Source organism: Anticarsia gemmatalis, chromosome 14, assembly GCF_050436995.1.
Source record: "Anticarsia gemmatalis isolate Benzon Research Colony breed Stoneville strain chromosome 14, ilAntGemm2 primary, whole genome shotgun sequence".
NCBI classification, from domain to species: domain Eukaryota; kingdom Metazoa; phylum Arthropoda; class Insecta; order Lepidoptera; family Erebidae; genus Anticarsia; species Anticarsia gemmatalis.
In genome coordinates this window covers 1,888,906-2,465,621 of record NC_134758.1, presented here as the reverse complement: position 1 = coordinate 2,465,621, position 576,716 = coordinate 1,888,906, and the positions used below count along the sequence as shown (strand labels likewise).

General features: G+C 34.0%; 19 protein-coding genes and 1 non-coding gene across 21 annotated transcripts; 8 read left to right on the top strand and 12 right to left on the bottom strand.

The window, feature by feature from the left end:
* Positions 1–65,651: 65,651 nt before the first annotated feature.
* On the top strand, positions 65,652–66,559 carry LOC142978152 (trypsin-7-like). The gene has a single exon (XM_076122473.1). The coding sequence runs from the start codon at positions 65,722–65,724 to the stop codon at positions 66,529–66,531; it is 810 nt and encodes a 269-aa protein (XP_075978588.1). The 5' UTR covers positions 65,652–65,721; the 3' UTR covers positions 66,532–66,559.
* Positions 66,560–68,524: 1,965 nt separating this feature from the next.
* On the bottom strand, positions 68,525–69,407 carry LOC142978154 (trypsin-3-like). Its single transcript, XM_076122476.1, has one exon. The coding sequence runs from the start codon at positions 69,356–69,358 to the stop codon at positions 68,552–68,554; it is 807 nt and encodes a 268-aa protein (XP_075978591.1). The 5' UTR covers positions 69,359–69,407; the 3' UTR covers positions 68,525–68,551.
* A 3,338-nt stretch (positions 69,408–72,745) lies between these two features.
* LOC142978592 (transmembrane protease serine 9-like) lies at positions 72,746–84,938 on the bottom strand. The gene is made up of 3 exons (XM_076123095.1): positions 84,121–84,938; positions 82,541–82,883; positions 72,746–73,638 (listed from the first exon to the last, which is right to left on the bottom strand). Exons 1-3 carry the CDS (start codon positions 84,921–84,923, stop codon positions 72,784–72,786), a joined length of 2,001 nt encoding a protein of 666 aa, XP_075979210.1. The 5' UTR covers positions 84,924–84,938; the 3' UTR covers positions 72,746–72,783.
* Positions 76,277–77,166, bottom strand: LOC142978153 (trypsin-7-like). The gene has a single exon (XM_076122475.1). It carries the CDS (start codon positions 77,111–77,113, stop codon positions 76,307–76,309), a length of 807 nt encoding a protein of 268 aa, XP_075978590.1. The 5' UTR covers positions 77,114–77,166; the 3' UTR covers positions 76,277–76,306.
* Positions 84,939–95,989: 11,051 nt separating the features above from the next.
* LOC142978375 (uncharacterized) lies at positions 95,990–97,468 on the bottom strand. Its single transcript, XM_076122803.1, has 2 exons — positions 97,273–97,468; positions 95,990–96,882 (listed from the first exon to the last, which is right to left on the bottom strand). The coding sequence occupies exons 1-2, from the start codon at positions 97,403–97,405 to the stop codon at positions 96,275–96,277; spliced, it is 741 nt and encodes a 246-aa protein (XP_075978918.1). The 5' UTR covers positions 97,406–97,468; the 3' UTR covers positions 95,990–96,274.
* A 37,217-nt stretch (positions 97,469–134,685) lies between these two features.
* Positions 134,686–135,958, bottom strand: LOC142978456 (uncharacterized). Its single transcript, XM_076122920.1, has 2 exons — positions 135,598–135,958; positions 134,686–135,433 (listed from the first exon to the last, which is right to left on the bottom strand). Exons 1-2 carry the CDS (start codon positions 135,781–135,783, stop codon positions 134,855–134,857), a joined length of 765 nt encoding a protein of 254 aa, XP_075979035.1. The 5' UTR covers positions 135,784–135,958; the 3' UTR covers positions 134,686–134,854.
* Positions 135,959–137,642: 1,684 nt separating this feature from the next.
* Positions 137,643–142,853, top strand: Uba2 (Ubiquitin-like activating enzyme 2). Its single transcript, XM_076122404.1, has 7 exons — positions 137,643–137,897; positions 137,975–138,129; positions 138,633–138,780; positions 139,211–139,705; positions 139,955–140,126; positions 140,455–140,622; positions 141,961–142,853. Exons 1-7 carry the CDS (start codon positions 137,754–137,756, stop codon positions 142,524–142,526), a joined length of 1,848 nt encoding a protein of 615 aa, XP_075978519.1. The 5' UTR covers positions 137,643–137,753; the 3' UTR covers positions 142,527–142,853.
* A 2,334-nt stretch (positions 142,854–145,187) lies between these two features.
* Positions 145,188–147,820, bottom strand: LOC142978115 (phosducin-like protein 1). The gene has a single exon (XM_076122405.1). The coding sequence runs from the start codon at positions 147,626–147,628 to the stop codon at positions 146,822–146,824; it is 807 nt and encodes a 268-aa protein (XP_075978520.1). The 5' UTR covers positions 147,629–147,820; the 3' UTR covers positions 145,188–146,821.
* A 340-nt stretch (positions 147,821–148,160) lies between these two features.
* On the top strand, positions 148,161–154,702 carry LOC142978462 (proline-, glutamic acid- and leucine-rich protein 1-like). The gene is made up of 13 exons (XM_076122926.1): positions 148,161–148,309; positions 148,388–148,535; positions 149,026–149,146; positions 149,447–149,590; positions 150,142–150,299; positions 150,686–150,841; positions 151,062–151,157; positions 151,451–151,610; positions 152,014–152,132; positions 152,453–152,552; positions 152,771–152,950; positions 153,310–153,482; positions 153,770–154,702. The coding sequence occupies exons 1-13, from the start codon at positions 148,306–148,308 to the stop codon at positions 154,575–154,577; spliced, it is 2,367 nt and encodes a 788-aa protein (XP_075979041.1). The 5' UTR covers positions 148,161–148,305; the 3' UTR covers positions 154,578–154,702.
* Positions 154,703–154,917: 215 nt separating this feature from the next.
* On the top strand, positions 154,918–157,363 carry Tcs3 (Probable tRNA N6-adenosine threonylcarbamoyltransferase Tcs3). Its single transcript, XM_076122806.1, has 6 exons — positions 154,918–155,096; positions 155,251–155,472; positions 155,787–155,937; positions 156,289–156,395; positions 156,580–156,746; positions 157,103–157,363. The coding sequence occupies exons 1-6, from the start codon at positions 154,982–154,984 to the stop codon at positions 157,343–157,345; spliced, it is 1,005 nt and encodes a 334-aa protein (XP_075978921.1). The 5' UTR covers positions 154,918–154,981; the 3' UTR covers positions 157,346–157,363.
* Positions 157,364–157,563: 200 nt separating this feature from the next.
* On the bottom strand, positions 157,564–159,554 carry LOC142978379 (GEL complex subunit OPTI). The gene is made up of 4 exons (XM_076122807.1): positions 159,350–159,554; positions 159,163–159,266; positions 158,903–159,032; positions 157,564–158,666 (listed from the first exon to the last, which is right to left on the bottom strand). Exons 1-4 carry the CDS (start codon positions 159,446–159,448, stop codon positions 158,616–158,618), a joined length of 384 nt encoding a protein of 127 aa, XP_075978922.1. The 5' UTR covers positions 159,449–159,554; the 3' UTR covers positions 157,564–158,615.
* Positions 159,555–159,901: 347 nt separating this feature from the next.
* On the bottom strand, positions 159,902–164,133 carry LOC142978163 (mini-chromosome maintenance complex-binding protein). The gene is made up of 9 exons (XM_076122485.1): positions 163,739–164,133; positions 163,473–163,655; positions 162,836–163,198; positions 162,282–162,525; positions 161,921–162,038; positions 161,468–161,647; positions 160,824–161,067; positions 160,342–160,506; positions 159,902–160,156 (listed from the first exon to the last, which is right to left on the bottom strand). The coding sequence occupies exons 1-9, from the start codon at positions 163,841–163,843 to the stop codon at positions 159,944–159,946; spliced, it is 1,815 nt and encodes a 604-aa protein (XP_075978600.1). The 5' UTR covers positions 163,844–164,133; the 3' UTR covers positions 159,902–159,943.
* Positions 164,134–164,234: 101 nt separating this feature from the next.
* snf (U1 small nuclear ribonucleoprotein A snf) lies at positions 164,235–165,928 on the top strand. Its single transcript, XM_076122488.1, has 4 exons — positions 164,235–164,477; positions 164,692–164,930; positions 165,039–165,304; positions 165,722–165,928. Exons 1-4 carry the CDS (start codon positions 164,474–164,476, stop codon positions 165,879–165,881), a joined length of 669 nt encoding a protein of 222 aa, XP_075978603.1. The 5' UTR covers positions 164,235–164,473; the 3' UTR covers positions 165,882–165,928.
* A 314-nt stretch (positions 165,929–166,242) lies between these two features.
* On the bottom strand, positions 166,243–171,401 carry Ilk (integrin linked kinase). The gene is made up of 8 exons (XM_076122487.1): positions 171,142–171,401; positions 170,157–170,322; positions 169,626–169,810; positions 169,103–169,272; positions 168,714–168,859; positions 168,198–168,416; positions 167,867–168,055; positions 166,243–167,698 (listed from the first exon to the last, which is right to left on the bottom strand). Exons 1-8 carry the CDS (start codon positions 171,228–171,230, stop codon positions 167,510–167,512), a joined length of 1,353 nt encoding a protein of 450 aa, XP_075978602.1. The 5' UTR covers positions 171,231–171,401; the 3' UTR covers positions 166,243–167,509.
* Positions 171,402–172,598: 1,197 nt separating this feature from the next.
* Positions 172,599–208,122, bottom strand: LOC142978267 (F-box only protein 32). The gene is made up of 9 exons (XM_076122639.1): positions 207,915–208,122; positions 207,688–207,741; positions 178,846–178,939; positions 177,805–177,994; positions 177,250–177,431; positions 176,564–176,656; positions 176,117–176,295; positions 175,626–175,734; positions 172,599–175,520 (listed from the first exon to the last, which is right to left on the bottom strand). Exons 1-9 carry the CDS (start codon positions 208,013–208,015, stop codon positions 175,425–175,427), a joined length of 1,098 nt encoding a protein of 365 aa, XP_075978754.1. The 5' UTR covers positions 208,016–208,122; the 3' UTR covers positions 172,599–175,424.
* A 444-nt stretch (positions 208,123–208,566) lies between these two features.
* Ccdc56 (Coiled-coil domain containing 56) lies at positions 208,567–208,913 on the top strand. The gene has a single exon (XM_076122516.1). The coding sequence runs from the start codon at positions 208,647–208,649 to the stop codon at positions 208,911–208,913; it is 267 nt and encodes an 88-aa protein (XP_075978631.1). The 5' UTR covers positions 208,567–208,646.
* A 2-nt stretch (positions 208,914–208,915) lies between these two features.
* Positions 208,916–210,011, top strand: mtTFB1 (mitochondrial transcription factor B1). The gene has a single exon (XM_076122515.1). It carries the CDS (start codon positions 208,916–208,918, stop codon positions 209,945–209,947), a length of 1,032 nt encoding a protein of 343 aa, XP_075978630.1. The 3' UTR covers positions 209,948–210,011.
* Positions 209,941–449,625, bottom strand: LOC142978184 (tRNA dimethylallyltransferase). The gene is made up of 7 exons (XM_076122514.1): positions 449,465–449,625; positions 346,458–346,595; positions 343,322–343,719; positions 252,214–252,337; positions 220,729–220,844; positions 210,995–211,205; positions 209,941–210,411 (listed from the first exon to the last, which is right to left on the bottom strand). Exons 1-7 carry the CDS (start codon positions 449,600–449,602, stop codon positions 210,079–210,081), a joined length of 1,458 nt encoding a protein of 485 aa, XP_075978629.1. The 5' UTR covers positions 449,603–449,625; the 3' UTR covers positions 209,941–210,078.
* TRNAT-AGU (transfer RNA threonine (anticodon AGU)) lies at positions 317,205–317,278 on the top strand. Its single transcript has one exon. It is a non-coding gene; the product is annotated as a tRNA-Thr (tRNA).
* A 1,411-nt stretch (positions 449,626–451,036) lies between the features above and the next one.
* LOC142978120 (uncharacterized) lies at positions 451,037–465,863 on the bottom strand. 2 transcript variants are annotated; one of them, XM_076122415.1, is made up of 3 exons: positions 465,510–465,863; positions 462,910–463,576; positions 451,037–454,807 (listed from the first exon to the last, which is right to left on the bottom strand). In XM_076122415.1, exons 2-3 carry the CDS (start codon positions 463,454–463,456, stop codon positions 454,254–454,256), a joined length of 1,101 nt encoding a protein of 366 aa, XP_075978530.1. In that variant the 5' UTR covers positions 463,457–463,576; positions 465,510–465,863; the 3' UTR covers positions 451,037–454,253. The 2 variants fall into 2 exon arrangements, with proteins under 2 accessions (XP_075978530.1, XP_075978531.1); XM_076122416.1 differs by lacking the exon at positions 465,510–465,863 and adding an exon at positions 463,824–464,072.
* Positions 465,864–576,716: the final 110,853 nt, after the last annotated feature.

Sequence of the window (576,716 nt, the reverse complement as noted above, 5' to 3'; positions counted from 1 at the left end):
TTAACGCTCTTAGGTATAGTTTGAACACATCTAGGCTATAACGCAGTACGATACAATAGTGTTATAGTGTCATGTCAGATTGCTAAACTGAAATAGTTCTTAAGTCATATAACATCATTCAAAGAACACTGAAACATACGATTCCTTGTCCAAACCCTACATCTATCACATTACCAATTCAGAACTACCGACTATCGACATAATTCGGTCCATTTTATTGGCCCACAATCCCTTACAATCTGCTTATACAATCACGAGCAAAAATAGGTATCATTATCAATATGTCATGTCCGCAAAAAAGCGGTCCTACCAAACATAGTACTTCAAAATATGTATGTAAGTAAACTTTCCTTTTTTATGATACACATTACACAGCAATAAAATTAGTCGTGATAGCACAGTAGTTGTAACATAATTTTGAGGTCAACAAATAGCATTGATTTTACAGTTATATCAGTAAAAAAATCTTCAATTATAAATATCCCAAAATCCTAAGGTAAACTCTAAAATATATTTATTTACCTTAGTGGTAAAACTACTAAATCAGTCGTTTGCAAAGCAAAATTTTACTTATTTTAGAATTTTTCGTTCGCACGTTTACTGTAGCTTACATATTTTTCCCAATAGCTGTACAAAGTTCAATCGTGCCCAAGAGACCGCATTGGCACATTTATGAGTGCTAATTTAATTGAAGCCTACTCTGGCCCAGTTGTAGCAGATCGCTTAGTTTAATAGCCTCCATCAGACGCAATGAAAATTAACTCAATTAGTACTACATGGACCGGTCAGTGAGTTCTTTGAATATTGATTAGATTGGGTGAAATGTTGACGCTTAAAATAATCTAGACTTTTATACATGTTAATGCTAAATATTCTTTTTGTTAGAATAGGGTAAAATAAAGTAAAATTATTATTCCCCATAATTAATATACAGGGTGTAACAGACAGCCTACCAAAAACGAAAAAAAATGACTTTAGACACGATTCTGGTGCTTATGGCGTTAAAAATTTTCATCGGTCTTTTCTTGATTTTTCCGATTTTTCATGCGGTTTTTTTAATCTTTTTTGGTATTATTTCTTTAATACTACACAATGCAACATGAATATGAAAAAAAAATCCGTCATATTACTGTTTTTCACAAAAAACAGCAATGGATTAAAACAACGTATAAATTCGCTATCAGCTGTTCGGCCAACGACACCGCGCCGGCGGCGCGCGGCCGGCCGCGACGGTCGACGTCACGCCGCGTACCTACGCGCGCCACACAGACACGATTACGCACACAGCTGTCAGCCTCACACTCACTAGTATGCAGCGTTACTTAGTGTTTGTTCTATGTTAAAAATGAATGTGACATAATTATCCCGCTCTCCGATAAAAGGTAAATTCATAAGATTTTAAATGTGTGATATCTTATTATTACACGTACAAATACATACAGAACGACAAAAAATCTTATTGATATTCTTTAGCGCTATAAAAATCTCTAATAAAGAATTTAACATGTATTGTCGCTTTGTTCCATTTGTTCTTGCAAAATTCTATTCGATATTTACACGCTCATTCATACTTCATACAAGCGCGGTGCGACTCGAAAAGAAGATGGCCGTAGTGACGCGTGACGCCGCGACCGCGCGTGGATGTTACATAGATCGGATGCGACAAAATGGATGCTAAGTAATTCTCCGGGGATTATGAATTATGATAAGTTAGTTTCTCTGATAAGAATATTAATGGATATTGATTGTTATCATTGTTATGTACTTACCTACATTTTTTATGGTTTAATCAAATAAACGTTTCGTGTTTATTTTATTTACTTTAAGCTGATTTTATGTTATAAATATCAAAGTATTTTAAACTTACATCAATAATGTTTGTAATGTTATTTGGTATTTGAATAAAACTACAATGCAACCAGTAACAACTGTGACAAGTAAAAGTAGTAATGCCACATCAATACTTTATTGAATCTAATCTCTCGCTGGGATCCTAACTCGTCGCTCGTCACCAAATCGAAGGCGCGCGCGCGGACGGCGCGGAGGGAGCGGGTGGCGCGGGCGGGGGGCGGCGCGAGTGAGCGTAGAGGCGCCCGCGCCGGCGGCTCTCTTTGAATGATAGTTCGAGCAATTCGCTCGCGGAAGACGGAAGCTCTTCACCGGTGTCATTCGTTATGTCCTATTCGTCGTGTCGTGTGTGAACTGCTGTTTATTATTACTTGTTATTGTTTGAGTTGTTAGTGTTTTTATTGTTATTATTTTTGTTGTTATTGTTTTCGAAGTGCAGTTGTGTTCGTAAATAGGAAGAAATGTTGATGTGTTATGTATGGTGAAGCACGTGGAAGTGCACGGCGTGCTCTGCACCTGTACGTCCGGATCCAAAGGTACTCAAACTCTCGCCATACACCAGGTATTTGCGTGTTGATAGACATTGATAACAATTTGTTTTAGCACTTTCCTATTATTGGTTACATTTTGCTATTATTGTTTGATTTCACGTAAGCCAAGTAGGTACCTACCTACTTACAATTTTACTATGAGCTATTGTAACATACGGGCCTACTTACGATACCATAAACGATACATAAGATTGTTATCTAATGATAGCATTGCATACTAGTGAGCGCATAGACGTGGTGGTACGCGTACGTACCTACGACGCGTCGCGACATGTCGTCGCTCAGCGCGCCGACGCCGCCAGAAATCTCGTAGGCATGCGCGGAGATACATCGCGTTGTTCACTATACATTGAACGCTCAAAAATGACTAACTCGGGAACCAATCATTTCCGAGAAATATCGTTGGAGTAAATTTCGCGCATACAGTGTCACAAACTTATCAGTAAAGTTTTCGGTTAGCTGTCATTTACACCCTGTATTTGTCGGAAAGCTACTGATATACTCGACTTTTGGTGCGATAAATACATTGATCAAGTCTAACATTTTACCTCGACGCCAGTCTGCTTGAATTAAGTTAAAAAAGATTTATTATCTCTCACGAAACGATTATTGTTATCCTCGTTTTATTAAGGATAGCTATTCATTAGACATGCCACGCTGGTTTATAATTCATTACCTATCCTACAAGTAGTATTTTACCTGTTCAGGAATCTCAAACCATCAAAGATAGAACCATTTTCATAACAATATGTAAATTACTGTAACACCATTAACGTAAAATTATCCAATCTGCGCGTTACTCGAGTAAAATTGACACAAACTTATATAGTATCACTGAAGTTTTCATGAAGATGCAAATTGGTAACCTAAGCTTTTGATGCCTATTAGTCTGTGTATTAAATAGCAAGATTGTATGAATATTTCATTAACAAAATAACATTTAAGCTGATATTATTTGATATTATTATTGCTATTATTTGATTGCTAATTTCTTCTCACAGGTACATTTATCACTACTATTTCAAATCTTTTATTGGTATCTTGGAATTGTCAGAACTTGAATTTTTCTGTAGTAAAAATGACAATTAAGTACGAGTAGCTGTAATGTTACCTACAAACGTAATAAGTAGTGCGATTTCCTAGAATCAGTAGCTAACTATGGAATAGCTATAGGGATATATAGTTAAAAAGTTAATCACTATCGAACACCGACAACCGACTAGCTATCGAGAAATTTATATGAAAATCTGGTCAGTGCCGCAAGCGGGCGTCGCAGGAGCTATTTGGGCAGTACATTTTAAATGTCAGAATCGCGCTACAGCTTATTTAAAAAACTAATTTTGATAGGTCACTTTACATGCCAAATATCCAACAATAGAATTCACCTTACTACAACCCGAAAACTGGCATTAGCTGAGTCACTAGTGATAGTTATCCGCCTTCCTGCATCCAAGATACTGCATAATCCTAATAAATAAATCCACAACGTTCGTCCCACTCAATAACGGGTTTACAGCCAATAATTCATAGCTACAGCATACAAAATACCATGTAATCCCAGCCAATATGGCAAATAGTGATATTTTCATGAATTACGAATGCACTACGAAATCCGAGCTGAATATTAAACGTGTGGTTTCTATTTCCGTGGAAGGTAAACATGCGGATATCGAAGCCGGGACCGGCCACATCTGCGGCACCGTTAATTGAATGTAAACGAAACATTTTTGCAGTATTTTGAGTTTTTGATTGAAGTTGTGTTATACGGCGTTTAGTTAATAGGCAAAAAGATTTAGAGAGAAGAGAAAATAATATAATCCCAGAACATTAATTTGAAAATATACGAAGTGTGTGTTATAAAAAAGCTTATAATATGATGCATAAGTCATTATCTACGTAGTACGTACGAACAAAGATGATATTTCTTCAATCGGAGAACCAAACCCGAGACTTCGTAGTAACATCGTATATAAATTATGAAGGTATCCTTACACAAGCCATAGCGTACTAAACTACTTGAAAACATGTTACATTAAAACCTTTTGCCAGACTTTTTTAAATAAAACCTTTTGTTGGGACCTACTAGGTACTAAAAGCGACGTAATGGTGCCTCCAACTGCCCTATAAAATGTAGTATACAGTCAAAATCAAAAATGTGTATACAATACTCTGTCACATTTTCAAAGGTATTTAATGCAAAAGAATAATAAAATGACTACTGTTTAATAAACTCAAACTAAAGTAATTTTACAATCGCTGTTATTATCTTATTTATTGTTGAGTTTAACCCGACGACTTAGTAGAGAGCCTCCTAATACACAATTAATTAAGATTATTACGAATAGTTAACAGTATTTTCAAAATAATGTAGTTGTACCTAACAAGTCACCCCCTGCTGCAAAAGTCTGGAAATCACTCATGTACAACATGTTCTATGCCTACTCCAGTCACCAACCTTGCATGTAAAGGACTCTTCAGAATTGTTCGATTATTTATTTATTTATTTTATTTATTTATTTAAACTTAATATACAAATTTGTATAAAGGCGGACTTAATGCCAGGGGCATTTTCTGCCAGTCTACCTTAGGGTGATGCAGAGATTATTACGAAGGTGTTTAAAAGAGGAAGGAAAGTGAGTTAAGAAAGAGTGTACAAATAAATAATAAGATAAATAAGCGATATGAGTGTAAATACATAAACATAAATAATATGTACATAAACATAATAAATATTACTTATGATATATAAAAAATAAATATAGATACTATAAAATATATACAATAATAAATAAATATAAACATACACTAAGATAATTGTGACGATTCAGCAACTTTGTTCAACAAAAGATCCCGCACTTTGTTCTTGAACGTAAGACGGTTAGTGGACATCCTGATTTCAAGAGGGAGCGCATTCCATAACAGAACTGACTGGACAGGGAAAGAAGAGTTAATAAACCCAGTAGTGTGGGATGGACAGAGAAGAGTGAGATTGCTTGAAGAGCGGAGATTACGGTTGTGGTTATCACACAAGTATTGAAAGTAGGGAGTTAGGTAGGCTGGGGGAGAAGAAGAAGTGAGGAAAGAGAAGAGTGTCGTGAGAGCGCGTAAATTACGGCGCTCACGGATTGGTAGCCACCTAAGTTGAGAGCGATAAGTAGATACATGATCATACTTGCGAAGATTGAATATAAATCGAATGCAGTTGTTAAGAAGACGGTCGAGTTTGTTGAGGAGATCTGCATTCAAGTCAAAGTAACACACGTCACCATAGTCGATGAGATTATAAAAATTTATCACTTATAATTATTAATGATATTTTCATAATCAAAGTACGACTCAAAATATGAAAGTACGAATATATTTTTGCTCGTGGCTGTAGCCATAAAATAATATTATAAAGTCCTCGCGATTAATTTCCGCGACATCTGTAACTGCGCTGTAGGGAAATAAGTTAATTTTAATTTTGTACACTGAGAATTCATTGCTTGATTAATATGTAAAATTATTCTTAAAAAAATACGAATGTCATTTTCGGCTTCCATTTTGGTTTTTGTTAGCTTTGTGTAATTGGAAGTCTTGGGTTGGTCATTCAATTTTACCTTGGCTTCGGTCACTTTTACACATTTAAGAATTTTAAACCATATTTGAACACGGTAGCACATAAATTGCCGTCTGAAAATACTAAAAACAAAACAGAAGGGAAGAAATTAGAAATCACAGGAGCGATTCCATACTTCTATTTACTATCGGTAACCGGCTAGCTATCGAGAAATTTTGCATGAAAAACCGATCAGCGCCCCTAGCGGGTGCCGTACGATCCGATGTTAGTATGTCTAATGTCAATGTTTCGATAATTGTCAGTACCTGCTGTAAATCACCTCTAAGGTAGTCTGTCTGGGAATGCCTAACGCATTAAGTCTGCCTCTATACAATCGTAAATAAAGTCAAGAAATAAATAAAGTATCGCGCAACAGAACCACATTTCAATCAACCTCTTCATAAAACATTAAGATCCTATATCTAATGCATGCACAATAAGAACATAATGAGGCGACACTAAACAGAAAAATGTGATATAAACCGACTGTAATATTCCCTCATTCTTGAGTTTATTGTTATGACTGAAACATGAGGCTTTTCTCTAATATGAATTAAGTGTAGGATGAGAATAAGCGAGGTTTTATTATGGGATTTAATAACTTGTGATGTGAAAATGTGAAAACTTTTTGAGAAATGCTGCAGAATAACGACTGGTTAGCGTGCTGAATGTGTGTTTACTATTGCAATTCTTAACTGGCTCTGTGGCAAGAGGTCTCGGGTTCGAATCCTGGGTCGGGCCAAAAAGTCTTTTCTGAGTTTTCTGTTAAAAAAATCTCAGATATTGCCCGGAGTTAGAAAGTTGAGGTCGTAGAACTCCGTACCTTGAAGAGCACGTAAAGCCGTCGATTCTGCGCCTGACCTCTGTCTGGTCGTGTCGGTTTAGCCGTCCCACCAGATAATGAGAGTAAAGGAATAGAGAGAGTACCTGCGTATTGTGCACACACTTGGCCACTATAAACAAAGTCCTGCACAGTTGGCTGGTTTCAATAATTCTATACTTGCATATAATATTTGAGAACTATAGTTACTCATCATAAAGGCAAACACCAGGCGCCTGATTCTTACCAGGCCAGTCTATGAAATGAGGAGGTAATAACAAAAAACCAAAATAACGAAAAACAAAGCTTGGACCTAATAAACAAAAAACTATATACGTATTTTCTAACCCTTAGCTAATGAAATCCCTAACTATGTAATCTAATAAAAATCTAAATCACAAACTATTCTATATGCACAACTCTTTCATCAAAGAATCGATAACTAATTAATTTTTCTTTATCCAACCACTTAAGAAGACCTCTAACCCTTTCACAAATCCCTACATTTCCTTAAAATGCAAGGGTTCAACGTATTCTGGTTGATAACTTTATTAGCATAGTATAATTGGCATCCATATTTTGTTTATCGGCTCGAAGCAGTCGACTTTCGATCTCGGTATTAAAACGATTAGCAAGTGTTTAAGGAATATTTAATTTATGTAAATCTGTTGAAGCCGCCATTAATGTTGTCTGAGATTGCTTGTCGAGTAATCAATGACTTTTATGTTGTTAAAGTTTGGGAAATAAATCATTTTACAAAATAACCATAACCTACATTTTTCTTGATGCATTACTGTTGAATGTAGTAGCATAACACACATGAGTCTTATCTATGTATCATAATTGTAAAGAAATAGCATCGTAAATTCTTTAGTCAGATAATATTATTGACATACATAATTTGAAGTCCCCAACCCGATACTGCCTTACATACATATGTGTATGTTTCAAGCTTTTATCTCTCTCTTATTTCAAAAGAAATTGTGTTCTTTTTCAACAATGGGTGGTTCCGACATTCCCACTGCTGCAGCAATGGCGTTATTCTATTAATTTATTATTATTCATGGTAAAAAAATATAAGAATTGCAGTGACGAGTATTGTCACTGACCTCTATAATTTTGAGTATGCCGTAATTTATACTTCTTCTGCGACATGTCAATGTCAAAAGCCGGTATTACACGAAGCGACATAGATTAAAGTAATTTAAATCTGAGACTAAATTGAACTGATGTAATATCGTGAATCAATTACAGACTTCAATTCACAACTAACATGTATACATCTCTATTCTAAACAAATACTCGTAACAACGAACGTGCCATTCCGTTCATTGTTGATCGGATTTTGTCAATATTTTTTTTTTTTATTTTTTCATATGTTTGTGTAAAAAAGACAAACACGGATTGTCCATTGCATTGTAATGCCGTACTGTATTGTTATGACAAACCACATATAATGTAATTGATATCGGGTAAAAATACACTAAGCAGTTTTGTGTGAATGCAAGAAGATCAATGTCAATTGGGTATCTCGCCAACAAGCTCTGTAGCTTGGCGAGGAGAATATATGTAAAATATGTTGTTTGTGTATTATATGAATAAATAATTTTAAAACAAGTTTATTGCTACACCATAATTTTTGTCAAAGTAAGTGTCCCACTGCTGGTCAAAGCCTATCCCATACTATGAAGCTCTCTCTATTGTAAGGCTGTACATTCCTCAATCACAAGCATGTGCCTCGTACGACAAACTCGCGACGCAAGTATTCTAATATCCAGAGAGCACACACCGCCGTGTGCATTCACAGCGCAGCTTCCGACCAAGTCAATGCTATGCTCTTACCGCCACTTGTGGGACTACGTTCACTAATATTACATGGCAGTAGAGGTTTTTCTTAGAGGCTTTCTTATAAAAGTAATGTAAGAAATGCAACAGGTCATCACATCGATAAGCTTAAAGGTTGCAATAATTTGTTTGCACTTATCTAAATTACCAGTCGGAAAATATATTTTTGCGAAAGATAGACATGAGAATATACATATGTATAAACGCTATAACTTATTATAAGATCACAGTGACCTATGACTGGATTATTATCTCGCTAACGCGCGTGAAGTTCCAGAATACAGCCAGTTAAATAAAATTAATACTAAGACAGCCATTACATACATTATATAACCACATTCCACACTATATGAACATGAAAAGCTACGAGCGAGTTTCAATACATGCTTTAGTACTCCTACATTTCAATACTGTTTCGTACTTCAAAAAATACAATGTCATTCTTGATATAAATCAAAACAATAACAAATACTCTTAGACATATTTCTTTCTTGTCGCTTACAATTTAGGTAACAAATCTCACCGGTAATATAAATGTGAGAGCCTAATCCCGTTATATCTTTAGACATTTATGTCGTATGTCCTTGTCAGGTTAGTCTCGACTCGTTGCGATTACCTAACTGAGATTAGGATTTGATACGAGTATTAGAATATTATATTAGTTAAGAATATAAGGCTATGGTTGTTACTTATTATTTTTAATATTTAATTATAATTGGTCCACGTCAGTTGTTAATATTGAAATATGTTGAGCCCATGGTATTCTCAGTAAGTATAGTAATATATAATAGAATACGGGAATTAACACGAACACGCATTTTACCTTAAATGCCTAACGTTTCGGCGCAGGTTGCACTCGCCGAGGTCGCAGGCTGGCCGTGGTGACATGTCACATGCAACGCGCGAGTTTAAAAGTTATGAAGTATAGTAATTTTACGCGAAAAGTAGAAAAGAAAGTTTTTTACATATTGTTTATATCACCTTCACTAACTAAAGTAAAAGAGGATAACTTGACAGAACAACACAACACAGACCGTTGGACAAGCTACAGTGTATAGCTATGAGACAGGCCCTTGCTCAGCAGTGGAATGAGATAGGCAAGTAATAAATATAAAATATATAGTATAAAAAACTAGACACTACAAACGGTCAAGTCAAGTCTATGAAAATGACATCAATAAATCACTCCAAATATTTCACTTGTATTCGAGAGTTTGCCCTCAACCAAACATGCAGGTATACAATGTTTCTTTCAAAAGCCAAAGTTGTTATCTGCCAAGTCCTCCATTCCACAGGAACGTTAAACATGTGCATGTTCACCTTATCTAAGTTTTACAGCGAGTTAGAGCGTTTAGACGTTTTTGCTTCTCTCTTTCTGATGCAGGTAAAGTTTTCAGGTTGAAAACTAGCTGTTTGTGGCAGTTTGTTGGTAGCAAGAGTTTATTCCGACGATACTTTGATATTTAAATTCATAAGCATTTTTTATTTTTTGTGTTTAATTTAGTTAGTGTTTCTTCTTCAAATGTATCTGCGACGAGATTCAGTGTAGTTGTCATATTTTTACTTCTAAACAACAACAACAACAAAGTACTCAAAATACAACTAGTTTGACTAACCTTTTCGCAAAGCTAGCACATATACAATTTGTGTGAAATATTGATTCTTAGTCCATAAGTTCAAAATAGTGAGTCTATTATCAGTCCGTTTAAGGGTGTACGAAGATAAATTGACGAAGAGCCCATAGAAAAGAAGTGGCACCTAGCAGCATACCTGTAAACCTTCATAATTTATAGCGGCTTAAAAAACGTTCTCATAAAGAATGAAAGCCTCTTACGTATGGTAAATAAGTACTAATCGTACTTGGACTACAAAGCGGTGATTTTCCCGGCTATTAGTGAAATGATCCGCGGTGTGGCACGAGCGCGGCGGCTGCGAGCCTCAATTAGCGCTCCTCAAATATGGCTGCCGCTCCTTACTGCTAGGCCGCTAACTATGTAGGGCTAGAACAGCGATTTATACAGTGGAAATTCTAAATTAAGGCTTGGTATTTCCTATAGACTTTCTTTTGAAATCGATATCGAACTTGTAATGTCAACCTTAATAATATGATATTATAATAAGCCTTCATTTCAGACTACTAAGATCCATGTAGAGTTAGTAAAGAAAAATAAATAAAATAAATTATAAGTGAATTCAAACTATTTTGCATTTCACTTCGACTTTCTTGATATTTCGGCGCAGGTAGCTTTGGTTGTGGTCACGAGCTGAGTGATTGTAATGCTGTTGTTCTAACTGAATGGTTACCTTAATAATTTGTTTTAAACTTATTAGGCTTGCAATAGGTTTGCCCAAATTTTCTAAACTGTTTTTTTGTGATGAAAATAATATCTTCAATGCGTGTTGATTGAAAGCTCGAAATTTCAGTAACACACCGATAACAACCGAATAACCGATACTGAAGAGTACGAGAATGCTTTGCCGTGATTTCAAATTATAATATTAATATGATGATTTCATAACCGCTTACCGCTACATTCAATTAAGTATCTCAGCCTTCAACCGTCGGATGCCAGTGTTTGCAAGCTCCAGTGGCGTCCAGGTATTAAGTTACTTTTTAATCACCCTCTGACGTCAGACGCTCTACCAACCCTGACTTGACGTTTTTATAACACGAAGCTTATAAGCCAGTTATCAATATTGATGGTCATGTATAATAATCGGTTATGTGTAGGTTCTAATGTATCGTGGAAAGTGAAATGTGAGGTTCATTAATATTAATCTTTGACTCGACAAATCTAAATTAATAACTTTTCGAATAAGAAACCTTTCTGTGACATACATATGTAGTGCCTCTTTACCTAGGTACTAACGTATTTATATTTAGATTGACAGTTGACAAATCCTTAAATTTACTTAAAAAATAGTTCCTCTGAAATACGCTAGAGGCGCTGATCACTTTTTTAATACAAAATTTATCTGCAACTACTCGTAGAATATGGGCTCTTTGTAATTAACCTAAACCAGATACTTGAAGTATATAGGTACTACTATTCCGCAATAGTTACATAAATGCAAATGAACTCTCTCTCTAAGTTTCTAAGATATTTCGGACAGCAAAACCTAGTAATACTGCAACTAAGTAACCCACAGTCAGCGCTAATGCAACTAGCATTCAAGTTAACTGTTATTATAGCTTTTGTGTTAGTTTGGTATAAAATAGACTACTATAGCCTTAAAGGGATGTAGTTTCAAGAAGTTTATTAAAGCGGTCTTACACGTTGCGGTCTATACTTTGTCTTCGAAATACCGCAATGAATTTCAAATTGTATTACGGAGAAAACCAAAAAACAAACTAAAAAACTACAAAGACCAGAAAAAATATTGAAATTTTGTTCCTTAGAACCACAGCCTTTCGGTACAAAATCGTGCAGTGACCACTTAAACCATTTACTACTCACGTCACCTGCATACCTTTCAAAAAGCATTTCCATAAAATCAGAATAAATCGACAGATACACGCTTCCTCCAAGTCACTCGAGCATCAAGAGTGTTAACAATAAAACACTTGACGCTCAGTACCTTGTGTGCTCGGCACTCGAGCCCGCAGGTGCTATTGTGTAAAACGTTATCACTATAGGAACGTTCCGTGCGAGGATACTCGAGCGCGTTGATCTCTTTGATCAAATCGAGTGAGGGAAAATGGTAGGGGATGTCGAAGTTTTGTCTGTTACTAGGTTATATTTCGAGATGTCTTTAAAAAATTACTTATTTGTATTGATTGACCACTATAATTTGTTTCAAACTTGATTGTTTGTTAGGAACATAATAAGATTATTGTGTTCTTTTCTTTATCAAGTCTGTTTCATCATAAGATAGATTGTATTATTGACCTTAAGCAATAGCTGGTATTGAAAAAAATCTAAAATTGGATAAACGGCAGTCAGAAATCAACTCCAAGATCGACGGTATCTAATCAGTGTTTGCCGCTTTGAAATCATTCCTTAAACCAAGGAGAAAATTAATCGGACTTTGGCTGGAGTATTATTCAAAAATTTAATATTAATCATGGAAACTTTATTCAATTAAAAACTTAAACAAAGATCGTAAATCACACTTTTTTGAAAACTTTTAACGACCGGATTGTCAAATACAAAATTCTTTTGTTTTTATAACCGTCTGTAAAAGGATTTACAATATTTTATGCAAATGTAAAAATTCAAGGTGCCATAAACCGTTTTGTTCTGTCGTTTGTATGTATGTCATATCAACTGTAGAGGACTCAAGAGACCTCTAGCTGTTTTGATTAAACAACTGGCATTTTTCTAAAGCAAGGACGGTTACAATTTTTCGCAACACAATTTTTTAATTAGAAAGGTATAGATGTATAATATTTTGATGCTAGTCAGCTTTTTAATTTTTTTTAGTGATAGATGCTAAGAATTAATAGATACTACACTCGAATATTCAGGGTTGAATACTTTTAAAACTCAACTTTTAAACTTTTTATATTATACTTAATTATATAGCCAACTTCTAAAATAAAGTTTCATTTCACACCAGTAGTTCCTGAGATTAGCGCGTTCAAACAAACAAACAAACTCTTCAGCTTTATAATATTAGTATAGATGTAAAGGCATTAACGCGATGAAATGCATTTTCCTTAGGTCTGTTTGTCATTTTGACAACGGTTACACTGACCGTTGTCGCTAGTCGACTACGACATGTTTACGATATCTTTATGTGCATACTATGTTTTAGAAGTTAAAGCATTTTCCTTTTGAACTAAGTTTAGTCTCCTAAAAACAGTACCGGATTCCATTAAAAATCCCTTCTAATATTATTAATACGAAATATTGTGAGGATTTATGTATTATAGGAGTATGTATGTATTTATTATTTTTTCACGCAAAAGCTAATTACCTGATTATTATGTTTGAAACGAAGATGGTTAATAACCTGTATTAGAACGTAAGATACTTTTGATCCCTAGAAATATATTTCGGCAAACAAAATAGTTTTAATGTTTTTATCTAAATTGTGTAAAACTATAATCCACTAGGTGGAAGAAAAACTATCCAACAATATTTTACTTTTTTAATCGTTAAAAGTGCTATCGCATTTCCCTCCATGAATAAAAGTCGTCTCGGTTTAAAACTATAACTTTGAAGAGAAACTTTTTAAGAAATATTTTATTATTCTCGCGTGGAAAATGAAAAATCAGTACAATCTAGAGACAGTTAATTGAAAAACTGAGAATATTATTAAAAGTTTGAATCATATTGAGTCCTATGAAACTTTTATTATTATTCATTGCAGCTAGTTTATTTTCTTAAATTTTCATACGCTATTATACAACGTTATACTCTACAAAAAAAATGAGCGCTAAAGCTTATTTTAAAAGATTTTAGATTTTTTCTACCTTTTCACATAAAAACTACTGAATATATTTTGATAAAACAAACCACCCTGATAGTTCTTTACCTGAATTAAAACATAAGACACTTTTTACGTCAAAAAACTATCCACACGGACAAAATTGCGACGCAGAAACTAGAATTTACTCTAAAAGCATACCGGTAATAATATAACGAGGTAAGCCTTGATCATAACATAGATGTGTGAGTAGATAAGTGGGTAATAGATGACCTCAGCTGACCTACATAAATATTGGAGCACCTAGGACGTACGTAACTCTATAAGCAAATTGAGGGCACCATTTTTCAAACCTATCTTCGTGTCCTGAATTTTTTATACCATCAATAATATTTTATGTATTACGGAACTTTAGAAATACTATGTAGTATATAATTTGCTTTATTTATTGTTTTATTGTTCAAAATTTATCATATTGTAACAACAACAATTAATATTATGTGACCTTTCATTCGTTTTGGTAGCGTAAAATTTATAAACTAAATTAACATTGTGAAAAAAAACAGACCTACTAAATAAAATAAACGTACAATCGAATTGAGAACCTCCTTATTTTTTGAAGGCAGTTAAAAAATAGGTTTTTTGGTTGATATATTTTATATTTTATCAGATACAATACATAACAATTTAAAGTTTTTAAATCTCACCGTCAAAAGTTCCGATCTAAGCAAAAAAAAACATCTAAAACTTTACTAGTAACTTCTAACTTACGAAGTCTGAAGATCAATAAATTCATTGAACAACCAAAAACAAACCAAAACTTGTGAAAACGAATGGCCAAGCTGTTCCACTTAAGTTTCCCTCTACCTTAGGAAGCAAGTTGCAACATGTCTAGCAACTTACCGTCAGATAACATTCGGCAACGAACAACTAGTTTGAAACTAGTAGCTGGACTGTGATACGAGGAATTCGAACATGTTTTGAACAAATCGTCGTGTAAATTGAAGCTAGAACGACAACTGCAAGATTTATTGACTGTTGAAAAATAACTTTTAGGATGCATTTTCTTTAATACACGATTTAATTAGAACCTTTTACGACGTATTCACCCAAGTAGTGACATACACCAAAGTGTATTCTCTTTTAATATTCAAATAAAAATTGGGAAATCCTAGTTTTATGTAGATAGTACACCAAGTCTGGAAGATAAAGGAATTTCGTATGAATATACATTTACATCTTGCTTTTATCGCAGAAAGGAACCGTGTCCGTATTACTCTAACGTAGTAAATGTAAATCAGTAAATCAAACTAGTTCTTCAAAAAATATTTCCAGCGCCCGCAGTTTCAATAAAAATGCCAAAGGCTTGTACAATGCAATTACTAACTTCATTGCGCAACTCAAAGCGTTGCAATAAAAATAAATATAAAATATAGTTATTAATTAGCTCCGAGGCTTCGCTCTGTAGAGCCTTCGATGGAAATTCTTCAGAAACTCGTTAGCTTAGCCCGATGGTGCGGGACTTGAGATGCATTTTGATGTCATTGTGTTGATAGAATAAGATAGGATTTATGATGAATATTAGAACCTTATATTACACCAGATTTTGTTTTAAGGCTACGTCTGTGTATACATACATAATAACGCGCTTTCTTTTAATCGGTGTTCTTCAGAATTTGGAAAATATTTACTGGATGTTTTTCTAAGACAAAAATTCAAAATACATTTTGCGAAGAATCGAGCGAGAACAGCCTGCGCACTATGCAGTACTGAATCATCCATCACACTAACGTCAGAATACAGGATTATGTTAATTTATATGTACCAATAAACATTTATTACACCACAATTTCAGTACTCTCATTTACTCCATCCAACTAACCGTCAAAGACAAAATCTAACACAAAGCACACAGCCCGTATTGGAAAACAAAGCGTAACCACTCGGTTTACCATTTGGCCACAGAACTCAGTATCATGAGCTGTTCAATAGCATTAACACACAAAGCGGCACAAATCATTAATTGGAACAAACAATCTGGTTTAATCGAACGTTTACTAATACTGCGCGGAATTAGCCATTCACATGATTTTGCTATAGCATTAGCTTTTATTACTGTAATTTACCTACTATAGGTGCCAGTTTCACGTTTATTAGTATTTAGATATTAGATATGTAATACCTAGATAAAGTTCAGTCAATACTTCACTAATAAGCTAACCGGTAAAGAAATTGTAAAACCAGCTATTGATAGAATTCAGCCTACAATCCGATTGCGTTGCGTACAATATTTATTTTGCTAATTACATACAAAATAATTACAATGTACACTAATAAAACCCCTTTTTATTTTTATACTTAAGAACCTACATTAACATAATACGTATAAAGCATAAACATATTCGTCTTTTTTTCATATTTTTGTAATAAGAAACTTACTAGCCCTTTTTATTCACAACCTTTTATATCCAGCTAAGATTTAGTACAAGCAAATCGAAGAAAAATATGTTTTGGCGCTTAAGCCTTTTTAACTTCGTATTTCAAACTGTGAAGATCTTTCGTAACATAATAGATAGATTAATATCGCATCAACCCATTAAGGGCCCGTTACTGGACACCCGTAGGGGCCCTTTCTAAGAACAGAAAGGTTGGGCCCATTGTCCAGCCTATAAAATAACGAGCGGGTAGACGAAAAGATTAATTTACGAAATGATTTTTAAATTTTCAAATTCTCTTGAAACATTTTATTATTTCTATGGAGTGATCCCTCAGAAAAAGAAACCCTATTCGTACCGTAGACCTTTTCAAAATAATATTATGCTGTAAAAACATTCTAGTTTTTGGTTGCTGCACTCTGACTATTCACCTAGGGTTTGGGTACTGAGAATAAAAGTTTCACGTGTTCTACGTGAAACTTTTATTCTCATAATAATATTAAGTAAACATTTTACAAATTAAGTAAACATAATAATAATATTAAGACTAAATGTAATGTAACTAGCACTTCGTATTTTCTTTGTTACGTATATTAGCTTCTACTCATTATCCTGTATGGTAAAAAGATCAGATAAACATAATATAGTTACCGAAATATATCGATATATGTATACCTTACAGTTCAAAATCAATTGTATGTACTGTTTAACACATACAATTATGTACTGTAAATATAAATGAATAATTATCTCTGCATTCGCAAACCTCCCGAGAATATTTAACTACAAAAGTATGATCAGCCAACCATTTAAAGCAAATTACATAACGATTTTCGAGTTATTAACAATACCTATCGTTCCCAAAGGGGCGATCGGTTGCAAATCGAGTTGGCTTCGCGCGGTGATGCGGCAAATGGTGTTAATCTTTAATTATCGGCCACTCATGAGCCGACGCCTTAAAGCTCACTCATACTTCCACGTCACTGGCCGTTCGTTTATGTAATCAACAATTTGGGTTTGTGTTGATTCAATTTATATAATGGTGGAGATACATATGTGTCTTTATTGAGCTTATCCTGTTTGGTTTTTGTGGTTCTGCAGTCATCATTAAACGAGTGAATATTAACCGTATTACTTATAAACGTCGCTTAAGCACCGATTAGTTATGTTTTTAATTTGAAGTCGCTTAAAAAAGGGTGTTTACATTTTTTATGTCTTTTTCACTCAAATACATAGTTCCAAAATTATTTAAAAATATGAGTTTGATTATAATTTATTACTATACAGTATGGTATGCAATGTTTATATTCCACACTTGGAGTGTCTGTCTAGCTGTCTGTTGAAATCTAAGCCTAGTCTCTTTCTCATGACAATAAAAGATTGTGCCTAGCTATGGATTAATTAGTATGACAATAATCTTAATTTTATTTGAACATAACAGATGCATAACCCTGGTATAGCACCAGCTGTCGAAAGTTCCCAAGGTTTTAATACAATTTCAGGAACGGTGGTTTCACTGAAAAACCGCACATAATGAGTTAATTTTGTACAATGAGGCTCATAAAATTAAACAATATTGCGCCACGTCCGCATTCCATCATAAAATTTGAACGTGACGAATAAACTGAATAAGGTATTAAAATTTAAATATGTTACGTTTTCATGCAACGCAGATGATGCACTAGACTAGACCCGCGACTTTGCGTGCCTGCACGTCATAAAATTCCTACAAAGATACTTTTTGACATATTGGTTTCTTCGCAATTTCTTTCGCGTATAGCTATAATATAATTACACAAAAACACTTTTTGTCTTTAGTAGGTACTGACTAATCCTACTAGTAATAATATAAATGCTGTTAAAATGCTTTCTAACCTTTGTTAATAAGTAAAATTTTTCACTCCTGAAAATCTTCCGACTCGTGAAAAGTCGCGGGCTGAAACTCGTACCTATAAATTATATTCACTATGGCTAATTGAAACCCGATACTCTGTAGTAGGTATCAAATAATTTTGCCACTAGACAAACAGTTTCAATTGTATATAAGTAATTTATATTAATTTGTACGCGTTAATATTCGTTTATTTGCGAATTATTACGCGATTATTTCCATATGCGGTTTAAACTCTTTTACATATTCGATATTTCAATCATTAATTTATTATGAAGCATTTAAATATCTAAGTGGAATTTTGTAAATATTATACAATATTTATAATGAAACTGTTCATGATTTTAATTGGTTTACTTTGTTGAAAATCTGGGGGCACGGCAGTGCCCCCGCAAGTCGAGCAAAAAAAAGCGGCACGGCCGTACCATCTTTTCTCGAAGCAATTCAGGCCATTTTCGACCCCCTATAATTTCGTTGTGGATAAAACAAGAAGCCTGAATTTTTAGCGACTTATCAGTCATTGTATGAACACGGTATATTGAAAATTTCAGTCAATTTGAACCAGTACTTTAAGAATGACAACTTGTTAAAGTTTTGAATTTTGTCACTCACTGATTCACTGACTCACTGACTCACCGATCATCAAAAGTCTAAGGCATTTCTAGCAGACTTAGAAGCTTCAAATTTAGAATACAAATAGAATTTAGTATCTTAATCATGGGAAAATTTCAATATTTTCTAATTTCAGTCCAGTTTTCTAAATACATTAACTGCAAGAATAACTTTGTAATCTTATACATTTATATAGGATTACAAGGTTACATTTGCAGTTAATGAATTAATTATTACTGTAGTATAATAGAAAATAATAGGTGTACATAGGTACCTACTGTATGAGGCATAACTTAAGGGTGTTTAGCCTATGAAACTGAACAACATTTCAATAGGAAAATATGTTGAATTATGAAAAAAATAACCGTCTTTCCATACAAATTGGACTTATGTTCGCTTTACAAAAAGAAGTGAGATGCCATCAAAAACATCCTGTAAAAAACCTCAAGTCTCGCAGCGTAAAAAGTGGTGAGATCTATGTAATACCAAGTCGATTAATCTGTTTAGTCTCTACTGAAAGGACCTTCTGTCTTAAGTTATTACATAAGTTATTATCATGCCAATATTAAAAATATTTCACGTTTAAAACAAATAAATCGACTTGGTCATCGCATGAAAACACAAATTCGCCATTAAATTTCAGGAGCATTAATTTCTTTAAGATACTCATCTCAATCATTATATTCGGAAGGACCCTAGTGAGGAATTCGGTTGCTGGCCCGTCGTGCTGTGCAGTGTGGTACATACTAATAATCAAATCATGCGATGGCCAGGTCGATTTATTTGTTTTAAACGTGAAATATTTTTAATATTGGCATGATAATAACTTATGTAATAACTTAAGACAGAAGGTCCTTTCAGTAGAGACTAAACAGATTAATCGACTTGGTATTACATAGATCTCACCACTTTTTACGCTGCGAGACTTGAGGTTTTTTACAGGATGTTTTTGATGGCATAGAATTTAAATGAACATCAAAAGGTGTGTGTAATTGTTACCACTCACTAATATTTTACCTAGAAACGATTCTTCGATATGACCTTATGGTCGTAAAAGATCATTTTAGGTCATCATAGGTCACAGGCTTTCATCCATAGTAACACTGTAGTTCGTTTTGATCAGTTGTATAAGTATTTGGAAGAGTCACGTATACATTTTAGTGTAAAATATCTACGTCTGAAAATTAGTATAGTAAGTATAGTCTTGTACATCGAATGTTTCTTCTACGATCTTTTACATCCTTCATTAATACTAGTCCTCTAAAGAACATTAAAAACGCTTGTTATGTATATACAGGGTGTCCCAAAACTCAACGATAATCCGAGACAGGATGAAAGGCCAAGTCATACCGGTTATAGGAAAAATAAAAAAAAAATTCCATATCACTTAGTTCAGCAATAATAGACACTTTTCATAAAAGTTGAAATTCCACACCCATGGTCGCAATTTCAAGTCCTGTGATCACCAATGTCACAATTTCGCTGTGTTTTTTTGACTTTCGTGATCTTAATTAAATATGCTATTAATCGTATAACAAATTAATGCACAAAACATTGTTAATTTAATAAAAAAAGTTAAGTTTTAGTGAGTCATCTTTCTCAAAAATATCGTTAGTCAACTTTGACGCTTTATACTGAAAAAAAAATGTGCTACACTACCCTTGGCAAGTTATTTCAAAAGTTGGCGCATTTAATCAAGATTTCAAAATAGTATAACACTTGCCACTTTTCTTGCCATTAAAAATGTTATTTTTATTTGAACGAAGAGTATCCTCGCAAATGGATCGGACGCAGTGGTACAATTTTATGGCCTCCTCGTTCTCCCGATCTAAATCCAGTAGATATTTTTTACTGGGAATGCATAAAAGAAAAAGTATATTCGAAATCAATACAAAATCTATCAGAACTTCGCCAGAAAATTGACACAGCGTCAGAAGAAATAAATGCAAGGAATTTTGCTTGACTGGTGAAAAAATCTTTTGTACGCCGTTGCAGAGCCTGTATTCGTGCCAGAGGAAAGCAATTATTTTTAGTAAAGAGGTAATTGAGTCAGTCCATAACAAATATTAAATGTAATAGACATAATAGGTTATAATAATAAAAAAAAACAATGAACGAACCATCGATCTTATTTAATTATTCTCCTTAAACTAAAGTAATTCCGAATTGTTTTCCTCTAGCATGAATTCAGGCTCTGCAACGCCTTACAAAAGACCTTTGCACCAGTCAATCAAAATTCATTGCATTTATTTCCTCTGACGCTGTGTAAAATTTCTGGCGAAGTTCTGATAGATTTTGTATTGATTTCGAATATACTTTTTCTTTTATGCATTCCCAGTAAAAAATATCTACTGGATTTAGATCGGGAGAACGAGGAGGCCATAAAATTGTACCACGGCGTCCGATCCATTTGCGAGGATACTCTTCGTTCAAATAAAAATAACATTTTTAATGGCAAGAAAAGTGGCAAGTGTTATACCATTTTGAAATCTTGATTAAATGCGCCAACTTTTGAAATAACTTGCCAAGGGTAGTGTAGTACATTTTTTTTTCAGTATGAAGCGTCAAAGTTGACTAACGATATTTTTGAGAAAGATGACTCACTAAAACTTAACTTGTTTTATTAAATTAACAATGTTTTGTGCATTAATTTGTTATACGATTAATAGCATATTTAATTAAGATCACGAAAGTCAAAAAAACACAGCGAAATTGTGACATTGGTGATCACAGGACTTGAAAATGCGACCATGGGTGTGGAATTTCAACTTTTATGAAAAGTGTCTATTATTGCTGAACTAAGTGATATGGAATTTTTTTTTTATTTTTCCTATAACCGGTATGACTTGGCCTTTCATCCTGTCTCGGATTATCGTTGAGTTTTGGGACACCCTGTATATATGTAAATATTTAAGTACCAAAAGTTGTCACTAGGCTCCTGACAATCAATTTTTTTACATAACTGTCTATACCTCCCAGGGATCATCAACATTTTTTGAAGCTGTCACCCTCAGCAGGGGTACCTCTTAATTTAAATAACCACCCGATTAATCATGAATATTCAGTTTTTATTTCAGCCTGTATTAAAACTGTCAAACACCATCGTCGCTTTAGAAATCTATTATAAAAAGTTTATAACTTTATTAACCTTAGGCCTAGTTATTGGTCTATCATATTTTATTAGAATATTTTTTTGAAGACCACTTTTTTGTGGAGTAGTAAACTTTATTTTATCTTCACAAATTCGTTAACAACGTCATATTTTTTAGATTGATGACGAGGATGGGATTCATGGCTTATGTATATAAGTGTAAGATATCCTATCTACAACATAAAGTGAACGCTAATATGTATATAAACATCTACATCTACCTTAGTTTCGTAACATAAAATTCTATTACTGCATAAAATTTCACGTTGAAAAGGATAAAATATTAAAAGTAAATAAATCTGCTAAAATCTTATATTATCTTGAAAACCACTTCAAACGTTCCTTGCAAAAAGCAATGACTATTTATTTTATGAGAGAAGACTGCAAACGAACAACAAAGCACATAAACTGCACCACTACGGGTGCATTGTTTGTAATTCCCACAAAGTGGTGTCTCAATCGGATATCGGACCCCGCGGCACTTTCCAATGCACTACAGACAGAATAAAATTGTACTAAGCTTGTATGTTTTAGTGTTCAATAGATTATTAACATACTCACCTCACCACTCTGACCAAACGCTGGGAGCCCTGAGTTTGAGTATAAAGATTCATAAATATATGTAGAAACTAGCGGACCCGACAGCGGACAAAATTGTGAATCTAAACCATTCTCAGATCCCCTTGAACACACACAAAAAATTTCATCCAAATCGGTCCAGTCGTTTAAGAGAAGTTCAGTGACATACACACTTACAGAAGAATTATATATATAAAGATGTAATTTAAATGCCGTCTGTTTATGTGGTGACGACATTGCACGTAAGTATGGGTATTTTTTCAATTCCCTAAACACAATTTCAATCGAAATCAGCAACATAATGTCTGAATATAGAATAAGCTTAATTGTTTTAATTGGACCGGAACAAGCAAGGTTAGGCCTTGACTCTACCAAATGCAAGTTGTTTCTCCGAGCCAAGTCCTCAAATTACAGTTAACTAAAAAGAAGCACCAAAAATCGAATAAGTAAAAAGCAGATTTACAACATGATAGTAAACAAAATATATTGAGTCACCTTTTGCTTAAGTAAGCTCGAATAAGTCGCTCACAATTAACAGAAACAAACAAAAATATATGCCTAAAAGACGAATGCCTCAGCAAAAAATAAAGGCCAAGCTTTTTATACAAAGTAGTAAGCAATACCATGAAAGGTAAAAAATTGTCTTGAAACTAAACCCTAAGTAAAAGTAGTATTATAACACGCTCTCACAAAAACAGAAAAGGGCGAAAACAAAAGTTTTATATTCGCCTAAAAGTTACGAATTTCGGCAAAACCTCGAATATTCGGAAGAAACTTGGATATAACCTTAACAAGGAGGGAATCAATCATTGGATTCTGGCCTTAAAAGTTTTTGATAAGTTAGGTTACAACAAAGTTTAATATAAATACAGACATAATAATACATATTGGCTAGATACTTATTTTTCCATGTCAAGAAATATAATAAACAAAGCGAAACTAACCGATCATATTGTGTGATTGCTAAATTTATAATAATTAATTGATATGAAGTACAATTTTAAAATTAAATTATAAAGCTAAATGTATGTGGCCAGTAGTCGTTAATTCGTAGCATATATACTCTACGTCGTAGATCCTCTACACGACTACGGCGTAGCACATTCTCGTAGCTCGCCGCTACCATCTACATAACTTTGTTTACAAAGCATAAAACACGAGCAAATGTAAACAAAGTAAATAGAATTACATTCATAATGTGTTATAATCAGTTTGTCGCAGAGTGTGAACGTAACAAAGTTATAATTAAAAGTTCTCTGTATTGTACGAGACTCGTTTCTGAGGTTTGATGCTTACGTGATGCGAATACAATGGAAAGTACTACAATATACACGTAATATAACGCTTGTATCTTCTAAAGGATATGCAGAATGGTTTTAAGCATTGTTCACATATACATACAATAAGCAGTTGTATCCTGATGTTTCAGAATTGCAATCAAAATGCATATTCAAATCACATCAATAGCACGATTGACATGTTAGCCCGCTTTGATATCGGCTCAAGCACAAGCCTTTGACCATGACAGTAGAATAGTGTACAATACAACTAGACCACTGTTGTTTTTTTTGTATCTATTCAATGACTTCAGACCCACACTAACTCAAAACTCCTGACCAAAAAAACCTTTTCACGAAAAATATTCCTTTTCAAATGTAAAAACCTAGAAAGACGTAGAAACATGTGTGTTCAGCAAATCCAGACGCTCCCAGACTAAACAAACCGTTCCCGAGCTAATTTATAGACTAGCCTTACAAAACTATTGTAAACAGCGTTCGCTATTCAGTTTCTGTTGAAAAACAAACCTTGAAGTCTTTGCGAGAACCTTACAAGATGATTCGAAGAAAACTGATTTCATTCTATTGTACTAACTTTTACCCGCGACTCTGCTCTAATTCATTTACACAGTGTAAATATAGTTGTGTTGGAATTTGCAAAAACTTATAATTACGGAGATATTGTGTGAGAATCTAATTACATATTATGTGAGATAGTAATTACTAATTTAAACATTTTAGGATTTTTACTGAGTTTGTATTTAACTGTCAAATAAGTTATTTACTAATTAAAGTGACAGCAAATGTATAAAAACAAAAAAAAATGTTTCATAAGCTATTTGTTATATATTTAGATGTGGTAAAACCGGTGAGGTAAGCCTTAATCTTTTTCACTTTTGGAAATAAAATAACGCACTGAATTATTTTCCATTTAAATTAATGATGTAAGGCTTATCGTGGTCCATTGATCCGTTTCATATTAACACGGTCTAAAATACATTATTCCCCAAGTTAAAATTACAAATAAGCTTTTACTCCATCCGGCCCTTAAAGAATTTAACTTATCGGTACAAGGACAATGGATTCACGGACAATTTAGTACTAATTTCTAGAAAAATCCTTCACGACACTAAGCGAGCTGTCTTTCAATCTCTCTCTTCCAAACATTTTAAACAAGCTTACTGAAGATAAACAAAAAATAAACGTCTCATAATTCAGAATGACATGGCAGGAGCAATGGGGGCGTGATAAAAATAAATTTACATCACTTCCCGCGGTTATAGAAAGAGGTTAAAGGGAAATATTTTAAACTAGATTCCGCTCGGGAGTTGACTGAACGCTGGGGTGACGTTTCTAATCCTCAAATGTTTTCTACGTTTGTTTTTCTCTTCTAAGTATTTATGACATTCGGTCTTAAAGCTTTCTTACCACGATATTTTGATCTTACAGGCGCTCTTATTTAGTTACTTTTGCTGTTTGAGTTCTTTATACCTGTAGACCTTTCTTGTAATTGCAGTCCAATGAACTTCATTAAAAACTGTCATGACACCTTTGTATTGTCCGTTTGATTTTTTTTTAAAGTCGTCTCCCGCACTTAGATTTGCTCTTGCGTCGCGGGGACTTTTACAAACATACAAACAACGGGCACAAAATACAACCAGACCCGAAACAATTATTTGTGAATCGCACAAATAATTTTCCCGGTCATTAAATTAATGTCAAATTAAGTACGTGACGAAATTAGTTCATATTCAATGCGAAAAAGATGCTGATAATTTTCCCATACTTAAAAATCAAGAAGTACCCTAAAGAATATCAAATCAGATTGTCTCTATTTAACATACATATATTATGTATATATTTTACTCCATATTGTATTATTATATTCATCTTCATATATATTATCCGCGACACGCACTCTCAAGCAGCCATACATGTACAAATTACATGCGTAGGCATTTCTTTCTTTACCAAAAAAGGGCAAATTAACATGAAAGTAATTATACTTTAAATATGTATGTGAGTGGAATGTATTCGCGTTTAATTTTGTCGTCGCACAATTACAATATTTGAAGCAGTCTTGTTACATTATTCATGTGCTTGGATGCCGCGATCAATCTTTACAGTGATTTTACTTTGCGTCAGTGACATTGGGAAACTAATTCTGTAAAATGTGAATGTTGTTATATAGAATTTACTTACTATCATGTTTTGTTATCAAGTATTTAAATTTAGTTTAAGAAGTTCTAGTGCATTTAAGTATAAAACTAATAATCATTATATAGCATAAGCTCTATTTTTCCTGAGGTGATCTATTCGATTTTGAATAAAAAAGTTGTTGTTTGTTTGTCATATGGTTGGTGGTCAACCCAGTGTCAAAGTTGTTCAAGCCGCCCGCCCGAGAGGCCTTTGACATGGCTTAACGACTATTATCTTAGTAGACAACAGCCGGGACCGACTTTTTACGTGCCCTCCGAAGCACGGAGACGACCAGCTCAAATACCACTATGCGGTCACCCATCTATGGAATGACCGCGCCAACGGTTGCTTAACCCGCAGATTTTATTACAGTTTAATAAAACAGTAAATATCCAATAACTGGGATCCAGTTAAAATAATAAATCACAATATTAATTGATAAAATAATGTCAAATTATGTGAATTCCTTTCTTTAAGACGAGCGAATATGACATGAATATTCATATTGGTTCAGTTCTTCGCTACATTGAGAGGGAATCAGAGTGGAAGAGCTAAATATTTAGTAGGCTAACATGTGAATACAGGCTGTCTTTTACGTAAATGATATTTAGGCTAAGTTTATTTTAAAACGGTTTATGGGATCAGTGCTAAATATAGAACTATTTTGCATATGGGATTTGAATTTCTTTTTTTATCCGTTACCTTACAGTTTGGGAACTGAGGAAAGAGTTAGACCCTTATAATGTATGGCAATAGAAGTATCAGGACTTTGCTAAAAGATTTTCCAGAAGGGGCGAATTTTAAGGTCTTATGGTAATTAAGATATGACATTAAATGCCATGGACCACTTGCTAAACATCTACATCAGTGTTTCAGCCGTTATCAAAATTGGATGGATTGGATATTGGTACATAGATTTGTTTTGAACACGCGTAACAAAGAAATGTTTTCGATGACGTCATATTACACTATAATAAATATAAGTATCCTATCACTACACTATTCGAAAGCAAAAATTAGAACTTTGTACAAAAAAAAACAGATTCAATTAACTGTAAAATCGCAAATCGTGATTGGAAAAAACTAACTTTAGGTCAATCGACAAGTTTTTTTAATTCTAAAACTGTTAGCTACAGTCCCAATCGGAAAGTTTCAAATTGCCTCCATTATGTACCGTTGAGCTAGACTTCCGTTCAGATCGAAAAAGTTCGTATGCCTGAGTGTAGTTTATAAATACTCCTTTCTATGTATTTGTTCTAGAATGCCTTTTGTAGTGGAAGTTTGGTTTTGAATTTAAACGGTATTTGCTTTTGAACAGTTTGGTATGGGCCAGTGTTTTAGCCTTCGAGTTTAGAACCAATTCAGCTGTTTTCGAACGCTTTTTATTAAATTCTGCTGTAAAAAAAGATTTTATTCGTTAGGATTACAGAGGTTAGGATTACTAACGTTAAAACATTTAAAGAATTCTGAGTGCGTTTGATATTTTTTTTCCAAATAATATCTTGATACATCTATTTCTAGTCTGTTTACATTTTTACGTATTCCTATAAAATATTCATTAGGACAGGAGCGCAATTCTCTTCCAACATCAAGTACCAGCAACCGGCTAGCTATCGAGAAACTTTGTATGAAAAATTGGCGCAAAAATCTCATCTCTTTCCATTATGTGGGTTTGCTTATAAAAAATATCATTCCCATGACTTAGCATGTCTCACATATATGTATAAGAGTGAACCTTTAACTATGTTTATAGTATACACACATTTTTACCAAACAAAAATAGAAATATTAAACTTTAACATTATAAAACACACGAGTATCAAGCTAACAAAGTGTGCAGCAATATCCACACGGCGGCATTACAGTTGGCGCGTCACTTCCGGCGCGAGACAACATGGCCGTAATCTAGCTTCCGGTGGACGCTTCAACGCGTCGCTGAACACTGACGGATTTATACGACAACCTGTTTTTACTTCACTGTGTCAGAAAATTGGTTACAGAATATATTCGGGAAGCTATTGTGACGAATAAGAACTATATATTATAGGTATATACATAAGCTGTTTAGTATATTTTTATAGTAAGAAGAGGGTTTACGGTTTTGTTTCCAAAGAGGGTTTGGTTATCTTCTCTCTTCGTTGGGGATACGTTCTGCGTACAAACAAAGCATGTACTTTCTATATTATTTGATCATTTGTCTAGCGTCAGTCGTTCAAAAATAATTCTCTAAATAACTAAAAAAATTAAGACGAAAAATGCAAGAGAGTAGTTGGTTAAAAAAAATCCATTACTTTGAAAACATCACTCAAACTTATAACGAAATGAAATTGGTTCACATTTCTTGAATATGTCTTCAATTATAGAAAAAGTTTCGTTTTAACTCTATTACATGCTGATCCTACGTATTGAATCCTGTTTTCAAGTTTATAAATCACCGTATTAAGCCTTTAAACTTCTAATAAACACTATTATAGATTCTCTCGTTGCTTACCTTTAAGTTAACGTGGCTCCTAGTCAACAAACTTTGTCAAACAAAATATAGTTATCTCAAGTAAGCCTGGATTTGATACAACTTACTATTTTGAAAATATCGTTAAGATAAGACGGCTCCGATGAATAGAGTCTGTTCTAACTATCGACTATTATTAGTACTAAAACATATTTTAATAATTATGGAATAGGTGATTATTATTACTACCAAAATTTGTTTCAATAAAGATATGTTACAAAGTAGTTGAACACTAACTTCAACATAACCTGTAAACTTTCTCCTTGCATGACTATTATGCATATATTATTGATCTCAAATTGACGCAGTAACTTATTATTTATTTAGTCGCAAGTCTACTTGTGCGAACTTTGCGCACACCAAGACAAATAACTCATGTTCGAATTGATCAATTACATGAGTTAACCTTCAAAATAGAATTTGTCTGGTTGTTAATACACACACTACCTTAAGTATTGATCCATCGAATTGGTTACGATTAATAAAATTAATTGATCACTTTTTAAATGGTTAACTCGATATTACTTGCAGAATTAACACATAGCTTAAAAGTCCCATAATCTAATGCTATCCTTGTTGACGATAGGTTACCAAAACAGACCATGTTAACTGCAAACTACCTTTAACGTTTCCGATCAAATTAATGGCTTGTCAAGTAGAATCCTCAGTGAAACAATTACTGAACGATTAACGATTACGAGGCCATCGCACGATACTAAACTCTTCAGTGCTGTCGATGTATTGGGAAATGTTTGTCCAATTATAATTATCAAGCTCTTGGATAAAATGTTTCGTAGTTTTATTATTCCCTGGAGTTTGTGTATACGTTCAACTTAATCTGGATATCTCTAAAGAGTTAGAAGTGTGTGTGGGTAGACCTAGACAGTGTTCTATTGAACTACTCGACAATGTTTCATATTACTGACGTATGGCTTTTGATAGTGTCAAATGCTTTGTTTTGTTAGTAAAAAGTACAGAAACATTAAGCATAATGATACTAGCAGTTGTTTTATATACTTAATGATAGACATAAAAATTCTTCAACGGTTGGGAGTATGATGACATTTTGTTATTTTCATATTGTTAACTAAATATATTAAAGTTTCATAAGGGTAGTATATATATGTATAATACAAAGAACAAAGTAGAAGAACATTTTATAAACTTTCATGTTTAGGTTCCGCAGATACAACAAAATTGATAATAATTCTGTAAAAATCGTATAATAGTACATTACTGCGATGTGATGTCAACTTGATTCCGGCTATAAACCAACCGAATGGTTTGCTCGCGGCGTTATGACTAAGAGTGTACTCACATATAATGTATATTTATAGGTATTTACAGCCGTTTCTACACATTTTACCGATATATATGTTAGATTTATATATCACGCCCATTATACACTAAGTTGTAGACATACGAAATACATCAAGATTTCGCCATTTACAATGTTAGTCCCAAGCAGTAGACGGTGAGCCCATTGCCATATACCGGGCATGTTACGAAACTCCAGCCAACTATTAAGCAATATTTTGGAAAATCCAACAGCACTTTGCCTGACTCATGATCGGCAGTCGAATACTACTACTACTATTGAATACAGGGAGTTTGACATTTAAAATGTACTTGCCGCAAAAGTTCTTACGACGCTCGCTAGAGCCTCATCACATTTTCATACATTTTTTTTTAATAGCTCACCGTTTGTCGGTAGTCGATAGTCGTAGAGAATCGCGCTGAATGCTACTACCACATTAGCAGGATGTTAACATGATAATGACTACATATTTATGACTACAAAACAACACGGGAATGGAGCCACAATGTATAATCTAGTAGATTATATAACTTTATAGTGATGGCTTCTCCACCCCGTGCCGACATGACACCATGTCATATGTGAGATACGTCGTATTATTAAATTATATATCAGTGTCCGTCCCATGCTGGACATGGGTCATTCCCATGGGAACATGACACTCGTATTTTTACGAGTTATGGTTGAAAATACATGTGTTTGAATAATAGATTTTGTTTCTTTTCCTCCTTGTATGATTTCGTAGAACCTTTGATTTATTGTTTTATTTCCGACAGTGCGATTAAGTTGGTTTAATAAAACTAGCTGAAAAGTATGGTTTCACCCGATATTAACATCTCATTCTTTTATTCCAGTACTTATAAGATATGGTGCTAGGATGGTAATTATTCTAGTTAATTTCCCCTTTCGTCCAATTATTACGTTTGGTGTCGATTCAATACATGGAATTCTAAAGCAAAAAACTTATAGCGCTTGGGGTGTGCGCATAATGGTGCTATAGTGATTATTGTGTTCAAATCAAACCAGTTGTCCTGTGCTGTAAAACTAATAATCTCCACTGATTATATCATAACTTAAAATGTTGATCAAATTTTTAATCTCATAGAAAGTCACTCTGCTCGTTGTTATTGTAAGAAATAGAAATACCACTATTCCATTGGTTTAATTGACAAATTACAGATGTTGGACTTTAAAAGCTCCTAAAACAAAATATATACTTCAAACCTTTCCGAACGATAAACAATTCACCCACTTTAAATCAAATTGTTTTCAAAATATGTCCAATGAAAACAAACCTTATTAAACAAACAAATTACTAAAGCCCTAATTAGTAAGCAGAAACTACGGGAGCAATGAAACTTGAGACTATAAAATGTTCCGATATCCGATACTAAAAGTATCAAGAACTTGTACAGAACATTGATCCAAGTCTTAAAGTTGGGAGAGAAATACATGCAAAGTTGTCGGCGCTTACTGCTTGAAGTTACGACATTCGAAGCGTTAACTAACTACGTACTGTGTTTGGACAACTGTACGATCTTTGAGTCAATAGACTGCTAAATAGCGAAACTGCAGAGTAAAGTGTTTATTCCATTTAACAGAACAATCTTTAACTATCCATTAAATTTAGGAAACACGTTGTTTGAAATAATTTTCAATCAAATAATGTCCCAGTTGCATTATAAATATTCCCTATTTAATTATTGTAAAAACGACAAATAAGGTACCTAGGTCACATTTTGGCCGATGGCCATATTTGACCCAGATACCTTATTATCTCAATTAAGTAAATTAGGGCGCAAACTACAAGTAAGGTGAGCAAGATTATTTTTTATTTGTGCCAAAGTAACTTAGAGAGACACACATAAAACGATTTTTTCCCACTGGACACCTCATCGTATAAGGATACGATACCACATTAGTGATACATTTCAGGTGCACCTAAAAATAAGCTTCAATAAAGATTCTTTACATAAGAATTTTTAGGAAGGAAAAAGGTTACACCACGCATAGAAGCAGGGTCCCATCAACCATAGTACCTACGAAACATGCATTGTTCATGTGACATGTGACAAGGAAGGTTAGCGGAAGGTTGAGGGTTCATCGCCAATCTCGTAATCAATATTCTAACTCCCGTTTCTTATTGGCCGGGGAAGCAAAAGTTGCGGAATATAAACGTTAGATGTGTGGTACGAGTGAGAAGGCTTGAGAGGTTTGTAGGTGTATTTAAGTTACCTACCTGTTGAATTTGGTCGGTTTTATTATGTAATAAAACTAAAGGCAATATGATTAAAATATACGAATGGAGATAGGTTTATTACAAATTAAAAAATGACAAAGTAGGTAAAAATAAACATTGACCTTGTTTTGCTACAATTATTTAACTGATGTTACAATAATTCTATAAATAACTAAATTATTCAACTAAAAGATCTTTCTTTTGGTCTATTTTGCTTCAAGATATGAAGTATTGAAATCCATACATTTGTAAAGGAAAGAGCGAAAGACTAGACACTTAATTATTCTACAAAATATTTAATTACAAAATTATATTTTAATATCTAGGCTAACATTGATTACCCCGCTCTTCCAAGATTTGGTAATGAAAGAAAAACACAATGTAATAAAGACGTTATCGCGGCTCGTAAGTCCTTATTTACGGCTTTTAAAGTCCACGGACGGCAATCATTGCTATTTTTACGATGTTCGCGGCATGAGATTGTGACTTATCATTATACAACTGCCTTAGGACGACAACAGACTTCTTTTTTCAACGGTAACCAGGCCTCGGCAGAGCTTTAAAAGAGAGTCGATTTCTTACCACCATTGACTGCTGGAAACCGGCTAGCAATCGACTAATTTTGTATGGAAATTTAATCAGCGCCTTTAGCGGGCGTTGTAGAAACTTATTTTGCAGTGTACTTAAAATGATAACCTTTGGATACTCGATAATACCAGCTGTAGAGAATCGTGCTACAGATCGTGCTGTTTTATCTTGGCTCTTATCACTTGCGTTGCGTTTGTTGTGCGTTTCCGTTCGAGTGTTAAAAATAAGGTGTGTAAAAAGTCCTTTACATTATTTTATAATACTATAATCCTATGTTTACGTTGTGTGTCGTCGTTATTTCTATTGTTGGGTAACAATAGATGATATAAACATTTGGTAACATGTGAGCCTAAAACATCGTACTTAAGTAGTGAAGACAAAGGGGGTTTTTCATAGTAAACAGACCAAATAAAGGAACTTTAATAAGCGTTATTCTTATTCAACGATTACGACTTTCTTCGTTAAATATATGTAACGAGCCATTATTACTAGGTACGAAAAGATTTAAAAAGTCACAATTCAAGAACATTTTTATTGCACAAAATGTAACGGTAAAAATCGCTATATCTTATAACTTGTTTCCATTCTACTCTTCTTCGCAGTACGTAATCGAACTCGTGACATGATGCCGCAATATTGTTATCATCATAATGATATTACGTCTATTACCACTGAATAGACAATCTTATTTGTTAGCCGAGATTTACTTGAGCCAATACGAAACTTACTAACACAGTTATTTATGTCTTAATGCGTTTAAAAAAAAATGTACTTCTTTTTAAACATATTACTTTTATTTGGTAGAAGTTTGAGATTACTGGAAACAATTATAAGAATATTTTTTGTGTGTTTAAGTTATCATTTAGTTCTTTTTATTTAAAGACCATTACATGGTAGTATAGGTTAGATTATTATGGTACTAATCTAACTTATACAACATAGATTTGCCTAGCAATTGTTATAATTTACCCAATATTTAAAATAAAAAAAAAACTCAAATTATTGGGTGATGAATAAAAATAAACTCAAATCTGGCAGGGTGATAGTCAAATCTTTCCTAGGAAAAATTAATGCGACAACAACTAAGAAAGTACATGCTGAAGCTTACCTTATTCTAAATGACAAGTTGAATGACCTAATCGACCTCTTTAAAAAAATCTGTACAAAACTTATATAAACTTTGAACTGAACTCGGTAAAGGTTAGCTCATAGAACAAGTTAAAATAGAGTGGATAGCCTTCGAAGGCTAACAGTTCTCGAGTTTAACTTGAAATTGCCAAGAAAAGTCGTCAAAGTTTAAACTTGTATCTTGTTGAGACGACGGAGACATAAGCAGTTGATACTGGTATTTTTAGCTTTAGTTTTAGTGGAGAGTTCAATGGTTGAAATATATAAATATTGTTAGTTAGTTTAAAAAAAACAGACTTTTTTTTTTCTTTTTTAAATAATGCCGGTTAAATTACTGTTAATATCCGTATTCTACGTTACGCGAAAGTTACTGCCCTGGTATGGAGATATTTTGATACCCGAGAAAAGACATAGGCTATATATCATCACGCTATGACCACAAGGAGCAGAGTACCAGTAATTAATGTTACAAAAACGGGGAAAAATTTCACCCATTCTCTATTATTGGACGCAAGCGAAGTTGCGCTAGTCAGCTAGTAGTTGAATATTAGCCAACATAATATTGTTGTTTCAAGACTAAGTGTATAACACTAATACATTAGAAGCATGTAACACCAATGACACATCGAAATACATACATACATACATAAAAGAGAGCTAACACACAACAAAAATACATCCAATGAGTAAATCTTCTAATAAATTAGCCGCTAAACAAAACATAGAGTTCTGTGAACCCCATTCAAGTCCTTAAGCCCTTTTGATAAGGGCTAACACCTGTCACGACGACATTGTCCACGCACAATGTATGTTCTTATATTACTGTATTTTGTTCTGCTTTCCTGGTTTGTATACAGGTGGGACTCTATTTTGCGATAAATCCTTTTATTTTCGAAATTTGGTATATTAAATATAACCTTTGACTGTCCCACTACTGAGGGAGATTTTTCTGTGAAGGCTTAAGTCTAGTTTTTTTTGTAGCCCGTTTTTGTACCACTACTGGACAAAGGCCTCTCCCCAAAATGAGGAAGTTAGTACAAATACTTAAAAATCGTGTAATTGTAAGTAATTTTGCGTTTTATGTACTCAGTCAAATATTTATCAATATAAGTGAAGCCTTTTTCCTTTAAAAGAGTTAAAAAGCAAGCAGACTTTGACGCAAGGAATGGTTGAACATTTAACATGTAGGATAATAACCATAGCTAAGGGTCACGTAACATAAAGTTTAACTTTATAATGTTGCCCGCACTAAGTACATTTGAGTTAGTAAAGCCTGACTTCAAGCAATATTAGCTTCGAAGTGTTTACATTTTAGTCACCGTAATTTTCATGACAATTGTTTTCTTAATTCAATGTTATTCTTGAAGGGGTAGACAGTCACCAATTACATATTTATTTTTTCTTCCTTCTGGAGCAACTGTAATCTACACAAAAAAATATTAAATGAATTTTCTTAGCTGAGGAACGTTCGGTGATTCATCAGAAACACGGCAAAAACATTTTTATCAAAAGAAGTACCTACTAATGATTTTCAAACCGCCTGTATACCTGATGTATACAATTTGTCGCCAACTCTCGGACTGTCGGCTAATAACAGAAAACCTTTCACTCCGACGTATCACTGATACTTATGTTATTACTTGACGTAAAGGACTCACACGGGCTTAATACAAAGTGAAAAAAGAAAATGAAGTAATTAATTCCAAGAAATCATTATTTTATTATAACTTATTTGCCGTGGTAATAAGGTTTGTGGTCAACATAGAGTCAAAACTTTTAAAGCCGCCTGAATGTTTTTGACTCCTTACGTGCCTTTTAAGGCATGGACACACTCCGAAAATATACCAGTAAGCGGCGACTCATCTATTAAATCTCTAGGCCAAAGGAAACTTAACTCACTGTGCAATTGGCTGTGAATAGATTAAAGTTAAACGATCCGCTCAATATTGGATTGATTAAAATATTGATATGAGTGTCGGATAACCTAACTGATGTATAAAGACAATGAATAAAAGTACGAAAACCATCGTCATAATTCCACCTGATAATCGATACTTATTCAAAGATTCATCGCCTCTGAATAAGTATATAACGCGAAAACATACATACATGATAAATATGTAATGTAGCGTAGATACTCTTTACTTATATAGGTTCACGTCCTATGACCGTTATGGATGGATGCTTGATGCACTTCTGATATGCCATCCATCAATCATGTGAACATTTTGTATACGTTCATGTTTTATCCAGTTAGCTGGGTCATCAAGTTATCAACCTACCGCCATCTTGAACGAAAATAAAACTACGGAATAAACGCGATGTATTTTGGTAGTTATTGGTTTTTAGCAGCAAGTTAACTACTTATTTTTACTTCGGCAGAATTTATTTATGAAATAAATAAACCTTATGATTCTACCATCAATCTCGATTAAAAAAGAAGGTTCGAATTCTCCTTGCATTTCTTTTTATTCGTTTTTTTGTAAGTATATATTTTTTTAAGTATGGCACATACATAAATATTACAGTATTCTTAAATTAGAATTTTATATTAGACTACATTCAAGACATATAAGCTAACAAACTTCTGTAATAATTCTGATGTAATTCGATGAGCCAGCATCACGTAAATCCTATTAAAAACGGATCATTGGTCTATGATATTCGAATTTTGAACTCCGAACAAACATGGCGCGTGTGTGAAAATTTATCGGAATTTAATTCAAATGTTCGATATTTGAAATATTTGAACCACTATTTGTCTTTGTTCAGTATTTGTTCTATTGATTGTGTTTTGAAAATGTAGGTTAATTCTTTTTTTGTAGCAATTATTAGCTTTCTTCCTGTCTACATATTATAGTTGCGTAAAATTGATGGACTCAAGGCCTAAACCCTCCTTCATTACGGGAGGAGACCCTTACCCAGCAGTGAGACAGTAATGGGTTAAATTTATTTACTTTATTTTAATATTGATTGCAAGTTTTTGAAAGATCAATACACATTGTGCTACACACTAAAAGACAAAATGAGTATTAATTATTTTTAATGATCAAACTTTTTTATCAACACAGCTTGCCAGATTAGAATTTTCTTATGAAGCAAAAAATACGAATATCCTGAGTCAAGCTCAAGTTTCTAGGTCAAACCAGTCTAGGCTTAGGTAAATTTATTCAAACGGAAATAATCTTCTTATTAAAGTTTGATATTTTTGATTGACGTGGGTTACTTGACACGTGTTAAATGTCGGATGAATTGCTTATCATCCGAAAAATGGACGTATTTTTTGGAGAATAAGACGTCTGCTCGTTTTATTCGAATAATGTTGTATCAAAAGATGTTATTACTTAGTAGTTTTTTGCTTTAATAATATTTTTTTTTAATCATAACAAAACTATCTACATACGGCATTCCTAACTATTGTGCATGTAATTACTGCTTCTAGTAATTAACACCTAACAAAGACATCAAGACATCTTGTAAAATTGATTTCGAGATTACAAAAGCGTACTGAAGTTAGAAGCCTATTTTAAACACGCGGTTGATTTCCACAGGGAACGAGCGAACGGTGCGACAGTCATATACCAACTGATGGATGCCTTCATACTGGCTGGCAGGTGACAATGTAGCTCACGGAGCGTATTCTGTTTTCAAATTTTGAAATAGTTCTAGTTTCTTTTTTATTGTTGGCTGGCATGAAGTATTGTGAGTGCCTGGTTTTTTCACTGCCCTTTCTGCAGTGTTTTAGAAAATGGGCTACTTTGAAAATGGCTACCCATGCATTGTTTCCTAAAAATGCAATTTCCACTTGTAACTAAGTATGAGAGGATTGTGTTTCAGTTATTGCTTTAATTAAATGGAAATTATGCTGTTATAAGCGGGATTAACTTAGTTTACGGCTCGTAAAATTAAAAATGTACTTTTTAAGGTTTACTGTTTCAATAAAACATTTTAAATTGCGTTTTCAATTAAGTTGATTAAATACCCTTTGTTTGAGTTTATAAAAATATTCAGTAAAAATAAAATGTGTATTATTTTAAATGCTGGTTTCTATTACTGGAATGAATTGATGGCCCAAAGTCAACGACTTCATTCACTTATATTTTCTTCTAATTCCTCAACCATTTCTTAATTATACTTATACTACTTACAGTCTTACACCCATATATCAGTTTTGGAAACAAACAAAATAACACAAAAAGTACATTTGAAAACTTAATAAGAAAGAAGTTTTTCAGAGACCTTTGATTATGAACAAAAATGTAACAAATATGATCAAAGATTCATTTAAGCAGCCGAACACGCAAACTACCAAGCAATCCTTTAACAGAGAACCAGCAAATAAACCACTCTTGAATAAATAACGTTATCTCCGCTGAGTTTCGACTCAAGACGCAAACAAAATGCTTGTATCCAGACTGGGAGTCCAATAAACAGAGGATAGGTTTCACCGCATCCCTAGGGTCCCTTTAACCTTTCGTAATAAAGACGGACGCGGGCAGCCGTGTCCAATATCCGTCACAGCGGTCCAACGGTTGATCACTACTGGGGAGAATCTATCGACTGTCGTAAAACGGAACGCTATAGAGTATCTCTATAGCACTTGTAACTGGCGATTGAGAATAATTTGTGATTCAGAATTCGAACGCTGTTAGCAATTCTTTTAAAACGTTATTATAGAGAAGGGAATATTTTTTTCGACAATCAAACACTACTTTATGCTCAATGATAATAATAATTGTAATGTATTCATAGTTTGTGATCATACATACATGTGGAAATAATTGTTCGATTTCAACGAAGACGAAGACGGTATATTATATATGCAGTATACTTATTATAAACAGTACTTAATAATAAAAATATGTTTATTAACAGATAGATAATAATAGGAGCTTTCCCAAAACTTTGTTAAATATTAAATAATAATAACAATCCTTCAATTACCTACTCATTGTTCAAATAACTTTTATTCGGAAATTAACCAATAATATTGTTACCTCCTAGTACTTACTGTCTCTTCTCTAACTATAGGTACTAGTGCTAGTCACTTACACAACCAAGATTATTGTTCAGGGATATCAATACAGACAGCCTGATTCACGTCAATTGCCGAATGCCCTCAGGAGCATTCAAATACAGTACGTAGAGCAAACACACCGTTCTATTCAATAGGGAATTAAATACTTCACTAGTATTAGTATGGTATTTAGCAAGAGAAAAGAATGAAACCGCAGTTTTCTGAATGATTGACTGATGGCTCGGCAAATGGAGACTTGTGAAACGCATTTTAGTTTTTAACGGTCTAGAAATTCCAAAAACAAAGTTAGTCAAATACTTCTTAATTTTATTTGGGAAATATCTGCAAGTTAGTGCAATACTTAATTTCGTGTAGTAATTTGTCTTCGTCAATTTACCGACCAATCTGTGGCAAAAGACTTCATTTGTTTTAGAACAGTTTAAATACATTGGATATAGCCGTACATGTAAGGCCCAGCGCAGACAGACCGGAATAATCCTCGCGCGGTCTCGAGCATTTTCTTTACGGCTCGCGGATGCTCGAGCATGCTCGCGACTACTCGAGCCTGCGCGAGGAAAACTTTCTAGGTTACCATTCTTCATTAAACAGGCCAGTTTTCGTGAAAATTCGTCAACGATGGTAGACTGGGCCATGATTATTATTGCTCTTTTGACTGAAGAAGAATAAAAATGACGTTCTCTCTCTTTAAACTCAGTAACAACATTGAAATTTTTCATACGATGCTCGCGCGTCCTCGAGGATGCGCGGGTATTCCCACGCATACTCGAGGACGCGCGAGCATTTTTTGACAGGTTCAAGCAATTATGCACTTAATTTTAATTAATTTAAAGTTGATTTTCAAGTGCGTTACAAAAATCCTCTCCGCTGCGCTCCTCTTGGTCTGCGCTGACCCTAAGAGTATTATGAAATATCGATATGTCGAGAATCTGTCAAAAACGACAAAATGATTCTTCAAATAAAAAGTTCTGGCGAGTCTAGAATTAGCCCTTCCATTAAGTTTATCGAATCAGTGTCAATTTTTAACAAGCATCTCACTATTTACACGAAATGTACGTCCGTTTATAATTCCTTAGCTATTTTATCTCCACCAGTCATCCAATAACAATACTATCGATCACGGCTCAGAAACTTGTGTAAATAAGTTACGTTCAATAGTTCATTACAACGATGACGTCACGTAAACCTAGCAAATCAACTCACGAGATTGGCTATTGTGGCTTTCTTGTTTGTTTTGAGGTTATATTATATGAGAATAGATATCTACTTAATACTAACATGCACAAAGGGTCTTGTGCACAAGCCGCAGTTCAAAAGAACATTTTAACTTTTTAATGTTGTTGTTTGGTATTTTCAATTTAATAAAGTCTAAGTCTCTAAATTTTTGAATATTTATCATATTCCAAAATATATTTAAATGATTTTGTATAATGAAGTTTATGTTGCATAGAGATAACAACGAAATATCTTATTTAAAAGACTACACACCTAATTTATTGTATTATACTGTACTTGGTGCACTAAATAATAACATAATAGTTTGGTTTCTTACCTCACTTTTCAGTCCGCGTTGATATCTTGATTTCATCCTAGACTTACCGCATCTGAAAAAGACAAAACAAAAACTTTTATAGTAATACTAGCTGACCGCCGTAGTTACGCTTACGAATTCTCTTTTACATTTTTTCTCTCAATAAATACCTTTCCCATGTCTTAAAGACAATTTAACATAAACAATAAGTCGAATTGCATGAGCGGTACTAGATAGAGTTTTGTGCTTAGCAACACATTTTACGATTAATTTATAAATATACTAGCTTTTACCCGCGACTTTGACCGCCACCTGATTTCCCATGCGAATGCGTCATTTTCCCGGGGTAAAAAGTAGCCTATGTCCTTTCTCGGGTATCAAAATATCTCCATACATATTATTGCCATTGAAACATTTTTATAAAACAATTAGTTGAAATAGTCGAGCCGTTGTTCAGTTTTGCGCTTAGCAACACATATTCTGTTACATTTTTGTATACAAGATAAATGGTTTTAAATCAAACACGTATCTAAGTGCAATTCTACAGTGCAATGCAACATGATAACCGTTAAATGTAGCAGACATTTTGAAGTGCCACTAATGCGCCAGTTCCATCCAATATCAATAAGATATCGACACTTAACACCGATTTTAAATGCTCCTTTATTTACTGTCTGCTGCAAGTGACTTAGAAGAAAATAACAAGAAAGTGTTGTGAAGGAAAAATATTTTCCGTTAACTGGCAACAAGTTTCCAGAGATAAAAATAAACGTTATAGTTTGAATTACGTCGATAACTATGCAGGGATAGAGTTGATTTATACTTACGAAAAAAATAAGTCATAAGGCTATCACGCCAAAGCTTGAACCACTTTAGCACAATGTTAACTAAACACTCGCGAAACTCGCGAAATAATTTGGCAGTTTAAGAATTTTGAAAATTATTTCAAAAAACAACCGGACAATTTACCTCATGTATTATTACATACAAATACGTATTTAACAGTCTATATATATTTACTAGATAAACTAAGCTAAATTTTTATATAAAATAACTCGAAAATAAGACACTCGAACGATGCCGTACAAAGATTTTCCACGTATTTAACCGAAAAAGCGCTTTAAAATTAAAATGTATTTCTGTTGTAAATCAGAAGTAGGTGTTATAATTAAGTTGATATCACGCGCTTCGCTCATTACACTTTAATTTAACCACATTTTACACACCACTAACTTCTGTCGTAATTAGCAGATTTCTCGCCGCCATGTTTTATTTTTACTTTTTGACAGCTGTGAGGCAAAGGAATTGTCGTTCAGTGTCTTGTTATTTTTTTATTGCTGTGTAGTTTTGTTCATTTTATGACATTTAATTATTTTAGTTTACATTTTTACATTTATGACGACATCTTTAACAAAAAATAATAAAAACGGTAAATAATAATGATCGATTTTCCCAAAGTCAGGTAATTTTATTGGATTACAGAGATATACTGAAGAGGTAATTTTCTACGGAATTTAAATTTATCTAGCCGATGACTTTCAGCCATTACAGTCAGTTGAGTCCAAACAGTGAACACTGAACTTTCTACACATCCTTTTAGAATCGTTACCGTATTATGTGCCACACATTAAATTGAAATTATATAAAGAGCTTATTCAATAAGCTTTATCTTTAGATATTTGTATGTTGACCTATTAGCTAGCAGATAAGCAGATTAGATTAGCAGACTAGCTAGCAGATTTTTTTTTTCCCCAAATACAACGTAAACCAGAAAATCCCTTTTTAACATATAAACCTTGAAAATAATTTTGCAAATAATATTTTGTAATCTATGAATTCTATATAACATTGTATTAAAATGATAAAATCAGAAAACCTAATTAAATATACGAACCCACCGAACTCATTACCAACTAACACTATTATTTTACGTTTGCATATAATTAAAATTAAACTAACAAAGTAATTTTAGTAATTAAAAATATGTAAAATAGTGTTCACTTTATATTCGTATATGAGCCAGTAGTTTCAGGCTTTCTGACCTCGGCACGCCGGCACACTCATTATTAAATACCTTAGTCCGGCCAAAACTGGTTTTGCTAAGCCTAACCCATTTAATATGAATACTATATCGTAGTATGTCAAAACTTTTAGGAATGGACGTACCTCATTATTTATTGAACAATACTAACTAAGAGGAACTCCTCTTAATGCCATTTAGAGAGAAACAAGGCGACCTAGAATAATTGTGACTCTAATTTGTAAGTAAACAATTTAGCGATATCCTTCCTTAATCATGCCAAGCTAATCATAATTTATCAGCAACCCTAATCAATATACAGGGTGTGGCGTAAATAATGGATAATCCTTTACCAGCGAATGGGCGACAACCCAACTGATCTAAATTTCAAAATTTACCTCTGGCACAACTATCATAGTTTTTGAGATTTTGGCCATTTTGTGTGTTTTTTAAAAAAGCGATTTACGCTCGTTCTTTTTGATGCTGTGATCACAATTTAAGGCTTTTTTTAAATCCGTTTTTTGCAAATAAATCCTGAATAGATGTGCTATTGAATCTACAATCTTGTTTTGTTATTACTACTTGTTTTTTATTTAAATTATGCATTCAAAGTTAAATTTTATAATCTTTCACAACTTTTGTGCAACTTTGAGCACTTGTGGTGAAAAAAAAATGTATGGTGGCTTTACTGCCCACGCCATAAATAATTTCTAAATTTTATTAGAATTCTAAATTGGTATAACATGCAGCATTAATACCGATTATTGTCAAAATATTACAACGAACTTAAATTATTAACACTTTTGCCGGTCGACTTATTTTATTTTATCAGCGCGTTTAAGCTAAGTTTGCTTTCAAATATTCATGTTTATAGGTTTATTACACTATTAAAGATTATTTAGATGATAAAAAAGCTTGCAACTGTGCTGCTTCTACCAAGTCTATTTCAAAATAATGTATTACAATTTGATGAAAAATGATTTTTTTGTCAACAGAGTAGTTTTCTTTAGATTTCTAATTATCTTTATTATTTGAATAGTATTGATGTTTTGTATTTCTTTTTTTTTTCAACACTGCACACAAGTGCTCAAAGTTGAACAAAAGTGTTGAAAAATTATAAAATTTAACTTTGAATGCATGGTTTAAATAAAAGACAAGTAGTAATAACAAAACAAGATATTAGGTTCAATAGCACATTAATTTAGGATTAAAATGCAAAAAAATTTGTCCATAATGTGTGTTTAAGAAAGCGATTTACGCTCGTACCTTTTGGTGCTGTGATCACAAATTAAGACTTTTTTTAAATCCGTGTTTTGCAATTAAATCCTGAATAGATGTGCTATTGAATCTAGAACGCGCTTAGCGTCAAAAAATTAAATTAGTCGACCGGCAAAAGTGTTAATAATTTAAGTTCTTCGTAATATTTTGACAATAATCGGTATTAATGCTGCATGTTATACCAATTTAGAATTCTAATAAAATTTAAAAATTATTTATGGCGTGGGCAGTAAAGCCACCATACATTTTTTTTTCACCACAAGTGCTCAAAGTTGCACAAATTTTGTGAAAGATTATAAAATTCAACTTTGAATGCATAATTTAAATAAAAAACAAGTAGTAATAACAAAACAAGATTGTAGATTCAATAGCACATCTATTCAGGATTTATTTGCAAAAAACGGATTTAAAAAAAGCCTTAAATTGTGATCACAGCATTGAAAAGAACGAGCTTAAATCGCTTTTTTAAAAAACATACAAAATGGCCAAAATCTCAAAAACTATGATACTTGTGCCAGAGGTAAATTTTGATATTTAGATCAGTTGGGTGGTCGCCCATCCGCTGGTAAAGGATTATCCATTATTTACGCCACACCCTGTATATAAAACTCTTCCGTTACTGTGTGACTGACTGACTAATGGACAACACACAGTCAAAACTACTGAGCGTTAAAGTTTAGATTTGCTATGAGCGGAAAGCTAGTATGATAATATAACATTAATTTTATTTTCATCAAGAATTTTATATTTAAAACTACGTTGTATTGCTATATAAATAATAAAAAAATAGTTTCACTTAGGTGTATAAAAATAGATGTTGGCCGATTCTCAGAGCTACTCAATATGCGCACAAAATTTTATGAAAATCGGTCAAGCCGTTTCGGAGGAGTATGGCAACGAAAACTGTAACGCAAGAAACACTGTCCTGTCAGGTTAACATAATTTGACATACACATAGGTAAAAAAAATAGCCTGACAAAGCAATACCCTTGCCTATAATAGATGCAAGCATGAACAAACCTTTCAGCATTAAAATGTGTGAGAGCGTTTTTACAATAAGAACGTGGTGAGCCGCAGACAGCTTTTAGCGCGTCGTCAAGCGAGAGTAGTGCTCGGTGAAGCAAAATAGATACGAGTAGCTATATGAAATCTTCCTATTGTGTAAAACGTAATAAAAACTATTATAACTATGATCAATTATATTCCTAAAATAGTGCTTTGATTTAATACAAGTTATTTTATTATGTTCAATTATATTATTGCATTTTTGAGAACTTTTAAAAGAAAATATTACTTAGTATTCGGAATTTATTACATAATGAAATAAGTAGTAACCGGTATACAATTTCAAAGTTAGTAAGTTCAGCATCAGTTATATTAAAATCGCAACTTTGGGTAGACGCGTCATTCAAATCACGGGGAACATTCTGAAAATGATAAAGATCTTTGCACGCCAAAGTCACGGATATCCAACTTGTTATATTTTTAAAGTTCATTAGTTGTACTCTGCAATCCTATTTACCATTCAACTCTTGCTCTTTAATCAATCCACAATTGCATATGATTCTACTTGAAATTGCATGGTTTAATTGAACCCGGGTGGGGTCAATACAAGCTAACGTAATAAGGTAGCATGAGTGCCAATTAGCCTAAGCATTAAGACGTAATTATAGAGTAAGTACTGAGTAGGAGTTAGAACATTAGTATAAAGTTCACTCACCTCCGGTTTCTGAGAACATTTAGCTATATTTTATCTATTCAACAGCGTTTTTTGTATGAGTTTAAACGCTATTGAATAGATAAACTACCGCAAATGTACCTCAGAAACCAGGGGTTAGAAGAAATTATCTTAAACTATCTAAGTTGATGTAAATGAATAGCCTCGAATCACTCGACACGTTGATCACCAATATTTTTTTGGTGAAAGGTTGATTAACAGATTCACTTGAAATTTACAACAAGCAAAATGTATTTTCAAAACTGAAATACAATTCCTAATACGTGAAGCGAAGGTTTAGTAACGTGCAAACAACTCGAACAATTCTCGGTTCTCAGTAACGTCGGTTACACTTAGGTGCGTACAAAGTTGGTGCATTAGCGCCGTACACTGTAGTGCAGTTAAAAGTTTACACCTGTAACTGAAGTGTATTGAGTAATGGGAAAACTGAGAATTGGTACTTACGATATGTTTATGGGTATGGGATTTTTATGTAGTTTGTTTTGGTTTAGTGGCTCATAAGTTCAGTGGAAACTGATACAGGAACCTATACATTTTTAAGTTGACTTCCATTGAATCATCTCGCTGGGCAGTATTTAAGGTGGCGATAGAATTTTTGCAGTAATTATTATTATGTAATTAGACGATAGTAGTAGAGAATCGAGCTACATGAATCCTATGGAACGTACGCAAAGAGGTTGCTTAACTCATTGACGTCAATTACAACCGGCTGTAAGCGCACAATTATAACATAAAACTATAATAAGGTTAAAAAATCGTACTAAAAATCCACCAAATGGACCATGAAGAAAATGAAATCCTTGACTCGAGCAAAAGTTTCAGCCATTTAAAATCTCAGCTCCCATTACCACGTGCGACTATAAGTGGTACAATTTCTACAGCTTTGAGCTTAATTTGTGGTCTCGAACCTAGATTTCTAGGCTTTAGCTCGAAGGCTAGGTATAATATACAGAGTGCTTTCACATGTTACATGGCCGTCTGGTTTGTAACACCCTGTAGAACAATTAAGTAATGAGCATGCTATGACTTAATGTGTCATGCTTTCAGTGATAAAAACAAACACTAATTTGACAGAGAGATAATTTTTGTTACGTATATTGCCTACGGACATTTTTTGGATATAAAAATATTGTACTTAACACCCACAGTAATAAATGTAATGTAATAGTGTATGTATAAGTAGTATTGCATAAACCACACACTCTGCATCAAATATTGAACGACAGGTAAACTGCTTTTTGCAACTCATAATAATTCATTCACTTTTACATCATTGCAAGCTGTTGACATAACTATTTATTTAATTAATACGGCAAAAGTTTTGTCGTATTAATTAAATAAACGTTTTTTGCCAGACAAAACTTTTTCCTTAAACAAACAAAACGTATGTTCATTATAGAGTCATTACCCGGGTATGCTATCGCAACGCATAAACAATGAACATATACGGATATAGGCACAGAAGACAAAAGCAGCGGTCTGTATAACAATAAACTTAATCTTTGTCCGTCTACCCGCTTGGCATATAACGCTGTTACAATTATGTCATATTATGAGCTCTACTTTGATCAAACTTTTGACCTCAGCTTTTATTGTGCCACTAATGTACCTATGAGTCCATTACTGTTATACGTCATCCTAATACTATACTATTTTAAGGTGAAGACGCATTAAATGAGCACAACACAATTTACTTCCCCAATTGAGATATTGCAACCTACTAATGAAAGGGGATTTTTTGTTAGCGCGTACTGTCCCACTGCTGGGCAAAAGCCTCCTCCATTTCTTTCCAATCATCCCTATCTGTTTATGCGTGTCCAATTATTGCCAGAGATATCTAGATCATCACGCCAGCGTTTCTTGGGTCTACTCCGACGGCGAAATGTTTAGACGTACCTATATATTGCATTTGCAGAAAAAAATTGAGCATCGGGGTGCCTGATAAGAGCCCGGAAGCAGATAAGTTGAGTAACACAGATCCTAGGCTGACTAATTCTTTCGCCACAATGGTACAATTCCGCTCGAATACTAGGCAAAATATCCAGCCTTCACTCCAGCTACCAATGACTCGTCTCTCAATGTGCAATGTGTACTGACTATAATACTACTAGCTGGCCCGCGCAACTTCGCTTGCGTCATATAAGAGAGGGTCAAAATTTTCCCCGTTTTTGTAACACTTTTTATTGCTACTCTTCTCGTATTGGTCATAGCGTAATGATATATAGCCTTCCTCGATAAATGGACTATCTAACACTGAAAGAATTTTTCAAATCGGACCAGTAGTTCCTGAGATTAGCGCGTTCAAACAAACAAACTCTTCAGCTTTATAATACGTACTGATACTGACTATAATACTATTTTAAACTTTCAAAACTAAAGTGCTGATCCTATGTGAATAAAATTTCGAAAAGAAATAGTTTTAAACCAAAAGACTAAACTTCATTTGTAACATGTGAACCAAACTGCGCATTTCAGTTTAGCCTACAGTCAAAAGCGGACCAATCGATCACTAAATGATGCTCATTTTCAATTTCACCCACAACACTTAAGTTCTAAGAGCTCCTTTGTCACATTCAGTGGTCAATTTGGCTATAATTTCTGTCTCACCTGTTAATAAGAGGCCATGCAACCGATCAGCACAGACTAATAATGATGATTTGATAGGTAGGCAGTTGTGGTTATGATGGTGGACAGTTGTGGTTATAAGAGAGTAGAATTCACACGAAACTACATCAGGAACATATTAGGTAGTTAGCTCCATGGTCGGTAATTCCTAGTTGAAAATTTCCTGGGTAAAATTGGGTATTTTTGAGTGAAAAATAAACAAACTTGCGCATTTATAGTTTTAGTAAGATTAGTAGATTAAACGACAGACAATAATTTAATCTTAATCAAAACAATATTCGGAATGAACACAGCCGCTTGTTCTATCGTTACTACTAAACGTCCTAATGTGTATTCAGCCTCAGATATAATATTTTGTGTTTATTACTCATCGTAATATTTCGTGTTGACAGGTATTTGTCTCTACTCACCTTTATTGACACATACGATCTTTTGTAATTACGCCATTGTGTGTTACCAAACATTAATCAAGTTTAATGAACTGAAATAATAATTATTGTAGCTCTATTCATTATGATAGTAAATATTTTTCTTCTTAAAACCTAGATCTTTTATATTGTGGCCTGTAGCTCAATTCTCTACTACTATCGATTACCGACAACCGACCTGTCATCGAGAAATTTTGTATGAAAATCTGATCAGCGCCTCGGACGGGCGTCGTAGAAACTTTTTTGGCAGTACATCCTAAATGTCAAAATTCGATAGCTAGCCGGTTGTCGGTAGTCGATAGTGGTAGAGAATCGAGGTACTGAATAACTTATCGAAATAGGTTTTCGGGTAGATTACTTTTCAGAAGGTTTTCTTTTTGTCTATCTGTCAGAACAATTAAGTTAGTTCTAAACAATTTTAAACTTCTATATTAAAATATCAGCTTGCATTTTCTTCGCAGATTATCAGACGATGTCTTTTTATTTAATGTGGTTTAACCAATAACACTATCAAAACTTGAATTTTATGATAACGAAAAATACTTTTCTCACGTTCTCGCCTAACTTTGTGATTTATCTAAGACTGTATCAAAGAGAAATCTCATGTATCGAACCATGAAAAATATCAGCCAACTATCGGAAGCTTGCCGAATAAAAACACAAGTGAGAGCTTTGAAGTAAATGTATGGTTTCTGATGATCGATGTCCTGTCAGAATTAGTTAGCTAACTGCCAAACACCAACTACTAGTAAAGTAAACTTTACGACGAGTACATAAGGTTCAATATTCTTTAAACTGTTGTATTATTTCTAAAATCGCAGAAATAATCACGTATATACTTATCAAGATTGATATTCGATACTCGGGGGTGTAAAACCATTAGGACTTTTCCTTTATGTAAAAAGGATGGGTAGGTAAACCTCTACGGAGTAGCGGACAGACTGAAGTTTTTGACAAAGGAAATCGGCTATTTTTACAAAAATAGGTTTTCACTGAAAAGTTTGAAGCGTAAAGGAGTTGTAAAAAGGGTTAATCCTTTTCCAGAGACGTGTTGAACTTGACAAGCTTTTAGCAAGTTTAGGATTCTGAGAAATACGGTGTAGTTTTCTAATTAGGTGTAAATGTATTTACTTAACACCTAATCTGTAGGATTAACTTGTTGTCAACCGTTTTTTGGAACCAAGTCGCCATCTTTATGATGAGCTAAACCCATAATTGTCCCAAAGCCAGGAACCTGTTTCTTCCCAGAATCAGGAAGCGGTAAGTCTTTGATCCAGCAAGCTGCCTTAGTAATTAATGCATGTTAGGGACTTCTAAGATCAACAAAAACTGTACGAAAATGTACGAAACGGTAGACTGGCAGAAAATGCTCCTGGCATTAAGTCCACCTTTATACAGCTGTATATAAAGTTTAAAATAAATAAATAATAAATAAAACCGTTTCATAAAGGAAATAAGTGAATAAAAGAAGTTGTTTCTTTTATTCACTTATTTCCTTTATAAATGATATCCTTTAAACAAGATGTATAAATAATTATTAGTTTTATTTCATTAAGTCTCACATGCTGGACAAAATATATGTAAGATTTGTTTTATTTCGTTTATATTAGAGGGTAAAGTTTACTCTAAATCTCGGGGCATGGGTTACAATGACCCTAAACTAACAAAGGATTAAAATTCAAGTTCACTCGCTATCAAGTATAGGCTTAAGTGTTTGTTAACTAAACTGAAAGTCAAACTGAACTGATCCGGTGTTAGATTTATTTGTTTGAAGTTCATGTGGGAATTGTAAACGGCTATCAATGAGCTCTAAGACTAATTAAGCGAATGCAGAGATTATTTTGTGAAAAAAGTTATCAGTAAACGTTTTATAAAATGGCATTATCTTTGTCTATTACTTTAGCCAATAAAGAGGTAGTAAAACGGTCTTTGGCGCATTTATTATTTTAGTATAGAGCAGGTACACACTCCGGTTGATTAAAAAGTTTGTGAATTAGATAGCTAAACATAATAAAGTACCTACTTGCACTTGTTTAAAGAACTACCAGGAATGCAAGGTTCCCTAAAATATTTGGATAATTACAAATGATTTTTAAGTCAAACCTAAAGCTTGGTATTTAGATATGGTATGTACATAATTATATCTCTATGGAAAACAAGAGTTTAACCATCGAGCTACTATTTTTATCTTTGACCTTACATGACATAACAAAATTATTCACAGATGCGTCAACCTCAAAAAATAGGGTAAGGGTAACCATTTGGCCGTGGCCTCCTTTATCTCAAATAAATAATGTCCATTGTAATCCTACTCAATATCCAAAAGAAATCGATTTGTTTAAAATTTATCACGAATTGTGTTCTAATGCGGTGTGACATCCTTGCTTAGATTGATGTATTCATCCGTTCGATTTTTGAAATTTACCGTTGACGTTTCATTTTTTAAACAAATTTGAACTTTATTTTTTTGACTTAAGGAGGTTGGGTGTTTGTTTGGTGTATGCTAGGGTTGGTACGTTTTTTATAATAAATGGATGTGTGTGATGTATTAGGTTGTATTCCGTCGAGTGATAAATCTAAGTGACGTGTTTGTCAACATGAAGCTTGTTACTTTATTTATTGTTTATTTGTTCGTTTTTGTTAACACTGAGGATTGTGACTACGCAGGTGATACTGTGAGTAGTAATTAGTATTTAATATTTTGAGATTAGATATTGGCACTGATATGATTTATTTTCAAATCGGACCAGTAGTTCCCGAGATTAGCGCGTTCAAACAAACAAACAAACTCTTCAGCTCTATAATATTAGTATAGATGTTTTAAGAGAAAATCTTAAGATGTCATTACTCTATTTAAGTTATTCCACCTTATCATTAACAAAGTCGTGCACGTTGATACAACGTTGATACCTATTCCGAAAACCCTTTATATATTAACCGCCGTGTTTTAAAAATCTTCCAAAGCATGTTAATTCACTTGGACATAAACAGTTGAAACATCAAAAGTTTGACGTTGAAAATCACCTCAAGTCAAAAATAACAGCATTCTTGCAGAATACGTTATAGGCGGTTTTCAGGTTCTCATTTTATAAATCTTTAACTACTGTATAACGTTTTTCAATATTCGCTTGTGCTGGGAAATAACTGCCCATATGATATCTATTGTTGTAATCGTTTTCTGGATGCCTTTTGTAATAGTACAACAAGCAAACTTTTCAGCAAGTGAAACAGGCTAGTACACAACAAGGGTCTGTATTTCAAAATGCTTTAATATAGGGTCAGTTTAATTACGAGGATGTCATAAAGCCTAGGAACGGTGTCCCTTTACAGCTGAAAGTTAAACTGCTTATATTAAACATGTAGGAGAGCCCTGAGAGTTACACGACTAGTAATAATAATACCCGTAAAAATAAATCCCTAGAAGTGGTAGGTAGTTTGTTTGTAGGTATAGGTATTAAAGAGTAAAATAGGATAAGTAAAATGTCCATATGTTTATTTTTTTTTTCAATGAATGTAGGGAAATTAGTATTTTTTTACCGTTCAGGTTCAACGATAACCCAAGTTTGGTACATTTTTATTTAACACTCATTTGAGGTGAAGAAAACCATCACGTATTTTTTATTGTTCTGATGTTTTCCGTAACATAATATGACTATATACTTATAGATAAAAAAATAACGTACATTTTAACCATTGTTCAAATCTAAACAGCTTTTGTATGTAGCCCTACTTTATAGTCAAGGAGTGTCGCTTCATTAATATTAACTGAACATAATAACCAAAAACAATTATTTTACCATCATTTCACGGATGAATGAACAATAACAAACATCAAAGAAGACATGTCTTCATTAATTTAAAACACAATACAACTTTCACAATTGTTATAAAAAACATTAAAAACCAAACATTTTACCAAATTATTCAAGCGTTAACAAGTCCAGTGTATGTTGACCCCCGGTGCGTTCGTGTGCGAAATAAATGGCGAATAGAAAGGACGATTGTATACACGTTCAGGGACCTCATTAAACTGGTGGGTGTTTCGACATCTCACTTACCTGTAGCTGTATTACGTGTTTGAAAAATGGAAAGTTTTATTGAATCTTTTTTAGCGTTCATTATCACATAGAAGTATGTCAAAACAATCTGCTGAATTAAACATTGCTAGTATAAAATCTTTTTCATGCCAACAAATACTACTTACTTAAATACTTTCTTTTAGTCTTTCTTCACTGACATCTTTTAAATTAACGGAAAACTATTTGCCGTGTAATAATTATTATCATCAGTAATTATAGTAACCGGTCACCATCTGCAAGGATTCTGACCGACAGAAACAGAAAGTGCTATAGCACTAAAATCTACATACCTGATAAAAAATGATTAATTACATATTTTATTCAGAATCGCCATAAAAGCGAACCAAATAGCAATTACAGGTTGACACAAATACAATTGCTATCGTGTATCGTCACGTAACAGCACAGTGCAGCGGCTGAACTAACTCGGTCACAATGGCCGAGGTCGTCTGCGCGGGCGCATACGACCGCCTCACTTTGATTTCACACATTTTCAAATTATCAATACAACAAGACACACTTTCCATGGAAGTGTTTAAGTGATAAAATGAGAACTCTGTGCGTGTTTGTTTTAAGTTTTATAGTAGTGTGTGTGATCGGACAGGATTGTAAAGTTGGCGGGAAAAGAGTTGAGTGTTCGATTTTTTATTTTTGTGTTTTTCAAAATATTGCGAATATTTTTTTTATTGTATATAGGTGACGTAAACTTAAACCTTATTTCGTAACTTCAAACGCCTGCGTACATCAAATGCTAATGAATACGGGTAGATATGTCACACGTAATTGCTAAATGAAAAAAAGAAAGTTAGTTTCTGATACGGTTTATTTAACGATTTAAAACTCTGCACACAATATGATAATGCAACGGGTTCTAAACCCGGATGAAAATTAAAAGTAATAACGGAATTGTGACAGCTAATTTGTATATATATATATATATAAAACAAAATAAATAAATATATGTCGTACTAATACATACTTATACCAAAATATAATATAATAATAGTTATAACAAATACAAAATAATTACATTAATAAATATAATGTTACCAATTAATAATATGTGCCATAATAACAATATAGGTTAACGATTACTTAATGGATAAGAAAACATGGGATTAGTTAGTTACGCGTTCTACACAAATCAAGATTAAATATCTATATATTTATATATACATCTTTGCATTGTATAAACATTAATCAGTAATTTCAACTCTGTAACAGAGAGGTATTGCACGAGTCTCAGTGGTATTCATTATCTTTTTTTCATTGAAATGGTGGGCTCCCATGCCAAGTTTCGTCATGCTCACTAAAATGTCATTGCTTGCGGCGGCGTCGTGTGCCGGGTCACCCCCTTCCCTCTAATATGTGCGAAGGGGGTGATGGCTGGTCCACGCGTCATACTCGTGAACGGGTGCTGCTTGGGGTGACTGGTCGTCCTGGGTGTGGTGACTGCCATAATTTTAAAGTAACTACGTTTCAATAACTGTACTTCCTTTACCACAGTATGCTCTTGAAATGCCTCTTATGATTTCATTACTTATATTACTATGTGGGTAGATGCTCCCATCATGCTTCCAATACTATTTATATCTTGTTTTTTAGCACCTTAATATATTGATTTAATTTAATTTATGTTATGACCAAAGTGTGTTCGGTAGTGTTGGTAGGTAGCAGCTACTTACATCATCAATGTTTTATACCAGCATAAATATTGTTAAAATCATTTGGCGATTAAAAAGAGTGGCCAGGAGTTTCTTGCCAGCTCTTCTCATTGGCCCTACCTTCCGAACTGGCGGTAAATTCACTCTCTGTATCATTGACTATCATAAGTGTCAGCACTTGACTTAAATGAATAAATGTTTTGATTTTGATTTTTGATTTATAATCTTAATTAAGTTAGTTAGTAGTTATATTATATCCATGTAATATTTTTATGTTATGTAAACAAAAATATGGGTGATTTGCCTGAAATAAATGATTATTTAATTTATTTATTTACCTAACGTTTCGATCGAATTGTCTCGACCGTTGTCACGATTTGTAATTTTCTTCACTTTAATTTTCCGTTTATCAATAAATACACATATTAAATCTTTAATTAGAAATACTGCAATCCCTTGTTAAGACTTTTTAGTTAAGTTTTAATATTAATTTGCACATTCGACAGGCATAGAGATATTCAATATCAGTACCTCTATTCTCAACATAGCTAGTTAAAACTTCATAGCCTTTAATTATTTATTTATTAATTAATACAACTTGGAGTCTTGGAAGTACTGAGATACTGTTCGGAAGTTGAACTAAACAAAGTTTTGCGCACTTGTTTTTAACTTTATATTTCTCTATAAATAATAATTATTATAGTAATAAAAGTAAGCGGTAACGCATGCGAAGGGTAATCATAAGGTTTCAGCTATGTTTCTTGACTCGGGCAATTGATTGTTAATTTTACTTCCAAAGGTTATTAATAGTTGCCCAAAGTTTAGCTATGTATCTGGTTTGAAGCAATAGCACTCTCATCAAAACTGAGGGCTATAATATAAAATCGGCGTATTTTCGATACTCGTCATCCTTCTGCAATTTTTTGTTCAAATGCCACTTTTTGTTTCTTTATCTGTAGGAATCAATACTATGAATAACTATGTAGGTATATGCTACACATTTAACCTGAGTACCGTTAATTTTGCACAGCCCACAGACATTATCATCGTTATCAACTAAACACATAGAGGACGTGCGCGATTTAACTATTAACCGCACTGTAATAATAGTTGATTATATGCGAATATTCGAATAATTGGCCGTAACATTGCAGAGGAGGATTTCGTTTGGCGTCACGGCGTATAAACCTTGTCATTTAGACCGAAAGTATATCAGTAATGTTATCTATAACTTAGAGGCTAATACGTTATAAATAACATTACAGAAATGCTTTTACTTTATTAGAATATTTTATAGTATAGACTAAAAGCAAGCTACAAAATTAACAAGGACACATTTTCATACCTTTGTAGAGTATAAATCTAGTACAAATTTCCACAAGTCGTGAAGTACTTAACAAATAAATGACGCTTGAGTGTGTGGAAACGTGAGAAAACATCTTGTTAGCTCTTAAGATGTATTGTTCCTCAAATGTACTTCTGTTATGTATAGATCTTGTAGACTATTGTATTCTTTATCTCCTTAGTATATCTAGACCTATTTATATTTTTGAAAACCAAGAATAATTTGTGGGAAAATTATTGTTTAGTTACTTACTGTGTCTAATTTTTGAGAGCAAGAAAACGTTTTTCCGTTGCGTTTGTTTATGTAAATATATTTATATTCTTTCGTATGTTTCTGTAATTTGTCTCTATAAGAACATAATAGAAGTGTACGTAAAATCACGCCTTCATCCTATAAGAGTAGGCAGATAATCTACATAAGAACCTTTCTTAAAGATAGTTTGAGCCATTAACCTTCTCATGTGTAGATTTAAACTAAAGATAATCAAAAACTAACAATGCAAAATAATATGTGAAATCAATAGCAGAAAATTCACATAATAGATTATCCACGTTATAGTATCAGAATCATAATAATACAAATTATAACGCTATAAAGCCAGTGTCGATAGTAATGATAAGGTATTGTTCGCAGTGCGCCAGTCACGAACAATGTTGTGGAGGATGCTGCTTCTACGGCGAGTGCATTGACAGTGAGTATAGTTTCACCTATATAATACACTATACTATACTATACTATAGTCCAACAACTTAGTACAGAGCTTCGTATGCAAGGTTCGCGGCTGACGGATATAAACAAAATTCAGACTTTAAAACATCAATGACCCGTTGGTTTATACAGTTGAGGGTGACTCGTTTGATATAGCTACTACTCTGTAAATACACAGAGTTATTCATATAATATAGATAAATCAGTGCATGCAAGGACTCTCAACTAAGCTGTCGTAAAATAACACTATATATCGACTATAGTCAGAATAGTAAGTGTACCGAGACCTGACGAATTTTGTGGACTAGGTCAGTGCAAATATTATGCCGTTCACCGTTATCAAGTCACAGTGAGCAAGTTGAAATTGAATAAGTATGACATAAAAATGCGCTTACGGTTGGCAACTGCGAACTTGTGTTTGATATACAAAAAAATCTTTGTAGTCCTTACTTAGTTCTTAAGTTATTCATTCTACTCAAGCGAAAGGAGAAAGGAGAATGTAGTCAGTAGAATAAACATCAATCCGTACTTACATCAATCAACAACACATATTGTAAAACTGCAATAACTACGAGTATCTGGTGATTGTACTTATTTCCCTCAGTAACCTTGTCGTTAATCAGCTTACAGATCATGCTACTCATCTCTGGACGTGTGCGAAGACCACGTGTGCGTGGGAGAGGAAGAGTGCGTAGTGTACGTCCCTCCAGAGTGCGCCGGCTGTGAACCTCTACCGCTGTGTAGAATACCTACTTATCCTTAGATTTTATGGACCAAAGAATTGTGTGATTGTGTGCTGTCAGCCTGCGACCACAGCGAGTGCAACCTGCGCCGAAACGTTAGGCATTTTAAAGTGAAATTCGTGTTCGCGTTAAGTCCCCTATTCTATTTTACATTATCATCTGCAATAAATGGACACAGGCCAATGATGATGATGATGATTTTACATTAAACATGCAACGCGAGAGTTTAAACGTTATGTCTGATTGTATGTTATGTGAAAATATTTGCCAAAGGTTATACCAAACTTAAATTGTTTATTAATCATTGCTGGAAAAACTGAAAAATAAAAACATAATAAGATCTAGTTATAAAAAGTAACTCTTCTACTTATACTGATGTTCTGAAGCGTGATTTTGTGAAAATCTGTTACAAATTTTGTATGAAAACCTAATTAGCGCTCCTAACGGGTGCCATCGGAATTGTTTTTAAAAAACATTTTAAATATCAAACTCTCGATACCCGGTAGTTTCGCAGTAGAAACTCGCGCTACTGAAAAGATAGTTCGACTAGTTCCTTGCGCGTATCCATTTTTGACAGTTAGTATTGAAATAATGACTTTAAAAAAGGTGAATCTGGGGGCACGGAAGTGCCCCCGCAAGTCGAGCAAAAAAAAGCGGCACGGCCGTACCATCCTTTTCTCGAAGCAATTCGGGCTATTTTTGACACCCCTATAATTTCGTTGTGGATAAAACAAGAAGCCTGAATTTGCAGCAACTAATCAGTCATTGTATAAACACGGTATATTTAAAATTTCAGTCAATTTGAAACAGTAGTTTAATTAAGAATAACAACTTGTTAAAGTTTCTGAATTTTGTCACTCACTGATTCACTGACTCACTGACTCACTGACTCACCGATCATCAAAAGTATAAGGTACTTCTAGCAGACATAGAAGCTTCAAATTTAGAATACAAATAGGGTTTAGTGTCTTAATCATGGGAAAATTCAAATATTTTCTAATTTCGGTCCAGTTTTCTAAATACATTAACTGCATAAATAACTTTGTAATCCGATATAAATGTATAGGATTACAAGGTTACATTTGCAGTTAGTAAATCATTATCACTGTAGTAATAGAAAATAATAATAATAATAGGTCTAGATGGGTACCTACTATATGAGGCATAACTTAAGGGTGTTTAGCCCATGAAACTGAACAACATTCATAGGAAAAGATGTTGAATTGTGGAAAAAAACGTGTTTCCATACAAATTGGACTTATGTTCCTAGAGAAAGGTTGTTCAGTTGCCTGGGTTGAACAGACCCTTCTCGTGTCCCTTGTATGTATTATGTAAAGATTACGAAAATCACATGATTGGACATCTCTTTAAGTACCAAAATCTAAAAAATAAATATACCAAATTGGTCGAAAATACCACGATGAAAGAAAGAACACTAATAATAAGTTTATTACTATATTCCACCCGCGACTTTGTCGCAGTCAAAAAGTTTTGCCATAGTTAAAAGTATCCTATGTGGGGATCTAGATTAATTTCAGTTCAATCAGTCGAAAATCCTAAAAGTTTTCTACAACTTTCACACCTATTTTATCCCCTTAAAGGTGAAATTTGTTAAAATCCTTTCTTTGCGGACACCTACGTCATAGTAGCTTTATGCATGCGAGACTCAGTTCAATCGGTTCAAAATTTACAAAGTTCTATACAAATTTTCATTCCCTATTTTATCCCTTGAGGGATGAAATCTATTAAAATCCTTTCTTAGGGGATACTAACGTCATTGTAGCTCTTTGCATGCAAAGTCTCAGCCCGATCGGTCTAAAATCTAGGTCAGTCAAACACCTTTGAGTTTTATATATTTATAGATAAATTTATTAATTTAAAAACAAGTTTGATTAATATAAAAAAGATTGAGTATCTATTGTCGAGTCTGGCTTGAAATATTTACTCGAGATTAAAAATTCGATTCTATTTTCGGTTTAGTTTTTTAAATACACTAACTGCAACAATAACTTTCTAATCTCTTATAAATGTATAAGATTATACAAAGTTACATTTGCAGTTAATGAATCATTATTACTGTAGAAAATAATAAATAATAGGTGTAGATAGGTACCTACTATATGAGGCATAACGGGACGGGATATAGGGTGGCTAAGGGTGTTTAGCCCATGAAACTAAACGACATTCCCATAGGAAAATATGTTGAATTATAAGAAAAAACGTATTTCCATACAAATTGCACTTATGTTCGTTCTACAAAAAGAAGTGAGATGCCACCAAAAACATTCTGTAAAAACCTCAAGTCTCGCAGCTCAGTCTTTCTGGCGTAAAAAGTGGTGAGATCTATATAATACCAAGTCGATTAATCTATTTCGTCTCTACTTAAAGGACCTGCTGTCTTAAGTTATAACATATGTTATTATCACGCCAGTATTAAAAATATTTTACGTTTAAAACAAATAGATCGACTTGGTCATCGCATGAAAACACAAATTCGCCATTAAAATTTCGGGAGCATTTAACTTCTCGTCGTGCTGTGTAGTGTAATACATACAAATCATGCGATGGCCAGGTCGATCTATTTGTTTTAAACGTAAAATATTTTTAATACTGGCGTGATAATAACATGTTATAACTTAAGACAGCAGGTCCTTTAAGTAGAGACGAAATAGATTAATCGACTTGGTATTATATAGATCTCACCACTTTTTACGCCAGAAAGACTGAGCTGCGAGACTTGAGGTTTTTACAGAATGTTTTTGGTGGCATATGATTATTCTTTTATTCAGTCCTAATGTATTGAAATGGATTTTGGTGCTGCACTTAAAATGAGAAAATGTGATTTAAAATCTGAAACACGATTTGCATCAAAAGTATGTGAATGAGTTAAAGTGTAAAAGTAGATTATTGTATTATTTTTAAATATAAAATGTGTATACTTTGATGTAAATAAAAACTATATAACATAAGAAAGTATTAAAAATGCCTTTTATTTTATCTTAAAATACACCTAATAGTTATTTATGAGCAAATTTTACACCCTTTAGATTAACTTGCTTCGTTTCCGTCTTTTCTTGTAAAAGGGAAAAGCTATCGGTAAGTGTAATCTCATTCCAATTCCTTCAGCCGTTTTTGTGATATAACATCGTTACAGGCTCTTGGATTTGTAAATAACGTATAAGTGAAATTATTTACAAATATTAATTACCCCATTCTTTGTTTATATCTATATTTCACGCAATAAAATATAAAATCAATTAGTAACTAATATAATAAACGTTTGCAGATAATATTGTTTATTATCAAAGAAAGTAATGTTCGTTTCATCGTACCAGTTGAGTGATGTGCGTGCGACGTGTGAATGACGCGGAAAATTACTTGTTTATTATACTCCTATACATTGTGTATGAAAAATACGACCTATTTATCATCCGGTATAACATTCTTTACTCTACAACTGTTTAGTAACCCTCTATATGAAATCACTCTTGTATTCCTAAAAGCGTTATGAGAGACCGTATGACACCACCTGTTCTTAATCTCTACAATTTTTTTGCCATGGTCACAGTTAATAGATGACATAATTACCCACTATCACTCACATACATAAAATCATGCACTTTTCCCTTATGGGAGAGAGCGAAGGACCATGTACTCTTGCTACATTCACATCCATACCTACATCTTGTTATACAGGGCCGCCGGGTACGAGTATTACGGACTATCACTTCTTATATTTTAAATGCGTAATACGTTTAGTAGCGCATACTTTGCTGTATTTGTTACTACATCAACAACATTTCTAGATTTCGATAAAAATGTACTAAGTAATTGGAATTCCTCAATAACCCACGTTTTATCAGAGGGCCAAAAGCCAAGAATTTAATGGAGGTAGTTTAAGCCTTTATTTTGTATATTTGTTAAACTCCCTCTTAATGGGGATCGGATCACGTTTCTTTCCAATCAAAACTTTTGATATTAAATATAAACATTTCCAATTAAAGTTATAAAGTACAAATTAACAGGAACTTCGGGTTTTCATTTACAATTTACTGAGATTTAAATGTCTGTTTTCTAGGAAATAATTTTCATCCCAATTTGTACAATAATAGAAGCCTACTATATAATCCAAAACGTGTAAAACTTAGACAATAAATACCTATACTGTAAATAAATATTTCACAGTTTTACAAAATAATGCATTTTTATGCCAGTGACCTAAAATTACCAGTCAGCTTTTACAGTTGGTTAACCACAATAATCACTAACCAAAGTTAAAATTAAAAAAAAGAAATCCTTATTTTTATCTGAATAAAAAATCTTTATTTGTTAACGATTTTAAACTCTCGCGACTTGAACACTTATTGCTATAATGCAACGGGTTTTAAACACTTAATAAACGAAATAGTAACAATGTATGTAGACTTGTATAGTCTACATACATTGTTACTATTTCGTTTAAGAGATATTAAGATATCCTCAGGCCATTCACCACAAATATCAAAGACAATTAGTTCCGTCTCTGAATCCACTAATAGGTTATTAGCCGATTGCTGAACGTGAGTTTCTGTGGTAATAGCCGGTAATAAATACTCCAATATGTGATACTAATGTGTCTTTATTTGAAACGATAGTATTATGATACGGTTCATGTACTAATTTCTATGATATTAAGGACTTTATCAGTAATAGCTGAGTGTGGTTTAAGCGTTCACCTCTATTGATTTAAACCTTACACGATAATAACGTATGTGTTTGAATCGAAATGATGTATGTATTGGATATAATAACCTATTTCAACGCTCAAAAAATCCTAAGTAAGCGTCGCTTATCACAGTTCATTAAACGGTTCTTGAGAGGACTGCCAAATCTTTAACCCGCGCATTAACAGCGTAGTAGACTGAAAACTAAACATAAACCCTTTTTGATCAACTAAATTAGAAACTAATCGGTACCTTTCTGATATTTAGCGTTTCCGGTGACGTCGTTGGAGTAGTGGTAGTTTGCTACGGCGAGATTTTAAAAGGCCGCAGCTTGTGTCCGAATCCTCCTCTCCTTCCTACGCCGACTCCATATTAGTCCAGCGAAAAAACCCTGCTGGAATTTCTAAGACGACTCTCTTACTTTAAATTCTATCCTATATGTAACGATAACTTTATTTTTTCTTAATTTCCTTTTATTTCATAAGATAAAGTTACTTCTAACATTACACATTCCAGTAAGCGACCCATGCCCTGCTGTGGGACAGACATTTGTAACTGAAACGTGAACAAGCTTAATTTCAAGTGACATATTAAAATTCAATAAAGAATTCATGTAAAACTGCGGACTTAGTGAAAGGGACAGATTAACAGATTAATTATGGACGTATTAGAGTTACCTGCTTTCAGGTAATATCACCAATGTAGGATAATAGGAGAAGGTTAAATTAAGTCAAACAGTGAAAACGCATTATCAGATAGACTACGCACTGCTCAATTTTGTGAAAACGAGTCTTCTAAGTCACTTTCACTTTTATTACTCACAATTTTTAACTGAATTTTTAACTAAAACAATAACACGTGAAATAATATTGACGTGATTTTTTAGCGCCTTGGAGCATCATAGTACATTTTAGCAAGTCAATAGGTGTTTGTTACTTGAAGACACACCACTGACTATATTTTCCGGTTTTATAAATTAAGACATTGTAGTTGCAAGTGGTTTAAATTTAGTCCCCTGTTCTTATAATTACTATGTAAATACTGGCCCTAATCTGACTAGTATAACTTTTATAAGTACAAAATAAATTTGTGATGATGGCACGAGTACCTCATTATTGTATCAACTTCATTTACAACATTCAATACAAATCTGATTGCCAATAGTTAATTAGGATAATTCACAAGTAACAGAGAGTGTTCGAGAATTAACCCATACATTTTAAAAAAACCATTTTAGTCGACTTTTAAGTACTATCAATTTTATTGTCTATACAGCCCCAACAGTCAAAACGATAGAGATTAACTGCTAAAAGAACAAAAACAATCACAGTTCTCTCACACATTAAAAACTTCTAGTTTTTCAGTTACAATGTTTCTTTAAATAGTTGCAACTGTGAAATACAAGAAGTTAACCGTCTGGCTACTACTAGGGTATATCAAGTTCAGCGTCCGGACAAAAGACGTCAACTTTCTAGTGCTCAACAACGGGGATAATGAAAATATCGGATAGATTACAACGAGGTTCTCAAAATACACCTCAAGCAAAAAAATACAGCTTTTATAGCGTTGACAAACTTGTTTGTGACGAAGGTTTTCGTTCAATCGCGCCCAAGACCCGATACGTTATAATATTATGAACATATTTGAAAACAATTTTTACTGCTAACATAGGTTCTCTTTTTCGAATTGATTTCATCCAGGCATTTCCTAATGCTGACCTGTTATAAGCACATTATCTAAATATTTTGTCCATAAAGTTGACAATAACTTACTGATCTATAATTTAATTGTAAAGAACAATTACTTTATAATAACATTCATTTTTATTTTAATTAAAACCGTACATAATGAAGAGCATTGTACTATCCAAAGAAACCTTACCTCCTATACCTTTAGGAACATTATCCTCAAAGCAAGAATCAAGGCTAATAATATCTCTATTACTGTGTACTTAAGCAGCGTCCAATAAGACATTAATCACTCAAAGACAAGTTAAGCTGATAATCCTGTATCGTTGCTATTTAGATGGATATACAGTCAGCTGCAAAAGTCGCTGAACATATTCTTTTTCGAAACAATATGACTTGACAGCCTCTGTGGCGTATTTGGTAATATAAGCGTCTGCCGTACAAAGTTCTCGGGTTTGTTTCGGTTCAGCCAAAATTTTTTTCTGATAAGAATTACTAACAGATTGGAATTATAAAGTTGAGTATACTTCCGTGCCTCGAAGAGCACGTAAAGTCGTCACTCTTGCGCCTGACTTTTCAGTGGTTGTGTTTGTTTAGCCGTCCCATCGGGTTTTGAGAGTATGGAAATAAGAGTGTACTTGTGTACACACTTGATCACTAGAAAACAAAGTGTTGCACGGGTGAATATTGCCCAAGAAGACAACACCAATAATTTTCAGGCGGATGAATATTATCCATCGAAAAAAAAAATGATTGAAATTCGGCGAAATAATAAAAAGCTTTTAAAAATATAAAATTCTCAAATAACTTTTGGAGCTGACTGTACTACTATATACTTCTCAATCTCAGTCTTACGTAAAGCAAGAAGCTAATCAAGGAAATCTCATATTAATATTATAAATTTAAATGTTCTCTTAATCACGCTCAGCTAATCTGAGTAAATAATAAAAAAAATTGAAATGTATTTGGCATCGTATAACCAAATATGATCATGATCTTTCCATCTTAGACACTATGACTCATAAGACGACGTTTAGTAGGGTTTTGAGTAATTGTAGTTAACTAGAAAATATGTTAATGAGATCCAGAACAATTCAAAACTAGGCACTTAAAGGTTTTTGTATGTGAGCTCAGAGGCTCATAATTACAATTAAATATTTAACTCAAGTAAGATAAATACTTAGTTGACGTAAGCAATGATTAGTCGTCGCAAAAATTAAGTAAAATAAATCCTTCTCTCTTACTCCGAGTTGAAATGAGCTTGTCGTCATAAATTAACTAAATTGCACTCGTGAACGTCGCATTATTCTCCCACAAATATGAAAATTACTTCCTTCCGACCATTTCTACGAAACTTTTGTCAAAAACACTCTCACAACCCCTTTGTCATAAACAAATCTATAACAATAAAACCGTAAAGACTTAATAATTCTACAGAAACGGTTCGTAAGAAGAAATTATTAGAAGATTTGATGACAAAGTAAAGTATTAATACACCGCAAGATACAACTTTTAGGCACTTGGAAAGAACGTTTGGCACATCTTTGGAAATGAAACCACAGTACCTACACCGTGAATTAGTAATCGTTTAAGAGCCATTTATTTTAACACTAAATACGAGTTATCTTGAATCTCGTATTAAATTAATTAGCAAGACAGCATAATATTATGACCAGTGCTTCTAAACAAATAGGCTCGATCCATCCGATCCGAGCGATAATTACGATATTTAAAACACGTGTACCGGCCGAAATTTTGGTCCAGTAACAAAATTTTGGTTGTTTATGAAGCTTTCATAAGATTTAAAAAGGGAAGTAACTATATATAAATCCTAGATATGAAAAAAAAACTTCCCCTTACAGCAGGGGTGTGATTTTGACGACCGGCTCCCGGTCGATCCACAGACGAGGAAATAAAGTAATCGTGTAACTGTGTTGAAATATGCGCAGTCGTAAAAATATATTCACTGATAATAATTTAAATAACTTGATGTAAAGAACTTCAAGGCCGTTCGGTATGAATTTTACCCATCCTTCAGAATGTCGAACTTATCTCTATATATTCACGTAGCACAGCAAATACTTAACATGCTAGAAATATAAAGATAACGTGACTACAATATAACAGGAGCAAACCTACAAGTTGTACCACATCGTTAACATCAACCAACTAACTATGTTCTCTGATATTATTAAGTGTGTCATCATTGTTGGTGCAGCTGCATCACTCGCTAGTCCGGTGGAGAAGGAGACATTTGTGACACAAACTTCATTAGAGGAAGACTCAATATATGGAGGAAACAACGTGTCTATAAAAGATTTTCCTTATCAAGTATCAATATATATCGGCAAAGGTGACCAAGATGATCATTTTAACTGTGGAGGATCAATCATCAGTAACAACTATATCTTAACAGCTGCACATTGTCTTGAGGACATGCAAGTATCACAGGTTGTTGTTCGCGCTGGTAGTGCTGATCTTAAAACTGGCACTATTATCAAAATAACTGACATGATCCTGCATCCTGACTACAACATAGATACGATAGATAACGACGTGGCTGTGATAAGAACAGCTGCTCCTATAGAATTCAATGATGTCATACAACCTATCAGACTACCCAATAGTAATGGAGCTTTAGAAGTCGGGTCCCTTATCACAGTAAGTGGTTGGGGAGTAACTGAAAGCTCTGCTGGAAGTAACATATTGTTGGCTGTTAAAGTTCCTGTGGTGAGTGATGCGAGGTGCTACGGAGTGTTGGGCAACAAACTGACTAAAAGTATGTTTTGTGCAGGCGGCTTACAGTCGGGTGGTAAAGCAGTTTGTACAGGTGATTCTGGAGGCCCAGCAGTTCAAAATGGAGTACAATATGGCGTCGTGTCCTGGGGCATAATACCTTGTGCATATCCAAATTCTCCCGACGTGTTTACTAAAATCCTAGAACCTTCAATCAGAGGCTTCATTACTAAATACACTGGAGTGTAAAATAAACCTGTATAGTAATAAACGTCTGCAAAATAATATTTTCTGTCTATTCATTCTTATTTACCGTTCCCATTTATTTATTTATTCTACAATTATTTATTATAGCAAGTATTATAGTATCGAAATGTATGAAAGGAAAATTGGCTGCACGTGTGGTTTGACTGCAATGGTTATGCTTGTACACATATTCGGTGCATTATCGGCATTCATCGGTCAAGGCGAGCGGTATATCGAACATAACTGTTGGGAAAAAACCGCTTGACATCGCTGCATCCGAAAATTTAAACTGAATTGTGAAGACTGAACCCTAAGGTACTACCTGATCGGAACAAGCCGAACAAGTGCAGTAGTTCTTTCAAGCGATTTTGTTACCACCCCAAATAAGTGTGTAGCAACAGAAGAATAAACTTTCTCCTTTCTTTCTTTTACCACTGTAGCATGTCTCACTTCGCTATCATCACACATCAATTTATTCAAATTATTCATCCTACAAATATGTGTTAACCTTAACCTAAACTACGCTTTGCTTGGAATATCTGTTCGAAAATAAACAAAAAATATTCTTCACCACTCACAGTTCGATCCTTTCATATAGATAATTTCAACGTGTTGACCTACTTCATACTTGTCGTATATGCGAAGCCATACATGATATGCAAAAAGTAAGGATAAGTGATTCCCTCCGCAAGTGGTTGCAGGTTCAAACCAGAGACAACACACTAATGCCTCTTCTAAGTTATGTGTGTATTCGAAATAATCATCACTTGTTCCAAGGGTGAAGGAAAACATCTTGATGCAACCTTGCGTACATCAGAGTTTTTTAGTACAGTTCTTGAATAAATGCAAAGTCTCCAACACGCATTTGGCCAGCTAAGGCCGTACCCCTCCCTCATTATGGTTGGAGACCCTTGCCATTAGGACATTGTTGGGTTAAATTTATTTAAGTGTTAGACACCCCAAGAATTTCCCTGGCATTCTTAACCTCCTAACAATGTCCACAAAACCTTAATGCAGATGTGAAAAGAACCACTCGGTACATTCTCTCGTTTCAAGGGTAAACCTATGTTATAATAAGTTTCAATTTTATAAGTAACGTGTTATTAATAACTAGCTGTCCCGCGCAACTTCGCTTGCGTCACATAAGAGTCATAATTTTCCCCGTTTTTGTAACATTTTTTACTTGGTACTCTGCTTCTATTGGTCGTAGCTTGATGATATATAGCCTATAGCCTTCCTCGATAAACGGGCTATCTAACATTGAAATAAATTTTCAAATCGGACCCTTAATTTTTAGCTTTATAATATAAGTATAGATTATTTGTGAGATCCACAAATAATTGTTTTGTGTCTGGTTTTATAATATTAGTAGGATCTGTCTACCAAATTTCATCAAAGTTTTTCAATAGTTCTTGTGTGAAGGTAGTTTGGAAGAAACAATGATGAGGAATGACATGTCCGACAGTTGTTTAACACAGCTCGTTAAAGAATGTTGCATTTAAGTTAATAAAAACTTTGTATGATACGTTTGTGGGGGGTTTTCTCTAAAACTACTGAATTATTTCACGATTTTTTTTACTAATACATAGCTTAATTATTCCTTAACAACAAAATATGTTTTTTTTCACGAAATATATTCTCAAATTTATTTATATCTCATAATATAACGAGGTCGCGCTTAGGCATATCCGCCATTAAAACAGTTGCCATGACAACGGATTTTTGTTATGTCAATCTCATTATAATATTGATTATTCGCGACTTCTTGACTTCACTTGAATTTTCCCGGGAAATGCGTGATTTTCCCGGAGTAAAAAGTAGCCTATGTCCTTTCTCGGGTATCAAAATATCTCCATACCAAATTTCATGCAAATTGGTTCAGTAGTTTAGGCGTGATTGAGTAGCAGACAGACAGACAGACAGACAGAGTTACTTTCGCATTTATAATATTATTATGGAATTATGGATTATGGATAAGAATAATCAAAAATGAATATTTTACACACATTTATTCAAAAAAGTTTTACACTCCAGCATGTTTATTGATGAAGCTTCTGATAGAAGGTTCGAGAATTTTTACGTACACGTAGGGATAATTTGGTAAATGACAATATTTACCCCAAGACACGATACCGTATTGTACGCCATCTAACACTGCTGGGCTTCCAGTATCACCAACGCAAGGTCCCTTAGTGCTTGTATCTAAGCCACCTGCACAAAACATACTTTTAGTAATTGGATTCTGCAATAGCTTCCGACAGTTTGCATCACTAACCACAGGAACTTTTACAGCCAACAATGTGTCACTACCATCGGAAGTTTCGGTCATTCCCCAACCACTTAGTGTAAGAATCGACCCTTCTTCTAAAGATCCATCTTCACCGGGTAGTTTAATAGGCTGTATGATGTCATTGAATTCTATAGGAGTAGCTGTCTTCATCAGAGCGACGTCGTTATCTATTGTCTTACTGTTATAGTCAGGATGCGCTATTAGTTCAACTAATTTGATAACAGTGCCGGTTTTTAGATGAGCACTACCAACTTGAACAACAAGGTCTGGTGGTTGTAGTCTATGAATACAATGCGCTGCTGTCAATATATAGTTTTGACTAATAATGGAACCTCCACAGTAAAAAAGATCGCCGTCTACATTATCCACTATATATATTGATACTTGATAAGGAAAATCTTTAATAGAGGCGTTGTTTCCTCCATATATTGAGTCTTTATCTGTTGAAGTTGTTGCCACAAATGTGTCCTTCTCCACCGGACTAGCGAGTGATGCAACTGCACCAACAATGATGACACACTTAATTATATCAGACAACATAGTTAGTTGGTTGACGACGGGGTACGACTTGTAAGTTTGCTCCTGTTATATTGTAGTCACGTTATCTTTATATTTCTAATATTTTAAGTATTTCTTGTGTTATACGTCGTGTTAAGATAATAAAGACATTGTTGAATACAGGAATGTCATACTCAACATAACGATCATTGCAATAATATAGTAAAATATATTTTCATAAATATTGGAACGTGTATAAAATATAATTAATGGAACTATTTGCTGATAACATTGTCACAATATAAAACACTAATAATTCAGAACATACAGATATTTGTACAATGCAATACTGATATCAAACAACGCATTACAATACATTTTTAAGGAGTACTATTAATTAAAGTGAATTGCGATAAATAAGGCACAAGTAGATAATAACATGACATTATTGAAAACTCCGCGTTCTGTGTGATGCATTCACGACGATAAATGTTTAAGCTAACATAGAAATAGAGTCAATAAGGAAATTAAACATCCACTGTATTGTCCCACTGCTCGACACAGGGTTCTACCTGGATTTATTTATTTATTTATTTACTAGCTGACCCGTGCGGCTCCGCTCGCGTGAATTTCGTACTGTTGCTTATTCGTTTGAGCACGCGAATTGCGAAGCACTCGATACACCTACACATAAAAATGCTAACAACTCTTTTGTCATCTAATGTTTATTTACGAAAGGGACCCGAAGGGCACACAATGTGACACAGGCTCAGGCAGGCCTGCTTTCCTGTGGTTACCTTCTTTTCCGCTCTCGTCTGTATCCGTACCTGTTTACAGTGTAAAATATAATACCTTATATAGACTGACCATTGCTTACCCGTCTGTATTCAGAATATTATTATAGATACAGACGGTCTGTCTGTATCTATCTACGCCGGAGCTCTTGACACGCGTAATAATGTATACTTGCGATGATACGTCCGAAACCGCGTAAACCGTAATTATTTTTTATATATCATCCGTTGTTTATTTTTTAAAACTTACCACATAGTCAGTTTCATAGCTATCCAATTTATTTCCTTAATGCAACCAATTAATTTGGTTATGTGTTTCGAACAACAACGCCATCTGTTAGTTGCGGCAATCAACGACAACAAACGAAATTACTTGGTTTGCCATCTAGGACATCCCGACCGCACCGGACCCACGTAAACCAACATTTTTGTGTAATATATCATACAACATTTATGTTTGAATGAAAATCTTAGAAATATATAGTATGTTTCAAAGGTATTTTTTTTACAATAAAGCCATCAAAATAAATTAATTAGAAAAAACATGCTTTGTTGCGGGCTATAACGCCATCTATTGGTTGGTGCGAACAACAGGTATCGATACGGCAGGTGCCGCGTTAACTTTATATGCGAATGTTGTGAAATGGATTGTAACGCCATCTATGGTCTCTATAGGGAAACGCAGGTTCAAACGATTTAGTTCTACGTATTTTTTTCAATTTTCTAAAAATCTTTGAAATTTTATGCTATAAAAAGTATCCTAGAAATTGCTCCACTACTTATTCTATGCATATACCAAATTTCAGTGCATTCTATTCGGTAGTTTTTACGTGATAGCGACACATACAGACGGAGGACAGACAGACAGACAGACAGAAAAGAAAATTATAAATTGCAGATTCGGTATCAGTATCCGTTACTAAACATCCCACATTGTTTTTTTTTTAAATATATTCAATGTACAGAATTGACCTCTCTACAGATTTATTATAAGTATAGATTTTAAACTTTGTATACAGAGCTGTATAAAGGCGAACTTAATGCCAGGAGCATTTTCTGCCAGTAGAAAGACGCCCGACAGGGACCTTATGGTGACAACGCTGAACAATACTCCAAGGACAGAAATTAATATGAATACAAGGTGCCGATTTAATCTCCTGCACTACTCCAACGTGGTATAGTATTGATGGCATATAACATATTGAACGCAATTTTACGTCATTTAAGTGTAAGTCATTTAAGTGTGTAAGAATAATAATCGTCCCGAATTCCTACGAAATGCGATGCACCACCACAGTATATTGACCTCACGGGGAAAATTAAGCTATTGTTTTTCTGGCGATAAAGGTAGTATGTCGTGGTCTGATTCTCCTGCTAGAAGGATGTAGGTAATTAAATCGCCACCTTGTATTCATAAAAATAGGGTTTGAATAGAACATTTCTCAACGCTCGGTATATTTTCCTAGATTGAGAGAAGATTTTAAAAGGGTAAGCGCCTTTGATGCTGGACATTACTTCAAGAATTTATATAAATGCTTGTACAAGCAACCAAAACAGCTCGACCTTATTTCAAAACATTTCTGAACTCATACTATAGTTTGAAAACATGGGCCCCATCTATAACAGCTGCCGATGTTTAAAACTGACGACGCTGAATCGAAATTATCTAAATGACATTTGCACCAATAATGAGTTTTTACACAATGGCTTAGAAAGGAGCTCGTGGCTTAGTTTCAACAGCCGCACGGATCGATCTTTGAGGTTAAGCTACGCTTGCCGAGGTTGTTCCGTGGATGGGTGACCATCTTATACATATCGAGTTCCTCCGTGTTTCGGAAGGCACGTTAAATTGTGGGTCCCGGCTGTCATTTTCGAAGATCTTTGACAGTCGTTAACAGTAGTCAGAAGCTTGAAAGTCTGACAACCAGTCTTACCGAAGGGTATCGTGTTAATACCCAAGTAACTGGGTTGTGGAGGTCAGATAGGCAGTCGCTCCATGTAAAACACTGGTATCCAGCTGCATCCGGTGAGACTGGAAGCCGACTCCAACATAGTTTGGAACAAAGGCTAAGCGAATATATATATATATATACACAATGGCTTAGAAAGTTAATAATTCTTTCAAGTCACACCGATCTAAGTGGTTCCAGTACTGTCTTTTTTAAGGGATCACAACATCTCACCATAAAATTATTGCATTTAGTAAAACTTTTGCAACAGAATGCCTTAATTTTCTTAGAAAAATACTTTTGCGTAACCTTTCTGGTTCTACCGTTATTAACTATATTTATGATCACACTCAACAGGAAACAAGATTTTGTTTGAAAAAAAAAATAGTGAACAACATTAGCGAGGACTGTTTGACTAGCTTAGGAGTCCCACAAGGCATTACGTTAGTACCTTCACTGTTTCAAAGGATCAAATATCGGTTCTACGTTATTTATAACTGCACAATCAATTTGTTTATTGATGAGGCAATGAAATAGTTTTTTATAGCGACTCCTAGATCAAAATATTTAAACGGTTTTGTAAAGACATACTTAGTAATAGTAGTAGGTTTTTGACGCATATTATTATCTTCATATGAAAAAGGTTTTAAGTGAGTATCGTGAATTGGTAAAAAAAAAACGTAAAATATCAAATCGCTCATATTTAATACAGAACAGTATTATTTTACACTCCAGTATGTTTAGCGATGAAGCCTCTAATAGAAGGTTCTAGGATTTTAGTATACACATCAGGATAATTTGGTAAAGCGCAGGGTTCACCCCAAGACACGATACCGTATTGAACGCCATTTTGTACTGCTGGACCTCCAGAATCGCCATAACAAACTGCTTTACCCCCTGTCTGTAAGCCGCCTGCACAAAACATACTTTTAGTCAGGTTGTTGCCGAACACTCCGTAGCACCTCTCATCACTCACCACAGGAACTTTAACAGCCAACAATATTTTACTTCCAGCAGAGCTTTCAGTTTGTCCCCAACCACTTACTGTGATAATGGACCCATCTTCCAAAGGTCTATTGTTGTTGGGTAGTCTGATAGGTTGTGTGACATCATTGAATTCTATAGGAGTAGCTGTCTTCATCACAGCGACGTCGTTATCATAAGTTAAGCTAACATAGTTAGGATGCAGTATCATGTAAGCTATTTTGATAATAGTTCCCTTTTTTTGATAAGCACTACCAGCGCGAGCAACAACTTGTGATACCTGCCAGTAATGAAGACAATGTGCAGCTGTTAAGATATAGTTTGTACTGATGATTGATCCTCCACATTGAAAATGATCATTTTGATCACCTCTACCGATATATATTGATACTTGATAAGGAAAATCTTTAATAGAGGCGTTGTATCCTCCATATATTGAGTCTTTATCTATTGAAGTTTGCGTCACAAATGTGTCCTTCTCCACCGGACTAGCGAGTGATGCAACTGCATCAACAATGATGACACACTTAATAATATCAGAGAACATAGTTAGTTGGTTGATGTTAACGATGTGGTACGACTTGTAAGTTTGCTCCTGTTATATTGTAGTCATGTTATCGTTATACTTATTTCTAATATTTTAAGTATTTCTTGTGTTATACGTCGTATTAAGATAATAAAGACATTGTTAAATACAGAAATGACATACTCAACATAACGATCATTGCAATAATATAGTAAAATATATTTTCATAAATATTGGAATGTGTATAAAATATAATTAATGGAACTATTTGCTGATAACATTGTCACAATGTATAACACTAATAATTCAGAACATACAGATATTTGTACAATGCAATACTGATATCAAACAACGCATTACAATATTTTTTAAGGAGTACTATTAATTAAAGTGAATTGCGATAAATAAGGCACAAGTAGATAATAACATGACATTATTGAAAACTCCGCGTTCTGTGTGATGCATTCACGACGATAAATGTTTAAGCTAACACAGAAATAGAGTCAATAATTGTCCCACTGCTCGACACAGGGTTCTACCTGGATTTATTTATTTATTTTAAACTTTGTATACAGAGCTGTATAAAGGCGGACTTAATGCCAGGAGCATTTTCTGCCAGTAGAAAGACGCCCGACAGGGACCTTATGGTGACAACGCTGAACAATACTCCAAGGACAGAAATTAATATGAATACAGGGTGCCGATTTAATCTCCTGCACTACTCCAACGTGGTGTAGTATTGATAGCATATAACATACTAGCTGACCCGCGCAACTTCGCTTGCGTCCAATAAGAGAGAATGGGTGGAATTTTTCCCCGTTTTTGTAACATTAATTACTGGTACTCTGCTCCTTTTGGTCGTAGCGTGATGATATAAAATATGCTTTTTTTTCACGAAAAATATTCTCAAAATTATTTATATCTCATAGTATAACGAAGTCGCGCTAAGGCATATCCGCCATTAAAACAGTTGCCATGACAACGGAATTTTGTTAATTCAATGTCATTATAATTTTGACTATTCGCGACTTCGTACGCCACCTGAATTTTCCCGGGAAATGTGTCATTTTCCCGGGGTAAAAAGTAGCCTATGTCCTTTCTCGGGAATCAAAATATCTACATACCAAATTTCATGCAAATTGGTTCAGTAGTTTAGGCGTGATTGAGTAGCAGACAGACAGACAGACAGACAGACAGACAGAGTTACTTTCGCATTTATAATATTAGTATGGATTGGACGCAATTTTACATTTTATTTTAGCGCTATCCCGAGATAAAGTTAATAATAATCATCCCAAATTCCTACGAAATGCGATGTACCACCGCAGTATATTGACCTTACAGGAAAATTAAGGGATTGTTTTTTTTTGGCGATAAAGGTAGTATGTCGTGGTCTGATTCACCTGCTAGAAGGATACAGGTAATTAAATCGCCACCCTGTATTAATAAAAATAGGGTTTGAATAGAACATTTCTCAACGCTCGGTATATTTTCCTAGATTGAGAGAAGATTTTAAGAGGGTAAGAGCCTTTGATGCTGGACAATACTTCAAGAATTTATTTAAATGCCTGTACAAGCAACCAAAACAGCTTGATATAATTTCAAAACATTCCTGAACTCATACTTTAGCTTGAAAACATGGGCTCATGTATAACAGCTGCCGATGTTTAAAACTGACGACGCTGAACAAAAGTGATCTCAGTGACATATGCGCCAATAATGTTTTTTTTACACAATGGCGTTTAAAAATCTTAATTCTTTCAAGTCACACCGATCTAAGTGGTTCCCAGCCCTGTCTTTCTTAATAAAATGGTTGCGTATTGTAAAGTGTATGCAACAGTAGCTCGATTCTCTACTACTATCGACTACCGACAACCGAACTGTCATCGAGAAATTTCGTATGTAAATCTGATCAGCGCCACTGACGGGTGTCGTAGGAAACATTTTGGCAGTACATTCTAAATGTCAAAATTTCGATAGCTAGCCGGTTGTCGGTAGTCGATAGTGGTAGAGAATAGAGGTACAGATCACTTTCATTTGTTTCGAGGCGCCCGTAGCCAGTTGCGCTCACCGGTCGGTAAACGATCTGTGGGTTAAGCAAACCTTGGCGCGGTCATTCCATAGATGGGTGACCGCATAGTGGTATTTGAACAGGGCGTCTCCGTGCTTCGGAGGGCACGTAAAAAGTCGGTCCCGGTTGTTGTCAATTAAGATAACAGTCGTTAAGCCACGTCAAAGGCCTTTGGTCGGCTTGAACAACTTTGACACTAGGTTGACCACTAACCATACGACAAGAAGACTTTCATTTGTTTCAAAAAATACATTTGTGGTTTAGATGCTTCTGGTTCTAGTGTATTTAACTGTCTCTTGTGAGGTTTATTTCTTATACTTTAGTCACGCTCATTACGTAATAGAAAATAATAAAAAACAACATAAGTGAGGACAGTTTGATAAGCTTAGGAGTCCCACAAGGAAGTACATTAGTACCTTTCCAGTTTTTAAAACATCAAATAACAGTCCTACATTATTTCGTATGTTGATGAACTAACAATAACATTGCATAGCAACTCCTAGATCAAAATATTCAATACTTTTGTTTATATTTTACATAATAGTAGGAGATTATTGACGCATATTATTATCTTCATATGAAAAAGGTTTTAAGTGAGTATCGTGAATTGGTAAAAAAAAACGTAGAATATCAAATCGCACATATTTAATACAGAACAGTATTATTTTACACTCCAGTATGTTTAGCGATGAAGCCTCTAATAGAAGGTTCTAGGATTTTAGTATACACATCGGGATAATTTGGTAAAGCGCAGGGTTCACCCCAAGACACGATACCGTATTGAACGCCATTTTGTACTGCTGGACCTCCAGAATCGCCATAACAAACTGCTTTACCGCCTGTCTGTAAGCCGCCTGCACAAAACATATTTTTAGTCAGTCTGTCGGGAAACACCCTGTAGCACCTCTCCTCACTCACCACAGGAACTTTAACAGCCAACAATATGTTACTTTCAGCAGAGCTTTCAGTTTCTCCCCAACCACTTACTGTGATAATGGACCCGACTTCCAAAGGTCTATTGTTGTTGGGTAGTTTGATAGGTTGTGTGACATCATTGAATTCTATAGGAGTAGCTGTCTTCATCACAGCGACGTCGTTATCTGTCGTTAAACTAACATAGTTAGGATGCAGTATCATGTAAGCTATTTTGATAATAGTTCCCTTTTTTTGATAAGCACTACCAGCGCGAACAACAATTTGAGATACCTTAACGCCATCAAGACAATGTGCAGCTGTTAATATATAGTTGTTACTGATGATTGATCCTCCACAGTGAAAACGATCATTTTGATCACCTCTACCGATATATATTGACACTTGATAAGGAAAATATTTTATAGATACGCTGTTTCCTCCATATATTGAGTCTTTATCTATTGAAGTTGTTGTCACAAATGTGTCCTTCTCCACCGGACTAGCGAGTGATGCAGCTGCACCAACAATGATGACACACTTAATAATATCAGAGAACATAGTTAGTTGGTTGATGTTAACGATGTGGTACAACTTGTAAGTTTGTCTCCTGTTATATTGTAGTCACGTTATCTTTATATTTCTAATATTTTAAGTATTTCTTGTGTTATACGTCGTGTTAAGATAATAAAGACATTGTTAAATACAGGAATGACATACTCAACATATCGATCATTGCAATAATATAGTAAAATATATTTTCATAAATATTGGAATGCGTATAAAATATAATTAATGGAACTATTTGCTGATAACATTGTCACAATGTAAAACACTAATAATTCAGAACATACAGATATTTGTACAATGCAAACAACGCATTACAATACATTTTTAAGGAGTACTACGTGGGCCACTACTTATATTTTGAGCCTAACTATGAAAAACGGTAAATATATGAGTGAAAACTACTTTATCGTGTTCTCGGGTATTCTTATGCATGATCTAGATAGATTTTTATCCGATCGAAATATTTTTTTAATATTTTTTTTTCTTTCCCGAAGACCCCTCAAAAACAGGGTGTTTAAAAGCATAACCTGTTTCTTGTGACGATGAAAAATCAAGGTTAATGCTATTTATTCTTGACGTTTTGGAACTAAATAAAGTCATTTGATGTCAAACTGTAGTGTATGGCGAGAAACTAATTTATTCGATTATTTTCGTGCACATAACAGCCGGTTGTTTAACAAGATGTGTTAGGGCGGGCATTGTCATTATGGCACTCGACCTGTAGGATTTTGTGGTTTTTCCATATTTTAAACCGGTCTTTCGGTAAACTTTTGATTGTAAATCAATAAGAATTAACCATTCTACATTTTTCTAAAGACATTTTGGGCCGTGAAAAAGTTTTTATAAAAAATCAAGGGACTATTTGTTTCGAAGTGCTTCGAGCGCGAAATACTTTTTCTGGATTTGGTTCATCTTAAAGCATCCATAAAGTCGACTGACGTTCACTTTTCGGTTCATGCGCATAGATCCTAGATCTGTGGTCTGTCACGATTTGATACATGTATTTTGAAGCAAAACGATAGAATTTTCAAGCATTTGTTCGCACTAATCGGCGCGAGTACCTTTGCGAATTCTTGTAGAAAAAAAATTGACTCATTTAGAAAAAAACTTTTAAACGGAAATGTTCTCTCCAAATATTTTATATCTAAGAGTGAAAATAATGTATAGGATTGTATCGATCTATTGATGCATCAGGAAACAAAAATGCATAATTAATTTTCACATAGCATCGATTTTTCCGGACACAACTGGTGACCTTGGACGACCTTCAGGAAAGTCATTGGTGAGGGAAAAATAATCATGATAGAACTCTACATATTAGCGTTTTAAATTTTCAAAAGATCGGACTTTCTCACCAAAATAATATATAAGGCGATAAAGACACGACTGTTTCTATAAGTCACGTCGAAAGTCGTAAAGAATATTTGCACGAAAATGATAACATCCTAATACAATTTTCCCGCACACTTACAATTTTCGATCGACGATATTGAAAATATTTTCAGCGCAGATTTTAAAACTTTCTTAGGAATGTAGTAGTCAAAAAGGTCAAACTTTACGATGAAAAAACCAAATGGGGTCTAAAACAATCAGATTCGTCAAGGCTCAAAATATAAGTAGTGACCTAAGTATTAATTAAAGTGAATTGCGATAAATAAGGCCGAAGTAGATAATAACATGGCATTATTGAAAACTCCGCGTTCTGTGTGATGCATTCACGACGATAAATGTTTAAGCTAACACAGAAATAGAGATATATAAGGATAGTAAACATCCACTGTATTGTCCCACTGCTCGACACAGGGTTCTACCTGGATATAGAAAGACGCCTCCCAACTAGCACACAAGCTGCTTATACAGTCGTTATACAGCCTGATAGTTGCATAAGAGTCGTTCAAATGCTGTACAATTCTCTATAAGTTGTATACTAGCTATTTAAAAAACCCTTTAACAGCTAGGCGGGACAGTAGCCGTTTAGTAGGAAACTAATGACTTATAGTGATATATGAGCATGTAATTGCATCGCTAGACAGCCTAGGGAAGTATAGCTGAGTTAAGGGAACTTTCTATAACACCGTTAACTGTATAAGGGGACTTTAGGAGATAAAGGAGTTTAAACGGAGTTATGCGTTGCGCTTATAGCGCTCAAGAGCGTAAATAAGCTTTTTGTAATGCCTTAGGTTCTATAACAGATTTTTTTAGGGCTAGTGTATTACTCATCTATAAAAGAGTTGCGTAGGTCTTTAATAGCGCCTTGAGCGTTATATCAGATATTTATATGGCTTCTGTACGGCAAATAGATGTATAAGGTATCATTCGAAACATTTTAACAGCCATGGGGATTACAGAATTATGTTAAGCACCTAAAGCGCTATAACCGAGTAATATATCTTTATACTAAAGCTTAAAATTATTATCATAATATATTTACATAGGTGCAGTGGTGGTTCAGTCTGTCAACTGTTTTTAAAGAATAAATAAAATAAAATAAAATAAAATAAAATAAAATAAAATAAAATAAAATAAAATAAAATAAAATAAAATAAAATAAAATAAAATAAAATAAAATAAAATAAAATAAAATAAAATAAAATAAAATAAAATAAAATAAAATAAAATAAAATAAAATAAAATAAAATAAAATAAAATAAAATAAAATAAAATAAAATAAAATAAAATAAAATAAAATAAAATAAAATAAAATAAAATAAAATAAAATAAAATAAAATAAAATAAAATAAAATATAAAAAGAAATGAAAAAAAAAAATTCAAACAATTTTAATATTCAACGACTGACCCCTAAAAGTACGAGTAAAATGCTGGTGTGCGACCAAAACAATTATATTGAAGCACTCCTATGCCACAACTGCAGAACCTTGAGGTCTACAACAGCAAACACTAGAGCCTTTGTACAGCTTAAGCCGCTAGAGCAGATGTAACCAACTCTGAGAGGTGCTTGATCGAGACGCCATTACGCATTTGGTAAACATATTTTTTGAGGTTATTACGATCTTTTGAAGATCATATAAATCTATAGCCTGGTAACGTTAACATAATTAAAATCATTTTTTATTACCTATAACCCTAATTAAACTATCTGTAACACTCAAAGTCTTATTTATGTTCAAAATACAATTTTCAAATCCACATATCTATATAATTTTTGCATTTAAAACTGAATATTTTGAGGGCGCATGAAAATATTGACGATAATATACATATATATTGACAGCAAACTGGAACTCGCACTTTCATATCACGTACACAAAGAAATAAAAGCGATAGACTACTTGTTATTTTCATAATCCAATCCGTAAAAATAAAATGTCTCCTCATTAGTCACTGATGATTCATTTTAATACAATATATTTAGTTTACACCACAATAAACCGACCATATTACTAATTTAGAGCGTTAGCATTTATAACCGTTACACAGTAGCGCTAAAATAAGGTAAAGGTGGTATAATCGCGCTGCAAGAGCTTTTTCGAACGCTCGTGGCGCTAACCACCTCTGTACAACAGCTGGTAAGCGCCACGAAGCTGCGAAAAAGCTCTTGTAGCGCGATTATACCACCTTCATCTTATTTTAGCGCTCCTGTATTACTACTATACTACGTTCTATTATAATTACTATTTACGACCACTGTAGATCCAATGTAGAGCTATAAGCTGGACAGTATGGGCCTATTTGACGCTACAAGAGATCTGTAGCCGCTTATAGAACCACTATACTTCTTACTAAGGAGCCTAAGGCGTTATAAAAATCCTTTAACCGGCCATTGTGCAGCTTGTTATAGCGCTTGTGTGCTAGTTGGGCTGACAGGGACCTTATGGTGACAACGCTGAACAATACTCCAAGGACAGAAATTAATATGAATACAAGGTGCCGATTTAATCTCCTGCACTACTCCAACGTGGTGTAGTATTGATAGCATATAACATATTGGACGCAATTTTACATTTTATTTTAGCGCTATCCCGAGATAAAGTTAATAATAATCATCCCAAATTCCTACGAAATGCGATGCACCACCGCAGTATATTACAGGAAACTTAAGGGATTGTTTTTTTTGGCGATAAAGGTAGTATGTCGTGGTCTGATTCACCTGCTAGATGGATGCAGGTAATTAAATCGCCACCCTGTATTCATAAAAATAGGGTTTGAATAGAACATTTCTCAACGCTCGGTATATTTTCCTAGATTAAGAGAAGATTTTAAGAGGGTAAGCGCCTTTGATTCTGGACAATACTTCAAGAATTTATATAAATGCCTGTACAAGCAACCAAAACAGCTTGATATAATTTCAAAACATTCCTGAACTCATATTTTAGCTTGAAAACATGGGCTCATGTATAACAGCTGCCGATGTTTAAAACTGACGACACTGAACAAAAGTGATCTCAGTGACATATGCACCAATAATGTTTTTTTTACACAATGGCGTATAAAAATCTTAATTCTTTCAAGTCACACTGAGCTAAGTTGTGGTTCCCAGCCCTGTCTTTTTTAATAAAATAGTTGCGTTTTGTAAAGTGTATGCAACAGATAACCTTCTCAATCTGATAGCAGATAAACTGGATGTGTTTTGCTGCACTCTGAGTGAATTCACAAGGGTTTCTAAGTTTATCATATGCTATAACGTTTAATGTTAAGGTTAGTTTTATAATTAATAATATTATTGTAAATTACTAGACTAAGTATTATAAATAATTATGTATCTGTGGCATAACTACCGCATTGGGTGGTACACCTGTAATGGTAGTTGTAAGCTGTGAGAAATAAATAAATAAAAAAAAAAAAATAAAAAAAATTTCTTCAAATAATACATTTGTGCTTTAATTGTTTCTGGTTCTAGCGTATTTAACTGTCTCTTGTAAGGCTTATTTCTTATACTTAGGTCACGCTCATTACGCAATAGAAAATAATAGAAAACAACATAAGTGAGGACAGTTTGATAAGTTTAGGAGTCCCACAAGGAAGTACACTAGTACCTTTCCAATTTTTAAAACATCAAATATCAGTCCTACATTATTTCGTATGTTGATGAACTAACAATAACATTTTATAGCTACTCCTAGATCAAAATATTCAAATGCTTTTGTAAATATTCTATATAATAGTAGTAAAATTATGTTCTAAATGAGTATCGTGATTGGTAAAAAAAAACGTAAAATATCAAATCGCACACATTTATTACAGAACAGTATTATTTTACACACCAGTGTGTTTAGCGATGAAGCCTCTAATAGAAGGTTCTAGGATCTTAACATACACATCAGGATAATTTGGTAAAGCGCAGGCTTTACCCCAGGACACGATACCGTATTGAACGCCATTCTGTACTGCTGGACTTCCAGAATCACGAAAACACACTCCTTTACCGCCCGACGGTAAGCCGCCCGCACAAAACATACTTTAGTTAGTTTAGTTTCTAAATCGCTTAATAGCTTCTGACACTTCTTATCATTCACCACAGGAACTTTTACAGCCAACAAAGTGTCACTTCCAACAAGGTTTTCCGTTCTTCCCCAACCACTCACGGTGATGGTCGAGCCATCCTCCAAAGATCCATAATTATTGGGTAGTTTGATAGGCTGTATGACATCATTGAATTCTATAGGAGTAGCTGTCTTCATCACAGCCACGTCGTTATCTATTGTCTCTTTGATGTAGTCAGGATGTAGGATCATGTCAGCTATTTTGATAAGAGTGCCAGTTTTTAGATCAGCACTACCAACTCGACTGTATTGCTGCTCACTGCTCGAGACAGGTTTCTACCTGGGTTAAGAGAGACGCTTGACACCTAAAGTCACAACGCTGAACAATATATAACAGCAATCCATATATTAATACGTGAAGCAAAAACCTTGGACCCCTTTTTACGTAAAACGTGCGGACGTAGAAGTATGAAATTTGGCACACTTACAGTTTATGTGTAGGAATAGTGCAGGACGCAAATATTTTTTATAATAATGCTAATAAAGTATGTACATTAAATCAATAAAGACATAACACACATTACCACGCATTTGATAGATATGTATATATAGATAGAGCACTGACATAGACATAGAGTACCGTCTTATTGTTTACTGAGGTCTTACTAAACGATATAAATTTTGATATAACAAATTAAATTAATAGTAGTCTAATTTTGACTACTGGGTGACTACTAGTTAATATAAATATTCATTAAAATAGGATTAAAATAGATATTTTGACAACACTCGGTCCATGTTTCTAGATTAAGAGAAGATTTGAAGAGGGTAAGAGGCTTTGATTCTAGACAAACTTCAAGAATGCCTGTACAAGTTACCAAAGCAGCTCACTATCATTTTAAAATATTCCTGAATTCATACTAAAGCTTGAAAACATGGGCCTCATGTATAATTAGCTGCTGGTTTTTAAAACAGACGACGCTGAACCAGTGATCTAAGTGACATTAGCACCAAAATAATAATTCCGGCTTAGAAAATAAATAATTCTTTCAAGTCACACCGATCTATGTGGTTCCAGTATTGTCTTTCTTAAGGGATCACAATATTTCACCATGAAATTATATTATTGCATTTTGCAACAGAATGCCTCAACTTTTTTAGAAATTATATATTTACGATCACGCTCATCATGCAACAAGATTGATTTTTTTTTTTTAACAAATATAGGAAACAACAATAGCGAGGACAGTTTGACTAGCTTAAGAGCCCCACTAGGCATTACATTAGTACCTTCACTGAATCAAAGGATCAAATATCGGTTCTACATTATTTATAACTGCACAATCAATTTGTTTATTGATGAGGCAAGAGATCCTAGATCAAAATATTTAAACGGTTTTGTAAATACATACTTATACTTAGTAATAGTACTAGGTTTTTGACGCATATTTCTTTCTTCATGTAAAAAATGTTTTAACAGTGTATCGTGATTGGTAAAATAAATAACATAATATAGCATATCGCACATATTTATTTGCAGAACAGTATTATTTTACACTCCAGTATGTTTAGCGATGAAGCCTCTAATAGAAGGTGCTTGGATTTTAGTATACACATCAGGAAAATTTGGTAAAGCGCAGGGTCTACCCCAGGACACGATACCGTATTGAACGCCATTTTGTACCGCTGGACCTCCAGAATCACCTTGACAAACTGCTTTACCCCCTGTCTGTAAGCCGCCTGCACAAAACATATTTTTAGTCAGTCTGTCGGGAAACACCCTGTAGCACCTCTCCTCACTCACCACAGGAACTTTAACAGCCAACAATATGTTACTTTCAGCAGAGCTTTCAGTTTCTCCCCAACCACTTGCTGTGATAATGGACCCGACTTCTAAAGGTCTATTGTTGTTGGGTAGTCTGATAGGTTGTATGACATCATTGAATTCTATAGGAGCAGCTGCTCTTATCACAGCCACGTCGTTATCTATCGTATTTATGCTGTAGTCAGAATGCAGGATCATGTCAGTTATTTTGATAATAGTTCCCTTTTTTTGATAAGCACTACCAGCGCGAACAACAATTTGAGATACCTTAACGCCATCAAGACAATGTGCAGCTGTTAATATATAGTTGTTACTGATGATTGATCCTCCACAGTGAAAACGATCATTTTGATCACCTCTACCGATATATATTGATACTTGATAAGGAAAATCTTTTATAGACACGCTATATCCTCCAGATATTGAATCTTCCTCTAATGAAATTGGTGTCACGAATGTGTCCTTCTCCACCGGACTAGCGAGTGATGCAGCTGCACCAACAATGATGACACACTTAATAATATCAGACAACATAGTTAGTTGGTTGATGTTAACGATGTGTTACAACTTGTAAGTTTGTCTCCTGTTATATTGTGGTCATGTTATCATTATATTTCTAATATTTTAAGTATTTCTAGTGTTACACGTTGCGTTAAGATAATGCGACATTTTTGAAAACAGGAATGCCATATTCAATGTACCTAACTATAATTTCAAAAGCAATACTTAGGTCACTACTTATATTTTGAGCCTTGACGAATCGGATTGTTTTAGACCCCATTTGGTTTTTTCATCGTAAAGTTTGACCTTTTTGACTACTACATTCCTAAGAAAGTTTTGAAATCTGCGCTGAAAATATTTTCAATATCGTCGATCGAAAATTGTAAGTGTGCGGGAAAATGGTATTAGGATGTTAACATTTCCGTGCAAATATTTTTTACGACTTTCGACGTGACTTATAGAAACAGTCGTGTCTATATTGACTTATTTATTATTTTGGTGATAAAGTCCGATGTTTTGAAAATTTAAAACGCTAATATGTAGAGTTCTATCATGATTATTTTTCCCTCACCAATGAAATTCCTGAAGGTCGTCCAAGGTCACCAGTTGTATCCGGAAAAAATGATGCTGTGCGAAAATTAATTATGCATTTTCGTTTCCTGATGCATCAATAGATCGATACAATCCTATGCATTATTTCCACTCTCAGATATAAAATATTTGGAGAGAACATTTCCGTTTAGAAGTTTTTTTCTAAATGAGCCAATTTTTTTTCTACACGAATTCGCAAAGGTACTCGCGCCGATTAGTGCGAAATAATGCTTGAAAATTCTATCGTCTTGCTTTAAAATACATGTATCAAATCGTGACAGACCACAGATCTAGGATCTCTGCGCATAAGCCGAAAAGTAAACGTCAGTCGACTTTATGGGTGTTTTAAGATGAACCAAATCCAGAAAAAGCTTTTCGCGCTCGAAGCACTTCGAAACAAATAGTCCCTTGATTTTTTATAAAAACTTTGTCACGGCCCAAAATGTCTTTAGAAAAATGTAGAATGGTTAATTCTTATTGATTTACAATCAAAAGTTTACCGAAAAAATGGTTTAAAATACGGAAAACCCACAAAATCCTACAGGTCGAGTGCTATAATGACAATGCCCGCCCTAACACATCTTGTTAAACAACCAGCTGTTATGTGCACGAAAATAATCGAATAAATTAGTTTCTCGCCATATACTACAGTTTGACATCAAATGACTTTATTTAGTTCCAAAATGTCAAGAATAAATAGCATTAACCTTGATTTTTCATCGGCACAAGAAACAGGTTATGCTTTTAAACACCCTGTTTTTGAGGGGTCTTCGGGAAAGAAAAAAAAACATTAAAAAAATATTTCGATCACATAAAAATCTATCTAGATCATGCATAAGAATACCCGAGAACACGATAAAGTAGTTTTCACTCACATATTTACCGGTTTTCATAGTTAGGCTCAAAATATAAGTAGTGGCCCACGTATAAACATCTTTACAAAAATAAGTTATAGTCCAACGACCTAGTAGAGAGCCTTGTACGCAAGGTGTGCGGATTGGAAAGTATACCATTTAGTACTAGAACGTTAGTCACCCAATATATTCTAAATGAATCTTGAGTTCTACACTTAAGTTGTTAGGCTATTAGCACATTGTTAGAAAGTATAAAACTTGTAAGTAATGAAACTATTTGCTGACAACATCGGCAAGAAGTAATAAACTTAGTATTTTGAATAACCAAAATATTTATATTACAATGCAGTGGAAAAAATTCTAGAACGATAAAGGGCGATAAATAATGTTAGTTAAAAGAGGGTTCTGTCGGTTAGATCAATGGCTAGTTACGCGTCGTTCTCGGAGTGTAGTCATATTTTATTTGATTTTAAGTGAACTTTTATTACCGCTTTTCGTTTATTTATAGACAATAGCACGATTTCCAACTGTTGGTAGTATCACTCCAGAATAATGTTATCCAGCTTTTCTATTATAAGTAGGTACCTATCTTACTACTTACGCGAAGGTTACTGCGCGGCTCCAATTTATCAAAATCATTATTTTTGTGAAAATAAAAAGCGCAAAAAGCTAAACATGTCTAGCATTTGAAATTCGTGTGCAATTTTAACAATTAATTATCCTAAGTCTCAAATCTCTAAATAAATTAAGTCTTTGCCATTAACCTGTATAACAATCATTCTATTTTATTTGTATATCAAATCAGAGCATTCTCGAGTCCTTGTGTTAATGAAAAGCGGTAGAAAACAATTGATTTCAATGACGTCATGTCCTCCGTACTTATCTAAAATGCAGATAAGTGTTCGGGTGGCTTTGTTCACTGGACGAAACGGCTATTAACCGCAAAACAAAAAAAAACAGTAGTACAAACTGTTTGACGATATTTTGTTTTTTTATTTTTGTTCAGAATCCATTTCTGATTTCTTCATACCTTTTTTTCTAGGGATTAAAAAAAATAATTTTGTCAATTATTCAGAAAACTGCCTTTAAAATAATGAATATGGTTCGGGAATATTTATAAAAAATGCTGCAGGAATTGAGAAGCTGCTGTTGAAATCGCTTAAATTAGCGGTCAATTAATAGCGAATAAACTAAATCGCCATTTATAATTTTGCTAAAAAGAGGCAGTTACTAGTTATTTGTAAATGTTTATACAAAATTAAAATGTTTATAGAAAATAAAATTACAGGGTAGTATTAATAACTATTAAAATAATATCTTTATATTTTTTTACTGCTTCATCAATGTCTTTACCAAGCTTTACTTCTGAAGTTATTTTCTTTGTTAAGGTACCCGATCTAAATGTTTTATTGATGAGGTCACCTCATATTACCGAGAGTCCCTTCACAAACGAATCAGCAGTTGCGGTCCCTTTAATCTAAAACATCAGCATAATAAATAGAGGAAAATCATTACAAATTGGAAGAGGCGGTTAAGAAATTATTTTTCCGTAATTATTCGTTTTAATATAAAAATTGTTCGTTCGTTCTGAGAAAGGCATACTTTTCGGTAATTTTAAAATATTACGAAATAGTCTCAATAACTTAGAAGGAAGTAAAAATACCAATAGAGGCTTTCTAGATTTTGTTATCATAAAATATCGAAAACTAACACACTAATTTAACTAATTTAAAGTATGTCAGTTGCTCACAAAGCGAAAGTTAGGGTTCAAAAATCAAAAGTTCTTACAAGTTGTTTTAGTTTCGTAAGTAAAAAACACAAGACCTAGTCTTTACGGACCACCATACATACAGTTTACACCTTCATAATAAGTTTTCAAAACCTCTTTATTACCAAATGTTTATAAATACATGAACAAAATCAGATAGAATTAGTCAGAATTAATCATTTCGATCACCGACAGATGTTCTCGATGGAATAATGTGCAACACTACAAATATAGGGTTTCGAAAGATTGAATATGTTCAGCGACTTTTGGAGCTGACTATACTTAGTACATACTACATACATAACATAAAATCACATCTTTTTCTCGCGCGGGTAGGCTTAAATCAGAGCACACCACTTGCTGCATATACACACACTAGCTGACCCGCGCATTATCGCTTGCGTCACATAAGAGAGAATACGTCGTAATTTTCCTCGTTTTTGTAACATTTTTCGTTGCTACTCCGCTCCTTATAGCCGTAGCGTGATATTAATTAACCTATAGCCTTCCTCGATAAATGAGCTATCTAACACTGAAAGAATTTTTCAAATCGGACCAGTAGTTCCTGAGATTAGCGCGTTCAAACAAACAAACTCTTCAGCTTTATAACATTAGTATAGATAGTATAGATTATAATATTAGTATAGATGACACCTATCCTTACAAACTTCTTTTGCTTCATTCATTCATTCACCTTCCGAACTTATTTATTCCAATGCAAAAGTATTAACTTTTCCACTTTCGTGTTTCGTCTTTAATGATTTCGTCATGTCAGTTGCGAAGTTACTTTGATGTGCTGACAGTAATTACGTTCTGATGAACTCAGTTGCTCAGAAGAAAATATGTCGTGAAAGAATATGTAATTGAGTGATGCTAATTTATTAGAAAAGTATTATTGATTAAAGTTGATTTGATTGAAACGCAACTGTTTAAGTGATCATCACTTCCATACAGTTGAGTGTGGGTTTCGTAAGTCTCATTCCATGACAAATAAATATTTTTACGATTTTTAAATTGTTGTTTGAGTTGAGTTTGGCTTTATGTTATTTATTAAAGTCTATGCAATACTTCTTAATGCGACATAAAGTAAATAAAATAAATTGAACCCTTTAATTTGTCTATTAGAAAAACAAATATTATAGAAGAATGAATATAAATTACTGAAAATGTGTGAGTAATTTGATATTAGTATTTTAACTACTAAATATCGCTATCCAAAATCCGGTAACTAAAAAACGTTAAAACAAAACAAACTTCTACATCAAAGCTATCAACATATTTCTTATCCGTACTTTTATAAGCGTTCATTTAAAAATACTTAACTTTGAACCAAAATCTGTAATAAACATGCAAATGGCCGACTGTTTGTATTTTCGACTTAATCTCAATTAAAAATCGTCGGTCCCTACATTATGTTTACTTTCAAAGTAACTCGGTATCAACCCTAAAAGTTAAAACCATGGTAATTACATTTTATTTATGATTCTAGGGTTAGTTGTCTTATTCGTTTCTAACTCACAATATTTTATCCCAAGATAAGAATAAAGATGGGATTGTTTGTTTACTAGGCTGTGTATAATATTGAAAAGAATGTGCGGCTTACTCCCACAATAAACCCAGTAGATATAAATACAAAAATAGTATCTTCAGTGTCCATTTTTTATACGAACAATAATAAAATATAAAGATGCCTAACATACTTCAAGTATTACTTAGACTAATCTACCATGAAAAAAACGAGATAAAAATAATAAATACGAAAACTAGGACGACAAAAGATCTTAAAATACAACATAATACGTCCAAAAACTAAAATACAAAATAAGTTTCTTGAATAACATCTATTTTTTGTTCACAATGACAAAAATAGAGGCAAAATAAGGCTTATTCAAAGAAAAAATATTACTTACATTCGTGAGATTGTTAATATAGAAATACCGAGAAATAAGCATTATGGTCTCTCTTTACTTTTGGTAATGGAAACTTCAGTTCTTATTCAGGTTATTTGTACTTACTTTAGCTGTTACGATATTAATGACGGAAATACACACATTTATTAATTAATTTGTAAGACTACTTGATAAGAAAATACAAATGTTCCCAGGAATTCATGTCAAGTAAGGCTTTTCTAAGGCTGCGCTGTCAAGTTTCGCTTCTCCCGAGGTACTTAGTGGTGTCTTGCGTTTAAAGGCACAATTTTACAAGAGATTATGAGATTTGAATCGTAATTAGGTACCTAGTTTGATTGATAAATGTAGCTGGCCGTAAGTTTTGAATCGTGAGTAGATATAATAATTTCACAAATTAACAACATATGTTGAGTACTTAGTTTAAATGCGATTCTTTTTATTGAATACAGAATTTCTGTTGCTTAAGGTAGGTCGTACATTTTTTATTATGTTTTCCTTTTGGGTTTTCTACCTATCATTGAAATCAGTAACGATCTTTTTTTATAAAAGGTAGGTACTTGCATAGCATACACTTTGCTTTTAGTTTGAGACTTCTGCTATATTTATTTTGTGACGACTTCAAAAAAATAGCAAAAGCATTATAAATATATGTCTGAGCACAGATATAAAATATATAAAGGTCAATCACATTAGTCAACTTCAATAACTTTTGTCACCATACAAATCTTCAGGCTTTTATTAAATCGTATACAGAATTCCAATACGTTGAGTGAGTGTCGGGACGTCGTGTTTCCAAATCATTTGTCCGTCCATTTACCTACTACCTGTACACGAAATATTCGAGACATATATAAAGATTTTTTCCGAATGAAATATCGTAAATTATAATAGAAGTGATAAGCTGTTATGTTCAGTATCTATCTATCGTAATACGTAAAGTATAGCAACCTGTATAAAAGGCGTTGATCAAACGTTTTTTCAAAGGACAAATCTATACTAATATTATAAAGCTCAAGAGTTTGTTTGTTTGTTTGTTTGAACGCGCTAATCTCAAAAACTACTGGTCCGATTTTTAAAATTCTTTCAGTGTTAGATAGTCCATTTATCGAGGAAGGAGGAAATTTTATATATAATCACGCTACTAACAATAGGAGCAGAGTACCAGTGTACCAGTGAAAAATGTTACAAAAATGGGAAAAATTTTTAATCATTCTCTCTTATATGACGCAAGCGAAGTTGCGCGGGTCAGCTATCTATTATATATCTGACAAAACATCAGTGATACTCGTTTGAAAGAATATTTAGTTTAGCAGATTTACAATATAAACTTAAGTCAGCATACAAGAGTAAATATGTAGAAGACCAAAAAACGAGAAGCAAAATCAGTAACATTCGTTATCAATTCTCGAAACTCACAAACCAAAATGCAGAAACTGAAACGTGAAGCAATTTTTCAAATAAAACCGTAACACGTTCAGAAATTTCTCGTATCTTAATCTGTCAAGAGCAAAGTCGTCGTGAATGATTTTATCACTTCAAGAACGAAACCCGCTGTTTACTCTATTCTATCTTATTGACCGAGACCCGCTATCCTTCCATTTTGTTCAAACAATTTTGTACAAGGCAGCTTGAAGCTGGATTTCAATCCATTTGGGACTATTTTATCGCGCGATTAAGATGTTTATTGCTGTTTTGCTGACCTCTTTTAGATAATGTACCACTTCCAAGTTAGCTGACATTACAGAATTTAAATATGTGTGAATAACTGTTATAGTTGTTGTCTGTTAAGAATAATAGTCGCTGTTTTTGCCAAAGAGCAGTGCCAAACACTTATGTGTATTAACTTCCTACTTATTTACATAATAAACAACCATTGGTGTTCTGTTCCAGGGTGAGAGAGGTCTTGAATCCAGTATTCGTATCGAACAATTAACGCTATTTATTTTAAGTCAGGGTAGGCCATGGAAACGTTGGTGCGATGACTTGGATACCTATTTGGAGGATTGGCGTGAGATAGCCGGTGACAGACACCGGTTGAAGATTTTGGGGGAGACCTTTGCCCAACAATGGAACAGTACAGGTTAATAAAAAAAAACAATAAAAATACGGAGATAGATATGAATATTTCAGAAAGATATAATACCACAAAGATACTCGTGGCCAAGCTCTCTATAATCCAGATATTAGTAAAATAATATCTATTAAAGCTTCACAATGCCCGAAAGCTAATTAAACTAATCCTCTCTAACTTACAATTTTTGCATAAAGTTGTACATAAACGTCAACATCTATTAAACACTTTGTCCAGGCTTAAAAGATTACTGACAACTCCTGAAAGTAAATGGGGTAAGTAATTGAAGCGATTTGATAATTAGCTCTTTTGCCCTTTTCAATATTGCTTTGCTATGAATCGTTATTAGGTAATCAAGTACCTGAGTGTCAGCAACATTCTAATTGTTTGTGACTGACGTTCTGAATTACGTTGGTCATAAATGTTTATTTTTAACCAAAATAAAGGCGGTGTTTTAGAAAACAGCAAGATCATATTTAGCTAAGTAACTGGGTTTGACAAGTACACCTCATCAATACCGTCAAACCTACTTTACGTTTTGTACAAAATAATAAAATGAAGAATATTTTTTTCTTCATAAACAGAAGCGACATATATTTCAGTAACCCTCTTTATGACAACTTGACTCATGTCCAGACACATCAGTAAAAGACATTTTGTACGTATTCCACAAAAGCTCTAACGGAATCGACGTGCGGTGTTCACGCTTGACCGATTTTCCAATCTCGCTCGTGACAAGACTTGTGCACAAACGGACATCGCAACAAGGAATAAGAATAACATTATTTTATTTGCAATATGTCAATTTTGTTATGTAAATGTACTCCGATGTTTCGAAATATGCACATTATGATAATAAATAAGTATTGGACGTTATGAGGGTTCTATTTCTGAAAGTATATATCTTATTTTATTTGGTTTTATTTTTAGGAATGAATATAAATGAGGTTTGTTTCTATGCCTATTCAAATGGCAATATGTGGTATCAATTTTGGTTCTCTCAAATCAACCTATCAACTTTCGAGAGTAACGTACGTGAAACAATTCAGAATGAACTTTTTCGTAGTCAGATAACTGAGGAATACATTTTTCGAGTGTTTCCGATCAGTTGCTTTCAAAACGACATATTAAATCAAGTGGTGTGATGTATAATACTTATCTGCCAAAACCAAGCTTTTACAAATAGCTATCTACCACATATGTTTTACAAACACTAATAAAGTTATTTCAAATTAATAATAAGTACAAGTACATTGCCTAATATGTTTAGAATTTGTTAATATTATTCATGTAAGTCGTTAATCACAGCTGCGTTTGACATAAGAGCTAATTTGATGCAACACAAGTGCTAAGGCAACTAGCACTTGAATACAAAATACATGTCACTACAAATGAACAGTTGCTGCAAGAATTATTAGCTATAGAAAACCACAATCTAATAGTTAAGTAAAATTATCTGCTGAAACTTAAAAGCGATAGACTTTCTCTTTATTGAAGAGAAACCACGTTTTCTGACTAATTATCAAATGAAAAATATAAAATCGAAAACCGACGATGTGTGGTGTTTGTTGATTATAGATATATTTACATATATCCTAAAGTATCGGTTACATCCTAAAATATACATATTATAAATAAATCCATCAGTTTACTACTATTTAGAAAAAAAAAGGGTACAATTAGCCATACTCTTCGGCACCAACCTGTAAAAAATATCAACCTTCTTCCTTTCCTGTCCTTAGCTGGTGATATAAAATAAAGAACCACCCAAGCGGATACGAAAGAGACATATCTCTTAACTGCGCTCTTCAAACCACGGAAGCCTTGAAACGTTTCCTTCAAGAAACGCGGTCACTAAGCCACTCAATGAAACAGATGTTCCCAGTAACATCAGTAGGTATATAACAAACACACGACTCTTAACCCCAATTTCCTAGGTCAAACCTCCAAAGCAACTACTATTAAATACAGATCTACCCTATATATTAAAGCAAGACTGTTCTCTGCAATCTCTGCTATTGTCCTCTGTATACCACACAAAGTAAGCACACGAAATAATGTTAGAGGCCTGTTTAAAAAATAATATATCGATTTTTTTAGGTACCTACCTCCTAATAATTTACCTACATACATCTAAACCAATATTATTAAGCTGAAGAATTTGTTTGTTTGTTTGAACGCGCTAATCTCAGGAACTACTGTTCCGAATCGAAAAAATATTTTTGTGTTGAATAGACCATTTATCGAGAAAAGCTTTAGGCTACCAATATAACATCACGTTGCAACCATTAGGAGCGGAGTGGCAACGAAAAGTGTTTAAAAAACGGGGAAAGTTATGACCCATTCTCTCTTATGTGACGCAAGCGAAGTTGCGCTGGTCAGTCAGTAATAAATATGAGCTTTGGAGTGTGGAAGTGAGGAGTGTGGTAGATATAGAAATTGCGAAGAAATCCGTACTGGACATAATACGTATACAATTTTGCTTATTTTTATAATATTTCCTACTAGAGTTCCGTAATCTAATTTTGAAAACATAATTCGAATTAATACGGTGGGTGCCTATCTTTTCTTCATGTAATTATAATCTAAGCTTTTTCTACCTACGCTCTTATGCCTACTTATTCAAAAGAACGCGAATACTTTGGCTCGCATATTTTTTGTACAGCGTTATTCAAATTACCCTTCAGAATATTTTCACTTCGAAAAACGAAAGCACGATCCGTATATGATGGTAATTATAAAACTCTACGGCCTCTTTGATATGACTTAATTTTCTGGTAAAAGCAAGGATGTAAATACGGGTACCTATGTATATATTTCGAGGTAGGCATCAGATGGTTTAGTCGTGTTCTACAAATAATTTATGGGATTTTATGGCAAAGGTTTTGCGCCAGTTGGCATTAACTAATTCCTTTAAGAAAAGTGCTTATAGCTACTGGTCGGTAAACAATCTATGGGCTAAGCATAGTTTCATAGTAATCGTCATTCCATAGATGGGTAATCTCATAGTGATATTTAAACTGGGTGTCTTCATACTTTGAAGGGCAATTCTAGACAGCTTGAACTACTTTGACTCTAGTTACTTACCATTAACCCCACAAAAAAAATATATTAAGAATTAAATAGCAAACCGACTAGAATAAGATCCAAATTATTTTATAACTGGAAATGTGCAACAACTTTGGTTTGTTGTTATTGTGTTAAAGGAACTGAAAATTAAAGTCTTATTTAAAATAGAAGTGTAACAGACTTATAGTATCAGGCTATGGAGTATTAAATATAATGAAAAAGACCATATTCATATTAATCCTAAACATAACAAGTTTAATAGATTTGTTTGGCTTTCTGAAATTATAAAAATTTCACATAGTGTAAAACACAGTGCCATCTGTGGTAGTATCTATACTATATATACTATATAATATAATAAAGCTGAAGAGTTTGTTTGTTTGTTTGATTGTTTCTTTGTTTGTTTGAACGCGCTAATCTCAGGAACTACTGGTCCGATTTGAAAAATTCTTTCAGTGTTAGATAGACAATTTATCGAGGAAGGCTTTAGGCTATATAACATCACGCTACGGCCATTAGGAGCGGAGTACCAACGAAAAATGTTACAAAAACGGGGAAAATTATGACCCATTTTCTCTTATTTTCTCTTATGTGACGCAAGCGAAGTTACGCGGGTCAGCTAGTTTAGTATAATAGGTATGTTACAAGATTTACTTCATTGGATAATACTAACTGTATACCTATTAATCATCAAGGAATACAAAAGAATAAAACTGTAAATTATGCCCACATCTCAGTCCCATCACACAGAAAACAGAACAAAATAAACTTAAAATACACAATCATTCTCAATCAATTACTCGGTCAGGTAAAACCATTTAAAGTTACTCTTTACAAGTTCTTGAAAAAGTATTAAGACAATCTTATATTCCTGCCTAGTCATAGTCTCATTCTTATTAAGTAGGCTGCCTGATGGTGGCTCAGCTGTTAATATTACATTTATGTTTATTTTTAGGTAGTGATGAATTTATCAATCTCAAAAGGGGCAAATAAAAAAAAATAAAACACTTCTATATATAAAACAACATTTATTGTGCTTAAGTACACTAACAACAACTGACAAATATTTCTTTACTTACACTAAGTTTTAAACTTTATTCATTACCTACATCAACCGGAGGCTATAATATCAATCTACTTTGAATAGAATTGTGTTCCTGTAACTCGGCTTCAGCAAAAATGGTTGCCATTTTAATTTTCAATTTAGTTTGTGTACCTACAGAGAACTTTTTGAAAGTATCCGCATAGCTCATGAACAAAAGGTCAGCGGCATCAATACCTTTAGCCTGTGACGTTTGTACAAAGCTTATTAACTTGTCATTGTTGTCGGTCACACTTTCAATGGGTACAAGAGACTCACGGAATGAAGCACGAGATTCTGGTCTCGAAGTACTAGGTGTAGAAGCCGGCGATGTCGACTGTAACGGCTCAAACTTTATTATACACTCACTTTGCAATGATTCCTCACCTTCTTGCGTCTTCAGTTCCTGCGACGGTATCTCTAAATGTAAAAACTCACTCTCTTGTCCCACTGGTCTGTTAAAATCTTGTACGGGCCTGCTATACTCCTTTTTCTTTCTCTGACTTACGAAAGGATCCAGAAATTCCAAGTACGGCCCCCAACGCCAGTTACAATAAGCTTTTCCATTACCTTGACGATGTAATTTCCATTTTCTATACTTCGTGTATCCGTCTTTTAACCCTTTCCATTTAGTTCGAAGAATTTCACCTGAAAATAATTGAGAACTAATGTAATACTTACACGTTCTGACCACTATTTTTCCAATTTCTGACTGGGATTGTTATGGTATCAAATTGTAAACAAAACACTGTCAATGTCACTATACTGTCAATATTTTTATTTGTAAAAACTGTCAGAATGATGAGAATTAAACGTAAAGCAAATACAATAAACTTGTAGAGTTACTCCCAGAAACAGTGGTTTACGTTATAATCGTTTTAAATAGATAGAATAAAATACGTAAAAGGGTAATATTATTAGTTAAATTCACCAGTGTCCACGACAACAACGCGTTTCATTACACGAGATGTTCGTTCGTGAAACGCAACGCACCGTTAGAGCGAGTAATAATATCACAAGATAAAGTATAATACTCACTATGTTCGTTCATTTCTAAGGCAATACGTTCCCACACCTCAGACTTCTGAGAGAAATCTTTGTATTTCTTATGTCGCGTATCGTACAACACAGGACATTTCTTCACACACTCAATAAACTTTTCCGTGTCCATTTTAACTCGAGTCTTGATATTATTACGGAGACACAACCGGTACGCTTCGCTCTCGCTTCGCGTATCGCGTTCGCCCTCTGTCCGACCTCGCGGCCTCGGGCAAAACCATCGCGTTCTCGTTTTCTCGTAGCTCGCTGTCTCGCATAGTGTTCGTCACGTCGCTGTGGGCGTGGGTCGCTACAAGAATGCGCACCTTCCGCTCGGCTTTTTACTTTCGCATTTGTATGACCGAGTTTTTAAGTTTCGTTAAAAATTATCCCCTTATTTCACTGTTCTCTTCTCGAATGAGAAAACCAGGTTCTTAGTTAAAAAATTGCAGATTGTCATTATATTTTAGTTCATCCCATTTTTTACATGCGAAGAATCAATATCGCAAGCAATGAACGTTATGAAATATTCATTAACTCTTCGCCTCCGTTTCACTTCTCGACCGCAGGACCATGTTAGCTCTATTTTAGATATATTGCCATCTGTTTGTGTATGTCAATATAATAGGTACTTGGCCTCCGACGTTCCTAGTTCCTATTAAAATCAAGCTGTCTATCTTAAACATTTTATTGATAAAAAGAAAACAGTCTCAAAGTCTATCCCAGCGAATAAAAGTGTATTTATTTATACTTAGTAAACCCAAAGTCATAAAATAAAACTCGCAAATCATAAATAAAATACACGAGAAACAGGGAACTTTGAGGCAATATTTATAAATTGGTTTTTAGATGAATTTGCGTACGAGTGCAATCACGTAAACACCGCCTACTTCGATTTTGCTGGGAACTTCGCTCCGCGTCTGATCAACTCTGAGATGTGCAGTACATGTAATAAGCGGAAAGCGATATGCACTCCATTTTAGAGAGTGTTGTTTTATAACTTCAATAATTAATATATTCCTACAAGCATATAATAAGTCTAGCACATAACAATAAGTAAGTATTACAACTGCGCAACAACAACAAGATCCTTACATCAGCTTAGGCTTAAACTGTAACTAAACTTACTTACCCAAGTAACCAATTTATCCATAAAGTCTTACCCAGGTTCGAGTTTTTTTCATATCCTCTAGGCAAAGGGGCCTTTTTCAATAAGAGAGGCATTGAGCCCACAGCTGACGAAATGCGCCAATGACGCGTTATCTAAAAAGAGCATACCTATCGACAGTATAAATAAATATACAGAAATATTAATATTTATTAAATATAATGTGCAGATTAGGATCAAAAGATAAAACTATCCGCTCGAAGTTCGTATCTCACTTCATTGTGTACTCTTTGTATAGGGAGTGGTATTTCTCATCGCATTTTTAATTTATTCCAAGATTGATTGATTAATATCTGGAGGGTTCGGAGTTATGCTCCGGTAAATTCTTTCAGGAATCATTCATACATCCGTTTATACAAAGATACTCACTCGATTCTTTAATAAAGATGATGTGTATTACCTTTGAGGGTTTTTTTTTTATTAGATTCACTAAACCGAACAAAACACATAATGGTACATAATGTATAAAATTACACGATACATTCAATTGCGTTTGTTCTTCTTGAAGTGAATACAACATGCTAGCTACGTAGAGCTTATAAATAAACTTTATTAGTGTTCATCACAACACTAAACTATAAAACATGTTAGAAAAATAGTTAGGTATACACAAAACTATGGGAACTATATAAAACTAAAAAGTTTTAAAGGTACAGTGGAAAAAGTGTTTAATACAGGCCATAAGTAAAAAAAAAAGTACCACTTAGAAGACATCCAAAACTACAACAATTTTGTGTTTTTACCGTATCCCTAAACTGACTGTTCGCGCAAGATCATTACTCTCCATTATAAAGATTAAATTACTTTTTTATATCTTTATGTTCAAGACCCTAGTCATCCTAGATTCAGAAAATACTATAGGAGAGATTCCTACTGGCTTTTGAACGTAAACCCTTGTTTTCCATCTAAAATGTTCCGAATAACAGTTGTACTGTAACTTCAGGAGCAACCGCTTATATACGCTTAGTAAGTTGTTTGACATTTTGCCGAAGCTTACTAACTTTATAAGGGTCTTTATAGATAAACATCCGACAAGTTATTGTAAAGTAAAATTGTTAGTAGATACCTACCTATAGTTTAAATAATTTTATGAGCTTTTCTTCAAACGGAAGATCGATAACTTTTTGTCCTCACACATTAAAACCCCTTTAAGCTTGCATTCCTTCTTGGTAAACTTATTTTATATTTCCGAAAGTAACTAAAGTATGTAAATTGGTTTTCTTTCTATAAACTAGAATGTGACTTAGTCGACCTAAACCAGCGAAATCTCAAAGATATTCTCCTAATTTTGGAGGCACATCAATTTCCGAAACGGAATTCCAATATTTATCGTGAGTCGCTTAGCAAATTTCAGGAATTTTATCCGATATGTTAGAGGTTCACCAGCAGATTAATCGATTAAAGAAAATAACGGTTATTGATTACAGCCAGTGGGTAAGGCGAGACGGGAATTAATGACGTCACCATATTTCATTCTCGCAACGTCTGCAGTGTGAAATTTTCCTGTAGGCGGGTTTATTATGAAGTACATTAGGAGCTGTATGGAGTAAATATCGCGAGTGAATATCACTATATCACGTAAAGTTTAAAAAAAACATATAAGTTTAAAAAATATGCTTTATCTTTAAGTCTTAACATAAGTAAAACGATTGTTCATAGTTACAAAGTTTTAAGTAAAAATTATTTCTGTAATTTTTAATACTTTTATTTAAAGTTATTTTCAAGGACAATTTTCTAGACGAAAAGCGCTACAATAATATTATCTGAGATATGTATCAGTATCAGTCATGCACTAGAACAAAAATCCATCATACATAGGTACCTATTCAAAAACAACCAAAGAAGAGTATTTTTTATATTCCAAGCTGCAGAACGTGATCCCAAGCGGATAACTTCACAGTTTATTTTCTTATCTTGCGTTTCATGTCAGTACAAGCTCGTTGCACACCTTCGGTTGGTATTTAATGACAGTCCCGACATGCAATCTTTATCTCAATGTGCTTGCTACGTGACTACGGACAGATATGATTTATATTCAAACCTCGTTGTTTTGATGTACGGGAATAATTTAAGATTTAAAATTATGGTGGAAATGCAAAAAATCGGCTTTAAACTTTTGTTAAAGTCGATAACAAACTTTTAAAAATCAAAATATTTATTTATTTAGATCAATTGCTGACACTTATGATAGTCAATGATACAGACTAAAGTGAGATAGACCAGCATACTGCTGCTAAAACTCCGTAAAATATTAGTGATTATTTAAAAAAAGTTTTATTGAGATATAGAATATCAATATTATCAACCAAGTTATGAGATTTATTTTGGATCAAATTATGTACATCTAGAAATATGTTACCAAATCTATACGTATTGGTAACATATATTACACATTAGGCTCAAATGTTTTAAAGAGTAGGAAAATATATTTTCTCCATTTCAGCGTCGTACAAAAATATGAGCGTACTGAGATCTGGATTATACCTAACCTGTTCTTAATGCCCTCATATACTTCACCAGAGTGCTGACATCGACACTTACTGTAAAATGTTGGAACGTAAATATCGGTAAAGCGCATTGCAGTGGGTCTCGATGCTGATTGGAACTGAATATTTTAGTTGTATTGGTAACCTAATATTTGAAAATTTACGCTAGCATTTTATTTGCTTTTGAGTTTATTTATTACTCACATTTAAGGCAAATTTTAGCCGGTTTCAAAAATTTACAAGCTATGCTATTAAACTATTCGTCTGTTAACAGCAAGTCAGGCAGTATAATTGAGACTAAAGGGTAATTAGGCTCAATAACGCAATGAATAAAATATTATTAGTTTGGATTTTAAAACTACTATTAGTCCGGACGGTCTCTAACATTAAAACTAAAATGAAAAGGTACAAAAACGAGGCCTAACTATAACAACTTTTAGTTGTAAGTTTTTAACAACAGTCAGTCAGTTTGTGACAATTTTCCATTAAGCCGCTCCGAAGCCGGCTTAACTCCCTCCCTTTTATGTTAACTAAGTGCCATTTAATTTTGTAATAAACATTATTTGGTATATAACCATTTAATTTGTTGGCTGTTGCTTTAAAGGTCAAAGGTAAACTTTATTACTTTGTGTTGTTATTGAACGAGAAACAGGTGCAATGAGCTGATTAAAGTATTTTCAAAATGTTGTTTTATTATGTAATTGCGTAGAGCAAAAGTTAACGAGATTTGATTTTTAAAAATATAACTGTCACCAACTTTACTACTCATTAGTTGTTTGCAAATACATACATATATTTACCCTATATAGTACAAATATATCAATCCGGATAATCAGAATGCTGTCAAAAGTCCAAAGGAATTTTGTAACAGAAATATTGGGGTAAAATATACCTTTTAACATCAAGTTCAATAGTTCATCGACAAAGAGTACGAAAATAATACGTTTCGCTCAATCGGAAAATGGATAGGCTTACCTCAGCCGAGCGCACCATTTGCATGAAACGATGAAAAACTGATTCAATCTGCATTTTTTGTACACTCAAACAACGAATAGAGAGATTGGAACATAATTTATATGCGGAAGCAGGTGAACTTAAGAGCATTGAAATATTTTTATAGCTGAAACCGCCGAAAATAAATTGTTAGTAGGTATTTGACTTCAGCCAATTGGAGTTTTGGCTTTGTTTGCAAAACTTCAAAGAGTTTATGAGCCTGCCTTAATAAGCAAAACTATAACCATTAAAATGTCCTTTAAGTATGTTCTATTTTATGTGACGTCCCGTAATTCCTTATGTGGTTGGTATAATTCCACGGACAATCGTGGATTACCTGGATTAAAATTATATTTGTAGTCTATTAAAATAATAAAACTAGGAAAGTACAAAGAGTTGAATCTTCTACGCAGCTAAAAGCAATTATTAGGATAATTGTTTTAATCTCAGTCTGAAAACACAACTAGAAACTAAATTAAAACGCATGTATTTCAAATAACACAATTTTCTACAGTCATTCGTGCCATTAATACTACATTTTCAAAAGGAAATTGAATCGAACGTCAGGAAAATTTAATTAAAAACATTTCCCTGATTCGTTACTTATTCAGTCGGATTGAAAATCACAAAATCAATAACAAATTGGAACTAATTATACCCTTCAGACATTTCGATTGAAAAATCCTTTATTTTAAATGAGGGTCTTTTCAATTTCAAGCTTTAAAAGTACGTAACCACTCTTGAAAAGTTACGAGTATAATTCGTAAAAGCCGTTATACGTTTTCTAGACTTTAGAGCCCACTTTAACAGGATTCAATTCACCTTAGGTGTTAAGTTGTGGGCCTTATACGATTGTAATAAATTCTTGTGAAGCCTTTTTTACATAGGATTGCTGTACTTTTCAACGAAATTTATAGGCTTTTGAGGTGCTTGCATTTAGTAATAAAATACGATTTAAAAATATGTAAGTACCTACTATACTAGAAGCATTTTATTCTTTACAATCACCTGTAAGTTTGAAATTTGTCGAATGAAATCAGAAGTTATCAACCAGGATAGTTTTATAGCTGCAGTTATAATATAGTCTTCTATTAACAAAACTACTTTAGTTATCGCCACTGTATTCAATAAAAATAATATAAAACCAATAAAAGGAGCGGTTTACCGGTGCAAAAGTGTACCCAGAACACATTTCAGCCGAATAACAAGCTTATCTGCCGTTCACCGCAATATTAAAACAGTTTTCCATAAAATAAAATCCATTTAATTTTATCAAACAACGATGCACTTTACACTCCGCTACAACCTCTCTCAACGACAATTTAATAGCTTATCAAACAAACCGTTAATAAAATTGCCAGTGCAAAATAATCAAGTATGAAATTGTGTTGCCAATTTAATAAATGGGCCATCAGTTTTACATTTGCTTGATGTGAACAACGAAAAGCTTTTAACGTGATTAAACAAAGTAGTGGCAAAGTGATATTTAGCGAAGAAAACTTTATAACTATGAATTAATTAACGTGTTTCTTGTTAAGCTATTGCGGCGTCTTCACTAAGATTTTCATATAAAATTCTGTCGTACATACTTGTATACAACATTATAGAATATGTACCTCATTTTTCATAGCTCCATATGTTAGAGGTTCACCAGCAGATTAATCGATTAAAGAAAATAACGGTTATTGATTACAGCCAGTGGGTAAGGCGAGACGGGAATTAATGACGTCACCATATTTCATTCTCGCAACGTCTGCAGTGTGAAATTTTCCTGTAGGCGGGTTTATTATGAAGTACATTAGGAGCTGTATGGAGTAAATATCGCGAGTGAATATCACTATATCACGTAAAGTTTAAAAAAAACATATAAGTTTAAAAAATATGCTTTATCTTTAAGTCTTAACATAAGTAAAACGATTGTTCATAGTTACAAAGTTTTAAGTAAAAATTATTTCTGTAATTTTTAATACTTTTATTTAAAGTTATTTTCAAGGACAATTTTCTAGACGAAAAGCGCTACAATAATATTATCTGAGATATGTATCAGTATCAGTCATGCACTAGAACAAAAATCCATCATACATAGGTACCTATTCAAAAACAACCAAAGAAGAGTATTTTTTATATTCCAAGCTGCAGAACGTGATCCCAAGCGGATAACTTCACAGTTTATTTTCTTATCTTGCGTTTCATGTCAGTACAAGCTCGTTGCACACCTTCGGTTGGTATTTAATGACAGTCCCGACATGCAATCTTTATCTCAATGTGCTTGCTACGTGACTACGGACAGATATGATTTATATTCAAACCTCGTTGTTTTGATGTACGGGAATAATTTAAGATTTAAAATTATGGTGGAAATGCAAAAAATCGGCTTTAAACTTTTGTTAAAGTCGATAACAAACTTTTAAAAATCAAAATATTTATTTATTTAGATCAATTGCTGACACTTATGATAGTCAATGATACAGACTAAAGTGAGATAGACCAGCATACTGCTGCTAAAACTCCGTAAAATATTAGTGATTATTTAAAAAAAGTTTTATTGAGATATAGAATATCAATATTATCAACCAAGTTATGAGATTTATTTTGGATCAAATTATGTACATCTAGAAATATGTTACCAAATCTATACGTATTGGTAACATATATTACACATTAGGCTCAAATGTTTTAAAGAGTAGGAAAATATATTTTCTCCATTTCAGCGTCGTACAAAAATATGAGCGTACTGAGATCTGGATTATACCTAACCTGTTCTTAATGCCCTCATATACTTCACCAGAGTGCTGACATCGACACTTACTGTAAAATGTTGGAACGTAAATATCGGTAAAGCGCATTGCAGTGGGTCTCGATGCTGATTGGAACTGAATATTTTAGTTGTATTGGTAACCTAATATTTGAAAATTTACGCTAGCATTTTATTTGCTTTTGAGTTTATTTATTACTCACATTTAAGGCAAATTTTAGCCGGTTTCAAAAATTTACAAGCTATGCTATTAAACTATTCGTCTGTTAACAGCAAGTCAGGCAGTATAATTGAGACTAAAGGGTAATTAGGCTCAATAACGCAATGAATAAAATATTATTAGTTTGGATTTTAAAACTACTATTAGTCCGGACGGTCTCTAACATTAAAACTAAAATGAAAAGGTACAAAAACGAGGCCTAACTATAACAACTTTTAGTTGTAAGTTTTTAACAACAGTCAGTCAGTTTGTGACAATTTTCCATTAAGCCGCTCCGAAGCCGGCTTAACTCCCTCCCTTTTATGTTAACTAAGTGCCATTTAATTTTGTAATAAACATTATTTGGTATATAACCATTTAATTTGTTGGCTGTTGCTTTAAAGGTCAAAGGTAAACTTTATTACTTTGTGTTGTTATTGAACGAGAAACAGGTGCAATGAGCTGATTAAAGTATTTTCAAAATGTTGTTTTATTATGTAATTGCGTAGAGCAAAAGTTAACGAGATTTGATTTTTAAAAATATAACTGTCACCAACTTTACTACTCATTAGTTGTTTGCAAATACATACATATATTTACCCTATATAGTACAAATATATCAATCCGGATAATCAGAATGCTGTCAAAAGTCCAAAGGAATTTTGTAACAGAAATATTGGGGTAAAATATACCTTTTAACATCAAGTTCAATAGTTCATCGACAAAGAGTACGAAAATAATACGTTTCGCTCAATCGGAAAATGGATAGGCTTACCTCAGCCGAGCGCACCATTTGCATGAAACGATGAAAAACTGATTCAATCTGCATTTTTTGTACACTCAAACAACGAATAGAGAGATTGGAACATAATTTATATGCGGAAGCAGGTGAACTTAAGAGCATTGAAATATTTTTATAGCTGAAACCGCCGAAAATAAATTGTTAGTAGGTATTTGACTTCAGCCAATTGGAGTTTTGGCTTTGTTTGCAAAACTTCAAAGAGTTTATGAGCCTGCCTTAATAAGCAAAACTATAACCATTAAAATGTCCTTTAAGTATGTTCTATTTTATGTGACGTCCCGTAATTCCTTATGTGGTTGGTATAATTCCACGGACAATCGTGGATTACCTGGATTAAAATTATATTTGTAGTCTATTAAAATAATAAAACTAGGAAAGTACAAAGAGTTGAATCTTCTACGCAGCTAAAAGCAATTATTAGGATAATTGTTTTAATCTCAGTCTGAAAACACAACTAGAAACTAAATTAAAACGCATGTATTTCAAATAACACAATTTTCTACAGTCATTCGTGCCATTAATACTACATTTTCAAAAGGAAATTGAATCGAACGTCAGGAAAATTTAATTAAAAACATTTCCCTGATTCGTTACTTATTCAGTCGGATTGAAAATCACAAAATCAATAACAAATTGGAACTAATTATACCCTTCAGACATTTCGATTGAAAAATCCTTTATTTTAAATGAGGGTCTTTTCAATTTCAAGCTTTAAAAGTACGTAACCACTCTTGAAAAGTTACGAGTATAATTCGTAAAAGCCGTTATACGTTTTCTAGACTTTAGAGCCCACTTTAACAGGATTCAATTCACCTTAGGTGTTAAGTTGTGGGCCTTATACGATTGTAATAAATTCTTGTGAAGCCTTTTTTACATAGGATTGCTGTACTTTTCAACGAAATTTATAGGCTTTTGAGGTGCTTGCATTTAGTAATAAAATACGATTTAAAAATATGTAAGTACCTACTATACTAGAAGCATTTTATTCTTTACAATCACCTGTAAGTTTGAAATTTGTCGAATGAAATCAGAAGTTATCAACCAGGATAGTTTTATAGCTGCAGTTATAATATAGTCTTCTATTAACAAAACTACTTTAGTTATCGCCACTGTATTCAATAAAAATAATATAAAACCAATAAAAGGAGCGGTTTACCGGTGCAAAAGTGTACCCAGAACACATTTCAGCCGAATAACAAGCTTATCTGCCGTTCACCGCAATATTAAAACAGTTTTCCATAAAATAAAATCCATTTAATTTTATCAAACAACGATGCACTTTACACTCCGCTACAACCTCTCTCAACGACAATTTAATAGCTTATCAAACAAACCGTTAATAAAATTGCCAGTGCAAAATAATCAAGTATGAAATTGTGTTGCCAATTTAATAAATGGGCCATCAGTTTTACATTTGCTTGATGTGAACAACGAAAAGCTTTTAACGTGATTAAACAAAGTAGTGGCAAAGTGATATTTAGCGAAGAAAACTTTATAACTATGAATTAATTAACGTGTTTCTTGTTAAGCTATTGCGGCGTCTTCACTAAGATTTTCATATAAAATTCTGTCGTACATACTTGTATACAACATTATAGAATATGTACCTCATTTTTCATAGCTCCATCAGCCTTATTAAAAACATTTAAAAAAATACGCTTTTATATCCGGCTAATTGATTCAGAATTTCTTCACTTTTACTTTAAAATACAATAATTTGATACTTTGAAAGTAGACTACGCTTAAAATACAAATATCATTTAACGTCATAAACAAACATAATATATTATTTCATGTAAGTAATCCAGCATCCTATTTATTTAACTCAAGCAAAATAACATTCAACGTATTCGCAAAGTAATCGGTACAATAACAAACAAGCCCCGAAATAACAGTGAGATATTATATTATGAAAACATGCCTTCACTCGCTTAATACAGACTAGAACAATGCAAATGGTCGAGAAATTTCCATTCTTAAATATATCCTAAGCTTGGAAATAAAAGCGGAACAAGACGGGCTTATCTTTAAGCTACATTTCTGTGGTTGTAAATGTAATCATTGTAACTAAGTAGGTACTAATGTACACGAGCAACTCAGGACTATTCTTGTGACTTTATACACTTGGGCATATTTTTGAGCAAGTTGTATGTACTATGAAAATCAGATTCTATCACGTATAAATTATTATAAAACCTGGACAAAACGTAATTCTGATATCCCCGGAATTCAAAGCTAAATTCAATGCGAATAAACTGTGCGCTAGATCCAATAAATTGATAATCATCATATTAAATCTAACTAACGAATCTATTTCCACTTACTTATCTCCAAACTGTGCAAAGTGCCAATGCTACGAGCCATTAATTACATAAAAACCACAAAATAATCAAAATAAACTGCCAATGAAAGGTTTTATAAACCTTTTAATTAGCCAAGAGGGAAATGAGTTAAGTCTGCAATGAGGTGAAAACATACAGAGCAATATAACTAACAAAATTGTTAATGAAATTACCTCCGCGGTTGGCAAATGAAAAAGCAACATGGCTGACAAAAATAAGATAAAAAATATTGGTATATGAAGTATTTTTATTAACATTTCCCGGGAATGTTATTGCAGTAGCATTTGTGTATGAAAAATAAATAGCAGAGCTATGTTTGCTTTTATAAAAGTGTAGGGTTCTGACTTGTGATAAAAAGTGAAATGTTTAATTATTGTTGACAATAACAGGATAAATACTTGGTCCAGTTATTGCTTAAGATTTTAAATTAATTATCCACTCATAAATAGCATGTTTAACATTATCTCCTATCTAAATTTTCGTGAATTTCATACAGCGGGTAACAAAACCATCTGTAAATACTTGGAAAAATCTTTTATAAAGTACTTATTTTACTTAGCAGATCTATACACTTTATTATAATTACAAACGTATCTGCTAATTAAATTAACTAACGAGAAGCGTAGCCAGTGCACGACGATAATATAATATTACTAGAAAATCTAACGTTAAAATTTTTACTCCAATATCTCTCCGTATAACTTTATAACCCGTTCATTGGTTAATGCACTAATTGATTGGCAAACAGCTAGTGGTGGCAAGTTTTCCATCACGAGCAGAGTAAACCGACCACGATTTATAGCATACAAACATACAAATAACGTCTATGTACGTCTTTATATCTCAGCCATATTTCCAATAATGATTTAACATCCAATATCTAAGTAATTGAGTTTTCAATTGAAGTTTGATTTATGATTCCATTGTGCTCACGATTTCTCGTTTAGATTGGAAACAATGTATCCTCTATTGAATTGTCAATGTAAGATCCAATTGATATTTGGGAGAAAAGTGGGTATTTTTGTGGCTGTTCACATATTAATTAACTTGAATACCTATACCTGCTAATATAAACCTATTGAATAGTATAAACAACCGGTTTTATTTCCTACTTAGGTATAATTTGAACTACCACATTGGCAGTATTGGTACCTCATCTACCTACTTACAATAATTTCAAATTTTTCGCAATTTTAGTCAGAATTTCTTCCAATATTATCTGCTAAAAGAATCAAGCCGTGAAAATATCAATTGTCTAACTGATAGAAACTTTTCATTTAAAAACTTAAAGGTTCTAACGAACAAAAGTGTAGATGAGAATCTCTCGGATTTAGCGGAGTCATATCTTCTTATTACAAAGTACTTGTAAAGAAACAATAATTTTCTCGAGTTTCGTTGCCTCGAGTGTGTCAAGTTTGTAGAGAGATGAGCAATGGTCTGCAGTTGACACTATCTGCATACAAAATGAAGGGGCGTTTGGCTCAAGCACTGAAAACAGTTTACGAACGTTTAATTGTCTTTGTGTTGGGACAAATGCGATACACGCTAGGTCACCGTGGTTGTTTTACTAAATGGTTAAAGTCAACTTCTATACATCTATAATGGACAGTTTTCCGGGAGTTTTAAAAATAGATAATATCATTTTTAAAGAAAATGATGTGGTTTTCCGAATTTCAACTTTGCCAAAGTTAAGAGTAATTTACGATAATACAAGTTGCGACTGATTTTCTATCAGCTTTGCTGGATGCATGATACCTAGAATCTTTTCATATCAGTCTGATACGAAAAGAAGATAAAATGTTATTATGTTAAATTAGAATTCATTATAATTATGTTAAATATATTAGAATTCATTATTGAATTTTCCATTCCGTACACTTCGTCAACTAAGAAACTGTGCACTAAGTTAAACGGCGACGGAGAACCTTGATCAATCACGTTCCGGATAAACCCATTAGTGGTTATCCAATATCATAATATTATCAAAGTTCCATAATTGTTGGCAATCGAGAACTATCCCTTCTTATTAAGAAGTAACCGCGTCCCACGTGTCACTGTACGTGTGCACGTAGTAACTAATTAATATTATATTAATTCCGCAGAACTGCCATGTAATCCCCGTCTCTTCAACAGAAGGCTTGTCATAATACCAAAATATGGCGGGCTTGACATGCTTTTAAAAACTATAAACCAACTATTTGGAATTCCATAAGTAGGTAATTCAAGTTATCCATTATAATTTCTGTATAGTGTTTATTTTACTACCAAATTTTGTAGTATTAGATTTACTAGTATTTACAAATACTGTTAGAATTACTTAAAAAGATTTCTATAATACTTATTTTTGTTCCGGTAGCTCGGGCCAACTCCAGACACTTGCCGATAAAAAGACATGTGGAAATCTTTAAGCTTTAGTCTAAGTGCGGACGTAAGTGAAAACATGTCCCGACTAACTGATAAAATGGAGATAGAATTCCTATTCAGTTCGTTTATTATCTAGTCTTCTTTACTGTCTTAACAATGTATGGTTTCAACAAAGTTTCACGCTAGAACAGGTCAATTTCTATGCAAATATACTGCGAATTTAAGACCCATAGCGCTCTATTGGTCGTTGCAAAAGCAATACGGTAAAATAGGATATTATATTCATCGTATATTCATGAAACAGAAATCTCAATATTTTGCAATTTATAACTTACCTACTTTGCTATTTGCACGACACCTGCAACAAAAAAGTTCAGAATTACTATTAAAAGACTAGATAAAAGATGAGAAATGCTAAATATTATATTCAAGGAAATCCTGTAAATTATTGGCTATTTTCTTCGATTTTGATTCAATTTTGAATTAGAATTGCACGAAATAGGGAATGAAAATTTATACCGGGACCGGAGTTTTATACCGCGACCGAATTTATTTAGTGACTGGACTGTCACGGGTTTGCTACTCGTAGCTATAGTAAGTACCAGTTCAAACAGAAAAAAATACGTGTGATATTATAATTAAACTACTAATGAAAAGAAATACCAATGACGTTATATTATGTATGTACCTATGTAGATGTACCTATTATAGGTTTGCAAGCATAACGAACACTCATTAGTCCCCAATGATCGGCACGTTCGTCGTCTTCCCACTAATTACTGAACCCCTCTCATGGTAGCGAGCTGACAACGTAATGCCAATGGCTTTGGACGCCGGCCCACTGATTAATGACCACTGCACATTCCTCAATCCAATTTATAGGAAACTGTTGTTGATTTGTACCTATGTCACTGTAATTACTTGATGGAATCACACTGACGTTTTGTAATTTGGGAAGGACGAAAGATGAATTGCATATAAATAGCTGTTTGTATACTGTGATGGCGTCACGGGTTAAGATTGATTGCTCAGTGACTTGCATTACAACGTGTAGGTTTTTGCTGTAGCAGTTAAAATCTTTGGCGACGTCTACGTGTTTCTGCTACGGTGCGGTGCTACGAGTAGAGCTACGAACTTGTAGAAGATTGTCAACCTATTTCTTTATAATACAACAAATTTTTCTAGGATCTAGGATCTCTTCGTGTTTGTATATAAATTAATACATTTTGAGACTAATATTAAAAGTGTTGATAAACAGTAATCTGTCGCTATTTTTTCCACACTGGAATTAAAACGTTAAACGATTTCTTATAACGTGTCTTATGCATCCGTATTTATAGCACAAATACTTCCTCATATCAATCCTTTAACTTTCAGATTAATCTAAGTTCTAGAAATACGACCTCATAAGTTTATAAACCAGTATGATGTTGCAGGTATGCTAGTTTCATATCCGTATGAATATGAGATTGGATACAAAGTTGCACAATATCGTACCAACGTTCAGATTGAAGGAGAACCTGAATACGCATCGCGGCTATAATCTAGCTCGTATTAGATTTAATACTACAGGTGAATGCATAGTTCACATTCACAATATATTTATTTATTTTATGGAGGGCAACATTATCGGTAAGCATCTTTATAAGCCGCGAAACGTTTGACATGTTAATTTTTGCTGCTAATGAGTACTTTTATTTGTCATCAAGGTTAAACTGTAACTTAAAATGTTAAAAATAACTTTTTTACGATGTATTTTTGCGGACGTCTTTTACCAACATACTACACAAAACAGTGAAGAATAAAAATACTGATAAAATTTAAAATAACAGTTGATGCTACAACTTCCCGTCTCCACAAGCCAACAAGTTTAGTTCCGTTTTCTAAAAGAAATACAGCCTTGTTTTATTCGCAAGACATTCCGAAAGAAACGTCTGCTTCTTGACCAGTAAACCTTTGAAAAATCTGCCGTCCCTATTAGGAGGATTTATTGGGAGCTTAAAAACCAAACTAAAATATAGTATTCTTTTTCACAAGTCAGTAAAAAGCGTTAGAGAAAAACTTGTGAAATAAACTAGAGCCAACGAAATAGGAAAGCGTAGGATTTATTCAACGATAGCGATAAATATCAAGAAACATAAGAAATGTTCTCCGTTCAATATTTCAACAAGTATCTTAAACTATATCTGTTCTACTTTATTTTATTTCTCACACTATGATATAGCAAGACCACTTTTATAAAAATTGAGGGGAAATTCCGATTTTTTTTTATCAAGTTGTGCAAAACTCACCCCCGGTTTCTGAGGTACATTTAGCGGTAGTTTATCTATTCAATAGCGTTCTTTTTATATGAGTTTTGACACTATTGAATAGATAAACTACCGCTAAATGTACCTCAGAAACCGGGGGGGAATTCATTCTGGTTATTTCAAGGATGAACGCTTCATCAGTTTAGCATACTGAGCATTGAATAAGCTCTTAACTTATTCTGATTTTTTAAAAGCCTTCGCTCCTACCTCCTAACCATAGATACTAGAACAATGTAATGTGAAGAACAGAAACTATCATAAAATATTAGGTCGGGGAAAAAGTCTTTTCGCATTACAGTATGTATGAACTTGTAATAAAATCTTTTTTCTACACAAAAGAGCTCGATATTTGGGTACTTCACGTAAGCTTACTGAAAGAAACCTAATGAATCGTGTACTCATTTGTGATTCTTGAAGCCAAGGAGATTTTATTACAAGTTCATACATACTATAATGCGAATAGACTTTTTCCCCGACCTAATAAAATACTAATAATAATGAATTATTTATATGCAATATTTTAGTTCGTAACATTAGCCATCTCACCTGCTTTCCGTCACGATTAGACCGCACTCCAAAATCCAGTCTAAAATTAGTCTACTCTAATGGCAGCGATTCAAACTGAATTATATCATACCGTGCGGTAGACAGACTCGCATCGAATTACCACCCCCTCCTCGTATAATGAGACTAACTTAAACACTTTAATTATACATGATTTAAGTTCGCTCTGAATGTTATTATGATAGTTTGGGCTTCATTTTGATGAAATTTTATAGAGAGTATAAGTTTGTAAGTCTTTATTCTTTTTGTTTATTACTTTTTGTAGTTTAATATCATACGTTCAATACAAGCCTGCTCATATTTTTTTTCTTTTTTATAAAATATGGAAACGACGCATAACACTAAACTTTCGGATTATACATTTTTGCACATGTGGTGAAGTAAGTGCATAAAAATTGATGCCATAATTATGACTTATAGTTCTCCAAATAGTATTTGTAAAATGTATTTTAAATAATAACTTTACTTTACATTCTGCTATCAGATTTCATAAATGTTTTCTTACAATTACAATTCTCGTGATCTATTCCTTGAAACGAAGTTTCTCAGAATCGTGGTCCTGTCCCACACAATAGAACATTTGGCTAGTAGTAAACGTTCCCTATCTGTCGTTCACACATGGATGAACGTATTCGCCAATTCATCTTAATTCCTGATTAATTGTTCACTGCGCATTCTATAGCTATAAGAGTTCTTTACGAGTTTATGACGAGTCTAATCGAAACATACAAGTTTGCTTTAAATTAAACACAAATATGAGTTCACATCCATACATCTTGATAAACAGGACCGCTAGTTACGAATACTACGCCCTGACCTTATGCAAGGCATCTACTATAACAGAAGACATTTCGTCGTTTAGGCTCTATCACCGCGTCACCAGTCATTTTTAGCAACTTTTCAGGAGAGACAATTTTCAATTTCAATTTCGTATTTCGATTCTCTAGCCAGTGACATCAAAACTGCCAAAAATTACTAACGTGGTGATAGAACTAACGTGGAATAACGATAGGACTTAAATGACGATTTGTAAAAAAGGTGATAGTTAAACATATTCACATCACGTCCCAAAATAGTTTTTAACGCATATTAAAGTGGCAACACCGACACGGATAATCCGGCTAACAAAGTTTGTCGGCGCCTGCCAAAGTTACCCGATGTTTTAGATGTTTAAACTGTGTTATGTTTGCTGAAGCTGTTACAACTATTATGTCGTTATTGGACAGTTATTAATGGTACTTTAACTAACTGTTTATAAGTAAATAATGTTATGTAATGTCTTTTAATGTTATAATACTTGCCCATTGTATCCTACTTTGTGACCTTAAGCGAACTGTGTAAACTATCAGAGCATGTAAAGTTTATTCACGATATCTTTACTAACCTCAAGCAAGTAACTTTTTATGGATTCAATTGGCGTACGCCTGTAACATTGTATTAGACTAAGACTAACCATAAGAAACTCAACAAATCCCATGTAGGCATGTACTCTATTATCGATTACAGAGTTATGCATATTATTTCTATGCTAACTATGGTAATATTTATCAAATAAGTACTACTCGATAAAAGAAGAGTCATATTTATTATGTGTAAGTTTGTACTTAAAAAGTTATTGACCTTTTCGAAGCCCTGTTTGTAATCCTAAAAGGTCCTATAATCACAGGTACACTAATATTTACCAGGGCAACTCTCACTTGTTTTGAAGTATTGCCTTTACTTGAATAAATTATAACCTAATTGATCCACGTAAACCATTATTTCCTGCAATAAGATTTATAACATATATCTGATGAAGTTTTTCCCGCTGCATAAAAAAGGAGTAATCGATTCACTTGGTAATGAATTAATAACGCAACAACACAGAATTTAAAAAGCCTTTTTACATTAAACTTTGTACTAAATTCCGTACAGCCAATAATAGCAACTGCATGCATGAATAAGGTGATATGAAAGCAGTATGACATGGCTACGTTCGGGCGATTCCCTTCGGAACGTAAGCCATTATGCACACGCCAAGTCACGAGCACAACGTTGCAAATATATTTAGCGGAATATCGTATTAGAAATATGTATAGCTAATATAGCTTTACTATAGAAATATTAATACTCTACTTATCTTAAGAGGTGTTCAATCTTCGATCTGCTCTCGTGGCAATTTCCTATATCAACATTATTTTAAGGAAAATGGTAGCGAGACATAAAGTTCCCCCTAAAAAGTCCTTTAAAAATACGTTGGGTACACATGTCAAAATTCCAATGTTAACGTTTACGGCTGAATAAACAAAATGGCCGATTGGACAGCCATTACAAAGTAAAAAGCCGAAATCGAAACAAAAACCAATTCAATTTGTCTATTGCAATTTTTCTGGTCAATTAACTAATACAGGAAAGGCTCACGATTGATTCTGTGAATGAGAACGATTGGTATTTTCACGTATGAGTTATCGTAAAAAGGCGGGAAATAAATCAGCGTTACCTTTTATATCGATGTGTTCGAGAGAACGCACTATCCAATTTAGTGGAACTACAGTCTATGCGGATGGCTCTTTGTTTGAAAACGACAGACGAAAATCGAATTGGTACACCGTCCCTAACGGCGAAATAGAAAGAATCGAATACAGACAAAGATTGAAGCATTTCCACACCTGTATTGTTCGTTTTCTGATAGATTGAATATCGAATGTCATTGCAAGAGATGTGCCCATGAAAGTTAAACTTGAAACACCACAAAAAATTTTAGGTAGAACAGATCGAAAAATACATTTTTCAACCTATTTTCATAGAGTTATTTCAACGAGATAAGTAGCATCAAACAACTTAAGCGCTTATTTATTTAACAAACGTAATAAATGTTTTCATAATCCTCTTTTTATTAGTAGCCAGTTTAAATTCCCAACGACCTCGTTCACCTTTTAAGCACTCCCCGAATCCCTCACGCATATAAAACGATTAGGGCCTAGGTATTAACAAACACGAAACAAGATTAAAAAACATTAGCCTCGTATTCAGCTAAAACGCAAGCATTTCCTCCCACTAAATGTTCGCAGATAAAACATAATTGCACAAAAAACAACATGAAAATATCTGTGTTGTGTACACGAAACAAAAGTGAAAAACATTTTATGATGACAAGTGCAAAGTGAGTACTTTTACAGTGTTTTTCACACATTGTTTGTCACGCACATATTCGCTTTTTAACTGCGGTTTGCGTATACAGTTTAATCTACCTTCCTGTGGTAAAGTTTGAACGATTACCGTAATTGACTGGGTGTGTGTCTTTTTGTGAATAGTGAGCTTTTAGCAGCGTTCGTTTTTGTTTGCAACACATTCGTTAATCGTAGTCTTGTAATTTTTTCAATATGAATGAGGAATGATATTACATTTTACGTATGAAGCAACTTCGCAATAAAATATATTAATGCAATTCTTTGTATAATCTTTAAAATGCACAATAAAACTAGTTTATTGTTTAAAAGTTAACTTAGGGTTGATCGAAATGTCAACAGTTTTACGAGGAAAATAATAAACGTAACGTGTAATGACTAAAATCAGCCCAAACGTCAACTTGTTGCGGACAATTTTCTCGAACATTCGTCAGAAGAAAGTGGTTACATGCCTCTGGTCCCTTCTAATCTGTTCATTTCATTAAGTCCAATTTGCGCCGGCCATGTCACAGCACCGCTGACGTAACAAGGCCGTGGGTAATGGATAGAAAATATACCAAGTGTTGCCGCAAATTAATTTATTTGTATACCACCACTTAGCGCAAGTGGACGTTCTGGGAAAAAGATTACGGGTATATTTGCAACACCAAAAATATCACGAAAATTAGCAAATTATGTGTTAAGAATGTCTTCAGAGACGGTCTGATATGCTGCTTACATCATTGTCTCCCCAAAGTGACTTTAGTCAAGCCCCTAAATATGTATCCACCCTCTTCGTCGATTGACGAGTGGCCCAACGACTATCGACTATGCTTTATTTGTATTTACAAAGCAACAATGTATTTTACATCGGTTTCGTTTCTTCATCTGCAAACATGCTGACAACTCTAAGCCTTCATCCATATGCTGCAACATGATCGTAAGCACCACGTTTGTCTCGACCATGACATAAATCAACGAATTTCCATGCAAATTCAACATTAAACAAAACACAAACGTATGTGACAACATGAACCGTAATAAATCCGAATCAAGTGCAAACCTCGACATCCGACACACGATGAACATACTCCGTCTCTGTCACTCTCACGCGATCACTCGTGCTGTAATCTCTTGATCTCATTTACTTGATTCATGCTTGTCAGTGAGACAGTATACACTACACCTTAAGGAAACCACACTTAATGGATATTTAGATTGAGAGGTGTTAAACCTTTCTTGTTTTTATTTTGAAGTTTACTGTGAACTGCAGCGCGATTTTCTACCACTATCTCCTATCGACAACCGGCTAGCTATTGATAGACGTATGAAAACTTAATTACCGCCCTAGACTGACAACTTCCAGAGTAAATTTTTAATGTCTTTTATGCATAGAATATCATGCAACTAAACCTATGAAATATGGTTGCCCCCCTTTTACATCTGCGGTTTGCCAAATACTTTACATTACGGCATCTATACAGTCTTCTATAATGATTTTCTTAATCAACAATGGCGTGCACTCTTATTCAACTACGGAAAAGCGATTAAATTAAGGAGCTACTAGCCTGTTAATGTAAACTTATAATTTGACATTCTCTTTCTATTGCAAGGGGTCAAAATAATTCAAATGGTGACTATAGAAGACTTTCAAGTTGGCTTAACCCTAGCTGTAACGATAAGCAAGAAAGGCTAGTTTTCCAAATGTTTATAATAGACAAACACATCAAAGATTTAACGCGTAACAATTCACTTAATAAACAATACAATTTAATTACAGTATCACAAAGCAGCCATCAGCAACAGCTGAAACTATCCTAACAATAAAACAACGCGCCATTTAAATTACATATCACTATATCTAGCGTTCGTATTTGATATGAAATTGTGCGGTGCACTACATATTCAGTGATTGCGCTAATTCTCTTACATAATAGATCATTAGCTGCTGTCAACTGTCACTATAAATTGTGGTAAAATGGAGAGCAATCTGTTCATTAAATTAGCGGCAACATGAATGTGACAAATTCTGTGTTACTGCAGAGGTATGTATTGTTGCATCATTACATGGCATTGTGTAGCTACCGATTAGGGACAAAAATAACTTTAATAAATTATGTAAATATCTTGATTTTCTTTTTTTTTATATAAAATGTGAAGTCGCTTACACATAAAAATAAATATTAAATTAAATAAAAGTATTATTTTCCATCATAAGGTTAAGCGTCCAACTCATTTAATATAATCAGTTTCTTTTTCACATTTTTCTGGATATATTTATAGGTACTACTTAATGATTCTATTATCAACAAATTACTCACTTCATTATAACGATGATTAGTTGGAACTAAACCGAACTTTAGACTCTTGTCAAAACAGATTTTAACAGATAATATTATGAACATTTTAAACTGGTTTAACAAACTTTGATAGTCTATCGCAAATTCAATCTTGTGTAAGACGTTGGGCTAAGCTTGCAGCACTTAGTGGCGATCCGATCTCAAATCGGTTTTAGTGCTCAAATCAGAGGAAGCTTGTGACAAGCACTAGCAGATAACTATGTAGAACAGATTTGTATAGGATTATATCGACAAGTAGAAGCTATTACCTGATTTATAACGAGGATATTACATCAATTTTGTACCTAAATTTGGTCGATGACTTGGCTATGTTGCATAATATATGTTGTTAGTATGAAAAATCATTTCATTTTAGATTTAATGGTCAAAATATTATGTAGCATTGTAAGGAAGTATCACGAAATTTACTTACTTTATAATAACTAACAAACAATGTCACTACAAAATAAATATTTTTTTTAATAGAAGATGAATGTGTATGTGTAAAAATTCTAAAGGTTTTTTGTAAACTTACGTTTTAAACCGAGCGAAGTAGGGGCTGGCCGCTATTCTCAGATAAATTTACCTTATCTATCTCAAGATTTTAGTAATAAACAAACAACATAACAGTCACGTTATTCCTTCAAATTTCCATCTAAGTAAACAAGTCTTTACTTTAATACGAGCCAATTGAGCTGCTCAATTATTTATAGCACTCACAACATTTCACTTTTGATGTTCACTTAACGTCGGCCAATCGAAACCTTACTTTGACCAATGAATATATTAGGAGAAAATGTTTTAGAAACCTTCCCATCTTCCCATTCGGGAATGAGATATACATACATATATATTCAGTAGGAGACTTCAAACAGCTCCCACCACAAAAAAAATGTAGCAATTTATTTTAATTCGTATTTTTTAGATTCAAATAAAGAACTTCGTATTCTTTTTTTTTATCAGACAATAGCAAATTATTACAACGAATTGGTAAAAGGACGAAGAATAATTATTGTTTGTTATCTGTTGTGCCAAATCAACTTCACTTTACATTATAGATGAAAATGAATAAAATTAGATGAAGAAACTGAACCATTAAAATAAAAATACACCTCTACTTTTGCTGTGAATCGAGCAGATTACTTCAACAATCGATGACTTGCGACACCTAACAAATAAATTCACATCCAAAGAACTCCTCTAAGTAACGAGTGAGTGACACCGCAACTCTATTTAAAAAGGTTACGAGAAAAAGGTTTTACGACAACATCGTTTGGGCAACCTATGTCAACGGAAATTGAAATGTATCGCACGGAAAGCAAAGAATGGTCGCATGATGCCAAATGAAGTAGGCAAAGCGGTCGGTGTTTGAAAAATTTAAATCTATCTGTAGGGTGTCAGTTTCGCAAGATCCCTGAGTATTTTAGAACAATAGTAATACATAAAGTTTAACCATAGCTAATGTAAGAAACATTCTGTAGAATACTAATCGTTGAGTTATGGCGCCTATTATAACTTTACCGATTACCTAGGTCCTAAGTCGTGAGAAATATCTTGGTAATAACTTAGGTACTACTACTTAATACATTGCCTAACTTATAAGCTATACACCAAAATGTAACTTAACCTTTTAACAAAACATATTTGCTTCGTTCTTTGAAAAGTAATAATATTCTGTTAGTTTAGTAGAAACATTACATATTTTGCTTCTTTCCTTGGTTGAAAAAAACTGATTAAAGATGTACGCGGTCGAAGATCGCGGTTCAACGCGGCAACTCAGACGAAATATTATTTTCCTTTTTTTATAATTCGCAAATTTTTAGCCATAAGTAAGCCCTATTATTATCTAAGAAAGCACAAAGTCCTCAGTCCTTCATCTTAAAACCGTTCCCTTATAAATATAATACATTAAAGACAGGACAGCTTTATATTCTCGCTACCACTAACACCGTACCTTCTTCAAGATGGGATCTTCGTCAAAGGCCCTTGTTGTCACACAAGAGGCAAGAATTGAGCGCCAACTGGACGACACTGGACATCGCGCGCCGGCATACGACAATAGACTACAAATAAGTATTCTTCACTTACTGGTGTGAGTATGAGCCTTTTGGGATCTGTCTGCGGTTAATATTTTATTGATTGACAGCCTCTTTGGTGCGTAAATAAATACTTTAAGAAAAAAAATGCGTTTGAATTTCAAGAGAAAGGAACTAACGTAGAGTAATCTTCAAAACTCCTGAACCAAAAGAGTTGTGCCTTTCTGTTTTATTAAGTTTTGTCTTATGCTTATCCAGCTATAATTATATTATCAATAATTTGTTAGATTTAGAGAATGTAAATAACATATTCAGTAATCTTTTATGATAATAATACACTACGCACAGCTTTTATATTTTTTTACATCCATTTTTTATGTTTATTTATTTTATAGACTTTCTCTCAAACATGACTAGAATAAATAAATTCATTTGTACTTAATGAACAATAAATAATAGGTACTTAATTTAGACTTCAATAGACATATTACCACTATAACGCTTGATTCGTTTTGCTGTTCGTTTTAATATGCATTAAATGCATTTACTTTGTAATAGTCACACAATTTTCAGAAGGTAATCTATGACGTCACGTCATACCTCACCACTTTGACTTTAGTCGGAACCAGCATTTTGTGTTTCCCGTGCTACGTTTTAATATCACTCGGTAAGTGAAATTGCATTCGCCGCTTTTTCGCAACGATTACGGCCAGAAGGTAAAATGTTGTTCGATTGTGTTTTAGAGAGAATTTCCACTACAGGAAAGTATAAGATTTTACTAAATTATTGCAAATTCAATATTATCCCACTATCTCCTTGCATACTTTATCTGAAAAACATATTCTAACTGAATATTAACTCTTCAGTTACAATTTTTTTTTTCACATATTTTTGATGACTTTTCTTAAAAAATAACCTTCTTTCTAATTGTCATATCGTTAAAAACTACTGGCTGATATACGTCGAAACAATTTGAATATAGCCATTAAGACACAAAAGAAAAACAATTAAAAAGTTAAATTAAATGGCATCCTCAGATTTTTTCGCGAAAAATTGCCTGTACATTTTCTGTTTTAATAAAGAGGTGTTAATAATTTTATTGTTATAATTATGAAAGTTAGATTAAAAAATGCAGGTGTTACTGAATCATATTAACAACTCCAACGATGCATGCTTAAAGATATGAATTAAATAAAAATATACACAGAGGTGGTTTCATAAAAAAACTCTATTTACAAATTTATAAGGTTCAAAATTTGCTTCGTTCGCCATTTTAGTTTACAAAGCGTATGCAAACAAAAATGTTTATTTAATCTGCGATCAAGTTTTGGTAGGTGTACAAAGTTCTCAAAGTTGCAATATCGTTGTGCTCTTAATACCGAACGAAAGCGACCTGCGCTGCAAATGTTCAACTTTACCTACAGTTTTTAGTTTTCAAACCTCTCCAAAACAAATAACAAATTTTAAATTTTTTGCTTTTTATTTTGACCTATTAAAGCACTGGTAATGCAGTATTCACTAGTACTTTACGTATAATAGAATCTACAACTCAAGATACTTATATATCATCGGGTCTATGTTAAAGGTAGTTTATTAGACCACAGACAATGACTGTATCGGAAAATTAAAAAATTCCACCAAAAGAAAGAATTAATAATTAAAATGTAATTGACAGAATCATTTGTTTTCAATGGTCTTTGAAGGCACCCGATCAAAACCCTTCCAATACGCATTTTTCATGACAATTTATTTAAGTACCTAAATCGACAAGACATTTTTCTCCAATTAATTTATGTTATACCTTTGATAAGGCCGTCAATTCAGATTAATTAATGATTTCTGAGAAGTGCAAGATCAGATATTTTATAATCAATTAAAAAGTGCTGTTTTGCGTTGTCAAACAAATCTTTTTATCATTGATTTGACTAATTTTATTAGAGCATCAGTATTTAGAAAAATATCATGACCTAATCGTTTTTTCGCGACTCTTTATAGCTACTCCATGATCCTGTAAAAATAATAATAACTGTAATACAATGGTTTGTTTATTCAAAACTGATAAGGAAATATCATTTGCACTACGTATCAAGGTATTTCAGAAGCTGGTGTTGGTTTCTGTAAAATGCGAAAACACGTAACATTTCAAAATTATCTGTTACTTACCACAAATGTAAAAAATACTTTCGATAAAAAAAAACAATGTAATATCTGTGTACGTTTGTAAAACTACATTCATCGCTCAAAAATCGTTAGGTACATGTTTGTAACATGAATTAATTCTAAGTCTGTATTTAATTGAATACAATTTCTGAACAAACAAAAACATAATCATATAAAAACGTGTGTGTTCAAAAGTAAAATTGAAACACGAATAGCAATCGTAACTTAATAACATAAAACACAAACATAACGTCCTGTTTATTGAGTACACAAATATTCCTATTAAAATAAAGAGTATGGGGACCTTTGCCTTTTCTATTATTAGGAAAATCCTTACTTGAATACTCCTAACTAAATATATATATGTTACTGTAAAAGCCCGAACTGTGGTATATCCTAAGATTTTCCGGTAAAACCTAAGATTTACCAACTCTCAATGGTAAAAGTCCGAACAAGCCAGAGTTTAAAAACTATGTTACGATATATAAAAAAATCCTCCTTCATAACTATGTTTATAACTATTTCACGGTATAATTATATACTGTGACATAGTTATAAAGAAGGAGTTTTGGGCATAGCGACATGGGTAGGTTAGGTTAGAAGCGAGCGAAGCGAAGCTCCCACCTTAGCCTTCGTGGTTATTTTTTTTTAACCACCCAGAAGGAGGAGCCCCGCGCAGCGGGGCTCCGGCGACATGTCGATATCATCAAGTGAATATAGGTAAAAGTTCGAAATAAAAGAATTATTCGGACTTTTACCATTGCGAGTTGGTAAATCTTAGGTTATACCGGAAAATCTTAGGATTTACCACCGTTCGGGCTTTTACAGTAACATATATAACAAATTTTGCAATCAATTTTGGGATAGTTAATTTGTTTGTCTCTTACGCTTTCATGGATAAACCACTAAACCAACTTTCATGAAATTTAGCTTGAAGATAGTTGAAGGCACGGTTTCAAACATAGGTTTTTAGTACTAAAAATCTAAGCCAATTTTTTTTTTACAATTCCGAAATTTCAATTTGTCAAAGATTTTACACAAGCATTTTTTTTATTCTACCATAATTACATGCGAGTGAAGCCGTGCGGGAGAGCTAGTTAAGTATAAATATAGGAATTTATTACAAAGGCATGTTTGGAAAAAAGGTAGGGAATATTTGCAGGAAGTGCCCTATCAAAAATGTTTTACAATGACATAAAGTTCGAGTAAAGGGCAAGGGGAACCGAAAAATGCTCAAATCTATTGCCATACCGTAGTTTGTTGGTATTCGTCTCATGTTTTTATATAATATGTTATTCCAATCGCAAATTCGATATCGTTTATTGATTGTTACGCAAAGTGTAGTTATTTGTTTTGCATTATATATGTAGTTATAAATTTACATTGTCCTTAACAAACGTGATAACTTGTTTGAAAATTGTTTCCTACTTTTCGGACCTTAATTTAGACCATCTAAAGTACCTACAAGCAGAAAAAAAACAAAATTAAACTTAAATTACTCGTCCCGCATTCAATAGCAACAATTACTATTTATTCAATATTCAGTAGAAAGGAACTATTCCTCTATGAAGTTGCAGAAATATCGTAGCGAGATAAAAATCATTAACATTGCCTTTCCTTGATGTACACATACTACATCTAGCCGTAGATAATGAACATGCAATCTAAAACGCTGCCAATATTAGACCACATCACTCGTTGAAAATGCCTACTTAATTCAGGGCATGTAGGCCGCTACATGCAACCGAGGCTTTATCGTGCCCACATTGATCAGCAGAACTAATTGTTGGCACCTGTGACGCCTGTGATATTCATTAATACTGATTGATTCGCCAATTTTGACATTATTCACTCGTTAATATCGTTTAAAAATATAATTAAAGTAAAACACTTAGGTATTGTAATATTACATCTCATCGGTTACGAATAATAATAAGATTTTAGTTTTTTATATTGTTCTTTCTCTAAATAGAGTAAGAGATCTCCTATTGGTAGCTTTGAATACGCGAAACATGTTTTATGATTTCAATTTCGTCTGGTATGACAACAATCAATATGTTAATTGTTAATTAATAAATCGTATCATCACACTTACAGTGAGACATCTTGAAATCTACACTATATTAAACCTAAAATCTTTGGGTAGAATAACAGACTACACTGCCTTAACCGACAAGAACTATCTATTACGAACACTTTTTAAACCCTCTGAAGTCCGGAGATACTAAAACACTCAGCCCAAATACGAAATCCTAGTCATTCATCTGCCGTAACGTTGAAAATTCTAGCTTAAGTTAAACCGTGACATAAATCTAGCTCGTAGATATTTCACTTGTAACACGTTGTTATCGTACGAGGCACGTTTTAAGTCGAGAAATTCCGAAATACTCTGGAACTCGGCCAGTTTCCGAACGTTTCATATTACATTTTTGCTTTGCTAGTGCCACACTAGAATGCGTTGCCGAACTACCGGAATTTACCGTGTACGTTTGAATTTCTTGTCAGTGTAACTATCGGTTTTAATGTTGTTCCGGAAATGAATGACGTATAAAATATTTTCTGAGATTAACTTCTTAGTTTATGAGGTGGTTATTATATATTATGTGCTTCAAAATTACGTATTTAGATACAATCAATTATGATTCAATTCTGTAAGTAAAAGGTTGGCGTTTTTGCATTGTAACCTATATGTTACTGTAAAAGCCCGGACTGTGGTAAATCCTAAGATTTTCCGGTAAAACCTAAGATTTACCAACTCTCAATGGTAAAAGTCCGAACAAGTCTTTTATTTCGGACTTTTACCCCTATTCACTTGGTAAATCTTAGGATATACCTCAAGGGCAGGTAAATGTAGCTAATATAAAATAAATTAATAGTTATAAAGAAGGAGTTTTCGGCAAACCGACATGGGTAGGTTAGGTTAGAAGGCTGAGGTGGGAGCGAGCGAAGCGAAGCTCCCACCTCAGCCTTCGTGGTTATTTTTTTTTAAACCACCCAGTAGGAGGAGCCCCGCGAAGCGGGGCTCCGGCGACATCTTCAATCTCTCATTATAACTATGTTACGGCATATAATTATATCCCTAGCAATATCATTATATTACGGCTCAAACACATTATAATATGACTTCATCGACTTTTACCGTGTCATTATGTAAATCCTAAGATTTGCCAATTAAATGGTGGTAAAAGTTCGAAATAAAAGAACGTTCGAACTTTTACCATTGAGAGTTGGTAAATCTTAGGTTTTACCGGAAAATCTTAGGATTTACCACTGTTCGGGCTTTTACAGTAACATATACATTTTACATGTACTTTTCTAACCGCTACGGCGTAGACAGCTACGCGTGCTACGAACAACGTCCAGCCCACACTCGTGGTCATAAATCATGTATACTCCGAAAACAAAAGATTTAAATGGTGCATTTTGCACATAAAATGTCAGCAAACAATAGGAGAGAAGCTGTTGTTATAAAATATGTTGCTTTGTGTTTGTATATTGTAAACTGAACAGTCTGAGCACGGAAACATAGTTTTTTAAGCTTTGTCACTAGTTTTCAAACTGCACGAAGGTTTTTATTAAACTTTCCCGACATGTCGCAAGAATAGCATTTTTGCGCACTGCTGACTATAGAGTTACCACTAACGCTTGAGAGAATATATATTTTAGAAAATGCTTTTATAAAATGGTAATAAATAAACTTCAATGTTCTTAAAGCTTCGCCTTTGGCTATCCAATTTTCTATCGACCCACAGCTTGAGCCAGCGTCAGTCGATTATACGGTGTGAACCAAACACTTGATATTAAACTCTAAGACAAACAAACTACTATCAAACTTTACCGATATTTGAGTTTGATACCAACGCTATTCGTCCCTTAATTAAGATGTTATTTAAAACTAGCTTCTGCTCACGACTTCGCCCGGGTAAAGAGGGAGATAGAAGTCTCCTGTGTTAATCCAGGTTGTTAATCATCGGCATACTAGGTACCAAATGTTATCAAAATCCGTGCAGTAAGTAGTTTTTGCACAAAAGAACAACAAACTTTCGCATCTATATATATGTTACTGTAAAAGCCCGAACGGTGGTAAATTCTACGATTTTCCGGTATAACCTAAGATTTACCAACTCGCAATGGTAAAAGTCCGAACAATTCTTTTATTTCGAACTTTTACCCATATTCACTTGATGATGTCGAGATGTCGCCGGAGCCCCGCTTCGCGGGGCTCCTCCTTCTGGGTGGTTAAAAAAAAATAACCGCTTTGCCCAAAACTCCTTCTTTATAACTATGTCACAGTATATAATTATACCGTGAAATATTTAGAAACATAGTTATGAAGGAGGATTTTTTTATATATCGTAACATAGTTTTTAAACTCTGGCTTGTTCGGACTTTTACCAATGAGAGTTGGTAAATCTTAGGTTTTACCGGAAAATCTTAGGATTTACCACAGTTCGGGCTTTTACAGTAACATATATATTAGTAGGATATAAAGCAGAAAACAAATCTAGAAATTCGAATAGTCTGTACAATAAAAGCGAATGAATAGTTTATTAGTCATTTAACTTGGCTTGATAATTTTCATTTCTAGATAAATTTGTTTCCCAGGACTCACAATGTTCCAATTAATCTCATTCTTGATTGACTTCACAACTGTACAGATAAACTCAATATAACTCTATAATGAAACTAGAAAATTACGTTAAAAAATGAATAATATATGAAGAATGAAAAATGAATTTGATAGAAATTATAAATATTGTACTGCCATTCTATTTTGTTTGATATTAACGTAAGTACTTAATGAATAGAAATAATTATTTACTACACCTAAGAAAACCGAGTTTGCCATAATGCGCTTATGCGTAGCATTAACGGTGAAGGAAAACATCGTTTTTTCGTGCATTGCTTTTCTTAAAAAAGAAATTACATATATGTCTGGAGTGCATTCATGCCAAATTCTCAGCCCGGTCTAGGCCTAACCACTGCCACATTCGGGAGAAGACCCTTGCCCAACAGCGGGAGCAAATACTAACAGCTCATCGAATTTCTAAAACTAAAAATATCAGACTTTTTTCTAAAAGATATCTCAGAGCGCCTGTATTAGCGCCATTGTTACCGTTATAAATCCCAAACATTTAATCCGTGGTCGGCTTTGACCCAAAAGTTGTTGCTTTGAACCCTTCCACCCTAGTTTACTTTGAACTAAGTTTTTATCGATTTAACTGATGTCATTGATTCCTATTAACAATGGAAAGTTGCTTGTTATTTCAATGAAATAGTTTTGTAACTAACGTGGTTTTATGGGTAGCTACGGATTTTGTTAACAAGTACAGAAAACTATTTGAAAACATCGGATGAACTAACCTTTAACGGGATTTTTTACGGTTGACATTTAAAATGAACTTCAAAACTTGAACCTAAACGGTACCCACTTGAAGGCGCTCATAAATTTTCTAATTAATATTTGTAGGTATTAGGAATTTGTAGAAAATAAATGGGTACTACCAGAAAAAAGCAAATACTTGTATATTATTTATACGTAAGATAAAAACCAATGAATATCCCTTTTTAAAGGAATATTATGCAGTATTAGCATACAAAATTACGTTAATATTTCAATGCAAAACCATTTCAAATAACCGCAGTTGTCCACGCTATTTTATTTTAAACACGTATATCCAAGGTTTCAAAAGCTGGACAATTGTAGTCGGTACTTGTGTAGTGTTAGTAAAGTGTATTTACTTTGAGATGTATTTTGTATTTCGCGTGTATTCGGTGAGGCTACACGTCCCGCCTGTTTTGTTTCGCCACTGCAATAACATTTTGTTTTACATGCTACATACTTCGATGCTATTCTATTCAGCGATGTTCAAGGCTTTTCTGACTGCACTTCGTAAAGTCTGTATTTTGTTTTTGTCCGGTAGTTATTATATTTGTTTCGAATCGAATTGGTTTTCAACAATATAACTCTCATTTTGTACTGTTAACACTAAGACTTCCTTAACCACAACTTGCCGAATCTACCAAATTCTTCAAATAACTTGTCAAAGGACATTAGAGCCTGAAATTCCACCAATAGCTCATACAACTGTCAATCCCGAAGTTGCTTCCCTTATCACCGATTCATATTTTTTTATCGTTTGTTTACCCATCCTGACGTTTATAGTTTTGTTCTAAATATCAAACATAACTTTATTTTTATGGCGATGTAATTTAAATCACAAAACGGAAACAATCTACCAAAATAAAATACAAAACAAAGTAAACGCACAATCTAAAACTACTTACACAAGATTGCCGAAACCCTACCCCTAACCTTTTCCTTTACCTCAACCCTATTAATATAAAATAGTATAAAAACTCCATTACTCGTGCAAACAGTTCTCTAGAACTACAGCCAAGGTAATTATCGCTATATTGGTACACAAATATTTTATTAATTAGACAAAAGTATTAAAACTATGTCTCGTAATTGACTGTGTTTCAAAAGTCGGGACCATTTTTTTAATTAGACACCATTATTTAGGCACTTATTACGTATACAATTGAAGCAATTGCTTTTATTTAAATAAGTAATGCAGGGTCAGGTACATAACAAAAGTAAGCAGCTCGACTTCGAATTGTTTCTTCCACGAAATATGGTATAGCATCTGTATTTTTATAACTATAATACTACTACAGTGAACAGTGAAGCCTACTCTATACAAGAGTACCTAGGCACTATAAGCAGCCTTATATTTTTATGAAAATCGAAAACATCAATTTGCCATAACTTGAACTAGGGGAAGAATAAAAAAATACAACGTTCGTCGTAAATCTTGACATTTTACGATAGAATACATAAATCACTAGTCTCTTGTCTCTGGCTAGTAATAACATTGCTGCTACATTTATATTTGACTGAGCATCATTTTAATACAAGCTAAATTTATGTTGGAAACCGATATTTCTATTATCAGTTGATCTTATTTGACGAACGAATTAGATGGTTTTGACAGCGTTCAATTTACTATCAATAATAAAAAAAAAAATCAAATACGTTTGTTGATAAGTCTAAACAAAACGATGCTAATGTATGTCATGTACCTAAGTCTATCGCGTATATGTTCCAAGTGGCATTGTTTAGATGTCCATACAAATATAAACTGCGCAGTGAAATTTAGACAAAAAGTGAGCTAAAACAATCGTCAATGTTTATGAAAAGGTAAAACAAAACACGTGATTGTGTGTCCTTACAATAAAATGAAGCACGTAGCCACAGTACAAGGGATGCGTCCACAAATAAAATAAAAATTGCAAGTACCGTACCTGCTTCTATTATAGTTAAAAAAAAAATTGTATACAGATTGGTAAAATGTCAATAGAATCCCACGCAATGAGGCAGCTCCATGGAAAATAATCTAATGTATGTACATATGTATGTCGTAATTATTTTATTAATGAAATTCCTATTCTGCATTTTGCAATAAACACACATACATAAAATCACACCATTTTGCTACAGGAACAGGCAAGTTACAATCACTGCTATTACCTACTCTTATTTTCCAAGCTAAAACAAACCTATCCATGGCATTTTTTTGTGTAACTACCACCAAAATTACTGTCCAAATTTCATGCAAATGTCATTATTAAGTAGTGACGTAACCTTATTCACACACGCACGCACACACGCGCAACTGACGTCATAAAAACACACACAATCGTGTAAATAACCCACAAAATGATGGTTCTGATTGCACCCTGTGATTGAGCCGTGGACCAGTCGCGCTGTATAATGAAAATGACAGGCCACGCTCCAATGAACTGGCTATGTGAAAGAACACCACGGGATGCAGTAGGTATACATACAGCTATTTTTTTTTTCTGCTAATACAGTTAACCTAAATGAGATTGATGAGCAAATTTTTCATGCATTTTTGTTTTTTTTTAGCTTTGAACGATTCCGACGCTACAGCTTCATAATTGGAACTCGTGTTATAAAAATTGTCTTTAAATGTCAAAAGGTTTATCATATTTATTTTCGTGCGTTTTCGAAATCTGTAGTCTTAAAAATGAAAGAACAAATTTGTTGGTAGAAGCGTTTCATGTAGAGCTTGAAAAATTGTTTATACTAAGTCCTTAACAAGACAAAAAATCTAATTTCCTGAAGTCGACTAACACCGCCTCAAGCATTTCCCTTCTATGATAAGGAACTTACACTATTTTTGTCTTATGGTCGATCCCGTTATTTAATTTTTCATTTAAGAATTGTCGACATTAAAGGTAAATGAAAAGCTTAGTAATAAAATGAGTTATCAAAATACAAAGTCATTTGGACAGGCTCTATTTATAGTAACATTTTATGACTCTCGACGACGGTAAACAGCCGAAATGTACAACAACGCAGATATAAACAAGCTCTCAATAAAACCAATAACATTCACAATGACAATAAGGAAAATGTTATTTTCCAAAACAATAAACTCGACCTAATGGCAATTTATTGCTATCGTTATTACACGTAATTAAAGCCCTCGTTACTCGAGCACTCAACTCATTGAAGCATATTTTTCACTTCAAAACTGAATTATGACACAAATGTTCAATTTTCGAACGAAATATTAAGTGAATAAATTAAAAAATATTAGTCATTTCATTAAGTTTGTTCTCATACGCAGTAGTGGAAAATTAAAAGCAGAAAATGATAATTTGTTTTCCTCGGCAAATTATTTATATTTTTCTAGAACCGTTTTATAAAAGCGTGTTTCATTTTTAATAAAAATGTGTTTCAAAGAAAGTTTTATAAGACTAGTTAGCATTTTTCGATAATGATATTTTTTTTTGTCCCGGTGTTTGTTGTTCTTAACTATTCTAAAGCAATGAAAAATGAGAATAGTTTGCAAGAGAACTTAAACACATGAGAGATCTCTCCCCTCAATCTGTACTTAATATCTGCCGCAGATGTTATTACGTTAACTGGTATAATTGTCTCCACTAAACCCCCATTGTATTTGTAATTAATTTCGACATCCTTGGGAAACAATTATGCGGCAATATCCTGACCGAACTGTTTAGCTACTATAATATTATACGTCAAGTATATTAATTTGTTTATTATTACTATCGTGGGGTGAATTCTATGATATCACCAATGTTTTGTAGCTGTGAGCCATAGATAGGTACGTTGTTGTTGTTTTTTAGTTTAATTATTTTTTGATAATGCCTTTGCAATAGGACAGGTCAGGTTATAAAAAAATGTTAATAATAAATGTCTTCAATGGTGACAGATACTAAATTAACTGCATACAAAAAATATCTTAGTAAGTAACTTACTACAAATATGTACTTAAGTAAAATATGCAAGTATTTAACTTACTCAAACACTTAACTCATAGTTAGTCGGCAATAAAGTCAAAGAAAAATCGAAATGTAATTGGAAAATAAAATTGCAGGAATGACCGTACCTAATAGTCTTGGAACTAAGAACATTTGCCATTACGCCTCGCGCCATTTCTTCCCTAGTTGCAAATTATGCAGGCATACTGCGACTACCTACGATCTAAGTACTTATCTAATGAATATGTATGAAGCTACTTCTTTAGGATTTCCTTATAAAGACGACTAACGTGGCCGTTTTACATAAATGATAGTACATTTCTTTAAAAAAGAAAAAAATAATTATAAACGTCTGAAATACTTAATACTTATGCATTGGAGAGACATTTTTTTTAAATGAAGAACGCTGGTGGTTGCTCCAAGAATGCTTTCATTCTCTTGACGAGATTTTTGTTAAATATACTTGTAGACATAAGTTTTTCACAATCGAGCATTAAGATTTAGACGATTATGACTTACTACGTGTTATTCTTATATTGCATGCCAAACAATGGCCGAATGTGTTACTTTTAAGTACATTTTGATGTCTGTAACCAAATTTTACGCAATAAATACATCTGAATTTGATTACCTATATATTTGACTGTCATTTTTTGCGTTTTATAGTTATACTAAGCGTATCCTCCCGCCATGACTACAAATTAATAGGTAGGTAGGTACTTACGCGTACGCTGGAGCAACAGCAACAGCGGCAACTTATCAAAGCACACTCGCGAGACCGGCGCCGGCGCGTCTCGATCCTGTGACGACACTGACACTTCTTACGGCATGACCTACTTACTTTCGAGTTATTATCACTAATTTTTCATCACTAATCACTTCGAGCACTTATTTTGGAAAAGCAATGCATAATGCTTAAACTTTGATGTGTTAAATGAGACCGCAATCTGGACGGTTGCCTACATAGTGCTAATCGGTATCGCGCACCCTTTGCTAATAACAAATCTCCCGCCGAATCCAAGGAACGTAATACATAACTTTTATTATTAATAAGCATCAAAATTAACACACACTCATTACCTACCTAATAATGATAAACCATCAAAAACACTATGGCGTCCTAATCGCAGTGGGTCAAACACTCACACCTTAATAAATGTCCTTATTACACAAAGCAGTACCTTAGTATTACCATTTAATTACACTAAAAAGACTAAAAACTAAAACAAAAACCATAAAATAAGCTTCCTTTTGCATAAGGTTATAAACTTATTTTTTTTGTTTTTGGCGCGCGGAGTGTACTGTGTCAAGGTCGCCGATTCGGGGGGCACTGGCGGGATAGATCAAAGTAGGTACATCAAACAGTGCAGGGAGGCAAAGGCAGCGTCGTGTGCGCCGCCCGTCCAATAGCAGAGTCACTAAGAAAGGGCTTTATTTTAGTAACATTCTTTTCCATTTTAGTTTCATTGATTCGAATATCATATTACACGCAAGCTCGGTGAATTAACTTTATGCTAAAGTTGATTTCGTATAGGCTGTGGAAATTAGTTTATAATGTTAATAGTTGATAATTTGGTAACTAATAATACTTATCCAAATTGTTGTATTTAAAATGACTGAGGACAGTGAGGACCTTTAGCTCTACCCATACGTTGAAGAAAACAAGATATGGTAGTTGCACGTTGCAGAATTATTTAAAAACACCTGAGATAAAATAACATATTATACTAAAGTCTAATTAAACTATAACTTACTAGCTGACCCGCGCAACTTCGCTTGCGTCACATAAGAGAGAATGGGTCAGAATTTTCCTCGTTTTTGTAACACTTTTTACTGTTACTCTGCTCCTTTGGTCGTAGCGTGATGATATAACATATTATTATGCTGTTTTTTCACGAAAAATATTCTCAAAATTGTTTATATCTCTTATAACGAAGTCGCGCTAAGGCATATCCGCCATTAAAACAGTTGCCATGACAACGGAATGTTGTTATTTCAATGTCATTATAATATTGACTATTCGCGACTTAGTTCGCCACTTGAATTTTCCCGGGAAATGCGTAATTTTCCCGGGGTAAAAAGTAGCCTATGTCCTTTCTCGGGTATCAAAATATCTCCATACCAAATTTCATACAAATTGGTTCAGTAGTTTAGGCGTGATTGAGTAGCAGACAGACAGACAGAGTTACTTTCGCATTTATAATATTAGTATGGATATGGATTTACGCCTGCTACTTTGCCTGAAGCAACACCTTTCAAAGTTATTTTAATGAGAAAGGTATAGTTTATTATAATGGCCATTCGTTGCAGAAAATACTTGATAGTTTATATCGCCTCATTTGCATTTATATTCAAGCACGCACAAGAAAATTATTTTCCTATTTTAATAATAAAATGTCCCTTCCTATTTTGTTTCTAGTCATTTATTAATTTCAAGCACTTCAATCTTTTAGCAGTTTTTATAGAAATTACTATCGTCCAGTTTCTTCATCAAATAAGAAACTGGCCGTAATAAAGAAAATAAAAATATAATTCAGCCCAATTTATTGTCACAATTCACTTTCACACGGAAAACAAAACATAAACTCAGTCAAACAGAATTTAGTCAGGTGGCAGGAGTCCCTCCGCGATCATCCTCTGTCTCCTGGCCTCGTCTCGGGCGCGCTTCTCAGCTTCCTTCCTCTCTTGTTCCTCCTTCTCTTCTTGAGCCTTCTTCATAGCCATCTCAGCCAACGTCTTCTGGTCCAACTTGAAGAAGTTGACAGGCTCCTTGAAGAATCTTTGATCCTTATTATTCATATTCTCTATAAACTTGCCGTAACAAAACCTTCCGTCTTCCATGTTAAGAGTTTTGTCTTTTATAGCCAGTTTGATCCAGTCCATGAATTCAACTTCGCCAAGAGGCTCGCCCCAGCTCATCAGTTCCTCTCGAAAAGTCTCAAAGTCTACGAAGCCGGTTTCTTCGTCATCATGGCCTAAATCCCTTATGGCTCTGACTATACCTATCTCGAAGTCGTCTCCCATGCCCATTTTAGCTTCTATCATGAACAGGAACTCATGGAACTCTACCGTGTCGACGAGATCATCTTCGAGGAACTGTTCAAACATGCTCTGTACTTCAGCTGTTTTTGGATTGAATCCAAGTCTTCTGAGCATAATCGGAATGTCGTCGATAGGCACCTATAAACAGTGAAAAAGGTTGGAGATACGACTTGTGGACTATAAACTAGCACCAACTTTAAATTTGAATAAACAGAAGCTAATACTCCTTGCCACGCCAGGTAAATTTTGTTGACTAGACAGACATTAAATCTAAGTATCATGTCAAATATTATATCACCAACCTTGTCAATATTATCCTCGTCATGTAACTTGAACACCTCTTTAAACCTAGCAATGTCTTCAGGTCTAAAGCAAGCTGGAGGTGGTGGAATTTTTTTCGGCTTCGGAGGAGGACCCATAGCGCCTTTGGCGGCCGGGGCTTCCTTGCCACCCTTGCCTGGCTTCTCTTTCCCTTTCTTCGGACCCATGTTTGATTAAACTAAAGAAAAAAACTTCAGAGAGGAAAGCTAAAAATCTGATCTAATTAATGACAATAATTAAATTGTTATTTCTATCGTAAATTTTGCTTATATTAATATCCGATTCTAACATGTTTAATAAATAATTATAAAAAATACATTGTGGTTGTGGACAGCTGACTACGCTGACTGAAATGTCATTTTGGAACAACATCCTTTGATAAATACATAATTTAATTTTAATGGCCAACCAAAAAGTTTGCGACAAATATTAATTTATACAAATATACAAATCTGAGATAGAACACAGTGGGTCGGTTGCTTGGTAGGTATCTGCCAACCATTTTATCGATTTCCCCACTTAAGAGTAGGTAGCTACTTACGCTTTTAAGATTTCTCTTCTATATTAGAGTGCTTTCAAGTATATTCTGAGAAAAAATATTTATAGCATAATCCGTACACATCTTTATCTGCCCACAAAACAAACGAGCTCCGAAATAGATTATCCGACATCATCCCTGAATTTGGCACATTCAGCTAAATAGCAATTTAAGGTCGGTAGCCACGGATACAATCGGATTAGAGGGGCTGCGATCAAACCGCCGGCGTGGACTGAGCCGCCCACCCGAACACGAGGCTGCCTTTTACACTTCAAAATGTTATTAAACTGCGGGACAGCAGAGGTCACCTGCGTTTCTCTATCAAGCTTTTTTTTTACTTTCAAAAACTTAGGGGCTCGTTTTCTGTAAAGCGATTGTAATTATTGTGATCCACAAATCAGAAGCTATACCGAAAGCTAGTTCTAGACACTTTTGGGTTTATTTTCGGTTAATGTCCCTAGTTGCTATTTTTTTTTAATAAAGTTTAATTAATAAACCATGATGCTATTGTTACTAGAGACGTGGAAATCATATAAAATTATTAGTGTACTAGCCGGAATCGAACCTGTAACCTGCCACAATCAGTATCATTTAACTGACTGTAATATTTAATGGAATGGCGTATTTGTGCGGTAAATATAATAATATCCTTACTGTCACCATTATTTTTCAACTTTGTATCCATTGTTTCGAGATAATAACTACAGCAAGGTTCCCTTTATAGTAAGGTACTTATAAATATTCTAAATGGCTAGGCAGCAGACTATATTGCACTCTATTAATATAAAACCTGTGAGTGCTATTCCATAAACTTGAAAGCATGCCACGTAAAACGATTTTTATTTTTATGTTGCCAAGATGGGTGTAGTTATGTATGGCACTCTATTCTATTATTAGATTTTATTTAATCGTTTTTTTCTCACAAATGTCTATCGAATCTTAACACCTTTTGTAAGCATTTTTTGCTCTAGCAGTTAGCAAAGTAGAAAAACAGAGTACCTATTAATTTCATAATCTATCCTAGATAGGTATATGCAGAATCTTACAATAGCCAAATAAATGGTCTTAACTTGAAAGTCACTCAGATATTATTAACTGTGTACCTTTATAAGATACCCCAAGGTGAAACCGATTAGTTACAGGAAAGTTATTCATTTATTTTAGCTCAAATTACTTAAGAAAGGATGTATTATATTTACATTTTGAGACTACCGTAAAAAAGCGTAACGTTTTACGATATGTACAAAAATCAACATGTAACTAAACGCACGAGAAGTCTTCGTTCGAAAACCGAAACTTAACACTTTTAGAATGCGTTAGGAAATGTTATTAAAAATACTGCTGATATTGAATAAAAATAGTCCTAGTAATTAGGGAACCAATATTTATATTTTATTTTAAAATAAATAATGGATGACGATACAAAAAACAAGATTTTTTATTTGCAAAATTGTTACAGTTTTCGAACGTGCAAGGAACTGACGCCAATTTTGACAGTTGACTAATGAGTCCTCGCTAACGTTTACGTTGTAAAATTATAATAAAACTGCAAATAACCATTTTGTTTTCTTGAAAGCTGTGTTATTTATTAGAACTAAAATGGTGGCTCGTGTGGCAGGCGTTTTCGACGAGAAATTGACAGAAGCCATCGCCAATTCTAAGATTTTGGTTATCGGGGCCGGCGGCATAGGTTGTGAGATATTGAAAAATCTCGTGCTTACCGGCTTCCCATACATTGAAATCGTAGGTTTTATTGCGTTTTATTATTAGATTGGTATTGATTGATTAGAATAGTGATTAATTTGGTGTTATTATTTCAGATCGACCTTGACACCATCGACGTAAGCAATCTAAATCGTCAGTTTTTGTTCCACAAGGAGCATGTCGGGAAGTCAAAAGCTCAAGTAGCGAAGGACAGTGCCCTGAGCTTCAACCCTAATGTCAATATTATCGCACATCACGACAGCGTGATCAAGTAAGTTACTAAAAAATAATACTTTCTCAATGTTTGAAATGTCGCCATTGTTTATTTTTCGTAAGGTCTGCAAAAATATAAATATTAATGATCTAGTTACTTTATGTGAAAGATGCAATTTTATTCTCAATAAACGAATCTACTTAGGTGGTGAAAGTTATGGCTATTGTCACTACATTGCTAAAATAGTTTGACTCAAGTAACATACTAGTAAACAAACTCCCTAAATAAACAACAACTATAAAAAAGTACTACAGAAATATTAAAGCACTAAAAATACATACTATATTACGTTATTCTACCTCCTGTACTTCTTAATTTAGTGTCAGAATTGTCCAATTAGATAGTGTGTCACCACAGGACTATAAATAACACCTATTGTGAGTTGCATTACTTAAAAAACAAAAATATGTTTGTGAAAATCTATATACATATAATTAATAATTACATTTAACATTCAAGGCCTTGTCTCATTATTTAATAGAAAAATCTCAATGTTTCAGCAATGTATTTGGAGTGAGCTACTTCAAGCAGTTTGACATTGTGATGAATGCACTGGACAACCGTGTGGCACGTAACCATGTGAACCGCATGTGTCTGGCTGCTGATGTTCCACTCATTGAAACTGGCACTGCTGGTTATGCTGGACAGGTAATATTATCATTTAGTTTATGTACTTTTAAGAAAATTACCATTAAATCAACAAACACTCACAACCTGCGGTAGATCTTGGCACAAAACTGTTTTTGTAACTTACTTGGTACCCAAATGAAGCTCATATCAATTGTTTGTGTTCCTTTGCAAAAACCAAGTGTACACTAACCACAATGCTAATAGATCTTTCTGTTAGAAGTCACAACCACACAGCAAATAAAACTAGAAGTACATAACAATTTGTAAAAAGTTAAAATAGAATCTAGTCTAATAGAATTATTTAAATTACCTTCTTTGATCTAAATAGTGGATTTCACTATATTTGCTTTATACATGTAATCTTCCAAGCAGATAAACATCCAATTACTTTAAAAAGTAAACATATGTTTTTTTAAATATTGTAACTTAAACAGTAACTCTTCCTCAGGTGGAACTGATAAAGAAAAATCGAACTCAATGCTATGAATGCCAGCCTAAAGCACCACAGAAGTCATTCCCTGGTTGCACAATTCGTAACACACCTTCAGAGCCGATACACTGCATTGTATGGGCTAAGCACTTGTTCAACCAGTTGTTTGGGGAAGAGGACCCTGACCAAGACGTCAGTCCTGATACTGCAGACCCTGAAGCTGCAGGGGAAGCCGGTGCATCAGCACTTTCAACAGAAGGGAATACTGCAGGAAATGTTGAAAGAAAGAGCACCAGAGCATGGGCTGCTGAAACAAATTATGATGCTGAAAAGTTGTTTGGCAAACTCTTTGGTGATGATATAAGTTACTTGTTGTCTATGGAGAATCTTTGGAAGAAACGTCGCCCGCCTACGCCTTTGGTGTGGAACAACTTGCCAGGAAAGGATGATGCTCCAGCACAACATTCTGGTCTGCCTGATCAAAGAGTTTGGTCAGTGTATGAATGTGCACAGGTAATTGTTGTACAATTCCTATTGAATCTCATCAAGTACATGTTAAAATCTGTTGCTTGTCAACCTTTTTAAAGTGGTAATTAAATTCATTCTTCCAATGAGCTGTTGAATTCTCTACCACACTGATAAACCTATCCCTTACCATGTTATTTTGCTCAGGGAAACCTCCTTAAAATACTTAATACCTCAACCTTCAACCATTTATTTTGACACCTTAAATATATATAAAATCGTTGTTTTCTCCTTCAGGTATTTGCAGCAAGCTGCAAGGCTTTGCAGAAGGATCTGAAGAGTCGTCCGGACGGCGACCACCTGGTGTGGGACAAGGACGAGAAGAGCGCCATGGACTTCGTCACCGCCTGTGCTAACATACGCGCGCACATATTCAATATACCGCTCAAATCGCGTTTTGAGATCAAGTGTAAGAACGAAATTGACTTAGTTTTGTAACTAATTTAATCATTTTTAGAGGAACTTTAAAGTTCAGGTACACCATGCAAAAAGTACACAGTTATAAAACATAGTTTGAAAGTAGAAGGTCTGCATTTTTGCTTATCAAATTATCAATTTTAGTTGTTCAAACTTAATGGTTGCCTCTTCATCATTCATTAGCTGTCGCCCAGAAATTGTAGAAAAATACAAAAATATTCAAGTCACTGAGAAACTAGTCTAAGTATTCTATAATTTGACTAATACAAAATCAAAAAATAATAAACAAAGTAACTAATTTAACAATTTGGTTCCTCCAGCGATGGCAGGCAACATAATCCCGGCTATAGCGACGGCCAACGCCATCGTGGCCGGGCTGGCGGTGCTGCGCGCCCAGTCCGTGCTGCGCGGGGAGCTGGACACCTGCACCAGCGTGTACCTGCGGCCCAAGGTCAACCATCGCGGACAACTGTTCGTGCCGGAGAAGAGTTAGTACCTACGTCCAATAATATTGCTTTTTCATGCTTGCTTCGAGGCGCCCATACCCAGTTGCGCTCACCGGTCGGTAAACGATCTGTGGGTTAAGCAACCTCTGGCGCGGTCACTCCAAAGATGGGTGACCGCATAGTGTTATTTTATTTGGGCGTCTCCGTGCTTCGGAGGGCACGTTAAAAGTCGGTCCCGGTTGTTATCTACTACGATAGCAATCGTTAAGCCATGTCAAAGGCGGCTTGAACAACTTTGACACTAGGTTGACCACTAACCATACGATAAGGAGAAGATGCTTGCTTCGCCCTGCCTAGTGGCCCATAGCCATACAACTCCGGTCTACCTGTGCAGTTTTCCTAACTACATGACATGCGAAAGGCCTGCGCGGGTAGACTGACAAGAGTCCTCTCTTGTAGACCAGAATGTATACTGCAAGCAGTAGAAACAAAAATTTTGCCTTCATCTTATAAACTGTCCTACAGCTAGACAGTATTCAAAACGTTTACCAACGTAGTGTAGATTTTCGCTATAGGATATTTATACAAAAATATGCAACTAGGAAATAAGAAACTCAAGTGAAGAAATCGAAGTTGTAGGAATGTTATTTGCAGAATGAAGAAGAGTAAATAGACCAAATTATCTAATCTTTATCTTATTAATATCAAGTTTTAGTTCCCCACAAACATATTTTTATGATACAAATAACAGTTTCGCGCCTGGTTATAGTTTAAGATGACTGATTTGTTTGTTTACAAATTCACGCAAAGCACATAATTCATAGGAAAGCTGTCATAAAAAAACTCATAGTGAGTCAGAATAACATTAAAAAAATTTAGTTTACAATCAAAAACATGACCTCGTAGCCTACCACAAGATACATTATAAACAAACAAATAATTCACAGAATCTTAAAATATTCTCAGTCGGATAAACGATGTTTTAAAAACAGGCTATATTTAAAACGCTGTTTATTATGTTCATACTATCACACCCACGCGGCGATCTGAAGTGGGAGTTATAAATACTATACACCAGATACTCAATAAATAAGGGGAGAAAACTATGCCACTTACCTAGAAACTAGATGTTATATGCTTAGGGAATGAGACTGCAAATCGTGCGGTTTTCAGTGCGTTAAAGCTCTGCTGTGTATCGCTGGATATCGCAATTATGGCAAAAGAAAGAGTAAATCTACCATAGCTTTAATAAATCCCATTGAATTAGTTTAGAAGTTCAAAATCGATTTTTAATAGCATTAGTTTCCATGTTAATTAGTTGAAAATAACACGTTATTTTATTATATTGTGTAAGGGCTTACATTTATTTTTCTTTTTTAGCACTAACTCCTCCCAACCCAAAATGCTACGTGTGCGTATCGAAACCCGAAGTCGGTCTCGCTTGTAACTTGAAGGTGCTCACGCTCAAAGAACTCACAGCAGCATTCAAAGACGGTCTGAACATGCAGGCGCCCGACGCCACAGTCGAAGGCAAGGGTCTCGTCGTTCTGTCTTCAGAGCCTGGTGAAACAGACCACAACAACGACAAGACTTTGGAAGAAATCGGCCTAAACGATGGGTGCGCGTTACTCGTTGACGACTTTCTACAAAACTTTGAAGTTAGAGTCAGATTACAACAGGAAGACGAAGAGAAGTCGTGGCGTTTGGTCACAGACCCCGACGCGTTGATGCCGAAGCCACAGGAAGGTAAGGAAACGAACGGGTCGAACGGCGGAGGATCCCACTCGAGCGATCCTAAGCCTGGACCTTCGAGGCCCGGGCCCTCACGGCGGGACGACAGCGACAGCGACATGGAGATCGTGGAAGAGGACGACGACGAGCCCACCATGAAACCTCCCAAGCGCAGGCGTACAGAGATAAGCGACGAAGTCGTTGAACTCTGCTAACTGTGGTCTCACTCTATTGTAATAAATAAAGCGCAAGCAATATTATATAACCTATAGGACCATAAACTAAATGTTTTCTACCATAATGTTTTGATGTTCGATACAAGTTTTATACATAAATATATTACGGTTTATTGCTGTTAAAGGTCAACAATTCCTTAGATGACCAAAAATCTTTATACTTATTGGAAAATGTAGTGAGTATTTCATGTTGCGCGTAATAGTATTTAAGTTCCCATAGGATTTATAATTTTAAGAACAATTCATTATAAGGGTTATATAACTTTTCTAGTACTCTGTCTCATTAATAAATTAATTTAGATAAGATTCGGATGTTTCATTTAATTTCATTAAAACTCTATTAGATTTATATTTTCCTTCACTTTCTACCAACTCTGGCAACTAAACTTCACAGGAAGGTGCATATTTCGTAAAAGCCCTGTATGACAGCGATTTCCCCTCATTTCACATTCTGATTGTGACGTTAATTGCAATGTGGTCGGCTCTCATTCCCACGCCAATGTTTTGCGCCAGACGTCCATTGTCCATTGCAAATAAAAGTGTAATTACATCCTGACTATTTCAACTGTTCTTGATAAAATGCAAATTCTACATTTCTTTCATTGCAATCTTAAAATAGCTGCGTTTGCCGCCGGCAATTAGTTCGGAGACAGTTAGATGGTAATTGTAGGGGAAATTAATTGAACTCTACTTCACATCGCTAAGGCAAGTAGTAACAGGGCCAGACATTGAGTCAATACAAAAGTGATAGAATTAGCACCACCAGTCTAGAGCCGTTATCTGCACATGTGATGCGAAATCTGTTCAATCGAAAACAACTCGAGTTATTATTGGATGTTGATTTGTTTTTCGCACGTGAGTTTATCCGTAGGTTTACGTAAAAACACGTCACAAGGTTACAGTTATTTTAATTTTATAAGTCCCCAACCCGCACTTGGCCAGCGTGGTGGACTCAAGGCCTAACCCCTCCCCCTCGTTTGGGAGGAGACCCTTGCCCTGCAGTGGGACAGATATGGGTTATTAAAAAAAAAAAAAAAAAAGGCGTAAACGCGGGCAAGCGAACAAAACGCAACGAAGCGATAACAGTGGGGTCCAGAAGCCATACAATCAACTTAATTTTCCTTCACATTAAGGCTATCAACGTATAATGCTATTACCATAATAACTAACACAAGACATACTAATTTATGGCTACGCTCGTCAAAAACTTTACTGAGGTGCAGGTGCCTGACGCGGCACGAAGTCACTGGTTTTCCCTGTTTTTATTTTATGCTAACGCAGTTTAGAATAGTAGGCAAGTATGTATGTAGTTATTAAAATCAACGCTGCAGTTTACCGGCCCTTCATAATAATCATCAATAGGTAAGCAGTTATCTAGAGATTAGTTGTCTAGAAATTTAAAATGCCTAGTCTCATAGCTATAGTAAACTGCAAATGAGTAAACACGGTCGTCTTTACAAAACAAATCATCAGCTAAGTAACTTCGTGAGTAAAACAAACTTGTCACAAGACTGTTGCGTACACAACAAGTGCGGTAAATTGCAATTGGTCACGGTGAGTTATAACGACACGGTTTCTTAATTTTCCTCAAAAGATAATCGTGTCGGTTCAGCTTGTCCTCAAATGAACACAATGTAGGTACACAGGCTTTTACGTATTAGCTATTGATGAGTCGACGCATGGTTGAAGCCAGGTAAAATGTTTACCTATGAAAATATCAATCACCTGACTACATAAATTATTTTGTACCTATCTGTTTACCAACCTCCTAGCACATGCAGCGCTAATATTCTTACATAAGATAAAATCAGTTGAGTAATGCTATAAAAAAGTTCACAGGCGTCTTCATGAAACAAGTGCATATTATGATTTATAGAATAACATTTAAAGATACTTAGCTGTGAGTGCTGCGTTCTTTCTTTTGATAAAATTATTGTAACTACTCTTGTTGTATCAAGTAGGAACATCGTATACAGACTAACTGGACACCATCTAAAGTTTCTCGTCTTGATTACCGGATTCTCTCAATTTAAATTAGATTAACAACGAACCATAGTAGGTAGTACCTAATCTTCATATGCTCACATATTCGAGTTTTATATGAGTTTGACCGCTTACTGTGCCAAGTATTAAGGCAGGCCTACCATTAACTTCTCACAAAAAATAATAGTCGTAAGCATTCGAGTTTATGAGCCGTATCGCGTATCCGTAGCAATATATTTTAAGTAAAAGTGCGTAATTATAAACACGAAAGTTTTACTTATTCGATAACCTAAATAACGTAGCGGCACTCGTAGGTACTGAGTCGTGGGTTCAACACCCGCGCGGGCCAATATTTTGTTTGACCGAAATATATTTATGTACGGCTTAAGTGCGCGAATCTGTTATGCTTATTTATGTCTTATGAAAATAATGAAAAGTGATGACAGTTTCAACGTGCATTCAATGCATTCGATCAAACTGATTACTATGCGTCGGAATGTATAGAGTTCCGGAACCTTACGGAATAATTTCCGGTAGACAAACTTCGGTAACATCGGTTATGGCTTGTGCTCATAAGTACGCAACTATTATGGGAACTAATATTCACTTCTCGTTCTATATAAAGGAATGCGTAAGTGTTATGAATAAAAGACCAAATGTACGTAAAATTCACGTTTATTAAATGCTAATTTATTATATTACTATAATAGAGGTATTTCAAAAAGTTAATTACAGATTAGCACCCGCTAAATCGTGTGGTAGGCGGAGTTAATGGTGGCGAGCCTCGCTTTTAACAATAACCCTCATTTTAGTCGTAAGAATTATTTCGAGTGGAAAATCTAAGTACTTAATTTAAAAAATCAAATGCATAATATTCTTAAATAATGTGAATGTTATTCCCGAAAATGTATTAAAATGAATGTGTAAGTAAGCACATTAAACTGGTTAAACTTAGATCTATCTCTTAATTAAAAAAATAAATTAGTTAATTGGGAAAGAAACACAACACTGAGAAATATTACAAACTAGTAAGGCTGACAAAATCCTAACATTACAAACTTAGCTGTAAATATTGCTAAAAACATTATCCACTAGTACTAGAAATAAGGATTAAGAACTATTAAATTGCTAGCAGATTGAAAAAAAACATAAGTATATGCATCAAGCATTGAGACACTGTTTGGCATGTGTGGTGGGCTAAGAAATGAATACATATATTTATTAATTCATGTGAAATGGACATAAGTTTACTTAAATTATATTTCATATTACTGGCACACTTTAGGTAAATGGAAAGTCATAAATTAATTTAACACAATTACTCATTACACAGTGGCCTTGTTTGACAATATTGTTAGGTAATATTGTAAATTTACTCATGCATCTATGATATAATATTGGTCAGCCAAAAACCTTTCATAGACTGGGATAAAAGGACTTCTGTGTGTGTTTTTTTTATCTGAATGTAGGTATACAAAAATAATAAGTGATGTGTCCATTTCTGGAGATAAAAGCTAGCTTTTTTATCTGTTTTGTAGATAGACAAAACATGTTTAATATCTTATAAGGAAATTAGGTCATTGTGACCTTAGTTTCTGATAGCCTTTATTTCAAATTAAATTCTCATGCAAAACATACTTGTTATTACTATTTTATTTCCAGATAATATTTTATGAATTGGCCATTTAATTTAGAAAGCTGCCTAATATGGTCCTTCTTTTAATTTAGCTGATCAACTTACTTTTATAATATTTTTTCTGCAATTTAAGTTAATCATCAAAACAACATCAATCATAAAATAGTATGAATTTTCTTTGATCTAAGTATTACAAAATATTTAAATGTTTCAAGTTTCTTTGGTTGTAACAAACTGCACACATAAGCCACTCAACAATGGAAGAATAATTTATATTTATTATACCTTCTACAACTGAATCAATATCACATACTACAATATTTCCTTTACAAGTACATTTACACTGTTTTAACCACTACACAAGTAGGTATGAGTTTCTAAAGACACCACATGTTTCCTCAACTATTTTAAGATTTAATGGATAGACACCAAATTTATTTCTGAACATACATCAACTTCACATAATCTCTTAAAAAAATAAAAGCATCCATTACACATGAGATGCTCAATACACAAGTAGCAAACATAATTATTGCAAGCTTCAATGCCCACTGGTGTACATAAAATTCCTATAAAAATTATTGGAATAATAAAGATTTTGCACTGATTAAGTCAATAAATTACAAGCTACACATTATAAATACAATTTATCAAACTACTTCTCAGGTAACATACCATATTCTATGAGGAAACGTTCCACATCTGTGGCATAAAAGTCATTACCCAGTTCTGTTGCCAACTGGACAAAGTTACCAATAATCTGACCTCCTTTGTAGACTAATAAGGCTGGCACTCCATCTACACGGAAGTGTCTACTCAAGCCTGCCATGTCTGCAGCTATGCGACAGAACTTAATAGTTGGATAGTCAGAAGCTAACAGGTTCAAGCAACCATCCATAGTCTCACAGGCCCGGGTACTGCTGTTATAAATGTGAATAATAACTGTTACCTTTGAGTCTTCTTTGTCTATGGCATTGAGGAACTCTTCCTGTGTGTTCAGAGTAGTGAGGGTGCCAAACTTAGGCACCTTCTGTAACTGCGTCATCAGTTCCTGCATGCGCTGCTTCTGGTACTGCAGGAGAAATTCTTCATCCATCAGTTCCGACAATTCATCTTCTAGCTCTTCGATCTGTTTGTCCTGGGCGGCTTCGCGTTCAGGCTTAACAGTAAGTGTCAACTTCTTTGCTAGAGCGATACGCTCTTTAGCTAATTCCGCACGATTTTCCGCCTCTAATTGCTTGAATCGGCGCCAATCTTCTAAAACTCCTTTTGGACCAGTATTACTAGCCTGTCCAGTCCAGTTATTAATTGGTGGTGGCTCTGCACTAGCCGATACCTGTGACTTTGGCGCGTTTCCTTCCTCATCTCCACTTCTTTCATCGTCAGATCCACCTTCATCTTCGCTGCTACTACAATAGTTGTGTAGTTTCTCACCCAAAATTTTATCTTCCAAAGTAGCCATTGCTAACCGCAATCACACAGTTGCTGCACGTCTTACAATAGATGATTCAGACTTTAGAGCAATAAAATTGTAATGTATACAATTGAAACAATAAAAATTCTAATTTGAACACAAGCGTTTACTTTACAGTCCAACTGCCTCAAACGTAATTTCTTCTGCTATTTTCCCGTAACTAATGACATTAGCGAGTGAATAACGTTCTGTCAAAAGATTTTAGGGCACAGTTCAGAAACCTGACAGACGGCAAAATAAACCTACATGCCAACATTTCGTTTTACACGTTTATCCCATTTTTTTATTTCAATTTAATCCTATGGCAATATAAAAAGCACCCACGAATCTTGATCGGAATAATAGCATTAGTACCAAAAGACCCAGTATCAAAGGAATCAATCGGAATCAATAAAGAATAAACATTCCAGACTAAACTATAGCTACTTTAAAATCATAAGTACAGGTTTTTACTCTTTCTAACCATTGAAAACAAAACGAGACCAAACATGTCTGATCTTTTGTGTCTGACATATACATAGATAAATGTCAGATCTTATGGCAGATTCGAAAAAACGTGAGTTTTCGTAAGCTGTATCGTACGTGTGTATTGTTTACACAAAAAAGTATGTGAAAAATACTCAAAACTTATGTACAACGTCGCAGATATTTAAAATAGTGACACAATGAGTATGCTATTTTCATTCCACATTGAAATGTGTTCTTAAAGTAGCTATTTGTTATTAATTTTGACCTCATACATTTTAGGTCAAATACTTGAAAATCTCCGTAATGTGGATCCAAACAACAGTGACGCAGTAAAGGAAATAATCACTGCATTCTACCAGAATCTCCCTAAACACACGGAAGTTAATTGCAACATATGGCTGCACGTTTTAGAGAGCGTTATAACCCGGTAACTTAACCTATTAGTTATATACAAATCACTAGCATGGCAAAAGTACACAGTGCAGGAAGCCATACATGTATTTTACTGTCTTGCAGTATCGATCGCTGCAGTGCTTTGTTCTCATAGAGTTGAAAAGCGTAATGCCTTACGCATAATTATATGGTTTTAAGTTGAGAACTTATAGTCAGGGACTATAGTATTGGTTGGATTTAAATTAAACTTAATCTATTTTTAATCTATTTTTTTTATAAAGTCAATGTTCTTATGGTTTCTAAGAGTTTGATTGAATAATAGGCACGAGAGCGCTTGCATTGCATTTAGCAATAGCTATCTATTTCTAAAAATATGTTAACTCTTATTCAGACCTCATGATAATATTAATAGAATTGAACACTTTAAATCATCGAGGATGATGTTGGCTTGTACTTTTACATATCTCCTTTGCTACATATTTGTAGATATGAATCAAGCATAACATGTGTATATTTATTTCTAGTTTCCCGAGATACTGCGCACAACACAGAACAACTATAGAGAATTACTTATTACACTTCTTAGATTCGCCAAACTACTACAATGTTATTGAGGCAGCAAAATGTGCACATGGCTTGCAACAGGTAAGATTTATAATTGCTATAAAACTGTAATATATATTGATATAATTCTTGAAGGTATACAAAGTCCCTGACTCGCACTTGATATGGCCGCATGGCTAAAGGCTCTCTTATTATGGAATCAAGCTATTGCCCAGTGGGACCATAATAAGCTACCATTAACACTTCAGTTTCCATAGTATTAATAAATTTGACTATGTTTTACTGAAGTTAACCAGGGAGTTCTCAGTATCAACATGTGTGTAATGAAACTTTTGTATTTGATAATAAATACAAAAGTTATAATAATTTACTTTGTTACAGATTCGCCCCTCTCAGGACAAGGCAGCTACAGCCAAGAATTGCTGGCGAGAACAGATGAACATACTGTGTAACACAGCTCATAAACTCATTGATGCTTTGTTTGCTAAAACTGTTGACATTTACAAGAACAACAAGAATGCTAAGGTGAGCTTACATTTTCTTTGAAAACTTCATTGTATGTACTAAAAGTAATGTTTCTGAATATAACTACAAACAAGTAGCCAAAAACAAAAACAGGTTTTAAAGAGGAATGCAAGTGGCAGACATGTAACACCCATTGTATTTTTTCTTTCCATTCTATAGTCCAACAACTTTGTATAGAGCCCAGTATGCAAGGTTCGTAGCTACCATAGCTATTCAACATTCAGAATTTAGCACATCAGTGACCTGCAGACTTATACAACTGACAGTGGCCTATCTGATAAATGGCCAGACTATCACCTACACTACTACATCTTAGAAAAGAGTAACCCTCTTATTCATAAAAACATATGAAGTTATGAAAGGCTTATAAAGTGTTTTGTTTCTTTCACTCCTTAGCAAAATGAAAAAGAGAAAACATATTATAGTAGCTTTTTAACTAAAATAGGTTAAAGTGTGTTTATGAATAAGAGGGTTACAATACAAGGGACAACAACTTTCATACAAGAGACAAATGACACAACAACTTATTTCTATATGGTATTCTCTTTCAGAAACTGGACACGAGTTTGCTAACAAACGCCCCTCTCACAACAGCTTTGCAACAGATACTAAATGTAAAGAAAGGACAGGCCAGCAGTAGTTTGGAGAAGAACTTAGTGCTATGTAACAAACTAAGAAACATTTTTGTGTTCATTCAAGCTATGCTTGTGTAAGTATACAATTTCTATACACTGATACTGTTTGCTAACCATTATATAAGCCACAAGAGAGATTAACATTCAGCCGTATGTTGTACACACTGGAACGCCGTGAATTTTCAGGCGGTGGAAACTATAAACGCGCGGCTAGCTACTCCCGTCGTTAACCACTAGTGCGTAAAGAGGCTTAGTTCTCTCATCGGAATTATCTTCTTCATCCTCCAGTGATGAAGAATTTCAAACTTTTTTAAATTTGATGAAGCCATAATTTATAATTAAACTCAAAAGTAATATCTATTACACAAAATTATGTAGATTATTCCGATGACACAGGTAATCTCATTAAAAAAGTGTGAGTATAAAAGTCGATTTCTAATAAAACTATTCCTTTCCACAGTGAAGTATACCCAGTCGCCAAGCCAGTACAGCCTCAGATAATACTAGAAGTAGTGATACAAGCACTGAGCGTGTCCAGCAATGTCAACACTGACGTCACAGAGGCTGCCACTGTCAAGATACAGGGGCTTAGGACTTTAGATGCCATGATATCTTGGTAAGACTAATAATATAATGTTTTATACCCAGTTACATTCCTTCAGAATATGCACTAGTTAGCTTAATAAGTGGAATAATTATTGATGTTTTTGTATGTTAACTGTAGCTTTCTCTGTCTGATAAGTTAACCGATGGTTATCCATAGGATGTGATAATGAGTCTTTAACTGATGATTTTTTTTTGCGAAAATGTTAAATGTTGTTTTATTTTTGTTTCAGCCTGGGTCCAAACCTGTTACCATTTTCAGCTCTAGTCTTTAGATGTATTATGCAGACACTTCGATGGAGTTCTGACAATCCTAGTGATGAATCAAGGTAATTTCACTTTACTATACTTGTATTCATTTTTCTATTTTTATTTATTTATAACTTTTTGTTCTTAGTACACTTATGACCAACCTGACCACTAAACGAAAGTGTGCAAGTTCATGAATTTATTTCCTATACAAGTTTTGCATATAACAAATAATAGTTTTGTTACTTATTAAACTTTTGAGTTCATTATTTGTATGCTTGTAAGACTACACTACCTTACAAGATAAGATTATTGTTAAGAGTTGTCCAACCAAAAAAAAATATTCATAGTTTTAACCCTTTTTCTCCTACAGTAAGGTCCGTATCGCAGCCTACAACAGTCTGAACAAGTGGCTGAGCACCCTGCACGTGCACCGCGTGGGCGGAGACGACAAGGCGCGCTCCTGGGAAGATGAACTCACCAAGCACATTGTTACCGACATCACACCGCCTAGGAAAGTCGTACAACTCACTGTAAGTTACTTTTTTTAACCCATTACTGTCCCACCGCTGGGCATGGTTCTCCTTCTAAACGGGGGAGAAGGGTTAGGCCTTGAGTTACTGTAGATTATTGTTTTGAGCTATTAAATTGATTTTTATTGTGGTGTGCAACATGTGACATTTCCAATTTGGGATTTGGACATATATGATATGTTATGTTGCACTTTGACAGTTATTCAATTGAATTTATGGTCCGGTAATATTTAGAATTCATATAGTGATACACTTTTTCATGCCGTGTTAATTTGTAATTCCTGAGGTGTAAACTCCCAAACAATTGAACAAAGAAGTTACACTTTCTAATAATTCTTAAATACTTTAACCTCACGTTTCTCTAACGCCCTCTATTTGAAACAATTATTTGTTTATTTCTTAGATGAGCAACCAATACACCAAGAACTTAAGCAAGAAAGCGCGTAAGAGGCTTGCCAACACAACACTGCAACAGAGTACTCTCGCTAGTCACATGCCTGGAGAGAAGAACAAGGCTACTGTGTGAGTATAACTTAGATAATTTAATGCATAGGAGATAGAAAGATAAATACACCATACAACAAATCACGTCTTGTTTCTATAGTGACAGGCAGAAGCTTAAGAACAACCCCTTGCCTTCTTTCCTTCCCTCTACCTTCTTCTATTCTTTCAAAACTTTTCAATCAATGCCTTTTTTAATAATATTCCGATCAATGAATTACTTTGGCAGCGTCTATGGCACGCTCGGCTAGATAGGTCATTGAACCCCATACGGAATAAATGTATATTTATGAAATATTCTGTACAATTAATATTAAAATGTTTCTTGTTTCTGTTCACAGGTCTGAAGAATCAAATGATGAAGTAGCAAATGCAGCTTTAGAATGCGCCGAAACATTCCTCACAGTGTGTGGTATATTTTTAAAACCCACTACACACAAGGTACGATATTATGTCAAAGTTTGGCTAGTTTAAATATTTTAAGATACAATTTATTTACATTTTTTTATTTTTGAGTAAAAGATATCTCACATGGATATGTCATAGTCGGAACTAAATTTTCATGGCGTTATTGATTAACTTGCCCAGCTGTAGGACAGTCTAGGGTTAAAAAAAGTACTTTTTACAAGTTTAGCTATAAATGTTTTTTCCTCATGCAGATATTCCACGAGCGCCTGGTCCGCGAGTGCTACAACATCGCCGCCCACAGCCCGGCGCGCGGCGCCCGCCTGCTGCGCGCGCTGGACGCGGGCCGCAAGAACTGCGCCAGCAACGTGCCGCCGCCCACGCACTACCTGCTGCAGCTGTACAGCACGCTCATCAACAGCGACGCTGATGAGGTCAGGGCATAAACAACTTTAGAACTAATAAGTCAATATTTCCACACTTATTTATTTATGGTATGGTTGGTGGTCAACCTAGTCTTCAAATTGTTTAAGTTGCATATGGGCCTCTGACATGGCTTAATATCTTAATAGCGACGCTCAGCTCAAATAGCACAGAGTGACCACTTCTGCAGAATGTCCGTGTTAAAAGAGCGCTTCAAATATATTAATGCATAAATCAGTCTAAACTGATTGGAGTACAGTTTAACATGGGACATGGGAACAGAAGAACACCTGAGTTCTTTGATTTAAAAAAAATCCGTCACAGTGGGTAGAGTTAGTTATCAAATTTCAATTTATATTTCTTTGCCCAGATCAAAAAATTCTGCTCCCAAGCGATACTGGATATTAGACTACAACTGCACTGCTCGCCGCCAACACTCACCTTCGCTCTAGATGCACAACCAGAAAAGAACAGTATGGAGAGTCGAAAGAGGACATCAGAGAGAAATAGAGCTGCATTGGAGGCATTGTTGGGAAAAGACAGGTAAATTACATGTTAAAAACTGTATGTTTGGTGCCAAACTAAGCAAAGGTGGGTTCAAATCCCACCTTTGCTTAGTTTGGTATCAAATGTCCGTGTGTGGGTGGTCTAATGATGTGTTATTTATGAATGATGTCTTCATCAGGCCTTGAGTCCATCAGACTGTTGTGTAAATAGGAACTATGCATCCAATCCAATTCAAGGATTGTCCTATGATACAGGCAGTTTCCTAACAATGTTCCTTCAGACTTGAATAATGTGATGTCACTAAACTTTATCATGTTCCACAGAATGCCTCCAAGAAAAGACGATGTGTACACAATATCTGACGAACCGTCGAGCAAGATACCGCGTCAAGACACTCCAGACATCACAGAGATCCCGGACAATCTGAGTATCAGCAGTGGATCTAATACAGATGTAGAGATTGTTGACGAGTACGAAGCCGACGTCGAGATACTTGCTGACAAACAAACTGAAGAACAGGAAAATGTAGAAGAGCCACAAGAAAAACAAGTTTCTGAAGATGAAGACACAAACGTAATTGAAGTTGAGGATGAACAAAATGTAACTGATGTAACTGCTGATGTTACTGATGTTACTGATAGTGCTACAGTACCTTCAACCTCTCAAGACGAAGTAACAACGAATATTCAAAATAAACATGTCGAAGATGTCATCGATATACATGAAGCGGCAACTCAGGCTCCGTCACCGGCTACAGCAGACAGTGACAAGAGCGATGTATCTATGGAAGTAGTCTACGATCCTGATGCTCAAACCACAGTTACAGCACTAGAAAAAATGGATGACGAAAACCTACCCAGTACTAATGATACTGATGACGTTCAGATAACTTGTGGTCAAAAAATACAGAGCTCTCAGGATGTTGACTCTACAGTTACACCTGTTGAAGAACCACTTAAATTGAATGGAGTTAATAATGAAGTTGAGGAGAAGTCAGACGAAAATGTTGATAAAATCGAAATTGTTGAAAACATTGAAGTAAAAATTACTACAAAAGAAATTACCGTAGAAGATATGTTAGCTGATTTCGTTGACGAAGTTAATGAAGAAGCCAAAATTACTGAAGCTTAATAATATAGTGATAGATGTGCCAAGCTTATTTGTATAAGATGAAATACTTTTTTGATATAAGACAAACATTGCTATTATTCGATTCGAAATCAAAATAAATTGCTTTGTGTAACAAATGTAGTAAACTGTGGTGTCATTCCCTTCGCCTTAAAGTTAAGAATAATTTAAAAAACTGATAACATCTAAGATTATCGAACACAATCTTTTTAGATGCTACTTGGCTGCTCGATTGAGCTAATATAACCCACTCGAGTCTGAATAACGACTAAATACCCTTGACTCCAACTTTAAAAAGTAGTGAAAACACAAGAGTCTAAAACTTTTGACAGTTTGACACTGACATTTGTTGGTAAACAATACGGAGCACAAGGATTTTTCGGATTTATCATTATATTAGGGATAAAATGGTTATCGCCATAGGAATTGAAGGAAGCGCTAACAAGCTTGGAATTGGCATTGTTAAAGATGGTGAAATCCTATCTAATTGTAGGAGAACTTACATCACACCGCCCGGCGAAGGTTAGTTTTTATACAGCTTTGATTGTAAATAGAAACGACTCTTGTGGGCAAATATTTGCAAAATGTCTACATAAATATGCCTTCCTTTCTTTGCAAACTAACCATTTTTATCAAAAGCGCAACACAACACACAATAAACTAAGAATATTTGTAGGTTTTTTGCCCCGAGAAACGGCACAGCATCATCAAGAAAACATCCACACAGTGCTACAGGAAGCTATAGATCAATCGGGAATTAGCCCTAAAGACATAGACGTGGTGTGTTACACTAAAGGACCCGGGATGGGCGCACCGCTCATGGTCGGGGCTATTGTGGCAAGAACCTGCGCCAAGCTGTGGAACAAACCTATATTAGGCGTCAATCACTGCATTGGACGTATCCTTTTAATATGTACTTTGAAAAAAAATATATATGCTTGTAATTTGATATATTTTAAGTGAGGGTAAAAGATTCTGTCATTTATTATGATGCCATCCTATTAAAATATGTTGCAATAACTAATATAGAGCTACTAAAATAAGATTTTTGTAGAGAGACACTGAAAACTGGCATACTGATGGGGCAGAATATTCAACAGTGGGCAGATATGGGCTGAATAGATAGATAGAAAGACACTTAGTTTAGTTTGTTATTATTAACTACATCATTGACTTATAAATATTCAATATGATTCCTTATCATCTAATCAGACATAGAAATGGGCAGGTTAATCACCAAGGCTAATAACCCCACTGTACTGTATGTAAGCGGAGGTAACACACAAATCATTGCATACTCCAGGCAAAGATACAGGATATTTGGAGAAACCATTGACATTGCTGTTGGTAACTGTCTGGACAGGTAAAGAAAATGATATTTTGTCATGTTTTAATTATATAGTCTTCTGCTGTAAAAAGTAAATAAACCACCATTGATGATGGAATGAAGAATAATGTGCAGTATTAATTTTAATGATGTATTACTCTTATTTTTCTAATAAAAATAACATTTGAAATTGAACTTTAGCATGTTAATTTGGTAAACAATTAATTATATTATTAATTTAGGCTAAGTTGCAACAGCAACAGAGCGCATATTTATACATATGTATGAATATGGCACTCTGTTGCATTGGGTAGAAATCTGTGAAGATAGTTGTAGGGCAGATGAATAAATAATTGCTCAACATCAATGCTCTGTTCTATTTTTCAGATTTGCCAGAGTATTAAAACTCTCAAATGCACCAAGCCCTGGATACAACATAGAACAAGCTGCTAAAAAAGGAAAGAAATACTTACATCTCCCTTATTGTGTGAAAGGTATTACACAAAAAAGTAATTACTCTAAAATATGAATGAGAAATGTTCTAACCCCAGGTTTCTAAAGTACATTAAGCTGTAGGTTATCAGTAAACATGACAGTTTGAATAAATAAACTACTGCTAAATGTGGTTCAGAAAATGAGCATAAAATTATTATATTAAATCTTATTTTTTTGCCTTAGGTATGGATGTAAGTTTCTCAGGCATACTGTCATACATGGAGGACAAGATTGATGTACTGTTGAAAGATTATACACCTGAAGACTTATGCTATTCTTTACAAGAAACAATCTTTGCTATGTTAGTTGAGATCACTGAAAGAGCTATGGCACATTGTGGTTCTGATGAGGTAATTTTCCAAATAGAATCTTATATGTATAGCTAATATTAAAACTGTACTGGCACTTATTCCCACAAGATGTTGATTGCAATATTCAGTAGGTATGTATGTATTTTTAATAAAATTAATATCAGTTTTTTTAAATAAGTAATTATTTAAGCCATATTATAGTATTAACATAATATTCTTTGGTCTCTACTACTCATATGGAACAAAGAACAAGGCCTGATTTTATGTTTGTATCATAGTACCAACTACCGAGTATAGGAAATCGCGGCACTTTAAGCACAAATTATGTTATAGCCTTGAAATAAGTTTTATTTGATATAGTCAGTCAATATTAGTACAACTAATAAATATTCTAGGTTCTGCTTGTCGGCGGCGTAGGTTGCAACGAGCGTTTACAAGAGATGATGGGTGTGATGTGTGCTGAACGCGGCGCTAAGATCTTCGCGACAGACGAGCGGTTCTGCATCGACAACGGCGTCATGATAGCGCACGCTGGTGCCGTCGCTCACGCCGCGGGAGTCAGGATGGACTTCAAAGACGCTACCATCACGCAGAGATATAGAACTGACGATGTACTCGTCACTTGGAGAGATGATTAAATTGTTGTATTTTGTTTATTGAGGGTATTTTTTCCTTGTTACCGATGTGAATATTACCAGTAAAGTAACGTGCTTAGTTTGTAGATCTTTCAGATAGACAGCGCCAATCTAATTGGGAGTCAAAATAGCCGCTATGGCTAAAATTGGTCAAATAGTTTAAATTAGTTTATCATCATCGGATTGTTAAATAAGGAAAAATAAGTAAAGACTAGTAAAGTTACAAAAAACTTTATTAAATCAACCATTATATTTGTTCAAAATAAAGATATCACTGCAAACTCATTGGGAGCAAACACGCAACAAATAACATTACAAACAAGATATCTTTAATTATTGCATCATTTAAAATAAATTCCTTTTTATAATCATATTGATTGAACTCTGAGGAATAATAAAACTTAACAAGTAGTTTTACTTACAATAATAATAAATACTACAGAAATGCAGACAGATATTGCCATTACTTGCTTATTCTATATGCTTTCCACTATCCACAATCCTACACACACTCCAAAATGAAAATAAATTCTAATCTTACAAACATTGAATGATATAAGTTACTTCTCTCTGTACTTATTGCTTGTTTTATAAATACCATAGCTTTACATGTTCTACACAACACTGTATACCACAATGAATATTTGCTGAGTATTAGGCAGAGAACTTACAAGATCAACAAGTATCTGATGCAATGCCTAATACACAACTTTACTCAAACAACATTGTCTCCATATCAATCAGTTTATAATGTAAGCCACAAGACTTTATGTATGTAATTTTAAAATGCTGTCTTCATTGCAATGGTGGTCTTTGTGACTTTTCTATTACCCTTTACTGCATAGTTTGATTGCATAGATTCACATTATGTGTTTTGTTCCATGATCAGTTATACAAATGCTTAAATGTATAAAACTTATTACAGCCCTACTTGGCACTGAAGAGAAGATAATTTAATTTACAATTTTCATAATTTAAACTTAGAATCACACATTCTTTCCACAATAAACATCCCACATTTAAATAGAACCTAATTTTTACTTTCGTTTTTTGACTTAAGAACTAAAATTTAGATACTGGAGTTGCCAGTGTCTGTAAAAAAGGAATAAAATTAATAATTTGAACAATCCGAGCCCAGTAAAAGCAACAACAACAAAAATTTAAAGAGCTTAAGTTAAAACTGCATGGAACAGATATCTTCACACATTTTGTACTAGTATTCTCTCATGCTAGTCTTGGCTTATGATTTCTGTGGTTTGTGTTATTTTGTGTCTCATAAACTGTCTGCAATGTGTAGTCCTGTGTAAACAATGATCCATGTCACCTGAAATTTAATAAACAAAATTATAGATGATACAAAAACAATAAAGTATTAACATACCTATGTCTATATCATGCTACTCTGTGCCTTGACTATTAAATTTAAATTTATAATAGAAAGACTGTAATTAGTGTATTAAGAATATACTCAAGTAAGCAATTAGTATTCACACCTATTGTCAATTTGATAAGTACCTAATGTAAATAAGATAAAACTAAGGTTAGAAAACTAGGACTTACCAAGAATCCAGCAAATGAGGTCATAAATCCTTCTTTCGTGATTTCCCACATGCCACCGTATTCTTCCTCATCAATCGTTTGGAAATTGTTCACGTAGAAGTAAATTACTGCCGCGTTCACAAAGACGAATCTAAAAGTTTGTAAAACATTAAGAAATTATGGATTGTATAGAATTATATTAAGTTTCATGAGTAAATCATGAAACATTGCTAATTGGTTCATGATTCACGCGAAAATACCAAAACTAAATGAATACTTACAGCAACAAACCAAGGAATCCTTTCAAAGGTAGTAAGCCCCAAAACAGTCCCAAAATAATTCCCATAGCCTGACGCATCCAGTAAATTACGTCTAAGAATTCTTCCTGAAATTAAATAACGTAATTAGCGATTCATTTGAGTTTATTTTCATTGACGAATACTGAAGTCTCGTGATACGAAATCTAACCTTGTCCGGCCATTCTGCGTTAGCAACGAATGCTTTTTTCCACGGCGAGTCACCTTTGTTCTTATTGTTCGCGTCTGAAGATTTGCTTTTACTCGACATAATGAAGTATTTAATTTCTTTTAATTTATCTAATTAATTCATAAGATTTGGAATCAATAAATCATATCACGAAAATCGTACACGTCACTGTGACATTGTCAATAACGTCACGGGCATACCATCATTTTTAATTCTAATCATAAATGAAAACAAGTCTTTTGAGACCACTATGCTACTCTAGTAAAAATAATACTTAGGTAGTAGGTACTTAGAAAAAAGAAAAAATGGTCTACCTTCCAGATTTTAGAAACGTAAAACTGATAACGTACTATTAACAAAAATCTTGAATTTTGGGCTTCTAGTCTAGTCTACTATACTTCCAGTCTACTATTTTGAATATTATTAACGATCCCGCCGACTATTTTGGGTCACAGTGAAACCTATTACTCCAACATTCTAGTTGATTGCTACTATTTGTGGTAAGGTGTTGGGTAAGTAATAATAAAAATGTAATTAAAGAGATTAAAAAACAGATTTTATTAGTAAAAAGACAGCTTATAATGTAGGAGCGACCCTATTCTTAATTCTATTCTGCCTCTCCGCTTCCATATTCTTGGTAATGTCCCAGCATTCCTTGTTGAGAGTGTCGAAACCTCGAGACAGGCTAACTAGCCGCGCTAACACCAACAGTCTGTGCAAATCGTCCGCGGTTACCGGGTTTTCTGCATCTGCTTTGCTTCGCATTTCTATGAAGTCGTCTTCCACAAACTAAAAAAAAAATTTGTTATAGATTTATTATAAAATGTTTCTATGCCCACTGAAGGCAAGTCCCTCAGATACTTTAATTAATTCTTAATTAAGACTCTTAGAAAAATAGGTTAGGTCTTAATATACCTTCAGGTATTAAAATTAAAATTAATGATATGCAAATATTATACCTATATTATATTTACCTTTAAATTATCATTTATAGTGTATTTAACAAGTTTAAGACTAGTCAGATAAGTTCTGATGACATTCATAATCTCCTCCTTCAGGTAATATGTTGCCGCCTCTACTATGGCATCGAATATTTGTAACGAAGATTCCTCAGGCCTCAGAGGCACATGGTAATCACTCTGAAAATAAATATAGAGATTTTAGAACAAATAACAGTAAGCATTAGAATAAAAAATGTTAATTTGTATTTTTTTTGCGAGTATGGTTACATGAAAGCATTTATCAATAATCTTTGAATGCAGTATTTTCTTTTTTCAGAAATAAAAGCATGTTTCCTTTCAGCGAATTATTATTAAGATATGTGCAATATTTGAGGGTAGTTTCCTTCCATGGCCCATCATTTTTTCCATCTTGTGTATGAATTTGTTGCTTAATGTTAGATATACTGTGATCATTGTACAATCAATACTTTATATGATTATATACTTATACTTACAGGTAACAAAGACTTGCCTTCCGACAGTATCAAGACAGACACATCAGAATCAAAATGCATCTTGTAATATCTGAAGTCATATTCCACCTTCTGAGTCATGATCATGCTGCCCAAAGCCGCGATGTTAGCGACACCTGTCGCGTCCAGCCGGCCCTGTTCCATCTTAGTCTCGTCAAGGACTAGGTGAGTATCTTTGCTTAATTGTAGTACTCCACTTGTTAGACGATTGCAGTCATAATCTTTTCTGTAAGAGAGAATATATTGTTTAACAAAGTTTTTAAGAAATAAATGTGCGAATGGCAATTAAAATTGGTCTAATCTCAGTCTACTGTAGAGTGGTAGGACATAAAATGATAACAAAAAGTAAGTTAAGTAGTATATTGTAGAGTGTATACTATGAAAATTATCACAATCTTGATGGCTTCTTAGACATCATTTTGTATATTTTAAGTAAGTATAGTCATTCCCCTTCAGCTTAGCTTTAAGTTACAGACCTTGGGAAACAAATCCAACCACTTCAACAAATTCTTTCTCTATACATATTGCTATCAACACTTACTAGCATCAAGTTCCTACATTTGTGGCATGAAAATTCAACAAAATATTGTAATTTACATCTCTCTTTCCATTAAAATATTACTTACTTTGGCAGCAGACACAGTGTGTTCATATTTTCAATAGTGAGTGGTAGGTAGTAGCTCTTGGTGACAAATTGCTTGATAATATCATACAATTGTTTGGCATATTCTGGGTACTTCTGTATTGGCAGGTTTGATAGGTTCAGGCAGAACTGGCCGAGGGTCATTGTCTCTTGGCGAAGGTAACTGAAACAATCATGAATACAGTTTAATTTAATGTATAGAATGCAAGTCACAGCCAGTAAGTGACAAAATTAAACAAAGTGATTTGGGACAGGCGTGTAGGTGTTTTGCACACACCTCTGTCTACACTTTTGGGCGTAATAGGCGTGATATACCCACCCATCCGACATACACGTAAGTATGTAGTATGGGTGATTCCTTTCCATTCCAATGTAAATCTATCACAATTATAATTAATAATTGGCCATGGTAGCTATGTTTCTTAAGTTTACTTACACACAAGCAATAAGATGGCAGATCAGATACTCTGCAGCCAGTTTATCCCCCAGTAAAAGTTCTGTGAGAGCCTTCAGTAAGTGGTCTCTTGCAGCATTTGCTTCTTTCAATACTGTTTCTGAAAATAAGGAATTATTGTTTCATTAATCTAACCAAGAAGTTCTGAAGACATTTTTTTTCTGCTATTAATTCTTTGTTCTAGCTTTTAAATAGTAATCCCAGAGAAAGTTGTGTAAAAATTGTTTTTCAGTTTAATGTACATAGTCCATTTCAACATAGCTGGCAAGAAAAAGCAGTTTGAATTCTACCATTTTTCTGATGACTGACTATTTAATAGTTTCATTTCTCAACAAATACTAACCTTGATTGATATCATTAACCAGTGGATTGCAGTGGTCCAATTTCTTCACATACACTGCATGTAACCTCGGCACTAAGCTTGGAGGTGGGTTGTGTGTGATAGTCTCTACTTCAGACTCTATCTGGGGTTCCAGCAGTGGGTTCCTCTCAGGCTGGAACTCTCCTGACAGTGCTGGGTCTACTGATAAGAAGCCAACCACTTCTATCATCTCATTGAGCTTGAGGCTGTCACCTTCATCATATATCTGGAAAGAAAAATATAATCAACAAATTAATTACAATAATTGCTTGCTGTCTTGATGAAATAAATTTTGATTAATTTGAGATTATAGATGCAATCTCACTTTGATAAAGAGCATTGTCAAGACCACACTATGGTTTAACTTAGGTCCTTTTATGTTTGTAAATAATTTATAAAGACAGTTTAGCGTCATCCAAGTTTTTTTAGTGTTTAAGAGTTGATTCTAGGTTTCAGCATGGACGTCAAACAGATATAACTTTGAAATATTTTTTATTTTATACTGTGTAAGAGTAAACCATGTAATGTTATCTCACCTTAACAATACAAGACTTGCTAGGTACATCAGGCAGTGGGAAATTCAATAAATGCTCTCTGGACACCACATTGGTGGCATTATCTTTAGCCTCTGTAGTTTTAGGTTCTTTATTAGCAACCGCCTCATCAACTACTTCCATGGCATCAGAATCTTCTTCAGCCTCTTCATAACTGCGTTTTAACTTAGTACTGGTGGGTAAGAGACGTTTGGATGTGTTCGGTTGCTGTTCTAAATGCTTCAGGTGGTTTTGTTTTTCTTCTAGGCTCTGTGCCCAGTCATTCAGCCCCGGCATAGAGACTACTACCATAGTCTGCCTCTGTGCGCTTTTTAAGTTATGTGCATAGTTTAGTCTTTCATTTTTCTGTATTATAAAGAAATAATATTTTGGATTAGATATTAACATTTATGAATAAGTCTGTCAAGTAAATGACAGTTTTTGTTAATGTATGTAGATTTTAACATACATACTTAAAATCAAGTCATTTTCTCATATAGGTAGACAGAGACCAAAGAACACACTCGGTGCAAGTCATACAAACTTCTTTTGCCTCATTCACATTCATTATTTTGTGTAGATTTTAAATTGCTTATATTAACAGTATTTAAGTAACCAAGGCTACAAAACCAGAACTTACCATAACATTAGCAGTATCTCTAAACTTGCCACTTTTGGTTTTAGTCTCTTTTGTAACTTTATTGTATACTTCAAATTGTTCAAAATAAAACTCAGGATTGTGCATGTCCTGGATCATTCCACGGAACCGAACTAATGTACTGTCTGGTAAATTGTGAGATGCATTACAATTTATTAGTGGAATCTGTGGGATTGAAATAAAAGGTTATGTAGAGGTCAAAAAATAATAAAGTTTATTTTGTGATATTTTCTGTGCTTTCATGTTACCTGAAACCAATTTGGCAACTTCAGTAGCTTTTTTTTCCAACTCTCTTCATTTGCTAACCACATATCAGGGGTAACAGTCTCAAAATCAGTCATCAGATCATGCATCTTTGTTACGATAGTATCAATTTTGGAGTGAATAACCAAAGTAATAATTTATTTATCTTATGATCACTAACACCTACACCAACTGACTAGAAGATCGCATATATTTTGTTTACTTGAATAATTACACTGAAACTAATTAAATATGCGAGTCCCGGTCTGTTAATTTGATTCTGATTGTTGACAGCGCGCGAAATTTGCGCCTGCTGACATAATTTAGACAATTTAAGATGAAGAAAAGAATGAACTTTTTGAAGGAAATTCAATCAATATAATGTACTCTGTGCAATCAATAAACACACAAACAAGATAGAGTTTGTCTTTGTCTGTCCTCTACTTGAAAATAATTCAAAACGTAAAACTTTGTCTATGGTGCGTCAACTCTATATACTCTATGTAGTCTATGATAGCGTCGCTGTGTTTTTGGCTGGCTTGATTGCGCGGCGTCTGAAGTTTCTAAATTGAACTATTTTTATTATGTTCGTATGATCGTAGATAGGGAGAATAAATGTGCATGATATAGAAACACCTGAAACGCTTCACTAGTCACTTTAGCTAAGTCTTGTCGTTTGGTATACAGCGGATTCAGTGTACTGTGTGTTTTCGTAGTCCTAAGCATTCAAAGCATTAAACATGAGTAAGTATGCATTTTTCTGAATTTTGCTTGTTATCTTAATGCTTCGCAAAACTCCTCGTATAGCAATCAAGTCTTATTATTATATTTAGTTAGGGAATGAGCTCAATAATTAGATAACCTAAATCATTATAACCTCAAAAGTAAACGGGATTTTAAAAGGGTTGCAAGAAAATATCTCGAACGAATCGAATAATTTAATTTTGTTTTGTTGTAGCGATGGACATCCGCCCCAATCACACGATCTACATAAACAACCTGAATGAGAAAATCAAAAAAGAGGAGCTGAAAAAATCTCTGTATGCGATTTTCTCACAATTTGGTCAAATTCTAGATATTGTAGCGTTAAAAACGCTAAAGATGAGGGGTCAAGCTTTTGTTATATTCAAGGAAATATCCAGTGCAACAGTTGCTTTGAGAAGCATGCAAGGTTTCCCATTTTATGACAAACCTATGGTAAGTAATGGGGTTTTTTAACTTGGTAACAAACAACTAAGTGTTGCCTGCACTTCAAGTAAAACAAAATACGAATTGTCGATACTCACCAGTATGTTTAATTTTTAGAGAATCCAGTATTCCAAGACAGACAGTGATGTCATAGCCAAAGTTAAGGGTACCTTCCAAGAGAGACCAAAGAGGCCGAAGTTACCCAAGGGTCTGGATGACAGCAGAAAGAAGAAGAACAAGGATGCGAACAGACCTGGCATGCATGCTGGACAGGCTGGCATTCTCAACAATGTTAATGCTGAACAACCACCCAACCAGATCTTGTTCTTGACCAACCTGCCTGATGAAACCTCTGAGATGATGTTGTCTATGTTGTTCAACCAGTATGTATTATTTATAAATCGCATATTAGTTACTATGTTCTTTTAAGTGAGGATGATAGTGCTACACAAAATCAAATCATTTATTCATTTAGGTCAAATGCTAACACTTATGATAGTTAATGATACAGAGTGAATTTACAGCCAGTTTGGAAGGTAGGGCCAATGAGAGGAGCTGGCAAGAAACTCCTGCCCTCTCTTTTTAATTGCCAAATGGTTTTAACAATATTTCAATTAGGTATAAATCATTGATGATGTAAGCAGCTGCTACCAACCCTACCGAACACACATAGGTCATAACAAATTAAATCAATATATTAAAGTGGCAGTAAAAAAGATGTCAAGTGTATTGGAAGCATGATGGGAGTATCCACTACTCTGGTATTGTTCCGAGTAAAACATAATGTTTGTCTTTTCCAGATTCCCTGGCTTCAAAGAAGTCCGTCTAGTACCTAACAGACATGACATTGCCTTTGTTGAATTTGCAAATGAAATGCAGTCTGCTGCTGCAAAGGAGGCTCTACAAGGTTTCAAGATCACTCCAACACATGCTATGAAGATTACCTTTGCAAAGAAATAGTTTTTTAAGACTTACTGATAGTATAAATAAATATTAAGTATAATATATGAGAACTGTTTTGCGCATTGCACTTAGCCTGAACAGCTCTCCGGCTGTGATATTATTCAAGACTGCAAAATGTTTTTTACTTGCAATTTTGACATAGCATGGATCCATTAACCTCATAATTGTAAAGAATTAACTTAAAACCACCCTTCTGTAGACGGTGTCGCAAGATTACAACACCAGTTAGGTTAGAGACTTAGCTAATGTCTACAAAACGTAAGTATGGTCCATCAACTAAATGCTGATGTTTAGTTAGGTCATTCCATTAGCACATTTCTTCGGTACGATTCCTAAATTTTATAAATAAAACAAGCAATTTATTACTAAATCGTTAGTATATTAAACAACTTTATGAAAGTTGTAACATTGATTTGTCATCAAAAATATTAAAATCTATATTTAAACAGTTATATTTTGTCACATGGCATGTTATTTGGCCAGGTTATAATTAAGGCACATCTATTACATAGCATTTAGAAATTAGTTTTATTCTAAAGATGCATTTACAATAATATAATCTCTAACACAGATTGCACAATTGAAGAGATTCGAGAATATAGAATGAATAAATAATGAAATGCATTTCATAAAATATTAAATTCATATTGACTGTCCATTCTGATTATAAATTCTATTCCTTTTAGTACAAAACAATACACATATAAATTGCAGTATAAATATTCACGATTTATTTCTGTTACATAATCTGTCTAAAATATTTGTGAGCTTATAAACTATTTCATATATTTCGTAAATACATTAGCACCGATAAATACAATAGCAAGTACACTTGGTTATAGGCAATGTGAATAATAAATATTACTCACTATTCAAATGGTTATCCAACTTACTACTAGCCAGGTAAACTCAAGTTTATCCTGTTTATACGAACATTAGACGCAACATAAATTATTCATTATTTTACATTACAAATTTCTTCGAAACCAAATCTATTTATTAGAAGAAAAGAACACAACCTAAGTACTAAACAACGCTTAAAATACTGGCAGTTAAAGAATTTTTAATAGTTTTACTTCATATTTTTTAATTTTAGTAATTAAAAGTCTAAAATTTAATTTTGAAGTTAAATAATGTGCAGTAATAATATAAAATCGAGCCCTTGTCTTGCATCCATCCAAAACTCGCCAGCTCTTTTCCACGGTCACTTCATGTTCATATTCATACATATTCAGAGTACCTTCTCACTCAGTAATTCAATACAGCTACGAATATTTTTCATAAAATATACAGTTGTAAATTTTTAATGGCAAATAATTGACTTTCGTTAAAATATTTTTGTACATCAAATAATCATAAAAATAGAAAATGGAAGTCATAATTCACATAATAAAAAGCTGATCAGTATCCTAATCAAAATAAAAAATCTTATAACTTTAACAATAATTGGAAACAATTTGACAGCCTTCTCAGTTAATAATCTGAATTTAGTAGACAAAGTTACGTTTTTAAGTTAAGTTCAAATTCTGACACAGAATGCTATCATAAGTAAAATCGAGCCCTTTCCAATTATCATTTAAGTTGAGAAAAAATAAATAAATAGAAATTACAAAAGGCACTTAGAATCAGCGTTTCATCTTTTCGAGGATGGGTATGATCATTTCGAAGGTGGGTCGTTTGCCAGGGTCCTCGTTCATGCAGATCTTGATCAGCTTGGCGATGTGCGGTGAGATGCCCGGCGGGATTGTGACGCGGAGACCTTCCAGCGCTATTTTCATGCCGCACTCCATTGGCGACAGGTCGGCGAACGGTACCTGAAAATTGAAGATGAATAATACAATAATGTCGTTCAAAACTGTTTAAAAAAACTTATTCTTGATCATTCAAAATAATAACACAACCTCAGTATGTGGTACGTATAATATGTTTAACGAACCGTGCTGTTTAAAACCGACTATAAAAAAGTAAATACGGTTACTGACCTCTCTAGTGGCAAGTTCCCACAGCAGAATAGCAAAGCTCCACATGTCCGCAGCTTCGAGGTTCCTCTTGGAGGGGTGCTTCTGTAACGCCTCGGGCGCCATCCAAGCGGGTGCGTACAAACGACCCTTCTCTTGGAACGAAAACTTCGAGTCCGCCATGTTGATACGAGCTGTTAGGTCCTCGTCAATCTGTTTACAAGAGCATAACCTTAAGTTAAAATCTAAAAGTAATTCATATGAAGGTTAATTTAATTTCTCTTCATATCTAGTGACAAAATTTACAGCTTACAATGCTGAAATAACAAAAATAGATTGGTATAGTGGTACCGACCATGATGTGCTTGCTGTTGAGGTGGTAGGCGGGCAGCGCCTTGTCCTTCTGCAGCTGGTGCAGGTAGCGCATGGCGCCGGCCACGTCGTGCGCCAGGCGCAGCGCGGCGGCCGCGTCCAGCACCAGCGCGGCGCCGCCGTGCAGCAGCGCGTGCAGCGAGCCCCACGACATGTACTGCGAGATCACCACCAGCGTGGGCGGCGACACGCAGCACCCCACCTGCACGCACACACAAGTGGATGAGATAATGTACCTATGTTATTAAGCTAGCAGTCTCGATTCAAACTAGTTACTCGAAACTAAGTTCTGATTGACATAACATAAAAATCTAGGTATTTACATAATAATATGGAGCTGAACCAATAGAATTGCAGATATTAATAAAGTATATAGACATAAAGTAAAAATACATAGACAAAGTTTTATGAACATTTCACACATACAAGCCATACAAACACTTTCACTATCATAAATGGACCATTTCAAAAGTACATATTATTATATTATAATACTCACAACAGGCAGAATGTTGGGGTGGGAGAATATTCTAAGCTTGGGGAACTCCTCATTGAAGTCTCGCTGTATACGCGGAGTACAGTCACGCACTGCTAACATCTTCGCCACTATGTCGTTCTTCTGCCAACGACCGCGCCATGTCTCACCTGTTAAACAAACATAGTTTTTAAATACAAATACAGAAATATATGCAATAGTATCTTATTAGATAACTTGGAATTATTCAATGCAAAGAGCACTGAAGGAAATTGAGAAATATATAGGCATTGTCTTTTAAAACATGTGTTACATCTAAATTGATCCATCTACATAGGTAAGGTATTTAGAAAATTAGAGTACATTTAAGTATTCTTATCTAGAAAAGATACAAAATAACCAAACAATCATACCTGATGGGGTAACAGCAATCCTGGTATGAAGCGACAATTCATTGATATTAATGCCCTTATGTCTGGAGAGTGTAGCATCCCTGCTGCGAGTCTTCAGACCCAGCCATGACTGGTCCTTGAACTGGATCTTCTTTAAGTCCTGACCTTGCTGGGTTGCCATCTCATGAAGCCTGGTAAATAAGAACAACTTTTAGCAAAATGCTGCATTTGCCCATCAGAGTAACACCATGAAACAAAAATCATTAATCAGGATGTTTACAACAAGCAGGATATTCAAGTATGACTCATTATAAATTCCAGGAATGCAATATAAATCTGGACATTCCAGTTTCATTGACATGTAGATAAAAAATCAAAGCTGCATAAACAAAATTATTATATAATCTTAAATTCAAGTCTCTCAGTAGTACTGCATTTAAATTATACCCAAGAATCATTAAACAAGATAAACACATTTTCATTTGTTTGGTAATATTGGCATTGTATGTAGTTCCCATTGTGGTCGACTAATTTAATATCTTACCTTTGCACCAGCTGTCCCCTAGTTTTGTCAAGGGGAGTGTCTCCATCCTTATTGGCGAGTGAGATAAGTGCTCCAGCCAGTAGCAGATCCTCTGCAATAGCACTGTAGCCCCAGAAGCAGGCATAATGTAGAGGAGAGTTGCCATGCTCATTTGTGAAGTTTACATCAACTCTGTTCTGGAGAAGCTGTTGACAATGGTGATATTTCAAAGGCTGGTATAAATTTGATGAAAACACATAAACATGTGAGAAAATATAGTACCATGCTAAACAGCTTACATATTGGGCTATAGTGGCAATAAGATTTTGTAGGAAGTAGTTAACATACATATAAACTCTGGTTCTATTATCTAAATAGCATCTTAGGAATAATTGTTTTAGGACCCATTTTGGCAATATTATAGTGTAATGAAATTCCATATTCTTTCATCTGAATTATTTTTAACCTGACTCTTAAATTAAGCTTGAAGTTTTCATGTTTATAAAGAGTTATTACATAATACTTTTTAATGATTTCAAATGAGTTTCTTACCAACTGAACAATAGGTCTATGTCCATGTGCAGCTGCTAAATGCAGTGGAGTGTCATCTCCCATGTTAGTGACATTGATTCTAGCTCCGCGTCGGATGAGCATCTCCACAATCTTGAGGTGCCCCTCCTTGCATGCCCAGTGTAGTGGACTGAAGCCATGGTCATCACTGAAATGAATAAATGAAAGTATTGATTAGATGAACTCGTATTCCACTTGTATTCTGGAAGTTTTAAGGGATTCAATTGACCACAGATCACATGTCATGTAATACTGTGATTGGATCACACCTTAAATTATCTTAGATTGGCCTCCAATATGTTTAAATCTATTACTACATTACATACTGAATAATTTTTCATGTTCCTGAAAAAATAATGACTAAACTTTGGTCTACAGCCTTTGGCTGCATGAACAATAAAAATAACAGTAACAAGTACTTTAAATGAATAATTTTAGTTTATTCATGACCTATTAAAGGCTCAAATATAATTTACTAAATTAAATGAGTATGGGTAGTCCAGTTGAGGATAACAAGATAATTATTGTTGTCATAGAATGTCACACCTATAGTTTTAATTAGCCATATTATTGTACTCACATAATGACTGAATAAAGGAAAATCCTAATAAAAATACAAGGAAATTCCTGTCTAAAATACTAACGATATTATTCATTACTATGGAATGATGGAGGTAACGAATCTGACCAAACTTCTAATAAGATTATATCAAGAATTACAGAGCATATAAAACATATTATAACAATATTATTTTACAGGTGTTTTATGTCAAGGTCATTAAATTTAAATTATTAGGTCGAATACGTGATCTCCTACTGACGAGTTATTATTTTTGTACACATCTGACGCATAATACTAGGCCATGACTACATAGTGGGCGTGTTCTCTCAATGCCATATACGGGGAAACAAGACCTTCCATATGGAGTATTAATGAATGGATACGTTGTTAATACGATAAACTCACCCCTGATTCATATCATGTTCGGTATCATCCAGCCAAACTCGCACCTGCAGTGCATTTCCTTCTCTACACCACTGAAATATATCTTCCATGTTTGTACACCAAAATCACTTATCCTCAACTAACGTTTTAAGACGAAACAATATTTCTTGTAATTGCACTTAATTATCACATATAACAGGCTTTTAAAAATATTATTATAATATTTCAGAAACTTAGCGAATGAAGTCACTTCATTGAAACTGTTTGACAGTTTCGCAATCACCGAAAATAATATCATAATACGACTAGTTTATGAGGTTCACGAAGGTAATGACCTCTCTGTCGTTATTATGGGGTTATCGTATTTATATCTCTTTTTAGCCAGTTATTCGTAAATGTATCTTTTTATGGTATACTACGATGTTGCCAGGTGTATCTAAATCTACATAGTGCTAAATAACAAAAAATATAAAATGGTAAAATAAGGTTTTTAACAATATAATATATTTAAAGCAATGTGGAACATGATAAGTAGGTATTATGTTTTCTATTTTGTACAAGCTCATTTTATATAAAAAAAGGTCTGTGGGGGAAATGCCTTTTGTCAAAATATTAAATATAGTAACGAATCGCTGCACAGATGGCATAAATTGAATGAGTACGTAGTGAGGTAGAAACGATAAGTAGAAACCTTAAAATGTGGTTGATTTCATTGTTTGTCGTCTAGTTTTGTAATTTTGAATGCTCTTATTTCCTAGATTTTAAAATTGAACATGATGGTGGGCTGGCAACAATTTGTACACTTGTCAATTTTGTCAATCGAAGTTGTTATTGTCACTATTGTCAGATTAGTCAACACTTAGCAGAGGGGCACCGTGTTGTTTGTTTCAATAATTTTGTAAAAATCTTTCTTCAATTCATCTGAATTATGGGTGCTACTGCGTAGAAATTAAATTTGTATTATGGAGCCGAACAAAAGTATTGATGTTAGTGTTTTGCCGAAAATAACAGACGTTGAGTGGAAACTTGAAGTTTTGACGAATACACCTGGAGTGGGCTCAGATAACTTGTTATACACTGTGATATTGAAAACGGATGGTGGCAATGATATCAAGTTTACTTGTGGAAGTCAGCAACTACATGATTTAGTGTACAAACTGAAAGATTTAGTGCGACACTGTGAGAGGGTGAAAAGTGAGATTTCTTGATATAATCGTATTGTTGCCAATAATGTACGCGGTATGGAATAAGAAAGCGATGTAAGTTCAAAGCCTATGTACTCTGAATAAAAAATGCTCATATAGTTATAGCGTTTATTTATTCTACACCTAGGAACCTACAGAATTGGACTGCATTTGCTTTCTGGCCTTTCAAACATTCTGCAGGTGTTAGATTAAAAGGAAGATGTGTCTTGACCACACATAGAGGAAGTGTAACTTTATTCCAGGGATGAGGATTTTGGTAAGGCAAGAACTGAGTTCTTATTCAAAATAACTTTATTTCAAAATACCATATAAAGTACCATAGTATAGTGAGAACACAAATCAGAAAACAATTCCATTGCGTAAAACATAAAACTGATCACAGATTAACTAAAAATGACTTAAGTGAGTAGGTATAACTGCATTTTTTATTCCCTTTCTACTCTACATAGGGTTAGCTTCTTGGGACTATTGAATGCTTATAATAATTTTTAATAAATTTATCTTAAAATATCACAATATCAACAACTACACTACCACAATACATGAACATATGATACTGTATTTATGGGACTTCTAATACAACAATACTGAATACATTTTAATAAATTTACATCCATAACAGACAATATAAATTTTATAAAAACTTGTGCATTGATCGGCTGAAACAATTTGGTCATTATATATTAAAAAAAAAACTATGGGTCAACTTAGAAAAAAACTTACCAATCAGTACTGAAGGTAGCGGCCAAATAACCATAGAGGTTTTATAGTATTAACAACATCCCAATAAATACAGTCTAACACAATACATCTATTCTCAGACTTAGTAAATAATTTTGCATTCAGATTCAAAAGTAATCACAGACAGCTTAAATTACTGTGACGGATAATAGAACTTTCCTAAAATGGTACATGTTTGTTAGGCCTAGAGAATTTAATACAACAGTTTTATAACAGGTGCAAGCTTAGTTTATATGATGATACAGACAAATAGCAAGAAAATGTAGCACATATAAAGTTGCACTCTACAATATGTTAATTTTTTTTACATTAGAAACAGAATATAATGTTTCTTTACAAAGTTATTTTATTGTATCTTATACCTGAAGGTGGAGACAATGTATCTGAATGGAATACACTCATATTATACCGTTAACATTGATAGCTCCATAGCAATAGGTGGTGAGCCTATTTCCATTTACCAATCATGATACCAAAATCTGGGCTATTGAAAAATATTCTAACATAAATAATTCAGTGACAAAAGTGAAATAGGCAGTGACTTAGTATGTTCTGCATCATCATATAAACCAAACTTAGTCCATAAAAGTCCTTATTGAATATTTTATTGATACATGCAACTATCAATGTGTTTGTAATAAAATATTGTTTTATTCTTACTTTAGCTATTAGCTGCACATTCACATTGTTCATATATTTTTAGGATATTATTTACTATTATTCTACTGAATTCAAATACTGAAGGTACACAGAAACTTTCTGTTGGAAAATTGGGCTAATTAAATAAATGTATTAATTAATTGCTGTCATAATCTCGAATTAAATGTGCTAATTAAATGCAAGCACAAAAATAAAAGCAGTCATGGTTACAACAATTGTTAGCTCAAAGTATTGCCTATACTCAAATCATAAGGAACTAATACATTTTGTTAATTAAATTACACTCAATAGTATTTTTATTCAGCCAAGCCTTTTAACAAATGAATCTAATTTTAAGGTAAATTATTCAGTCGCCAGGGACGGAAGAAAGCTGTTTTTCACATACAATAATGAATACAATAGGTTTTGGTTACTCTTTAAAAGGACTATAGTTTTTTATTTTTATACTTATACCTTTTTAATATAATTGTGAGCAGATTTAAACTTCTTTCTTTTAAAGATAGACTTGGCTATGTTTTCTTTTTTACAAATTTTTATTTTAACTAAAATATAAAACCATTTAAACATAACAAACAACACACATGGATAAATATTGAGTACAACACACTTATATTGATATAATTTTGGAATTATCACATAACCTTTTTATTATTTTTAAAGCCTTATTTAATAAGCATTAAGTGTGTGATGTTGAAAAATAAGCAAACTGATTATTTCTTACTAACAACATAATTAAAAAATAAGCAGGTTATTTTTGGTTACATTCACTGGTAGTGTTGCCGTATTCTAAAAAGTATATTATAAATGAAAATATGCGACGACAATACATTAATCTGTATTCCCGAGATTTAGGGTAATTGTAACAACGGCAACACTTTACACTGGCGGAAAATATGTGTCTACTAATCTAAAATGAAGGATTCCTACTTCACTACTTGTAAATTGTCTCTACATTAAAAATACCAATACTAGTAGAAAATAGCTACAATGGAACACATTTTTTAGCAATGGCTCACAAACCATAGATATTTTTAAACTTATGAAAATATTTTACTTAAGCCATAGATATATTAAAAAAAGAATTTCTTATATTAATCTTTCGCTTAGTTTAGTCTGATTAAAATATGATTTATCTACAGTTTAAGTAATACATTTTCTATCACTGGATAGCACTGATAATGTCATAGTATATCGAAATAGGCCAGCCTGCCTGAGATCTTAGTCAGTCAATGATATTTTCTAAGAGTCGTTCATATCCACAATATGGATAAAAAATCTATAATGTTTTGAAAAAACAGTTGGACAGAAAGCACCAACGGAATATGAATCGCACTTAGATTAAGATATCTTTTTTTATGTTTAACAAGTTACTCTGTGTATCCGAAATTCGAATAGGGATTTTATTTTATGATGATAGTTTCACAGTACTCGACGCGGGAAAGAAGAATGGTTTAGTTCAAACCTCATAATTACTTTCTCTCCCTTATACGAATCGAAGGAGCGAGAGCAAGACGTAATGTGTTTTCTAGCTGCGTCGCATATTATGTAATCCGTAAAGAAATATTATACTTCATTTGGCGAATGATATCTCTTGAACTATGACGTCACTTGCCGTTAGACGTAATGTTCTGGGGCATTGTTGCAGAGCGAATGTCCCTCGTTGATAAGCCTTGTGAATGGAAGTGGATTCTTGATGGATTACAGAGAGAAGAACTTGAGGAAGGCCGCGGGGGGCACGGGGTGCGGGGGCAGGGGACCACCCGCTTCTTTGAGTCTTTCACGGTATTCGGGGCACTGGAAACGAAAGAATGAAGTCAATGACACACGTTGCTAAGTTATTTTAAAGTGCATTTTGCCTAAAATAGTTAAGTATATAGGGTAAAGTTAGAAAGTAGTTACCTGATCGGCTATACAAGGATGTCCGAGTGAGCGCCAGAACAGACACTTGCAGTGGCGGCACAGCGATAGTGTCTCGGCGTACTGAGTGTCCTCACGTAACCCGTACATCCTGAAACATCATCACGTTATAACCAAGATCTTAATTATGCTAGGCAATTTTATACCAAAGTTAGTTTCTTATGCTTGGAGCAGGAATTTAAATGATAAATCTTGATTAGAACTTATCACTCAATTATAAGAAATATGATGAGACTATGAACTCCCGATTCTTCAATTAGGATGATTAGTTTTTAGCCTATACATAATATTATATTGAAGGCTATCGGGGAATAAACAAGGTGACTCCATGGTGCGCAAGGCAAAATGTGATTATCAGCTCTACGGGAAAGAAGTCTTCGGGAAAAATATAAGGCTTAGCTGCAGTTAAAAAAACTAAATTGAAGGGGCAAGTTAAGTATATTTATGAAAAAGTGCCTTAAATTTGCACTCACTTCCTAAGCTGGTGGAAGAGTTTCTTCCAGTCGACGTCCTTGTCATCAGTCGCGTCGTCCTTGTTCTTGGCGCGCGCGGCGTCGCTCTGCTGCGACGTGAAGTGGAACGTCACCAGCTCACGCCAGATGCGCTGTTCCGAGCACACTGATGCCATCATCGTCCAGGCTGATGACGCCGCCTGCCACATGGAATATATTGAATCTTAGTAATAAAATTCTACCAGATAAAAAAATGAGACGTCCCCAACCCGCGGTTGGCCAGCGTGGTGGACTCAAGACATAACCCCTCCCTGATTCCGGGAGGAGTTCCTTGCCCAGTAGTGGGACATTCATGGGTTACTTTTTTTACTTTTATTTATATTAGACGTTGAATCAATGACGTGATTTAAGTCTATCTTAGCTAAACAAATAAAAACAATATATGGTTAAAGCATTGGCTTAACTTACATCTAAATCCCTGTGATCCGATATCCTGAGCAATATTTCTCTGATACATTCCTCTGGCAAGTCGTGAAGTTTAGGCACTACCTCTGGTCCCGGCTGTGAACAAAAACAAAAGTTAGATAACATAGCAACTGCTTACAATATCTTTCAATATATTACCAAAGTGGCTTCTCAAACACTTGAATTCCACATAATATCTTTTACAACAAAAGTTGGAACTCATAAAAAGTTCCCAACTGGATATTTCTACTTTGATAATAATTTAATGAGAAGAACGTAATGGTTCCCAAATTGAACCAAGAACTTAAAAAATTCACGTTCAAACTTCCGGAAACTATTGCTAAGTTTGTTCGTTTATAAGTAGTAAAAATTTTGCTGCTTTAATTGTTGTATTTATACTTCGTAACTTTGACAAGTTATAAACTTGTAACTTAATACGTAAATAACGTAAATAAATCAAAGCTGCAATAGTGAATACCTAGAGGAAGGTTAGTCTAGCTTTATAGACATGTACCTACGACAAAAATGTTGGGTATCCGTTAAGAAAGAATTTACACGCTTAAACCGCCGACTCACAAACACATCCGACAGTTGTCGGCTTTATTTAAAACCAGTCTACAATTAACCTTCATGATTCTTTTGAAATAAAGAGTTCGTGACCTCTAGGTCAGTTAAGTATAGATGCTTACCTCTTGTATCCTAATACTGTTAGCGATCCTGTTGATTCTGGCTATAGCGTGGTCGTGGTGTCCCCACAGCGCCCGGGAGCCGAGCGGGCGGCCCCAACAAGAGCGACGCTCCGACTCACGAGCGGTCGACACCGACATCACCAGGGCGCGGAGGGCATTGAGGTTCTGTTTGGAAGTTGCCACTGGAATAACAAAACATACATTTTAAATATAAGCACTTTGTTATTAAATCGTGAAGGCTATTTCAAATCACTTTGTTATTAAATAGTGAGGGTAGTCATATCATTAGTCAATAGTGAAACTGTAGTTACGGTGTGACCAATGTAGCTCTGTATATTGTATTTTCCTACATGTATTTTCCTTACATCGGAAATGGATGCATTTCAAAATCCAGGTGCTTCTTCGCGAAACGGCTTCAGAAATTTCTACATAGGTAATCTCATATACTTATATGAGTTAAAAAGGATGATGGCCCATAAACAGTTTAAAACACAGACCAAAACAGCTTTCAAAATTCGCATTGCGGCACGTTTCTTTGACGAGTCATGTACACACCTTGGTCAGCGAGTTGCTCCAACATAGATAGTAGCAGTTTCTGTGCAGCACCAGGCAGGTGCGTCAACCGTTGACCACCAACCAACAGTTCTAATAATGCGCAGATGTAGTTGAATCTACGCACATCGCGCACTGCTGACGAGAAGTCTAGCCGACGGACCGCTTCCGATAGACCGTTGAAGCCTGCGATCTGGAAATTAAATAGACAATAGTAACTAGAGTTTAAAGTTATTGATAGTTTCTGGAGCTTCTTGAACCGAGATACGAATATTAAAAACAAATGTAAGATATAAATAAATAAATATGGAAAGTATGAAGAATGTTATATTGTTGAACTTATTTGTTATTTTTATGATTTTGTGTTAAATATGTCGCACCCCCGGTGCAACACTGTCACTTCTGTAAAAAATGCAAAAATGACCTACTTATGTAGTAATTGTCTTAAACACTGTATTATCATTATTTATGCAAAAGTTAAGTAAAAAGTCGACGTTATAGTATGAGCTATTTATCTTATCTATAGATATCTTATAAAGTCATTATTGTGTGAGGTTTGTTTTTGAATTTTAAAAGTTTTTCCTGTAAAATTACATTTTTGCATAAGTGATATATTGTACCGGGGTTGCGATATGTTGCTGATTGAATAGTGTCGACTATTGGCCTTCAGCCTCGGCAAATATTCTCAATTTAAAGTTATAGAATTACCGAGGAAAATGAGTTAGTCTGTAAAATTTGTTTGCAACAAAAGTTTAGATAAATCAAAAACACACGTAACAATGTATCAGAACATCCAGTTATATACATATCACGTAACCTGTCATGAGTTTGAAATACGTTTGAAAACTCAAAAAGTTATTGTAGCTGTCCGAGCCACGATCAAAACAAAAAAAATACCTTTTGTTTACAAATCTTCTGCAACTGACAATGTATTGAGAACAATATCATGGCTCTTGGTTTTTACACAAACAATTAGCTGAGATTTTCCTCATTAGAGTAAAAACGCGGTTAATATAAATACAATGAGAAATTTCGTATTTTTACCTCTCTGGTACACTTGATTGTGATGTGACAATGTGGAGGTATCCTGTTTACCGAGTCATTTGTGTTCTTGTCGCTTTCCTCACCTTCCGCGGTCCTGGGGACAAATGGTAATGAGATGAGTCTTTAACTCAACATTAACTATATAAAATTAACCTTAAAAACAAGAAAAATGACATTTGTATGGGGACTCTCACATTACGATACTGGTAGTCTCCATACAAATGTATGTGAGATACTTCGTGGCGACTAGTCTCCGAGACTAGAGTCGCGCGGGCGTATCGTAATGGGAGAAGGGCTTTACGGTTCTCGAGATATAGCCTGGTGACAGATAGAAAGCGAAGTCTCAGTCTTTACCATTTGGCACACCTAAAAAACAACCTAAAGTCCTAAACGCTCTTGCAGAATGCACAGATAAGATCGCTACGGACAAATCGTTGTAGAACTTGAGTAAAACGTGAGTAGATACTCCAGCAAACTTGAGCGGCAGTGGTTTAGAATTTTGGCACACAAATTGCATGTAAGTAAGATAAAACTGGAAAATGTAAGTCCTTTGCCAAAGTGAAACATTTTTCTTCTTTTCAAAGACTGCATGTAGTCACGTAACGTACCAATGCGAGTTTAAGAAGATATAACAAGTTCATTTCCTTACGGAGAAATCATACAAATTTTATAGACGATTCGGGCGAGATGAGAATATTAAAAATTTATGGGAACATCGACTGTTTTATGGTTCGATTTGTACGTAAATTAATAAATATGACGAACATACGAAAGTACCTACTTAACCTACGTACTTATAATGCGTACCTACGTGTTAAAATTATTTGGTTGACCACAACAGGCTGTAAAACCCATTATAATATTCGGTGACATTATAAACACCATTCATTAAATCATTATTAATATAATCGTTTTGTTTACCCATTTTCCTTATCAGTCTCTTTTGACTTTTTATTTCCACTTCTACAACCTACTTCACACTTCTACTTGGTCAAATAGAAAACGCGAATTGTATTTGAATTTTGCCATCACGATCTTTATTTACGAAATAGATAGGTATATCGTAATCCTAATCATATTATCGGAAATAGGATCATAATAATATTTATTCCTTGCCGCTATGAATAGAGCTTTGTGAGGTAACAAAATTAACCATGAAACCTAATCTACCCATTTATAAGCAACATGATAGATTTTTTCGTTGAGGGACGGGCAAAAATAGCTCGGGGAATATCCGAAATATTGTACGACCAATATAGGTCGGTAGTTGTTCGTTAAGCGTGACCCATATAATACGGCCAGTGATGTAGACCCTTCATCAGGAAGGTAGACCTTCGAAATAAAGATCTTTTTAAACCGGGCGGCTTAGACTTATCGCTCACAGTTCCTTTGTATTCGCTGTGCCTATAAAGCTTAGAATAGTCTCCATTTTAAATCAGTGATATTGCTGTAGAAATATATTTGTTTCGATATTGTAGCTACAGATCTTTTTATTTATACGCCAGCCACTTTCCGATTAAGTAAAGGGAAACCCGGTTACTGTCACGATAAGATATCCCAAGGGTGGTTGTTTACCTCTTCCCTATATTTGGAATTCTTCACGCGAGATTTATAAAGAGTGTCCTCAAAGAGAAAGGTTTAACTTTTACGAAAATAATGAGAAAATTTCTATTCTGAAGACGGTTTTCTTAACAACTGTTAGATACTTTGATGTGATTTACATGTAAAAGTACCGTATCGCTTTCATGTAATTAGATTCGCCATCGTAATTGACAATTCAGTCGCCATTTCCCGTGGTTTTACGGCGGTTTTTATCGAGCATAACTATCTCGAAGCTTTTATTGCAAATAATGGTTCGTCACATTTTTATGTTGGTCGTTAGAAAGTTCTTTTACGTAAGGTCGAGTATTGACTAAGAATCCGTAGTTTACTGAACTCATTAGTTATGTAACACGTTAATAAGGTACGGACTACGGTTATTATGTCTGTTAGTTCAATATTTTGTTAATTTTATAATGCAACGGTTTTAAACGCGATGGAAAATTAAAAGCTATAGTTATAATACGTAGATACGATCAGTTAAGAAACGTCGGGGCAACTATTGGTTTATTGACTAGGTATCATCATAACCTTTGATTTTCAATCGCGTTTAAGTTGCATTTATAATATTACTAGCTTTTACCCGCGACTTCGTCCGCTACCTGAATTTTCCCATGGGAATGCGTCATTTTCCCGGGGTAAAAAGTAGCCTATGTCCTTTCTCGGGTATCAAAATATTTCCATACCAAATTTCATGCAAATTGGTTCAGTAGTTAAGGGGTGATTGAGTAACAGACACACAGACAGACAGAGTCACTCTCGCATTTATAATATGAGTATGGAAGTATGGATGTGTACAAGTCGCGAGTTTAGAATTGTTAAATATTTAGTGGTTTGTACAAATATTTTTCGACTACTTCAGGAGTAAGTTGAAGTTATTACTGTTCTATAGTCGTGAAGTTTTCTACTTGAGAATTTATGATTCTTTATGAACGTTTACGCCCACGCACTTTTAAAGTACAATGTTTGTAGCGTCAAGGTGGCAACGATTACAAAACTTCAGCGGTTAAAATGTCAAGCTAGACTGCAAGGTAGAGTTAACAATTTAACAAGCTTCTGCTTCGTGTAGCGTATATTTTCAACTTTCTGAAAAAAGGGTTCATTCTTATGTTATTCTTATATCTTATAGTTGTTTACACTAACCAAATCAATACCTTATACATTTCTGTAGAGTGTATCATTAAAAGTAACAGAACTATAAATAAACTCTACCTAGCTCTTTCAAATAATTTTAATTTAGTGTTCTGCTACTGCAAACGCCTCACCCGTATATTTCAGATCTCTTGATCGCTTGCTGTTTTTGGCCATCTTTCTAAAAACTTGATCGCCCCGAATTGGAATTAGTTTAAAAAGATACTTTAAACTTAACCTCTCACCATACCTAATAGCACATTACATTATAATAACTATTTATCGAGCCGGTAAAGCGGGCAAGTCTTACCCCCGGTTTTTGAGGTAAAAAACGGTAGTTTATCTATTCAATAGCGTTTAAGCTGATATAAAAACGACAGTTTGTATGTACCTCAGAAACCAGGGGTCAGTAATGTGGACGCAAACAGAGCTACTCTTTAAACCTTCTACCAACATAGTTGAACTAACGAGTATGTATCATCACGCGCCCTTTCTCAAGAGGGGTAAGAGCAACTCCATGTTGATTACTCCCGCTGTTTGCCCCGGGCACAGCGTAACAATTAAAATGAAAACATTCTAAGATCACGTGTCTAGTAATTAATAAAGTTGGAAAGCAATTATACGTCCTTTGTGTGTTTCAGTAGTTATTAAACATTTACAAATATATTACGATGATTGATTGGATAGTTATTAGAAAATATCAAGTGGGTCTTTAATATTTTACCCGTAATGGTAGATAATATGTTTTTGTATTGTCAGCATTCGTTGCTGGCTGCTGGCCTAAAAGTAAGCCGTAGATTAGTTTTCTCAATTTAGTCACCTACACCAAAAAATATATTTTTTACCCAAATTGAAATGTCAGTCAGCTTGTCAATAGTGTGCACTACTAGGGTCGACCAATTTTGTGAAAATTGATATGAGGGCTCTTCACTTCTTGTCCAATAAATATTGGCGTTTCGGTTTTTGTTTAGTATCGATAAAACCCTTTCCACTTCACACCTTCAGTGGAGAGAGGCTTCGAAAGAAATTGTAAAGGTCATAGTATTCATAGAGACCTACATGCTCCCATGACTAGAAAGAAATATCAGTTTCGAATTGCTGTGTCGTACCTTTGGGTGCTTTAAATGACCAAAGCCACACAAGACTGAGAAGAATAAACTTTCTGTAACAGTAAAAGCCAGCCATCTTTTCATTGGCACGAAACGGCGTGCTTTTTTTTTTTTTTTTTTTTATTAACGAGGGGGAAATCTTCTAAAGATACCCTATTTGTAGTTACTACTCGGGTTATGTCGGATTCCTACCGACTAAAACCACCCTCGACCAACCAACAACACTCTTCAGAGAAACTCTGGTACCGCAATGTGCTATCCAGAGTACGAAACGGCGTCCTACCCCGGAAATGTTCGCAAATGGCCGACTATTGTGTTTCGTAATTCTGTCATGCAATCTGTTATCCCATGTTATATCTACATTATACATATTATTATGTAATGTCTCTAAATATAATATACGTGTCATAATTCGTACATAAGTGTTACGACGTGACTTGTAGAGATTTTACGTTGCTCAAGTACTTGTAGATCTGCTCAAGTGCAGTACTAATGAGCGTTGGGTATGGAATATTTTAATTGTTATCACTGAATAATCGATACTACTGTTCGTTGCAAACAATGTTATTATTAGTCTCTTAAAAGAATCAGATATGTGATTTTGATTTTCGGATATCGTAATATAGCGCAGAAAAAAAATACATTGATAGAGTATAGGTTGATACTTTGAAGGTAATATTAATATAGTCACAAATAAAATAGAACATACGTAGGTATTAAAGATACCAATGTATCACATAGTCGCAGAGTATAGAATACAATGTTAAATTGATCGTATCGAGTATGCCAATATTTAGGCATCGTCGTAGGGAAAAAGAGAATAGCACATGTTCACCTCACAGGCATATTTTTGATCATAATATTGAGATATCAGATTAGTTCACAGGTCAATGCATCTACCTAACATATTCTAAATCCCTTTCGAATATTCCGTGGATACAAGATTGAAAATCAGGTTGCTTCCACGAATCGTGTACGCGACATCACGATTTCGATCCGAAACTTAGCATCAATCTATTTCAATTAAGTAATTGTTGCATGCCACTAAATTGATCGGAGCATGCGAGATTATCTCCAACTATTTGAAAGGTTTCCACACGATATTGAAATTGCCTTGTATAAGAGTTATGAGGAAGCGATATTTTCCTGTATCTGAAGATAGTTATATCATTGTCAATATGTGTTATATAATAGTGCATAATATAGCTTATAATAAAAACGAGAAGCCACTCTATTATGAGACTGAGTCATCAAGTTCTCTTGCATTTTCTATGACTTCGCGTTTCACGGCTTACTACGTTCGTGTAACGAACTTCTCACCAGTATACGAAGACACATTTAGACCCTTTTACCAACGTCTTTGTGTAATGAAAATAGAAGTGCGAGAGGGGAGGCAGATGTCTCGTTGTGCTGGTTCGTCTTGAATGGCAGTGCAACAGCGTAGGTCGTTGACGTGGGATCAGAGGATTTGCTTTATACTACGGCTACAATGTTTTGAAATTGACTACTGTTGCTTCTACACAGTACTTTTATATTGTTATGACTTTGAGTCTTCATATTAAAACATTGTAGAAATATAAACAAAGATATCGTAGAGGACTAATACACAGTATTCGTAACCGGCGGTATCCTATGACAAGCTGTCTGGATATAAATGAAGCAAAGGAAGTTTGTAAGAATAATACAAAGTGGCGTATGGGTAGGTTTCAGCCTACCCTTATGCAAGAAGGTTTTTATTTATGTACCTCTATCGTAGCGTAAAAGCAAGCTGAGTAATGTATTAGTGCTCTAGATACATTTATTTGCTGGCATTTTAGGTACAATAGCAGATTTGCAACAAAACAATATATGGTCACATCTTAGTTTCAAGCCATTAGGACTGAAAATACGATACCTAGACGTAGAAAATACGGTCGTAAACATGCGATCAATGTTCGGTGGAATGCACGATATTTGGCAATAATATTCAGCAAGCAGTTGACCACAGACTAATACCGTGACATATAATAATAAACAAGGTAAGTACCTAAATGTTCTTTTGTGTACACATTTTAGATATATTAAGATTATACCATTATACCCGTTTATACATAAAGAAGGCATAAAAGAAGTAATAGTTTATAACTAAATACATGCGTAGGTGAAATTGACATAAGAGGAGTTTTAACGATTTCAGATTGTAGAATATAGTTGATAAAGCCTTTTAGCGCATATACATAGGTTTTATCTACCCTATTCTAACTTTACTCTGTCGCTAACTTTATTAACGGGCGGATAAGAATTGTACAAAATATGCCTTGAACAAAAATAGTTAATACTTTATGTTCTTCTAGTTAGCTTGTCTCTATTTTAAAGTTACTATGTTCTAAAACCGTTCAGTCTAACTACCGATTGAGTCCGAAAACTGTTAATGAGGATCGCTTAACTAGCGAATAGGTTGTTTTGCTAGTTTTATTAGTATCTAGGCATATGAAACAGTCTTTTCACCGATTTTCTCTGAAATTACACGAATTTCACGTAATCTTTTATTGTTGTTATAGCTGTAGGATCTGATTCTAGAGAAATAAGTGCAGCAATCAAAGGGACATTTGAATTTACTCATAAAGATAAACAACATTTGCATAAGTTTACTGCCAACGTAATAATTGTCAGCTGCGTAATGTGATATTAATTGCTTCAGCTTAGTACGCGTGAAAGTGGACAATTTCACTGTCATTGTATATTATTTAGGTTGGTGTAATAGGCAGGCGACAGTGAAAACGAAAGTTATTACGTGCGAAAAGCATCCACGCTTAAAACGGAACGACATTATAAATTCTTTTTTTTAATTAGTAATCTCAAGAATTCTTTCATAAATGGAACACGGAATGCAATCGAGAACGCATTTTAAAATAGAATGGAGAGACCGAATGTGTTTATAACATACCATTTAAATAGAGCTTTGGTAATGTTTGGGCGTTTTGATATTTGTGGAACTTTGTGAGTTCAAGTTATAATGGTGATGTTATTCGAACCAGTTGTTCCTGTAGAGGAGTGATTCCGGGTCAGCGCGTGTGCAACGCTCATGACAGGCGGTCGCGTGTAGCAATAGGCGCCACCTCTCTAATGCCGTTTTGAATAACAGATTTGATGCAATATTTCTTCTTTTTGTCCTAGCTCGTGAAACACGATTCTTAACTTAGTATACTAATGTGTTTTTATTTGCAGTTGAAACCGATGGTAATGAATCATTTTGGCATTATGAAGCGATATTTGCGTCGTTACAAAAATATGCATATAATTTTCGTCGATGTATGGATGTGAATGAGGCAGGGCAGGGGATGTTTTAAGGGCTCGTCGCTAGTGGCGGTCTTTACGTTGTGCCTACCCCTATGTGAAAAAGGCGTGCTATTATGTACGTATAATATTCGTGTAAGTATATCAAAAATACATAACTTTGGTGGTAGCAGAATTTCAAATGACTGAAGATTTGCAATGAGGGTTAGCTTGCAATTAAACCTGCTATGCTCTCCTTTTGAAGGCGTAAATAAACCTATACAGAGATAAATCAACAAAAAATATTATGATAGAGTTAAAAAAAAGGTGTAAGTTACATCACTCGTTTTTATTTCAAGGCGACGTTGCTTCAGGAAAAAGAGTATAATGCCTCGTAAATTCCGCTGTTTCGCATCACTAATTCAAGTAGCACAAACATTATAGAATTATAACATAGAGTTCCGTTGCGTGAACAAACATACGCCTACATAATTAATAACTTCATAAACAATAGATTACAATTGTTTGTTTTTTTGAAACTTGCCCTTTAGACGTCCTACAAGGCTCTTTAAAAGGACTGGCTATATTTTTAGCTTGTAGAAACGGATGACTTTAAATAGTTAGGATTGTAGGTGACCCCTTAAGAATATATTGTTTAACTGCCAGCCATTAAGTTGAAAATTGGATGGATGCAACAGAAATAAGTATTACCACTGGGTAATACTCAACATTATATATTCATTTAAGGTAAAAATGACGCCGTCTTAAATATTTTCTAACAATATCTCGTAGGTACTATTTCTTTATACTTTATCAATCACGTTGAGAAAAGAAAAAGGGATTTTCTATTTACGACTAGTAGGTATTCGTTTATTGGGATTCTAATACTTAACGCTTTAAAATGAAAAAGCTGGTTTTATTTTAAAGCATTTTTTAGACTTGCAGCTATGAATAGAATAGGACCGTGAATGCATTTTAATAGCTAGGATCGGCAAACTGGCGTTAGTCCGAGGCCGTATCAATAATAATAAAAGTTGAACTTGTCACTATCCGTCTGTGGGTCGCGTTATGTGCAAGGTCATGGCCACGTAATGTTAGTAAACATTTATTTATTTACATCTCTTTCACTCTATAGGATAAAGTTGAGATAGAGCGAGAGAAATCATCAATTTCTACCTTTCTTTAGAGGCTTTGTGGCTGCTATTTTCGTTACATTTGTTCCTATTAACAGTAATTATACAGAAGTTCAAATCTTCTGCCCTATGAATACTACAAAATTTACAAATGTGATAGTTTGTGAGTATGGATGTATGTATGTTTGTTACTGGAATTTGGAACATACCTAGATATAGTCTAAAACACGAATTCACTCTTAGACTACGTGGCTTACTGCTTCTCTATAATTAGGGACTGCTCTATAATCATCTACTTAATTATACATTGTTGGAGATATATGTATGAATTCTGTAATTTGATTTTATCAATATTTTAGTAGGATAGCAGATTGTAATAACTTATCACAGGGAAAAAAGTAGCAACTTATGTTATTAAACAATTTTGCGGTTGTGTGCGTTAAGTAATGGCTGCTGTAATTATAGCGTATAAAATACTAATGAATATAACAATTTTAACTCAACTTTCACGTTGTAATAACATTTTACATATAATAATTCACACAGTTATCGATGTAACATCCTGTTTAAAAATCACGCAAACACGAGCCATTCTTTGTATTCATTTTATATCATTTATTAAACAATAAACATGGATTACGTTTTGATTTGATTGGCTATAATTGAACTAATAAGTTTATATGGAGGTTTAAACTAGGTCTCTAAATTAACAAAAAATAAACCGTCTTGTGACCGCAGCTTGGAAGCAATCAAAAAAATGAAATTATAAAAATATTGGATGATGTTTGTTGCCCTGTTTTGTATTACAAATGAACAGCGAAAATGATTCTTGAGCTATCCGAAAATTGGGGTAGATTTTGATGCAAGTAAACAACCTAACAATGTACTTGTTACTACTCGACTTGTTACGGAAATTTAAAACCACATTAAAGTCAAAAAGCTTTCAGCTGGTGCACGCATTTTTTTCTCACTTTATTGAGTAAGTGGGTCGTATACACACAAACCTTCAAGTACTATTTAACAATCATAGTCTGCATAATTAAACACACACCATAATAAAATAGCTTTTTGTTCGCATAATATGGAGGTACATAGATTGACATTATAATAATTATAAATTAAAATATTATATTATTATGTTTGACTTTTTAGTTAAGTAATTTAGAAATATTTTTGTTTGAAGTCGGTTTTTGTTTTTGTTAAATTATAAAACAAAAGCTCTATTAATACGTATTCAATAAAAGTACAGCAATAGTATGACATGTACGTGCCTATTGTATTTCAGTAAATAGAGTTGCGAAGTACTGCGGGCCGGGCCAGGGACGCACTGAGAAGCCTTGACCTATAAACGGACGACTGAGGCCAGACTGCGGAAGGAAGGTACTACGCAATATTTATAGCCCTTTTGCCCTGTACTCTTCAATTACCCTTTTGGCTTTTATGTATTGACTTGTAGAATTTCGGGAAAAAGGATAAGGAGTAGATTAACTTTGGTACCTATTATCGACTTGACATTAGTACTACCGGACGGCTATAGTATATTTATTTTGGTGGATATCTTTATGATCAAATAAGACCTAAGCGGACAGCCTTCTATGGCGTGGTCGGCAGTGTATCCCGGGTTCGATTGCCGGGTCGGGCATATTGGAACAGACTCGCCCCCTATTTCTGGGGACTCACACTGTAAATGGTGAAACATGGGTGTATTTCATATACCTTTGCTACAACGCCGGGTATAAAAGGCGTGATATATGTAAAATGAAAAAATAATGCAGATTGTTACACTTCATATTATATTTTTATTTTAAACCAGACGACACATAATATTCTTCTCTCCTTGCTTGATGTTTGACAAATGGTCTAAAGCATAAATCATTCATTAAAGACATAACGATGTGCCAGAATGAGGGATTAAAACACTCGCGATAAATTACAGAGAAAAAAAATCAAGTCTATTCTTTTATTAATTAAAATCCAGCATTGATATTTAAAAAGTCATTTAAAATGTGAAAATTAATCTCGTGCACGCGACGGCCATCAGATCGTCAATTATAAAAGCAATCTTTGCTTCAGCATGCGTTAATTTAAAATAAAATACAATATAATGACAGTTTCGTTAGTTTTCAGATAAATTAACCATGTATTTAAACATTTATTATCATAATAACTATCTCCGTGTACTAAAACATAAAATCAGCAATTTTTGCTTAACTCATTCGTCTCGAGTAATATAATTCCGAAGTAAAGGTTATAATTACTACAAAAATATAATCCTAAAAAGAAACCTGCTCGGTTAAACTACTACTTCAATATCTATCTATCTATTCAGTCCATTCCTACCCATTGAGTATAGACCTTCCCTTGTACTAGCTTGATCTAATTTCCATTTTGCTCCACACAAATAGATTCAAGTTGTATACTGTATAAAAATACAGCACTAGATCTTTGCCTCGCTACTTGTATTAAAATGAGGGTAGTACTGAAATAGGTCACTGGTATTTGTGCTCTATAAGCCTTTTTCCAATCGTTGCCATAAGCCTTGTCTCTACTTCATCTAACACAATTATTTGTTTCCCTGGACAAGTAAGGTCTTTGTCATTTGTTCAAGGAATTGCTCTTTGATTGCTTTTCTAGAATATTCTACTTTCTGTTTTATCTCTTCTTTATTCTAAGGTTATATTGTACTGTAAGCGTACTAGGAAGTAAATTGTATTTAAATAGGTACGAATGTTTCGTAAAGTTTAATAGAAATTAGAATTTTATGATTCCCGTGAATTAGACTCCATATTTTATTCATCAGACAGCGGAAGCCTAGGAATTGATAGGGAATGACTTTGTTTGATGCCTGTGACTGACGGACAATAAAGCAACGACAAGAATCAAATTGCATAGAACAAAGCCGTGCCAATGAACGGCATCCTTTTATATCGAAGTGCCGCATAACATAGTATAAGAACGAGCATTATAAATAATGAATTATACCCTCACTTATATTGAAAATTATCGTTCTGGAAACTAAATTAGACTGCCTTTATAAACATATTACCAGTAACGACATGTTTTTGTAACAGATTTAAAAAGCCCGAAACGATAAAAATAAATGACTCACTTGAGATGTTATTTTTTAGGGTAGTCGTTTATTTCTAACCGCAGTCTTTGAGCGTGACAGTTTAAAATTTAGAATTTGGAACGCGCTACCATAGACAGTTAAATCGTTACAAACAGCCAACAAGGCAAGCGATTCTCCCTGAGTCGACACCCTGGCTTTTTGCCAAGGATGATCGGACAACGACCAACCTTTAATCACCCCTCGCATAGACGCGCCTGCGAACCATTATAAAACTGTTTCATTCCCATTTTAGAACTTAAAACGCTTTTATTGTGTTGCCAGCACTTTAAACGATACATAGATGGAATAGTTCGGATTCTAAATCTGTTTCGGGAACGATTTCTTCCGCGTTTATTTCGAAGTGTGCGACATTACTTAATGGTTTGCAATGCTGTTACGTTAGCGGTTGTTCGTTTCAAAACAATGGGACTAAAGTCATCAAACGGAGATCGCATGATAACAAGCAATTGCGTCTCGAGATGTTGCGATAAACTCTGAAAATGTACTGTCATTTGAAACTTGAATGACTAATTTAATTGAAATATTGGCGCAAATTATTGTATCTTTTGTATTGTTTTGTTATCTTCGATAAACAGATAATAAGTAATATAAAATTAGCATGTGAATCATATTGTTCGGATTTCTCCGTGCTTCATAATGTTTCACATCCTAAAAAATAAATTGTGATTTACGGATACACCACTTACTTCAAAATTTAAAAGAAAAATATGTTCAACGTGCTTCCATTCTTGGTATCCTGGAGCAATCATAGGTTCTTATTAAGTTAAACATTCGATAATCTCTCATTCAAGTTATTAAAGTAATTCGCAAATATAATCATTACATCACTATGACATACAAAACAGAGAAAAATCTCTACAACTCTTAGAACAATAGATACCTATGTAGCCAGTTGTATCTCATGCTATCACAACCGTCCACTTACATTATGTACAGAACTTTCTACGAAATCTTGTCATTTGGACATGTAACGTATCCATCATTATACGTTTTCAATGTCTATTGTTCAACTTATGAAATAGTAGATTGTTTTATCATACATAAGATAACTCTCACTTTTTATGAGCTTTTATTACTCAGAAATGATTGATCGCCGTATCGTATAGTACCACGGTAAATAAAACGTAATAGTATGCTTCATATTCACATGTATGAAAGTACAAGACATGACGGTAAAATTACAATCATTATTGTGAATTTGTAGTTGAAGATACATTCGTTTTGTTCGAACATTCAGCATAAAGCTATTATAACTGCTCTTGTTGGAAAAAGGAATATCTAAAGCGCTAAAAATAATCTATATAAATAAAAATTAATCACCTAGATGTATGTTCGCGCATATCTTTTGAACCACGTAACTTAATGGTATCATTATTTTTTTAACATGTTTATACTCGTAACTGACGGGACAAGGTTTGTAACGATTCCCACAGAAATGGAATCAACGAGATAAAATTGCACTATACCCGAACGAAGTCACGCCAGTCCACTACTCCACTAGTACTAAAATAAAAATACTCCAAAACAAGGTGAGATAAGCAGCTTTTTGAAATACATACCTACATACATACATTCAATAATTTTCCAATTCGCACTATTTGCAAACGCAAATGCGACGGAGATTAGAAAATTTCATAGCCATGTCAATTGAATAACGCGTACGCTTTTCAGCCGTTTTGCATAAGTAATTTCATTTCTGTATGTACTCTATGATTCATGTTTCCATTACTCGTCTATTTATAGTATGGAGAAAATCTACATATTGTACATGTACTAATTTTGCTTTTAAAGTTACAGATCTGAACTCTATGTGATATTTCTGAATAAGATAGATTAAGTACTTTTTATCAGAGGACCTTTTTAAATGCGTATAATCGCAGGTGGAATCTAGAACCTAAAGATTTTTTGGAGCGTAGTTAGAAATTAAAATGGGGAGTTTCAACTGTTTTAATAATTTTCACTCCTTGGTGGCGTTTAGTAGGTAGTTCCCAATAGTTTGTAAATCATATTCTTGACTCCCCATTCATTTGCTATTTTTAACATTTAACGCCGTCCCACAGAAGAACCAGTAGCTCATAATTATTGGTATTTGTGCGCTTCCGCAGTCTGAAAATAAACACAAGGGAATCGAAAGCACTTTCACTCTCTCCCACTTCAAACTATTAACCCTAATGATCTCAAAATATACGACTTTCAACCTTATTCTAAAGGCTACGAGTCCATTTTAAAATAACCGGATTATAGAGTAATGCAACTATGTGCAATTGATACTGACGGTAATGGCATTTACGTGATTGAGTTGACTTTTTAACTTAGCCGCCTTGCGATATGTAACGCTGATTGCCAATGATAGTGTCTCTTTGAACGAATCGTTTCCGTTTCGTGTTAAGAGCCATTTTCTTAAGCAATCTAATGACATTTTCAAAGTATGTTTTAAATGTATTGGTAACATTTGTTCTTGCTGAAAATAGTTTTTCTAACATTTCCCAGGATTGGCTGAATATAAGACTGCTGCAGGACTTTACACAATATTAGTCTAAAGTGAAAAACAAAAATATACATTTGAGATAAAAATCTGATACTGAATCTGATGGTGGTACTGCTATTTATAATGTTTTATACTGTTCTAATATTTCACTAAAATACTTAACAAACTAGAAGGTAAATTAATCCTAGATAGTGAGTAACAAGAACCGAAAATTGGCAACGAAACAAATCCCTCTTGAAACGGAGTGCGAATACTAATCCGGATTCGGGATAAATGTAATCGAAAATCGACAATTTGTCCAGTTTTACATTCTTAGCCGATATTGAAAAACATCATCGTAGAAACTACGACAGAATACAAAAGTTAAGTCAATTTATCGGAGACAAAGTGAGACAATTTATTCTAGACGGGCAAAATTGGAGCAACAGCTCAATACCTTTATAGTCTAATCTTCTGATCGATGAGTTTTGGCAAGGCAGGCTTTAGCTTAATACTAGGTCTTTCCTCACTCGTGTATAGAGACTCTTTGGTTTTATTTTAAAGAGCAGTTTAGTAGTGAATCGGGATTTAAGGGACTGGAGGGACTATTATTGTGTATCTCAGTTGACAACTGTTTGATAGCCAGCCATTGTGCATATTGTTTCTTTTCTTAAATAAGGGGGAATTATATTTCACGTCCAGGCAGCAATGTACTGCACAATGGCTATCAAATAGTTTTTTGCAAATCGTGGAAATAAAATTACTATTTAATTAATACATGTTTTGTACTGATAAAGGATGTAAACAAAGTGTTATCTATTGTCACTACCATCAATATGTGTTAAGTTTGCGTGGAGTATGTAGTTCCAATTTACAAGATACGAAAATTGGTAGGCGGATTGATATAATGACAGGTCATAGATCATTGTTAACGAAGATTATATATTGAAACTGATAGGAATAATGTTAGAAGTAGACGTTTTAGCTAATATCTTCTAGGTAAAGCGTAAAAAAACCGCTCTAAAGGTTTCTGTGGTTAATAAATAATGAAAGTAATGAGAATTTTATATGGATTTGTATATCTGTCTCTCCACAACATCTGGAAATAATGATTATCTCTCGATCGAGGTAAAAAAATATGTATGTACGTACGTAATTTACGTTCCAATACCTTTAAGTGTTATGAAATAACACTTACTCAAAAAGCTATCCCCACTAAAATCACAAGTAAATGCCAAAGAAAAACAAAAAGGGACATCAGTGTTATAGAAAAGGCCAGGCCAGGTGGACCGTCGTCATGATTATTAAAATATTGGGAAGGGATGTCGAGCAACATGACACCTCGGAAGGCGAAGCAGCCACGACCTACATTCGACGAAATACAGGGAACATTATGCGACAAGATATTATAAGCTACTTTTCAGAATAAAATATGCAACGAACCGTTTGAATTTTTAACACGAACATGTTAGGTAACGAGCGATGTTTACATACTTGTTATGTACTTTTAAGTTTTTAAAAGAAGAAGTGTATACTATGTGTTTTAAAAAGAGAGCTTGTAATATCAACAGAAACTGGTATACAATTTCTTTTTCAGGTTTTTTCTACGGAGAATCGAATAACTTTAAGTCTTTAAAATAGGCTTTGAAATGGTAAAATAAACTGGAGTAAGTATATTTTTTTTTCTACAAAAATATCCATAGAAAAGTGCACTCTTGACGAAGTTGCTTGGGATGATAGAAGATACTTTTTCTCAGATCATATTGATTCGAAAAAGAATAGAATAGAATAGAATGGATCTCATTATAAAACAAATACCTAACATCCTACGCAAATCCATTTATCATTATAAATACTGATGATGTGCTAATACCGATAACATGACTGAATGAACATCCCATACGCATAATTAATTAATGAGTAAAACTTGAATTATGATCTAATAATGAATGGCGTCCGTTTTTTTACCCAATCGTTTCCTGCGGGAGACCGTGACCCAGTTATTGTTATTCGAGGATAGATGCGAATACAACGCTGTATTACACATACGTATGTACATAGGTTTACCTACATTTGCAGCAACGGTAAGCTATTGCGTAAAATTATCGATTTGTGTGGCACAACATCCTACCTGCATGACATAAGTTTGGAAGACAAGTGTAATAGAAATAGAAATAAATCAGTAATTTATGTAATACTGTTGTTAAGCTAGAAGTGAGTACAATTAGGTAAGTTTACTAAAATTTTGAAAAATATCAGCGTTGTTAAATGGGAAAGCTTTTTCTTGTTAGATGGAGTATCTTCAAGATTCTGCTCCATTCTGGGAAAGAGCCAAATTTTAAGTCCATACTTTAGTATCGAAGTAACTCTACGCAATACTTATTAACCCGTGAACAGCTAAAGCTGCCAAACGCGAGCAATGTCATCGTTTCGAATCTCATTCATACATCGCACCCCATTCATTACCACGACTAATAATGATTAACTGTTTAACCGTAGCCAAGATACAAACCAATCTGGCACCAAATCAAGAACCATCACATATTCTTGCTCCATTTAAACAGCTTTGAACAACTAATTTGACATGATCTATTTCCTCAAGTAATAAGACGAAAAGTTTTTTTCATTAGTGCTTCAGAAAGTCGAGACAAGTTGACTCACGTTGAACAAATAGCTCTGGAACTAATGAAGATCTATATAGACTAATTGTTTGTCTTCGAGAATATAATGGAGTGGAAGAAAATTCTAGACGTTGACTATATTTTACTGTCACAAAGCTGAGACTTATTTATTACTTGCGAATTAGTGCACAGAAAATGTAAAGAACTAACCTAGATATTATTCAACAACAAGTTTGTTGACATGTCCCATTGGAATTTCAGACAGTCATGAAGAAAATATGTTCTTAAATTTCTAGCCTTTAAATAATAATGTATTGATGTGAATGAAGGAAGGGAAGTTTGTAAGGATCGTACCAAGTAGAGGTCTTATGTTTGTACTTACCGTTATGGGAAAATGGCGTGATATAATGTAAATTTAAGTTGTTATTGGTGCATGTCTAAATAATATGAATAATCCGTTTTTTTAAATACGGTTCAACAATTCGCTCAGCAACAAGGGGTTGAAACGAGTTCCAGTTTCTTTGTGCCAAAGGCCGATCTCGAAACGTAGCGGAAATAACAAGATCTTATTGTGACGAACATGTTTATAAAATACTTGACCAGAACCAGATGTTTGAGATTAAAGTGTTTTCAAAACACTGAATTTATCCGTTAACAGTCGTATATGAATACGGGCCAAAGTAGCTTTGAAATACAGTATATAGACCTCCATTTAAGCCAAAAAACGATAATGAAAGGACACTGCCAAATCCATTGGCTATTAAAACCAGATAAAACCCTTGTTTCATATTTTATTAAACACTTTTACGATCCGCTCTTTATTGTTCGCTGTTTTATGGACTCTACCACAACCATAAAATGCTAAGACCCATTCATTTGCCGACCACATTATTTTATTCAGGACAAACATTCTGATTACGTATGCGGCAAGAGCGAAATTAGATTAACGTCGACCTTTGTAATGAAACAGAGAAACTCTGGAGCAATCAATCGAACAGTCGTAAATAGTAGACATACTTATAGCGAAACCAATCCACATTAGATTGAAAGCCAAAATTCTGGATAACGAATTCGTAGGTAGTTGAGTTAGCTTTGGAAAAACCGTCATTATTGCAAAGTGCTTTTAGGATTGCTATCCTCCAAGTGGTTTTTAGGGTTTCGTACCCAAATTGTAAAAACAGAACCCTATACTAAGCCGCTGTCTGCCTGTTCGTATGTCCGTTTGTCGCCAGGCTGGATCTTATAAACCGTAATAACTAGGAAGCTGAATTTTGCTGCCGCTGTCGCTATAACAACACATACAAAAATTAAAAAATAACTGTTAATTTTAGGGGACGATAGAATAAATGTGTTTTTTGTTGTATTTTTTTTGTACGAAACCCTTCGTGCGGTAGTCCGACTCATACTCGGCCAGTTTTCAAAAGATAATCTGATGCAGAAGATATCAATGCAATCGTCTAAATGGAATTCCTAGCCTTTCAAGGGTTCTGAGGCGTGGTCGATTCCACTAAAACATTTAGGTGTGGCTCGAGAAGTTAGATCGTCCCGTCACTCTAGTGCAATCTATCTTCGTTTTCTTGAATTAATCTTTCAGCCAGTTTTTCAGTTGGAAATAGTTTTCTATTTGTATTTTAAGCCGTTCAAAAGCTTTTAGTGCCGTTTTAGTTGGAGATTCTTTCTATTTTGGTTGGGTTGATATCTTTTGAAATAAAGTTCTGTAATTCAGCGGCTAAAATAACAACGTTCACAAATAATGTCCCACTACTGGACACGGGTCTCCTCCCAGAGTGATGGAGGAGTTAGTCCACCACGCTGGCCAAGTGCGAGTTAGAGACTTACGTAAAGCAAATGAAAGGTATACCTGCGTGTTATATTCAGTCCATATTACAATATCCTGCTTATATAGACAAAAAACGTAATCACAATGACAAAATCGACAAAATAGTTCTTAACGAGTGCTCAAATTCGTGACTTGCACATAACTTTAATGATCATTCGCTTCATAGTTCATACACTTGTGACTCGTTAGTGTTTCCTGTGAATTGACATCAGTTATCCAAGTCTTAATTGCGAAGCGGAAAACCTACTCTGGATTAATTGGAGGCTACAAAATTGTTATACAAACTCCGTTGTTAAACGAAGACCTCTCGTGAGATAGGGTTATCAGACGCCATTGATGGTATTACACGCCAATATTGGGGCATAAGGTTATTCAAAGTGTCTGCCGAAATTGAATTCCGATAGTGTCAGAATCAGGTGAAAAGCGGAGTAGGAAAATTCCTTGCTTTTAAAGATTGTTTCATAGATTTATGGGAAAATTACTGCCTAGATCTATGTTGTTAAACTGATATTATTTCGATAAAGTTTTCAGTGGTTTCCATAATAACTAAAGTATCTCTTATGTGTCATTTTGTAGTATTTTTGCCATTTATGAGGTAGATTGGTAGCCCTAGGACACGTGTAGCAAAATTCGTCAACGTACTTCAGGTCGGATATTTCGCGCAGACGAAATTCATAAAATAACATCGTAACCAAAATTATTTTCACGATAACGAGATTACTTCGTGTAATATTACGACATAATAATATTATGCTTTGAACGTAGACAGCCAGAATATTGTCATAACATATTCAGACTAAGTGAAAATAAACATTTGAACAACATTGCGTGACCTTATTTCTAGTTATTCCCGAGATGAAAAGAAATATTTTTATACTTTTACAGATACTTTTTACAGGATACTTTTAATTCGATTTTTTTCTTTTATTTCCGTTATAGTGTGAAAAGAGGATTATATACCATGGTTCTATGACTTTTAGAGGCTTCGAAATGCCAACAGTTCATGAAATTCAAAAAAGCTTTTTTGGAAATAATGCCTAAGTACCAATGTGGTAATATGAAAATAAATAGCAATCTTGTTAAATATATATTAATATTTGGTTAGTTCTTGTATCAAATTGGTAATAAATAGGGTTGCGAGTATTGTTTGCCAGTAATTAAACTGTTCATTCGATGGCTATCTGAAATAATTGACGAGTCAATGTTGTACACAATATCGGTGAAATTTTAACCAAAATGTTATATTGCTTTTTTTAATATGAAAGGACCGGAACTTCATGATCGAGTATCAAAAAGTTAGTATAACAAAATAACTAGACTGTCAAGCTGTTCTCGTTTGCAGTTTTTTGCACAATGAAAAAATTAAATTATGTTTCAAAGTCGTAGTTGTTTATTACCAAGCTATTAGTAATAGGCATAACTTTTAGAATTACTCTACAGTTTCTGTTAATATACAAAAAAAAACAACAAAGGTTACCTCTTTATACTACTGTAGATATGTAGTTTAGAGAAATAAAAAAGTCGTGCGACAAAAATCATTTAGACCCAGTGACTACATTTTGACCTCCACAATCCGGAAGCCAATCAAGGTTTTAGAAAAGCAGTAGCTAATATCTAAAGTAATCAATATTTGCAAAGTACAAAGCATTAAGTATTAACTTACTCTCAAGGCGCCTATAGCCAGTTACGCTCACCGATCAGTAAACGATCTGTGCTGTGGGTTAAGTAACCATTGGCGCGGTCATTCCATAGATGGGTGACCGTATAGTAATATTTGAATTGGGCGTCTCCGTGCTTTGGAGGGCACGTAAAAAGTTGCTCCCAGTTGTTATCTAATGAGATAGCAATCGTTAAGCCCCTTGAAAGGCCTTCGGCCGAGTATAAAAAAATTTACACTAGGTCGACCACTAACCAAATAGTAAAAAAAAACCTCTCATAGCATCTTCTTAATCGTTCTATTGTATCTACCATTAATTTGTCCTCAACAGTGAATAAAACTCCATTCTAAAACCATAACAAACAATCCACTCGGCTCATTTAAAATTAGTTTCAATGCGGTTTAGAGTTCAACAAACGCGATATTTTATTGGCAAGAGTTGTAGGCGTCGCGCGGTCTCGGCCGACGACTCGGCTTATCTTGTGAATCATCGTAATCTTATGTTTATATCCTATCAGCATATAAATACAGCATCTTTGTTTACTAAACGTAGGGGAGTAGCACTTCCACGTTTTATAGCTTGTTGTTCTCGAGTTATTTGTCTTTGTACCGTGGTTGGGTGATTGAAATAGGTTAAGTTGTTTTTAAGTGTTTTTTTTGACATACATTCTATAAAACGCCTTTGATCTAGTAGTTAGTTAGTTACAAAACAGCTTGAATTAAGTCCTCAATTCCATAGAATTTTCCGTCAGGACATTAACAGTAACAGTCCGGTACAATGGTAACATTAAAATCTGGTAGCCAGCTCGGTGAATAGCCATAATTCGATTCTTATACTGAAAATATGGACGTACTCCTCTATCTTTGGGAACTATGGCGTCATATAAAAAGTACCTGGCCGGTATGATCGTCAAACTTATCGCAATGTAATACATTAATTAGCAACCTCCATCAGTCTTATCTGATTAATAACATTATTGATTTAACAAGCCTCAAGTCAAGTACACTTGCAGCAAATGAGTCACGATTCTATTTCTGAACTTGAAATTCACCGTTCGTGTTTGCGTATTCCTTGAGTGAATTCAATACGATAGACGAAATGAGCCAATAAGCGATATTAAGCGGGCTTATCAACTTTATATAGAGCTGTTCCCTTTGAAAGGGAGTAGGGGAGTTTGCTTCTGTTCGAATTGGTAATCCAGGTGGAAAGTATATAAGTGAATTGATAAAATGTCAACGAACGGAGGGAAAAGAAACGGCTAACGGATTTGTGGTCAAGATGATCAATACCACTCAATCGTAAATTGCCAAGAAACACAAGATTTCAGCTCAAATAGTTTTTTTTCGAATTCACAGATAGTTAATTATCCACGACGTTGTATTTTTAAGAAGTCCCTTTCAATGTGATTAATTCTTTGTTATGTGTTAAGAATTACTTTAACTTTAAATTCTTACTCCAGACAAAGAACAGAGCCTCCTAAATCAAATCTTGGCATCTCATATTTCACAGTCTCTCTCAGTACGATTGTGGATTATAAAGATGAAATATTAATAGCCATCGTAAAATCTTTCAGTATTATCTACATTCCTACGGTTTTAGAGTTAAAAAGTAGTAAAAGATATCAGCTTCTAATTATCTAAATATTTTTTAACATCGGTTCAGTAGTTTTAAACAAACAAAGCTTACCTCTTTGTCGGTCATTTGCCGGTCACGTAAACAGTGAACTCACGTTTTTTACTATTTATTTGTTTACCAACGCTGAAAGGTAAATAACTGAACAATAAAACGGTACCGTATTACTCAGTAGGGTAAATGAACTGCAATGCTTTGCAAAACGTTCAGCCATTTTTGCCCGGTTTTCTAATTTGTCACACTTCTAATAGCATTGTTCTGTGTTATTTAAGTTATTTTTCACACCTTGAAGTAAGAAAAGCGTAACAAGATCTTAACGTAATGGCAGATAAGCCTTTCTTTCCTCAACGACGTGAAGCATCGATGGCTTCAGTAGAAGAAGGTTATAAGAGTTAAATATAATGAGTCTACTTACGCTTTTTTTGACCTGAAGATGTCAAGTATGGTGCAATTTCCTAAGGCTTAATTTGAAGAACGTCATAAGGCAGGACTGTTTTTAAATTACTTATGCTCTTTCAGCACTAAAGTAACAATATATGATAGTATTTAAAATAGTCTTTGTACCTACTAAGAGCAATGTCCGACTAAACAGTTTTGCATACGTATTACGCTTGAAGGCAATGCAATTTCGTATTGAGATGAGTTTCTAAACTGACTTATATTATCTAGGTACCTACATCACAATAGAGTAGAAATAATAATTCAGCATACTAAGCTGCTTTAGGACCTGGGGAAAGCCATTAATCTAGAAAAAAACTTAAATACTTTCTGACTGAACGAACAAAAAAGGTTTTGTTCGCAAATCGATTCAGCTTACACTAATTATGTGTAATCCCTGACTTACAGAATACTTTTAATACTGAAAAAAGGTCTGAAAAACGTAGAAATTTTCTGAAAGATTTTAAAGAAATATAGAGAGTGAACTTAGCACGTATAATTACTAAAAACATTGGGACAAAAAGAGCTAGAAGTCTCCAATGGAATTTCGATAAGCAAAAAGCAATGAATTTAAAAGAAAGTTCGTGCACTTGGTTAATTAAAATTTTGCCTTACTCGGGAAAAATATGTGAGTTTTGGCAACGGGCCAGATACCGTAGTAAATCATAGTGTGATATTATGTTCGAACATTGATAATCTTCCTATTAACGTTTAAAGGACCATGCAAAAAAATGTATGGGCAGTGTCCCATCCCATCAACAGACATGGGACAAGTTTCAATATCATTATTACGTCCCATGAAAAGTCAGTACCAATTTTTAGTTCGGAATTCGACGGGGTTTTTTTTTTAAAGAGTTTTGACAAAAATAAAGTATTTTTATTTTAAAATAAAAAATTTCATTTTAGACGATAATTACAAAAAGCAATTGTTTAACTAGACATTTTAAGTATTAATAACACAAAAACAATTGTGCAAGTAGATACTTAATAACAACAGAACTATTATCCAGACAAAAATAACGTTATATTATTCATCTATTATAATAGTCGATAACATTGCCGCTGGTAGATTAAAGTCGATATGTCGACCTTTGCCCATATACCATATAATTGATATTATATGGGCACAACTTCCAACCGTACGCGCCCCTGTTAGGCATGGGCAATACCACTGTTCAATAGTACGTCTCCCAGTTTCACTTCGTTTTATTAATATGTAACAATAATAAACGCGCGATCTAACGTGTCGAGATTGTATTCGTCCTCTAATTAACCAGACATTATCTTCTCGAATATTATACCTTGGCAAATCAGTTAGCTGGTTTTCTCGAAATAATTCAATATAATAAATTCATTCCGAATATGTTCCGCACAGTAGGATGGTAAAGTACGTCTTACGGCTGTTCTCTCTCGAGTTTTTTTTAGTTAAATAGTACATTTTTAATTCAGTTCTTAATACTTAATAAAACTGTATAAGTATAACATATTTCTTTTTATTGCACGATAACCCCATATCCTACAGTGATGTCGCCATAGTAAAAAATAATCATAATGTCGAGATGTATTTAATGAGATATGTTTGGCATCTGTTGATGATATGGGACGATTTTTTGCATAGTCCTTTGGAAACAGTTTTTGCTTTTGGGAGAAGCTCTCGCGCTGGCAAAGATTATCTGAAGATGCTTCTCAAACATGCAATTTGTGGACTCCGAACATCGAAACAACCGGGTCCATAGATCGAATATTTTTATTGTAAAGGGCAAATCGATAATCGGGATTATAGTGGTAATTACTAATTACAAGTTTAATACACGAACTGCCAGAATTTGATTGCTGTTTTACAAGTTTTTTATTTATCTAGTTATGTTTTAATAGCGAAATTTCTGGAACGTGCAGAAATAAAAAAGGTAAGTAACACCTTACAGTATCAACTTTCTTTCTGCACGCAAATGTTATTTATTACCTTATAATCTTAAGTTACGAATACGGAATGAAAATGATTAGTGTTAAAAGAGAGTTGACTTGAGCGATATGTCACTTTTTATAATTAATGGGCTTTCTGCTTTAACACTTTTATTATTAAATTTTATAATTACTTGACCGAAGGTAGTAGACTATAATGATCAGAGGCCTTACCATAATTGACGGAAACGAATTGTCGTTGAAACTTCGTTAGTTTCTTATCACAGTTCTATTCATGCTGGTACAAGAAATCTTCTCGACAAATTAGAATAGAAACAGGTAATAAACGAACACCTTCAATATTTTACGAAATTTCATTTCTACAAACCGTAGTAGACTCTCAGGTTACCTACTTTTTATTTGGCCATTACGGTTTAAAAAAGGAATATTGCCAGCATGAAGAATATTGCCAAAGAAGATAGCAAAAAAGGTCGAAAAAGATATGAAAACAAAATAGAAATCAAGTGTAATAGGCCGTCTCAATGATCTGCAAGCATAACCGACTGAATGCAGTGCGATTATGCCTACTTTCTAATTCCTGACCTGTTGTAACCCAGTATTTAAATAGAGCTGAACTGTCGTCTGACGATTATCGCCCGCTACAATTATGTTACAGGCAGAAAACAAAGGACTTGTATGTAAACATGTGCATTAGAAAAAAAAAATTTAAGCCTTATGTCAAAAGTGACGCGGGACGTTGAAATTGCTTTGTGGATGCTCAAAAGCCTTTAAGGGTCCGAACAATAAGTAAGAAAATGTTTATTTTTCCGACTTTATGTCTAGTAATGAGAACTCATTGTTTTGCCAATATTAAAGCTTTACTCAATATTAGACATTGATAAATTGCTTTACCCAATAAGGTCAAGATGAGATTGGAAACCAATCGATTTCGTATTCCTACAAGATATTACGCGTACTGTATTACTAAATAGTCTGTATTTGAGTAACAGCAATTACTAGCGTTAATATTAAATGCAAATGTATGATAATACGCTCATTTTTAAAACATTACAAAATGGTTTGTGCTTGATATCGACTTGGCTTGCGCAAATACTGAGTCGTTCAGGAACCGCGGTTACTCCGATAGGTGAACTTAGTGCAGTAACGTAGTCTAGGTTGGCTAGTAAAAACTGAAAAATATTGCTGAAAATGTGCCTCACTTACACGAGCCTGTAGTAAAAAAGTAAATTATGTAGACAAGGGAACTATTGCACGATGTTATTTTGTAATTCGTGCAAGTTTATTGCCATATTTTATATCTTTTAAACGCATTAATAGTATAAACAAGGCTTTTTATATTTATGAAAAAAAAAGTAAGGACTATGCTCTACAATGAAGGTTTAAAAAAAAATGCAGCGGTAAAATATGTACATTTTAACGTTTACACACGCACAGTAAGTTCTTAATATAGGCATTGTTTTTAAATTTCTTAACTATTATTTCACGTCATTACTTAGTATTCTTCATACGAAAACTTGGAAGATTGACATTAAACCTTTGTCATTTCATTTCATTTATCCTTCTGTACTGAAGAATGTGATCTTTACTATTTTACTTCAGTTAGTTTACACGCACGATTCGCTAATATTACTTTACTAAATATACTTTAGTAAGCTGTAGAAGGTTTGCTTGCCCCAATTTTGTATCGAATTTTTCACGGTGACCCGAGAGTGCAGTATCATGCGATGGAATATTTTTTCGCTTTTGTCCAAAATGTGATTGATGCTCTACGGGGAGCATGGTAGATGATAAGCGATAATATAATATATTGCTAGCATTATTTTATGTTAAAAAAATAAATAATATAAGATTAAAAAGACCATAACATGAGAAGATAAAATTATGACAACTAGATTACCTTATATCAACAACAATTCAAATAAAACGTAAATCACGTCTGATCAAAGACAATAAAAATAAACCGAGACTACTTTTACAAACTAATAATAACTAATTAATCTAGAGAGACTTACAGCCGTTATTTTTATTAAAAATATAAACAGATAATAAATGAAATGTCAGACTATTTAAAGCGTTGCCACTGAGACGATATAAGACGTATCATCAAAGGACTCTTTGGAATTTTTGATTTAAATAAAATAATTTAAAAATAAGCGTCCTCTTTCCTGTCGGGACATGTTTTGAGTGTTGTTGATTCATCCGGAACCCTCCGTCAAGCGTGGGAGGACTTTTTGGTAGATAAACATTAGGTATTTTTGTCTCCTTTTGAATGAAAACATCGTTAAAGTTAATGGTATTTTCGAACGGTGATTGAGTTATAATTTATATTATTTAATTCTACAGATTGCTAGTTAATATAAATGCAGACTTACATGTGTCGTTATACTCTGTAGATATTATGATAATATATTATAACAGGTTTAGTATAAGTAATGTTTTCCTCATTGCTATGAATTATTCTTGCGACATGTAAGATATACGTGTTTACTTTAGAAAGGATCGATGCAAGCAGATATGAATTTATTTATGACTAGCTTTTGTAATAATTTTTTATAAGAGTGAAGGAAAATAAGGGACTGCGGTAATTACTAATGCATTATTTTCCCTAGAAATATCCTGTTTTTACTATAATAAATGAAAAAACAAAGCACTTAGGCATTTAACGTAGAGTTAGCCCGTGACCACGGTCATTGATCAAAATGTCGGGTAAACAAACATGTCATCGTAATCTTTAATTATCGATCGCGTTTAAGACCCAATGCATTATAAAATTGAAGTCATATTCTACATCCTATACTCTCTGTATTGGAGAGCAAAATAATTCCACGTACGGTTCTAAAACGATTGAAAAATGGCATGTCAATTTGTTCAGCAGTCCAGATTGAGCAGGAATTTCACAGGCGAGTGGTTTGACCTGAGCTCGTGGACGTTTCAGCCTGACCCAGATTCAGTACAAACTTTTTGTTTGGACACAACTTCCCGTCCGTTTGAAACATGCGGTCAGAGTCGATTATTCCATGTTTTGGTCGTGTATGAACTCGGCATTCAGTTTATTAATTGAGCCGATAATTGCGGGACCAGAATTGAATGCAATGAATGTTCGTTGAGCTGAAATTCATTGTTTGAGGGCTATTCATAGCTCGGAGAGATTTACGATGGTAGGTATAGCACTTTTTATATTTGCCAGGAGTTAAATAATCTGTACTACAATAAAATAAAGTTAAAAAAGGTAACCCTTAGTTACTTTCTTTGAACGAGCCCAACTTAGAAAATATGAATTAAAACTGAAAAAAAGATGTGCTGCATAGTCCATTTATTAGAGAAGGCTATATATAGACTGTATAATATCTCGATATGCATTTTATTAGTGGAGCTGAATACTTAAATCCACGTTGATGAAGTGACGACCGCTTGTAAATAAATAACCTAGGTTTTCTGTACGTTTGTTACATTATTAGGACAAGGTTTTCATCTCATTTAAAAACATTTAAACTATAAAATGAACGTTACATTGACCTAAAGATCTTCGAACTTCGAGTTTCTGCATTTTGCAAGTCCTACGCATTGTGAGGACTATCACTACATCCTAGTGTGAGGGTGTTAACATAATCTGGCATTGGAAATAATGTAAGTATTTAGGTTATCGTTTCTTATCCGCAGCCTAAATGACTAATTTTAAAGTAACTGCGCCACAAAGATTTATTCATCGTTTTGTAAGAGTTGGGCATTAAAGTATGATATTCTCCAGAATGTTTGGTTTTCTCATTCCAACATCGACACAGATTAGTGTCGTCGCGCCTCTGTTCACGATGAACTCAAAATTACTGAACAGAATTTGGCAAATAGAAAATCAGAGACAGTGGTTCATAAGAAAGGTTTTAGTTTAGAAATAGAGGCACTAGTAATAAGTGAAAAGAAAAACCTAGATAGGTTTTATCTAAGCGCATTCATACGTTCATGATTCAAGTAGTTAAGTGTGCGTAACGTCTTGTAAACAAAATATGATTCACTAGATACATTTATGCATATAAATGTTGCAAGTAGTCATAGTAATAGTTAATTTGTTACATATTTTATTGATATCGAATATCAATCGACCTATTTCCCCAATAAGTTTTGTTTTTGATAAAATATTTTGCCGCGTGCTTTGTTGATATTTCACAGACAATATTATGTTTTTGGAGCATCGGAGAGATAAGGCATTATTGTTTACATTCAGCCTATTCTTGATTTATATTTGTTTCTCGTTTTAAGAATTGTAAGTAATGGATTATAATGTCACAGTTTTAAAAAGTGTTTACGAATTTTAGCTTATAACCAACCTACCCACTTAATTTGTATTTTATTACGATTTCTAATCAAATAAACTGAGTCAAACTGCTTAATTTTAGTATGACTATGTTTTTGTTATTAGTACACTTGAGTCTCATGTTAATTTTATCGTAGTTAAGCTCTAATGAATAATAAAATTAATTGTATGTGTTTACCCTGGTCATAAAGGTAAGATATAAAAGGAAAGAGTAGGTGGTGGTTTTGTATGACCTAACGGGGCTTTCCGGAGAAAATAATATTGCGTAAATAAATATTTTCATTTACCTACTAAGTTTGTAAGTAAAAGTTTCAAATCGTAGGTAGAACTAAAAATAAGAAGTAAAACTAAAGCTTCGTAAAAATAGGGCTTTCATGCGGATTAAGTTCTTTGTTCCAGACGGGGCTTAGAATACACACGTCTAAACGCATAAATACGTATAACTAAGCTGTCTTCGTTTGTCGGTGTTCTACAAATCCAGGCGAAGGACTTACACACACGCGCGCAAGAAAATCAATAACACCGTACAACAACAGACAACAGCTGATCTCGAACATACAAACAATACAAAATATATTATTTGTAACTAACACTTACCATGACTTTGGTTGAGAATCGTCAGTATTGTTATAGTTAGTTATAGCGGGATATCTGCAATATAAAATAGCTGGTTTCAACAATCACAATAACACTACACAAATAACAAGCGAGTTTTAGCCAACTAATATGTTAGTTAAAAATTAATGAACTAAGTGGCCCGTGTTATTTCATTGCGTTCAACTATTGCGAACAAAGGATTGTGTTTATTTTGCAACACAACTCACCTCTGAGCGGTACACTCCAACACTTTCTTTTTCTCCCATCCTTCCTGAGTTTTTACCCATTCCTCACCGGGCGAACGCCAGTCTTTTGAAATAAAAGGCATTTTATTAACACAACACAACAAACTTTAACGTGATTAGTGCGCAACTAAACACGAGTCGCACAAGTAGACGTCTGCAACGCGAGACGCGATTTGACGATTTTGACGTGAGAAGTGCGAGGTTGCGAGTTCGAACGATGCAAATGTATAAGTGTGAGAGAGAAGTCTTGTTTAGAAAGAGATGGTTGCGCGCATGGCTTTTGTTTTGTTGATCAACGCAAACGTCATGAACAGCTGTTTTTATTATGTTTTAGTACAAACTAGAAAAATATGTTCCAAAGTTTTTTAACGACATATAATACGTAAAAACTAACTTGAATCATATGATTGTTGTAAAGATATTATACAAGTAAATTTTCTTGAGAAATACATAAAATGGTAACAGAATAGACAGAGAAGATATATTTTAAAGTAACTGAGTGCAAGAGAGGTAACCAATATAATGCCTTATCTTTTATATTTGTCAAACCTGTATCGGTTTTAGTCTGACTAATTAGATTTTCATTCATTCTTTATTTAACATCTGTGGCACTACTACAGTCTATGGTATCGATCAGAGACAATTTCATTCAATCTTTAGAAGATTGCATCAGTGTTGTTGAGGTTATATTTTCAAAGAAATTGTATTTTCGTAATGGGTGACTCCGGTTACAAGCCGAAAATCAGCGGTACGGCCCAAGACCCAGTGCTGAAACAGGCTGAGATAGCCTACATGAAGCTGATTGAGGAGAAAAATCGTGAACGAGTACATAAACTTCAACAGTTATCGAAGAGAAATAGATTGACTGGTTGCGCGATTGGTGCTGGAGTACTCGGTGTTTATCTGTACTCCATATTCGCCGTCAAGCAAGAAACCTTCCTCGACGATTTCAACGAGCCTGTTAAAATACAACAACAATAAATATGGCAGTGGCAAAGAAAGCTGCACAGATAAGATTGCCTCCTCTACCTAGCATTAAAGATGTGATTCGCCTTTATAAACTTCGTGCTCTCAGAGAGCTATCTCAAAATTTTCTCATGGAACCACGTTTGATAGATAAAATAGTAAATGCCGCTGGTAATATAGAAAAATATGTTGTATGCGAAGTTGGCCCCGGCCCAGGTGGAATAACAAGATCTATTATCCATAGAGCGCCAAGGAAAGTTATCTTAGTGGAAAAAGACCGACGTTTTATACCATCGCTGGAACTTATAGCAGACGCCTGTAGGGATAAAGTGGATGTGGATATAATACCTGGTGATATATTGAAGACTGACATTACTCAGTATGTTCCTGATGATGTGAAGACAGACTGGCATGATGAACCTCCACCTTTACACTTGATTGGCAATCTACCATTCAGCGTGTCCACTATATTGATGATAAGATGGTTGGAAATGATATCAAAGCAAGAAGGTCCTTGGATTTATGGTCGAGCTAGAATGACATTAACATTTCAAAAAGAGGTAGCAGAAAGAATGGCGGCGCGTATGCTACATCCTCAAAGATGTCGGCTGTCTGTAATGTGTCAGAACTGGTGCACTGTCAAATATAAATTTGATATACCTGGTGCAGCATTCTTACCGAAGCCTGATGTTGATGTTGGAGTTGTCACATTAACACCATTAAAGTACCCTCTAATAAAGCATCCCTTCAAAATGGTTGAAAAAGTTGTTCGACAAATATTCTCTATGAGACAAAAATATTCCATCCGAGGTGCTCAGACTCTGTTTCCTGAAGAAGTAAGGAACGAAATGGCATTGAGAATGTATAAAATGGCAGGAATTGACCCTATGACCAGACCATTTCAGATAGCTAATATGGAATTTGCCAGAATTGTTGATGCATATGCTGAAATTGTGAAAATGTATCCAGAATTAGAGCATTATGATTACAGAGCACCAAAAAATAAAAACCTGAAAGAAAATCCAGAGGTAGAGGAAGATGTTATTTAATTTATATTTAGTTGGTTTAGATTGTATATATTAGTTATGTTTAATAAAAGCAATTGAACAGTAATTATTGTACTTTATTTTTTGATCACACATAATACACACATGTCACACTTAAATGTTATTAAATAAAATCACTGTGATTCAGCTGAATCTTGGGCCTTGTCATTTTCTTTCTTGCATTTTTCTTCGAGGCGTTTCTTTTTCTTCAACACTTTCATATGTCTAAATGATTTCAAATGAATAGCATAAACATTATCTCCTATGAAAACTCTGTTGCACACATCACAAAAATTGTAAGAGTTTCCGTCAATATTTCTTTTCTCTTCAGCAACATTGGCTTTTAAGGGTTCAAAATCACAAGGGCTATCGTTCAAGAAGCTGTCGATAATTTGAATAGCTTTATTTTTCACTAATTCATCCCATTTAGATACATCTGAAGTGTCTAATTCATAAATCGGTGGAATCTGAAACAATTTGTATGTTAGTGCCATCTAGTGATCGCTAAAGTCATAACTATTATTAGCAGCGCCATCTGCTGAAAATGGCCAAAAGTATTAGAAATAGACTGTTCTAACAAGTACAGCTACTCGACGCTAGATGGCGCCCTTTTCAAATATGCTTATGAAATATATTTTCTTACTACTAAAATAAAGCTTTTTAAAAAACGTATGATATCTAACAAAATAAAATCAAAACTTTAATAAAGAAAATCCAAAAATTATTCAGCGAAGCTAAATTCGCATATCTATCGTTCGTAATGACTTTAAGTGAACAATTTGCTTATATTACAAACGACTTCAAACGAGACATAAAATATACGCGCAATAAACTAATAACATGCTATATTCAGATATCGCTCATTTGATCTATCGAATAAAACAACGTATTGAGTTGGAAAATTATGTTCGTTTTTTTATATTTGTACTGTAACTTAGTCTACAGTTAAATACAAGGTACCTACCTATAATACAATAAATAGGTAACGTGTTACAAAATTTTCTTAAGCGTAAAATTTCATTAATTTGACATTGAACGAAAGCTACTTACTTCTCTTGTAGGGTGTTCTAAGAATCTTCCTCTAATCATCTTGTTTTGCCGGCGGGCGTACCTTCGGGTGGCCATTTTCATGTTTTCGATGCTTTGTTGGAGCAATGTTTTTCCTTCATCGCTGTTCCGCTGTTCCTCCGATAACATCAAATAGTCATGGAATTCTTTAAAGCCGAGAGTTTGGAAGATGCCTTTCGTGTAGTCCGGTGGCCTGGAAACGATAAATAGGATAATGTGTGTTATTAATTATAAATGTTACACGTGCCGCGGGAACAAACCGCCCGAGGGACTTTGACCTCTTCAGGGATGAAATTATGAACGTAAATAAACTAAGTTTTCATGAATTAATAATCAAACAAATAGTATGTTGCATTTTACGTCGACATAGTACAAGAAGTTTAGTTAAACTTTGTACTCAAATTGATTTTGTTGAGTTACTCCTGGTAACGTATGTAAGGTCTTAGTAAGCCGATTAGGGGAAGCCAAAAGCATAAGATTATTATTTTAGTAACATGTTATCACAGTATGTTGGCTTTCAGACATACAGAGACACCTTATCGTAATGTAATTTCTTTTTCGATGTAGGAGAGATGCTATCGAAGATATTTTCCAAGGTCTGTTCGTTAATACCGGATTAATTTTGGATAAATATTGTAGGAGATAAAAACGTTAAAAATGTTTATGTATTTGAAAGATACGCGTATCTTTCAGGGAAGTGAAGCGTAGTGCGTTTAGTTAGATACAGGTGCGGTCGATTGTTTATTATTAAATAAGTGCGATGTAGATAATGCTTCTTCGCATTAGCCGGTATTTTGTAAAATACGCTCTTATTTTGTTATTCTTGATGATAAGCATTTTGGTGAAAAACAATGTACAGTAACGACGTCATTGTTGCAATTTTGTTATTGTTATGAAACTGCGCAGGGAAATGTATTTTGGAAATCATCAATCATCTTATTATCTAAAATTGCGTTCTCCCCACATTGATGAATGCTGATATCGTTAGAAGCAACATTTTATATTTTTCATTAACAAATTAGGTGGGTAGCCAAGTTCAAATAAGTAAGTTTGTTGATTTATTGACAATACAAGTAAAGCTCAACGCACACGACGCTTGTTTTGCTGCTAGATAGCTTGCTAGAATTTGCCGCTGGGTTCGAAGTTGGCTGTGGCGCTGGGTGCGCTGATGGCTCCCTTGGTAGGTTGGCTTCACACGGTGCTTGTCGCTAGGCGTGCATCGAAGTGATATTAAATTGATTTCTCAAATTGTGAAACTTGGTTGAGCACTCTTTTGCCGTCACGGTTGGCTTTAACCCCAAAACTGCGTTCCTCACTCTATCAAGAGCCTCAGTTCGACGACGCTTGTTGTGGTAATTCGTAGTATTTGTTGCATACAAACACGGTTCTTCTTTGTATGCGTCAATAAAAGTAATTAATTTGCTCCGGAGACCACCTTTGCGACATATTTTTTCAACAACAGAGCACGAAAAAAAGAGAACACGCAAGCAAGCCGTCACAAAAAATAGCACACGTTCTATCATCGACAGCCAGCACGCAACCACGCTGCAGAGCCAGCAGTGACGTCACTTTCTCGCAGCGCTGCCAGCAGAGTAGCCAGCAGAGGGCCCCGCAAGCAATCCAGCAGCAAAACAAGCGTCGTGTGCAGCGGGCTTAAGTAAAACATAATCATAACGCGAGTAACGTTTCGCTGTAAAGCCGTCATTACTCTCAGACAACGTACAAACCCAAAACATTTAAAAACGGAATATGAATTAGTGAGTGGCGTCCATTTTGTTTTGGCGCGCTTTTTGTCGTTCAAATAATTATTTAGCGCGCGATTCATCGCTTACGTAATATGTAGGTATCGTTCGTTAACCTCAGGTTGTGTGCGTTTTACGCTAATGTTGACCTTCAAGAGTTATTCGATTTATTTCCTTTATTTTGATATTTATAACTCGCACGTGTTTCACGGGTCACGTGTTGGGAACCAATAGTAAATTTACAGATAAATAGCGCCAACTTGTATTATTTATTAATGTCACAAGAGACTTTACATAAGTACTAATGTAAAAAAAAGCTTTGAATATTTTTATGCTGCCGACAGTGTATAAAACGGTTTGTAACTAAGTAGGAGCAGAAATGGGAATGAAAAGGGGGTAGGTAGGCACTATGGTACACAATTAATTTTACTAATTTAAAGGTAAACTTGATAATAAATTTATAACTTTAACAGTTTTGATAGACTTTTGAGTTCAGTTTTAAATCTATATACCTATTTTTTCCTCTTCCACGTAAACATAAACAAATGACGCTATTTGTGATCAAAACATCGGATGTTTATTTTCTTTTTCAGTAGTTGTCAAGTTTTTGACAGTTACCTACCAAAACACCATAAACAATAAGCTTTACACCTCTTTAATATTATTTTTAGAAGTTCTTATTATTAAAATTATTAGTTGCATCCCAAATGTCAGTTTCTCGTCGCGTCGTGACACACGGATTGATTCATCGAAATAAATTTAGCCGTTTAGGCGTTACGTGGGAACCGAATAACGAACGATTTCCATTTGAATGTTGTTTTTTTGGTGAATAGATCAGGATTGTAAAGTCTAGAGTGCTAATTAATAGACATCTTGTTGCTAAGAGGAGGAGCTTAGAAAAAATATAGTTTTACGTCAAATGTTCGTAAAGAATCCTTCAAATTTCACAAAAGCTTCTTCATACCGTACTATACATTCATACTAGAATAGTTACTGTTATACCCTATGAAAGTGCTTTAAGCACTGAAAAGCTAGAAATGCATGTACCAATCGCAACTGGTTTAGAACAAATATCACTCAATTTTAAGACTTTAAACTGTCACTCCTCCGAAACGGTTAGTCCTAATTTGTGAACGTGTCGGCAGCAGTCCCAAAGATAACTATATTGTTTGGACAACCGTCTGCCTAACACCCTGTATTTGATGACAAATTGCAAATGTATTTTTCCGCCTCCGGTTCTCTTTATAATTACTACCTATTTCAGTAGACAAAGAAATAAATATATAATTTAAATAACCACAAGGGAATTACACATAATAAATAGCTTTATCACACCTAGCAACCTGTAAAATTATTTTCCTATAAGTATAATATATTTTTTAACTCAATTAATAGTTACGATTTCTGTGGTCACGGCTTTTCCTTATTCTATGACAATAAAACTAAAATAATGTAGGAAGACTTCCATTTTACAGAACGATCACAATATCCTAGTGCTTTTATTCAATGAGTTTAAAAAGATTTCGCTAGTATTATGATTACATAGTTAAGATTTGAATTAAACCAAATGTAATTCATGACTAGACGTCCAGAATCGTAGAAAGTAACTTTACTGGCTTAACTCAATTGTTATTTTTAGTTTTCAAAACTCACTTGTATAAAAATATTTAGTTTCTTAGCCTGTTTGAGCAAAGCCTAATAAAAAACAAAAATATTATGATCTACGAAATATTTCTACCAAATAGGCACAATGCAACAAGGATAATCATCCTGATTGGCTCACTCTGCCAATGTCCAATTAAAAATACGAATCGTGAATAGACAAGGGCTGTATAACGAAACGCCTTTGCTTGTTTAGTTCATGTTTTTGTTTGTAAATAAAAAACCGCATCATATCACCAGTCACGGAGGTGCAAAAAGCGCGAAAAGTCAGTAAACTTTGTTTTTTTGTTGCACTACATATTATTTGTTGCTTTATATAATACTTATGTTTTATTACGCATTACGAAATAGAGAATTTGTCGATAGAAACAATTAATTGGCTACTAATTTGATTTTTTTTATCATATGGTTGGTGGTCAACTTAGTGTCAAAGTTGTTCAAGCCGTTTGAAATGCCTCTAACTGTTGTTTTTGTCGACAATCCGGAACCGACTTTTTGCGTGCCCTCAGATGCACGGAAAAGCTCAAATAAAGTACTATTAGAAGGTTATCCATCTATAGAATGACCGTGCTACAGATCGTTTACTGACTGGTAAACGCCTTACCGCCGTATTCATAAAAATATATGAAGTTATGAAAGGCTTATAAAGTGTTTTGTTTCTTTCACTCCTTAGCGAAATGAAAGAGAGAAAACATATTTAAGTAGTTGTTAACTAAAATAGGTTTATAGTGTGTCTATGAATAAGAGGGTTAGTATTTAGTTTTGAAAACGTTATTTTAATCAATCATATTAAAGGATTCTATTCTTCTATAGTTAGAAGAGAATAAAGCAGAGGTACCTATTGTACAAGTAAACAAAAGCGTTCACAGGGGGACGAGGCAGAGATCAGATAACTCTGTTAATTTCCTATGTCATACAGTTGACGAACATAACAATCAGTAAATACTCCGAGATATAAGAATTATACCACAATTTTATTTTTTTAAATACAAGATCGTTCTAAGAATTGCTCTTGTGTCGCCGGGACTTATACAAACAACAGAAAGAATGTACAAACAGAACCGAAACAACTATTTGTGGGTCGCACAAATAATTGTTTCTTGTGGGAATCGAACCCACGAACTCTCAGCGCAATAGGAGCGGCATGGCGACCTAAACCACTGCGCCATGGAGGCACTATCATAACAAACATTCATACATCTATCCTCACAAACTCTCGCATTTATAATAGTACGATATTTTCTATCGCACTTTCACAAGAAATTCTTCCTTGACAATTCCAGTCAATTGACCCAGACATGAAAGTGTACAATCAGAGAGAAAAACACTGGCCTCATTTATACTTCATGGGGTGAAGACACAGTGAAGTGGGTTAAAGGGTTGTAGGTTCGACTCCCGACGTGTATTATGTGGAATTAATGAAGCATAGGGCGCCCCGCCTCGTGAGATGAAGTCCTATAAGTTGAGCAAGATTTATAGTGAATGGAAGAGACATAAGTTTCAGTTTCTTTAAATTATTGTTTGTATTTATAGTAGGTGTAAGTTAAAAGTGCTTTGTATACTGTGACGTCATGTATTAGGCTGTTGTAATAGAACTTTGAGAGTTAGTAAGTGATAGGTTATATTGTAGCAGATCATGAAAAAATATTAAAATTGATATCAGCAGATCCTGAACAAATTTGAATGGTTAGTGAGTGCGTAAATAGATTTGGATGTGTTTCGGAATACGTAGTTTACTGTTTTCTTAGTTAGTCAGTTCAAGAGTTTATCTTAAATGACAGACTAGGTAAGAAAAAAAATGAACATAAGAATAGCTAAGTAAACTGATATGAAAAGAGGTAAAAATAATGACTGAATGATTTTTTTATATACCAGAAGTATGTATGTATACTGCGTATTATTCCTTGATCGTGAATCTGAATCTTATTGTTTCACACATTTATTAACATGATAAATAGGTATACGTAAGTAAACAAAGCGTATTAACATATGATTAGAGTACAAACGACACCTTTCACCCGGTGCCGTCCTTCCTAGTCAATTAATATGAAAACTAACTTATATTTACAGGTATAGAACAAAATATACTGTTATTTTTGTATTTATAATATTAGATGAGGCATTGTTCTGTCCGATATCGGAAGACAATCAAAGCGCTGCATTTTTCCGACTTAATTTATACAAATATCTAATTAATTATAATTTTGTTTTGCCATTACCGTCCACTCTTTTGGGCAAGCGTCTCCTCGAAATAGGGAGGTGTTAGGCCTTCAGTCCGCTGGCTAAGTAGCTGTATTGTAATGAAGCTCTTGAGTGCATTGCGAACAGTCAGACAGTCAATAATTTGTTTTTAAATATTATCAAGAAAATTACTAGCAAAATTATATCAAAAATTAATCGGTACACGCAGATTACAGACATGTATGCGACTATAACTAAAAGAGAATTATATATAATATTCAAAAACATACAAGACTACGCGACTGTGTCCTTTCCAGTATACTAAACGTTCTCGTGACATGAGAGTAGGTAGTCCTGCGGTACTCGCACCGGCCCGCGCTTACGCACTGTCCCTACGCGGTTATGACATGTTCTTGATACTTTATGTCATAATTAAATGAAAAATTATACTATTATATTAATAATTAATTAATATTATTATAATGTTTATTCTGATTGGCAATTAACGTGCCAGAATAAAAAAAAGGATTTTTGTGTTGGCAAAACTTAGGATAGATTTTGAAAATACCATCCTAAATAAATAAAAAGTATTAATAACAACGATGAAGATCTAGTATTATTATGTAGCATGTAGTTTCTTAAACCAAAAAAACATTTAAAGATTTTCATTAAATCATGAAGAAATTTTATTTAATGCCGTTTTATCTTCCTGTTTAAACGAAAATTCAGTTAAATAAGAACCAAGTAATTATAAAACCTAATACTATTCAAATTACAGATAATTAACTAATTACACAGATATTTGAAAACAATATTAAAACGTAAATAGCTTTTACTTTACGAGACTGAAAACGAAAGTGTCCATTAAAATTGAGTCACGACTTGATCCATTACCAATTATATTATTATACTCAAACAACTCAATCTTTTATATTAACTAAGTAAAATATTTTTATAATTGTTTTTCATTGAGTAATAATTTAAACGAATATTATACATGCGAAAGTCTGTCTATATGTTTGATGCCCTTTTACGGCTAAACTATTTAACACATTTTGACGAGATTTGACTTGGAGGTAGTTAAAAACCTGGATTAAATAATAGACTAATTTATTTTCGAAAATCTTCCTTTCAGCGGATGAAATAGGAGATGAAAGTTTGCACGCGTTCGAAGCCTCGCACGTCGTGTCGTATATTATAATATTCCGCGAAAATACTTATTATAAAACGTATTAGAAAAACAATAATCGTATTATTTACGTGTTTCCCTTAATTAATAAATATTCGGCACGTTTTGTGGTTCATTATTATTATATACAGGAAAAAATTATCGGATAAATTTGCTCCATCGAATCTTATTACGAATTAACAGCTATCAACGACTACCTAAGGGACGTAGTGGACAAATTATAATTTATCGGAATATTTTCTTTTAGTTTATATTGTGACAAGCTTCAATCCTACAAACATAAATAAGAAAGCCTGCTTGGATGGATGAATGGATGTTTCATCCACCCATGTTGAAAATCGAATGACAAAAAATTTAACGTTTGGCATACTTTTCAAAAAGTGGGATATCTTTTTCAGCAAATGTAGTCGAGGAAAGAATATCTAATAAAATTTTAAAGTTTTTTAAAATTAATTAGTGTGTTCAAAATGAGCACGTTATCGGCTAGCAACAAAAATTCTGTAAAATCAGCAAATATAGTTTAAACGGCAACGATGACATTAAAATTAATCGAATGAAACCTGTCAAACGAAACGTTGAAAAATGTCTAGTTCCAGGGCCTGAATTAAAATCTATTTTTAGACATGTCAGGGAAGCCATTAATCTTCAGCAGTAACCATCTAAATGGCGTTAGGAAATTTAGAATTTTCATAATCGTAGTAAACTGAAAAAATATTTTTATATTTTTTTCGGCAAAGCCGTGAAGAAATACTTTACGAGATAGTGATTAAAATTATATTGCTGTGGGTAAAGTATCATTTTATCCATTCTGCTTAAGTAACTCCCGCCAAATACTATGTCAAAATAATAAAAAATGTTTAGTAGTTCGCGCCAAAAATTCTGTCACAATAATTAAAAATATTTTCTTTCAAGATAAGTATCTAGTGTGTAAAGCAAGTACCAAACAATGGTATAGTAGTAAAATAGGCTCGCACGCGTAACACGAAACTGTATGCGACCGCATCACCGCACGGCAGATGACAGTGCTCAGGACATTGCCCGCGAACGCCATTTTTGTTTTTGTGCAACTTTTTTTTCTGACCATAGACACACGCATTACGTTCCAGAGTATACTGTAATTGTAATATTTTTTGCATGTGAGAGCTTTGTCGTGTAAACTAAATAGGTCTCGGCGAGTGAATAGGAATTTAAATTATTTAGAGCAGAAAACTTGAACTGACATAACGGAAACTCGTTGACCTAAAACAAGTTTATAAAGCACTTTCCTTTTTCAAGGCCTAGACGAGGGAAAATTATACACAAAGACCGAAACTTTCACAATTCCTGTACTGGACTACTACTAGACTAAATTGTAGTTGTTTGGAAATCATCCCTGATTTTTTTTGCTACTAGTTTCAAACCGATACACACAGAAAGAAAAATATTACAACTCTAAAAAACTGATGAAATATTTTTGGAAATATCATGTTTTTTTTTGGAAATACTTATTGTAATTTTTTTTAAGCCTACATACAAACTCGCTTTACAACTTTTACTCCAGTGTTGCGGTAATTTTTTCAACATGTAAATCTAACCACACCGTATCTTCCTTTACCTTCTGAAGCACATATACTTAGCATCATTGTGCATATTATATTGTGGCTGTTAGATAATATAAGCAAATTCCTTGATCAAACAACTGTGGTGGATTGTTTAGATTCGGCGGTTAGCGGTCAGGATTAGAACGGCTAAATTACGTGCGATGTCTTACAAGCCAATGGGAATATATCCCGAATGTGTTCTGTATTGTATTGTATATTAAACTAGTGATTCGCAATGTTCGTGTCTGTTTAGAGTAGGTTATATCAACACAGGAAGTTGGTCCTAATTTTGGTGGTTACGTTTGTGTTTTTAAATATATTTTTCTTGACTTTCTTCTCAACTTTTCAAGGATTTCTGGTATGGCAAATACAGCAGAATTTAAAATTATTTTGAATTTTTGGTTTGATTGGAATTTGTACTTTGGTTTATTGAGGATACTGATTTGATTACAACAATATCATAATCATATTAAAGATGGAGTTAATAGTCGTTGTAATAAAAACTAAAAATATCTACGGAAATATTTTGAAAACTAGTACTAACTTAGCAATTAACAGCAATTCCTAAAAAACCTGTCAATTTTGCAATTCTAAGTAAACGTTTCGTTTAGCGCCGTTTAATTTCACGCATAATTTGTGTGGATCGAATGCCCTTTGTTCCCGGCGAATTAACTATCGATCGTTCTTATAGCTTTTGTTTAAAAACGTCAACGGTTCTCTATAATGTCAGTTTTCCTTAAAATGGTTTAATTAAAACTTATTGGAAAAAGTGAATAAACATTTCCTTTTCCAGCAGTTGTTATTATATTATGTTGCTGCAGTTGTATTTATATTTATTTATTTGTAAAAATATTTTTAAAAAAGGTATAGTTATCGTTATATCATATTTCATTCGGTTAGTTAAGTTGTCTGTTTTCTCAGCTATTAACTAACTGATTCTAAAATATATACACGAAAGTTAGACGAGATAAATGATAAAATGCTAGGAAAGGACATAAATAATAGATTTATTTTTTCACAAACAAGCCTTAGTAAACGTAACACTTATCTATAAATAACAATAAAATAATCACTTCAATAACATTTTATAAATATATTATTTTTATATTGTCTTCTAGTTAGGAACTATGTACATCTTCTGTGATAATAATAAAAGAATATATTAGATATTAAAGTATGGATTAATATGTTTTAGAAATATGTAGATACGCTAAATGCGTGCTTAATATTTGCATGTCATCTTCATGACAAAATATGTGATACTACTAATTTATATTGTAAACCACCTCTTGTACCATATTTTCTGCAAATAAATATAATTTGAATTTGAATTCGAAAAAGTGTAAAATATGTGTTACTTACTTGTCATCCTGTATCCTCTGCATATTGTGCCTGGCGTGGAAGTCCAGCAGCTCCTGGATGAGACCGTCTTCCAACATGGAGTCCACCCTCGAGTTCAGTCGTTTATCGTGTACAGACTGAAACAAAACAACAGTTTTTTCATACAATATTAAATTTAATGAAGTTCTTGGACTTGTGCTAGTCATAGCAGTTTTGCATAAAACTTTTAACACTATAGTTCGTGAGTTGTAGATATCTCAACCATTATCTTTTACGGTGCACAAAAACAATCCAAAAAACCTTCTGAACTTATGTGTTTTGAATTTCACTAGTGCAAGAGTATAGGATATTTTAACTACGAACTTAACCACATACAGTAAATATTATATTACGTCATACAGCCTGGAGATTTTCCCATAACCTCTACCATAGTACAGGGAACCCTGCCGTTACAATATCAGGCAAACAACCGTAAGTACAAAGAATTCATTGATTTTTTGCGCAATATTGAGACACCTGGACCAATTCTATTTGCCTAGCGGGGCAAGGACCTTTATAAGGTAACTCCGTGCACTTTGCCGAGGGAACTAGGGGTTCCCGTGAGAATCAAATAAATCAGAATTCGCAAGAGATAAGATTGGAACATAAACATATGCGCTTAGTGCAAGCTGTATGTTGTTGGCATAATGTACGGGCACGTGTGACACGTTTTATGAAAATGTAATTTAAAACGTGCGAAGGAGCGTGATTAAAACCTGTGTTAAGATGAATCTTAAACAGTTATACGTCAAGTGATGTTTCCTTAAGTTGTGGATTTCTGATCGCAGACACGTTATCAGTATGATAGCTCATATGTACGGAGGTAGACATGTCATATTTTAAAGTTGTTAAGTTCCCATATAGGTAAACATTGTAACACTCAAATTTAAAGAAGCATTTCTCACGGAAAACCATAAACAGCCAAGCCTTTCTTTCAATGATGTTGGCGACAGTTTCAAGTTTCACCCAATACAGCTGAATAACAGTATTTTACATGGAGCGGCTGTCCATCGACCCTCGACAACCAAGTTACCTGGGTTATAACACGATACCCGTCATTGAGACTACTGACTAACTGTTAACGAATGTCAACGATACCCACAGTTTAACGTGCCTTCTAAAACAACAACTGGAGAAAAAATAGTAAACTATCTATATAAATATTGAGTACCGAGTAATCGAGTAAAGTTTCAGTATTTAGCCGTATACTTATACAGTTTTCTTGTACCGTTTAAGCGTGTGTTAATTAATTCCGAGTACCGAAAAATCAAAGGTATTATGCGTACAAGTACACAAATCACGGAGGACCAATTAAACCTAGATTGGAAACAATGTCGGCGATTCTAATATTGAAATGAAGCGTTAAAACATGTTACGGCAAGCTGTTAATAGTCGATGTAACGACCAAACAATCAATTATGATCTGATTCATGTCACGACTGGACAATCGATTATGCTACGATTTTTGTAAGTACGTCTGTATGTGAGAAACTGATAAAAAAATTAAGCAATTAACACTTAATGAATCGACGGTTTAAGGCTCAATGTCAACGGTTTTCTTCACGTAGTAGAGACGGTAATTTTTATTAAAGTAAAAACTGTTTTTTGAAAATAGTGACTGAAAATCACCGTAAACGCCCATCGTAGGCAATTCTTCGTCGCAAAGATGAAGAAAGATAAAAATTTTAAGGTATAGAATAAAAGAAGCAAAACTATCTTAATTATTTCCCAGAAAAACAAAATGGATCTTAAAGCTATATATAGCTATATAATGATATATTATTATGTTAAATTCAGCCGTTTCTGAGCACAATTACCGGATCTTTACTCTAAGTTTCCTATATCTGGATTTTTTCTTGAAATTTAGTTTCTTATTGAAAAAGCATATACAAAAGGCGAGTGTATCCGCAGGTCTTTATTCAAATATTCATAGATTCATCGCTAGTTTCGTGCAACATACGATGAATCACGATCTTACGCATTTGACGTATTGTATTTTCCGAATGCGTGCCGACCAACTGCCGACAGTCTACTGCTAGGTGCAATGATATGCGATTACTTATGAAGTGATACCACATAGATATACTGATTATTATATTATGTAGAATAAAAGAGATGTTATTTACTACAGAATAAGAGTCTTTCCAAGTAATATTTTTCTTTAGATGCCACAACATTTAAAACATCTGTCCGGCTGTAAATTGAATATTTGGCGACAATTCACATTCGGCATCAAGCTTAGTTAGTAAAGCTTAAATTCTCACCTAAAGAAATTATTCGGCCGCTCAAAAGATGATTTTAACTATTACATTTTGTGAACCAGTAGGACAAAGGTAAGCTTTTACGAAGCGACATTTGATTCCCTTAACGTCATTAAAATTCTGCTATATCTAAGGCTATTTTATACGTAGTATTCAAAACTATGTACTATGTCTGACATAGTACATAGTACACAGTAGCGAATATAGGTAGTATTCAATATTATGTACTATGTCTTGTATAGACGTACTACATAGTACACAGTAGCGAATACTACAACATCCTATGTATATGTTGGTCACGGTTATGTCATTTGGGTCGAGCGTGTGTCAATTCTGCGCTGACCTTTCTCATGCACGATTACAAGTGCATATTTCAAATGCGTTAGGCTGAACGCACTTTGGACTGCAAGCGGATCTTAACTTAGCTAATACGTATTAGATATACTAGAATAGTTAATATATAGCTAATCACGTGAGGTGAATTATTTTAAAGAGTAAGGGCCAGTTTTGTGTCTACGGATAAGTGTGAGATAACCTATCTGATAGATAAAGTGTCAAGAAATGTATAAAATAACTGACAAAATCCCACTTAATAAATAACTGGAAAGTGGATTTAGTCTATACTGGGGATTAAACGAGGTAATTTTTAATAGATAGACTATTTTTTATTAATCGAATAATTTTATAATTTTCACTAACAACGTTTAGATCATTTATTAGAATATAACAAAGTTAATATGAGAAAAACACGGATCTAGACTTTCTTGAATGTATTTAAAGGGTGCAAAGTCTGATGCATCAAACATTTGTATATTCTATTTCAACCAATTACAAGCACGATGAATTGAGTAACATAAAGACGTAACAACGTCGCGCAACCTGCTATCTCTATTTATGTGCTCTCATAGAGGGAGATAAAAGCACTGAATCATCACCCACCTAACTGATAGTGTACTAATATGACCTGTCGCGATGCAACCGTGAGGGCAGGTGAATAGCTGTGTGAAACTTAAGGGAGGTTGCACCGCGCAACTAACTATTACTAATGACTTACGAAAAGTAAAATCTCAGTAATAACTAAAGATCGTATTCCATGGGCTTTCCGAGGTCCTGATTTTTGAGAACAAACTCAGCTAACGAAAAAAGTATTTGTCTATGATCTTACTCTTTTTAATTTTGTACACATAATAATAAATTTCGAGACTAATGGGATTGTAGAAACTTAAATGAAATTGCCTTGGCGCAAAGGAATATCGCCTCTAATCCTTTGTCCAGCTGTAGTACAATAAAAGGGGCTTTTTTTGTTTTGTATTTACATAGTTCGACTACCAGTAATTATTATAAACCAGCTGTAAAGTTTTGCGTACTACGAAGCTTTGATGGCTTGTTCATCGTCGGTTAACACTTGGTGCCACCGTCCCTTAAGATGTTTGCACAGCGTTTCACAAACTGCTAGTTTAATAGACGCCAGTGCGATACAGGTAATGATAGGCTAATCTATTTATAGTCCAGACCACACGTGTGTTTAGTAATTAGTGTTTATGTCTCGTCATGGACTATTAATTTGTATTCGAAGCTCTTTAATCGCTGTATGCGGATGTAAATAATTACTAGAATCTAACGTCTGCGGATAACACCTTCGTGCAATCGGATACATATGTAATTTATAGGAAAAAAGTTAACAATCTAGTATCCTTGTGAATAATTGATATATCAAAGATAATCCTACATATTAGAATATTACACACTAGCTGTCCCGCGCAACTTCGCTTGCGTCACATAAGAGAGAATGATGAAATTTTCCCCCGTTTTTGTAACATTTTTTACTCGTACTCTGCTCCTATTGGTCGTAGCGTGATGATATATAGCCTATAACCTTCCTCGATAAATGGGCTATCTAACACTGAAAGAATTTTTCAAATCGGATTAGTAGTTCCTGAGATTAGCGCGTTCAAACAAACAAACAAACAAACAAACAAACAATCAAACAAACATACAAACTCTTCAGCTTTATAATATTAGTATTAGTAGTTCCTGAGATTAGCGCGTTCAAACAAACAAACAAACAAACAAACAATCAAACAAACATACAAACTCTTCAGCTTTATAATATTAGTATAGATAGCTTCTGAATATTTATTATAAACTAGAATCTAGTTTTGCTTTGTTTTGTTAGTGCAGTTTGTAGACAATAATACTTAAGTATTAGGTTTCAAAACCATTAAGCGTATACCAGGAGAACCAATTGCAATGTTTATTCACCATCTAATAATACCACAGTCGTATGCACACCTTAAAAGGGAGACTTAGGCATTCACTAATAAGATCTTACAATCATCTCACAGTACGATTAACCCACATAAGGGTGGCAGTCAATGCATGGGCGAGTACGCGCGCAAATGCATCATGCGCTCAGCCTAACGCATAAGTATACAAGTGCACAAGTTTATGCCATCGCTCATATATGAACCACGTAACTCATTTGCGTCCTCGTCCCCGATATTGCTATGATAATTTCAACTAGATAAAATTGACTTTGACTTAGCTGCTTTGATTGAGTTATACTCGTGCCCTTGTAACGCCGTTTGTTTATTATATCTCGAAAATAAATAAACAATGCTGTAATAACTTATAAAAGGACAATGTTGATGTGTCTTTCGCAATCGGCGTTTTCATAAATTGTCTAATTTTTTCGCCATCGAATAGTTCGCTAAATTGAATTTCGATGGCCTGTTGCCATTTTTGGAAAGCGCCTAATCGTTTTATGACTCTATTCGCAGACGGTTTTGTATTTTATACGTTTTTAATTAAAGTTTTGCCGACAGATGTTTAATAGCACTAATTTGGACTTTTTTGTTAAACTATTACGAAGTTATTAGGATTTGATGGCATTTATATGTTTGATTTCTTTTGTAATGTTGGTAGCTAATTTCAGATTCGTCATGGGAACTGAAATATTGCTTTAAAATTTACAAATTAATTGGAAAATTTGCTTAATCTTTTATATAAAACATGTTTGGCCAGGTCAATAGGTACTCTACTTTCTACACTCTTTGAACTAAACAAACTCATTATACACCTTATTCTAACATTGAGCTAAGAATCCATTCAAATATAATGAAGAAATAATAAACAAGAACGATTCAACACCTTACCCACAACATTCCACCAGACCATAAAGTCCATAGACAAACTAAATCATCCCACAGACAATCTAAAATTACTCAACAACTTGTTTAGAGTTTTTATGTGAATGATTAAGCGTTTTGTTAGCGGCAAACACTTTGTGATCAAAGAGTATGCATTGATTGTTGATGGACAGTACTGACAATGTGCTCGGTTTGAAGATCGATTAAAGATAGTAATTGATAGATGAAAACATATGTGTTGTAATTATTTTGTTGGGCAATGGATGGTTGTTGCTATGCCACTGTAAGTGGAATATTTGTTGTAGGTTTGGTTAACATATGTAATACATTTATGTATGTACCTACATATTTGTGTGACCCCAGATAACTTTAGGGGTCTAGTTGTATTTTTTGCCGGATTTGTATGTTTTTAAGATCCTGGTGAAAAAACCTTCTTTATAACCTAATGTCTTTGTCAAAAATAATATTCACGCTCTTTAAATAATTATTAAGTACACATTTCTCAAAGAAAAATTTATAAATAAAAACATCTTGCCCGGCCCAGGACTCGAACCTTTAACCTTACAGCATGCCATTATGAATTAGCTAGTCATTTGTCTGGTTCTGGTAGCCAAACCTTAACATACGTTTAGGCATATTACAAAATTTTCCCCATTCAACAAGTTTCCTTGACAATAACTTAAACCTTACCTAGAACTATAAAAAATGCATTCTAATATCAATTCAACCATAAAACTAATTTAACACCTACTCCATCCTTTTCACACATTCTCATTAAAAAAGGGACACAAGATTGATGTTCGTGATTCGCACATAATAATCTACTACTATAGTTTTAAAGTCCGATAAGACGACACAGTGTTTTGTTTTCTCACACGCGTTGTATGCGGCAAGTGACACAGTGTTGTTAGTTGGAATGCATCCAATCGCATGCACGTTACAATTGTGGTGCAATATATGACAAACGTGCCCTTTAGTTTGCCGTAGCACAAGTTGTGCAATAGTCTATATTTATACGATAAAAAGTGCACTTTCTAGCACACCTAGATTACTCTTCGAATTACACAATAATAGCACCACTACATTTTATGAAATTTTAAATTGGCAACCAAGGCTTGGCAATGTCTGCTACCATCATCAGCTAGAAGTGTTTAAAAGTAAAATATGGCAAATGCCGATTAGTATACGATTGTGCAATATCCCTTGGCGATAAATAAGGAAAATCTTTGTTGATAAATAAAGGTAATACTACGAATGAGGTAAACGGAGTGATGGGATTATGACTTCATCTTCAACGAAATTCGAATAAGCTCGTTTTTCTAAACGTTCGGTTTCACCATATTATATGCTAGTTATACAGCCTGAATGATAATAATAATAGGGTGACGGAAGAACATTTCTTATTAATAGCCGTAGCATATATGCTATTACAATCATAAACATTTTAATCTTGAAGTATATCATCGTTTTCTATATCATTTATTATTTCATCCTATGTCATAATTATAGAAAATACGCCATTTCATTTGAAGTACTATGAGCCCCGGCACTTGTACTCTAAGGACCTACCTGTATAGTTAATTGTTCTTTAACAAACTTATAGTAAACAAAAAATAGTTCATAGTACAGCACATTTGATCTAAGATCTGTTTGACTTTTGTGAGAAATTGGTGTCTCAAGTAGTTAGTGTTATAAACCACACCGTAGTTATATCGGTACGATCACTAAAATTACCTAAATCAGTATATCCTTGCATCGGGAATGTCCATGCGGTTGTGTGGCCTTCGGAACTACGTGAAAATATTCAGCAAAACCAATAATGAGCTAATAAACTATTGCTATCGTAATGACCTTTGGGACCGGTTTCTAAGTGAGCGGAAAGCGGTAGATGAAGCGATTTAATAGCTATTACTAATTCTAAACTATTCGGAAGCTAAAGGATTCTCAAATCGGAAAGAGAATGAAGTGTCTTGTGCCTCGAAGACCTGCAATGTGTGGCGTGTCCCCCTTTTCCATAGCATTAATTAAGTTTTCCAATGACATCTATTAGTAGGTTTCGATTTCAACTAAAAGCAGGTATTTGCTTAAGATTAGACCGGTGAGTCTACTTTATATAAGCGGAATAAACAGTTCAAGATTCATATGTTTTTTGTCACTATGTTACGCAACATTTTTAAATTTATTAATGATATATATCCAGTTTTCCCTATTGTCTTTTTTTCACATCCAATTGTAAGTAGTCTTTGCCCAGCAGTGGGACGACAATGGCTCAATAAAACAAAAGAAAGAATTGAAAAGTGTGGGATAAGCTCTTTTTATAAAGACAAGACTAGCTCTGAGAACTAGCCCTGAATCTTAAGTACTTAAATTTGTAACCAATCCAGCTTAATTTATTTCACTTCTTTTGACTTTTGCCTTCGTGGCGCAGTGACTAAGGTGGTCAACTCGCCACTAACAGTGCATCGAGAGATCATAGGTTCGGTTCCTGTCTACTAATGTTGTTTTGAGTTTGGTTGGACTTTGTATCCGTTGTTTGTAGAAAGTCCCCTCGACACAAGAGCAATTTTTAATGCGGGAGTTGTCTTTTTAAACAAGAACGCGAACTAAATACATTTTGTTCCCGCTTTCCGCTATCACTGAGCCCTTTACCGATCACCACCGCAATCAGGATCGTGGAGCATGTATTATTAATAACTAGGTGTAATCAGTAATCACATGCGCCTGGCGTCACTCCAGTCGTGACTGGTACCGCATGACCTGTACTGCTAATTACGTGGAAGCAATGACTGTACACCACACTGTTTTATTTATTCCACAGTACTTGGGACAAGCCCTTGATTGCGTAACGCGTTAGAGGAATTTTTATTTAAGATACTTTTATTAAAAGTCTTAGGCTTCTTCAGAACGATCTCGTGCGTAGTATTATTAATAAACAGTAATAGTTAGTATGACGAGATGTATAAATATGAATGATGCTAGCTAAATTCAGATTTCTGTTAAAGCAGAAAACTGTATGGACTCAGTATTTGATCTCCACCTTCCTCAGTGGGAGAAGGGCGTGATTATTACCCCTGAATCAAACCCACCACACGCGGCGCTACGGTTATTGCAGCGAGGTGACCACTTTAACCACTGCACCAAACGTGCAGTTAAATTTATTAGATTAACTTTATTTTTTACCAGCTGACCCGCGCAACTTCGTTTGCGTCACATATGAGAATGGGTCAAAATTTTCCACGCTTTTGTAACATTTTTTACTCGAAGAATTTTTCAAATCGGACCCGTAGTTCCTGAGATTAGCGCGTTCAAACAAACAAACAAACAAACAAACAAACGAACAAACAGCTCTCCAGCTTTATAATATTAGTACAGATTAACGAGCATCTATTATCCCCAATGACACCTAGTTTTTTTGCGCCCATGACTGTCTGACGTCATCACTTATAACAAACCGTAAATATTGACTAAACTATAGTCAAAACCTGAAGTTCCCGTTATCAGGGTCATATCCACACATCGAGTAGGTACGTATGACCTAGACACAGTGTAGCGTGAGGCGAGCCATTGTTATGTCACAATGCACCGTTCAGCACTTGACAGACGACACCATTCACTGGTTATGTCATTAACACACGCTGTGAGTTGGTGACGGACTGACGGCGAATTAGATTGTGCAGGGTTGATTATAGAAATTACCACGGACTCCATACTTACTATTAGTTAATACGGTTAGTAGTTAATTACTGATTATTTTTATCTATACTTAATATTATAAAGCTGAAGAGTTTGTTTGTTTGAACGCGCTAATCTCAGGAATTACTGGTCCGATTTAAAAATCCTTTCACAGTTAGATAGCCCACTTATTGAGGAAGGCTATAGGCTACATATCATCTCGCTATGACTAAAAGGAGCAGAGTAGCAGTAAAAAATGTTACGAAAACGGGTAAAATTCTGACATATTCTCGCGTATGTGACGCAAGCGAAGTTGCGCGGGTCAGCTAGTACAAAATATACATATGTTTGTATTTGTAAGGATCATGGCAAGTGGTGTGTGTCTACCTATCCTTATGGGAAAAGGCGCGAGTTTATGCATTTATACGTAACTAATGGACCCGACAGACGTTGTCCTGTCTAATAAATTAAAAATTAATTAAAAAAACATTGTCCAGCGGAGAAAATTGTCAATCTAAACAATTCTCAGATCCCCTTGAACACACACAAAAAATTTCATCAAAATCGGTCCAGTCGTTTAAGAGAAGTTCAGTGACATACACACTTACAGAAGAATTATATATATAAAGATATGTATCTCCACTATACATAGAGTATTGCTCATAAATGATACTTACGATGTAATAGATATAAGGTTGTACCGCGGTAATGAGTCAGATTGGTTATGTCATTATTAGTGGGAGGACCTAGGTGACTAACTAGGACCTAGATTTTATGGGTTTTTAGTAAATGTCGTGAGGTTTCCGCTCTGAATAGAAACGACATTCTGTGGGTTTCATTCAAGGCGACTGATGAACGTCTTTATCATTTACCGGCTATTTTCTATCTGCAGTTAACTGGCAATAGGTACTATAATATTCTGTAATTAATTATGATTATTACAATTTTATTATTTTCAAAGGTCTTGCTGTGGCTACAAAACATTTGTGATTAGAGCGGAATATAGATATGGTTCTTAAAGGGTTCATAAAGTAATATTAAATATTTAATATATATCAATTTTGATATCACGATCAAATTATACGGCAATGCAGATGAGTACTACCTATAGGACTCATAACTTCTCATACTCCTTTTTGATATGACTTATATATTTTGTGGCAGATAAAAGAGCCCGAGGTCGATGGTGGGTTGGAGGCACGTAAAATGCGATCTCGGTTGTCACTCCCGCATAGGTCTTTTAAGTCACGAACGAAGATGTTCCCTCATTACTAATATTCCTCTATCTGACGCCACCTGAATCATCAGCAATAGATGGACACAGGCCAATGATGATGATGATGATATATTTTTTAATAGCGTAGTGAAAATAGTTCTTAACCTCACCCTTTTCGGATCAGCTCCTTAATTTGTAAAAGTTCATATATTATCACGTAGATTCATACTGAAAATAATGAAACCAATTTCCGATCGGAAAGTATAACCGTAGTAAAGAATACGTTGCACCTTATAACTATTAAGTCTGCTTCGTTGTCGTTCAAATAATTAATTTATACTTCCTAGAAATACGACAAAACTACTGTAAGTGATATAACTACCAATTAGCTATGTAATTACGCGTTAAAAGACGCTAGACGTATCTAATACGTACTTACTTTTGTTTTTCATTCATGCCATTGCCATTACAAAACATGTCTGCCGTACACGCGTGCGTTATCGAAGACGTTTACTTTTTTATGGCTATTGTAATCGCTGATTAGCCGTTTTCAAAAAACCGGCTTTTCTTTAATTCAGCGCAAATTCATTCACGAAATTTTGAATTAAAAAATAAGAATGCACAATTAGCAGCAGCATTGCAAGTTCAACAATATAATCGTTTATAGCGGGAAAATACACTATGTAGTTTGTAGCCTAAAGCGAATTGATTTTTACACAATATCACGCCTTTTTCCCGTAGGAGTAGGCAGCGACCAAAAAACGGTTTTTATTTATATTATATTTATCAAATATAGCATATAATTTCGGTCACATAAGTAAGAAAAAGTATTGTGTTTTCCACTTTGGTCTTTTCAATTAAAGATTTTCTAACATCGAATTATCCACGTGTCTACCCAAACTGAATAATTATTTAAATTGTGCAATTAAAAAAAAACTAAATTTAAATAGTAATAAACACTTTTTTGTAGTGTCATAAATTGGGTAATGTGTCTACATGTATGTTTTATTCATTAAAGTTATCAGTCTATTACATGGCCTTCTTGGTGATGAAGATTTCCTTTACCCGTAACAACGATTTATTAGCCAATAGAGGCTTGTAGAATAAAAATTAGTTTTATCTTTTTCAAGGACTTCTCTAACTTATTTATAGGAAGATAATTAAATAAATTGTTACAACACTTTTTTTTTTCAAATCAACGATTACTTAATATCTTCAAATGGCCATGACTAGATAAAGTCCCGTTTCACAACGCATATAACCTAAAAAAAATTGCATTAACGGAAAAATGTCGTGATTTTATTTATATTAGCTCATAAAATGTATATTTCCGCAATACATATATGTCGGTATTCATTATGAGGTAACATGATAACTTACATAAAATAATAGTCATGTGGATCGCATTTAGCACGAGCCGTGGCCAAATTTGGGCGTACCTATTTGGTGTTTTTGGATACGCCAATCATAAACCAAATAATATTTTCGGATGCGGTATATCGTACAGTCCGATTCAGATATTAAAGTTCTTAACTTTAGGAAATCTTGATTTTTTATAAATTAATGTGCCGCACTGTAGCGATGTGACATTCTCCATGGTATTTTATTTACATAAATATGAGACACTAGCTGACCCGCGCAACTTCCCTTGCGTAAGAGAGAATGGGTCAATTTTCCCCGTTTTCGTAACATTTTTTATTGCTACTCTGCTCCGATTGGTTTTAGCGTAATGCTATATAGCCTATAGCCTTCCTCAATAAATGGACTATCTAACACTGAAAGAATTTTTCAAATCGGAACAGTAGTTCCTGAGATAAGCGCGTTCAAACAAACAAACAAACAACAAACAGTATAGATAATAGAAGCTTACATCATAATTAAGAAGTTAAAGTTGCTACATGCTATATGTTCAATAAGATAATAAAAAACAATATTATAACACTATTGGACAATTCTCCCATACTGAGGGAATATTTCAGGATTGAGTCTACCACGTTGGCCAAGATTGGGTTAGGCTTCAAGAACGCTTAAAACTAACTCACGCATGCAAAGCTTTCTCACGATATTTTCCTTCACAATAAAGTTACATCTTTACTCTTATTTTATTAGCTCATGCTCCAATTTGCAGCTGTATATAGCCTGCTATATACAGGTCGATCGTGTCATCCTCACACGTGACTCAACGAAGCATGCTATTACAGCACAGCGCTATTTTGCGGTATATTCATTTACTTTTTAAGATTTATTTCAAGGACCTACTTTAATAAATTTAACCCATTAATGTCCCACTGCTGGGCAAGGGTCTCCTCCCGTAATAAGGGAGGGGTTAGGCCTTGAGTCCACCACGCTGGCCAAGTGCGGGTTGGGGACTTTGCATGCCCTCAATAAATGTATTATACAAATTTTTAGGCATGCAAGGTTTCCTCACGATGTTTTCCCTCACCGTTGGAAGAAGTGATAATTATTTCTAACACACACATAACACCGAAGAGTCATTGGTGTGTTGCCTTGGGTCCGAACCTGCGACCACTTGCGTGGGAGGTGTCAACTTATACCACTCGGCTATCACTGCTATATAAATAATAAATCCTACTTTAATAAATCATGAAAAGTAAATAAATTAAACATAAGTGTTGATAACTCAAAAAAAATATGAAAAGATAAATTTATATTATACTTTTTTATTTTTTCAACAAATCCTCTCTTCTATACTCAACGTATGTTTGTTCCGCTTTTCTTGCTAAAACGCAGAACAATTGTTGATGATATAAGCATGTAAACCCATTATCAAAAGATATCTATAGGCTACTATTTTATTTAAAAATAAACTAATAAGAAACTGAAATGGAAGATAAAACTATGAACGCGAATAAAACCGTGCGAGTCTGGTAGTTATGCATAAATGGTAGTTTAAACAAATAAAACGAAATTACTTTTGAAATAATCAGAGTAAAAAACTTGAGTAGCTCTTGACAACACTTGTATTTACATACATAGATACTAGCGTCTTTAATTTGAAAATTATAAACTTTTTTTAATAATCTAAACCATTCTCAGATCCCGTTGAACACACACAAAAATTTCATCAAAATCGGTCCAGTCGTTTAAGAGAAGTTCAGTGACATACACACTTACAGAAGAATTATATATATAAAGATTATGTAGTCTATACTAAAATACTACTACCTACACTGTCACACGCTTGATTTTATCTTAAGGTGCTCTTAGAGAACGACGGAGCGATGAGCGGGCTCTAACACCTCAATGAGTACTTCAAGCTATCTTAAAGAGATTATTACAAGAAAAGTATGATAAATTGAAAAGCAACGAGCATTAAGAAGCAGTTTTGGTATATGAAACTTTACTAGTAACACAGTGAGTCAAAATAAAAATAACTAGCTGACCCGCTTTTGTAACATTTTCTACTGGTACTCTGCTCCTATTGGTCGTAGCGTGATGATATAAAGCCTATAACCTTACTCGATACATGGGCTATCTAACACTGGAAGAATTTTCCAAATCGGACCAGTAGTTCCTGAGATTAGCGCGTTCAAACAAACAAACAAACAACCAAACAATCAAACAAACAAACAAACTCTTGCGCTTTATAATATTAGTATAGATTAAAGCCATACTAAAAAAAGTTTGAAAAGTACTTTTGAGTGGTATGTAAAAACCACAGCTAGCGATGTTCTTTTGCATCTGTCCACCTCCCCGTGAAAATGTAACATTTATATGTATGTAGTCAAAAAAACAACAAACAGGTAGTAAATTAGGCGTTCCAGAAATTACGTAATAATGTTCTACCAAAGAGTCAACACGGAATGTAACCTATTTTAAATTACAGAGTAAATATCGCTCTACTGTGCTCTGCTCTCGTCTATTCCTAATTAAATCTATCCCAGGTTTATTGATCTTAGCAAGTGAAAAACTAAACACACGCCAAAAATCACGTAACAAGTGGTGCTGTCATATCAATTTATATATTAAATCGTGTTCGCGCATCCAAGTGTGAGATCTGCGACCGGTGGGCGGCTGACTAACTGAGGCGGAATGTAGTGCCGACTGGGCCGAAATGTACGCGGCGCATTGAACTGCAACCAGGGCTGGTACTTAGATATTAGAGTATTTGACCTAGGAGCTATTGCTTAGGCCCCCACTAGTGGGTGGGTATAACTGTACCCACCCTCTAGTGGGGGACTAAAAATAACTGGGTTCTTATCTTTATATATATAATTCTTCTGTAAGTGTGTATGTCACTGAACTTCTCTTAAACGACTGGACCGATTTTGATAAAAAAATTTGTGTGTGTTCAAGGGGATCTGAGAATGGTTTAGATTATTTAAAAAAGTTAAAATTTTCAAATTTCAAAAAGTTATTCAAATTTTCAAAATAAATACGTGTAGACAGGACAATGTCTGTCGGGCCCGCTAGCCTTCTATATTGACCTAATATAAAAATGAATTGCTGTTCGTTAGTCTCGCTAAAACTCCTGAACGGCTGGACCGATTTGGCTAATTTTGGTCTTGAATTTATTTGTGAAAGTCCAGAAAAGGTGTAAAAGGTGAATAAATTTGAAAATGCGCGGTATTAAATAAAAACAAGGAAGCGTGAGCGGAACTGCGCGGGTCCGCAAGTCATTAATAAAGACTAAATGAGGATTAAGAATAGTGTTTTAAGAGTAAAATTAATAAATTTGAGACCATTATACTTTTATACAAATTAATATATTGCGTTTTTAGGTATTTGAATAAAATCACGTTGTTACATGAGGTTATAAAGAAATTAAACCACTTGCTACGGTCTATGTTTCATCCACATCCGTCTTTTGGTTACAAGTACTATGTACCTGACCTTTAAGAAAAATATCATTAGCTAATAATACCTAGGTTAAGAATCAAATTAGCTCATAATATTAAGTACAATAAGGTTGTTAAATAATACCTATAGTAGTTTATTTACAATACTATTACATAAAAAGCCCAAACGCAAAGCACACAGGGCTGGCACAGAGCACATAATGAAAATTTTGAACACGAATAAAAATATAGTAATTAAATCTATTGACTTCATCATCTCATCTTTAAGTAGAAAGTGAAACTTCTGTGTATACAACAACTGATTCCAATAACGGTTTAATCAAAAATATACTAAAAGAAGATTTTAAATATACTTATTATGTTAAAGAGTTAAGCTAAAGTTGTAGCGCTCTACAGTCGGTACTATCGAGTATCGAGAGTTTGACATTCAAATGTATTGCAAAAATAGTTCCTATAGCGCACGCTAGAGGCGTTGATCAGATTTTCATGAAACAAAAACGATGGATAGCCGATTTTCGTTGGTCGATAATAGCAAGATATTGCCTATCAGATTGCGTTGCCATTTCATGCAAAAAGTTGATAAAACAGTCAGCCCTGTCGATATAATGTTTATCGCATACAAATAGAATAATTAAGTAGTAAGAAAAAACGCTTGAACGCGACCATTCAACTCTGTGCACTATCGCGTCGATGCTTGCCATTCAAGGTTATAACACTCGTTACCGAATTTACACCGGCCGGTTTAAAGCGCGCACTCAACATGCAGATTGTACGTGGACGACTTTATTCGTGTCGCAAGTCGCAGTGAGTCTTAAATACTCAAAAACATTTTCGTATTATCATTACTACACTACTACATATTATTATTCAAAGTCCCCTCACGTCCGTCTGTTTATTCGTAAAACACTCAAATTCTTTTAAAAGGCTTTTCATGCAATTTTCACTAATAGATAAAATGATTCCGAGGAAAGTTTTAGCGTGCAATTTATTAAGTTTAGTGAAAAGAAGTAAGTTACGTTTAAGTCAATGAAGTGTAGATATTTAAACTTTGATCATATAAACTTTGATTTTTGTTAGAACTATGGTGCCTCAAACCCCGTTCGCGACAGTTATTAACGCACATTGAAGTTACTATAGTTCATATTTTTCTTCGTTTTTAATTGTATTAAAATTTGAGCAATATTGCCTAAATTTCGAATATTGATCATGATTTATATTATGCGACGTGTAGGCAACTTTTTACGTGTTGCATGCATTCACAATTCAGTAATTTAATAACCGGATCAATGAATTATATGCTCAAATATTGGTTCATTATAATAGACTTCTTACGCAAAAACAAGCAATTATTGGTTGTAAATTTATATTGTCCAAGACAAGCGTAAAGTACGATATTGTAGGTCACTTTTTTCTTGTTTTTGTAAGTATGTTTGTATTTGATACATCAACCAAATGCAACAATAACAAAATTTATGTGCCAGTCAATATTGCGCTTGATATACTCGAATAATCGTTCTATTTATCGTCCTAGTTTTTTATAACATCACGGAATATAAGTACAGTTTCACAGCTTAGTAGACAGACTTGGACGATGTATCCAAAATGTAATTAATAATTATATATAGTTCCGAAATAAAGAAGGTACATCGCACAGGCCAAGTAAGCTGCAGAAGCCTGCGAGTCATTAATATCCTATAGTCTGAATTTTGTATACCTCCGTTAGCCGCGAATCTTTCATGCAAGCCTCTCTACAAAGTCGTTGGTCTATAACAGATTTCAGTTTTACACTAGTTGTAAATTTAACGGCATAGTTAGGGAAACAGAATTGATTTGTTTAACGGCCCTAGAAACTCATACATATTTCAATCGCGACAAATTAAATCGTTATGATCTGCGAACGAGCCATTACTGTCGCGTAAATTTGTCGTCGTGTGAATGCCCACCTTTATAACAATATAAATGTCATTGTGTTAAAATAAAAATAATGAAATCGAAATCGAGTCCGAAGAGAACATTTTTGGGAAACTATTCAATTATAATAATTAACTTTCATATATTTGGCTATTAAAATTGTTTTGATAGAATAAATCGTATGTTTTTTATGTCAAAACAGTCGGACTGAACTAATTGGATTTATTTTGATGATGCATTTATTCTACGGAAGTCGTTAGTATCTAATAAAGATTTCATTATTTATTAATATTTTAGATTACTATAGAAAATGCTTTAAAGCAAGAGAGAATCTTAGAGAATATAACTTTGGTAGAGGTATGGAGACCTGTGTAAACAACACTAGAAATATAAGTTTTCAAATATTAGAAAGATAACATATTGCTGACTACTGGGCACGGTTTTTAACTCTACATTAACACTATTATTAGTAAAATTCGATTCAAGACGAAACACGTCACTAACAAAAAGTATTTAATGCCATGTTTAGCAAGTAATTGTAGGCGTTTACAAAAGATAGTATCAAAACAACGTCTAGAATTCTTAAACACTAATACTCTAACATAATCTCTTTGTAATAAAAATAGTCAATTAACTTAATAACCGGGTAACTGCCAATTAAGATGTTTTTGGTATACAGTCAAAACATGGCTGTATGAAAACGACGCGACGTAAAATAAATTAAAAATCTTACTAGGTGCATCGTTCGGAAACAGCCATACCGTTTGAAGCTTTTTTTATCTGCATCCACAAAAATGAATTTCCTCGGTCACGCCTTATAAATCGTCTTAAATATTGAAATAAATTCAAACCAAATGGGCGCTTTTAAAGTTCAAGCGCTACGTATCGTCTGACCTTGGACGGTGCCCAGAATTTTTGAGTATTAATTAGAATTAATACGTTAAAATATTATAATATTACGTGTCTGCTACTATGCTAGAATTAGTTAATTTATGCTCCTGCGTTTCAATTCATACGTTGTCAATGAATGAAAAATTCCGCTCGCTGTTGAAACTTGTATTCGTCGTTCCGAAGTTTGCGCGTTCTAAAATAAATAAAATACGATTGGGTATATAATCATCTGTGAATTTGATTACAAACTTTTGGATATGCGACGTACGTTTCACAGGTTTCACTGAGTCCTTCGACAAGTTTACGACTAAGGAAATAACGAAAGTGTATCTTATTTGCGTAAATATATGAAAGTTACAACTTTGGACACGGCTCATGCATACTAATACACTAAAGAGATCGATGTTGACAGATATATTGATGGCTTCCATGCGTCGTTTTGAAACTAAACGATTTTGGCAGGAAAGTCCTAATTTTAAATAAATTGTTGTCAAAATTATTCGTTCAATGAACGTGTGCTTGTTTATGTTTTGAATTTAGGATGAGCTTGCTTTAAAATTTTGCTTAGTTTGTTTTCATGGCGTAAATGCGTATTTTAGTCACATGCAGCAAAAATTATAAATCATGCTGAAAATTCGTAACAGTTGTCGGTTAGGGATTAAATTACAGTGCAAATAACGCATGATATGAGTTGCGAAACCTGCCGAATTCCAGATAGTAACCGCTTATCGGAGTGCAAACATCAGGTTAATGACTGGCGGACCTTGTAGTAACGTCTTGCACAGGAAATATATAATAATATGTACAATAAAAAAATGATTACACACGCAGTACATATGTATAAGCGTATTTTTTAAAGCGCGCATAGTTACAAGTCGGTTGAAGTCGGCTTGACCTCGGGAGCGGTCGTAAAACTAGTATAACGTCGTAGTTTCTGAATCGGCAGTGTATTAAAATTCAGTAGGAAACCAGCTGCCTCGGTGACTGCCCTTGACTTAGTACGACGCGATGGTTCGCGCTAATTGTTACAACTAGGGTTGAACATGTAGATTAACGCTCTAAAAGACTTAAAAGAAAAAAAAATGGTCTACAAAATATATTTGTTTAAGTATTTTCGTAAATTTTATTTTTATATACAAATAAAATACGTACCCTTTTATTCATAAACACACTATAAACCTATTTTAGTTAAACAACTACTATATGTTTTCTCTTTTTCATTTCGCTAAGGAGTGAAAGAAACAAAACTCTTCATAAGCCTTTCAACTTCATATATTTTTATGAATAAGAGGGATAAACTTAAATTTTTTTATGAATATCTTTTATTATAATAAAGTTATATATGCATGCATACTGACATGATGTTATGCATACTTACATAATAAATATTAAACCGTATCTTGTAAAGTGATTAATGATGATTGCAATATTTATTAGCGTTCGCTTTATAATATATGGCATGCCAATCATCATGCATGCGTCTTCATAACTGAAAAATTATCTTGTCGCTTAACACGTCGTAGCATATTAAAAACTAGTTAATTATTTTTTTTCTTTAAAAAGACAACTCTCGCACTAAGAATTGCTGTTGTGAAGCGGGGACTTTTGCAAACATGCAAACAACGGACACTATGTGCAATCAGGCCCGAAACAGCAATTTGTGGATCGTACAAATAATAATTCCGTTTGGGAATCGAACCCACGACCGTTTGTAAAAATTACAGCCCTATTTTTAAGATTGTCATAAAGTCAAGTGAACTACTAAGAACAATGAACTGAACCGTAATTATTTAATTGCTTATAGTTTTTTCACTTCTCAATTATCTGATATATCTTTATCTTGATATAATTAATCCACTGGATGCTCTTCTTGATCTCATTTATGGGAAAGAAGAGTTCCATTCATTTTATTTAATTAAGTACATTTAAATAAGTAAGTATGCAAGTTACTGCTTAACGAAATTACAAAAAAATACGATTTGCCTTTGTCATAATTTTGACAAGTCACTAGAGTTCGAAATTTGAAAATCTGACAGCCCTGACAGTCTACGGCAGCCGGACGTTTCTCCAAATTTTTTTTATATAATCACAATTTTTTTTTTCAATTCCGTGTAAGAGTAAAAGTGTTTTTTCGCATTGTGCCTATTGATGCCAGTTTAAGTTCGTTATAAAAAAACATAACAGATGTTAGGCTGTGTTGTCACGATAGTAATGTGTTACCGAGAAATGTTTCAAGGGGTTATTGGTAGGGGACGAAATGGTTTAAAATTGATGTAGACTAGCTTATATTGTACGAGTGCCATTTATTTTTTAGTGCATAAGTAAAAATAGTCCGATAAATAGTCTTCTTCTAGTTAATTTTCTGTCTTTTGTTTAATGGATACAATTATAATTATAATAGTTTCATTAATCAGTAGGGTATACAAAAAGATGAGTGTTGGCATCTGGCAACCTTTAAAGCCAGTCCGAAGTTGCGGAGTACTTCGTGCATAGGATGCAAAAAGCAGTGTTGCATTTATGACCTTTGTCATTTTACCAAAAGCAGGCTACTAAAAGGATGATCTCCGTGGCGCAGTAGTTCAAGTTTTCGCCACTCTACTATCCTACTACCAGTGCATAGGAAGGTCGTGGGTCCAATTCCCACCCGGAACAAATATTTTTGCGATCCACAATTAGTTGTTTCGGGTCTGGTTGTACTTTGTCTCCGTTGTTTGCATATTTGTAAAAGTCCCCTCGACACAAGAGCAAAACGTATTGTAGGAATAGTCTTTTTAAAACCAAAAATAAACCAAACTAAAATGTTTCTGACCTTAATTCAGCTTTATTTTTATTCTAGTCCATATTTAGTCAACTGTCAATGTCCGATCAGTTCTGGTTCCACAAAGCAATACCGAGAAGTAATTATAACTTTGATAATATAAAACGTATTTGAAGTTGCAACCATTGTCGATGGATAATAGATTTCAGTCTAGCACTATTGTTTAGTATCAAAGTGTATTTAGGTATTGTCAGTACGAGACTTAGAAAAAATATTGAAACTAGAATTTTTGCGTTTAACAATATCGAATAGTAATACATTTTGGTTAAATATGTCACCTACAATAGACTGAGGAGACTGAAAATGTATGCTTTGCTCAGCAGTGGGACACTAAAATAGGCTATTTAAAAATAGTAAGAGATACTGATTCAATAATTCATTACTTAAAGAATTTTCGATTCATATGTATGTATATCTATAAAATTATATATTATAATTTAATATCGCTTACTTCTTCATGTGTAAACTCACCCTAAGAGTGTAAAATAATTCAGACACGCCATATTTTAAACATTTATAGGTATGATAATGGATTCCGTAAATCTAAAGGTGCATTTAAAATCGATCATTCGCGTGTCTGGAGTTTGCGTAATCGTAAAAAACGAGATAGAAGTTTCGTTGGCGAGTTTGCGAATAGCTATCGAACGATTCAAATCGATCCATTCATACTCGATTTAAAATATACGGAAACTCTATTCAGTTTCAAATAGGAATGTCTATGCTATTTAAGGCTTTTCGAATGGGAAGTTTAACATTGTATACCTAGTAGTTTTTTTGTATTTCGATTGACTGTATACGTGAATACCTTTGCTAGCAATCATGTTTTCTTTTATCGAGAATATTTCTAAAAGTTTCGTAAATGTTTCTAGAAACCAAGTTTGTAGTATTATTAAGAATAATCGTTTTACAAATGAACTATTACTGAATTAACGACACGAGTTTATGCGTTATAACCTATTAAAAACTTTCGACTTTTGTTAATACGTAATAAACTTCTCCACGGGAAAACGGTACTGTCCTCTGGGAATTGTTCAAAAGTTTCATCCGTGAGGGGAATCAAATATACTTTTATCACTATTTAATGCACAGCAACAACAGTAGAATAATTGTCTCAAAAGCCCCCTATTCAAATGGAATTCTTTCGAAGACGTATAATTGAAAAAGGAACAAAAAAATAAACAGCTGGCTTTCGTTCAGGTATTAGTGTTGCCAGCCTAGCCCTAAGCGTAGTGTATCTACTATTACCGGATAATAATGTACTAATTATTATTTAATATACGACATTAAGCTAGTACGTGCGTGTAAAAAGCGACAAACGTGTAGGAAACACATTATTTTTTCTAGGCTTTTAATTTGAAACTATGTTGCGAATTCCGTACAGAAAATGCGTTTGGAAAATTATGCTCAGTGAAATTAAGAGCGTTGTAATTGAAACATAATTACTATTTTAATACAATATCTTATTCCTCAAGCCAGCACCTTAGGGCTTCAATCGAAAAAATAAAACAAGCTAGGCTCATAAATAGTAAATAAAGTTCAGTACTTTACAGACATATTACATTAAAAAATGATACCCAAGTTTAAGAAAGGATTCAAGCTCGACTTTCATTTACAGCACTAAAACAACAAGTCATATAACTCACAATTAAACATTAAAATTCTCAACAGTTCCCTGAGGTACGGTAAAAATTTCTTAGCAAAGTTCTCTTTGAAATAAACTCGTTGAACTCTAAACGCGTTTTGCAAACGAAATTGCAACCTTAATAACAAAACAAAACTCCATAGCGACAACAATGTGACCGAACAAAAACATAACTCGCGTATGTTCATTTCAAAACGATCTACATTTTAGTTTTTATCGACACCAGGGCTTTTTATCACATCGTGATGCCATTAAATGGCTATCATTGATGCGAGGTACAGGCGGATTTTTTGTGTGCCGTTGCCCGTAAAAAAGTTTAGAAAAACATATACAGTGTCTATGGCAGCGACGTTGTGGGTTCGCGCCAAAACTCGTGCTGTGTTGCGATTATATGAGATTGTTGTGAGTTAGATAGATGAAGTTCTTAACTTTGTAATCTTATGAGATCTTTACGACCAGTTATGAGTTGGTTAAATTCCTGAAAGCGTTGATTCAACCTGATGGAGAATACGAATCTACGGATGAGGCTACGTATCGTAGAGGCTTTAATTAAAATTGGTCGAAACAGATTGGTAGTATCTAAAGTAAAAGAGTAAAGCTTAGGCTAAGCATGACTTCAATATTCCAACTTAGTATCTACTCGTACGTATAACATGTACCTACGTGTGACGTAGAAATGATCTCAAGTCTTACAGTTCACGGGTCATATTAAAAAAATAGCACTATATGAACCTAACGGAAAACTCAGTAAAAAGTATGTTATATTAAACGCAGATTACGATTCTTCCCCACTTTTTGTTAACACCAAATTAAAGAGCTAAATATGTATTTATAATACTATTAAAAACTAAACTGTAAAATCTATATTGTCATAGATTAAATACTTTACCGTGAAGGAGATCTCGTCGCCATATTTATGTAGTGTCAGACCGACTTCAAAGATCGTTGGCAGCTTTGTTGTCTGTCTACGAGGGTGTCAAAGCCCTTTTTCTCAAAAACTGCTTGCAGCTGCAGCTTAGTACAAATATCATGTTACAACAGTAAACTTGTAAACCATTGAGCGGTTTAAAATCGGAAGGAAAGGAAGAGAACGTTGGGTTTTAAATAATCTAACTAATAAATAACTAGTAAAAATGTATTGACGACATAATATGTATAATGTGACTAACGATTTCATTTTGTTGAAACCATTAAAAACCACTATTGATGAAAACACAACAATGCAATGTATTAAACATCAATAAGGAAGGCATCGTTATAAAACCTTATATGTCTAAAAGTTGTTAAACACATTTCTTGAGCCCATGCATAGTGCATAGCCCCCAACCCGAACTTAGCTAGTGTTGTGGACTCAAGACCTAGCCCATCGCCGACTCGGGAGTAGTACCGTGCCCAGCAGCGGGACAGTCGCAGTGAATTCACATCACCACCGATTTCTTTCTTTGTTAGCTAAGCTCAGTTGAGACGCAAAATCAAAACACTACCAAAATATCACAAGTCATTGAAGTCCGCCAAAATTACTTAATCAGTTGCGTTAAGACGTTTTTTTTCACTCGCGCTTAAGTTGTGAACAGTTTTTGTCATTTGTTTGGGGTCTACGAACTTGGCTTTCAACCTGTCGGTACTCGTACACTCGTGGGAGTTTCACTACACTGACAGAAGAATACAGGGCCGGATTGAAGCGGTTACATGCTTTGAATGCAAAAACGTTATGACGGACCACTTAAATGGGTATCGTAAAAAATGATTGGGTTGTAATTTGTAAGTCTGTAGATATTAAATGGTTGTGATGTAGTGTTATTAGTTCATGCTATGTTACATTCCAGCTTTGCTCACCTATAAACTAAACTTCTTTGTTGAATTTACAGTTGTCACTAGGAAACACGAAAACATGAAAAAAAGGTATTTTTTTTGTTGTAGAAGTTTATAGACCCATGATCTACGCGACAGTACTCTTATAGAAAACATTCCCTCAAACCAGTTTTTTTTTTAATTTTGACCAATACATTACATCCAAATGAAGTGGTAAGTACTTTCTTGTTTTTTTCCTTACTTAGTTAATGGCTGTCTAGCCGGTTGGTAATTCCATCCCTGTAGTTATCAGCCTACATTACGATATCGGTATTCGGTATCTGTCGGTGCTTTGATACCGACTATCGACGAATTTTGACGTCCACTGATTGAGAGGCGTTGAATGAACGTGAAATCATTTATTAGTCCGCATTTGATGTGCTAAGGAGGTTGATGGCTTATTTATTATAAAAACCTGACAAGTGACGTCATCAGCCGGTAAGATATTGACACCGGCATAAGCCCCAATGATTATTGTCCTGTCTGAAGGCAGCCGGACTCGGTCATGTTTACCATATGCATGTGCGCTCCTAATGCGCTACAACACAAACTTATTATGCCTATTATTGTAAGTAAGCGTTAACTCAATGTGTAAGCTGCCAGTACGTTCGCTTAGCTTGATAACTAACACCACCTGCACGACCCATTGCCTTTATATCTTTATTTGCTAGGCAAAGCTTGAGAAAACTAAGCATAATGACGCTCATTAAATATTTATATTACAATTCTCTGACAGCAGAAACAAAGAAATAAATTAAGTAATTTAACAAACACAGCCAACCGTTTGAATTCCAAGAATGTGAGCGAGTTCCGGTGCAAAAAAACAACAACACATTAAAAAGGTTAAAATACTGATGTCAAATGACCTACCATAATACGTACTGGCTTATTATACTTGCCAAGTCGGGTTAAAGAGGGGGAAATAAAGAAAAAAATGAAAAAGGCGGGAAAACAGCAGGTGCGCGCGCAAAACGTACAGGGTGATTTAAAATTACGACAGCGTCAATTATATTTTCATTGGAGACTTTTAATTGGTAGTCGAATGTATTGATTGGTTATAATCAGTAATTTATTGTGACCACGTTGGTTTAACCGATGATATATAGTTAGTTGATAACATCACTTGAATTATTGGTCGCAATTATAGCAGTAGGCTCTAGATTCAGAAAATCAAAGCTTTATTTTATGAGAACGGTAAATTATCACAAAAGCAGTCCTATAAAAATAAATAATTGAATTGGAATAAAGAATAACTTCAATTTGTTTTTGATGATATTATTAAAGAAATTTGCCAACACCTGATACAAGGGCCTGTTTCATACATTCATATCGAATAGCTTAGCTAGTTATTCACGGTTGGTATTTTGATAGCTTTTCTTAACACGGCTCCTACAATATATGTCTTTATAAGCCGAATAATTTAAAAACGAACAAAATTACTTTCTAAGAGTAAGTCATAATAGGTATTCAATCTCACGAAAGCGTTAAACTGTCGATAGTAAAGGCGAAAATAACTTTGTACTGTTTCTGTGTCGTTGTGGTCCTATGTATTTTCATAACCAAGATGCAGATTTAGCGGTAGTTTATCTATTCAAACTGATTTTTTTATATGAGTTTAAACGCTATTGAATAGATAAACTGCCGCTAAATGTACTTCAGAAACTGGAGTTATTCATTTACCTATGGCTATACCCTACCTAAACTTTGGACAAAAATAATGCCTCAAAAAACTCTGTTGCTAAGCAACTCTATAATAAAAACATATTGGTCTCTATTTATGCACATTTACAATCTGGTTTGAGCTTTTATGTCTGTTACTATGTATACTAATATTTACTTTCAAATATCAGTGGGTCAGTGATAGTTATTAGGCCTTGGGCTACTGAGACCAAATAATGATAAGTTTTCATTAAAATATATTTATGGCGAAGGCTAAATTGTATTACAAGTAGACGGGCTTTTCTAGGTCTTTCGGCGGCCCTGTCCGATGCACCGAAGGGCAAAATTTACTTTACTCTTCGCCGAATTGTAAAATCTCTGTTTCTTAAGATCATGCCTTTATTTTCTTCTAAAATAGACGAATTATTTTGTTCATATTTCATTCTTTCTTTGATTAATTTAAAATTTATAAGGAATCAATACTACATCATTATTATGTAGGTATTGATCAGTATTTGGAGACTATGAAGCGCCAAAAATTAAATGGGAAACTGCAGTGCAAAAAGATAGGAGTGAGTGTGAGGTTTCCGAAGACGGTTTACGAAAGCGAAGTGGAGGAGAAAGATCAGGAAGGCTGACCCCATTACCATATGGGATTCATAGCATGCAAGCATGCAGAGGGAGAGAAAGAGAGTAGCGCAGATTGAAGTCTTAACTTGTCTAAAATAAAACAACATGAAAATCATTGTTGTCACGAAACCTATTGTAACTACATTTTTATCAATGCTTACAGATGATAGAAGTTATTTCTCATAAATCTTCTTCTTTTGCTTAAAAGCCAGGTAGCAAAGGAATGCATTAGAACGTCTTGTATACAAGTATCATCCCGTATGTGCGTGGAGGGTGCGCGGGCGCAACAGGTGGCAGCCGCAGCCACACGCCGCTCGCGTGCCGCGCAACCGACGCCAACCAACCGATTTATATCACCACCTTCATTTCGATATTATTATATGATTATTATAGTATTTCATATCAAGTATGAAGAATAGAATTACGGTCCTAAAAATACTCAAGCACCTGTGGAGTAAAAACCTTCGTAGAAAAGCTCTTGACTTGTTCATATTGGATGTATCCATGTTTAATAATGAGAATAAAAATATGTATTAAAACATTAAAGCTTCACTACGCTCCAAGAGTAGTTTGTAAGCTAGGCTTCGCAAGCAAATATGGTGTCATTATCTAAGTTACAAAACAATTACAAATAATAAGCAATTTCTTGGAATTACTATAAAATATTATCTCGTTTAAAGCCTCCAAGAATCCTTTATAACATCAATATAAATGAGTACCAGATCTTTCTAATTAACATAAGATCGGAACAACCCAATTGCTTTAAACCAAAACAAAACAGAAAACACTATCTTTTTAACAAATGTTGGGACGAGATAAACTGGCCTATTAGAGTGGCGCTAACCAAAAATGATCATTAATGTGATTTACGCAATCAATTAAAACTATAAAACCGAATGGGCCCGATGTTAGCCGAAGCGACTCGTGCGCATCACCTGCTGAAGAAAAAAGCTTTTTTGTCTATTTGTTAAGATAATTAAGTGAGTAAGGTGCAAGTTAGATTCAATGGTTAAGCTTGCGTTGTAGAACTTAGATGCAAGTTATGTATGTAAATGAGTTTAATTAAACAGCCGCGGTTCTATGTTGATTACTTTGTAATATTGATAGTTAGTTTTAGTAAATATTTTTCTTAAGGTTAAGTGCTTTGCATATCGGTTCTTGAATTTTTTTATGCGCTTTTATATACTTCTTTGGTTTTGCTATCGTTACAACTAAGGGAAGGGTATAAGGCGTTCTACGTTGTGGTAATTTCTAAGAATTCACTGACACAGGTTTTTTAAAATTTTATATAACTGGTGTAGGTACTTGTTTGATTGATGATAATAAATTGTAGAATGCAATCATTTTCACCAAGTTCATCTCGGGAGAGCAATAACAACAAAAGTTATCAATAAACTTACGCAATATTAAGTAGCTTACTTCACCCCGCTATAGGGCTTTTTCAATTCGTATCATGATTCGTTTCCAAACATGACAAGCGCGAATAGTAGTTCGCAAAATTCAATAGCTCCGAACACAAAGCTTTTTAGTTAATATAGAGACACTGCCTTTAAAATTGTAGGATAATTTTTTTCTTGTTAAATTAACCTTATGCGTATAAAATTCATGTAAATTGATAAAGATGAGCGTAACGGGACTTAATGACACGTTATTATTAAAGTTATTCGCAAAATAATTCACGATGATGCTTATTAGTGAATATTTTAAGAATAATGAGATAAATAATATGATAATATAAGGTCTAAAGGCTTATTTTCCATACATTCACGCGACATTTAAAATATACTTGACATTTAGTTCATACAGAAGACACTAGGGATCGCTGATCAATGTTCCAAATAAAATACATTTTTTGGAAATTTTTGTTAGTGTTTATCAAATCACCCTTTGAAAGCTTAATCTAAATATATGTAACTCAAAGGTGACTGACTGACATAGTAATCTAACAACGCACAGCTCAAACCACCCGGCGAATCGGGTTGAAATTTGGCATACAAGTAGATGTTATGACGTAGGCATCCGCTAAGAAAGGATTAATTCTAATGGGATAAAGTAGAATTGTATGAAAATCCTGTCTAAAAGCACAAACCGCGCGGACTAAGTCGCGGACAAAAGCTAATCATTTATAAAAATTAACTTAAAAAGTAGATGTTTTATCGCGTAAGTCCTAATGCGAAAAAATTAGTTTCACCAAACATGGTCACTACTAATATCTAGCACCTTTCAGTAAACATACACAGTTAAAATATATCCTAAAACAACTAAAAATTCCAATTAATTCATATTTCGATACACCTGTTGGGCATCGTCTATGCGCGAGCATAAATTATTGTAATCAAACATCTGCTTAGAAGTGGAGGTAAAAAGTTCGTGTATTGTGGGCGAGGCTATATCGGGAATGTCACATGTTCTGAGTATGCAGTGTTGAGTGTTGACCCACGAAGGAAATGTGATGATGGTTTAACTAGTAATAAGTTAATGTATTAGTTCGTGAGGAGCTGTTTTGTTGTTGTGTTTGGGAATAAAATATAGGTGTTTTTGAGCATTTCTTTCTTTAAACTTTATCAGAGAACGGTCTTGGTGTTAATGCAAGTATTACATTGGATGTCTAAGCTCAAATTGCTAATAAGCAGTTAATTTATGTCTCCAGTCCAGTCTTATACAATTTGGCCTAAGATTATGTTTTATTTTCTTTAACTTGCTTGACGTTTCGGCACAGGTCGGAATCTGCTAATAATTATTTAACGCGCAAGTTTAATAAATGCTATCTTAAGTATTTGGTACCTGAGCGTCTTCTCTGATACCAAAATACCTGTTCTCCATAGTACGAACCCTAAAATAGAAACCAGACATAGGCCTCCGAAATCTTAATTAAAGATTGCAATATGAGATAAATACGATAAGCTTATTGGCTATGAGCATTAAAACGACTAATTTATATATGAGTGACAGCCTTACAAAAGGCAGATTAGATGATAGTCTCATTTTTTATACCAGTACGGAGAAGCATCTAGAAATAGATCCGCTCATCAGACTGTTATCGTGATTAAATCTTTCTATGATCTGAATATGAGAGCTGAGTTCTGATTGGTGATCCAAACGAATATGATTTTAAAATTATGTACCACTAGCTTTTACCCGCGACTTCGTCCGCCAACTGAATTTTCCCATGGGAATGCGTCATTTTCCCGGGGAAAAAAGTAGCCTATGTTCATTATCGGGTATCGATATATCTCCATACCAAATTACATGCAAAAATGGTTCAGTAGCTTAGGCGTGATTGAGTAACAGACAGACAGACAGAGTTACTTTCGCTTTTATAATATTAGTATGGATTGTTAGTAAGTTCGAGATGAGTGTCGATGCAAATGATATAAACCAGGTCCCGCTCTTGATTACCGTGTCGCAAAAAAGCTGTGCTTTTAAGGCTATTTAATTTCTGTTTGAGTTTAAGGAAATTTCATAAGTTTCAATAGTACCGAAGTAGCTTGAAGTTTGGTTACTTGTCTCTTATTGATAGGATTCATAATTCATATTTTTATATCTCGATACGTGTATGTATGAAATATACTCCTGACTTCTGATTCGAGTACATCATCCGTGAAACTATGAACAGAAGTATAGTTGTGTTCCGCGCTTGACATTTTGTAAATTTTAATACCATTTGTACCTGTTACTTTTAAACGCTTAATAGATTAAAATATATGCATTGTTTTCATCGTTAGTTGTTTCGTCTTCCCAGTAGATAACATATTTATGAACCTTACAATGTTATAGCTTGTTATTGCTTTTTCTACTACTATGAACTGCAAATGACCTGACACTTCAACAAACAATGTTCTTTCCTATAAAAAACCCTAAGCAGCAACTGAATTTCTTGTAAGTCTTTATACCGATATCGAACATGTTCAAACATTAAAGACTTGCCGATATTTTACATAAACGGTGTAGTGGAGAACTAAAGGTGTACTCTCGATAGTGCTTGTAAGCTAATGTAAGCCATGCCTGATACCAGTTACCCTCGCGTGATAGGGTAATCTAAGAAAAAAATATTTTTTAATTAAGCCCGGTGTTTCTATTTCCAATGTTTAGTTATCTAGAAAATATTGATGATTATATTTATACAGCGGTACATTGCTATTATTTTTGTAATAAATATGCACCAATTAGAAATATATTACTCAAATAATTATCATATCATAATCACGTCGATAACAAATAGCCTGCAATTTTTATGATTCTGAGTTATTTATAATCGTAGTTATTTATCCCATTAATATAATTCATGAACTTGTTCCAGTAATTAAGATTAATAAATAAATATGAAAAGAGACAGAAAAGCTCTGCATTTTTTTAGAAAAAGAAAGAAAAAAGTAACTGGATAGATAGAATGTGTATGTAAACTCCCGTTATACTTCAAACGGTACCCAAAACAAAAATCTAAAAGTCCCCGGATACTCAATTATACTAAACAAGGCAGCAACAAAGTAACGTTATTAATCGCTCATCGCGGAGGTCGTATTCATAGGGTTAAAAAAACGTAAACAGCGTTTCACCTGCGCGCGCACTGATTGGCAGGTGGTGCGCGGGCGCATCTGCGCGCCACCACCCGCGCCACTACCCCGCGCCACTACCCCGCGCCCCCGCCGCGCCCGCCGCGGGGAGGGCGCTCAACCCTTGCACATGCCGCACAGCAAAAATATACCGTGCTCACTTTATAAATTTTAATTTTAATGTTCTTCTTTAGCTTTTTCTAATTATTGCGAAGTGATAAATTGTGTTTTGTTAGCTCTACCGATCCTGGTCTGGTAAAGCCTGGTCCAGGTGTTTTGTATCCAGTCTTTGTTTGATGCGGTACCACTACTTTTAATACTGTAAAAAGTGCGATTGCATCGAAATAATAATTAGTTTTGATACAGAATGAAAGACAAAATTTTTGCAACGTACCTGTTCACATTTCAGCCAGAATATGATTGTTTCTCCAGGCTTTCTCAGCTGACCCTCACTCAACTTCTGTTCTGCTAAGATCTCGCTGTGAAGACGACCTGACTTCAGCCATACTTCCATGGACCTGCGAACAAGATAAAGAAAGTTTTATTATAGTGTTCTTGCTTCGATTGAATTAGATTTTTCGAAACGCACAAGTTTTATTTGTAATTTGTGTGTAGGCCTTTTCAAAATTGTGTATCCAACTATTATTTTTCAATTTCTTACAATTTTTCTTGTATTGAAGAAAAGGAGGCCCTATACCTGACTAATAATGTAATTTTATATTTAACTTAGGTCTTAAGAATAGTGTAGTTAAAGAAAATGCGTTGCGACTAGATAAGATTAGTTGGAGTTTAAATATTACAAACAATTATTGAGTACACAGCATAACAAAAAATACATCTATTTCTCGATTCTATCACTAACATTTGAAAGGTTCACCTCAAACCGGACATGTAAAACCTAATCTGTAATTCTGTATATAACTTCGACACAGAAACGCGAGCACAAGAGAATTTCAAGCATGTGGTTCATTTGTTCCCATGGCCCAGTGGCACATTGGGTTTAAAGATCACCCGTACATTACATACACAGACTTATGGCGCTTTGTTACAACGCATCTGACAACTCATTACCGGCATAACTTGACTTCAGATTAACCGTTCAATGTTGCGTATATTTATACGTGGTTTAGTACCATATTATCGGTTTAGTTGAATTTTGAGCAAGCCTAGTCGATAGAAGAATTGAAAACATTGCTGTTTAAATTTGCATCAATTTCGACGATAGTGTTTTGTCTAAAAATAGAAGTGTACTTATCAACATCATTTAGAAAGTCAAGCAAATAGAATATAATGGAAAAATGATGATGCTATCATAACTGTGTTGTTTACTCGAATGTGAAATCACAAATATCACGGGAACGGGGTCGATAGAAAAACTGCCGGCAGTAACAATATAACGAGCAAATTGTCACCTCCACTGTCCAAAACTTAAGAAAAATTCTCACGAATTAGGCTAAGGGTATCGTAGTTAGAGTAACTATCAGGTTACTTCACAATTTCAAGTCATTTGGAAGAGAAAAAAAGTTAAAATTACAGTGACACCACATCCTCGGAGGCGTTTCATACTTTAAACTTGTTTGGGGCGCATTTGTCTCAGTCGAGTGACTTGCCCGATAACAGACAGTAAACAGAACCGGGTGATTAGTCATCGTGAACTAATTGAAATCAATAAAGACAAAAACAGGGGCTTAAACGGGCAGGTTCTTTTTCTTAGTGATTAATGAAGTCAAGAGCGTGCACGTAATGATGTAATGTTTTATTTGTGACATTTCTTTGGTGCAATCTTTCTTTTGGTTTGTTTGTACCGACAAAATGTTTCGGTGTTTTTAGTGTACCTACACGTTATTCTGTTTCCGAATTATCTTGTGTATTATTATGCTAATGTTAATCGGTATTTAATTGCATAGTTATCTTACTCGATTTAATTTATGATCAAGTGCATAACGGTTCTCAAAACTTAAAATAAAAGAACAGCGATACTAGCTGTGCAAAAGTTATACTTACATTTTACACAGAATCTCACGAGATAATGGCATTACAGTTTACAAAAGTACTATCTTCTTAGTACATTGGAAATGCATTGCTTGGTTGAGAGTTTTTACTAAATTCTGCTTATTTATCAGTCAGGTAACTATCATACTTAATAGTATAATATTAGGTATGCATAATAACATGCAAGTTTATGAGGATGGATGTATGTATTTTCTTTAATCTTTCATACAGATTCTACGGAACGTATTTTCAAGAAATTTGGTACACAATAACTTTTAAAACCTCGATAAACATATGGGATACTTTTAACCCGGGAAATCTATTCACGCGCACTCAGTCGCTGGCTAAAAAGGCGAAGCTAGTTATTCATAATGTGACAGAAAACCCTCAAACAAACCGACAAGTTAACACTAACAAGGCTCAATTCAAACGCAGCATCAAATAATTCCGTACACGACCCCGTGTACTCGACATAAAGACATTAAGTTCGGCCTTCTATTGCCATAATGGCCACTTAAAAACTCATAAAAGTGAAGTCAGAGTCTTGCCACTGAACCAGGCGTCGATCTAAGAAGATCATACTCTTAGATTGTTGGGGCTCTTTAAAACTAACTCTTGAAGGAAGAAAGACACCGCCAGCTTTATGGTGCTTCGAGCTTATCGCAATGTTTTGTGACGTAATAAAAGCTCCACAGCTTTGCTTTGGTTTAACTTTGTAAAAAATGTACGGTTGTTTTTCAACGGGATTGTGGGTGATTTAGCAAATTGTGCGATGTGTTTTGGGTTCTAAAAGTTCAATAATTATGTATTAGTAGCCTAGCTATATAATGCGTAGATCGTATTTAATGAAGTTGTCTCGTGAATGCAATAGCAGAATATATTTCCTATAGTTACATATTTATATTTATACAATACTACTTTGATACAATATCCAAAGCTCTATTACGCAAATATTTTGATAGATGCCACGAAACTTGATATAGTTCCGGAAAAGAGGGAGCGTAAACGGGTATCATTGTAATTGAGAAAATTCTCGACAAACCGAATATCATCTCAAAGTTGGGGGATAAAAACAACACTAGCGAAGGGTAAAGGTCAGTGCATTTGCAAAATAGTTTATCTATTTTTCTTCCCCTCGGATAAAAGTAAAGATCAAACGTGACTCGTCAAGAAGTTTGTTCTTATATCGACGACACACTTGTAAACTTTTGCGTACAGCTAAAAAGGTGAATCTATACGTCGAGGAACTTCCAAATCCCCTTTTCATGGGGATCGGGATCGATTCCCGCTACAAACCCCCGCTTTTATCTCTCTAAAGCCTTAAACTTTTCTTTCAAATCCCAGCGTTTGAGATGCTCCCAACTTTACCTTATCTTTTAAAAACAAACTAGATTTTTTCGTGTTTTCTTTGTCGAATATTGGCAAAATATACAGCCGTATTTGCTTTAGATAATAGTAAAAGAATATTGTAACTAACAAGAATAAAGGCAACACGAGTCGATAGCTCTTTAGTAATTGAATTGGTGATTATAGAAAAAAATAATCTATTACAATTTCAATAGAAGATTCCCCTTCACATTTATTTACACACGTACAACGTTTGACACAAAGCTCAGTATGATCTCTAACAGGAAAACTACGCGGCTACGTTTACTCGTAACCACAAATCAATAATCAACTAAGAGGTTGCAACAAAAACTAAGTGCTTAATAGACGAGTGTCCAGTCTCAGACACGATTAAAAAAAACATAAGCAACAGGTGTTGGGGCGTCGACCCCGCTTACATCATTGGCTGGAAAAAATGGCGGCAAAAATGTTAGTGTTAAGTAAGATTCGGTCGTTGAGTTTGAACTAACCGTTTTTTGGGTGCTCATTGAGTTTTTAGACGAAGTGATTCGTTAAAAAATCGTCTGCACTAGTAAATTAGACAGTTTGTTTGTTTATTAGCGTGCTCTGAGGCATCATCATCATCATTAGTCTGTCTACTAAAATACTCTGTCCAAGGTCTTTCCCATGATATGATTGTGTCGTATAATTACTTGAAATGAACAAGTGTGAACTCGATGTGTGAATGGTGAACGAGCACCGGCCGGATTTAATCGCTCATAGATTACACAGACGATTATGTTTCTATGAATTATGGCTTATTAGACACACGCACTGCAGGACATCAGAGTAACTTAAAACTGTGATAACTTATTGGAATTTATATAATCAAGGTTTGTAATAAGTTTCAAACATAGTAATAATAAATGTAAGATCCTTTTCTGGGATATTTCCAAGGTATTCGCATGAGATCCGCGTGTCGCAACGCTTGAGAAATAACAACGCTAACGAGACTGTTATGGGTGAATACAAGTATGTGTTGTGAGGAAAATGATTTTATTTTCGTGCATTTTGTCGAATTGGACACGACGGCTGCCTGGTCTTCCGTGAGGATAATGTGATCAGAGTGTAGGATACGAAAGCTTTTAACCTCTTAACCTTCCTAATGACTGACGACAAGAATAGTTCGTTTTGTCCGTAAAACGACAGTCATTTTGACTCTATTTTTACGACTTTTCTTTTGTTTTCAATAAATTATGTTCCATTTGGGCACTTCAGACCTTCAATTGATAATTTATTAAGTGAACATTAATATATAATTAATACAATTTGAAGATAAATGGTGCATTTTTTAAGAGCACAGTATTATTAGTTAAAAAGTCGGGTTAACTACTGAAAGAAAAATTTCATTCATTTAAACACATTTGCAATGAACAGTCGGATTTGAATAAAACTTTTGCATAAGATAGCCATATTTACAAGAAAAATGTCGGAGTATCTAACATCACGCTAGCACCAACAGGAGCGGAGTAAGCACCATAAACGTGATTGAAACTAAAGGTCTACCGTCTTTTAGCCAACATTGTATGTGAAACAAAACAAAGCAAGGAACGTGTGCAATAAATCGCGCGCGTGTGTAGTGCCGACACAGAGCCCGTCGGTAAGTTGTGTCGTTGTCACTTCAAGTGTCGGGACTCATTGTTACCTGTTTTGTAATGTCGCACCGATTTTATAATTAAATTTTATTGAATCTAAGTCTTTCATGTAATTCCGTCAGCTTTATTCTCTACTCAAGTCAAGTCAAGACAAATATTATTAGGTTTTATTTAATAACCTTTTTCTATTTCAAATCTGCCACCGTTTCGGAAAAGCTGTTGCCCGTGAAAAGAAACTTATTAATAAATTGTTAAAATTTCTATGTTTTGATAATTATTTTTTTGTATGCATTCGTTGCAAAATATTTATTTTTGGCAACAACGCAGTTTTACTGGCCTTTTCGGGACATAATCTATCGCACTTCCTAAATCCATATCATTATAGTAGCGCAAAAACGAAACATACCTAATACATTAACGTATTTTTTTAAAAGTATACTAAACTAAACTAAACTAAAACTAACTATACTAGTGTAGATTTGTAAATTCGTTCGAAAATAGTTTTCCAAGACTAGTTCAGTTTGATAACAAAAGCATAGAACTTAAGTGTATAAACAAAAGATAGAGAAGTGGTTGCAAAGCCTTTACTTGTTACTGAAGTTAGGAGTTCGATATGAATATAGTATTTTTTTCCAGAAATTGTTTCATTTAGTACCTACTAGTAGGTAGTTATGAAAGTGCAAAGTCCCTGCTCAGCCTTTATCCAGTCGTCGTTATATTAATCACTGGTTAACATCGTTCAGGATTCGAATCCCACACTAATTAATAATCCCTTTTGCCCTCAATGCGTTCTTGAGTTATCGCACAAAGAACACATGTAATGCCATTGATTAAGGCAGGAAATTGTTCGTTAGCCACCAAATGAATCATCATTTGGTAGCTAAAGAACAATTTCCACCAAAGTATTTAAATTGACAAAAACGTTATTCAGTCATTGAACAGACTGGTATTCAAATACTTTGATGACGTCAAAGTGTTGCGATAAAAGATACTCAGTATTGGTAGTTCAGAATATACGTAAACTAAGGTATCGGATAATTTATGTATTAACACACTGTGAAAGAAAAGTAGTGATAGCCTAGTGATATAAGTTAGCACCTCACCAGAGAGAGAAGCACTTATGCCCAGTTTCTGAGTACCTCAGAAACCGGGGGTAGAAAACTCGGGCACCTACATATTTACTACATACAACAAGTATATTTTATAGCAGGTATAGGCAATAATTGCCCATTAGAAATAAAATCTTAGAAGTTCAAAAAAAATCTGACTAATATAGATTTAATAGCAATAAACTTCAATATTTATCATATTTATTATTAAGCGTTTAGCTCTGTAGTCGTTCAATTTAAAAGGATTAGCCTAAGCACCTATTGATTATCATTTCGAATCCATTGACTTCAAAATATTGGGGTAGAAGTACATTAAAAATGCCGAATGACTTTATAAGCTTCAAACGTCACGCATAAGAATGATCTATGGGGAGTATTTCAAGAGATTTAAAAACGCAAACATTAATTCTTTATAACGATTCTGGATATTGCGTGACATAAATCTCTTATTGATAGGGTGACAATATCGATTTTTGTAGCGTTGAATGGACAGTCGTAGCAATAGTATTCTCAGTAGTAATAGTATTTGTGTAGTGTATATTTGGCAGATTTTCGCAAATTTCGTTATTCAGTTCAGCAATGGTCTTTGATAATTACCGCGATTAGATTGCTTTATGGGCAAAAGGCTTTTGCTTGCAAGTTTGTTTAGTTGGATGTCACAGGAAAAAAGTTCAACGAAATCTAATCAGTAGGTAGGTTTGTTTGCCTGAAGTAGTAACAAAAATCTGTCTACAAAAACTTTCACGTTTAAAATATCAGTAGAATATAAAACTACGAGCGTAAATTAATGCATATTTAAAAAAAGAGGATGACCACTCATCCACTTTTGAAAATCTCTGCCTCTCCAGGCTACGCTATTATAATAGGGAACAATATTACACTATGCAACTACATTAAAATTTCATCACCACGTTCATAAAACATTCTCAAGATTTGTGATTAATATTTCAATAAAAATTCAATTAACACCAACAGAACAGTCATTAATTCAAATTTCTGGGTAAAATGACACATTAAATTATGTACTTGTACAAAGCTTAGCGGCATCGGCTCCCATGGCAAGCACGCATAGGTATGCGCGCGCGCCGACCCACCGGCGTAATTCACTCTACACTACGAATACCATGTATGTCTGTCTGTATTTAAAATTAAATGTATTTCCCATTAATTGTTCTCGAGATAAAAGGTAAAGCAACTTATAAAATGAGGAAATTAGTCTCTTGTTCTGCGTATTTTGGTTGGTAAAAGTCGAGTTTCCATGTAAATACTTTTGGTTTTTACAACATATTTTAATATTGATATTGATACTGCTAAAAATGTTTTATTTATACAACACTGCATATTATGCTTTCTGAATAAGAATACTGAACTGTTAAATGGCAATTGCCATGATTGAGTCAGCAAGAAATAAGATTCGCTCCAAAAAACAAATCCTAAAAGTTTACACTTGTAAAGTTCAGAAGCCAGTAACAGCATTTACGCTAAAACCTTCACATTTCCCATACTTCCTAATAGCGTAAAGAACTATAATATGTAATTAATTAGTACAAATAAAATACGTGAACAATTGAGTACAACTTTACTATTATCGACGTAATTAACCATCAATAATTCAAGTGAAAGGTTTGAATGGCAGCGGGCATTAATGCAAGAATGCAATGCATTCACTTGCCCGCTATGTGTCACATTTCTTAGTATCTCTCGTAAAGAAACAAATCCGGGATATGACGATTTTGAGAATGTTGTTAATTTTACATTTCCTTGTACGATTTTGAGTTAAACTGGCAGGTTTTGTTTAACGAAGTTAATTTGTCGAAAAACTGCAGATATTTTTGTGAAAAGTATTTTAATAAACTTTTTGGAAATGTGAAGATTATACGGGTATTATAAGATGCTTCTTTATATGGTTATATTCTGAGTAACAATGCTGTTTGGTGCTGCATTACAGTGCGCATTGTAAGGACGAAAGACGGTATGAGATTGACTCCGTCATGTAAGAAATATTAGGTCGGGGAAAAAGTCAAAAAAGATGCAAAATATAACCAGTAATTCCAAATTATCGTAGTTATTTTAATCGTAAAAGGCATAAGATCCAACAATTTTTTGTTCACGAAATCTACGTGTGGCAAGTAATTACCGAACTCCATACGTCATACAAGTATGTTGGTATATCTTAATTAGCTTTACCATAATTAATGTAAACAATACTCTGTTCTATTAATTATTTCTAAGAAATACACAAAAAAGTGCGGTCAACGCCTTCTTTGGCCTACCGAGCTAGGTAAAAAATGTTCAAATTAAAATAGTCATTCGCGTGATGCTTATACCAAGTACATAAGGTTCATTTTTGTGTGTTTTCGATATGTCAAAATTGTCACACGTGATGCGAAGTGGGGGATAATTGATGAGATGTCGTTCTGTCAACCCCGTGACAGTTGAGCCGTGATGATAGAAAACTTACTAGTTGCTATATGTTTTGTATGTACTTGTTTTAAACAGTTTAACGACGGAACAGCCTAGTAATTATGGTATCGAACTTACCGAGAGGTCGAGGGTACGAAGTACAAACCTCACCTCTTGGTAATAGAATGTGCATTGGAAGTACGAAAAAGAACCAAGTACTTCAATATCTGGTAAATTTGGTCATTTTCGTACCTTGAAAGAGAGCCTGATCTTTACCTAACTTTACTTTCGCACACGTATACGGAAAAGGCCTCATAATCTGTGCTAGTTTTTTAACAAAATTTTTAGACTTCAGCGGTTTAAGCTGAATTGGAGCCCCGGTTTACAAGAATCCTGTTTTTTCAACCATCAATAAGCTACAGAAAAATTGCACAGCGTTTACACATACTTGTGGGACCCGATAATGGCTAAGTTATACAGCATTACAGGTTCCTAAAGCCTCCATGATACAAAATTAATTCATAGCAAGTCATAAAGCATATATAATTATGACGTCACACATTCTAGAAAGCAACGGTGGAATTAGTTGTAGTCTAACCATAAATAACGGTAGTGCTTAAACTAATGGGAATAAAATATTGGCCGATAAGTTGCTACGCGAGCTTTTTCTATCAATGAACTAGTTTGTTACCAATCATATCAATATTTACAGCATTGTACTTACTGTTCAATATTTCTATATCAATATTAAAGTAAGATAATGTCTATCTCAAGTATAAACTGTATAACAATATTGCCTAGAGAAAGGTGAGAGGTACAATGAAAAGAATAGAACACGCACTGACAGGTAACAAATAAGACTAAGACCAGACTTCTAAGCCTAGATATTTAGAACATTCGAAGAGTGGTAATAAAACAAAGAGAAAATAAATTATATGCAATAATCACTGTCTTTCTTTTCTTCATAGTCTTAGTAGAGCAAGCTTTGCGAAGACCTTTAACTGATTGGCTACACATGATACAGTTGGCTTTAAGAACACTGCCGCTGGATCTGCATGTTTTAATCATCATATCTAGAAAAAATAGGGAAAATCTTTGGTCTATAGCCTACCTCTACGGGAAAGCGGCGTGATTTTATGTGTGTACTAAAAAAGTTCATAATTTTAATCAGTCTGGTGCAAAAATATTCATATTGTCGCTAAAACAAGCGATTTCAATAGTGCAATGAAACGCATCAAGACCATCACAGTCGTCATTTGTCGCCGATGCAGTCAAAAGTTGTCGATTGCTGAAACCATGACGTAACTTCTACGTGTAAAATTCCTTTGGGTTCGGCGGTTCAACTGTACGCATTCTGTCATTCAATCAGGGAACTATATTTATAGATCAAGATTAGCATATGTACAACAGTTTAAGAATGATCAAAGCGTACAACACGGATGCATAACTTAATAGATACGTATATCTAACATCAGTATCAAATACACGTACGTGTTTCATTGACCGGCTAATTAAAATTCAAATTTGATCTGCATCAAATAGATACTTAGAATGCTTGCTCGCTTGCCCCTCGGCCATATACCTATTTTTTTCTAGACTTTTTATCTTAATATCGATCTAGAACATTGGTCTTGCATTTTATAATAGGCGATAGATCAAATGTTTGGACGTGAAGCTAAACGAATGGCTTTTTAATTGATAATGACATGTTAGAATTTTGGCGGCAAAAAATTGGGCTGTTCCGTTGTGTTCGAGCCGCGGTTAACTGTTGAATAGTCCTGGGTGTGGCCGGCATCTGGCGAAATTATTACTATGATTTTCTATTAAGGAAATTTCCATACCAGATCGACGCTATGGTAAGAAGCAAGCTCATTATTACATGTGACTTGATAAATTGACATATAAAAGCGATTAGTAATATCACACTGATGATTATAATTATAAAAACATGCCAATCTAAAATGGAAAATAACTGCGAAATTAAAAGGATGCTAAGGAATTTCGGCAATTGGTATTCAACATATTGTGCCTGTCTTAAGGTTTCTAAATACAATGTGAAGTTTGATAAAAAAAGCGGGCTATTCGTGGAACTTCTAGAACGGAAGCGACGACCAAAGCAGAGAACACGAGAAATGAATGACACAATTCTAAAACCCAGAAACTTAGAGATATTTGTGCGAAATTAAACCGCTTCGTAACTAGCACAGTGTGCAGAGTCATGTTGTATTAATAACGCATCTGCGCCACAATTAATAATAAATAATCACAGTTATTCATGAACACCGCGGGGTAACGTCCATTCAGAAACTTGCTAAAATCTATACTAAGAATTTAAAGCTGAAGAGTTTGTTTGTATGTTTGTTTGAATGCGTTGTTTTCAGGATCTACTGGTTCTTTCTTAAGTTTTTTAAGTAGGCAATTCTGCATTAGAAAGTAGTGTCGCGAGGTCTTTTGCAAGCATACAACCAATTGACTCAAAGTACAACCAGACCCGAAACAACTATTTGTGTATCGCAGAAATATTTGTTCCATGTGGGACTCGAACCCACGACTTCCCAACGCAATAGTAGAGTAATAGCAATAAACAATGCTGTGAAAACGAGAAAACTTAATTTCAGATGGACAAACTCGCGGTCAACCGCTAGTTATTTTGAAAATTGCAAGATTTTTTACATTAACATGGTAATAAATACTAATGATGTGTGGAAGTTGGTATTACATGTAATAAAGATAATTAATCGACATTAGTACTGCCCGTGTGGCAAAGCATTATATTAAAAGATTAGTCAAAGAATTGTTGCGCGCGTTCCCATTGTACTCTTGATTACTTACTAGTACTACGTTATTTTGAAATGACGTCTTTATTCTATCTAAAGAAGAATAACGTTTGAATAACTTATATGCTGCTGTTTTCCTTGTACAAAAACCTTTATAGCTTTTCGTAAACTAGATTTAATTAAATGAGTTTAAGTATTCGCATTTTTTTCTTATAGTTTATATTTCTGCACGTACCTTGTTTCTTTTGCTAAGTATAATGTTAAATCTGACACCTATTTAGGATTCAATTCGATGCGTAGTTTATAACAAAAAAACATTGCTGTACTAACTGTAACTAATACAACCATTAAACCGCGAGTTAATCAGTCTACTACAACGTTTGAGTGACAGAACTGGCAGCTAGCGAAGACACGTGTGATATGTGAGTACGTGCGATAAAAAGTGCACGTGTATTTACCAAGTCCGTAACCGATGGCTACTTTTTGCTAAATTTGAGATCGATTTGTAATTCAGACTTATTGATTAGCAACAAAGTTGGGTGCTTTGTAGTTAAGTGACACAATTGACAGTTATATCCGATAATATCTTTTAGAACTAGTTTTAAGATACAAAGTGATGTCATCAAAGTTCTTCTATATAGTATAAAAAAAAGCCGTATCGTTTTATCGAACGTCAAAATTGACGTGTGAAAATGACGTATCGTGTCTGAAAATGGAGAGTTGTCAATTGGCGGAAGCAAGCACATGTTGTCGCAGCATGTGACAATGTAACAGGTGGCGGCCATACTTGCCAGTGTTTTCTATAATTGCCTATCATTGCGACCAGTGGGTCTTCGCCTTTAAAATAATCCTAGACATCCCACTAATTCTAGACGTGGTACTAACCTATTTTTTTATAGGCACATTTTTGTTGGAGTTTATAATAGGGAAAAGAAAGTATGCGGGTGATTGACTGAAGCGTATTTGTTTTTTTTGTGTGGATATTTTTGGTTACAGTTTTAGTTTGGTATCGATAGATGGCAGTGTGCTGATGGTTTTTAGGATTTAGATTTTTATTACAATGATGAAGTTATTAAATTATCAAATGATGTAAAGGTTTATTCAGAATATAAATAACTTAATTTAATAGAACTCTGAATGGGATCTATAAGAACTAAATATTAAAAAACATTTGCAATATAAATCGACTGTTCAAAACTACTTGGCGTGTTTTTGCAATCAACTGATTTAATTAAAAATTAAACCACACGATACATTAATTATAAAATCTCTATTCTCTTCATTTAGTAATAAATTAAAGAATATATTAGTCAACATCTAAAATAATCAACAGCTTATTATTATTTATGTAGTGATGGTTCACAAGTATTTTTTGCATGAATGAATTCCCCGCGGTTCATTTAAATTCATCCTTATCATCACATTTGCATAAGAATGCACTTAAATTCGACATAAGTAATGTTTTAGGATTAAAATGAAACAAAATTGCAGCTTAATTGAACAACGATAAGTATCACAGAGTGGACTATAGTGCAGTGAACTTGTGCAGTCCTATAGTAACCAAAAATGTAGTATCTAAACGTATGTAGTCAAAATAGGGACATTTAAAAAATAATAAAAGTATTTTACAAATAATGATTTATCAAACAACCTGTGAACTACGAAGAGCTACAAGGAGCGATTTTCAAAGCTTTAAAGACGCTATCAGTATCTTTACTAACATAATATCACACTTTGCTTATGTTTAAGTTGTCTCTACTCAATCAAATAAAAAAATAAAACATTTTACTTAATTACGAATACAGTTAGTACTTCTATGATAGTACTAAACTTATTTCTGATATCGCAGAAAAATAGGCAAGTTGTTTTAAAGTATTCTTCGGCAAGAAATAATAGACTATTCAATTGTTATGATATTATTATAATAAAGTATCTACTAAAGAATATCATAAAAGATCTTTTAATTCTCGATTGTATTAATAACTAGCTGACCCGCGCAACTTCGCTTGCGTCACTGAAGAGAATGGGTCAAAATTTTCCTCGTTTTCGTAACATTTTTCGTTGCTACTCCGCTCCTAATGACCGTAGCGTGATGTTATATAGCCTATAGCCTTCCTCGATAAATAGGCTATCTAACACTGAAAGAATTTTTCAAATCGGACCAGTAGTTCCTGAGATTAGCGCGTTCAAACAAACAAACAAACAAACAAACAAACTCTTCAGCTTTATAATATTAAGTATAGATAAGTCAAAACACTGGGTGCACTGTATCTCATTTGTATTTTTCTTTTAAACTTAGATTAATGAAGTATTTTTTTATTGATAACCGTTTGCCGGTGTTTTTGTTGTGGCGTTTAATTCAATTAGTTCGTAATTGGTTTGGATGCCCAAACACTAAGCAAAAAAGACAATTGTTTATTTCTTGAACTTAATAAATGATGTCAAACGTTTTCGATTGCAAACTGCAACTGATGCTAATAAAAATATAAGAAGTAAAGTTGTTTGAGGACTCGGATGCTCTGCTCTAACAAATGTTTAGATGATTGGATTGCGTAAGTAATGCTAGGATGTTTTTAATGGAGTTCCTGCAGAGTTATAGTTTCTTCTAATAAAGGAAAGATAAAGATAAATATCTTCAGATAAAGGAAATGTAAACAAATACATTTTTTTAACGAATGTTTTGGATACCGTTAAAACAGACGAGAAATACATTTGATCGATTCATCCATAAATAGTTCATGTATATCTTATTTACTTAATCGCCTAAATAGGGTTAATATCTTACCCTCTTATTCATAAACACACTATAAACCTATTCGTAAAGTCCTCTACAACAGAAGAATTAATGCTGCAAGACTAATATTTTAAAGCATAAGACGTTTCAAATATCCTTAAAGGTCCTTTTATAAAGCTAGTCAGAGACAATGTGTAGGTAAAACCATAGAGCATTAGCATACCGTACGGTTATTACCGATGACATGATCCGACGCTCGTGAAATCAATGTGTCGGATATAAAAGTTTTATAGACTATACTTGTGGAATAACGCGGTGTTGCTTGCTTTTGTATATACTTTTATACTATACTTTTGGTTTTTGTTTAATGAGTCAAAATGTGTAAATGGAAGGCCTAGTTAATTCGATCATGGGCTCCTTGAAATTCAATCATATTTTTGAGAGGAAAATATATGGTAAGAATAAAAGAAGGTGTTAGTGTCCTACCGCTGGCCAAAAGTATTTTCTAAAAAAATTGAAAATATCTTCTTGGGAGCGTTTTGTAAAAAGTTTTGCACGTCATATGGAAAATTAATTCGTAAATATAAACTGGGCGACGAAATTTCTTAATATTGTTGAAGATCAATGTAAAAAGCTTTGAATATAGTAACAGACCGATGTATTTTTTTAACAATAGTTACAGAAATCATGACATAACATATCGAGTATCGGATATAATCGATTAATCGTGAAGGTGTTCGGACACGGCATCGATTTTATTGTTCTCGACAGTTTATCGATGCTTCACTACCGTGGTGCGGCCATTACTTGAGATATACTAGTTTGACACCTTTTGGGAAGTGTATTTAAATAACCGAAAGGGTTTTTAACAGACTAGCAAACAACTAAGACAACTCCCTCGCTTAGAATTGCTCTTGTCTCGCGGAGACTTTTATAAACATACAAACAACGGGTTCAAAGTACAACTAGACACGAAACAACTATTTGTGGATTGCACAAATATTTGTTCCGTGTGGAAATCGAACCCCCGACGCACTGGTAACTTTAACCACTGCGCCACGGAGGCCATCAAGAAGAGGTAACGCTGCTTTTAGTTTTCTATACGTGTTCCGTTTACATACCCCTTTTAAAGCATATGGCGTCTTTCGAAGCCTCTTGTTGTATTCAGTACCCTCTTATGTGTTAACTAGAGGTATATTGGGCAATTTAAGTGGAATCATTTTGGACTGATTTTACTTAGTATTTACATAGGCTAGCCGTGAATTGGAGGGCAATAGGTTTATGTAATAAATAATAATCGAAATAAAATAAAAGTGCGTTTTTCACTAATAAACGTAGACAAAGTGATTCTCGGGATAAGTGCTAGTGTATAATGAGTCACACCAATGATTTTTGTTATGAGCATATTTAAAAACTAGGTACTTCAAGGATAAAAAATCTGTTTTTATTTTTTTCGTATCTTCAAAAATGACCGAGATATTAAACGTCAAAGTATGGCCTTCGTGCCAAACTCCGGCGAAGCGGCCGCACGGACGTGTGACGTCATCTCGCGACACTGCTATTTCGTCAGTACTTGCCGATACCTACATAGGCTCGTTGCGCTCTCGCGGTTTCGCTTTAAAATATTTGTTTTGCTTATAGTGGACAAACAAAATGGTTAGAAAATATTGCATTGTTCCTATGTGTACTAACTCCAGTGAAAAAACACCCCAAAAATTTTTTTTCTGTACCATGTAAACTGTTTTATATTTTTGCAAAAGACACCTAAACTAAAACTTAAAGCCCGGTTCAGATACTGTCAAGCGCAAATGTTAAATAGAAGTTTATTGCCTTTTGAACACTTCCTCAAGATCAAGATGCCATATCATGTTCATACCTACCTAGCAATGAACTTCTACTAAACAGTTGATACTATTTAATGAGCAGTTCAATGACCTCACAGGCGGCGGCGAGCCGAGCGCGGCGGTTGAGTTGGCGTTGGTTTTTTGTTTTGAAAAAAGAACCCATGTTTATTAAATTTAATAATATCAAAATTAAAATGTTAGTTTAATTGAAAGTTCTCATTACACACCCAATCATATAAGACTACCTACAGAGTAGACTCATGAGTTCATATGATAGCCATCAACCTGACTAAAGTCAGAGGCAGGGGTGACAAACATATTTTTTTATAATATTATTTTAAAACTATGTTTTCCAAATTTACACTTGGTAGGTACGTAACACTCATTTTATTGTTAACTACACACAAAAATATTATTAGTAGTAGGGTAAAGCACCCAGTAGTCAGCCCCCAACCAGTAGTCAGCCTTTACAGGCTTTATATCCATATAATTAGTGTAGAAAATAGTAAAGACCAATAAAATAATCATTAATCGAATCTGTATAATCTTATTGACTAATATGCACAATTACGATTCGATAGCATGGCAGGTTGACGTGTTACACTCATTCTTATGAACTGCCATGAAAGACATGGGCAAAAACGTCGCCATTGCTATTTTTTTGTTAAGGATTCGTGTTTTAGTTTTTGGCATGTTTTTAAATGAATTTGATGCAATATGGAACGAATTGATATTTTATGCTAGTATTTAATAGTTTATCTTCGATAAAATCATGCATTGCAGGCGTTTTATTTGTCTTTTGTATTATAAATTAACGTGGCCGACTATTGGGTTTGCAAAATATGAGGTTGATCCAGTACTCGGCCATGAGTGGCTGACTACTGGTTTTTTTGCAATTCTCATATATGTGGTTGAAATTAACAGGGCGAATACTTCTCAACATAACTATTGCGTTGAGCTAAACTCTTCTAAGACAAAAATAGTATTTTACCAGTAGTCGGCCGCATATAAAGTCAGTGAATTTCATGAGGCCGACCATTGGACCTACATATCCCATAGTCGGCCGTCAGTTTTGCTAAATGAAATTGGGTCTTAAGTCCTTTCATTAAGGTTCAAATTTGTGGACGGCTATGTTGGCACAAAACTTAGTTACTTGTTTTCCAATAGTATCATATCAAAAAGACCAAAAGATCTGTATAAAGAGGAATAATTGTCATGTGCTATGGTGGCGATCAGAAATGTTATGAAAATCATGGAAACGAGTCGAGTACTTGGCATTTCACACATTATTATGACACTACAAGTCCGAAATCGTTTAATAGTCGCACAAATGCCCCGTACCATACGGGGCTTTGTAAGCTAGACTAAGTGCACTCCCAAAAACAAATGACTGCCTTAAGAAACTGGTCACGATATGCTGGAATCAGCTTCCATTTTCACCGGATGCAGCTGAATAGCAGTGTTTTACATGGAGCAACTGCCTATATGACTTCCACAACCCAGTTACCTGGGCTATACCACGATTACCATAAGACTGGTTATCAGATTTTCAAGCTTCTGACTAATGGCAACGATTGCCAGAGATCCTTGAATGCCCGCCGGGACCTACAATTTACCATGCCTTCCGAAACACGAAGGAATTTTGGGAAATGAGAAAAGAAAGGAATGATACCAGTCACTTCTATCATCTACCTTCTATTTCCTAGCCTACCATTGACTTATGTTTCAACACATCAAGAAAGCTAAAATAGTTTTATAGAAGAGAGCATCTTATGTAGATTGGGGAGAGTTGAAAAACAGAAGGAATAAAGGAACAGAAAATAAACTTTTATCGCTGTGAACCGTGTGAAGAAAGATTGACTAGAAAACATTTAGAAATCAATTACCTAAGTGCTAATAACTATAAATTAAAATCTTGAAAACCCCCGATTTCACAATATATTTTTTTATTTCATACTTTTTATAGGTTGGTGGTTAGGTTAAGCCATTCTGACTTTCCCACCACCAGCTTTCTCAGCATGCGAAGCCATTTGAGACCCCGTCCGAGTAAATTTGCAGACATTCAGTTAATCTCCCCACTTTAACCCACTACAACTTTTAAACGGCTCCACCGATTTTCATCAAACATGTCTAAAAACACTCACACATATGTCACCTTTAATTAAAAAAAAACTAAATTGAAATCACTGCATCCTTTCGGGAGTTATGGTGCCATAGACAGACAGACACACAGACAGACACGTCGAACCTTATAACACCCCTCTTTTTGCGTCGGGGGTTAAAAATTAATGGATGCATAAATTGTACTGCATGGTATTATTGCAAATGTGCTTTATTTCCTGGAGATTTCAATAAAAATATATTTAAAATAGAACATTTGTATTGAGTAAGTAAGAGGCTGACTACTGGGTAAGACATGGCTGACTACTGGCGAAATGGGGCTGACTACTGGTAAAAAGTGCCATATTTTGTTTAATGTGGATTTTTTCCATAATAATCTTATAAATATGATATTTTTTTATTTTTTTCTTAAAGTTTAATAAATTACCTTTCATACAATGACTAATGACTTTACATCTAGTAGTAAATGTTAAAAATATGGCTAAATCAAATTGACATTTTCACTAAAAGGCTGACTACTGGGTGGTTTACCCTATACGAGTCCATAAAAATATCGACTTTTGGTAGGTTACCCGACTGTCCTTTTACAAAACCTTCTTCCATCGCGCTTTATTAATACAATAAAGAATAATGTCCTAATCAATTTATAACACATACACATACGCAGACTCTTTAAATATTAAATGCAAATCATTTTTCAAATCAAAACTCCGCATCACCCGCAGTCGAACAAGCATGTCTGTCGCGACGTGACGTCAGCGCATAGCGCGCGAAGCAACGCAAATTTAAAAAAGCAGTGAAACTTTATAACGCTGTAACTTCGGTAATTTTGACCCGATTTTGATAAAACAAAAACTATTATTATCAGCATAAGTACACAAATTAAATGCAGTATGTTTAATAGTCATATTTTGATGTGCTGGTGTGACTCATTAGTTAAGAGTAACCCTGTATTATCCGAGCAAAACCAGACAGGCCAGTAGTTAATTCGTATAAAAAGAAATGATCAGGCAAATAAATGACTTATTTCATACATAAATACAGCAGACGTCTTAATTATAACGAAATAAATAAAATACAGTAGTGTGAGATCTGCTGAACCGATATTGATGCGGTTCTTATGACCTTTCACGTCATCCTGTCTGTTATTTGCGTGTCAACACGATATGCAAGCTAAATATAACTTCATGACATCGACTTCCTTGGAGGGTAGGTAGAAAAGACACCTGTGAAGATGTCCTAGCTTGTAGGGAGTGATAAGGATTAATATTAATAAAGTTAAAACAGTTAGTTTGTATATTGGTATCGAGATCTTTCATATAATATTATGTTGACCAGAAATTCTAATTAGTGTTTTGTTGAGAAAATGGCAATATTTATTAATTATCATGTAACTTGATATGACGATTGAATTGCATTAAAATATTGGGCAGAAGAGTCATTCTTTTAGTACATATTTTGATGATAGACTTATTAATTCGAAAAGAGACCCTTGTCTACAGTAGGTTAATGATGGATTATAAAAAAGTATGGTTTAAAAATATCAAATTTCAAAAATTACTATTAATATCAAGCTTTACTATGTAGTTAATTCTTACGGTTCCGGTTTTCAACAGACACAATCAATCAAAAATAAATGCATTATTCTACAAAATTAATAACAAAACGACGTCGTTTCCACTCAAAATATATTGTCATATCATTTTACATGTTTCTCTATTCCATAACTTGAAAACATTATTGATAATGAACCACACAATAAAATAAATAAAAATAACAGTTAACTTTACAACATGAATAAAACTTGGATTAATTTTAACTGTAGTTTAAACTTCAGTTAACATGATAAGTAACTATAGGCCGACAACTTAGTAGAAAGCTTCGGCATTCACGATTACATTAATTAAGAATTCTTTGTATTTCCAAAATAAAGTAGCATAAATAAATCAGTTCACCGTCTGCTGTATAAGCCTGTGGGTCTGTGACGGTCTAAATTTGAAATTTTGTATACCTCTGACAGCTGCGAACATTGCAAACAATGCTCTCTGCCAAGTTGTTGAACTATATAGTGTATATATTTTTATCTTCAAACCTTATAGCGTTTATATTTTAACTCCGATTAATTTAAACGGGAGTTTAAACGTCAGTTAACATGACATGTACTAGTGTATGATAGGTCATTGTTTTCTCGGTTTACGGAAAAAAATGCAAAGATTATTACTTGTGGTCGCAGATGGGGACTAATTATGCCTATTAAGTACTAGCCTCAATGAAGAGGTATAGAGAAAGGAAAGTTTATAAAAATGTTTACAAAAATAGGGTAATTTTCTAATGTTACTTTTATCGTAGGAACAAGTGCTAAAGTTTATATAATTCCTTTTACTATTTGTAACTTTCTTAACTCTAGGACTTGGTATTTTTTAAGTAAAAGTATGCTTGCTTAACAGCCTCGTTACTATAGATTCGTTAATTTTGGATGTAATTTATTTTGATGTCTGTGACATGGCTAAGTCCACTTGGCAAAATGTTACCCACGGATGTTCAGCATCTTTTCAGTACACGATTTATATTCCTTTCCTTTTATTTACTCAGTATTTTAAGCTTAAACACAAATACTAAAGTACTTCCGCCCAATCAAAAGTAAAAATTGCCAACAGAATCAAAAAACCACAAACTCCACTTCCTATTAATTATATTTATCGGCAAAAAGTGTACAAGGCGCATCTGCATTCGCGAACCTGATCTATGTCAACAAGTCCTTTCACTTAACCCGCATGTAGTGTTCGATTTCAATTACCTTACCTTGAAGGAAAACGGCGAGGGAAAGAGAGAGAGAACTTTTTTCTTAGCCTATTATACATGTGAGAGAAAGGGATAGTATATAAACAAATCGTTTGGCCGTAAAAACGCCATATGTCGTATGACAGATGGTTTGACCGCAAGCGTCTTGAGTTCATTTACTGTTTATTTTTGTGCTAGCGCTGTCACCTGACTTTGCTTGCAGGTAGACGAACCCTTTCTGTTTTTTATTTTTGTTATACTTTACTAATGTTAAAGATGTGAACATATGGTTACGATTTTTGGTTTAGATTACGGTTGTTGTGTTTTTAAGGTGTTGCTTTGGTTAAAGTGGTTTCTTTTTATTTCTAATGGAGATTATTATGTCTGATGTAGAATTTTTGGTTCTTAATTTGATTCTTATTAGCTTTTCTCATAAAATTTTGATTTAAGCTTGAATATGTGTGTTACAATTTTCTAAACCACGACATTTCTTTGACTAATGCTAAGTAAGCATTGTTTAATAAATCAATGATTCCTACAGAAACTGAATCAATTGAAAAAAGTCGAAATGGGTTTTCTACATACATGGGCCCTTTGTAATAAGTACACACATATTTATGCCTACGACTGTACAAATGTTATCTTTCCAACCACTGGCCCGCGTCCATTTCATCACAGTTTATAACCAAAACAATTAAACATTAATTATCTAATGTTTTATTTGAACTTCAAATGTGTTATATACGATATAAACAAGCGTCTTAATTATAATGATAATTAGAATATACACAAGTTTATATCTGTAGCCACCCTACCGCGGGAATGTTCATGTTTATGCGTTTGACTGTACCTGTAGCTCATTGGGAAAGTGACCAGTTTGCCATCAACATGTATAAAACTCTTCCGTTACAGAGTGACTGACTGACGAACAACGCACAGCTGAAACTACTAGCGTAGAAAGTTGAAATTTGGTATGAAGATTCCTTAGGAAGTGTAGAGGAGCACTATGAGAGGATTTTTGGAAATTTCCTCCTGAAGGGGGTGAAATTCCACAAAGGCGAAGCTGCGGGTGAACAGCTAGTGTATAATAGCTAACTAGCGTTAAATAAGTTTGAATCCAAATCACAATAAATCTTTGTGCTGTCGCAAAAATATTGTAATTTCTGTCCTGTCTTATCTTGTCCGTTGTTTGTATGTTTGTAACGTAAAACATTAGAAATGTTCATACTCAGTAAAAATGAGAAACTAAATGGGAAACTATTATGAATTAGCATAATTACTCTAAGATTAATAACTTACAAAATCCCTTTACAATTAGCCTAGTAGTTTTTGCGTAAAAGCAGTAAAAACAAACAATTAGCTCCTTATATACAAAACATGTACTTTTGGAAAATAATCACGTTACGCACGTAAATTTTGATGGGTAACAATAAAAAACGATTACAAAATTATTTAAAAGCCATAATAAGTTACTAAATGTGAACTGTTTAGATATTAATCTTTATAGGAGAAGACAATTGAATGAGCTCGGTCATTCACCTTAACGTACAGTTGTGAGCAAAAACATGTTTACAATCACACAGGGTTAAAACTATTTTTTTTGTATGAAAATGTCGCTATGAAAAGCGAGAAGTCAGTGATTATAAGACAGTTTTGCAGCATACATGTATATTTTTTTGTTTTATTAATAAAAAAGAGGTTTGAAAATGCGAAAGAGTTAACATATTTTTGTCGTCAACAGTACAGTCGAGGTCAAAAAAACCTTACCACTTTCTGTATACAAAAGTTGTTCTTTTGATAAAGTTTAAAGTTAGTTAGTTTTAGAATGCAAATCAGCTTCAAGTAACAACTATTTGTAAGTTTTCTTTTCAAAATATATTCTATTCAAAACTTTATTATTTAAAATCTCAGGTGTATTTTTAGTTTAAAGTAAAAATGTTTTGTGCTAACTTAATCAACTGTATTCTTTTCAGCATTTGTTTAAATTTATCAATGAGAATAACTAAGCTAAGTTTTGTTCCATTGTAAACGTAAAACGGCTACTTTTTAAATAAAGTCGGTCAAGTGTGAGTTGGGCTCACGCAAGAAGGGTTCCGTACAACAATTTATAAAAACGGCAACAATATCACATTTTATTCAAATCTTCAAATTGGCTGCGCAGGGGCAACAGCGGCACCATAGCTGTGAAAATAATCTTACTATCACGGTTACACTATCATGAGATGCAGCCTGGTGACAGACAGACTAACAGCAAAGTATGTATGTGCAGTAATAGGATCCAGTTTTTATCCATTGGGTACGTAACCCTAAAACGACGTCAAGTATGTAATGTCTTTTTACTATAATTAATTTAATTATAATTATGTATAACTATCAAAATAGGTGGTAATAGCGTTGTAATGTACATAAAATAAAACTTAATAAACCCATGTAAAACGCAGGAAACCCCTCAAACAATTAAATCGTACTAAAAAAGATATAAATTTTATTAAGTAAGAAACAACAAATATTTTCGTGCAGTCACCATGAATATAATACCATTACATTAAGACATTCAAATTTTATTATTATGAAAATTTTAATGACGTGTGACTAATAAAACCATGGGTCCGACTGTACAAGTGATAATAAAGCTACATTAATATTAACTACTAGCTGACCCCCGTGGCTTCACTCGCTTACAAAGTTTCATGCCATTTTACCCTACAAGAAGACTTTGAAAAGAAAAAAAAAACAAATTTTAGTACCAGGTTTTCATCTATCTCTTCGCAAACTTCTATCAAAATCAGTTCAGCAGTTTCACTGTGAAGGCGTTGACAGACAGACTTTCGCATTTATAATAACAGTATAATTGTACGTATATACAGGAGGTGGTCATTAACGCACCCATATATAAAGGGGGGTGAGCACAATAAAACTCAAGTTATAGCCTTTAAATCAATAAAACTAGTTGTTTGTATAGTCACCGTCACGGTATAAGCCGAGTTTTTATTTAAAGTAATTAATTTTTAATGAATTATCACTTATACAATGGCAATTAAAGGAACGCAAGGTGTTAGGTCCATGTACTGAGTAGGGTTATAAATATTAGCATTGTGTTTAAAAAAACTCATTAATTATTACTGATGGTGCTATTTCCTGTTTAAGAAATTAAATTATCGAATTGTTATAATGTGTGGAATGTCAAAATGGTATGTAAAAGGAGTTTTATTATATGTAGCCACCTGTTTTTCTGTGAAAAATAGCCTTTGCTCCAATGAAAAAAGATAATAGATATTAGCCATAAAAGATTGTAATTTTATCAAAGGTACCAAAGACTTTAGTAGGGTGTTCAATATTCAATTATAAGTGTTAAAATCTAAGACTAAAAAATCTAGACAAAATAAAAAATCCTACTATCTTACTAATATTATAAATGCGAAATTTTGTGAGAATGTATGTATGGATGCTTGTTACAATTTCACGCAATTACTACTGAACCCTTTAAGATGAATTCCGACTAGTATTCTTAAAACAAGAGTCATAAATTATTTCAATCGCTATGATTACACCATAGAACAATAAAATTATAATAACGATCATTAATATTATCTGTGCGCCGTTATGTGTTCGTTGCACCGTGGATAAGGAAACCCCCATCACTGCAACACATTTACATTTGCATAGAAAACCTCATTATAACTGGAATTTCCACACAAAAATGTACATAAGTTGTTATTTAACCGTGTTATTGTTTTCAGTAGTTTTACTAAGTTCACGAAAATGTAAAGTACACGAAATACCACTTCTGATTTTAGTCTTATTAATCTCATTGAATGTATTTTCATAGACGCTTTTTATAATGTAAGCAATTATAAAAGGAATACAATTGAATTAACGACATTAAAAAAAATATATTATTGTGTTTTTATCCCAACAATTTAGAGAAAAAACAATATTTTTCTTTACTAATACAACGATTCGTAGGTACCGTATCAGTATCCAGTATCTTGTAACCATGATGCACACTTTTGTTAACTTCTTAATATTCTACTCCATCCTTTATATTTGTTGTATATAAAAACAAACTACAATACATTTAAAAACCAATAAACCAGACGATACTGTAAAAAATACGCAAGTTCCAAGTTCAACGTCCGCAAAAGTACTTTATTTTTCAGTAAAAGAAACAACCACCTGTACTTTACACTTTAACAAATTTCGTTTAAAAAGTTTAGTATAAAGGACACATGATACATTGTCATCTGGTCACATTTGACTGTTTTTTACACCTTACGGTATTTCTATTGTGAACTGCCGACAAAGAGGTATAATGTTGCCAACAACTTAGTATACATTACAGTTTTTGTACCGTATATCGATTGCATGGTGTTGCAACATATTTTGGGATCATTAACTGCCGTTTTCAATGTCCTATCTATCTACTGTTTACTTACTAAAGACAAGCCTTAGCTTTTATAGTTGCTACCATTTTTATAACTCGGTTGTGGGCACAATTTGTATGAAAAACTGATTGGCGTTCCGTTACAGATTTCGGAAGGAATATTTTTATAGTAATTTTAGATAACAAACGTCCTAGTCGATAGGACCGACTGTAGGAAATCGTGCTACAGTAGCTTAACTTTTATGTAACTTAGGTACTTGGGTAGAATAGGTAAGCTGAAATGAATCCATACTAATATTATAAATGCGAAAGTAACTCTGTCTGTCTGTCTGTTACTCAATCACGCCTAAACTACTGAACCAATTTGCATGAAATTTGGTATAGAGATATTGTGATATCCGAGAAAGGACATAGGCTACTTTTTACCCCGGGAAAATGACGCATTTCCATGAGAAAATTCAGGTGGCGGACGAAGTTGCGGGTGAAAGCTAGTAAACCATATGCCTTCAAGGTATTAAGAGTTTCTTATACGATATTAGGGTAGTTGCTTACCACTCAGCTACTCTTCATGAAATGTCAAAAACACATTTTAGTATAGAAATACGACGTAGTGACGTCACTTTGTCATATTTTCGTTAAGATCAAAAGAGTGTTTAATAAAGTGTTTCAGTCTGTAAATTACAATTTCACCATTATTTACGAAAAAAAGCTACATAGTCTGAGAATTTTGGATGATTCTTTTACGAGTATGGGTTTAACAATTTTTCGTTAACCCAGTCAACTACCCAATTGGCTACTCCTACTTCATGCAATTGTCTACGTCAAACAAGATATATTCAAACGAGATTATATCACAAGCTCATCATCACCGATGAGATAAAATCATCATTAAATTGCCGTTATGACAACAAAACTTGTAATTCAAAAATTACAAAACCTAGAGTATCGTTTATCAAATTGCGGATCGAGCCGTTAGTTTTATTCAAAGTGACACACCGATCAAGTTTAATTCTGGGAACCTTTAAGTTGTGGATTTTGCTTTGTTTAGTTTGTTGACTTTAACCTACAAAACATGTCCTTATTTGTTTTTTAATCATAAATAAATAAATTTATCTTAATACTGGCCCATTACTGGGCATAGGTCTTCTCCCGAAATAAGTAAAGGGCTAGGCTATGAGGCCACCACGCCAGCTATTTGGGACTACTGGTTATGGGACAAGCCTCCGAGTAAAACTACTGTGCAGTATTGTATGTAACTACGGAAAATCATAAGTCTATTAGCACCTTAAACTGTATCTCTTACGAAATGGACAAAGCCAGCGCATAAATAGCCGAAATGTTTCCACAAAAATGCGTTTACTATTGTATCCGTAGAGCCTAATTCTCCTAATAGTTTGACCCGAATATTTGCCGGCTGTAGACATAGTTTTAAATATAGATATACAAGCCATTCCACCGGGTTCCGTCTCTCAAAATAGCCGCGCCGAATAGCGGCCACTCCGACCGAAATTGTCATTACTGACTATATTTTATACTGAGTTATAGTAAATGTTGGTATTATATTTTTAAATACTGTCGTGCGTCAGAACAGGTAAGGTATGGATGTAAATAAACGTATTTTGAAGTCCCTACTAAAGATTATGAATAACGGGCGAAAAGTTATTGAGGAAAATTTCAGTACTGAGTTTGAAATACACGAAAAGTAATCGTTAGAATTAAAGAAAAAGTACCTACAAATAGTGATATAAATAAAACAGGTAAGTAATAATCTAAACTAAATAATGATTGAAAGATTTTTAGCATGTGTACCAAGCAGTATGATAATCTTACTGTACTATACTTGTTTGGCAAGAAGTATAGGTAAAGTTGACTTAAAAATAATTTATAAGTTGGTATTTCTTCCTCCTTACAAGCGGTCAATGAACATGGCGCTCTTCAGAGAGACTTTGAAGAAGAAAACGGCAAATCTTCGGAAGCAAGTAAGACAGAATATTATTAAGAAAATACTATAAAATAAAATCAAAAACAAATATATTAGTTTAATACAGACAGACAAACCGCGATCAATACAAAATGCAACAGACGATGAGTGTACGTGACTGAGCCAACACATATATCATTTTTAACGTGAATACGTTGAAAGACATGAATTCTTCAAGATATTTAGTCGTACAAAATCACACACTAAATGAAACGGTAAATAAGATTTTGTTTCGTTTATTATTTTGCCCTTAATAACGGTTAAATGTGACAGTTGGACAAATAGCGTGAATTTATGAAGGATGAAAACTAACTGGTTAATTTAAAAAATGAAACTGTTTGAATGTTTTACTTTTGATAAGTTTCTGCGTAGTAATTTTTAAGCAAGAATTTGTTATAGATAGTTGTGGGGAGTAAAGTCTATTATCTAGTGTAAGACACTGTCGAATCGCCGTATGCACTTTAAAACATTACATACAACAACCAACTAACAGAAATCTTTAGCTAACGTAGCGACACAATTTAAAGTACCTTTGTATTACTCAAAACTGCTAATAGGCCGCTTTGAACCGCGAATATAGACTTAGCTCAATGGAAAATGGGAAATAAGAAGGCGATACGACTAAATTACAGCACATTTACCCGCCAAAACAATGCTTAACCGTAACACAATAACCTCAAAACCTAAATAACCTACTTAACAAAAAAATCTGCGAAAACCCCGGCAATTCTTCACAAAGAGTAACCTTGAAACGTCATGAATGATCCAGCCAATACGGCAGGCTAGGACGAAAGTTAGGACGAAAGCTAGACGAAAGGGCGTAGACGATTCGGTACGACCGCACTGAACGGGACAAAAAGTATATTAGAAATGTTTCAGGTACTTTCATATTATAACTTTGAGGGAATAGGCTGTTCGTTTGTGGAGCAGTTGATTGGTTACTATGAAATGACTATGCTTGTCATTCTTAGCATGATGGGCTTGCTTATTGTTTGTGTAAAGTTCTTTTGGGTAAGTTTAGTGATAAAATATGAATATAATTGGAGGAATATTATCCGTTCTGATTTTCATTAGGTTCATCATCTTAAGTAAAAATCAGTTTATTGTGTTCAAAATAAACAAATTCGTCCTTTAAGGCTATCTTTATCTGTATTAAAATTAACGTGTTTAAAACTTGACAACAAAGAACAAAAACAAACAGTCTGCCACAAACAAACAGCCAAATAGAAAACCCCACAAAAAAGTGGCAAAACCAACTTAATATTCAAATTGTAACAAATAAAAATACATAAGTAGTTCGTAGTTATTCATCCTGAGGGTATTTCAGCTAAATGGTATTGTGGATAAAAGGTTTTTCTTAATATTAGGACAGGCAAGGGCATAACGAAGTTTGGTGCGCGCGTACTGTGGCAGACGGGAGGGGGAAAAACTGTTCGAGATTGTTCGTGTAATAACTTGTACATGCTGTGATCTGTATAAAATATGGCTCTTTCGAATGATGGTCAATGTTATGTTAAAGTTATTTCAAGTTAATAAGGTTTTTGTTCTGACTTATTAATAGTTAACGACTGAAACAGAATTTTGGTCGACTAAAAATTTATATAGATAGGCCTCACTACTTTAAAACATGTATTTGTACAGACTAAAGCATAGACTGTTACTCACCGCTCAGTCCATTAATGCTAAAACATACTAAAAAATTAAAAGCCAAATGCAAAATAAAAGTGTTCGAAGGTATCTGAACTTCGACCTTGCAGTATTAAATAGTAATTTTATAACTGCACAGCTGTGAGTCATAAAAAAGGCGGCTTTATAAGTCCATAAAATCACATTTTAAATGAAGAAATTACAGTCATAAAATACACGCAAACCGTAATAGAAAGGTCACTAATCTCTGCTCTAAGTGCGAATTTAATATGGCTGACACAAACCTACCCCTAAGTATTGAACCATCTCTTTACGAACAGCGCAATAATCTATTGTAAAGTATCATTTATCCTGGCCTTAGTATCCTATCGAGCAGATCTTTAAGTAGGAAAATTGGTGAGTACTGAAATACTTGGCGCTACTAAATAAGCTACAGACAAATTGCAGCCTAGTACTATCGGGTAGGGAGGTGACGATCAAAACAATAATCTCAGGAATAGCTTGTCGTACTTAAATTTTTAAAAATGGTCTCAAATACCCCAAGGTTTTGAATAGAATTTCATTTTATTAGAATTTTAGAATCAATTGTTTTTTTTTTTTGTATTTTATTGTAAGTTTCCCTATGAGGCTGACATAGTCTGTAGTTTTTTAAAAGTCTTGCCAGTAGGCTTAATTTAAAAAAATCCATCCCAAGCAACTATGAGAAAAAGCATAACACAGGCAGAAGAGACATTACAAGCTTCACAGTCACAACCTTCAAAAATTTTCACACGGGTGAAAAGACAGTTTAAAACGCCAAAATGCGACTTCAAAAGTCACCACAGACCTTGGGTAAAGTTGCATAACCCCGTTAATCGGTGACTGCTCTATGATAGAGTGTGAACGGCACGGCTGTGTGCGTATCCTGGAAGGACGGGCAAGGACGGCCGGGACCTCAGTACATACGCACCAGCCAGACAGTACCGAAAAAACGTCTGTTTGGATACTAACTTGGAATTTAGCTTCTTAATTATGCTTGTTAAAGTCGTAAAGTGATTAAATGTTAGGTTATAATATTAGCGTAGAATAAGAGATTTTGAGTACTTAATGTAAATGTTATGGATTCTATATTGGAAGTTTGGAAGAAATATTGTTGACAAAGAGTCAAAAATATTTAAAAAACCAAGGGCAGGAAGTAATCACAATCCTTTAAATTATGTATAAACACAAAATAAATCATTTTACTCGTAAGTAAAGCTTCACCTACACTGAATAAAAAGTATATTGTCAGTTCATAAAAAAATCGCGAAACAACTCCGCTTAAATTTCCTATAAGACATCTGCCAAAACAAATTCACATTCCCAGAAAGTGAGAGATTCGAGAAAACATTAACAAAAGAAAGAGAGAACGCTACCCAAAGTGCATTTTCTCAGAACAACTGCGTAGTAAGGTTATATTTGTTATTAAACGCAAATTGGCACAAGGACACAGTAAGGGCACCTCTCCTTGAACCGCCAAGAGTCTTCAAGTGCGAGTGAACTTAATCTACATTAACAGAGTAGCGGCAGAGTAAGGCATAGCGCACACTGTCGCGGCATGCCAAGGGATTTGTAGCTAACGACTAAGGATGTACACTACTTATGTCCGGTTTCTGAGGTACATTTAGCGGTAGTTTATCTATTCCTGTCATTTTTATATGAGCTTAAACGTTATTGAATAGATAAACTATCGCTAAATATACCTCAGAAACCGAGGGTAATAAAACTGATAACAAAACAAATGTACATAACATCACGCCTGGTATACCCGAGGGTGAAGGCAAAGGTTTTTAAAATACACTTGCGTTTCGTCTTTTACAGCGTTAGTCCCATTTAATGATAGTAAGGTCTCAATTTTAATTATTAATAATGCTAATAAGAACAAAATAAAGTGGAGTTTAACCAACGCTTAAGCCATTGATTTGCCGCCGTTATAATGTGAGTTACTGATACGACAAAATTATTGAATTATTACGCTCGTAAGTAGACAATAAGCTTAGGCATTCGAGACGATCCCTCGGGAAGTTCAGACAGTATTTGAGATACCTAGGCAACACGTCAGTAATCCGTTGTTCGTCAAGGACGCGTTGTATGTATAAGAAGGTCACGACTCAAGGACACTTGAGAATTAAATAATTTATTCATTTAGGTCAAATGTTTACGCTTATGTTAGTTGTTACAGTGACTGAATCTACCACTAGCTCGGAAAGGGACATAGTTATCATTCAGCATAATAATTGCCTAGTTTACAATATGTACGGCTAGTTTTTACCCGTGACTTCGTCCGCGTGAAGTTATTTCCTGGGGTAAAAAGTTTTGTATGTGTTAATCAAAGTTTATAAGCGTATTTTATAATCAGTGTACAAAATTTTATTAATATCTGTTCAATAGCTTTTTCGTGAAAGAGTAACAAACATACATTCATCCATACTTATAAACTTTCGTATTTATAATATTAGAAAGATACTAAAGGATCCCTTACCACGCAGTGCCACCAGTGTACACCAGGCCTTATAAAATTACGCAGCAAAATACTGCTTATTGATTAATTTCCTTTCAAATAAGAACATGAGGCAGATTTTGATGTTCTGATAATTAGATAACTTAGTAATAGTTGCTAATTTGTGCTGAAATAATTTATAGTTTAGCAAACTAGTGTACACTGTGATTTATGTCCTAAAATATTGATGGTGAAGAAATGTTATAAGACTAGAGATAGATTATAGTAGCGTCTACGAAGTTTAAATACCAGTGGTATGTCTCTAAAGTTTAAAAGATTCCTTTATTATATTAAGGGTCTAGTTAGATCACAATTTTTGTAAACAATATTATGAGTCATTAAGTGCTTAGGCGGCTATTGTTTTAATAAAACTTTTATTTACTTTATAAGGCTACTTAAGTATGATAAGTGGTTCGGAAATAGGATTTTGAACGCAAAATATTTTGAAGACCATTTTTTCTTGTCTCTTTGTTGGACAAAGCACTTTCAATAGCTTATAAATACTATTACAGATTTTGGGATTTTAATGTTTTGATAGAGCTTTTATAGATAGGTACTCTGTCAAAACGACAAAATCACTAAAACTATCAGGCATAAATACCGGAAGCAGTCAAAACATTAAACAAATCAAATAAACCAAAAATCTCCATTTTCCTAACCAAAACAAACTACTCCAACGGCAAAAAAGTCACCAAATTATCTTATCCTACCATCTATCCTACAAATTACAATCAGATAATTGCTAACAAATCGTAAGTACAGGTATAGGCTCGTCTGGTTTGAACAGAGCAGACGTCGGCTATCCCGCGTAGGGCAATGTAAGGGCGCCGGGAGTGCTCGGTACAGCCGTACTTGGACGGCGAGACGATGGACATAGATTACGTAGACGGTTGTAGAAGCGATGTGTGATGATATTTCATGCGTATTTTAAGTTGGGGAATTTGTAGCGCGATTTTCGACTGATCGGCTAGCTATCGACAAATTTTGAATGAAATTCTGAGGGTACCACTATTAATTTGAAAAACTCTGTCTAAAAATCTCATCGGCGCCTCTGGCGGGCTCCGTACGGACTATTTTGCAACATTTTAAGTGACAAAATTATCGTTGAGCGATAAGACCGACTTCAGAGAATAGCGCTACCGATTGCTGATACTTGTTTTTAAGGGGTTTTTTGAATGCTTGTTAGGACAGCCAGTAGCAAAGAAAGTATGATCGACCGACGTAAAGTTAGAATTGTTGTTCGAAAAGATATTTATTTATTTATAAGTCGAAATCATGTTGAAAAATAAGACAATATCGCCAATAGTAAAATACAGTTTTATAAACATAAAAAATACTGTTTTTTTTATAACCTCATTGTAGAGCGTCTCTACTAAACTACTGGGCCCTCTTAGGTCGAATATTGGCATCGTATCTGCGTTATAAATCAAAGTTGATCTTTGTAAAAGGGCAAAGGGCGTTAGGGCTAGGGCGCAGACAGGGAGGCGTCGTCCCCCGCACGCCGTTTACTATTCTAATCGAATGTCGAACTACGTACTTTGGTAACTTGGCGAGAATTAAAAAGTTTGCACTGTCAGTTTTACGTAGGATTTGAGATGACAAGTGGATGATATTTTAGAATCGTCCTTTTTAATAAGGTCAAGAAAAATATTGTGATGTTTATGAAAAATGTTATGCGTAGTTGGATTTAACTATTTCTACGGAATAACATTTTTATTGTGTTAAAATGGATGCTTGGGGGCTTAGTATATTTTGTTAACTTCTCTTACAGTTTGAAGACAAAGATGTTATGTTAATACTGTTTTAAGCAGAGTAAATTAAACTATGTATACTCTAGTGTCCGTATTGTCTAGGGGCTTAATGGTAACTTATTTTGAATATGATACTATTACTATAAACCATAAAAGAGCTACAAAATTGTATAGAGTTTATTGCAATTCAAACCAATAAACCTATTATTAAATAAGCCCTCAGTGAATATACAAAAAGCATAGCAATTTAAAAAGCTCTTTTATAAAGAAATACGAAATATTTTCCACGAAACTTTGATACACGATAAACGAGTTAGGATTTTGACAAAACAACTTGAATTTGAATAATAAATTATATATCAAATGAAAGTTTGGGAACAAAATAAAGAAATTTTACCGCGACATTTGATCTGATATAGAAGTATGAATTATTCCAAGTTTTTTTATGATTTTCTAGGGATGACTTTGAAGGGTCAAAGTGTGGTGGACTTTAGGGGCTATATGTAAAAAGTTTTTGGTAATGCTATCTCGACATGAAGAATATAATGTTCTATGAATACATCTCAGTACTATCCATCGCTTGCTGTTTTATTTTTTTGTAGTTTCTACCCGGGATTTTGCTGAAGTGGAAACATTTATCAGAACAAAAGGTAACTTACGTGTTAAACGCTTATTTTAAAGTATCCGGGTGCAAATTGGTATTTGAATCCAATCGGTATTTTTTCGAGAAAGTCTTCATTCATTCATTTACCTATAAATTCTTTTGCATTCATATAATTACTATTAGTTGGTCTATGAATAAAAAGCGATATGAGGTGGAAATTACTCCTTTAACATTGAATTATGAGTTTGATTTTCAATGAAGCAAAATAATGTTCGTATCGCTTACTAGTCTTGTTTGTTCTTTGTCTCTAGATTAAGTATGTTAAGCTCTACTCAATATGTATTCATAGTGAGGGAGTTCTTTTTAAACAAATTACTTTTTACAATGAAACAATGTTATAAGAAATGAAGTTTTTTCTATACTTAATTTATTTTCCAATACAAGTTGAGCCACAAACTAATCAAAAGAAATAACAAATCTCAGCTGTGTTATAATCCGAGCTGAAATTATGAACAAACGTAGGATTGGATCGAGTATAAGCTTTTAATTTTCCAACACGAAATTATTTACATACTTCGAAATTAAAATCCCTTACCATTTGTCTGAGACACTGATAGACTTTCTATTCCTTTGTTGTTGTGGTATAAGCATAAAAAAACATAAATGGAACTCGATTAATAAACTTTTTCGATCGAGTAGTAGTAGCAGACACCCAGTTAAGTATGTATGCAACTAGTATAGGTTCTAGGTGAGAATTTGACAAACAATGTCATCATCAAAAAGTGACTTTTTCTGTTAACTGGTAGAGCTTTCGTACATGATTATTATATTATATTTTATACTGTACGTCACTTATTCGCACTGAATAAGTAATACGATACTTCTGTCAGTAAAAAGCGAGAGGGAAACTTTGGTACTGCATATTTTTATGATAGTCAATATTTTTTCTTGTGAAAAGAGACAAGCTTTTTTTTAATGAGGCAAATTGGGCTTTACCAAATCACTTTCGAGACCTATATTTAAAAAAGTATCAGTAATCTACAGTTCCGTCGAACACTATGAACTTCACATTACATATTCGCATAACATCGTTACATTTCTAGTTGACCATCGAATTCGAGTAACAATCGTGCTACCTTAGTAATCCGTGTGTTCAGACAACAAAGAGTTGCAGTAGTGTCGTATCTCTGATGTCGCAGGTGGTTCACCTCTACGACTCTACGTGCCAATACTGGTGTTCGATGTTCGGAAATTGTGCACTTTCAACACTATGAAGGTTGTCATTTTTTTTGAGGAGTATTTTGTTCTCTAATGAGGCTAGGGAAAAAGAAAGGGAGAAAGAAGTTTCTTTGATGTGTTGTAAAGAGTTTTGGTTTTCTTATCATTTTTAAATATTAGCGATCGTTTTCACGTGAGATAAGGTTAGGAGGCATATATTATTTTCCGATTTGTATGTAATTTTTTTGCGACTAAAGAATGCACAAATTATTAAGTTTCCCTTACGTTTGGACTTGTTCAGGAATCGAACACGTTATCCAGTGATTATGAAGTGCTGGAATCGACTTTGGCTCGTTTCACTAAAAACTTATATACTATACACTGAGAAGCTTATGCGTATTTAAATACAACATTTGATGTCAAAACCTTTACACCTACAAAAATACCAAGATCATATTACCAAAGAAAAAAGTTCCCACCATAAACATCGACTAACACACCCTCGGCAGTTATAAATTAAGAAATAAAAAGTCTATGTAATAGGATGTGGAGTCGATGGTGGGTATGGGACTAATCCGTAATAAATACGACGATGTAATGTTATTCGCGGCGTGTCGTCGTGGCCTACCGATTTATACGCGAATCGATTCCTTGTTTAAGTACGGCTGTCAAAGAAGCGGGATGTCTTTTGAGCTACTTAAAATTAAGGATTAGTTCATTGGTAAAAAAAATATACATTTGTAGTATATCATGGTTTGCAACATTTGGCGGCAGTTATGAAGGATCGATTTGTGACTTATCGTCTGCTACGTTTCGAAAACCTTGATCATTTCTAAAGCTTGAAATCGTAGCTTTTATGAAGTTTCAAGAGTATAGTATTTTAAAACTAATAGGATATTGAGCTACTTGTAAGTTTAGAAAATAGATAACATTTTCGACCAATTAGTTTAAACTTAGGTGTTAATATGTCACAAAATAATGTTTGTTTTTCCAACTTGCAATTTGGTCTCATCAAGTTTATCGAATCGCTGATCTCAAAGCCACACAAAACCGTCGCGAAAATATCTTCACGCCGTGAGGATTAGGGGTCCGTTACGTGCCCGTAACGGAAAAAAACCTAGGGGTTGTTATACCGAGAATAGATAGAGATATTGCGCAACGCACGGATAGAATTTAAAACGAGATAAAACAAGGCGAAATTAATCGAGAATCGCTTCCCAACTCGATATGTCGATATTAAGGATTAACTTTAGTACTGCAGATTGAGGAGTTTGAAGTAATTAAATCCCTTTTATGAGTTTTACATCGGTTTTATAGTTTCGGATTTGTACGAAGTGTCTTAAGAGTTTAAACTGATGTTAGGGGGAACCGAATTGTGTGGATAACGGAACATTTTACGGTTGTTTTTCATTTGGAAGATCAAGTAAGGTAGTTATTGCTTATGAAGGGAGACTTTCTGCTCAAAATATGAATATCTAGGAATAAATTATTGATTTGCGTTTGCTGTTTGTATGTTTGGATAAACATAACTCAAAAACTTAAAAGTTTAAATACGTAGTGATGATCTTTTTAGAAAATAGATATTTAATTTAAATAATATGTTTGTGTCATTTTGTGTTCCTATGAATATCTGTGATGTTATATTGCTGTAAAAGATTTGTCGAAGTAAAAAAGAGGAAAGAAAAACAATTGTTTATATAGCTAGCGCGTTGACACTGAGAGTTGTTTAGGAAACTTATACTAGTCACTTATGTCCTAAGGTCTGAACTTTATTAGGTCGATATTTACGCACTAGCTAGATATTTTCTTTTTTGTATCGTTCGTCCAAGTTATTTTGGTAAACTACGAAACAATTTTAAAGATGTAGGTATGTTTGGCATAACTGTATGTTTTATATTTGTGTAAATTAATTGTTTAAAAAATAAATAAATATACATCTTACACTACAAAGAACACTGTAATAAAAATATTTACAATATTATTTTCAGCAAAGGTATTTTGAAGTACTTACATACCTACCGTCTGACCACACTGTTTTTCATTTTGTTCTACGCAATATCATATGCAGCGTAATGTAATCTGAGCTCATGTTGCAAACCATATTTGATCCCTTCAAGATGAGTTTTGGCAAAATCGAAATACATCTAAATAGCCGAATAGGACTGTAAATGATTCGCTCACCCTTTTTCATCAAAATACTCGGCCGTTTCGTTAAAATGGACATACATAGACACGCAGACGAAACAAATGGAGAAGAATTGAGCCCGCGTATTGATTAGTGGGGTTTTTGAGAGACCTTTTTAAGTAAAAAAGTAAGATCTTTTTAAAGAATAAATGTTATATATTTTTGTTAAAGTATGATTAAATTCGTTTTATGGGATTGCTGAACGTACTTACAATGATTATAGTATTAGTTTACTCATAAGGTTTATGTATTTATTAAACAAATTTTGTTAGCATTTTACATTGGGTGAAGTCATTGCCAACAACAATGTTTAAAAAATATTTTCAAATTAGATTGTCCAATAAGTTCCAACATATTTTTTCCTCCCTGAAACTAGACTCTATATCTAAAATCCACAGCCGTATTTCGACATCAACAAATACTTAGTTTTAGGAATAGATCACAACATTTTATTATAAAACATTTCTAAAGTTTCAACGAAATGACTGAAATCTTACACTCTATAGTAACATATTCTCTGCATCTGCTATAATTACTGCTATTTTGTAAGTCTTCTGACTCCATTTCACTTCCTCCACATGATATAATGTTCTCCTTTGAGCTCGGGATTAGTGTTAAATTAAATTTTATTATATTTTCTTTGAGAAAATGTATGGTGTTCATATATAAGAGTTATAGTAAGCAGTAGGATATAATATGTCACAACCGTTTGTATTGTTTATGGTATTACTAACTATTAGCGTTCACTTTGTCCGCGATTAAAGATTTTCTTGGTAATATTTTGATTATTTTTCTTGAGATTATAAGTGTCCGATCCATTAGTTATAGTTGATAAGCAAAATGATAGATAATGTTTGAGATGAGTGTCTGTTAAAACCTTTAGAGTATAGAGCATCTAAGCTCTTTCGGTTGACTTAGTAGTTTCGAAGATTATAGACAAACAATTAATTCATTGTTTCATAATATTTTTTGGCACGGATTAATATACTATAGTAAATATTATTGTTTTTAGAATAAATGTTTTTGTTTTGAGATTTAAAGTTTATTTTATGATGACAATTAATATGATAAACGGATTTAAATGTGGATTTCAAGTGATTTAGGGCACCAATATAGTTTATTTGTTTGCTATTTGGGTGGTCGTTTTCATTGCCAATTATTATGTGGCGAGTAGTTAAGGGTTATAATAAGTTACCAGCCGAAATGAATTAAAATATAGTTTTTTAGGTAGTTAGGTGGCATTTTTATATCAAGAAAAAATCGTGTGATTAACGTTTTTAAACTCTTGTGACTTGTATACATGTCGATGCAATGTGATCGAAACTTAAGCAAATAAGGTATTATAACTTTTAATTTTCAATTGCCTTTAAGACTCATTGCATTAAAATATAAATCGTGTGATTGTTGGAAAAAATGCCTTTAGCCGAAAAAATATAAAAGAAACGCAACGACTCCCACCATAATTCGTATTACCTGAACCAAATACTCAAAGACCTGCGAATCTGATCTACTCAAGAGATGAATCACATGTAACTACGTACTTGCTAACACTTCGCTATTGTGCTTAATCTACCGTATAATGCTCGGAGGGAAACCATCCCACACTAGTATTTCGAATTTCCCTCACGCTGTAAGCCATAAAAAATTAGACATTCCCCCTTTTCGTATCAACCCGGCAGCAATAAACGCACATAACTTGTGATGTGAATTGAGCCGCAAATAACTAGTTGCACTCACCGGTCGGTAAAGCAACCCTTGTTGCGGTTATTCTATAGATGGGTGGCTGTTTCAAGGGTACGGAGAAGCTCTGCATTGAAACTGAGCTACACCGTAGGAAGGCTCGTACAAAAGCAGTCCCGGTTGTGGTCAACAAGGTAGCAGTTGTAAAGCTCTATCATAGAACTTAGGTTTGGGCTTAGAACCACTTTGACACCAGGTTGAACCTTAACCATACGGTTTAAATACTGTGATGTGAACACATTCGCTTCCTGATGCCTTAAAATGGTTTTTATCGATGTAACGCCTACACTGAACGTAGTGCGTCACCCGTTTTCGATATCGCTAAATACGGCCAGACGCGCTGTGCCAAAATAATACAATTATACGTAAATTCTATTCAAATGCGTAGAAAACGAAAACTTGTTGATTACGTAGATAATTGTGTTTATTTTGTTTTTGTATAAACTGTTGGATAGTGAAACATGTTTTAGTTATTTGCCTAATAAAAATTGTATATTAGCGTTTAATTTACTTTGAAGTTCTAGTTACAATCTTACTGATACCTGATATACCACGATGATTTTATAAGTGAGTTATGATTCAAATTTAAGTCGATTATTTTGAGATTATGTCATATGATATTACACATAGTTACTAAGGAAACTATGCACATAAAACACTAGTAAAAGTTAAAAGTAGGCCACATAATTACGCAACTTATTGTCCCAATTATCCCGATACAAATATTTCACTCAAATAATGATATCATAAACTATTTTTTAGATGCAATCACAGACTGATTTATTCGAAACAATTATTATAAGTGCGTCAACCGTTATTTTCACGAATGAATTACAGTAACAATTTAACAAACGGATAGATAAATCGTACTTCTGAATGTCAATTTCTTCATCAGTTCGTTGGCCTACATACAGGGTGATTTCAATTAGTAGGCCAATAATAAAAGCGATTTTTCAAGAAAATGACGGAAGCTCGATCCTACATCGCGCGTGTTAATATGTGCGTTATAAAACACAGACAGATCAAACGACGTACACCGAGTGGGCGGCGCCTGCGCATAAATTTATACGATTTCAAGACTACATATTAAGTTATTTTTAAATTTATGAAAAACTATCAAGGTATGTTTCGATCGTAAATTTTTATGTAGAAATTGAGTGTATTAGTATTATTTATTTGTTAATAATTATGTGCTTGCTAATGTTGCAGACACATAAAATATAATGTGGTGAATTATAGCTGGACGTGTGTATTAAATAGAAACGTTATTAGGACGCATGTTATGGGCTATTTAGTTTGACAATGATTGAACTACATCATTGAGAAGTTGACTTCCGCCTCTCTTCATTTCATTTCTTTTACATATGTCTGATATAATTCTTGCTTTGTGTGTCTGATTAAAAGTTCCCAACCCTTGGCTAGCGTGGTGAACTCAAGGCTTAGCCCTCCCTCAAATTTGTGAGGAGACCCAGTAGTGGGACAGTAACGAGTTAAAAAGAATCGTGGTTGGAGATTAAAATATATAAATAAATACATTAATTTGTATATCCATGACCTAGTTTGCGTATCTGTTAGCCATTTTGAACAGAAGCCAGACAATTAACATTAGAAAATAAATCGACCACCACTTGCGGCATCGCACGTCTTCCCCTAAAAGAGAAATGTCGATAAACGACATAAGATACATTATAATGAATGAAACATACAGAAACGTTCACTGAATATTATCTTTAGCTATTTAAAGGCACGTAGATACACAGCTATTCATTTGTAATGTAACATTCAAGCGAATGTTTGGTAAAACTACTAATGAAAAGATGTGATTGTTTTTTTTACTCGTAAGTTTCTTAAGTGAATTTGTATGAAAAATACTGGTGTAAAATTTGAAAGAAGCAAAGGTTGCAAAGCCCAAAGAGACAAATTAATTGGTTTTAAACAAAAATAATTCTAATTTGCAAAACCAGCATTGACAAACCAGCTTGAAAATAAATAAATATTATTGGACAACTAATACACGGCCATTTGATTCCAAACTAAGCACAGCTTAGTACGCAGTACTACGACGACGTTCCCATATTTATTGATTTTAATTTTTTGTTTTTTTTTTTTATCCATTTGTATATATAGCGTAAATTTAGCACAGCTTGTACTATTTAAATATCTAGTATTTGCACTCTGCTCGCAATTTCTTTCATGTAAGGATTAAACCAAGTGAAAGCTTATGTTACAAATACAAATGAATATGTGAACATACCTCATGTTGTACGTGACCCGCTTATTATTGTTTACATCTAAATTGTAAACACTGCCGCGGTGCTACTCGTAAAACTAATCATTGAGAACATTATGTGTGTCGTTATGTATTTTTAGAGATATTGGGAAATATACTGCTTGTGTCATCTTTATCGTACATCATTAGACTCGTTTTCTCAATTATTTATAACTTTAATGTCTAAAAGCTTAGATTAATGTATTATATGATGACCAGGATTATATCTCGCAAAAGCGGTTTCGGTCTAACGTTTTTTTTCTATTAAAACTGCAAAACTTTACCTGTCGTTCAAAAATGTCATCTTAATTCGGCCTGTTTTATTGCTGGTTTTAAATATTAAATACTAAGATTTAGTTTAAGTCAAATATTTCATCAAATAATAATTTAATGAAGAAGTTTTAGTATATGTTATTTTGAAACCGCGTCTATTACATAGCAACAGCTTAAAATAATCATATAAAACCTGGAGTTTACACTCCCGTTCTACGTAGGTATAGTGGATACATGCATGATGTAATTTAGTGTGTCAGTGTATCAAAATTATTCGAGTTGAACTGTTCATCTGTTGCTATATTTACTGAGGCCCCCGCTCTATACAAACTGTCTAATGTTATAGACCGAGATCCTAGTACTACAAGTTGGTTTGATTAATATAAAATCGCATTTTATATTAGGTCGGGGAAAAAGTCTTTTCGCATTATAGTATGTATGAATTTGTAATAAAATGTTTTCTCTACACAAAAAAGCTCGATATCTGGGTACCTACTCATTTGTGATTCTTGAAGCCAAAGAGATTTTATTACCAGTTCATACATACTATAACGCGAAAAGACTTTTTCCCCGACCTAATATGTTATTTCGAAAATGGCACACGTCTATGTGTTATCAATGAGAGATGTGCCCTTTTCAAAATTAAATACATATACTAACTATACAAACTCGCCAGTCTGTCTATGCATATTTAAATTGTTAATGCGATAGTCTGTCGATTTAGATTTCAAGGGTAAACCACTGGAAAGATTCTCATCAGAATGGAGACCTTGGATCGAATAAAGGCTCCTTTTTTGAGACTGAAATGGGAGTCGACACTTTTACGTGAACGTAGGTGTATGAATCAGCTAATTTACTAAAATGGCAAATTATTGCCCGGTTTTTGAGTACCTTTAGCAGTATATCTATGCAAAAGCGTTTTTTTATGGGTTTAGACGCTATTGAATAGATAATCTACCGCTTACCTCAGAAACCGGGGGTTAATGTATTAAAATAGATTTGTCTAAGACGTAACTTCGTTTTAAACACAAATGAATTAATTTTGCGGTGAGATCTTAGCTTATTAGATTAAGCTCGCAAAAATATTTTGTTTACACACATTACCCACAGTTTATAACAAACTAAATGTAAAAGATAAAAAGCGGGTCACGGTCGACATTGTTGATTGTACAAGTTTACTTTATGAGGTTTCACTAATTATTGTTTCTTCCATTTCTTAAGGAACTACGCTTCAATTGAACGTTTTGTTTACAAATTCAGGTTTCTCACTCGTATAATGAAAACAGAGTAATTATTCATAACTGAAGCTCGAAAATAATGGATTTTAGAAAATACTGTTGTGTTTTCTCAATGCTTTGCAAAGGTTTTGTATGTTCAATTGTTTTTACTTTCTTTATCACATGCTTTTATTTTATTACTAGATTATGTGCGTTGAAATATTTGATGTCCTCCGGGTATATGGTATAGGCTTCGCTTTTACATGCTATTCAAATAGCTTCCACATGGCAAAAAGGTTGCCATGTGGAAAAAGAAAAGTTTTGTAGTGAAGTGATCCTTTCCCGTTGACGCAATGAGTGACGTAATTTTCAATGGTAAAGGGAAGTTAAACCAAGAAAATATAATATAATTATATCAGAAAGTTGCCCTAGGCACTGACATTTTTACAAATTGTCTGAAAAGAAAACAGTTGACAGGCAGATGTCTAAACAAAAGTGATTATAAAAGACCTAATTCTGCTTTGACGGGACCATGAAACAGAAAATCATAATACGCTAGCTGAACCGCACGGCTCCACAGGCGTAAAATTAACCCAGTAGATAAATTAACCCCTTTTTCAAAAATTTGTGGGTAACATTGGAAAAAAGTCCTTAATATATGTTCTATCTGGAGTCTTAAACTATCTCCAGAGTTACATTTTATAAAAACTATTACTTTGCTATAGTCAACCTGCAACCACAGCCAGAGTAACCAGCGCCAAAATATCAAGCATTCCAGAATACAATTCGTGTTCGCGTTAATTCCAAAATCGGTTTAACAGTTTAGCCGTTAATTTTTAACAGACAGATTTTCGCATTGATAACATTAGTGCGGAAAACTAAATAAGAATATTGAATGGAAAACTTTCATGTACATTTTCATAATTCATTTCAATACAAAGTGCTGTCATCAAACTATATTGCTGTCCTGAATACAAAAGTATCCGGCATAGATTGTTTGATATTTAGAATTATACTAAAATCAAAATAATGTACACTTGTTTTATTATAATGATCTTGATTTATTTTGTAGTTAGGTTAGTACGTACGAGAAATACAAAGAACTTTATCTAATATTATTTCTTCGCCCGCAATATAATCTATGAACAATTTCTTTCACATTTTATTAAACTCTTTCTGGTTGTAAATGTATCTATATAAGTTTGTATTTAGAAATATATACCTACTTGTGTTTATCAGTTATCTGTTTACTATAGTGCAAGTTCTCAGTTTGGAATCAGATGACTGTGCGTGAGTTGTCCGAATGTATTTTTTCATTCAATTATTTTCCTTGTATTTTTAAAATCATTTTTAAGGAGACATGTCTTTGTCAACCTGATAACTCTGCTTGGGCACTTACTCCATATAGTAATCCAGATTGAAACTTCTGAAGGCTTAAAGTATTCAAATAAACGCAATTCCTTTGTTATTTTTCTGAGGGTGGTAATGGTATTTTATTCATTTGTATTCAGTTTCCATGACTTATAATGTGCATAAGATTGTTCACGTCTGTCAAAAGTTTTCGAAGCATCATTAACAATCAGTTGCTTTGCAGTTCTAACATGTAATTATGTCAATACAATAACATTGAAAATAATGTCTGATCGATGTATGTACGTTTTAAATTAACGTGTAAATTGCAAACCCGCACTGCATTTTGATTCTTTTCCAACGCGGTCATCACCAATATTAACAAAATGTTGAAAGGTTGAATTAGGTATATTTCGAAACATTATGCGACAATACTTATAAATTAAAAACCAAGGTAACAGGGTTATTACGGAATTTAAATTCACCTATTAGGATGTGGAGTGAAAAATTGAGTATGCTGGTTAAGACTTGAACGTTTTTTATAATGATACAATAGTGAAAGACCGTTGTTGTTTCGAAGAGACTATAACACTGAATCCTTAAAGAACTTTTGAGACCGACGGTTACTAGTACAACATATGTACCTGGCCTTCTTTCAAGGACTGTATGACAAGAAGTTTGTTAGGATCGTTCCAAGTGGCGTTCTTTGGTCTCTGCCTACCCCCATTGGATAAAGGTGTGATTTTACGCATGTATGTTTTTTTGTAAAACCAGAGCAGCCGATTTTATAGCTGTGTAAAGCAAAATATGTTGCCTTTATTACTAAATAGATCTAATACGAACAAGTTTGCAATTCACTTGTACAACTTCGCTCCCGCAAAGATCTCTAAAAGACAGTATTCTATACGCCTACAGTACAGTTATATATTCACATGATCAGCTGTTATATTTGGGTCAGTGAACACTCTCCCAAGCTGAATCATTTTTATTACCTTTGTATAATATATTTAAATTCCGCGATTCGCTACGATATTCTAGTAATATGTGTTTAAGCATCGTAACCTTTGATTTACGACTATATAAAAATAAAAAGAATGATTTTTTTTCGCCAATTCCCGTCGTGACGTCTGAAGTGATGTTTGAAGGCTGTTCGTGTGCCAAATGTCGTCATTGTACAAATCCTGGATATTGTTTATTTATAGTCTGTCATCGTAATTGTCTAATAATGTGTCAGGGAACTGACGTTTGTGGCTGACTATACGCGTTTTTGTTGATACCTGATGAGTGAAGGAGATTATGTTCTACAGCAAAAACTTTACGCTGTAGCAGTAGGAAAATATTAAGAAAACAATTTCACATTGTCCTGCCTCACAAATTAGTGATTCAGGTACCCCGTGGGGATACCTTTAAAGTACTATAGTAACAATCATGTTCTGAATAAAAATATTATCTTTTTTTCAGGGTTGTGAATGGAAAACGGCAACATTTGATCAGTCATCGGCAACATCCCGGACCACTGCCAACCCACACCCACTCCAGCGAAGAAATATAAAAGAACATTTCATAAATCAGATCAACCTTCGCCTATGAGGAAGTTTCCAACTAATATATTATTTGACGTAAAAACTCTGAATTGCCGTCGTGTCGCCATAACTTCGTGAAACACGGTGACAGTAAATTTGTTAGTCTGCGAATGAGAATTATTTTAACAATGTATCTATAGGAACACATCACAAACTCAAGGGTGATCTCATTACCTATAACTATAACAAGACATTTGAATTTTTCACAAGCCTGTCTCTTTCTAATTTCGAACAAAATGTCGCATGTCCCGCTCACACGAAGGGCTAATGGAAGATCTGGGCTTAACATTCGTGAATCAATAGATTACAAATTGTAATTAAAGATTAGAAAACCGTAACACGTGACAGTCATTTATTTTTTATCACGTTTTTTTTCTTTGAACGTTGCCAACAAAGTTTTTCAAACCGGCTGATTCTAGACTAGCTGGATATAAATGTAGCAAAATGATTCCAGAACTATATATTTCGTGTGATCTTGAACTTGACATATTCATTTTTAAAGAGAATTGATATATTATACTCGATTTAAGAAAATAACTAATGTCGTTGTCACCATGACTGTGCGTTTAAAAAAAAGAAATTAATGTCTACGATCCGTTCATTCATTTGATACCGCGCAAAATTCTTAAAATTGGAACAATCTTGTGACAGCTCAATTATTTTTTTTTATAGCGTAGTCTAGATTTTATAACAGCCTGCTCTGTACTATAAAAATAGATAGAACGACTTTAAAAAAATACGTTACCTAACTTTTTTTTAATGCTAGCAAATATCGCAAATTTTGTTCTTTAGTGCAAATTACTTCTATTAAAATGTAGAATCAGATCATCAATATCCTTGGGCAAAGGCATCAAATTTATAATGCCACAGCGAGTCATTGTTGTCTAATCTTCGTACGTTAACCTGGCAACCTTGCGTCCCTTCCTGTCATAGTAGATTTTACTCGAACATATTATATTATGTATTTGATAATATTCACAGTGCGTATACACAGTCCACTATTTTGCATACAGCGATTTGCTTTGTTTGGTGTATCTACGCACAAGATAGGCGGAAGTCGTAGGGTTAACTGGCATTTTTTCATTACAAAAAAAAACTAAGCTTCAATAAATATAAGCTACTTATTCTAATATATCACAGGGCGACTATTACTTTATCTGTTTGAATGTGAGATGTAATCTTAGAAACTACTGGAACGTTTCCAACAAAAATTGCGTAGTAGACTACGTTAATTGCATTTTTCGTGGCCAGGAGGAGATTTTTTAAATAATAATCACGGAACGAGGTTTGAAACGAAAAATAACATTGTTTATATTGAGGCAGGTCTTAAAAGAGCTCGCGTTACGTTCTTGATACTTTTTTCTAAAAATAGAGGGGAGATCGTAAATATCCGATTAACGGCCGTCTATCGTCGGTATGGCGGAGGCCATGAGCGTTTAGTAAGCTAGATAGTTTTATTGTCTGCGTAAAAATAATTTTGTTGCTAGGTTCGCCTGGTTAGTGAGATTGCCCGGTTGGAAACATTGCCTGGTTAATAAGATTGGTTTTGCTGACGTTGTCTGGTAAATAACCAAACTGTTGTATTTCTAACTCATACATAAGTAGGAAAATGATAGTTTCTGACCAATTTTGGCAATGGCGACCATTTCAACTTCTAAACTATCAGACGTTGATGTGCCCTAAGATAGCGTGTATAGCCATTTTATGTTCGAAAGATACGCTACAGTCGACGTACGGTACTGAAACAGTTGCATAGTATGAACTCCATTTATTCATCTTCCAATTATTAAACACTTTAAAATAAGTGTAACTAGTCCCTAATAATATTGAGTGAATTAGTTTGTATAAAATTCAGTTATCCTTATTTTTAAATATAGGTATTTGTAGTACTATGTCGTGTATTTATCGATAGATTACACGACCGTGAGTAAACCGCATGTTTCCTATAACACCGGATTTCCCATACAACTGACCTAAAATAACTATTGTTTAGTGTATTTGCCAAACATATGATTTTTGACACCGCAAAACTTCCGTGTATTATTTTATTAAATTCACCGTACTTAAAGTTTTTTAAAACACCATAGCAAAGGAGTTACAAAAATTAAAGTAATTTTATCTTTATAAATCCGATGTCACTTCTTCTAAATAAGTAGCAGTCAGCTTATCAAGAGGAATTTTGACAGATGTTGTCATATATTAAGTGCCAGTTTCGAAGCTTACGAATCAGTATGACGCAACCTAACGGCTAGATAAAGAGACAGCAACTCAGCTAGATGAAAATACACACATCAACACCGTCTAGGGATATTTTGTATAAAGATCTTAAACTCAAAAAATACTGGCCAGTTTAAAAATCTTTTGATAAAAGACTATTTTTTAAACCTTTTTGGATGATTCTAAATTTGAATTTAAAAAAAATAGTTAAAAATAAAATAATTACGCGGTATAATGGTTGCGAAGTCCGCAAGTTTTGTTTAACTACTGTAGTATCGGGATATTTTTTTGTGCCAGATCTAAGTTTTATAACAAGTTATCGATTAATTTCGAGTTAAATCTATTGTGTGCATCATGCAGCGGCGCTATATAACGAGAGAAGCAATGCTAAGGGCAGTGGGCGTGCTCCACGCTGTGGCTGCTCAACGGAGTATTGCTGACGTGATTGGAACAAGACAAAACCTGATTACTAGGTTATAGTCATCCTACCGTGCTACTAGTGAAGTGGTTGAAAGATACCCAGGGGGAAAGCGAATAACCACTTATCGACAAGACCGATTTTTGCAAATTGCCGTGAGAAGAGAACCAAATGTTACGGCCATGCAGTTGGTTCGGAGGCTCCAGTCAGAGCACCAGTTGCTTGTGAGTGACCAAACTGCGAGGAAAATGCTGCATGAAGATAACTTTCACGCTCGCAGACCGCTTCGTACTCCAGCACTCTGCTGAGGAAATCGCGGACGAAGACTAGAGTGGGTTCCCTGTACTTTTGCTCTGGGATGATAACCCGTAGTCTGTATTACTGTTTACCGATGAGTCCCGGTTCGGTTTTCATTTCGATTCATGTAGAGTACGTGTTTGGCGAGTCTCTGGTCGTGATAGCCGTCTGCAATATCCTCAGGAAGTCCATTCATAGCACGGCGGGACAATGATGGTTTGGGCGGAAATTATTCTCGATGGACGAACAGACCGCGTTTGGATCAGAAACACCATTACGGCTAAAAAATACCGTAATGAGGTGCTAATACCGATAATCTACCTCCTTAAACTTCAAATGGGCCAAGAATTCACCCTCATTCACGATAACAGCCGTCCGCACACAGCAAGAGCGGTGACGAGATGGTTGCAGGAACACGACAAATCGGTCTTAAGCTGGCTCGCTCAATCACCTGACCTAAAACCCATAGAGCACGCGTGGAGTATGCCCCAAAGAAGAGCTTTGAGGAATTTCCCTGCGAACATTGCAACGGAAGAGCCACTTTTTTGCATCTTAGCCGGACCTGGGACAAAAACCGCAGTAAGACTTGGATAACTCTATCCAAATTATGAAAAATCGCTGCAGGACTGCTATAAATGTCATAGATGGCTTTATAGACTACAGATTTTTCACAAAACTGCTAAAAACAATAACTTTTTCTTATTTTTCACATTTTCTGAAGAAAAACATTCATTGTTAGTTTTACCATTTTTTAGTTTTTTCTTTATTTAAGTATAAAATTGTTGACGCAAAATAATTAGAGATTTTTTTTGTTTTGAAGTATAGTCAGATAAATGGGCTTTATAGAAATATATACATGTTGCATGTTATCTTTCATAAATTTTGAGATAATTGAGTAAATACAAAATATCCCTAGACAGTGTTGATGTGTGTATGACAAAATTCGATTTGTTAAACTATTTGATACAAATCCATTGGAGAACTGGGGTCTTAAAGTTTGCTCCTCCATTTTGTATCGGTCCGACATTTTATATGGATCAAAATTGTTAACACATCTTCCGTACAATAGTAAAAATTAATATATTCTAACTACCTTGCCACTAAGGTCGATTCGGCAAACTTTACATACACAACCACAGAATAATAATTATCACATGTATATTATCTTGTTCCTAAGGCACGTCCGAAATAGGCTATTACAATAGGCTTTTTCGAACATTGTCTAACAAAGAGTTTGCATACTAAAACTTTTTTATTACTAGCTGACCCACTAGGCTTCACTCGCCTGTAATTCATTATTAACAAAAGAAAAATAATTTTGAATATGAATTTAGAAAATGATTTCCTATGTTTGAATCTCAAACACATTTTTTTTTCATGTAATTTTTTATCAAAATCGGTTCCACAGTTAAGCCGTTAAAGCTTAATAGACGGACAGACTTTCCCATTCATACTATTAATAACGAAGTACATATTAAAATGTAAGGGCTGTGACCAAATCGTGATATCCTGTGCCTGACCTATTTAGTCTATGGAAAAGTTTGGCAATAAGTGTTGCCATGTGACGATAACTGAAAATAGTGAGGTTTATGGTACTAAATGGGGTCAACATGTGTTTAGCATTTTGTAATGGCCGTGCGTGGTGTAAATGGCAATGGGAGAGGCCAATGTTTAAACTTGAAGCGGTTGTTAATATCTGGCATAGCAACCGAGGGCGTTATTTTTATTATTGATGTAGGTTCTGCTACAAAGTTTGTGGCAATGTTATCGTTTGTGTGTGAGGTGTTAAGTGTTCGTGTATGGCTGTGTCTGTCTATGGTGATGTGATCTTCGCGGTTTCTTAAATGAACTTTGTTCGTGGATACAGAATAAGAAAACTTCCTTGTTTAAATGATTTAAGTTGAACGTTTAAATAATGGGTGAATTATTTTTAAAGACCTATTAATAGGTTACAATAGAATAGTCATAAGTTAGTATGCTTTGAGAAAACAAATCTTCTAAATGAAAGCTCTAAGAGTGATCAAAAGCTTTGCCCAGATACAAAGTTTGTCAAGTCACCCGAAAGCCACAGACTTGCTTAACAACTCGTATCAGTCGAAACACGAACATTTAATTAACTAATCATATTCCACGCCAGCTCTAAATACTAATGTACAACGTTATCATGAGCCCAATTACTGCGATTACAGATTAAACTATTACGCAAACTAACCTATTAAATTATCACAAGTCTCGTTTACAGACGACCATGAAATTTTCCGCGATGCCGGCCTTGAACCGCTGGGCTTTGATAGCGAAAAGCCGCGATGAAGCGAATTCACTGGCGGCTCGGTAATACTCACGATTTATCAATAGATACGCACTGGCTGGGCGTAATTTTAGATGCGGCAGTGGTGCGCAGGATTGCTGATGGAAATATGAATGTAGGTTTTCTCTATTTTTGTTCCGAGGTCGTTTTTTGGTGGGAAATGTTTGGACGATACCTAAACACTTGTAGTCTGAATTGCTCACGTATTTTTATATCTGAAGGTCCGTTCCTGGACAGCTTTAATTGTTTGTCTGAACATAAATAATTGTAATTGTTTTCTCGTCTGACTTCCTGATGGTTAGTATATTGCAAATTAGTGAGTACACTTATTACAGTTTGTGTAAACATATATCGTGAGCTTTTCGGAAAACTAGAACTGTAAGTATAAAACTGCTTACAGGATTAAATTTCAATTTAAATAGGTTATTTTTTTAACCTACATCAGTGAACTTCAGTAAGGGCCTCTCCCGTATACCTTCAGACTCTTGGTTACTAAAGATTGATCCTTCTAGCAATACATCCAAATCATTTTCGGATTGCGCTTTGTAATTATAATAAAAAGCTTTTTGCCTAAGTCATACTTATAACCCATGCAAGAACAATTAGTATACGTTTAAACATAATAATCACGCCTATTTCACAAAGGGGTAGGAAGAGATCAAATAATCCGACTTGTTACAAATTTGCCTCATTGACAACCATTTATTAGTATCTGACATTAAATCCTCTCAGCATTGCTTAAAAGACATTATTATTTATGTATCTTCATTAGCGGAACCCAAAGGGTCAAGCTATTTAATTAAACAAATTAGCATAGCGTGGCATTGAGTTAATACCGTCATCAACACGACGGGTGTCCATCTGTCCGTCCGCCAATATTAACTGTCGATCGTCGTGTTAAATTTAGATGGCCAGTCGACCACACCCACTGCTGATGTCATGATGTCGAATAATTATTGCGAATTTGTTAAGTATGTGACAGGCATAAGTAGTCAGTGTTAGTACAAAGGGTAAGTTTGGAAATGTGTTAAATTGTACCTTCTATCCTATTATACATACACACATACTTACATATAATCACGCCTTTTATACCCGAAGGTGTTGGCAGAAGAGTATTGAAAATGCCATTTATGAAGCTTTTTGCCCGTACCCGGAAATCAAATCTGAGAACTCCGTCTGGCTGTCGCATGCACTACCGACCCGTTCACAGAGCCGGTCTTACGTATCTTACTTACCTACCGAAATACTCTAATTTAGGACACAATCATGGCTAAGAAAGTAAATACTATTATGTATAATTCTGCTTAACAACTAATACTGCAAAACTTCAAGGAAGTACGCCAACATTGAAAATCTATATTTAGAAATTACAAAATTCAATCAACGCAAAAATCGCCAGCCTACATACGGGCAATTATTTATGTAAATCTAAAATAATTACAATAATATTTATGGGCCATCATTCTACAGAATTCGACACATAATTTAATTTATGTAACCTTGAACTCGAGCAATCGTGACGACGGCTAACGCAGAACTGGCCCAATAAGCTTTGACATTTTTATACCGCCAGTTGCCAGGTGTAATAAATTTGTCATAATGTTGCCATAAACGATCGACGAAATATCGATAATTTTGTGCGGTAATTCGTTACGATAACATTTCATTAATATAATGGGCCTTTTGATAGATTTGGTATGGTGATTTCAGATGTGAGTATATTCGTTCACGTTAACTAAAGTGTTCTGGTTATATGTGTTGATAAAGTTTTAATGGATTTTATTAACTTATACTATCAAAGTCATGTTATAAATGATAAAAACTGTACTTTAGGATTTTGTTAAGTGATTTCTATGCAGGCGGCATGTTATTTAAAGATGATCTCAGGATTATTTAAGCAGCTAGAAAATAGGACTATTTTCTATTCTTTTATATTTAAGTTTCTCAAGAATTCATTAATCGTATAAGGTCTAATCAGTCAAATAAATAAATAAGCAGTTATCCGATAATAAATTAAAAATAAATGCCAGATCATCACCGGAGTAACATGTATTCAGCGGCTATTATTATTACGTCTTTCTACTTCTAGACTCTGTATGAGCGAAACAGGCTCTCAAGAAACAAAACTATTGCATCAGATTCAAAGATCAATTCATGCTACGTCTCAACTTAGCATACGCACCTACAAAGGCGTCCCAAACTAGAATCGAACAATTCATTCAATCGATTTGATTGGTTTAAACATTCACGTGATTGAAACTCGCGTGATGTCAATAAATTAAATATGCACCTTTATTGATTAGATGATAATATTAATACTCGTTTGATAAATCCGACGGGATATCAGCTGTCAAAAGTCACGTGTTTTTTTTTTCGCTGGGAATTTTTAAAACGCAGTTCTGCGGTTTGTTTCTTATCTATGGTTTAATGTTCGCGATTATTGGCATACTATGCGATAGCTGCGGTTTCCGCCCTAAATAGTTGTGATCTGTTCCTGAAATTTATAGCGTAGTATGAATGATCAAATTGAACAGGAAATTGTGAATTGAGATTTCTGTTTTATGAATAATCGCTTGTTGCCTATTCTACTATACTTACGTTTTCAATGGCATATCTATCCACTGTTTGTAAAAGTTTAATAAAAGCAAGCTTTTACAATCATTGTATCATGACTTCAGTTTCCATACTCCATTTCTGGATAGCTATTTTTATATTGACATACATACATAAAATGTTGCAATACCTGAAGGCTCAGGCAGGAGTGTTTGAAACACATTAACAATGTTAGCATTACGCCGTAGGAGGCGAGCCTATTGCCAGGCATGTTGCCCATCTACAGACTATTATTGAGAAAAATCTAATATAAATTACAAAGAGACCATTAACACAGAAATCAATGATACATAAATAGACAACTTCACTAAATGAATCAAACAAAACTTCACCAATAGTTTACCCCTTAAACACCCCTTTAATACAAAAACGAGCAAGTTCGTGTATTAACTTGAACATAATTAGTTAGGCGTGGTCAACGTTTTAACTTTTAATAGTACTGTCACGCCTTCCTAATGTACGGATTAAGTTACAGTTTTCATGTCTTAGGACGATATTTTCAAGGCTTTTCGGGTCAAGGGCTGGAAGGTTGTATTTCATAGTGCTTTATGGCTGAGCTTAATGTCATTTCGAATAAGTCAAAGTGTGAAACGTTACACTTTGGTTCATTTAATATTCAATATAAAATTTTTACGTGTAAATTGAACAGATGAATGCGAAATTGTTATGTTAATTTTATAACTAAAAGCGGCATTTCATTTGTAAATGTAAATTATCTATTAAAAAAAAAAATTCCGTTTTGTTAAAAGTACCTGAAACGGCACCAAATTAGGTATGATCAAGCAATTTTTAAAGGCAAAGTTGCACTTAATAATATACATTGTGTATCTTTGTAACAAAATGTTGTATAACTAAAATTAAAAATATATACTTTAAGATATTTTATCAAACAACGAAGGTCAGGCATCCTTACATATAAATTATGTATTAAGAATTACTATGAATTTATTTCCTGTATTACATAATATTATTATCACTACAAATTTATTGCAAATGTTGCGAAATCTTACCGTAACGATTAAAAGATAAATATATCGTAGATTTTTTTATATGTCAGTGTATTTCTAATTCTATATCAATATGAACTTGGTCGATAAGATAGGAGTATATAGATCGTTGGGGTGTGGTAAGATTATTTACTTTGTGAGATAAATGTTTCTAATCAAAGCCGCACATGGGCTGATACCTGACCTTCTTTATTTTATGTAGGTACCTATGTACATAATCTTTTTGCTTCAACTGTCAAAAAAATATCAATGCACCATCAAATCAATATTTGCTTAGTAGGAATCGAAGTCTCTTCACAATTGACCAAACCGTTTTGAGGATTATGCTTATAAACAGACAGAGAAAACATATCTGTTAGAGTAATAAGTAACGTATTAAAACTCAAAGAGAAGCTACGTGGTATCGTTTCGCTGGATCAAACAGTAGGTACTCATCTACATATTCTTTCAAAAAAACACTCAAAAAAAGTAATCTAGCGAAATATTTACAGCCAATAAATCTACATTTAATAGGTCATAAAAAGTGCATACAAACGCATTCTTCGAGCTCGTACTCGCAAGTAATGAATGAAAACGTGGCCGCGTATTGTAGCACCACGTAAAACGTAGAACGACTGTGCGTCAACGCGATTGACGTACGCGCTAATAATTGCACGGTGAGAATTTGAAACTCGCCACTTAGTACCTAGTGTAATTGATTTTTTAGGATATCGTTTGTATGTGTAATTGAAAAATATTTATATACATCTATTTATTGTATGAAGCATGTGTAAGTAAATGTTTTTCGTATCAAATTTTATGATAGTTGATAAAGTAGAAAGATTATTATTTAGGATCATTGGCAGAGTTTAGAGAGGAATATGGCTATTAATGAGGCTAATGTCAGTATCTATAAGAAAACAAGTTTTTTTTTTACCAGTTTATTATATTGCTTGCCTTCCAAACTAAGGTTGTTTATCAGCGGACACAGTTTCCTACCCTGGTACCATTTCCTCGTCTTGGTCTTGACCATAGTTATTGTGTTTGGCTGGTGCATATATTACCCTAATATACTGAGCATTATACATGCTTGTACTCCCAGGAGTCTAGATCGTAACTGACAGACTTTAGAGAATGCAATCTTTTATCAGATTGAACTACAAGCAAATCATAAAATGCCACTGTACATACAGGTAAGTATTGAGTTCACAAACGAATGCAAACACAAAGGCCATCTGTTAATCTAGAAGGAAAATCCGGCTACGGATCTAGATTCATGTTTAAAGTGCGTATATTTCGTGACAAACTTAAATAACATTTAGGGATTGTTATTGTCGTAAAGCGTATGTCGATTTGTGTTCTCCCCTATTTCACTCGTTTAGAGGTTGATTTTTGAGGAAATTGTCAACTATTGTCTGATCTCAAGTCTTCAACTATATAGATGCTAAATATCATGAAGATTGGTAGAGCAATTTGGCTGTAAAAGCGTATAGACAGACATAGAGACTTTCGCATTTTCAGTGTGGATTATAATATACGTACTAAACTTTGCGATTCAATAACGCATTATATTCTCACGACCTTAAAAGGCTAAGCCATAAAAATTCCTAGTTATAAAATACTTTTATCCTCTAAAATAATGTCTATAAAACACATATTCTAGTGAACTATTGGCATGTATCCAGACTTCGGTCATGTTAATTACAGAAACAGCCTCCATCGGGACATAAACCCGGAACCTTGTATATTTAACTGTTACGATTTGGCACTGATCTCTAACTTATCTAATAAAAACTAATCTATGGGGTATTTCGTGTTTATTATGGGATTTCTGACGAAAACAGTTTTAAGGTTGTGGAGGAAACTTAATCTACTTGTGAAAGTATTTTTTGTGAGCTATTTTGGACGGCTTCAAGGAAGAAAATAATACGTAGTTTTAGAAATAGGTTTTCTTCGTAGTACCATAAATGTTACTAAGTCCTCGGACTGCTAAAGAGTCTTAATTGTTTTTTTGAGCAGAAATTACTGATCTTTGCATGGTCTGTTTTACTGGTTACATTGGGAAAGCTTAAGAATATACCCGATGGATACTAAGGTAGAAAATAACGAAAAGGTTTGTTAAAGTTTCCTGTCAGGTTGGCTATGATAAAATCTATTATCGCATAAGTAATCTTTAACGAATATCAAATAACCAAAATTATCATACGATAATATAACAACATATCATTCGAAAATTGTTTGTTTACCCACAAAATCACACAGCGTGAAGATACTATTAATATCTAACGATAACTGACCGGGACATAATAAATAATGAATTTCTAATTGGGATATTCTCACGTCAATTAAAAATATAAAAAACGTATAAGTTCACCGAGCATGCATTTTATTAAACAATATCTAATATTCAAAACATTTATTAAGGAATAGAAGACCAGTTTTTCTTGACCCCCGGCACCCTACTAATAGAGGGTAATTATATGGAATTAAATGGGATCGGGAGTTCTTGTAAGAGTGGCGGTGGTGTGACTTGTGACTTCCTCAAAGATGAATCGGATTTGACGCCGTTGCGAGCTTCTTGTAGGGACACCATGATATAATATTCTGTTATAAATACAGGACATAAAAGGAAACAAGAGAATAGGTTTGATTAGTTGATTACCAAACTATAATAACTAACGTTAGATATTCTTTGCATTAATGGCTCAGGGGCTTTAATATAAATTGTATAGAGTTGTAGCACGATAAGTCTTCGTTTGTACTGTAAGTTGCAAAATTACAAAACCGATTTCGAATCCGATATAAAACCATTTTAAAAATCTTTCATACGTCACAGGCCATCTTAATAACTTCCTGCTTTACAGATTTGGAACGCAAAACCTAATTTAAAACAGAAAATAAAAATAAAATAAATATAATATCGTAGATGCAGACGACCCATAAAACAAAAGTTCCGGGTCATAATCAGATTGCAATTGCAAACATTGGCCCCACAACGTATAGACCCCTTGACACTAGATTACTTTAATCGCACCCAAAAACCGTTCCTTAGTTGTTCGTTTTGCAACAAAGTAGTTATCGTTATCAGTTATATAAATACTTATAACGATTCAACGTCGCAACAGTTATCGCAAGTAATGCACAAATGAGTATGCGTATTGAATCATTTATACGGTTAAAATAATAACATTTATGATTTGAGTTCTAGATTAAGTTGCTGCAATAATGATGTTCGATCGTGAATGGAACTAATTGGGAATATTACGTTACATGAACATTTAGATATGTAATTCTGTTTAGTGTGAAAGTGAAAATTGTATTAGTTTTGTGGAACTCAACTACTTTATTGATATTTAAACTTCTGTACAGATGGCAGCAATGTCGCGATAACAAAATTATTTGCTACGATACTACTATTGCATAAATAGTTGTAATTTTCTAAACAGTTTCTGAACTGGTTGCACTTTACAAATGTGTTTATGAAGTTTGTAAAATTCTCTACCAAAATTCTTTTATTCAAATACGTTTGCATTGCTGTTCCACTGTTCGTCAACGGGGTCTCCGCTTCGTCGAATGATAGAAGCAGTCAACTACTTTACCACACCTAGCTCAGTCGGAACTTTGCGTTCTTTCTAGAACTAATGTTTCGTACAGTACCAAATTTCATAGTGTTCATATCAATTTCTAATATAAGTTGGTACTCGGAATTATCCTATAATATAATGAATTCATGGTGATCATAGTCACCTGTGCGGTGGAGCGCTTGTCGGCAACTTAGCGCGCGGAACTTTTAAAAGTCGCGTCGGTTTAGACGCGCGCGCATTATTGCATGTAACATACGTCATGTGTGATGTAGGGAACGAGATATAGGGTGTTGCGGTAGATAGTTTAACGGTCTATCTCTCTGTTAAATCAACAAGGAATGAAACACGATTTTATATTGATTTATGGGGGTGAGCATTTCTAGCGATTGCCGGTTTGCCAAAAATAGTGATTTTTCTATAAAAACACAAAGTCTGTAAATAAATAACTGATGCTCATACTAATGTGATTTATTACTTTACAAGCAAGGAGACATTAGTAGTTTAGGATGCGCTAAATAAAACCCAATGGTATTTATACTATCGGCATCAATTGCTTAAAATGAGCAGTCAACGCCAACTCTCGCACACTTTTATAATAAGAAACTTAGAAGAAGGTAACTCTTTTCATATAAAATCGCTTCATCGTATCCCTTGCAACAACTCGTACACTCTTATTGGTTGGCATCGAAAGTTACCGTGCGCGTAATAACGATGTTTCACCACATAAAGCACAGTGTAGGGTGATTATTTTATTATATTTATATACGAAGGACTAAGTAGCAACGAGTGGGTGAAACCGGCCGAGACGAGTTCTATCTACTTTGCTTTTTGTTTTAATGGCTTGTTTGATTCCACGTCGATACGAGCTTGATAGAAATGTACGGTGGCAGTTTGGGAAGTGGGATCTTGTTGGGGAAGTGTTTAAGCATGTGTTGGTATATCATATATTTTGCTATTTTTAGGCTGATTTAGGCCATGCGACTGTTGATTTTAAGGTATGTTTAATGTAACTACGCTGCAGACCGACAATTCGGGGCGAAAACTGAGTAATGCATATATTTACACCCCCGGGTACAAAGGCGACATTAACGCGAAAAAAAATAGTTAACAATTTAGTTTTGCACTTTTAGCTACAACTTTTATAGCTAGCTCTTTTTAAAAGGATTTAGGGTTACTTATAAAACTGTCGTATACTTATTTATATTTATCCCCAAACAGCGTATACTTCAATGTATAAAAACAAAGGGTTGGTAACTGAAATAAACTTTAATTTGATTGTCCTATAACAATTAAAAGGCAGAATTGGTTAATTCTTTTAGACGAGGCTTAGACGCTGAATTCTAATTAACTAATTAGAATTAGGGATCTGTTCCGAAACGTATTTGGTGAAACATGATAAATGTTTGTGTAAGAGTTTGATTGTTGAAACTCAAGTAAGTAAGTATCTTAACTTGTGCTTGTGGAAGAAATCTTATAAATTGAATCTGTCGAATTTTAAAAGCAATGAAAGCATCAATCTATCTATACTAATATCTATACTTAATATTATAAAGCTGAAGAGTTTGTTTGTTTGTTTGTTTGTTTGTTTGTTTGTTTGTTTGAACGCGCTAATCTCGGGAACTACTGGTCCGATTTGAAAAATTCTTTCAGTGTTAGATAGCTCATTTATCGAGGAAGGCTATAGGCTATATATCATCACGCTACAACCAATAGGAGCAGAGTACCAGTGAAAAATGTTACAAAAACGGGTAAAACTATGATTCTCTTATGTGACGCAAGCGAAGTTGCGCGGGTCAGCTAGTGTAAGGATAGTTATCAATTATTTACAGACTTTGTGATCATAATTAGGAAATAACTTACTAAAACTTACTACTTACTGAAGTAAATCCTTAAAATACATTTTAAGTAGAACTAAATACATTGTAAATACCTTAGACTTAGATACTTAAGAGGGACACCGGATACTCTATAATCACACAAAGCCCAAACACGACGGCTCGAAGCTTTCGGTTTCCTACTGGAAATTTTAAAGCCCTTTAAAATTGCACTCAATACTTAATGCACACAGATCATATCGAAGATGTCTTGCAAAAAGGTCTGGTGCGTAGTACTCGTAATCGACGATCCTGTATCACAGGATGTATGGATATGAATGAAGCAAGGGAAGTTTGTAAAGATTGTACCAAGTGGTGTACTCTATTATCTGCCTAACCCTACGTACATATTGAGATACTTTATTATGTTTGTTAAGTAGGTAGGTATTAATTTTTATTTTTATAAATATGTTAAGAGCGTATTATCGCCAACAAGCTTGAAAGATTGGCGAGTAAAATTATCTGTTACCACAAATGTAAAAATACTTTTATTTCAATGAAAAAAAATGTATGTACAAGCAAGCTTTAAGTTTTAAAATGATTTAACCAACCCGTTGACAGTATAATGCATTATTTTCTTCAGCGTATCACATATCATCACGCTATTAAAATGAGTAATCAGCAGCGTCAGGTTACCGCGGAAACCGACCCTCATGCTCGAGAACACGGGGTGGTGATGAGTTCATATTAATATTAAAACAGGGGGCTGTTAATGTCTTTAATTATTATCAATCAACTTTGAAAATGATTGAACTGTTAAAAATTATAGCATGATGAAAATGGCATACAAATATTACAATAGAAATTTGATATGGTTCGTTAATTAACGTGGTGAAAGTTTGTGTACTCAGGTTCCAACTATAGCTCTAAAACAGATTTCGTAGCTTCATTCACTTGGTTAAAAATGGTAAAGCAAATACTAATAGTCGAAGGTTACACTATTTTTATTAATAAATAGATACATTCATTAAAGACTTTACGTGACAAAAAGATTAGACTCAAAACTTTAGAATGACTTAGAAAAGAACCTAACATCTTATCATAATCATCTTGCGCCTTCGCGCACAAGCAACAAAATTGTTGTAATCGTAGAAACTTGTTAATATAGAGCTTAATCGAATCCTTACGAACGGGCCAACATACTATATTCAAACTAAAGGCACTAAACAAAGTATTCTTTTGAAGTGCCTCTATATCTCAAAATCAAAGCCAACGTCACTTACTTAACGCTCAAAATAAGTTCTTCCATTCTATCAGAGAACTATGAAATAAAAAATATCAGCATTCTTCCATGATTAACTGCCACAATTACCGCTATAGCAGGTGGATTAGATCAGTGCCGTACAGGTGGAGAATCCAAGCGATTAATTGTTTAACGCACCCCACGACAGCCATGGGAAAAATGGGGTAGTTATAGCACCCCCACATAAGTATGCAGTGAGCTGTGATATGATAATGGTATAACTAGGCTGTTAGAATAACTTTGAGTGCCTAGTCGAAAAATGAACATCTTGGAAATTGCATATAGAAACATGGCAAAAGAAATTGTTGCTAAATCCTTTCTGGTGCTTTTCTTTTGCAATAAAAAGTGAGTAATACTTAAAGATGTAAAAAGTTTAAGAATGAGTAGACACCATAGTAAGAATTTCGTAACATTCAAGTGATAACAAAATGGCATAATTTGAGACACATAAAAAACACTGGTTTTCTAAAGAATTTTGGATAAAATTAAGAATTCTTCTTTTTTTACAGTAAAATTTTCCCACATACTCCAAACTTAAGGTCTTCGCACGACAATCTTTCAAGACACATGACACAATATTGCAAAGCACGCTCGTCCGACATTCCATCCTTTACCAACCCTCAAAGGCTACCAAGCTACTCAGATAATAACCTCTAATTAGGAGACCAATGTAGCCATTGTACCTTTCGTTTATTAATTAAAAAATAATATGTAAATCGTATTTCATACTCGAGTGAGTTTGAATATTCTTTCCACATTATATCTATTAATTAGCCTCTTCTAGTATATTGTGGTCATCTATTTATATTGCTTTAGTGTGTTTATAAAAAGATAACAGTGTTTTATTGGAAGCATTCAATTTAATGGGAGGAAGTAACCGAAACTAACGTTAAAGGTAAAGGAAACTCATAAAATAAGGGTTAGTTAATCAAAAGAATAGTAAGATTCAAAATGCAAGAAGATTTCGTTGCTTTAACTTGGGAAATCATTGGCGCAATTGATGACTTCATTTGATAGCGCTGATAACTTAAACGTTTTACGAAGACAACTCCTGCACTAGATTTTATCTTACGTTGCAGGGACTTTTACTTCATACAATTATCTATAAAAAACCATTTTGTGGAACACACTCATAAATGTTCGACATAGTCATCATACTTCGGACCACCATGCGTCATGATGATCATTAAAACCTTCAGCACTACGGGCATCGAAACCCAAATACCGATACACTCTTCAATAAAATTATTCATAATTATATTCCATGTAAAGATGGGTAAACGTACAAAAATCCATAGCTAAACAGAAATAGTAGCCAATAACGTTGAAGTAATATACCAAGGGGTCAAGTACGAACATTGTATAACAACAATGAACCGCTCGGGGATAGAAAGGCTGCCGCCTACTGTTTCAATAGGGCTGCTATTAATACACACTAGTAATACAATACCTACTCTATTTACGAACTATCAAACCTTTTTTTTATATGTTTCTTTGAATTAAACAGCCAGGGTTTGAACTACGGTCTTTCGCTGAGTTTATATATAGACTAAGTTTTAAAGATGTGTATGCAAAGACCGTTTATCCGCATGCATCCAGAAAGGTGGGTTCATATTTCCACCAACTGGGTGCCCGGGGATGCTCGTTACAGACGCGCAAGAAGAAGATGGAAGCATTTTACTATGACTGCACGGAGCTTAATGCAGATAGGAAAATTTGAAAGGAAAGGGAGGAGGATCAGTAGTGGGACACTCATAGAAATGAAAGAAAATGTTTAAGAACATCTTTGACGTATGAAAATAAGTTCTCAAAACCGCTGAGTTGATACCCGTCTATTATTATGGACCGAAATAAAGTACTTGAAAGACTTAAAGACATTTTCAATTAATTCAATCTAAAGATTTTTATATCCATTATTTTGCTATTCAACAACGCGTTAGGAAGCCAGATTCAAGATAAAATATTGATTTCTGCAATTATTATTGAACGAGCAACTAATTCAAGTATGGCTTCCAACGATTAGTAAAATAACAATAAAATTACAGTTATTTTAAAGCACGACTTCGAACTTTTGATATCATCTTGTTACCTTCGTATCGCAATTAATTCACTTGAAATCCTTTTAAAATACGCTAAAGGGCGTTAATTAACTTATTGTATGGATATTATCGATAACAATCCCGATATTATACTTATTTAAAATAAAGTTGCTTCTGCTAACATTAATATACTAGCTTATTTTCGCGGCTCCGTTCACATGTACTCTCGGTAAAATAAGTAATGATTTCTGGAGAAAGTAGAAATATTCACGATACATACAAGAGACAAAAACCAAGTAACCTATAATTATAATACTTTACGTTTTCAACTATCTTTATGCAATATTTAATTGCAAACGGATCATCCATTTAGTCACAAAAGCGTAAAAATGGCTCTCAGTATGAATCGTCAAGGAACCATCCAAATTCATACAAGTAGTGTACATCAAATGGTGGCTACTATTCAGTACATTGCTGCTTTAGCGTAACGTAGTAATCTCTATAATCTAAGTAAGAAAACAATGTACAGTATGGCTTTCAAATAGTTGTCAACTGAGATACGTGATAAGCCCCCTTGGTCCCAATTCCCATAATCATACATATTCTCAAGTCGCACAACGGATGTGTGAATTAATGTACGCGGCAGACATTTTGAACGTCTCATCGGTGACGTCATCAACCATGACCAGCTGAACTAATTAGCCATGCTTGTTGAGACGCGTTTCATTCATTGTTACGACGGTCAAAGTTTATTGCTACTTGAAGACCTTTAATTTGAATGTTCAGTTTCATTCGGTTATATAGGTATACTGCGGGGTGGGGCAATTTCCGACAACTATTGTAACAGATATCACATATTATTGAAGTTTTTAAGAATTGTTTAGCATCAGTGTAGAATATTTTGAACGATCTAAATTATATTAAATTGAAATGTAGAATAATCGATACTAAGGTAATAAGCGCAAAATTGAAAACAAAGATAACAATAAGCATATCTATTCTAAATAAATTTAGACTTATTGATGAAGGAAATAATGTGAGCTAGCTTTCACGACTGAAATCAGACGCTTTCCTTAATAATTCTTGATGGAATTCAACCCGATCTTGATCAGAATAGCGGGATGAATCGCGCTTACACTAAATAGTACTTAGTAATACTATGTATTCAGACTTAAACGCACTTCGCACTTGGTCAGGGTGGTGGACTATAGTTTAAATGATATTGAGGGCATACCCGACTCGTTTATTAAAACTATTATAGCTTTAATACCCGTAGCTAAAACATTAAAAATTAAAACAAACCTGTTAACTTCTTAATTGTATGATAATTTTCGCCAAGTCATCGATACTGTCGTGTACTTACGTTTTGAATAAAACTAATATTGTAAATGTATACTAATTACAATGAATTATTTACTGTAACAGTTTATATAATATGTTATAACAGTTGCTTTTAATTGTGACGTCACATGTTTGCAATTAGTTATTCAATTTGGTTTGAATGTTAGTGGAAAATGATGTAAGAATGTACATGGTGATATAAACATCACCTTCTTTGTGTCGCGCAGTCGGGTAAAAATTATACTAATACTGCCCCACTGCTAACCTACGATCGCTTCCCGGAATAAGTAAGGGGCAAGGCTTGAGTCCTCTACGCACGTCCAAGTGCGAGTTGAAGACTTTTTCTATTTGGTAGCTGTTTTACAGAGCTTTAAGGCTTGTAAGGTTTCAAAAGGATATTTAATTGAATTGTTAAAACAAGTAGGTATTCGCATTTTATTTAGGATTTCAGTGCTCAGTATTTATTTCTTTCAGTAAAATGTAGAATTAGAAATTTATCAGCATATTACAGTTATTAAGCCTAAGATTAATTTAAGCGATAAAATTTTGAATAATACCTATATAATAAGCGGTTAAAGTACTAACATTTTAAATGAAAAAGTATTTTAAACCATACTTAAGGGACATCTCCCCTTTAAAAGAGAACTTCAAATCATTACAAAGCGCCGACCAAAGGAGATTGAATGTATAAATTCGCATAATAATTCCGGTTTCTAGTCAACCCTGATCCACACAATACCGTCTAACTTAAACGTTCAAGGTTTTTGATTAAAATTATCAGATTAGACAATCGTAAATTTTAATACTGAATCAATTTCGCAAACGCTACGCACCTAGCAACAGCGTAACATAAGAATTGGAATATGATATCTCCATCTCTTTCTACTGAACAATATAATAAGGCGCGGGAAAGAGATAAAACGCGTACATTCATAATACGTCATAGATATATACGTGAGCATGTGAGTTGAATTTGAAGCGGTATTTCACACTACAAGTCAGAGGCGCCGTGGCTTAGTTGGTTAAAGCGCCTGTCTAGTAAACAGGAGATCACGAGTTCGAATCTCGTCGGGGCCTATGAGTTGAAATCACTTTTTGGCATTTTTTATATTTTTTGTAAAACTTTATTGTAACATATATAATAACATTTTGAATAGGATTTTAACATGTCTTTCTTTTTTATAAAATTGTTCGTACGTTATTAATTACGTTTGTCAACATGATTATTTTATTTTGAATGGACTTATTACTTAACTATAAACCAAATCATTTGCAACATAATATGTGATCATTCCGTACCTACGCGGATACAAATTCGATTCCCGAATTATTAATCGCTATATATGATTAACATTAATAAATAATATTAAAAAATATGGTAAGTCCTGTAATAATACTAAACTACTTAATTTTAAAAGAGGTTATCAAAAAATACGCCTTAAGATTAAAATTAAATAAATAATTCCAGAAGCTCTAAGAAGGAATAAAAATTATTACACGAGGGGAGTCACACTTCGAGTAGATGATATAAAATATAAAGGTCTTCCGCGTACATTTGCGAGATACGTGTCGATTTATACATAAACATACAACTTTTGACCTAGTAACGGTATTTACATAAAACATTTAGTTGTTATGTCACATTTTTATATAATGTGGCGATTACGTTCTAGAATATTTGATTATATTTAGATTTTCGATATAGAAGTTAAATGGTGATTTTAGTTTATACGACTGCGGATTACTACTTCTCGGGTTCGACTCCCGAATTCGGTAAAGTGTAATAAGGATATTTTTAGATTTTTGTTGGACTATTTTCAATAATATATGTAAAAAGGAATTGCTGTTCTTTAGTACTCTTAAACTCGTGAACGGCTGGACCGATTTGGCTAATTTTGGTCTTGAATTATTTGTGGAAGTCCAGATAAGGTGTAAAAGGTGAAAATGCGGGGTATTTAATAAAAACCAGAACGCGTGAGCTAGGTGCTGCGCGGGTCAGCTAGTTTTCTATAAATTGTATCCCGGTGTTTGCTAACTTGCCTGGTATATGTCAATAAGCTGGCCTCCTATTATTATTATAGGATCATGGGACTAATAATATGCGTAAAGTGCTTGTATTTTATACTCCTCTTCCTACACCATCGGGTATAACATGTGTCATGTTCAAAAATAGAAATATGTGTAGAAAATTTTAAAATAATTATCATTATAACCACGTAGCATGTTTTATTAGTGATAGTCACGATTGTTCGCTCGAATAGAAATTGGTTCAGGGACGAATATAAAAAAGCCACACTATGCATCGGGAAAGCGTAATGAAAGATTATTATGGAAATTACAATATGTACAGTGCGTACTTGACGTTTTTTGTACCGTTGGCAAACAAACAGAGATGATATTTTTTTGGATAATCTTGCCGGAAATTGAAAATCTTCAATTCAAATTAATATTGATAAGATTCATTGTAAATGTGTGATAAAAATAAGGTATTAAAATCGAAAAGAAATATATAGAAAACAATAACAGATCTGTTATAATATTTTAAAAATAAAAAGTTGTTTTTGCAAAAATTTTTCTCACACTGATAATCTAGATTTCTTAAATTCTAGAATTAATTAATTTTATCTGGCTATTAATTTATTGAAATAGTGGTAGATAGTGATTTACGTGCCTGTTTTCAATATCATTTTTCGAAAACTACGGCAGTGATATAATAAATTATGATTTTATTTTCGAAAGCATAGAACTATTAAAACAGTGTCATCAAACTCCGGAAACTTTCTACAATCTAAGCCTAAGAAGAGATAGAGATAGTCTAGATATCTCTAGATCTCATGACCAAATTAAAAAACTAAAAATAAACACAAATCTTTCTATTTTCGATAAACAAATAAGATAAAATATATGAGATAATTGAGATATTGGGATAAAATAACATATATCATAACATCACGCCGGTTTACCCGAAGGTGTAAGCTCAGCCGTATGAAAATACATACACGATTCACGTTAAAAGACCATTTACAGAAACCAAAAATCTATACGATTACCAAATGGCAACACCTACCGCCTGTTAACACAGGCGGTAGGTGTTGCCATTTAGTGTTGCCATGCCAACCAAGATAACAATATTATTAAACTTCAGTAGGTAATAACAAGTAACCGTTACAATCATTAAAATTTTAAACCAACAATTTTCCTTGTAACAAAAGGTTATGAGTAAAATATCTCGCGCACCTATATTCAAGGCAGACGAAGAGTATATTATGTATAATGTAAATAGTGTAAATATTAGCTAATTAATAATGTAATTAGTAAAGAACACGTGTATTTTAAACACCTCAAGGTTGGCACTTGGCGCCATAGGATGTAGGTATTGTCTCAACTGTAGTTATTTTATGTTTGAGTAGGTACTTAAATTACCGAGTACAGACGATAAGAATGACTATTTAAAAATGGAAAAAATACGGTTTTTGTAATCAAAAGACCTCAGTGAAAGAAAATTGCACAAATCAGAGAAATTTGGAGGAAAAAATACAGGCCTTTCCAACAATCGGACATTACAAATCTCAAAAAATCGTCGATTGATTAACGGGCTAACACTAATATGTCTGAAAACTGAGAAAGTTGTTCAGACCACAATGTACACATAAGTGACAATTAACACACAGGAATAAAAAGTCCAAAGATTAAACTGTCTAGAAAAGTAAACTAGTGCGATTTATACGGCAAAAAAAATTACATAAAAAAATCAAAGAGCATGATTGTCTGCAGCTCGTCCTCCTACACGGCAGGAATGGCGAGGTGCGTGGGAGTAGGGTCCAGTATTAATTGCCAACGCATTACCGGCCGTACAACAATGCCTTATTAACATACTAAACGGCCCAACTAACCAACTAACGTATGTGAGACGTACGCCAGACACACTTTATATGCACAACGGATATGTTTAATTGGAGTTTTCGGTTTGTTTGATTAGCTTTGGGTGTTTTGACAGGATGGAAATTCTTGCATAGAGGAAGGAATTGCAAATTATTTACACAAAATCCCGTAGGATATATCTAGCTAGGTTCCAAAGCTTACCTTTTATTACGTTTTTTAGTGGCGTTGTTAATTAGCTCAAATATAGCATCTGATGACAGTTAAAATTGCAATTATGATACTCACACTTGACATAAAGTAGAGCCAGTGCGAATAACTGACATAAACCTTTTGGGATTCCTACTATGGGGTTATTCAGATGGATGCGATCTAGAAGTCATAGGTACGAATATCACTCTAGACACCACTGTCGTTAGATAGTTATTGTACCTTGTAAACCCTTAGCTAGAGAGGACGAAATAGTTAGCTAGAAGTCCCAAGTCTGATCAAAATTGTTCAATAATTTACAAACACAATGAAACGCAACCTGTCTCATTACTTCACTATCGTACTTGTCTCGTACAACAATTACTGTTCCAACTCATTCCAGCTATATCTATTAGCCAGTGACGTAACGAACATAGGCAAAGGCGTGAACTGAACAGCCAGTATTGCCAGTAATGACTCACTCATTGGAGTGGTATGCTAAACGCTGGGTTGCCAGATGTCTTGTCAATTACCCATATAATTGGGTAAACGTCTAACTGAATTAGTTTATGTTACTTGGAAATGTGTAAAATGGGGAGCTGTAGTTTATTATTGTAGAGACTACAAGCCTTATTAAGCACAAGTAAGAAATAATTATCTTAAAAAATACATGCTCATTTCGACTTAAAGGCGCCCATAACTCTTTTATTTTTTTGATCTAAAATATTATATGTATCTACAGTAGTAGACAAAGAATTTTACGAAACTCTAGAATCCATTAAATATTTCAGTCAAAATTCACTGAAAATTCCCTACTTAGAAAACTTTACTAAGTACATACATTTTGTATACGGCGTCACCCAAGGAGCACATTTCAGACCAGACCTTAAATTCATTTAACAGTTTTATAATTCCAAAATTCAAAAGTTAATGTCTTAAAAAAATATTATTATTTAATAAATAAAATATACTAAACCACAAATCCCCCGTGACTAACACGTCTACGTAGTAAGCCACACCCATGTGATCAAGTGATCAGTGTCATCAATCATATCATAGAATACATTATGTGGTGATTATCTTGTAGATAGATCAAGATATTACGTAAAAAATATAGAACAATGTCTATAGGTGCTTTTAGAAGATATCGTTTTTTATTGCAAGTATTTTTTTCGCAGAAAATAGTTGGGAGTTTTAACTATAAAAAAAACTCATTTCGCCACATAAAAATACAAAGTTCGTACATTTTCTTATTCCAATCAAGACGGTAAACGATCTGTGGGTTAAGCAACACCTTTGACGCGGCCACTCCATAGAAGGGTGACCGCATAGTGGTATTTGAACTGAGCGTCTCCGTGCTTCGGGAGCCACGTATAACCTGGCTTCCGAAGTCAGTCCCATTTGTAACTATGATGATAACAGTCGTTACGCTATGTCAAATGTCTTTCGGGCGGCTTGAACAATTTTGTTACTACCTAGGTGTATATAAGAAAATGCTACAGGTTTCCTTAGCATTAGAAACGTAGTTCTAGTTAAAACATAGCAAAATAAAATTAGCAACGTAGCAACCCAGCAAAACGTTCACTGATTAATTCACACAGATTAGGCGGCACAAGGTCGCGAGGTCCATTCCCGGCTGTTACATTATAATTCCCATAAAACGGCGAGCCGCGCCAAATTCGGTGACGACATACGACTGATCATAATTATGTTATGGCTGCCGTGGGCTCGTGACCGACTTGGAAACTTGCAAGTTTATTTGCTTTATTTATAGAATTGAGGATATACTGGCGTCTACAATTTGGTGATAGACTAGTTAAAACCTATATACAAGGTTGTTTCTTTGTTAGGATAGTGCGAAAGTGTTCAGAACAACTACAGTAATCAAGTACTTTGCTAAGTTGATAACTCAGCCACATTCTATAGTTATGGATGACTGTCGACTGTCATGATCTGGGTACAGGTCTCTTCCCATCAGTGAGTGAAGGGTTAAACCTTTTGCCCATCATGGTAGTGCAAGAATCAGTGTAAGACTTAACATTCCTTTAAGAACTGTAAATAGTCAATGCTGGGTCATGACGTAGTACCTATTCCTTCAATATTTAAAAGATACTTTACTAGTTAAATATAAACATGTTTCTAACGAAAACAATGAAAGCGAAAGTGTTACTCAAACCGTCTATTTTCGTATACTTTTAACTTTTATTGCCAATCGTAAACAAATTAACCTGTTTCACCGTTCATTTAATTTTACATTCCGGATCTCTGATTTCTCCCCTTGACCAAATTAGTCTAACCACAATTGAATATACGAGTACCAAAAGGGCACATCTCACACAACAAAGACGAGACATATGCCCTTTTCGAAATTGGGAACACAATATACGTATTAACCCAATTCCACAACTAATCCTGTTCCTCAAAGGCAAGAGATACAAGAATAAACAAGCATTATTTGTCGTACAAACAGCCCTACGGAACCCGAGGTATGCGTATCGACACTAATAAAACACTCACGAACTAAAACGGAAACATAAAATATAAACATAACTACGTATCTACGTATTCGGGGGCCTATTGTCAAAAAACGCCAAGGGCAACCGCCTAGGGTTATCGACTCCAAAAACTGGCCACACTACTTTTTGCGAGACTCCGGCATTTTTTCATTCGCTTTTATTTATTTAGGCCCTTTACGACCGTGATTATAAATAGGTGAGACAAAAACGTGATTTATAATTAGTTGCTAAAATATATAGTGGTATTATGTACTTGTTTTTGTTTAATTAACATTTATTTTTAATTGGGAGTATGAATTATGATTTTGTTTTGGGATTTATGTGTGTTGTATGGTTTTAAATGATGGTTTACCTGATTCATGGGTTCTGAGCTTAGATAAATATGTATGAGAAAGCATTTACAATTTATGAAAGATATTTAATGCTCAGTATTTTTGTATTTCTGTAAGGTACAAAGAAATTACAAGCACACTTATTATAAAGTAAAATAATGAGTCCCTTGTACTGATGAAACCGTTTTTATAAAAGCACAAGTAAAGCTTAAATGCAGGCCTGAACCTAAATATATTGAATCAAACAAAGACATCAAACGACAAAAAATATCTAACTTACTTCCTATATTGAACCAAAGTGCGTAATCGTGGCAGCCCTAATATTACGATCAAATTTGAAGGGCGACATCTGGTGTGACGTGGTGTGAATGATTATGTTATATGTTACGCACGTCGTTTATCTAATGTACATACATGCCGCGAATTTACTAACCTAACCTAACATATTTTATCATTGACCAACGCTGCCCTATTTTAAAGGGCCTTGGGCCTCAATAGAGTATCTGTTCCGTATTACGTCTTAAACATTTGTACGACAAATGCGAGTTCATATTAATGTTGAATTTGTTTGAATATATTTACTTTACGATAGCGTTAGATGTTAATTTTACAGATAGTATAGTGCATATAAGATTTGCTACACACGAACAGGTTTCTAATCACCTAATAATATCGACAATCTATGTCTACTATCGAGTAGTTATCGATATATTATATGACAAAGTAATCAGCGCCCCTAGCGCAAAAATTATCTTTTTCATGTAATTATAAATGCCAAACGCTTGCTTCTCGTTAGAACTTAGTGTAGTCACACTACAAGACATGGGAATCTAGGATATTGGAATCGCAGAGATGATAGATTATGCTTGAATCTGGCCCAGCTTACATTCGTACTATACTAATATTATAAATGCGAAAGTAACTCTGTCTGTCTGTTAGCCAATCACGCCTAAACTACTGAACCAATTTGCATGAAATTTGGCATGGAGATATTTTGATACCCGAGAAAGGACATAGGCTACTTTTTACCCCGGGAAAATGACGCATTCCCATGGGAAAATTCAGATGGCGGACGAAGTCGCGGGTGAAAGCTAGTAATACTATAAGTACTTGGACATGCTAGTGTAGCACATGTCTGGAGATAATATAATGGTATGGGTTCAACTAAGTTGTATATTTCACCTTTTGTTAAGGATCTACGTCGAAAATCAAGAAAACCCTAACTACATTTTTAACTGAAATAAATATACAGCACGAATTGTGTAAACAGATAATAAATAGTTCCTATTTAATGGTATATAAAGTACAATAATCAAGTAAATCAAATTCTTCTCATATTATATCAGTGTCACTGTTTAGAAATACTGACATGTTTATTGTAGGCTTACTGACTGTTATTATTTCATTCTGACAAGTGTGAGAAGAAACCTAATGTCATATAAAGGTAACATATAATTACTACACATCATTTACTAAGCATTTTTATTTATATCTACTCTTATACACTAACATAAAGTAAAAGTTTGTTTGTCAGTTTGTATGCATGAGATAATCTCTGGAACTGCTAATTCAATTGTGAAACCACGTTTTCATTTGATTGGATCCTATATTTAAATAATCCTTTCCATTTAGTAACGTTTTAGACTATTCTTTATCAAGAGATATATTTAAAAAATGGTTTAAATAAAAGTGTATTGAATTCACTACTAGGTAGCGGTCTCCCCCCAGTTTGAGAGAAGGATTAGGTATTGCACTACTCTGGTCAAATGCGGGTACTTTGTATATCTGCTAGACGTTTAAGAACGGGTTTTTTAGATGCGGATGAAGTCGCGGCGTATAGCTAGTCTATCACAAACATAAGAATAATTTAAATATTTTCACGTGACACAACGGCACCATTTGACTTTTTAATGTCCTATTAAGATAACATACAATAATTACTATGATTTATATGAAATTCCTCTTTAATATTCACTGTGTATAATGTACATAGTTAAAATTATTTACGTTTAGAGTTATTTGGTGTAATAAAAATATTTATTGTGAAGTACGATAAGTCTGAACCACGTGGCTAAATGTTAAATAGTGAAGTTATAAACAGTACGTATTAGTGGTAAATCTACTAAGAAAGTTGTTTTAATAGTAGTAAGTAATACTATCAATGGTCAGGATATAAGGAGTTTAAATGTGTTAAGCCCAACGTTTTATATGCCTTCTACTGTTCTGCATCATTTGTAAAAAAATATGTTAAGAAAATGAGGGTAAATTAATTCCAGTCTACAGCTTGATTTCATGTTCTTGAAGAGACGAATTTGCAAATGGCATGAGTCTTGGTCAGGCTTTGTTGCTCTTATTCTTATTCTTACAAAATTTCTAAAGAACATTATGCTTTATCTTTTAATTACAAGTAGCCCAATCTATGGAACAAACGATTTATAATGCATACGGCATTCAAAAACCTCAACAACATGTCCTACACAATCACAAGATACAACAATCTGACATGAATCTTCAATTCATTTCCACTATTAAAAACTATAAATATGGTACATACCGTAATAAGAGGGACGTACCGACTTATAACCACTTTACCAAGAGATATGGGGTTTAATACCAATGAGTCGGCAACGATATTAATCTTTCAATACGTATTAACGATTCCGCACTCATCCTTTATGGATACGGCAATTAAATACGCGAGATTGAAAAATTTACACGTATTTATATTATTGAAGTAATTTTTTTGAGTATTGCTACAATTTGTCTTGTGATGCAAAGGATTTTACGACAGCAAGTAAATCAGTGACAGAAATTAATCTGAGATTATTCAAAATTATGTATTTTATGGGAGTTGCTTCAAAGAAATTTGTTTAGTCAGTCTTTTTATTCTCAAGGTCAATATTTAATTTCATTGACCGTGTACTTAAATGTGTAAAATATTAAGATACTGTACTAATTATGTATCCTGTACATCTACAACGTTCGTAATTAAATATTAAATGAAAGTCAAGTGAACAAACCTGTATAATTTAGCACTTATTACGTCAAAGCCAAGAGAATAATGAATTTAAATTACAAGTTTGAGAAAAAACTGTTTAAAGCAACAAAGTTTGAACCGTCCAAATTAAATATTCCCTAACTCGATAATTAACAACGTGCTAATTTCCTTAATTCAAAACATATGCCTTAGCATATCCTGTTTTTTACGATCTAGGAGCGCAAATATTTTATCTTGAAAAAATTTTAATTATGAGACGAAGATACCTCATTCAAATTTCAATCTAAACGTGGTAAAAATAAAGTCGTTTTTTGTTTGTGTTGTGTGTTGGAGCGCGAGTTTCATGAATGAACGTCTCGGCATGAATGGCGGCGGATATGACATCACTATGGCGCCGCTGCGCGTACGCACCCTACAAACACTATATCATAATACAGTAGAACAGATACACGGTGTCTTTTGAATAATTTACACATTGATTTCTTTTTTAAATACTAGCTAATGGTTGTAACCTTTATCTGTTTGAAATATAAATGAAGAAACAGCGTAGAGCTTATGACCAACAGTGAGAATACTAAATTATATAGAATTTTTATTTCATATTTTTTAGAATCATCGCTGCAAAAAACATGACGTTTCAAAACGTCAAAACTACGAAACCAAAAGGCAAGCTATGGACTTGGGCACAATGAGCAAACGACAAGTCGTGGACTTTAGCCGTTTTTATATTGAACGGACATCACGTTGAAAACTAATATTAATAACAGATGGCCGTATCCTTGAGTCTACAACTAGGAAGCGATCATGCCAAAATTCCTTAATTTAACCACCAAATCATTTGCGTACGGCTGTCATTTCGCAACCAACACCGAATACCAAGCATGAACTTAATGTAGTTATCACCATTTAAATGTTCAACACGTGATAGAAATAAGGAACGAGCCGTAGTTTCCTTGCTAGTACTAGCTCCATTGACAAGATTTGCGTTGTGATAAATTGCAAATCAGATAGCCTTCGGGGGTACATTGACTTTTCTAAGTTATTGACTGGTTATGTCTTCCTAGATGTTTTGTAGAATTTATTAATATATTATAGGCGTTTTTACGTTTTAGAAGAGGATTTGCAACTTAGACGTAGTATTTCGGATTACGAAATTTACAGAAACTGCGTAGTCGCAACAGCACAGTCGTCGAGGTGGCCTTCTCTCAACCGTCACAGTAAAGGGTTTTATTTGCGGTAGTTCATAGTTTATGATCTGAGTGTTATTTGTGTTCCCGTAAAGACCCTGTTAAAGACAGAAACCAGAAAGCACCAGATCTTTTTGTTATAGTGAAACTTGCATGTCTAAGTTCTTTATACTAGCTCTTGAAAACAGAAAATTCACCAAACTGCATTTGCCACATGGTGGACTCAAGGCTTTACCGAAACCCTTTCTCTGTGATCCAGTAGCTCAGCTAAAAATACAATTTATTTTTATCTTAATATTTAGAAAACTTTAACGTCCGTTACGGCTACAATATTGTGATAAAATCACAGTCCATTGCCTTGTATTACTGTACAAACTGTACAATGTACATTGTCAATATAGCATATAAATTTACGATTCTCATCGTGTACAATGCAGTTTTTTTACTGCATCTCGAATGATTCAGGTCCACGTAATAATGAATGAAGTGTTCGCCACACACTATAGAGTATTGTTCGTATGCTAATTATTTTATAGTACATGGGAATTTTGTGCGATGGGATGGGAATTATTATGATTAGTATTCCTAGCGAAGTAAAGATAGAAAAAGTCTTTCTTGTTTTCATGTTGATGGTTTAACTGGGAACATATTTAGGTAAATACACTTCTCAGATTTACTCTTATGAACGTCCGCTGCCCCGTTGACCCTCGTTACAAACCTTTATTACCTGTGCCCCTTCTTGTGGGCTGATGTTTTTAAGAAATGCATTTCTAGTTATTTTATATTGATTATTAGTGACCCTATTGTAATGGTATTTAACTATCTTCATTCTATTTGTCAACGAAATCGAAAGAGCTGTTAAGCCATGGCTGCCGCATTTATGAAATTAGTATGGATGCAGTATGTGCCATTCGGATACCGGCACAATTTTAGTATCTATTTGATAATTACTGTTCTCCATATTTACTCGTGTACATGAAACGAGGTATTTTACTTACATAATAAGATAAAACTACAAACATTATCAAGATAATAACTGAAATAGAATAATCTTTAAATTACTTACTAATCTTTGTTTCCGAGAAGTCTTCAATTTCGCTTTTGTTGGTTTTTTCTATCTACATATTCTTAGAAGAAACGTCAATGTATTGGAAACTGTATGTTTAACATGAATATAGTTAAGGTCAGAAAATATTATAAATGCCAAAGTTTGTGAGGATCGATGTCAGGAAGATAATCTTTTTGGGAGGGAAGTAAAAACATGCTATGTTTTAAATGAAATTGAGCAAACTGATAAATTACAATTGAATAACATGTGGACTTCTTACTACGGGAAATGTTCCAAGAGAGAACCTAGGAGGCCATTGTGAACTGACGTAGACAACTATTTAGTAGCCACTATGCCTTATATCGCTTTTTTCTTTAAATAATGTTGACTAATACGTTGCATAAAAGCAGCAATATACTGCATAATGGCTATCAATTTGACGTACACTAGTTGTCAACTGAAAATTACAATATACAAGATTTGTCAATAAGTTTATATGTATTTCTGATGCAATTCATTCAAAACTGCATTGTTATGATGAAAGCAATAATAGAGCACGACCTATTGACACAGAATGTTATCACTTGTCAATACCTACATAAACACAACCCTTAACCTTTTATCTTATTCATTACTAAAAGTCATGTTATCATATCATTCGCACATAGTACATCGATGTAAATTATTATATGAGACTAAAGTTAGTTTGTAATGATCAAGTACGTGGATACACTCCCTTTTCCATACCCTATGAGCGCTCGCTTTTCATAGCTCTCTCTATTAAGCCTATGAGACAGTAGATATATATGCTCCCTAAGGATCGGAAAATCTAATATCCTTTTGGACTTAATTTTTTTTTTGACACATGAACTGAAACATTTTTGGTCTACCTAACATTCGAACCTGCAACTTGTGTTCCCTAGTGCATTATTTGCGAGCAGATAGTCTATTTAATATGTGTTTGCTAAAAATAGCTGCCCACGTCAAATTGTATTGGAAATGCGATGACAGATTGTCGAATCATTATTCAACACCCACTAGGCTCTTTGCGCTTGACACTTTATATGGAGACAGTCGTGTTCAGGTAAGAAGTACGAAATGTTTGATGTCATCGACCGATCAAGTTTAGGATGAGAATATTTTGAGAGAATTGAGATGGAGGAGGATTTTCTCCACGGTTGTATTTAGCCATGAAAATAATGTGAATCTAAGTCACGAGTTTTGAGTCCTTTGATGATAAGCTGTAAATCTGCTCTTAACACAAGCCTTCCAGTAATTCTGTATATCTCTATAACTGTATTATGTCTGAAAAGTCATGAAAAGTATAATTCTGAAGCTAATGACTTAAGCTCTATCCTTTTAAACCTCTCCTTTGTAATACGTACAGACAAAAATAGGGAAATTACTACGCTTATCCACCAACTAAAATTGTAGAGGTATACTTTGTTTTATGCTGGCCCAAGGAAATCACATTATTCTCAAGAAGCAATTCAAACAAAATTCCAACACCACGAATTTGCAAGTTGGTACATACAAACCAAAACTTGAACATCTAATTTTAAATATTCAAATTAATTACAAGAATTTTCTCGAATCGTCCTTCAACAAGTTTTTCCTACGCAAAAATCTACTAAAAACACATAAAAAGGTCCTTTACCCGGAGTTATGTGAATTAAACCACACGTGTCGTAAAGTGCGCGGAATTTTCTTGTGTCATTAGCCTAATAACTACTCGCATAATAGCGACACGGCCTACTACGTCATTTCAAGGACATCTTCATTCATTAATGAAGAAAATCTTGTTTGGTTGCGAATGTCTGTTTTGTAAGAAAGTGTTAGCCGTAACAGTTTAAACTTACTTTGTATACAAATAAACAGGTATCTGGGTAGGTACATAAAATATGTATTCACATGACTGAAAGATAAAATTGTGTTGATTTTTGATCCGAATGTTAAGACTTAGTCTAGTCTCTTAGTTAGGATAAATAAATAAAACTTCATAGTTATCAGTCGTGAAAGACTCGGGAATTTATCTGAGATCTTAAGATTCGTATTCTGAACCCCACTATCACTAATATCTTAATTCAAAACCTGATATTTACTATAACCTTTAACGTTTCATTCCTCCCGATAGCATAAACCTTTCAGGGTGCTATACGTATATAGCACGTCGGAGCAGACGACGCGCACGATGCGAAATCTGCTGTCACGTTAGGCGCTCCGAGTAATGCGTCGTACATTATTGAATCAAATAGCATCTCTGACATAATTTAATTCATAGACTGAGACATTAAGTTTTGTTAAGTCTATTCAGACCAGTCTATCATTCAAGTATCTACATCCGCAATAAGAATCAAAGTTTATTATATCGTTTAGTAGAGGGGGCAGATATAGCATTTTAGGCACAACCCAAATACAACAGCAAACTATCTGTAGGTCATCACACGTCTGCTACATGTGGGAATCAAACCCACGGCACCCGATAATAAAAGGATATAGTATGAATAACTTGTCTAAGAATATGACATAAACGAACCCAAAACAGAGTCAGTCACGTTAATTAAAACGATGCATAACTGTCTTACAACAAACAATTACGTAAATATTTCACAATCAAAAGGCATACAAAAGTATAATATTACGGATAGTTGTGCATGTATTAACTGTATTTGTGGCACACGTGATGTTGGTGTTTCATTACATTACAATAAATCAGTCAATACGCGCCACATTCCATCGGTGGGCCAGTCTGCTAATATTAGATCATCGTGACAAACTGACACTTGTATTGATACACTTGTCACGTGACATTCGGAGAATTTCATGTTTCGGAAATGTTCATGTTTGAATGACAAAGAACAGCAAAGAAGGCGCAGAATTTGTTTTATTATTCATTCATAAATTCAGTTAGGGTTCGACTTTTGCTTTCGCATTCTCCATAATATACATATGTATCTGTTAAACCTTAAAAAATTCATTACTTACAGTTTGGTAGTTTATTTCACAAAGTACTATCAGTTAATACCTAACTAATTAAAACTTATAAGCAGAATTTTACTACACAACTTGTGGGACGATAAATTCTGCATAAAACTTTACATCATGGATTTACAAATACAACCAGGCCCGAAACTACACAACATCTCTAGATCATACCAATATTTGCTTATTAAAATCGAAGCTATAATATTACAAACTTAACCACAACAAAATGCCTAACAAAACTTTCATTGTGTTGATTTTCATTCAAACAGAAACCAATCGGATCAGTAAAACAAGCAGTACCTAGTAAATCCAAGGCTACACGAACTTACAAGGCCACTCTGTGTTTGGAAACAAGCCTACACAATTACTAGACCACTATTCTAGACCTTGACAGACTTAGGGAACTGCCTAGTAACACGCCAAAACTGTTTATATAATGTCTCAATTGAGTAAAAGACCTTAATCTTCACATTGATAATGCGAGTATCCTTCCTCGTCTCATGAATATGTTGAAGGTGTGTCTTTTGTTGCGATACGTCGTATTTGAATAGATCGTTTCTACTTGGATTACTAGGTATTTTTGAGATAATAGCAAGGAGTTTTAGGTCGGTTTACCGCAATAAAAATTGGCCTAAATATCTCGAAATATAACTTAAGCTATAGGCTAACATTAAAATCACACATAGTAAGAATATGGCCTTGTTTAGGACCTGAGCCATTTTTTTTGTCATTCCTACTAGTTCTACCACCTGAAGTAATATAATCAAACAGCAATGGAGTTCTAACCAAATGTCACATTTGCATACAAAACTAACTAATGCGTATATCCATGCAAAAATCTAAAATTATAACTAGATTGTCGGCTAGACGGTAATTTGATGCCGGATTTAAATAGGCTGAACTGCTGATTAACTTTACAACGTTAATCAGGCGAAACTAAACGATTATATTGTTAAATAATTCAAGAATACAGTGTGAAGGCCACTGCGTTAATATGATGAAATCTTATAATAATCTGTATGAAAATTAACAGACTTTACGGAGCCTATACCGTCTGGCTTCGTTGCATATTTTAATAGTAATTCATTTATTTGCATTTATCAATGACATTAACGATTTTATCGGTTGCCAAAGCAAGTCTGTAAAATTAAGATTTCATGGCCAATATCGTATCGTTTGCAGTTTCCTGAAAGTTACTAAAATGTAGCAAAATCTTTTTAAAATATTGCTTTAATTGTACATTAGGAAGTCCAAAACAGGTTGGTAGTATGACATTTAAACACGAAACTGAAAATTGGACCAATCCTCTGCTCCTCATGATAGACAATTCGTAAGCAATTCCAATCAGAATATAGACATCGCATATTATGCTTATTACAGCAGTTCTCCTACAAAAATCATTTACTACAACAATAACTATACAAAACTTCCATAATGAGTATTATCATAATATTCCTAATTCATAGAAGCAAGTCCAATTACGTACAATCTACAAGCGAAGTTCTACAACGAAAACTGTGCGTTACAGAATGGCCCAGCCGTGCGCACGGACAATTGAACACATTTCCTTATTGTAGGGCTTGCGTCATCCTATACCCCCCTCGCCCCCTTTAGGAAGGGGGAAGGACTTCGGGACTCTTAGTATTATATCTGGAACTTGGTGCAATGTCCAAGTTTGGAAAATGTGATTGACGAAAATGGTTATTATATTAGTACCGTTGTGGTAACTAGATGGCGTTTATAATACAGTTATTTTATGTGTTCCGAATAAAATAAGGACAAAAATTTCCTACTTCTGGATATAGACATTTATGCAAGGTGAACTTTGGATGCGTTCAAAAACTGATTCAAATTTAACTTTCACGCATATGAGGTTTTCGCACTTAAAGTAACTGATATTTTTTTTCTAATACACAAATAACTTTAACAAATACCTATGTTGAATTAGTCTTAGTCTTGGACACTAGATTGGGAGACGCATGTTTATGCTACTCGGCTATCACTATCAACTTACTAATATTTCAATTATCAAGTACTTCAAGTCATTCTAAAGTATCTATACTAATATTATAAAGCTGAAGAGTTTGTTTGTTTGTTTGTTTGTTTGTTTGAACGCGCTAATCTCAGGAACTACTGGACCAATTTGAAAAATTCTTTCAGTATTGGATAGTCCATTTATCGAGGAAGGTTATAGGCTATATATCATCACGCTACTACCAACAGGAGCAAAGTACCAGTGAAAAATGTTACAAAAACGGGGAAAATTTTGACCCATTCTCTCTTATGTGACGCTAGCGAAGTTGCGCGGGTCAGCTAGTCAATTATATTCATCAAACGCTCCGTTTCCTGTGGACCACCACGGCGGTAGATAAGTGTTATCATTAACAGGAAATATTTGTTTCTTTACTTACACAGAAGCGCGTTATCACACCGATATCGGGTTTTTATAAGCATAACCATCGGTCAGTTGCGTCAGAACTTAAGATGTTATTTAATAGGATTGCTTTATTGATCGCCCTGTTGCTAGAGTAGATTGCTATTACTGTCCTATAACTGGGAACTTTCGCTATAACCAGCATTATTCTATAATTTTGATTTTATATGAAATTTCGATAAGCGCCCCTAGCGGTTTTTGGAAGAACTAATTTTGGCTAGAAGGGCAAATACTATGACACGGTGTGTAAGACATCGTACATCGGGTACAATACCAGTTCAACGTTCATTGTAGGAATAACGTGAGAATAACTTTTAAGCTTTTACAACTAAACGGTATGATAAATTCATTTTGTCGGGTTTAAATAAATTTATAGTCCGGGAATAACCCGAAATTAATAAAAAATGCTGTTTTTTGTCTTATACTGCAAAACATACATATAGTTATTGGAGGTGGGATTAGCTACTCGTAAGAGTTGTCCTCTTAAGTCCCTCCCGTGTAGCCTGAGGCCTCACTTTTCTATGAAAACCGGTCTACAAAATGGATCATTTAGGTATATGGGGGCATAGATGACAAAGGGTAATATCTCATACATTGAGCCCATCTATTCGTTTAGTATGGAGAGGGGACGTTATACTCATGATGGACAAAACTGCTTTATAATTGACTAAACAGTCGGTATATCTTTATACAGGGGGCCCAACTTGTAGTCTACTTGAGAACAATTATGACAGACAATGAGTGAGGTACCAGGTTTGGTTGCCGAGCTGGGTCAAATGCCAAGGTCTTGGAGGGTTTGTTGCTGAGAGGTATCGCTTTAGAAGAAAAATGAAAACAATTCGTGAATTCTTTTGTCAGTGTTAATTGTGAGAGTCATCAGGAATGAAATAATAACAAATAAAGCACTAAAATCATTTTTATTTTTACATTAGAACTGCTATTAAAACTTTTCTTACGATAAATAAATCTATTTTTACTTTCTACAATGAAAGTAAAGCCCTCGTAACTAGTACTATTGACCAAAGGTTAGTTGCCTATTACTCGGCTACCGTAGTTAACAAAATTACATCCGCATTAAAAACTAAACAGCTCACTTAAAGGTTTTGCTGTAATCAGGTACAAAAGAAAGCCTACAAAGTAACTGTCTAGGAACAAATTGAAAGGAGCGGAGGCCGCAGTTCGTAACCCCGTCCAAGTGCCAGTTGGCAAACTTCACACATCCCGGAGAACTTTCTAGAAAGCACTATCGCAATAGATATATCCTAGATCGTTTGTAAAGTTCTGCTTAAAACTGAAATTTTGGATGATATGAACGTATTTCAAATTGGTGTTTTTAAAGTACTTCTTATTTTTTTAACAGCTTTGTCAATATAAGTTACTTCTGGAAGTAGAAAGTTCAAAGAATGCTATTTTGCAGCCAAAGCACCTATTTTATTTTCTATGCGTGTAGGTAAATAGCACTTGACCTTGAACACCAAACCAACTTCTTAAACACGATATTATTTGATATAATAACTAGTTTATCCATTGATTTCTCACACAAAATGCTTTATCAAATCGTCCTTGTACCGAATCTCATATAGAAGGAATATTAAAATCTGGCAAGCAGATTCCCATGGCGCATAGCAACCCCCACATCCGACATAGCGCGGAGTCAGCGAACTGGCCGATCGATACGGAAGCGAAGGAACAGGGCCAAGGACGCGACCGTAAAACTAAATGTAAGGACTCCGTAATACTGAAACGTACTGAATATAACTCTGTCCCTTTTCAACTTATGGTGTTAGAAGAAGATGGAACATACGCTGAAAGATTAGAAGTTGTTTTAGGGACATCCGATTGAATAATAAATTGGCAGTTTTGAATGTGTTTGTGTGTGATGGGAGAATGGGAGCGTGGGATTTTTTAGGTTATATGTTTGACGGCCTTTTTAATCAAATGTCACTAAGGAACGTTATAGGTCAGTTACAATCTCTCTCTTTCTCTTTCTAGCAATATATCCTTTTCTTAGCTTTCCAGTAGTATTTTATCCTAATCATTTAAACATAATGATATTCTATTCGACTGATTTCGGCCATGGTGACCACTTTGACTCCTAATCAATACGTAAGTACAATTAAAACGAAAAAATAACTATAACAATGAAAAAGCACAGTAATAAACACAAAATATCAAAATAATTTATATTCTTATAGTACAAGAATATCTCTATTCGTATTCCTTTACTCACAATCTTTTGACTTAGCAACAATTCTTATGAGTTATGTACTAACACCGAGAACTCACTATTATCTACAAAATATTTGTGACAGCTCTAAATGAAACCGGGGCCTATTCTTGTGCTCACGCATTATTTATTATCAAGCTTCTAAATAGCTTGTTACATAATACGATGTTGAGAGAATTTCAGCTGCAAATCTTCAAAGTAAATACTAGGAATGTGAAATACTAGCTCTCCACGGCTCCTACGCGAGAAAACTTCCATGGGAACTATATTTAATTGTCTATCTATCTATCTATTGTATGGTTAGTGGTCAACCTAGTGTCAAAGATGTTCAAGCCGCCCGAGAGGCCTTTGATATCGCTTAGCGATTGTTATCTTAATTGAAAACAACCGGGACCAACTTTTTACATACCCTTCGAAGCACGGAGACGCTCAGTTCAAATACCACAATGTGGTCGCCTATCTATAGAATTACCGCGCCAGCTTTGCTTAACCCTCAGATCGCTTACCGACGGGTGTTGGATGTTATATTTAATTGTATGCAACCGATTTCGACCAAGCAATTTTATGATAAAAACCTTACCTACAAAGAGTAAACGTTCCGTCATCATGATTTATAAATGATTGTGCCTAAATTATCAATATTTGTAAACACAAACATTTCAAGACAGTATTAGGTTGATCATTCTGGTTTGTAAGATAACGATACGTAGGAACTCTCGTAGGGAGCTTTAGCAATTTATTTCGCGCAATTTTCTACAGACGGCAACATCGCAAGCATATGCATTTGCCATTTAAATTGTATCTATCAAAGAATATAGTTCTTGCTATAACCACCCTAAGGCCGCTGTTTTTCGTACAGTCAATACTCGATATTGGTAGGAAATCGCCCCACTGGTTTTTTTGTCTGGTTAAGTATTTACTCCATCAGACAATATTTAATTCAAGTTGATGATTTGAACAAACTGTCAAATACATACTAAGTAAGTTACGATAGTTTAGTTAATGGTGACGATGTCGCACCAGGCCATTATTTGACGTGTTAATTATAAAGTGCGTGAGTTTCTGGTTCGAGTTTGGGTGCTAGACGGATTTGAGGTGCTAAGTAAAGGTTAGAATCAAGGCCCTTTGAATAACGGCATAATAAGTCTTCTAGTCGTAGGGTGTAGTAATTCGTTATAGACTAATATCACCTGGACACAATAAAAAGGTTTTTACAAGATGCAATTTTGTAACCAGTATTAATCAGAAACATTGCAAACTTAAATTAAACAAGAAATCCTTAGGAATTATAAAAGCAAGAGAGCTCTGCCTGTCTTGGCAGTAAATCGTACCCCAAGAAATAATTCAAAACCTAAGTTATTATAAATAACAATAAATTCAAAAGCAACGAAACTACACTGAGCAGCACAATTTTCGCGGAATCCGCACTTTTATAAAACGCGCACCAAGAATAATGCGCGCGGATTGCGTAAACGTATCGAGTACAGCAAAAAATCAAAATAGCAACAGCAATTTCTGTGCCTAACATTATATCACTGGACTTGATATTTATAAGCTCTGAATCACGGAAAAAGTCGACCGGGAAGGCCAACATAATTGAAGATGTACAGTCACGAACGAAATATGCTCAAACATTAAATTTTTATTGTGAACTAGCTGCCCCAGTGAACTTTGTACCGCCTTACAAGCGTTTCTTTATTTTTAAAATTAATATTTTTATAGGTATTCTTTTATTTTTTTCTGTGTAAGAACTATCCTAGTAATTCAAGGCATAATAAAAAAGAATTCATTCAAAATCGGTTCAACTACTCCCGATATTTACGCTTAGCAACAAATTATTTTTTATATTATAGATGTTAAATTGCAAGGATTCTCTCCCAGTATGAGAGAGAAACTCGAGAAACGAGAAACTCTCAGTTGAGCCAGCTTTCCTTTTACTTTTAAAACGGAATACTTATATAGACACATAACACCGAAAAATATAGTTGACTACATACTTAATTATATAATTATCAACCGACATAAAATGAAAATATACAATTTTTAACGTACCACTTGATTATGTATAAAAAGAACGTAGATATTTGGATTTCCGCGTTAACGAAAATGAGTTAGTAAATATGACAATATATGACATGTTTAAGATCGTGACTGTACATAACATATTTCTATATGTTATACCCGCCTTTGAGATTATATCATAATTCATAACGCTACTTCCCGCTTTTGCTAATACTTTTCTGTGTGAAAAAGTAAAATGATTTTTTTGTACTAAAGAATTAATGTTATCGTATTTAAATCAGAGAAAAAAAGGATAAATTTTGATTTATCGAAAGCGTTTTTGGAATACAAATTCAGAATAACGAACTGTTTTTTAAAGCAAAAAAATCTTATATATTTTGGTGTGAAAATCATAAAATGGTATAAAATATAATTTACAAATACTATTTATTTGTAAATTACAAAAGAACAAAAGCCAAATAAATCACAGAAATCCCCACATTCATTTAAACTATTGTTTTATTTTCGTAAAACCCAAAATACACTTTATTTAGAACACAATGCAAGACCATTTTGCTACAAATACGAGCGTCTTATACAATACTATATGTGGCGTCGCCTCATAGCTATTTTAGTTCATTGTGGCCAGACAGTTGTGCGTAGCAACAGCCGATATGACTGTGTAATATCATAATTGTAGGAAAAATTCGACAATTCGCATGCTGTGTACATAATCCCGTTGACATACAACTCTCAATGGTAATAATTGTGTAACCCAGTTTTGTGAGAGTAAAAGATAAGTTATGATCGTTCAATGGCTGTTCATAGAAAATTTGTGATGGCGGAAACGCCTTGACCTTTTGCCATTTTGCGAATGAGAGGCTATTTTTATGATCGACGTTTCTGTCTGTAGTAGCGTAGTAATTTGATACGAACTGGCTTTTGTTGTTAGCCGAATCTATTAGCCTTCGATATATTTTATGAGACGTTGCGTTTAGGAGATGTAGATAGCTGGACTGATTTCAACATTTTATCAAGGTTCTACTGACTGTAAGTTTTTATAATAAACTATGTTTAGGTCAGGTAGACCCAAAAGTCGGTCAAGAAGATTTAGAGTTCTACTCTAGGTCTTGAACACTGCATGCTCAAAACTTAGTTTGACACCTTTAACTACAGCCATAATAAATATAACAGAAAATAAAATACAAATCACACATATTACTCCTATAACATAATTAAAGGTTTATTCTAAATTAATGAGACTTAAATCGGGCGGTAGTGTGAAACTTACGAGATGTCACGTCATAGTATATAACACATACATTGGTATTTCCAATGAGTAAATAATAATCTTCCCAATGAAGACGTTTCGGAGGCGTGAAGTCTATGAAAAAATATACTATTTATAACTCTAATTGACGTTAGTACTATAGAAAAAAACTAAACGAGTACTCCATTAAGTTTTTTATGGTCATCCGTTTATATAATTATGGTAACCATAATGAGATAGGGTCACGTGTTAACGTTAAAATGTTAAGGGAGCTTGACAAAATTTGTTCAGCCGTTTTGGAGAAATGAACGAGACAGACACACCTACACCACCCACACGATCACCGTTTTAACACAAGTAAAATTAGCTCAATTCATTTTACTACATACCAAATTCGAAACCTTTGAATCGTCATAATATCTATTCAGTCCACTTCTGCCCACTATTGTGTTTAAACCTCCCCCCAAAACGCTATTTCGCACAGTCCTTTGCAAATTCCGTTCGATGAAGCCTTATAGCTTTGACAAGAAAGAAGAGTAGTAATTTTTTAAACAGACAAATTTTACTTTCATTTTCATTTTAACCAAAAACGTAAAGTCCAAAAATACAATGGAATTTTTCCGGCAAGTATGTCGCTAAATCCAAAGTCCATCAGTTTTATGTGCGCAATATGATAATTTAGCATTTTATACATTGCGCCCGCGCAGCCACGGCTTGCCGAATGTATAGTAATCACGTGATAAATAATTCGGGGTTATCGTGGGGCCTTATTCGCAACACTTGTACTGTGACCATGATCATTGACACTAGATACCGGACTGTTGTATAACTGATTGAAAACTGAATGTTTGTAAACAGTTTTGTTTAGATTTAGAGTTTAATGGTTGTGATGGCACCTGGGTTTAATGTGTTGAGACTATGTTATATTATTATTAATCTTGTCTGAGAATATTTTGGTATTATTTTTTTTATTTTATCGTTGATGGCAAGATGACACTAAGATGACTTCTTTTTCTCTCTGCTTCTTTTAATACACATATCATCATAATAGTAGTTATTGTTTTTTTGATATTTGCTTAAGGACGTTTTGATTATTATAATTACTTTGTTATTGATAAAAATGTCAAAATAGCGATAACCTCTTATTAAAAACTAAAACGCAAAACCTAATCATTTGGTTATTTAACAATTTTTGATTACCAAGCTCATTAAAATATTTGAAGAGGCCTCTTTGCAATAATAGTTCAATACTGCTATGACACACATGCGTAGCCGCAGACGTTATATTACATAACCATCACCGTTTTATTAAATAATAATCCCACAGATGTTTTCCTTCCCAAACATTACGCATAAATTAAATACGAAACCAAAATTAATTAACAAACATAACTTATCACCGCAAAAATTCCGAATGACTTGTTCGAAGCAAGCAATTAAGTCGACCCACATAAGTCGACCCAATCCGCGAGTGAGCTCCGCCAGCGTGGTCACACCACTTCGGGTAGTAGAACCAAGGTCACCTCACTCACACATTCGCAATCGTCTACGAAATCCTTGGCAGCGGTTAAAGACCTACGGAAGTGGTAACGTCTATTGTAAGTTGAGCCGCCGCCGTCAATACATTTCCCCTCGCGGACACCGTCTACGGACCAAGAGGGGGCTCAACCTCACTGGTTGGTAGGTTTTATGTCATCATGTCATGCGGCCTTCAATTCCTATGTTTATGTAAACCGCGTGAGCAAGTTTCGCGTCGCTGTTGCCGGGGGGAAGTTGGTATTTTTTTCGCAATGTCTAATTCGGCTATATTGATATATCTGAGCCTTGTACGATATGAGAAGAGGCGGTTATTTAGCATTATCTTATGGTATGACAGACATTGATGTCCTCATTTATAAGATGTTCTGGGCAGATTGCGTTGTACAGCAGATGACTGGACTGACCGGTACGTAGGATGGAGTTACAACTAATGATTCACATTTAGATTTTAATAACTTATTCCCTTATTTATAAGGTACGACCTAACAGAGACATTACAATATCTCACAGAAGCCTTATTTCCATAATAGGACGTAGTACTAGCAAAGGTCCAAATAAAATACATGCGTATGTACAATCCAGTACAAAAAAAGAATACGTAACAGCAAATCCACGGAATAAAAAACATGACGCAATACTCTACGAAGATGACAAACATCGTCCTGAATCTGAGCACAATGTACAAGTAGCAGTAGATCACAACATTACAGACACAAAAGATATAAAAAAGCTGCTTAATAGAAACACTAACCCCTTAATTATGAAACAACAGGAAGTTCTAGAAATTGATGAGCTTGAACGATATCTTCATAAAACATTAAACGTAGGAAACCGACTATCTAAAGCAATAAAAAGAGAATAAAATTGATTATTCGTTCAAGGCTGTTAAGTATTGAATTGGTATAAAAATTCATTGTAATTTATGCAAGAAAGGGACTGTACTAAATAGCTAGATACCGAACCTATTAATACTGAATAAATAAGAAAACTTCAATATTATTACGAAACTACAAGTTTCAAATAGGTATTAAAATTCTCAGCAAAATTGTAAAGGAAAGTGAGAATAAGGAAAAATAAATTTAAATACATTGACGCCGACAGTCTGTTGTATGTTAATTCTTGATTTTTGTGAACATTCTAGTCAATGAAAGGGTAAAATTTACATATTAATTTAAATAATTACGTGTGTCCTTTTATTATTAACGAAAGCGAATGAAACGTTGAATAAAAATAATTGTCGTCTATACAGTCATAAGATATTACATGGTATCTGTGAAAACTAAGACATTTTTATCTGCATTATTGACCCCAACTTTAATACTTGCATAATCCAAGCAACCATGACTACAGTCAGGGCTTCAAATATTTAACATATCAAAATTACAGCAGTGGTCGCTTGCGGTCATGTTATTCAATAACGTCTATTATCCTTATGCTTTTACATGCTAGACTATAATTAATGAAAATTTTAGCTTAAAAAACCATTGTTAAGGCAAAAATCTGGTCACTTTTTAGTTTAGCTAGATTTCTCGATTCGAAGTTTTTCAAAAATTCCCATAAGAATTTAATTACCCACAACTCATCCCACGAGAAAAATCCAAAAAAATCTTCACGCGATTGGCGAGAATCATGTCGTACGTGGTCAAATCACACCACGACAATTTGTTCTGCTAATCTGACCTTTATTATCAGTGCACAAGGTCTAAGATAACGTAACGCCTCCCTCAGCACCAGATTGATCAATTTGACACAGTGCGTCTGAACTTTGACATTACCAGATAAAATTGATATAACATATTTGAGAAAATTAATTTGCGGGTAATAGAGCCCATAATGGAAGGAAATAAAGATGAAAATGGAATGGCAGATGATATTTTAAATTAGTTATGTATTATTGATAGTCGTCTAACGACGGATTCATTCATAAAAACCGGTCGCACACTTTGCGTTGACTTTGTTTTTGAATGAATAATATTATGATTGATTATTAGAATGATTTATTTCAAGCAGTGATAGGGAAACAAATATAAACGCCAAGACGATGTTAAAACTTAATTATACGTGTTTAGTTAATACCAGTGGAAAATTTTATAAATTAGTCGCATGTACTAGGGACTGAAAATATTTTTTGGCGGACATACGGAATTTTCTGACGCAATCAGTCTAATAAATGGATTTAAGACTGATTTATCATCTAGCCTCAGGTCTTAGGTTAAGCCATTTAGATAGCTAATTTCTTTAAATGTTATTTTGAAAACAAATTAAATTTTGGGATTTTCTTTTTAACTATCTACTCTAACCTTCACGGGTTAAGGACGTCGGTATATTTTGTTGAATTTACACGTGAGTGTTATCTGGAATAAATTGTTTTTAACAATAATTAGCAATCTTTTTTTTTTAATGTATGACTTAATATATTAAGACGATACACGTGCTTAAAAACGATGTTCCGGGTTAAAATTTCGAGTGGTTTATTAAAATTTGTTAGTAAAAAATAAACTATACTAGCACTTACCTTAAAACCTTTCTTCTATTATTGAAATGCAATCTTGCAGCCATTACTGGATCTATAGACTTCAATTTCGCGTGAATCTCTTCATTGGTGTAATTCTTCTCATTATCTACAAATTCTTTTAGCTGTTCTTTACTTATTGCAACTACTTCTTCACCGGGTTTGTCATCAGATGTAGTTGGTTCATCATTTTGAGCATCTTCACTTTGTTTAGCTTTTTTCTCTTGGACTTCTTGTGTTTCCGAATCAACAAGATCTCTTTTTCTTCTGCTCATATCCCAAAGCAAAGCTTCCTCATCATTCATGTCTTCAACCAGTATTTTATATACTATAGATTCTATATAATAGTTCGTACCACCGACAACGATAGGCATTTTTCCTTGTTCAGTCAGATTTTCAATCTGGGTTACAGTTAAGGAAATGTTACATTTTATGTATATACGTATTTGTTTTAAATCGTTATCAAATACAGGTAACGGTTATCCCAATTATAATTAGTATAATTAGGCTGCTGTTGATGTCCCAATATCGATAAGTGGTAAATTTTAAATAGTCCCCAAATGAGGATATTATGTATTGAAACGTTTACCTGTTAATAAGTGTAATTAAAACTATTTGTTTAAATCAATTTACCTAATTATAAATTAGAGGTTATTATAAATAATTGAAAACGACAATCTATAATAAATAATATGACTAATAACTGATGTTGGAACGTTAAGGGACGTTTTCATCATTAAGAGGAAATGTGCAATCGTTATCTCAGCATCACAAGATTTTGTCATACAGACATTTTTGTTAATTATTGAATTTGTAACAACTAATTAGTAACTTTATTAAGAAAATAAAATGCGACGGCAAGAATGTAAAATATAATTGATTTATATAGTCGACTAATGCATATTTTTCAGGCAGAACATGATGACTAGACTATATGATACTTCGAAAGAGTATGAGAAAGTCTTGGGCAAACCGCAAATCGCGTCTGTATAAATAAGATATGGTGATAGCAGCAAAAAAAAAGCAACAAAATAGGCAGTATGAAAAAGCTGACCAGATTAACACCAAACAAGAAAATAAATACAAAAGCAAGGAATTAAACCATCGAATAGCCAAACGGTACCAGCATTATAATGGTGAAATTTTTTAACGGTAATACAAGACTTATAGGAGAGCCGATGTACCGAATATATGTAAGCCACTTTGGCCATCGTAAGAGGATTATGTGGTGAATGTCCGAAGAAGGTAAACCTTTCAAATACTTGTCGGAGGTGTCCGCACTACTACGGTTTGGTTGATTAACGTAAATTGTTGCTGGCCCGGCTGTGTAACACTTTGACGCACTTGTTTGCCCTTAGTAACTGACATGAACAGAGGTCTTCTCCATTTTGAGAATATTGAGACCTAGGCTTGCTCCTGATTTCAAAATTTGATCGAGTAGACTCAAGCTGTTGCTGGCCCGGCTGTGTAACACTTTGACGCACTTGTTTGCCCTTAGTAACTAACATAGCCACGGGTTTGTACGAGTTTTGAGAATATTGAGACCTAGGCTTACTCCCAACCTCGTTGATCGAGTTAAACTCAAGCTAATATCAAAATTTAAATATCAAACTAGCGCATGATTAAACCCTGACGACTTAAAATAATTTAATTGAAACATTTCTATTAGTTCTACTTGTTTATAGTAAAATTATTCAATTATCGTTAGTATTCTTCTTGCGCTTTTATAAAAAATGTATTCTATAGCGAGTTAAAATGGTTACCGACTATCTAAGCTAGCAAAATACATACTCACAGAAGTTTAATTTTCAAGAGCCTAACTAACTAAAGACATTAACTTACCAGCTTTATGGTCTACTAGACTTTGGAGATTTGCATCTTAGCTAACTTTAAAATTTTTAATAGGTACTCAATCATCAAACCAAGACCTATTTGTGCCTAACCTGCATCAATCTGCATTCCATTCACAATCCGGGTTATAGTTTATAGCAGATAAACCAAAACATGTTCTATATTTACCACTTATCTGGGACGAAATTTTAATTTGGTGACCTAATTATTCTTGTTTACGTCCAAATGTATACCTACTCAAAATTGGTTGTTATTTTACTGTTACTGTGCGGTTAGCATTTTTTTTACCCTACGCAATTAATAGAGTATACTAACTTAAACCTAACATACACATAACAATTTTATTAGGTACATTTTTTAAATTACAAAAACCACATTTTCCATTCCTAAACAGATTCTTTTAAAATGATTTTTACTGTAAAATATTTTTATCTGATTGATGATATCTACACTACCTTAATTTTAGATACTTAACAGTTCATATTCTGTACATTATTCAAAATCATGAAGGATCTAAGATGATTGTGTAGAGCTAAATTTCAGTTACCTTATAATTTATTTCAACAATAATACTACAAATTAAAATCTGTCGATAAAAAATCGGCAAATTAACTTATTTATAACTTATTTCAGCCTTCTAACCGATACAACTATTTCAATGACATTATCCTCATAAACTAAACCTACAAGTTAAACCCGTTTACCGTCTATGCATAACATTTAAATTTGAATCAGCCACAATACCGCGAATATATTTCAATGACGGAATGACGCATAAGACCTTCCGGGTTGATTACCCTGGATGATGGCCATTTAACAAATAATCAAGGAATACATTATACTGCGTATATTTTATACAGCTATAAACATTAATTCGCAAATGGTTTGAAAACTAGTTGAATTTTTTAGAACGTAGTAACGTTAAATGTTCCGTAGCTTTACGTGGCGTAGGAAAAATAGTAATCACGCATTATAGATTAAAGTAAATAATTATATTAAATATGACATTCTTATATATAACAACTTATTCATATAACAACTTATATACCATCGAAATGAAACTCGCCTGGAGCCTATTAATCCGCATTTTTTACATTAAAAAATCCCACACGATATCACGGAAAAACGACGTGTGACGTACAATTTGAACCACAAATGCAGTCAATTATATAGTTTTAGGTTTAATTTTGTATTTACCATTATACCAGGACATTTAATTTATATTTCGACCTCCTTTAAATGAATATTTTTTTAGATTTTATGCAACTTTCCTAGTTAAAAAGGATACAATCTTCAAAGCTCTGTTTCTAAAGTCAACGACGGTGAAGTGCTGATGCGGCTCCAATATATCCAGTAGATGGTGCCGAGCCATCTCTCGTTCATGAACACTGGCCTTTGCGGTCACTAAATCTAGCCCTTTGTAGATCTGAAACAAAAGATGAATAAATTACATGAAAAATGCTATCAAAATTTAAAGCTTTTGAATTTGGTCTCGTACTAAAGGAAAGCTAATTAATTAATTCACGTTTAAAAATAAAAAGATAAGATAGCTTTAGATTTCTATATTACTTTAATTTAATAATCAACTTTTTGAATTAAACGTTATTTAAAAATAGCTGATTGGCTCTGCTACCATTAATTATAAACCAATAAAACCATTGAAGTTTTAATAAATGTAATTTTTTATAACTCTATCAAACTTTGTAGACTCTTTAATTATTTTCTTTTTGAATTGAACTTTTTAATAACGACATCTATTTTTGATATACAAAGGATATTTTCAATAAAAAAGTAATTGTATAAAATTAAATCACGATTAAAATTAGTAAGACGATACATTAGGTATTCTTAATTAATATTTCTTTACAGCATACATATTTTGGATTTTATTTTCTTTTTATTATTTTTTATTCCACACCTACTAACAAAAGAGGGAAATAAAAATATGCAACGCAACACCTTGAAATTTAAACGGATCGTGTGACAATTATGCAAATGTAAGTAAAATGTATGAAATGTATGTAAGCAGGGCGGCAGACGAGATCACTGAATAATGCTTCTGGCAGCTTTCAATACATATTAGAAGGTTAATGGGTACTTAAATGGGCCAGGCCGTGTGTAGAATGTAGCTATATTTAGTACTTACTTCAACAGACACTGGAAAATTACTGGAACCTTAATATTCAAGGAAATGTTAGCGTATTAAAATTGCTTTCTAAGTATAATAAAAGGCTAGGCCAAATAAATTTTAGGTATACTTTGGGAATAAAATCAATAGGAAATTAACTAAAATAATTGTTATAACTTATCATATCAGTATTAAGTTTCGAAAAAAGTTAGGTACGTAGTACCTACTCGTAAGGGTCGGTCTTGTATAACAAGATGTATAGATGTGAATGAGGTAGTGGAAGTTTATAAGGATATGCCAAGTGACACTCTTTGGTATCTGCCTTCCCCTATCGGAAAAACTCATGATATTATGCGTCTATGTAAATTGTTCTTTAAATCATAAGTTCCATAACCACATTCCACATTTACAGCCTTTGTGGTGCGATCGATTGTGTATCCGACTATTGACTAAGGTTTGATTCCCACGTCGGATAAAGTACTATGTCTTTTTCAATTATTTATACAGTAGTTCAGAGTTAGGTATAGTTCTCGTTCTCTCCTATGACATAAAAATACTTTAGACACCTCTCCCTACACCTTGAGGAATAAAAGGCGTGATATTATGTACGTATGTCTCAATCAAAGTTTATATAAAAAGACGTTATTTCCATATTTATGTTTAGGTTTCAATCGTTATCAAGAAACGTTTCACCTATATGATAAATAATAGTAAGTCAAGTTGTGCTTAAGTTATCGCCAAATTAAACGGGTCAGCCTTATATTACGCAGCGCTTCAATGTCATACATATATTACGCAACTTATACACTTATCTATATATATAATAATAGCAAACTAAAACACGCAAATCGTTTGTTGCGTAATTTGAAACAGATCGGAATATCGCCTGATTAAAGAAATGTAAACAAAGGCGTAATCTCAATTTTATCCAGAAGATATAACATTTTGCGACGAATATACGATATTTGATAAGAACTGCACGTGTGATAACGAAGTAAAGATAAGATACATTGAAAATTTGATACTATTTGTATTTTTGGATTTACAATAAAACGTGACTTAGCAATCATCTTTGAATGACTGGATAAAATGTAAATGACAAGAAATCAATATGTTCTGGGTCAAAAATTACTCATTAATTTTCGGGAAATAACGTGGTTTGGTATTATTAGCGAGAGACTTTGATAATATTTACAACATTATAATCAGAAAATTCATAAAAAAGTTTTTCGCTTCATATTTTTATATAATACTTAAAATATTATTCTGTAATAATAGAATTTGTAGGTACAAGTCGGTAATTTTCTGCTAAGTTTCGGTTAGACCGACTTGGAGTGCAAGCCGACTAAAATTGGCAGTTTCCTATTTTTTTAGTTGGTACGGATACGAAAACTTAGACCGATACTTGAATAGAGAAAAAATAATTATAAACGTTATTTTAGTACCTAACTTTAAAGTAATTCATAAATTTTTATTAATTAAGTTAAGTCGGCTTAAAGGCCTGGCTTGAACTAGTTTCACCTCAACAATACGGTTAATAATGTAACATAGGTACAACTTTCAACCACTGAACCACATAGGTATATCAATATAATCCAATCTTTAGATATTCACCAAAAAAATCCTAAATACCGGAAAAAAATACTCGTGTTATCGTGAACTTGCCAAAGTGCCTATAGTGAAAATATCACTTCGAAAATAGCCTAAAGCAGTACACGAGCATACAATTTAATTAAGAACACAATTATATAAAACTAACGAACAAGGAAAACGCTAGTCAGACCACATCCGTACGAAGAATAAAAGAATAATTCGTTATAATAACAATCTTAAGGTAGGCTTACACTCTGTACTATAGAGAAGCCGTGTACAAGCCGAACACGAGCCAAGCACAAGTCAAGCACAAATTCTTGAAGTATGCATTGCCTTACAAGCTGGGAATGCGCGCTTCTTCACTCTTATATCAGTGACCCGCAGGCTTTTGCAGTTGACAGTGGTATATTTTATACAATACTTAAATTTTAAAAATACACAGAATTGTTAATTTAAGGCTTTCTACTAAGTTTTCGGGCTGTCAAATAAATTTGTGCTCGGTCTGTGCTTTGTTCACGCTCTGCTCATGGTTGGCTCGGAGGCGACTCGAGCTCGGCTTCCCAGTGTAGAACCAGCTTAAAATATTTTTTCTTATCTCATTTACGTAAATGAACCTACTAAATACATATAGATGTAAAAATCATGAATAAGGTTATCGCTGAGCTGCCCTTCCGTTGGTTACAAGATCAAAGTCACATTGCTTTTATCGAATAGTTATGAAAATTGTGTCATATCATATATTCGATTGTTTTGACTAGTTACATTTAAAATATAAGTTTTGTCGTGAAGTGAATGAATACGTTTTGTAGTATTAAAACACCTTTATCTGTGAAGATAATTCGATTCGATATTTAAAATCAACATTTTATTAATTACCAATTTTGAGAATTATTCAACTATAAATCTTGTGAAACATTATGGAAATCGCTTCAGCGGTTTCTCCGTCATAATGAGACAGGCAGACATTGTTACTATTAGTGTGGATTTTATATCCAGTATTGAGGTAAAATGAGATGAATGTAACATGTTAATTGACAATTCCACGTGTAAAAAAATCTGTGGAAAAATAAGTTTTACGTCCAATAATATTGTATTTGATTACATTTAAAATGGCCTACTTCTATTTTGGTGAAATAGGAACGTGAACGTCATTAGTTCCACGTCACAGTGACTTGACTAAATTAATGAATGCACTTTGCTCGCTAAATTACTTCAACCCATTAATTGATGAATGTTTCAACGGGATTAAAATAAACCATATAATTAGCTGATTACTATCGAAATTAAATTAAAGATTATTGTAATGCGCTTTGCTGAACGAATTGGGGTTTTGATTTTTTGTTTGTTGGTACAGTCGTGAGCAATATTTGATACAAGTTTTGAAAAATTATGATACGACAATATGCTCAGTTACTATGGTAGAAAATATTATGTCATCTTCAAATAACTTTATTTCAATTATACAAAAAAAATGTGGAAAACTTCATGACATTGTCAGACAATCTATCAAAAACGATTAATATGAGAATTATTACTTAAAAACTTTAAATTCTATAAAGCCATCGAATACATTGTTTTCAAAACGATTGATACCGTTATCAGTAGAATTAAAATAGTCTTAAAAAAATACAAAATTAAAATTATCAACGACTCAAATTTATGACATATTTTCTGTCCAATTTCTTATCAAAATGTAAATAATAGGATTTTTTCATAAGCTGATGCAACGATAGGCATAGCTGTATCACCTTGGACACTAACAATGTAATATATTGCGGTAGGACATGACACGGTTACCCAATTAATCATGACTTCTGACCTAATACATTTTATAGTGACCAAGGTGTCTTCTATAATTGGTCGTAAGCTAACCAGTTTACGGAGACCTTTTATTCAGTATAAAATCTTTTATATCAGAGGTCAGAATACAATGTTGTTGAATCAAAGTAGTTGGTCGAAATTTTAAAACGACCAGTGTAAGATGACCCTCGTTTTAGTATATTTAGTTTGAAATAAGATGTCAAGTGTACTGGTTTTGTTATATCAAAAAGTAAACTATGAACAATTGACGTAAAAACTGCGTTGATAAAGTTGTAGGTAGATGGGAGATAACATCTATTTTAAAGTGTTACTCGTAATTTTAATGATTCTGCTTAATTTATGAGACGAATAAAAAATCTCTGTCGCGCGATGATTGCTTGTGGTGCGGTCGGTATTCAACTGCTAAGGAGGAGGTCTTGGGTTTGATTTTCGGGTCGGGTCCGACAAATACAATAGGCTTTTCCCCCTATTACATGACACTAACATTATTAATGGCGATACATGGGTGTATTTCATACACCTCCGCGTTTATCAGGCGTCGTATGTATGTATGAAAAGACAGATTATTTTGCGTTGGGCTGAATCACTATTTATGTACCCTCGGGAAGCTTAAATAAATATAAGTACTAAGGTAACTGAATAAATAAAATTTATACGTTCTCACAATTGATTATGTTATAAACCTATTCTAAAATCTGGTCTAAATTAACAGGTTTTCTTAATCACTTTACTTGAAAACGGAAAATCATCAAGAATGGCAGGTTTTTGACAAGTTGTTACACAATATTATACGTATTTGATTAAATATGATTAGGTTAGAAGGTTGCTGATTGAATAGATGACATATTGAAACGTTAGATTAATTCGATGGCCAAGTATTGAATTTCAGACTAAATATAACGTTTTTATCATGAAGTCGGATCGGATCAGAGAACAAAGACTATATATCTATCGGCTGATACAGCTTTTAGTTCTAATTGTAATGTATCTTTTACAATCATTTTCGATTTTATTTCGGAAACGTTTGTTTTTATTCAAATTAATCTAAAACATCTGCGCAAAACCAGGCCTATATACAATTGCTAAATAATACTTTGTATTTAAAATTAATATTTTACTATGAAATTACATACCATTTCCGCCCCTTACAAATGTTGGAAAGTCCCAACCGGGAAAATCTAATTCTGTTTTAATGTAAAGTTACACACAGTTACTCGTGAATAACACAAATGACAGCAGTCAACTACTTGAAAGAAAAATTGTATTTTAAAATACATCCTCGAGGTACGCTAAAGCCAATGACTGTTATTTGAAATTTGTGTAGTAAAGGCAAATCTGTTTCTTCATAAAATAATCAGTGAATTCGTGAAGAAACAAATTTGACTGTCAATTTACTTTACCCCCATACTTTGGCTGTTACATTTGATGAAGAAAGGCCGAAAATTTGGCCGTTAAAGGTAAGACTACGCAGCTATGATGCTATATTAATAGTTAACACTATATCATATTACATATTTCGAAATTCAGTAGTTCCACATCCCGGCGCAGTGGTAGCTAATATCCTGAGAGCGATATCTTGACCGAGCCGTCCATCACGTCGGATATACATTTATGTACACGACTGTACTTGTGGTACACGCGGTAATGTTTCGGAAATTTGTGTCCAAACCCTTCCGGCGTAAGGGGAGGTAGCTTTAATTTGTGGGTACTATTGAAAATTTATGAGCAAATTTTCATGCTAGAATTTTGATAATTTAAATTATTTGGCTATAGCACATGTTAGTGGATGACGTTCATAAAAATACTTTTATTTGCAGTAATGTGGAGCACAACTTGGTTTTAGGCAGCATAATTTCCAAGGTTTAAGGCATGCAAAGTACATTAACTTAACTACAAAAAAATAACTAGAATCGAATGTATACAAAATGAAAATAAACTACGTAACTCTTATGGTATGGTTTGTCTAGGCAACCTTTTATTCAACACTTTATTTCATTGAACAAAATATTGATTTATAAGCCATCTACGCAGTTCTACCTTAAATATTTTCGTAGTAAGTTTTTAGAAAGCAATATTTTAGCAAATGTCAAGCGATTTTTCACCTGACTGTACAAAATACGACAAAAATTAATAATATTTTGTTTTTCTCGGTTCGTGTTTCTTAGAATAGTGATCGTTTTTTTAGACATAAGACAGATTTACGACGCATGCATCGGCATGCAAGTGTTCTACGTATAAATCAAAACTTTCCAGAATCTATTCTGAATTTTCTTAACTCATTCTAACAAAAAAGTTATATCTTTACAAAATAATAAGTGACAACATTTGTCTTAAATATTATCTATATTTTTTACTAGCTGACCCGCGCAACTTCGCTTGCGTTACATAAGCGTTAAAAAATTTCCCCGTTTTTGTAACATTTTTCACTGGTACTCTGCTCCTATTGGTAGTAGCGTGATGATATATAGCCTATAACCTTCCTCGATAAATGGACTATCTAACACTGAAAGAATTTTTCAAATCGGACCAGTAGTTCCTGAGATTAGCGCGTTCAAACAAACAAACAAACAAACAAACTCTTCAGCTTTATAATATTAGTATAGATATAACTTAAATGACGTAAGGGCAATTCCCGAAATCAGGGAGAGGTTACGCCTTCAGTCCATCACGTTGGTCAAGAAAGTTTTGACGACTTTGCGTGCCTCAGAAAAATATTATTTATTTAACAGGAAAAATCATTAAAATCTATTAACAAACACGTGAAACATATTCCACAGAGATGTTTCAGAGATGATCACGTAATTGAGTAAATTGGTGTATAATCGGGTAGCGCCCACCAACTTGGTACTAAGTAAGTAGTGTAAGTACGGCGAACAGTTAAGCTCAATCTAATATCAATTAGCTGCCTGTTAGACTCGGTTAGACTTGAAGTAGACTAACAGATGTGGGGTAGTTACGTGTGTTTATTATTTTGATAGGGTGAGAAGAAAAATAATGTTTTGCGTGTTTTATATTCTGGAACTTTATGTTCGCTCTATTAATAAAACTGCTGAACAGTTGCAGTCAAAATTAATGCTAAAACTAACTCTGCATTTAGGTATCGTGGTTAGTCCTCTTTGGTTTTATTAGCATATCGCATTTTTTTTAGGTGATTTCATATATTTCATAAGAAGTAAATAGTTGGTATAGATGTTCGTTACTTCCCCAATAAAAAACAAGAATTTCCTTAAAAATGGCACATTTTTAACAACTGGAAATTGTTTTACACAGACTCGACAATAAGCAAATGTCAATAATAAATTACAAGCCCACATATTAATAGCTAAGAACAATAAAAAAACTGTAAAAGTAAACATCAAAATCGCTCAATCTTAAACGCTAACCATACCTACAATAAGTAATAATATAATTTCATTCAACCGCTACAACTGTGGCGCCATTACCCAGTTAAAATTCACAAGATAATATAACGATTCAAGGCCGCCGTATCAGAATATAATATAATATGTTGTACATTATCATCAGCTTATTAATAACTATTATCTATCCACTATTACGCTCGTTATTAATTATTATTTATACATTATTATGGAGATAAGTCATGTAAGGCCGACTTCGATTGTCATACCTTCGAGCTAAAGGGAGTTTATTACAAATTACAGGCCACCCGCGACTTCGTCCGCGTGGAAACTCTTCCCGTGTGAATCCCGATCTCTCGGGAACTATGGGATAAAAAGCCTATATGTTAATCTGGATCTTCAGCTACCTATATACCAAATTTCATCGTAATCGGTTCAATAGTGTTTGCGTGAAAGAGTAACAAACATCCGTACGTATATACATACATTCTCACAAACTTTAGCATTTATAATATTAGTAGGATGTCATATTATTATACGTAATGACGTAATGGGAAAAACCTTTGCCCAGTGTTGAGCCGCTAAAATAGCCTAAATAAATTAAAGAATATATATGTACGTGTTTTTCTGTAGTTTCAAAGTGTATATATGACCTCAAATTTGGTTCCCAGTTCGGGAAAAATTGGGGTTTTAAAATTTCAGTTGTGTTGTTCTCAAAAGTACCTAGTATAAAGGTTGGGATTCGGTATTTGGCTTTGTTTTCGCTTCTTTTTAAATTAACAATATTCATTAATAACTAGTATCTATTATTTCCGATAAAAGTCATACAATTATTTATCCTTATTTTAGATTTTTCCCGTAATATGAATGGCTTTATTCATGGGACTATGAAATTATTATCCCCTAGTTCTATTTCCTACAGAAACTAATCATACTAATAAATTCATTCATACTAGTTTTTAAGTCAAATGAGTGAAGAATTCGTCGTGCTGGGCAGAAGCGTTTGAGTGCACCACAATAGTCAAGTGCAAATATTTATTGTCTTTAATCACACACAACAAATGATCAGACCGTTCTACTATCAAATTAACGAAAAAATACAGGTACATATATGTATGTATAGTAAAAATATAAAGGTACGAAATAAACCCGTTTATTTTCACGTGCGTTTATATTCACGTACACCTACCTGCGTCCTGCATACATATCTTTAGTATAACAGAAATATTAAAAAAAAAAAAAATTGCTATGAATTATGTAAAAAAATCGAGTCCAACTAAACCAAATCGTCTTTAATTAGATTTTGTTATGCTATTAATAATAGTCTAATCAGTAACTATGTTAAACATAAGTTAACTTAACAACCAGTAATATCCAATAAAACATAGGTATAAAAGAAGTCGTGAGCTGTTATCATAAGTTAAACCAATGTCAAATATGAATGCTCAATGACGTTATCAGCTATTATCACTCGCTACTTATTACACTTTACCTACTGACATTCATATTATTTAATATTGATAACATGGTACTGTTTCTTGATAATTTTCGCGGTTATTTTACATACAAGTTTTGCTGAATATGCTGTTACTATGCCGAATTTATGAATACATTATAGTTAAAATTTTAATATTTCGTATACAAAATTAGTTATTTAGATGAACATTCACTCGATATAACATTTTCCAAACTAAAATTGACGATATTTAACAGTTCTCGATGGAAACTTGCTGCAAAAAGTTCCTGTAACGTTACATCACTTTTCAATCAATTTTCTTTAATGGCCAAAACCCTAATCTGTACATATAATAAAATATTAAAATAAATTTGTAGAAAGTTAGTAGAAAAATTGCACGATAAATACTCTTCACCTTTCTTTAATCTACAATAAAATGCTAAAAAAAAATAGTAAAACGGAATAGTAAACAATATTTTGAAACACAGACATTTCAGTAAGGCAGTAGGTCAAATATTTCATAACAAATCATGAAAAAAATCTTATCAAACTTTCATATTGGATGACGTAATTTCTAGTGAAAGAATATAGGTACAAGTGATAAGGTTATCTCTCATTCAATATACGTTCATTCATTGAGTGCATGATACCTAGTATGTACCTACTATGCTACTACGGGCACTGCACCGCAGTAATCTTTCATTAAGAAATGCACTCGATGCGCTTGTGCAATCTTTATGAAATTCAGAATTGAATTTCTGAGATAGTGTGTCTGCCAATGATGTTTTGTTTTTATCGTGTTAACTCATTAAGATTCTATGATGAGTTGAAGAATCTATGTTTTTAAGAAACTGTACTTCAGAAACATACAACAACGAACTAAAATTTCAATCAGACTCAAGAGTTGTTCGTTGTGGGATTCAAACCCACGACTGTCCAGACACTGGAAGCCGCGTGTTAGCCATCTTAACCATTTGACTACGAACGGCATTGTAAGTTGTTTTTCAACGCAATAATGTAGGGTTGAGACAAATCGCAAATTGAATCGAAATTGTGGATCTCATCACACTAACCTTTTTCTCAGTTAGAGATAAAGAAGAGATCAATGCATCAATTAATCATAGCAAAGTTTACTGTCCCACTACAATCTTATTAAAAATATTCAATCCATATCATCATAGACAGTACAAATCTTAAGCTCCGTGGGTTTCATTCAAAGAGCTATTACAAAATAATCTAACTCAATAACAATAATTTAGTTCAACGTTATTACAACATAAACGATAGCCCATTATCCCGCGAGTGTGTGTGTAAGTGCGTATTTCCCACGTTTACTCCTAAACGGCTGGTCTCACATCGATGAATGAGACGATTCGTTCCGACCACGCGACCGACGCCATTGTTCCGTACATTTTACTAGATGTTGTTTATGTTATTTGAAAGTTTCTTGTTAGCTCTCGTTACTGTCACTTTTTCTTAACCAGTGGTGAATTTGTACGATTTTTTTTTATTTAATTAGGTCACATATTGACATAGGCTTCGACTGTACTAAACCTTTACCAGCATGTTTTTTTTATGTCAAATGAATATTGGTAAAGCCTAAAAATTTTGAACTTGACCAATAATGCATTTTCCTACGATTATTTCACATTTAGGCACTATTAACCAACGTTAGTAGTGCCGCAACGTCAAGCAATCCGGCTTGATTCAGATTGCAAGCTGGTTATCTCAGCAACGACAGAACTAAATACTAATATTACAAATTTAAAAGGTTTCGTTCTTCTTTCACGTAAAAATAGCTAAACCAACTTAGATAAAAGTTAGCAGACTGCCAGACCAAATCTTAGGGAAACACATTAAATCACTATTCCACAGACATGACAGACATACAGTCACAAAACTGGAGATAAAAAATAAAAACTAAACACAAGACAAATATAATGCACCGTCAAAAGTTCCGAGCCGCATATTTGTACCACCGGGACAGTCATAAAAAGTAAATTGGAACGTCGTTACGTAACGTACTGAAATACTCCACCAGTAGGGCAGGACGCGACGTGGGCGTCATTCACGTGACGTCACTAGTGTCAATATGATACCGGTGCACTACATCAATATTAACCTGCTTCTGTTTTGTTGTTTTGTTTGTTTGTTTCTACTGAAGTTTTAAGGTAGAGATTTTGATGATACAGAATGTCAGGTTTAAGTTAACCGTTCATTGTGTCCTTTGATTTAATGCTGTGTTTCATGTCTTTGATTCGATTTCTGCAATTATACAATGTTTTATTCGTATATCATGAATGCTGCCACCACAGTCTTCTTTTGTACAGTAAAATATTGACGAGCCTATTTCCAAAAGGTGTAGGCAGAAATCAAAGAACACCATTTGCTACGAAACTTTCAAATAACGCTTGCTTGATTTACACCCATTCATACAGGTACATTTGAGAAAATAGCCACCGTATACAAACAGCCATCTTCGTAGCTCAAACAAAATACAATGACCAAGACCGAACAACGCCGCATGTTTCCCTAGTCTCAATATTTGTTTGAATGAAACTCCCCGAGCGAGTACAGATAGTGGATCGTATCGATTGCACACTTGTACTGAAAGGTCGACGTGTGACAGTCCACGTCATAACGTAGGCGTTTATTTATTGTCGCGTGCACTGCCATGTTTACGTGCTGTATTGTGACCGTGTCTCAGGGTTAAATGCAGTTTACAGTTTGAAACTAGTTGCAGATTTAACTAAGGTAACTTATTTGGGATGAAAGAAAGATGAGTGGCGGGAAAGCAAGATATAATTTGATATGCGTGGCGTGCGCGTGGCGCAAACTGGACGGCAGCGTGACGACTGCGTGAAGAGAGCGTTACTTGAACGTACGAGCAAAAAAAACTATTTCAGGCTGATTTCAGTGGGTCGTATCGATTGCACACTTGTACTGAAAGGTCGACGTGTGACAGTCCACGTCATAACGTAGGCGTTTATTTATTGTCGCGTGCACCGCCATGTTTACGTGCTGTATTGTGACCATGTCTCAGGGTTAAATGCAGTTTACAGTTTGAAACTGGTTTCAAACTATATATAACTTAGCTTAGTTAAAACTAAGCTAACTTATTTGGGATGAAAGAAAAATGAGTGACAGGAAAGGAAGATAAAAATTGACATGACTGGCGTGCGCGTGGCGTGAACGAGACGGCAGCGTGACGACTGCGTGAAGAGAGCGTTACCCGGGAGGAAAAATTACAAGCTAAGTTCAGTGGGTCGTATTGATTGCATACTTGTACTGAAAGGCCGACGTCCACGTCATAACGTAGGCGTTTATTTATTGTCGCGTGCACCGCCATGTTTATGTGCAGTTTGTATTGTCATTATTGTGACCGTGTCTCAGGGTTAAATAGAATAATAATGTAGTTTGAAACTGGTTTCAAATTAGGAAATAGGTATTATTAATGTGGCACAAAGGTAGGGTCAGATTTGGCATGCATGGCGTAAGAGATGTAACTGAACGTTGCGACTGCGTGACGGTTGCGTGGCGTGAGCAAGATGTGAGCATTATCACTTTAGACGAATTTTGTAAATTCTAAACTTAAGATCTCAGCCGCATAAGATTATTTTTATCTAACTTTTCATGAATCATTCAAACCATTTGCTACTTTACAGTAAGAAGCGTATTCTTCTCGAATCCGCTATAAGTTTATTCTATATTAATAAACTTAATAAATATAATACAGGTCATACCGATAATTTCGTGTCGTTATTACAACCCACCCACGTGCGTTATTAGAAACATCCTGCCCTAAAGGTTCATTGTGGCTAGTGGAGGAGGCTGTGGCGCAATGGACATTACTCATTATTCTATAGTTGTACACTCTGATGCGATAGACAGCTACATTTACCAATCGGTTAACGATTTTTATACTTATCTATTCGATAGTTATAATACTTTCCAGACATGGGTACATTAAAATAGGATATAATATGTAAATGTACAAAATGTAAATACTGAGAAGTGAAACAACTATGCTAAGGTTAAAGCCTGCGGAAGTCGACAACAGGCATTAGATTTACAATAGTGATACTTCAAACACTTAATATTAATTACTATCGCATTATGCTAATATATTTAAAAAGAACTTTCGAAGACTGACCAATTTTCCATAAATCATTTCCTGATTGCTACGAAGCTACTACACAAAATAGTGGCAGAAAACTATTCTGCAAAAAGCGGCTATAAGGGCTTAAAATTTCAATTATTCGTTACGTCAGAGCTATTCAGGCGGCCTAAAAGTTTCTAACACAAGATTCAATACAGTCTAAAACTGGGTAGGTTGGTAATTTGTCGTAAAACAACAGCCGCCCAGTAGGACGCGAGAGTCGTGGGCGGCGCGTGGGCGGGTACTGCAGTGCCACTTAAACTGCGGACTTACTCAGTGTTTTAGGTACAAAAGCCTTTAAAATTACAACACTTTTCAAAGTACTGGCTATAACAAATTTAAAAAATATCTTCTTATGAAATGAAAATATGGTCCTTTTTAAGAACATTCTAATCCTATTTGGAATGAAACTGAATGCTTCCTTGTATGTTTATGAGATACAGCACTTTTAACATTGATTTCTTAAGTACTACAGTAGATACAGCAGGCTAAAACAGATTATATACAGTACGGTAAAGTGACTGTCTGAAAAGCAGGTTTAAAGAAGAGAAAAATTCAGAACTATTGTAACGAAAGTGAAATGTATCTATGATGAAATACAAATTTTCAACGCACTCATTTCTTTTTCAAAATATTGAATGAAGTCTATTATAAACGACTTCAATTTTAAGCCAGTTTTGCATTCATTTAAATCTATAAAAAACAACTTTAACAATTATTAAAACCACCCCATAGATTATATCATATTCTACACCCCCATAAAATTGTAAATTCAACCCCGTATCAAGAAAAAAATTCTATAAAGCAAAGGAAATAAATGATAGAGGCTTTATAAGGCGTCACATAGCGGAGACAAATGTATCAAGTATGTGCGGTTGTCATAGAGGATTACTTGAGATATGTGATACGTTCGTCAAGGGTTTATTGTGTCAAAATATTGTCAAAACGGGGTGGAATATGGGGCTGAAGGTGGAAATATTTTTGAAATATTTTTGAAACGTATTGAATTTTGTAAAGTAACTTGTTGAGTTAGAGATTGAAAAGTAGTATTTTCTAGTTCTTTAAAGAAAGAAGATAAAAAAAAATGTGCTTGTAGTTTAGCGTCCAATAATGATAGTTTATAATAAATCCCTCAAATTTATAAATAGTGCGCTAGGCTGATACAATAGCTACATTATAAACGCTAGTTTTTGACGATGCCACATCTCTGTTTTTTGTAACCATTTCAAGCAAAAACTACCAAATAGATTTCGATATAATTTGGTATTAAGGAAGTACCGGAGTAATACATAGGTTACTTTACCCCGCGAAATGTTTCAACGCAAATGAAGTCACGGCTTGAAACTAGTTAAAAATATCCAATTATCTAGAAAAGCCTACTCGTGACAAGTGTTAACAACTCTTAAACTTTTATAAGAGAAGGGGACAGCTGACAATTTCACATTAAATCGTTTCCTGAAAATTACTTAATTATTTAATTGAAACAATTTGAAAGTACTTGTGAAACTTTGCTTTGGTTTGAAGGCTTTAAGGGTGGAATTTCGTTGGGCGTGAAATGCCCAAGCAGGTTCAAATTCACTGTAAAGGGCGTTAACCTTATAATAGGTACTATTCTCGCTTGTTTTTACATAATCGAATAAAATTATATCTTTGTATTTATTTATAACAAACAAAGAAAATTATTTAATTGCCTAAATTAAAAATGATTGATTGGTTTAAGGCTAAAATCCTATAACTTAAATATTCCTTGATTGTTCTGGCCAAAAAAAATAAAACTCATTGTTATGATGCTATTTGATAAACCACTTGTTACAAAATTATCTAATTCTATTCTCAACGTGGCATTTTATCTATATTACTTAAAAAATACTATTTGCAATTCCTACAACTTCTAGGTCCGCAGTTTTCCCGCGCTATCCAATGCCGCCCTCCACCTCGTTATCATCTGTACCTAGTGATGACGTCACAGCACATAAATCTAGCCTTGATAACGCACTCCATGCCCTAAATTCTATACTACAGTTATATTTGGCACTTGCACGTCAGAGAATATGACGTAGGTATTGTATAGTAGTACTTTAGAGTGTTTTGATAAAGAGATGAATGGATGGAAATACTCGTGCAATGTAGGTACATGTTAGAAAATTATTCCGAATGTATGTGTTTATTATTTTTATCCTCCCTCGTCCAGAGACCCTTGCCTAGCAGTGGGATAGTAACGGATAAAAAAGTGTTAATTCCCGTTTTTATTCGAAAATGGTTAAACAGATTTGGATACAGTTTAGAATGATAGTGTATATCATACAGATGCACTCATCAGAAAGTGCACAAAACCGAATTCGCAGTTCTGTCAGTTATACGCACTTTATGTGTGTCTCTTACCATGGGTTTCATTCAGGGATAGCTTGTTACGTATTCGTTTTTATTTCATAACCTTTTAGGTAATGTAATCAATTCTGTAGATTCTAGATTCTTAAAACAAAACTAAGTATGCTATGTATAGGTACTAATGCAACAACACACATTTCGTACCAAAAAAATGGTATTTAACAAAACAGTTTAAAAATAGTAACAATCGTGATCTCCAAAGAACCTTACAAACTATGGTCAACAATTGAGGTCATTCCTACTACATATATCTAAATTCAGTGCTCGTAAACTAGATGGTATCTATACAAAGTAGGCAAATTATGCCTACGAGGAGATTTTGTACGCCTAAAAACTATACAGTTGCATTCCTAAGCTTAAGGATAACTTACGAAATAAGATCCAGCAAAAAACATCGTGGAACTAAGTGCCTTAGAACTTGGACTTTAGGCTTTAAGTAACTGAAATATTATTAGCCGTATTATTCGGCTTGGTATAAAAGGATGGATAATTTTATTGCGAAATATAAAGTAGATAGGTATAGATTTAATGCGATTAATGTTTTAGAAATTAATTTCATCGTTATGCATAAAGTGATCGAAGTAGACAGAACTTTACAATGACCGAATTTAAACAAATGTTTTTTTTTTTCAACAGCTTTAAAAATGGTGATATTTCAGTCGGCTTAATTTCACGTATTATTATCTTACTTTATTGTCATTTACATATTCCGCAATTGCAATTAAAGGCTCCGGGATATCTAGACTACGTAATCGACAGATACGACAAACTCAAAATCCGCAGTCAAAATCACTTATTTAAACATAAATCATTTTTACAACTCCAAAACGATCAGTCATTCACATCTCAAAATACCCCATCGTAACCGTTCAAACCTGAAATAACAGTACAAAAGGAGCCAAAACACGAAAAACTTACCGTATTCAAAGGGACTTAGCAACAGAAATATCGGACGTACAGACAACTACAAAAGTTGTTGAAAGAATTAAACTTTTCTATAGCTTATATTCTGAAGCTTGCATATTATTTCATCGAAAAACATATCACTGACTGACTTAGTTTAGGTACTAATTTAATCGTAATTATTGCCAGATAACTTGATGATGATGACCTATCCGACCAGTTTTGTCCAAGGCGATCACTTCGAAACCTAATCAAGCTGGCGCCGTAATGAAAGAAGGGTTAAACCGTGAGTCCACTACGCTGGACAATTGCGTGTTGGTGACTTTATATACCTTTGCGAACTGTTCTAAAGAACTCTTAAGCATGCATAGTTGCATCACGATGTTTTCCGTTATCGTTGGAACTAGTGCTAATTATTTCTAATACACACATAACTTCAAAAACTTATTGGTGTGTTCAGTGTTGCCTCGAGTTCGAACTTGCAACCACTTGCGTGACAGGTACCAACTTCTACCACTAGGCTATCATACATTCGAAAAATTAATAAACAACCGTGAAGTTGTCAAGTGACTTTTGCATCTGACTGTACATATTTTGGACCCCAGTAAATCACAAAGGTAGGTCAGGGAATCGCAAAAACAGAATAAAGAGACAACAACCAGTCCTCTTGACCTCCAGACGGCGGCCATCTTAGATTTAGGGTTGTCAGTCACTTGTTTGAAAGGTTTTTGTGATGTATCATATTATGTTCGTGTATTGTTCCTTGATTGGGAATTAGGGGAAGATAATTTGGCCTTGGGATTTGTGTGGCTTGTTTCTATGAGGATAGGGGCCATGAAGATTTATTCTGCTTAGAATTTCGAGTAATACATTTTTGGTTGGTTGCTATGTTCGTGCTCTCAGACTAAGTTGATTAGTCTTATTTTTTCTACATACCAGGCCTGTTTATCTGTCCTTCCTTCGCGTCCAAAGGCTGAACCAATTTCGATAACATTTTGCAGGATAATACTAGCAGTTTATACTCTTGACGACACCGCAGGTAAAAGCTAATGAAACTATAAATAACTTAGTATCGAAATGCCGCGATATTTTTAATATAAAGTATTATTTAAAAGACAAATAGGTCAACACAAATCACCGTACTATTAATTTATTTTGAACTTTAAACAAAAACCAACTTAACATTCGGCGAGCAAATCCTTTTTGATAAATGGCCGACGACCTTAACCTCTTTGTGGGAACATAAGTCACTATAATGTTTTAGGTAGCCGGTAAAATACTTATATTTCATTATTATATAATCATTTAAAGTTCGTAGACGTTTCCTAGACCGAAAATTATATTTATTATTTAATTTAAAATACAGTGCTAATAAAATCATTTGATTGTGAAACTATAATAATCGATTCATTAAAATTACTTCAGGCACGGATTTCTTTCACAGGTTAGAAACGAAAGCAATACGTATGTTTATTATTTTCACAACTATGCGTCTAACTTGGTTTAGACGAAATTTGAACGGGTGAAAATTGTTTAAGTAGATAAGAATGGCATAACGATAAATCAAGAACGGATAAGGTTAGCTTTAAAAATAATTGACCAAAACAATAACATTTATTTTGTTATTACTACGATTCAGTAGCGGCTAGACATGAGCTAATTGTATGTGCGGACTTTCGCACAGGTTCAATAGCCGGCAGGCTAAATGTCAAGGAATAAGTACTGAGTACCGATATCATTGTTTAGAATAATTCAATGTCAACGAATCACATTAACTAAATTGACAGTAATGGAATGTGTTTCTTTTATTTTTGAATGTACAATTCTGAATGTTATTTGCCTCGCAATTTTGCTTGTATTTATAGTATCACGCTTAGACTGTTGTATCCAGAACTACGACGTTTCCTTCAAGCTATCCTGCGCGGCTACGCTCGCATACAAATTATCACCCCCTTGTCTCTCATCTTTGGCTCTGTAAGGATTGATTTTTGAAAATAAAACTACCTATTTTAATTCCAGGGCTTTTTAGCTGTCTCCATCGCAAATTTTGACAAAGTTAGTTTAGTTTAACCGTTTAAATAATAAATAGAGATAAATGAAGCCAGGAATCAAGCATAAGCTACTCTTGTTCGACCTCTAAGCGGCTGAAATTAAGTTTGTAGATATTTTAGTTGCGCGGATAAGCTTGTCCTTCTTACTAATATTATAAGTTTAGAAGTAAGTGAGGATGGATGTATGTTTGCTTATGGCTCTTTAAACTGGACTGATCTGGATGAAATTTAGTAAACAGACTGTTTGTAACCTGGATTAACACATAGTCTTGTCTGTCGTATGGTTAGTGGTCAACCTAGTGTCAAAGTTGTTCAAGCCGCCCGAGAGGCCTTTGACATGGCTTAACGACTGTTATCTTAGTAGACAACAGCCGGGACCGACTTTTAACGTGCCCTCCGAAGCACGGAGACGCCCAGCTCAAATACCACTATGCGGTCACCCATCTATGGAATGACCGCGCCAACGGTTGCTTAACCCACAGATCGTTTACCGACCGGTGAGCGCAACTGGCTATGGGCGCCTCATACCACATAAGACACTTTATACCCCGGAAATCTGTTAAACGCGGACTAAGTCGCGTGGTTAAGCAAGTGTATAATAAAACTTGGTAAGTAACCGTTTTAATCAGCTCATTATTTCGTTAGGCATCGTTAGCGTTAATTGATACGTATTTGTAAGTTCTTTGTGTTATCAAGCTTGTGGTAGGTACACTCGGCACTACTGTACTACTAATTTGATTAAATATACACATAATATTGTGTGTAATGACGTATTGAACGATCTGCGTAGAACTGCGAAAGCACACAAGACACACAAAAATCATGTTTTTGAAATTTTGAACGTAATTTAAAAGTTAAACCATATTTTGAATTGAATTCAATACTACCCAGTGTAGTGTTAGTGACGTAGCAACTATTTTACTGTGAAGTTAAACATTAAAACTTTGTACAATTTGCCAAAATGTTGCACTTCATTTCTTTTATTTTTTTGTACCCTGACATGATTTTGTAGTGCCTTATTACCTATTAAGTTAATAATATACTGTGCCCTGCCAATCGAATGGGGTTTACGCTATTTATACTAACTTAAATAATACTTATATAATACCAATAACTTCGTTACATAACAAGTATTTACAAATTCTAAGAACAGTCAGTATTGACTCAGGTCACAAGGCTTTACTATTAATTTGAAACAAACATTAAACATCAGGTACAAAGGAAACATTACCTGTTAAAATATTGTGCGTATTGTACACACACTGTGTCAACTTATAGGAAACGTGGACGTGACACTTTGTAAAAAAACTATTTTCAATCTAAGACCCAATAGTTTAAGTTAAAATTCTTTAATTAGTTGTTAAAAACAGGACGCATTTGTAGAGAGAAAATTCAGAGATTTCCGAGATCCAACAATAAATACTAAACTTTATGCTTGTTATATCCGAAGATGTAGACAGTACTGTACCCACAACTGGCCATCAATAATATTAGTCCCATGTATAGGAGGAGAGTTACCTACATAACCATGACAATTCGCTCAGAACAGTCGATTATCTATACTAATATTATAAAGCTGAAGAGTTTGTTTGCTTGAACGCGCTAATCTCAGGAACTACTGATCCGATTTGAAAAAATGTTTTAGTGTAAGATAGCCCATTTATCGAGGAAGGCTATAGGCTACATATCATCACGCTACGACCAATAGGAGCGGAGTACCAGTAAAAAAGGTTACACAAACGGGTAAAATTTTGACCCATTCTCTCTTATGTGACGCAAGCGAAGTTGCGCGGGTCAGCTAGTTTGTTATATAGAAGCTAATCTGTCTATCAATCCTAATCGATTATTTTCAGGCTTTTGATCAGCATGAATATATACGAGCTCTCATATTGAAACAATATTCTTTGGTCTCTACCTACAACCGAAGGAAAAATGCGTGATTCTATGTATGAATGTATATATGTATTGATATCGGCCATTGTTCAAACGAAAAGTCTAATCTACCAGCATATTAATGGTAGATTACCACAAAGTCAAAATAAAAGTATTTTACAATCGTACGTCAGAAAACTTTAAGCCTTTATTAATTTTAATGATTAATTAATTTTTAATACCGTAGTGGTTATGATAATTTCAGAGGAATTCGTGCGTCCATTTTGGTTTGATAAGCAATCGTCAATTTATTTGTGGTAAACCGCTACTCATATAAACGTGGCTACGTGTGGAAAGAATATAATATTTAATTTTATTAAATCTTGTATCAAAGGAAGTTTCCAAAACATAAAAATCATGGATTCAAACACACATAAATATATTTTTCTAAGAATCTGGGAGCCTCGAGACTAGGTAATGGGACATAAGTAGGATACCAACCATCTTAAGTATTTCAGATAGTCAAAGTAAAGGAAAAAAGGTTTATAGAAACCATTATCAACTGACTATTGATCAAAAGTTGAGTTATCTCCGAAACTACAAAACTAATATTGAAAATAAATTTTCTATAAGAAAGGTTTTGTTACCAACAACCAAGAATAGTTACTGTAACTTGAAAAACAAGCAAAAAATGTGTAGACGAATCATCGACTAGAGGGTGTACTAAAAATAATTTTATTATAGTAATGAAAACTATCGTAATCTATGTAATTGAGCAATAAAATATCAGCTAAACGGAAACAAAGAGTCAAAGTACTTCCTAACATTACTTTTATTAATGCATAATTTTTGCACCTATCGCATAAAACAAACGACATTTTTATCACAATCTAAAATGAACCTTAAATGTTTAACGACAAGGTTGAATATTCAAAGGCATAATTTTCGTCAGGTGTGCAAAACATTTTGTTTGAAATAAAAAACGGCAGGATTACGGAATTTCAGTCATATGATACTATTTGACAATACGGTTGTTATTTTATTCAATATTATTATGGAATGTGCATCGTCGTGAAATATGAACTTTTGTAACGCGTTTTGTTGTTTCTAAGGCAATTTATTGTATTTTAGCGACCGTTTTATGTCTGTTTGAAGGCAATGTTCTTTACTTAACTAATAATATAAATTGGAACAATGGTTTAATATGATATGTGGATTGGATGATTGGATAATTAGCGCATACTTATAACGTCTTTCTTTTTGCTCTTCTTAAGAGCAGGAAAGAAACGTGAGTTGTTGAAAATAATGGTGGCGATAACCTAATTTAAAACAAAACAACTCAGAAAATCTTGACTCAAGGCTCTCAATCGAGAAAAAACAAAGAAAGAGAAATCAACTTTTTCCTACACCATAATGAAGTCGATAACGGTATCACGTCACACGTCACGCGTATTTCCCGAAGCGGGAGTCGAACCCGCGATAAGCAGCAGGAAGATTGCGGTCCAATAATCGCTAGGTTTCCGTGCCGTAAGTTTTTGATAGTACTAATTGGGTGTTTTGAACCAAGTAACGATATCGTTAAAGAATTCTATAGGGCGTTGTTATAGGAGGATAATTTAATCTGTTTTGTTATTTTCAGGGTCAAAGATTATATTATGGTGGCGGGTTTTTCCGTAATGTTAAGATAAGGAACTTACAGAATCTGAAGTTCTATGGCCCTATTATATTTATATGGCAAAGCTATATAGCAGACGCCGTACGCAACGTCCTTACAGCAAGACTTTAAATTTTAATCTCGATTTATGGTCCTAAATATGATAAGGCTTATGTGGAAATATACTATTCACTAATACAAAAAAATAACCAGAACTTGATAGATGATGAATAGAAGGCAATTTGTTTTTAAGGTGCTTTCCTAATGGTTGTCAACGTTCTGGTTCAGGTAAAGTACTGATAATAACATATTCTTATTGCTGTATTAGAACAGTCAAAAAGAGCTTCTAGTTCTTGATTTCAGCCCCACGCATTTTTTTTAACAGTCTAGTTCACTATCAGTATAATATGATAAAGTACGTATTAAAGCATTGATTACGAATATCCACAAATAACATCAAAGTACACTAACTATTATTACATCAGATAATTCAAAGTACAATTAAAATCGGCCTCATTTTTCAAAAGCTCTCTATCGTAACCCACGCAGTAGTAACGAGAAACACTCACATTGTTATATCTGAGTAGTTCTCAAAGAGATGTCAGATCAAAAGGGCTCGTAGGACAAAAACGTTTGAAAGGTAATTACTATACGTTCTTTTGTAATCTAGATTAGTACTTGAGACTGTAGGTCACATACATTTTGGTGACCGAATTTAGTAAAAATTTAGATTAAGGATAAAACCTGTAAACGTTTAGAGGATAATTCTAAGTTATTGGCTTAGTTTGCTAATAACTATAACTCAAGGCTTCGGTAGCGATATTTTTTAGAAAAAAGAAGTCTCTAACCATCCCGTGAATACTAGGAAACATCAACTAAATCCCTCAAGCCAATCGGCCCTGAAGGCGCAACTAATACCAACGCAACTTGTCATTATACCTACAACTTCGTTAAAAAAATTAATTTACATTCATACACATGCCTTCAAATTACTCAAATACAAAACAAAAGTAAGCGACTAATATTTCAAGGACATATTCTCAGAAGACACACATTACCGAGCCCTTAAGCCATATCCTAAACGAACGCAATTCAAGCCAATCTTATCACATAATAAAATCTTAAAAACATTCACAAAAAAGGTAGTGAAATAAAAGCAGTAGGTATGGCTATAGAATTTAAAATGGCGGTAATCAAAACACAGAGTGCAGGTAGGTCAATGACCTAGGTATTGAGTAATATGCATACATATTCTTAACATGTAGAAGAACAAGCCCGAATTTTTCGCATACCAAACCAACAGGTATTTCGACTTCGAAAACCGCGAAAAAACTTGGGACAAGCACGAACAGAGATTTTTGGCTGATATTCCTTATATGACCGGCGACAATGCATTGTTTTCGTCAGTTTAGTTAGTGTCTACTAAGAGCCGAATGCATGGAATAATTTACTACGCAAACGTTCAAGGGCTTTGCATCCTAAAAGATCTAAAAACGGATGCGAAAATTTACTTACTTAGTTATATTTCGTTAATGATTTCAATAAATTATAGTTTCAATTCAGATTCAATTAGTTTAAAATCAGATAGTATAAAAAACTATTGACTATGTGCCGAAAAGCGGCTAGATTAAATAGGTAATATAACGCGTAACTTCTTACGAACATAGGTTTACCCAGTGTTTAACATAAATAATAGAAAAATACATACATAAAAAGTGTGTACATCATAAACTGATAACCTATCACCTCAGCTTCCTATTCCCACGGTCGAATTTCACATAGAGATAACAATAATATCGTAGTAAAAAATGTTTGTAAACATACAACTATTACGGAAACTACGAAACTGAGAGAATTTCGGACGACAATACAAAAGGCTCTAATATAATACTTGTGTATTAAAGATTTTTTTATTGGCAGAATAAAATCCTATTTCCGTTCCATAGACTACAAAATATGTTATCTGTGTTAGTGACAGATAAACCGTATTCATAGTCACGACAAAATATATTGCAACATTAACCCCTATTCATAGTCAAGATAAAATAGCTTCCAACATTTCCCGCTATTCATAGTGAAGCGGAATAGCGAAATAGTTTAGTGTATTTATTAACGGAACCCTAACATATCGAAAATCGCGAATGGAAAACCGGAACGCATTAAAGTTGTGTGGAATAATCCGATGGCGGAGTCTCGTTAAATTGGATCGCAATTTAAATGCTCAACTTGCTTCTGATCTTAACGCTTTTCTTGTAGGATTGGCAGCAGTGTGAACTTGTAAATAATGTTTTTCTCGTATTACAATATTTTTGAGTATTAGTTAATTGGTATATCGGTTAAGAGTCCTATGCTGTTCTGCGTTTATGATATAACAGCGCTTTTTAATCATTTTTAAAACATATTTATATTAATAAAATCACGACCTGTATTCTTGGCTAAGGACCAAAGATGTATTTAATTATAATATTTTAGATACTTAATCACCTGTTCGTATTAGTTTCATCAAAATCTGAAGGCAAAATAAGTTTTCAATTTGTATAATCTACTAGAAACTTCTCACATCCCGCGGAAAAAGATTTGTTGTATTTAACCAAATTAAGTCTTTACTCTATTATTATTAGCTCCATTATTTAAAGCATTCGTTCCATTGTGTTGCAAAACTAATCATTTATTAACATTACCGTTACCACTGAGAATCCTTGTCTTGGAAGATAATTTACCAAGATATAAAACGACTTACGAAACATTTCAGTGCACCTTAAATTGAAACAAATAAGGTTCAATTTCGCTTGTTTTTGAAGAAAATTTACAGTAAATAGTAAAGTGGTTATACAGTATATTTTAAATAGGAAAGTTTCGTTTTCACAATGCATTGTTGAGTTTTTAAAATGGCGACTAATTATTGCCTATTTGTTTCATTACGACTCACTTTGGGAGGACAAATGATTTTAAAATATTCCTTTGCTTTGCACTTTGTTTCGTGTTTTACTTATTGTTTAGTTGTCTCACTGACATGCACTTTCTATTGATGATTTATTATGTTCACATAGTTTTACCGTTTTTGGGAATACTACAATTGTTGTATCGAGTTGGTTCTCACCGTTTACGCGTATAGTTTTCCTAGTCGAGTTTATTTTTTGTTATATTAGTGATTTGTATTCGATTACTATATATAACCATTTTAGCAGGTATATTTGAAATGGATTTGGAGGGAAAATCCCGCCAAGATGTTTGGTATCTCGAAAATGTAGAATAAAGCGACGGTTGCTTGGTTAACTCGAGGCGGAAATCGGAAGGGTACATTTAATAACCTTAAGAGGACGCCCCTTCTAATTAAATATAACCGGAGCGTTACTAATTAAGATTTAGAGCGCAAGCATAAAAATATAATATGCATTTTATCATTCTCCCGCCATATTTACCACATAATAACGTTCTTACCGACTTGAGTATACACTTCACGTGTATGCATAAGCGTAAATTCTACATACGATAAGTAATAAAAACACATTATTTTTTAGAACTAATAAAAACATTCCTATCGGTCGTTTCAAACGACCTATAAAACCGTTATCCTGCACTTTACAACCCAACAAAATGCAATAACACAACTCTGCGAATGAAACACACGCATTGTATGAACTTCTCAATTTGCTAGACTATACATAAGCTGCAAACTTGAATGAATGGTTCTTATTCAAATTCAAACATAGAACGAATAGACAGTTTAATTTGGCCGTATTATTGTGGGTGCGTTGGAAATGACGTCAAAGGCACATTCCATTCGAGCTTCGAGGAGGAAAATGAACGCAACGAATTCGCGGAACGCACCGTTGCACTATTAATACTTTGACAAAGTATTTACTTCTGCGTAAAGTCGTATTATTCTAAATTAGTCCTTATTACGTAATGAAAAGGTTGTAAATGTTTGTGAATTAGTTGTTGGCGCGTTTAGATTTGTTGGTTCGAGCTAAAGTCCGCTATAGAGTTTGCGCGGGAAAACGTTTCGATTCTGAGGCGATGAGTCAACAATCGAATCTTTATTTCGAACGCATTCGTGACTTGGGTGTTGAATTTGGCGGGAGATAGTAATGTCAAGATATATTGACCTCCGTGACTAGGAATGTTAGGATAATGCAGTTTATGGTGGCCAATGATTGACGCAGCTTGATTGTTGCTGTTTTTCGCAAATATAAAGACAGTGACGGAAACAACGGAATTTATTCGAGCAATCGCATAACAAGAGTTTCCTTAGGCTTATGTTACAGTATCATTTAAATTGTCAATATATGTACTTGGAGTGAATAATTGATAGTATTTTATCTAAGCCTGCTAAGCTAAGGAAAAAAATTACTAAAATTAACTTTTTTTTGCAGTAATTTATAGACAACATTTTATCATTGTTGCGTAATCATTTGATATATAGTGACAAAAATGCAGCATAATGTCTACGATTCGTAGAACGTATGTATTCTCGTGGTGGAACTGTGGAAGTCCTTTTGAGTCGTTCCTTCCGTTGTCAGGTCTTCCGCTGATACCTAGTAATGTTACCGACCACACAGGAAGTCTCGGGGGACACAAGTGATTTAATTAAATGTAGCAAAAATATTGCATACTTATGTATGTTAGTGACACAGAAATAATTTTTGGAAGTTTTGTGACTTTATGAGATAATTATCACTTATTTGCAACTAAGTATCTAAGGCAATTCCGTGTATAAAAGATAATTATAAAAAAATAAGATAAGTGCAAGAGGTGCACGAAAGAGGACGCCAGCCCATGTAATAGGGAGAGAGCCCATTGCTATATACCGGGCCCGTTACCAAACTCTGGGATACAAAATAAATTAGAAAAAACAATAGCAATTCACCAGAACCATAGAATCCGAGATATCGTAGTCAGCAGTCCTTTATAATATCCTCCAGACCACAGAGGCAGTCACGAACTATTAGTTACAAAAAATACTTAGTAAATATAATAAAAATACAAATATTCAAGTCAATAACAGCCAATACCATCATTTTCCTTATGCCTTCAAGTTCTTAATAATCCAAAACCGGTATTGCAATTTTTTTTACCATAGAGCTATGGCCGCCAGAGACTATGGCAGGAATGTCCGGCCCTCACCGGAAATGCTCGCTGTATCAAAGGTCAATTTTTGCCATTCGATTGGCGGCTTTTGTTGTAAGTAGCCGTATAAGCAGAAAAAGAATATCGAGATTGTTTCATTTTGGTTTTATTTATTTAGTGATAAAAGTGGTGTTTGATCAAGCTTAATGATGTACCATTTTAACTATTTCAAAGTTTAAACGAAGGCCATGGCGTTTTAAATAAAATTAGTTTGAACACATTTATTTATTCCTCTGTATTTTATTTACGAGTAAGTGCTTATTAAATACCCAAACGCACAAAATCCTTTTACCTGGTTTTAAAGGAACACTAAGTCCGCAACCCGGACATACTGTAGTGGACTCAACATCCTTTGTTACGGGAAGAGACCAGTGTCCAGCAATTGGGACAGTAATGTACAAACTTATAGCCATGTTTCTACCTTGCTCCTTTACTTAATAGGTATCATATTAGCGCACGTGTAATTGTTTCCCCACACCAACAAGTTTTTACTTCATTCATAAATAAATTACATAGAATTACATAGGCGCTCGTATTAGCATGTATTTCAATGTACCTACGCCGCCGCCGCGCCGTTTACAAACGTTCACACCTAAACGTTTTCCACTTATTACTAAACAAATATCATAGCAGACTTAAGGCCAGTAAGAAAGGTTTAAAAGGAAAATTTTCAAACACAGATTAATACCTGCTAAAACGCTAGCTACTGCAGGGAAGTTTGTATGAATGTAGCCAATATTTTTACCTGTGTATGAATCTTTAAAAATTGGTACTGTTATGTCACTTGAGGACAAACATCTTAGGTATCGGAAAGTAATGCGTTGTGTTTGAAAGACCTTTATTTTACGTGAGGTATGAAAGGCCTAAAGCTGAGCCACAAAACAGGGTTGAAATAAACATTTACATTTACTTACACACATATTACTTACAGGCGACATATTGTGAAGTAACTTATGCGTCCGAAAAAAGCTTCCTAAAATGTATTTATTCAGCGTCGATCCGCAAAAAATCAGTACAAAACTAGTTCACTGCTGAGGTGTACTGTGCAAATATTATGCAAATTCGTATCGGTATTATCACGACACCAATACCAGGTACCGAGCAGGAACTAAAAATATTTCGTATTAGCATAATTCACCGCATTGTTACTATGAATTGTTTAAGTATATTATGTACGGTTTTCCCCTTTACCGTAATATGCAAAGTTGCATTTATCAGGAAATGCAGCTTGCGGAATCGACTGTCATAATTGATAATGAGTATGTGGGCTCGGATCCGTGTGCGTCATGTACTGATACTGGAGGTATGTGGTATTTTGGAAAATAAAGTATTTGTAGTCCTCGAATAACTTATCTGAAGCTACAGTGTAAAGAAAAATTGTATTTGTAAGATTAGATGTCTTGTAAAGTGTTTTCAAAATAATCCTAAATTATTATATTATGGCATGTCTGTTATACCTGAAGATATAAGTATCGCTATTTACAATGTTAGTCCCATGTAATAGAGGGCCAGCCTACAGCCATATCATTATACCGAGGTCGGTACCAAAATCCGGGCTACTTTGATCATTGAGATCAATTTATAGCACTACACTATAATCCAGACTACATAGGCAGTCAAAGTACAATTCTTGTACTTAATTATTTTTAAAAAACTCGCATAAGCTTCAGTGAAAGAAATTTTGAAAAAATATATTGGCTAAGTATACTTATTTGACGTGCTCAAAAATACCTATAAGTATCTCCTTTTTCAGGCATGAGTTATTGAACAATAATAAAGCTCTGTTTCTTTTATATCGATTCAGTCTAAACATCATATAAATATTTATTTCGCGTGAGACTCTAACTGCATCCACATACAAATGAAAAGAAAAGCCATTTTACGCAGCGAAACGACACTACATAACATAAAAATACACTCACCCTTTACAAATAAGCAATAATAGTAATAAAATCTTATGTCAGAAACAAATTATACTAGAGGGTGAGTAACACATACATACACACATACCGAATATTAACATAATAATATTGTTTCAAATTCATGGGTATTTTTGAAAATATGTTATTATTTAACTGGCTATGTGTATGTATAGCAACACAGAATATTATAACTTTACTCGGAAGTGCAAGCGCAGGCAGAGGTGTAAAATATACTTGTGTTTAGGCATTATGTTGTTATTTTCTTGTAAATGTCGCCGTCGGGGCAGATCCAAGAAGCGCTGGCGTGATGATCTAGATGCCTTTAATATTAATTGGACACGAATAGCAGGAGATAGAGGGGACTGGAAGAAAATGGGGGAGGCCTTTGCCCAACAGTGGGACAGTACAGGCTAACAAAAAAAAAATGATAATAACAAAAAATACTTTACAATATTTTACTTGTAGCACGAATCTCAACAATTTGAACCAACGAGTATAGAGAGCTTGACATTTAAAATGTACTGCCAAATAAGTTTCTACGACGCCCGTAAGAGGCGCTCCACCGATTGTCATACAGCATTTTTCGATAGCTAGCCGGTTTACGGTAGTCGATAGTGGTAGAGAATAGAGCTTCTGCAAAGGAAATTAGCTACAATTACGATTGGTATAATTTTATTCAACAAAAATAAAAACAATTCACGAGAATTATTGAAAGACTCTTTTTTTTTAGGTTAACTATGTTGTGTATAGCCCGTGATTATTTTTCACAACTATATCTACAATATTGTGATTTTCACAATTAAATTGTTAGTAGCAAATATTCCATACCTACACGTAAAATATGTTAACAGTTTTCAGAAACAATCTGAAAAACGCACGTTGTTATGTTTCCATGAATTTTTAGGTGAACTTTATAGTTGTTAATTTAGAATCATACGTATGTCAAAAATGTTTTGCAATTTTTTTATTAAATCTTTTGACTTTTTAAACAAAAATCAACCCCTTTTATTTCAAAATATTAACATTCCGTCCATGTATTTTTTTTATCCAATAGCTTTGTATAGAACTTGAATAAGACTTTTATTAAAAACCTGATTAGATAAAAGATAGAAAAGAAAATATTTTCGTGAACTTCTTTTTGATTTAAAAGGGTTCAATACCTATCTTAATACGTATTTACAACAAAATAAACACTGTAATAGAAAAATATCAATAAAACTTTTCAAGACAAGATTCAAATCCGACTTTCAACAGCATTGACAGTAACACAACAACACAATAAACTTACAAATTAATGAATGTAATACATCACGTTTCCTACTTAACTAAAGTTCTACAGAAACCCAAAACCTTGAACGAGAAGCACTTTCTCCACGTTACATTTGCGTAGGAGTGACGTTGACGCTGATGACGTCACATGACAGTTATGACGTAGGCGACGTACGGTTGAAACGTTTGAATTAATGCGTCTAGACGGAGTTGGAATTCACACCACGTACTGCCAACGTAGAATGAAAAAAATGTGTTTTAAAAATGGAGTTTTATGGGAATATTCTGAGGGATGTTGCGAGACGAATTTAGATATTCTACTAGCTGAACCATACTTTGGTTTTGGCTATGCTTGCGTAGTGGTTTATTTTTTCAAATTTTACTAAATGTTTGTATGTGTGAACGTTATTTAAAGCAGTCTTAGAAAAGTTCTCAACCTACACTTGACGATGTACTCAATGGCTTGCCCCTTTTTTTATTCTGGAAGGAGACATTTGTACCGCAGCGAAACGATAATGAGTTATTAATCTAAATGCCAAATTGTTGGTATTTAAATGTTAAATTGATGTTTGTTACTCAATCACACCAAAACTACGAAACAGATTTTGATAAACATAAAGATGATTACAGAACGCTTTTTACTGCGAGAAATATTTTCTCCCAGACAATATTGCGAGCAGAAGCTAGTATAATAATAAATTAAAAAGCATAGCTACATTTCATATAGCCGGCAAGCTGTCGCTGCACTATATCAATATCGAATATCAAAACGACTCGAATAACAAAACTAAGTTTACTCAACACAAATTATATTATCGCAGCATAAACATAGATAGGTAAGCAGTAGGTGTACCGGATGTACTATAACTTGCAACACCTTGTATCATTGCAACTGGGCCATAGTGTCAAGTGAAAACATGTTTTTTTTATCTGTAATGTTGAAATCTAGTCTATGAGATTGATCAGCTTTGATTTGAAAATGGAAGTTTGATTTTTAGAATAGAACAGGCTTGATGCACATTTGTTTAAGTATTAAAAAAAGTAACTTATGGCCACTATATGTTTTTTTTTTTTTAAGAATTTGAAACATTTTGGCGATGTTATTTTTTCATATTTTAAAATGGAATGCCAGTTTTTTTGTGCAGTTAGGTATCGAATTTGAATATAGTAGTTTTTGATGATGTTATATTTTGAATTTTAAAATATGGATTTTAGTTTTTTGCAATGTTATTGACCATTGAACTTTGTATTTTAGTCTGCAGACTATAAGGTCAGATTACTAGCTTACCTATTATAAATTTACTCTGGGGAAATATATTATGCGATCTGCTAATGGTCTATTAATAAAAATATATATGTCTCATGCAACTACAATACCCATGCAAGTAAAGTTTCCAAAGAGAAACGCAGCCTAACTATTGAAAAATAAAATTAAAATTGAATTAAGAAAAATTCGAACTTTGTACTTAACAAAGTTGTAAGTAATTAGAAATAAAAAATGTAACATAGAAAATTACAAAATTTAACATAATATATAATTAGCAAATTCAACACACCTGCCAAAACTATTTACCTAAACTATGTATTTAACGTCCAAAATTAAATTTTCTTGGTAATTGACGCAAGACTTAGAACTAACAAAGGTAGTTGTATAATGACATCAAACATCCATCATTAACTTCACCTACGCTAAATTAACTAGTATTCACTATACATACACCAAGCTCTTGTTATATAGAGGGCATACACGAGGCAACTGACGCACACAGACGGACAAACAAACATTCAAATACAATAAATACTGAGAATTTCAGAAATTTTCTAATATTACTTTTGACTAAGAAAGAAAAATGCATTTTAAATTAATAACTGTAATAATAAAGAAAGACTATCTTCTGTCCGAACTGCTGCGTAAAAAGAACTTCCCAAGATAAAAGTAGCCTATGAGTCATTCTAGGTACCTATCTATGCAACTTACAAACGGTACTTTCTATGTAATTACATCAAAATCCGTTCAGTAGGTTTGCGTACATACATCAAAACTTTCGCATTAATAATATTAGTATAAACAATCATCAAAATCAATGGTGTACCTATACGTACGTTGCGTGGGCGTAATATTTAATAACTGCAGTACCCTTTATAGGCCACAATACAAACGACATACGAAGCAAGCATTTCACCCACACATTTCACTTTCATTGCAGTCACGAGCCGGAGATAAATCTATAAAAAGGTTACAATCCGCTCCGTTTAGTCGTATAGATAATAAAACTACGGGCAGTTTGTTAAACAATGTAAAATACAACTTGCGGTGTAAACAGATTCTATTTCCTTCAATGTAGGTGGCCGAAGAGATTTAAATGTTACATTTGAAAGAATTGTGATGAGAGGCTCGTGGTTTAGTTAACAACAGCCGCGCGGATAGATCTCTGAGGTTAAGCTACGCTTGCCGAGGTTGTTTTGTGGATGGGTGATCATATTATACATTCCAAGTTTTTCCATGTTTCAGAAGGCAAGTTAAATTGCAGGTCCCGGCTGTCATATACAAATATCATTGTACGTCATATAACGTCATAAGTGAACTTTCACATACTATATTTTATTATATCTTAATAACATCACGCCTGCAACACCTAGCTGAAGGCGTAGGAAGAAGTGTAAGAAGTACACCTACTAAAGCCATTCAAAATATTTATTTCATATAATGAGGATTGTTGCCATATAAAGGGCACAACACTAGCTTTACTATTAAACTTAAAATGATGCAGAATCGGGAATCGAAATCGGGATAATGTATCGTTGCATTCTCTACTGCTAGAACCATATAAGCCGTTAGTTCTAATAATAAAACTTCAATCAAAGGTTTGTCAAATCTATTCATAGACGTACAACATCAGTCAGCCAAATTTGGCGTATAGTCGAGGCGCCGCGTGGGCCGAACACGGCGTCAATCCGCGTCAGCCCGAAATCTAACAAGAAAACCGGCAAATAGACTTGGCAAGCTCTCATTACGTGCATAAATCTGTAAAATATACAAGCTCATGACTATCTATCTATCTATCGTATGGTTAGTGATCACCCTAGTGTCAAAGTTGTTCAAGCCGCCCGAAAGGCCTTTGACATGGCTTAACGACTGTTGTCTCATTAGGCAACAACCGGGACCGACTTTTAACTGAGACGCTCAGTTCAAATACCACTATGCGGTCATCCATCTGTGGAATGACCGTACCAACGGTTGCTTAGCCCACAGATCGTTTACCGACCGGTGAGCGCGACTGGCTATGAGCGTGACTAACAAACAGACAAACAAACATACAGCAGTTATATTTGTACTGAAAAATGCGACGAACTTCCGAATTCCCCGACAAATGACGAATGTTTTCTATATTTGAATCGAGAAGTGACATTTTTCATGCGCATGAGTGGAATTAAAAGCAGATTTTTATATGATTCATCTGATGTTGAGCTTTTTACCTAATATGGTGGTGTGTTTGCATTTAAATTGATACCCTTATAAGTGAATCATTGGTTTATCGATGGTTTAAACGCAAATTACTTACATATGCGAGGTGTGGTACACATAGAATTACTCATTGATTATGCTATGCGATATTTAGTATTATTAGCTTTTGATCAGTCATCACACTAACTCGCCGTGGTCCCAGGCAGTCTGCCTGGGACCACGGCGAGTGCAACCTGCGCCGAAACGTTAGGCATTTTAAGGTAAAATGCGTGTTCGCGTTAATTCCCGTATTCTATTATACATTAAACATGCAACGCGAGAGTTTAAAAGTTATGAGTCATCACACTATCAGAACAAACACGGGAATTGACACCATATGGCAATCAAACTTACGACTCCCATTGCAATATACTTATTATATGTTATCTGGGGGCACGGAAGTGCCCCCGCAAGTCGAGCAAAAAAAAAGCGGCACGGCCGTAACATAACATCCTTTTCTCGAAGCAATTCGGGCTATTTTTGACACCCCTATAATTTCGTAGTGGATAAAACAAGAAGCCTGGATTTTCAGCAACTAATCAGTTATTGTATAAACACGGTATATTTAAAATTTCAGTCAATTTGAACCAGTAGTTTAAGAATGACAACTTGTTAAAATTTTGAATTTTGTCACTCACTGATTCACTGACTCACTGACTCACCGATCATCAAAAGTCTAAGGTACTTCTAGCAGACTTAGAAGCTTAAAATTTAGAATACAAATAGGGTTTAGTGTCTTAATCATGGGAAAATTTCAATATCTTCTAATTTCGGTCAAGTTTTCTAAATACACTAACTGCAACAATAACTTTGTAATCCCATATAAATGTATAAGATTACAAGATTACATTTGCAGTTAATGAATTATTATTACTGTAGAAAATAAAATAAATAGGTGTAAATATGTATCTACTATATGAGTCATAACGGGAGGGGGTATAGGGTGGGTAAGGGTGTTTAGCCCATGAAACTGAACAACATTCCCAAAGGAAAATATGTTGAATTATGAAAAAAATACGGCTTTCCATACAAATTGGACTTATGTTTGCTCTATTCGCTCTACAAAAAGAAGTGAGATGCCATCAAAAACATTCTGTAAAAACCTCAAGTCTCGCCGTAAAAAGTTGTGAGATCTATATAATACCAAGTCGATTAATCTATTTAGTCTCTACTTAAAGGACCTTCTGTCTTAAGTTATTACGTATGTTATTATCATGCCAGTTTAAAAAAAAAATACCTTTAAAACAAATAGATCGACTTGGTCATCGCAAGAAAACACAAATTCGCCATTAACATTTCAGGAGCATTAACTTCTCGTCGTGCTGTGTAGTGTGATACATGCTAATAATCAAATCATGCGATGGCCAGGTCGGTCTATTTGTTTTAGAGGTATTTTTTTTTTAAATTGGCATGATAATAACATACGTAATAACTTAAGACAGAAGGTCCTTTAAGTAGAGACTAAATAGATTAATCGACTTGGTATTATATAGATCTCACAACTTTTTACGGCGAGACTTGAGGTTTTTACAGAATGTTTTTGATGGCATTAATTATACAAATAAAGTAAAGATTCAAAAAGCGTCGTATTACTTACTAGCGGCCCGCCCCGACTATCGTTTACAATTTTTACAAACAAATTTTCCTCTTGAATCACACTATCAATTAAAATACCGCATCAAAATCCGTTGCATAGTTTTAAAGATCTAAACAAACTTAAGGACAGACAGCGGAAAACGACTTGGTTTTATACTATGCAATGACACAGTATTTCTCATTCTTTTAAAGAAATACCCGGAAATCAGCAACCTAATAAATAACATTCAATTTAAATCCTTTAAAGACATCTTAATACTTCGAAAAACCTCCGTCGCTAATTAAAGGAAAGTTTTTTTAAAAAACAGAGCGATATGTTGCTTGAACCGGAACAGTTGAAAGCAATTAAGCCCCCGGTTCACGCTTGACCGAATTATTTTGGCAAATCAAAAGCCGTTGCTATGGCAACGGAGCTATGGTGAGAGGTCTTTTGGAATGTTTCGAAAATGCGTTTTGTGTATAAATTGGTTGAAATAGCTGTATCATTATTTTATTAGTGACATTATAATTGTATTGTAGGTTGTTTTATATTTATTATATTCAATTAGAAAATGCAACTGAACATGAAAATGATAAATACTTTACAGGTTTAATCAAACTTGAAAACCAATAATTTACGACCTGTGACCACCCATCTACCGGCTAGTTACAGCCAACATTGCCTAACATACATAATATTTTCAAATATGTTACTGTAATTACCGACTTTCGAGACCTAACTGAGATCAAATATTGACACTAATGACTAACAAATTCACTGTAACGAATTCCTTGGCAGTTCAGAAGATAGAGCCACTGAACTCTTGAATACAACTATACGGAAATACCCGAAAGCTCAATGAAGACCTCCCAATAACTTGCCAAACAGCCTCCAATCAGCCTACCAACGGATATGTCTTTGTAGCGACGTGCCGATAACATTGTGGTATACATTTTTTTCTGCAGACCCCACGTGACAAGCATAACGGTGCTATGATGCCAATCTTTTAGAACAATAACCAATGACGGTCAGTTCTTGTACAGAGTACAGTGAGAGCCAGAGATATATCGAATAATAGAAATAGATATTCACATCTTTTCGATAAGCGATCGAATAAGCTTACTTTAACAACGCTAGGCAATATGTAGGTCTTTTTCATTTACTAAAAAACGTAACAAATACGAGTATTATGGTAAAGATAAAGAAATCACCTATCTCTTAAGTATTAAAGTTAAAGCGTTTATGACCTCAATTTGCTTGTATCAAAATCTAAAAGTCTTGTAATCGTGAAAGTAATAGTTTATTGCAATACTAATAAGCAATACGCGAAAATTAGCCACACTATTAAACAAATAATTAGTTTCAACAATTTCGATTGGTGTCGCGTAATCAGATACTTATTCTTAATTTATGTCGCAATTTTCAGCGATAAAAAATGGCGGTGATTTAATTGCACAGTTACAAAAAAAGCATCAGTTCATTAACGCTCATGTAGGTCAGTTATTATTATAATATATAATATAATCGGCGCCATAGTGACCTTACGAAAAAATTATCGTTTGTCATGCAATCTGGACAAACTTTGACGTGCTATCAATGTGCTAATGACGTTTAAATAAATATTATTTGCGCACGCGACGGTTGTTGATATACCTTGCAAAGACTAGCACAAAAGCGTGGCGTTCTAGGAAAAAAAACAAATAATTTTTATCTAAATGAAGTAACCTTTACAACACAACACTTTAAAATTTCCTATGTCAGAGTAGTTCAAGATAGTCGAGAAATATAATGGTCACAGTGGCCACTTCGCTCCTGTTTATAATTCAGTTCAATTCCTAGGATGAAAAAAAATGTGTCACAAGGAATCAGGCAACAACAAAATGGCTGACATACTACAGCAAATCTACAAAAAAAATGTTACAAATACTACTGCCACAAAAATATTTGTTTGCATTTATAATTCAAAAGATACTATACCCAGAAGACTTCAAGCCTTACAAATTCACTTTTGCCAGCAGAAAATTCAGTACAGACAGCGAAATCAATTTGTCGATACGTATTCGAGTAGGCAGTAGTCGCAGTAGTGATAAGCATCGTCTCTGAATTCAACTTGACCTGTGCACTATCAGGATGGGAGTGGATCCGGTTGGCAACTGTCCACGATGGACTGGAGTTCCGCATTTAAAGCTGTGTAAGGCAGGTGAGGTGGAATGGTTATGTGGGTAAACTTTTTATGAAATCACGGTTTGGATTCTGCAATGGAACTAATATTGTGATTAAGAAAAATCAAGAAATGGTTATGATAGGTATTCTAGAATGTGTGCAATAAATTGCTTTACGTATAAACTATCGGAAGTTAAGGATGAAAACCCAAATCAAAACGTTTACTTGGGAGAACATTTAGGTAAATAAGTTTAGTCCAACCAAGACTCTAGGTAAACTGTAAGCATAAATAGTCCACAAGATTCGAGCATCTTGGCATTTAGTAATCAGCATCGTTGCATCAAAGCAAATGTTCTGATAACTTTATCATGCACATTACATTGTTGAACTTAAATTATCAATATTTTTAATCGTTTACAATTTTATATGTAGTAAATATATACTTCGTACGCAATATAATGACAATGCAATTTAGTGATTTTAAATGTCATTGAGTAAATGCTGCAACTGAAGCTTGCAAATTCATAAATTCATTTAATAGATATGGAATTTGAAACAATGATATGTAGATATACCGGATGCTGCTGGATATCAGTGTTTAACATGGAGCGGCTGCCTATCGGACCTCCACAACCCAGTTACCTGGGTAACACGATACCCTTCGGTAAGACTGTTTGTCCGAAAATCTGAAAATGTTTCACTAATTTTGTTTTTCATTATAAGAATGAAATGAAGGGAAAGAAAGGAAATGCTGCAATAGCAATATTCCAAACGAAATAATGCGTATTCAGACACCTATTTAATGAACGCATATAAATAAAACGACACGCCTCCAAAATTTCACGCGTACTGTCTGTAACTAAAGCTAAATTACCTCAATCAATACAGCACTGATTGAATCATTGATGATAATCAGGTCATACCGTCACATGACCGGGGACAGGCTGGTCACTTGAGTTGTATACAGCTGACCAATCAAAGGTCGATCGGCGGGACAAAGCTCAAGTACTTAAAGAACACTTTATGTGTTATATAACACCATGACTATATTTACTCTATAAGTATATATACTCATGTAGATTGCTTATAATACGGGTAAGCTTGTTATAGCCTATAGTAAAGCCTTATGAGAAGAGCTAACGAGAAACTCAGGGCCACACTTTTCCACTTTTTCAACATTTGTGTAACTTACACAAAACCTACCTACTGTTTCACCAGACAAGTCTTTAGTTTATAAGCAGTTCAGTGACAAGGGTATTCATCATAATCATTAGCAAAATAATAGCTCTTAGTCTGAAACGATAAGAAGCCGACATGCAATCAAAAAATTTAAGCTACTCAAAGGTTTAAACACCATACAGAACCGGTCTCACCAAAAGTTCAGCCATTTTCACCAAATGCATATCTGCGGGCCACCGGCCTGGTTGTTTTATCAACAGGCGAAATTAACATACGACAGATAACGACTCCTGAACCCGGTCACATGCCTTCAAGATGACATAGTGACTAATGTTTGGGAATTGAACGCATTTATTACTCTGATGATTTTAAGGAGATATGAGTGACTTCGCGGTTTTTAGAAATGATGGTAAATGCAGAGGTATGGCTAAATACGTCTAGTATTTAATATTATGAAGGTTTTACGTAATGTTGGCAGGCTTGATAAAACCGCATTTTGTTAAGGACCTATTTTTCTCTAGTAACAGAACGAGGAAACCCTTGCCCTGCTGTAGGACAGGAATGGGTTAAAAAAGAAAAGAACGATGCAAAAAAGTCAAAAAATAATTTCTCAAAGAAGTAGAAAAATCAGCAACCATTTCTGTTGGAATATTAATAATATCCTTGATATTGCTTGTTATATGGGGCTGCGAAAGTTTGCTTACCACTTTCTTTTGAGATTTTTACTGCATGTAATACCCGCAACCGGCGGAAAATTCTAATAAAAAGGAAAAGATCTGGGCTTCCTATTCCCTAAGTCACACGCTTTTTTCCCAAACAAAACGTAAAACATTAGCATGTGACAATCCCATTGACCTACACACAACGTGACAGATCACCACACTTGAAACATTAACACGAAGGTACATACTAGGTTCACATGACATTTCCACAACAATTGAAGTTAAATGGTACTCAATTGAGCGCTGACGTTACGTTTCGGGAGATTGGAAGGAATTTCTTCAGTGATATAACTGTTACATACATTGTTTATTTGGTTTACTATTTATTAAATAACTAGAGGCCGTCTGCGACTTCGTCCGCGTGGAAACTCTTCCCGTGTAAATCCCGATCCCTTGGGAACTCCGGGCTAAAAAGTAGCCTATGTGTTATTCAGGGTCTTAAGCTACCTATATACCAAATTTCATCATAATCGGTTCAGTAGTATTTGCGTGAAAGATTAACAAACATCCATACGTACATACATTCTCACAAACTGTCGCATTTATATTATTGGTTTACTTAGTTTCAAAGTTTTTCAGAACTTTGTCTCGTTTAAAATAAATGAGGCCATCATATGAGATGAACATCAAAGTACGAAGATGTTTTTACTGAAATACTACCAGCTATTGCATTATTATATTTTTTTCCTATTACTGTCCTTAGGCTAAGTTTGGGATAACTCGCTAAATATGACAGAACTAAGCTTTCTGTCTATGATTGTCCCAAAAATGCTGTTTTAAGATCGAAATAAAAAGAAAAAAAAGTTAATCAAGCTGCACATTCTTTCAAAAACTGTAAAAAACTGTCACGTGTATAAGATTTCATCGTGTTGTTTTCCTCAATTGTTAAAGCAAGTGATTATAATTTCAAAAATGTTAAACAAAACTTTAAAAAGTCAATTGCAGTAGGCAATCTTCATTTGAAAAAATCTTAGGTAGACTTTACTATGCCTTATAAATATACGCCTTATTTAACAATTAATAAAAGGTACATATAATTTCTTATCAATAATATTATTCTCAAAAATATAACGGTATTTGATATTCGAAGTTGACTTTCCTGTGTTATTGGAATATTTTTAGAAGAATACACGATTTTTCCTTAATCGCAAATTGTATCGAAAAGTCACCGTTAATTTGAGTAAAATATAAGAGAATGTGATTAAAAACGAAGATTACTGATACCAAAGTTATAAATAAGTTAAGAGCTATTACTTTGACCTTAATAAGTTTTTGTTTGTGTTTTGATTTTAACGTAAAAAGCGTAAACAAAATACATTAAACGTAACATTGTATTTTCTTGGGATAAAAATTGAAATTAGAAATTATTAAAAACTGAATTAACTTTGTAGTTGGTAGTACGGCAGGTGATCACGAGGTTCGGGCTCGATTCCGGAGTTGGGCAAAGTAGTATTTTCTTATTTATTAAATAGCATAGTTTTAATTGTAGCCTGGAGTTTGATAACGCGCCCGGTATTTGGCAATAGGTCCGCCTTTTATTACTTTGGTGTAACTTCGTAAATTGTGAAAACTGAGTGTATTTAACACATCTCTAGAAAATCATGCGTGATATTACGTATGTATTTTTCAAACCCATCCTTGGGGAAAAAACCCGCCACAAATCATTGTAATGTTATATTTCATGAATGAATTACTTAGTAAATTCCAAAAACACTTAAACATTTGACATCTAATCAAAACCAGCTCTATCAGCTGTCAAAGCAACAGCCCAAAGATCAATAACTTCTATTTAGTTATACAAGTTAGCAACAAAAACTATACCGTAGGCTTTTACGCAAAATAAATGAGTACAACGAGTAAAGGTGCGGTCATAATTATGTATTAAAACCGCTGGTCAGGCAACGTTTCGCTTAGTAACAATATTAATTATTTTTAGTCAGTTCCTGTGCTCTAGTAAAGGGAAGTTTTTTGTGAATTAATTGAATCTGAACTTAAGATTTTAAAGTCTGTTATTAACTACATGAAATCTGTTTCAGGTGTCAAGAATTCCTTACTTCAAGTTTTGTTTTATCATAGAAGCATTACTTTAAGTTAAAACCACATTAAAACTAAACGGCTCAAAGCATAAGCTAACAGCTTAGCTGCAACGGGTTAAGAGATCTTCAAATTCAATACTTGTTGCGAAAAAACAAAAGTATTTTTTGCAAATTTCTTCTACACAGTATCATGGCATTACCCTTATCCACATACCTCAATAAAATGCCAACACAAAACAAAATGTAGTTCAAGAATTCCGCCAATATTTGTTTACAACTAAGAATCACCTTACAATATATTCTAAAGTAAGGAATTTTGTATATTGTCGAGTTACTGAACGTGCGGACATCAAATTACGATGAACTTACGTTATAATAATGTGCATGTTCGGTAGGCACGTGGCAACGTTTCGCTGATTATATGATTACCTGAAACAAAGGAATATTTTTTTAAATGGTGTCATGTTTTTATCAACCGTTTGATGCTACCGGCAAAGAATTGTGGTGCAAATTCCTTTGCTCGGTAGTGTCGTATTATTTGCCATTTAAAACGACTTTAAAGGTATGTATATCTTTATGAATGCGTTGATCATATTTTATTTAAACATTTCTCAGTAGCTATTTCATATACTCTGAGTCGGTAGTGAAAATTACAGTAGAGTAGCTTCCGCCCGCGACTTTGTCAGCGTGAAAAGTTTTCCCGTGGCTAAAAGAATCCTATGTGTTCCCTTAAAATCTGTTCCGCAGTTTTTTCGTGAAAGGGTAACAAACATCCATTCATCCTACAAATTAACATATTATAATATTAGGAGGACTTATACAAAGCACGATGCAGGGATGATTAAATATATGTAGCTTTTGATATGCAATAATGATAGTAAATTATTCCTTCGTATACTTTATAACTTCAAGTAAAGAATCACAAAGAAATCGTAACAAAACAATGAAAGGTATAATATTACTGTCTTAGAAACTTAACACCTCGAGTTTCTTCTACAGCCAATTTAACAAGACCTCCCGCTATCAACAATTCTCTAACATTTTGTTCTACGGCGGGGCTCTTGTTAAACTGGTCGTAAGTTAACTAGTTTTGAGTTACAAAGTAATGATTAACCGAGTTCTTATCGATATGTCTGCTATACATAACTGTATTTCCTTTTAAAGGAGCGCCGTTAAAAGGTTTGTTGCTAAGAAAGTTGTCTTTAATAAGGAATTATTGCAGCAAGTAAGATTTTTTGATAAAATATTGAAAATTTAGAGTTCAAAGTATTCTGTACCACTACTATTTGTGGAGTATGTATCGAGACTTTATGAAACAAAATTGATCAACGAGTATTTCGAATATAGCTTCTTGTTATTTTAACAGTCACGCGTTTATCAGCAATTCTTTCTGTAGCGAAAGGTCACGGAAACCTCATGATATACTCCAAATCCTAATGCAAGATTTTGGGGCTAATAAGATGTTTTTCTGTTTGGAAATTCTCATTTCTCGGTATCCGGCCGGAGATTTGAAATGTGCGTCACAAATCAGAATATGCTTCACCGCCATATGAAATTATTCACCCCAAAATTACACGGTACGTGTAAACTTTCAGCAATACTTATTGTTATTTCAAATAAATATAACAGAAAAACTAATTTCATAAGGAACTACGCTAATTTTCTTATAAACTATGCGCATTGAGTAAGAAGAAAGTCAGTCTAGGCCGATTAACTTCGCACTAGCCTATTTAAATGAAATTATCACCTTTTTATCATCACGATATACTCCAGCATCATGTCGATATGTCAATATATGTCAATTGAATTACTTTAGAACCGTTTAGATTTACCCGAGCCTAAACGTAGGAGACGAAGATCACAGCAAGCAGTTCTACCCATCTAACTACCCAATCTCCCGGACATTATCCTAGCCCCCGCACTAAGAATAAATATACCAATCACTTGATGATGATAAACTATCACAAAACAAACGCCCTTGAACACATTGAACTCACAAAAGGGTTTTTTATCAAAATAAGTGATCATTCACACGTAATTGTAATAAATGAGTGCTTAGTAGTTAATTGTAGACGATCAGTTTATTTTTTTTATTTGGTTTTAATGTATGCAAAGTACTTGATACCTTTTGAAGGACAGCCGTGCCTATAAAACGATTAATTTATTACTGACATAAGTGTTCATGTACCTTTGTGTAGGTTTGTTATAGATATTCAAACCGAATTGTACTTTAGTTTGAAGCCAATTTGTTTAAGGATAAAACAGTTCCATATAATGGATCAGAAGTTACTCGTATCACTTAACCTACACATATAAAAAAGACATAGCATTTGCTTAGGAGTGAGACACTATACAAACATTACAAAAAAAATCTTCATTGGAACGGGTTCACCCATTGTCGGACATCATTTTTGTTGATTAAAAAAATATGATCTCGTAGAAGTCCTTACCTATACCATAGCGTGCAACCAAATCATTCTCTCTCTTGATTCCCAGTTCGAGCAAAATATGTATGTTTGTTCGAAATGAGAGTCCAGTCGACAACCCCTTGTCTAACACTGAGTAAGTAGCCTTTTGGACCGCTAAACTCTAAAACTTGTGTCAAGGTATTTATTCACTTCAGTAATCCAATGAATGGGAATCATACATGTATCTTATGGCCTTTTCTACCGAGCTATTGCAACTTTTAACATCACCTTGCATAATTCAACCTACCCAACCAACAGACGGCGTAATAATATTATGTAATATAATATAAATAATTGTTTGATACAAGATCTAAGCAGTCATTGCCAAGGTCTCAAGTCGTTGACCGTCAGTACGGTGACCACATACATGTATGAACTCGGACTCATACATTTCATACATCTCATACAATATGTATGTATGGTGAAAGCCCTCGGGCGTTATGTGATTAATTTGGTGTATTAATTAGTAAATTTTGTACACGCTATACTATAGGGATAGTGTATCGCGTATTACATTAATAAGCTGGTATTATTAGACTTTATTCATGAATATTAGGTACATATCTAATAAATATACATAGGTACATAAAATTATGCCTTTTTCCCATAGGGGTACGCAGAGCCCAAAGAACGCCACTTGGTACGCTCTTTACAAACTTCCCTTGCCTAATTCACATCCATACATCTGCTGAATATTTAAAAAAATTACACAGTAACAGCTTAAGGATCAAAAAGCCAACATTTCGTTTCTTTAGGTGTTCGAAAACTACAAAATATTTAATCAAATGTCAACAGAAAAGTCATGTCTATGTACTTGTTTAACTATGTGATGTAATGTATTTTCCTTCATTATTTTAACAAAATGTTACCAAGTTTTATTAATTTGAAGTGGGTTAAAAAGCAAGCTAGCTCTTTTACAGTTAAAACAAGGGAAAATACAAAGAAAAACCGGTAATTATATATATCCGACTACAATCATCAATCATCATTCATATCATATCATAACCATACAAAAGATCTCAACAAAAAAAGGCATGACGTAACTCGAACCTAGGACAATCCTCACACGTACAGAACCATGGTTGCACTATCGTTAATCCGTCTTAATCAGTCACCTCGGTACTCTAAACATTATGCAACAGTATAAGGCATACCGCACATGAGCGACGCATTCCTACGTACGTGTGTAGAAGCCTTTACGTGTGGAATTTTGAAGGGATAACTGTAGTCGCTAGATATTGATTTACTTGCTTTACTGTGAACGAGGAATGCTACCTCATATCTACTTATAATACTATACAGATATCCTACTAATATTATAAATGCGAAAGTTTGTGAGGATGTATGTTTGTTTGTTACTCTGTCACGAAAGATCAACTAACGGATTTTGACACTGATAGCTGAAAACCTGGATTACATGGACACATAAAAGAAGATATTAAATATGTAAAAAACTCTTTGTTGTGATAAAAAATCAACAATGAATAATAAAGTTATTAATAAATGAAGTATGGTAACTATTACGTCAATGACAAGTAATTGTAGGTCTCTAAATAATCTATATTTACGGTAAACAAATTACACTTTTCCCGGTAAGTGGTTTACTTAATGAATAAATATTATATTAAAATTCCATAACCTTGATAAAATAAATATGAATGCAATAATAGACGGGCTTTTCCTGTCACTATCGTTTATCGAGTAGTTATCAAGAACTATTGTTTGAATAGAGTTCAGCACCCTTGGAGAGTTTAGAAATAACTCTTAATGTTTAAAGGGTTTTTGTAAAATTACTTTTAGTATTCATTAGTATCTATAATGTTTTATAATACCATTATAAATGTAATTGTAATAATATAACGCATTTTTTATCCAAGAATACAAAAAAAACCAACACACTTGAAACAAACATTCTACGTATGGCAAATAAAAGTAAATACCTAAGTAAGTATAGGTAGAAAGCAGAGGCCGCCACTTGACACGATCCTAACAAACTTCCATAGCTTCATTGACATTCATGTCCAGTATTTAATATCCTACCAGACAGACTGTACAGAAATACGACGATATATTCCCTTTTAACACACGTTTATTTCATCCAAATACAACCAATCATTTAGACTTAATAATTAAAAATAATAAAAAAATCAATCGGCAACTTTCATCACGAATGTTTTCCCTCACCGTTACACAAACGTGATACTATACATAGGTATACAGGTTCAAATCCGGGTACGAGTGTTGAGTATTTTTTGTCTAAGACCGCGGACCGCTATCATCGAGGCATAATTTGAAAGTTGAAACTGATTAAGCGATAAACTACAAGAAAAAGATTGCTAAAGAAAAAAATTAGTAAGTCTAGTGTATACAGAGTGTGCAAAAAATTGCAAGCTGAAAATATTTTTTGGTAGGGTAGGTCAAAGATTCTAATAATTTTGTCGTAGGGGGGTAGGTCAATTACTTTTGTTAATTAGAAAACTATTGTCTAAGGTCATTTAGTTAATTATCTATACAAATTATGCGATGCGAAAGTAATTATTATGTCTTTGACGCTTTCGAAGCGATTTAGACGCTGGTAGAACAATAGCTTACATTTTGGGTGAGGACGTAAGTCCGACGCCCAGGGGGCGAGCCTATTGCCATATACCAGGCCCTTTACCAAGCTCTGGATTAACATTGAGAATAATTCAACATAAATAAAAAAAAACCAATCACACTTTGTCCGATCTGGTAATCGAACCTAGCGAGTCGGGGGATACACAACAGACCACGCCATAGAGGTAATCACAGAATTTTTATAAATAGCTAAATAAATTAATTTAGTAAGTATTCGTTAGTCCACACCCTGTATAAGTATTTAGTTGTAGTGTTCAAAGTGTTTATCTGCCTTGGTGGTCTAGTAGAACGCTACTAACTGTGAGTTACAAAGTTCGATTACCTGGCATTGTTCAGTGTTTTGGTATAATTATTAACACTGAATCTAGATTTTTTTATTGGTGATGATGGTTTAGTGGTCAAAAGGATACTACTTAAAAGCCGCGGCAATGACGTAGTTCTTTTGCACTTGTATATAGTAGTAATAAATATTCACTTTTTCTAATTGGTCTTTAAATGCCCGATACATGGTTTCCCTTATTACATGGGACTAATTACTAAATGGAAGAACGCGGGAGTATTTCATACACGTCATACACAAATAAAAAAAATGTGATGACAATCTGATTGTTTAAAAAAACCTTATTTATTGCTGAAATATTGATGAGAAAAATATAGCAAATAGAAGAAAGAATTGACAATTGCAGATATGTTTGCAGCTTGATTCAAAGACAATATTGACAAACATAAGCACAAATATTAACTGAATTAATAATTAATTTAATTCTGAATAATACAATGCAATATTATTTGTGGTTTTTCCCTGTAGTAACCTTTTAAATATAGATATGTAACGGTTATATTGTAGGTAAGGCTTGAATTAAATGTATGACTGATTGAAGACACGAGCGGGTAACGTGGTCGGAACAATAATATTTACTTTTAACGTTAGTTTCATTGGGGGTTTTTATATAATACTAAATATGGATTATATGACTCTTTGGGAACTTTGGTAGATTTTTCCACACAAATAATTGACTCAAAATGGGGTATATCAGCATTGTAGGCTTGTTACACAAATATGTATTTGGATACGCATTAATAAATCGGCACGAGCCGAACAAGGAAGTCGAGTCGATTTTGTTGTTCAAAAAATATTGTCGAACCGAACGTGCTTAACCGAATTTGTGTATAGCAAGCTGTAAGTTTAGTGCAGTAGACACATTCTATGTTTTATTGTTTGAGATACGTTTCATAGAATTTACGTAGTTATATGTATCATTCCAACATCTTTAATTAAGCACTGATCTGTAGAAAGAGTACAAAAACTAATCATTTTTCACCTTGTTTCTTAATCAATTTCACGTAAAACAAATAATTCCTATTACAGTTCAAACCTTACTATAAAATAACACTAACATCAATCAAAATTCTAGTATAAATGCATCAAATCTATATAAACAATTGACATCTTGACATAGCTTTCAAAACGGTTACGTCACAGTCATTCATATGAGCGGTATGTAGGCGGCGCTTTGAGGATAGTCAAAAGGTGTAAGACAGTGGTTCGACTTGTCATAAGTGCTTCTTGAACTAAGGGCAGCTTGTCAGGTGACTATGTATTAGAGCATGGAGGGATTTTGTAAAAGACATCTTTACTTTATCCATAAGTTGCATTAAATAAGTTTGGTATACGAAGAAGAGTGTTTTAATAGTTTGTTAGTGACAGGATAGTCACTTACTTGACTATCCTTATATATCTAGATAGTCATTAACGTAACTATCGTTATTCTTAGATATTCATTTGACCGGTACGTGAGCGGCGCTTTGAGGATAGTCAAAAGGTGTAAGACAGTGGTTCGACCTGTCATAAATGGTCTTGAACTAAGGGCAGCTTGTCAGGTGACTATGTATTTGAGCAAAGAGGGATTCTGTAAAAGGCAACTTTACTTTATCGGATAGTTGCATTAGATACGTTTGGTATTCGAAGAAGAGTGTTTTAAGAGTTTGTTACACACGGGATAGTCACTTACTTGACTATTCTTAGATATATCCAGATAGTCATCACCTTAACTATTGTTATTCTCAGATATTCATTTGAACAATAGGCGGCGCTTTGAGGATAGTCAAAAGGTGTAAGACAGTGGTTCGACCTGTCATAAGTGCTTCTTGAACTAAGGGCAGCTTGTCAGGTGACTATGTGTTTGAGCAAGGAGGGATTTTGTAAAAGACATCTTTACTTTATCCATAAGTTGCATTACATGAGTTTGGTATTCGAAGAGCGTTTTAAAAGTTTGTTAGTGACGAGATAGTCACTTATTTGAGTATTCTTATATATACTTATCTGGATAGTCATTAACGTAACTATCGAAGTTTTTTTTAAATATACTTAATAAACAAATGGCATGAAACCACCACTGGTTTAACCAGTCTGTTATACCCGAAAGCATAAGCGGGAGTGTATATTATTACTCACTTTTCATCAATAATATTTTAGGTTCATGTAACAGAACCCTGCCTACGGTCGCGTACAAGGTACGTTATACGTAAGTATTCACACAACATTTGATCAATTAAATATGGGCCCATACATTGGCTCATATTAAATCGAAATATAATGCTTGAGTTTTGATTTCTTGATGTAGTTTTTTTTGCTACTTACTAAAGAAAATTCTGAATGGTGGTCACATTACTATTACTACACAGGAACGCCGCCGGCGCCGACAGGTTAAGACAACCGAACAACTCGATATTTGTTTGTTTTAAAACCCTTAAATGTCCAGTCACATGTCATGGCGAGTGCACAAGCATTTAGCTCCCTAATTTAGACTGCAAGTCAATATTATTTTGTTAGGTAAATATAATGGAGGGAATTATTTAATGAGGATTGGAATAATAAAGGCGCTTATAGGTTTGGTTTAAATTGTATAGGTTTAGCTGTTTTGATGCTGCCTGTGAAAGGATGGTAGTCAACTTTAACATACTCATAAATAAGAAATCGATATTGAATGTATTAACGAAAACCCTTATTCTCGTGCTAAATCTTTCATTACGCAGAGGGAGTCATAGGTTCAACTGCCATATGCAAAAATAGTGCGATAAATTGATTTAGTATCAAGTCATTTGGAAGGATCATCAAGTCAGTCATTTGGAAAGAGAGTCGTATCGTTTAAATGTCTCTATCACTATGCGCGGGAGTCGTCGATTTAATTCCCACATGCAACAATTTTACATACAATAAGTTGTATCGGATAATATTAGACATTGTAATTATAGTTAACAAGTCTTAAAGTCCCCACAAAGTAAAACCTAGCCTTGTGCGAATGTGAAAAACCACCAAATAATCTCATTATCTAAGTGAGAAATACGAAAATCTATGTCACCAGATTCTCTAAAAACACATTCAAAGTATTTAATATAACTTATAAAGCAATAACGCTGGTATATCGGCATCGCACGTCGATTCGGTGACGGAAGGAAAACGATAAGTAACACCGTAACGTTCCTTATCAAGTGGGCCACGCTGGCCGACACGTGTGGTTTCTATGGCTACTATATACTTACTATATGAGAATATTTCTATTACAATTACTGATTTCTAAGAACTTTCATATGATTTTTTTGTTGACGTCGTATGTGGGTACCTGGAAGCACCTGTGTTATGGGAATAAGATAGTTTGTACAATCGTATTAAACTAAATAATAAATATAATGTAGCCACGGGCTTATGACAAAATGTTTCAAATCTTCACGCCTCTCAAGCCAAAGGTAGAGGCAGAAATATAAGAAATATGCCCACGTTTTGCCGTCTGTCGGAGTTAGTCCCATGTAGGAGAGGGTGACCCTATTGCCATATACCAAACTCTGGGCTACTATTGATAATATTGAACAAAGCAAAAACGCCAAATAGCACTTAGTCCGACGCGGGAACTCGAGACCTCGTGATCAGAAGTCGTGTATACTTTCGGCCAGACTATAGAAGCAGCTACTAGACTACAGTTTTTTAATCTTGAAAAAAATTTCACGTAGACAAACCCGCGTGTAGAAAACTAGTATAAACACAACAATACTACATAACCACCCTATAAGTAACCCCACAAAAAACCTATCCAAAATAAAACCTATCATCATATAATGTAACATTACTCTTGTCCGGATGTACCGAAACGGAAGCGGTTATGATACATCGATAGTTACGTATTCAGCGAACGATCGCCCTTCACCTTCGCGCCCTACGACTGTGTAGGTATAGTGCAGATAAGGTCAACGCCCTCTCATTAGCATGGATCGATCGTATTAGTGGCGTTTTAAAGGGATTTCAATTAGTGAGGTTAGATTGTCAAGGCTGTTTGAAATATGGTGTGACTGCTAATCGTTTAAAGGTTCATTTTCTAGGTGACGTAATACGTTTTCTGTTTATACATGTTCTGAACGAATTTGCACATACTAGATAAAAAATGTAAGTCAAGTCAAATTCAAAGTCAAATATGCTTCATTTTATAAACTGTAATAAGTATTTGAAATCATCCTAGTATTTATTTATCTACCACCGTTTCGGAAAAGCTGTTGTTCGTGAGAAGAAACGGCAAAAAAGTCACAGCTCTAAATAAAATCTTGAAAAGGATTGATAATTAAAATTAAATAACTCAAAATTGTCCCACTGCTGGGCAAGGATCAACGAGGATGGGAGGCGTATGCTCTTCCTAGGTATTTCCTGTGTACCCACATCAACAGCAGACGATTCAGGGAACGTCAGTTTAAGGGATACCTCTAGAGAACAAGCATCTTCCTTCGTAGCTAAAGAGGTCTATGCGGGAACCAACATTCACTATTTAGACTGCGTTCACACAATCACCAAATAACATAAGATTTCCCCCAGGTAAATAGGATATTCAAAGGGATTTTCCCCCGCAAAAAAAAAGGCTGCGTTCACACGGAGTCGTGTCTTACTCTGTCGGATCTTTTTGCAGGATCCAGGTCGGTGGCAATTGTATTTCTATGGAAGAGTTCACACGACCATTCGATTTTAAGATTTGCTTTCCAGCCAGTAAAAGGACATCAACCTTATTCAACAACTATATGTACATACCTTCAACTAAAACCTAAACTATAAATAGTAGTTCTCCAGGGTCAAGAGACTCTTACAATCGCACCTTAATTGAGCGAATTACATGTTATTGTTCTGTGATCGCCATACTGGTGAGATGGATCAATGTCACGGACGTACCTTAATAAGCTGACGGGTGACATATTGGATGTTTGACTGGAATTCCGTTGCGACTGGCCGAAAAATATTTACTGTCGAATATTTTTTTTGTTGTTGTAGGCAGATTTGTATAAAATACAACTATGTGTTGAGATTAATATTGTTGGTAGTAATAGAAAGCCGTTGCTGTATACCGACTACGTTACTAAACTCCAAGACTTCTCTTGTAAAGAACATTTCAATAGAAACTTGACAAAGCCAATAGCAATGTGCCCGAACTTATCGATTTGAAAATAAAAAAAAATTGAAGGAATCACGCTAATATAAATTTTGATGACAACGTAGAATGTAAGCTGTTATTTTTATATTTAAAAAAATCGTTCCATTTAAAATCACCAGTGACATCCCTATTCGTATCTAGTTTATTTAGTACATACAAAACATTCCGTATCAAGCAAAACGCATACCTTTCTCCATTCACAAGAACTAGAAACTTAAATGATACTAACTTTTATGAACAATCAAAATAAAGCCGTACTGTTTACAGCCATTGATCGTAAAATAACCAATAAAATGACCAGTGAAATGTTGATCGTTGTCGAACCGACAAAGGTATAAAGATATATTTAATTATTATTAACACCTTATATAGAAGAATTACAAAATATACGGTCGTATCAATATTTTAGTACCACAACGAATTCTAGAAATACTTAAAATCTATGTGCCACACTTGTGCTGTATCATTTTAATTAAATTAAACCGAAAGACAGTCTCCCTGGCTTCTTGCTTATTCTGCTCTTTACCTTTGTAACATATACGTAAAAATATTTTTGTCAAAAGTCTTTAACTTTTGTTTTTCGATTCTTCCGAAAATCCATTGCTTCTGTCTACCACTTAAATGCAGGCATTCAATTCCAATGCAAACTTTTAGTATGATTTTAATACATTATCAACTTGAGTTGCAACGCGGGAAATCAATTTAGGACACCAATCCATCAAAACATTTTCGGCACTTTCTAGTCCAAGTATCTAAACGTTCGCAGCTCTCAACATGAACAGTCCCACATAGAATTGCAGTCTTTCCCCCGGTTTCTGAATACATTAAGCGGTAGTTTAACTATTCAATAGCGTTTTTTTTATATGAATTTTGACACTATTGAAAAGATAAACTGCCGCTAAATGTACCTCAGAAACAGGGGGGTAGTCACTACGGCAATAAATTACTGCATTTAATGGGAAGGCTTGTATACGTAAACGGAATACAGCACGAGTGTGGTTCACAAAGTTTTTATTAACAATTTTCCCACCGGAGATGTCAAAGAGATAACTATTACAATCTATTATCGAATCTTCATCTGTACTATGTGATGACATCAAATACTTAAATATAAAATTAATTTCAATCTTTACTACTATTGTAAATGCGAGTGTTTGGATGTTTGTATGGATGTTTGTTACTCAATCACGCCAAAACTACTCAACAAATTTTGATGAAACTTCGCAGTGTTGTAGCTTATTTATCTGAATAACACTTAAGCTATAGAAAAACAAGATTTTGTCTGTGGTTTTGATCGTGACAATAGTAGAAATTAAGTAGTAGTAGAAACTCTTCCACGCGAACAGAGTCACGGTCAATGCTAGTAATAATATATTTTTGTGGTCATATTAATATATTTTTATGGTCAATGATTGAAGAATTGACGTTCGAACCAGTTCGTTATATAGTTTTAATTATGCCGTCGTCGTTATAATCAGATTTTGCGACATTAGGTGTGTTACAAATTAACGAAGATAAATTATAAGATACGACTTAAATGTTTTGATAGAAATCGTTTGAGTTATGTGTGACTTTAGAAAATGAATCTCTCTTATGCATCTCGTAGAGTGTGAAATTATATCTTTTATTTTAAATATTTTGATAATATTTGTGTATCACACGTTCGGCTATAAGTTGTAACTTGTTGACAACTAATAAAAAATATATCTTTCCTCATTTCAATTTGGTAGTTCCAGATACGAAAGCATCAAAGCTTTCAGCTTTACTAGTGACATAGGTTTTTCTAATATTCTTCTTATCGTCTCCTACAAAACACTTCAAAGCTAACCATCGATATTTTCCTAAAATTATCTATCTATCTAACACACCCAATCTCGACACAAACTATTTACACAATCAAAACCAACTCAAACAAATCGCAACAAATCAAATAACCAATAATTTTTTCCAGCATTTTTTTAACCCAACATTCACTTTTTCAAGGAAACCAAATACAATTTATCTAAGTCTATTTACTTGTAGTATTACTTGTCAAACCGGCTTGTAAAAAAAAAGCTAAAATTATACGTGAGACTGAAAACAACTTTTCATTTCAGTTGTACCCGTTTTGTGGTAGTTATGCTAATAGTATTACAGCTTCCGGTTGGGGGAAACATGTTTGGGTTCAGTACAATGTTTTGTTTGTCGGTGTTTTGCCAGACCTGTTCGAGATGATTGTAAAATCGACATGTCAGCATATGGGTTGTTGTTAGATAAGGGACGCTGTACACAGGTTGATTTCGTTCATTAAAATAGGAACATATTCACTTCAATGAGACTGTGGTCTTTGAAAATAGTATAAGGCAGGATCAATAGCCCTATAGATATAAACACTAGCTTATAGTAGACCAGTAATAAATAAGGTTTTGAATGCAATCACAATATCAATTCATTTAAGATTGAAATTTAAGAATTATTTATTAATTTACTTAGCTTAAGCTTTAAGTTCAGAAAATACAAAAATGAAACTGAAAAGGCACGATGGTTCATCATAATTAATATGTGTACGTTTTTTAACTAAACTGAATTTAACCAAGGAAAAAAAATAAGACCAACTGTTTTGCTAACCTTTCGTTAAGTTTCTGAACTGACTTTTTGAATGAGCATGGGGTGTGTGTATAAACCCTTTAACATCTCATCGGGGGCCAAATTTGCCCCATTTCGGGACCCTAATGTTGTGGTAGTCATATCTTGGTGTGTTATTGTTAATTTGATGTTCCGTACAACGAAGTACACGACCGAAAGGGCTTGTTACATTCCTGTGTGCAGTAAGCTTTTAATAAGTATACGTTTAAAATTGAAATGTTTTAAAGGCCTGGAAATTATGTTAAATGTGTGTATAGTGCTGAAAAACTGTTATATAAAATAACGTTCTTAAAAAAGTGATATTTGATATAAATAATATAAAAATATTAATCGTTTTTTAGTGCTCGTTGCTATTTGTAAATTACCAGTACTCGGAACAGTTTATCTAAATTTTGTTTCTTTTACAGGACTGACAAAAATGCCGTAGGTAAATAGAGTTGAACAATTTGGAATTGCGTTTAACATAATATTAGTTGACTGTACTTAAATAATAATTAGAAAAAATAATATAAATTAAATCACTTTTATGGGCTTATAGTTATTTATAAATTACCGGTACTCGAACAAGTTTTGTCAATATTTTAATGTATCTGTTTTTCCGAAGTAATCTCGGAAAACGTTTAAGCAACATCAATGATTTTAACATGAATTGAATTTCTACGAAACGAGCAAAACCTAGTTACATAAATATAATAGTGTTTCGAAAAATTATGAGTAAACATTGCTAGCAGATTTTTATTTGCTAAAAGTGCGGAGTTCTCAGAACGAGAGTTGAAATCTTGAAAATCAAAGTTGTTAAGCAAATTATTTCGAAAGATTTTATACTTTTTCCTCTTCCTTCTTAAAAGTCCTTGTTTTACTTTTATGGTTCTATTAAGTAGTTTAAGGACTAATCTAGCAAAGTTTTCATGTACTTTAACATCTTATATTGCAGAATTTAAATTGGCTTATTTTCGTTAAATCGACATTTGGTAAGAAGAACCTAGACATTGAGACGGTCGTAACTAAAACTTATTAAAATGTATTAATCTATTTAATATTAATATAAAAAACAACCAACAGTTAAACTTTGTCAACGGCCTGCGACAACTTTATTTACAAATGGCGGAAACCAATAAAAATTTAAAACGTATTAATAAGTACTTCCAATAGTTTCCATGACGTGATACATTTTATTACAAAAAGGCGTTAAATATATATTCTATTTATTAATTACATTTAATGCGGCAATGAAAATATACATAGAATTATGAGTGTAACTGTATTTACTAAGGATGAAATAGTAGTGAATGAAATTTTTATTATTACTTAATACATACATCAATTTAATTATTACCATATCATAATATGATATTTCGCGAGAGTAAAGAAAAAACAGCAGGCCTCGAAAACAATAGTGGGATGAGCTAGACAGATAAATAAAAAGGTTAGTCAAGGCTCCCTAAAAATATTATTTTTATATTTTTAAGTAAATATTAAAGTTATCAAAGTTACTAAAAAAATTACTAAATAATAATCTAATGTCCGAGCTATATTGCTGTAAAGTTTCCTTTTTTTTGTAGTTCTTGCGTAAAGGAGTAACCACGTTCTCTGCCTATATCAAGGGGAAAAAAAAGTGATTTTCTGTATCTATGATCGTCAACAAACATCCTCCACAAATTTCGCATCTATACTAGCACATAGTATTATAAAATCAACACTGGTATCAATACCAAAACTCCACCGCCTTGAAAGGCGATCGCCAAAAAAGCAGGCGCTAATCGCACGCACGACTATTCCGACGCAATTAGATTTAATTCAGACAAGTCGTGATCCTAACTTAATCGTATCGTTCGATAACACGCACAGAACATATAAAATAAGTTTTTTGTTACATTTCATAGACATAATTGCCTTCATCATCATTAATTTGAAAGAAGTTTCATTCAGCTTTACGCCTTTCTTTTAGCGTTTTGTATGATTAATTGGTAGAATTTATATACTAAAATTAACGGACCCGAAATATATCTTTCTGCTTTTACCTGTAGCTCTAACGCAGCGCTATATTCTTGTCGACATTTTCGTCCTTTAGGACAAATTACGCATTACGAAAATTACGCCTTTTTTGGCTATGGATGAGAATCGCATAAAAATCACGTCAGTAGTTTTTGAGTTTAACACGAAATATAAAGACATACAGTGTTGTATCAATTAATGATTCTATAAATAATAATTCTTAATATTTCTAGTTTTTATATCGATATACAAGTTGTTCTATATAATAATCTGTCGTGGCTAAATATCAAAGATCGTCTGTAGATATCATTAACCCGTATATAAATGTTAATGTTCTCATATAAACTTCGATAATGGATTAATGCAGTCAAATCTTTGATAGGTATTACATAAAACTTTTTCTGGTATAATGTCGATGACACTATTATGGCTTGTTCCATAACTTTAAAAGTTACATATTATCTAATATATCGAAATAAATGCAAATTTTACCTATTTGCTTGACGCATCAGCGCAGTTAGCTTGTAACCACGGTCTATATAATATTGCGCCAAAAAGTCGAACAAGTCAAGATAAATAATGCAAAATATTATTTAAGTAGCTTCTTTTCAGATAAGACCCGTCTACAGTAGTATTATTATGAGTACAAGTTGTGATATTTTAAACTCTAAAAATTCCGAAAGGGAATTCCACACTTCTATTTTTTAAATTCTAGTTTAATGAAAAATAGTGCCAAGGATATAACAAAATAAGTAATTTAAAAAGAACCAATACCTAGAGGTACCTACAGCCAGTCTAAAAAAACAGAACTCGAAAAAATTTCATCCAAGCCACCTGTTACGGCAATAAAACTCGGCAAAACATTGATATACAAACGTCAAGCGGCAATACAATTGAAATTCAGAGGGAGGTCGCACCCTGTTTTGTATTCAGATCTATGTCTAATATGCGGATTCCTGCGGAAGGGAATTTAGCCCCAGACGATGTCCGCACCACGCTATTCGATTCGCGATATTCCGAACTCGAAAACGGTATACAAGTAAGTATAATTTACAGATACTCGCTTTTGAAAATGCTCTGTATGCATGATGATGCTGTTGAAGACGAAAGCTTATACACTTAGATTTTTCTATTTAAACATATTCGGCACATGGCAAAATAATAAAATATTGAACGTTAATAAAGTAGTAGTAATGAAACAAACTTTGATATGACTAATCTTTATGTTGCTGCAGGTCTAATCTCCCTCTCTCATTCCGGGAAGAGACCCATGCCTAGTTGTGGGAGAGTAATCGATTAAACCTACTTCCCGGAGGCGTTAGTTTTAACAAATTTCTATCGTAATCAGTTTTATTATCGTCTTCCTGCAAGTCAGTACGAATAGTAATTCGCCTCACAACCTTGCATTCAACTTGAAGATCACGAGTTCAATATCAGGGTCGAATTACGCATCAAAATTTGTTGCCGGCTGCCGAAAAATTTATAAGTATTATTCGTAAATGGCCTGTGAAGTGGTCTTGAGGCCTTACTTTTCTCTTGTTCCGTGACAAGACTTATGTCCAGCGGTAGAATTACTTAACATTATTTCAGTAATAGTGATGCCCTCATCCCCTATTGCATACAACCTTTATAAAATTGTGTAATATCGTTGTAATACATTCAGTCTCTTTCAGTGAGAAAATGAGTCGTCGTGACTTTATATACAAACAAAACGTTGCCACACCTAATTTATATTTATTTAATTCAAACAATTGTCGTTACATCACGAAACGCGCCACGATTTACCTAAAAGGCCTCAAAATACGCTGTATAATATTCTAATTCGAACTACATACGTGCGGTTTTTTTGTTTTCGGATCGTCGACCTACCAAACACGTATAAGCAATAAGTAAGTACTAATAATATTATAAAAAAAACTGACCAAACGATTGTCGGCCTTCAATTCGGATAGATCATTCACCTGCGCTGATCGCTGGCTCGACGCGTGACGGCCTAACGAATAGACTTGGGTTTTCTACGAACGAGTCTACAGTTGGTCGCGAACAGTTTTTGCTGACAGATTAGTCACCTACACTGCTATAGTTGTTTACAAATAAACGCTAAATCTGTTTGGCGTTTGTTATCAAATAAAACAAGATACCGCAGGCCTCTTGGCACGCTGTGAACGTCTTGTCACGGGCGAGGAAACAGCCACTTTTAGAGCTAAAATAACTAGTTTCTATGTCGTTTATTACTATATATTACGTAATAGTCTCAGAGCAAAAAAGGCAACAAATATATTTTCTAAAGAAAGAATTACATACTCAACAATATACAGCAACCCCTTCAAACAAACCCCTTGAAAGGCGACTATAGTCACCACAAAATAATCCATAGGCCTCAGTGGACATTAGATAAGACATACTATACCTATATTGAGGCAAGAGATATCTGTTCCCCGTAATATTTGGCTCCCCTTGCATCCTTTGACATAAAAACACATGAAATGTGTCCCACCCCTCTCGTCTGAGTGAGGGAGGTACATAATTAAAGTAACGCGCGTACAATACACAAATAATTGAAATATTAATGCAGTTTCTCTTTTGATGTTAGCAGAATATTAAAGTTGTAAAATAAAATTTTATTTGTTTGTCTTGAGAAATTAGTTATTTCAACAAAATATACGCTATGGAATTTAGTTATTATTTATTTTTGGTATATTGTAGTAGAATACTATTGCGAATGATTTTGATCTTAGTTAAGTATCAGGTGTCTTTAGGTAGTCTTGGGGAGCACCCTTAAACTACCAGATGTGCATAATGAAGATGATGACGGCGATAAAGGGACTTAAAAACCCCATCTAAATAGATGTCTGAACTGAAATGTTATAGTGTAGTACCTATAAATAGTTTTATTTACAATCGAAGCCTCAAACTAACAAGTTTCTATAAAACATCAGCTGTTTACTTTCCCGCGTAAAAAGTACTTGTTTTTCCAGAAAGATGACTCGTTTTTGTTCTCAAATGAGATGATTTTACAACATCAGGTGCGAAATAATCAAATTATCGTCGTTCAATATTAATGGAATGTGAGTTTACTACGATTTTTTTATCAAAAGAAAATCAATTATACGGCGTGCGTTTCATGTCGACAAACGTGATACTACACACACTTACTGCAACACGATAAAAGGTAAAACAAACCCTATTTTCAGTTATACAAAGTCTAGATTCTAAAACACAGTACTAAGTCCTAACATGAAAATTGAACGTGAACTTTATTTCTAACACTTTAAGGTTTATTTTCAATTGTAGTATGAAAATCATCTCGTCGAAGTAAAATGTTCGGTATTTTAATAATGTGTAAACTAAAGGCGTATATGTATACTTGCAATGTAAGTATCGTTCGATTCTAATGGCGTGTAGGTTGCGATTCCTGATGCTTATTGTATCTATATGTTAACCGTCGTATACATTATTTTAAATGCGAATGTATACGGAAGAGGGTGCGGAATGATAGTTTTTATTCGAAAGTATGTTTTGTCTGTAAACCGCTTTTGCGACTGTGTAAGTTGCATTGAAGTTGCAAACGTTTGTTAGTTGCGTCGCAGTTGGATACTGGTTTTTTAAAAGTTACTTTTCATGAATAGAATGTACTTTTGCCAATTGCTAGATAATACTGATCTCTTGATTGGACTCGCCTGTCCAAAGCATATTTTAAGTTAAAAACGTAGGGAATCAGTTGCCAACTGTGATGTTTCTTAGTGACAGTTGCGTCACAGTGATAAACTAAATTCTTTGTTACTTCTTAGTCCATTTCTTAAACTCTTCCTATTGCGATTGTTTCTGTATTTTTACGACAAAATAATCAGTACTGATTAAACGAATGTTAAGATCAAGGTGATATTTTCCTCATGAACAAGGTCTTAAGTATAAAACCTTCGCGGCGAATGTTTTACTTACTACCAAATATGATACGAACTTATATTGTACTATTCTACTTACATAATAAATAATGAATGCGAAAGTTTTTGAAGATGTATTTTATGTTTACACGGTTGATACACAAAAACTGCCGAACGGATTTTGTCAAAATTTTGGATTATTTTTCATGCGAATGTAGTGGCACGCAGAAATTATTTTTAACAAAATTAGCTTAACATTTCAGCGCAGGTTACATTAGCCGTGGTTGCGAGTAACAGAAGGCAGCTTGAAACCAGCCGACTCGTTTTACCAGCTTAATTCCCATCGAACAGGGGGTTTCATGGCATTCGGATAAGTATCGGATAACCTATCCAGTATACAAAGTGACAGCAAATGTATAAAAACAACTATCCAAATTGGATCTAATTAAACTGTCCGAATTCCGTCTGATAAGTTAACCGATACATATCTAGAAGTAGTAAAATAAAGGTTGTGATCTTATAGGAAGGATATTCGTAACTGCAATAGAAAACCAGTGACAAGAGTTCATCTATCACGCTCAAATTAATGATCCCTCAGTAACAGGTAAGGTTACCTGTATGTTCGTATGATAGATAGTTTTATGAATAAGATTACGAGTAGCACTCAAAATACAGCTCAAAAGTGATTCAATATTGTATTTTTTGATGCCGCTGCGGTCAAGCTCAAACTAAATATGATTAAAAGTTATGTTTATTCTTTTAAAAGTTTCTGCGGTCAAGCTTTAATTTAATAGACGTCAAAAATGGCTAGTGAAAATAAATTGTATACGTACAGTTTCCAAGAACAATCAAAATATATTTAACCTTATAATTTTCATTCATGTAGTATTTATTTACAAGTTGGAATAACTTTCAATTATTTTGTAAATGAAACTAACAACTGATCATTTATAACGCTACACCCGTATTTAACTACATGTCATTAAAAAAGGGACAATGTCGAAACTAACCACAAAACTGCTTTACCAAATCCCGTGTGACTATTAGTGTATAATAGTCAACCTCGGCCCTTATCCTAGCTTCATAATTTTGTCTAATTCCAACAGAATTAACTAGTATCAGTCACATGTCAAGGCGAACGGTTACAAATGATGATACTGTTTCGAAACTGCATTGAACAATGGCCGAAACTAGCCAAACATTTGTTATTGACCCTAAAACAAAGTAATCATTAACATTGTATACAATACTAGTTTTAACAAGCGACTCTGCTTGATAAACTGTAGTTATATGGCTTAATACCTGCATAGTTCCCGTTCCTGAAGAATTTCTGGGATCAAAATATCCCATGATCCGACTGCTGATCATGGGGCTCGGTTCTCGGATCGGGGATAGTATTATTGGTTATTTCAAATTTATATCAATCGTAGCCCGGAGTTTTGAGACGTGCCCGGTAAATGGCAATAGACTCGCCTCTTAAATGGGACTAACATTGTTAATGGCGAAATGTATGTGTATTTTATACTCCCCTGCCCACAATTTCGAGTATAAAAATCTCGGGCTTAAGGTCCTATATTTGTACAAACATCCAAATCGATTCAGTGGTTAAAGCATTAAGAAGAGACCAACAGACAAACAGAACAGCTTTCATATCTATTATACTAGTAGGTATTTTGATAATTTCCGTATTATCGGACTTCGTTCCCATGCATTTGTTGCATCAAAATGATTGTTGCTAAGGTAAATATAGGTTAATGAAGTTTAATGAGTTAGAAAGTCTTTTGTCAGTATCTTAGTTGAAACTAGGTTGATCTAATTTTGATGTGTATTGAACTAGTGCTTGTTGCATACCTAGAGTTAGGTAAATTGATGGACTAAATTGTTGCTGTTTCTCGGGTCGACTTGCATCAATTGTATGCCTTAATCACCTTTACACCAGAGGTAAGTATGAGTATATCTGCGGAACAGGTAAAACTAACGTAAACTGTAGGTGCACTGCATTGGAAGGGGAAAAAAATGTTGTAGCGTCTGAAAAGATTAAGATTAAACTCAAGCCACCTTCATTTTATTAAATTTGCTGAATATTGTAAAAAGGGAAAACATTATAACTGGACGAATTGATGATACAAATTAGGACGACAATATCAACTGAACGCCCCAATTTCTAAGAATCTATTGCTGTTATACTATAAAATAATACGGAAATTACTGACTCTGTCAGCCTACGACCACGGCCTGTGTAACCTGCGCCGAAACGGCAAGATAAAATGCATGTTCCCGTTAATTCTCGTATTCTATTATATAATAAACAATTACTATTGCTGTTATAGTCGTTTTTATTTCATATTTATATTTGCTATATTCCATTCAAGAACATACGGCAAAAATCCTACTGAAGTTCTTAACATAAATAGACTTCAGTACGCGATTATCGACACACATTTTATTCTAAGAACACGTATTTTTCTTACACGACACAAGCAATAAGGTGCGCGTTTATTTAGCCTGTGTAATTGTGTTATACACACCCCATTTGTCACTAATTGTGGCTCTTGCGAGGGTAGAGAGTGGGTGTATATTCTTTGAGTTTTCAAAACGTTACGTCAATGGAGTGCTTGAGTGTTTGAGGTGTAGTTTGATTATAAGAACGGTTTAAGTAGGTGTTGAAAAGTATTGTGGAACTTAAGAAGCATAGTGCTTTTCATTACACTGAATAGTGCTAAATTTAGAATTTTTTAGGTGTGGGGTTTTTAAGTATATAAATTTTCTTGATCTAGATCTGAATTTCTAGTCTAAGTTGCCGTCTTTAAATCAGCTAAGGGTCTGTTTTTTGGTTACTATTCCTTTGATCAACTGTTTTCGAACGGCACAAAGACATCTCTCTAGTAGCAAAAACGAAAACTGGTAAATTTTACGGAAGAAGTAAACCACTTAATCTATTTTTGGCATATTTTTCTCATCAATTGTTAAGTGTCTATTACGTCGAATCTATATATAGCTGACCGTTAACCTTACACGGACAGCCTTCTTTACGTGCCACAATCCACATATCACGAGAAGAATCACGAGATAAATAATGAAAAACTCGATGACCAAAAAGCGTATAATTTTTGCACTCCAGTACGTTATAATTAAAATTGATGTAGTGTATTGAGAGTTATTTTTCCACGTGTATACAATTTTTTCACTGTTCTTTATTGAGTGGCAAAAAGCGATGGATAGTTGTAAAAACGGAGGCTGGATAGCCCTTTATTGGAGGTCAACGACCCTGGAAGGTTCCATCAGGTTCCATGAATGGTATGACGTCATGACACGTCACTGACTTGTACAATTAGCACGAGATGATTAATCAATCAAAGATTACGGACTAATGACCGAATTGAAGGATGGTCACGCTCTGTAGACGTTCATCTACTGGTTTGAACTTGTTTCATAACACGTCTGTATTATGTCTTAAGGAAAACTATTTTAGCACGACTTTTTGTTAGTCCAACAGTTAATCTGTTAGGTACTTAACTTTATGTAGAACTTTAGCTTTTAAGTACAGGCATTTCCTCTTGAACGTTTCGGTAGTGCTTTGCTGTCGCAATAGTTAAAATTATGTCCTGAAACAAGTTATCTGACTATTCAAAATGTATCCTCATAAAGAGTTACAATAACACAGGCTCAACACTTATCTAAGTATGAAAAAGTGGCGAACTAGAGAAAAACCTATAGGACCATCAGTAGGCAAAAGCGGGCTGAATAGATAGATAGGTGCTAATATTAAAATTCACCGAGTAAAAGTTATTCCACGCGGTTAATAAGTCCAATACCATCAAACCAATAACCCAATGAATGACAAGACACCCACACGGGGCCACAACGACCTATTACACAACCCTCACATGCGGATGGAATGTACAATTTTTGCGTGGGCACCGTTTTATCATGGTACAGGAGTTCTCGCGAACTTTCCTGTACTCACGTAGTGCGTGTGACAGGAATAGTTCTTGTAAAGAAGAAGTTGCGAAATAACTTCGAAGATAGGTCGTTTACGATAGATTCTAGAATGTATCTTTTCTTTGCTTGAGTGGGATAATTCATCTTGCATTAGTTTAAGGTTGAATCTACAAGTGACAAGGCTGTTTTCATTTGTCGTATTGTTAAGTTGAAAGATGGCTGCTGTATCGTTTATGAGACTAAAAAGGATTGAGCTTCCTATTTTAAAAAGTAATCATAATAATATAATGTTTTGCCATAAGCTCAGAACGAATAAAATTAGCCAGGATTCTTAAACTAAATTGTTTTAAACAAAATTCTTATGAATCCCACTATAGAGTATCTTTACGTATATTTCAATCCGATTAAAAAAGGTCACAAATGACACCATCAACTGGTCCATTTCGCTTTATTATATTTCAGTCGCAAGTTAATCCTTGTTTGATAACAGAGCGACGATCTGTTGCCGCGCCTGTCATCACTTCCGCGATCACCTCACAACACATCGCACCGTTAATTGCCTACATTCACGTATATTTTTATTAAACGCACACAAACAAAAATGACCCTTTAAATATTTGCAAAAAAACCCCTATACTTTGCAGTAACAGATTCTAATTTAACTCAACTCCAATTGAATTTCAACTTTATCATCCGCGCGGGTAGAATGAAATTTAAACGCGGGGGCACTCGCTAAAACACATTACTTTTTATACCAGGAAAAAATAATCATGCTGGAGTTTAGAATATTATCGTAACTGGCTCCCTTTTTGTTGGGGCTTTGAATCCACCTTATTTCCTGGGCGTTAAGGGCGGTGCGTGTAATCGTAAACATGCAAACTTTCGACCGCTCGGGTCAATAATGCGGTTTGTAAACGGAAGGGTTACAGAGGTTCCGTAGGGTACGAAAAAAATATTTTGGAGCATAAAAATTCATTATTTATGCAGAAATCTTGGGTGAGGTTGTTGACATTTGAGTTTATGTGTGCCTCGAGTATATTGGCGATGTTTATGTCATGCACTAGCCACGCTTTGGACGCTAGTTTGAATTATTGATACAGGTATCGCATTTCGTTTTTATGAGACATATATTTTTAGAGTGCAAATGTATCGATGTTTTATGTCTGATTGGCGAAGATGTAACTATAATCCACGGGATATAAATCTTTACATGAATATAATATGTATGTGTCCATCCTTGTATAAAAATAAATAATTTACTGTTTTTTTTACTTATTTCCTTTCAGTCAAAGTGTAGTTCTGTTTTATTCCTATATGTGGTAAAGGTATAAAAACTTTAAATTCTAAAATATCACACTCTGTTGTTAGGAAACTAGTACTCCATCGTTCTTTCCTTGACGATACGAGTTTATTATCAAAGAGCCTTACGTGTTAGTTTACTAAATAATTAGCACTAATTAGGCATTGAAGTTATTTAGGTTAACGATATTGGGTTTTTTTAATAGTAGAATAACAGGAAATAATATTCTTATAGGCTTATAACATAATATTGAGACTTATTAATGACTTCTGTACTGTCGTAGACAGGAAAATATTGTAGTTGCATTGCAGTCATATAGACTACTGTATCTACGTGGAAAAAAAATGCGGTAGAAAAGTATGCTATGTTTTTAATAAGCATACATATCAATAGAGAGTGTTTACAATATGCATAGAGACCAAATAACTATAATAAGGAGAATGTTTTTATCAAAAAAAATCTGGTTGAAAGAGCAACAAACGTACACCCAATTCTCACAAACTTTCGCATTAACCATATAAATATGCTGAGAAACCTTTATTACCAACTTTATTAGTACGTCAAAAATGAGCAACGATTCTTAAATCCCAGCGCCCTTGAAACCACTCCTTAGCTTTCCAATAAGGGTTCGTTATTTCATATTACATAGACTATCTGTTAAGTTTCCGGATAAGAACAAAACAACCCTTTTGTATCATTGTCAAGTCATTGAACGCAAAGATAACACAAAGCCTGTCATGCGAATGGAATAATTGATAATCACGTTAATTCCCGTGCCTTATTTAAGTACATAATAATTACTATTTAAAGTTTCCGTAATTCTAGTTTAGTTGAACTTCAACATGCATAAATATCATAAATATGACACGAAATATATATTTCAGTACGCCATTCCAACTAATAATAAATAAACAAGCCCATTCATACGTTCCCAACAAAACAAACTTCGGAAATTATGCCGAGGACCGACATTTTCACTTTACGCTTTTCCTAGCCCCCTTAAAACTAAATCATAGTCACATATTTTACACAAACTAACTCACAGAACCATAAACACGCGATATGCGAACCCTACAAGGGTTTTTCCGTCGTAGGGAACCCTAATTTACGACAACCAATCCACGTACAATGTTCCATTTCATATGTTCCGCGACGCCTGTTCCGGAACAAGAACATAACTAGAATGTATATTACGTATTATATTTTAGATGTCATAGCTGAATGGCTGTACACTTACATATATGTAAAACGCAGAGGTTTATATGATCGCATCGATACTACCACTTCATATTTTGCTATTGGTTCAATTGCCATTTTTATGCCATCGCTGCCCCACAGCTGGGTCCGGTTTTCTCAGAATTTGAGGGGTTAGGTTTCAGTCCCACGCTAGTCAATTACTAGGTTAGGGTGGGCTGATTGCCATATGATCCAAATTATTATTCGTGTTTCACAGATACTATCACTTTAGGTGTAGTTCGTATCCGCCATTTTTATGATTGTAGAGTTTTGGCCTTAAAAATAAGCCAGTATTTTAATTAATTAGATTTATTACTAGCAGCAAAATAAATTAAATTATGGATTTCTTTAATTTTATGAGGAATAAATAAGTCATTATCATCGAGGCGAGATATCACGAAATTATCATATTAGGCATAGTGGAGTGAGACAAAAAATAACATTTTTATAACTACGATAATTGGTCTATTTATACAATTGATATAAATAGACATAAAATGTTTAAAATATGCGTTTAAAAACTTAACGATATAAATTTACTAGCAAAATGTGGACGAGAGCAGAATCTAATAAGAATATGAAGTCGTAAAACCGTTTTTTTAACATATAAAACTGGTTTTAAAGTTAGACTCTCAAACTAAATAATGTATTATACTAAAATTGCAATAAAATGCGAAATAATACGTCCAGAATTTTGTTTGAAGAAGATAAAGCTTAATTGTTGTGAAATTGGCGTAAAGTTAGCTATGAATTTAATTTGTTGAAGCATTTTTAAAATTTTTGACGGTTTAAACATTAAAATATAAATTTTATTTGAATTAAGTATGGGAATCTGCTTTACGAGATTGTTTAGGATTTGAGTGATACATTTTGAGATTTTATTTATGGACTTTAATATAAGTACTATTTTATTCCGTTTTTAAGTACATATGATTACATTAGATAATGTGAATTTAGACGGTAGAGATAATATTTAGTTATAGAGATAATTATATTGTAGTACGAAATAGAAATCGGAAATGACCATTAACATTGTTCCTTCTTTAAAATGACTATAGGTACATTCTTTTTTCCGTAAAATATCAGTTTCTCTTTTATAAAATTTTTTGCACATTTTCATCTCTACAAAAACCACACCCATTGCTAAATATGACGTTCGTTAACCAAAACCGACACCCGTTAACCTTCAGTCATATTCTTCTTTGTTACAGAGGCTGTTAACCTAGCAACCGTCGGCAACCGCCGACAACCTTCCGGGGTGTGACCTCCAGACCGAGAACCAGCAACCAGACGAGGTTACTTCTAAACGCGGAACACATAGGCCTTATTAAAAAAAATGGTTATTATACCAGTCGTGAAAAGATAAAGCTTTTTTAGACAGGCTAAAAATAAATTGTTTTTTATTACCGGGAGTATTATTTTATCGAATGTATGAATCAAAATTAGACTATTTTTTATTATTCTGCCATAAAAGTAAACTAAATTTTTAACAGTTTTAAGTAAGCTCAAAAATTGACCTTTTTATGTGTGACCTGTATGTGAAATTATATTATGTAAATATTACATCGTCTTAAAATGGAAATATGTCCTGCCTCTTACGCGTAGCCTAAAACGAAATTTCAGTAAATTAAAAAGGAATCAGAAGATCCCAATGCACACTTAATAGACTAAGAAGCCCCTCATTCAGAACATGAAACAGCTTCGCTGTAGGCACTTAATATCAATTAATTAAACACACCTACAGAACAGTGTCAAGCAACCTGATTAGTAACCGTTTCCCTCAGATACAGGTTACTATGCCGACGTATGATGGATCACCAATCTGTCACCACACACGCGTACATCTCGTGTCATTAATCTGAACACAAATGTCCGAGATATGTCTTAAGATAAATCTAAATGGGAAATCCTTTTCTCATAAAGATAGTATGAGGATATATTTGAATGTACTGTAGCACTTTTAGTGTTTTAAGTATCAAGCAAAGCTTTTGATAAAAATGGACGTAAGCAGGGTGGATTAAACAGGACTTGGGTTTTGCGCAGCAGTGAGATCGTAAGGCCTAAGATTAATTAGGTACCTAAAATAAACTAGTGCAATATCACGCCTTGTCACAGGTTAAGTCACGGCTATATTTAAATACTAATTATAAAAAGAACAAACTTACTGAAGTGTAGTAACTCAACCTACCCCAATAGTATACCAATCCACAAAAATACCCAATACACATTTCTACAAAATGATACCCATTTTAATGTTTAGAACATCTGTACATGGTTAGATTGCGGAAGTCTCGAATATCAACATCTATACGATTGGGGGCAACGCTACGACAAAAGAACCCTAAGCCTAACTTCACTAAATTATACAAACGTCACCAAAATTTGGGATACACCAAAAACTATAATACATATTAGAAAAGAACAAAAGCACTTTGCGCAACTCAGGAATTGAACCCGATACCTCGTGAGCAGCAGTCGTATACACTAAAGCTAGGCTACAGACACTTCTATTTTAAAGAAAATGTAAGAAAAACCAGGAAAAGTCACAATCCAAATTCCATTCTAACTCCTATTACCTGAATCGACCTTGAAATATGTAAAAAAATCCGCCGCCGCGTCACACCGGCTTCAATAAAAGTTTCTATGGCGTAGTAAATTGACGGATTGGCCTTGTCGGGTCATTGCCTCTGCCTAGGCTTTGACGTCACACACGCCAAGCAACTGGGCTCGACGTTCGCAAATCTCAAGGCCTATAGTATCCGAAAACTTTTGTATTGTGTGTGAGCTGCGTGAATGAGGGTAGAATGCTTTCATTCAGTGACAGCTTCGGAATTTGAACTTGAACTTGTATTCTAGAATGTTCTATTTCGTCAGACCATAGTAATATTTGCATTTCGAATTCCTATTTCTATTTTGCTTTTAACTTTTGTCTACCATCCTTTTTGCGACGAATTCTAATCAGACAATGTGTCAGATATATTTTTTAACAAAAGACTTTTGAAAACCTCTATTTAATCTTTTAAACGAAGACTTTTTCAAACTTCAATTTACTTTTCGTAAATTCAATTTAGTTTCAGAGTATACAATTTGATTGCAGTTTATTAGTAAAAAAAAATAAAGCTTCACGATTTTTTACATTGGTGGACTACAGAGCACCACTGCTATCTCTTTTCAGACCTCCACAGACAAACAAAATACCTCCAATAATAAAGCACTCATAACTCAAACACGTCGAAAGGTCTGTCATCGTTCGTGTAATATTTAAAATTTAACCGTCGTTCTTCCCTGGGGTTCCCGGGCTCCGTAGCAGTTGTCACATGACACTCGCAACCCCCTATTGTAGCCATTAATTCGTGCGTTTTATACTCAGAGCCTTCGGGGCCTCGGGGCCCAGGTGAATTAACTTCACTTGTGATTAAATCTAATTGGGTAGTTTAATAATTCATAATTTTGGGAATACGTGTGCATGATTTATCAGAAAATTGAATGCGGTTATAAGGTAATTGTTTCGAAACAGATTAATAAATAAACTCTGTTGTTTATTATTTTGTTGAGATGAACTTTTATTTGTATAGAAAAGGAAGTTTTTAACCGGCACATTCAACGAAATCAATGGGGCCAAGGGATTTTCATACAGGCAAGCAATTATTTGTATATCTGTCTATCTCTGTCCAATAAAAATAAATTCATGTCTGCATAGCACGTGCATCACACATGCATTCAAACTTCAAAACTGATTCATAGTAAAAATCCTAAAATAAACAAACCTAAGCCGAATTCGCGTCTAGCCTAAAAAAGCCGGTGACGAAAGCGTAATGCGTATACCGACCTTCGCTAAACTAATCCTGCTAATGAGAGCACCGGTAACCGAAGACTAGACTGGACGGAATTTTTCAGGCTTCCGGACTGTAAGAGCTGTCAAAATTCTTTTGCGTAACGTCTGAACAACGGCTTAAGTCACATTGTGTGACACGCAATACCTCATCAAGAAGGTTTTACTTTTTTGTTCTGGCTTTGCTATCGTCTGTGTTCTGTGTGTGTCGAGTATCAAAATTTTGACATTTAGAATGTGCTGCCAAAATATTTCCTAGGACTATCCTTACTACCACTTTCTCGATGACAGGTCGGTTGTCGGTAGTCGATAGTAATAGAGAATCCAGCTACTGTGTTCTAGTATAAAACGAGCAAAATTTTATAGCGCATATTATCTTGGGAAAAGTAAGAATTGAAAATTCACACGCCAAAAATCTAATTCACTTGAACAAAAATCTGGTCTTTAATAAAATACACACATAAAATAAATTATTATATTATCGTTGCAAAGTTTTCTATTCCTTATTTAACAAAAACTATTTATAAACGCCACGATATTATCGGAGACAAGTCTTAAGATGATCTATTCTTCAAGTCCACACGGCATTAATTCCGAAGATAATCTTAATTTACGTATCTAATCACGTGTGCTTCGCTATTGTAATTTTAAATTTTATAGCTATGTAAATGACTGGTGTTGAGGGTACGTCTAAATATACAACAAGTATACTAGTTTCCACGCAGACGAATTTGTGAATTGTTTCATTGAATTCGGATCGAGAATTTGAAGAAAACTGTATGTATGCTAGATTTTCTACACCCTTATTTTGTTAAGTATAATTGTACTCGTTAAAGCTATGCTATATTAAAAAGGCTATGATGTAGTCAGTGCAGATTCAGATAAACACATTGCCAAAAAGTTGGTCTATATTGAATGGGGATATCGAAACTTTTCACAATTTCACACTTTTCTGGATTTTTTGGATTTTATAATAATAGATATATACTTTTAAGATGCTACTAACAAGTTTCTAAATGAAAAACAAGTATATTGCCATAGTAAACTCGAAAATATCTATCACATTCCTTATTACTTCTCGACATTTCAGCAATTAACCTAGTTAGTACGACACCAAAATCTCTACTTAACATTCAACTCCAGAACAAAAACCCGTGATTGTCACCCTATCACAGATATATCATCAAATTAAAAAATGCTATACAGCAATTAGCGAATGAAGTAGACACAATATGATTTAATGGTTCACTTGCAAATTGGATGGGAGGGTGCAAAAGGACAGGCACGGGGACGAGGGTGATTGATTATGATGTCCTTCACAGTTCAAGTACACTTGTACAAAATATTATGTGTATGAATTTAGTGGGAAGAGATGAGTCGATTTTAGAAAACTTTTAGAAATACAAAATTGACAACAAGGAGTAGTACAAATAAAACATACACAGGTCAATCAGACATAATCACAGTTTAATTATTTATATTGTGGCTTATCAAACCAAAAAGCTAAAATCTGAAATATGTAGTTATAATTAAATTGATTTATTGTGTGTAGGAATCATATATTTCTAGAAATCCGTTAGAAACCTGTCGCATACAAATTCTTTAGATAAAATAACATAAAAATGTATTGATTATAAAATTATTACTCTCCCACCGCGATTTGTGAGAAGTCAAACTTTGCTATGACGATAGGGATTTTGCTTTCCTGCAAAAAAACTGAAAATTATTTCTTTAAATACACTTTTGTCTTCGAAATGCTAATTAATTACTACGACTAGTTTAATTCTTGAACTTGACCGTCATTACTTGCAACAACAAATTCGTATAAACGTTCCCTTGAAGGGAGCGAAACGTAAGCGGATAAGATTACTATTGAAATGTTACGACTATGCTAATCAAACAGGTATTATAACGACACCAAATGTTACTACGCAGTAAAATATAGAAGAATGTTTCCGTATCGCTAACAATGATTAGCAAAACGACATATTAATTTATATGTATATTTTATAAAAATGTAAAATGGAATGTCTGTTTGTACGGACTGATCTCAGGAACTACTGAACCGATTGCAAAAATTGTTTCTATCTGTGACTTCAAAATATATTTTCTAAGCTTTAGGCTATTGCAGTTTCGTGTAGAAGTATATTAAATACAAGCTTCAGAAAAATGGTGTCCCCAGAGTAATCTATAAAATTACATAATAAATTTGATATCAATAAGAATCTTTTGTTCGACAATAAATAAATGTTTAGATCTTGCAACAATTTCTACCTTCAAAACTATAATTGGATAGCAAGCTCATTTTGAAATATTTTAGTAAAGTTTCAATGGCCAAAGTCGCGTGTAGAAGCTAGTTTAATACAAAAATAGAATTTGTCCTAGAGACACACCTCTTCAGTTTGCACTTATTAAATTTTCATATATTTGTATATTCAAATTTTTATTTCTTCCAATTATCATTATGTCGACTGGTTTTATTAGACTTGTTCTATATTATTTAATAAATCTGACGTAAGATTTGGGCAACGACGAGAAATATTTAGGAAACTAATGTTAAGAGAAGCTATATTCATATTTCAATTCAGTCCTTGCAAGATACTTAAATATGTGTATTTGCGGATTGAAGCAATTTTCAAATTGGAAATCTAGGATTTTGAGTATCGCTAATTGCTGCTCGTTTTTTTTTTAAATATGCTTTATAGTAATAAAAGGCTCATCTATTTATCATCTACTCGGAAAAAGTAAATAAATTATACGTAGTTTTTCACTCTTTGTGACTAACAAACTAGTTATAATTTCTTTTTTTTTCACCCTGTCAACATCCATACGCTTAGTAAATTTTCATACAGTATAAACAAAAAGGAATCACAGACTGTATACGTCTAGACAGGGTCCACGAACAGTAAAACAAAATGTAATCTACAAGTCTAAAAAGCGTATAGTTTAGAATAATTTAGAACAATAGTAGAGCATCAATACACCCACACAAACACCATAATTTTGTTTACAATCCCCATGCGAGAAACGATGACCTCGCAAGGCCGTGTCACGGGCCAGCCATCACAATAGCGGGTCAGGGAAGTCAAACATTTTCACTTTCATACAAATGCCTACTACACTAACAGAGCGTAGAATTCCAGTTTATAGTTTACTAGAGGCCCGCTACGAATTTCTGCGGGTTTTAGTAATTTGCACTACATTGTCCTTCTAGCGGATATTTGGTTACGGCGGCCAGTTTCATTGAAACCAGCCAACGGACTTTGTTTATAGTGTTCGACACAATTCACAGATACACTCTTTATTCTCTCATTCCCATAGCCCGACGGTATCAACACGACAAGTAAGAGGTTCTTCGACTCGAAATTTCTGATCGCAGAATATCATTAGAATCGGTTTTAGCCAGAAAAGCGTAACAGATAGACGGAAAGACCTTCATATTAGTAATATTCATCATCATCATTGGTCTGTGTCAAACTATTGCAGAAGATTCAAGTAGCGTACCTTGTAAGCTCCATGGATAGTTATGTATGTGCGATAATGAACTTTTCTAATTAATTGCGAACTATTAATGTCAGTCGCGGTTCGAACCATTAAAATATAGATCGTTAACATCTTTCTAAATTTCTTTAATATTTTAATGGTAACTTAATACCAAAGTTGTTCAAGCCGCAGGCAATATAAGTGCATTAGCGACTAATATATCGATAGAAATATATCCAAAACAGTATCAAAAACACCATTAACAAATTATAATATAAATTTACATAAATACAAAATAACTAAGGTATCGTAAAATTTAACATCCTGTATAAAAACTGTCAATATAAATATATTGACATTATTCTAAGTGTTTATCTAGGCAAGTGTTTTACTAGATTATAAATTAGAACTACGTTGACCGATTAATTTTTATAAAAAAAAACTATGTCTATAAAATATTTTTGAACATAAAGATAAGAAATACATAGTAGATGTGATATAAATTAATTGTTACTTGTTCAACAACTTAGACGAACGAGGCCCGAATTTTCCATAGTCAGTTAACTTTATCTAGGAATAATTCTGTAATTATTGACCAGTACTACAAGTATTAGGTACATCGAAAATCTTATTAAAAATCTGTCAAAATCTTAATTTGATTTATTGAAACATTATTTTTATTTTACATGACATCGAAAATGTCGTCTCTTGTTCCGCCAGCTTTCGACCAAGACTAGCGTAGCCTACGCCGAAACGTCAAGCAATTAAAGGTGAAATAATTACATTGTAATTAAATAATTATATCCAAATTGTAACCAACGTAAGACCCGAGCTTATGTGTCACAAATTCAAAATGATGTAAAGGTTTTGTGAGGTTTTGGACCAACTGATTGAGAATAGGCCACTTAATGTTCCATAATCAGCTTAAATCATAACAGATTAATATACGCATAATCAACTCCAATTTGATTAGTTTTTTTACTGGTAAAGCAAAACATGTTGTGATTGATGTCAATGGAACATATCGTAAATAATAAGCATAAAACTTTGAATTATATTAAAAGTAATTCAGGACGTGGAAGTAGGATAGCATGTTTGAGTTATTATATGTGGAAAAGAGATGAAAATAATCTGATTTGTCGTACTATCACAGTTCAATTACATATTTATTTCTGCTTACAATGTTTTTGTTGTGTAAAATTTTACAATAAATAAAAATAGAACTATTATTTACTGCAATGGTCCAACGCTGGGCAAGGATCTCCGCCTGGAATAAGGATGGAACTAGGCTTCTAGCTTTGAGTCCACCACACTGCCCTAGTACAAGTTGGAGAGGCCCTAAAGAACTATTTTGCAATGAATAATGATCCTAAAATATACCACGTATGTTAAAATAACATAATCTAGTAAAGCCACAAATACCCTGTTACAGACAGATCACAACTAAATCAAATATTCTAGAGCGATATTTAGTTTTATATCAGTCATTTTTAACACGCGCTCAAACTACCCACAAAAGAAAATATCAAAGTACCCGCATCGAGGGACGCAGATATAAAAACCAATAGAAAGAAAGCTATAAGGAAAAACGGCCAGAGATTTGGCACAATTTGCTACGACATCAAGTTACAATGTTTTTTATCGTCCACCGTGCGCTTTACATATTTATAAGTTACGGAAAAATATTATCTTCTGCCGCGAAACTTTTAATATTAAAGATTAGAGAACGGGCCTATAATTTTGTTATATGGGAGATACGTACCTACTTCAGGGTTAACGTGTGTATGTTTTATTTAAATGAGGGAATTTTAAGGCAAATTCTGCTCGAACTATTGTTTGAGAATTCACGTGATTATGGAAGCCAATTCTGCACGAAAGCCTGTCTGTATAAAACAGATGCTGTGTATAATAACAATAAGTTATGATGATCAAGCATACGTAAAATAACTCTATACCTTTTTAAATAAAGGAATTGCAACAAACCTCTCGTTAAATGCATCGTACCCAGTTAAACAATTTATTGGTAAAAGCGTAAAAGACACACCGAAAAGCTTATATTTCGTCATATTTGTGAAATTGATACAATTTCTACTAATATCCCTAGAAATAAAACTCAAAGGCGCCAACAATTTTCCGGATCAGATCTATGAAATGTTCATGTCCATTCTAATGAAAAAAAAAAGTTAAACGGACAATGAAAACGCTTTTTACACGTGCCAAAAAGCGGTAGAAACACGCGAATGACCTCAAAATGTCGACGCCCTATCGCTAACAAAAACTATGTATATAAATAAAATAGTACAACCAAACGAAATAAGGAAACTTACTAAATGGTGTAACAATTTAACAATAGTAATGCAGGTCAGAATGGCACGCGCCATAGACATGAATACTAGAATGACATAATCACTACTAAACATTCGAGCTGCATGTTATATGCATATGCATGCATGTTGCATGCATGAAGTATTAAAAATGTATTTTATTCTGGACATCTTGAAGTTTCAGCGTGGGTAACTTAAGTTATCAGCTTGCTACCTGCGGCTAGTGCAACCTGCGTTGCAACATCAACGTCAAAAAACTGTAGAATTAAATTAATAATAGACATACTAATCTTTTTAAAAAAAGTGAACAGAAAGTTATACTAGATGTGCATATTATTATGTAAAAGAAAATGTTTAGAAAATTCTGCAGACATAAACAGATCTAATTGAAAACATTGTACTAGACAAATGATAGAAATGAATGTAGAAGAAGCAAAAGAATCAGAAATCAGACACATCAAAAACAAACACTGTCAATATTTGTGTTACAAATTGCAAAGCTTCAAAACATTTTTCCGAAAATAAAAAACAAAAACTTGAAACATTCAGTATCGTACCAACACAACACCAAAGAACTTAACGACACTAGATCCAATTTAAAACGTTGTTAACAACATGAATTGTCCATTGTTGACTGAAAAACTTACATTGACAACGTCAGCCGTTATTACATTTCCAATAAAACTGACAAACTCAAAAGAAATTCACGGTCCAGATTGAGTTACAATTTTATCAATACGCTCTTTTTGCTATAAATACATTCATTTAACTGCTATTCAAATATGTCTAGACGATGGTACTGTACCAAAAAAGTACTGCAATTGACCTCAACGCTGTTGTTATTTGACTATTTCACATCCGGTTTCCAGAAATTAATGTGGAAAGTAAAATGAAAAAACTAGTCGCACTCTGACGAGAAGGCGATCATAACAAACAAGGCAAAGAATTTCAAATAGTACTTTGGAATTATTAAAATTCATTCGTAAATATTTCCAGCGTACACACAGAGGCTCCCGACGCTTGCTTTAATGTTTATAAAAACAAAAACACACAGACTAAAGTAAGTGATAGTTAAAAAGCAAATCAAAATTTATCAATTTTATAAAATAACTAGCTGACCCGCGCAACCTCGCTTGCGTACATAAGAGAGGATGGGTCAAAATTTTTCCCGTTTTTGTAACAATTTTCACTGTTTCTCTGCTCCTATTGGTAGTAGCGTGATGATATATATAGCCTATAACCTTCCTCGATAAATGGACTATCTAACACTGGAAGAATTTTTCAAATCGGACCAGTAGTTTCTGAGATTAGCGCGTTCAAACAAACAAACAAACAAACAAACAAACAAACAAACTCTTCAGCTTTATAATATTATATTAGTATATTAGTATTAGTATTAGTATAGATTACGACGCCAAACGAATTGTATAAATCGGTATCTTGCCACTAAAATCACTTAATTTGTGTTCCAAATGAATTTAAAAATAGCCGATGACTTAAATATGGTATAATGATCAAGAAGGACGACTTTCTGATGAACATGCATTAATTCAAGTAACATTAATCATGTGCCAATAATAACTCCTTGAGAGACACCCTTGAAATATTACTATGGTAACTAGTAGGTGAATATTTATTATGTAAATATAAGAAGTAGCTCATAAATTGTTTAAAGTCGTAATTATTGTAATAATAATGGAATAATTAATGTGTCTACTGTCTATATACTCCACACAATTACATTCTACTAAGATTACGTCTTCAGTTTCTTCCAACTCATTCATCAAATCCTAAGAATAAACGTGGGAATGGAGACGCAAATGCGAATAAATATTATCATTGCCACGTAATTTATTGATTTTCCTGGTGTCGCGAAGACGTTAAAGTTTATTTATATCAATATTTAATGTGAACCGTACAAGACAAACTTTGTCACGTTTTTGTCCTTCGAACAATATTACGGAAATAAAGACTTGTCAAGAAGAAAAAGGGTCAATAGATTATATAAAATAATTGTGCGAAAAATTCAATTCTCAGAATTTTCGCAACACAAAACTTGTATTTGAATAAATCATTGAGAACCCAACCGCAGAATGTTCTGGCAAAACGGTAATTAATAAAGCTGTTGGGGCAAAATTAAAAACGGAATTTGATGGTATAAATTTCAATTACATAACACCCATCGGAATCGATTGCATATTTCCCAGACATTACATCAAAGAAATCATCGCGGCGAGACAGAATACCTATTTGTTTATTTGCAAAAAAACGTGATCTCCCAATTGAAATGCAAGAGACGAAGCAAGAGGCGAGAGGCAAGATCAATGGCTTGGGAGCGAATGCGACGTTCGTTAGACGTCGAGTAGAGTATGTAATGTAATAGAATCGTCGCGGCCTCGGTGGGTCAGTGGCACATGATGTCACGATCGCCAACCATTCCGCCTAGAGACTGTTTCGGGGGGCCTTGTCGAGCTCACCTGTACGTGTTATGTTTTACTTCGCCCGCGTACCACGTTTTTGCGACGCCTTTGTCTCGTCTAGTGTTTGATGTTAAACAGTCTGCTCTGAAATTTGAAGGTCGGCGTCGACAAAGAATTTGATGAAATCTCATATTACCAGGCGCGGAACTCGTATTATCAAATGTTATGGTTATGGTGGATTCTTTCGTTTCCGTGATACTGATTAATACCATGAAATTCGTTTGGAAGATTTTTTATAACAGTTAATTAATAAAACAGGATCATTATACTTGTTCTAGACAGTGAATCAGTTGTGTAAACATGTTAATATTTATTATAACAATAATGTCAGTATTTATAAATTTTAACTTGGCTGTATCTATGAGCTCAGTTGTACATACAGGTTTTATTTGATGTCTACTTGCTGTTGAATTACGAGCAGTAAATACTATGTCTACTACCTAGAGTTGAGTAAATGAAAAATTCAAGGCACTCGACATGATGAATGTGAAATTCATGTGCTTCAGACACGTATGAAATATTCTAATGTTAAGTGTATTATAATGAACATTTCCACGTAATTACAAAGGCACATTTTCATCAAACATTGGCCGCTGATTTAATTACATGCTAAAAACAGTGAACGATTAAATCTAGGCGCCGTTGCCCAAACGTATCGACGATTAATCAAATTGCGCTGCGAATTTGGGCACCTAATTATGATAATCTACCCGCAACAAGTATTCGATACCTTATATTGTATAATGTTGTATATTAATTAAAGATTCGTGCGCATTATACCATAATAAAATCGCAGCTAGGCAGCTGTAATAGTCTACTTTGCAGGTAGAAGATTCGTTAGTGAATATTTTAAGTAAATCGTATCCTTATTCGTCATTAGTAAGGCTACTTTTGTACCTAAGGCGTGATAAGTATTCGAAGGTCTTTGAAATAGTACATTGACTTTTCGCGGAAGATTCGCTAGTCAGTTATCTAGCGATGAATAAGACTTCATACTAAGTTATAAGGAAGCGTTGTAACTTGATATCGAAACTAGCTTATTTCAATTTATCCTTCAGGGACCAAGTAAAGATTTACATAGGTTCGTCTGTTTTTCTTGATAATTAAACTAAATAGGTACAAGTATAATACAATTCTAGAGAGAAATAAATCTTCGGCTAGAATATTTCCTTTCAAAAAATGAATAATACTACAAGCCCCAACTCGGCAAAATCCAAAAAGTCGCGAAAATCGAAAAAAAATTATGCGAATTTAAACTATTGCTAGAAACGATATTTACCGTCGTTATACAGACAACACAATTGAGCGCTCTATAATTTTTTTATATTCAGAAGAAGATCTAGTCGCATCGACTTTTAATCGCAATCGCACAATGCGCGAATACCCTTAGCGCCCATTGTTTCAGAGATGGCTTCACTACTGGATGTAAATATATCGTAATTGCGTACGTACGTGGCATGACAATACAATCTGTCACTAAAATTAAATAAATTATAATATCATTAACACAAAACCGTTTTCTATGTACTTTTAAACATAAGGTATTTTTCCTCGGAACAGTAAAATAATCAAGAAGTTGTGGATTCAAGTCAAGGCAATATGTTATAATCAATTTACAATTGAGTAACGGTAAAGAAACCTAAGAGATACAGAAAATATTGAAGAGGCGAAAGTTCAAACCCTCTACTTGGTCAGCGAGTTTGAGTGAGCCTTAAACTTCTCTAAGATTATGAATAATATAATATTTCCATTTCCCAAGAAGTGGAAATAAAAACAACTTCGCAATCATTTTAATGTTAGGCTTGTCGATACTCATTGTTTGGTACTTATTAGCAATAGATGTTAAAGATTTAGCTTCCAAATGAAACAAATATATGAGATCGACTCAATAGTTTTGGTAAATTCTTCATTAGTGCAAAAATCTACATGCCTAGCTAGAAATAAACCAACAATACATCCTGCAAGCTAAGGAAAATCCTATTCAAATAAGGACAATTCTATTTATAATGCCCTTTTAAATATACCAGTAATTTTCCACAAAGGGCCAGTATAACTTCGTTCAAGTTTTTTTACACCGTGACATGATCAAAACGAATTGAAAATATTGACATAAATGCTCGGAACAAATTGTTTATGACAATTAAAGTTGGAGGTCGGTAATCAAGGCGAACTTTATAATGTGGAACTAGAACTGTGGGACCTTTGAATTGGTACTAGGTGAAGATAAACTGATGGAAAACGAGGGATGCTGTATGGAGACGTAAAATTATATAAAATTTAAAGTAGTTTGCCGGTAAAATGGACGAAACATATTTAAACTACCCTGTCAAAAAAATTATAGAATAACTAGTAAGTATCGGTAAGCAGGGAAAATTGAATGAACACGCTAATTTTAAAACATGAAGAGAGAATTAATGTGAATGAAACAAGGGAAATTTGTAAGGAACGTAGCAAGTGGCGTTCTTTGCCTACACCTATCGGAAAAGGCGTAATTTTACGAATGTATTTAAATGATTTTTGTGACTAACATTGTGAACAGCGAAAAATGTATTCTGTACTTCTAACACCTCTGTCTGCACATTTGGATATATCAGCCGTTGCCATAAAAGAACTCAACTTTATCATATATTTTATTGAATAGCAGAAAATAGCTGTCCCACATCCCTTATCTAATCAATTTGATATTAAAGGCTTAATGACGTCACAACCAGACGAACCAAATGTCATCTCTTTACACCACCTGTGACGTATGTTTAGCTAAGCTTAAGCCTGCTCAACACGTTAGTTAATACACTGAGGTATACGGTGGTTTGTGGTGAGAATATAAGGATGAGACGATGTGTAGAACGGGTTCTTGAAAAATTAAGCGTAGTTATTGATGACTGGATAAAGCATAATGTATCACTAAGCTTCATAAGAAAAAACTCCATATTTTCTAGCGAATTACAAATAGCTGTATTACACAGGCGAATGCGGATAATGCAAAAACAACTGTAGAAAGTAGTGTCTTTTGGTCTGGGCATGCATTTTCATATGAAGAGGTGATTTTTTTTCAATCATGTCTTAGAAGACTGCTGCGCGATATGAGGTATAAGGTTAAGAATGACTAGTTTTAGATAATACTCGTACCAAATAATCAAAGTTTTCCTCTTAATAACATTAGCATATACATCTACATATCCTAGATACCCAAGTTTAAGATGACAGCATAGCAGTTCTCCGAACAGATACTTAAACGCATACATTTGAACAGTTATTTATAGAAGTTATGCCATATCTTGTACATATGCAGAATACATATAGTTGGCATAATTGAATATGATTGAGCTATCATACACCGCTTGTTTTGCCATTCATCTTCATGAGGTTTGAAGTTGCATTGGGAGAATACCAGTGGTAATCATGGGTAAGTAAATGGCCAGTGAGGTAAGCAACCTATGACCTTTTGAAGTCATCTTTTTGAAGTAAGGGGTTCGACTATCGGCACGTAATGAGGTCCTTCTTGTAGTTAATAAAGGTACGTTTTTAACACAAATATGATTACTGATAACCAGTATAATGATACCTAGGATGAGGAAGGATCTTATTGGAAGACTATACGGAACCCGAGCTTCCTCCAAGTAAGTACTAGTAAGTATTAGGTCGGGGGAAAATTCTTTTCGCATTATAGTATGGATGAACTTTGTAATAAAATCTTTTCTCTACACAAAAAAGCTCGATATTTGGGTAAGTACCTCACGAGCTCACTGAAAGAAACCTAATGAACCGTGTACTCATTTGTAATTCTCAAAGCCAAAGAGATTTTATTACAAGTTCATACATACTATAATGCGAAAAGACTTTTTCTCGGACCTAATATACTTAAAGGTAGGGTATAGTAATTACTCGATCTGCCATTTTTGTGCAAGTCTTTCTTTGCGGTGATTTGAGCCCATATTGCCATCAAACTTCTTACAGTCAGTTCTGATAACTTATCTTTAGGTAGACCTTCAATAGCTTAGCTACTATCATAATATACTACTATAGACATGCCTATCCCTAATGGAAAACCGTGCATTTTATTTGTGTCTTGACTCACAAAACGTCAGGTATACTTTTTGGTTCCCATATCCTCCTATCTATATGTCGAATTATACGCTCCTGTTTTCCGAAGAGTTATCCACAATCTACAAGCACTTGTAAACTAATCGTGTTCGTTTCATTAATGACATTTAAATACAACTTGTAGACAAGCACAGAAAAGATTGTCATCAGAAAGTGAAACTGCAATTAGAATGTTTGATATACGTAATAAAACATGTGATTCAAAGGAACCTTTTGGTTTACTATAATTGAATCTATGGGATCGTGAATATAGCACAATAGTTAATGTGGTCGTATTTCCACTACAGTTTGAAAAAGTGAGATTGGTTCAAGTTCCACATAGGTACATACGAAACATCAGATCTTATCAGGTATAAATATATGTATAAAATACACCCACGTTTTGCAATTATCAGTGTTAGCTCCTTGTAATAGGAAGCCTATTAACAAGAGACAAGAGAAGAGCCCAAACGCTACATGAATCAAATACATATACAGTACAAGTTTCCTATATACCTATCAAAATATTAACGCACCATCTAACTTTAACTACCAAAAATAAATCCATACTAATATTATAAATGCGAAAGTAACTCTGTCTGTCTGTCTGTCTGTCTGTCTGTCTGTCTGTCTGCTACTCAATCACGTCTAAACTACAGAACCAATTTGCATGAAATTTGGTATGGAGATATTTTGATACCCGAGAAAGGACATAGGCTACTTTTTACCCCGGGAAAATGACGCATATCCCGGGAAAATTTGGAAAATTCAACGAAGTCGCAAAAAATCAATATTATAATGACATTGAATTAACAAAATTCCGTTGCCATGGCAACTGTTTTAATGGCGGATATGCCTTAGCGCGACTTTGTTATGCTAAGAGATATAAATAATTTTGAGAATATTTTTCGTGAAAAAAAAGCATATTTTATATCATCACGCTACGACCAATAGGAGCATAGTAGGTAACAGTAAAAAGTGTTACAAAAACATGGAAAATTCGACCCATTCTCTCTTATGTGACGCAAGCGAAGTTGCGCGGGTCAGCTAGTACAAGCTATAAATATACCACCCACGTCCAAAAGAAAAACAACTTAACTATTTCCATTCGAACATCCACTTACGCCGTTTTTCATCTGTAAGTTTCACATGTAAATTATACAGTTTCGCATTACCTTTCATAATTTACGCGTATAATGTGCCATAGAGGACACATAATAGGAGGCAGTTAGTTCAAAATACTAAGTTCTTTGACACTAGAGAGTTCAAGAGACAATGGGATATGACGTCAAAGTGTATCTTTGGAAGATTGGCTTCAGCTGTTTGTTGATATAAGAGGCTGTATCGAAACGACACGTGTTCTTGCGAATATGCTAAGCTGAATTGGATGAAATAAGTACAATGCATGGTAGGCTTAATAATAGAAGAAGTGTTTACAATTTTAGGGAGGGGTTGCTTGAGGTTCCCAAATATTAGGACGGGTCTTGCTTTTTTGAGACTATCTATTGTCTGGGACTTAAAATATTTATCTATAAAAGAAAATTTCAATCCATTTCAAACTCATGATTTTGAAACTACACTAGCATTCATAATTGCGTGTATTTATTTTCAAAAGGGTCTCAAGTGGTTTAAATGTATATTGAATATATTATTTTATTACCAGTACATACAGACAGAACAACATAAAACTTCCACTCACGTATAATTCTAAAAATACACGCTAAACGCACATCAAAGAGCGGTCCAAAAAGCCGCATTTTATAACGAAATCGCGTTAAAAATTAGCATCGGTCAATTTGTAGTGAGTTCAAGTCGTGTGGCACTCATTGATGTAAAAATGTAGACGTCCTCGGTACTACCAAGGTTTGCAAAAAAACGTCTGTAGGTACTATTATTTTCCATGGTGTTAAAGGGATTACACACTGGTTAACTTTGTAGAGAAGCAATGGCACAACCCCAGGATCTGTGGTGTTACGTATAGAGTATTGGGTCCAAGTAGTTGAGTTGCAATTACTAAAAAAAGCGGCAATGATTTTGTTCCGGTAAATTCATATCTACCTATATTCTAGAATAACTTCAACGCATTAAAAACTTAGTAAATATGAAGATGAACGAGCACCGGTTAGAATAAAAGAAGAATATGTATAAAACTTCATTGTATTCTATATTTATATTCAATTATCACTGTAATGTAACTTCTGTCTCACTTCTGACAGTTTACAGGCCAGAGCTAGAGGATTAATACGCGCTAAGCACCGTTTAAGGGTCTCAGCACACATATGGGATCGGAAAGGGATCGTCAGTCGTCACCGTATCGCCTCGAGCCGTTCAGAATGGTTTGTATTAAACTCCCTACTGCAACGCACACTAATCGGAATAATAACGTAATCGCCTCGCCTCGGAACAGGCTCCGAACTTGAATTCCCGCGCTTACGGCTCATCGTCCCCGCGCTTACGTTTCTCCGTCCCCGCGCTTACGTCTCTCCGTACCCGAGCTCACATCTCTTCGTCCACCCTTTCCCCTTTCCCCTCCCGCGACTTGCCTGCTAAAGACGCCGCCATTCGCAAGGAGTATTTCATTCGTGTTGCGCGTATGTTTTATTTAAAATTTTAAGTTCGATTCAAACACAAAATAACGATGCAAAGGGAGAAACTTATTGAAGGAGTGAGAAAATATCCATAAGCGAGGCGTAAGCGCGGTGTCGCCTAGCCGTAGCCGAGTTGACGTAAGGGCGCTGCTGATACGCTTTCGTTACGTGCATACGGTAGGTTGACGCCTGGTTGACAGCGAGGCGAAAGGCGTTACGGTTACGATCCCTTTCCGATCCCATATGTGTGCTGAGACCCTTAATCAGGGGTTCCCAACCTTTTCTTAGTGCGGGACCACTTTTATATTATTCTTGTTATCAGGGACATAGTGGATGTTAGAATATTAAAGATAAGGTGTATTAAAAATCCAGATTTTTTAAAATTTTATAGTCATTCGCGAACCACATTTTCACATCCGCAGACCACTGGTGGTCCTCGGACCACCGGTTGGGAGCCACTGGTTTAAATGGATTACAAACCTTGAAAATTGCTAAAATATTTTTTAAATTCTGAAACCGGAAATAATATCTACTACAGCTGAACTTACATTTGACGTGAAACTATTGACATTATAATTTTTCAGTTACGTAGACACCTTAATGATTTCCTTTATCGTTATTAAATAATAGTGTTACAAAAGAATTTCAATTAATTTTATTCCTTATATTATTTGCAGACGGTAGACACCCACTTCTGGAGGCCTCTGTACTCACGTGAATTACAATTGTACAAACATCAAACACTTTACAACGTTTTGTCGCGATATACAAAAACGCGCGGTTTTAAGTAATCGTGTACAATATTCTTAAAATAAAGACTATCCACGTGTCTTCTATCGTATCTTTACTAGACTGTAAATGGGAAAGTTATTTTGTCTGACTTTTTGTCTAAATTGTTAGGTCACGTCTGAACTGGTTTAGGTGAAATTTTAATTGCTGTTTCATTAGGATAGTAGTATTTGACCTTATTAAATAAGTTATGGCAGCACACTTGCCCCCTGTTGTAAGTCGTTAATATTGTAAAAAGCGAAACGTGGCTTTATTTGATACACATCTGCCTAACTAAACCTTCTGATAAAACTATCGTAATTTTATAAATAACACACAAAAAATATAAAACATTTTGGCTGAGAATTAGACCACATTAATAGAAAAAATAGATTTATAATAGCATCCTTATAAAAACAAAGCTCTTTTCAACGCGAGGGCAGTCACGGCAAAAGCCAGTACACTGTAATTAACAAGTCCAGGCTTGTCAACTTCATACGTATTTCCATGCCAAATATTTTTTAGGCATCAAAGATGGGACTAGTTTAAAATTAGACTGAGATTGAACAGGCGTGCTGAATGTTCTGAACTAGGTTGTTTAAACCTGGGCCACTGTAGGACAGTTTTAGCCTATTGCTAGGTATATAAATACACTCCGTTTACATTCCTAGGTTTTACGATATTTAAAGTAGTGTCAGCATTGTAAATAGCAAGACGGCAGCTTTTTTTCTGAAATTTTAAGAGTTTTAGTCCCAGCTTAATCATTTCTGAATAAGCTTGCTTAACACATAAGAGAACACGAAATCTTTCAGAAGTCTTTAAATGTGTGTATTCTGGCTATCTTATGTGTCAATCTGAGTTATAAACTATCCGTCGGCCAAATTCTACAGAAATCCATTAAGTAGTATTCTCTTCATAAAGTCGCAAACATACATCCATCTTTAAAAAATCTCTCCTTTTTTGTAGGATAAAATAATACTTTCAGTAGTGACAAATATTCCACCATAACAAACGTTGAGGTCAATCAATTAGGCAGTGATAAAACAAGTCACAATGTATAACAAACGGAGCTGATCAATATATTATAGCCAATAGACGTGGTTACAAATCAAATGATACGCGACATGTGATTAGAATTTATCTATTTTGCATTGACGCTTGTTATCTTTCACTAGTCAAAACTAGCGGCTATGCTTCAATAGATGCTTCCTAAGCTTTCGGTATTTCCTCCGTAATTGTATAAATAAAATATAATTACTAACCAAAAAAGTTTAAATTTTAATTCTAAGAAAGTTAAATAGGTAAACTAGCAAAAACTTATCCCAATTTGAAAATAACGTGTTAAGTCTCTCATAAAACTCGTGTGTTTCTTACCCCTATTTTTTTTTCTTTCTATATTTAGTTATAACTGTGGTAAAAGCATATAAGGTATGCTTTTCGATGTCTTTAAATTACAGTCCTACGTCATCAACGGTTGCCTAAATTCATGTGACTAGGAACTATACTTTAAACAAGGCGGACTTAATGCCAGACTGGGCATTCTTTTCCAGTGAATCTTGGGGTGACACAAAGATAAAAAAACACAAATTTTATCTCAATGTCATATATCTCTACATATGATCTGAATGAGTATGTATATTTTGGAACTAAACATATACTACTAATAAATTCAGGGTCGCGATTAATCATGAGCAATCATTGAACAGCTGAAGTCTAGATAGAGCTTTTATTACTCTGAGTCACCATTGTGTTGCCGTCTTCATTTCCTGGTATATTTAAAAAGGAAGACGTTGTTGAAACTAGGTAGTTTACACGTTGCCCCAAATAATATTCACTATGCCTTTTAAACCTAAGAAGACTTTTCAGTTTCACAGAAAAAATTGGGAGATGAACTAACTAAAGTTACGTTGATTGTGTGGTTGAGGCCTTATATTAATTATATTTATATTTTAGTATTCTTCTTTGGTTAGTAGTTGTAATTTTTTTTTAAATAATTACATGTACCTAAGTACATGTAATTATTTTAAATATAGTTGTAGGTAAATATTTAGAATACATATATAATATTTCATCCATCTCTACCTACACTCTCGGGTATAACAGGCGTAATACTATGTATGTACGTTTCCTTCTCTACCTTCAGGAACAAACATAAAGTTATAAAACAGCTGTGTGTCAGATCAAGATTGCAATATACAGAGCACTGAGATGAATCACGGAACAGCATCAGCATGGGCGTATGACCATGATGTCATCCTAATATTGACAATTTTAGTGACAAACATGCATACGTGTTGTGTTTTGATTGTAAAAACATCGTAATGCAGAATATAAATTGGTATTTACAGGTTTGCAAGTGTCTAATGAATCACCTCTTAGATTTATTGACATGACAATGTGATGTTACAAAAATTATAACATTGTTTTTAAAATATTCAGACTCGTGGCCAGTTTCTTCGTCTAAAGAAACAGCCAAAGTATAAGGTAAAGTAAAAATGACAATCAAATTTATTCGACATTGAATGTCATTTCCCTTTGGCTGTTGATGAAATGATGATGAAGAAACTGGCTGATAGACTTTCTTTGGTTGCATTCTTGAGTACAGACGAAAGCAAGCACCCTTCACACATTGGTGATAAACTTTCACAACAAACTACAATCAATAATTGAAATATAAGGTCGGGGAAAAAGTCTTTTCGCATTATAGTATGCATGAACTTGTAATAAAATCTTTTCTTTACACAAAATAGCTTGGTATTTGGGTACTTCACGAGCTCACTGAAAGAGACCTAATGAATCGTGTACTCATTTGTGATTCTTTAGCTACAAGTTACCAAATATTTTTACAGTTCCATTGTTTTAGAAGGAGATCCAAGAAGAAAAATTCGTCATAACCAAAACATTCATCCCACGCAAGCAAACCCACCGTTAACAACTACTACTCCGCATCAATGAAACGGCCAACATATTTGATATTTGCTTTCCTCGAATTCGACGTAGAATGAATGATTATTCAAAGGTTAAAGTATCAAGACGTGTTGGTACTACGTTTCACAACGTACCTGATCTAATTACGACGTAAATGATTGATAGTTTTACTGATTTTATGATATGTCCTTGGAGTGATCATAACAGTCTAGGGGGTCTATCACGTATCTCAGTTGACAATTATGTGAAAGCCACTATGTAACTATGCTGTACATTGTTTTCTCGCTTATAACAAAAAAAACACCAGATAAATAAATATATAAGTAAATATTTAAGAATAATTTAATATTTAAGAATTCCTAGTAGTAAGAAAATAGGAAAAATAAATTAATACGATTCGATTGTATGTATCACTAAGTTTTTCAATATACTATCTTCTTTCGATCTATGTATACATAAGTGTTCCAAACATGTACAAAAACTATTCTGATAGTACGCTTTACAAAATGAAAATGACGCAATAATGAAAAAACAATGCTAAATTTAAATTCTATTGTTTAAACAGCTGTGCATATTGAAGTCTATTTTTAGACATTTTTTGCTCAAATTCAGGACAGAATATTTCTATAACAAATAAGTGGAGTTACTATGCTATTGTCTCAACCTGAATTGAAAATCAGGACCTGCAGGCTAGATATTAATTTTAATTTGGTAAATAACCACTAGCCAGACGCGTCATAGAATACACATTTTATACCTAAAAAGTTGGGGTAAATCATATCGCGTAAAAGCGTAGTGTCATTAAAAGCCCAATTATTGCGTAAATAGATGTCTCTAATATAGTACTTAGCGAAAAAAACCATATTAGCTAAGAAATATCCTTTCTCAAAACTTAATTTTTTACGACAAAATATCTATTCTCACGATACTAAATACTTACGTAACACATAATCTTGAACTTGATATTTTATCAAAATGTAAATCAAAAGACACAAATAAAGTCGTCCTTAAACTTGAAATATATAACAGTCAAAGGGACTCAAAGCGGAAATCTCAATATGGCAATTAAAACGACACGCAAGGAACTATAAACGTGAGTATTAACACGGCCATTCATAAAAACCACAAGTACATAACGAAGGCTAACATCTTAATACCTTTGAAGGTTGTCACGGCAACCATCGCGGGTTTACTTAACGAATTCACGTTTTATGTACCATTTTAACCGCCAAACTAGAGAAGTCCCTAACTACGGTAACTTAATTCTTTCTCGTTTTATAAAAACAACACCTGCACTAAGAATTGCTCTTGTGTCGCGGGGACTTTTACAAACATATAAAAGAACACAAAGTAGAGCTAGACCCGAAACAGCTATTTGTGGACGGTACACGAATCCTCGTCCTCCTGACGCAATGGCAGCAGCGTGGCGACCTTATCCACTGCGCTGCTTGCCTAAAACACTTCTGATAATTAGATATTGTCTAGAAAAAGCAAAGTCGTAGCAGTGTTTCGCGCGAGTTTATGCTGCTGATTACATGTAGGCCAGTTGCTGGGTGCCAATATATCCAAAACATTGTTTCAAAAAAGCATCGGAACGAAATCGCCTTCTTAATTCTTCTGGACAAGGCTTTAGGATGCTACACAGGATAATTAAAATAGTCAAAGAAATATTTCAGTCAGTAGACTGAAGTTTAAAACCTGGATTAAATGATATTAGGTGCGTAGTACTCGTAACCGGCGGTCCTGTAATACAAGATGTATGGATGTGCATGAGTCAAGGGAAGTTTGTAAGGATCGTACCAAGTGGCGTTCTTGGGTGTTTACTCACGCCTATGGGAAAAAAGCGTGATACTATGTATGTATGTAACTAAGACAAATCTTAAACCGTACAGACGAAGTAACAGATATAAGGAAATAAATAAAACAATTTTATTACACGCAAATGCTCATACCTTACTTCTATATAAACTTCAAATCTGTATACAATCAGAAATAGAATGCCTTGAAATTACGCACAGGTAGTTTGATACGTAATAATGGTACAATGTGAAGTGCGTTGAGATACAGTAGACACCATGGTATGTGGCGTGTCTGAAACTATATACATAGATACTAGTGCCTGCCCACGGGTACGCCTACGTTAGCTATTTTTGGAAAAGAAACCAAGCTAAACTGAAACTGGAAGGCATGTGTTATAAGATGTATGAACATTGAACAGGAACTTGTGTATGAAAATATGTATTAATGTAGCAAAAGTTTGGAAAGATGATGATCCTTACCATAGCCCTAGTGTAGCTTACTATTACTACTATTTATTCAAATGGAGCAAGGTGTAATTTGAGTATGTATATAAAATGTAACTTATGCCCTTCCTTGGAATATAATGTACCACCTTACCAATTTTCAGCCTTATCGGTTTAGCCATTTAGACTTGAAAGCGTAACAAAAAGTTTGACCTTACACACTAATATCAACGAAACACCTTCTATTATTATTTTCTGGAATTTTAAATTTAATACTTACTTAAGTATTAAAAAAACCTAAAACCGCAACAAAAAGAATAAAAAAATGTAGCAGGAATCGAACCGTCGACACCTACTTTCTACCGATCGGTGACAACATGAACCAAGATACCAAACATTTACTATCAGTGTCACTACATTATCGTAGGTATAATAAGATATCCTAGAAGTATAGAATCAAACGCAAATGGTCAGTTCTTTGGAACTATGGAGGCACCGCCGGGTGGCGGAAAATACCGAGCGTGTGGCCTTGAACGAGGCAACGAACTCGGCACCGGAATGCAAACAGTACAAGCCGGCCGGCTTGCCGAAAATTTGTGTATGTGGCGAATTCACAGATGTACTCCTTGAGTGTGTGAAAATTTATCAATATTATGTCTGAATGTGATAGTGGTATACTTGTATGATATTTTGTTAAACTCTGGGCAACTTTTTTTTGAAGAATTGAGAATTTAAATTTTTATGTATGGGTAACTGAACTAAAAAATCTTGTACTATTAATCCCTGATAAGGTAGGTGCAACCTACCCTAACAAAATCTGATTTTGATGTTGCTAGCCGAACCTTGAAATAAAACTGCCTGAAAGAATATTATTTATCCCTAAATTGATTATCTATCGTATCTATAAGTAGATGGAGATTGTTACTATATAAATCCTATCAAACAAACTTGAAGACAAATCTTTACAAAACGAATTTATTAAGATTAATACAAGATGTTTACTTAAAATACAGTTTAGTAAAATAAAGTTTAGTAAAATTTTACCCGACCCAGGAGTAGAACCTGAGACAACTTGTACCTTACCATCAGTTACTCGTATCTTTTGATCAGCTGTCTCACAGTGCAGTATATTTAGCGTCGTTCTAAGGAATTTCGCAACGCCATACATTACCGGCTTCCTTGAAAACATACGTTTTAATGGGCGTAGTAGATGACCTAATGCTTTAGTTTTGCTTGTTACATCATTATCTTGTGGGAATTTGAGGCGGCTTAAATAATTTGTAGTTGTGTCGCTTGGCATACGAATTTTCCTCGTTTTAATGAGAGATAGGAAAAACTAAAGGTTCAAAGGATTTTTGAAATTAGTAAAAATGTTTAGTACCCTTGTAAATTTCTGATTAAACGATTGCTATTTTCATCGACAAACCACTTTAAGCTCTCTCATAAAGTAATAAGGTGCCATTTATCTGGCCAAAAGTTGCCTCACAGATTGTTATCCAAAACAGTCTGTACAGCTGATCATTAAGCACCTACACTTAATTATCACTTATTATTCAACAACCAAGAATCTTTAAGGGCATCTAAAAATAGACACAAGACATAAAAACCTAAATACAAAAATTTTCACTTTCAACAAGTACAAATTGGTCTGTTAATTTCTGAAATTGGAGCGGCCATAAAATAATTAGCGAATAACCCTTTGTATTAGTAACCGTACCGTCAAATTACGAGTGACCTAGAAATACCGAGACGACTCATTACATCACTGGAACACTGAGTATTTTAACTACATGAGCCTTTAATCTTTTGAAATATTAAAAGATGACATCAGTCGCGTGATTCTGTACAGTCGGTTTTTTTGAGTATCGAGAGTTTGACATTTAAAATGTACTGCAAAAATAGTTTCTACGACGCCCGCTAGAGGCGCTTAACCGATTGTCATACAAAACTAACCTCGTTTAAATTTATTTCAAGTATTTTATCACTTGATAAAAGTGAACTATGATCGCCATGTCTATTTCTTTGGTTTGTATAACCGAGCTATCACTATCTTTTCCATAAACTCGGTACAGAGCAAGGGAATGTAATTGTTCCATAAATATTATAGGATAAGTTGTACCGTGTCTTTAATTCCATGTTCCATGGGGGAGAACAAACGCAATTGATGATAATCCAAGGATTACAGTACCCTAATTAAAAATAATCACTTTTGTAGCACAAAAAATGCCGATATTTTCTCTTTAAATTATGACAGACGCACGCAGAGGGTTGGTAGTTGGTACATATTAAATAGAAGAAATTAGAAGATGTAATAAAAATTGTAATTTAAAATGTAATGGCTCCATGAACTGTTTCTACAAACTTCTAAAACAAAACATTTGAGTGGCTGTTTGCATGTAAAGCTCCCTGAAAAACTTTGGTTTAGAGAAATCATCACCTTTTTGAAATTTCTGAAAAATTAAAGCCTCATATAGCTATCGCCAAATAAAACGAACTAAAAGCCTATCTTCGATTGGAATTCACGCGTTTTTAACCTTAAAAAATGTATTATTCTTAACAAAATTGTGACCTTAGCCATACCAACAATAGAAGCAAGAGCTCACTGTATATAACATTAAACCTAAATCATGAAACGTAGCTACTACACAAAACTAACACGGCGACGCTAATGTGACAATTTTGTGGGAACTTGTAAATTGGTAAGAGTTTATCTAAGACTTGTTTGAACTGTGTCTGAGAGTGTATTGTCCCCAAATAGCCAAATATGCAGCACACGTGTTTTGGAAGAATTGAAATAGGTATAGGAATGACTAATGATGGGACCCCTAAAGAAATATAGCAACAAGTTGTCAAGGTGTTTTGACCAGAAAAGTAATGTTGGAGATATTAAAGTTGACTGCCCATATGGGAAATTGAATTTCGGTACTGATTGGAATATAAGCAATAAAGGTAATATATACGTTGGTAATATTATAGAATATTATTCAAAGGATAACGCTTAAACAATCTTTGTGAAAAAGATGAATTTTGCCGAAATAAGATCAAAGCTCTCTAACAAGAATCAGTCAAACATATAGTACTTTCTCATTAGAAATAGTAAATTATATAATCTAATAAGCAGAGTAAAAAATAAAGAACAATGAACTATAATACAGTATTTATCGTCAGCGATAGAGTAATTCGTAGCTTATTGAACTCTCAATACACTTCAACCTGCAGACAGACATAATAGAAACAAAAGTTGCTACAGCTTAGCATCTTTGAGGGCACAACAACATCGATGATGAAGCTAATCATAGCAATTTCAGTACACAAATCCAGTAAAGAAAATCACTAGAATAATTTTGACGAATCGTGGTCCATCATTGAAGAAATCGCAAAACCGTTGGTAAAAGCTCTCCACGGCCTCAACACTTTACTGCAATATCAACAATGCAGGTTACAACTAAGACGGCAAGAACAGTTAGCGTCGTAAACAAAGTAAGAAAATATAACGGTAATCATTCTCCTTACAAATGATTGGCAGTTCTATTGCATGAAATATTATTTAAGATAGTTTTCCATCAAAGACGAGCTAGCTGGAGCGTTCACGCGATGAAAAATGCAAGAATGATATCCAGTTGAACCCTCAACATGTAATATTAACTTCGTTGATCTGTGGCAATGCAAATTCTATACATCTGACTGACAAAATTACCTTTAACTATTTATTTCAAATGATTCAAAAAATGGTAGCGAGGAGACCTTCGTTAATAAGGATATTTGTCGTAAATGCATAAGTAGCAAATGAGCACGAATCCTTAGCAAAAGAAAGCCTATAGTATATAAAGGATTAACAATGTATTTGTACCGTACAGTCTGTACAGTCCTTACAGATATGACAAACGTCACCAGGGAGAACGAAAAGAAGAATTTTAAGTAGAATAAAGCCAGGTGTTATTCAGACATGGGAAACAACACCTAAAAAAGGAGATTTAAAGAATTCTAAATGGAAAGTTTCAGCGCTTAGCTTAGTTATCTCGCTTGTCGTAGGTGGAATATCAGCCTTATGTTTGATGCAATCAAATTTAATAGCGACTTGCAGAAACTATCTATTATCCTGACGTATTAAAACGTTATTACTGATTACTGGTTGCTCGATCAAACATATTTAACTTTTTGTATTCGAACGGTATTTTAGAAGCAGTTTTGTGATTAAGACTGTTAAATTATTTTGACAATAAAGACATATTGTTATAGCTTCTCTTTAACTGTTAGCTAACTAATTACATACATTTACTATATTCCATGAGAGTTGTAATGCATTATTTATGTAGGTTATCTTGATAAGTCAAAAACTAGTGCAATCTGAATGCGACAATGATTAGTACAACCTAAACGAAATTTCAGACAATTTGAAGTATGCAGCACGATTAATAAATTATAATATTTACTAAAGAATTTTCCTTTTATACTAACATTTATGACAGATAACTTAGTGTGTTTAAAAGTCTTCATTTAGAAAAGCTTCAGGAAGATAGAGATACGCAGAAGAGAATAGGAGAAGGCAACACAATTAGCTTACAAAAGCAAAAAGAAGAACATTCAAAGAGCTGAGATAAAAAATCCGATGTTCAATAGCAATTTGTAGGTTGATCTTAAAACTTAGCATATACTATAACGGCAGCGACCCGACCGAAGGCTACGTCTGGCGGGACCTGGTTATGTAACTTTAGTGCATTCACAGTGTAACCAGTGACTAAGTGTCGTAAAACAACTTGATACTTTTGAATATATTACAATGTAACGGAAAGAAATTAGTTTTACGATATTTCAATTAGTATGCCTTATAAGAAAATATTACCAGGACAATTTTTTTTTTTTCTTAATTTAACCGTATCTAATTTGTCCAATGATATGTTTTTATTTAACGATTTTTTTACACTCTCTTCCTAATAAGAAAGCAACAATACCTTATTATCTCGTTTGTCAATTCCATAATTTTTTATATCAAATTGTGAATTTTTGTCATTTTGTAACATTTAAAACTGAATGTCAATGACAGAAAATTTAAATTTAGATGTCAATTACAATTTGTTCCGTTGTATGCAGGTGTAATTAAAACTGACACTTAATTAGACGTGAAATATAATATCGTAATTAAGGGAAAGGTCAAAGTCTTGCCATGGGAGTGGGTTTTCAATATCAGATGATTAGCGTAGCCCTTTAAAGGGACAAAATTCTAAAAGATCTAAATTAATTGATATTTTAGAGCTGCAAGCAAAATGTGTTAATAAGAAGCAAATTTTTTTTGGCCCCTGCTTAAGCTGTAGAAGAAAAACCTGATTTAATACATATTAGTTTTAAAACCTCATATTTTATACATACGTTACATACATACACAACACGCCTGATATAAATGAAGCTATAGTCAGAGGCGTACGAGATAAGCCAATAGCACTTTGCCGACCCGGGCATCGAAAATTTTGTAAGCCAAACCGCAAAGAAAGTCTTTCATTTAAAACGGTTAAAATAAATGTACATTCTAAATGGAGATCCTAAAAGACCTGTTCTAGAACAATCTATCGTTCTAACAACTCACGATATTTAGCTCGAAGGCGAGTTTAGTATGTGAAGTTGACTCACTATTCTACGAATACTGTGGCGCAGTGCAGACGAATCTGTGTGGTATGCGGGTATTACTCTAGTGCCGCACTAAGTTTACCTTTTTGCGGTATTTCAGTTCAAAGTTCTTTTTAGTTGCAGTTTCTATCGTTACTAATATGAAATGATACATTTAGCTTTTTTGTATTAGTAGTAAGAAAGGTAAGGTAATATGTAGAAATAAAGTTAATGAATTAGAAATGGTAAGTACCTACTTATGAATAAGTAACTATTTTTTGGCAATTTACTGGACATGGCACGTCTTATTAACAGATCTTGAAGGTAAAATCCTGATTGGAAAGTTCAAAATTTAATTCAGGCACTTCAAACAGTTCAATCATGCTACAATAAATATAAATAGAACAATCTAACCCATTACTGTCCCACTACTGGGCAAGGGTCTCTTACAGGAAGGAGACCGAGTCAGGCCTTGAGTTGCTAACACCGAATAACAATAATTGAGTAATAAAATATAAGTAGGTAATTTTTTGAAAAGAGGATTTAAAGGCTATTTCTCTTATAAGTTTAAACAGACGGTTAAAGAGTACAAAGCCTTGTGTTCATTTCAATCAGATATGATGTAATAAGTTACGGTATTTTTATAACTTTCAAACCACTTTACATCTCGTTAATTTTATGATTCTAGATCTAAAAAACCCATTTCGGATACCTAGTAATAAGCTAACATTTAAAACGTTTAAATTATCAAACTAAAGTTTGTGATTTCCGTTTTATTCTTATTCACATAAATTATTAACTTTATTGGCAACTAGATTTTACCAGCGTCTTAGTTTGCTAAAGGTTTCCTTGGTTTTAGATAATTGTTCGTCAAAAAATATATTATGCCTTATTCAGAGGTTATTAAGCTTTTTATTAGTCTAAGAATTTTCAAATCGGTTAAGTAGTTTCGGAGATAACCGCCTTTAAACAAACTACAAAGTTTATCTACTTTTAATATAAGTAGAAATTTCGATAAAGTTAAGATAGATTTATGCAGTCCGAACGCCAATTTTATGGTTTTAATTTATATATTTTTTCTTTGACGGTGACGGTTTTTAAATAAAATAGATACTTATAAACTATTAATTACGATTCTACGACAATCTCTTTTCGAATGAATATTTGACTGCAAAATTGACTTACATATTTAAATTATTAGCAGTATAATGTCACAACGTTTATATGTTTTAAGTCATATAACGAATGAAGTAGTATTTTCCGAGGCTTGCTTAGTTACTATTAATGCTTAACTCTACAATGCTATTGGAAAAAACGCAACGAAAGCTGTAGAACGATTTTTCACAGTCGCAGGTAAAAACGACTTACGAACGTTCGTCATTTGAAATAACTTTAAATAAGAATATTTCTAGCGAAATACGTTAGACAGTGATCAGTTTTCCATACAATATTAGTGTATAAGTTACTCGGTGTCGATAGTCGATCGTTGCCTGCTGTACTTACGCTACCGAAAAGAACTAAAAGCAGATATATTATGACTTTATGACTAGTTTCTTCATCAAAAGTAACAGCCTAGGGTTTAGGGGTAAATGACAGTGACAGTCAAATTTGTTTCTTCACGAATGTACTGATAATTATATAAAGAAACAAATTTGCCCTAACTACACAAATGTCTAGTAAAAGCCAATGGCTCTAGGCCAAGGAACTGGCCGTTAGTGTTCCACGAAAATCTTTACAACAAAACTATTCGAAAAATAATTCGCAACAAAAAAAAATCAAGTAGCAATCAAAGAAAGGACATTAGGGAAATTTAAAGACGTAACTAAGTTGTCGAGAACAATGGGAAGCTTTGCAATAACTTAACAAGTTTATAAGTAAATGAACCTTGAAATTAAAATAGGGGGAGTGGGAAGAGAGCGCCAAGTATTTTTAGATTCTTTCCTTCTTTAAACTGCTATGTAATTAGATTTGCGGTTTGCGGATATTCGTTACGATTCTTATTACTGTGATATTTTCTGTCTTTTTCTAATAAGGTATGAGAATAAGATGGGGATTGACATAAGTAGTCAATTGGATATAATTTTAGTTGACTGCTCTACTCAAATTGGAATTTCTTTGAGGGACAGCACGATCATTAAAAGCAGTTATGAGCTATTGAATAATTTTACTTCAGTTATTAATAATTTTATAGGTATTCACACATTCATTCACTTTCACACCATAGTAGTAAGTAGTAGTAGTACCTACACCATAGACAAATCTAAAGGAAGACACAGAAGCATTGTCTAAAAAAAGGATATAAATTGCACCTTTGTTTAGAATTGGCATGGTGTTTAAGTAAAATTAAAAAGAATTTACCGCCGAAATCAAAATCTTGTATCTGCTACTGCCTATTTCCGCCTATTACGAGAACAGTTACCTACATAAATTTCTTCTATCAAACAGGTGGTCAAAAAACTTGTGGTGGCATTTTTATAAAACAAGAATCAATTACTCGTTACAATCTAACTACGTTTTAAGTAACAATCGTTATAACGAACGCCTGAAGCATAGTCATCTGTCCACAAATCAGAATATTTTTTATCACAAACCTATCATTAGATGTGGGGATAGTGACCGCTAGATGAATTACGTTTAAGTTACCACAGGTTACGCCTCGGTTGAAAAAATCTTAGGTTATGTTCACAGTTGCTAGACCTCTAAACTGTAGCGCGATTCTCTACAGTCCATACTGTCGGACTTGAGTTGGACATTTAAAATGTTCTGCAAACATAGTTCTTTTCGGCGCTCGTTAGAGATGCTGATCAGATTTTTCATACAAAACTTCTCGATAGCGGTTGTCGAAAGTATCGATATCATAGAGAATCGCGCTACAGCAGTTCTAGATAGGATTACCGATGGTTTATAGCGTTAGTTGGCCAAATTGAACGTTAAGTACCTACCTACTTACTAATAATGAGGAGAAAATGTATGTTCGAGCGGTAAAAAAATTTGAAATGTATCGCGAAATTAGTCGGTACGAAGTTAAAAATTGGCGGAGACTTTGCATCATCGTGTAAGTAATGGAATTTAATTTAATATTTAATACAACGATACTGAACCTAAATTCACTCAATAACTAACTACTTATTAGATAAAATAGAATCATACTAGTAAAAATAAAATAGCGCGTACCTTCGTATAGCGCCTTTGATTGACGTCGAAGTTGCAGTTGCAAGGCTTCAATCTTGTGAATGAAATTATCGGATCGCATATTTTTCGCCGAGAAACGACTAGAAAAAGTAGTGAAAAGACACATTTTAACACAGCACATAACCTATAAATACTGTTACTTAATAAATTAACTTGGGAGAGTAATATTTACCGGTTAGTAGTCGAGAAAACAATACAAGAAAACTTAAATCTCTCTATTTGCAAACAAACCCGCAGTTCGTAGATGCCATTGACGTAATAATGTTAAAGAACTTTTTCACACCGACCAATAGCGTTTGTTCTCAGTCTAACTGTACAAGTAAATAATTACAGGCCATTTGTAAAGTAACAAGTTGTTTAGAGAAAAAATCACACGGACTTTTTGAATTAAGAATATGTTTATTCTGCACGAAGTTCGGTTTAGTCATAAGAATGCATTGACCGGGTCAGTTATTTCGCACTGTTGCTATGTTTATTGTGTGGAGAAATTCACAGAGGTTTAAAATAAAATTTTCGCACACAACCATCAAATTAAGTCTTAATAATTTTGAATGTTTTTATCTTAAAATAATCTACTAAGAAAGTTAAATACACATTCAATTTTTTTTTTACTGTTTAGTATAAAAATGTACCTACCTATACATTGAACATACTGTTTTCCACAGTTATCAAGAAAAATATATTTCGTAAAACAGTTTTGCTTGGAAAAATGCAATTTGAAATAAATAACATGACTTTTATCTTTGATCTATTTCCTTATTGGATTGGAAACAAACTAGAAAAATATTTTAGCACTAGCTTAAACTACCCACATTGTTGAATTTGAGGATTTTGTTATAAAAGTATATCTACCTACATCTTTCATTCACACTTTATCTGAAAAACAATTTTATAGTGGTTTAACTTTTTTTTACTAAAAGTAATTTTCAGTATTGATTTACCAAAAGAGCCACACAGTAAATGTGATTTAGAACTAACATTATTTTCTAATTACCTAATAGTAATAAAAATTTACTTAAAAGTGAAGACCGCACAAATTTCAACATATTGACCGGTGCCATACAGCGTACACTCCATTTGTCATTAATAACTTAAAAGGAATTATTCTTATAAGTTTATCAACTATGAAGTTGGTAAGAGTAATACAACTCTAATAATAAATCTAAATTCTTTAAAACCATCTTTTAAATACATGGCAGGTTGGTTCATCCAAAAGTAGGATTAATTTTAGTCACTAAGTGTGAGAGGTCTTGCTTTGGCCATTTTTAAATAGAAGTATTGTTTCGATGGAAAGCTATCAAACATTGATTAACGGAAATCTTTAACAAGTACAATTGCGGTAACATTTTTCAGACACTGTTCAACATTCAACTGTGGTAAGTTAAAAAATCTTTATTATTTTGTTATAGTATCTGGCTTTCTAGAGGCCATATTCTTACCCTCCTATTCATAAACACACTATAAACCTATTTTTGTAAAAACACTACTATAATAATATGTTTTCTCTCTTAAATTTCGCTAAGGGGTGAAAGAAACATAACTCTTAATAAGCCTTTCATAACTTCATATATTTTTATGAATAAGAGGGTTACTTTATTGATCATTTCTCATTTACCTATTGATTCATACTGTAAAATTAACCATTTACCGCATGTGAGCACATATATGGAAATGCAAAGGCATAGGTTCAATCACTACGGTATGCTTTGTTAAGAAATAATATGATATCAAAAGGGTAATACCATAACATATGGACCTCGCTGAGGCTTATGAGAGAAACTCTCAGTTCAATTATTGTCTTATTGATCACAGCGTTCACATTTGACTTAAAAAAGTTTGTATATGAAGTTTATTTTGTCATAGAGCTGGATATAAGCACTTGAATTAGACAGTATGTGTCTTGTAAGACTTGACACGCCAATAAGAAGAACAGAAAAGGTATTATTGTATACCAAGGAACATTCTAATCAGAACTTAAAATAGTAATGAAATTGCCAAATAATAACTGAAATTTATTATCAATTTAAATGAGAATGTAAATAATGTTATATAGAATAAACTTTTCATTTATATTGTGTGATTTTGTGTAGGTAATTCAAAAATTTCATGGAAAGTTATTAAGTTTACCCAAAACAAAATACAACTTAGAGGTTAGAACAGATTTTGCATAATAAAGTTTTTAGTTTGCACTATTGTAACTTACAATTGATTTGTACGTAATATTAAAATGATTAATATTGTACAAGTAACTGCTATAAAACTTTTCAAACAGTATTGCAAAAGAAAACAATACATAACACTAGTACAAACTTTGAGGTTAGAATTCAATTATTCTTTTAAGTCATTTCTTACAAACCTGCATTGAATCTGCGCTGATTATTTCTGTTTCATACTTCTGGGCTAGTTCCACACCTAATTTAGTCTTTCCTGTACCTGTAGCACCTAAAATTATCACCATAGGGAGCCTTGAAGACATCACAACACGGAGCGCCATAGTGCAAGGCGAAACGCACGAACTTCACTATTGTTATGACAATTGTTTACTTGTCACTTCGCCACGTTTGATGCAACGGAATAATATTTACAGCCAAAGTGATAATATTCTTATTAATAGAACTATCTATTTACAGTCGGAAAGTACTAGTTGAGTTATGAAATTGTTTATTTGCCTTAGCATTCAGACGATATGTACTTAGTTAATACGAACGCTCTTTCTTCATATGTAAATCAGAGCGTCGAGTAATACTAACATGAATAACAACCACTAGGTTTTGCTTCAAAGCACAGTTAACTGCATGTATAAACAATATTTATGTAAATACGTTGCATAACCCGTTTTCTATACATATTAGTAAATGAGAAAAAGGCCCATGTTAGAATTAAATTAAACCTTAACAATTTAATTAGTTCCAAACGATAATTTCAAAATTCAAATTTATACAATTACAATGAAATACGTGTGATATGAGCAGTTAAAATACATGTTTAATAGGAACAGAACTCATTTTATCACGTTATGTGGGTACTTTATCTTAATTAATCTGGAACTATGGAGTTGAGGACGATATGTAGGTGCCTCCTGGGGAGATAATCGTAAGCTTAAACTCTCGAACTTTATACACATATAGAAATGTATTTCTATAGTTTTTAATTAAAATATATTTTGAATATCAGTCCATTCCATGTGTAACAAACAGGATGAGTTATTAGGGAACATCTTCTCATTAAGATCATTATTTTATTGCAGCTTATGCCTCTAATTAGGAGACCAAACGGGTGGGTATCTCCTATATGTAGTTCTGCCATCTAAATTGAGAGTTATTTTATCTAATTTCATTATTTGTTATTTTAGAGAATAGGATACTTACTATGATCACTTAGTCTGAATGTTTTACTGAGCGTCGCTCTTATGAAACTAACGAATAATTAAGCCTGCCAAATAGTTAAGTCACTGGCTAAAAGCAGTCTACAATTAGTGACTATAGCGATTTCTGTGGACTAAGTTCACCTCTTTTGTTCACCTTAGATGTAGCCGTCCCAGTTATCGTAAGGATATAATACTTGCTTTAGTGCTCTCTGCAAAATATGACGATACTTGAAGAACAAATTAAAAAACTGGATATTTGCTCTAATTTTTTATTGAATTTCTTGCTTTTTTTTAACTTTGCTGTTAGGGAAACGCTGCTCTTCTTGGATAGTATGTGGACGATCACGCCAGATAGACTGTATTATCGGCAGTTTGCCAATCAAAGTGTAATCTGAACTGCACTTATTTTTTTAGTCTGTAATTTTGTATTTTAAATTAATTATTTTAGCTACTAGTAAGTGCCAAAATTAGCACTGATTATTGATATTGTTTAGTGTATGTGTGTTGGGGAATGTGTGTATTTGGTAATAAAAAGGATTTCAATAAATCAAAACTCCATAATTTATATTTTTTAGTCAGACCAGATAGGGCTGTGGAATCCCAAAAGTACCGCACAGGTACATAATCACAGAATCTATACTATACAATACAATGATTTTATTTATCCCAAATTACAGCGAATAAGTATAAAAATCACATTAATTAGCCCACTGTTCCCAAGCTCTGTCCGGGTCTGACGTAAGCGTTTAATATGTATAGTCAATGCAATACAATGTATCAGTGTATCCATACACATAGAGGAACAAAACCAAAAAAAATCTGCTATCTCTGTGTTACAATAGTATCCCAAAAAATCAGCCATATAAGTACAAAGGTCCTTAGACATAAGAGCGCCGCTTCAAAGATTGCAGAGGGCAATATTAATATTAGGCGGAATCTATGTCGCGCCCTGCACTCCCTGTAGCGGCGCGCGCGCACCGAGCCCGGCGCGGCTCCGATCGTACGATCAAAAATATACACCCCCGATCGGTCCCGCACGCGACCTCAGCTAGATGTTACAAACGTACGGATACTATACAAAGAATAAAAGGAAATCTTTTATATATAACACGACTTATAATTTTATAACCCGACCTTAACTATATACAGAACCTAAATCTTATTATCGTAATTAATTCCTTTTCCATTTTGGCAGTGGTGGAAATGTGCCTTGTCACAATAATGGGTATAATAATGTGCAGCGTTTTACACTTTTTTTACACTTTCATTCACTTTCTGTCTCCCGATTTATAAAGCTGTCATTTCTTACCATTATACATTTAACTACTGACTTTTTCTTATGCCTCTAATTACACTGGTCATGAAACCAAAGCAACCGATTACATTTTGGATAACTAAAACCATTATTATCTTTATTTATTTATGTCAAGATATGAATAACAAAAAAAATAAATGCAGGTACAACATTCGAGGATTTGTAACTCTCCAGAAAACTAAACAATTACTAGGAAAAAAACTCGTTAGTAAAAAAAAGATTGATCAAAGTATAATAAGTATACTTAGTATTACCATTATATCTGTATGTACAATTAAACACCTAGTGGAAGATAAGATAAACATCTTTAATATCAATAACTTCTCTTGTCTGTGTATGTACACTACTTCGAACAGCACTATATTCTAAATCGTAGACATTCTTCACAAAAAATATGTCTTGCAACTAATTCGAGTATAAACCTAATATATATAATAATGTACATGAACATAGCAAGGCACATTCCTCACACAATTAAAGCCTTCACACTCACAAATGCTGACCATGTGCTTGATAAAACATCAACCTTCGAGTAAACCTGATCAGTAGAATAAAAACTCCGCACAGCTCAATCGACAAAATTTTAAACTAAGAGACCGGCCGGACACGAATTTCACCTTTGTTTTTCATTTTTTTATATTTTATTTTTCTGATCAGGTTCCAATTTCAATTAACACGTAACTATTGCGAGTACTTTACTAACTTACCAGCATTAATAAAAAATATTATAAAGAAAAAAAATGCAAAATTTACTATTAGTAGGTACTATGAGGAACTATGTCTTGGTTATTTTTTTATATCGGTCCATTTTTCCAGACCATCATAATATGGTATAAGACTTGATGTTATTATCAAAATACACAGTCTATTATTTTTCTTACGAATCGATGACTGTCACTGAGATAATACAATTTACATCAAAACTTTATTTAGCTTAATGTCATAAAATCATATGAAAATGGTATGCTTCCATTTAAATCCCAACATGTGAATGAATTAAATATTGATTTCAATACACTAAACGACTTAACAATTATAAGGTTTAATTATAATAAGGTACGATGATCGTAGAAGTATGAAGTGTCCGACACCCTCGGCTAACATGCGCTTGCGACTCTTTAAGTTCCGTCCACAAGAAAATATGATTCGTTAAAAAATAAACAGATTAAGATTTTATTTATACAACTGGTTAATAAAATGATCAGAGTATATCACCGTCAATATACTTCATGATTAATTAGCACGATAGAAAGCCGATACAATCGCATGCTATTCGAAAGGTGATTTTTCACATGATAAAATTGCATACACATTAATCATTATTCGTTATGAAACATTTTATATGGAAGCTGTGTGTGAATCATTTTATTTTATAATCTAGATCGCATCAAATCAAACTGACCCCAAAATCTATTGAACGATTCCAAATTATCGAAAATATTGGTATCGAGTTAATTGGACGTCTATAATGTAAAAAAAAAACAATAAAAGTGTTAAAAATTTACAAAATAACAAAAAAATAAACTAATGAAACAAGCACGCTATCCTAAAATGCAATTTACTTAAAGCAGTTAAAATAATAGTTTACTTAAAGCAATTAAAAGTAATAGTAATTGATGTATCACTTCACCAACCCCGCTCAGTGAGTCGGGGTGACAATTGAAAAATCCTGCAAATCGGGCCGAAAACATATATAGTGGCCATACATCTCCAATCTGCTCACACACTTGACCACCTCTGACGCAAAGCTTCTCAACTACCTGCAGTCTTTCTATCATATTTACAGCACTGACAAATTCATGCTCCTTTAAAAAATGCGACATCGCAATACTTAACTATTAAATGGAAGGTCCAGTAAAAAATCTTCATATCAACGTCTCGAAACAATATTTTAACAAATTTCATATCATTTTCGATCTGTCAACACGGAGTAAATCTGTATGTGCTATTTCAACTATGTATACTTTAATGATAAATTCAAAAAACATTTGAGAGGTATAACCAGTCTACTAGTTCACAAAGCAGTCTGTATCTATTAAGATATTTTACTGAAGACCTAGGATTTGTCGTTAACAACAGTTTTATGGCTCACTTTGGCACTGCAAAATATCGTTTTGAGCAAAACAAACCTGCCGTTATTGTTTCATAACTATATTACTCTCGAGACATTGCCAGAAGCAGAGTAAGCCGTAAAAGCTGAATTTCATTGAAATATAACAAACTCCCGACTGTCGACTCGACTGAAGACATCACTTTAAATTTCGCAATCAAAACGGCGAGGGAGGTACAAACGGACGGGGGCTTCACTGCGCCACCGCCTCGTGAATAAACGGTTCTAACGTTCACTAGAGCGTTCAGAAGCGACTTACATAAAAAGTTACCAGTCCATAAGTGTCCAGTCGAGTAGACTCCATAGTTCCTCGGTCGGAACAAATCGATTACCAGTCAGGTAGTGCGAGGCGCTCAGTACGAGCGGTAGCGCGACAGCATCGTGCGGAGCTTTTTCAACTTCGTCACCAGCTGGTGTTGCTTCTTCTTTAACTTCTCGCGCTCGAGGTCCTCTTGGCTGAGCTTTCTGCATAGAGCGGCGGCCTCTCTCAGTATTACTACTTTGGGCGCGCGCTCTTTATCTCTCGTAGCAGGAATTTGCTTCTTGAGCTCATCGAAGAGGTTCTTAAGGCCGATACGCCGGAGCCTCTCCATATCGTTGTGTATGGAGCGGCGTTCTATCTCAGGCGACTCGGCCTCAGAGTCTGTGTCAGTGTTGGAGCGGCGACCACGGCGGCCGGGGCCGCGGGTCCGCCGGCGCGAGGCGGCCGCTATACTAGGCGGCGGCACGAGACGTTTCCTGGCCACCGGTCGTGGAGACCGGGCAGTTATCGCAGTCTCGACAGTTCTCGTTATGTGCTGCCGCTCCTGGGCTGATGGTACGCGCGGCAGCGAGTCCGTGCGGACGTGCGATTGCGCCGTCGGCAATGGTTGCTGGTTGCCAACAGAGACTACATCGATTTCCTCCTCTGTAACAATGGAGAATTCATTTTAAAATATGTCGCATAATTAAAAAAACATCGCTCGAGGAATTTATCGGGGTCCCGCCCGCATTTACCGTTTCATTGCTCGCATACTTTCATTCATACCGTTCATTACGCTCGCATCACCATAAAAGGCGGGCGTCGATTGTCGTAGCCGCATCTGTATAGTATCGCGGGGGGCTAGATCTAGTCGGGGAGATGCGACTGCAGTGGTCAGGTGCGCGCGAGGGGTTGGGGGCGGCGTACGGCGCGGGGGGCAGGGCGTCGACCCCGTCGTACTACCGCAGCGTCTGCCGCCATCGATCCAGACGCCTGACGTCACGGCGCGCCATTCGCGCCAAAACGAGAGCGCGTGCGCGCCGCGCTGCCGCAACGTCCGCACTCAATGGAGTCCGGATTACTGAGCGGTGGACACGCTTTCCGGCCTCTGCCGCTACCATTTAACAAAGCATCGATCGAAATTAACTGTCACGTGAGAGTTGCACGATAACCGCGGCCGGCCGGCTTACGTTCCTAACTGACATACCGGCGGGACCGGTTCAGTCGGCGAGCTAAAAGCCGCACTATCGATCACGTTGCACTTCGTTCGGTATTTCTAATGTGAGAGACGTACGGGGTTGCATGGCGTCAATAGAGACCGCCTCAACACGGGCGTCTCTCTAATTTAATGTACCTGCTTTTTCTAGAACCGCAACCATATAGGCGTACGGCTCCCAAATGAGCAGGATAGGGTTTTCGATTACCACTAACTCAATAATGCATGTTTTTATTGAAACACGATTAGGGTTGCGGAAATGACCTAAATACGCGGCAGTGCAGCAATGCAGCGATACTACCAGCGCAGCGCTGAGAACGCATTGTCGACTTCTATGAATGAGCTATGTAGGTGCGGGCGTCCATTTCACGATCGCATTGCATCTAAGTGCGGATGTGGACGTTTGTCCGGCTCGTGTTTACGCCGTAGTGCATGTTTCGCGGAATCTGTTCGCCCGTACTATCCGGTTACACCAACAAATAATTATGTCAGCGGTTCATTGTGATTAAAGGTTACCGGCTCCACGCTAAACGTGTTGCTTGCAGGGCTATTTACGTACCGAACAAGGACGAGAGTTTCCGTTTAAATCTCCAGTGCTTAAGCACTAGAAATAGAAACAAGTTACGTGGGCAGCTGGCCGATACGATTACGAAACGGCGAGTCAGGGACGCGGCTAAATAGGTTCATTAAATTGCGCAGTTTTGTGCGAAACATTTTTGCGCATCAGATACATTTATCGCACGGGCGACGATAAATTTATACACGAACGCGATCTTTTTACTACGTTTCCGCATAGTTACGCGGCCGCTTATCGCTTACGCGTCGATCTAATTCGAGGATCGGCGCCTGTCGTCAAACACGCCTCGCTTACGTCTAAATCTAGGCGTGGATAAGATTGCTGGCGCTATATCGAGCTACATGGACACACCCTGCTTTCTGCAACACTCAATACCAACACCATCGCCATGGTATAAGAAATAGGTCGAAACTTTTCCCTCTTAGAAACAGAAAGTATTGCAATTGTAAAAGCTCTTTATAATTTCCGCACGGAACCCACGCAAGCCTACAAACTATTCTCCATTTAAAATTATATTACATTTTCCTTAATTTTGTTTGGAGATACGGCTAAGCAACAAAGTTGGAGGCTGTAACAGAATACAGATTAAAGGCGTAATCGAGAGGGTACACCGCAGGGTGAGGCGAAAGAAAATAACGTCGGCCGTCCGCGTAGGCGCTATTGTGCGGGAGTCAATTTTCACGTGACGATTTTCTCCGTGGCGCCAACGCGATTAACGGTCGGCCCAGAGTATTTGTTTCAGGTCTGCGTGTAAAGCGATACGCCGGTATTGTCGCGGTGCGCCGCCCGCCGGGATCCGGTCTAGTGCATATCTATTATATCTCCATCACTCGAGACGCGATTCTCAGATCCGCCGCCGTTCCAATTTTATACCAGAGATAATCCGCTTTTTATTGTTCGCCCGACCGACCGGTATCCGAGTGGTGGGGTAAAAAATCGCCAGCTCTCTCTTATACTTGCCCATGTGTTTCGGTGTCTAGATACCGAGACGCTGAACTTCAATTAAAACATATTGCTGATTTTCATTTCGATGATAAACAATGAGCCAGCGTTCTCGGCTTGGCAGTAAGCCTGATTAGTCACAATTTCTAGGTAGGTCTAAGCCTTACCGTGAGAAAAACAATGACTCATAGATTCGCAGACTAACTTATTAATCGCTTGCAAACGTTGTAGACAGTTATGCTAACCGGTATCGCGTCGTTTCGAGCATCCACAAGGATTTTCCCTATAACTTTGTCAGTTTGGAAAACGTTTTCGTGTCAGGCCTCGTCATCATTAGAATTAATTTGCTATTTATCTCAAAGTTTGGCGTTAATATCGAAATTTGTCTGTTGAATTGGATTTTTGTTTACAAACTACCGGTAAGAAAGTTTGAAAGCATTCTCGGATATTCTAAGTTCGGGCGAGATAAAGACGCCGCTTTACTTGGTTAATGTGTACGTTAGGTGTAATGTGAGCGAGATTTGATTAGAAACTTTATACGGGACAGTGACAGGATGTAAACATGAACGCGTATCGGGAACGTTTTAGTCACGACTGGAAATCGGGAATCGAAATTTGAAATCCGGGAGATTAGTTGGTCGAGTGCAGGTGTCAAAATAAACAAGTTGGAGGCTTGAAAACGGGATGCAATCGCCACAATGGTGTCGTCAAGTGTGACCTGGTGAAGCGGGGGCCGAGCACGCTTGGCTGGCCACGGCTCGAGGCCAAGTTCACTGGCATTTGAGCGCGATAATTAAAAATTATCGTGACGCGCACGCGGCGCACGCCATCTTACACAGCGTGCTCGTAATGCCGGCTTAATTAAAAAAATAAATAAAAAGCCTTTTTTCACGTAACGCGATGGAAACCTTTATGGACGTTACCGTTGTTTAAACACAGAGGCATTACTTTTGCGAATTGTGCTAGTGGTATTTTGTAATCATTAAGGTTTCTAGAAACCAATTTTCTTATCCTTAAGTCATTTTGACGTTAAAGACTTACAACTTAGAACTGATATTTTTAATATAAATTATATTTGAAATTGTATAAGAGGCGTTGAAATGCGCTACAACCTGTACATTATCTCCGTATACCCCATGCTAATTAGACATGCGTAAGTCATAGCAGTTAAGTAACAAGTCAGTTGCTTATAATGTTTATCGTAGCTTTCATATTCCCACTGGAGTTTAAATAATTACTTAATTTGCTTAGTTTATAATATGTAGGTAACGTTACTGATATAACGATAATACAAAATTGAAGGTTAAAAACAAAACATGTAAATGAATCGTATAAGACTTGTGGGAAAACGAAATTCATATAAGCTTTCTGATTCTAACACGTATGTATAGATAAGATCTTATAGGCATCGATACAGACGGATACTATTTCTGTAATATTACGTAAGTATGAAAACTCGGTCATCTCATTTACTGGTAGCCACTTGAGGTTAAAATAGACGATTGGTATAACGCGTATGGCGATCGATCCACCGTTCTACGCGGCCTTGAATACTGTTCGCACGGACGGAAGTTCACGGACGCATATGCCTACATAATATGTGTGACGCAACATTTTTTTTATTACCCAATTAACGAGACACGCGTATGAAACTTTACCATTATACATGCGAATTCCAATGTGAATTAAAGTGAGAGACATAGGCGTGTCTAAACTGTCACCGACTAAATTGACTCGACTGCGCAACTAGTACGTGCTATTAATAAGATTATAGTACTGTTACTAAGTAACCAACTAGTTTAACGTTACGAAGCCCCGTATCGCTAATAAGACAATCAAACCAAGCTTAACCTTTCAACTTGTCAGAACATAAAATAAAATGATTCATGGACACAGTTTGGTATATTAGTTGTCATTATGTGTCTTGTGTCTACAAAGCGATGACACTTCCTAGTGTTTAAGATTCTAATGGCTAGTTCATTGCGTCATTGTATGTCGCTTGCGTTGCCGGGCAGTCCACCACGCCCATCTGAGACCGAATCAGAATCCGGATCGTAATTTACTAGGATTGTGGAACGAACTCACACAGACAAGTCTGTAGTACCGTCAGTAATGCACTCTCATGGATAAAATGCAAGTAATCGTGAGTCTTGTTGTATACTTTGTGTGTCGAATTTGGCAAACTTGACGATATTGATACGCCATTAATTGCGCCACAGAATCTTAATAAAAGGTAGGAATTGCGCGCTGTACATCAATGTACGTCGTCACGTGTATCACAGACGTGTCACGTGTTATCTCAATATTTTAGGGGTCATTTTCGTGAGTTGATAAGCGCTCGGGATTTTGCGGTAGTTGCGCAGTATTCGCGCGAGTTAAAACCGGACTTCGTACACACGATTGTCAGAGCAAATAACGAAATAAAACATTCCTCATTTACATTCGCGACGTTCGAGATCAAACAGCGTTATTAAAAAGTTATCTTGTTGCGATGTCGTTATCAGTCGTCAGCGTGGCTTTAGTTTTTTTTCGTGATAAGACAATACAAATTTATGTTAGGGTGTCACGTTGTAATAAGTACTATTGTTATCGGCATTGATAATGCGACGGCCGCGGCGGCCAAGATGGCGGGTACTACGATCGCGATGTGAGCGTATCAACACATTCATAGCGATTGTTTAAATATCTAAGTGCATATTCTGTGGCGATAACGCTCAAGGTCCTTTCCACTATATACCTGCATGCCGATCGACCAGTGAAATTACTTTATCGCCGCTTGATAAAACAGCTATTTAATTTTTTTTTTGTTACACTGCCCTAGTGGCCTAGTGAAGCGATTCAGCGCCGAAATATTTACAAAATAAAAAAAGACTTTCTACTTTTAGTGATCACTGAAGCATGCGTACTGACACTTGATTAGTCTACTTTAGTTATTGATTATGTAGTTTAAACATTTCAACTTTGCATTTGAAAACTTGTTGACATTATTTTCACACGGTTAGCATATAGATTGCGCATTAATGTTAGCAATCGTGATACACATTACAATGTTATAAATTAATTAATTACGACATTCTTCTGCAAGTAACTGTCACTGTGTTTGATTTAACGGCGATATAGAATATAAATCATGCAGTATAAGTACAGTTTATCGAGATCAAATGTGGGCCAGGCCCGGTGACTCGGCTGCACAAGGCTAGGTTAGCCGACTAATATCGACTAAAACCACCGGCCAACACTATTTAGGACACTGCGGTATCAACTATCACTTGGAATGGAATAAGTAACAGTTTTAGCAAATTTTGTTGGTGTTGAACTTTCCTGTCGTACCATACTCTAAGTGCTTTCGGTAGTTACTTTAATTCTTAAAGCTGATTGTCAAGCGTACCTAGTTCTGATGCGGATGCCAACCAATTACAAAACCGTGAAGAGCGTGCTAGGTATATAACTGTGTCGTTATACATGTATGTATATTATATTAACCGCGCAAATTGCTTTACTACGCGTTGGAGGCCTTTTGAATTATTATTATTACGGTTGGCGGCAAGATTATTACTTTTCACACGTCCACGTTTCATATCAATGAACACGTTGATAATAGTTTGTATAAATCAACGAAATTTTCGCCTATCATTTTATCAGAAACTGATATTTACGAATCGAGGCAGCGATGGGTTACTTAATATGATAATTAAAGAAATACACACCGTAAGTAGGTATTACTAAACCACAAAGAGGTTACATTACTTATTCCAATATAAACGGTTACTTATTTATAACATCTATAGTATTTTATATATCGGTAATACGTAAGTGTATAACTTGTACAGGCTGTTTGAACGAGTACGTAGCCTTGGCTCACTGATTGATACTAAAAAGTTTAGGGCGGCCGAACAAACCGGATCTTTATGCCCTAAATTGCCCCTTCAAGGAACTCACAATTCATAGTTGCTAAATTGCTAAACTACTGGCCTAGTTTGCCACATTGAAGCAAAATAAATCAAAAGTGCAATCTGTCAAGATAATAGCATCAGGTCAAAAACGTTTAGTGCTATTTAAACTCTGCTATCTAATGATATAAATGTCAAGTTATAATTAACTGAATACGTTATACCTAAATAGCTAGCTAACTATGAGTTGGTATTCAAATGTTTTAGAACTTTTAGAATAGAAACCAACGATAAGATGAAATAAAATATAAATAATTATTGTATTTAATGCAATTAGGTACCATTCTTGACGTTTTGTTAAACACTAATAAAATTCTAGACATCCGCTCATAAAATTCATAGTCGTTGTAAAGTAAATAAATTCGACGCTGTTACTAACTAAATTGGCGCGAAAATATGACAACTTTGGCCGCACAGTTTGGTGGCGTACGTACCACGCTTACGGAGCGATAAAACCGCGCATGCGTCGTAAATTTTTCGCGCCGAGTGTTACTAGTGATGCGACACCGACATTTTTTATTCAAAGAATCACTACCTTTTAACTTTAATTACTTATAGTCACCTACTTAGATTTTTTTTTTATCTGATAGAAGCGCTTGCTGACTGATGTTCAATCATGATTATTGAGACGCTGTCTATCAAATTGTCATCCGGCCAAGCTGGACATGGGAGTACCGCGTTTCAAACCGGTCCAGCGAGCCGAGCAAGCTCCACTTCAATGAGATTCCATTTCATTCCGCTGCATTCTTACACAAGTAACGGACTAGACACGAGACTGCCGAGTGCGAGGCAGCCGCGTCCCTCGCTCACTTCGTCTTGTATTTCGCTTGATTTTAATTCAATTGAAACTTCCGACGATATTTATTTTGTACGAAAAGCTACGCAACAAGTTAAAATGTAAACAAACGTTCGCGGCCGTTCGAATCAAACACATGCCCATCGCGACCTTACCCACTGCTATCGTCGATAACTAAATTGCTACAATGTACAACAACATAAACATTATAGTTGCATATCTATGTAGGTATCTAAGATTCGTACTTGAGTGTGTACAAAGTGCATTATATAATGAGCACTTTATACTTTTCTTTGACTTCAAGTTCCTGTTTTTATTGATAGTGATACCTAATCCGTAGTTTGTATCAAATTTACGATTTTACATTAGATGAACTTTGCGAACTACATTTATCACTTTAATGGACATTAAAGGATGATAACCCTGCACGTCGGCGGGAAGCGCCAGTTGCAATTGGAGGATGCATCAAGGTCGGGACGTCTCGGTCGATGTACTTATGTCCTTAGCTTCATCTAAATCGTAAAAGCCGCGGCACGCGACTTAACTTGACTTAGATAGTAGAACTTTAATTTGTATTCAAATTAACCATGTCATTCCCGGGAGATGAGAAGTATGGTGCTAACATTGCGCAATCTGACATTAAGGAAGGTTGAAGCGTTCAAGGTCGCAATAGACGAAGGTTCCGGAAGAGCGGAAAAGCGGGTGCGTCTAGACGCGGCGGGGGACGCGGGATGGCGGTCGATATGCGCAGTTTCCCGCGCTCGCAGTCAGCGCCTGCGTCCTCACGACATTCCCGGTCAACCCAAGTAATACTTAAAGAAACATCTACCGACTTTAATAACTGTTTCCCTTATGTAAGAATGCAAGTGCGACAACTTTATAATAAAGAACAGTTTATTTCGCGATATCATTTAGAGCATTGGAATAGGGAAAGAATTATGTAGATAGATATCTATCTCTACTGGCAATAATTTACGCTGAATTTACGATAGTAATATAGCTCGCCATATGGTAAATATTACGGGAAACAAAAAAATAAACATTTTGAATTCGTTATTAAGGTCACCGATCGACTTCGATACCAGCGGCTACCCAATAAGCCAGAGGCCCTAACATCGTCCATTTGAATTTCAAATCAACGCAACAACAGTTTACGAAGATATTTAACGTTTATTTTAAAACTTTACTTCAGCACTTGATTTGGTTCGACACTTGACGACAATCTGCATGAAAATTGCGATACAAGAAAGTAATTACAACTAAATTCAGAAAAAAAAATGTACTGACCTGATTCACATGAGTCAGAGGGTGTCTGAACGCCGAGATAGTCCAGGTGCCGCCTGGCGAGCGTGTATGAATGGTCAGCTGCAACCACAGCAGAGTCTCTCAGGAGCCGAAGAGCAGTGCCAGCTACGTCTACAGAGTGACGGAACTGCGGGGGTTCATCGCCGTCTATTGATGGTGGGGTTTCTGGTCTGGATGGCGACATGTCTCTTCGAAGCAAACTCTGTCCTGGTGTAGTGGGTGTTGTTATCGGATCAGACGGAACAAATGTGTTGCCGGGATGTACTGAATCGGCACAAGAGCCTGCCCACATGCAATCATGGTGTACTATGTTCTCTTTGTGTGGTTCTTCAGGAGTATCCGGTATTCTCCAGTCCTCATCGCTATCTTGCAGGGGGTCGGAGAAATTGGCGGGCGGCACAAGGTCTAATCTGTCTGCTTCATACTGGACCTGAGTCCAGAATTCTGAGGTTTGCGTTAACCTCAGGGAATCCTCGTCCAAGGCTTCCCAAATGTCGAACTGAACGAACGAATCGAACGGTGGCGACATTTTTAATTTCTATATGTATAACTAAAGACTAACTAGTTTTAAAGCTAAGTCGAACTCGTCGATATCACAGGACCCTCTTATCACAGGGAAGATGCGCGCGAAGGGTACAACGCACGCAGTCTGTAACAATAAAAATAAATTGTTACTGTTTATTGAAAAAATCTCATTTGTTGAATGCTGAGGCAGGCATATGTAGGAATAAGACATGTCGAATGTTATATACACTGGCTATGTCGAAATGTTGAAAATAAAATATATGAAAATTTTCAAACTAGATTGGAATTAAATATAGAATTAAAGTGTAATAAAATCAAAAATGATTTTATTTTTCTCAAATTATTTCGCAACTAATTAACTTCAGTTGTACCTTATTATGACTTTGGTAGTAAAGTTTTCCGAAAAAAAATCACAAGTCCACAAATCACTAAGTCCACTATTCCAAAATTTCGAAATATAATTCGTACAAAAATAATAGTTTTTATTTTTTAAAAGTTTTAACCACCAAAGGGTAATAACCCCTTTTTATTTACAAACAATCTCAATTAAACACGACACAAGTACACAAGTAACAGTTGGTGTGAGGAGGAAGTGTCCACCACGGTGCCCGAAACTAGACTGAAGTCTGGATGCGAAACCGAACAATTTTAAAGAGTACATTGGCCTTGGGCCCTATCCCACTTTTAAGAAATGACAATTAGTCATTGTCCTGGCAACCACCCCCGCGACTTTTGTTCTCCCGCTTCTTTCTACCTGAACGAATACGGGCGCATCACTAATAATCCCTCAAGTTTTTGCGCGCATCGCATCAGGTAAAGATTTCCGTAAAACTGTTTTTGTTTACAAGCGGAGAATGGCGCGAAATGAGTGTTTACTAATATTAATGCAAATCGACGACTCGTTTTCCCGCTAAATTGTGGCTTTCGTGCAATGGGCGACATACCTACCTATAGTTGTATTATTGTCTAACAAGTATTTTTTATGTTAAATTAATTTTATTTTGGAGAAGGGGAAAATAGGAAGAACATAAAAATGTATTTTAATACACCAATTGTACTTTTTCGGAAACACTTTAGACTAGCATTTTTGGCTTTAGCGGGTATTTTCACAGAATTTTTGAGTTTATATTCTACACAACTTTACAACTATAAATGCGCAATTAAATCAGACATTTTTTATTATTTCTTTCAATTTTGTCACAACCTTCTATTTAATTCCTAATAATGATATTCCAACTTTTCACATGAAAGTATCAATATATTTTACAAAAAGCTACAATAAAATAATACGCGTCGTGCACTTTATTTGGTTATTTCTATAATTATTATTATTTCTAGTTTCTTAATAATTATTGGTAGTATGTACCTGAAGATATGATGATAGTAGAAAATCTTTGTTATAGTGAATTTCATGAATATTGCACAATGAAAACAAGTCTGGTGAAAAACAACATGCATATCTACAGAGTAAAGTAAATATTACTTACGATATCTACTAGAAAATGAGTGAGTGCACTTGAATAAAGTAGGTATTACTTATTTTATTACATTAATTATAATAAATAACGCACAATTTTTAATTTCAATGCCGCTTTGATCAAAATATTGTTTCCAAAAAGCGTCTGTTGTAAAACCTATTTATTTTTTACAACAGACTTCTACTGAGTATTATCTATGATAATTTTGAAGTAAATGAGTTCAATAAAACCTTTTTACATTTTATTATTTTTTTAGAATAGGTAAGTACATTACGGTAATTAAATATGCCCGTTTTTTATTTATAAGTTATGGGTATAAGGAAATATAAAAAGTAACTACCTTCATTTATGTGTATGTAAGTTTGTATCTACAATATATGGTAAAGAATTTGGGCGCTGCCAATTCGCAGAAAAACTCATTAAACCTATAGTACCTATAAGCTTGGAGTTAGCCGGCAACGCCCCGCGCGCACAAATGTATAATACCCGCACATATAATATTTATAAATCTAACTTAGCACTGGTCACTCGGTTAAATATTTCGAACAAAATAAAATAGGTATTTAATTAAACACTCACCAAAAAGTTTTGTGCAAAACGCAATCCGGCCACAGCCGGCGTATTACACAATTTTACACAAGATTCTTCAGAATCTTCGACAAAGTTTTTTCCGTACACACTGCGTAACACTCACTGAGAATATGCGATCGGTTATACAGTGTAAATTATTAAATACGATACTTCTTCCGAGACCTCCGATTGAGTTTGTCAAACACTGAAACATTATTCGGGAGCCGGCCGGTTCTAACAAGAGCCGCGCGTGCGATTCGAACAGCGTCGTGGACCCGACTAGCTAGATGAACGTACGTCACGTACAAACCGCGCTGCGAGTAGCGACTGCGAAGTGCGACGGGCAGTCGCCGGTTGCCGCGTACAAGCCGGCGCTCTGCGCTGTGACGCGGTAGCACACCCCTCTGACCCCTCCCCACCGCGTCCCGGCTAATTCGTTGTCATTCACGAAATACTCTGAAAATACGTTTACTACATAAGCGATTATTGTCTGCAAGTATGTAATATCTACTACTGAATTTGGGAATCATCCATTTTGGCTAGAATGCATAGAATTCGACCAGAAATTTGCAAAAGAAATTCGGTTAGTACTGCGACTTGCGAGTAGCGTCTCGGGGGGTGGAGGGTGGAGGGGCCCGTTAGGGCTGCCAACTTTTATTTGACGAAATAGAGTATATCTGATTTTAGAGGTAGGTACCTACCTAACTAAATAAACGGACGGACTTATAAAATAAAAATGATAATAATTATAAAACTGTTGACATGCACTACAGCAAACATTATATGTAAAAAAGTAGAGTAGGTAGGTAGGTACCTACCTACTCTATTAATGTTATATATCATAGAGTAGATAGGTAGGTATGTTTACATGATTTAAACCTACCAATAATACCTTCCTACTTTATTTTAGAGTCACGGCAACCCGTATTTGCCGCTGTGCTGGTTTCCTTCTAGAGCGGGCCGCCCGCACGAAGAAGGAAATCAGCGCTGCGATATTCAAAGAATATGAAAGTAAAATAAGAATACCTACCTACCTACCTATATCATATCAATCTACCTATATCAGTTAGAATTTTTATTTAGGTAGGTACCTATACATTTTTTTAAAATGTAAATACCTAATACGTACTTTATTTCAAGAATCGAATTAAACTACCTACCTACCTACGTACTAAAAGAATATTTATAGTATATTGCTTCTTAAATTAAAGGGAACATTATTTTACACATCTAAGTAGGTACCTACCTAGGTATAATTTTCTTCTGAAAGTAAGGATTAATAACAACACACCTGTGTGGCCAATGGAAAAACAATTGCATTTAAAATTGAAATATGAGTTGGTATGATTTTTTTTTTCACCTGATAGTACTGAATTTGCAGCTGCAATACAGATTGTAAACTATATTTGTAATTTAAGATATTCTGTCATTTTTTATCGTGGGAACATAGGTACGCAAGGTGTTGGTACCTGTATTATAGTAATTTGAAGGGTAAAGAACGGAAATATTGATATAAATAACAATTTTGTTAGGTACTTTACCAGTGACTTGGTAAAGAATACTTACTTATTTCGGTATCAAACCGATAAATTTAATCAACAACCCTTAAAAAAATATTTATAAAATATCTATGGTTATTATCGAAATCTTTTCCTTCGCAAGGAAATCAGCGCAACGGCATTCAAAGAATACGAAAGTAAGTAAGGATGTGTTAGTCCGGTGTGTATGTGTGCATGCTCGCAAGCGGCGAGCCTCACTCCCCGCTCGAAGAAGGAAATCAGCGCAACGGCATTCAACGAATACGAAAGTCGGGATGTGTTAGTGCGGTGTGTATGTGTGCGCGCTCGGCGCGTCGCTCGAGCCCGACTTGAATATCGAGAGCGAGGAGGCGAGGCGCGAGTCTCACTCAGCCGGCTCACCGGGCTCACTCGCCGGCCGGCCTTGCTACGAGGAGATTGTGTCGCTTTGTTTTTTAGCAGCTGCAGATATCGAAGCCAGACGGATCGAACCAGACGGTCGACATTCCAGAGGCGGCGGATTATGGCGCGAAGCAGAAATACCTGAGCGATTCTGATGAATTGCCGCGTATTATTTACTGGACATCTACACAACAAACAATTAGCGTTTGTGAGATCTCGCAGATGTAACTGCAGGTACCACGGCGGAGTCCAAAAGCTATAATACTTTATTAACGAGAATTGTTCATGCTCCGGTACCTGCAGTTGGCTCGCTCCTCAAAGAATTACCTACTTATTTTAATTTTTGAAACAATACTTGAAGTTTAACTTATCTTTGCAAACACACTCAAGGAAAAACATTGTGTACATTACTATGAAACATTATTTATTGTGTAATTGGCACAAAGTTGCCGTTACAATTCAAACCACTTGAATATATACGGATATGTTTTATTAATTAAAGACTTTGTAAGCTGATCGTGTTTCAGCGTAGCAACAGAGGATCATTTTGGCGTAACGCGGCTATTGACGAAAATGGCCAACGGGTTAAAAATTTTAAACTAGGGTTCTGTACCGACAAGGGTTGTGAATATGTTTTGTTGTATGTATTGTTAGCATACGCAAGGTTCAGAACAAATAGGTAATCCCGCATTACCAACCCCACGTTCCCGCTACAAAGTTCAACGACCCCGCATTCCTCGTTGCATTCCCGTAGAAATAAAAATCCGCATCGACTTTGCGATCCTTACGACTAATAAAAGTCATTCTTTCTCTTTCGTTTATGAATTACGCTATAAAATGCGTCGAGATTTTAATTTCACTCGATTTTATAGACATCTCTTGATCGACCATCCATCATCGACAAATTGCGATTCTTCGTTGTAGGTTCAGTGAGTACCATTATACATAGGTATACGTTACCTACATTAATATTATGATTACAAATATTATGTTATAATAATATGATGTTAATAAAGAGAAATGTATTTGTTTACTATAAAAATATGGTAATGGTCATAGATCGATCGACTATGTTCGATGCGACCTATACTGTTGTCATAATAATACACTATTAGTTGATTTGTATCACGATAACTATGGATGCAGGATATATGCCATTAAATTGCAGTAAAGATAAATGGAGCCCATAGCGAAAAACCTCAAATATAATAAAAGGCAAGTTACTAGAGGATATAAAATCTGTTGCATGAATAATAAGAATAAATTATTACACTCTTATTACATTACAATACAAAATATATTCAACAATAACATGATTCCGTGCAAGATATGCAAGTAAACTATTCTTGCATTGTAAAAAATCTTTAAAATTAGATCAAGCTTGCCCCAATAACTGTAACCCTTTACACGTTCGGCCCTTCAATTAATTTCACATTCATTCATCCCTTTTCGTGTAAAAAATAGATAAGCAGGAAGTATAGAACGTGTGTACTTCCGAACGCAAGCTAGCTAGGGCTGTCAAACAATGCCACTTAACCCACAATTTTAAAATTTCCCTTCATACAAAAAAATCACACGATTTTAACCTTTATCTCCGCTACAGTAGATGTCAACCCTTTGAATTCCGTTTTGAAAGGGGTAACATCAAAACCCGATATAATCCGGGCCTCAGTCAAACTCATTTGTCTATGGTCGGCAACTGTCACGTTTTTACGACATGTCACTTCATTATTTTGACAAGTGAAACTGTCGTAGTGATCAAAGTACGGCAGGTTTGATACAATCGTTTTATTAACTTGGCTCAAGGTATTTTTGAATATATTAGGGTTGGGCTTAATTACGCGAATCGGTTCGTATCAATGCTTTGATTTTTATGCTACAATGATTCAAATTTATTTAAGACGTTTAATCATTTTTATTTGTTTTTGTTGTTTACCTACAGTATAAGATTGAAAGTAGAGTACCTAAAGTGAAATGATAAAATAGATAAGAACAATCGTTGATTTCATTTGAACTCATATCAAATGATTCAGTTATTACTTGAAGTACTTTATACTTACATATAATTCAATTAACAAGTACTTAAGTATTATTAACTGTTAATTAAAAGCATTACATGTGTAATTATAACAATGACACTGTGTTGACAGTTGACACTTCTTAAACACACAATAATTAAAAAACATTATTATTATTGGCTGTTTACTAATGACCAATTAACAAAAAAAGTATTTTTTGAATAACACGGCGTCACACGTCGTTAAAAAATAAAGTTCTTAATACAAAAGGTATGTTCCCTTAGTTGTATACACAATGTGCGTACGCGCAGGGTGGTAACTGGCTATTTGTCACAACAGGAAGAGAGATTATCCTCATTATGTTAGAAAGTGTCGTTAATCCCTTTTTTATTTGGTTACACATTATCCCTAATGCATATTCTTAATGTGCAACCATCGCTCACACGTAAGTGGGAAATATTTGTTTTTGTAACATCATTGACCGGCGCTTAAACTTATTGTTGAATAACAACAGAAAACTAAATAATAAAGTGATTTTTATTAATGACGTGAAGGATGAATTTGTATTATTTTTACTTTAACAGTAGCTGAGGCTAACTATGCGGATAAAAACAAGAATTTAATTTTAACTAATGCAAATTAAAAATTTCAATTAATTATAGATATTGTTTTATAAGCTAGAATTTATATCCTTCCCCATCGATTACATTACACGAGTCAATAAATGAAAAAAAAACTGTATTGTCCGTTTTTTAAATAAGAATACGCAACCGTCAAGGTCTCAACTGGCGCCAATTGCGATAATAACCATAGATATTTTATAAATATTTTTATAAGGTTTGTTGATTAAATTTATCGGTTTGATACCGGAATAAGTGAGTATTCTTTATCAAGTCACTGGTAAAGTAACAAAATTGTTATTTATAAGATGTTAAATCAATATTTCCGTTTTAAACCCTTCAAATTGTTACAATGTAGGTACACCTTGCGTATGTTCCCACGATAACAAAGTGACAGAATAGATATCTTAAATTACAAATATCTTTTAAAATCTGTATTGCAGCTGCAAATTTTGTGCTATCAGGTAAATTAAAAAAAAAGATCATACTCTTCCAATTTTAAATGCAATCGTTTTTTTTATTGGCCCCACAGGTGTGTTCGTATTAATCCTTACTATGCCTTTCGGAAGAAAATGATACTGTTTACATCTGTAAAATGTTCGTTTTATTTAAGAACCAATTATGATAAATATCAATTTAGAAGTATTTATTGCTAACACTTGATTAATGAAATATCTGGTTATTCGACAATGGTTTCGTTTAAAACGTATTTCCCAATTAAAATTTACTATACAAGGTAAAGAACTAATAATAATTAGCGTGTACACCGTTTAAGTATTAATAATAAAAAATAATAAAAATCTAATGAGTATTATTATTAGCACTGAACATAATAATTAGACGGACAACTATCCGACGTTATCGTCGAATAAAAATAGGCAAGAAAGGTTTGAAATACATAAAATCTCCATTATTCATTGACACTGAGAGCAAGAGCAGGTAATTTTAACATAAAAGATATGATATACAAACAAAATTCTTTGAACTAACACAATCCAGTGGATTATCTCGCTTTTGTTTAAAAATACAAAGACTGGCTGTCTGCAGTTGTATAGACAAAAATAATAAAAAAAATGCTTTGTGGATTTAAGTTTACATTTTAGGAAAAACATTCTAGAAGTATTTTTAATACGATATAAAGAGATATGCTTTTAAGGTATTACAGCTAGGAGGAAAATGCTTGCGATGCAATTATTAAAATAATAAAATTATTGTTTCTAGCCCAACACATAAGTATTGCCATATGTGGGCAGCCTTTTGGGCACGTTTCCGATTGACAGCCAGATGTCTAAAATAATTATTCATTATTTTTAATACTTAATTGAAATAAATAAACAGTATCAACGTATGTAATTAATCATTAATATAGTATTGTACATTTATAATTAAAAAAACAAAAGCTAATTGTACTTTTAACTGATAATCGTGTTGCATTATTTTAATCATATAAATTTGTTGATAATAATATTTTTATGTAGAGCATGTAATGCATGTGCATATAATAATTAATAAAATATTAGGTACTTTACATACGTGAACCGTGTCGCTAATGAAATAATGCATTAACAGGAAAACGACGCTTATAATATTTTTAAAACTAATTAACTGTATGTATTCATAAGGAAAATCATTCGTAGGAATTACTTTTACACACTTACGGCCAGTTTCTTCATCAAAAGTAACAGCCAAAGTAAAAATGATATTCAAATTTCTCAGACATTTTAACTTAACCTAAGAGAGAGCTAGAAAAACAATAAGAATTGGACAAATAGTAATAATAGTTATTATTATTTTAGAGATAAGTTATCTAAGCTCACTATTGTTCTTCATTTCTAAGAAACAATAAACAATTCACAACTTAAAGCCAGGCAAAACGAGGTGCCAAAATGAGTTTCACTAATAATACAAATAGGAGCCATAAAGATAAAATATAGTCAAAAGAAAATGGCGATTGTCATAAAAAGTAAACAGTTAAAGTAATAAAATAAAGAAAACTAGACGCTGTGGCGACCAAATTGTTTATTTTCGACTCTCTAGAATTAAATAAGTGACGTTATTGATTAAAATATGGCGGGGATTAGTAAATTGTTAGGTATAGGCTGTGGTACAGGGTTCAATGTTCTTAATTTTCATAGGACAGATAACAAAAATGAACACACGATTTCTATGCCTATTTTATGCTTCATATCTTTACGATAGCGGGAGATAAAATTATTATAATGTACCTAGAACTACTTAATATTAAAAAATATTATTAAAATTTTATTTATCGTAGAATTGTCACGGCGTGTATAATTGAATTACTAAAAAACTAAAACTTTACTTCGAAATCAGTTGACGAGTGTTCCACACGAACAGTAGTAAAAAAAGTAGACACATGTAATATATAAAATTACTTCTCATTCCCATAGATGTATTACCTCAGAGTCAAAAAAAGATACCTAAAAACTCTATTCTACTCCGAACTCCCAAAAAAGGTCGACTGGATATAATAAAATATACGCTTGTGTCACCAGGAACATATATTAATTTGCAAGACCTTGATCTCTCGGCGGCCGACGATACGGCCCTACACGACCTTGTGCGTTTCCGCCCTTATCAACCAACTCCATTTTTGAACGATATATGTTACGTCACATTTTATGACAATGACAGCTTGTACTATGAATGAAAATTGGCGGGAAACGATATTGAATGGACTAATCCTTGAATGAAAGTATTTTTGTCAATGTACTTGTTATGTTGTCTATGATTAATATTTCATTACTGCTAATGTTAAAGGAGGTAGTTTCCTATACGAGTAAATCTGAAACCGCTGAATTTCTAAAAATCATTTTTAAAAAGATGTTCTATTGTTTTTCAAATAGAAATTACATGTTAAAAATTCCGATTTTCAAAGTGTTTAAATCTCTAATAAAAAGCAAAGTCATTAAATAGAAAAATAGTTGTAGAGTAATGATGAGAATGATTTAAAAAACTACTAGTTTTGGTATTAATAGGTATAGTGTCGATGGTAGTATATAGTAGGTATAATTATGTATAAGTATATAAAATGTGTAAAATCACGGTATACAAGCGTTTTGTGAATGATTCCATCATATTTCAGATCAGTGACCGATTGTCGGTCGAACGTTGTTACTACGCGAATATTTTTTAAATTTATTTGGTTGCTGAGTCACGTTCATTCAGTCTCTTATATAAATATATTTTTTTTTAATTTTGCGACTGTAAAGAACTATCGGGATGGTCTTTGACTAACAGCCGGAAGATGTAAATTAGTACCTAATCTATACTAATATTATAAAACTGAAGAGATTTCTGATAATTTAGATTTCTTTAGCTGATTTCTTTGTTTGTTTGAACGCGCTAATGTCAGGAACTAATAGTCCAATTTAAAACACTCTTTCAGTGTTAGATAGCCCATTTATCGAGGAATACTATATATATCATCACGTTACGACCAGTAGGAGCACAGTAACAGTAAAAAATGTTACAAAAACGGGGAAAATTGTGACGCATTCTCTCTTATGTGACGCAAGCGAAGTTGCGCGAGTCAGCTAGTAATAAAATATATGCAGTGTTTATTTCAGATGATGCATTTACTTTTTTCAGTCCTTTGAACAGTGATACGTATAGTATAAAGAAATAAGCTAGAAGTATTCATTATCAAGTAATATCCGGCCTAAGACAAAAAAACCCGAAGAAAATATTTGGCAAAAAATAAATTTGATATAAGATAAACGAGCTCGAAATCGATTAAAACATGCTTCTACCATTTACTCAAGGAAGTTGTACATATTCATATAGCTAATCAAACATCACATTTGTGGCTAAGAATGCCACCATTCATCTTTACCGGCGTTTCCTCGTAATCGATATAATATAAAATATCTACGTTATCAAAGTTCTGTTACAAATCTTCTGATAACGGTTATGTACATAATGTATGTACTTTATGTATCAGATCGATGACGTGTCTTGGAAGATTATTGCCCTACCTTATAATGTTAACGGTCGTGAACTTTCAGGGACAACGTGTCGTTTACCTGAAAAAAAAACCTTATATGAACTTACGTGTGTATAAGCCATGGAAGATAAAAAAGTAGAGCTAGTTGTATAATTAATACTAGACTTTTGTAATAAAAAATATATCCGTCTTTTCAGATCATTCTTGAAATTCTGTGTTGAGAAACCTATACAAATTTTCGTCTAGAATTACTTTGACAGTGGTTAGAAAACGTTTTTTTGTTATACCTACCACAAAAAAAAACTGCTTATGAATTTTCAAGTAAAGCAAAATTGCTAAGCTATTATTTTCACTCCCATTTCGATCAAAAAACTTAAGCTTTATTACCAACAAATTAAAAACAAATAAACAACCTTACAAACGATTATCACTAAACCTTCGATGTAACGCCAGTATCAACCTTACCGTTGTAATTTATCTAAAATGGCGGGCGCAAGTATATGATTGATAAGCTAATACAATATTTGTATTAGCCGGAAACCGAAGGCGCGCCGTTACACTGCCAACTTACTGTGTACAATATAAATAAAATGGTTTATATCTAGTGAAAAAAGTTATTCTGTCCGTTTGAAACGATTTCACTGTTAAGCCGCTTAACTGATTTTGAAGGAATTTTCCTTCAAACTAGTTAGAGTAGGCTAGTAGAGGCAACTAGATATATGTATAGTTGTCTCTTAGTCCCTGTAAAAAAGATTGTATCAATATGGCCTACTTATATTGAGCAGAAACTAAGGTCGGCAATGGCTGGATAGAAAAAAAATGTCTTCAGCTTAGTCCATGATCTCGTTAAAATCTGATTCGCTTTATTATCACTCAATAATTCTTAGACCGCCTGACCGAGGAAGACTTTCTACGTATAACCCCTCACTCGTTCACAAGGAGACTCTTGCCTATCAGTACGACAATCACAATTCTTAGACCTCACAAGATTTTAAACTTCCAAAACAAGCAAATATTGCACGACATTTTCCTTACAAATCAACCCGCCACGCTTTGAAAACTGTTGTTGAAGTTTAAAAAAATATACAACAATTAAATATGAACGTGAACGAAGTCGCAGACTTTAGTTAGTCGGTAGTAAACTGACGCCAGTGTTGATAACGATTCCAGTAATCTGACTGAGTTCTACGTCATTACAACTGTATATGAATATAAACCAGTGTTTGTATCTTTTCAGGAATTTATTAAGTACATAGATGGGTCTGATTGTGTGAATATTGAAGTTTTATCTGGCTGATCTATTTTGCGTACGTGTTCTGTATCATAGAATTATCTATTTTATTTCATAAACTTATAAAGTATGTTGAAATCTTCATAAAAAATATTGTTACCACTTACCAATTAGAACTACCTGCGGTAATCATAGGAGTACGTATGAAAATGGCATATGACTGAAGGCTCTTTAATTAAAATCGATATTATCGGTCGATATTCTCATACTTATTATTTTGCTAATTTTCTTATCCTATACAGGCAAAACTAACATGTGAACTTTCTTAATAATTATAATTACCGTACGGCTTTTATTAGCGTTTACTGTTCTGAGAATATGTCGATAGTTCTAAATCAGGTACCTAATTTTGCTCCCAACACCTTTATTTGATGTAGCAATAACACAAATATTATTACAAAAATACAGTAAAAGGCTTCCTACTGTTCAATTCCAAGTAAACTTCTCCACAAAATTCTTCAAAATAAATCTTTGCGCTAATTCCATTCTTATCTGTTGCCATAAGATACCCATAACAAAGTTTACTTAGCTAATATTTTTTATAGTATTTACCTAAAATATAATCAGGTGAAGTCCCGAAAATAGTCACGGGAATTTACCTATAAATCTCAGATTGTAAAGTTTGTACAGGTTATAAAACTGATTATATAATTGTTAGTACCTACTCGTGACCGGCGATCCTGATCCTGTATGACAAGATGTATGTATGTGAATGAAACAAGGGAAAGTTGTATCGTACCAAGTTGCGTTCTCTAGTTTTGTTAATATTTTGTATGTAAACCTGAAATTTCTTATTGAAATTGATTAAATCGATTAGTATCATAACTAGTAATTAGCATTAGGGATAGACTTGGGATTAGTAAAATCCTCTATCAAAACAATAAAAAAGCTTAAAAAATCTGTAAGCTGCTTTAAACCACTTCTTATTTGTGTTTTTAATCCTTCGCTTTTGGAAAGGAGAATGGGCAAAATAGTATGGAGCCTGGGCGATCCGCGGCCAAACTTGATTTTTTGTTTTTTAATGTAGTTTAGTCCTATAATTACCGTGTAGAAGTTTTATTGCCGCGACGCACTTATATGACGAACAAAATACATTTTTGTTTTTGAGCACTTTTAATAGTATAAAAACATATTTTTGGCTTATATTCGGAGATTAAATAACAAGTACTATTCATATTAATGCATACAAATGTAGACATTATTAATATTCGAACAATCATAACATGTAAATATATAAATATCGTAACAAGTAAACATCTTGCTCTTCTATAATATATTCACTGAGACGACTTATCTGTCTTGAATGCTCAGCTTAAAAACGAGGCGTTTATATAGCCAGTTGCGCTCACTGGTCGGTAAACGATCTGTTGGTTAAGCAACCGTTGGCGCGGTCATTCTATAGATGGGTGACCGCATTGTGGTATTTGAACTGAGCTTCTCCGTGCTTCCGAGGGCACGTAAAAAGTCGGTCCCAGTTGTTGTCAACTAAGATAACATTCGGGCGGCTTAAACAACTTTGAAAGTAGGTGAACCATATGATAGATAGATACGAGTTACGATTATAGTTCATTTTGATGGCATTGCAATCGTTATAAGAAGACGTAACGTTATTACACAACATTAAATTCATTACAGACACAAAATAATTGTATTTGTTCTATGAAATTCCATTATATTTACATGTCAATATATTGTTTCCTGAAAGGATTGCAGCGAAACGTTCTTAGTAAAAGTTGTTCCTAGTTATCATTACTTTAATTTGACACTACTTTCATTAATGGCCGCCGACCGCCCAGGAGTGCCCATTCTCCTTTATTTATTTATTTTATTTTTCGTGATTCCTTACATAAAAAAGAGATCAACTGCATCTTAACCACTTCAAGTAAATTAAGACCTTTTCGCATTAGGACCTTAAGCCCAGAATAGTCGTTTTACTACAATACTGTGAAACTAAATAAGAGGAAGCTACACTTGACCTGAGGTTAGACGCATGAGCACGGAAGTTCGTTTGACGTCCAAAAATATGAAGAACGGAAGCCCTGTCATCACTACTGATGAGGAAACCTGATGTAATAATAATTGTGGAAACTTTTTAAATACAGATCACGAAATACTAGCGATTTTATCAAACAAGTTAGTAGGTACTAGAATCTCTCGTTTGTAAAACTAAATGTCAGTCAATTTAATTTCGAATACACTTGCGAACAAAGTTGCGTGCAATAAATATAGAAAGTATCAAAATATTGACGTCGCAAAAAAAAACGCGCTTCCTTAGAACTTGCGACCGAAATTGCAGAAAATCGCAAGTTTAAATAGTAATTGCAAAGGAACATTAAGTACTATGCAACCATAGTTACTACCTAGGTGTAATGGAATTTGAGTAGAAACTCCACTTAATCAGCATTCTTTTAATAATTTTCGAAAGGGGCCCTAATCCGCCCTAATCTTTCACTATCATCGCTACCTATATTGGCGTTAGCTACTGTAAAACTTCGACTAGCAACACTCTAATACGATTACCAGTATTACCCATATTTATATGATAGCACCTCATTTATTATCTATCTTTCGGCCACTTGAAGTGCTTATGTAACAATTGAAACCTCGTTTCTAAATATCGTGATGAGATAACGGTTATCACGGTATATTGTAATCCTTAGGCCGATTTTACGATTAACGGGTGCCGGCTGGACAGTAGCTAATCGGAGTATTGAATAAGGAAAAAGGACTTACATTTTAAGAATTAATTTTACGATCTGAATAGGCAGTTAGTAAGAAGTAAAAAATATTTTCTTTGATTCATATTATCCAGGCTTCAACAGCCAGCTATCAACAGGTTATGCCAGCCGGCATTACACATTTCTCAAAAAAGTATAAGTTAAGATTTTTACTATAACGAGTATATAAATAGTAGGTATAAATTAGTGGATGTCTGGATTTAATACAGTTGTAGCTTTACCTCCTTTGGATAAGAAGCAAAGGGGTATCATAAAAGAGTGTATGATATTTACTTAATATGTTTACTTGATCAGAGTTCGTAGATATATTTCGTTTCATTTATAGTAATGGAATTTGTCCGTTAATGATATCACAGCATGCACCAATCGCATTATTCACTGTATAATAAAAAGCGTGGAATAATGCATAAAAATATCACGAAATGTCTTCAAAATACTAAAGAATGTTGCCACAATTATCTACAGATTGTTGTATCAAAGATAACAACGTTACAATTAGAAACGATTCTCCACATTTTTTATATTACAACGCTCATAACACAGGAAAACAAAATCGCACTTTTTTTTTGTTGCATGAAGTTTTTCTACTATTGTTTACTAATTTGGGTGTGCTGATTACGAATCTACCCTCAGATTTTTTGCAGCAGCTCTAGTTAGTGAGATTCAGGTACCGTCTTAAATTTACCTAAGTAGTCGACAATTTCTATCAACAGCGGTGTAACTAATATTTTGTACCAAAGTTTTTCATTATGTCTACCTCAAGAAGAACGTGTTTAACCAGTCCTGATTATTTTTGTGTGATATGTGGAGAATATATGTTCAAAAAATTCCGTCTTAACGTGTTGGACTTCGTGAAAAAAGCATATTTAGACTACTTCGGGTTTCCATTGCCGTCAAATACCAAGCCCTGGATACCTAGTTTGGTGTGTAAAAATTGTGTTGAGTCTTTGCGATTATAAGCAAACAAAAAAAGACCCTTTTCTAAGTACAAAGCTCCCATGATTTGGCGTGAACATCATGATGACTGTTATTTCTGTGTAACGAAAATCATAGGAATAAACAGTAAAAATTGCTCGAAGTGGTTATATCCCGAATTAAAATCTGCAATAAGACCAGTTTTGAATACTAGTGACACACTAGCACCACAGCAGCCCAGTAGGTCTTCAGAAAATTCAGCAGAGTTCAGCCAACCAACCCATAACGACGAAGATTCTGGCGACAGTGATTTTGTTTGCTCCGATGATCCTCGACCACTAAATCAAAATGATTTAAATGACTTGATGTCTCTGATCAAGTCAATCTTGGACTTATATATGACAGATATCGAGAAATGTGCATGGGAAGAATTTGTTTGGGCAGTAAGAATTTTTTTGGGAAATAGAAAGTATGATGGCTACATTGAGCATGTTGAACAGTTACTGAAACACTACCAGCGGCTTGGATGCAACATGAGTATCAAGCTTCACTACCTTCACAGCCATCTTGACCGTTTCCCTGAAAATCTGGGAGACCTAAGCGAAGAACAAGGGAAGCACTTCCACCAGGATATTCGCACAATGGAAGAGAGATATCAGGGATAGTGGAACGTAAATATGATGTCAAACTATTGTTGTAGCATCCTAAGTAGTACTCCTAAAACACCTCAGGCAAGAAAATCATATAAAAGAAAATTTTAATTAATAAAAATTGCAAATATCCCTTAAACTATGTGTATTTTTTGTGAAAATCCTGTCATTTCATACAAAAAAAACTAGAGCTGCTACATAAAAACGGCAATTATTTTTGAATTTAGCGTAAAAAAACTATTCAGATTCATGTAAAAAACCTCATGCAACAAACATGCTGTTTTCCTGTGTATAATCGTTTGTCACTTCGATAAGTCGGCCTAATTCGGGAATCTTACGTATCAATAAATTATTGATAAAATAATACTCGTAATTTATAGGTAATTGGGTTAATGATAGTAAAGCAGTATCGAAGTCACTTTTTAAGAATTTTTTCGTACTAATCGATCGATCACCGCCATGTGTTCACTTTCGATTGGCGAATTCGCTAATCTTGGCGAATTTCCGCGTCGCCAAATGTTAAGCCAGTTGGTTTTTTGTTCATTTGATAGTTTATCTATGTGTGCCAAATTGTGAGTTGTACAAAACTACTGTATTTGAAGGGGAATGAGCCGTCACTATGACATAGCCGTTTAAATAGCGATGACATGATTTTTATCGGGAACAAATTACGTTATAGTAACTACCGCTTTAGATTAATCAGTAGGAAATAACCATTACTATGCGAATTTACAAAATAGTAAAATTATCTATACATACTAGTAAATTTACATCGTAGAATGACACCAAATAAATAAAAAGAATAATCGCGAAAATTGACACACAATATTATACTGTCTGGTTTTTACTATTTAAAGTTCCGGACTATTCTTACTAAAAAAAAACATAGAGACAAATGTAAAATTTAAAAAAAAAACTCTCTTAAAAATGGCGGCTTGAAAAGTAAGTTGTAAGGAAAAGAAAACACAACCTGCCTAATTCTAAACACTACATTAGTCATACACTATCTTAATTATTTACAGTCTAGATTATACGTAGAATTTGATCATAAATGAATTATGTGCTGATTATATTTATTTTACTTGTTGCTATGCTAGTTAATAAAAAAAGGAATGTGAAGTATGTTTAAGTAATTTGGATTTAACACCAAATTTGGAACACACATAATCGTACTCATAGCCATAATCAAATAATATCCAAACTTTATAATATTATTAATTTATATTACGCCTAAGTACCCACTGATGTACTTATGACACCGTAGCAGACCAGAGGGACTATCACGTATCTCAGTTGACAACCATTTGAAAGTCACTGTGCTGTACACTGTTTTCTCCCGTAGAATATATTTATTAAACACGTTACGTCAAAGCAGCAATATACTGAACAGTGATCATCAATTTTAAGTACACTAGCTGTCAACTGAGATACGTGATAAGCCCGCAGGTCAAAGACATTTGTTTGTTATGCCCTTACAGCTAAAATTTATCTCGAAGACAGTACAAGTTTCAGGATCAAACATGGTCTACGTTTCGAAGACTTTCCTCATATATCTCAGCTTAATCTCTTATTCGGTTTTGAATAATTTTTGCATGGCGATAGTCGAAAACTCAACGTACTTGGGGGGGTAAACATAGCTTATCCATTTTCCAACCAAACATAACCCAAATGACACACAAGAAGTTCCTATTAAACTAAATAAAAACTATCCACTAATTAGTCTCTATACCAATTAGTGAAGATATCAGAAATATTCAGGCATTTTTTTCAACATCCATCACCTGTTTGTACGGAAGTTGTAAAAGGTCGTGAAGAAGGGTGTAAGGGTGTGTTAGGGTCATTGAATCCCTACCGTGTGACTGAACCACTTCCGGTCACCCTATCTCTTGGCGACCAAGGTGTTGGACCGTGGTGGGTCTATTTATAAGACCTTTTATGAGACTTGTTTAATTTTAATTGTGTGTGTCGTTGAAAATTCAGTTGGGTTTTTTATTGTACGATAGATAATGTGAGACTTTTTTGAAATGTATAATTTTCGTAGACAATTTGTAAGTCCGTGGTCAAAAGTCCGCGTGGAGATTGGTTCTATTCCTATAAGGCAAATAATATTCGTCCGGTCCTTCTCTCCTAAATTTAACTCCTAGGTCCTACCTAGGAGTTGAATTTTTGACCGTTACATTGATGCATCACAGAAACAGTCAAATGACTCGTAGGTATTTGACACAAGAAAAACTAAAAAGCCCTAAAGAAAATATTAAAAAAATAAATAATGATCAACATTCATATCAATGTAGAAAATCCTTGCCCAGCAGTGGAACAGTTATGGGTAAAATAAATCACATCACCAAAATGTTGCAATCAAAAATGTTCATCAAAACAGTCCCCCATTCTATTGCATTTACAAACAGACTAAGAAACCAGCTAATACCAAGTAATACTCATCAGTTATGAGTCCCTCGGGAGTGTCCATTGGCATCTGACCGGACAGGTTATTGAATATCGAAACATTACTGTCAAACGTTTAACCCTGGGTTGTAAATCTTGTTGAGATTTGTTTATTGCTATGAGTGGGACGTCTGGAGTGATTATTATGTAGTAAAATATAACTAATTTATGACCATAATGGCTACATATTTATGTGTTAAATGTCCTAATGATACCTTCCAAAAAGCCATTTAATTAGCCTAGATTTTAGATCATCTTCAGGCTCAACTAGGCAAGCAGTTATGAAGACAAGATTTCCTGAAATAAAAAAATCTGAGGCGAGAAAAAATATTTGCTTTATCTATTTTAAGACTTTATCAAGTCATCAGTTGCATTTAAAACCAGTAGTAACTTTAATACAACTTTCATTTAATAAACTACTAGTAAAGTATATTGAAAAGATTTACAAAAATGTAACGGAATTCCTTTAAAATTTAATACTTGTTTAGTGAGCTATAAATAAGACACGTCGTAGTTAAATATGTGCTGTTGTAACATTATTTTGATAATACGAAACAGTAGCATTGCCTAAATACAAAGTTTCTGTTGATTCTCTAGCGGGAACAAACATTTGTACACTGTCACTATGCTGAAAACGTCCACTTGTGCACACTTTGAGCTGTATCAGACAAAGAGTATTGTGTAGAACAGACATTACTAAGCTCAAATATTTTTATGTATCATTTTACGTATTTTAATAGTAATAGAAGGTGTAGGTTACGGTATAAATTATACCATTTTGCCAAATTGACTCACGTCACCGAACTAGTGGGTCCTATTAAAATGTGTTTTTTAGGATTTACTGTTATCGTGTACGTGTAAACCTTACTGTAACCAGTATCAAAAAATATCACAGTAGGGTTTACAATGAAAATGAGTGCAAAAACTTTCAGAATCCAAATTAGTAGCCCATAGTTGGTAACATGGTCAACGGCAATTAGTAATTTCGCTACAACAATAAATGGGAACAAAAAAAAGTGTATTGTATACATTTTTGTCTACACGGTCCAATTAAACGGTCATAATGTCATAAAGGCCAAGAGCGTGTGGGGGACTTATAAATATAATTATAATATATCTTAAAGTTATTGTCATATCTACAAATAATTCGTACTCTTAACCCATACGCCATTCTGTCCAGTTCTTTGTGGCAAGGCAACAAACGCACGTCTTTATTAGAGCACCGTGTTGACGCAGTTGCATCAACTGGGTTGTGTTCATTCATGCTCGCTTCCGTGTGCATAGTGCATATGCATCATATGCAGCTATAAATATATGAGTCAATATTCGCGATATTTGAACACAATTTATTAAATTATTCAGTTATATTGAAATAGAGGTCATGGGATGAAAACTTGAATTTTGAAAAAAACATCTTTTATTTTTGATTTGCAGTTTCGTATAGAGTTTTCGGGAACTTATTAGAGAGACAAAATCGTAGGAATACGAGAAAATATTTTTCTTACCTATTATTTATACTTAAAAAAAGTGATTTCTTAAAAAAATGTTTTTTTATGATACGATACAAAAATCCAGAGCAGTTCAAAATAAAACATATCTATAAACATTGAACATGTTACTATTAATTAATTAATACCAATCAAATTCTTTCGTAAGTACGTATTTCACAAATTTCCAACACACTGTACATGAAAATCTTCATCTCTCAGCCCAGACTGTCCCTAGGGAACCTATTATTTACATTAACCAGCCAATCGTACTGTACAAATCAGAAGCACTTTAAAACGATTATCTCGGTTCGACTCCCGGCGGCGCAAATTCGTCTGAAGCTACCTCGTCAATAATTTATATCGTCTATTCCTGTTGTTCAAACGTTCCACCGATCGATGCCCGGGTTATGCATTCGGGAGAGCTGAAATTAAATTGTTTGAACAATGCTTTAAAGCTCAAATTTGTGTACTTTTATTGATCTGACATTTTACGTTTTAATACCTAAATTGCTGAATCATGTCATTAATATTTGGCAGTGCTTTAGCTGAAATAGCAGGAAAGGATATCAGCTACAATTTTGGCAAAAATATACACATAAAATGAGAGCCAGTAATTCAGGATTCTACCAATTTTTCCACGTCACTTTAATAAACAGTACTGTAATCTCCATAACTGCCGCACATATTTGAAAAACCTGTTGTTATTTGAAAAGAATAGTATAAATACATCGTTAGTTTGTATGTATGTACGTATGTATGTGTTAACGAATAAACAAAACCCAGAGTCTGCTAGCTTTTAAACTAAACCAATTACGATAAAGATTATGGTGTGACTAATTCCCTTTATATCTTAAACCGGTAATTAATATTTCAGATGACATTTCTAGTTATTATATTTGTATCGATGAGTAATCGTGACTAAGATTATAAGGAAACAATCATGTGCGGATCTCAAGCCAAGTGTGGACTAAAATTATTTCAAGTCCAAAGTGCACGACACATATGGATTTGTCCCAAGATATTTCTTAAAACTGTACTGGAAAATATGTTATGTAGTTCCAAAATATGTCTAATTTTGTTATTCTTAGTAACGTGAGATCATTTAGAGCTTAGGTTTTCTGAGAATTAATACTGTCAAAGTACTTCCTTTGCGAGAATTTTTACGTAAATACTTATCAATTAATATAGGTACATATAAATAAAAATTTTGTGTTACTGATGTCTGACTGGTGGACAACGCGCAGCCAAAACTACTGAGCGTGTAAAGTTGAAACTTGGTATGAAGATTACTTAGGGAGTGTAGAGGAACTTACTTTAGTAAGAAAGAACTGTCCATGTACCACAAACATAGACTACATACGAGGGATATTTTGCAAAAAAAAAAATCTAAATACATCAATACACTAAAGCTTGATTGTTTTTCGCTCTTCCGCAAGGCTAAAAACATTACAACAAATATATGCAGAATAAAAATACTTGCAAAAACGAAATGCTGTAACATTTGCAAAACAGTTTATCCGTATATCACGTGTTGCATATAGCTAACAATAAATTGAGACTGAAAAGAAACTATTTCTTGCAATTCCGGCATAACATATAAACATTTACACACAGTGTATTTCTGTTGGCGACAAATACGAAAATTTCTTTGATTCCCTCGCGACAGCCGTGGGTGTATAGACACTGTGCCAAGTAGGCCATAATGTCTTTAATACAGCGTACCACGACGCGTCATTCACCACAAACACACTATCCAATCCTGCACTAACATAACACCATCTATTTCAGGAAAGAAGAAACTTTTCAATGTATACTGAAACGTGAGATGTTACAGTGGAATTTTTTCGCTTGTGTGCAGCTATATTTAGATGTATCCATTGTTATGTCTGTTCAGAATTGTGCAACGACTCGTTAAATGTTTCCTAGTTTATGAAAATAGGCCAGTCTAACTAATTGTTTCGCAATAAAGGTATACCGCTGTGTGTTTTGACAGCACTGAAGAATGGGCATCGATGATGTTTTATAGTTTTTAAATGCATTCGTGATAAAATATGGAGATATTGTTTAGAATGTTTTAAGTGCCATTCAAAGGTAAGTTATTGAGAGGAGTTTACGCAATTTCCTACCGTGCTGTTGAAAAATAATCATAATCATCGAAGTTTATCTCTTTTGAAAGCCTAAACAAACGTAAATGTCTTTGATAAGGACTTGACACTAAACATCTGTGCCTAAGTTAGCTAATTCATTATTGACAGGACATTTAATAAATGCAAGGCTACCATTTAGAACCACCTAATACAAAGTAAACCAACAGCACTTTATCGGACCCACGAATCGAGGCGACTCTACCAGTTGCAGATACAGTAACGTACACCCATTTCTCAAAAAAAAACATAAGTATTTCATAAATTAGTAGTTTAAAATGAGTATTTTTTAAACTTAATATAAGTGCAGATATAAATATCCTGACGTAACGATGTTCCAAAGGGCTGGTCTTAATGTTTCAATATTGCCGGATCGCGTGCGCCCGCGCATTGCACTCGAACTAAGACTAGCGCACACTGGTACACTATTCAATCTAAGAAAAAGACTAAATGCAATATTGACATTATTTTTGTAAATTGTTTTTCATAATAGATTAAATTATCTTGCCTACCTCTGTGGTCTGGGCGATGCACGACAGCTGAAGTATCTGGTTCGATTCCTGTGTCAGGCAAAGCGCTATTTTTCTAATTTATATTATTACATTCTGAGTAGTAGGCCGGAGTATAGTGACGTACCCAGTATATAGCAATAGGCTTCTCTATTACATGGGACTAACATTGTAACTGGCCAAATGTGAGTGTATTTCACCCCGCCTACTTCGTGTGTAAAAGTTGTGAAATTATATTTGTATCTATAGTTTACCGCTGATTAGTGCCAGCATGGCCACACAGGTGCCTTTTTTATCACATTTTATCTATTTGTAACAGATGTTGTATAAAGTTTCCGCATGATAGTACGAGTATTATCATTTTGCACACCTACATTTTAGCAAATGCGTAGTAAAATTGTCATGTCATGTGAATTGAGAATAACTTTGTAAGATTTTAATCATGTTACTCTTTTGTTTATTTAACTGTTATAAATATAGATATTTGTCCAATAGTGGGACGCATAAATACCTATCAAGTAAAAAAAAAATTGAAAATACATGTTATTTCGTAATAATTTCTACTAATGCTCGTACATACAATTCGGTGATTCATTTTTATTTATATGCAAAGATTATATTCGTTGTGATCTAAGCTTTATCCAGCGACAGTGGCGCCAACATCTAAAAACCAACGAGCCAACAAACCGCTCGGAAACGTGGAAGTTATCATTAATTGCATTAATACACCGTGACGAAGGTTTAATTAAGATTATGGCGGCAGATACACAATAAAATTATGAACATGAACAATATCTAAGTAAGTTACTGGCTTTTACTTTATATTGACGATATGATGCCGTTAACAAAAAAGAAAGAAATATGTTACGTCACTTTTTAAAAAGAATAATTGAACTTTGATTTGAATTGATTTGTTTTTTAATTTAACTTATGGACTAGTTAGAGAATAAAAAAGTAGGCAATTTATTTTCTTTCATTAGAGGTAGAGAAGTTTAATAAAAAACTTTTACAATTTTTACACATAAACCTTCCTGTCGAATCACTCTATCTATTTAAAGCCGCATCAAAACCAGTTGCGAAGTTTTATAGATTTAACCACACGTAGTGACAGACAGCGAAAACCGACTTTGATTTACTAGTATGTAGCATAGAACAAAGTAGTCAAGTATAAGGATGTATAGGTATAATGAGTATAATGGTATCATTTTATTGCAAGAAAGCCTAGGTGTACAAAACATCACCAACAAAATGCAGGAGAGTAAGCCAAGATGATAAGGCCAAGACGCGACCACCAGTCTACTTGGGAAATATGACATCCCCCGTCGAGTATGCACAGAATGGCTCTGGATGATAAACTGTATTATAAGAAGACATAAGCAAGTGTGAAGTTTTGGAAGACGAGGGTAGAGCGAAGCGGCCTGTACTCAACAGTGGGTAGAAATAGGATGAATAGATAGACAGAGATAATAAAAAAAAATGTTTATTTAAAAAAGAAATTAAGCATTTGTTAAATGAACTAATTTCATAAACTTCTCTAATAAAAACAAAACTGCGTCATGTTATCAAAGACGTACACAATGCAATGTAATCACAATCTGAAACACGTATCGATGTGCATTGATAACAGATACGTTATCAGTATCGTGTGAATGACTGCATCGATCCAGGTCACGTATTTGTATATTTATAAATATATGACCTACATTTTTGATTTTAAATGGGGCGTTGGTTTATTGCATTTTTTCGCTGTTTACTACAAAATTAGCTTATGTCTGAGGTTTCGTAGGTAAAAATCCCGGAGTAAGAAGATTTTATTAGGCTAGTTGACCCGCGCAACTTCGCTTGCGTCACCTAAGATAATTGGTCAAAATTTTCCCCGTTTTTGTAACATTTTTCGTTGCTACTCCGCTCCTAATGACCGTAGCGTGATGTTATATAGCCTATAGCCTTCCTCGATAAATGGGCTATCTAACACTGAAATATTTTTTTAAATCGGACCAGTAGTTCCTGAGATTATCGCGTTCAAACAAACAAACAAACAAACAAACTCTTCAGCTTTATTATATTAGTATAGATATTCTCTGTTAATTCAGGTTATAACTACTTGTGTGCTAAATTTTATTAAAATCCATGCAGTAGTTTTTGTGTGAAGGAGTAGGTAACAAACATACTGTATACGTCCCTCCAACCAAACTTTGGGATACCTACTATAATATTAAACGAATGTGAAAATTTGAAATCATTTTTTAAAGGAATTAATTTTGACAGTCAATTCTAAAAAGTCGATTACTCGATATTACATCGGTACAGTAAAACCGAGTGTAGGAAATCGCTACATTCCAATTGCGTCAGTTGACACCCCATGAACTGTCCAAACATTGCAAGCCTCATGATGTAACCTACTCTTTATAATGGAAAACTACTAACGTATTGTTACTCAGGCTTTGAACAAAAAGAATTAATGATTTACTCATAATTAATGAACGATTTGTACAAGTGTTCAAACTTGTGATACTGATCGTTTTGTCAATATTAGTTTTACAGACGCCATTGCAAATGTTAAAATTATAATTTTATGTAGGTGACACGGTTTTTTCGGAATTCGGGAGCCCCATAGCAGAAGACAAGGACAAGTAAGTATACGTTTGTTAATCATCTTAGAAAAGATCTTGTATGCTTGCCTATTGTAGGTACTTATTTGGTAATAATATTACAAAATACGTACGTATCTGTGGTAAGAAAATTAATAAATAAAGTAAATTTTTGAGAGACACATGTACCTATATGTCTGTTTTGTGCAGGAGGAGTAGGGAAAGGGTTAGGGAGACCTTTTTCTTTTCATAGGTAAAACGTATACATAGAATATGCTTCAATGCAGTCCCTTGTAACAGAACATGAGGCAACACTATTGCTACTAACATAGGATACGCATGAAGTACTAGTACATGAAATAAACTTTAATATAACTTGAGCAACTATGAATAAAGTAAACAAGTTGAAAAAAATGTAAGTTAAAGTCTGTATTTTCACAAATTGTCTGCTGCTGACAGCTGTATACAATTCGATTGTTTAACAACCGGTCAGGAAGTAGTATGAACATACTATCTTTGTTTCCATGTAAAAAAGGCAGTGTTACAAATCATTAAATTAGTTTATTCATATGTCTTGTAGTAAGATATAATGTATGCAAGATGACTTGCAGAATAAAAGATAGTGAAATGTGTGTCAAGATAAAAGAAAATTCAAAAAGTCTGCAAATTACACATAATATTATAATTTTACGAAATTTATTCAGTATTTAGTGAACCTAATTAACCAGACTTGGGCTAAAGGTCTTTGACTGTAATGGCATGGCAACAATGGGAATCGAATTATTACACACATTTCGGAAAACTAAACGTACATATTGTGTATATTTTATTTCGAGTTCGTTGTTTCTATAAACAAAATAATATACCAATAATGAGTAACAAGATAGATTTTATATTTTGTGATTAAAAATCAAGCTAAAATTTTATAGAATTTACGCGATTGTTTGACGTTTCGGCGCAAGTTATACTGACCGCCAGCTTACTGAATAGACCTGCAAACTATAAATTATTGACAAAACTTATTATATACTATTTGAATTGAATTTTGATTTTGAAATGTGTAGTAATTTTTTCATTCGAATATTGGTAATCGCAACAGCCATTTTAATTTCCATAGTGTCATTATTTAAAGAATTATATAAATTTTCCGTACTGTTAAAGTTTATAAATACATTTTTTTATGTCCGCCATAGACTAATTGGCAAGTCTATGGTATGTTTAAAACGCCCATAAGCTATAAACGGTTCAATACAGGTTATTTGTGTGGTCTTAACTAGGCTGAACAATTTATTACTGTTGTATTAAAAACATAATTAATGGTACATTATAAATTGTTTATAATTAAAGTATTTTATACGATAAATATAAAAAAAAGGCTTGATTAAAGGGCGGTTTTCTTTGCAAAGCTTTATGATACCGTTCAGTTAACACTAACTTCTAGAATCGCTTAAGTGTAAAAGATCTATGTTACTACTATGGTCATTTAATTTGAAATTTTGTATCGTAGTAATAAATGCTGAAGTTTGAATGTAAGGGTGTTTGTATGGATGTGCTAATGTAACTCATTCACGCAAAAACTATTGAACAGTTTGGTAGACAGATAGTTTAGAACCTGGAGTAACACATGGAATATCTTTATCTCCTTGATAATTATCTTAAAACGCAGTAGAAATCGCAGTTAGTGAGTAATAAAATAGGTAAAAAGTGAAAATGTTAATCGTTAATTTGTTGTGCTCTTCATTAAAGCTTGCATTGCAACAAGAGCTATTAAATAGAGAATTCATGCCAAATATTCGTTATAAAATGTGAGGATTTTTACGACGACCCGTTTTCAAACATTCGTCAATGTCTCCTTTTCCCCAAAAGTCATAAAATTGTCAATGAAACACTAAAATACCGCTACAGTGAATCAAAATTAAGTACTACAACAAAATGCTTTTAGTGCACACAAGCGATCATCAAAATAAACTCACGTCACGCCTATTGCAACGGCCGTTTTTCGCCTTGAAAACTGGACTAGCTATTCGATAGTTGACTATGAAATCTTAAAAACATAGAAATTTTGTATAGAAATACGACATGGTCACGTCACAATCTAAAAGGTATTTTCGTTGGGTTCATATTAGTGCCTAACATAATGTTACTGCTGCTATGATTTTAATTTTAATATTGTTAACGAAAAAATTAAATAACATGAGCATGTTTGATGAACCTTTGAGTCTAATAATCTTTCGTTAACCCAGTCAACTTACTCATTCGTCTATATAGAAACCCAATGACGTCAGATGAAAGGAACTACCTTAAAAAGGGTACATCCTATTCATATTCCATATAGCGTGACACGGGCACAATGCAATGTAGCATTCCTCGGTCGGGAGTCGAGTTTGTTGACATTACGCTTGCGGGCGGAAAGTCGGGATGTGCACGGAATATGCGCTGGCGCAGACGACGCGCAGACAAACGTTAGCGCCATTTTAAATGGCACTCCCTCCTAGGGCTGGCACGAGAAATGGGTCATTTTGTTGCATCATTTGTTGTACGTGAATACCGCCACGTAGGTTAGGTAACGGTTGGAAAGATAGATGTCGTTTTAGAAATATTTCTTAAAATATTTACCTTGTCTATGATTAGAGCTTGAATAGTTCTTGTTGCGAGGGATAATAATATAACATGTAATAAGTCTTTTACATGGTCCAATACAGTCTCATGAATACGACCTGACGGATTAGTGCCGAAATTTCAAGATAATTCGTAAATAATTAAAATAAAAAGTTGACATTTTGAGCAACGTTGATGATAATGACGGCCCTTCATAAAATCGTTGATCTGTCGCAAATAGAGTCAATCTCTAGAAAATCCGAGTTCAAAATGTAATATGGGTCATTAATTTAGTAAACAGTAAAATGGGTCAGCGCGTCAATTCTGTCTGCAGTTGAAATAGCACATATTATCTAATAGAAGTGATATCATACTATGTCTGTAGTATCAACAAGAGAGTGAAAGTTTGTTTGTTTACTCCATCAACTAAAGATTTCCGATAATAACTCTATATTTTGAAAAGTACTTCCATTTTGTAAAGATGAAAACTCGGTAGTTAAAACTATTTATTCAGATTCTCACTCAAATATAAAGTAATGTGAATTAGCCCTAATCAATTCACGGAACTTTATATCCTGAGAACTAATTCTCAAAAATCAGATTTCTGAAGCAAAATCTGATTTTTACTATTCAAGAAGATATTTTTTTCTCCAAAAGAAGACAATTCGTTTTTCGTTGCGGAATTGTTTTACTATAGAGGTAGAAAATGCTATCATCACGGAACATCATTGTAAAGCGAAGTCAGGGACAGTAGCTAGTTATCTACTACAAGTGATATGATATCGTATTGTTTCAGATAAAATACCGAGGTCTATTCTTTTACTTATCGCTTGATAGTAGCAATAAAATACTATAACTATGTCATACGTGGCCGCGAGAACGTTTGATAACTTATCAATGATTAAGTAATGACAAGGGGGCCCAGAATAGGAAATACGTTCGTCAGTTATGTAAACAGAATTGGGTTAATAGGTTTATCTGTTTGTTGATAAATTAATGTAGAAATTGGGCTGGAGTATAGTCGATTACACCCTTAATATGGGATAGATTTGACTTTGAAACATTGCAGTGTCTTACACAAGTTTCTTTTTATTCCGATATCAGAGTACATAAAAAAAAAGTTTGGTTTTCGCTATTCGCATATTCGCATATTCGCATTCGTTTTCGTACTTAAATATCTCTGGTTAAGGTTTAAAGTGAAGAAAACTAACGTTAGGTAGAAGCTGTTCCACAAATATGACGTATTGCAAAGGTGTTCTTATTAACCAGAAAAAAATTACACCAAATTAGCTGCCATTTTTTTTATCCTTCCCCAGCAATTTCGGAAGCTAGGACTCAAAAAACGCCAAGGTGCCTTTTTTTCAGTATCCCCAGGCAGTGATAACCTAATCGTAACGACTAAAATTCCTCCTACCATCCAGTTACTGTATCAAGTCTCAACAAATCAAAACAAACTCCAACAAACTGTCCCTGCGTCTACCGATCATATCGCATCAACATAATCACGGGTTGTCTGCAAATCCGCCAATTACCCGCAATTATCAATGTATCTTACTTTCGAACTGATCTAAACAAACAGAGTGTATCTGCTATCGGGGGATCTTGGAACAATCAGGGTGAAATCGGGTTAGTCGTTAATGTCAATTATACAAGTAGGTGAGACCCTAGTTGCTATGCACTTGAAACGGTACCTCTACTTATAATATACTTATCTTTGAAGGCTTTTTGTAGCCGTGGAACTATTTTGCAGTAACCTTGGGGTATACTTATTATGGGACTAGAATCTGCTATAGTTTAGGATTCATGCAAAGCTTATCTGGTGTGCTGGGGTCATACTATCACCTTCACGTAAAGACTAAGAAGACTGCGCTTTAGTACAGCCGTTGGAATTCTGAAAATAAGTAAGTAAAAAGTATCCTTGAGGAGTGAACCAATTATTTATTTCTTTTATTTGGTCAAAATATACTTCAAACTAAATACATGGAGGAAGAGGGAAGTCACACTACGCATTATTTTTGCCGACACGGTTGCCATGACAACGGTTTATCATCCCAAGCAAATAGAAACAGAACGCGATCCAAATTACACCGAGAAAAAGAGACAACGCTATATGTCTGTAAAATACTATCCTTGTCTAACCATCAGTTTTGGGAATATTTTGACTGTTTATAAAGTTTATCTATTTATACTTGATCTTTTATTCTACTTAACTTTACTGAGATTTAACTGTGTCAATCGATTAGATCATTCTAGAATAAAAACCTTGGCCAAATAACCGTTGATTAAACAACGAAAATAAAACAAATTGACCCATTTACTATTATGTATACATGCCTAATATAATATAATCATTTGTACATTACTTAATATGCCTTATCATACCTATTATATTCTTATCAATTGAATTGTTGGGAAACAGCGTAGCCCTGAGATGGTTACATACCTAATTTTTAATAACACTCTAAAGAACTCTTTTGAAGACTGGTAATTTCAGCCTAAGTTCAAAAGTCATGATTAGCTAGTAATATATGGAAATTTCCCCGAGGATGGGCTTTATCGTGGATAGTTTATGGCACGGGCTACTCTAGCTGTGGTCGCAAGCTTAGGTACTATCTCAGCTATGATAGATTTTATTGTACACAAAACAAGCTAACGCCTTTCAAGCTGATATTCAGCTGCGGCCATCAGCTTCTTTGAAACAAACCAACTAGTACGGAGTGAATAGAACTCTTGCAAATAGCGAAATGTGGGCGTGTTATAACTCTTCCTAAACCTTAGGGTGTAGCTGGCAAAATGTTATAACAGTAATCTATACTAATATTATAAAGCTGAAGAGTTTCTTTGTTTGTTTGTTTGAACGCGCTAATCTCAGGAACTACAGGTCCGATTTGAAAAATTCTTTCAGTGTTAGATAGTCCATTTATCGAGGAAGGCTATAGGCTATATAACATCACGCTACGGCCATAAGGAGCGGGGTAACAAAGAAAAATGTTACAAAAACGGGGAAAATTATGACCCATTCTCTCTTCGGTGACGCAAGCGAAGTTGCGCGGGTCAGCTAGTTAATAACATTAATAGGTTCGAGTAATTTTGAGCAAGTTAAAAATGACCCAGTAACAGTATATAAAAAGTCGTCCTTGAAATAACGACAGTGTATTCTTGTCACACACTGATAACAGTATTATAATCTGAGGTAATTATTATAGTGATATAAAGTGTCGAAACTGCTTTAATTATATCATGTTACTAGCGGCCTGACTTTTTCTAAGTATATCGTAAAATTTTATCGCATTGATCCCAATCCGGTGGGAATTTAGATCCTGTCAATATCTGTCATCCCATACAAACGTTGTCCTGATAATTGCAAACCCATGAAATAAACAATTATCCAATTTGGGGTCGTTGTTCTTGAGTAATGTTCGGACATACATTGCCATGATTCATTCGATTTAAATCAAATTAAATTTTTGAAGACTATGTTCATGAAACAAATTAATTTTAATTAGTATTTAGGATAATATGATCGATTATGTGTCTTTTTATCAGCTATTTCTTTTAATTGAGCGGAACGATTTAAAACCTGTCAGATAATAATATCTATTTAGCATAAAAAAAAACCATTCTTAAGATAAAATATCTCTGGGTTTTTCATAATTGAAAATTATATTTGCTTATCTAAGTTGTAATTGAAATACGAGTAAGTATGTATTTTATTTTAATTGATAATTTTTGGCAATTAATCAAAGCAATAAATGTGCCAATTGAATATTTCTTTTGTCATCCATAATAATTATTATTATATTTTTACGTCATATTGTCACTTACTTTCGACATCAAAAATATCATCATTATACATAAAAAAATACACAAATCATTAATAAACTATACCTTAACATATAGCTCACTAGATTCGCGAGTTGAAATTATTTCCCATAATAGGAGTAAAAATCATAAACTGTAATATCATAAAAATAGTTTATCTATACTAATATTATAAAGCTGAAGAGTTTGTTTGTTTGAACGCGCTAATCTCAGGAACTACTGGTCCGATTTGAAAAATTATTTCAGTGTTAGATAGTCCATTTATCGAGGAAGGTGATAGGCTATATATAACGCTACTACCAATAGGAACAGAGTACCAGTATTGGACGCAAGAGAAGTTGCGCGGGTCAGCTAGTTACTAATAAACATACTAAAGAATGTAACAATCCTTAAAATTTGTCGCATTTATCATTACTATACCTATATTTTGTAGCTATCTGTCATTCAAATACCTACCAACTAATTTTAAACAGGTACCGCGATGCGATCAACCCATAGACAAAGTAACTCTATAGAGTACAGCCCCTCCTCTTCCTTTGCTCTTTGTCTTACCATTAAGTGCAGTGACATAGATTAATTCATCACTAACAATATTCTAACTTTATTGTTCTAAAGTAAGGGGTAAAAACGGCTTTATAATTGTTTGCGAAGTTTACTTTAACTTTCTATGGTTAAAATACTGAAGTTTGGAAGTCGTCTCGAAAAAGATTTTGAGAAGTATAAATCGAATTTCGATTTTGTATTTCTTACTTTCGTTAAATTGTATTATTTTAATATTTTTCGTACTAGGTAGGACGTACGAAAAATATTATAATATTTGCTTTTAATATTGCCCTAAAATAAATACATCGGTACTAAATTAAATTTGTATGTTTAGATTTAATTCTATAACAAAAACAGGCCTTAACTGAAGAATAATTTTCATGGTCGTAATAATATGAAACCCTGAATGGAGTTTACACTCGATATGTATTTTCTTTATTTCTAAATAAATTTAATGGAAACACATACTTAGACATCCAGTAAAAATCTAAAATTAAAAGTATATTTATTTATTTTAAACTTTACAAAGGCGTATAAAGGCGGACTTAATGGGAAAGACATATTTCTGCAAAATAAATAAATCCCTACATTTTTATTTTTATTTCGTGCTAGCCCTATAACAAAAAAACATCCTAAATTCAAGTGCAACGGTCTCATTCAAGTAGCGATCGGCAATTCTGGTCAACATCTCGTTATTTTGACAATGGGCGAATTCTGAACACGTAGAGGAAGTCTACACAACACGCAACGTCTGGACGAAACGAATAATGAACTTAGGACAAATGTTTAGAACATTTATTTGTACTAAAATTATAAAATTGTAAAGTTGGTTTGTTTGGTTGAACGCGCTTATCTCAGGAACGAATGGTGCGAATTTAAAAATTATTTTACTGTTGCATAGCCTATTTATTGAGGAAGGGTAGATGCTATATAACCATACACTACAACCATTAGGAGCGGAGTAGCTACGAAAATGTTACAAAAAACGGGGAAAATAATTATAACCAGAAGTCCATTCTCTCTTATGTGACGCAAACGAAGTTGCGCGAGTCAGCTAGCTTTTTTTAAACCTATAGCATTTTAATAATGAATGGACTACAATGGCGCTATAAAATCGCCTTTTGTATTATGAATGATGAATGACATTATTTGTATTTAATTTGGGCAGAGTTGCATGCTAAATTGTTTAATGTTTTGATTTACGATCAATACGTTCAGAAAATGTCTGATATCAGCTTCAATAAACTAAAAATGCTTGTATCCTGAACACTTGCGGATAAAAAAATGGTCTATAGTTATTCTTAGACCTTCTCACTGGCTCTAAATCAATTTATCGTAACTGTAAATTTTCCGGGATCTCAATTTCTAGGAAGCGTTTCTTTTACAAGTATAAACTTCATGCAAAATAAAGGTTTTAATTTTAATCTTTTGTCGAAATTTTTTGCACTTGTTGCTAACAGTATTAGCAGTTAGGAGTTACTATCAAATTGCGGTTATACTTTGCACACGATTGACCAGATAACATCGCGTTGTCCTAAATTTACGATATTTGATTTATTTTAGTATTTATTTGCAAGAATTTCCGATTAAATGTCATATTATTTGATTATCTTGATTAAATACTTATTCCGAAAGTGATCATATCAAAAAATCACCTGTAGTTTCGTGATATGTATTTATTTTTATTGTGTTTTTTCCTTATTAAGGCACGATAAAAATCTACTTCCGTTGAATATTAGCTAAAACCGTAATAAAGACTTTTGGGGGTGGCTTGAACAATTTTGCCGCTAAGTCGAATACTAGGTGAATGATTTTATTAAGAACTTCTCATGTTCGTATTACTCGTATTAGGTCGGGGAAAAAGTTTTTCTTCATTATAGTATGTATGAACTTGTAACAAAATCTCTTTGGCTTCAAGAATCATAAATGAGTCCACGGTTCATTAGGTTTATTTCAGTGAGCTCGTGAGGTACGAAATATTTGCTTTTTTGTGTTGAGAAAAGATTTTATTACAAGTTCATACATACTATAATGCGAAAATACTTTTTCGCCGACCTAATATATCGCAGTACACTCACTTTTTTCCGTTTGTAACTGTGGTTCCATGCAATGGGGGGCGAGCTGATATCCACATATAAGATATACAAACAGACTATGTAATATTGACAACAATCTAATAAAAATAGACAAAACCTTACCTAGTACGTAATAACCTAGCCTTTCTAGTTTTTCATCCTGTATAAGAATGGTGTTACAACCTGCAACCCAAAATTATTCAAAGTCAAAACAAAAACGTAAAAAGCGTCCTAATATCGCGACATTTCATGCGCAAGATTGTGTAACAAAGAAACAACTGAACAAACAAACATACATACACACAGACATGGCCTCCCGTTTTATGTAAATGTTTGGCGGGAACGTATTAATTTGGTTCTACGGTCCACGTACTTCAATTAAAATGTGTTATTTCTATCGTAGAGTGTTGTTGAATGGTATCTGGGCTGTTTTTTTGGTAGGATGTGTTTCTGGAAACATATGTTGTGGTAAAGGTTTCTTTGGATGAAGTGAAGTAAGTTGTGTTGAAGTTCTTAGCTGATATCAAATCAAAATGATTTATTTCGTAAATAAGGTACAGAAAGATCCTTATAATAAACATTGCATCATGCACATCGCTTCGTCTCAAAATTCGACTGCGGAAAAAAAATCCGAGCACAATAAAAATCGAATTCACAAACGTCTGTATAATGTTCGCGACAGAAAAAATATTTTGTAGAATTCTCTATCCAAAGAAATCGTCGTATAATCGTTAGGTAACTTAATTTCAGGCATAACTTTTATATTTTTACTAATTCTTCATAGTTATCATTTAATTAATATAGCTCTAAAATTAATTCCGAATACGTGATTGATAATTTTTATTCACCACACGAAATATCTCACGAATTTAAACAGCGTGTGTCAACTGAGTTAATTTGATTTGTTTGTCAATAACCGAATATGGTAGAAGGCAGTAAGGTCGAGAAGAAGGCTGCGTTGTATTTACTATAACTGTTAGCGATGTACCATAGGGTCATTCGTGGTTAGCGTGATGGAGCTATTTTTACTCGATATGGGGTAATAGACACATTTTGAGGTGTAATAGAACCTTGGTCTCGGATATGAATATTGAGGTAGGTAGTGTATTTTTATAATAAAACTAGCTGACCCGGCAAACGTTGCTTGGCCATATAATCTTGCTTGTGGCTAATATCTAATGGCTTGCATGATGCATCTACATAATTGCTTTCTATACTATAATATTATTCTGTATTTATTTATAAAAGAAAACGTAATATCATCGTTTACTAATTTATTATGTCTTAATCAGGAATTTAAGAGATCGTCCTGATATAAAAGCGATTTTCGCGGTGCATGTACATTCGGCAATTAACGCGTACTTAATTTTCTTTGGAATGCCTGACATTTCGGCGCAAGTTACACTGACCGCGGTCGCAGGCTAAGTCAATGGAGTTCGCGTTGATCCCCGTATTCTATTGAAATATTCCAACCTGATGTATATTACTAGATACCTAACTAGTAAAAGTAAAATTGAGAACAACAACTCTAATTTTCTACTTACATAATGCAGATTCATAGAAACGGCTCAATACGTTCGTTGTTATCGTATAACGTAGGGAAATCTGATGAGTCATGGTATCATCATGATCACATGTATAGTTAGTAGTTATATTGTCATGTTACGTAGATCATACGTAGATTGTTACGTAATATTGTCGTAGTGTAATTGTAATGTAATTGAGGACTTACTTACACGTATTAGAGGTTGATTATGCGACAATCTTGTTCAAAGGATTTTCACTAGATTTTGAAAGTAACCTCTCGCCGCTTCACATGTCTGATAAGTACAGTATTAACGTGGTATAGGTGTTACATAAAAAAAAGGTATAGTCAATAATATAATCCATAAATAGGGTATAATAATAGCATAACTTTATTATTATGTAGGTAGATTATTGCATAGATAGGTTGGTTTGAATGTGGTAGTCTTTGAAATTGTCAATTGATTCTGAAAGTCTTTTTATTATTAGACAATTACGTATGTGTTACTTCTATAAAATATATGCTACTATTTATCTTCGTAAGCTTTTATAGTAACAAATCGAGGTAATCATAAAATATTTAAAAATGTTCTCTTACTTTCAAAACATGCTAAGGATGAGAAAATATATTATCAGCGTAAAGGATGTCCCGCGCGTTATAATTAGTTCAATTAGTGGGCCCTGACGCGACAATTAGTGACGTCATTGTAATTGAAGGGTATATAGTAATACTAGTAATTTGGACTTCCTTACCTTTGTTATGATTATGTTCGTTTATTGAAGTGCAGGGTAATGAGGGACTCTGGATACTTGCGCGGGAAATAACTGGAAATAATGAGAAATGACTGTAGTAACACGTTAGAGAAATTTCAATATGATAAGAATCTAGGCCACATTTGTCATTGTTCAAATACTGAGAAAAGGGTAACTTTTACCAGTATTTTTTGTAACCGTGTCCCACTGCTGGGCAAGGATCTCCTTCCGAACGAGAGAGGGGTAAGAGGGGTCAATGTACTAATTAAGCCTTGAGTCTTAATTAGTACATTGAAATTTGTTACCACTATGATTGATGTGTTTCTTCAAAGAGCCGATTGTCAAAACCTTGTTCCCTCAACAATTAACTAAAATCAAGAAAAGATTTTGTATTTTTTGACCATCTATTGTGATAGTAATCAAAAAGAGTATAATTAAAGTACCGGTAATTGTATTATTTTCCTCAAACTATCAATGTCGATGTACAAGACCCATTTCATCAACCTATAAGAACAGCAGAACTATTCATCCATTGCAAGACCAACCTCAAAAAAAGGCTACAAGACACATAAGTACTGTGAAAAATCTATGAATGAACGGATGAATGGGTTCTCCATTAGTCCTAGAGTCGGTTTTGACCCTAATTAGTGAATGGAGACAGTATGCCACGCTGTAACCTTGGTTTCGGGCCGTGTGACAGCGCCATGGGAACTCCTAAAACCTATTGTTTTACTAAACTTGTTTAAATTTATTGTTAACGTGATGAGCAATCAATAAGGATTATGAGAATTTTATTTATTATCGATAATTTATTTAAATTTGTAGAAATACGAAGGGATTCTAAAAAGTGAAGCTGATTTTCTACCTTCGCCTCGAAACAAGATGTGATGTATTTGTGTTATAAACTAGATTTTTACGTATTTATGGAATTAGATTGCTCAATGATTAAAGTGGTCACATAACTACCATTGCAGATGACGGTCATGGGTTTGCCTGCTATATACTTACCCAAAACAGTGATATTTTGAGTGACACACTAATGTTTGAAGGACCTACTTGAAATCCGTTAGCTTAGGATTTAAATGATTCCGTAGTGATATATAACTAATAATGCGGAAGTATAATAAAAAAAACCTGGCCGTCATGAAGTTAAATTAGACGATTTATCCCAAATCCCCATCACCTTCAAATAATTAAAAGTTCAGAACACAATCAATTCTCATGACATCACCTACCTGTTTTCGTCAATGGCGAACAGCTTATAATAAAACCTCCATCAACCGGCCCGTGAACTGAACCAGGGACTTCGATCACGAACATTACGAATAATTGCCACTACTGCTAATAAACATTTGCTTATTTTGAGTTTTAACACTTGACTTTATCTGAAGAATAAAGTTGGAACTTAGATTTGTGGAGACTGGAATGTCCTTGCTAAATATTATTAAAATATTTTTGGTTTTGGGTGATGAAAGTGAAATGAAATGTTATGAAGTAGATCAGGGGATGGTCATCGCGGGAGACCCAAACAAAGATGGCGAGATGACCTGGACGCATTTGAGATTTGAGAAGGTCTGGTCGGATCTTGCCGCCGATAGGGGGATTTAAAACAAAAGGCCCTTTGCCCAGCAATGGGACATTCAAACAGGCTAAGGAAAAAAATATCTCACAACTTTAGAGAGTCATTTTATAAGCATGAAACAAAAAAACAAAAGACCGAATAAAGTAACGTTCAGACTAAAATAGCAAGATTTTAAATATATGTGTCAAAAATAAAATGTGGTCATGATCACGTGAAAACTCGTTTCACGTTTTCATGACCACATTTAACTGGCTCTCGGCTTTATTCTGACATGATTGTTTAAATTTTCAAACTATACAAAAATATTTATATATTTGTATAGGCTTGAAGCAGGGCCTGAAAGTACAGAACCGTGAATTTAGTCAAAATTTACAGTCAAATTTCAACCAGTTATCGTTTCATTATTATTAATAACGGTTATCAGTAACGATAGTCGTTATCAGATTTAACACTACCTAATATGACCGTGAACCGGCGGTTCAGTGTAGATTTAGTAAAGGGCTATTGAATTAGCCGATACGATAGGGTTATTTTACGGTCTGGGTGAATTTTTTTTGTAAAATTTGTGATAACAGCTAAACTTTGCGTTGAAATATATATTGAATGATAAATTTGGTGGTATGTCCCGATTATAATTGTTATTTTGCTTATTTATAAGATGAAATAAAAAGATATTAGTTATGTCGTTTAAATGAAAGGTTGGGACTTGGGATTAAATAAAATATAAATTCTTTGCAAAGAAAACGAATATAATTGAAAATAATCGACAATTTTTGGTACTAAAAGATTTTTGTCTAATTTCATGTCATTGTCATTTAAAAGTTCTTATCCAGTTGTTCAAAATCTAAGTCACATCAGTAATAATCATTTAAGTAATATGGCTCAAAATTAGTTCTAAAAAGTGTCAAACGATTATCGATGTATATAACGAGAAGATTTGCTAAAAGTTAATTGTCAATATGTCGCCTTAAGGTCAACGTCACACAATTAGGATTTAGTTTATTATTATTAGTTTTTTATGAGTCTGTATATTTAGATAATATGTTTTAGTAATATTGCTGTCGGTAATGGCGCTAATAATATGTGTTTTGGACAAATAATTATAGATACTTTTTAGAGTCAAAGTTATAAAAAAATATTCTTTTATTTTCTATGATCTAAATACTATCAATTTATGAAAAACAATGTCAAAAATCACAAATCTTTTGTTTATTTTATTTTAATATATAATAATAATATACATATAGGATATGTCCTTCTTTGCACATAGGGGCAGGCAGAGACCAAATAACGCCACTTGTTACGGTCCTTATAAATTAAGGTATGTACATACCTATGCAAAATATTTAGTTACATTGAACTCTCAATTACAGCTATGAAACTTTTCAATAGAACAATTTTAAACTCATTATACTCCATTTTCCTTTACTGATTCATAGTATCACTAATTATAATATAATACCTTAACAATAGAACAAGAACTATTATAGAAATGAGTCATTATACAAATTTACGCAATTCGCGAGTCAAATAAAAAGTCACAAATGTGTTACGGAAGGCCACAGCTGATGGCCTTAGAATTTAGCAAATATGCCAAACAAAAGAAATTATAATGATGGAATTCATGAAACATTACCAAATACGTCATTACTCGTATCTATGGGGTTTCGCTATTTATATAAAGATATAATTTCCCATTGATAATTCCGGTCAATATTGCTTGCATCATGACTTGAATAATAGGCCGAAATGTCAAGAAAAATCGATGTAAATATGCGTAATTTTCTCCCCGTGTTGTTGGGCAATAGATTTCCGCCTTTTCTCTCGTTGTGCAATATTATGATTGCTGTATGTATATAGTTTATTGTCTGAATATACGAAAATCCTCAGATGGTTTATATAACCTCAATTATTCGATTCCTGTAGTTAATAACTTCCATTTCAATTTATTAACCAGTAAAGTAGCCAAGAATTTTCTTCTTACACACACATTTATACAAAAGTTACAAAATTAACAAACTTCAATGAATTCTCGCCTCCGTTCCTCCGTAAAAAGTCAATACTGTGAATTGACGTTTTACGCAACACAGAAAAAAAAACTTTAAAAAACATGCAATTATATCGTTCTTTTTAAACACAAATGAATGTGTTTTTTTTAGAACTTCACGGGTATACACAAAACGGTCGTTTTCAAGGTATGCCGTTTTCCCATCATTACAATACTGGGTATTATGGTAAAATTAAATAAAAGCCGCCATAACGAGAGGCTTAAAATAATTTGTGCAAAATTCGCACCTTACAGTGTTGTCGAACCTCGTGATGATTGTTTTTACGAGTGTAGGGTGGGAAAACGGTTATTGGAATTGATAATTTTTGGTTGAAGAATATTCTTTTTGTAATTTAAGTTATTTTTTATAAATATTTGTCCTAATGGCAGCTACCCATTTTAAAATGAGCGGCATCAAAAATTTTTGGGACTAACGAGTGTGTTAAAAGCCTCGTTTTAGGAGTGATCCGGTAGTGCACCGGTAGGACGCGAACTAACGACTTCTTGACCAGAAGTCAAATGACTTACCGCCGGTTTCTGAGGTACATTTAGTGGTAGTTTATCTATTAATATCTATTAATAAATCTATTAATCTATTTATAAACACCTGACTCACTTAGAGGCGATAGATACAATCTACATCAACTACAATCTACGAAATCTAAACAAAAAACCCTGACGATTATCAAATCAATATTCAAACATCGTCTTACAAATACATGCAATAAACTTGTCAAGCGCAACACGTCTCTATGTCAATGCACCAAAGTGTACAGATGATGCCCACGCGTGGACAACCGGCCACGGGATGTGAATCAAGAGGAAATCCGCCAATCTCGCACCATGAATATTCTATGAACCATTGTTAGTTTGTACTTGTGCTGCAATCGCCAAAACGTATGTATCTTTTTTGATGTAATCGGTATTGATGTGATGTCTTTAGTCGGGTCGTTGGTTTAGCATTGTTTGTTTTGAATTATTTATTTGTTTGTGGTCACTTTAACTTTGATGTTGCATTATGATTTTCTTTTCCGGGAATTAACCGGACGCGTATAGATATTAGTAGTGTTTTAAATTTTCTAAATCGACGGAGTGACTGGTAATTTACCGTTATTCACTCAAATAAAGACAACGCTCTTAAAAAAACAATTTTATCCAAGATCCTAACATCTGACTGTCTTTGTGGAAAAAATGGAAGCATATGACGGGTTGGGTTCCGTTCTCGGATAGGACAATTTGTATAAGTTGTATGAGATTTATTAAATATTGAACAATAGTAGCCTGAACTGCGACCAAGTGTCTAAACTAACAACATTAATTTCAGATGAAAAAATTTTGGTAGCAGGCTTTAAAAGAAAATCGGTAAGTGTCGATTGAAACAAACTATAAGTATGTAGGTATGTGTATCAGTGATATACAAGAGACGCGAGAGGCCGCCAAGGAGACAGCGTAGATTTGATTGAGTGAGTCACTGATGCATCAGTCTGTCTATCTAATCACGATCTGTACTACTAGATACGTGATACATAGGTCGGTTACTTTTAACTAGGCTTGTGAATTCGCCTGTCGGAATAAGATGAAAAAAAATTGCGGCGAAAAAGGTAATCATTATGCCTAGGTCTAGAAACCTAGGCATAATGATTACCTGTCATTGACCTGACGAAATGAGAGGCTAAAATGAGGCGGGCTGAGGTTTTGTGTTGCAAGCTATTAATAAGCGTAGTTTGTTTTATTTTAAGCTTCAGTTTCGATGTGTCTTTGAACAGTTAGATAGTTCAAAGTAAAGTTTTAATACCTATTTTTGACCCTACATCCATACATGGATTCTATATGATTTGAACTTTTGTTTCCAAAAAAAAAATAATCAGTTTTTTGAAAAACTTATAACAGAAAAAAGTGAAAGAAATTTAAGTATTTCGTCACTAGACACTATGCTTCGGTTGAAATTCTGTTAAAATTTTCAGGAGCATAAAATAATGAAGTATTTTGTGGCCCCTAGACATGTTTTCACCGTCTAATTTCAACTACCTCTCCAAAATGTCTACTAGCCAAACTCAATTAAGACCCCTAAAAAGGTTGTATCATGCAGAAATTAAAAGTACGTGAACGAAATTTGCAACGAAACCTTTTGACGTAACCGACAGACAGCACCTTTAGTAATGCAAAATAATATTACATATAAGAAATTCATATCACGTTGGCTTGCAGAAATTTGTTTAGCGGAAACGACAATATTTTTTCTCTCTTTCTTTCGTTGCATTGCGCATTCGTTTGATTCATGAATTAAAAATATCACATAGTGTGGCGGTAACGAAGTCCCAGTGTTTGCCAAAACGTTCGAGGAAAATATATACTTTTACAGTCTATAAAACGTCTTTGTATTGCCGGTGTACCATCTCTTTCTAATGCTGTATGTTAGACAAGGATGAAAGACATTCGGGACCATAAAATTACTTTGTAACGTAAATATGTCGTCATCCGTGATGTGTCTTGATGCAAATAACCGAATTAAATTATAATATGATACTTTATTAGCAGGATAATAAAATGTGTACCTTAAAATCCAAATTTTACTGCAGTTTGCGAGGAAAAAATAATAAACTATATTTCGTCTTATTCTTTTGCTTGTAAAATGAAAGGGATAGAGTATAGTTATAATTAGTTGGTAACAGAATAGACACCTTTGTTTCTTTTAAATATAGTCTCGTGACATCATTTACAGTTAACGATTCTTGAATGGTCGAGAACTCATTCAAGAATTTTGTTTAAAATATTTTTGATGGGATTTTATTTCGAGTGGAGGACTTTAAGTCTTAGTTTACTTTTGGATTTTGATAAACATTGTATTTAAATGCCATATAATAATTTAAAAACCAAAACATTATATTGCTAATGATTAATAACAATCAATTATATTCGTCGAACGCCTATGTTGATGGGAATTGAACCCACGACCTCCCGACGCATTGGTAGCGCTACACCGCCACGGAGGCAGTCGATCCGTTTTCCGTGGCAAAAAACAATATAATCGTAAATACTGACATCTAGGCCACTAACCTATAGAAGGGTCCGAAATACGTAACATACACGCGCGTGCCAATTTTCATTCGGGGCACATTTTCACCAATTTTAAATTTATTTATTTATGATCAAACGACCTAAAAAGAAAACAATACGGACTAGAAACAAAGGCAATAAACTAATTTCCATTTACACGAGTAGATTTTCTGTTTAAACAGGAAAATGTTTGCGAAACCCACACAACGGTTATATATGTGGCAAATGAGTTTATCGACACTCGGTACTGCCGGCCTATGTGGCGTAGGGCTTAGGTGGCGAGTTTGATTTCCTTTACGAAATCATTAATATGATCCTCAAAAATTAAGAATATAGACAGGGTTTTGTCTGAAACGAACTTTTCGATTATTTTTTTATCAATTAGTCATATTTTCTGATCTTACGGGTTTTGTTAAACATCATCAAATGATATCGTGCTGGAAATTTGCTTTTACAAAAATATGAGTACAAATAAGAAAAACTGAAAATCCTACTCATACAACTTAGTACGGATGTTTTAATACTTAATGAAAAAAATACTTAACAGATTTTTATATAATTTATCGCATCGATGCAATTCGATCGAAACGTCGGGTAAACAAATAAGGTATCCTAACCTTTAATTTTCAATCGCATTAAGGACCCGGTACATTATAACATTACATATCTGGGGGCACGGAAGTGCCCCCGCAAGTCGAGCAAAAAAAAGCGGCACGGCCGTAACATCCTTTTCTCGAAGCAATTCGGGCTATTTTTGACACCCCTATAATTTCGTTGTGGATAAAACAAGAAGCCTGGATTTTCAGCAACTAATCAGTCATTGTATAAACACGGTATATTTAAAATTTCAGTCAATTTGAACCAGTAGTTTAAAAATGACAACTTGTTAAAATTTTGAATTTTGTCACTCACTGATTCACTGACTCACTGACTCACTGACTCACCGATCATCAAAAGTCTAAGGTACTTCTACCAGACTTAGAAACTTAAAATTTAGAATACAAATAGGGTTTAGTGTTTTAATCATGGGAAAAATTTAATATTTTCTAATTTCGGTCTAGTTTTCTAAATACACCAACTGCAACAATAACTTTGTAATCCCATATAAATGTATAAGATTACAAGGTTACATTTGCAGTTAATGGATTATTATTACTATAGAAAATAAAATAAATAGGTGTAAATAGGTACCTACTGTATGAGGCATAATGGGAAGGGGTATAGGGTGGGTAAGGGTGTTTAGCCCATGAAACTGAACAACATTCCCATAGGAAAATATGTTGAATTATGAAAAAAAAACGTCTTTCCATACAAATTGGACTTATGTTCGCTCTACAAAAAGAAGTGAGATGCCATCAAAAACATTCTGTAAAAACCTCAAGTCTCGCCGTAAAAAGTTGTGAGCTCTATATAATACCAAGTCGATTAATCTATTTAGTCTCTACTTAAAGGACCTTCTGTCTTAAGTTATTACGTATGTTATTATCATGCCAATTTAAAAAAAAATACCTTTAAAACAAATAGATCGACTTGGTCATCGCAAGAAAACACAAATTCGCCATTAACATTTCAGGAGCATTAACTTCTCGTCGTGCTGTGTAGTGTGATACATACTAATAATCAAATCATGCGATGGCCAGGTCGGTCTATTTGTTTAAGAGGTATTTTTTTTTAATTGGCATGATAATAACATACGTAATAACTTAAGACAGAAGGTCCTTTAAGTAGAGACTAAATAGATTAATCGACTTGGTATTATATAGATCTCACAACTTTTTACGGCGAGACTTGAGGTTTTTACAGAATGTTTTTGATGGCATAACTAATAACCTGTAATAGCACACCGTATACTTTTCAACCTATGAAATGTTTAACAGTAGACATACTCCATGGTAGAAGTCAATAGTATATAAATATAGTAAATGAGTTTATCGGCACAACTATCGGTTCTCGAAGTGCTGACAACGCGGCTACCAGCGCCAGAGATACTGGTGCAACGTGACCCGGGTTACAACCGACGGAGGAAACTGCAGGTGTTTTAGAAGTATCTTGGAGTATAGAGCTTGTGCAGCAATATTTGAGAGCATTTATTTTGATTTTGAATAGTTTTAAAGATAATTAAATGGTTTGTCATTGGTAAAACTCAAATTATAATACGAAAATATGATTAAACCACGAACTGTTTGAAAATATAATTATGAAACTAGCTACTCAATTTCCTTGTGTTATACGCAAACAGAAGATGTTATATGTAATATATTTTGTAACTATTACAGACTTCCTATAAATGCGAAAGTTGGATGGATGTATGTTTATTACTCGTTCACGAAAAATCTACTGGATGGATCTACACATAGGATTTAACACCGGAAAATATTTTTAAACGGACGTATGCTAGTAAAATATAAAAAAACGACAATACTTTTTAAAAAGGGCTATCCTTTTTAAATATGTTGTAAAATCTAAAAACTCTTGCCGGCATTTCATTATCATCATTACCGATGTTATTAGTCCCATCTAAAGGGGGCTAGCGAAGACTCCCAAAGCACCGTAAATACACAGTACATTTTGATAAAATATACGTCTTATCTTAGTCCCTCTCAAAGTCCTCCTATAGAGTCAAAAAAACATATTTTAAAACGCCTTTTTTGTATGAAAAGCATTCATATTTAAAAATTGGGGCAGTGTGCCTCCCACTGCGCGTTATCTGTCTAATACAATACCGAGTTATGTGATAAAAGATAAAAAACCGCAATGAAATTACATAATCACGTACGAATAGTCTGCCACATAATATTGTACACTCGCTTTGAAATATATTGTTAGTTTTACATTAGTATACGCCGGTTACTATGGTAAAAGTATAATACGTTTTTGATTTTTCTGTCTATGTAAATTGATGTTTTTTCTGCTATTATAACTGTGCTGAAGAAATAAAATATCTTATAGTTACTCATATTATTCTAACTCAACTGTACTGTTCCAATGCTGAGTAAACGTTTTACTTAAAAGCGAGAGTCGGGCTTCGAGTCTTCTATGCTGGACAACTGATTGGAAACTTTTTTGTATTCTGCAATAAGTAAAAGAAAATATGTTTAAGCAATATAAATAAAAATTAAGAATGAAAAAGAAATGCTCATTCAATCAATTCACAGAATACTATAAGTTTGTTCCAAAGTACTAAGATTTGAACGTAGCTTAACGACTGCTATCTTAATAGCTATGCCATTAACTCGAACTTTTGCCAACCCTACGCAATGACGTCATCCTAGTGTTGTCACAGTCAATAAAACCGCATTCTGTTTGTACGGTTTTCCGCGAATCGTAAAAGTACGGTGCATCAACAAGACGATTCACTCACTCGATTCGACGAACGATAACGAATGCTCGATATAATTACATATCGATTTACGATTCGATAATGTTTTAGTGGAAATTCGATATGGTTCGTAGAAAGTAATGTTTATTTTTAATATGTTTTGGTAATCTATGCACTTAATGTGCATTCTTATATCTAGAAAAAGGGGAACTTTTTTGATAAAAAAAGAGAAATTTAATGCTGGTATTTTTTTCAGTGTTACTCATTGATAATTACTTACATCCTACATGCTTACTTTCATCACAAAAATATAGCTGGAATATTTATAAATCACATTTTTATAGCGTGTAGACATTAAAATTTAATAAAAACGAAACCCTATAATTATCTCGCGATATAAAATATTGTTTCCGTGTCTTTCTTATTTTGTTCTATGAAAGAATAAATAATACATAAGAACATTACTCATCCCCCGCACGGTCTGTTTAAAAGCGTTTTTCTATTTTTTTTTGTAAAAAAGAATTGCATAATATGTATTTTATACATTTTTTGCAAAAATATTTACAATTGATATAAAGGAAAACAACAACAACCTATTCAACAAATATACAGAAAATATATCATCTAAGTAAAACTTTTAACGACTATTTTATGAATCCACACTCACTTAGTAAGATATTGAGATAACACAAACTGGCGTTTTTTTTGTCTTTATCTACCCAATGAAATGAAAAATGCGTGAAGTTAGGAACGTAAGTTTACAGTTTAAAAAAACTGAGACAAAACTGGACTACCATCAAAATTCTTATTAAAACTATACCTAAGTACTTTATAACCTTGAAAATTTTCAGCCTTGTTCAGTTATTATTTACTAGGAAATGTAAACACGAGTCGTATGAAGAAATGTCAGTTTTTTATCAAATATTTGACACGGAGTAAGATGAAAGCAAACACTAAACGTTCTGACTTCCTTTAGGCTGTTCGTGGAGTTACGGATAAAAGTCGCAGGACTATAGAATATTGACTGTAGATAATTGAACAATTGCGATTTGGAATGATTTGATTATCAAACATAACAGAGATACGTGTATGGATATGAATGAAGCAAGAGTGATTTCTAGGGTAAGAGCCCTAAAACTACTAGGGAATTGCTTTCTACGGCCTCTGCTTACTCCTATGGAAATGAGGCGTGATTATATGTATGTAAAGAGAGGAACATGATGTTACGTTTTCTAAATTAAGCGATTAAATCAATTCATAAAATTTATTCAGTAAAGAGAGCCATACTGCGAAAAATAGGCTTCTCTTTATTCCAAAAACAGTTTTAAGATGAAGAAAATCATCTTAAGGATAAAAGTGCTTTAACAAAATAATATTCAGTGAGTAAAGAAATCTGTTGACTTTAAATTATTTAACTAAATAGGTATCCATTAGATAGGAACCTGGAATAACGTTAACAACATTTCCGTTTTCCTCTTCCACGAAAGTTTTTCTTTGAAAGACTTTTCTAAGAAACACAAAGAATTAATTTCACGGTATTTAAGAATAATAAAAACTTTAATAAGTAGTGTACATGACATCGTAAGATAAGCGATCGGACGCACGTGTGTATCGAGCCTATCTAGGAAATCACGATAAGACGGCGCCGCGGCGCCAGTGCATGACGATAACGCACACACAAACACACACACACACATACGCGGTAATCCATCACACACATTCTCGTTGAAAATTCTACGTTAGCCGTTATTCGCAATAGTACAATTTTTGAAATAACTCTGTATAATCGAGCGATAGTTGATAAAATAGGGATAATAATGTATATGAAGGATTTTCTTGTATCGTTTTGCGGAAAAGATAAGTTATATTGGTGTAGGTCTGTATTTTGTTACAATACTCGATATTGTTATATAAAATATTAGATTCCGTAGAGAATTTGATATTATTATTTATGTAATGTAGAAACAAATTCCTTTTTTTATTAAAAAGAAAGATTAGGTACTGTTCGTTTCTGTTACCTTTTGGATAACTATATAATTTTTGAGCTATGTTTTCATTCTCTTTTACATAAATAAACTCGCCTCGTTCCTATGTAGGTTGCTGAACAACCGAAGAACCTGTCTTACTCCTTTTGCTATGTCTTCTATACTATTATCAATGTGAATGATAAATAACGTCTGATTTGAATCTTCATAATAGTGATGTACATGTTAGCAATAAGACAAATTAATTTAAAATTGGTATCTAATCCAAAAGAATCAGATATTACACAATATTTTCGGATCTCCAAATTTATCGGCTCAGCAGGTAGATACATTAATTACAGTTTTATCATAATCGTGGTAATTAAACAAAAATGTGGTATTAATCTGTCATAATAACGCTTTATCCTTGAACATGCGACGTGTACAGATACCTGCATACCAATGAGGTTTACGAACAAATTGATGAACGACAACTGCACACACAAAAGCAGAAAATTATCCAAGTCTGGAACGGCTTTTCATATTATTATTTGTACATTTTAATGTTTTTATTAGTCTGTCTCATTTGACCCACTGCTGAGCAAAGGCCTTCAACATTCCGACCCCCCCCACTATTCTTTGTTTGTAACTATCCATAAAAACGCGTCGAAGTAGTCTTTCAGGCTACTATAGAAAGAAAATACACCATGTTCTTACTGTTCTTGTATATCTACTAGGTTTCTATACTAAAAAAATAGAGCTTTGTGACAGAAAGATGTTTAGGACAGAACAAAAAAGAGTTAGAAAGATTTCAGTTAGCAACCTTTTGTCACGAAATCCTGAAAAATTTAGATACTTATCAAGTTTTGTGATGTTTTGAAAATACAGGTTGGTATCTACCTATAAATAGATCTTATGGTTTCTTGTTTAATTCTTTGCTACTATTTGCCCCATAAAAAAGGAAATATAAACAAGCTGATAAAAACCAAGGCTTCTTAAAAACTATGTTCGCAATCCGTCCTATTTATCTATGACCTAAAATAGAAAAGATTTGATACAACCTTCGGTAAACGGGAGTATTACCTTGTATGTGTGACATGTGATTATCAAACAGATATCGAACTGTGGCCTTCCGAGCCACAACGTATCGGAGCCACTGGGACAATCAACCGAAGATATAAGCGTATCAGTCAATGATAACTGTGTTATTATTTTGGTGGATGAAATAAATAAATAATTATGAACATATTGTTTATTTATGCCTTAAGAATTAGGAACAAATTTGGAACAGGAGAGTTTAGAGTTCACTACATAACCCATAATTTTTCCGGTAAGAAAGTTGGACATCCGAAGGGATTTCTCCCCCCCCCCCCTCTATAAAAAAAAGATACAAATGTGGAACAAGAAATTGTTAAACGACTGCTTTCAGCCGTATTGTGAGTATCTAATACATGAGAACAAAGACTATAATATCCTAAAAACAAGATACTATAGAATAATCATTTGCTAAAATTGTTCAGATGTAATAAGAATTGCCTCTATGCAATCACGGTTCCTTTGCCGCTAGAACAAGTGTCTTTAGTATCTATCATTTACGTGAAAATAAATATTTTTTTTCATTTGTCGTTTCAAAGTTGTCAATTTTAATGTATTGACAGAAGCTTTGATTGGTATAAATGTAAGTATTCCAAAGTTAAACTTTTATACCTACGTAATAACTTTGAACTAATTTAAAGTTACATCTACATGTGTGTGTGTGCGTATGTGTATTCTCTCACTCACACATAAAAGTACACATTACACAATGTTTTTACAATGGCACCAAAAAGTTTACATTCCAGTGAAACTCGACACAGATTTTCATATTTTGAGTGATTCCTTAGCAAACAGCTCTGAAAGAAACATTTTATACACACTGCGAACTGGGTTAATCACATTTCATGATAAGATATCGTGATAATAAGACAATATATAGAAAATTAGACTCTTTAACTATCAATATAAGGACTGATTTTGTATGGAAATGTATTTTTACCTTATTTATACAAAGCAGAAGTTCAGCAAATAAAGTAACTGTGGATTACTTGTGTGAGAAAATGAAAGTATGGATGTCATGTTTTGTGAAATTACACAAGATATTAAATAAGTTAGTTGAAGGTAATGGCCTGTTTTACTTCTTACTGATAAGTGCTTGATATACTACATATTTAGTAGATAAAGTGGCAATGTTCTCTACATTTGATACATACAATCGGTTAAAATTCCTTGGCCTAGAAAAAGTTACTATGTCAAATGACATCTTTAAATTATGATAATTTCTGGCAATTAGGGATATCGAATACCTATTTGCTCTATATAAAACTAGTGGTAGTTGAATTCAAGACACTTAATTTGATACTCCACACTCCATTTTATTATATTGCCAGAAGATTAGGTGATGCCAGTGCCAAATTAGGCAATAACGTATCATTGCGCAATGTATATTTCTTATATCAAAAATATTAAATAAATTTCATTTATTACAAAAAAATACCAAAAGCATTAATTCCTTGTTTATAGACAATTATGTTTAACAAATTACAATTTTAAATTATCTTAGCGTTGTTAGTGCTTCTTCCACTAGGCTGAGCCTGACTTGAAATAATCATGAAGGACGAAATCTTCTTTCCGACTTTCAAGAGAAAACAGTCTTAAGTGATATAACAACAGTTGTCACTTACGTCTAATCTTTCATACCTTAGTACGTTTCTAACTCCTATCTATTACCAAAAGCCTCGAAACAAAGTATAAATGAGACGTAGTTTATAAGATAAGTGTGACGATTTCCTGAATCATGACCTCGACAACACGCGTGATAACACGTATCTTTACACATACTACATGCTGTTAACAAATTATTGTACATGGTTTATTTTATATACTTGTTTTAGCTCACTACATCGTTCGCGTGGTTTGTGACTCGGGACAGAAATTTCATTAAAATTTTCATCCCCTATTTTATCCCCTTAGGGGTAGAATTTATCAAAATCCTTTATTAGCAGATGTCTGTGTCATAACATCTGATTCTACATGTATACCAAATTTCAGCCCCATCTGTCTAGTGGTTTAGGCTGTGCGTTGATAGATCACTATGTCAGTGTCACCTTTGAGTTATAAAAAAAAACGATTATAGATAAAATTCACAGTCGATACCAGCAGGTTGAAAGTCTGACAACCAGTCTTACCGAGGGGTATCGTGTTATAACCCAGGTAACTGGGTTGTAGAAGTCCGATAGGCGGTCGCTCCTTGTAAAATACTGGTACTCTGCTGCTTCCGATGAGAATGGAAGCCGACTCAAACATAGTTGGAAGAAAGGCTAGGCTAATGGTAGCTTCTCGTTATATTAACCGAAGCAAGTATTCTTATGACTCTGAGTAAAACTGTGTACTTAAACAACATCATGTATGTGATAGGTAACACAATCAGTCGCGGTTCAGTAGTTTCCGGGGTTATCGCTAACAAATAAACCTAAATAAAAATTGCGCGAAAAGTATCACAACCGTCTGATTTGACCAATTAGTTAACAAATATGTTGTAAATATTATTAATTATATCTTTTGTTAATTAACCTTGTTACGTTAAAACAATATGATTTGATACATCTTAACGAATTTACTTGTCTTCTGCGTGTAAAGTAACGATAGAATAAACACTTGTTTGTCCGTCTATCTAACTATTATGACTAAACGGCCGAACCAACTTAGGAAAAACCTATGTTTTACAAATAACTACTTCTAACTTCTGATATAATATATATTGGTGAAGAAATAAATTATATCCTGGAGTCTTTTTACTGATAAAATATACTTAGGCTGGGCTTTTAAGCCACAGAGTATTACTATACTATTAAGTACTTATTTTAAACCTATGAAACCACTGAAAACACTGTATCAAATCTCTGCTAAACTAAGTAGCTTGGATCTACTAGATACTTTACAATTTTCGTCTCATTGTTTTAAATACGAGTCAACACGTGTTGTAAATACGAGTACACCATCATCCGGCGTCAAAGTAGCCCTCGTTCATGTTAACATAACGGCGTATATAATGCGTAATGTACGTAATGTCACAGTTTTATTACAGCCAGTAAACTTACACGCAATGCGTGTGTGAGGATCGTTTCAGAGTGCGGAGGGTAGGGGCTTGATGATGTCAAAATATTGGGCACTAGCTTCTGCCCGCGACTTCGTTCGCGTTAAACCAAATTTCGGAGTAAAAAGTACTACCTTGTACCAAATTTCATTAAAATCTGTCCAGTAGTTTCTTTGTGAAATAGTAACAAAGATTAATCGATCCATAATAACTCCTTCCCCGCTTAATAGGAGACTTCGGGAGACCCTTGCCCAGCAGTGGGACAGTTACGGATTAAAAAATGAATTCCTAGTAAATATTTCAATACGGTTACGGTTTTGCTAAAACATAAATATAAGTCCTTTTTTGGAAACTTGAAAATTAAAACTAACTAAAAGTAAGTAAAAAAATTAAGCCAGAAATAGAGTGACGGTTCTTTTAAGTCCGTGGTCGATAAACTCAAAGGTTCACCTAGTCAGAGGTTGGCAACATTTGTATCGAAACAAATTAGATTTATCAGTTACCTTTGAAGATGAAACCCTTTAAATATTGTCTGATGTACGAATACGTCGGGTTCGGGTTTAGTTCCGAGTTACGGTTGGTTACTCACGTTACGAGAAGTCGTTTTTACTTTTAAGTTTTGTTTACAAACGTAAAAGGCGGAATTCTGCGGAATTTTTGGAAGTCCCTGTGATCGTTGCAGTTTAAGTTTGATATGAAATTAGGGCATTTGTATTTGAAATATTTACATCAAAGCTAGATATGGTATGGTTGCTCGCCCTTTTCGCGGGACTGTCTTACATAACTCTGCACTCCACCCAGAATGCAGATGTATGCTTAATGACTAGGCACGTAAAAAAAAGGTATAGTGTGGTAGAAAATTTACAAAAGAAAAAAAACAAGGTATTTCCAGCTCGACCAGTGCTATATTAAACTAGGAAATATGACGTATTGTTTTCTTTAAAATTTTGTAAGTATATTATCCTTATAGTATTATGGGCCTTATTAACCTTATAGGCGTAACCCCTCCCTCGTTTGGCAGGAGACCTTTGCCTAGCTGTGGGACAGCTACGTACCAAAAGAATATGAGCCGTCAAGGTCTAGTTGAATTTTAAAATGCTACTTTATAGTCTATCCCTTCGATTTCCTAAATAGACACACCTTTACAATGTCTAATATTAATCCTCGTGTACAAACTGAACGGCAACTGAACGGCAAGCATAACAGACAAACTAACACAATGAGTCGCACTAACTCGACGCTAGCTTTGTGTCGCTAAACAAGTTACGAGTCGCTGGCAGAACTGTTGATATCCTATCTTTGATAACTTTGCTTTGGATATTACCTGGAACCTCGTCTGGTTAAGGATATTATATCGATACGGTATTATATAGTTGAGAGCATATTTATACAATACCTCGTTTAAATCAATGGATCAGTACACTTACAGCGGCTTGCTAGCTTAGTGACCCGTTATGGGTAGTTTTATTAATAGTTTGTATGCATATACTTGCTTTGTACAATACACCAGTATTGAAAGATAGAAATTTGTTTTAATGGAATATTTGCCTCTACTTTTCGTTTGGAAAAGACAAGCGCAAAAATGTTCGGTATTAAAACTTTTTGTATTTATTCATTTGTATTTTTTCATTCAATGAACATTTTTTGTAGTATCTATAATAATATTGCGTTAGTTACTGTCCTCGCACACTTACATTGGCGGCCAATCAAAACCGAAAGCGGTGTATATTTAAAAAATATGCCTTATTTGCCAACTTTAGAAAAAAACTAAAATCACATAAAAATAATACAGAAAATAATTTTCATAAACAAACACCGGATACATATTACTTAACAAATATTTAGTGGAACTGCATCGAATCGCGCCCGTCGAACAAAAAGTCACGAGCGCATCTGCATGTTTGCACTAAATTAGCAATGACGCCCAGCGGTTTTCCCACACCTACTAATATGTACCGATTGCAAAATATACTAAGTTTATCATAATTTATTATTCTTTAGTATTTGTTATTATAGTGCCAACAGACATGCATCATGCGTGGCAATTTCAATTGTAATGTGAAAAAAATGGGATTTTACAGGATTTTATTTTAACTGTCTAATATATTATATAAGACAGACAGACAAACAGTCGAATTTCCACAAAAATAGGAAGTATTCGCGATTGGAAACCCCATTGCGTCAATAGGAAATCCCAAATTGTATGATGTCATAATAAAAATAATCGGGAATTCTTATTACATTTTTTGCAGAGGTAGGCAGAAGAGATTAGAATGTTTCTTCTTGTGATCTGTCTTATTTTCACTGATTTGATAGATAAATTAAATATATACTTACTAAAACTGATATGCCATTAAATAATATTAAACCTAATATTAAATAAATAAAAACATAAGCTTAGAGTTAGTTTCGAATATTGTTTGAATATAGATTTAAAGACTTTTGTGGAATAAAGCAAAAAATACATACTTTTCTAGCGAGATAACTACATATTTATTTACTTTTCTAGATAAATAAAGGAGAAGTGTTTTTATAATAAAGCTTAGAAAATATAAACACTATTGTTGAATATTTATAGAGATCCGTTTAACCTAAATAATTTTAGACAAAACATCGCTTCGGCTTTCAAAGAAACAGAGACAGAGGAAAGCTATTTATTTTTAAATCGAGTCGTTATGATGTCATTAACGTTTTTCAAATAAATCTTTGATCAAAACGAGTCTAAAGAATGTCGATGCTCAGCTTTTTTGCTCCCAATTTATGATGCTGTCGTCATCGTATTTGCATAAATGCATGCACAATCAACTTTATGCTTGACAAGCCGTTGCAAGCGGCTTCACTCGTGTAAACTTTATTTCTAAAAAGCGCTTTTCCTGTTAGAATTAGTAGCTTGAGTTTTTCTCTCAGAATGTTATCTGTAAAAAAATTGTGGAATTGATTCAGGCAATCATAATTTGGTTAGGGCATAGTTTTATTCTGGTACACTAAATCTCTTAAATTCAACCAAAATATAGCGCTATTAAAGTCGCGAGTTAGCTAGTAAACTTAATATTTTTACAAGTCAGTTGGCATATGATATGTAGAAAATAAAACAGTTCTATATTTATACAAAACTCCGTTCAGAATCTATTGCTCAGACGGGAATACCCAGTTTCATCGCAAACCTTCAATGAAATTGATACTTGATCGATGACTGTTACATGTTATCTTATTTATATGACTATTTCTGTATTCCTACAATAAACAGTAATATTAACGAATTGAACATTTGATTCAAGTTTGATAGAAATATTTATTTTTTAGATTTGCCGGTTTCGCAGCTTATAAATAAGTATTGGTCAACTTATCTCATAGATGAAATGAAACAGAATTCTATCTGAAAACTTAACCGTCACTTATTCAGAGGTTTGACAGTTAAACTACCTAACCAATTTATATGAAACTTGACAGAAATACCGTATCCCGGAAAGACATACCATTTTTATTTTTCAAAAGTACACTGGCGGTGTCACAAAAGTCATAATATATAAAATAATTATATTCCCCGGAATAATTACTTGTTATCTGACATAATGAGTTAATTGTCTGTCTGTACAAGCGCCGGATGTTATTTCATTCTCACTTGTAACTCGCAAATAAAAGTACGACTGTCTTCGAGTTAATGAATGGACGCATATGCGGTACGGTTAGCAGACAATCATTCATGCGTTTTGTTGCTACTTTGTATTGGTACGTTTAATTAAAAGGATGTCAATGGGGACAAGTTTTTTATTTGAATCACTTTACGAATAATTTCGATTTTGGATGTAATGATGGTTGAAATCGTCAGATAAGGTTTTCTGCTGTTGTAAAAATCGGCAAATATATTGATGGAAAGGTTGATTAACTATACAAATACAATAATATTCGCCTTTTTAAAACAGTGACGATTACACAATAATAAGGGACAGGTACTAAAGTTATCTGCCAGTTATATTTATCCGTTAGTTAAAAACTATTCTACTCAAAGTTGTGTATTTTGCTAGTACCTAGTTAGTCTATTGTGCGAGTATACTATTATGTATATTTGTACATAAAACTCTATATTAACTTGCGACGACGAGACGTATACTAGACCAGTATTTAAGATGTACATCTTTTCACTTCAGAAAATGAGTTTATGTTCACCAAGCCGAGTAATAGGCCTAAGACCACATAATTACGAATAGGCATAAAACGTATTACGATCACCTGTGTGGTCTTTTAACTGTTGAAATAGAAGAAAAAAACTATAAAGATCGTTTGATAGAACTTAAGTATTGTGTAGTCCTAGATATATTTGTCTCCAATTGCAAAAAACAGTGTGTGGTTTAGATAAAAATCACGCCACAAAAGTTGAACATTACATTTTTTTCTGGTAGCAACGTACTATTTTTTATATCGCGGGGCTCTTACAAATGTACAAACAACGGTCCCTAAGGATAATTAGACTAGCTACTTGTTGATTATAAAATTACTTTTTCGTAAGGGAACCCAACCCGCACTTGGTCAGCGTTGTGGATTTAAAGCCTCCTCCCTCGTTTGGGAGGAGACCCTTGCCTAGCAGTTAAACAGTAACGGAAACAAGGGAAATAGAATCTATGATACCCACTCGCATTTTTAGTTTTTACTGACCACCCGAACTACAACGATATCATAGACATAATATTATTAAAGAAATTTATGAATACTAGAACTTTCAATCTAATACGGTTAGCTAAACAATAATAGACATTACTAAAATCCCTTCTACTTTGTGACAAACTTAGTTCAACGTACTACACTAGCGTTGCCAAACATGGTTCCCTAACTCATTGACGCATTTACGTAAAAACTACGTAAAAATGTACTAATTCATCAGCTGATAACCAATCTCTTCACACCCTCATTGACGGGGTAAGTGATGCAACGATTGACGTCAAGGGACACTGATCTTTTGTAGAATGTTTACAGGTTGTACAGGTCATATACCTGTGACTAGTAATGCTTGAAATAAGACGGCATCTGGGGAAATGTCTAACCTCCGGTTTCTGAGGTACATTTAGCGGCAGTTTATCTATTCAATAGCGTTTAAACTCATATACAAATGACAGTTTGAATGAATAAACTATGGGCATAAGCGAAGCAGGTAAGATACTTGGTGTAAATATCTTGCTAAAGGTTGACTTTTACATGCTGAATGGAAACGATAAAGCTAATCATCATAATATATGGACACGTTATTATACCTACTTTGGGTTACTGGACGTTTCCGCACTGTGTTAGTACCACAATGCAGACGTATGTTTTAGTTTGCTTCAGTTAGCTAGCCTTTGAAGTTCGTTACGAAAAACTTAATGTTATTGTAGAGTTAGCTAATTTATAAAAACTAGGCTAAACTTAAAGAAATGTAAGAAAGTTCCTACAAAATTGTACTCTTACATTTGCAAGAACTATACCAAACTATTCCAACAGATATCTTACATCATTTCACATCTTCCGCGCAAACATTTAGTTCATTCATGAATCGGCGTAAATATAAAGAATATACAATTTCAAAACGTCCACGATCAATCAGACGCACAACATTCTCAAGTATCACGCGTTCCATCCAGTTTGTGCGTAAAAATATATAGCCAAGTGTGAACTCACATAACAGAGAATGAGTTCTGTGAAGAAAGGATTTAATTCTCTTAAACTTTTGTAAGACTTGGACACCTATCTACTCACCTACTCGGCCCGCTGATGGTAAGCTGGTATTGATAAGAGTGAACATTTTAGGTAAGACTTATGAGGAAGCAAAGTAATAGCGGCGTGAGACGAAGATTGGACTTGTTGCACTTCCATAATCGGTTTTTTAGCTCGCAAATAGCTCTTAATCATGGTGCTGGATAGCTGGTTGAACTCTCAGATTCTGGCAGATAATTCATACGACTTTAATTTGAAATGACTATTGTGATTTATTTTGTTATTGAGCTCCTCAGATACCAGACAAATTCCTAGTGCAGGAGTTTATCATTCTTAAAAGGTTCCTTTTAGAGCCAAAATATTTATTACGAGTGTTTATCTTTTCAAAGGAATACGATGATGATATTTAGAATATAATAACCATGAATTTTCAAACTGAACTCTAAAATCAACATGAAAGAAACGTCACGTAACGTCGTCTCAAACGGATGCCAAATAGTTCTTTTTTCATTTTGAGGTCATCGACCTGCTGAGACTAGAAAAGTCAGTGGCTTTGCTCGTTTTAAACTGTGGCGAAAGCCAACACGGCTCTGTCGAAATAGATGAGCTTAAGTGTTGAAGAATGGAAAACATTTTTCATCATTCCCTGTTTCCAATAATAGAGGCGAAAATAGCTCATTTTGAAACCCCTCGGAAATAAACTAAAAGAGTTAAGGGCTCGCAAACAACTGTGACTTCATTACGAAGATATTAACAAGAATAAGTAATGACTTATTGAATGGAAATCAGTACTATTGATCATCATCGTATATTTCTTTTTCGAAACACAATCTAAAGTTTTCGAAACTGTTAGTAATTGTCTCTAATTCGAAGGGTATTTTCTGTTTAGGCTAGATCAATCTGCTACTCGGAAAAGGAAACTATGTAGTTTTAAAAAGTTTTTCATCATTAACCAGTATAGGATATCCATGCAACCAATATTCTGCTGCAAGAAATTAGCAGTTGATTGTGCTCTCGTTTAATACCTTGATGACTAATTATTCGACCAGCTGGTTCAACCAAAAAAAGTCAGCCAATTTCTCGCTAAATACTTTAAACATTTCATTCCTCATTTAACCATATTACTCATGAAATTCAAATTTAAACTGTCTGGGTGTTCGAGCCAAAACTAACTATAGCGCGGCCAAAACTCAGCGCGCAGTTTTAGGCCTCTTTGGGTGGCACCTTACATAATGTTCTAATTGACTAACCCAGGTTGTTGACCTATGTCTAATGTTTCATATCAGTGCTCGGATATGCCTAATTTACGATTGCCAAAGCAGTTTGGCAGACTTCAACAAGTATAATTGTTTCCATGAACTTGGGTTAACGGAAGTTTTCCAACGGAAGATATGTATTTATGCCTAATTTAACAGAGTCCCTGTTTTAGAGGAATAAAGATTCAATGATAGTCATAAATTCCGAGGACTTTTTAACTTAGTTACATAACCATGTAATAGTAAAAGATACTGGTCTGTACCAGAAAATCTCAGTATTTCTCAAGTCATTATCCGTTTAGTAACACAGCAATTTAGTCAACGAACTATGAACTGATAACTGTGCAGTCCTAGTTCGCGAAGCGCCACTCAACCATAGTAATAAGGGTTTCGCTTTCCAAATCATTGCCTTACGATTTTTGTTTCATAAGTTTGTAGGTGGTGACACTCTTGGTTAGTTTCACTCAAACTCACTCATATTATAACTAACGTATATTCACTCGTCTTTAGGTTTTTATTGAAATTCATGAAGGTCATTGAGGATATAGTATCTAAATATCTAAAAGAAGTGTGTAATAACTTATGGAGGTAGATTTTTGGTTCTTCCAATCAGTTGTAAATGGCTTCTTCTGCTTTAAGACTATTTTTATAATCAAGTATAAATCAAATCAAAAGAAGTATTTGATAAGATTATTGTTAATTTCAAAATTTTAAGTTATTCTATTTTCATGAATTTTAATTTTCCTGCAAGTATTAAGTATGCAGTAACAACATTCATACAGGTAAATAAAACCATACATATGTCGCTCCTTCAATGCAAAAGGGCCACAACTCAAAAAAAAATGAAAATCGTTTTATTGCAAAAATGACACCTGAACCGACTATATTTTATAGTAAAAAAAAACCCCCATCATTTTTGCTTATATTATGGCTGCACTGACTTACTGCCCTTTTTGCATTAGCTCACTTTGACAGGTAATGTCAGTGCAAAACAGCCACTTTGTGAGTTGCGCCCGGAGATTCAACGCAAATGCTCGTCAGTTGCATGAAAAAGTGCCAAAATATGTCTGTGTTGGGTGCAAAATTTCAAGTTAATGTGATTATATTTTACAATACAAAACTGCCATATTTTGGAAAACGTCCTTTTTGCATTCTAACTATAGTATTTGCAACCAAATTTTGTAATACAAAAGTGCCATATTTCTGAAAACGACCGTTTTGCATTCAAACACTAGTATTTGTTATTATATTTTGTAATATAATAGTAGCATATTTTGAAATACGTCCCTTTTGCATTAAATTATTGTGGAATAAATAATCATTTTTAGCGTGCTAGAATGGGAAGGCCAGAAATATGACCGTTTGGTATGATAATAATTTTAGTTTTCGTTACAATTTTAAAAATAAAATAATACATTTTGATGCAGGCAAAGTAAAGAGGCACCCTTTCCTTTCAAATTCCTCTTTCAGGGGCAAGATCCGACCAGTCCTTTTCAAATGCGTCTAGGTCATCCCGCCATTTCCATTTAAGTCTCCCGCGTCTGCTATGACCATCTTCTGGCATCCAGTTGGTAGATATGCGGGTCCACCTTTCCGAATGCATATGTATAATGTGGCCGGCTCAGTTCCATTTCAGCCAGGCGGTCTTCTCCCTTACATCGGCTATGCGAGTTTGGGAGCGCAGTATAGAATTTCGGACTGTTCTTTTGACGCATAATATACTATGCTCCATCGCTCTCTGGCTCTTTCTGGTTTTCCGTAAGGGACCATGTTTGGGCAGCGTAGGTAAGGACGGGTAGTAGGTATAAACATGTCGACGAGCTTTCACTTCAGTGACAGTGGGAGGTTACCCTTCATTAGCTCTTTCCTGGACCAGGATCTCGTTCAGGCACTTGTGACACGTTTGTCCAACTCTTTGTCCCGTCGGTTGTTAAAAGAGGTTATCTGGCCCTAGCAAGTGTACTCGTCGACATAGTCTATGACGTGCCCGTCTACCTCGACCCTACGTTTTGTGTTGTTGGTCATAACCTGGGTTTTTGTACGGTTCTTACTCGGTCCAATCCGAAGGTTTGCCGTGCTCAGATCTTTGAGCATTGATTCGAGTTCCGATGCCGAAAAAGAGAAGAGGACTATGTCATCTACAAAACAATGGTTTGTTAACTGTTTACCACTTATAACTATGATTTTGATTGCCATAACACCGCCAGGCTCCTGAAAATTTCTCTGAGGGTGCTGGTAAATAATTTGGGAGATAGCGGGTCTCCCTGTTTCACGCTTCTTTGGATTTGGAATGATATTGTTGTCTATTGCTTTGATGAGTTTGATGTATGAAGGTTCGATTCCACATAATATCTTTAAGTAGGACTTGGATGGAGTGATGATTCTATGGCGGAATGAGTAATGCTGTCAAAAGCTTTAGAATAATCCACGAATGCTAAATATAAAGGCTTATAAAACTCAAAAACCTTTTCTATTATCTTATTTCTTTAATACTTCTGCTGCACTCAGTCTACTCGTCACGTTACCCATTGATTGATGATAATGATTGATGTTTAATTTTACTAAATAATGAAAGTTACGCACAAAGGTGATCTCAATAATTTTACTTACTTAATAAAAAGTTAAGATTCTTTAATTTAGATTGTTTAATACAATGTTTTCCTGGTCTATTCAGTTATGGTTTTACTTAGTAATTATTATTAAACTTTTTGATACGGTTTTTTTACCAAAAAAGTACAATTAACCATTTTTATTTGTAAAACTGTGTTTAATTTTTGACATATTTCTCATAATATTGGTTCAAATTTTGAATGCAAAAGGGACTTTTTTCTCTTAATAGGTAACAGCTATTACAAAGTTTATTTTGTAGAAAGATAGAGCTAAAAAATACGCATCTAATGATATATTAACATCTTATATTTAATAAATAAATATATGAAATATTATAAAAAAACAGTTTCAAAAATTTGTTTTGGCTCTCCTGTAAAATTTATAGATTTCGATTTGTGGCCCTTTTGTATTCAAGGAGCGATGTACATATAAACGAATATTTTCATACAAAAAGGTCATAACATATGTCCGGTTCCAGTGCGTGAGTTAGCAACGCGTAGAAAGTGTTTAACGTATTCATAGTTCTTGCCAATTGGCATGCCCTACTGTGACGTCACCTTTATTGCCTAGTTTGGCAATGTATTGCCAAATACAGAATACGTTTGTATTTATTTATACGACTTCCACTTGTTACTATGAGAGGAATTCTATTTTTATTTTGATAAAAGAAATACCTTAACAATTCTCAAATATGTACCACTTTTTCTGTACAAATTCGGTTTTTAGCTGTCTTACTATTTGCGTGATTTGAATAGGGTGATAACAACTTTTAGTTATAAGGAGTACATAGTTACAGAACAATACACTACATACCCTTTTGATAAAATAACTTATTTGTCATTATCAAAAACCTATGGATCATCAATTATTTTCTGGAAGGAAGCTAATTAATTTCGTCGCAGGTTTGACTGAGCAATGAGGAATACCGACGCAATTCGTAAACCACTACTAATATATTTACATACATAACAAAATCGCGCTTCATAGGAGTAGGCGGAGACCAGAGAAGACCACTACTCATGTATTTGTGACCAACAAATCGAGAAACAGATTCAGTTAAACATTAAATTGGTATTAAGAATAGGTAAGTGTAGATCTATATAAAGGCCCTTTCGATTCAAATAGAGGTGACTGGTTTCCAGCCATCGAATACTTTCAAATATTCTAAAAGAAAGTAAAGCATGTCTATTGAACTCCGCACCTAGTTATCATAGTAGAGGTATAATTTCCTTGGCAGTTCCTCCATAACTCCATACAATGTATGTTGCTAAGTGTCGACGTGTTAATAGTTGAAACACGTACTCCCATACGCATTGTGACATGCGATTTCCCCAGTTTGCGACATAGAATGTTCTGTGTGGTCGTCGGGACAATCCAGAATATTCTACGATGATTATTATTTTTTAGTGTCTGTTACGCTTCTTGGGCTAAACCACAAAATCATACATATATAAAATCACGCTAAATTCCCATAGAGATACGTAGAGACCAGAGAATGCCACTTGGTACGAACCTTACAAAGTTCGCTTCATTTACAACCCTCTACAAAATCAATTTTGATGAAATTTAAAATGGAAATAGTTGAAACTCGGGACCTAATATATAGAATTCATTTTTTTATAATCAACCTCTAAGGTTCTGAAGTACCTATGTAATTAATCTTTTACGCGATCAGAGCCATGCAAGTCTACTAGTGCTTCTACGAAATCACCTGGAAATTTAATTTCAGTATTTCAACTCTCTGTATTAATGTTATCTAGTTTCTTCGTTTCAGTGTGTTGTCAACACAATGGCCCAAAAACACCCAGAGCAATTTTCCTCAAGGTAACTCAAAAAATTATACTTAAAGCTTTTCAGTAGACCTTGTGTGCTTACTGCCCGCTAACACATAGACCAGTTAGTATGACTATTGTCTCTCAGAACTTTACTCTTATTGGATATGGGAGTAATCTGTGTGCATTTCGATAGCCATATCATTATCAACCGTTACGACACCCGGCATTTAAAATATTAAGATACGGATATCCATATTTGGTTGCTCTGGTTGACGGCCCACGCCACTCTTCCTTCGCCCCGCAGACAGCGTGGAATTTATTCAAACAAAACTAGTTTCATCAATAATGAGTAACAAGTCAATGACTCGAAAATTAATCATCGTAGTGTTGTGCGATGAATAATTCGGTACATCACTAGTTAAAACTTAATTTAAGGCGAGCGTGAACGGCTCGTTAATCAAAATATTCCGGCCACGCCCTTCGACCTTATTGATTGTTTTTTTAGTTTTGTATGGGAACTTTATGTTTTGTAAACTTTCAATTAAGTATTTAGATATTTGTTTAAGTAAGCTATTAAGACAAATAACCATAATAACAACGTACCAATATGATAAAAAAACACAAAATGATTTTATATTTAATCCAAATAGTTATCCCTTGCTCTAACGGTGAAAGAAAACCTCGAGAAGAAACCTTGTACGCCAAAAATATGTTTAATACATTTATTGAGATTATGAAAAATCCCCAACCCGCACTTGGCCAGCGTGGTGGACTCAAGGCCTAACCACTCGCTTGTTTAGGAAGAGACCCATGCCCAACATTGGGGTAGAAATCTCTCCTATTCACCGCAGACTAATGTTATATCCTTCCTCAATAAATAGGGTATCCAACAGTAAAATAAATGTTCGCTTCGCACCTGTAATACCAGAGAAAAGCGCGTTCAACCAAAAAAACAAACAAACTCTGCAATCTAGTATTTTGTACCTATAGATTACAGCATACTCCAAAATATTGAATTAATTATTGATCAGTCTTTACAATATTGACATAAAATTCTACATAGAAAAAAGAACACTTATACCAAAATTTAAGTGCTAATTAATAATACACTTGTTTGATATTCAGCATTATTAAAGATCTTTTTTCTCACAGACGCAGTAGACATCAAAACTCAATATATTACCAAATATTCCCTTCCTGAAGGAAAGTGCCATCTGTCATAAAAAATATATACATATTTATATTCCCGCTTATCGCTCCCGCTTGCTCTCATAGCGATTTGACGACTGATCGTAAAACAAAACCAAACGCGATTAAACCGAACATCCGATTTGCGGATGGGCGTATATTATCACTTACTATCTATAACCAGGTTCCTTGAGCCATGGGCCTTGTATAAGCTTTAGAAATTGAGGACCTTGTTATATTGGTCGGAGTATGACTCAGCAATACTACCGGTATAGAAAGACCTCTGGATGCATTTGAAATATTAGTAACGAAAGTTCTTGTTAAACTGGTTGGTAGCTGTCAGAGCAAAGTTACATTTTATAATCAAGTCATGCTAATTTCGACTTTATTGGCTTTTGAATAAGGGTGTTGAAGGCTGTATTAATGAAATTTCGGTCGAATCACGCGTATTAACTCACGTTTAGCTCGGGGCGGTTGTGGTGGCCAATCTGTCAAGACTATAGTCTAGTTATATGTGTAACGGTGTAATGTGGGACAAAAAACTTAGGCCGTTATAGCTGTGACGTCATCAATGTAATTACTTTCTTTTGATCCGTTTGAAACTTGATATAAGTTGGTATTTTATAGGATCATTATTTAAGCTAGGTACTAACATATTATATGAGTTCTTAACACGTGAGCCCAGCCTAGGGGCAGTTATATTACAATTGGTAAATACTCAGAAACTGTATTTTAACATCCATTACGTACGGTTGAAGTACTGAAGTAATTTTTTGTAAACAGTACTCTGAAACTGAAATTTTTGAATTTTGCCATATCACCCACCTCGGTCAATTGTCTTTTATAAAAATTAAATACTTACAATATTTCTCTATTTGCTGAACACATACAAAATTTCAAGACCAATGGTAGTCACTCGCCAAGTACATTACCTGCATTCTTCTCCTAAAATACTTTACATTCTTGATACTTTAGACTAGTGACTTAAGTATCAAAATATTCTTCACACACATACTAATTATGACATCACCATCAAACCTGGTCATCCAATCACTAAGGCAGTTCCAAAGTCCACGTGAAGGCATTCGTTGAGGAAAAACAGCTCACATTCACGTAATTCTAATTAAAACGTGCTTTTACGTACTGATTGATCACTATTCAAATCATGTATAGTGACGTCATAGTCCAGTAAACGAAAACTGCTAACAATCTTGATACTTTCTTGGTGTGTATTTGTGGTAAGCAGTGATAGCTGAGTAGTTTAAGTTGCACCTCCTACGCAAGTGGACGAAGATTCGTACCTGAGGCAACACACCAATGACTTTTCGAAGTTAAGCGTGTATTTGAAATGATTATCACTTGTTAAGGAAAACGTCGTGATGCAACCTTGCATGCTTATGAGTTTTTTAGAACAGTTCTTGAAGGTATGCAAAGTCCCAAACCCGCACTAGGCCAGCGTGGTGGACTTAAGGCATAACCACTGTCCATCGTTTAGAAGGAAGCCCTTGCCCTGCAGTGGAACAGTAATGGGTTAAAGAAAATCCACCGCAAGCTTTTTCAGCGCTGTTTCCATTTTCATGCTATTTCAAGTAATTTTCTTAGTTAAATGTCGGGAAACCTGCAATATATTCTAGATACGCTCTGTTTTCTACACGTGGAGCAACCATTAACTCTAGTCTTATACAGGCTAAAGAGAATTTTATTTTATATTAAAACAGTTCCTTAGTGGCTTGACACGTGTACGAACATTTTTATAAAACGTTGAATAAATGTTATAAATCTGAAAACAAAAACCAAAACTTTTTAGTTAAGCGCTACAAGAAAAAGACTGAAAGGAAAATTATTAGGTTTTCTAGGAATGCTTTTGACGTTTACTTTGTAAATAATTTTGGAATTACAAAGGTTGGTAATACGAACTTTTAATAGAGCTAATATGTATACCCTATAAAGTAAAACAACAAATATACATAAAATCACGCCTTGGTGCCGAAAGGGTAGGCAGAAACCAAAGAACGCCACTTCCTCAATCTTCCCTTTATTCATTCACATCTATACAACTTGTCATACAGGAGGAGTACTTCCCACCTGACCTTTTTGATCAACATCGAAAACAAAATTAACAAATAATATTTTGGTTAATTTTTGAAAGAATAGTCCTGGGGCGCTATAACGTATCTTAGTTGACAACTAGTGTTCGTTAAATCCAGTCACTATTCAGTACATTGCTACTTTAACGTAACGTGTTAATCACTATAATCTAAGGGAGAGCTCTATGTACAACACAATGGCTTTCAAATTATAGCTCCTCTGGCTAGCAGTTGTAGAAGAAAAATGACGTAAGATATTATTGACTATACGTCACTTAAGCCTTTCTTTCATTGAAACTCCTACGCACCTACTTATTGGGTAACGAACATCTCAAAGGGCAAGATTCAATTAACATATTAACTTGACATTTCTTTAATCGAGGTTACGATTATAACGTAATGAAAAAAGTGTCAAATATTGAAAATAAAATAATAAATAAAAAACAGCCAAGTGCGATCAGGACTCACGCGCGAAGGGTTTCATACCGTTATTTATCATGTCGATTGTAAACCCCTTAAAAAATTTTTTTTGAATACTGGATTTTACTATTCGTAGTTATAGCAGTAATAAAATTACATAATCTGTGAAAATTTCAACTGTCTAACTATAACGGTTCATGAGATACAGCCTGGTGACAGACAGACATACAGTGAAGTCTTAGTGACGGGGTTCCGTTTTTACCTTTTGTGTACGGAACCATAAAAATGATTCAAAATAATTTAAAATTAAATCACTTAATCACTGGTGTCATAATATATTACATACAATTAAGAAAATGTATACGATAATTTAGCCGCACAATTATTTTGAAGGCGATAGTAACTGGTCCTTTCGAAAACACATGGAAAGGGCATTTCCTGTGTTATTTTCACAGAATATATGCTTATTAATAGTATTCCTATGTAAATATAAAATTAAATTATTAACTTATTGACTTAAATTACGCTTTTATCGGTTTTGACCCTTCAACGATTGAACTTGTCAAAAAGAAATTGTTATACAGATCGAGAGTCAGAAGCTTGAAAGTCTGACAACCAGTCTTACCAAAAGGTAGCGTGTTATAATAACCCGGGTAACTGGGTTGTGGAGGTCCGATAGGCAGTCGCTCCATGTAAAATATAGGTATCCAGCTGCAACCGTGAGACTGGAAGCTGACTCTAACATAGAAGAAAGGATAGGCTGATGACGATAACAAGAATTCGTTCAAAAGTCTAAAGGAAACCGTTTGCTAATTGAAAAAAGCTCGATCGTATTCCAGTTCCCTCGGTAATCGGACAAGGTAACGAGTTACTTTTTAACTCGATTTATTTACTTTATTAATTGCACTTTAAAGATCAGAAGAAATTCATTAAGGTTTACCGGTATTTACGTACTTTCGTTAATAAAACGTACTATAATTATTATTTTAGGGCTGACATGTTGCTTTTATTTTGACACATGTATGTTAATTTGTAATGTTTTATAATATTTTAAGAGCAATTTTTGTGGGATTTGTATAATTTTTTAAAGTTTATTTTTGCCTGTAGTTACACAAAGATGTTTCATCCAAACGATAATTAACACAAATCTATGAAAACGAAAAATTATCAATTAAACTGAATAACTTTTAAAACCTCAATTACAATTACCTAAGAAAGTTGACCTCTTTAAAATATTAATCAATAACCACAAAATAATTAAACAATTATATCAGATTTAATTAACTCGATACCTGTAATCGATACTCTCTTAATTTGCATATGTAATATCGCAAATTGTAGGTATGCTAAGAAAATGCAATCACCGTGTATTTAACGTGAAGTATATAATAATATGTATTTACTTTTATGCGACATTCCTTACTCAATGGTGGACTAGATTCCATATTGCTCTTAGTTTATTTCATCATGAAGCTGGACTACTTGTGTCCAAGATTGGGTTATTCGTTCGGCCTCTCATTGGACTTATGACCAATGCTGGTCTTATACCAAATATTGGTGAAAAGGATTTGGCGTGGTACAGCAATTTTTGTCTACAAGAGACAAAATGGTGTATAATGTTCTTTGACCAATAATGTCCATAATCCAGGGCAAAAAAAAGGAATAGTTTTGTTCAGGTTCACTTACAGTGCTGGCTCAGTTGTATTTTTATGCTTAGAAAACCTGCCTAGGCTGGGCTCACATTCAATTCTAGGCAAGAAAATAATCAATTTTGTTCAGGGACAATCACAACGCTTGTTAATTACATTACATATTAAAATAAGACTGCTTCTTTACATGCTTAGGCAAAATACAATATTAGTAATAATTACGTAATAGAAAAAAGCAATTATAAAAGAGACTGAACTATACACACATGCCTTAAAATCCCAAAATATTTGCCTCAGGCATCAAACCTGTGATCACCAGATATTGCAGACCACCGTCCGACCAAACTACCCACATGCCGATGCGTAGTGCACGTGATAAAAATCGTCCGATTTCTTCCGGCCGCCAATTATAAAGTACCTAGTCATTATTTTAAGAGAACATTAACTTAACATAAGAATTTGAGTCGAAAACGCAGTGCAATTACGAACCACACAAAATTGCGATGTGTATAATGTTGCTGCAGTACACAGATGTACGTTGTCTAGATGTGCTTCAAGCCGCTTGAAAAAACAAAGTTGGGTTTGCGGTGTGGATAAATTATTTGACTTAAACAAATGTAACGTCATTTGCAAATGCTTTAACAAGACTATTCAAAGTTTTCATATTGAAAATTTCATGTATCTCATAGTTAAATGTCCGTCGTGGAAAGATGAACCAAAGGTGGAAATGTTATCCTAATTGTGAACTTAACTGTTAAGTTTTTAATTTCATTGGAAGAATAACTTTGGCTTTAGACCTATATATCATTACCTAATCAAATAACTTTTTCACTGTATTTAAAATGCTCAAAATGCCTTAACACACAACTTCCTAGGCGATGGTTGGTACGCATTATACCGATAAATGTTCATGTAATCATGTTTCTACAATATTCCCTACATCCATGGTCTTATGTCGGCCCTGCACTGTAAGTGACTGCCGAAACTTGCACGAAACTGGAAAAAAACGTCCACCGCAAGACGCTCCAGATCAAATGAGATGGTCTTGTGACACAGAGTACTGTTTAAACAGATACTACAGTATATCAGGACTAATTAGTGCGGAGAATTTTGTTTCGGTAGTGTTTGAGGAAGCGTAATGAGAAGGAGCATTGCAGGAACGGAGCATTTTTACGGCAAGGGGTAAAAAGGAACGTACAGGTTTTATGAATATTGGTTTTGTTAAAAGTAGCAGTAATGCTTCAAAATACCTATTGCTTCTGCTTAAGTATTTTAATACTTCGAAACAATACGATGTTACAGAAAGAGTTGTGGGTCAGTTTTATAAGAAAGCTACTACGTTATTACGAATACAACAAAGTAACTTAATTACAGGCTGTTTCAACAAAATACTTTATGTATTTCCCAAGAACAATCACAATAGTAGTCCTGGCAGACATTCAAATTTATACTATCTTTCCATTCTTTCAATTTCTTTCCCACGGAGGACGTACGTCTCTGCACCACAATTACACTGTACGCATTGCTTTTTAATAACGTGTTTAATGCAAAAGAAATTTACGTTGAAATCAGTGGCGAGTTATTCTTTCGAGGTGCCCATTGATGCAAAATCGAGAACTGGTTCGAAACCGATACCTACTTGCGCCCAACTCGCTTATTAACTCCCTGTGACGGAACCGAGACAGGTGAAATTTTAATACCGAATTTTATACCAGGGTTGTGCCACAACACTAAATAACGTAATCTTGTAAACATTTTATAGATCGCAATTTTTTCGCGCGCCATTTGACATTTGTAAATGTGACGTTTATATTAAATGTTGCCATTTTAAGAAATGATTTTTGCTTTTTTATTTTATTTTGGTTACAATTATTTCTTTTGGTATATTTTATTCCGATTTTAAGTATCGTAAACACTGGCTTATCGTGAAAAATTATCTTCGGAATGGAGTCTGTCATTACTTGAAATTTTGGGGTCACATAAATTATAAAATCATTTCAATATTTTAAAGGTATTTTCTTTAAAATGACCTGTATTTATCCTGCCTTATTTGGATGAAAATATTATTGGACAGTTATTTCGGAGTGCGTCAAAATTATCGTATATTAAGGTCCACGGTTGGTGGTAACCGGTATATTTTGTAATATTAGTAGGACTTTAAAGCTTTGGCAAATGGGAATAAGGCTGACTTCAGGTGATCGAGTAAGATAAAATATGTGTTGCATGTATTCAAGCGATAGTGAGAATCATCTTAATCTTTATACATTTGCATTAATTTGCCCCACAAGCCGATACTTTAGTCCTACATAACTATAGTGACAAAACGCAAAAGTTCTTAGTATTTTGAAATGTGAAGACGGGCCTGCGCTATGGGAACGAAGCACGAACGGAAAACGGGCCTAACAAAACGGCCAAAGTTACAGAAACGCTCATTCGAGGCTTGTGAGTCAATCATCATAACATAAATGTGATCAGCTTGTGTTCTGCTCGTAGTCGCCTTCTCTAGCGTAAACCCATCTTAACACTGCATTCATCATCAATTACTTGTAAAAATAGCAGCACAAAAGTAGTCTAAACAAACAATCCCGTATGACAACACAACAAGGAAACGCATACAATCTGCACTGGGTGATATCGGGCCGTTCTCACGCGCGCCTGCGGTCTGCGGTCGCGTTCACTTACACGCCCGCGCCCGCGCAATACCAGCGGTCATAGATCCAGGATCACTTTGTTTTATCAATCTATAGCGTTGTTTATTTTCTATGAGTTCTTTTTTAAATTATCATCGCATAGATTTATACGAAAATTTTTAGAATTTTTTAGGCTTTCTAAATACGTTATTTGGTGTCTACCTACCGCACGGTGGGAAAAAAGGCATGATATAATTGTATATGAGATTTTGGTGATTATTTAACTCCCACAATTAGTAGCGTGATATTAGATAGCTTATAGTTTTCCTCATAAAATAGGTTATCATAAAACATAACTATAGTTTCAGAGATTAGTATTGCTTTCCATTGTAGCATACTACACACTAGTAAAAGATAACACAGAATATGTTTTTTCCTTAACAAATTACAAAAATATATTCAAATTCCATATGACGAAATCAGTAACTATTTTTTTTATCATTACTTCAAATTCCTTCTACAAATACTAGCCCGTATTACCTCTTTGTCTATGGGGAAATAACTTACCAAAACCATGTGCTAAAAATATGTTTTTCCCGCAATAGAAATAACGTTTTCCTTATATACTGAGGAAATAAAAAACTGTTTAAATAAACAATTATGTTTGTATTTATTTAGGCTTTGTATTAAGGTAGATCAAAGAAAAAGGCTTACAGGAAACCTATGAAAAACAGAAAGGTATTTATAGATAATGTCTACCTTCATATTTATTTAGTAAATGATACCTAGTTAGCCTAGCTTTGCTTGCACATATTCTGGATATACATAAATCAGCTCTCACCAGAAGAATTTTCAAAACAAGACCGATCTGTCGTGACCATCTTTATATTAGTTTTATTAAAGTAATTAATTTATCCGTTTTCTTATCTTATCAGGATATCATTGCTTAATTGATTTGTAAGTAATTCAGCAAGGGAAATAGAAAAGAAACCCGCGTCCAACATAGATTTTTAATATTAATTTTTACTCGAATAATTCGCGAGCAAAATCAGCTCGTGATATTAAATAATGTTCAATAAAATAGAGTCAACAAGTAACCGTCTTTTTCCAAGAATCTTCATAAAAGAGGCTTTCATTTGTTCCCATTTTGCCAAATTATAGGCGCGAAGAGTGTATTTATTATTAATCAAAGCACACAATTATGAATAATGACCTGAAAGGAATTAGTTCTATGGAAATTCCTACCATCAAATTAAGGGAAAATTCTGCTGGGGTAGGCAGAGACCAAAGCACGCCATTGCGACCATCCAACCAAGTTATTTTACTTTTTTCACACCCATACAGCATGTCATACAGGATATGCTTACATTTTGTGTTATTAAATTGGTACACACATTCATAAAATCACGCCCATTTTTCACGGTGGGCCTTAAGACAACCTACGTATTAATTAAACGATGTTCGATTCTGAATTTATGTAATTCAATCCACTGGAAATCAAGGATCTCTCGGATCCGCCATCATTATCCTAAAATAAACCTAAGCAGCTAAACACGTACGAATAAAATTTTATCGCCACTTACTCCCGTTTATAAGAATTCCGATTAATATACGAATACCGGTACCTTCGTATCATAAAACCGTCTTGTAGCACATAATACCATGACGTTTTGATGGTGAAGTCATAATTATATTATAATTTACTATAAATACTGGCAAGGGATAATTTCGTACACCATGGGTGGTTCGGAATGCAGGTTTTATAAAGGACCTTTGTTAAATATGATAATTTAAAGTGATAACGATCTTGGTGATCGAATTTGGATTTGTGTGTAACCAGAACACGCTGAGGAATTTGCGACTTCTGCTCTATATGTAAAACTATATTTTTTCCTGCAGATTAAATTGCAGGCTTCTGATACTAGTAGTAAAAGTGTGTATAATAGATTACTTAGTTTTAAATACAAGCCTCTATGAACATCTAAAATATGGTAGGGCGACCCAGAAAGAAAATTGTATACTTTTGAATTTTGGTAAAATTATGTCATTGAAGACTATTTTTGTTTTATTCTAGTTCTCATTAGTGCATATTATATCCACCCTATAAGGGTATTACCACACCAAACACATTAATATCTTCGCTGCTAAAAAGACATTCGGATAAAAAAGCGGTTCAAAGACTCACAAGAACAGGTCCTCACTATCAACGCGTATAAAGCAAAAATGTTAAGGAACTCGCAAAAATCTGGCCGCCACTAACCCTTCACCGTCCCACAGTCAAGGGCTTTTTTGGTCAAATAATTTTGGACCAGTTTTCGAGTGCATTGAACCCTTGCCTCGGGCCCCGGTATTTGGGCTGATTTCGACTCCAAAATCGCACATCGTAACGTTGTTTTTGCCGAACCATTATTATTATTAATTGGATCACTGCCTTGGCCGATGATGGAAATCGTTAAGGTGGGGCCAAGACAGAGTTGAGCAACACAAGTTCTGTACAAAAAAATCTAAATCGCTCCACGCGTCTCGAGTAACCGGGGAACAGAATATATAAAAATATCGAAATGAGAATCACCTCCTTTTTGAAATCGGTCAAAATATAATTATTATGCTTTAAAGGTGCTAATAGGTCGTAAAGGCCGTGAACTTTATTTTACTAATAAGGCTTTAAAACAGTTTATTTTGAGGTAGTAAAAGCCAAGGATGTTTAAAAGGTTTCGTAACAAAAAAGCCTAATCTTTATGGGAACTATTTTGTCTAGGTTATAAACATGCTTTAGCTTATTATTTAAGACAAAAATATAACTTCCCGTAAAAAACAAAAAAAGAATGACTGAAACCAAAATATTAAAAGCTCTTACGTCTTACAATAACACAATCATTTTTAACCCCTTAAAAAAGTAGCCACATTTTTACGTCCAAATTCTGGTCAGAACTGAACCCTAAAAATGCACTCGGATTTATAGCCCGAATAAATCAAAAAGTAGCACATTGTATCAGTGAATTGTGTTTTCAATGTCCACCTCGATTCAACAGGATAAACTTGTCAATTTGTATGCCGACGAAACGTGTTGGCCAATAGAGATACGGTCACGACATACATTATATGTTGATTTAATTTTGTCGGGTTATAAATCTGGAGTACCACCATAGCGGGTGATGGGCACAGTGTAAATTATTAACAGTATGACAATGATAACTTTGAACATGTAAAGAGCGAGTAGGCTTTTTAGCAGTGTTTTAGTACGACAATGCAAATAACACTTAATATAATATTTTCAAAATTAAATGGTAATTATATTCTACATTAAGATTTTTTAACGACCTTCAATTAACAGCTCTTGGGTCTTGTTATTTATTAATGCCATAAGCTGTATGACAAAACTCAAAAAATTACTACATTTCTAATTCTAATAACTAAAATTGCACTTAATCAAACAACAAAATCCCACACACACTTGCACTTCAAAACATATGAGCGCGCACCTGCACATATTCATCAAACGTACTGCAAATTCCTACACTATGTGTTTCAGATCGGAGTTTCCACGAAGCTCGGCGGCATTCGCCAGTATTTCGTTTATATTAGCTTAATGAGCGCGCCGCGGGCCAATGCAACTTTTTACTTACTTTGCCCAGTAATAAACAGTAACTGCAATTCACATGCATTATATTATGATTATTTTTTATTACGCTACAGTTATGCACTTTGCACGTGAGGGGTTATTAAGTTATTTGAATTTTGTGATGTTTAAACGTTTTTGATTGATATGTGTTTTATTTAACAGAGTTAGGTATTATTGTTTCTCTGTCCCTTCTTTGTGCTGTCAAATGAGTTTATTTGATGTTATATTTTGACACTACTGAAAGTGCTGGTTTCTAAATAAATGCGAAAGTTTGTCAGTATATATGGATATTTGTTGTTACTCTTTCAAGCAAAAATGAACGAATAGATTTTGATACACGGATTGATTATATATTATGAATGAACGCAAAGGATACTTTTGGGCCCGCGATTTTTTTATTACCATTCCGAAGTTGCATGCTCGAATTTTTTTTTATATGCCGATGGAAAATAACTTATTTTTACGTGGTGTAAAGTACTTGCTTATATTATTTACTTTAATTACAGTATGCACTGTAATTACTTATTTCAGACGGACGATTATCGTGTTTAAAAACGTCATAACTGACATAATAATTGTTTTAAATAATACATATTTACTTGTCAACTGTATTTTTTTTGCCTTGCAATTCTTGCCTACGAACTTTCATTGCAATTTTTTGCTTTTGATTTTTGCACATAATTAACCTCTATTAGGCCTTAAAATGTTGTAAAGGAATTGTTTTTCTTGTAATTACTTTGACAGTAGTCAGATAAGTAATTATTTTGAAGCAACGTCTATATTTCAAATATGAAATAGAAAGAACACCATTAAATAATATTTCGCAGTTAAGTATAATAATGCGAAAGTTTGTTTGTCAGTCTGTTTGTTGCACGTTTGCAACTGAATCGCAGAACCAATTGACATGAAATTTAAAATTAAGATAGTTGACATTTCATAAATAGTTCTTAGTGTTGCGAAATTACACGCGAGTGGAGCCACGCTGGTTAGCTAGTATTTTAATCAGAGTAACACATCGGGCTGCGTCAATATACTCTGCCCCTTATAAAGCAGGTAGTACCTACACCCATATTATTTCGCTCAGCGAAAAAGCTGTCCGAATTTTTTTGGAATAAAAAAGTATCGGAACCAAAAAACTCTTTGAGTGATCCGCCATCGTTAATATCCACAGTGATGCGGGTTCGAGTCTCGGTCGTGAACTATAATTTGCTAATAAGCCTTCCAGAAAATGTAATTAGGTGTTACAGTTTGTTTTTGGTATTGCTTCGCGGGGTAATGGGTTCGATTATAGGTGTGTAAAATTGTTGGGGTATAAACGAGTGAGTTCATATTTATATCTTCATTAAATCAAGTATGTAAAGACAAGATGATACAGTTTGCATTTTTTCTTATTTCCTAAATTAACCCTCGAAGGTAAATTTCTTTTTGTGAATCTTCTTGTTTAAGTTTCACACAGCTCTACAAAGTCGATTAAAATTGCCAAAATTAAGTTCACTCGTGAGAACAAATTTTCTGTACTCTTAACTATCGCGATAAGTAGGTATAAAGTTAATTTGCAATAATAGCCTTAAGAAATGTTGAAATCAGTATAGTATCTTACGTTACGCTGATTTTTTCTACATACAATCGAACTTTTTGTCTATAAGTAGATACTTTATTCGCCCAGAGGTAGAAATTGAACTGTATTTTAATTATTCCTTTAATCATCCATTACTATGTTCCACTCCTGGACAAGGTTTTTCTACCAGGATGAGGAATTGGACTTTGAGTCTACTAATATGCAAGTCTTGAGTGAATATTAATGTACTTAAAAAATATACTTATACATATTTCCAGTTAATAGGGATAACTGTAATCAAATATACCTACTTATTAAACATTATTTCTTAAAAACTGAAGAAAAATCCGACCTTGATTGAAAATTCTCAGAACTCGTGACAGTTTTGTATGAGACATTTGTTCTAGGAACTGTTTCTTATAGACATGATCGAATAAGGCTTTATGTTAATCACGTATTAAGGTTTCTAGGGATACCGATTTTTGTGATATAGGATTATGAGAAATTAATGTGCTTGGCGTTATTTTCTTTAGGTCAAAAAGTTGTAACATTAGGTGATACTTTTGATTTGATATCAGAATTATGTAGTACAAGTAATTATTACCTAATTAAAATATCAAAGCACATCTTTTAATTAATCAAGTAAACAGAGACTAAATAACGCCGCTAGCTGGTGTACATTACGTACAATTTTCTTTTGCTTCATGCACATTCATAGAACTCATCATACATAACTCACTTTAAAAAAAGTGTTTCAATAAAAATATTATAGAAAGTCTATATAATACAAAATAAATAAGTTTTTATCACCAAACAGCTCAAAAATAAAATCATATAAAAAAAAATATACCTCTATGCTTCACCCACTCGCAATAATTTCTTCAGCCACGAAGAATTTCGCTAATTTCCGGCCTCACTGAAACCGGTCCTTCAAACACTACGTACGCTTTACAACAATATCATTACAATCTAGCTCACCTTTCTACCATTCATCATCTAAAACAACACAACAACAACAAACCTTATTAACTCCGAATAAGAGTCAATTTTAATTGTAGTGTCGAGGAACTAGTTGTCAATTTCGTCAATACGATTTAGAAACGAAAGCGGCATGTTCAAATCTCAAACATGATCGATTTAGTTTGATTTAATGTTATGCTTCAGGATTTGGACCATTTGGAGTTGTACGGCTATTTACAGTAAGGTACGGATACTATATGTTATAAAACAAAGTTGATCTGTGTGTAACCGTAATATGACTAGACGGTTTAGTCTGTTTTCACTAATACAAAGAGTTCATTTAAAAAATAATGTGTTTGTGTGATTTGGCTGAAAATGCGATGATATTTGTCAAAGATATTGGAAAAATTAAGGATATTAATTTGAAGGGTGTGTTTTAATACAATCTTCTCGCGATATTTTAAAATTACACACTTGTATTTTATTTCTAACTTAATAGTACCTATACAATAAAACAATATTCTGCTAAATATAATTAACTTAACCCTAATACATGTACTTCTTTTCGCCCGATTTTGTATGCTTGACAAACTTTCCATACACTATTTAATTATCATCCTAATTTATTGAATAAAGTTACTTGGCGATAAACACCTGTAAAACTTCAACTATAGGCTAATTAATAACTTTCTTCTAAGACATAAAATTCTCAAACATTTTGGTGACGTAATTCAGTTCTCATGTAGTTATGTATTCTCGCAAATCTCAGGAACCGCTGTGTCTATTTCGATGGGTTTCGAAAGCTCGTTATTTGATTTGTCTTCACGCTTTGTTTTCAAGGTAATTGGCAGAGAAGTAGGATACATAGTAACACGTTTTGTTTCATCATCCTTTTCTATAATGGAGAGATTTTGTAAATTTTATTGTGCGAATATTTTTTATTGATGCGTTAATTGTGGGTTATTTTCGCAAGTTCAATCTGTTCTAGGAATTCTTCTAACGGTTAATTGTGTCCCCAACTAGCACACAAGCGCTATAACAAGCTGTACAATGGCCGGTTAAAGGATTTTTATAACGCCTTAGGCTCCTTAGTAAGAAGTATAGTGGTTCTATAAGCGGCTACAGATCTCTTGTAGCGTCAAATAGGCCCATACTGTCCAGCTTATAGCTCGATATTGGATCTACAGTGGTCGTAAATAGTAATTATAATAGTACGTAGTATAGTAGTAATACAGGAGCGCTAAAATAAGATGAAGGTGGTATAATCGCGCTACAAGAGCTTTTTCGCAGCTTCGTGGCGCTTACCAGCTGTTGTACAGAGGTGGTTAGCGCCACGAGCGTTCGAAAAAGCTCTTGCAGCGCGATTATACCACCTTTACCTTATTTTAGCGCTACTGTGTAACGGTTATAAATGCTAACGCTCTAAATTAGTAATATAGTCGGTTTATTATGGTGTAAACTAAATATATTTTTTTAAAATGAATCATCAGTGACAAATGAGGAGACATTTTATTTTTACGGATTGGATTATTAAAATAACAAGTAGTCTATCGCTTTTATTTCTTTGTGTACGTGATATGAAAGTGCGAGTTCAAGTTTGCTGTCAATATATATGTATATTATCGTCAATATTTTCATGCGCCCTCAAAATATTCAGTTTTAAGTGCAAAAAATATATAGATATGTGGATTTGGAAATTGTATTTTGAACATAAATAAGACTTGGAGGGTTACAGATAATTTAATTAGGGTTATAGGTAATAAAAAATGATTTTAATTATGTTAACGTTACCAGGCTATAGATTTATATGATCTTCTAAAGATCGTAATAACCTCAAAAAATATGTTTACCAAATGCTATAATGGCGTCTCGATCAAGCAGCTCTCAGAGTTGGTTACATCTGCTCTAGCGCCTTAAGCTGTACAAAGGCTCTAGTGTTTGCTGTTGTAGACCTCAAGGTTTTGCAGTTGTGGCATAGGAGTGCTTCAATATAACTGTTTTGGTCGCACACCAGCATTTTACTCGTACTTTTAGGGGTCAGACGTTGAATATTAAAATAGTTTGAAAATCTTTTTTATTTTATTTTATTTTATTTTATTTTATTTTATTTTATTTTATTTTATTTTATTTTATTTTATTTTATTTTATTTTATTTTATTTTATTTTATTTTATTTTATTTTATTTTATTTTATTTTATTTTATTTTATTTTATTTTATTTTATTTTATTTTATTTTATTTTATTTTATTTTATTTTATTTTATTTTATTTTATTTTATTTTATTTTATTTTATTTTATTTTATTTTATTTTATTTTATTTTATTTTATTTTATTTTATTTTATTTTATTTTATTTTATTTTATTTTATTTTATTTTATTTTATTTTATTTTATTTTATCTTTAAAAACAGTTGATAGACTGAACCACCACTGCACCTATGTAAATATATTATGATAATAATTTTAAGCTTTAGTATAAAGGTATATTACTCGGTTATAGCGCTTTAGGTGCTTAACATAATTCTGTAATCCCCATGGCTGTAAAAATGTTTCGAATGATACCTTATACATCTATTTGCCGTACAGAAGCCATATAAATATCTGATATAACGCTCAAGGCGCTATTAAAGACCTACGCAACTCTTTTATAGATGAGTAATACATTAGCCCTAAAAAAATCTGTTATAGAACCTAAGGCATTACAAAAAGCTTATTTACGCTCTTGAGCGCTATAAGCGCAACGCATAACTCCGTTTAAACTCCTTTACCTCCTAAAGTCCCCTTATACAGTTAACGGTGTTATAGAAGATTCCATTAACTCAGTTATACTTCCCTAGGCTGTCTAGCGATGCAATTACATGCTCATATATCACTATAAGTCATTAGTTTCCTACTAAACGGCTACTGTCCCGCCTAGCTGTTAAAGGGTTTTTTAAATAGCTAGTATACAACTTATAGAGAATTGTACAGCATTTGAACGACTCTTATGCAACTATCAGGCTGTATAACGACTGTATAAGCAGCTTGTGTGCTAGTTGGGTCATAATCTTAACTTTCATGGAGGTCCGATAGGCAGTCGCTCCATGTGGAATACCTTTTCATTTACTATATTGTGTGAATTAGAAATAATTTATTGATATTTATTCGGATATGTAACAATGACGTCTGTTTCTGTAACTCGCACTCCTTGCCTGCTTCTCGTTTTATTCATACACAGACAGTAAAATGGTTCGTACTTAATATGATAAAGTAAATATTTTAGTTATATTATAAATGCAAAAGGTTGTCAGGGTCAAAAACAGGAGGAACAAACAAACAAACATCTGTGTTTGTTACCCTTTCATGTAATAACCGCTGAGCGTATTTTTGTGAAATTTGATACACATATAGTTTATAACCTAGATTAATACATTGGATACTTTTAACCCCAGGAAATCTATTCACGCGGACGAAGTCACGGGCAAAAGCTATTATCAGCTAGAATACTAAAATGTCATTAGCAAAAACTTATCAGCAGTATTGCAGACCACACGTTCGAGTATTTACATACAAAAAAGCATACAAACATACAAAAAAGCGAAGGTTTAACCTTTACGATGCTTACGAACTATGAAATGAATATGCTAACACATGTTAATAAGGGTGCCGCATGATTACCATACGGATTAGCGTTAGACCGGAAATTATATGTTTTTCTATCAAGTTATATCCGTAAGCCTTGTTTTATATTTAGAATATCTGAAGCGTAATTACTTTGTGTAGTTTTTTTTAAGAAATTAGACTTTGGTATTATAAAGATTTGTGTAATTTGCGTGCACTGCAGGTATCTGCACAATTACCTAGGGTGAATGAAATGCCCTTGATAAACCTGCAGTTTGTATCAACTTGTATTTTATACATCGTTGCTTCTTCTTCCTTAGCATTACTTAAAATCTTCTGAAGTATTTTCAGGTTGAAAATTTCTTTTTTTTTTCGAAATAGTATTCGTTTATTCCTGGCTCTCAAATTATACTATCTACATGCTAAAGTTTATAAGCTAAGGGCTTGTATATTAAAATTTGTAGACTTAAAAATAAAGGTTACTGTATTCAGAAGGTCGTTTACGAACGGGGGTCGAGGGTTGTATTCCCAAATAAGAAATTATCCCTGTATAAGACGTTTTAAGCCTATTTGTTACATACAATGTTGTTATTTGTGCGAGTCAGTTTTTTTAAAGTTAATAAGCAACTAGCTTTAATAATAATCGCAACTAGATCCTTTATCGAGGGGGTCCACAAGGCTTTCCCATAAATCAATAGCTGTTTACCATATTAATATTTTATGGCTTAATAACTTATTTACACTGAGTCGATGATGCGTGAACCATTAGCGGAAACTTACCATGATACAATGTTGCAAGGTATTCGGTCCGGTATTCTTACTTTTTGCCCTCACGGCTCGGCGGCTTTCATTTATTTTGAAAAACTTGTGATTATACTTTTGTTTGTAAGTGCTTATTTGCCTTATATCGATAAAGAATTCGTTAAAAATTTACTTTAATTCAAGAATAAAGTAAAGGTTAACATTTTAATGCTTCGGGCCAATATCATGGGTTACGTATGCGTTGTGGTTCACGAAGTCACAGGATTTGATCTCGTAAAGCTAGAATTTGATGCTATTTGACGCGAATCGGAGCACAAAAAATCTATATCGAACCCATTTCGGGGTTCTAGTTTCTCAATACAATTTCTATGTCCTTAACTGTCGTTAAAAATTAAGTTTCAATCTATTATCGAGGTATGTCATTCTACTACATAGATTACATCGAGAAGTTCTGTACGTCCCATGGAATAAAACTCGAAGGTCGACAGCTATCTTACTGGATGTACCAATACAGCTCTAAGACAAAAACTTAACAATCACATCTGGTTGACAACTAAATATAACACACAATTTATTCAAAAGTCTCATCGGGATCGATCAATTATTATTTTTTGTCACATCACTTGTCAGTTCTAATCGATTCGTTGGTTCATTCATCGTGAAATCGCTCGCGTAGCAACAGATTTTAGTTCAGGTGTACTAAATTCTCGAGGCCTACTATGATTCTACGAAATTGTACGAAATCTCGCATGTAACTTACCATGATTCTAGTAATTTCGAAACACGAAATTTTTTACTTTTATTATTCTAAATCCTACTAATATTATAAATGTGGAAATTAATGTGTATCTATGTGTGTAACTCTTTCACGCAATAACTTCTCAACAGATTCAGATGTAATTAATTAATTCGGTATACAGATACATTTTTATCCTGGATTAAGAATTTAAGGAATTATTTTAAAAGAAGATTAGGTTACATTTTATCCCAGGAACTTGTTTACGGGGAGAGATTAGTCAGTATTTTTTACTCAAATAATAAATTCCATGATAACTTTCGAAAATCGAAATCGTTATCGACACTTCGTTCTGAAGAATCATAGTAGGCCTACAGGTGTACTAAATTCAGGTCGACCTGTACCCAAATACGCAACAGTGCGTGCCATTGTAGATTTATTACTGAAATAATGCCGTAAATGGTTCCGTCATGAACTGGGTTCATGGCTTGATTCTAAAAAGCTGATCACGATTCCTTTTACATATGTCATCGTAGCACCCATGATGCGCGTGTGTGGTTTCTTTAGCCTGAATTCCCTTCATAGTCTAAGATCCCCCTAAAAAGGTTGACTTGTATTTTCGATTGGGGAATTTTCGGTGGACTCAAGACCTCCTCCTACTTCGTTCGGGAGACCCTTGCCCAGTAGTGGGGCAGTTGAGGATAAAAAACTTCGTTACCACTTTATTCTGATGTCTATAAATGCTTAAGTTATATATGACTTGTATACTCGTCATAACCGAAGATTTTTGATATTGCACACAAAAACACGATATCATTTATAGTACCTACTTCGGCAAAGTACTGTTTTAGTAGCAACAAATTTCAAAATTTTAAAGACTATTAAAACCTTAGCGTATAGTTAATATTACAGAGTACATTTCCAGGTTTTCGTTACCAGTTCTCAACAAAAACGACAATCGAACAAAAAGCGTACTTTTTACCACAGTACCTAACTACGAAGGCTTCTAATTATATTGTATGACAGTATTCGATGTTATCACTACTCAAATGTCTCTCTGTGACGATGTGTGACGTTGAACGGTACTTGAGAAAAAATGATACGGCTTAGTCAGATTTACTTTCGAAGATAGGTATAGTTGAACAACTTAATAGAGATCCTTGCACGATGTATGAAGAGTATTTAAACCACTGATACATTTTTATTTTGAAAAGACAACTCGAAAGAATTGCTTTTGTGTCGCGGGGATATTTACAAACATACAAACAACAGACACAAAGTACAGCCAGACCCGAAACAACTATTTGCGGATCGCACAAATAATTGTTCCATATCGCAATCGAACCCACGACCACCCAACGCAATGGTGGTAGCGAGGCGACCAAAACCACTGAACCACGGAAAAATAATAAATAATTAAAATAAACTGTCACACGATATATTATTATGTCCCCAGCAACGTCGAGTGAAGCTGAGCAACATCGCCGGACTTCACTCGCACTACGGATGTTTAAATCGCGCGATGTCGCCAGATATATCAAGCGCAATCCCCGAACTTTACTCAACATGTTTCCATGCCATGGAACATTTGTCCCCAATATGGCGAAAGTAAGTAGTTGACTAGTTCTTAATTATGTGTGGCTCGACTACGCGAGTACTGTACAGGACTCAATAAAGTTGTTGGTCTATAGATGATGTGTTAAGGAAAAATTGTGATGATTCACTTTATTCTTGGTAGCAGGATGTAGGCTTCTGGGAGCATTTAGTATTAAAGCCTGATACGATCGATTAGTAACTGTATAGTTGGTAATTTCATTACAATGTTCTGCAGTTTAAGGAAGAGTTTATATCTTTAGCTCATTGAGGTTTTGTGCTCCAAACTTTTTTCAGATTCAGTTTAAAACTTTGACTTATGGAAGTGCATTTGTATTGTCGGTTTCATTCTATAAATTTAGACTTTGGTGGGAGAAAAATTATTGAAATGTTTAAATGATTTTATTTTGCAGGTTTCACCTTTGATAGTCGACGGATCCTGTTGCTCCAATTCAAACAAACCACATTTTTTTAAGAAATTTTGTCGTATATGAAACATTTGTACTTGTAAATGCTAAAGCATTAAAAGCCTCTACATGTAGCATTTCCCCAGAATTTCAAATATAACTTTTGTACCAAGTGAATATTTATATTTCTAAAATGCAACCCTAAAAGAACTTTGCAGAATATGTTCCGGGAGTTTATTTCAAAATGTGAGATAATTTAGACTTTTACACAGAAAATTAATTAATTAGCAAGTTTCATGTATGTTTGTTACTGCGGCACAAAAAGCTAGAATAATGCAGTGATATTATTATAATTGGCTGGCAGGAGATTGGCGATGTGTTTGAAGTAAGACTTTAAAATAATTAGGTTAGAATGGACTTGCCCGGAGGACTAGCTGAGTACGCGCTTTGCTTCACTGGCCACTGCTTGCTGTACAGACTACATACAAAATTCCCAGGTATGGAAATTTTAAAATATTATTTTTAACTTTGAAAATGTTTCAAATATATTGACCACGAATGTATCCTTAGCTAGAGGTTTCGGCCTAAGTAAGCTTGCGACGACAGGAGAAAGTTGGAAAAAAAAGTTATTTCAAACATACATTTTAATATATAATCATTATGTACTCGTATACTTTCTATATTATGTTCATATTGTTTCACATCGGAAGCTGAATAATAACCTTAAACTTATGTCTATAAAAACCATCGATACTGTTTTCATTTTCTCCTACTTAATGTTTCTTTTTACGTCTACATGTCAGTTGTCCATTTATTTCTGTGTGGCCAGGAATAGAGCACCCTTCTGTCGCGTATCGTTAGAGGAAAGTAAGGATTATGTCAGGACGGTAGATACTATCTATTTACTAAAAATAGACATTTACTTAGACTGGACTTGCTTTAGATTCTTCTAAAGGTTATATTATTAGAAACTATGGCGTTGATATCTATAAATGTACACTTTGCTTTTCTTCATTTTCTTAATTTATTCAAAATGGAAGCTAAAGTCTAAGCCTTATGTTGTCTAAGTCTTGCTCAATAGCGAATAGAAAAAGGTTAGACATAGTTATAGTTACTCATTCATTATACCAATATTAACTGTCATTAGATGAATTAAAAGCTTGTGAACAATAACAAAATTTATTACGTTTGTTCATTTTTATTCTTTTTAAGATTTGTATTTTTCTGCAAACGGTACAGTCGGCAAGTCTCACAGACACACAGGCAGCGTAATGAATATATATTTTTTGTATTTTTTCCCTGTCTGTACTTGGGTGAGCTTTTTATCTAGCTTGCCACGCGGCGTCGCCTGATCAGCTACTTACTATTCAATAAATCGCAGTTCGATGTCTGGGCTAGTGCATTTTACATTCAAATGCATGTATATATGTTTTCTAGTGAGGATTAAGTAAATATGTTGGAATTTTTTCACCGTCTCGTTTTTATAGTGTATTTATTATTCAGTTTTAGGTCTTAATTACTGGTAATATTGATTATTAAGTGATTATTGAGGCGATCATAGCCATAGATCGTTGTAATATTCAGTGGTGTTTAGTCACCCGTGCAATGGTCATACTGTGAATGATATACCGCACTTAACTAGCGAATATTATCGTTTTTTGGTTCTCAAAATGTATCTTTTTCTACGTCTCATAGGAACACGTAAATGTTGATAGTACAGGATATCGAAGTTATTATTGAGTTCTGTCTAACGTGATTAGGCTTGCTTATGAGCAAAACATTGAATTGTTGCCAATAATTGTTTGCGCTTGCTTCATAAGTTGGGTTTCTTCGCTTTTTCATTGTATAAAGGGTCTGGTTTAAAGCTGCATTTTAGTTTTAATTATTTTAAGATATTTAGTATAGTTGATATTTTAATAAATATTATTATAATTACTGTCACAGACACTATACATCTCGAAGTCTTTGTGTCTCGCACGGATCTTTAGCCAGACATATAACGGGTTAAGCTTCAACTATTTACATAATCAATGTCTACTATAATCAAGTAACATTTTACGATATTCATAAAAAAAGTATGCCACTAACTTATTTAATGACCGGAAAATCGACCGGCGACGCAAAACCGTTGCCATGGCAACCGAGGATCAAATAATTCGCCGCATACCCGATAACATCGGCGATCCACTTTATTTTTACATTCAACTGAATATTGCATTCCTCTCGATAAAAACTTTCGACTCGTAAAATCTACCTTTCTCCGTCATACTTTCAAGTGTGTGAAAGGGATGGCTATATGTTGCGGAGTCTGGTTTTGAAATTCGCCGTTTTGCATCAGTCATGATTGGTGTGAATTTAAGTTACCGTTCGAAAGCTCTTTTTACTGATTGCTATGCATTAATTACTAAATGATTCTAGATATAAACTATCATCTATACAGCCTATTATACGCTATATATTATATGATATGTTCCGGATGCCTAAAGCTAATGATATGGACACAGGCTGAGCGATTCGCGATTAATTCTTAAGGAGAAAGTCCTATAAAACGATTAAATTCTTTCGGTATGTAGTTCCTTTATTACGCGAACAGGTTATTAAATTAAGATCAAGAAAGGAGGTGTTACAATTCTTTTTAGTAAAGGTAATTTCAGACTTTGAACGTCAGGAATACGGTTATTAATTTTCACATTTGTATATTACTGCTTAATTATTTTATTGGTGTTTTAAATGCTGTGGCTGCTAATTACGAGGTCTCAAGAGATATTTATGGGTCTCTAGGTAACCCAGAGGGAGTACTGCGGATTGCATTAACAATAGCCGTAGCTTATGGCTATGAAAGCCATAATCTAAATTAATTCTAACATAAAATAATAGTAGTATTGAGTCTTTACCTATATAAAACTATGTAAAATGTATGAACGGCAAAGAAAGTTTATTTTTAGCAATCGCATTAATCCTTTCGTAGACAATCCTTCGAAACATTGTTAACCTATTTGTTACACTGGTGAAGATAGAGAGCTAAACAAGACAAAAGATGATTCCCACCAAAAAATGCAATATGATCCAAAAAAAATTAGAAAATATTTGGCAACAACCATTCCCATAAGTCCATGTATATCCAGAAATAGTATCCGTACAGAAAGTGATGAGATCAGTTGTTAAAACATGGCGAGTTCCTTCACCCGGCTCCTAGGTCGTGGGTGGTGCCTACTTTAGTACGCTGCCACCGCGAAACGTGAAGACTTGCCAATGATTTTGGTATGATTGTGTAGTTTAAACGATCGTTTTGTGGTAAATGTTGTATGGATACATAAAATCATGCCCTGTTTCTATGGGGATAAGAAGAAACTACACATTAAACGTTTCTTTTTATGTTGCTTTATGTTTTATTGTGCACAAAAATATTACTTGCCTGCGTCGTGTATGTTGCTGGGCTAAGACTCTTTCCAAACGTAACTACTATAGTTTGGCCCCGTTTGACTCTATTTAGTCTTCATCTAGTGAGCTAATAATGTCGCGGATGGACCACTTTGTCGTTATTTAGATTCAAAGAAAAACATAGTATAAGCTTAAAGTCCTATAAAACAATTAAATTCTTTCGGTATGTACCTTTATTACTCAAACAGGTTAGTGAATTAAGATAGTAAGGTCTACCCCGCTGATGGACCACTTTGTCACTTTAATATGTAAAATATAATTGGATGAATTATTTTACAAAGTCTTAAAGCCGAGAACGGGTAAGCTCCCACAGTTAAAAGTTACATAATATCTTTATTTCAAAGTGATTAATTTTCCATGTGACATAGTCAAAGTTTTATTATTAGATTATTCCCAACCCTCAAGTGATTTAATTAAGATTTCGCGTTTAGAATACAATTATATATCATACAGTTTCGTCTTGAGAAATAACAACAATAGAAAAAACTAATTTAAATCAACAAAACGGTACCATAAATATTTACGACCCTATTTACAAATCTCCATATTTTTATATATTACAACTAATGTTATAAACACAAAAACGTATCATAATATTTGTCTTTATGTCTGTATGTCTTTCACTTCTTCATGCCAAAACCACTGAATTGATTTAAATACAATTTGTACAAAGATGATTACATATTTAAGACCTGAAAAAGAAGGCAGGATAGTTTGTATCTCGTACGAGAACGGGAATTATGCAGATAATAAGCCTATAACTATAGTCTACGTGGACAGAGTCGCGGGCCAAAGCTTTATATAAAATGACAAATGTTTGACAAAATGAAAACTCACATTACATCACATAAATAAAGGTTCACACGTTTTCATTTAAACTCTTTGTTTCGTTTACGCAAGCATTAAAATTTTCACACACTTTATATATGTAATAAATTCATTTTATTATCCTTATCTGCCACATAGTCTGATGTTAGCGTGACCTCGTCTGAGGAATGATATATTGAAAGCATAATTTACTCTTATTTCTTATTTTTTAATTCCTAGACTCCACGTACAAGTAGAATGTTTTCTCGCCTTACCAAAAATGTTTTGAGATAGGTAAGTAACTGCCATTCAAAACTCGCTGTTGAATACGGTTATGTGACGTCAACTGCATAGCAACTGCAGACTGCAAACAATTTACACGCCGATTGTATGTATCTCGATGCTATTTACTTTTAGAGCAATAACACTGTCAAATTAATAAGGTTATATTGCAGCATGCAGCTTAGCACTTATCGACAAATGTTCGATTAGAATCACAAGGTTTTTTTCTTTAATCAAAAGTACAATTTACTTCACATCGTATAAGCAGTCAGAACTGCAAGAATTCTCAGCGTTTTCTATAATTTACAGGATTCACATTTCATTAAGTGCACGCGCAGTTCCTATAAAGTTCGTTTACAAAGTATTGATATGATAACAGGACATATCAACGCAGATCCACAGATCGAATTATGCATAAGAAAATAGACAACAACATAATCATAATTACATAAATTCATTACCAAAAAGCCGTTTTTCCGACAAAATCAACTCCAAAGTATTGGCAGTCATTCCCCGCTTCCTAATCCGCTAGTAGCATAAGACAGGAAGATCGTTGCTCTTAGACAGACGGACAGAAATACCGCGTCCGTCACCACTGAACACCCCGTCACTAAACTATAACACTCGCGTGACCGAACCATGGTGTCACGTTTTAGTCTTAAATTTTTGGCAACTAGTTTACAAACTAGCAGTTTTCTACGCAGTTTATTATTTACTAGCTTTTACCCGCGACTTCGTCCGCCACCTGAATTTTCCCATGGGAATGTGTCATTTTCCCGGGGAAAAAAGTAGCCTATGTCCTTTCTCGGGTATCGAAATATCTCCATACCAAATTTCATGCAAATTGGTTCAGTAGTTAAGGCGTGATTGAGTAACAGACAGACAGACAGACAGACAGAGTTACTTTCGCTTTTATAATATTAGTATGGATTTATGTTTGCTTTGGGTTGGTTAGTGATCTTACCTGATATTGAATGTTCAACGACATTTCAAACGCCTTATTTTAATTTAAGTTTAACGTTAACTTATTCACATCAATTTACACCGTCTTCGACTTTTAACGTGCCTTTTAAAGCACGGAAGCTCAGCTGAAAGACAGCTTATCGTTTATGGAATATTAACGCGTTATTACACGGAATTAATTGTAATGTATAACATCAATCTAGATTTCAGGATTGCCATATATTTTATGCCGTGATTTTCTTCCCGTAAAGTCTGCAGAGAAAAAATATATGACTCAACAATTCACCAAACACACTGTGTAAAAAATATAACAAAAAAGATGCATACATTTTACATAACAGTAAAAACTTAAATTGCAGTATCTTTTCAAAAGTATAATTAATCATAATTTATTTGTTTTTCCTTCACCTTTGAGATCGTTATGAACAAAAATGTACAAACAAAAACCTATTTCCTGTCAAATTTAATTTTATCGTAGGACGTTAAAGGGCAGACTAGAATTTCATTAAAGTTTTTTCTATTAATAAAGTAAAGTTCACCTTTTACGTAATATTAAATTATGATGGAAAGTGGAACAGACAGATAAAGATTTTCTTTCAAAGGACAACTTTCATGTTCGGAATAAGTAATTATTATTACGTCATAAAAATTAGATGCCTTACAAGTATAATATCGATATTTGATATTATAAATGCAAAAGGCTGTCTGTGACGCCTTCATGGCTGAATCGCTAGATTGATTTTCATAAAATTTGGCATAGAGGCAGTTGAAGATCCTGTATCAAATATAGGTTTATCTTTTTCCAAAATGAACCCCTGAAACGGCTGAAATTGCATATGTCTTTTCCGAGCGTTGTTCGAGTCACCTCTCAAATATAAAAAAGTAAAGTTTTTATCAAGAATAGGGGCCTAATATCTAAGGTTTGAAAATATTATACTGATTCTTTTGTAAAGGCATATAAATACATAACATTTTATATCATATCATATTATTATGTGGTTTACCTGCATGTTAATATAAAGGGAAATATGTACGTAATTACTGATATTATTGTTGTGTTTGAAAACGTGCGAGACACGTGAGTGCAACTTGAATTTAATTAATTGCATTCGTTTTGTTTACATTGCCTTGAATTGCGGAATATTTTGAGTTTCTTAGGTCGAGGGGTCATCATACTTTTATGATTTATAGCACGTAGTAAATCTTTGGAAATTATCCTCTTTAAACATTTCAATATTAGAAATTTTACTATTTTTATCAACATACATTTTATCCTCTCCATATTGAGGTGTATAAAATATACCCGCGTTTAGCCATTTGCAATGTCCAATGTTATAAATTTGTTATTAAAGAAAATATATTAAGTTATTTTATATTGCCTAACGATAACCTATGCTAACATAGTTTTATTCATTGAATGCTTAGGGGTCTTAACATTAAATTATAAAAATACATCTACTTATTAATAGTTGCAAATATCTGTAAACACAAGTCGAACTTTAGACTAATAAAAATGACAAAATACGACGTACCTATATCGATACATCTGCGCGCTAACAAAACAATAAAAATAATGCATTTAAATTAATACACGAACTAATAAACAATCAACCGCTGCGCAGTAAAGCATATTAAGACGTGCCGCAAAAAGTTTGAAAGAATTCAAAACACCAACCGGAACTGTTTACTTTAATATGTAGATCAGATAAACTGTTCTGCGCATTTCATCTAAAGTAAAAGGATTATATTTTATCATATGAATTGCACTGCAGTAGTTGGTGATAAAAGAAACATCGACGTATCAGATTGTAAACGAATTTTCGTCGCATCATCTTGAGCAGTTTAGCTATCTTTGTAGGAAATTTCCTATGACAATGCAAAAAATGAAATACATACAGTAACAATTTCACTTATTTTTTTACGGCTAGTTAAAAATTGGTCAAAAAAATGCATATTTTTTTATAAATCAACTCCCTAACGGCTGAAAGGGAATGCTGGTTCAAGCTTGTAAAGCCACGCGGGGTAGATTAAACAACAAAAATAATCTAACTCTTAGTTATGAAATTGAATGTCGTAATTGAAGGTCTGTAATGATATTCAAAAACGGCCAGTTGCACAGTGCATAGATAAGTGTCAGATTACTTATCTAATAGATAAATGAAAATATCTATCAATATACCATTCGCTAAGCTAAAAAAATCGGCCGCAATTGGCTTAAACATTCCTCAGTTAACAAAAAAAACATACTCAACATCTCAGTACCAACCTAATAGATCAAGCATCTATGCAAATCAGATAACAGCTGACAGAACCATCATCAGCCTACATACTGACGCGCAGTCACGATTCAAACGCGATCCAATTTCGTTTCACTTCCAAAAGACAATATGTGAGTTGTTCGCACGCTACGTGGGTGCTTTAAACTGCTTTAGTTTCAGATATGCGACAGGTACGGGTTTTTAGGCCCACGGGTCAATAACCGGAGCAGGTATTTTGACAATGTGACTGTACATACACACATAGACTGTATATGTATCTGCGCAAGAGTCGTATTACTCGCTCGCTTGTTGAGTGTGCGTTTTTTAAATTTGTATCGTCATTTCCTGCGAAGGCTTTTACACTCATGTTACTTTTACAAGAATTTGTTGTATTGATGTAATTTGATTATGTTTGTTACCGTTTTGATGTTTGATGTAAATTGAATGGAATGTGATTATTAATTATTACTAGTTTAGATACGAAATACAATTTTAGCGTGCATAAGTTGTGTGTTATAAATGCTATACTATTTTTTATTTTAAAGAACTTTAACAATGAACTGTCGACTTTTCAATCGGCTTATAACTTTAATCAAGAAATAATTTTGATGTTCTGACAAAGATTTACTGAATGCACCATTTATGTAAGATTTTCACACACGTTATACCAAAAGGTGTTGGCAGAAGTGTATCTAAAGATTGTCTTCTGCAAATAAATTTAATAAATCCCGCACTGTTACACATTAAACAGGCATTAAAGCAACAATCCAACCGTTTGGGTAACCTCACCATTAACGACGGCTACTTTTAAGTATTGCATCCTAATTGCATACTCGCAATGTATCTCGGAACACTTTTTACTCGCAATCTCTCCCAAGTTTGGTTAATTGGCAAAATATTTTTTATTGTTCCAAAGACTTACACGAAATTTATAATGTAGGTGTTGAATAAAGAATTTGTTGTAAAAAATAGTTTTAAAGACTGTCATTTTAATTATTTAAATGGAGTTTAATGAGGTCAATGATTGACAGTCGTGTGAGAATGATCTATGCCACCTACAGCTGCAGGCTAGTTCGTTTTATTCTTATTTGCAATTGAATTATAAGTATAGTACCCGCCTTCTTAGTTTATATATCTGAGTATAGCGGCAAGCCGCTACCTACGCAAAGGGTGCGGGGAGAGGGCTTAAACATCTTAAGTATATAAAGCTTTTTATTATAATTTTCTTAAAATAAGTACCTACTATTATCTAGAAAGTATACTGAAACAGGAATATTGCAATTTCACACGGAATTTTGATGGGATTCTAGTCTATAAATATATATTGTTTTCGGCAAAAATAATAATTTTCTCATTCGGTCATAGCAGTTTAAGAGATTATATCCTGCAAAGTTTACCTTATTATAATATTTTAATTGGTATTGATGGATAAAAGCGAAGCATTTTTAAGTAAAATTAAGCAATAAAAATTACACACGCACGTACTTTACATAAAATCAGAATGATCTCAGCGTGCTCTTATTTCGTGGCGAAAATTTTGACGAAACGCCACAGGCTTGTCTGCCACACCCAAACCTGATTATATAGCGTGATGTATGCAGATTGGATGATAGCCTCAATGCTTATACTACTTTATATTTTAGGCCTTTTTATTGAGATTTTTATTGCTTTTTCGATTTGATACATGAAGTTTAGTGATTGCCCCTTGCCTGGGTGGTAGTGTATCCGACTTCAGATCAGTCTCGGGTTTGATTCCTGTTACGGGCAAAGTGCTTTTGGTGTTTTTTGTATCACTGCCTTTTATAAAACAATATAAGATTATTTTTCAATTGAACTAGTATCGTTGGTTCGGTTGGTATACCATATTATTTTGGTTACGTGCGCGGTATTAGGCTCGCCCCCTATTACACGGGAATAACAACTACTCTATGTTTCTACCCCGGGATATCTTTTTTCAGCCGATGTCGCGAGCAGAAGTAAGTAAGCTAAAAACATACAATGCGAAGGTTTTAAGTATGATTAAAAAGATTGCAATAGTTAGAAATGTCTCCGATTGTTACCGTGTAGTTCCATAAATATTAATTTCGGTGTAGATTGATAATTAAAATATTTAACCATTAGTCGACTAAGTGGTCTAAGAATTTAACCTTTATTATTATCGCCAATAGATATAAAAGTAGTAGGTACACAGGTGCATATAAAATCACGTTGGTCATGAATGAACGGAGTAGAAAATGTATCGTATTCATTACTTGGTTGGTAACTGTATTTTCTACAATAGTAGGTACTATTTTTGTCACGTAAATATGGTTTTGGTTTTAATATGGTTAACCTGGACGCATTTGAGAAGGACTGGTCGCATCTTGCCGCCGATAGGGGGATTTGGAAGGGAAGGGGGGAGGCCTTTGCCAAGCAGTGGGACACTCAAACAGACCAAGAAAAATAGTTTTGGATTATTTTTATTAATATTTTTCAAAATCACAGATGTCATTTCACTAAACTATCATCTATCTTAATTCGCATTTGAAGATCTTTCACTAAAATAGTACTTAAACATACTTGTAATAAGGCATATTTTATAATAAATTATTTGACAAACATTACCCTCCTTATCACAGTGGGGTAAAAAATGCAAACGTCCCCCAATTACACTGACCATTATTCAAATATTTCAAAGCACATCTATGAATGAGATTCGCACATATTTTTTATATAGGCCCAGAAATTACATTCATCAATCAATACATGTACATTGTACAATTTGTTATTCTATATACAATAGGACTCCTCCTACCGGCATAATGGAGTTACTATAAAAAATTATCATTTACGAACAAAACATTGTATATTATTATAAAGGTTGGTCTACGATATAGGTTACATCATCAACAATTGTGGAAGAATATGCAATATGTAAGTTTATAGTGTGTAAAAATCATTTGGCGATTAAATAGAGTGGCCAGACGTCTCTTGCCAGGTCCCCTTATTGCCCTACCTTCCGAAATAGCGCGTTAAAGTTCCCTTACAAGTGTCAGCCTTTGACCCTAAATTAATAAATGACTTGATTTTGAGGAGCTGAATATGAGTAGAGCACGTATCAAGAAAATATTTGTGTAATATAAACTGACTTACAAGCCCCGAATGAGCGCATTTCTGAAACAAATTTGTGTTATTCTAGTGCAGACTATTCTTTATAACATAACATACAATAGTACGATAAACTGGCGAAATAATAAAGAAATGATCTAATCTCGAATAAAACAAAAAAAAATCTAGATGACTAGCCTTAACATTTGAGCGTATAGAAATTAGCCAGATTGACGCAGGTGGGCTTCAGAACAGTTTAAAACTTAACCTTATATAAAGTGCAAAAAGGTATCTTTTTGTTTGTGTGTATTTTGTCAATCTCGTCGGTTCATAGAACTACACACCCACACTGGTATAAGCAGTATTTTCTTTTTTAGAGTTCAGCGATACAGAAACCTTTTTTGTTTCGTGTCCAAAGAAGTTGTGGTAAAAACTGTGTTTTTGTGCAAGTTTAAAAGTTGAGTAATATTAATTTCATTTTATATTTTTTTGTTGGGTTGTATGTAAATGGTCTGTGTATTTTAGGGGTTAAATATTAAGTAATATGTAACTAGACATTTAAATAAAAATGTTACTAATTTAGGGTTTATTTCTCTAGCGGTAAATATCTTTACTTATAGAATTTGGACAGACATTTTACTTGAGATGAATGAGCCCTTCGTTTTCTTTATTTAAATATAGCATGAAGAATCACTTATTTATCAGTTGAGATTTTGATTTTAGTCATAAAAGCACAAATCGAGAGCCTCTTTGTAACTTTTCAAGCGTCCGTACATTTTTGAACATCACATTAACCTGAAAACCTACAACAACTATTAATTTAAATGCGGGAATCAAACCCACAACAGTCATACTATAAAACTAGAGAAACTTCAATTAAAATATTTACTTCGCCAATTATTATCACTCAATCCATCTACAGAACCAGTGATCTGCGCACGATTTAATATCGAACCAATTTTTTTGCAATCCATTTCTTGTTAATGATGAATCGGCTATTATTTGAATAGGTAACACGGACGTAGGGAGCAATGGACCTGGCTCTTACATTTATTATGACTGAGAATGGTCAGTTGTATATAAAAACTATTAATGTTTACTGAACTAGAGCTGCTTAACGCTGATTGGCTGATCTATTATGGTTTAAAAAATGTATCTTGGTTTAAGCTAGGCTATTGTTAACTTTACTAAATGTCATGGTGACTGAAGAATTTTAAGTAGTAATTATTGAGCAGTTATATTATGCTGATAGAAAATAGCGACCCACGATAAAAGCCCGTAAGTTTGAAACCGTACGGTGCAAAATTTTGAATAGCTGAACTCAACATTTAGCAAGGTACATTAGAAAACAGGACGGCTGTTGAATACCCTGAACTCTATTCATCCTAACATCAACTTCACTTATGCAATGGAGATAGACTGATCGTTGGTCTTTCTCCATATTGAAGTAAAGGTGAGAAGAGGAACCTTGGGACACACTACTTACCGAAAATTTAGGTAGTTATAATATAAGTTACAAAGATAGTTGAAGACACTGGAAAAAACACAGATTACCGCTTTTCTGAAAAAAATAACGCCACACTTAAATTGCTAATACTGAGCAGAATCGTGTTGATTAACTATTTATTTAATACATAAATCTATTTACAATTTTAAAATATCTAACACATTATTACAAACGTGATGTGTTATAACCATATGTCGTCAATTGCTGATCAAATTTCGATGAAACTGCACTCGTATTGTCACCCGACCTTTAGCAGCCTTGTGCAATAAACAGTTTTACTTAACAAGCCAAATGTAAGCAAAAATAATGCAACCATTGAAAATTTGTAGTTTCATTTTGTAATTACAAATATGCCTATTTTGATAATGTAAATGGGTTTTGAAATTCTATACTTAGACTAGTTGTTTTGCGTGGCTTTGTAAATGTTTAAATAATTTAAGGGATTTTTATATTTTTTGTAACAAAACTTATTTTATGTTATGATAGATAATGTCTATATAGTCTTTTACGGTGCACGTTTTTTTAATACTTAACTTTACTATTGATATATTAAGAGTTCAGCGAAGATAATATAATATCTAAAAAATCCTACTGTATTGTACCCATCTCGGAGACTGAATCCTGAAACAAACGATTAACATACAAAAAAATACTCTAATCTCATCTACTTAACTGTAACTTTTTATAGTATACCTTTACATGGAGCGTTCCATTTTCTGATGGCTTATGACAAATTTAATGAGATAGTATAACAAGATTTGCCTAAAATTGTTTTATAGCTAATAAATAATAAATGTTATTATAATATTTACATTATAGGTGGACAATAATAGCTGGTAGTAATGATTTATTGTGAAGTCTCTATTTTGAGGGTCAAATTCAAAAATGAATTTAATAGATATTTTACGTACAGCATTTTGTAGGTACATGTACGAAATGGCCGCAATTATTGGCTGACAATTTATATAGAGTTTATCAAATGATCTTTCCGCATCAATTTTTGCAGAACCTAAAACTTGGTGCTAAAAACTTCCATTGAAAGAATTCTGGCAATAATTATTTTGTAGATGTTATTTAACTTTACCAAATAATGGATCACACTTACAAGCTAACCCACACGACTCTGCTCTCGTGTACCTACCGTAAGTTAAGAAAATAGTAAGCATTTAATCACAAGTTTCTAAAAACTTTTTCTGTAGTTAATAAGTCTCATACACCTAGCTATTAAAAAACTCTTTAAAAAGTACCTCATAATCCATCAAGAAGAAAAATTAAAATCGATGCGCTCGTCTTTTATACGTTCTCCCTATTTTTTGTATTCGTTCCCTCCTTTGTATGGCACTAATTAGCAAAGCGTATCAGATCCTGATGTTGGCAGACCTTTGACTTTATCAGTTGGCGTTTTGTAAGATATTCTTTGATGTAAGCTATAAGGTATGGCAAGGTTTGGCTTCCGCGTCTGGGATGAGCTTCGAAGATTTTTGTAAAAGGTTGAGTGAATGTACAATTGTTATGGTTTGGGAGTTTTAAAATTGTCTAGTTGTACTAGAATATTTAGTGTTCATTAAAAAAGAATTTAGCTTTCTTAATTGTATGCGTTTAAAATTGATTTGGGGAAAAGAATCCGTTGTTACTTATGTCAAAGAGTGACACTAACACAGAAAGGAGGGCTTAAACTAAAAATACAAGCAAAACAGTTATTACATATATAATTTCTGTATAAATTATATTTGGCCAGACAAATGATTGTTAAGACAACCATTTTCCGACTCATAAAGACGTATGTAAAAATAATTTGCTCTATTTTATAACAATAAAAGCGGACTTGAAATATGAACGACAAATCAACGCTGCCCATCAAATAAGCCCACATCGTGTGACATTCGTAACAGCTGCCAAAATATAACTAGCGAATAACTTTCTTTAAGACTTTTATTATTTCCGTACTAAATGACAAAGACAGAACAATTATATTTTAACAAGGCATTTGAGATAGATATAGTTATATAACAACGTCGCTGTTCTACATCCACGTATAGGGTGAATCGAGCTTTAACTATGCCTCTTGATACTTTTATAGTAAATTTAATTAACTAATGCGAAAAGCAAATTTAAATCAGTCGTAGGATATGGAACATGAAGTATGTGAACATTCTAAACTTGCAAAAACGGGCAATCGAATAGTAAAGTAATGTGAGTGCAAAAATATGAATTGAAAAATAATTTAGTTTTTCAACTACCAATAATGTTTTAAATAAGATGTAATGCAGATAATAACGTTGTCATTTGTCTTTAAAGTACATAAAAAAAACAACTCAAGATTTCTCATTCGCCTCTTTCACAAGAACCAGTAGTTAACTATTCTACTCTTGACTTACCCGCGAAATATCAAGCAAGAACCGCATTCTCCCTTACAATATAAACTAATAATCACCCTGTATATCTTCTATCTCTTTCTTAAGTGTCTTCACGTGTTGTCCCCACGTGACACGGCCACCAAAATATTATTAGTCTATTATTAAATCTGCCAGGTCGGAGCCATTGCCCCCGAAAGTAAATAAAGTGGAAGCACGTCAATCATGAACATGTTGAGGGTTATTTATGGTGCGCTGTGGTAGACTGCGAGCCCGGAACACGACTGATGATGGCTAACACTGACTTTTGGTGCTGTAGAGACATTTCTGATTGTTACTCCTATATACTATATTCTTTGTAGAATGTGTGAAGGTATGTCAAGCATAGAACTGAACACGCCAAGCTCAGAGAATGTAGTGTCCTGAAAAGTACTTGTGCTACTTAACAATCCAAATTATTTCATTTTCATATAAAGCTGAATCCGACGGGAGTGTGTTGTGTGTGCGTGCATTGTTATTGATTCTAAATGTCAGTAGGGTTTAGTTCAAGCTCCTCAGGGGCTCCTCTCTTTATGGGTCTGAATAAGGTTCAGTTGCAAAAAACATGTAGTAAGCAGTAATGACAGTCTGTTTGGACTTTTTAATAAACTTTGCATCTTCAATTTACATATAGTCCATTGAAATGTTACATGAGATTTACATTTATTAGAGGACGCAATTTTATTTTTGGAACATGTAGGGGGGGTCAATAGAAGCTTAACTTGAAGTTTGTGGGGTCGCCACCCTTGTCCCCCGGCCGCCATCTTGGAAAAGGGGGTGGAAACACTTTTTTCGCTATATCTCGGAAACTATGCGTCTTACAATAAAATTGTTAAAGCATAATTTGTAGCAAATTATTTTGTCTACAAATATGTTTCATAACTTTTTGCCCTAAATTAACAACTAAAGAAGTTATAAGCAAAAAAGTGCAATTTTTTTTATAATTATTTTCTTTATTGCTCTATAACTTTTTTTAGCGACAGCCGCGAGGATGGATCTCTGAGGTTAAGCCACGCTTGCCGAGGTTGTTTTGTGGATGGGTGACCATCTTACACATATCGAGTTCCTCCCTGTTTCGGAAGGCACGTTAAATTGTGGGTCCCGGCTGTCATTTTCGAAGATATTTGACAGTCGTTAACAGTTCTCAGAAGCTTGAAAGTCTGACAACCAGTCTTAACCAGGGGTATCGTTTTATATCCCAGGTAAATGGGTTGTGGAGGTCAGATAGGCAGTCGCTCCATGTAAAACACTGGTATTCAGCTGCATCTGGTGAGACTGGAAGCCGACTCCAACATAGTTTGGAAAAAAGGTTAAGCTGAAATGAATAAATTTAAAAAAAATAACTCAGACCAATCTTGTAGAGTATTTTTCGAGGAAAATTTTGCCTTATATATTTTTTTTTATTTCATTAATTAGAAACTCAGTAACAGCGCTCCGAAATAGACCGGATTTGGAAAGAAATTTTTTGTAAAAAAAATTTCACTATTTTGCTTATAACTTCTTTAATTGTTAATTTAGGACAAAAAGTTATCAGACATATTTGTAGGCAAAATAATTTGCTACAAATTATGCTTTAACAATTTTATTGTAAGACGCATAGTTTCCGAGATATAGCGAAAAAAGTGTTTCTACCCCCTTTTCCAAGATGGCGGCCGGGGGACAAGAGTGGCAACCCCACAAACTTCGAGTTAAGCTTCTATTGACCCCCCCTACATGTTCCAAAAATAAAATTGCGTCCTCTAAGAAATGCAATATTCGGCCCTCAAATTGTAACATTTCAATGGACTAATAGTCATTGAGCAATTTCAAAAAATAACGAACATTTCGAACGAGTCTAAGCCAAAAGTATCAAGATACTCCATAATCCACACTTTTAGCTTACATTACTCAGAATTGAAACACAGTTCAGTTAACTTTAGTATATTAATAAGTCAAACGATGACTGTTACTACCCACTGATCAGTACATTAACATTTTCAGCGGCGATGTTGGTCACATTATCTGCGCGGGCGCACCTACGCACACACACACTTTCATATACCGCTGGTAGTTTTCCGATCTAGTCTCCTATTCATAAAAACTTGATTTGATGTTTGTTAATGAAATTAATTAATTTATAAATAGATTTTGCCTCTAGCTTATGCAGGTTTTATATGAGTGTTTACTTGCAATTGAAAACTATTCTTTTGACTTGCTCTAAGACCCAATAATATCATTTTTTAGCTCTTTTTTGTGTCCCACTGCTTAAACAGTGACTCTTTTTTTTCCTCCAAAACCATATCTCGTGCAAGGTTTTCTTTCTTTCTCACAATTTCATTTGATTCAAAGAACGCTTATACATACTTATGATAGGCACAACTAAAAAATGCACTTACAAATTCTAATAAACGCCTCTCGAAGTACCTAATTATTTGTAAGAGAGTGATACATCTCGAAGAAAAGTTTAGATTATGTTGTTTAGCCTAGCCATTCTTCCAAACTATGTTGGAGTCGGCTTCCAGTCTCACCGCAGCTGAATATCAGTATTTTACATGAAGCGACTGCCTATCTGACCTCCACAACCCAGTTGCCTGGGTTATAACACGATGATACTCTTCAGTAAGACTGATCATGTGAATTTCTTTTTTACGAAAGTCACGTGCAATACCTAATTATAAAACAAAGAGGTGGGTGAATGTCCTATGTCTTTGTGATATAATAATAATTACTTGATATGAATTAAATACGTTATCATAATTCATGGTGACTAGTGATTTATCGGGTTTTTTCTACGATCAATCAACAATTATGATTTGGCTTAAATTCGCGGTGATCAGTTGTGAAATATTAAGTACAATGAACTCTATTACCTTTATTATAACGTGTAATCAATTCAATCAAATTTAGTTTACTTTTTTAGTATTATCTATCGAAATTAAATTCTGTTCAAAAAATTTAAACAATATCTAGTTAACTTCTTAATTCTTTGTTCTTGCAAAGCAGCACTCCTTTATATATGTCATTGGATGACGAGGTCTCAGGTTTGATACCTGACCGAGAGGCGTCATAGATACCCGAGATTCCCATAAGAAGACAAGAAACTGTAAGTGATTTTCATTTTATCTGCCCACTAATTTGGGAGTTAAAGCTATGATATTATAAAACTTCCTCCTTTAGGCCAAGCCTGTCAAAATATCACTAAAAATCGTATTAGTAGTTTGTTTGTATTCTAGTTCTTAACATTTAACTGGGTCATATGCGGTCTTGTATAATGAAGTGTGTGACAATGTGAGAGTATATCGCTTACGATCATTGTCAGCGTAAATCACTTTCATATCACCGGCTCAGAGGTGGAACATGAGAAACTGCTTAATATACTGTCATTAGTTTTTCAGAATATTACCTAAAGCATCAAAATAAAGGTTTCAGAAATCTTTACTATCTGCCTAGCACTGAGACAACCAACATTTTCATTTATATTTTTACACGAAAAGAATAGGTGATTAATTTACTTAGCTGTGTTGAGACTGAATGTTAGTTTGCTAACTTTATTTATAAATATGTGAAGCCGTTAGCAACAAAACCCTTACTTTACGTATTGCAAATTCCTGTATTCATGCAGTAATTCTAATCAACAATGTTGAAATCCAACTGTAATATGAAACGAAATAAAGTTCTTGACACAAACAAAGTTGACAGGTCAACATTTATAATTACTTATATTTTTATATTAAACTAGTCAGTACGCGCGACTACACCTATTAACTTCTCTTTCTATGGAACAAAAGTAAACAATTAATTAAAAATATTTCTAAACAATGCATAGTCAGTATTTCAAATCTGTTTGTTTAGATGCAAGTCGAACGTATGACCTAATAATATTAGCCTTTTCCAATGATTTCGCCAGCATTAAAAAATCTCGGTAAAAGAAACAGTCGTAGCAAACGTTTAACAAATGAACGGCGTAGTAGTTTCAGAGATACCTTAGCTTAAACCAACAGCCAACCTAAACAAAACACTACCACGCATAATCTGCGCAGTTTTTAAGTAACATGCGTCACATACAACTTTAAATTGCGTATTTATATACCCAAAAAAACATCGGAATTTCGACTTCCACATTCCGAGACAAATGCACCTATTTCAATGCAGTTTTTTTCAACTTTGTTACGTGATTTGCGCGTGTAATTCTCCTTTTTACTGGTCGTAAAGTCTTAGCCCGTAGGGTGACGACCACTAGGTTTACGAGCCCTTGGAAGGGGAGAGAATTGAGCAGGAATTGGATAAAACATTGATTACAAGACGCTGGAGATAAAGTTAATTATTTATTTGTAGTACACAAGTTTGTTGTTTGTTTCCGTGTTATAAATATTATAATTGATTTGTTGAAGAACATTTTGAACTGTCAAACTGTTGAGACAACAATTTGTAGATGCGTAGGGAAATTATTTGAGACCAATATAAGCTAAATACGTTAGCCGTATTTTCCTAAGCTTTTTGTGTAATGAACGTTTCTTTTTGATTCCCCGAAAATACTAAAGACTAGATCATAAAACCATTTAAAAATTAAACATTTATCGTTGTAAAATCTTAAATAACTTTTTTAAAACCACCTGTAAGGCCTCATTTTATAGTTTTTAAGCTTAAGGAAAACATTTTTTTGCAAAATAGTATTTCCATCTCACGCCCGCCATTTGCAAAGGAATTTTTCCCTTCCGAGAAACATATAACCGGTTCGATTTCTGCGTCATGACATTTGGACAACTATTATAATTCGTGTGTTGTAACACATTAGTCATTATTGCTACTTGCTCCGGTTTATATGCATTCGTTTCAATTTAAATAGGAAGAACTAAGCTTTCTAGAGATTGTAAATGGCAAATCAGTTTATTTTAGACTTCATTAAAAATAATTTGACACAGGTTGTGTAATAAAAGTTGTGTAACTGTGCTTTGTTTGTTGTAAATGCTTTCTATTGCGTGCTTACACTAACTTTGCTTGCGTTTTGACTTTCTTTCATTTTAAGATAAAATACGAGCCTTTTTGACGTATACATAACAATTAATTCGGTGCCATCAAAGCCTTAAAAACGGGCAAAAACTATTAAAATACCTACTGTTACTGAAATAATTTTTAGGTATTATTTACTTGTTACTGCCCTAGCTTGTGCAACCTTACCCTATGAAACCGGAAAGTATTCTACAGCCATAGAGAAACGTAATTCTGAACTAAAACCCGCTGCGAACGGTACTAGACAATGAAAACGTTTGTTGTAATAACACGAACGGTAATCGAACTCATTGTTTCGGACACGCATCGATCTGACCGACCAATTAGAGCATCGATGGTCTCGCTCGATTAACCAAATATTCTACATTCATTCACAAAGATGTATGACACTAGAAGGAAACTTTTGTAAAAGTTAAATATATTTTTAGTAAGTCAGTGCTGTTTTAACTTTTTGATGGATTAGTGTTAGCAGTAAAAATCTGACACATTTTTTTTTGAGACTAAAGCCTTAAATGAGGTACTTGGAGGTATACAGCTGCAATAAATACGGTCTTAAATCAGTCAAAATTCAAAGTCAAACTATGATTTATTATAGCCGTTTAAGAAGCGTATTTTTAAGATTGCGAATTTCAACCAACCCCCAAAATCAACCCCGTATCGAAAGGCAGGATACTAATTATTTTGTAAGAAACTCTGGGACATTACTTTCTGTAAAATATTCTATATTAATTTCTACTTAAGAAAAGCTATAGCCTATATGATTAGTTCCTCTAAAATCTTACTTGGATGTACTTACAGTACCAACTCTAATCTCATCTAATATTCATTCTCATTCTAACCAACTAACCAAATCGTCCAAAAAGGCAAGATTTTCACCATATGGTTTCAATCACACCATACTCGGTGGCATATCTAGCAGTTATATGCATTCATGAGCACATGACTCATGTTGATCGATGTACGAAGTAGCTGGTCATTCATGAGCACGACCAGACAATGGGTTAAACCCTATTAATCAGATTCGGAGTATTTTTGTTGCGTAGGAAGTTGTTGGACACCCTAAGAATGTTGACATACTAATAAGTTTTATTTTTTTCATAATGATTTTAATATTTTCCTGGTACATTGTGTACAATAAAGAGATTTTATTATTATTATAACTTCCGTACAAAGACTTTTGTACTTGCGAATCAAATGTCAATTTTGCTGCAGTGTTTGGTCAATCCTGCTCTATATGATAGTCGCTGATTGAGCTGTAACTTTAGCTGTGGTGATTTCTCAAATACGGTATAAATGTGTGTCAAAAATTTGCTATGTAAAACTTTAACTATAGAATATTATTAATAGTTCAGAACTACTTTAATGACTTGTCCAGAGATTATTTTCTTGTTGTTTTGTAGTTCTTTATCACACCAGAACATGAGCAATATTTTGCCGAACTACACAACTGATTCATATCAGATTCATCTAAAATCAGAACAGCACTCTTGCGTGTTTCAAATGCACACGAAATAGTAAATAACTGTTATTTATCTTACTTTTAACCTAAACCGTAACACATTCATAATACATTTTATGTGCAACGGTCTTTTCAACCTTAGGCGTCCTCTTTAAGACAGCTTTACATAAATTGGAATCATTTGTACGCAAAATATACAGTACTTATCGTCAATTCTCTGTTAATTTGATCGATATATCACCTGATCAATATTTCGGACGCACCGCGGAGGTCAACGACCTTGCTGCAGCGTCATGGCCGTCGCGATTTCATTTACATATGAGATTCAGATTACAATTTAGGTTCGCAGTTTACACGCTCGCTAAATTGCTCAATTGAACGCTAAACATTGTAAATACGAACTTGTTATTGTGTGAATATCATCAAAAAATGTCTATGCAATTTGCTGTGTATGTATTTAAACTAATTTGAAATTATTTGTAGCTAACCCGTTGTTAAAAGTATAGTTTAAAGAGTATGGTACTAGTATAATTAGTTTCAATGCCTTTTAAAGTTCATGGTCAAAGATCCAAATAATATCTACAATAAATATGCAATACATTTTTTAAACATTTTCCTACGACAACTGACCAATATACAATACAAACAAAAACTAACCGAACTGGATTATATCCAAAGCATTTTTGTCACACTGTCGGCTTTCTGCGTGCCTCAAAAGATATTTATTTATCAACAAAAGCTTAATGGATACACGATTAGATGAAGGTTTAAAACAAAAAAAATGTTCCCAGACTTGGCCTTTTCAAAACCTGATTTAAGAGCTTAGGTAGGCATTTCTTGGAAGCCTAAAATCTAGACTTAAAGCAAGGCTATACAATTTATTTTTCGAAGGTTGCGTATTAAGACTAATCTTAGTTTCGCGATAACCAATTATCGAATCAGGCTGTCGCAATAAGGATAATTATAATGATTAATTATTTAGAATGTAATTTGTTTGCCTCGCCAATCATATAACACCGATTGGCGAGGTCTTGGATTCGGTTTTCAGGTAGAGCTAAATATTGCGAATAGTTTGTTTCTGAGTTCAATGCTTTACTATTAACATTTTGAAAACAGTTTAATCGAGTTTTATTTGGACAAGTAAATCTCACATGGAGTGATTGATCAAGGTTCGATTATCGATTAATATAAATTTTAACTAACTGAATTGTATTAAACACTCTCAAATAATTTACTCTACAAGTAGTTCGGTTATTGAAAACTGTTTTTGGTAAGTATGTTTATTATAATGAATTCAATAATAAGTAATAAATTAAACTGTTTATGCAGACTATTTATTTAGTCTATGTAAAGGTCATTGCACCGTGAGTGCAGTTTTTGTAACATTACTACTGAACATACATACATATTGGAACTGCATAAATTAAGTAATGCCTGTTTTACATATTACTAAGAATTTCGTCTGCATTGAGAGGTGAGACGAATAAAACTCGTTGGCTACGCAACGCACGATTGACACAGTTGCGTCAACGTTCGATACACGTTTTTAATTTAGATGAATAGTAAGAAATAGGAAAAATAATCATCACTTGCATTAATGATGAAGGAAGAAATCAGTGCATATTCTATTTAATCATAAACTTAGAGTCCGTTTTTTTCTAAAGGATCATTGGATAGAGATCTTCAACTGTAAAGCTATTCTCAAAAATCTTATATCAATAAACTATCTTAAAGTAATTTCAAAAGATATTTACTTGAGAAAGAGGAAAGAAAATAATTTATTATTTGGGTTGCTAATAAATAAGTTTATAACTTATTTTACCTCATGACTGCAGTAGTATAAAATGCAAATGATACATTATAACAGTACATTTGATTGAATAGACACATAAAATATGCCTTAGCTTTCAAACTAATGTCAAAACATTTAGCAATAAGTAATCTGACACTAATTACTGAGGAGCTGTTTAGGATTGTCATCCAATGAAAGCTATGCGCAATGTGATTGTATATTTTATTTTATGAAATGTGGATCTTTAGGTTATGTTTACCTAATATTATGAATAGGTTTGCACATTTTACATGGGACTAACGCTATAAACAGAATTAACACATATTTCATACACCTATGCCATACCTGAAGGATCAGGTATGACAATTATAATGTTATGTATGTAAGTATACAAATGTAAAATTGAAAATGTTATCAGCCCTTTCTCTTTTTAGAGATTCTTAAGACGTTTTTGCAAAGTTCTTTAAATATATCAAAAGCCTCTATCAAAACCCTACACATATTTTTATTTAATATACCAGCTCTTTCTGCCTGTAGTCTACGCACCCGACTACACGTTAAAATTAATGTTCAGAGAATGAGAATTTTGTCGGTATCTTTTGTTATACTAATGGAGGCCTAGTTTACCAGCTGTACGTTATTCTAGACGCCAGACAGAATAATACGAGGTACTTGTACTAAGTGGGTAAATCTGCCGAGATTAATGAGCTGTGCCTAGACGTGTTTAACTTAAAAGCAGGTTAAAAAATAGTCTGGGTATGAAATATATTGTATAATGAAATTAAGTTTTACGTAATTTTCTTCTCATATAATGAAAGTTATTGAGTATTAGGTAAATAAACAGTATATTGGGGAGACCAAATAACAAACAAAATATGATAAAATTCATGAAACAAGAAAGTCACAGCACTATAGAAAAGTAGCTATAATATCATCAGAAACCCAAAAAAAATTAATGAGAATCTTGCACTTTAAAAGCTTCAATACTCTTTCGTAGCAACTGAACCAGTTTCGTATTTTGGCCAGGCCAAGTGGCCAGTATTAAACTATTTCTCAACATAATTGCACGTCAAGCAATGAAATGAGAATGATGGCAACAGCGCCAAAACTTCACTCGTAATTGACGTCTTGATTGAAGGATAACAGTTCGTGAGGATGATAATGTGAACAGCTCCGAATATGGACATTGTTTTATTGCATCAAATTATTAAGATTATATGTTATTTTTATAAATATATTCTTCAGTGCATAAAAGACCGAGATACGGCAAATTTGGGGGTTAAAAATATGATATTGGCAATAAAATGCAACCTTCTTTGGGGTCTCAAAGCAGTTAAGAATGTCAAATTTATTTCTTCATTAATGGCATCCAAATCGTCCATTTGGACTCAAAAAACCATAAATACTAATTTATAAATTACTTTGTTATTGATATCCGTATATTTAAAAGCATTGACTGCAACTGAAATCTAAGAGCGAACATATTATCAACTCATTGTACCCTTTCTCCTCTCTCCTATAAATATTTTTATTACTTAATAAAACGGAATAATTATGTCCCATGTTCTCTCTTGTATCTGATATCTGTTAAGGGAAAAGTTCGATAAATAACAAACAAGATTACCAAACTCCTGATTTGAAAGTTTTACCTGAAGATCGTATCACACCGTGTGATTTCCGGCTAACAAGATATTGTTATACTTATAACTTAAACATATTTCTAAGGGTATAAACCGTTTTACACGTTAACAAAATCATCCTGAGAAAAATACTTATTTAAATTTGGTTACTGTGCACACAACACACCGATGCCTGAAATAAAATATCCCAAGTAAGTTATAAGTTTATATTAGAGATACAAATATAAATCTTAATACCTTAACAAAGCTAGGTAGCGTATTAACCCGAATGTGCTACAAAACTCCGAAGCCTAGCATTCCTACAAACTGACCCATTTCCCCAAATAAATAAACGTCGCAATGCAGTCGCTTATTTCAGTATTTATTTCCCACGAATTACTCACCTGCTTTCAAAAGGTAATAAAGAAACAATAATTATTTTTTACAATAAAGGCTCTGTATTAATATAGACGTTGACCTGCGATTACAATATAATCGTTAAATCGTAAGTACACATTTTATCTTCAAGAAAAAACAACTCAACTCATACCGGCTGTATGCGCTCACTATTTAAGATTGTAATACACGTAAAGCTATAAAATATGAAAGCTATAGTCGAGCTATAAAATATCTAGAAATTACAATATCCGTAAATAAGAATAAATCTAATTCCAACTACAAATAAATATCGCTTGAAAGTAAGTTGTTCATGTTTCAAATTAATTAATATTGATTTACAACTTTCGCGTATCGCTTCCAATTGCCAAAGGTGCAATGACTCAATAAAATTGATTGAAAGCTCAAAAACCAGTTGCATATTCTAATTACTAGAAGTTGCTAGATATAACAATTTTATTATTAAGTTGTACACGGAACTTGCGAAATGAAACAGTTGTATTTAAATTTTAGATTGCTTTATGGCACTTTTGATGTGTATATTTTAATAGCGCTCATATATCATGGTGTCGCCGATCTATCATTCGGCTCAATCCTAACATTCCATAACTGACAAGCGGTCCAATTATGTGCTTGAATTTCGTAAGTAAGAAAGTCGTTGGTGCGACAACTTTTATTTATCGGTATAACTTTCGATGTCCATATGCAGGAGAGCCGAAATGTCACTCAGTATCGCGAATATCTCGGCGTTTTGTGAACAACGTTCATATTTTCGACGAAACACAAAGGAGTGGTTCTTTCATCACTATGTCACATATGATTATGTCATGATGTTTTTATGTAATTGTGAATCGCAAGGTTTATTGCACTAGTAGTCTGATGACTTACTTTTTTTAAACTTGTTTCTCCCATGACAAGCCACCGCTCCTTGAAGAGTAGCTTTCCTTCACCATTGTCAAGTGGTAAAAACATGTATGACAACATTTCGGCAATGCTAGCGAATTTGATAGTGGCACAAAAACTATAATTCTTCGACAGTGTTGCATCAAATTTGTAATAATACGGATATCACAACCATTGCTCAAAAGGCTCAAATATTACACAACTGAAACGTCCGCCACAAAAATAAATACACAAAAAATCTAACATCATTTACCTCATAATGACGTAGCAATACCTAAGATGAGTCACTTCTGAATTAACCAAATCACAGTTCAACGACCTGCTAGATCACAAACGATAAGGATACAGCGATCCGACAGATGATAACCACGGACGAATTCATTTTCACTCATCGTTTGGTTCGTTAAAATTTTTCAGTCATGTTTCTTTGAAAGTGAATAGAAACGGTTGTGTTACGAGGCAATTTTATGTGATTATCTAGTGAGGATCTAGAGCGGATAATTATGGGTTTTTAACGTGAAATTATTTATAATGCTTCCGAGCTTTTTATATTAGTTAGAAGCAGGATATGAGCGAAATCTTTGGCACTAGGTTAAAACTACTTACGCAGCTTACTTACCTAGCCATAATAATGTTCTTCTTCCATGTAACTGGCGTCGGGCTCATTCGCAGCTTTAATTTACAATGGTTTGAATGTCTCTGAACCGGCCCAATGACTGTTGTGTACAAATGAGGATGATGTTTCTCTAACCAATCATCATCATCATAGACTGCGACTGTTTTAAGAGCTAGATAGTAAGCAGAACATTGAAGACGATTTTTTTCCATGATCGCCATAAAATATTCACAGGTTGAGTTCAATTGTATATCAGCGTAAATATTTTTACGACAAGGCTTTACAACAAAAAATATGTTGAACATATATTTTTCTGCTTCTTTTTCGTCTCATACGGTCAATTAATGAATGTTTTTTTCTCTATGTTATGAAGAACTTCTAAGAACCGTAGTGTTGACTTATGAAATGCATTTACATTCACTACAAATCGATCGCGAGGCTTTCAATCAAGTGAGTCACAAACGGTAAACAAGCGCTTTCCTGTTAATATCCCACGTACTGTGAGTCAACTCGCATCTGTAGCCTTTCACTGATTACATTACTATTGTCATACTATCTCTTGTCACTGCCTACTACTTCAGAATGGTGCAATCATATTCATATTTAATCCCATTTATTTAATTTAAAAAATAGCTGAGCACTGCAACTTCGCTCACGTGTAGGTTGCGTTATATAAAAATATATTTACGTGTATTTTTTTTACATATAACTAGCCTATGTGTTAGTCCAGGTCTTTAACCACCTCTAGGTAAAATTCCATTAAAATTGGTAACGAGAGTTGACCGAGAAAACGTGTCGGATTGTACTTTACTTTTGTAATAATTATTAAATGGATATGAGCAAGTTACGAATGAATATTGCACACGTCACCCAGTAGTAGCCTAAACATATTATTATTACAACTATGCTTGCTTACCTTTCCTTTAGACAGCTTTGTAAAAGACGACAAGAACTAATAGACAAATATTGTAAATATTGCATCGTGTTGGTGAGTTTTCTTTATTTTTCAAAGGTAGTATGAGATCTCTTTAATTTCAATAACTAGTGAGTTGTATAAATGACGATGCTCTTATCCCGAGATAAGACTTGTATCAAAGAGTTGACTGACCTATGTGTTCGTATATGGGAGAATTGACATCATTTCTTGAAGGTGTCATCTAAGTGCCCTAACAATTTTATTAGAGTATTCGATAAACACATAAAATTACTGTTTTAATGCAAGCAGATGTTGACAGTACGTTCAGGATTAGTCAATTTATTGTATTTTATGTCAATGTATCAGAATTCTCACGTTTACATATGGTTTGTGGTATATAATTTATTATCAGTCGTGATATTTTATGCTCTATTTATCAAGCTAGATGAAAACAATTATTTACTTCGAAACATATTTGAGTATTAGATTTTGTAAGGAGCCAAACGCGTCTCATTACAACTCGAATATAATAATTTTA

What these genes read in the sequence shown, in the direction of transcription:
- LOC142978456 (XM_076122920.1), bottom strand. Translation starts at nt 135,783, where the DNA reads ATGGGTCCGAAGAAAGGGAAAGAGAAGCCAGGCAAGGGTGGCAAGGAA. An exon ending in ACGAGGATAATATTGACAAG is followed by an intron (nt 135,434 to 135,597) that starts GTTGGTGATATA and finishes CACTGTTTATAG; the next exon opens with GTGCCTATCGACGACATTCC.
- LOC142978163 (XM_076122485.1), bottom strand. Translation starts at nt 163,843, where the DNA reads ATGCATGATCTGATGACTGATTTTGAGACTGTTACCCCTGATATGTGG. An exon ending in AGTTGCCAAATTGGTTTCAG is followed by an intron (nt 163,656 to 163,738) that starts GTAACATGAAAG and finishes TCAATCCCACAG; the next exon opens with ATTCCACTAATAAATTGTAA. An exon ending in TGCCATCTTATTGCTTGTGT is followed by an intron (nt 161,648 to 161,920) that starts GTAAGTAAACTT and finishes TGATTGTTTCAG; the next exon opens with TTACCTTCGCCAAGAGACAA.
- LOC142978153 (XM_076122475.1), bottom strand. Translation starts at nt 77,113, where the DNA reads ATGTTCTCTGATATTATTAAGTGTGTCATCATTGTTGGTGCAGCTGCA.
- LOC142978115 (XM_076122405.1), bottom strand. Translation starts at nt 147,628, where the DNA reads ATGGCTACTTTGGAAGATAAAATTTTGGGTGAGAAACTACACAACTAT.
- LOC142978379 (XM_076122807.1), bottom strand. Translation starts at nt 159,448, where the DNA reads ATGTCGAGTAAAAGCAAATCTTCAGACGCGAACAATAAGAACAAAGGT. An exon ending in ACGCAGAATGGCCGGACAAG is followed by an intron (nt 159,267 to 159,349) that starts GTTAGATTTCGT and finishes ATTTAATTTCAG; the next exon opens with GAAGAATTCTTAGACGTAAT. An exon ending in GGATTCCTTGGTTTGTTGCT is followed by an intron (nt 159,033 to 159,162) that starts GTAAGTATTCAT and finishes ACAAACTTTTAG; the next exon opens with ATTCGTCTTTGTGAACGCGG.
- Uba2 (XM_076122404.1), top strand. Translation starts at nt 137,754, where the DNA reads ATGGTGGCTCGTGTGGCAGGCGTTTTCGACGAGAAATTGACAGAAGCC. An exon ending in CTGCTGGTTATGCTGGACAG is followed by an intron (nt 138,781 to 139,210) that starts GTAATATTATCA and finishes ACTCTTCCTCAG; the next exon opens with GTGGAACTGATAAAGAAAAA. An exon ending in CAGTGTATGAATGTGCACAG is followed by an intron (nt 139,706 to 139,954) that starts GTAATTGTTGTA and finishes TTTCTCCTTCAG; the next exon opens with GTATTTGCAGCAAGCTGCAA.
- Ccdc56 (XM_076122516.1), top strand. Translation starts at nt 208,647, where the DNA reads ATGGGTGACTCCGGTTACAAGCCGAAAATCAGCGGTACGGCCCAAGAC.
- LOC142978375 (XM_076122803.1), bottom strand. Translation starts at nt 97,405, where the DNA reads ATGGACACGGAAAAGTTTATTGAGTGTGTGAAGAAATGTCCTGTGTTG. An exon ending in CTTAGAAATGAACGAACATA is followed by an intron (nt 96,883 to 97,272) that starts GTGAGTATTATA and finishes AATTATTTTCAG; the next exon opens with GTGAAATTCTTCGAACTAAA.
- LOC142978120 (XM_076122415.1), bottom strand. Translation starts at nt 463,456, where the DNA reads ATGTCGCCACCGTTCGATTCGTTCGTTCAGTTCGACATTTGGGAAGCC. An exon ending in CTCTGACTCATGTGAATCAG is followed by an intron (nt 454,808 to 462,909) that starts GTCAGTACATTT and finishes CCATTGTTACAG; the next exon opens with AGGAGGAAATCGATGTAGTC.
- LOC142978154 (XM_076122476.1), bottom strand. Translation starts at nt 69,358, where the DNA reads ATGTTGTCTGATATAATTAAGTGTGTCATCATTGTTGGTGCAGTTGCA.
- LOC142978267 (XM_076122639.1), bottom strand. Translation starts at nt 208,015, where the DNA reads ATGCCTTTTATTTCAAAAGACTGGCGTTCGCCCGGTGAGGAATGGGTA. An exon ending in CAATCAAGTGTACCAGAGAG is followed by an intron (nt 177,995 to 178,845) that starts GTAAAAATACGA and finishes TTTAATTTCCAG; the next exon opens with ATCGCAGGCTTCAACGGTCT. An exon ending in ACAGTATTAGGATACAAGAG is followed by an intron (nt 176,657 to 177,249) that starts GTAAGCATCTAT and finishes TTTTGTTCACAG; the next exon opens with CCGGGACCAGAGGTAGTGCC.
- Ilk (XM_076122487.1), bottom strand. Translation starts at nt 171,230, where the DNA reads ATGGAAGATATATTTCAGTGGTGTAGAGAAGGAAATGCACTGCAGGTG. An exon ending in ACCCCAACATTCTGCCTGTT is followed by an intron (nt 168,417 to 168,713) that starts GTGAGTATTATA and finishes GTGTGCGTGCAG; the next exon opens with GTGGGGTGCTGCGTGTCGCC. An exon ending in TCAACAGCAAGCACATCATG is followed by an intron (nt 168,056 to 168,197) that starts GTCGGTACCACT and finishes TCTTGTAAACAG; the next exon opens with ATTGACGAGGACCTAACAGC.
- LOC142978462 (XM_076122926.1), top strand. An exon ending in AGAACAACAAGAATGCTAAG is followed by an intron (nt 149,591 to 150,141) that starts GTGAGCTTACAT and finishes ATTCTCTTTCAG; the next exon opens with AAACTGGACACGAGTTTGCT. An exon ending in TTCATTCAAGCTATGCTTGT is followed by an intron (nt 150,300 to 150,685) that starts GTAAGTATACAA and finishes TCCTTTCCACAG; the next exon opens with TGAAGTATACCCAGTCGCCA.
- snf (XM_076122488.1), top strand. An exon ending in CATTTTATGACAAACCTATG is followed by an intron (nt 164,931 to 165,038) that starts GTAAGTAATGGG and finishes TTTAATTTTTAG; the next exon opens with AGAATCCAGTATTCCAAGAC. An exon ending in TTGTCTATGTTGTTCAACCA is followed by an intron (nt 165,305 to 165,721) that starts GTATGTATTATT and finishes TGTCTTTTCCAG; the next exon opens with ATTCCCTGGCTTCAAAGAAG.
- mtTFB1 (XM_076122515.1), top strand. Translation starts at nt 208,916, where the DNA reads ATGGCAGTGGCAAAGAAAGCTGCACAGATAAGATTGCCTCCTCTACCT.
- LOC142978592 (XM_076123095.1), bottom strand. Translation starts at nt 84,923, where the DNA reads ATGTTGTCTGATATTATTAAGTGTGTCATCATTGTTGGTGCAGCTGCA. An exon ending in ATCGCTAAACATACTGGAGT is followed by an intron (nt 82,884 to 84,120) that starts GTAAAATAATAC and finishes TGTCTCGAGCAG; the next exon opens with TGAGCAGCAATACAGTCGAG. An exon ending in TAGAAACTAAACTAACTAAA is followed by an intron (nt 73,639 to 82,540) that starts GTATGTTTTGTG and finishes ACAATATAACAG; the next exon opens with GAGCAAACTTACAAGTCGTA.
- LOC142978152 (XM_076122473.1), top strand. Translation starts at nt 65,722, where the DNA reads ATGTTCTCTGATATTATTAAGTGTGTCATCATTGTTGGTGCAGCTGCA.
- Tcs3 (XM_076122806.1), top strand. Translation starts at nt 154,982, where the DNA reads ATGGTTATCGCCATAGGAATTGAAGGAAGCGCTAACAAGCTTGGAATT. An exon ending in CATCACACCGCCCGGCGAAG is followed by an intron (nt 155,097 to 155,250) that starts GTTAGTTTTTAT and finishes GAATATTTGTAG; the next exon opens with GTTTTTTGCCCCGAGAAACG. An exon ending in GTTGGTAACTGTCTGGACAG is followed by an intron (nt 155,938 to 156,288) that starts GTAAAGAAAATG and finishes TCTATTTTTCAG; the next exon opens with ATTTGCCAGAGTATTAAAAC.
- LOC142978184 (XM_076122514.1), bottom strand. Translation starts at nt 449,602, where the DNA reads ATGGCGCTCCGTGTTGTGATGTCTTCAAGGCTCCCTATGGTGATAATT. An exon ending in GAAACAGAGCTTTGAAGATT is followed by an intron (nt 343,720 to 346,457) that starts GTATCCTTTTTA and finishes ACTGTAACCCAG; the next exon opens with ATTGAAAATCTGACTGAACA. An exon ending in TCTGGCTGAAATGTGAACAG is followed by an intron (nt 220,845 to 252,213) that starts GTACGTTGCAAA and finishes GTTTTGTTTCAG; the next exon opens with TCTGTACACGATAAACGACT.